Genomic DNA, 508,063 nt, shown 5'->3' on the forward strand with positions numbered 1-508,063 from the left:
CCGTGTAAGTGCTTCAGGCCGAAATTGCTCACCTAGCTCTGAGACATTTTATTGATACATTTTGTCAATAGGTGATTTTCTCATCAATAGACAATCAGTCCTATCGCTACATCCTAATATATAGACCTCTATATGTTAGATATTTTCACTGGGTAACTTAATGCTGCCTACACATGGGGAGATTTGCTGAACAATCTGAGTGATGCTAGATCGCTCAGCACACAGCACTGCACAGCAATGTGTCAGCGATGTGTGCTGAGCGATCTGTCAGAGCCAGTGTTCTCCTGTGAGAACACTGACCCTGACTGGAGATCTAACTATATGTATCCAGCATGCTGGATATTAAACTCCAGGCGATAGCGAAGCTCAGGGTCACACATCAATTAGAAAATGCCCCTACATCACTCAGTGTGTAGGGGCCATAGCATAAGTCATAGAGTAACAAACTTAGTCCACTTGCTCTTAAAGGAATGTTCCACAATGATCTCCACTCTTTCTCTCCAAACCAAATGGCTCGAATATGTAAAAAGAAAGGAGAATACACAATTGTAGTATGATCAAAATACTGAAGACAAATTCTCCTCCAAACGTGCAGGGGGACTATTAGAAGATAGTGCTCCCAAAGTTCCCGAATGATCCAGGGGTCACTAAATTGTAGGTCACCACACTCTAGTGAGTATAACCAGGTGCTTACATGTATGCTTACATGAATGGGTTTAGGACAACTCACATAAAGGTATCTTTATAGGATATGGAGTCTCACAAGCTTCTTCCAAACTAAAAAAGTTTTATTCCAATAAAAACACGGTGTAGGCCACAATCCTTCACAGCAGAAATAACCTCACTAGTTGGAACCTGAGTAACATGTGGGTAATACTGTACTGTATGAAAAGTGATCCCGCACCATTGGACAGTAAAAAACAGACACTGGTTGCGACGCGTTTCGGCACACTGCGGTGCCTTTATCAAGTAATGTGTCACCAGCAGATCTTTCTGAGCAATAAATTCGGTGGGGGACTGTTTCCACAGCTCCCTCCACGTGCAAACAGAAAAGCCAGCAGAACGCTTCTGTTTGCGTTCCACTGCTATAAAGCCGCCGGACCGGCTTTATAGCAGTGGAACGCAAACAGTCCCCCACCGAATTTAGTGCTCAGAAAGATCTGCTGCTGACACATTACTTGATAAAGGCACCGCAGTGTGCCGACACGCGTCGCAACCAGTGTCTATTTTTACTGTCCAATGGTGCGGGATCACTTTTCATACAGTACAGTATTACCCACATGTTACCCGGGTTCCAACTAGTGTGGTTATTTCTGCTGTAAAGGATTGTGGCCTACACTGTGTTTTTATTGGAATAAAACTTTTTTAATTTGGAAGAAGCTTGTGAGACTCCATATCCTATAAAGATACCTTTATGTGAGTTGTCCTAAACCCATTCATGTAAGCATACATGTAAGCACCTGGTTATACTCACTAGAGTGTGGTGACCTACAATTTAGTGACCCCTGGATCATTCGGGAACTTTGGGAGCACTATCTTCTAATAGTCCCCCTGCACGTTTGGAGGAGAGTTTGTCTTCAGTATTTTGATCATACTACAATTGTGTATTCTCCTTTCTTTTTACATATTCGAGCCATTTGGTTTGGAGAGAAAGAGTGGAGATCATTGTGGAACATTCCTTTAAGCGCAAGTGGACTAAGTTTGTTACTCTATGGTATATGTGGATGGTCCGGTGACCGGTTAGTCTTTTGCTGCATTAAGTATACAGCGCCAGTGGTGAAATTATCTTATTCTTGTTGCATTTTCTAAGCCATCTACCCAAATTAAGTCAGATCGCTTAGAAAATGCTCTGAAATCACCCAGTGTAGAGGCCCCATAAGGCTCCGAAACATCTAAACTCCATTTCTCATGATACCCTGACCCAATTATGTGCACAATTGGGATGGAACCTGTGAAGGGTGAGAGGTCAGGTGCTGTTGCCAGCATTGAATCACCACACAAAGACATATAACCCCATTCTCAGTTAATAGGATCGACCCCAAAGTCTTCTATCGGTTATTTATACATTTCAGCTGTCAGTACTCAGAGATTTGTTTATTATTTATGAAGTGATTCTGCAAAATAGCCTTGAATTATGGAAATAATATAAATACAGTAATATTTTCAGAAACAAAGAATTGTGCTAATTGGATTTAATTATGAAGCTAGGTGCATAAAGACACTTAATTACCAAGGCAGGAAAATGCTTGCTTGCCTTCCAACTACAAAGGATACCAGTTAAACACATTTATTTAATTAAATTAGTGATACAGAGTTATTTGGAACAATAACTCGTTTACTATTTCAAATGCATTGCTTCTCTTGCAGGTTAGATGCTAGTCCACACTAATGGCATGAGCTGTGTACCGTAGTTTATTAACAGATTCAGTTTCCTTTGGTGAATCAACCACTAAAATAGTAAGGGCGATATCCAATTACCCGCAGTAATTTACCGCAGCTAATCACCTCCCCAATACTAGCCAAATAACCCGAAAGAAACCAAAAACACAACTTTTTTCACACATACGTGTTTTTGTCTGAAAATGGAAACTTTTTAGGATAGAAAGAATTGGGGCTAATTGGGAAAGCCAGGAAAAGAAATACAAAAATAAAATCGAAAACAACCCCTCCCCCAGCCTCCATTATTTCTTTAATGCCTGAAACATTGTTGCGACTAATTAAGTACCCCGTTAAGGGTTTTATAAGGAAAACAAGTTACACTGGATGTAGTGGGTTATTCTAATGAGGTAGTTGAATAAACTTGAATACCGTATTTTCTGCACTATAAGGCGCACGGGACTATAAGGCGCAGTCTCAATTATGGGGTCTATTTCTGTACCTGACCAATACATAAGGCGCACCGTGTTATAAGGCGCATGCTAAAACAGCATGTCTCTTCAGTGGGTCCATTTTCTGGGGTCATCGCAGTGTACGTAATATGTAGTGTACGTATTACGTCCCGATGTCAGCAGGAAATGGCCCGACAGTCAAACTCAGTGCACACATAAGGCGCACCTGATTATAAGGCGCACGGTCTATTTTGGCAAAAATTTAAGGCTATTAGTTGCGCTTATAGTCCGAAAAATACGGTACTCAAATTTGCACAGCGGCCAATTATCGGTAGACTGAGCGTGCATCTGGCCGCAATGCCTGTGCTTGATGCCATCCACCCAAGAAATGCTGCTACTTTTTTTGATTGTTAGCCATTTGCAAGGTGATTGACAGGAAGTCGACATTTGGGGGGCGGTAATGGCTAGTGTTCCCGCTAGGCTGTTTTAGCGGCGCGCTGCGCCCTGCCCGATTTTTTTATAGGGCAAAATGCGCCCTGCCCCTCTCGCAGTGCCCCGCTAAAACACGGGGAAGCCCAGCGTCGCCGTAGACGGCGATGTCTGGCACTTCCCCGGCAGCACAGTGGCTTCAGACGGGCCGAGCCCGCCCCCTTTGATGATGGTGGCAGCCGGGCCCGCCCCCTTTGATGACAATAGCGGCCCAGGCACGCCTCTTTCATGACGGCGGCGGCCCAGGCACGCCCCCTTTCATGACGTCGGTGGCCCGGGCACGCGCCCAGCTATGACGTCGTCGTGCCCGGTCTGCCCCCCAGCGCCCTGCCCGCTGTCACTCCTAGAGTGAACACTAAATGACTATTGCAAGGGTGTGAGACGTCAGCTTTGGCCTCGATCAGGCTGATTTCATCGCAGCTGCCGAGAAATTCTAGAGCTACTCTGAGCCTGAGATCAGTGGTGACCAGTGGGGAAATCATTCAAAGAATTGTTTGGGGAATATTCGCACAGCTGCAAATGGATGTATAGCCATACACATCCATTTGCACAGCAATCATATAAATTCACAAGGCAGGATTCACTGTAGTGGGGTGGCGTCTTAACTGATTGCTGGCCTACAGATCTGATATACCCCCAAGCCCTCTGTGTCTGCTGCTTTTAATGTGCAGACAGGACAATTAAGCTACTTTATTGATACTTTTAAAGTCACACAGTAGCGCTGGTATGACTGGTGGTTAGTTTTACAAAAGCTTTTGAGTCAGCTGCAGCCACTTATCAGAGTGAGTGTGTACCTGTATGATGAAACCACAAAATACAATGTCGTGATAGCTTTAAGCTATCACCACTAAGTGGCGCTGCTGTACTCAAATCATATAGAAACAAATATATACTTGAGCCATTTATAGGAAAATATCATTTTCTGTTTCAATTATAAAAAACACAATTAAAAATACAATTCAAAGATGACAAAATCTTTACAGAAGAGTGGGATGCCACATTACCACATTTTTAGAGCAATATTTGCTCTAAAAATGTGATGAGGTTGCTCATAAGATACTTATCATTATTATAATTTTATTTATAAGGCGCCACAAGTGTTTCGCAGCGCCGTACAAAGGAACAATACAGGGAAACAAAACTTGGCATAACATTGAATAAATAACAAAAATAGAGTACAAATAAAGAGCGCCACAGTACAATACACATTATACGGAGAAAAAAGAGTGCAAGAGATACAAAAGGAGATAGAACTCACTCAGGAACAACTGAAAAAACATAATGGGGATCCAGAATTCTCAAAAAGAGACAAACAAGTCAATAGAAATGTGGAGGATTTTGGAAATTCTTTGATCCATCGTAAGAATAGTAAAATGAATAGATATAAAACAGGTTATGAACAGGGAACTGTACATTCTTATAATAGAACTAGAGGAAATGGAAGGGAATCGAAGCATCCCCCTAGAAAAGAGAATACTAGGAAGCCTTATGGAAATAACCATGAAATTATAGGTTTAACAACTATAAACCCCCTAAAAATAGTAAATAGAATCCCTTTATTCGTCTCACAATGGAGAAATTTCAGTGTTACAGCAAGGTTCAAGTACAGATAAGAGTAGTAGTATAATAATAATAAGAACACACATAATAAGATAAGATCCAAACAATATAACTCAAGAATCTAGGAACATGCAGGTCTTCTTCAGACCATGACAGTTGTACATTCTAATTGCAGCCGGAAGGAACGATCTGCGATATCTCTCCGTTGAGCATCTAGGGTGAAGCAACCTATCACTGAAAGTGCTACACAGATCTGTCAAAACGTTTTTGAGCGGGTGTGAAGCATTATCCAATAATGATGTTATCTTGTTGATCATTCTCCTCTCACCCACAACCTCAACTCAGACAAATTGGAGAGAAAAAAAGATACCCCTGTACAACTAGGAACAGATATGAACACCTAGAGGATTACGAGACTCCTAATAATCAGAGGTCAACAAGTAGACAATACGAACAAGATGGAGGCAGAGATAGGAGAGATGAAGAAGAACAGGCTACTCCATATAGACAAAAAGAATGTGTTTTTTTGTTAAGGGAGACGTCCAGACAATATCAATTTCTGGACAGAACAGAGGGCCGAAATGGGTCATCAAAAAGACTAAGGGAATACGACTCAGGGGAAAACGAGGAGGAAGGAAACGGAAAGGGAAAAAGAAGGTAAATGGAAAGGGTATATTTAACTTATCAAAAAAAGTATTAACTGAGGAAGAAATTAGCCGGCCTTAATTTTACCCCGCAAATAAACCAAACCGTTTAAAACTATTTGTCGATAGATATGTGAGAACCTTGAGCCAGAAAATATTCTTTGCCCTTAAAAAGCAAAAGATTAACCAAGACTCCATTATGGCTTTTAATCAAGAGGAGGAGGAAATAGTAGGAATTATTGAATCTCTAGCTGAAGAAAATAATATATTAACAGCAGAGAATGTACATGTTTATGATGTAAATCAGGCATGTCCAATGTTGGACCTCCAGATGCTGTGAAACTACACATCCCAGCATGCTTTGCAATAGTATTAGCATTCTCTAATAGCAAAACATGCTGGGATGTGTAGTTTCACAACATCTGGGGGGCCAACGTTGGACATGCCTGATGTAAATGATGGCATTTGTAGAATGGGCTTTAAGAAAAATTCAGAATTTTACCCACTCCAGTATAGGGGAAACTTTATAGAAAGTTTCTATAAAGGCACCATAGAGGAATTCAGGGAATTATGCAATAGAACAGATAGAGCAGTTCTAAAGGATAATTTAACAAAAAAGAAAGGAGAGCAATAAAAGTAATGCGTGACGATCCTATTTTAACAATTAAACAAGCTGATAAGGGGGGGCTGTTTTGATGAGACGGAGGATTATTTGAAAGAAGCATATAGGCAGCTGAGAGATGACAGATACTATGGTAAACTATCCAGTGATCCTACTAATAAATTTAAAAATGAGTTTAAACTTCTGCTTGATGATGGTATGACTGTGGAAGCAATATCCAGGGAGACTTGCACTTTTTTGTTTAATTCACATCCGGTCATACCCACTTATTATTTTCTACCCAAGATTCATAAAACTTTGATTTGTCCCCCCGGTAGGCCCATTATAGCTGGTATTGGGTCACTGACTAATAATGTATCTTTTTTTTGGACATCTATTTACAGAAATATATGATAAAATTGGATTCATATATTAAAGATACCACGCACTTTTTACCGAAAATGAATAAGGTGAATTGGAAAGAAGGGTATTATTTCCAAGAAGCACTATATTCAAATATAGATCATGATTTGGGGATAGAGGCAGTTGAGCACTATTTATTAGGGGACACTGAGATCACGTATGTAAATTAAAAGTGCTTAATTCAATCTACTAAGTTTATACTAACTCACAGTTATTTTATTTTTGATTCAGAATATTATTTACAGTCACTGGAGACTGCCATGGGGACCAGGTTCGCCCAGAGTTTCGCCAACCTCTTTATGGGTCGCTTTGAGGAGCGGCACATCTGGGGTGGCGGATGTGGGGCGAGCCTGGTCCTTTATGGCAGGTACTGTATATAGACAATTTAATTTTTTGGGGGGATGGGGATCATGAGTTAGTTGTTAAGTTCACTGAAAGTTTAAATGATAATTTATTTGGTTTAAAATTCACGAGCACTTTTCACAAGAAGGTAAACTTCCTGGATATTGCTCTCACAGTCAGGGAGGGTGCCATCACGACAGAAACATATGTAAAAAGCGTTGACCAAAATCGGTATTTAGATTATAGGAGTAAACACTATGACAAATTTAAAAATAATATTCCAAAAAGTCAATTTATGCGGATAAAAATAAATTGCTCATCACATTCAGCTTTTATAAAACAGAGCAATATCCTGGATAAAGCATTTTCTTAACAGGGTTATCTGGATAGATTGCTAAAAGAGTCCCTGCATACAGTGGAAGAAATGGATAGAGAAAGACTCCTGAGTATTGAACCTAGACAAACAACAGAGGTAAAGAGAGAGAGAGGAGTGGTTTTTGTGACTCAATACACAAGATAGGAACATCAAAAGGATAGTTTAAAAAACTTACATCTTTTAGAACTGGATGAACATGTAAAAACAGAATTGAACACTAAAGATACAGTATAGTATTTAGGAGATCAAAAAATCATAAGAATAAATTGGCTCCTAGCTTCTACAAAATGAAGATAACACAGAAACCCTCTTGGTCACCAGAAAAACCAGAGGGATATCATGTATGTGGAGGGGAGAAGTGTCTTTCATGCAAACATCTTAGTAGGAAAAGTATCAGCTTCAAATCACAAATATCAGGAGAGGAATTCCCCATAAAGAGTTTTATAAATTGTGAAACCGACTATATAGTTTATTTATTGTGCTGTGGGTGCGACCTACAGTACGTAGGTCGTACAATTTGACACCTCCATGTTAGGTATATGGAACACAAAATGAATATCAATAAAATGACAATGACTAATAGCTTGTATAAACATATGGCAAATTGTCAAAAGGGTAACATTAGAGATATCACCATGATAGGTATAGAACAAATTAAAAATACCCCTAGGGGTGGGGATAGATACACCCTAATGTGCAGGAGGGAGGCATATTGGATATTTAGATTAAGAACATTGACCCCCCCAGGACTTGAACGATACTATTGAAATAAATAATATAAAGTGAGAGAGCTAGTATTGTGACTGATAGTACCAACTTGAGACCACTACAATTTTGGTTATTTGTAAAGGTTTTACTTCTTGAATGTATTATATAAAATTATGTCTGCATGTGATTGTGTCATTATTTTAATTTTATATTTATTCTTATTTTCATTTATTTTATATCTTCTTTTATTTTTATTTTTTTGTTCATTATAATTATTATTATTACTTTTCATATTTTATATTTTATTTTTTATCATATAAAAAATATATATATATATATATATATGTTATCAAATAATCATTATTTAAATGTTTTAGTGATTTATTAATGATTGCTCTTTTTATGCATATACATGTGTATATAATATGTCTAAATGAAGGGTATGAGGCTTGTTTTGGCATGAATATGCAGATATTGTGAGGCTGATTAACACAATAATATTCGGGGCTGAACAGAAAGGCTTTATTTATTTACTCTATGAATGGAGATTGAAAAGAGGCTTGACTATGATTACTATTAAAATGGCTGTGGATCATGTCCGATGTGAAAATGAGGCATGGTTCTAGTAGTAAAGAAATAAATAAAAATGGCCACCGCGATTTACATATAAAAACAGTGGAATGAAGGCTTGATCCACGTAATGCGGAAGTTGTGGAACATAAATGTGCTCACTGTCAATCCGATGTGAGATGAAACCAAGGCTTGATCCGCAAATGCGGAAGTAATAGATGGGATGGCTGCCGCCAAAACGAGGTCTGACCCGCATGAGGCGGAAGTAATAACATACGGAATATACAACAGAAGATACCAGCGCTGGCTTTGTTTCTCAAATAATTTGAATAAAATATTTAATAAAATAGCAAACATATAAACAAACATATAGACAGAAAGACACTTAAAATGGGGATAATTGCCCTTTAAGACACTGATATACTCCTATATCAAGGATATATTATAACTGGAGGGGATGTCTCTATATTGTGCAGCAGTTGTTTACCAGGTGGCCGATTCCAGAATGGTGGTAAAGTGGTGCCAAATTGGCTCTGGTGATTTGTCCAGTAAACCTGGGTTGGATGAAGAAATAGCTGCAGGTCCAATCCTTCGTGTTGAATGAAGGATGACCAAGGAGAGATGTTAAGTCCCGTATCCAGTGAAAGAATTGTAATCCTCAGGAGTATGGTGGTCTTGTGGGGAGTATACAAACCTTAACACGTTTCTCTGGGAAAGGTCTCCCAGCTTCCTCAGGAGCAGAACAAAGGGTATCTGTCAGAGTCCATATATATATATACCCTTCTTTTGTATATTCTGTATATTTTTAGGGACTGACAATACCTTACCAGCCGCAATTAGCAGCGCACCTTATTTCCACATAAATAACATACGGGACTGGTAACTATTGTTTATATCAGCCTCAATATATTAGTAAATGCCAAACAATTTGTATATTCAGCCAAACAACCCTCATAGAAAAGCATTGTCCTTATATGTTGTATGTCTTCTATGTCTTATTGAAAGTGCATTTATGTTATATGAATTGTATTTTGTTTATGATGTATTCTTTATTATTAAAAAAGAAAAATATATTTTCCTATAAATGGCTCAAGTATATATTTGTTTCTATACGATTTGAGTACAGCAACGCCACTTAGTGGTGATAGCTTATAGCTATCACGACATTGCATTTTAAATCCAAGTTGAAGCTAAATACGGAAGCAATCCTTTAAAGTGACCAAGTTGCAGTAATTATAAGAATTGTCTGATGACAATCCACGTTGCAAGACAAGAAGAGAAAAGTACTCTCTGGTTTTGGGGACACAACTTATTTAGAATGTCTTTTAAAACATAACTTTTAATTTATCTGAAATGAAGAATAAAATCTACTTACAACACATGTATAACAACAAACAGATACATGAAACAAATATTATAAGTGATATTTTGATTTTCTCATACACTCAAAGCATTTTATGTGGTATTTGCTCTATATTCCACCGTATTGTGTAAGATGTCACCACCGGTTCAGAAATATTGGGTGACCATTTGAGCTACTGACAAATTAATTATACAACATTTTTGAGTTTTGCAAACAATAATTTTTCAAAGTTAACGTATTACTCCAATATTATATTGTACACTCCTGGAAAAAATAATAAAGGTTTGTGTCCTTTGACTGCGTATGCAATGAACAGTCAGAATTGTAGTACAGGAATAAATAATTGCTGCTTGCAGTATGAGTAGGAGCACGGTAGGAGATAGCGGAATATCTCGCCCCGTGTTCAGTAATTCATTTCAATAAGCAGGGTGAAATATCATTGATGTCATACTTCTAGGTACAAATATGGGTAATAAATTAATTGAGTCCATGAATAATGGTGTATTCCAATAAGTATCCTAGTTAATACCGGGTTCATTCCTGGTAATGGTCGGCTGCACAGCAGGTCTGAGGAGGGAACAATGCAGTAGATGGGCCAAGGAGGCCCCTCTAAAATTGGCAGCTGCTGGAAGATTATCTTCCACCAGTTATCCATTTGGCAATTCTGGTTGGCCACATTGGGCCTGATTCAGACCTGTTAGCAGGGCTGCAATTTTTGCAGATTGACAATGCCACGTTCTCTGGACATGGGGCAGATGTAACATGTGCAGAGAGAGTTAGATTTGGGGGAGTTATTTGGTTTCTGTGCAGAGTAAATACTGGCTGCTTTATTCTTATGGTGCGTACACACTGTTCAATTACATTTTCTAGTAGATGTGGACTATTCAACCTGCGCTAAAGTTGTTTCTATTCCTTTTCGGTTTCCACCATTTTTTTTATTAGAGTTTTCATTTGATGTGCATTCAATTTGCTGTAAGATTTTCTATTAAATTTGCTTTTAGTTTAATACTGGCTTCAGGCAGAAGATGGACATCGAATCGCATGCTGCAGTGAACACATTAGATTTGCACTATCTACTATTAGATTTCCACTATATATTCTTGGCTGCCAAGACTATTTTTCTATTCGATGTACACTACACGGGAGTACACATTGGGATCGAATCAGCATTGAATGTAGAAAAACTATTCGATGCCCATTCGATTTTGCAAAACAAAATAGAGAAATAGTGCATATCTCACCATGTGTATGCTCTATTACACTGCAATTTAGATTTCAGTTTGAACACACCCCACCCAAATCTAACTCCCCACATTGTTTTGTCCATCTGAAAAAAATTGCAGCCTCCTACCAGCATTTGTGGTTGCATCGCACTGCAATCGATGTACAACGAAGCACTTGTTCATGTTCTGATGGGATTTGTATGAAATCCCGGCGGTCAGTATCCCGGCGGTTAAAATCCCGACGCCGGAATCCCGAGTGCCGAAATGTGAATACCCCCTCCCCCCCCCATTTGCGGGCTCGCTGCACTCGCCACACACCGGGCCGGTGCCTCGCTAAGCTCGGCACACTAATTTATTCTCCCTCTATGGGTGTCGTGGACACCCATAAATTGACAAAGTGCTGGGATTCTGGTGTCGGGATTTTGACCGCCGGGATACTAACTGCATCCCCTACTGATAATTCTGGGTTTCCATAATCGGTCACTATTGTATTGAATGATGGCTGCAATATCTCACTTTCCTTAAAGTGCCTTCTAGAATGGGCTACTACTGATAACGACCTTGTACTTCCACAGTATAGATATTTATTGTACTTGAATAGTGTCTACAATGTCTCATTTTCTTAATGTGCCTTTCTGCAATGTGTTATTATTATTTCTGCTCATGCCCTTTTCATACAGTGCAATGTAAGGTAGACCATCTCCACCAGTTCCCAAATTTAATGGAAAAGTTAAATTCTGCACCACACAAGAGATAGGTGAGCGATTGGTACACCTGACAAAAGAGGTGTTTTGAGTCCAAGTCTCTCTGTAATAAACATTCTGAGGAATTGCTCACCTCTTTGTGATCAGTTTGTAATTCTCCTATTTGCATTATTTTCTCCCTAACAAAGGCCTCCAGTCTTCTAGTAAAGTTACCATATCCTTAGGAACAAATTATCAACATTAAGTGTAAAAGATGCTGATTGTTGTGTTCTGTGGTAAGAGGAAAACCTTTAGCTATAGAAAATAATAGAAATTACACACTGAAATGTGCTGGTGCGGATGAAACAAAGATTACTTATGGGGCCTGATTCTGGTTCACTTGCAAAAATCAAATGTAACATGAGTAGAGAGAGTTAGATTTGGGTATACTTCAATCAGTATATTGCAGTGTGAAAATAAAGCATCCGGTATTTACTCTGCATAGCAACAAAATATCACCCAAATCTAACTCTCTCTGCACATGTTACATCTGCCCCACCTGCAGTGCACATGGTTTTGTCCATTAAAGAGAGAATTCGATTTTGCAAGCAAACCAGAATCAGGCCCGCATTTTGATAGAAACATTTCTCTTCTTAACATTAATTTTTATATAAATATACTGTGTATGTTTCCTATTATATCTCTATGTAGTAATAATACTGGAACCAGAGAAACATCTGGCCACCTCGTGTGATGTGTGATTTGCAGTAATCAACGCTCCCGGCTTGGAACTTGCTGCAGTGCTGTAACTGTGATCAGCTGTTTTGTTACTTGTGATTGTAAACTCAAACGCCCAACTAAAGAAGTTCATAGGTCTTTGGAGGAACTATTCTCTACAGTAAACATAATTATGTCAGTAAGAATATTTTGATACATTGTGACCATCTCAGAAAATGACTTCAAATCATGTATTCATGAGAGTGAACAAGAAAAGAAAGGGGTGTTGAGCTGCGCTTGGTATAACTTTGTAAAAAGTGAGGTAATGAAACCTGTAAAGTTGGGTGAAAAAAATGAGGGATTGGTTGATCTAGTACAAAAAGATTTAATGTCTAAAATACATACAGCCAGAATACATTGATAATTCTCTAAAATCACATAAAATTCATATCTCACCAACCAAACTGGGGAAAATGTATGGCCCGGAGAGTCCCAAGAGTCCTGTATAGGGCTGAGATGTAAATCGTCCTGTATGGAGCTGCAATGATATGCCCAATTGGAGCAGTAGGGAGGGAGGACCAGATGTAAGAATAAAGAGCGGCTTAAGTTGACACGGATTGCCGACTCCCTCCGCTGGATGGACTGGAGCGGGATGGGTCCTCTACCTCTACCTTACTGTAGGAATTTGTAATCCAAATGGAACCAGTGGAGGTGGTATTACCGGACTGGGATCTGTGCGTGGCCCAAGGGGACCCCCAGGTCCTGGTGAGGCGTGATGGTTGTCTCCAATGTAGCAGATGGTGGGGAGGACTTGAAGATGTTGATAAGGAGCGGCCCAGGATGGCACAAATAACCGACTCCCTCCGCTGGATGGAATAGAGCGGGATACAGTCCTCGACCTCAACCTTGCTGCTAGGACTTGGTGGTCCAATTGGACAAAGGGTGGTAAGTGTGTGCACAAATAAGCACTTCCGGGTTCTTTAGGGGTACCAGTTTGGTGTTCTGGAAGGAGATAGAAACCTGAGTCCTGACCGGTTTCGCTGCTTCAGGCAGCTTTGTCAGAGGAGTGAGCATTAAGGGGTTACGTCCATGCTGCCTTTGTTTGTCTGAATATCTAGAAGAAAATGAGAACATTGCTATGCTCCCTAGGGTGGTTTTTACTGAGCGCAATTCCAAAGCGAATGGTTTGAGCAATCTTTAGCAAACTGCGCATGTGCCGCACCAAGCACCTTGATGGAGGCTATGTATGCGGCTGGTTCTTTTACCACATGAATGGGAGTTTCTGGTTGGTTACTGGGCTGCTCCCTTGCAAACATCCAAGGGTGTATTGTGAATGTAGCCAAACTTTTGTGCTATTCTAATCCATGTGTATGTTTCAGACAGATATTTTGTTTCCAGCATGGGATAGGTAGGGCCACAATGGGTTTCTATGTGGAAATGTTCAGTGTCACATCATGTAGGTGGCTGTACCTAAAAACTGCCACCTATTATTTAAATATTTCCTGTTTTCTACTAAAATACTATTAAATTCATCTTAAATAGTCACAGTTGGGGGCACTGGGCCTGGATTCATTGTGGGTCTCTCAAATGTACAGATGAAGCCAGCTTCATCTTTGCAGTTGCTGGTGATACTTTCACCAGCCCCCGCCAGTCGCTGGCTCCTGCCTGGTGGCACGCACGCACGAGATGCTCATTGCCCCGGGTCCCCGCCGCCTTCCCCCCTCGCTGCCCCGACCCTCCCCCCCCCCTCCTTACCCTGCCGGTCTCCCTGAAGCGGAGACGGGCAGGATGCCGCTGCCTCGCCGTTGAAGACTGGGACACGCGTGAGACGCACGCGCGACCCAGTTTTAATGGAGTCCCTCTCCGCTGGCGCTCGCCAGAGGGGAGGTGCTGGCGAGCGCTGGCACTGAACGACAGAGGCTCCATTTCTATACCCTTAAAAGGATGAGAAGGGAGATGCGCTAAGCCTTGGAAAGTGATAAAGTGGAGACAGACAGTGGTGAATTTCCCATTAGGCAATTAGGCATGTGAGGCACATACCTAGGGGTGGCACTTGTTTGGGAGGGTGGCACTTGTTTGCTCACTTTGGTACTATGGGAGTTTGAATGGAGCGTAAATGGGTTTGACATGCAAATACTGCCCCTGTAAGCTGTCACACAGTGGTATAAGGTATCAGCCTAAAAGCCCCTAACTGTCATGCCATAAAGAATGTGTTTGTAAACATGACAGTTAAGAGCTGGGTGGTTGGTTCTTTAGTACTCTCCACATTATATATCTTCAAGGCTTAGTACATTTGCCCCAAGGTCTGATATCGGGCAGGAAAACCAAGTACATACTGGCCCTTATTCTGGTTGGTGTGGTAATATCCGCGTGCGTTCGTGCCGCCGATGTTTTGTGTCTGCGCATGTGCAGAGGCGTCTTTGCGCATGTGCGAGCGGGACGCACGGCCACATTCCGCATGAAATGTGTACACTACGAACAGGGGGTGGAGAGGGGTGTGAAGGGCTGTTTGGGCTCATTACCATATGTTTACACCCCGCGTTTCATGGGCGTTCCCATGCAAACGCTGGGCGTACGTATGGTAATGCGGCCGTGACGCACGTGTAGGGGGCGGACATATGACATATCCGGATGCCAGCTGCCCGCCCATATCCCTGCTTTTGCACGGAGAAATGCCCGTGTGGTCTGAGGTTGCGGGAGCTGCCTGGCCACTCGGTCCTGCATTCGATGGTCTGCGACCATCGAATGATGGGGGAGGTTCCCTGAGATGGAGGAGGTGTATTCATGAGAAATACATGTGCGTGCGGTCCGTTCGGACAGCTTCTTACCGCGTTCGGACGGAGTTGGCGATCAGTATGGAAGACGGGGTTTAGGACGCACGGTGCTGGCCGCATATTCGGATCCGGCTGCACCGATCAGAATAAGGGCCACTGTCAGGATAAAAACGCTGTGCCCCCTGTCAAAAGCAGAGAATGACCCTGTAGGTGCAGTTATTCACTAAGGGGTTTATTTACCTTGATGGGAGTTCTATTTCAGATGGGATGTTGCTGTGAGCAACCAATCAGATTCTATCTATTATCTTCTAGAACAGGGGTGGGCAATTATTTCAGCTGGGGGGCCACGTAACACTTCCAGTAAATATTTGAGGGCCACACTCCAGAAGAGGGTGTGACCACTCAAAATGTAGTGTGTTCTTGAGTGTAGTTTACCACACAAAGTACCCTATTATGCAACACAATAGTAGACCCCTTACAAGTGTAAAGACCCCCATCCACTAGTGCGATTTGGACAGTTTTCATCTCGTTCCATGCACTGTGCTGAGATTGTTAGTGCTGCACCAAGAAACCATCGGATCCCGCAGCCAGGAAAAGGATCACAAACGATACATCATATGTAAAAGGGGTACTTGTGTAGTTTCACGGCGCCAGTATGGCGCCGTGCGTCTGAGTCCTCTTGCGGGGCTCGCTTTGCTCGCCCACGCTGCGGGCTCGGTGGCTCGCCACACTATTTAAAATCAACTCCATGCCAACATGGATAGTGGGGGTATGAACTATCCATGTTGGCATGGAGTTAAGTTACTTTTTTTTAACATAGTTTGTGGCGCCGTGAAACTACACAAGTACAGTAAAAGGTTCCCATATGTGATCATATGCGATCCTGCAGCCCAACAGCTGCCGGGTCAGTCATCAGGGCTATGCATACTAGGTACGGCATGCAATGCCTCATTTTAGTGGATGGGGACCTTAACTTCATCCCAGTTGCTGACTGTGATGGAGTTTTGTGGCCTCTAAGCAGCCGGCCCTCTGTGCTCTGACCGATGGATGGATGAATGGCAGGGAACCCACTGCCAGCCTGCTGGGCTCCAAGCATGGGCGAGTCAGCATCCACTACTACAGAGCCTGTCACCTTCCGAGCTCTGGGGCTGTGCAAGGAAGCAGGTACACTGTATAAATGACTAGTGCATACCTGCTGCCTATGTGCACTCTAGCATGTGAGTAGTGTGCAGGGTACCCAGTATGAGCATAAGCAATGCAGGAGGTAGCTCTCCTATGCTGTGTGTCTCTGGGTGAATGATATAGAGGATGCCCTGTGCAGCATGGCTGGGGTGAGATGCTGCAGTGAGCAAGTTACAGGGACAGAATGCATTGCAATAAGCCCATTACGGAGACAGAGCCCAGCAGGTGGACAATGCCCAGGGGTAGGAGGGATGGGGCCAGGCTACATGACAGGTAATGCTTCTGGCCGCTTACCTGCTCCTTCTTTCCTGGGTTGTTTTGTGTGAAAGGGAGATCAGTGACATCAGATGCTCAGTGGCAAACGGTATGCAACTAATGCGTAAGAGTGGATCGCCCAGCATCTGACATACTGTAACCAAGGAAACCCCGGCTGCCCCCGTGACGCAACCAAGCTCTCCTCAGTGGCGCCGCAGGTTAGGACTGCAGTGCTGTAGCGCAATGACAAGCAGATCAGCCAGTCGGGCTTCTTGTCATTATGCACAGGTGGGGGCAGCGGGCCAGTCAGGATTGGTTTGCGGGTCGCATCCGGCCCGCAGGCCGTAAGTTGCCCACTCCTATTCTAGAAGGTGCTAAATAAAAAAGACGTAGAATCTGATTGGTTGCTACGGGATACTTACCATCCAAAATAGAACTCCCATCTTAGTAAATAAACTATTTAGTCTTTAGCAAGGACCCCTCCAGTGCCCACGTGCTCTTATTGGCCCCAAGCAATGATGTTGTCTCTCTGTCCTCAGATGCAATTGTATAGGCACTGCACAAATGCCCTTTGTTGTTGTGGAAGTATGATTCTACCTAAGATGAGAACTTACACACACAATACTTATGTTTTGACTTATCATAACAGCTTGCTTGTAGCTTGCTTTATTTAAAAAAAGAAAAAATATTGTTATAAAAATATTCCTTTTCAAGGCTGAATAGTTAGAAATGGAAGCATGCAGGACACACAATGCCCTTCATCAGGCAAGAGTTTCAATAGTTTCTCAGATGTCAAAATGCATTTTACAAACACTTTTTCAATTCAGCGAGAAATAGAGCTATACATTTGTACTTCTTTTTTTTCCATATTTTCTTGAATTTGAAAAATCAAATCATGTTAGCGCATGAAGCCATGAATGATTCCCATTCTAAGACTGAGCATAAACGTTAGGGTGTTGTATAGAAGCTGCACTCATCTCATGCTAACAATGTATAAATCATTTAGCAACTGTAACAAAATGGTTCCTTTTGTCTGCGTAGTCAAGAGTAGAAGACCATGAATATTGTTTGCACAACGGTTTAGGAAAAGTACGTATTTAATTGGGTTATCTTGCTTCAGTATTGCAGGCAGCTAGGTCAGTGGAGCCTAGTAGGACTAGCAGGGAGAAGAACACCAGCATTTCAACAGCCGTTGGGGCCCAGTCATTGCTTCTTCAAATCTGGCACAGAGTTGTCCTTGTAGGCTGTGTTCCCCATGCCTATTTGTTGGGCAATAATAATACTGAAAGTAGCCCAGTATTCTGCTTTCCTCTGATGTAGTTCTGCCATGTTTTAGGCAATTTACTTATTTCTCAGACACAAGTACTGTACAGGCAGTTTTTCTTCATCACTGATGAATATTATTCTAGTCCTACAGTATCTCAGAATGATGAATTTCATTTGATAGTAAAAGGACAGACATTCAAGGTAAGCAGTGATCCTGCTGGTTTACGAATGTCTGCTGTGATTCTGTCAGTCAAGAGAGGCAGGAGGAGTTGTCACTCACACAGTACCCTCATGTTTGACGGAAGTGGACCCCCTGATATATTACACAGGTATATATCGTTCAGCTAAGGAAATGGTAATATGCAGTGGCAGTTTCTACCTATGGGCTGCAGGGCTGCAGCCCCGCCCCCCCCCCCCCCCCCGGTAAAATCCGCCACTGTAGTGAAGCCAGATGCAGTCTGTGAGACTGCTCTGGCTTCACTGTGACTGGCAGTGACTTCCAATTGGAAGTCTGACCTGCCAGTCACAAAGGCAGTCCCATTGGGAGGTGTTCCCTCCCTCCGGAACGCCGCAAAAATGGCAGATGCGCATGCGGTCTCCAGCGGTCCCAGGAGTGCTTTGCGCAAGTTCCCAGGTGCGCCGGTGACATCACGCAAAGCACTCCTGGGACCGCTGGAGACGCCGGAGAGGATGCTGTAGGCCTGCTATGGACGCCGGAGGACTTGGTAAGTATTAAAAGAGGGTTGGGGAAACAAAAAAAATTAGAATTATTCCAAAAAAACACGTTTTTTGGAATAATTCGGATATGGGATGCCCGGATACAGGATACCCGACCTGTATATACACACACACACATATATATATATATATATATACAGTATATATATATATATATATACATACATACATACATGTTGAGTATCCCGTATCTGAATATCCGTTATCCAAATTATTCCGAAAACCATACATTCCAGAAAGTGAAACTTTTTTTTTTTGCTAAAAACTCACTGGGGACATCTGTAACATCACTACTGAGGACATGGTATGTAACTGGCACTATATATATATATATATATATATATATATATATATATATATATGATCCGAGGGAGCCGGCACTCGGAGTTGCTGAATGCTCTTCTAGTGCCCTGGTGCCTTCCCATATGCCAGAGGGCTGGTAGATATATGTCCGAGGTGGGCGACACTCAGAGACGATGTAGACAGTTTAAACCATCAAACGGTTTATTGTGAAAAAAAGATGAGGCAACGTTTCGGGGATGACCCCCTTTCTCAAGCCAAAACAAACAAGTGCAATACAATGAATACACGCCAAATAAATACCTTAGAGTGTGCAGCAGCCGCCTCCCATCAGCGCCGTGCACGTGCTGCACGCTGACATCTCCCCCCTCCGTCCCATCTTCCGTCTGCTCTCACCAGACGTCTGACGTGGGCGGAAGCTGTCGAGTCAGCTGAGCCGCTCCGTGGGTTGGGCTGGAGACGCGGCTTCCTCGTTACCTAGGTAACGGGGAATAAACAGACATACGTACATTCAAAACAGCATCAATAAAAACAGTACAAAAAACATTAATACAAACAGCGTGACCCAGTGTCTTGTGTGTGTGAAGTGCCTTATATATAGCACTGTATTGGTACCTACAGGTGTGTAGGATTATCAAAGCATAACGGTGTTGCGTGCTGAGAGTGTGTTTAATGTGATTGGCTCAGCCGCCAGTCTGTGCGGCAGTCTGAATGTGCTATACAAAATAAAAAATAAAAAATAAAAATGAAAAAAATATGCAGAAATGTAATAGTATATAAATTTTATATACTATTACATTTCTGCATATTTTTTTCATTTTTATTTTTTATTTTGTATAGCACATTCAGACTGCCGCACAGACTGGCGACTGAGCCAATCACATTAAACACACTCTCAGCACGCAACACCGTTATGCTTTGATAATCCTACACACCTGTAGGTACCAATACAGTGCTATATATAAGGCACTTCACACACACAAGACACTGGGTCACGCTGTTTGTATTAATGTTTTTTGTACTGTTTTTATTGATGCTGTTTTGAATGTACGTATGTCTGTTTATTCCCCGTTACCTAGGTAACGAGGAAGCCGCGTCTCCAGCCCAACCCACGGAGCGGCTCAGCTGACTCGACAGCTTCCGCCCACGTCAGACGTCTGGTGAGAGCAGACGGAAGATGGGACGGAGGGGGGAGATGTCAGCGTGCAGCACGTGCACGGCGCTGATGGGAGGCGGCTGCTGCACACTCTAAGGTATTTATTTGGCGTGTATTCATTGTATTGCACTTGTTTGTTTTGGCTTGAGAAAGGGGGTCATCCCCGAAACGTTGCCTCATCTTTTTTTCACAATAAACCGTTTGATGGTTTAAACTGTCTACATCGTCTCTGAGTGCCGCCCACCTCGGACATATATATATATATATATATATATATATATATATATATATATATATATATATATATATATATATATATATATATATACAAGAAAATGATTGCTTGGCATTCAAATTCAATATCTGAGATAGTACACAAATTTTGTTTCATGTTTTGAAACCTTGTTTTTTGAACAAATAAAATATATTTGTGTGTATAATATGTGTTTATACAGCATAAATGCAAGATACTTCAAAACACATAATTGAAATATTAAAATATTCTGAAATACGGAATAATCCATTATCCAAAATTCTCCTGGTCCCATACACATACACACATAAAAGCTCTGAGAAATAAAAGGTGTGCAGGTAACTAATTGTGTATCCATTCTTATGCAAAAGCTGATACAATACATTTCTTGTAACTATGAGCCAACTTTATTTTATTTGAACAGTGCAAAATCATTTGGCAAACAAAAAGTAAAAAGGGCTTACAAAAATCTTAATTATTAAGTATATATAGTTATTTTATTTAATCAATATAGGTACAGAGTGCACATGTATATAACTACATACATATGTACACAGTTAGATTAATAAAATGGCTTTTGAGAATATCAAGTATCATTTCTGAACCACAAAATCTGACCGTATGCAATTTTCCTTATGTGCCCAAGTGTGCCTATTTGTCCATGATGCACATTATAAGGTGCATGCTCAATTCATAGGCTTTCTCAGTACACATGCACAAACCTAACATTTTCATTTGTGTTATATTGTATATATGACTGAGTGTATGTTGTGTCCTCATATATATCGTATTCCAGTGATCAAAGTGCATCTACTGTACAACTTCCAACTGGTTTACAAATAGAATTTGTTGTGCAGTCTATTTTATTGGATCTCCATCAGTACAAGGCTGATTTGGGAGAGAGCCTATCACTGCCGTTCCTGGCTATGGGTCCTTATGTCTATAGTGTCTAGGTCGACAGTCAAAAGCTTGACCACTATTGGCAAGGAAAACCAGACACAAGGAAAATGTTGATGTGTTTTTTTCACGTTTGTGTGTATCTGTGTCAACATAGGTCGACATGGACATCGTATAAATGTACCGCGTCCGCTCCCATGGCTCCCTGCGCTTGCCATGCTTTGGGCATGGTGCCTCTCTGTGCTTGGCGCACTAATATATTCTCCCTCTATGCCCACTAGGATGGTAAAGTAAATACAAGTCAGTTTAAAAAAAATAAAATCTTGAAAAACTCATGTCGACCTTTTTCTATGTAGACATTTTGCTTGTGTTGACCTTTTGACCATGTTGAACGAATGCACTTCGACCTTTTTCATGTATCAACCAATAGTGGTCGATCTTTTGACCTCTACACTGTCGACTAATAACCACATACTGGCGTTCTTTCATGCCAATAATTTGTACCTGACAAATAAAATCTAATTTTTTCAATCCTCCACAAAACGGGCGCACCTGCAATATATGGGGAGCAAGAACTTCTATTGGTAGAGCAAGCTTGGTAATTGGTCCTACAAATCAGGGAGCGCCCTCATGTCTTTCTTCTTATATAAATACTTTTGGAAAATCTAAAAATCAAAAGTAGATTTAGAAATCCATTCTTAACAAGAAACGCCCCCACATTCCACCCAATTAGATTATTTTAGTTTTGATAGCAAAGCCATGCACTCTGCCAAACACCTAGGCACACTTGTGCAAAGAAGACACATAGGGGGAAATTTACTAAAGGAAATTTGTTTAAAAAAATAGGTGTATTTGTATCCAGAAATACACTTATTTTTGACATTTACTATCCCGAAAATACGGCAATTCGTAGTCGTATTGATGTGCTATCAATACCAATACGAATTGCCGTATTTTCGGGATAGTAAATGTCAAAAATAAGTGTATTTCTGGATACAAATACACCTATTTTTTACAAATTTCCTTTAATAAATTTCCCCCATAATGTCACAAAAAAGAATTCACACTACAGATTTATGCTTTTGTGGTTCATAAATGCCCTTTACTTATTAAGCTTGTGGCAGCAGAGATATGGCAACCGTTCGCAGTTTTGTCTTCTACCCGTCTGTTCTCCGTGATGACGTACATCTTCCGAACAATAAACAATTTGCTGGGAATGTTGAACTCCTGTTGTCAATGTGTTTTCCATAAAGGGTTCACATATACCCAGCCTTCTCCCTGCAAGAGAATGAAAAATTTAAAAAACACATACAATTTCTGAAAAATCAAAGCCAGATAAGTTGTTAATTCGTATTGGTTCCCAGAGCCTTTGCTTTCTTATAGAGAGGATCCCTTTGATGACTCTGCAGCCATGTGCATGCCCGACCTCGGGAAGTTGGCAGGACGGTAACCATAAGTAACACTGTTGCTTCTATAGCAGTGTTACTGATCGCTAGGACAGGGGCTTTTTAGAGCAGATGTACGCACACCAGAGTAATATAGACAGGAGGAATAGATATTGTGAATGCCTACATGTCATCTACGATATCTTCATTGTCAACATTTTAAATATCAATGACCTGACTGCAACCCATTTAGAGGTACTGTACCTAGAGATGGAGCCTGGCTCATCCAGGCAGGGGATGAAGTTTTTGCCTGCCCCCTCCAGCTCCCGCCAGGGGGCGCGCACGCATGAGACACTTGCGCGGCCCATGGCAACAGACTCCCCCCCGGGTCCCCAACGCCACCGCCGCATCTACTCCATTGCCAGAAATTATTATTGCAAAGCTACAGTACCTAGGCTCCTGGAATACCCAGGATAGTCACCATTAGGCATGCCAATCCTGGGGCATTTTGTCTATTCCAGGATTCAGGATTTAAAAATGCTCAATCCTGGGATTCCCATGATTGGCTTTGCTATTAACAAAAAGGCCCCCCCAAACTGGCTGCCTCACACATTTACTCACATGGGTGGGTGGTGAGGCCGGGAGCAGCAGCCTGGGGTAGCAGCCGGTGGGCTATGCAGCACGACCTCTGACCATCTCATGCTGCGTAGATCCCCACAGCCGGAGACGGGAGCAGCCGGGCAGCGTCTGAACGGGTGCTCAGATGCTGCTCGGCATTAGACTGCGCAAAGATACAAAGTATTACAACTTTTTGCACCATATGCCTGGCTTAACTTAGATCCTCTGCTGTACTTTACATTCTTTCTTCTGAATTTTGCAGCAGTAGATACATTAGATTACAGTGTACTAGGTTTTTGGGATTTGTACTTTTGTTACAAAATAAATCTGTATAAAGTCGCAGATTAAGCATCACCATGCATGTTGCGAGGCACAGCGTAGACCACTCCACATATCAGACCTTTTTCTTTTGCTTTCGCACCTAGATTAATAACTATCCTGATGGAAAAGGAGAACAGGAGATCTACAGGAGCACACAGATCAGAAACAGCACTCAGATCAGAAACAGCACTCAGATCAGAAACAATCAGCATCTTAAAAGTAGAATGTTTTATCATCAGAGTATGATCCCAAATAATCTAAGGGGGTAGTTTCCTCTGAAAACCAGAAACCTGAACTGTCTTGGAAGCACGTTTGATCCCTCCTGTAAGAATATTAGTTACCTGGAAACCCTAAAAAACAATGGTATGGTATGCAGCCATTTAAGAAAAGTCTGAATGTTGTTTTCAGGCATGAAATTTGCTTTAAAGATCATGGGGGACATTGCTATGGGCAACCAATTAGATGCTGTTTATTATCTTCTAGAAAGTGCTAAATAAATAAGAAGTAGATTCTGATTGGTTGCCCATAGCAACATCCCATGTGAAATATAACGCCCATCTTAGTAAATTTCCCCCTCATGTCTTCAAAAGCCACTGTAAACTCAGATGAAGATGAAGTTTACCAGGTCTGCCAGATTATAAATGTCTGTGTAACACACTGTGTAGCAATCGAAAACAAGAATTAGTGGAACGTGTTCTTGTTTTACTTTCTTCTGAACCCTTTGCAGAATCACAGAGGAAACATGTAACTAAGATGAAAAATCAGCATCACCGACAATTATCCTCCTATCCCTGGGAGTGATGTAAAGTTTGCATCATACAGTTCAACAGAGATGCAATTGTGTTAAAGATTTTTAGATGAAGGGACCAAACCCTGTGATGAAGATCCTGGTAAATGAGGAAATTCACTTCCAAGTGGGCTACATTCTGAATTAACACAGCCATTATTGTTGGTTTAAGTTGTTTCCCCCATCACTAAAAACCAGCAGGTCAATCTCACACAGCCAGAGGACTTCTGATGCCCCTGTTGATGACTAAGGCATGCTACCATCTTAGTGTTGGACTGCATCTCTACTACCTTTACATATAAGAGATGATGCCGCTTACTAAGGCACACAACATCACCCTTACCTCTAGGACAATCATTGGCAGTCTGGACTTCTGCAGAACTTACTCCCCAACCCCAAAGATTGGCTCCCATTGTCACCAGTATCCAATTCCAAATGTTGAATGCCTGACATTGGGCCAGATGCACTAAGCTTCAAAAGTGATAACATGGAGAGTGATAAACAGCCAGCCAATCAGCTGCTATCTGCTATGTCACAGACTGTGTTTGAAAACTGTCAGACAGGAGCGGATTGGTTGGTTGTGCCCCTCTATTTCATCACTTTTGAAGTTTAGTGCATCAGGCCCATTGTGGTTCTGTGCTCACAAGTACCAAACAAGAGAGGGGTGTAATTGGTTGAACTGCCTGATAAATGAAGACACACAATGGGAGAAGTTGTTCCACTTAGAAATTAGTTTGAGTGAAATTGTGCAGACTATACTTACTTGAAAGTCAATACTAACCCTTCGTTGCACACAGTTGCAAAGTTTCTACATACCCATATACATAAGGTATATAGGTATAAAATTACATGGTGTATCAAATATGCTACAGAGCGGTTTTTTTTTAAAATAATTTTTTATTTTTTTGCCTGTGATTTTTTTAATTATTTTTCCTTCTCAGTACAATACACAAGAAGCATGGAAATGTTAAACAAATTACATTTTTAAAAATCATGCAATGAAGGGTTAACTTCCTCAGATCCCTCAAACAAAATGAACAGAAGGCTGTTTATGAATAAGGAGAGACTTCGCAACTCCATGAAGGAACAAGTTCTTGTTCTTGAGTAAGAATACATGTGTCTTGGAGCACCCCATGAAAACTAAAAGCTACTTGTGAAATGTTGACTCCATTTAATAGTAACTGACACTCTAATAGCAGAATTCCAGTGTCTGCACTGTGACCAGCAAATGTGTCTGGAAGAAATATGGGGGACTGGAATTTAACAAAAGAAGATTGTCATGCCATGGACATAAGGAGAGCTGTCATCAAAGCTATGATTTTTAAGGACACCCCCAGAGCAAATCTGATTTTGGATGATTAAACAGAAACCCCTTAATTTTAGGTATTGATCCAAACCTGAAACGGTTATTGTCAATACAGATGGGATCTGTCCATTGCATGGCCAATCATATCCTTTTTTTTCATGTTAGTGTGTCTATCCTAGAAAGTGCTAAAGGTATATCAGTATAAGAAACAGCTGCCATATTGGAAATTGGTCACTGCCATGTAACCATAGTTTCCCCTGAAGCCCCCATAACTTGTAGCTATCAATGTGGGGGCTTCTCTGTGTTCATGTCAGTGCCATAGTCCATAGCATGAACTGAGAGGAAAAGAAAGTTAAAGTAAAAACTAAAAGGCTGCTAACCACCAAGGGACTTTTATACAGTGTGTCCCCTGCAGGCGTGGGGTATAGAAGGGGGGAGCAAAAACAAGTGTTTACATTTAATGTGTCCGCACTTCTCCTGTGGTCACTATAACCACTGTGTTTCCAGTATCTCCCAACTGGAGGACTAAGAAATTAGGATAAGTTGGGATGAGGTGTGGTATATGGTCCCGACAGTCGGGATCCCGACAGTCATTAGCCCGACGTCGGGATCCCAACTTGCCGGACTCAGACAGCATGGCGAGTGCAACAAAGTCCCTTGCAGGCTCACTGCGCTCGCCACACTGCGGGCACGGTGGCTTGTGCTATTCTATTCTCCCTCTATGGGAGTCGTGGACCCCCACGAGGGAGAATAGCTGGTGGCCGTCGGGACCCTGAGTGTCAGGGTTTTGAAAGTTGGGATCCCAACTTTGGGGTAATGACTGTCAGGATCCCGACTGTCGGGAAACTGTCCGGCACCCGTTAGGATGAATTCCCAATGTCAATATTTGGAGCATGCCCAACTCCTGGACTACATATTTTATTATTTATTTTATTATTTATCAATTTGTAAAATGCAGAAATCCTCAACACTGCTGCTTGGACATTTTCCTTCTTTCACTGCACTTTACCTTCAGAAACTTTCATCAGGTATTCTATCAATGCTGGCAAGGGAACAAAGACTGACCATGCTAAAGTCATGAATAAATCATGAATTGGTATTTGAGTAATATTTATTTTTCTCAAGCGCTATACTGCAAAAGAACAGAATCTTATTGCAAAGACCTGAAAGTTAAAGGATATAACCATTTAAAATTTACTACAATTCCCTTGATTTTTTATATTTTTTTTTATTTTGCAAATCTTGCCTACAGGAAAGTAGCAAATGTGCTCAAAAGGATTCTTCACAGAATAGATTATGATTCATGATTAGCCTTAATAAGTAATGCTCAGTTAGAGTTGGCCACATGACTCATGTACTTAAGAAACAGCGGGTAAATGCATCCACATGATGATCAAGATTCAATCCATTTGTCAATATCATATGTTGTCATTGTTATTAAGAAGTGTAATGTGACAAAAAACTCCCAAGTACACTATGGTGCACCAAATTTATATTATGCAACACAGAAACCTATACATATGCAACAATTCCCCCAATGTTGGTGATGTACTGTAGCTACATATGTGTGGGGCCCTCTCATGTGTTGGAGGCCCCTGGTTGACCACCTCTTGCCATTGTCTTGTTACTCCAGAAGCACTTGTCTTCCTACAAATGCAGCTACCGCCAGGCTATGAAAATGAATGATGAAAACACCAGTTTCGGAGCAGTGCCGCTCTTAGAAGATGAACTGCAAATTGAAATGGACTGTACCTAGTGTTTTAGGAAATAGTCGGTTCGTTAAACCTAACTTCTTCATTTTTCAACCATCGTAATCGAGTGTTGCTTAGTTAAGTCACACTAATAGTTTTATCATAAGTGAAGTGACATCAATATTAACTGTATGTGGCACATGTATGTGTTTATATCAGGTATGTCCAAACTGTGGCCCTCCAGCTGTTGTGAAACTACACATCCCAGCATGCCTTGACATCATTTTAGCATTCCCTAATAGCAAAACTGTGGCAAGGAATGATGGGACTTGTAGTTTCACAAAAGTTGGAGGGCTATAATGTGGACATGCCTGGTTTATCTATTATTGTATGTATTTCAACTATATAGCAGTGGGTGATATGATTGCACATCCCTATTCTGGTAAAAAAAAGTACAAAATTAACTGGCCCTAACATGTAATACCAAATTTGAAGTTTATGTCATCACCTGCCCATGTGGCTTTTTCTATATTGGGAAAACAGAGTGCCAATTCAAGAACAAGAAGGCTCAACACTGTCTGGCCATCTGCACGGCGCTACAGTCAGGCACGGGCGATCAACCAGTGGCCGGGCATTTTGCAGAAGGTAAGCATGGCATGGCTACATTGAATCATAAAATTGTCATTGAATCATAAAATTGTAGACAATGTCCCAGAATCTTTATGGGGGTGGGTTGGAGGTGCAACAGGTGTAGAAAATGACTACAGTACATAAAAAATTAACAGTTGCTGTAGATATCGTTACAGCTTTGACAAAGGATTTATTTTATCTCTAGTGTCAGAAAGGATTTATTTGACTCTATGATTGTATGTTAAAAATGGCTACAATGGAGGTTTCCTTACAAGCTTCCTGTGTATCAGAACAATTCTAATTATAAAAGGTAGTAATTGATGGACCTCATTTTAGGTTGCAGTAGCTTTGTAGATTGACATACATTAAAAGTGATACTTAACGGATAGAGGTACACAACTTGATCAACTCGGTTACGAGCACTCAAATGCCCTCATCTCCTCTATATTCTTTACTACTGAGACCACTACCTCACATCCCACCTCCAACCCAAAAATTGATCAATCATATCCTTGGAACAGCTAAATGTCTTATAGCCACGCACTGGAAATCTCCCTCACCCCTTCCATAACTGCTATGATCAACTATATCTGTGTTACATTTAGAATGGAAAGTCCTTCTAATTTTATCAAAGTTTGGTCCCCATGGACAACCTACTACAGCCTGAGGCACCGTTGAATTCCATATGATGCCTTGTTAAGCTCACCACTGTTCTGATGATCAGCAACAACTCCACTAGTTCTCTAAATCTCATGCTTTCCTTTTCCCTGTCTTTTCATTTCTGAATCATTATTTCTCTACCCTTCTTTCCTACCCCCTATCCCTGTTCTTCTCTTTCTCCTCTCTCCTACTCACAAAGACTCTCTCTCTTTTATTTTTTTACATGTATCTCAATAATTGTTTTTGCAACAATCTGTTATATTGCTCATATAGCTCTTACACTCATATACCCCTAGTTTAACACGGAATCTGTTCTACTCATCATCTCATCAATGCTCTTGGATTCTTGAACATTATCTCATCCATTGCTGTTAACTCATCTACTTTGTTGAACCAGCATTATTGTATTTTGAAAAAAAGAAAACCTAAATAAACAAATCTTCTAAAAAAAAAAAAGGGATACTTAAGCTGATGGTAACAAACAGATCCAATCATATTTGTGAGGTCGCTGTGCATAACTGACAGAGGAGCATTGGGTTCTGTTGTATAAGAATGACATTGAAGGTCAGACTTAGGAAGGCTGCGGGTCCTGAAGAAGTGTCGCCGTCTAAAATTAAGACCTGTGCAATGCAGCTTGCACCCATCTTCACTATTATCTTTAACACCACACTGGAAACGAGTAGGGTCCCTGCCTGCTTCAAATGCTCAATTATTATTATGGTTCCCTAGAAGTTGGCTCTGAAGGATCTAAATGACTACAGGCCAGTCACACTAACATCAGTTGTCATGAAGGCATTCGAAATACTGGTATTGAACCATCTGAGGGAGGTGACAAACACCCATCTCGACCCCCTGCAGTTCGCCTACCGAGCAAACAGAAGCATTGAGGATTCAGTTAACCTAGGGCTGCATTATATCCTGGAACACCTGGATCATCCAGGCACCTACGCGAGGGTCCTATTCATTGACTTCAGCTCTGCATTTAACACAATTGCCCCGGCTATCCTAAAGCCCAAACTTCTCTCCCTAGGAGTTCCAGAATCTACCTGCTCCTGGATTGTGGACTTCCTAACAACACAGAAACAGGTGGTGAAAGCTGGAGCCTTCTCATCCGCCATTCGTACGATCAGCACTGGTGCTCCCCAGGGATGTGTCCTTTCCCCCCTGCTCTTCTCCCTCTACACTAACGACTGCATCTCGAGTGACCAGTCAGTAAAAATCATAAAATTTGCTGATGACACCACCCTCATCGGCCTAATCAAGGAGGCAGATGAGTCTACATACAGACGGAAAGTGGACAGACTTTCACAGTGGTGCGGCAGAAATAACCTGGACCTAAACCCCATCAAAACCGTCGAGATGATAGTAGACTTCAGGAGAAAACCAAATGTCAAGGTACAATTGGTAATTTCCAACAGAGTGGTGTCATGGGTAGACCTTCAAATTCCTTGGGACAAAAATTTCTCGAAACCTCAGATGGGAGCCCAACATAACTTCCATTGTCAAAAAGGCCCAACAGCAGCTGTTCTTCCTGAGGCAACTGAAAAAATTAAACATTCCGCAGGAGCTGCTGCAGCTCTTTTACACTGCTATTGTGGAGTCCGTTCTATGCTCCTCTATTACAATCTGGTATGGAGGGCCAATGAATCTGACAAATGAAGCCTGCACCAGAGAGGATTATTGGGACGGACCTCCCCCCTGTAAGGGAAGAATACTTAAGTAGGGTCAAGAAGCGAGCTGGGAAGATCGTGGCGGACAAACTCCACCCTGGCCATAACTTGTTTGATATTCTCCCATCACGTAGACGCTTCAGGTCCATCCCTGCCAAGTCATCAAGAACCGCAAAAAAGATTCTTCCCGACAGCTATTCAGCTATTGAACAATGTACTCTAATATACTGCTAATCTAAACACCTAACTGCTCTATCTAACCTTGCAAATCATAACATGTGAATTGTCATTTGTATGCGCAACTGATGCAATGTATGTATGTATGTCCTGTTATCCCTCTTGTACCATGCTTGAAGCTGCACTGTATCCACAAAAAATTCCTAGTATACGACAGTATACATGGCCAATAAAGTGATTCTGATTACATAATACCCAGGCTGATTGTGAAGGCTGGGCTGCGTAAAGCTGTGACCCATTGCATCATCTCAAACAAACACAATGAGGCAGTTTATTATCCAGGCAGTAAAGTCAGTAGCTGCTAGCCTAGATAAACAGAGCAGGGTTACAGTGTTCCGGAAATGCTCCACACCGCAGTGCTTTTATATCTGACAAGTTATCAGAGCAACGCAGCCCTTTCTACTTCTGAGATAATAGCAGGAAAAGATCGCCATCTTCTGCCTCATTATGTTCTTAATACCGTCCCTATGCTCCAGGTTATTGCTTGATTAGTACACTACATTTCATCCAATAAACTTTTAAATGGACATAAAGTTAAGTGCCTGAGTGAAGCCAATATAACAGAGTTGCATCATACTATAAAAGCAGCTTAGTAAAGGGCTCGTGTCAACCAAGTGAAATAAACATTGTTCTAAGCGTGAATGTTATATGCGAGATGAAACTTGCCTCTCTGATAAAATACTTTGGCTTCCATGGTGTATTAATGGATGCCCTCTGTCTGGCTTCTGTCCTCTGTCTTTCCTCCAGTTGGTGTTTGTGCTCTGAAGCTGCTTCAATGTCATCTGACTTTAGGGCATTGGTGACATTTTCCCAGATTCGCCTAAGGATGGAAGAAACAATAAAAACAGAAACATTATGATATAGTTATCAAGATGTGGGATCATTTGCCTCCTGCACCTTCAGGGGCATTTTATCTGGGGAATGGATGTTTGCAATACATACTGTACTTACCAACTCTAAGTAACTTGTATCTGGGATCTGCCGCTGCATCAGTGGCATGCGGTGGGATGAGGCAGGTGAGGCACAGCCTTTCCTGTCATACTAACGTATATGCCAGAGTTTTGAACTTATAAAGTATGTCAAAAATACAAATAATATATATATAAAAAATCTTATTTTTATTATTCTTATTCATTTTTATAGTCAATACTCTGGAGTAAAAAGTCTATGGCAGGTTAGGCAGTGCCTCACCTGGCTACTTTTTATGTGCATCTCTTATCAAAACTCACAGGAAGTGAGAGATCCAGCAATTCTACAGGGGGTTCGTGGGGACTACTTGAAAAAGTCTGAAACTCATGGGAGAGTATGGTTCAGTCTCTATAGGAATCCTCTCCATCCGGAAATCCTCATACCAGGGTCTACACTGCATATACAATATATCTATACGTCTGTAAGGAGCACAGGGATATGGCCACAAGATAAGTAAATTCCAAGGTAGATTGGAAATACACATCCAGCACCCATTTTAGATGTGCCAATTAACTCCTTATCAGTTATACGATATTTGAAGTTACAAAGACATTCCATATATGCACAAAGAAGAAGGCTGACGGCATTACATAGGCCACAGAACTTTAAGGTAACTTCTACTATTTGTAATAACTGAAAGTAGGCAGTACAGTTACCCAAGTTTTCATTGAGAAAAAAAAATTATGCTACATAACATTCTAGAAGATGCAGCTTTCTCACTACAATGCATCAGACCAGTCACACATTGAGGGTATTGCTGGCAATTTTCTGTGAATAAAAAATTACCTATTTCGTGATTTTATATATAACAAAATAAATTATATAATCACAAAAAATAAAGCAAAAAATGCTTGCAGAAAACATACACTGGGGCAGTAAGTGGGAGTGTGAACCTTGGTTATAGCAACTGGGGAAATATTGTAACCAACCTCATCACCATCATCACCACCACCAACATGCATAATATATTTTTTATTTCATCAGTAATGTTTATATATTTATAATACAGATGTAGGCCCTCTCATTCAGTTCCGGCGCCCAACCAGAACCTCCCGTCTAGCGAGCGCCAGCAGAGAGGGACTCCATTAAACTGGAGGGGCCGGGGCAGCGGGTCCCTGCCCGTCTCCGCTTCGCAGGGCGCTCTGTTGCTATGGGGCGTGCGAGCGTCTTGTGCACGCGTGCCCCCTGGAAGGAGCTGGTGGCTGGCAGGAGCTAGCGATAGTTTAGCCAGCCCCTGAAAAGATGAAGCCGGCTACATCTGTATTTATCCACATTACTCTAAATCATGTCTAGATGTATTAACATGATACCCAAAGCGCAAGCACAACAGTTGCATTGATTTAGGATTTCTTTACATATTAATTAATTATACTTATTATTATTATAATTTTTAATAATTATTATTATTATTACAAACAAAAAAATAGATTTAAAGGGGAGCTGAAACAATGAACAACATCTGTCCATAAATATTGCAATTAAGTAATTTTGAACGGTCATAATTACAAGATTTCATGGATGTCGCAATTCCCACAGTGTTCAATGCAGATTTGTGTTATTCATGAGCCTGTAGTCAAAGGTGAATAATTGGTATGTAATTAGCATGGTAATTCCTCTTGTACACCAAATCAAGATCAATTGGACAAATATGAATGTGCATGCATTGTTACGAACTTGGCAGTGCCCTGAACACACAATTTAAATGATGATGAAGGAGAGTCACCGTCCTACAGTGCAAGTAATCTAAGGGGATGCTTCTGAGAATAAAGCATTCCATTGGTGGGCTGAAAACCAAACCTGGCCCATTTACAGTAAATGATTCAAGTCCTATAGGCACATATCTGTTATAACAGCTCCTGCTAGCCTAAAGTTCTTTCTTGCATACTGGTGGTAGGACAGCTGGGTCAACAACACTAACCACATTATAACTAGAGATATGTGAGCTCTGATTTCCCAGATCCGAGCCCGAACGTCACTAATCTAAGCCTGGATCCAAGTGGCGCTCAGAGTTTTCCGCCTGACTCGGATCCGTGCGCGCAAGCAAGATACGCGAGATCCGGACCTCTATATAACCGCGAGAATCCGGCGCCATTTGTAACTCGTGAATTAGGAGGGTTAGGGATATAGGAGTGTGCTTACTGTGCGGAGCGTTGTTAGGTTAGGTAGGTTAGGGAGCTGTCTTTTCTTTGCTGCTGGGGCGACTGCCAGTGTCTACTAGTGCCACTGTCTGCTCTGCTCTCTGGTGGTGTGTGCTCTGCACTGCCAGTGGCTGCCAGCCCAGCCAGTACCTGGCCACTTCAATCAGTAATAGTATATGACTGTGCATTGTGCACTGTTGTTAAACTTATTAACCACTTGCATACCAGTCTGCTTGTGCATCTGCTGTATAATACCTCCCTGCTGGTGTATTTACAGCCTTATATAACTAGTAAACATATTTTCTGCTAGTGCATCTACTGTACTGAGTCTGACATATAAATATTAACACCAGTGTACTGTTGCATCTACTGCCGTATAATATCTCTCTGCTGGTGCATATACTGCCATATAAATAATATCTCTCTGCTGGTGCATATACTGCCGTATAAAAATAATCTCTCTCTGCTGGTGCATATACTGACGCATAAATAATATCTCTCTGCTGGTGCATATACTGCCGTATAAAAATAATATCTCTCTGCTGGTGCATATACTGCCATATAAAATAATATCTCTCTGCTGGTGCATATACTGCCCTATAAAAATAATATCTCTCTGCTGGTGCATATACTGCCGTATAAATATAATCTCTCTGCTGGTGCATATACTGCCATATAAAAATAATATCTCTTTGCTGGTGCATATACTGCCGTATAAATAATATCTCTCTGCTGGTGCATATACTGCCATATAAATAATATCTCTCTGCTGGTGCATAATACTGCCGTATAAAAATAATATCTCTCTGCTGGTGCATATACTGCCGTATAAATAATATCTCTCTGCTGGTGCATATACTGCCGTATAAAAATAATATCTCTTTGCTGGTGCATATACTGCCGTATAAATAATATCTCTCTGCTGGTGCATATACTGCCGTATAAATAATATCTCTCTGCTGGTGCATAATGCTGCCATATAAAAATAATATATCTCTGCTGGTGCATACACTGCCGTATAAAATAAATAATCTCTCTCTGCTGGTGCATATACTGCCGTATAAAAAGAATCTCTCTCTGCTGGTGCATATATTGCCGAAAAATAATCTCTCTGCTGGTGCATATACTGCCGTATAAAAATAATATCTCTCTGCTGGTGCATATACTGCCGTATAAAAATAATATCTCTCTGCTGGTGCATATACTGCCATATATATAATACCTCTCTAATGGTGCATCTACTGCCGTATATACTTGCACTCCAGTGGTGCTGTCCTGTGGTGTAATATATTGCATAACTCCACAAAAATAATGGAGATCCAAAACATGGAGAATCAAATAGGGAAAGATGAAGGGCCACTTCCTCCTACTTCTGAATCTGCTGCAAATGCAAGTAGTAATGATGATATAGATGATGATATGCCATCAACGTCGTCTGCCAAGGCCGGTGTCCAGTGTCAAAGTACGGGGCATGTAAAAACCAAAAAGCCAAAGTTCAGTAAAAGGAGGACCAAAAAAAATAAATTCAAATCATTGGAGGAGAAACATAAAATTGCCAATGTGCCATTTACAACACCGAGTGGCAAGGAACGGTTAAGGCCCTGGCCTGTATTCATGACTGGTGGTTCAACTACACATGACTATTCAAGCCCTTCTACTCCTCCTTTAGAAATGTGAGATTTCAGCTGTCATCAAAAACACAGCAAACATCTCTGCCTACTAAAGAAGACATGTTGGGGGAAATTTACTAATATGAATTCGTAAAAAATAGGTGTATTCGTAGGCAGAAATACACCTATTTTTTACACATTTGTATTTTCGGGATTTACTATCCCAAAAATACAGCAATTCGTATTCCTAAAGATGGGACATTCGTTTTTGTATTTACAAATACAAATGTCTACACCATCGATAGAATATGACAGGAATCACCTTTCAAAAGAATGGTGGTTCCTGATTTACTAAGCAGCCGTATAGATAATACGGCTGCTAATTGGCGTGAAACGGCCACAAAAATACGGCAGGAAAATACACCTTGATTGTCGTATTTGCTTTAAGCCTGCACGGATCAGTCAGATCCGTGCAGGCTTTAGTGTAAAAAAATAGAAAAATAAATAAATATATAAAAAAAAAACGGCGTGGGGTCCCCCCCACAGCCGTAACCAGCGCCAGGCTGAAAGAGCCGGGGCCGGTAATTAAAAATCAGGGAACCCGACAAATAGGGGAATTTCCTTCCACAGCTCCACCATGGATTACTTCGGACCCGGACACTGCCATGGACCTGGAGGACGACACGGACTGCCGACATGGACCTGGAGGACGACACAGGACACCAGACACCAGGACAGAGGGCTACCTACGGGCTCAAGATAGGTAAGTATCAGTATGTGTGTAATGGATGTATTAAAGTTTTATTTTCATTGTGTCAGTGTGTATTTATTTAACAATTTTTTTTTACTGTGGAACTACAAGAACCAGCGGGCCCTTTAATGCCCCGCAGGCTGGGACTTGTGGTTCTCCAAGTCCCAGCTTGCGGGGGAGGCTTGCTTGGGACTCATAGTTCCACAGTTTAAAACAATAGTTTATTCATCTATTTTTTACACTTAATCAGCTCGATGCCCACCGCCCAGGGGCATCGAGGACAGTACCAGGCTTCAGCCTGGTCAGGTAAGTCCTGGAGGGGGGGACCCCTTTATTGGGGGGGTCCCCACTCCCCCAGGGCCCCTGGCCAGGCTGACTGGTCAGAGGGTTAATGCTTTGGCCGGGGGGACTTGTATAAAAAGTCTCCCCCCGGCTGTGGCATTACCCTGCTGGCTGGTTTGGCCTGGGGCTGGTTCTTAAAATACGGGGGACCCCTAGTCATTTTGTCCCCCGTATTTTGGGAACCAGCCCCGGACCTGGAGCCTGGTTGTTAAAAATCGGGGAACCCCTATTTGTCGAGTTCCCTGATTTTTAATTACCGGCCCCGGCTCTTTGAGTCTGGTGCTGGTTACGGCTGTGGGGGGGACCCCACGCTGTTTTTAATTTATTTATTTTTCTTCTTTTTTTTTTACACCTTGCAGCCTGGACGGATCTGACTGATCCATGCAGGATGCCTGTAGGAATTCGTATTAGCGGCCGTATATATGGCCAGCTAATACGAATTACTACGACATCGGAGGGTTACAAAGCAGTCGTATATGACTGCTTTGTAAATCCCCCTCCGGAACACGACTTTGCATACGACTGAAACAGTCGTATGCAGTCGTAGGGAAAATACTAATACGAAAAACTAGGTTTTTCATATTAGTAAATTTCCCCCGTTATCACAAACCCCCAAGGAGAGTCCAAGGGTGTTGGTGGTTGCAAAGCCTGACCTTCCCATCGCTGTACGGGAAGAGGTGGCTCCTTCCACCATTTTCAGCACTCCCTCTGCATATGCTGGAAGGATCACCCACAGTGCAGTTCCTGATTTTGATAATGAAGGTGTCAATGTTGTAGACCGAGAGGAGGATATTGATGTAGCTTGCACTGTTCCTTTGATAAAGCTACCAGGTGTAGCAAAACACGTAAGGAGGACCCTTTGCTACATACTCCCAACCATTTGGTCCTGGAATACAAATCTGGAGATCTCCATTTGGACGCTCTACTCTAACTTTCCAACTTTGGATACAAATTCCTCTTTATTGCCGCACCAGGAGGTTGAGGACAACACTTTATTCCAACAAATGCTGTGGAGGGAGCTGGTTATTTGTGCCATCTTGGGCCACTCCTGCCCCACAGCCACACCACAGTGGTTCTCCCCCCTGGACTAATACCTGGGAAATAAGCTTTTCCCCTTGGACATACAAATCCGGGACTGTCCATCACTTCAGAGCTTCCATGGTTGGTGAGGAATTGTGATATTTAGCATTGTGTATTGATTGATTAATATCATACATTATCCACTTTTAACATTGCTGGGGGTATTCACCTTTTAGCATATATTAGCTATTAAATTTTTGTAATAGATTAACCAATTGGCCATTTTTATATTTTTTTTATTTAACTACAGCGCTGCTCACCTTCCCTTGTTTTGTTCTCTTTGGCACTGAGGAAGAAGTTGATGAGGAGGATGCTGAGGTGGTTTGCTTAAATGAGGCACCAGGGGGGTAAACAGTTGTTGTCCATGGGATGAAAAAGCCCATCGTCATGCCTGGGCAGAGGACCAATAAATCCACCTCTACGGTGTGGAATTTTTTTTATCCGAATCCAGACAACAAATGTATTGCCATGTGTAGCCTATGTAAAGCTCCAATAAGCAGGGGTAAGGATCTTGCTTTGTTTAGTTCAGGAACTGTGGCTAGCAGTCCAAGGACACCAAAATCCCTTGGTACTCCTGTTGGAGCCAAGCACCTGAAAAGCACAACTCCAAATCCCTCCTCGTCAATTTCCTCCTTGATCCGGATCAGGGGAGTCCTGCAGGCCATGTCACCAGCATGACTGACTCCTCTTCTATCCGGGATTCCTCTGTAGGATCCTGCAGCGCTACGCCTACTACTGCCGTTGCTGCAATTAATGGGAGTCGTTCCTCATCCCAGAGGGGAAGTCGTAAGACCGCTACGTCTTTCACTAATCAATTGATCGTCCAACAGTCGTTTACCATGAGGATGAAATACAACGGCAGTCATCCTATGGCAAAGCGGATAACTGCGGCCTTGACAGCTATGTTGGTGTCCGCCATCAGTGAAGTGTGATTAAGACGTTTGATGGAGGTATTGTGTCCCCGGTACCAAATCCCATCTAGATTCCACTTCACTAGGCAGGTGATACCTGGGATATACAGGGATGTCAGAAAAAGTGTCCTCAGTGCCCTGAAAAATGCAGCTGTACCCACTGTCCACTTAACTATGGACATGTGGACAAGTGGATTAGGGCAAACTAAGGACTATATGACTGTGACAGCCCACTGTGTAGATGCATCACCTTCCGCAGCAGCATCTCCTGCACACCAGCTCCTTCCAAGGCAGGCTACGCTGCAGGCTACGCTGTGTATCACCGGTTTCAGGAAGAGGCACAACGCTGACAACCTCATAGAGAAACTGAGGGAAATTATCTCCCAGTGGCTTACCCCCCCCCCTTAGACTCTCCTGGGGATTTGTGGTGTCGGACAACTCCATTAACATTGTGCGGGCATTACACATGGGCAGTTTCCAGCACGTGCCATGTTTTGCCCACACAATACATTTGGCGGTGCAGCATTTCATCAGAAGTGGCAGGAGCATGACGAAGATGCTTGCGGTGGCCCGCAAAATTTGCGGACACTTTCAGCATTCTGCCACTGCCTGCCAAAGGCTGAAGTGGCAGCAAAAACTCCTCAACCTGCCCTGCCATCAGCTTAAACAAGAGGTTGTGACACGCTGGAACTCCACCCTTTATATGCTGCAGAGGATGGAGGAGCAGAAAAAGGCCATTCAAGTCTACACGGCCACCTACAACATAGGCAGAGGAGCGGGGCTGCACCTGACTGAAGCGCAGTGGAGGCTGATTTCTGTGTTGTGCAAGGTTCTCCAGCCATTTGATCTTGCCACATGTGAAGTCAGTTCCGACACTGCCAGTTTGAGTCAGGTGATTCTCCCGATCAGGCTGTTGCAGAAGCAGCTCGAGAAAGTGAAGGAGGAGCTAAAGCGTTGCGATTCCACAAAGCATCTAGCTCTTGTGGATGAAGCCCTCCATACGCTTTGCCAGGATACGAGGGTGGTCATTCTGTTAAAGTCAGAGGAATACATTGTGGCCACCTTGCTCGATCCTCGGTTTAAAGCGTATGTTGTGTCTGTTTCGGGCAGACACAAGTTTACAAAGGTGCAAAGACCTGCTGGTCAGGAGATTGTCATCTGAAGGGGACCGTGACACGGCCACAGCTCCCACACCTGTGAATGCGAGGAAACAGCTGCAATTTCCCACACAACCCGCAGGCAGGAGGGAGTTTGGACATCTGGCCCGGACTAAAGGACCTGCCAACAATTGCTGCATTTTTTAGTGCAGCTGGGAACCTGGTCAGTGAGCGGCGACGGAGGTTGCTTCCGCAAAATGTGAAGATGATGTTTATAAAAATGAATTAGCAATTATTCAATGAAGACCAGGAATTGCCTCCAGAGATTATAACGGGACCTGTGATTGTGGAGTCCAGCGGGGACGAATTGATAATCTGTGAGGATGAGGAAGTACACACTGAAGGGGGCAAGGAATAAGAGTAGGAGGATAACGAGTGACAATGACATCTTGTCTCTGTAGAGCCAGTTTAACCAGGGAGATATGAATTGTTTTTTTCGTGTGGGGGCCCAAACAAACCAATCATTTCAGCCACAGTTTTGTAGGTCCTGTCACTAAAAAATGTTTGGTTTGTTAAAGTGTGCATGTCCTATTTCCGCAACATAAGGGTGGGTGGGAGGGCCCAAGGACAATTCCATCTTGCATCACCATTCATTAATCCCACTGCTGAGAATCATTGATATATGAGATAAGTACTACTGTAGACTCGTCTTTAATCACATACAACTGTTTGTGCTTAAGTGGTAATAATCACAGAGCTGACCAATCCCACTGCTGAGTCATTGATTGCTGCACGAATCACCCACTGCTCCTCAGCTGGTGGTAAACACGATCAAACCAGATAGTGGTTTTATTGGATATTAAACTGATAAAAACAGATACACACTCGCAGACCAACTCAGTGCTGCACCAATCGCCCACTGCTCCTCGGCTGGTCGTCGCCTGTGGTCAGAAGGTCCAACTCCTTTGCAGCTATTGCATTGCTGCACCAATCGCCCACTGCTCCTCGGCTGGTCGTCACCTGTGGTCAGAAGGTTCCACTCCTTTGCAGCTATTGCATTGCTGCACAAATCACCCACTGCTCCTCGGCTGGTGGTAAACACGATCAAGCCAGATAGGGGCCTAGTTTTTAAACTGCCATCCTGTCTGCAGTGCTACTCCTAGATGAGCCACGTGTTTGTGTGGCACACTTGTGTGGCGTAGCATAGTTATCTAGCTACCTTGGAGCAACCTTTTGCCCTATAAACATTATTGTGAGGTGTTCAGAATATATTGGAAATAAATGTTATTGAGGTTAATAATAGTGTAGAAGCAAAAAATAAAAAATTCTGCGATTTTAGCCGTTTTTATGATTTTCTAAAAAAACAAAAAAAAACCCCAAAACCTTTAGGGGGTGTTTTGGCAAAACCCATTAGAACCCAAAACCTGAAGGTAATAAGAACCGAAAACCCGAAAAGTGGCCGGGACTAAGGACTGTAGGACCTTTTGCAGATAGCAATACATTTGTGCATTAATCCTCATTGATACTATAGCCAGCCCATCCACCACATAGGTAAATATGATGGAATATGAAGATGAACTATCTGCACTTTTCTCTTCCTCCAACTCTACTACCTCTCCTCTTGACCATATACCCTCCCAAATAAGTACATCTCTGTCTCCTGTGGTCAACCCAACCTTAACTAAAATCTGTAACCTCTCTTTCTCACTGGTATATTTTCTTTAATTTACAAACATGCAGTTATTACACCGATTCTGAAAAAAACAATTCTGACCCAAGCTCTCTCTCAAACTACCGTCCCATCTCTCGGCTTCCATGCACCTCCAAACTACTTGAAAGACTACACTTGCCTCACGCACTTTCTTAACTCGCACAACTTATTGGATCCACTTGCTTTCGTTCCCAACACTCTACAGAGACAGCACTGTCTAAAGTTGTGAATGATCTGGTCACTGCTAAGTCTAAAGGCCACTACTCGCTACTAGTTCTTCTAGATCTTTCTGCTGCTTTTGACACTGTTGACCATACACTTCTCATACAAACACTACAATACCTACAGTCGGTCTTAAAGACACAGCCCTCTCTTGGTTCTTATCCTACCTATCTAACCACTCATTTAGTGTTCGTTTTTCTGATTCTATCTCCTCTTCGCTACCTCTATCATTTGATTACCTCAGGGTTCAGTCTTAGGTCCTCTGCTTTTCTCAATCTATACCTCATCTCTTGGTAAACTAATCAGCTCTTTTCTATTTCAGTATCATGCGGATGACACTCAGCTCTACCTGTCCCCATCTGTATTGGGCCGTGTTTCTGAATGCCTTTCTGCTGTTTCATCCTGGATGTCATCTCACACCTCAAACTGAATTATTCTAAAATAGAATTAATTATATTTCCACCAATAAATAATAGTTACCAACCAGATATTGTGATCGCTGTTGAGAATATGACAATCATTCCTACCACCCAAGCTCAATGCCTTGGTGTCATACTCGACTCTGAACTTTCCTATGTTCCCCACATTCAATTGGTCTCGAAGTCATGCCCACGTGCACCTAAAAAACATATTCAAAATTCGCCCTTACCATACACAAGACACTGCAAAAAAGAATCCATGCTCTCATCATCTCACGCATTATTGCAATAGTCTCCTTATTGGCCTTCCCCAATACAGACTCTCACCACTACAATCCCTCATGAATGCAGGTGCGAGGCTAATCTTCCTAGCCAGATATTCATTGTCTGCAAAGCTACTCTGTCAGTGCTGTGCAGAGCTGTGTGTTGAGCGATCTACATTGCTCAAATCGCTCAGCAGTGTCACCCTGTGCCGTGTGTAGGCTCCTTAAGACAAAGAAAAGATGCTCCGCACAAGATGAGTCAGATGGGAGCTGGTACTCCAAGAAGTGATGTGTGTTGGGACTGCTGCATTAGCGTATGAGGAACTGTGTTTTAGGAAAAATATGGTAATGTTGACACCACTTTGTAGGTTGTCTATGATTACTCAATTCAAAAAAAATGTAATAAAGAAAAACAGGTACTTATGTAATATCTGGGCTCCCGTTTTTCTTATGAGACCGCGTGCGCTCGCCACGCTTCGGGCACGGTGGCTCGCTGCGCTCGCCACACTATATAAAATCAACTCCATGCGTAGTTGGATAGTAGGGGTATGAAAAAATGGGGTGCATTTAACATGGGAGCCCAGATAATACATAAGTACAGAAAAACAAATCCAACAATCCAAATGTGAACTATTCCTTATCAACCTTACATATGTTTTTTGTATATGTATTTGTTCTTGGTACAGGTAACGTCAATAATCTAGAAAGCCAAAGGCTCCCAGTTTCTTCCAATAGGACACATCGTAATCAGTACTCAATACGTCCCATACATGTCAGCAAATATTCAGATTTAAAAGCAAAAATCACTTAAATTATGTAAACATTTTATGTGGCAATTAGCAACTGCTATTCAGGATGATTTTTTTTTTTTGTATAATGGCATTTATTTTGCAGCCATTGATATCTATATGTAACTAACACAATATATGGCCTATGACATACTTGGAATAGTCAGGGATGAAAAACAGAACACACATAAAACACACTGCAGCTGTGTTTATAGTTCTGTATATCTGGGCTCAAACAGGTTTAAGAGAGATTCCGTGTGCAGGCTCAGTGTGGGACACCTATCTGGAAGTGCAGTACACTCTACCTTTGAGTCTACTGCACCCACAACATCTTCCCAGTGACTTTACTGCTGCACATTAGGAAATTCAGGAAACGTGGTACTATTGTGCCGGCCACACGGGAGTACCAGAGCCGAATTTCCCATTAGGCACGTGAGGCACCGGCCTAGGGGCGGCACATGTTTGGGGGCGGCACTTGGATGCCTGTGATAGTACTGTCAGCCCAAAATGTACCAATAACTGCAAAATATCCACTGTACTGTACTATATTCCATCTTAAATAGAGTGTAAATGGATAGGACATGCAGATACTGCCCCTATAAACTGTCCTACTTAGTAAACATTATTGTTGTGCCTAGGGGCGCCCTCATCCCTAAATCCGCCCCTGGGGAGTACTGTAGAGTATCATTAAATAGATGCAGGGTGTACTGTTTGGCACTCCTGGACATGTGTGTACCGCACACCCTGCACCCAATGTATAGACCAGGGCTGGGCAACACCGGCCCTCCAGATGTTAATGAACTACACATCCCAGGATGCCTTGCATCAGTTTCAGCATGGCCACATAGCAAAACTAATGCAAAGCATCCTGGGATGTGTAGTTCATTAACATCTGGAGGGCCGGTGTTGCCCAGCCCTGGTATAGACCGTTTAAGCTCCATTCTGGTTGTACTCTGTAATGTGGAGGTCATCAGCGTGAAGCGCAGAGAACAAGAAGTTAGTTTGAGTAACATAAATAAAATTAAATGCATATATGCCTACAGATTTACAATGGTAATTACACTAAGATAAACCCAGAGTTGCAGAAGCTTCTCTTTCAGCTTCATAATCCTACTCCCCCTCAAATGTTCTTTTGAAAGGCTGCTTGGTGCGGAGTACGTAACATAAATGCTTGGCTATTTATTTTTTATATAATGGTTTCTGTTTAATAACAATCAAGCTTTAATTAACCTAAGAGCTCCTACTGCTGTTTCTAATCTGCTCCTAGTAAACAAGATATTTAGCAGAATATCTTTGATGCTACTATAAATTTACCATGTACACTTCCAGTTTATTCAAATCTTTTTCTTTTTGTTCTCTATGGATGATGATGATCTCTTCTAAACATAGAACCTTTATCATTGTAATCTAGCTGTATTAGTAGATATCATGGTATTTTGTATTGTGTCACTATTACAAGGGATCTACAGTATATGTGTGCTCAGCCACAGAAATGTTGGTTGTGTCTCCCTTGGCAAGACTTGACTAGCGGCATACCACTGTGACGTTGTCAGGTTGTCCAAGGAAGAAAAGTGCACAAGTTCCTCTTCTCCATAGGAAAGCACAGTGCGTATAATGGATGCTGCGTTTTATTGATTGGATAACTGGGAAACAAAATCACACAGTCCCCATGAGCAGTGCTGGGAACAGAGATTGGGGTAGATGTATCAAGACTTCTAAATTGTTTATAAGTGGACAGGTAGACAAGTTGCCTATAGCAATCACTTGAAACTGACATCTAAGTTCAGCAGAAGGTGGGATTTCAGTATACTTACATACAAGCTATTAGACTTTCCTGTACTCCAACAGGATGTTCAGGACAGCTGTTGGATATGAAGTAGTTAATGAAACACAATAACCTTAAAAAACAAGTATGTAAATCAGGGGTGACCAGAATCAGAGGCAGTGAGCAAAACAATATGTTTTGGTAAGACAAAGAGCTGATACCGTGCAGAAAGTGGGCGTGGCCTAGCTCACACAAGGCCACGCCCTATTTTTAAATGGGTTGTGGCCTAGATGACACAAAGTCAAACCTAAGTGTTTTCTTAGGTTGGGGGTGAGATAGGCACATTGATAATGGACAATTTACGCAATCTTCCCAGTACAAAAAAAACGTTATCACCTTTTCACTTTGCTGTCATTTTTTATTAGTGGGATTTTTTGGCAATCCTTGTTTTCAATATTTATGTTGGACTTGAAAGGGTTAGAATTCTGGCTTGTATGCGGTTGAAGCTACTCACATTAATTCTCTCACGTGTGTCTGTACAGACAGATCGATGTTTTAAGTTAACTTGTTTCAGTGTTGAAAAAATTCCTGATCTGACATCTGGCCGCTGTCCAGCCGCCACACACAGCCTCTCACCCCTTGCATTTTATGTTCCTGCTCTAGATGGAGCATGCTCCTCCTACAACGTCATGAGAAGCACAAAGCAAAGTAGCGCACAGAGTAGGCAAACGGCAGTGCCGTGGGTGCAGGAGCTGGCACACAGCTGAGTACTGCACAGTCAGAGGAGACATACGGCAGTGCTGTGGGTGCAGGAGTTGGCACACAACTGAGTACTGCACAGTCAGAGGAGACATACGGCAGTGTTGCTGGTGTGGGAGCCACTTCTCACTAATACTACTTTCACACCAGCCTAAATTCCCGGGTTGGGTCCGGGAACAACCCCGGACTAGCTCTGGTGTGAAAGGTTCCAGGGACAAATTGCCGGGTTAATTTGCCGGCAATTCAACCCTGCTAGGTCCTTCCAGGGTTACTGGCTGGTGTGAAAGGTGCAGGGACATGTCCCTGCTTCCTGTGTTGCCTCTGCTAGTACTGATTTTTTAGCATGGCAACTTCCTGTTGTGGTGGACACTCACAGACACGTCCAGAAGCAGCATACAGCATGCAGGGAGACAGTGTGCATGTTCTGTGGCACCACAGACCCCAGAAGTTCATTTTAACCCCTGAAAGCCTGTAATGTGTGCCATGTCTTGGACAAATGAGAAGGTGAGAGAGCTATTAATCATTAGAGGGGAAGATGCTTTCATATGCCTTTTAATTTGTTTTATACAAGTAAACAAAGGCTGAAACACTACAAATGTTTTGTGTCTTAATTACTAATAATCAATAATCTAATGTGAGACTAAAAAAGGCCATTTTCAATGCTATTCTCATAGAAATGCAGGGTCATCCCGGGTTCAGTGTGAAAGGTGCCGACCCGGGTTGTCCCTGCTTCAAAAGCATGTGTGAATGGGTCCCAACCCGGGAATGTCCCTGCTTGTCCCGGGAATGTAATTCCCGGATTTGTCTCTGCATTTCTGGTGTGAAAGGGGTATTAGAATAGAACCACATGTGGCTCAAGAGCCACGGGTTGGTCACCCCTGTTCTAAATATTACATTTACAGAAAAGAACACTCTGGAATACTATAAAACGCTCTGAAATATATTGTCTTCTATACTGTACCCACCTCGATTCAGAAGGTCCTTGTTTTTCCACAGGTCGTATTTTTTTCCTAATGACTGAAAGCTTGGTGGTGTCAATTACTTTGGTCTCTCCACTGCTGTATGTGAACTCCAGAGTTCCATTCCATTCGCCTTGGGCCTTACAGACTATTGTGTTGGTGGGGTTATGTTTAACCTCAGCTGTGACTCTAGGTAAAAAGCAACCAAAAATAAAATGAATAATAATGCTTAAATAAAAAACAAATGTGATACTTTGAAAGACAAGTGAGGTAAGCAAATAACAGTGTCATAACTGAGTTCTTTCAGTTAGAGTACCACCCAACCATGTAGGACACTGAGGGAATGAAGTGGTAAAGGGCCATGTGTAGGGGTGTGGCCATTAACTAGGGTTAGGGGGAAGGGGGTGGAGTTGAATAAAATTCAATAATATAATAATAACTAGCAAAATAAGCCTGTTAACACACAAGTTTGTAATGTTAGCATGGATTCTGTGTAACCATTGCCCATTAACCTATGCTAACACCCGTTGACATGTTCAGTTAATGGGCATGAACAAGATGATCAGGAGAGAGGGGAGCGCAATTAAATAGCCTTATGCTTTAAAGCCGCATGCTACAGCCCTTTAGCAGAAACGGAAATTTACTGTGGGTAGTTGAACCCTGGCCTTAATATACTGAATGCTACTAAGCTATTACAGGAGATAATAATTCATGTAATCTTATCATCTAGCTCTCTGCATAAGAAAATAATATCACAAGATCAAATAATGCCCCACGAAGGTCTATTTACTACTTATATGCAGAAACTTGGCTCCAGTGGGGAGGGGGTAGTTCCTCTTTGGGAACCAATGAACACTGGTGGGTCGGGTTGTTATGCCACTTTGGATCTATTACTAGTAATGGGGAAGGGGGTAACGCAACTGACACCCCTTTCACACTGCAAAACCCTGGGTCTTCGGCGGGTCAAACCCGGGTCAGCGGCGGTGTAAATGGGACACGCCGTGTCCCTTTACACGGGACTTCTACCCAGGTCCTGACCTGGGTAGAACACGGCTAGGACCTAGGTAGAGGGTGGTGTAAATGGGTACGCCGGGTCATGCGACCTGGCTCCCATTTACATCAATGGGGGACATGCAACCTGCGGACCGCAGCGTCCGCAGGTTGGACGGGGGGCACAAACACCCTGCGCTGCTGTTTGATATACTCTGCAGACAGCAGCGGAGGAGGTGAATGGATGCCTGTGTGCAGCACCCATTCTCCTCCCGGACGATGGATGGGGGGGGGGTGCACGAGGGCTGGGGGTAGCCCAGCAGCTTACCTTGGTGTTGGGCTGCCCCCAGCAGGGCGATTGGATGTCATCTCCAAGCGCCAATTCCGTCTACACGGTGAGTGTGCACCGCAGTGTAAACGGTGTAAATCCCGGATCCGACCCGGCTTGGATCCTTCTTCCAAATGCGGGTCGGATCTGGGATTTTTGGGTGTAAAAGGGGTATGAGAAGCTCTTAACACAGAGTGGTGGGAGGTGCAATGAGGGTACAGGGAAGCATATACTTATTTTGAAATAACTATATGTAATTGTAACTTTACCCTTTGAGTGCCAAGGGAATTTGTCAAAAGTAGGTGTAATCATTGCAATACAATGACCTGTAATGTTTACTATATATATAAAACATAATCTTTTTGTACACAACATTTTTTTATTTGAATTTATATAACAAATGTGAGTGATGCTGGCATTTATAGCAGATATATCACCCACAGAGATGTTGGCACTCAATTAAAAAAAAAAAATTGGAAATTGTCAAGGCCTTTTTATAAGAAAAATAATTGTCAGTGAAGTGTTTTGTTTTTTTAAAGAAACAAATACAGTATAAGGCTGCACAAGAACAAAACTAAAAAACTCAAATTGCAACTGCATAATTAACAACATAAATATATATTTTTTAAAAGAGCAATAGACAATTAAAACCAAATAGAAAGTACTGTGCAATATACATTCACATGATAAAAATATATGATGATTCCAGGACTTCTTATTATAAGAACTCCATTTAGGTAAAATACATTTTAATCTGAGCGCAGTTTCGTTTTTTGCTGTTAAAATTCATAAGTATTATTATCACTTACCTGTGCACTTTCCCTCCATAGAAAGGCTTGGTGTGGAATGTAATGGTGGCAGTGTAACCTGTCTTGGCACAGGTAATATTAACTTTACCTCCCAGTTCCACCCAAGGAACTGTGAGTATGGAACGAGCATAGGCACTGGGAAGAGTAAATATGTATTCCTCACCATAGTCCATCAGCTTGAGGACTCCTAAGTGGAAGAAATGAGAAAACAAGGAAACTGACTGTTAGATGTACAAAATCCATTAACATCATGTGTGTTATAATAAAGCAAAAAGCAATGACAAAATATGTTCTATTAAAAAGGATTTTGTAGTGTCCTTGTGTGAAATGGTTGTTCCCAAAATAAGTATTAATAACAATCTGTAAAAAAAACAGTATACAGATGTAGCGGGATTCATCTTGCAGGGGATGGCGATGGCGACGCCAGCCGCCATCCCCTGCCCCGCGCCATCTGTATGCCGGAAGGGGACGCGCGCGCACGAGGTGCGCGCGCATCCTCTCCCGACGGTGCTGCCCTCGCACCCCCCTGCAGTGCCCTCGGGTCCACCCCCAGCCCCCTCGAGTGGGAGGCGGACAGTATAACGTCCGCCTTGCCGCCCGGATACGGGGACGCACGCGCGTCTCAGTCAGATGGAGCGCCGTGTTGCAGGCGGATCGCCAGCAACACTAAGGCTGGCTCCATCTGTACTGTTGCACTGAGAAACATGTTGCAGAGACACAGGGCCGTCTTTTCGTATGGGCTTAATGGGCACTTGACCCGGGGCTCCAGGTGTATAACATTTATTTTCATTGCATACAGAATCTTTATATAGATTTTATATGCATGCCCGGCTGTGTGTGTTACAGTACTGTAGTGTACAAGGCCCTTATCAGTAACACGCTTCCCTGTGTGATGCTCTGGGCCCGCCTCAAAGTCTGCACACTTCTTCAATAGAGCCGACTAGTAGTTGCGCGATCTTGGCGCAACTAGAATCAGGCCCATAGTAAAAAAAAATTAGATACAGGGCACTAACCAGACTTCAAGCTGCATTCATTTCTGTGACATAGTGCAGTCAATTCCAGCCAACATTTCAGTCCATACAAGGATGTTAATTATGGTATCCTTTGTGTGTATTGGAGTAAGATGCCAAGATTAAGGTCTTTGTAGGGACTGACGCATCAGATGGAATTGAGGGGTAGATTTATTAAGATTTATTAAGCTCGGTGAAGTGATAATGGGGGAAATTTACTAAAGGAAATTTGTAAAAAATAGGTGTATTTGTATCCAGAAATACACTTTTTTTTTTACATTTACTATCCCGAAAATATGGCAATTTGTATTCTTATTGATAGCACATCAATACGACAATATTTCCTTTAGTAAATTTCCCCCAAAGTGTCTGGTTTTTATCACCAGCCATCAGCTCCTAACTGTGAAGTTACAGGCTTGGTTTGAAAAATGACAGGTAGGAGCTGATTGGCCAGTGATAAAAACCAGACACTTTAAACTTCACCGAGCTTAATAAATCTACCCCTATGACTGCACTATGTCACTTTAAGGAATAATAGCATCACTGCAACTGCTGCAACTGCTTGAAGTCTGGTGAGTGCTCCGAATGTAAATATATATATATATATATATATATATATATATATATATATATATATATAAAGTCCACACTGAGAACAGCACACCAAAACAGAAGTAGATGCCGGTGCCTTCCTAGGTACTCCAGGCACGGAGTCCAATACAATCCACACAATGGCGGCACTTGGTCCAATAATAAATCAGGAAACGGCTATGCATAGCCGCCATTGTGTGGATTTTATATATATATATATATATATATATCTCAAGCCACAGGTCCTTATGAAAAGGCTCCAGGGCCTTTGTTCATTACAGTGAATAACAATATAATACCTTTTTGCTAAAGACTGTGGAGTGCCGCTTCTTGCTTTCCTTCCTGGGAATGCGGGAGTTAAACAATGACATTCTATATGATGATATAAGAAGGCACAAAGCCAAACTACATATATTCAGTGTGTGTGTATATATATATATATATATATATATCCCCGTTTTAGTGGGTGGCTGGAAATAGCTGTCACAGTTTCCAGACCACCCAGCAGGTGCACAAGTTCCAGACCACCCAGCAGGTGCACAAGTTCCAGACCACCCAGCAGGTGCACAAGTTCCAGACCACCCAGCAGGTGCACAAGTTCCAGACCACCCAGCAGGTGCACAAGTTCCAGACCACCTAGCAGGTGCACAAGGAGAGTTCACCAGCTATCACATCCATGGCACAGTGGTGTAAATTACAGGTAGGCATTTCTCAAAACAAAGCAACCAATATTTTTCTGCAAATCTATGCACCCAAAACCTTTAATTTGGAATATGATGTGCTCTGCTCAGATAACGGAATCATAGAGATATGTCACTCAGAAAAGTCATCCTTCTGGTATTAATCCCTAGAGAAAGAATAGTAGTCACTACTGTTTTGTTTCATTATGTGCAATGCTGGAGATCAGAAATACAATTATAGACAAGGTTAAAGGTAAAGGCTATACAATCATGTCCAAGTAGCTTGATGATATTACTAAGAAGTTAAAGTAAATGGGACTGCAGCCAACCTCTCTGGAAGCGGCTGCAAGAGGAAAATTAACCCTAGATTAAACAGGAGGAGGATGGTAAAAAAAACAGAGCCAGGGAAAACTTCCAAAGATAAAAGCTGAATTCCAAGGTGAAGGTATGTCAGTGTCCTAGCGCACCATCTGATGCTTTTGAGTGACAGTGTGTTTCATGGAGGATTCCAGACTGGAATGTTCTAATATGCATATTGACACAATGGTTCTGAGGGAATGTGCCTTGGAAACAGGAGTTAAAATTGGAGCTTTATATCCAGTCAAATTATCTCAAAGTACATAGATGAAAAAATGAAGATGTAAAAGAAAGTAACACCATACCAACTGTGAGACATGGAGGAGGCTTGGTTGATTTTGGGGCTGCTTTGATGCACCTGGCACGCGTTCCTTGAATATGTGCAGGGCACAAAGACACATTTTGGAGTGAAATATACTGGCCAGTGTGAGAAAGCTCCATCTCCGATGCAGGTCAGGGGTGCCCCAACAGGATAATGACCAAACATTCCCAAGAATGAATAAGAACAGAACATTGGACTGCTCTGAAGTGGCCTTCCGTGAGCTCTGATCGAAACCTATGGAATATTTACAAATGTGATTGTCCCACCCATTCTATCCACTTCCTCTTGCCTTATGAGTTATTTAAATCCTGAAAGCTATCACTCTGTAGGTCCCACATCAATTATGAACAGCTCCATGCCCCCAGTATAGACTGGCTTTTACGCAGAGGCAAGGCTAATAATGAGTGTGCCTATCGCAGCATGTCATGATAATATCAAATATGTAATAATGTTGCAGCCGAGTGTTACTGGCTATGTAAATGCTTTCTGTCTTGCTGGGGTCATACACAGCTGCAGAATGGACTTGGACACTTACAACATTGTTTAAATTCCATTGCAGTCATGTTCTCTGAATCCCGCTTCTAATATCCGCTGGCTCGGGACTGATAGAGGGGGCGGGACTTGAAAGAAGTAACCAAGTTGGAGAACACCCAGGCTGTAATACTCTATTTTCATAGATATAGGACATTGAATAGGGAGGAGCTGTGAGGCGCATGTGTGGTGAAAATGTGCATACAGTGTGCCTCCACTACACCTGTGCTAGACAGACAGATGCCATAGATCGTTATATCATATATGTATGCGTGTCTGTGTCTGTGTAGACACACACAAACACATACATGCTATCTCTCCCCATGCCCAAAAACAGGATTGATATAATATGTTATTGAAAAAAGTGAGTTTACTTAGAAGACAATTTTCCATTTAGCCATTTAGCCATGTTTTCTGCACAACGCCCTGGTCTGTGAGGTCACCTTACAGTGCTGGGAAAGTGATCAGTAGCGATTAGACTAATGGCGCTCATCCTGTCTCTGCATAGTTTTCACAGCACGCTGAGCAAAGTTCTCAGCTGTGACAGTAAATGTATTATGTTTCTGAAAGGATAGGCATAAAAGCAAAAGCCCAAGGGAACAAATACATTTCATACTTTGTTCCTTAAATAAAGTTGACATTAAAGGAAATATTTTCCCATTTATGGGTCAATGTTCCAAAATATTTTATGATCCAAACAAGCACTCATCCCAGTGTCACAGATTACTGATTTACAGAGTTCTTACGGTACTTGTTTCCTAGCACGGCCACACCGATTTACATCGGGGTGGTCGTGTCGGAAAAATCGGGTCGATCGCATCGCATGCGATTTGGTCGCATGCGATGCGATCGATGCGACCGACCCGATTTTGGACCCGATTTTTTGATTGAATGAAATGTAAATCGGGTCCCTGGGACCCGATTTTACATTGGATTCAATGTAAAATATTCCCTACACCCCCAAATTTAGCGACGTAAACCCCACCCCACGATAGACGCCAACCCGAAGCGTGGCGAGCGCAGCGAGCCCGCAAAGGGGCGGCGGTGTGCGTCCTCCAACCTTTTCATTCCCCTACTATCCACGTCGGCGTGGAGTTGAGAATAGAATAGTGTGGCGAGTGCAGCGAGCCCGAAGCGTGGCGAGCGCACGCGTATACCTGTGAAGTTATACGCGTCCGCTCGCCACGCTTCGGGCTCGGTGGCTCGCTGCGCTCGCCACACTATTCTATTCTCAACTCCACGCTGACGTGGATAGTAGGGGAATGAAAAGGTCGGAGGACGCGCACCGCCGCCCCTCGCGGGCTCGCTGCGCTCGCCACGCTTCGGGTTGGCGTCTATCGTGGGGTGACGACGGGGACATCTATAATGTGAAATGGGTCATATTGGCCCATTTCACATTTTTAACATTTTTTTAAAGGTGAGATGGACTTAATCAAGTCCATCTCATCTTGTGCCATTATAATGGCACAAGACCGACGCGATCCTCACGATTTCAATGTTAAAAAATATTTTAACATTGAAGCCTATGGGGAAATCGGGGGCATCGCGTCGGGACCAATGTTAATGGTCCCGACCGACGCGATGCCCCCGATATTGTACCTTTGCCGGCAAAATGGACCTGATTTCAAAGGAAATCGGGTCCATCGTGTGGATCGTGTACCTTAACTTAAAGGTACACGATCCACAAGATTGTGGCCGTGCTAGGAAACAAGTACCGTTCTTACTTCTCTGCATGTACCTTTTGTATGGAATCCTATCTCTGTTCCGAACTAAGCAAATCATTTTTTTACATTTCTTATTTTGGCATATTCATTGTATTTTATGTTTTATGGGCGTATAGTATCTTATGGTCAGCATTGCATGTACCCCCAGTATTGCACATCCCTATACAATTTGGTCCAGCTGAGAACCAAGGGCCAAATGTAATGCCAATTTTTTTGCCCGCACGGCCACCAAAATAGAGCGGCATTACATTGGCCCCAAGTGAAAATAGTAAGGTGTGCTAGTGGAGAACTTGCCCATGGCAACCAACCAGCTGTTACCTATAATTTTATTGAATTTACTTGATAAATGTTACTTCAAAGCTAATTGGTTGCCAAGGGAAACTTCTCCACTGGCTCACCTCCACTTTTCATTGCTTCATACTTCAAGTGCCATACAGGTTTCAGGATCAGAAGTGCCCTTATAAGACAGGATGCACTAACATCCGCCACCCCTTACTGCCCCCCTCAACCGGCTATCGCATTGATACTAATCACATATGCTCTAACACAGTGGTCTCCAACCTTTTTAGGGGCGTAAACTACTTGAGACAAAATAAACCGCCTGAAGAGCTCCTAAATTAAAAAAAAAAAAGGAATCTGCATAGTAATTGAAAAATGCCCTTTACATATTATGCCACACACTGTAATGCCCTTGACACATTATGCCACACACCGCAATGCCCCAGAAACAATATGCCACACACTGCAATGTCCAATATGCCGCATATATACCTTTCAACACTGGAGACAGAGGAGAAGGGACATCTGCGTGTGCCTGAAATGAGGGGGCATGACCTACAGTAGGAGCAACTTTCATCTTTGCTCCTTTGGTCATGGCTAGCCATGGCTATTCTATTGTTCTCATCTGCAATACAATACATATTGCAGCTGAGAACAATAGAATAACCATGGCTAGCCATGGCCAAAGGAGCAAAGATGAAACTTGCTCCTACTGTACTATCGTGGTACTCCTGCGAGGTCACAGCCAGTTTTCCCTCTAAGCTGTGCGCGCGTACACAACTCGAGGAGCGTGCGCACAGACATTACAAGAGCGCACAAAGCAGCAGTGGTCCCTTTTTGCAGTTGTGGACTCAATTAATGTGTTTCACTCATTAACTACATTGTGTGCTGTGTTTTGAATGTTTAAATGCTTAATATCATTTTGAAGTAAAGTTCAGTAAATGCTGAACGTCATTTTCCAGTTATATATAAGTGACGCACAAAAATTTACATTTCCTTCCAACGTTGCACAGCCAAAATCTTTTGCCGCACACAGCCTTCGTAAAGCTCTCTGAAAGCTGCTGGCCATGCCCCCATCCTCTCTGAATAGATGTACCCCCCCAGATGCGGCGACTGTACTCCATTATACATATGATACACCGTGATGCCCATTATACATATGCCACACACCGTGATGCACACTATACATATGACACACACCGTGATGCCCACTATTCATATGCCACACCTTGTGATATCCATTAAACATATGCCACACACTGTGATGCCCATTTTACATATGCAACACACTGTGATGCCCATTACATATATGCCACACACCGTGATGCCCATTACATATTATGCCACATAAGTGCCGCTTACCTACATGCTCATTGCCAAGGGTTACGTGCTCCATACCAAGGGGTTTCATGCTCATTACCAAGGGGGAATAGATGCTTGTTGCAAAGGGGGAGTGAAAGAGCACCACCAGCACACAATGTAAAGCTGTGACAGCCGGGCAGAGAGCGCCCTGCAATGATGCACTCTCCACCCCTCACAAGGGAAGTGGCAGCAGCTTTGGGCGATGGAGGGATGGGCAAATGCAGAGTGGTTGAGCCACCCGGCTACCAGTAGCTCGCCAGCGATGGGCTTGCGACCACTACTCTAACATATGCGATTAGCATCGCAAAGGGCAGCTTTTGTGATAAGAGACGCCCTTTGTGAAGCAGCCAAGGGGGGGGGGGGGGGGTTTGAGCTGGTCCCTGCGGCTCTCCCCTCCTCGTCTTCTCGACAGCCCCCTACTCTAGGGTGGAAGGAGTCACTGGTCCGGGCAGCACAGCAGGAGGCTGTCCGAATATCAGGTGAGGGGGGGTGGTAACGTGGGATGCAGTAAGAAGACCATAGGCTTATATGGGGTATCTCTACCTTTGCTGGCAGCGGAAGCCCATCGTCTGGGTTTTCATGCATACCAAAAAGCAGTAAAAACCCTTATAACTGGGTTTTTACTGCATTTTTCATTTAGTTCATCCTGTCCATAGTGTGGAAATCTTAAAGTAGATTATTTTAGAAATTGCTTTCTACAGTATCAGATGTACTCAGTGTTGTCATAGGCAGTGCATAGGCATAGCAAACTGAAAAGAATCAATGCAGCCAAATCAGCTACAACCCATGACTTTTTTCAATATCAGTCCTATGCCGCAGAGATCCTAGATTGCCTTGTCTTGTCAGTGTTACTTGGCAATAATTTACTTCATCAGACAGATTAACCCTGAGATAGGAAGTACAATTTTCTAGAGTATAAAAAAAAGAAAATGCAATGGTGCTCTTTGGTTGTACAGCTGCCTAAGTGTAAACAGGTGGAACCTTCTTACCAATACTATTGAAAACTGATGTAGAAAACACCGTTGGCGCTACCAATTAAACTATTACTGTATAATTCGAAACGTGTATACATTACACATGTTGGTTAAAATCAAAGCTGCATAATTAATAAAGTCACCGTAGCTTATACTGTATCTTGATTTTTTTTTTCCTACAAAGGAAATTTTAGATAAATTGGTTGATTCAATAATAAATTGGTTTGCACATTTGAACAAAAAAACATCTGTAGGAGCTGAAGGATCTAAAGAGATCTCACTTTGCAATTTTTTACTTCCTAAAGATGTAATTACCTATGAGATACAAGCTCCAAAAAGCTATGATTTCAGAGCTTGTTAAACTGAAGAAGACCGCACTTCCCAAACGGACTATGGGCACAGAACATTGCATACAGTATCCCTCTCTGGAACTTCACATCGACACTGCAGAAATTACCAGGAAAAGTATGTGCCAGCCATTTTCCTGGAAGATTGCACGAGCAGTATGTAAATCACCATGAACATGGCACAGATGCCATGTTGCTGGAGTCCCACACAGGTGCAGTAGACTCTTGCACCATGCTAGAGCACCTCAGAGACAGGAGGCACATGTAAGCTGCACACAGGCTATCTCCTCTATAAACCCGCTCCTGTTACAGTAGGTTTCTGTGGCTTATGGGTTTACCATAGAAGATATCCACTGTGTTAAATAGCTCAGATATTTGATTCTGGAATATTCATGCATAAACAGCAAATTTTGCATTAAATATTGGGAAATACATATTTAAAAAATAGTTTCCCAAGACTAATTCATATTTATTTTATGTTAAACACCAGTGGCAAATTATGACAAACACTGATAGCATTTGGCATGTACAGTAGTGGTAACAAATGTTTACACTTGCAGGTCAAGGATGGTCAAATGATCCCCATTTAGTTACTTATTATATTTATTTATTTATTTATTTATTTACAGTTTCTTATACAGCACTGGAAGTTCCACTGCACTTTACATTTTGAACTAGTAATAAAACAAACTGGATAGTTACAGACAGTCAAAATGGTAGGTGGGCCCCGCTCGGAAGCTTACAATGTATCGGGAAATAGGCATTGATACACAAGGATATGTGTTATTGATTGCATAGTGGTCCAGATTGCAAAGGTCCTTGGTAGGCTGAATGATACGGTGACCCAGCATGCTTCTCTGGGGTCAGGAGGATGGAAAGGTGAGAGAGAATATAAGTGAGCATGTTTTTTCGGTACAGTGGGGATGGAATTGGATAGGAATATTACTTGGGGCAGTATTCAATGAGAAAATTCTCCGTGCATGGAGAGCGTTTTATTTCGCTCGCCATGCACTCTTCGTGTTTTTGCGGAGATTCTCCATGTTTGGAGATTCTCCGTCACGGCACTTTATCCACTATTCAATGTGGCTGATGCTCGCCGCCACTCGCGGCTAGTCTTAACCCCTGCAACGGACGAGCGTCCGCGGCAGGGAGCTTTCAGGGAGCCGGGGGACGGAAGCAGCCAGAGAGATTAAAGTCTCCCTGGCTGCTCCAGAGGAATGTGGAGGGGAAGGGGGCTCCCCGGGACCCAGGCAGCACAGGCTGCCCCCCCCCTATAGCCAGCGGGGGACCCAGTATTCACTGCACCCGATCGTGCATATTAACGATCGGGTGCAGTGAATATATGAATATCTAATGAGCGGCTCGAGCGCTCCGGCCCCCTGCTGGCTGCACTGTGTAAAAAATAAAAAATAATTTTTTTTTAAATTAAATATATATTCATGTGCTATAAGCACATGAATAAAAATAACATGCCCCTTCACAGTCCAAGGCGAAAAAAGCAAAAATTCTCCATAAAACACGGAGAATTTTTCTCATTGAATACTGCCCTTGGAGTGAATGTACAGAGTTGGAGAATGGAGCGTGTCATAGCTCGTATGGGTTTAATTGCAATAACTGTTCACATCATTTTACATGCATGAAAATAAAAGCATGCATTTGGAAACCAGTGTTTATGGGAATGTAAAGTCTCACTTTTATTTTTTCTACATAACAGCAGCCTGTTATATGATATTTAGAACCATTCCTCTGGGATTTCAGTTTATTAAGAATGAAATGGCAAATAATCCCAAACACCAGCGTGTAATAAAATAAAAGTGCTTCTGTTGCAGTGTCTTACATTCATCATTTTCTTATCTGGTGTAATTAATTATTAATAGACAAAGGCCATTTGCAACTGATCATTTCAATTCTAAAATATTAATTTGCTGGTCAACAAGTCTTGGAAAAAATCACTAAAATGAAACTAAACCTAACGTAGAGTAAGTAATGCAACACAAATGATGGAGCCGTTATTTTCTGCAGCTAAGTTGCATTATACGTCTCAAGTTTCTTGATATGCTATCCCTGTTTCTTTGTTCTTTGCTGCACCACTTCCGTATTTTTTCTTCAGTGTTTTGACTGTACAGTTTAACTAGTACTAGTGTCAAGTAGTCCACATACAATTGTAAGTCTCCTCCATGGGAGATGCCTAAAGAAGAGACACTGCAGGGCACTTCAGGTGGGAGGTACCATTATTATGCCACACCCCAAAAAATCTGGAAACACCCATGATTCATGGGTCTGTAGGAGAGGGCAGAGTCATTTAGCCCCGTCACTTGCAGCTGCTCCTGCGACTAGTAAGAAGACAGGATGTGGGCAAGCCACCTACACTTTCGGTGCTGCGGGGGATTACCCCAAAAATAAGGAGCCTCCCGCAGCTTCTGGGAGGGTAGAAGGGATACTGTAATGCTTGGGACCAGAAGAATTTTGGATAATGGATTATTAAGTATTTTTTGAATTTTTTTTTATATTTTTATGATGTATCGAGGTATCTTGCATTTATGTTGTATAAACACATGAAATACACACAAATATATTTTATTTGTGCATAAAACAAGGTTTCAAAACATGAAACAAAGTGTGTGTACTATCTCAGGTACTGAATTTGAATTGTAAGCAATGATTTTTCTTGCACACATTTAGTGCCAGTTACATATCATGTACTCAGTAGTGCTGTTACAGATGTCCCCAGTAATGCCAGTTACATATCATGTCCTCAGTAGCGCTGTTACAGATGTCTCCAGTAGTATCAGTTACATATCATGTCCTCAGTAGTGCTGTTACAGATGTTCCCAGTAGTGCCAGTTACATATCATGTCCTCAGTAGCGCTGTTACAGATGTCCCCAGTAGTGTCAGTTACATATCATGTCCTCAGTAGTGCTGTTACAGATGTCCCCAGTAGTGCCAGTTACATACTGTATCATGTCCTCAGTAGTGCTGTTACAGATGTCCCCAGTAGTGCCAGTTACACATCATGTCCTCAGTAGCGCTGTTACAGATGTCCCCAGTAGTGTCAGTTACACATCATGTCCTCAGTAGCGCTGTTACAGATGTCCCCAGTAGTGCTTTTATCAAAACAAAATAAAAAAAATTCACTTTCTGGAATGTATGGTTTTCAGAATGATTTGGATAAAGGATATTTGGATAAGAGATACTCAACCTGTATGACTAAAGAAATATATATTCAGATAATACCCACTACTCTGCTTTATTTCATTGTCCACTTCCATTGTAACTACACTGTCAATATATTTCCAAAATCTAAAAATAAAATGTAAGCCAGCTAGAAGTAGCTGGGACAGGGTAGCTGAGACCTGTAGTCCTTCAGTAAAGAACAATATTATTTTCTAATTTAACACCTTGAACTGGAGATAAAGCAGAGAAAAGGTAACAGGAGATAAAGCACCAGCAAATCAACTCCCAACTGTCTTTTTCAAACACAGCTGAATGGCTGTGCTTTATCTCCTTTTACCTTTTCTCCACTTTATCTCCTGTTTAGCTCTTCTCCAAGCTTAATATATCTGCCCTTGTGTTTCTCCCTACTATATAATCATTCGCCTGGCTAGGCTACCTCTTTACCTCACCTGTCCTCCTGTCCTGTTCTTCCCTTCCTCTACTTCATCTTCAGTCTCCTCGACAATTTTGACACCTACTTCTGAACTGATGCCGATTTTATTTCTACCAGTTATACCCCTATTTATACTGTATTTTTCAACAAACCCTGTATCTTGTCATTTGTTTTTTGTTTGCTATGTACGGCGCTGCGGACACTTTGCGGCGCCTTATAAATAAACGTACTACTACTACTACTAGTTCAGCCTAGTGCTGGTTATTGGAAAATTAGGGGGAATAACAATTTTACAGTACTAGACTGAGCTGATAAGTCCGGGCCTGGTAACAGATTTGCGAAGTGGGACCCCACTCTTTATATTTTATCCTTTGCTTTTTTTAACTAACAAAGCCTGCACGGATTATAATGGCCAGTGTAGTGCTTCCCCTAAGCTAATCTATCATAGGCATATTTATTGTTTGGGTGGGTCTGGCGGTTTTTCCCGTTGGTTTTGATACTGGAACTGAAGACAAAATAGAACCAAGACTGCGCTAAAGTAAAGGCCAATTTAATGAAAAATAAATATTTTAAACACACTAAACAAAAATGATATAAAAAAAACATATAATCACTTGCTTAAAATTATTAAGCCACTGCTCATGGTGAAATTAGTAGAATGCATGAATATGGTGGTCTCCATGATGATGTAAGTGATCGTTTGGTTAGTGGGTTAGACATCAATAGCATTCCTTAAGTACAAATATTCCTCCTTATGGTATTTAGGGTTTAGTATCAGAATGGCATCATGATGGTAAAAGCATGCTTATACAGTCATAGATGTTAGTATAGTTACCACTCCTATTGTGGTGGTTGCAGCAGTGCTGACTTATATCAGGTGAAATCAAATGTGCATAGGTGGCCACCCAGGTAACGATATAAATAACAGCTCCCAGCTTGGTTAGTAGTAGTAGTTTGTTTATTTATAAGCTGCCACAAAGTGTCCGCAGCGCCGTACATAGCAAACAAAAAACAAATTACAAAGTAACATACAGGGTGTGTTGATAAAATACAGCATAAATAGGGGTATAGCTGGTAGAACTAAAATCAGCATCAGTTCTGATTGGAGTGGTTAGCACTCCAATCAGCCAAAAACGGGACTCTGTCTCTGCAATAAGCACCTCCAGTGGTTGTAAATGAAGAACTGGTACCAGAAATGTCCTCTTATGCGTTTTTCCACCTTAGGGAACTCTGCGGCTTCCACCGATAGCGCTGTATGGTAATGCAGCAGGAAGCATCTATTCCAAGCAGACACCTCCTGATACCACCTACATCCTTAGACATAGCATCAGATCAAAGTGCCTACCATCGGCAAAAGACCAGGAAATCTCCAACCTACGGCAGAGGTTATTCCCACCCATTAAAGGGCAGCAACACGCCTGTTTTTGCTATTGGAGAATGTTGCCGCCCCCTCCAAACTACCAACAGCAACATAGAAAACAGAAATTTCAAACAGAGATATTTTAGCGCTTATACAACCCGGTACTTCCCTTTAAGTGGGTATTCTTTCAGAGATGGGTCCTCTGATGCTCAAGATCCAAATTTTTGATAAATGTTCATGTAGAATATGAAAAGACCCTTATATACGGGTGAAGGGTTAATTAACACAAGCCCTGTAGGCCCAATCACACGGGTGAAGAACAGACCACAGATTATTCTCGTGTCATTTTCTGATTTGGGACAATCCTCACCATTGTTCTATCTTTATGTGTTCTCTTTTCATATTCTACATGAACATTTATCAAAAATTTGGATCTTGAGCATCAGAGGACCCATCTCTGAAAGAATACCCACTTAAAGGGAAGTACCGGGTTGTATAAGCGCTAAAATATCTCTGTTTGAAATTTCTGTTTTCTATGTATACTTTGGGGGAGGGGTGTCTCCCCATCAGACATTGAGATTGTTTTTGGCTGCTGCGCCAGAGGAAGTGTCTCACTCATTGTTCTTTTCTGTACCAACAGCAACAGGCTGTCAATTAATAACAGTCTGATGCCGGTCTGCCTCCTATGCCACTGGATCCATTCATGCAGACGGAGTATGAGTACAAAAAATCTGTACTTTCCATCGATGGGCACAGGTGCATCCACACATGAATGACCCCCAAAATGCACTTGTTATACCTAAACACATTATCTTATGTGAAGTTCTGCATTTAGTAACTTCCCCATCAGAGTATTATTATATGGGTTTGAAGCATACCTATAAACAAATTCCTAATAGTAGTCACATACAGGCACCTCCTGATGACCATTGGTCAATTTGGACAAACACCTCTGTTGTGACCCATGTGAATTCTCTAATCCATTGTACCATGTCAGACATTGCATAGTCTACAAATATTGAACATATCAACTCTTGACAGTTTGAAAGGATATATGCTATTAGGCCTATTGCTCAAAATTATTTTCTAAAACTGTTTACAATTACAGAATGTTCCGTCTCTGTGATGTTTAAAAGTCTAAATCTTATATATAAAATGTATTGGTCTGATGCATTCAGTCACCTCAGCATGGATTGCATCAAACCAACGCGAGGTGGTCCACTTGGATTCTGGACAGGTTCTAGGATAGTAAGGTTACCAGTCAGATCTATTATTGGTGTACGCTGGGCAGAACTTTGACCCAGGGAGCCTTTTTCTGGGCCTTCCACTAGTTGTATTTAGATGAAAACTTCACAAAAGGGTAAAACTGGATCCCAGAAGACATTCTAGGGTTTTAAGGTCACCTCCCATTGGTGAATGCTGGCCAGAACTTTGACGAGGGGAGCCAATTCCAGATCTCCATTTGATGAATTTGGATAAAAACGTTAATGAACTGTAATAACTGACAGAAATAACCATGGCCCTTATTCTGGTTGGTGCGGTAATGTCCGCGTGCGGTCGGTCCGCCGATGTTTATTGTCTGCGCATGTGCAGAGGCGTCTCTGCGCATGTGCGAACGGGATGCACGTCCAAATTCCGCATGAAATGTGTACACTACGAACAGGGGGTGGAGAGGGGCGTGAAGGGCTGTTTGGGCTCATTACCATATGTTTACACCCCGCGTTTCATGGGCGTTCCCATGAAAACGCTGGGCGTACGTATGGTAATGCGGTCGTGACGCACGTGTAGGGGGCGGACATATGACATTGCCGGATGTCAGCTGCCCGCCCAGATCCCTGCTTTTGCACGGAGAAATGCCCGTGTGGTCTGAGGTTGCGGGAGCTGCCTGACCACTCGGTCCTGCATTCGATGGTCTGCGACCATCGAATGATGGGGGAGGTTCCCTGAGATGGAGGAGGTGTATTCATGAGAAATACACTTGCGGTCCGTTCGGACAGCTTCTTACCGCATTCGGACGGAGTGAGCGATCCGTACGATAGGCGGGGTTTAGGACGCACGGTCCTGCCTGCATATTCGGCTCCGTCCGCACAGACCAGAATAAGGCCCCATATATCAATGAGCTAAAAAAATTAATAGAAAGAGGATAACAGAAGGAAAACTTTAAACCTATATTGCAATGTAAAAGTGTTTCTAAAACAGAAAGGAAAACTGGGGATAAGTATTACTTCCAACAACTCAAAGTAAAAAAAACTCTGGGCAGCCACCTTTTACTGTAGAAACACTTTAGGCAGGTAAGAAAAGATGCTGCCGTTTAGCAATGCTTTAAGAAAAGAAGTGCTAATAGTTTCTTTTTTTAGCAATTAACAAAATGCAAAGTGAATAAACAGAAGATAAATGTACCTTCAAAACAGCATCAATGTTTTAAGGAGCACTAGTCAAGGATTTTGGATTATTATACTTAGATGGATGATTAACCAGCCATACCAAACAGGCGATAATGATCATCATGCTTATATGTCATTAAACTGAAACAGAATAAGTGTTATAGGAGGCTTAAATCTGGGCGAAGAACAGCCAAACTCTGCTTCAAAGGTGAATTTGCAGAAAACAGTTCCATGTCATGGCAAGACTGAGCACAACAACATAAGACATAAGGGAGTCATACTACATCAGCGAGGTCTCTCCCAGACAAAGTCTTCAAAGCATACTGAGGTTTCACAATATGTTGTTCAAGCAGAGTAAAAGGAAATATATGTATTGTATATATAAGTCCAGCTTAGATGTAACCAAGGTAATTGTCTAAATTAGTTGTTTCTAGTTAATATTCAATACATTAGTAGAAAGAGATGTCCCAATCATAACTTTTGACAGATCCCATCTTGGTTAGCATTATGAAAACTGACAACAACAACAACAACATTCTGCAGAAAACACAATGGGGGATATTGACTTTTTGGAGTTTAGAAAAACCTATCAACATGTGTTGGGCAGCAGGGTGACAGCAATGTAAGTGTTTTGAGAAGCCCACAGGCAGTAAACTCAGCAGCCTCAGCATGGTAAGTAATGTAAAGAGAAGAGAAATGGAGAGTCACAGAGAGAGGCAAAGTGATCATAAAACAAACTCATTTTCTCATTTAAGCATGGCTGGTTTTCTAGACTCCAGTGTACAGTTTCACAGCAGCTGCTTAAAGATTATGTTCTGTGTAAATTATTTAGCAGCCAATAGAGGGGGGGGGGGGGGGATCTTGACTGTACTTCAGATGCATAGATGTCAGCCATATCAGGAAATGTATGTATCCAGGTGCTGGGTGTATACAAATCAATAATTAATCCAACCAGCACCATAAAGTGACATGTGTGCCCTTGAAGAGCAGACTTTGATTTACCAAAACTTTGGACTTTAACTACTGGCAGATCTTACTTAACAAAGCAGTTTGTTTTTTGGGTTTTAGTAAAAAAAAAGTACATATATGCCTGTTTACTTTAAACCTAATTTACATTACACAGCGAAAGGGAATAAAGTGCCTGATGACCAAAACTGCATCAAAAGTGAAGTCAACCTGTTCCCCAGGGAGCCTTCATACACTGTTCCAAGACTTGCAACTGCCTGCAATTCACAACAATTCCAGTGTTCCCGCACCACTACCCACTTCATCCCAGAAGGACAGGGAAGGCTGCCATTTGGTTTAGGTAGGTGCCACGGTGCCCGGAGGAAGGGCATGTTTCGTGCCCCCCTTCCCCATTTGAAGTAGGCGGAGCTCTTGCGCAGCAAAAAGGGGGCATGGCCTAACATTATACCACACACCGTAATGCCCATTGCACATTTTTGCGAACATTGTAATACCCATTACACATAAAGCCACATGCCAGTATGCCAATTACACATAAGGTCACACATGATGCCTATTACATACTATATAACAAACCGTAATGCCCATTACATACTATATGACAAACTGTAATGCCCGTTACACATAATGCCACACACCATAATGCCTATCACACATAATGCCACACACAGTAATGCCCATCACACATTATGCCACACACAGTAATGACAATTACACATAATGCACACACTGTAATTCCCATCACACATTATGCCAGGGCTTTTTTTGTAAGACAGGGACAATAAGGCAGGTGAGGTTAGGGGATAGGTTTAGGCAGTAGGTAGTAGTAATTAGCAGGGAGGGTTAGGGTAAGCTGCAGGGGGGGGGGTTGCATTATGATGGGGAAGCTGGATAGTTATCTGCAACAAGTATAAGGAAAGTGCTCGAGAACAACACCCAGCCACCCCCCCCCCCCAGTAACACAATCTCCCTTCAGCTATAAATAATGCCCCATAAAATTGAACATCAACTCCCCCTAGCTCAAAACAGTTACCCCCAAATAGGTCATCAGCTCTTCTTAGCATAAAATAGTCCCCTCTCATTCAGACATATCGACTCCATCTAGTAATACAATTGCCCCATCCTCCCCTCAGCACTAAATAGTCCTCCTCCCTTAGTGACAGATCATCTCCCCCAGTACAGAAAAACACCCACCCCCTTTCCCCCCTCAACATACTGTATACAGTAAAACTTTTTAACACAGCAGTGCTGGCTCCAGTCTGTGTCCCCTGTGCTCCCCTGCATTCCAAACCTCTCTCTCTCGCCACCAGCCAATACTAAAGCTACCTGCTATGGGAGGAGCCACAAGTGTATGGCTCTCACCACCTGCTGTCTCTTACATAGTGACAGTGACAGCCAGTCACAGGCGGGATCCGCTGCATTCTCTCTCAATGACTGTGCACAGTAACACCGGGTGCAGCGGGGAGCGGGCGCAGCGGAAGGGGCGGGCGAGCAGGAGCCGGTGGCAAAGTGCACGGCTCTGGCGCCTGGTGACATCTCCCACTGCGTCTATCACTGCCAGGATGAACTTAACACATGGCCAACCCCTGGACATGTCATCATGCAGGCGGCCATGTTACTGTAGCCGTGGCCATATTCTGAAATAACCATAAGTGGAACTAACCATAAGTGAAAGAAAAGTTAGTGAGTTATCATTTAATTTCTGATTTTATGGCCATTTGTCAGAGAATATGAATGATAACTCACTAACTTTTCTTTCCCTTATGGTTAGTGGTTGGGTGAAGCCAACTGTGTTTACGCTTTTTAAATCATACGGGAGGGGAGAGAGATAGAGAGAGAGAGAGATCATGCAAATGGATCGGCACTCACAAAAAGAGGTAAACATTTCTGCGTGCACTTGTCAAAATACGCAATACCCCATTATGACAACGCAAAAAACAGTTTTTTGACGATTTTTGCAAATTTATTAAAAATAAACTAAGAAATCACATGTACATAAGTATTCACAGCCTTTGCCAATAAGCTCAAAATTGAGCTCAGGTGCATCCTTTAGATGTCCCATGGCTTAGGTGGAGTCCACCTGTGGTAAATTTAATTGATTGGGCTTAATTTGGAAAGGTACAAAAGGTCTATATAAGGTCTCACACTTAACCACGAAGTTAAAGGAATTGTCTGCAGCCATCCGAGACAGGATTGGCACAAATCTGTGAATGGGTACAGAAAAATATCTGCTGCTTTTAAGGTCCCAGTGAGCACAGTAACTGCCATCATCTGTTAATGAAGAAGTTTAGAACCACCAGGTCTCTTCCTAAAGCTGGCTAGCTGTCTAAACTGAGCGATAGTGGGAGAAGGGACATAGTCAGGGAGGTGATCAAGTACCCGGTGGTTACTTTGATGGAGCTACAAAATTTATTTGTGAAATGAGGAGAAAAAACCAGACAACAATCTCTGCAGCAATCCATCAATCAGGCCTGTATGGTAGAGTGGCCAGACTAAAGCCACACCTTAGTAAAAGCACATGACAACCCCCTGGAACAAATATTTTGTTGTCTGATGAGACAAAGATTGACCTCTTTGGCATGAATGTCAGGCATCATGTTTGGAGGAAATCAGGCACCGCTCATCACCAGCCCAATACATCCCTACATGAAATATGGTGGTGACAGCATCATGCTGTGGGGATGTTTTTTTAGCAGCAGGAACCGGGAGACTAATCAGGATAATGGGAAAGATGAATGCAGCAATATACAGAGATATCCTTGATGAAAACCTGCTCCAGAGTGCTCTTGACCTCAGACTGGGTGGACAGTTCATCTATCAGCAGGAAAACGATCTTAAGAACGCAGCCAAGATCTCACAGGAATGGCTTCAGGACAACTTTGTGAATGTCCTTAAATGGCCCAGACTTGAATCCGATTGAACATATCTGGAGAGATCTGAATAAGGCTGTGCACCGACACGTCCCATCGAACCTGATGGAACTTGAGGTGCTGCAACGAGGAATGGGCCAAAGTGACCAAAGATACAGTAGCTATGCCAAGCTTGTGGCATCCTATTCAAAAAGACTTGAGGCTTTAAATGCTGCCAAAGATGCATCAACAAAGTATTGTTCAAATGCTGTGAATACTTATGTACATTTGCAAAAATTTCACAAAAAGACAGTTACCTGGGTGCCCTCCTGGAAACATATGCACATGCAGTGCCCAATAGTACTTGCAGATATGGCGGCACTCCCTGGATTTGAGAAAAAAACTGTCCAGATATGTGTCTATTTGTTCAACATTTCAATTATTACAACACAATTTTACCAATATCATTTTATTTTTTACTTTTACTGAATGCTATTAACCCTGCACCCACCACCCAGGGGTATGAGAAACAGCCCCAGGTTTCAGCCCAGACCAGCCCAGACCTGGGGTAAAATAAATAGGTAACACCCCTTTATCAAGTAGTCCCCACCTCCTGAGGAATACTAGGCCTGGGCTGACTAGTTGGGGGGGGGGGGGGGTTACCCCATCAAGTGTGTCTGTGGTTGTGACATTATCCCCTTATGCATTTTTTCCACATATTTTTTCCAATTAGGGCTGGCTCAAAGAGTCCTAGACTGTAAACCCTGTACATTTTTTTTTATGTGTTTTATCTCTTTCTTTACTTTACACACAGAAGCACTGTACAGGCCACAGGCTTCTCAAAACATGCTGTTCAATGGGATGTCCCTTTGAAATGTGTATTTTGTCCAAATTTGCTCTGTGTTTCTAAACACAATTCTTTGTAAATTTCTGTGTTGTAGTCTTTTCTGTTAAATGTAAAGTACTTGTGAGTTGGTTTGATGGTGTATAAACTTCTATTGGACACAGTTCTCAAATCACGTCTTCATGTCTGCACTGTATAGACATCTAAAGAAGTTGCTATCATATGTCATGCCAATGGTTGCCATACCAACCAGTGTAGACAGACTCCAGCACACTAACTGGTGAATATCATTAGCTGTCCCTTGTCTAATGTGTTCCTTCAGCCTATCAAAGCCCTATGAGAAATCAATAAACAGTCAGTGCTTGAGGTGCTGTGCACTGGATATTATCACAATCTCTAGCATTTTCCTAGCAATGACAAAGTCTGACCCGAGCGAAGCCGTTATTTAAATGTTTCCTCATTGAATTCCAGAATGGTTTTAAAGCAATAAAGAATGGGGATCATTGATTGTATTCCTGTTTTCGTTTTAGCTCTTCAATCAAATGACATTACATGAAGGGCTGTATCTGTGATAAACACATGCTTTACAACATAACATTAAAGGAATGCTATTGATGATCTCCTGATAAAGACCATGCTATACCTAGTTTCTATATGTTTCCCAATGGTTTTCAATGCTGTCTTCATAAAACACTAAATACTTCAATCATTTTTGTTAAAATAAGAAAACTGAATTTCTGGTCATTTTAAAATACATTGCATTTAAAAGGGTGAATTTAGGGCTTGATTCAGATCTGATCGCTGCTGTACAAAATTTCAGTGTCCTTCGATCAGATAGCCGCCACCCCAACAGAGTCAAATCCCAACCCTTGCAAGTCAGTGAATGGTCCACTTACCATTGAAAGATTTCCCCGGTCTGTGCAAGTTGTGCATAACTCTGACCCGTCCACCACTCCGCGACAGATACAGACTGAACTAGGCCGCAGTTCACATCACACACCCGCCTTGAATATGCCTGGGCACTCCTGCCTTTTTCCTGACACTCAAAAATGGTGACTTCCTGTCAATCAAACTGCGGCCAGATTGCGAAAAAAAGAATTCCCCATTTTTCGCAGTCATTCGCAATTTGATTGGCTTGAGAATTCAAACAACAGGATTCAGTTCTGAATAACCTCTTAGTTTTAAACCATCATCTTAGGAAAACTTCATTTTTTTACAAGTAAATTTAAATTGTACATTGCCAGAAGGAATTAGGTAGATCGTCATTACATATTCCTTAGGTGCTGGGAAGTTATGAGTATTTCATTTTTTAGGCTTGCATTTGGGTTTTCGCAGTCTGTGTTGAAGGCCTTTCTTCAATCTTGTAACAAATGGCAATGTTAATAATTAATATTCTGGAAATGTTTAGTTTCTGTTCTCTATTCAGCACCTCTATAGGGCTAATAACTAAACCCAAAGATGTCTGTAGCTTCTTATCCTGTATGTGATTACAATATTTAATCACTACTTACAAATTATCCTTTGGGAATTTTCAGAAAAGCTATTTTTTTTTTACAAGGTGCAACGTGGCATCCAGCACTAAGTCTATATCAGGACAACAAAACAGAAAACTCTTTAATGATAAATCAATTCTATCCCAGAAGGGAAGTCAATGAAACGGTTTACATATCAAATCTACCCTGCAGAAAAGCAATTAAATATTTCAAAGGTTTTAACTGAGGTCTAAAAGATTAATAACTGTTCCTTATTCATGAACAATTACAGTCGCTGTCTCTATCTTTTCTTACTATATTCCTTGTGTGTGCACACTGCATTGATAAGCTACATAGTATGCACTGTTTATGTGTAATTATCTATATAATAACTGACAGTGGTCCCTATATGTGCAGTGAGATCCGATGCACCACAACGACGTAGATGGGACAGATCACCAGGAAAGGAGGAGTGTTGCACCTGTGACAGGGTTCTGTATAGTGAGGAGGGAGTGGTCAATATTACTAGTAATATGAATATTTTAGGATGTTTGAATGGGGAGATTAAATATCCCCCATGACACACACTCCATCCAGCAATAAAGCTATTATTATTGTTATTATAATTATTGTTATGTTACTACATACATAGGGGCAATATGTTTATTGAGCTTTCTATTCCTTGAGTGCCACTGCTGCAGCCATTAATCAACTGGATTAATTTTTTTTAAAGAGGACAATAGGGCAGTGGTGGCACCAGGGTCTCTGACATCTGGTGCTGCCTAGACAACCCCTCTAAACATGGACAAGGCTTCATGGAAAGGGGCATGGCTTTGTGGAAGCCCCGCTGATGACCTCAAAGGGGCGTGGCTTCATGGGAGACGCCACCGATAACCTTGCTCTGGGGGTGTGCGGGCTGCCTCTGGAGACTCTGCAGCATTGTTGGCTCCTTTCCCATGACAGGAGCCAAGTTCTGCAGGTTAATGTCACACTGCAGCACCCAAGGAGTTGTGACTTCAGTGTCACCCCCTGGAAGACCCCTCCATCCACACACCCTTGTGCAGAGACTGCATGGAATTTAATGGCTGATTGAAGCTATAAATTTGGGGTTATTCTATGAAAAGGTTGCTAGTTGGCAAGATAGTTTCTAAAAGCATATTTGAATAATGCTTCCAGGGAAATACTTCACCATGCTTACACCAACCCCACCATCCACCCCTCATTGCTTCATCCCACCACAGTGATAAAGAGAGATGTGGGGCGGGGTTGAAGAATAACTTGATAATTGTCAGGCAACTAATTTTTCATATGAATGGAAAGGTTCTGTAGATGTTGATGAGCTTACTGGAAAACAGAATTGTCTTGTACTTGTCTAATTAAACCAGGCATGTCCAAACTGTGGCCCTCCAGCTGTTGTGAAACTACACATCCCAGCATGCCTTGCCATAGTTTTAGCATTCCCTAATAGCAAAACTGTGGCAAGGCATGATGGGACGTGTAGTTTCACAACAGCTGGAGGGCCACAGTTTGGACATGCCTGAAATAAACCAACAGAATGCATATTTTGTTTTCAAAGCTGATGGCCCGGGACAATGCACAGCTTAGGATGACAAGTCTCAGGATCTCTTTTTCTAGATATCTATGGTTCGATGTTCCAGAAACATTATTGGAACAAGAAAATATGCTGTTAACAACAATGCCCTTACAATATATCTGCACAGTGAGATATCAGTAGAATATATATACATATAAATATAAGAACATAAAATTTAATTGCAATCAGAGAAAAAGCTGCAAAACCCTTGTGTAATATTAATGTGAAAGAATTAATTATTTGAATACAGATCAGAACAAAAACACAGTGGGACTACTGATAAAGTGGCTTTGCTTTGCTCAGAAGTAAAGAACGTAAAAATCAGTTGACTGGAAACCATTTGTGAAAGAAGGCAAAAGGTTAATTAGTTGAAAAATAACAATGTTAGTTGCATAGTTTTAACTTCTTTAAAAATAGTTTTATGTAAATGTAAATGAAAACATTCACAACAGAACAGTTAACAAATGTGTTTTGGGCTTCACATCACATGTCTTATACATGGACATTACTGTGTCAGCATAGGGTAAAAAGTGGATAGTGTTGATCCTCTAACACACAGATTCTCAAACTCTGTCCCCACGGCCCCACACAGTGCATGTTTTCCAGGTCACCTCTGAATTTCAAAAATGTGACAGTTGGTGATACACAGCGCACTTGCCGGGTGACCTGGAACACATGAAACGTGTGGAGTCCTGAGGGTTGAGTTTAAGAACCACTAACAAACCCACAACAGCACGCTGTAATGCATTAACCCAAGTTCACATTTCTGGGATGGAGCAGCAACACATGAGAAATTGGGTTGCAAGCGGTTGTTTGCCACTCATCCAGAGCTAATGTAGGGTACACACCAGAACGACCATGATTGTGCGACGATCGTGAAACGATTTCCTGAAATTATACGATGAATGCACGATTGGATTGGAGTACACGGTTTGCACACGATCGGTACCCAATCCAATGTAGATGACAAATCTTTAGTGCAGCAGGTAAAGTCTCTGATTCGACCAAACCACCGGCGGGGACGTGCGTCGGATTGGAATCGCATTGAAAACATGACCAATATTTACATACAATTGGTCGAATTTGCATCGTAATTGGGATAATTGAGCCCAAATCTTTCTGGTGTATACCCAGCAGCTAAGATTACTGTCACAATGATAATTATTGTACCACTCATAATTACATGCTGTAATATGAAGAGATATATGCAAAAAGGGATACGGTCACTATGTCAACATTCGGGACAAAAAAAGTGAAAAACCCCATGTCGACCTTTTGACTGTCTACCTTCCCCATGTCGGCCTAATGCTTGTGTCGTCCTAACCCATGTCGACCTTCAATGGTCGACCAAATACTTGAAGACCTAATGTATGTCTATCCAATGATCCCATTCCTGCAGAAAATACAAGGTACTGTAATTGGAAGCTATAATCATTATCTCTAAAATTAATGTCATCTATTCTGACGCTAGTATTGCTACAAGAGAGAGAGATCTTTGACTTCATGTGGCAGGAGATTTGAACTGTCATCCAATCAAACAAAAGGAAAAAAATACTTGTTACTCTGCATTTGTGTATGACAGAAGAGTAGTAATTGGTTGCAAATCACAGCTCAGGCATGTTGCGATAATCTTTCCAGTTCTCAAATCTTTGCTCTACAGTACACGGTATTATAAGAACATATGTGAAGTCTTTCTATCTGACATAACTAAAATGACATATATCACGTGGGAGAAAATGAAAGACCTCATTACAGTATGTCCTGATCACCCCACAGTCTAATTACAGTATTTATATGGCAGTCAGATCCTGCCCCCTTGTGACAGTAATATAAAGTGCGAGTTTTACGCTATAGCCCACAGAACATCTCTAATGCCGGTATGCCCTTTTGAATTTGTAATACATATTTCATTGGTGTTACAAAATATAAAACCTGGATTAGGAGGCTACACACGGGGCGATTTCAGGGCATTTTCGAAGCGATCTGACTAGATGATGCCCCTACATCGCTCTGTGTGTAGGGGCCATACCGATATAGCTTTCGTCCGGTGATTAAGATCCAGCATGCCGGATAAATCTAGTCAATCGCTCAGATTGCTCAGCAGTGTCATCCTGTATGTAGGCCCCTTTAGTAAAATAAAGTCAGTGGACCCCTGGACATTAAAGGGTTAAACAAATTCTCTATAATAAACATTTTCTATGAAACCAATTAACAAGCCTAGCCTTTCAAAAGTGAAGACTACCCATTTATAGCCAATAAGCCAATACCTAGAGCTGATCACCATAGCCGGAAGCTCTGCAATGTCCAGGTTGTACTTAAGGTCCAAACACACTGGGCGATTGTGCCCAGCGTGTATGGACAGCGATGACCACTGTCATCACTGGAGGGAAAGCCTACACAATGTGCGGCTTTCCCCCTGCCCGGCACGGCGATGATGTGGGAGTGCGCATCACCACGCATCGCCGGGGCATACACACTGGGCGGCTTTGAGCTGAAATCCGCTCAAACTTGCTGTTTTGAGCGGCTTTCAGCTCAAAGTCGCCCAGTGTGTATGGGCTTTTAGAGCAGTTGACTGAGTTCCTAGGGGTAAATTGACTAAGATTGGAGTACTATTAAACATCAGATTCTACTTCTTATTTATTTAGCACCTTCTAGAAGAGAATAGATAGAATCTGATTGGTTGCTATGGGCAACCTACCATCTTCAATAAAACACCCATCTTAGTAAATGTTCCCCCCAGTTTCTGAGTTTCCTGGTTTCTATGACACTCACAGGGGTCAATTTAATTAGGAAGGGGGATTCTTGTCATTGTAACAGCATGAAAACACCCCAGCCACTCACCTACCTTGTAGCCCTATCTCACCCTGGGCTCATGGATTATTCTATGCAGCTCTATCCACTGCAAACACAAGTCCAGCAGTACAGTAAGTGCGACCTATAGCCACACATGCAGGTTTAGCTTATGCTGGGTACACACTGGGAGATATATAGTTAACAATATGGATGATATCAATATCGTTAATGATATACTGTATAAGGTGTCCTGCACCACCTTGTCACATGTGAACCGTTGACCTCTCAATGATTTTTTTAAGGGGCAGAGACACTGCTCTCCATACACCGCCTTCATCCTGCGATAAATTCCTGAAGCATGCTCACCTTCTGTGCAAAGAAATTGTATAACAGCTCTTTGCGCTGATCTGGCGGAATCCATCATGCATCCGACCACGCAAACAACTTTCCAGGAATGAAGAAACTGAGGCGAAGCCGTTCACTACACATTCGCTACTAGGGAAAAATGCCACGCCATCTATCGGCAAACACATGAACCCACTGTGATTAGATACAACGCAGCTACAGCAAAAGTCTACTTTTCATTTGGGCACACCTTATATATTGTGCAAATCTTTTAGTGTGTATGCAAAATTACATTAATAATGTGTGCTTTCACGCTCATTAATGATTCTCCCAATCTTCACTATCTAGCCAATGATGCATATATGACTAGATGTGGGGAAATCACTGACCAATATCGTTAACGATATTGGTCAGTGTGTATGCAGCATATCCTTCTCCTGTGGAACTGCCTCTATAACTAACAACATCAGCGGTGCCGGGAATTGCTCAGTTTGTACCCAGAAAAAGTCATGCTTAACTGAACTCACCCATAATGTTTCATACTCTCACAGCATATTAAAATATGAGCTGAGGTTGAATATGATTTTGTAATGGTACATTATAATCCTCTAGTAGGAATGTCAAGGGACCACTGAAAATCCCTTGAGGAGGTAGCAACTAAGTGAAGGTACATAAACATTAGTCATATGCAGATTATTATTGTTCCATGTGAGCAGCGGAGATTCGGTGTACTCCAGGTACTACACTACCTGTTATATTCTCAGATAGCAGTAAGGTAACTTTCCACCCAATGCCTGTCCCAAGTTAATGTTATATTATAAGGTGACGCAACGTGAACATACCTTCTCCGACCATTGAAACACCAACAGACATGCCAAGGAATTTGCTTTTGGTCCATATGTGAGTGTTCACACACATATTCTTCTCTTTGCATTCACAATAAAAACACGATACAGGTGGGTGATGGGACACCTGCTCAGCCACAAAGCGCACTTTGTATGATTCACTGTCGGATCCCTGGGCCGTGTGAGTTTCTTTGGCTTGTACACAGGCACTATGAGTTCTGCGAGGTGTCACTTTGTCCTTGGGAACATCCCAGCTGCAATGAAATGTTTCACCCACAACTGGGTTATAGGGCTTCTTAGCAACTGCTCCTTTTCTGCCTTCATGGAAAGCTGTTAAGTAATATTCCACAAAGCTGATCATACGTTCCTCTGGGTTCGTCCCAGCTGCAATGGATAAAAACAGATCGGGATGGGCCATAAAGTTTGCATACATCTCCAGCAGGGATCTTTTCTCCAAAATAAAGGTTGGAAGCACTACCTGTTATGGAAGAGGAGAAAGTAAATCATGTGTCTTCACGCGACAGAACCTGGTAAATGACACAATTCATTAATAATAAGTCAAGCACGGAAAATGTCCTATTTTGCTTTGGTAACTAGGTTGCGCAATCACAATATAATATCCCCCTCAAACAGAAAAACAAACGATTCCCCTTTCACATAGAAAAGCAAATTACTGAGTTGAAGGATTCTACCCGGTAATTTGCTGTTCAACATGCGCACTTTTCTTGTGTGAAGGGGCCAATCCGGGTCAAAATTTCCAGGTCTTCAACCCAGGAATTTACCAGGGTCGGAGACCTGGAAATTGTGACCCAGGTTGACCCTTTCACACAGGATAAATACCTGTGTTGATCAGCAATAAACAGGTACAAGTGCTTGACCCAGTAATTTGCTTTTCTGTGTGAAAGGGGGGTCAGGCTGGGACTTGCAAAACAACCTTTCACTCAAATGGCAAGTAAAAGATGGGATTTAGCGGCTATTCTGTATAATTTAGTGCAGTAATAATCCTCAGGACAGCAGCAAATGGAATTCGCACACAACGACTTTGCTTAAATAATATTCCACAAGACATTTTTAAAATCCCACAATAAAAGCCATGATTTAGGGGATATTCTGTCTGAAAGTGTATCACCGGGTTAAACATTTCTACCTGGGACTGTAATTTGCTGTTCAGCACGGGTCCTTTTCTTTGATCCAGGAATTTACCAGGGTCGAAGACCTGGAAAGTTTGACCCGGGTTGACTCTTTCACAAAGAAAAATACCCCTGTTGATTAGCAAATGACTGTGCAGAAATATAATTTGCTTTTCTGTGTGAAAAGGGGTCAGGCTGGGACCTGCAAAACATCATGGCACTCAAATGGCAAGTAAAAGACGGGATTTAGGGGCTATTCTGTATAATTTAGTGCAGTAATAATCCTCAGGACAGCAGCGAATGGAATTCACACACAACGACTTTGCTTAAATAATATTCCACAAGACATTTTAAAAATCCCACAGTTATGTTTTGTTCTCGACTACTCCCACTCTACAGCAAACCTACAAAAATGTGTTTTTTCTTTATATAGCGAAGTAAATCAATTTTAAACATGCTTTTAACATCTTCAATGCTGAAAGAAGGGGGTGGGGCACTATGTGTCCCGTGAGGGCGCCTATAAATGGGTTATTTTGCTAGAGCTGCGGTTTCGTAAGTAAGGGTGTCAAGCCCAAACACAATAAATGGAAAGAAAAAGGGGGTGTGAAACCGCGCTTTTACCTAATAATATGCCACAATTAAAGGTAAAGAGTATACATTTATTAAAAATACACTTGTAAAAATATATATTACATAAAAAATAGATGATGCTGTTGCTGATAATTGTAATAAAATATAGAGCCGTGATAGTCACCCAGTTTTCTCAGGATGAGAGTCTCAGTGTCCGTTCCTATGTATGCTTCCTGGTGTGTCCCAAAATAGCAGGCTGTTGGTAATTTTTGGAGTGTTGTAATTCTCCAGCCTAGGGAGCCCCTGTTGTTGGCGGGCTCAACCTGGTTCAAATTCTTCCAGTCAAGGGAGCCCCTGTTGTTGTTGGGCTCGACCTGGTTTGTGGGAATGTTGTCCTGATTAGTTGCGACTGCTGGGATATTTGGTGAGGAAAGCTGGTCCGGTCACTAAGAAGTGGCTGAATCTGGGTGACAGTAGTGGGTGTCAGGGCTCCAATATTGGGCTCCCTTGACTGGAAGAATTTGAACCAGGTTGAGCCCGCCAACAACAGGGGCTCCCTAGGCTGGAGAATTACAACACTCCAAAAATTACAGCCTGCTATTTTGGGACACACCAGGAAGCATACATAGGAACGATTACAATTATCAGCAACAGCATCATCTATTTTTTATGGAATATATATTTTTAATAAATGTATACTCTTTACCTTTAATTGTGGCATATTAGGTAAAAGCGCGGTTTCTTTCCATCTTCAATGCTGAGGCTGTCACATTCCAATATAAATATCTGTCATTATTTATGTAGTGCCCACACAAATTATACCTTTTTCTCTCAGAAGATTTAGAATATTCAGAACACAACACAAGTTTTCTTTCACAAGTCAAGGACAATCTGACCAAATAAAAAAAAATATGTATTTCCCAACCTTGTAAAAGTTGAAATTAGTATGTAGTTGAAAAGGGGGTGTGACCGGGGAGTGGCCACGGTCCTGTTAGGTGTGTTTTCTGCTTCAAAAGTGCTAGTACATGCAACTTAAGACCTCAAACCACCACTTTAATACTTTGCTCATAAGCGTAGCATTAAAAGAGGACTCACTAATGGAATACTAGATTAAATACCTCAAAATAGAATTCCAGACAGATTCTAGAGCTTCTGAGGTAGTAACTTCTGAGGTATGAGGTTTCCAACTTCTCGAATAATAACAGTAATACAAGAATAGACCATTGTTCTATTGTACTGTGAAGATGTTGTTTAATATTGCCAAATATTCTGTATATGATAATCAGGACAGGCCCTGGGTATAGTTCACCAAGGCATTTGCCTAGGGCGACTGTAACTCTATTGGGAGTCATTGAGAAATGGGCAAAGAATATCAGCAGCACCATTGTAATTATTTATTTTTTCCTCCAATAAGATTACATAAAAACTGTTTTAAAAACTTGGAAACCAGTAAGGAAATTAACTTTATTGAGGTTGAGGACCTACAGTAGTAAGATGATGCAAAGGAAGTTTATTTTTACGTAATTTGTTTACATATAAACATGTTACAATGGTTGGGCAGGCATTTAAAAGCACATATTTTATTATTTGGCCATTTTCGTTCATAACCATTTCTCATTTCAGTGCAATATAAAATCTCTGTGAGGACCAAATGTCCTACCTACTGGGTTTCAATTAACAGATGGACACATTTGTTTACAATGGCGATATCCAGCAGAGAAAAACTGCTGTTGGAATTGGCATTTACTCAATGAACTGTATAAAAGTTTCAGGGAAATGCCATTTAAGCTGGCTAAATCAATTTCTTTCTTGTTTCCGAAAGAATGAGTGCGTTTCTGTGCAATCGCATCAATATAAAATTAAGGCTATATGTTACAATCAGGAGAGTTTTTAATATAATGGTATTTAATCAGATTGCAACTAAAAACAAGCAAAACAATTTCTATGCATGCATTCCATTTTTGCTGAAGTATTTACAGTGATCGCACAAAGTAATAATTTCTAGGACTGTTAGAGGGGAATTCCACTGCTTGCAATATGCAGTGCAGGGTTTCATGCATACCTAAAAGCGCTAAACTGACTTTAAATCTTAAACGTTAATTGTAAAACTGCAAAAACAAATTTAAATTTGTAATAGATGTAACTGGGTCACCTAATCTGATCGGAGTATCAAGCAATTTCCCCACGCACATCGTTTACAACACCCCGTTGTCTGTGCATGCAGCTCAACCTGACGATGGACAGCCGCGCACCCGGTGACATCACTGATTAATATGGGTTTTATGATACCGTTCACTTGCCCTTATTCAGATCTGATTGCAGTACAAATTTGTTTTCAAAATGGGAAAAACCATGTGCACTGCAGGTGGGGCAGATGTAACATTTATAGAGAGAGTTAGATTTGTGAGTTATTTTGTTTCTGTGCAGGGTAAATACAGGCTGCATTATTTTTACACTGCAATATAGATATCAGTTTCAACACAACCCACCCAAACGTAACTCTCTCTGCACATGTTACATCTGCCCCACCTGCAGTGCACATGGTTTTGCTCATTTTGAGAACAAATTTGTACTGCGATCAGATATGAATAAGGTATGCATCTCGTTTGACCAGTGGCACTGTAGTGCATTTATCACATCCTATCTGTAGTGCTTCATACTTTAACATACATGTAAACCTGTGGTTGCTGCAAATAGGTCTTTAATACTAACATGAGTTACGTTTTTTTCTTTATAGATTGGGACTCTTATCAAAAAATACTTCAAAGGAAATAAGGCCCAGGCTGAAATAAAATAAAAATTTCCTGCTAATCAAATCATTAAGTGATAAAAGAACAAAACAGTATTTTTTAATTATCAAAGTACTGTGTCAGTATCTTTTTATAACTATATTGAATTTGTTAATTTAGTTTTTCTTTGTATCAGAAGTCCCATCATTACTTTTCCCTGTAGAGTTACACTGCAGTAAGTATCCATTTGTAGGTTGCTAGTGAAGCAATTGTCAATTACTGGAATAACAGTTACTATGGCAACCAGCTAACTGCTTAGTTACTTGATGTGAGCACTGAAAGGAAACACTTTGTGCAGGCAGAGGAGTAGCTAGATGACATGGTGCCCGGAGCAAAGGTATGTTTTAGCGCTCCCACCCAGTCATCTTTCCTTCTTATAGTAATGCTCCTTACACATTATGCCACACAAACTGTAATGCCCATTACACATTATGCCTTACAAACACTGTAATGCCCGTTATACATTATGACCCACACCGTAATGCCTAGTAGACATTATGCCACAAACCGTTATACTTACGTAACTTTATGCCACACACCGTAATGCCCATTACACATACAGTACCAAACACCATAATCCTGAAATCACTTTTATGCCACACACCATAATGCTTCAGGTTAACGCTTTACACGCAATGGTGTAATTAAACATTTTGCACCCCCCTCCCCATGGCACTTTAGTGCCACTTACACATAATGCACTCTGTAGTGCTACTTACACACATAATGCCCCCCCCCCCTGTAGTGTTGCTTACACATATATTGCCCCCCAACACAAAATGGTCCCAGTAGTGCCGCTTACACATATAAGGCCCCCCTTGTAGTACCACTGCCCCCCTGTAGTGTTGCTTACATATATATTGCCCCCCCAACACAAAATGGTCACAGTAGTGCCGCTTATACATATAAGGCCCCCCTTGTAGTACCACTGCCTTACACACATAACGCTCTCACTAGTGTTTACAAATATAATGCCCCCCATTAATGCCACTGCCTTACACACATAATGCCCCCACTAATGCCACTTACACATAATGTCCCGACTAGTGCCGCTTACACACATAATGCCCCCCACTAATGCCGCTTACACATAATGTCCCCACTAGTGCCGCTTAAACACATAAGGCCCCCGAAGTGCTGCTTACCTACACATGCTGGTTGCCAGGGGTAACATGCTCATTGCCTGGGGTTCCATGCTTGTTGCCAAGGGGCATTTCATGCCCATTGCTATAGGGGATTACATACTTGTTGCTAAGGGGGATTATATGCTTGATCCACCATAGGGGTTACAGGCTTGTGGCCATGGGTTCCATGCTCGTAGCAGGGGAGATTACATACTCGTTGCCCAGGTGGAGCTAAATGTCAGTTGCCCAGGGGGGAGCTAAATGTGTTTATTGCCTGCCCTTCCCCCTGCCAGATGCTGAACGCTGGTCTGCTATGGAGGCACAGAGTCTCTGACAGCATTATAGACCCTGTGCTCCTCCAAAGATTGCCGCCACCGCCACAAAGGATATATCCGCTAGAGGTACAGGAGTACCTCTAGCGTGTTTTCTCTGTGGCGGCAGCCAGGGCGCAGGGTCTCTATAATGCTGTCAGAGACTCTGCTCTTCTGCAGCGGATGGGCGGTTGGCATCCAGAGGGCAAACCGACAGGCACCGAGTGTGGTGCTGGGCGCCCTGCTACTCTTTGGCTCCCGAAGCTTGCGCTCCGCCGGCTCCACACACCATACGCCCCTGTGTGCAGGACACACTATAACAACATGTTACGAAAAAATACATACAATATCTGCCAATAGTAACAGGAAAAAGAACTACTGTTTTCCAGGAGCGGCTCTTACCTCTGTGGAGAAGGGGGTGCTGCAATGCTGCCCCCCTAAGCTGCCGCCACTGCTGGGCTCCACCGCAGGTTCCCAGCTGGTCCCCGCTGCTATCACCTGCTGATCCCCACTGCCGGTCCTAACCCCTGTTGCGGTCGTGTGACCAGCACATGCGCAGTAGCTTCTTTGATACTGCATACGCTGGCCCCCAGCCTCTATGGGCTGCATCGGCAGCAGTCCATAGAAGCATATTCATGGTCCAAAGTCCGGTGCATGCACAGTATCATCCTCGGTACTGCACATGCGCAGAGTCCGTTTTAATGGGCTTCCGCCGCAGCAACCCATGGGGGAATTCCAGAGAGAGGGAACATCTCCCAATGGAGAAGGGGGGCCTGCGTTAGGTGACTGGCAGGTCGGACTTCCAATAAGATGCCACTGCAACTGCATTTGGTTTCACACAGTGGTGGATTTTACCTGGGGGGCATTAGCATACGTAAAAACCACCACTTTCGTTTTCTATGGTGACCACTCTGTAACTTCTCCATAAATGTCTTATTTGTAAAAAGGGGCAGCAATTACAGAATAAGTAAAAAAATATATATTTTAAAACACTTTTCAAATGAACCAACCACTACATGACGAGAAGTATTGCAAATCAATTCTTGGAAAATGATTAATCAAATAAATATTAATTTGTCCAAACCATTATATTTAATTTCATATAAATTAAAATAACGATGATTAAAATCAATATAAAATGCAAACTGTTATGGCTCCATCCAATCCACTGATAGGGTAACAGCATTGTCAGAACAGTACTACTGCACCCTATTCAGGAAACCAATATCCTGGTAACAAGTTTTGCAATGAGTGCTGAGAAGCCTTAAGGCCCATAAACACTGGGTGACTTTGAGCTGAAAGTCGCTCAAAACAGCAGGTTTGAGCAGCTTTCAGGTCAAAGCAGCCCTGTGTGTATGGCCCGGCGATTAGCGGTAAGCGCTTCTGCGCGCTCCCGCAACATCGCTGGGAAAGCCGTTCATCTGCTGGTTATACCAACAGATGAGCGGCTTTCAGGACTGCTTTGCATAGCGCTCTGCTATGCAATGCCATCCTCCCCCCTCCGTCGGTGCCGGGCAGGGGGAAAGCCGCTCAGTGTGTATGCACTGAGCGGCTTTCATACACGCTGGGCATAGTCGCCCTGTGTGTATGGACCATTACACCAGCCCTACAATGGTATAAACAATATTTGAACATATCGTTATGTCTTTTTTTACTGATTAAAAGAATGTATCAGTTTTTATTAATGTATCTGTAATAGATTAAAATAGACTAAACTTATTTAAATGAACAATGTATTTTTTTTCTTGGAACTTCTTAATGACATGGATTAGTGCCATGTATAGGTTCCACTTGAACCTGTTTTACAATCTTCAACATGAATGAAATTGGTCTTGAGCCATGTAATGGAGATTTGAACCACGGAAACAAGCATATATTCAGCTTAACTATGATATGATAGCAGTTACCAGGTTCTTAAGAGTCTGGGTGTTAGAGCAGGACATGCAGTGAAAAGGGTTCCATTGACAGTGGCTTGTGTGCATGGATTAATCCATGCACTAAAACCCCATTATTTAATTATTTGAGTATTAAGGTAAATAACTTACTCTTCTGAGTGCTGAGCCCTCTGTTTTCTTTATTTTAGCAATGTGGTTACAGGCCACTGCACCCTGAATGGAGAGTGCAGTTTGCACACCGTTCCTAGGAATGGTGAGTGCGGTGGATTCGTGTGTGTGTGTGTGTGTCTCTCATGCTATTCTCATTGCATTCACATTGCATGCATGTGTTTTTCAGATCCTTGAACTGCATTAAAACTAATCCTTTACTACCCTTTGTCATCATATTGATCACAAGTATATCAGGTCAGTGGCAGATACCCAGCGGGGTGCCGGCATCAGTAAATGTATACACAATTGCCGATGCTGGTGGGTGGGGGCAACATTAAAGAGGTCCTCCCTTGTATGTACTGCACAGTCTTTGGTGCACAGGAGTGCGTATCAAAGGGCCCTTCTCAGCTATGGGGTATATGGTTTTTGCGAGCTGTGACAGTGAGCAGTGCTGACTGCTCGCTGTCACAGCTCGCAAGTCAGTATTCAACTGACCCCCCTGCACACACCATGTCCACGTGGCTGGGTTTTTACAGTGACGTGGAAATGGCGTGTGCGGCCACTGAAACAGCGAGGCTTGCGGCTAAATGCAGCCGGCTCCCTGCATTAGCCATGAGCCTTGCTGTTTGGAGGAATCCTTGCTGTCATCTGACAGCAAAGGGTTCCCCTGGAACATTGAATACGGTGAGCACCCGGCACGGGGGTTAAACGGAAAGGGTCACTTGTTTTCGGCAATCCCCGCCGTTTAACCCCCTCGCCAGCCACATTGAATACTGCCCTATATCTTTTACTTTATCGTCTAATGTGTATGGGGCTTAAGTTATGCCAGGCATCTCGCACAAAGGATAGGTGTACATTACGGGGAGACATCTGTATACAGTCTCTACAATGTGGTATATAACAGCTATATAGCATAAATGGCAGCACAACACTTATTATACGGTACATCCAGAGAATACGCAGCGAAAATTCACTGCAGATCTATATCAACACTGTGTTATAGTCTCCCATCCATATATCTGATCTTCCAACGTACACAGTATAATGTACCAAACAATGATTATTTCCTAATATTGTTATGTATCACGGGACCAACTAGTGCCATTTTACTAAAGCATTTTGTAGCAGGGTGGCATCCTCAGCAGAGGAATTGTGAAGACATTTATGCTAGTAATTCTAGAATGCCATAATAATAATCAAACATGCACAGCTGTGTGCAGTATTACCATTAACAATTCACATAAACCGTTATAATAAAACCATATGTTTGGAAGCCAGAATAAGTGAGTAATATATCAAAATCAATAAAACATGTCTAAAGAAATCAGATTTTAATGAAAAAATAAATTAATTTAAATGAATAGGTTTTCATCAGAGAATCGTGTGATCCCATGTAATGGATCAGTCATGTACCAAGAGTAAACAAACTCTCAAAAGGAAGTTTTTTTATGTTTGATATCTTTGATTAGTATTTTAGAAGATTAAAAATGTTTGATATCAAGTATATCATATACAAACATAAAGCACAAGCTATCCCAATGAGTCACTTATAAAAGCCATTTGCCTGTATAGAAAATGTATTTTTGAAGTAAAAAATGATATACAGGCACCCTATTGATTTAGAATGGTTTATGTTTGATTTGAAAGGTATGTCTGGAGATTTGTATTAGGCTGATTTGCCCATTGGTGCTCTAATCTCACCGTTGGGAAAATGTTTTTGTTGCCGGCAGAGGGTGTGAATTGCTATTGCCACAGCGCTTAAACACAGACAATAGTACCCTGTCTCGCACTGTTCATCTGGCCAATTCACAACACGATTGGAGTAGCAAACATTTTGTTCCAGGTACCGCTGCCATAAAGTGCAGAGGGTGCCTTGCTGCTTTGGCCAGGCACGATAATCAGCAGCAATTGAATTCCTCTCCTTTAGTACCTTGATTTGGAGGCTGAGTAGCTGCCGAATAAACCACAAGGCTGATTATGCGTCAAACAAAACAATACTTACCTTTCACAATTGATGCAGCTGTTTTTATTTGTTCTAAGCTTCAACTGCAACTGGTCTTTAAAAAGAATAATATTATTAGTCCTCACAAACCTTTGTGACATTGTATGATGCTTTATCTCGTGCTTATCTGTAACCCTTTTATGTAGCCTGTTGTCTGAAGCTCAGAGCTTTGTTGATGGGACACTTTGATGCTCCTCCATGTGAGCAAATGTGTGATTCTCTATTTTAACATTGCGCTGTTATTCTTCCAATTTGTCTTTTTTGCTGATATCAAATATTTCGCTTTGTAACGCAATGCTTTAATAAAAAACATTTTTTTTAAATACAGAGGACTTTTTCAACACGAGCAGAAAGACATGGACAGTAAAGGAAGTGTTTGATGGGCGCTGTGGCTAGTTACATTATTATGCCTTTATAATTGTCCTAATTACACACCTTTGTAATCGCTACTAATGAAAAATAAACATAATTGAAGAGACAAGTAGATGAAGGTCTATAAACTAGTATATAATGGTTAGCACTACTGCCTCACAGAACTGAGGTCAGAGGTTTGTTTCCCAGCAGGGCCCTAACTGTGTGGAGTTTATATATTCATCCCATGCTTGCGTGGGTTTCCTCCGGTTTCTGATAGCTTACTTGGCTTCCAGTAAATTAACCCTATAATGTCTGTGTGTGCGTGTACATATGGTAGGGAATATAGACTGAAAGTTCCACTGGGGCAGGGACTGATGTGAATGCTCGGAATATGTATGCGGTACATAAATAACTGGCAATAAATAGATAAATAAAAGTGTTATGTTCTAATAATTGATATTTAAATGTAAATATATCATGTTCTTCTAATGTAACATTAACTTCCAAACCCAAATGACAACCAGCTATAGAACGGTTAATCTTTTTATCCTACTTCCATCCTCTTTGTACACAAATTCATCTCATAATTGCCAGCATTTAATTGAAGAAAACAAAATGTACATCTTGAAAGGAGCAATTATGGTATGTGTTGTCTGTGACTTATATTTACATGAAACTTTCCTGAAAGAAGACACAGGAAGTTCAGCATGCTTCTTTACTCAGTAACTGCAGGCAGTGCTGCCGAGGGAAGGGAAGCGGGTACTTTTTGCCCAGGTCTGATGGAGTGGCCCGGGTCCCACTCCCCTCTTGCAAGCAGCTTGGCAATGGTAAAGAGAGGGTAGGCTGTCGCTGCAGTACAGCTTCTCTCCCCAGCTCAGCACACGCTGCTCAGTGCTGTGTGCTGAGCTGGGAAGAGAGAGAGGCAGCTGCAGTGGCAGGGTGTCCTCTCCCCCTGCGGTGATGTGGGATACTGCCCACACCCCCCCATGGCTCCCACCTGCCAGGTTTTTTTCTCAAAGGGATGTGGCCAAACCTCCCCATGGTGGCTACGCCCCCTCTCTGTGGCCACGCCCTTTAAATTTACCAGGGTCTGGCTTACCTGTTGGGACCCCTGACTGCAGGGAAGAGACTACGCACACTACAGAGATTCATATGCCAGACAGTACACCAAATACTTACACAGCAATGGAAACTATATACACCACAGCATGTATACAATGTGCCAATACATCCAGAGTGGAAACATTGAGCCCAAGAAATAAAGTACAGTGTATACATATGGGCTTCATATAAAATGGCATAGCATTACATTTCAGTGTATGTTTCCCCATTGCCTCCTCGTTGATATCCTTGCTTTCTTTTGAAAAAGCACCTCAGGGTGATTATAAAAGCAACACCTATGTGCATGGCAGTGAAAATGGCTCCATCTGAAACTTGTCATGACATTGACTTACATCCCCTGTAAATATGCCCCACTAAGACATTTTCTCTACTTGCAACCCTGCCCACAACCTTCAAAAAGGTTATAAATGGAGAGTGATAAACCACCAGCCAATCAGATCCTAAGTCTCAGGTTATAGGCTGGGTTTCAAAAATGAGTTAGGAGCTGATTGGCTGGTAGTTTATCACTCTCCACTTTATGAAGCTTAGTACATATGGCCCTCTGTCACCTACCAGATGTTAACACCTATAGCCCCTTTTTGCATGGCTACGGTGCTATGCACCCCGGAATATAAGCATGGCATAGAGGGGCTGGAGGTCCAATGTCTGCATCCCGATAGATGGAATTCCTGACAGAGGTCTTGTAGCTGGCATTGGTATTCTGACTGCTGCCATCCCATCTGCCGGTATGGTAACCGCATCCCGCCTTTCAGACCTTGAAACATAGGATGAGCTGGACATACTACTCTTCTACTGTATGTAAGTTATGCTGTCTTATGGTGTTTGTGTTCAGTTCTAAATATTAACAGTTCTTACTCAGTAATATTGTTTCAATACTGTATAGCAAAAGTGTGTAGTTTAGTACTTGTTGGACAAAGTCCCAAACTGTAGAAATGTGTTACCGAAACACTTCTGTTTTAGAAGACAATTTTATCATATAAGACCATTTACTTGGCTTTGTAAATTAATATTTATTGCAGTGAAATCTTTCAAATGCAAATCAAGTACGTTAAAAAGTCAAGGTCAGCAGAGACTGTTTTATTTGGAAAGAAGAAATTGGATATAACCAAGCGCAGGGCACTATAGTCCCAGCTGCCGTTTATAAGGGATACTCAACCCTTAGAATGATAAAAAAAAAAAAAATAGACAGAAATGCCACCGGCCGGTGAGACAATTTCATAAGCTTTGTGCACAGAAACTTTTCTAAATCACATAAAAACATATGTTTAAAATTCTAATTCCTAAGCTATAACATATAAGGCTAAGTACATTGGCTAGTGAGCCTACAATATACACCCAGTTGGGCTTTGGCAATACCAGAGGCTTAATATTAGTTAGTATAGCTGTGAGTAATCTACTCAAATGACGCTGTTTTAGACTGCCCCTGTACTTGGGGATAAATCACCCAGAGTCACACCAATGCGCAGGGTTAGTGCTGTTAAGCTTACAAGCAGATTAGTCAGTCATACCATAGCTTGATTCTTTAGAGCTGCAAATGCTCATTCATTCAGACGCTGCTGTAAACAAATCACTTTGCACAAATACTCATTGTGTTCGAAAGAAAGAGAGATCTAGAACAATTAGATAAAGAGATTAATAATTTGAAGGATCTAATCCAACCATTTATAAAACTACCAGAATATAAAGAACTGGAGAAAAGAATAGAGAATAATCTGAGGAAAAATGAGAACAGCTTGATAGAACGAAAAGTGAGGAAATTCAATAGAGACAAAACACGGGAGGAGTCAGGGGAGCCAGAAATAGAAACACCTAAAATCACAGAGAAAAAAACAAAGATAGAAATTAAAGACACCCCGACACGGAATAAAAGTAAGAATAGAAATAGAAACAGAAACAATCTTAATAAGAAGACAAAAGGAGAGAATTATGAAAATAATAGAAAATGGATCCCTCCCCACAAACGGTCCCAAAATTGGGACCAAGATAGTCATAACTATAAGAATAACTATAGAACCCCACCGATTAAAAGACATTTCAATCGTAGACCTAACCACTACGATTCACAAATGGATCGTTTCCCGCTTAGGAATAGGAACGAAAGGACCTACACCACTAGGGGGCATGAGGAATTTAGACCTCCCAGATGGGAAACAAATAATAGGTACGACGCATTAAGGGAAGAGCGTTGCCCCTCCCCGACTTTTTTATACAGGAGGAGAGAAACATTCAGACCACGATAAAAAGAAGGGGGAAAAGGGGTGGGAAACCATGTAAGGTCAAAAGGAAACATAATAAAAAAAGAGGGAGAAGGAATGTATCGAGAGCAAATGTGGATAATGAAAAAGGAAAGATCAAAATATTTAACCTTTCGGACCACCAATTGGAGGTGGCCGAAATTGCAGTCCTTGAGAAGGGACTTAAATATGCTCCCTCACTCCCTCTAAATAAATTTGAGACGTTTGTTGACCTTATAAATTTTTTCTAAATCAAAAAACAGTGTCCCAGGTTGAAGAGGAAAAAACTCCCTTCAAACCGAAATCTATTTTTAACCCTATACATTCAAGGGGAAATTTTGTGGAAACTTTCCTAAAACTGGTATCAGATGATATCAAGGAAATGGACCACAGAATAAAGAAATGCAATCTCACAGTCAAAAAAAAAATGCTTTGAAAAACTTGAGGGACAATGAGAATTTGATTATAAAACCCACAGACAAAGGGGGGGGGGGGGGAATAGTCATTATGACTAAGGAAAATTACGATAAAGAAATATATAGACAATTGACGGAGGGCCAAACGTACACTAAACTCAAAAGTGACCCTACTACTAAAATGCTGATCAAAATAAAAAATTTACTTGTGGAATCTAAAACAAAAAATGTAATATCAGACAAGGAATTTGCATTTCTGTATAATGAGGAACCTTCTATCCCCGTATTATACATCCTCCCGAAGGTCCACAAGGACCCAATATGCCCCCCAGGTAGACCTATTATTTCGGGGATTGGGTCTGTCAGTGCTAATTTGTCTCAATATATCGATTATTTCTTGCAACCCTTGGTCATCCAGAATAAATCTCATCTTAAGGATACCAGAGACACCCTTAATGCGCTAGCAGGTGTCACATGGGAAGAGGGCTTCATTTTAGTAATGGCGGACGTCAAGTCCCTTTATACTATAATAAAGCATCAAAAGGGGACTGAGGCGTTAAAAAAAGCCCTGAATAGTAGTAACCTTGATAAATCCCTACAGGAGTTTTTAATTGATGGGGTACGATTCATTTTAGAAAATAATTATTTTTGTTTTAATGGGAATTTTTATCTCCAAAACATTGGCACTGCGATGGGCACCAGGTTCGCCCCAAGTTACGCAAACATCTTTATGGGACAGTGGGAAGAGGACGTGATCTGGAACCACTGTCCCTTTGGGGCGAACCTGGTGCTATGGAAAAGATACACCGACAATGTCATTTTTATATGGAGGGGAGGGGAAGAACTTTTAAAGACGTTTTTTACCTATTTTAATAGCAATCAATTGAATATCGAATTTTCATTTGACAGCAGTAAAACTAGAATTAATTTTCTAGATGTGTTTATTTATGTTGAAAATAATAATTTACACACCATGAATTTTAGTAAGCCGACAGATTCAAGTGTGTACATTAAAGCTACAAGCTGCCATCACCCAGACTGGCTACGCTCTATTCCAGAGGGCCAATTCAGACGCATTAGAAGGAATTGCAGCACTATTGAAAAATATAAAAATCAAGCAATCACCATGGAAAAAAAGTTCAAATCTTCTGGCTATGAAGAAAATCAGTTACAAATGATTAACAATAAAGTAGCTGATTTGGATAGAGAATCACTACTCAGGCCCAGTGAGAGACCACAGAAGGAGGACAAAACCAAATTCGAATGGGCATTTGTAACTACTTATAGTAGCCAACATAAAATACTAGAAAAGACACTTAGGAAACATTGGGGGGGTATTGTTAAAGGACTCAACAATAGGAAAACTTATACCCAAAAGACCTAAGGGCATTATTCTGCTCGGAGCGGCCAAACGTGCGTACGTTCGCCATTACCGCACGCTAGCCGTACGCGGCCGTTAGGGTTAAGTCCACCCACAAATCAGCCGCTTACGTACGGCCAGAAATACCGTAGAAGGGGAGTGGCGTACAAATGAGCGTACGGCAACGTACGCGGACGGGCCAGCCCTTGCACTCCGACAACAGGCGTACAACTGAGCGTACGGCGCCGTCTACGGCCGTCTTTCCTCCGTCTCCCCACCGACTTCTTGCGGAGATCTGAGTGTACGCCAGTTTGCACGGACGGGTCCCTATTGTTTTCAATGGAAAACTCAGCTTATGTCACCGCTCGTGAGAGTGAGCGTACGTCCGTGCACGCTGGCATACCCTTCACATATATGGACCTGCAAATCTTGCCTCTCAACTACTAATCTGACAATTGATTAATTAATCTATTTGTTATTCACTTATTGTTTTCTATTAACTCAATTGTCTACCTTAATAAAGACCTAATAAAACTACATTTTAACCCACATTACATATATATTTGTTATGTTCTAATGTGGCATTTTAATCACTATCTATGTGTCCCCATATTGCTGTTACTTTTAAATCAAGTTATGTTGGTGTTTCTGTATATGTACTAAATTATGTACGTAATTACTTTGTCCAAAATGTGTAACATGTATACCTACCCTGATGTTATGTGTGATGTTTTAATCGAACAACATTAAACATTCATGCATTTTCACTATGTGTTATTTTACTCAAAAACACACACATTCACACATCAATCATTACCCCTCACCTCAAATTACAAGTATAACTTACAGTACACATCTGTATGTACCTACCCTTACACGCCCTCTAACATATTTATTATTAAAAACACAGGCAATTTCGAACTGTAATCAAACTTTTATTGGATACAAAAATAAAAAGGGGGGGGGATAAATAAAAAATTAAAGGCGGGCCTCCAGAAGTCCAAAAAGGAGCTGGAGGTACACCAGGGTCAGCATGATTTCCCGCATGAGGGCTGCCACCTCCTCCTGCTGCTGTTCAGTGTCTGTAATGAAGGGATAAAACAAAAAATTAATATATAACATACACAAATGTTTGTTGTATTTGTACATAATAAAAAGTTCAGAGTTATGTGTGAAGGCCACATACATTTAGAAACTACATTGAAGATGGGTCTGCTGTAAACACAGTACTAAAAAATAATATGTTAACACACACATACTGTACATAGTAAATAACATTAATTCAATTACTCCTTCATCAATGAATGTATGCTGTATCCCAATTGGTACTTTTTTGGGGGGGGACTGTCCTCTAACCTCACAATTAGCCTGTGCTATTTAAGGGTTATGACATTGTTGTGGCTTAAGCACTCCTTACTATTTTAAATTTAGGACATTGCTGTACAAATTATAGGCCTACAGCTATGTTTGTAAAGCATGCATCCGCATGGCCTCACACACTATTACCAAAACAATCTCTACATTTAAGTTGCACCAGTGGCAGATTAAGCCTTTGGGGGGCCCGGGGTACTTTAGAGCGGAGGGCCCCCTTGCACTTGTCATTACTGGCCGCACACTGCATGGGCGAATATTATACTGTCAAAACATAGAGTAAAGGCAGAATAAACTTGGTCAATGGTTACCTGCAGGGGATATATATATATATATATATATATATATATATATATATATATATATATATATAGACAGGGGGTTGGCGGCACTCGGAATAATAATAGACACCATATATATATATATATACACACACCACATGAAAAGCCTGTGTTTGTCCCTCTGCCCCTTACTCTGGAGGAGACCTCACAGTCCTAGTGCTGCCTCTGATTAAAAACCCTCCTATGACTAAGCTGCTGCTGCTGTTCTCCATGGACCTGAGAAGCATGTAATGAGCTCCACCAATCAGAGCTCAGCACAAACTTCTCAGCCTCTGTCCTCTGGTGCAAAGTGTCATGGGACTTAGTCAACTCCCAGAAATGCACTGCACACTTGTGCAATCAGTGTGCCTTGGCTCCCGATGCTCAGCACCATAAATCATTGTCACATTGGCAGATAGGTCAAGCTGCAGCACTACCCCACCCATGCACAAAACATTTAGCTAAAAAAAAAAAAACATAACTTAAACATTTTATTTTTAAAAAATACATGACAACCACAGGGGGCCCCTAGCTAGAGGGGGGCCCAGGGGCACTGACCCCTTGCGCCTCCATTATAATCCGGCCCTGTGTTGCACATCATGCTGGGAACTGGAGTTACCCAACACCTGGAGCCACATAACTACCACACCACTAATGTCGGATATCTCATTGGATGTACTGTTATGTCAATTATTCAAGGGGTGAGGCATGGCCACACTCAAAAAAACCACCAAGGGGAGCCTTGTTCCTGGAGAAGGACAGGACACACCTCATGGTCGGCCTGCAGTGATATGTTGCAACTAATGTTGATGTTGGATACACATATGTGGTTGTTGTGATTGTTTATGTGTAGAAATGTGTAGGTCAACATTAGACACATTATTTACTTACGGCTACTTGAGCCATCCTGGTCGCCGCTGGTTGGCTGTGCAGTGGTTGGGGGGGTCCCGAGCAAGGGGGATGGTCCTGGAGTTTGGACCGAGGTAGTGGGTGTGAGTGGGGAGTGGAGAGATTTGGGGGTGGGTGGTGGAGAGGTGTAGGGGGGTTGGAAATGGGGTGGGGAGGGGGGGGGGGTGGGGGTTGTGGAGGGGGGGGGTTGTGGAGGGGGTGGGGGTTGTGGAGGGGGTGGGGGTTGTGGAGGGGGTGGGGGTTGGGGAGGGGGGGGGGTTGTGGAGGGGGTGGGGGTTGTGGAGGGGGTGGGGGTTGTGGAGGGGGAAGGGGATGGGGAAATGGTGTGGGTCCAAACTGCACCCAGTGTCTCCTCTTCTTTCTCCTCCTCTTCTTCCTCCTCCTCTTCTTCCTCCTCCTCCTCTTCCTCTTTCTTCTCCTCCTCCTCCTCCTCTTCCTCCTCCTCTTCTTCCTCCTCCTCCTCCTCCAGGGCTGCCTGGTCCCGGGCTGCCTGCTCCCGGGCTTCCATACGTGCCCTTGCCCGTGCTGAAATGTTCATGTTGATGGCATAGAAATCGAAGATTGGGTTTCATAAAAAAGGGGGAAAGAAAAATTCACATTAGTCATGCTCATAACCTTCAAAATTATCATTGCTGTGATATTTCAGACATTTATCATGCAAACTATTTGATATCCTACACCCAAAAACTGATCAACTACTTAAACCCCCCCTATACACCCCCTATACACCCATATACACCCCATATACACCCATATACACCCATATACCCCCATATACCCCCATATACACCCATATACACCCATATACACCCATATACACCCCCATACACCCATATACCCCCCATATACCCCCCATATACACCCATATACACCCATATACCCCCCATATACACCCATATACACCCATATACACCCATATACCCCCCATATACACCCCCATACTCAGGAACATATTTATAAAAAGTACACAAAACATTGCTAAAAAACGCTGACATACTAGTAATCAAAACTTACATCGGGCAATATGGCGGCGAAGGCTGCTGAGTAAAACCGGCTGCCGCCGGCGCAGGTCTGACCAGCGCCGCTCAACCTGCCAAGGCTTCTGCGGACGCCGGTCGTAGAGAAGATGAGGCGGCGGGCAGCAGTATACGCCCGCCGCTTGTCGGCATTTCTGACATATGGGCCCCTGGGCCCCAGGTGACGGTCCATCACTTCCACCAGGGCCAAAAGCTCTGAGGTGGAAAAGGGCCTAGCTCTTGGACAAGTCATATTGGCAATGGCGCAGTTATTAATTGCAGGTACATATATCACTTTTGGTGCTTGCTGATTGGTCGAAAAAATTGTTTGTTTGGTATTAACTTTATTAATCCTTCTTACATTAACAAACTGTATGCGAATAGAAACTTACGCGGACCGTTCCGATATACACACACCACAACCAACAGCATGCATTCAATGAAGAGAGAAGTACTGTATTTACAGTGTGCGGAAAATAATACACGCAACCCTCTACTTATAACTACGCTGCTTAAAGGGGGCACGATACACCGATATGCATGGAGAGGAGTACTGTATATACAGTAGGCGGAAAATAATACACGCAACCCTCTACTTATAACTACGCTGCCTAAAGGGCCACAATGCAACATGTTGCTGTATGACAATTTCATACACATTACATATGTAAGGAAAGCATTATATCGTGATGTTTTGAAATGTGACTCACAAAGCATACACGAACTCCAACAGATACCAGCTGACAACACTCGTCATTGGAATGACAGGTGCCCACATTTCACGATGTAGCACAGTGCTCCACAACCTGTGTATGTGCATATACAGGTGTTTGATCAGGTGCGTTGAGACCTGCGTAATTTAAGCAGGAATTATCGGCGGGAAATATCGGCGTAAATTTGCATCTACATTGCGGGAAAAAATATACGCCCCCTTGTTCATGGCGGGAGATTAATATAAAAATATTCAGTCAGATGCAGCACACAATTGCTGCAAACATGTCTGACTCAGACGATTCTGCAGCAGAGGACGCTCTGCAGAGAGCTACAGCACAATCCATGCTTGATGCACTCAACAAGAGGGAACAGGAGCGGAGAAGGAGGGCCCAAGAGAGGAGTCGCCTGCAAGATCAAGCGGGCCCCTCAGTAACAGGCCCTGGTGAACCTCCACCAGCTCCACAAGGGCCAAGCAACCAGCCAGAACAAGAGGTTGCATCTCTCCAAACAGGTGTGACCCAGCAGGTGCATGGTGAGAGAACTGGGGCCACCAGAAAACGTGCTGCAACATCTAGGGTGATGACTGAGCAGGATACCACCACCAGAAGGAGAAACCCTGCATTTGTAGAGGCCGAAATGCGAATTCTAGTGCCCAGGGCACGCAAATGGATTGAATTGGCAACCAGGAAGCCGGGTGCCAGTGCAAGGAGAAACCTTTGGGACAAGATCACAGAGGAAGTGAACCAGGTGTCACCAGTGGTCAGAACTTGGGACGCGGTGAAGAAAAGGTTAGTGTGTTTGTCAGGGCAATTTTTCAGCAGTCTCCAGCAGGAACTGAGGCCCTTATTCTAGTTCACTCTTTCTGCCCAAATATTTCTTAGATGGACAAAACCATGTGCACTGCAGGTGAGGCAGGTGTTACTTGTGCAGAGATAATCAGATTAGGGTGGGGTTTTACACCTGCCTCACCTGCAGTGCACATGGTTTTGTCCATCAAAGAAATATTTGGCCACACATGGCAAAAAAACATAAGATCACCCACACTAGGAAATGTCACGTAGCTAGGGGTACCACATAGTCCCTTTAATTCCGGACACATATTAATTACACAGGTTCTGTGGCTGGCTGACTTCAAGACTCCACTTCACCTAATTTTAAACTGCCACAGAACCTGTGTAAGTAACATGTGTCCGGAATTAAAGGGACTAGGTGGTAACCCTACACGTAGCACAGTGGTGCACATATCTCATGGTGATATTTGTATTTTTAAACTTGTAGGTGGACTGACTTCAAAAGTGCCCTGAAGAGGAAGATGACTGACCGGTACAACCACAGCATGTCCACCGGGAGCGGTCCTATGCCTGACCATTTGGAGTATAACCCCCTGGAGCTGGACTCCTGTGACGTGATCGATGTGGGGGAGATCAGGGGGATCTCCAATATGGACAGTGAGCTCCCGGCGGAGGTCTTTGCTGCTGCTTTTGATGGTAAGTCACAGTAATGCATTGTATTTAGAAAGATATTTTTTATTGCGTATGTGATGGTGACATTGTTTTCAATTCTTATCCTAGCAGAAGCAGAAAGTCAGGATGTACCGGCAGCATCTTCCTCTGCAGAGCCACAGGTGGAGCAAGTGGTCCAGCCTCCACCAAGACGTCGCCCCCAGCCCCAGCCACAGGAGACATGGAGTTAGAGCCTGTTGGTGACGCTGGACAGGATCGAGCAGCAAGGGGTGGATGCTGCGATCCGTCAGCAGCAGGTGGCGGATTTTCTGGCGGAGTGGAAGGCCACAAACCAGCTGCAGGTTGAGGCCTTGAACCGCATTAATGAAACTCTGGCGGCTGGCATGCTAAGCATTGGCCAACACCTCAGCCGCCAGAATGAACTTCTTGCGGAGCAGCTGTCCACCGCCAGGTCCCTAAGGGACAATCCCCCATCTGCTGCCCCACCCCAAGCTGCTCCCCAACCTTCCACCTCGGCTGACCCTCCTGTGTCGACTAGGGAAAGACGCCGAAAGCCAGCTGAGCCAAAGGCCCCTGTCCCCAAGGCCCCATCTAAAAGGGGCAAAAAAGGGCCCAAATGAGACCTGGTTCACTTCCTCTGTGGTTGGAGGCCAAAGGTTTAAATTGCACTGGACATCCGCTTCCTGAGTTGCCCATCGATCCATTTGCGTGCCATGGGCATGAAAGTTCGTATTTTGACCTCTACAAATGCAGGATATTTTTTTTTGGTGGTGTGTATCTTGCTTAGTATTCACCCTGGTTGTTGCAGTACGTATTCTGGTGTCCCCATTTCTTTCACCATTGCATTTGCAGGGTAACACATGTTTGGAGATATGCAACCTCTTGTTCTGGCTGTTTTATTATTTGTGTGTCTATTTTATTTGTTTATTTGATTTCTCACATTAAAGTGTCAAGCTGTGATGCTGAACAGCAAATAAATTTATTTTACAAATTAAAACAAAATTGTGGTATGTGTAATTTCTTGTGTGAAACAAATACTAGATTTATGTGTACTTACTGACCAGGGTATTTTTGAACATTTGTTGAAGTGTGGTGGAAGTTTCCCATGTGTAACCCTCTCCATGGCCATTCCCATGTTCCTATCCAACTTTTCCCTGCTAATTAGTTTGTGTCAGCACATGTGCAGAGCAACTTAATAGGTGAGAAAGCAGTTTGTGTGCAGGTGAGGTAGCTCCTACAGTAGTAGGTAAAAGCAGGTCCAGAACAATGCTTTCCTCATGGAGTGGGTGAGGCAGACAAACAAGGGTGAAAAGGTACATTTGTGTAGGAATGCATATGTGTCCTCCCTAAAAAAAGATGTGTGAATGGGCCAAACATGATAAATTAGCTTGTGAACAAACATGCCTAACTTTTTAAATATATATGATTTGACAGTGTCATAAGCAGATGTAGGAATCCTTTGTTAGAGAGATGAGAGTGCAATAATGTGATTGGTGGCATCTTACATCCAGAGTGTAGTCAAATCCAAATCATAGCAGATGAGATAGTGGTACAGGTCATTATTTTGGGTACTATACAAAGATTGTGTGGAAAATAGTGGTCATGGGCTTCAAACATTGCTGAAACATCCTTTGTAGGTGTTAGATGTGGTTTATGTTATTGTATCCTAAATACAAAACCTATGTTAGTATTAGAGTGAACACGTTGACACATGTCGACTTGTGTAGATTGAGTGTGCTACTGCGTAAAGTCTATGAAAGCACGTAGTGAATGTGTCTGTTTAGCAAATACCTACCTTAGCGTATAAAAAGATTCTTACCTTAAATTAAACAAACCTTTAAATGTGGAGAAGTATAGAAACATAAGCTTCCAATGTGTTTGCGTGCTGTATGTGTGGCTTGCAGGCAGTGAAATCATGGTTTGGAGTTAATAGACTGCAGCATTGCTTATTACATTCAGGTGTATGTGTTTGAGTAGTAATCAGTGTTAATTAGCCAACTCAGGCGCACGCTGGCATGCGGTATCTGTAGGGGTGGTTTGAGCTGGCGGTTGGCGGCCGCCTGTTTGGTGTCCGAAATGAACGGTGCCTTAGTCGATCGTGCGGTAGTAGCACCGCTCATTTTTGGTGCACACCCCCGTGTACGCCCATATTTACGCCCATTTTCCCTCATTATTTCGGCCGCTCCCATCAACACGCCCCTATGCCGCCCCATTACCCGTACACTCGCGTACAGGTTTTTTCGCACGTTGAGACACCGGCCGTAAGCGTTGTGGAGTGTTCGCGCCGGCGCATTAGCGTATCTGCACATGCGCAGATCGTTAAAAACCCTGGGACGTACGCGTACGGCCCGGACGCTCCAACCAGAATAAGGCCCACTGTGTATTTACAAAAGAGCGCCAACTATTAGAACCAGTCTGGTTAAAAGTGCTGTTCCACCCACGAAATCTATGACAACCATAAAATCAAAAGGTTTTTTTAGATGTGGAGTATGCTTGGGCTGCAGAGGGATCACAGGAAATTTCTCAAAAATTAATGAAGTCACAATTAATGATAAGGCTTTTAAAATTAGAGATTTTGTCACCTGCAATAGCAGCAATGTAGTATATGCCATAGAGTGCAAATGTAACCTATGGTATGTGGGAAGAACATCTAGAGCACTTAAAACCCGCATTAGTGAACATCTGCGGAATATCAGAAAAGGTGTTATGACACATGCGTTGTCAGAACACTTCAGGGTTAAACACAATTGTTGCACATCTGGAATCAGGCAGTTCTGTGGACTGAGGCAGGTGAAGGAGAATTGGAGACAGCGGGGATTGGCAAAGCAACTCGCTAAGGCAGAGATGCAAACAATATATGAGCTAAATACTCTAATCCCCGCTGGTCTCAATTCGGACTTTGAGATCAAGTGGTTTCTGTAATTATTTTATAAATCTTAACTGTCTGTCATTTGATTTCTAGATTTGCTGTATTGACTTTTCGCATCATAAAGAATCTGGCATATGTTCCCTAGCAACAGAGTATACAAACTGCGCTGTTGAACCAATGAAACATCACATTAAGTTCAGCCAGACGTGACGTATCGGCATTCAAGATTGTGCCGCACTGAAAGCTGAAATACAGGACTCATATAATCTGGGGAACGCCAGGCCGGATATGACGTATCGGCACCCAGCACTCTGCTGCGTCAGAGGCTGGGGTTGCCGTGGATACCCTGGATGCCGGCATACGGCGTACAGGAAGCCCACGCCGCAGCAAGGGACTGTGGGACTTGTAGTTCTAATTAGAAGTCCAGCTGCGGCGCGGGAATCTTTTAGGATATAAGGAGCTTGTGTGCATTATGTGGAACACCTTGAAAAAGTCCTCTGCGGAGGAAGAAACGCGTTGGTGAACTGCACATAAGTACCTTGGAAGGAGGACAAGCCGGAGGAGGATCGCCATACAGAGTGCCCAGCAGCATCCCTATTGGTGATTGAGACCTATACCCTTTTGGAACTGCTTGACTGTCAGTTCCTTAAACATCCGGTAATTTACCAACCTCCCATAATTCAAGGATTGCTTTTCATGCACTTTATTTTGTGCTTTTATGTATATTTTATTGAAGTTTTATTTAAGTGATAATAAATGTGTGATGTTTTAAAACATACTTCACCATTATACACTTTTTCTATTAATTTATATGGTATATGACATCGGAGGAATCCTGTCACTCATCTTTCCAAGCGCTGGATAAGTTTATTCCATTTTGTTGTTGGTGTATGGTGAAGGTTTTATTGAGGAACCTATAGGAATATTAACTGTCTAGCAGCTGGATGCGCAGTCTACTTGTCCATTCATCTGTGTTTGTGATTATTGGACTTAAGCTTCCGTTTTGGTGTAGAAACTTTGCCTTATTGTAATACACTTGTAGGTGAGATTTTACCTGCCTGGAGCGGGTGCCCGGCTGCTGGTCCTCCCAATATCACAGCCTTTTCTAGGACTTCCTGCTCCGGCGTGTATCTCCCAGGCTCTAGTGGTGGCGATGGCAGTTAGTGATGACGCGTTTGCCCGCCTCTCTCCTCGTCAGCGGCTTCATCAGATGATAATAAGGCAAAGTTTCTACACCAAAACGGAAGCTTAAGTATTTGTGCAAAGTGATTTGTTTACAGCAGCGTCTGAATGAATGAGCAATTGCAGCTCTAAAGAATCAAGCTATGGTATGACTGACTAATCTGCTTGTAAGCTTAACAGCACTAACCCTGCGCATTGGTGTGACTCTGGGTGATTTATCCCCAAGTACAGGGGCAGTCTAAAACAGCGTCATTTGAGTAGATTACTCACAGCTATACTAACTAATATTAAGCCTCTGGTATTGCCAAAGTCCAATTGGGTGTATATTGTAGGCTCACTAGCCAATGTACTTAGCCTTATATGTTATAGCTTAGGAATTAGAATTTTAAACATATGTTTTTATGTGATTTAGAAAAGTTTCTGTGCACAAAGCTTATGAAATTGTCTCACCGGTCGGTTGCATTGTGATTTAAATTATTTTTGCTTAATAAAAGATTTCTATTTTTGGATACTTGTGTTCTAGTCCATTAGCGCCGTTTACCTTTCTGTCTATTTTTTATGTGGAAAGAGCTTGGGTGGTGAATGGTTAGTGGTGAATTTCACATTAGGTAAGTTAGGCAGGTGTCCTAGGGGTGTCTCACGTCTCCTAGGGTTGCCACTTGTTGGGAGGTGGCACTTGGACACTTGGTTTTTTGCTGTCAGGCAGAAGTGTACAGTACCAGTAACTACACATATTTCCACTGTACTGCACTGTACCATAGCTGCAGACTGCCTCTGTTTATACTGTCCTAATTAGTAAATATGCATATATTATTAAATATGAAACATAAAATGTGATAGCTCTTGGCTTGTTTTATTATTGTTATTATTATTATCATTATTATTAACCTACCAAGCACCAAAAGAGTACTTATGACCAAACAATGAAAATAGTAAAATTGGGGGGAAGGGGTCGGGGGTTATTACTGGTGTTCCTAGAGGTGAACTGACCACTTAATCCGTACAAATACAAGTACCATTGCAGCAAACCAGCAGAATAGCAACATTTATGGACACTTTTTAAAGCATAGAGCAGGGGTTCCCAATGTTTTTTGAATCACAGGTTTTTTCACGGTACCCCTAGGCCAAAAAAAAAAATGTAGAAAAAAATCTAAAACTAAGTAGATTGTGTTTATGTGGTAAAGGGCAGGATTTTGTTCTATTTGTACATATATTTTATGATTGGCAGTCACTAGAATTGGTTTTGTCCATAAATAATTGACCATAAATAATTTGAACTGGTCTTGGGCCACCAACCCGTGGCACCCCTGCAAGTGTCCCGAGGCAGTTTGGGAACTACTTTAAGGACCAGATGTATCAAGTTTCATAAAGTGATACAATGAAGAGTGATAAACAACAGCCAATCAGCTGTCTTGTCATAGGCTGGGTTTGAAAAATAACAGCTACAGTATGAGCTGATTGGCTTGTTGTTTATCACTCTCCACTTTATAACTTTCTGAAGCATGGTGCATCTGGCCCTACGTCTGTTAAATGATAAATAAAAATGTGCATTATGCACGATTCCTTATTATCCTGATGTCTTTCTTTTATGGACCCCAGTAATATACCCACTCGAGTAGGCATAGAGAAATCTAACAAATCCTAAGCTTCAGTGATATGGGGAATCATCTGACATTGTCAATACGTTTCAAATACAAATCAGGTTAAGTTAAATCTACTTCCCAGTTTTAGTTGCCATGATTGACAAGATTTCAAATAAGAATTTGTTAATCTTGTTACCAAGGGAATAACATTATCTAATTACTCCGTTTCAGCTGAGGAGAGAAAGCTGGCTGTAGAATGGGAGCAATACGGCAGAATCTTCTTTGCGTACCTTGGTAAGATCCATTCCAAGCTTGAGCTGTGAGATAAGGTGGAGGATTACACTACGCTGATCATCCATGACGCCTAAATCTTTTTCCTCATTATCTTCTGTGTCCGTCAGCTCATCTTCAGCCTCCGGAGGACCAGACTAGAAATGAGAGGGGTAGAAAAAATACACACAGCTCAATTATCTCTTGGAAATGTCAGGAATTTTATTGTTTCACCCAATGATTTTGTAAGTTTAGTTATTCGTTCTCCATAACAATCACTTTATTTATTTTTGAATTTACTGTGTGTATGTTCTAAACCCTTTCTGTGAAGTCTCTTGCAAGCCAAAACTCAGTTAATTTGAAATAAAGAAAGAAAGTACTTTTAGAGCTTGATGATAATACTCAGATTACAGTGACAAGGACCAGGTTATAAGGAGAGTGAGCCCAGGTGGCAAATCCAACACTAACAGAGCAATGAATTGTCTGCTTTACAATAATGCGTCCATGGGACCGATTCAGACCAGATCCAACGGTCGCGAATGTGCAGTTGTCAGCAATCAAGTAGATGCTGCCCTCCACTATAGTAAAATCCCACTATACGAATGAATGTGTATGCCATGTGAATGTATGTGTACAGCTAGTGAAGGCTTTACAGCCATGCAAAAAGGTAAAAAAGCTATTAACACAGCGAAACGCATTGGTGGACCCTCCAAGGTGAGAACTACAGCCCCACCCCCCTTCCTTCCTTGAAAACTACATCTTTATTATTCAGTGTCTGGAACAGCCTCTGAATAACCCTTGTTGTTGCTTGAGGCTATGGTCCGCAGCAGAACCTCTACACACCTTAAGGCTATAAAAAGCAAGAGGAAAGCATCCCCCATGAAGCCATCTTTAAGGAACCCTATGGATTAAATCTGAACCCTGGTTTGGGAATACCAACTGGTGAGGCATAATAGGAATGGACACGCACATTTACCCAGACATATATACAGTACCATATGGACTGTAGTTTTCATGTCACCTTCCTCTTAACCCTTTTGCAACATGCAATGCTGTTTTTAATCTTACTTTGTGTTTTATGCATACTGTATGTAATTTCTATTAAAATTGTTGCATTTAGCTTCAATAGTGTTATTGCACCTATTTTAGCGCAGTTACTGTTTCACTTAACCATGCAAGAATGTCTAGATCCATTAGCAAGCCAATCAACATTGAATCCACTGTGTGCAGTCTGTGTGCAGTCCAGGACTTACTCGGCTGATCTGGGCCGGAGCTGTCGTCACAAAACTTCCCCTAAAATGCCAGGGCCAGTGGCAGATTAAAGCAGGGGCGATAGGGGCGGTCGCCCATGCCCCCCTCGTGCCGTGGCCGCCTTACCCCTCCGCTTAGCAGGGACCCGCACATCTTTTCTGCGGTGCGGTCCAGGCTCCCCCCTTGCCTACAGCTGCTTTGGAAATGGACTATCATAAAATGTCCGCACCATACAGCAGACACGGTACTTGTGTATTTTCACGGCGCCACCGCGCGCACAGTCTGTAACAGAAACTTGGCAGCCTGCCAGAGGCTCTGTTTAACTGTGCGCGTGCCGCTCTAGCGCTGTCTGACTGTGCTCGTGCCGCTCTAGCTCTACGTTAACAGCGTAGCGGCCGGCCAGCAGCAGCGCGCTGCCCAGGCGCTGACAGGTCACTGTGGTACTTGTAGTTCCACAGTTAAATAGGCAGCGCCTGGGCACCACTGACAACGGGGGGCATGATAAAGTGGACACCCCGGCACACCGATGACGTGCCGGGGCTTCTAAACTACACACCCCGGCACACCGCTCTAGGCGCTATGTATACGCTAGATTCAGACGCTAATGCGTCTGAATCTAGAGTCCCTGCTAGCCGCTAAGAAGCGGGGAAGTGTGGATTTAGACGCTAAAGCGTCTGAATCCAGGCACCTTGCAAGCCGCTAAGGTGGTGGGGCATCTAAATTCAGAAGCTAAAGCGTCTGGATTTAGTTGGGTGTAGGGGTACATCTAAATTTAGAGGCTAAAGCATCTAAATTTAGCTGGGTCTAGGGGTACACTATTAAAACCTGTGCACAATGGCACTAGTCGACGCAACAGGTATCCGCGTCCCTTCGCGGGCTTCACAGGTGTCCGCGGGGCTCGCTGCACTCGCCACGCTTCGGGCTCGGTGGCTCGCTGCGCTCGCCACACTTTTTATTCTCAACTCCACACCAACGTGGATAGTGGGGGTATGAAAAGGTCGTAGGACGCGTACCGCCTGCGCTTGCCACGCTTTGGGTTGGCGTGGATAGTGGAATTTACAAGGCCGACAGCTGTTATGTCGACTAGTGTCATTGTGAACAGGTTTAGGAGTGTTTTGCACAGTGCACCTCTACCGTACCCCTACACCCTACCAAATTCAGACGCATTAGCATCTGAATCCAGCGTCTCAATTGTAGCGTGTACATTATGCTACACTGATAGCGTAGCGCTGCAATGAGAACAGCTAGAGTGGCACGCGCACACGCTAAGCTGGTAACGTAGCGCTGAGAACAGCTAGGAGAACAGCTAGAGCAGCACGCGCACAGAGACTGGCAGGCTGCCAAGTTTCTAGCAGACACTGACAGTTCTGTGAAACGGGGGCGGACATTTTGTGATGGACCATTTACATAGCAGAAGCAGGAGGGGAACCGGGACCTCACAGAGAAGATCTGCAGGTCCCTGCTGAGCGGAGGGGTAAGGCGGCACGAGGGAGGCATGGGCTGACTGGGGGAGGGTAGCTGGCTAACTAGGGGGGGCGCGCGGCATCGTCGGCATGATCTGTGGGGGGCCCCCACAAATTTGTTGTCTAGGGCCCCCACAGACCTTAATCTGGCCCTGGCCAGGGCACACCTGCATTTTCTGTGACACTCCTAAAAAACATCCAGTTACCACCCACAAATGCCATCTTTCTGTCAATCACCCTGCATCTTGTTAGCGGTGATAAAAGTAGCAGGACTTTATCGCAAGATGGTTATGCATACTGCGCGCCGTACGCATACACAGTCTCTCAATAATCCTCTGGCCTGTGAATTTGCAGACTTACGATCAGGTCTGATTTGGGCCCAGTGGCGTAACAATAGCCCGCAGACCCCGCGGTCGTGGGGAGGCACTGATTAAGTGTGGGCGCCAGGGGTCTGCGGGGCTATCATGCTCTAACCTGCTGCTGTTCGCCGCCGCTGCAGCCGGGACACGCAGATGCTACTAATCTCTTGACTGCGGTCCCGGGCGACTCTCCTCCTGGCAGGCTTAATGAAAATGACCCTCAAAAAATGTCCGCCCCCATACAGCAGACACTTTTTGAGGATGCTAGAGGAGGCGTCAGCGTGGTTGGAGGCTTTATTGTAAGGGATGGGGGGCGCGCAAAATTTTCCGGCAGGGGGCGTGCAAAAAATAGTTACGACACTGGTCTGTACCCCTATGAATACTCCAATATAACAAACACAAATAGACATAGCACATGTATGTAGCAGTACATAAATATGATATGGACAAATACACACATGAATAACGAAAAAGTCTGTTTTCAGTTTCAAATACACTTCAACCTTTTATTTAAAAGGTTTCTTCTCATTACTGAAAATCAATTCAAATGTTATTTTGTTAGAAGTATAATTAATTTATACATATCAGACTGCACTGGCCACCAGCTTTGTCCTCCAACGCACAGCTGATGACTTACTCAGTCACCCATCTCATGTCCTTTCTAGTACAGACCAAGGTTTTACAGCCTTACGAGGAAACTTGTGGCACAGTGCACAGGGCCAATTTATAAAGAGGAATCCCTTTTATAGACAAAGTAAGGATTTCCTACACTGTCTGTCTCCTTACTGGTACACCGCTATTCCATTCGATTTGTGCACAGACTCTTTAAATCAGGCCTTCATCCCTCAGGAACCCCTAACAGAGCATGTTACAGACCTCCTCAGTATCACAAGTGACATAACTAGCATAACCTGTGATTTTTTTTTATCTATCAAGCAGTAAGAAATACACCTGTGTACCAATTAGGACATCTGTAAAACATGCCCTGTTAGGGTCTTTGATGATGGGAACAATGGATTTAAACACCCACAGAGATTAACCCTTTCAAGTCCAATGTCTAGTCTAGGCTCAACGGCCCTAGCAAATCCAACGGTGAGTCACTTTAAAATAAGAACATTAAAATCGTTCAACAGTCAATGTAGACCATTTTTGAATTAAAAACAAATTATTACAGGTAATTAAAACATTTAAACCAGACTGTTTAAATGGCAAAAATAAATTTGGAGTACAAAAGGTTCAAGCAATGCTTAGTATTGTACCTATATGAGGTACAAGGCTACAGCTTAGGCGCTATACTGATGCTTTTATTTACGGTAACGTGTTGGCTCTCTGATTATAGGCCTTTCTTAAAAGCGGGAATTAATTACATGGCAAAATAAACCTGTTGTTTTTTTCGGTGAAAATGATTGCCGCTTTAAAAAAAAAGAAAAAAGAAAAAGGAAAACCCTCTCAAAGGGCGGGATGTTCTAACATCCACCACCCGTTTTCGCTCCCCTCCACCGTGTACCACATTCTTAATAATCGCATATGCTCTCACATATGCGATTATTAACGCCAGCTCTTGCGATAAGATTAATTTCAAGGTGTCGACCTAGTCACTGTTGACCATTAGTGGTCAACCTAGTGACTGTCGACCTAGACATGGTCTACCCAGTGACTACATATTCTTCAAAGTGCATTTGCTGCATTGAAACACATGTAAAACTCATATAAAATGTCAGAATGTAGAAAAACCGTGAGCAAATGGACCATACAAAAGACTCTTCCGAACTGTGCTCAATACACGAAGGCACAACTTAGGTTTTACAGTGTATCCCAGTGAAAATATATTCCCAGATCCCGGCAATCAATTAAAAAATAAATTTCGAGCAATAAAAAAAGATCTTTTAGCACTGACATCTAATAATTTTCTTTTAGGAGCAATAAAGAAAAAAGATTTTATCATGTACTAATCCCTTTAGACACAGAATAAGTAAATGGGATTGATTTATAGATTATCGCTGTCTGGCAAGAATTTCAGAACTTGTGAGATACGTTAATTATAAATCTGAAATTTGCCTTTGATATTGAAGAATTTCCATGCACAAATTTAGATTAAAGGGGGTATTCAATCTCCCGAGATCGCTGCATCAGTGGCGTAACTATAGCACCGCAGCCCCCGCGACCGCGGGGGGGCGCTATGCATGTGCAGGCGCCGGGGGAGGCAGTGCTATAGTTCCACCCCGCCGCACCAACCCTTGCAAACCCCCCCATCCCCAGTCTTTACCTGTGTTCAGTACGCGCTGGTCCCAGCTCCCTTCTTCTGCTGTGAGGACCACCACAAAATGTCCGCCCCCATTTAGCAGACAGTTCTCTGGACATTTTGTGGTGGTCCTCATAGCAGAAGAAGGGAGCCGGGACCAGCGCGTACTGAACCTAGGTAAGACTGCGGGGGATGGGGGGGGGGTTTGCGGGGGTTGGTGCGGTGGGCGGCGGGGCGGGTGAGTGGCTGGGCGCCCTCCCTTTAATGGCGGGGGGGCGCCCAAAATGTAGTTACGCCGCTGCGCTGCATGGCCCTTTTCAATGCTATTTTCCTCAACATCATTGAACAGGGGATCTCACAGAACGAGCCCAACTTCACAAGCAGTCGGGCTTGTTCTGCCGAGAAAAGCCAGGAAGTGACGAGCTCCCGGCTGCACTTCGCCTCTTCCCGGCCGCAGCTTGCGGCCACGCCCCCTTCTCATCCTGCTGCAGGCGGGACATTGAGTCCCGCCTGCTTTTTCTTGGTCGAGAAGACCGAGAACGGGACAGGGTCACGGCTGTCGGGCCAGTTCGACAGCCATGACCCCAGATTGAATACCCCTCTTAGACTTTGAGCAATATGATATATATATATATATATATCTAAGAGAAATGTAGAAAAAGGCGCTTCATGGTGCAGTAACGTAAAACAAATTTATTAGGAGTAAGGTTTGAACTCCACGGTAAAAAGAGTCAAAGACCCGTACCATAAAATACAACTCTGTGGGCTGGGTACCACATGATATGATATAAAACCATAGGCAAGACTGCTCACGCTGAACCAGGACCGGACATCAAGAGACGTTTCTCAGGTAACCACAGGGCTGGTTTGCTCTGCCGCAATCGAGGACGTCACAGACAGCCGGAGACAGCGAGGAGATCAGCTGGGAGCACGTCGTAAGCCACGCCCTGACGCGTTTCGTCGTAAGCTCCCAGCTGATCTCCTCGCTGTCTCCTGTCTCCGGCTGTCTGTGACGTCCTCGATTGCGGCAGAGCAAACCAGCCCTGTGGTTACCTGAGAAACGTCTCTTGATGTCCGGTCCTGGTTCAGCGTGAGCAGTCTTGCCTATGGTTTTATATCATACCATGTGGTACCCAGCCCACAGAGTTGTATTTTATGGTACGGGTCTTTGACTCTTTTTACCGTGGAGTTCAAACCTTACTCCTAATAAATTTGTTTTACGTTACTGCACCATGAAGCGCCTTTTTCTACATTTCTCTTAGATTTTGCTGCCTTTGTGGATTCCAGGGGTTTCCCGTTCCCCTTTCCTGACTCTCAGAAAAAGTGCTGCACTACTGATATTGGTCGTTGGTGTCATTTGATACCCTGAATAGGGTTTTTGGACAACTGGGATTTGAGGACTGTTTCTAAGCGCATGGTCCTATATTTCTTTTCCAAAAATATATATATATATATATATATATATCTCAATTCGTACTTTTACGTAATCCTCAGTCTCTAATGCCTATCATTCATGCTATCATTTATCCTGCTTAATCAGCGCAGATTAAAAAGGGGAGGGGGTCATCAGGGGGTACATTACCCTGTGCTCCCCGTTCACAGGATCATTGTCAGAAGATGGAGATTCCCTAGCCTCTTGGTAGGTAATGTGACAGCCGGCTTGCACATCCCCATTGGTCACGTAGCTGGCTGAGGGTTCCTGGGGAAATATCTGAAACTGCATCCTTGGAAGTTGTTCGGATCAGTAATGCAGCAGGATGTCCGACGCCTCCTGCTGCATCATCATATTAGTCCTATCCCTGCTGCTTTTATGTCAGCAACAGTAATACAACTCCAACCAAATGTGAATGAAGGTCCATTGCAATATGCCAAATGCTGGTCTTTAGAGATCCCCCTTTTAGGTGCCCTGGGACTCCCAAAGCCTTAATCCAACTCTGTCCTTAACAACTGACTGGCCAGGGGCATCTACCAGTGGCCAACTGAGACTCTATCTGAGATCATTCCAAAAGCATGGACAAAGAACAACTTTTTGATGAGAAAGTGTTTTATTATGCAATCCAATAACACTGCTTCTCCTGAAATCACCTCTAATAATTTTGCATGGAGAAACCTGACTGACAAGCATAAGTAATCTAAAAAAATAAAACTACTTTATTCTCTTGATAAAGAATTGATCTTAATGCAATAATAATTGGTTTTAAAGTTTGCTTTAATTTATATTGTTCATTTATCTCTGGCCTGATGAAGTAGCTCAGGATCAGTAATTTACATGAATGGGTCTGAGAACACAGCAGAAAGGCTGAGATTCAAGAGTCTCTTCTCATTTTATTCACTTCACTGGATCATTAGGGAAATTCTTGTTAAGGCCCACAGTCATCTAGCCTGCCTATGCTTTTGTCCCACCAAATAGCCACAGCACTCCAAGTCTCACAGCAGTGCAATAAGTCACACAGTATGGTGTATGGCATATGGCATTACCGGATGAGTGCAATACCAGCGATCATTAATCAGATGTCGCTTTTTAAAATCACCACTACTCATGCATCAGATGTCTATTGCAATGCTATAGCAAAAGCGCGTGCATAAAGTGTCCATTGAAATGCACTATAGTGCAGAAACTACTTTACTGTCTGTTAAATAGACAACATTCTCAGAAAATACTATTGCATAGACGTGAGTCTCACTTCACAATTTATAGAGGTCTATGGGGAAAGTGAGCGAGACTCGGTTTAACAAATTGGCTACCGGGATTCAACCTGGGTTCATGGGAGCCCACATCTAACGACTGCATAGTTTAAACTTGTGAATGGGCACTGCTGTACGCAGGGGCTGGTTGGCAACTTTCAGCCTGGGGGGCAACACACCACCATCGCCATCGTTTCACCACCCTACCCTCTCCCTTCTCCGCTCTAGTATGCAGCAAGGAATAAACAATCATTCCCCCACACACACACATACACCAGAAATGGGGACAGTGCTTTGCAAAACATGCCAACAACGTAATGCCCAATTAACATAAGGTACTTGTGTATTATCACGGCGCCCACAGCTCTATTAGTGTACAGGGCTATTCCGCATAGGGAAATCGCGTCGCATCGCATGCCATGTACAATGCTGTACGATGTGTACAATGCGATGCGACACGATTAAAAATCGCGTCGCATTGTACAGCATTGTATACAGGATGCGATGAGATAAAAAAATTGTACAAGCAGCCATCACATTCTATACCACGGAATGACATAACAATGCCATTTAGGGTGGCACCCCACTATCCACGCCCCCCCCACTATCCACGTAATCCCGAAGCGTGGAGAGCGTAGTGAGCCCCGCGAGGGGCGGCGGAACGCGTCCTCCGAATTTTTTCATATCCCCACTATCCACGTCGGCGTGGAGTTGATTCTATATAGTGTGGCGAGCGCAGCGAGCCACCGAGCCCAAAGCGTGGCGAGCGCAGTGAGCCCCGCAAGGGGACGCGGCATACCTGTGAAGTAATCCACGTCCCCTCGCGTGCACCGTGATAATACACAAGTACCTAACATAATGCCACACACTGTAATGCCCATTATGCATAATGCCAACACCGTAATGCCCATTACACATAATGCCAACAAGTAATGCCCAATTAACAGAATGCCACACACCGTAATGCCCATTACACATAATGCCAACACCGTAATGCCCATTACACATAATGCCACACACCGTAATGCCCATTGCACATGCCACACGCCGTAATGCCAATTAAACATAATGCCAACATCGTAATGCCCATTACACATAACGCCAACAACGTAATGCCCATTACACATAACGCCAACAATGTATGTAATGACCAATAAACATAATGCCAACACTGTAATGCCCATTACACATGCCACATACCGCAATGCCCATTACACATAATGCCACACACCGTAATGCTCATTACACATAAAGCCAACACCGTAATTCCCATTAAACATAATAATGCCTCTTACATAATATACCACATAACTGCTGCTTACATACATGCTCACTGTCAGAGGTATATTGTTTGTTACCAGGGGTTACATGCTTATTGCCAGGGGTTTTATGCTTGTTGCCAGGGGAGCTGTTACATGCTCGTTGCTAGTGTGCAGTGCACAAGTGTGCAGTGCATTACTGGGATTTGACTAAGTCCCATGACACTTTGCACAAGAGGGCAGAGGCTGAGAGGTTTGTGCTGAGCTCTGATTGGTGGAGCTCATTACATGCTTCTCAGGCCCATGGAGGACAGCAGCAGCGGCCTAGTCATGGGAGGGTTTCTAATCAGAGGCAGCACTGAGCCTGTGAGGTCTCCTACAGTCCTACAGAGTAAGGTGCAGAGTGACAAACACAGGCATTTCATGTGGTATGTGTGTATATATATATATATATATATATATATATATATATATATATATATCACACCTGCAGTTACCCATTGACAAAGCTTATATTGGCTTTACTCTGTGTTTTGACAGTGTAATATTGTCCCATGCAGTTTGCGGCCAGTAATGACAAGTGCAAGGGGGCCCCCTGTCTAAAGTGCCCCGGGCCCCTCGAAGGCTTAATCTAGCACTGCCTCCCACACTTTATTTCCAACATCCCAGCAACACGCAGACATCGTAATTCTTTCCCTGCACTCCATTCCAACAACTCAGCATACAAACCTAATCTCTTGGAATCTGTGGGAATGGATACTACTCCTGCATTTTGTCCACTGCCTAGTCTTCACTGAATGAGTAAAATAATATCTCGAATAGCAGTCCATAAAGAGTGGATCAGGCTGATTGCTGCAATTTGATGCCAATGACATCATTTTGTCCCTGTCCCCATTCATATACATGCAACTTACATTATGCTACAAGGGGTGGGGCCTAATGACGCAAACAGTCCAGCCCTGCCCCCATCACCATTCACCTGTATCAGATTTTTAAAATAGGAAGTACAGCATGACTCACTTTTAACATCATAGCATAACACACTGCATTCACTGCAAACACCTCAAGAGCACCCAGACAGACAAACACACACACACACACACCCTTCCCACATTCACTAATAACACTACAGCTGTACCCTCACACACACACACACACACACACACACTCACACACACTACTAGAACCTCAGCAGCACAATGACACACACTCTACTCCCCCTGTATTCACTACTAACACCTCAGCAGTACCCTGACACACAATCTACTACCCCTGCATTTACTACTAACATGTACTAACTTCCAACTATCCTGTTTTTTTTTGCGGGACAGTCCTTTTTTTAGACTGTCCCACCTGGGGCTGGGAGTGTCCCGTGGTGGGGAAGGGGGGGGCCGAAGTTGGGAGTCCACCCTCTTAATGCGGAGAATAGGCACTGTGCACATGTCTCCCAGGAGACAGAGGAACAGGGGGCATAGCTAGTAGCTCAGAGTGCTGACCATGCTCCGCAGCATCAAAATGGGGACATGGCCTCCCATTTTTCCTTTTCTCCCCATTTTTCAGAATTGAATGACTGGGCATGAGTCCCAATCCCTGACCTCAAGAAGTTTGGAGGTATGCGAACATCCCAGCAGCACCCTGGCACACACCCTCTGTATATGGCGGTGCTTGTGTGGTTGTTAGACCGTTGCCGGACACACAGCGGGGCTCTTGTTCACTAGGACACAGCGCAACACACAAACTAAGCGCTGGGGACACACACTAATGGCACCTGACACAGGCACTACTACTCAAAAGTAAGCAGCACGCTGACAGGGTGACTATTGGCGCGCTGGCTCCTAAAAGGCTAAGTGCGCTGTCACTTCTACAGTGACAGTGCGCGAGCACGCTGGGGGCCGGCTATCCCTCACTACGGTGGCCAAAGGGGGCAAACAGCCTGCAGGCTGATACCTGCCGCTAGCGTTGCCATGGGGACAAGGTGCAACCCCCCCCTGGATTCATTGCCAACACTATTGCAGCACCCAGACACATACTCCTCCTCCAAATAACTAGCAACACCTCAGCACACAAACACTACATGTTGCTTTTCGGGTCTTTCAATTCTTGCTATTTGCTGCTCGCACAGCAATATCAGAGGCAGCAGGTACCACAGCCAACAAAGGATGTAGGGCCATGCACTCCAGCCTGGTGCTGTTTCCTTGCTAGAGTACTGTTTATATGATGGAACCGACTCTGTGGTGGGGGCCTTGGGAGAGTTTGGACTGCTCACACAGTTCCGTAACTAAAAATTTTGGTCCCCTATGCCATAAATGGAGTTAATGCCTCTCTCCCTCCCATATTCTAAACAGGAATAGAGCGTGTCTTTAAGGGCAAGAAGGGCATGGCAACAGAATAGTATCAATTCACATTACACCACACAGTAGTACTCCTTGTACATAATATGCATGCTACACAATACGGTCTGTTATTCACATTTTAGTAGCCCCCTTATACACCTGATGCCAGACAGCAGAGTGCCTTATACATATTGTGCAACAGCAGATAGCTTTTTTTAAATAATCTTAAAATTTTTAATTTAATTTTTGTAACAAAAAATGCACATATAAGCCATTGGACACCTTGATACAAGCGTCCAATACCTTCCTTATACCCACTAACAGCCCTATATATATTCTGATAACAAAATTGACAGTTTTAGGGGTTTCCAAAAAAAGGGATCTCCACTTCTTCATGTTCTTTTCTCTGTTTGCTTTTTGGACAAATTTTGCATTTCTATTTGAATTCTACATTTCTTGGGTGCGCAAATGAAGGCAAGTGTGTGAGATTAACGATGCAAGCTTGCCTTTTGCAAAATTGAAGTCCCTGCTTAATGCCTTGTGAACTACAGCTGGCACATAAGTTGGTCTAAGGATAGCTTACCAGAGAGATAGCTACAGCATCAATCACCATGATTACACTCACTGCAAATGTTGATGGTATGTGATGCAAACATGCGCATTATGAGTGTAGGGTCAAGCTGTCCCAATTCTTGTCATGTCTCCCCCTTCCCTGTGGTATATGTGCATAAGATTGACAAAGGTAATTGCCCAAGGGATGCTACTGGGTATGTATAAATAATGGTTACTTTTGAATTTTTTATATGGCTCTGGCTCACAAGCGTTAACTGTAATATACTTGTGTAGCCCGTGGTTAGTTACACCTACTCCAGAGAAAATTCAACGAGACACATGTTAACTCAAGGGGGGGTATGCAATCTGGGATCACGTCTGTCGATCCCCGCTGACAGCCGTGATCCTGGACCATATGCAGTCAGACCAACCGCATAACGACAGGTGGGATTCAATGTCCCGCCTGCTGATGGGCGCAAAGGGGGCATAGCTGCGAAAACGGCCGTGGATTGACGATCTGCTGCCTGGATCACGGCAATCCACGGCCGTTAACGGCAGAACGGGCCCCACAGCTTCTGAAGTCGGGCCCGTTCTGCCGTGATCCCGCATCAATGCTGTCGTTAATGACAGCATTGAATAGGGAGCCTCCGCTATTTCCCACATCGGAAATAGCGCCGGCACATTGCATACCCCCCAAAGTCTATTACAGAAAGTCGCTTTGCACTTCTGAAAAAACAGATCAGGTGACTTAATCATTCTGTTAGTGAGTGCTTTATTATACCACAGAGAGAAACCAGGTGGCCTGTTACCATCAAGGCCTTTGGATAATACTTCAGAGAGAAGCAAGGCAGCGGAAATTCAACTACTGTATGCTTCACATTTAATTGGCCTTCAAAAAGCATTTTACTTATTACAAGTGTGGTAAAGAATACACAAAAATACAATATTTTGATGTATCATATAGTACAATAATGTTATTTACTTCTTTGTTTACTTAGTCACAGGGCTAAAAGTGATATTTACCCAAACTTTATTGCCCACTCGATGATCTGGGGGTGGCATGTTTAGGAGGGATGAGTAGGGAGGGTCTTCATAAACTGTATTATTGTGACCCCCTTCAATAGAGAGGTGGGCAAATATCCAGGAATGTTGTCTACTCTCTGGGAAGCCTAGGAGAACACTCCCAAATTTGGAATTCTCTGGGACACATGGGGTGACATTTAATAGGAGTCGATTTGTGGGGGGTTTTTGCGATATTTTCATATAAAAACGGCGACTTCGCATTTTTTTCGCATTTTTTGGCCAAATCGAACATTTAATAGGGTGCGAAACGGCCCGTTTTTTAAAAAATTTTGGCCATAAATCGCACTTTCTAAAAGTTCGTTAAAAAAATCGCACTTAATTCGCATCCAGATGTTTTTGCACAGAAAAGTATACAAATCGCTTATTTAATGGCTTGCGCAAACAGAAATCACACTTTTTTGGTCGATATAAATCACACTTTTTTTCAGACCAGGGTCTGATATGCGAATTGGTCAGAAACATGCACAGATCATTGTGATCTGTGCATGTTTCTGGTTTAAAAATAGAGTAAAAACAAAAAAAACATAAAAAAAATAGGAAAAAAAACGGCTTGGGGTCTCCCCTCCTGAGCATAACCAGCCCCAGGCTCAAAGAGCCGGTCCTAGTTTCATAAAATCACGGGGCAAAACAAATAGGGTTCCCCTGGATTTTATAAAACCAACACCAGGCTCAAGGGCCGGTCCTGGTTCCCAAAATACGGGGGACAAAATGAGTAGGGGTCCCCCGTATTTCAAGAACCAGCACCGGGCCCAACCAGCCAGCAGGGTAATGCAACAGCCGGGGGTAGACTTTTTATACAAGTCCCCCCGGCCAAAGCATTCATCCCCCTGACCGGTCAGCATGGGCATGGGTCCTGGATCCGAAGAAATCCATGGGGGATCTGTGGAAGGAAATCCTACTCACCCAGGTCCTCTGGCGAAGATCCCCTCATCTTCTCCGTCTTCTCCGTCCCCATTGTAGTCAGCCGCCGGTACTTTCTCGGCTCCTGATTGGTCGCTAGGCGGCCAATAGAATCATTCAGATGAGAGGCGCGGAAGATGAAACATCTCTGTGCCTCTCAAAGTCCGATGGGTACCGGCGGCTGACTACGGCGGAGAAGATGAGGGGATCTTCCCCAGAGGACCTGGGTGAGTAGGATTTCCTTCCACAGGTCCCCCATGGATTTCTTCGGATCCAGGACCCCGGACTCTTCAGCCCTGGAGCCCCAGACCAGCCCCGCAACCAAGGCACCGGAACCGGACCCTGGGACCTACCGACGGGCTCAAGATAGGTAAGTATCAGTATGTATGGGCTTTGGATGTATTAAAGTTTTATTTTTAATGGGTGTCAGTGTGTGTTTATTTAACTATTTATTTTACTGTGGAACTAAAGTGCCAGCGGGCCCTTTAATGCCCCGCATGCTGGGACTTGTGGTTCTCCAAGTCCCAGCATGCGGGGGAGGCTTGCTGGGACTCATAGTTCCACGGTATAAGACAATAGTTTATCATCTATTTTTTACACCAAATATCAGCTCGATGCCCACTGCCCAGGGGCATCGAGGACAGCCCTGGTTCTGGAGGGGGGGGCCCCTTCTTTGGGGGGGTCCCCTCTCCCCCAGGACCCCTGCCCATGCTGACCGGTCAGGGGGATGACTGCTTTGGCCAGGGGGACTTGTATAAAAAGTCGTCCCCCCCCCCCCGGCTGTGGCATTACCCTGCTGGCTGGTTGGGCCCGGTGCTGGTTCTTGAAATACGGGGGACCCCTACTCATTTTGTCCCCCGTATTTTGGGAACCAGGACCAGCCCTTGAGCCTGGTGCTGGTTTTATAATATCCAGGGGAACCCTATTTGTTTTGCCCCGTGATTTTATGAAACCAGGACCGGCTCTTTGAGCCCGGGGCTGGTTATGCTCAGGGGACCCCACGCCGTCTTTTTTACATTTTTCTTTTTAACCAGAAATCGCACGTTTGGAAATGTGCACATTTCCATGACTTACAATCACCACAAATCGCACCATATCGCACTTTTTAGCCGCTCATTCGTATTCCATTAAATATGCGATTTACACATGAAAAATACGAAAAAAAGTGTGATTTGCGGCGATATGGTGCAATTTTAAAAAGTGCGAAAAACTCTCATTCTATTAAATGTCACCCTTAGTATGCCTAAAGTAACTGCAAAAAGTTGTAATAACAAACAAATACAGTAGGTAACAAGGAGATGAAAATGATGGTTAATTACTATTTATCATGAACTTGGAATCAAGGTACTTTATAACTGCTATTTAACTACGCACTTCTTTCTTCTAGACCCAGGCGTGAAGCTAGCCTGTTACCCGGGAACAAATACTCAACATGGTGCCCCTCCACCCAATCCCTGTCCCAATGGATAGTAGTCACCCTCTACCTATACTGCAGACAGCATTAGTGACCACCATATACTACACACAGCATTAGTGACCGTAATATATTACAGACAGCATTAGTGACAACCATATACTAAAGACATCATTAGTTATCACCATATCATTTGGACAGCATTAGTGACCGCCATATACTACACACAGCATTAGTGACCGCCTTATACTACACACAGCATTAGTGACCGCAATATATTACAGACAGCATTAGTGACCACCATATACTAAAGACATCATTAGTGATCACCATATCATTTGGACAGCATTAGTGACCGCCATATACTATACACAGCATTAGTGATCGCCATATACTACACACAGCATTAGTGACCGCCATATACTACACACAGCATAAGTGACCGCCATATACTACACACAGCATTAGTGACCGTCATATACTACACACAGCATTAGTGACCGTAATGTATTACAGACAGCATTAGTGACAACCATATACTAAAGACATCATTAGTGATCACCATATCATTTGGACAGCATTAGTGACCGCCATATACTACACACAGCATTAGTGACGCAATATATTACAGACAGAATTAGTGACCGCCATATACTACACACAGCATTAGTGGTCACCATATCATTTGGACAGCATTAGTGACTGCCATATACTACACACAGCATTAGTGACGCAATATATTACAGACAGCATTAGTGACCGCCATATACCACACACAGCATTAGTGACCGCCATATACTACACACAGCATTAGTGACCGTAATATATTACAGACAGCATTAGTGACAACCATATACTAAAGACATCATTAGTGATCACCATATCATTTGGACAGCATTAGTGACCGCCATATACTACACACAGCATTAGTGACGCAATATATTACAGACAGCATTAGTGACCGCCATATACTACACACAGCATTAGTGACCGCCATATACTACACACAGCATTAGTGACCGCCATATACTACACACAGCATTAGTGACCGCCATATACTACACACAGCATTAGTGACCGTCATATACTACACACAGCATTAGTGATCACCATATCATTTGGACAGCATTAGTGACTGCCATATACTACACACAGCATTAGTGACGCAATATATTACAGACAGCATTAGTGACCGCCATATACTACACACAGCATTAGTGACCGTAATATATTACAGACAGCATTAGTGACAACCATATACTAAAGACATCATTAGTGATCACCATATCATTTGAACAGCATTAGTGACCGCCATATACTACACACAGCATTAGTGACGCAATATATTACAGACAGCATTAGTGACCGTCATATACTACACACAGCATTAGTGATCACCATATCATTTGGACAGCATTAGTTACTGCCATATACTACACACAGCATTAGTTACGTAATATATTACAGACAGCATTAGTGACCGCCATATACTACACACAGCATTAGTGACCGCTATATACTACACACAGCATTAGTGACCGTAATATATTACAGACAGCATTAGTGACAACCATATACTAAAGACATCATTAGTGATCACCATATCATTTGGACAGCATTAGTGACCGCCATATACTATACACAGCATTAGTGATCGCCATATACTACACACAGCATTAGTGACCGCTATATACTACACACAGCATTAGTGACCGTAATATATTACAGACAGCATTAGTGACAACCATATACTAAAGACATCATTAGTGATCACCATATCATTTGGACAGCATTATTGACTGCCATATACTACACACAGCATTAGTAACCACAATATAAAATACTGTAGACCACATTAATGAAGCCTTATACTGTACTACAGACTGCACTAGTGACTGCCATATTCTACACACAGCAGTAGTAACAGCAATATATTACAGACCGTATTAGTGACCACCAAATATAACCTTAATTAATAATTAAATCTTTATCTCCCTTTTTCTTGGTATTACTTTAAATTATATGTAAACCCCCCCCCTTCCTCGCCTCATATAATAACTTAAGACATATCTCTTTTGCTGAGTCCTCCGGTAGCAGCAGCAGTCGCACCGTAGTTCCAGGAATCATGCCTATTGGATGAACTCGCTGATGCTGCTACAGGCAATTAAAGGCAGATTCAGGCACTACACCTACAGGTATCCCTGGGATGGGATACCTGTAGGCTTTTATGCACGTTCTTTGAGAATGCATTTAAATCCGCAGAATAAAACTACATGTTTCCAAAAGAAACACATCATGGACTTAAAAAAAAACATGAGTCTGGTGGTAATCTTCATGCAGACTGATTTTTAACAAACCATTGTCTTGTATTCTGGTGGTGTGGCTCAGAAAACAGCATCCAAATGGGTTTGTCAGTTTTCCAACTGCATACAATACTACTGCTTATACATTCTCCTATACATAATTGGATACTCTGCCTTTTACAGAAAAGTCACAAACATATATTGTGTGCAGCTGTAATAAGCATTCTGGGACTTTTTACTAAGCAGTTGTCAATATTAAAGCCCCGTACACGTACGGGGGGATATATCACCGAGCGATATATTGCTCAGTGTCCCGTTTGCATCAGCGACCAGAGATGGTCGCTGATGAAAAAGAAACTGCCGGGAGAGCCCGGCAGGGGAAATCAGCTGGTCGCAGGAGCATGTTCCTGCGACCAGCAATCACTACGGGGGAGAAAACGGGAGCGCGCACCCGGCGATATATCGCCGGAGCACACTCCCATTGCGAGCAATATGGTCGCTCAGCAACCATATTGCCTGCGATATTAGACAAAATCGCCCCCGTGTGTACACAGCCTAACTCTCTTATCACTATACCACAATGCACCAATTATATGAACGTGTTCTCAAAAGGACAAAAATAAAATGTAAACTAAACAAGACCAAAAGGAAACTGTATTAATACTGTATGCAGTAATTTAATAATTAGTCAAATCTTAACAAGCAATTACTATAGCTCCGGCTAGTTTTAATTATAATTATATATTGATTCCTGATAGAAGAAATCACTACAATACTTTGTATCTTACAGCATATTTCCATAGTTATAGTAATTTGACCTAATTTACAAGAAATATAAGAGAAGGAACAAGTAATACAGTTTTCTGAAAAAGTAGATTTTTAATGTGCCATATACAAGGATTCTTCCAGAAGAAGAAACATACAGTAGTCATCAACTGAGTGTAATTAAACCCCCTTTTATTCACCATAACATCTCTGCCGGCATCCATGTGGCCCCGGCAAATAAAATGACTCAATGAATGTTATTACTTCTGAACAACTCGATTGCGTTAAAAACATTTTATAATTCACTTTAATGTGTTCCCCAAATATACCTGTACAATGACATTTATACAAGAAATGCTCTGTTCACATCTAGAAAAATCTGACTTTGGATCTAAAAGCGATTGTTCCTTAATATTCCATTAATAAAAAGCAGTGCTGTGGGATTTACACCAAAGCCACTACTCTGCTCCAATGACATCACACAAACACTTACTGTAGAGGTATATGTGGTCTCTTTGGCTCTCTTCCAGGTTGGTCTCATTGGGCTATCTGAACATCAGTACCACACAACCTTTGCAATGATAGAATTAAAACACACAAGCATCTGACCACTCTCCCTCCCTCCTCACGTGTTTCAGCCTCGAACCCCCTCCCTTGTTGTTTTCAACAGAGCTTAAATGAATATGAAGATCCATCAGGACTTGAATGCATTAGTTACACTTATGGTCCAGTGACATGTGATCAGTGAACTTTGCTTAGCGACAGATGAAGTGTATCTACAGATGCTGCGGCTACTGCTTGGATGAAGGATTTCCTGATACTTTGCTATGTTTCATTTCATTCAGGGTTTTATACGAGTTGCTCAGGGATTTGAAGGTGGACAGGGGTGTAAAATAGAAGCTGATTCTCTTTAATTAATGCAGTCTGCTAGCGGTTAACATATTGTCATTTTAACTTATTATGTACTTTGTTGCAGAAAAATTAAATCACAAATATTTTGAAGGGCGCGGCACCCCAGCAATGCTGTTCATCTTCCCATGGGCCTGTTTTTGCTTTAATGCACTAACAGGACGACAGTAATGGGAGTGGGCGTGGCCAACGGGGAAGGTGTGACCAGGCCAGACGTCCTCCTTACAAAATAATATTCTCTATGTGTAACAATGAACAGGGTTGGACTGGCTCACAGGGGTACAAAGGGAACCCCCGGTGGGCTCTACTAGGCACATCTCCTTCTTTTGATCCAGACTGTACTCTTGAATTATGCATTATTCATATGCTATCTTATACTGGACAGGAGAATGGTGTATAGTCTGCAGTGCATTGCTGTTATTAATCAGGCACATACTCATGCATACACTAGCAACATTCACTGTATAGGTAAGGCAAAACAATGAGGTGGCTGCCCACACCCACTCGGGAGACTGGACCCACTTCTAAACATTCCCCCTGTAGGCCCGTTATGCCCCATTCTGACACTGGCAGTGAAGTGGGGGCACCTATGTTATATTTGGTTGGTTGTGGGGAGCAGGTGCGGCCGCCTCCCCAACATACATAGGAGAGAGGCTGACTGCTGCCTCTCTCCCTAGCCAAGCACACAGCATCATGTGTTGCGCTGGGTGAGGGAGGAAGCAGTTAGTCGTCTTTCCCTGCCTGCCAGTAACCAAGGGTGCAGAGATGGGGCAAGAACAAAGTGTCCAGACCCAGGGAAGTCTAGAGGCCCAAGCTGACGAAACTGCACAGCTAGTTCCTCAAGATGGTGTGACCAGACGCCCTTCAGCAGCATGTAAAAAGGGCCTTGGTATGCCCAATGCTGTGTGGCTTACAAGTTCAACCCATAGCCATAACAGTATCCACCTAAAATGTGCAAACAGTCTACACATCCCAAGCATTGAAACTGCACAGTAGGAAAAGCCATGGCAGTGCATTAAAATGAGCATTGGTAAGGTACACTATAAACCAGGCATACAGCATACCCTCCAACAATTGAAGAGTAAAAATCGGTACAACCTCAGAAAAGGTGTGTGGCCATGGGTAAAGGGGGCGTGGTCACAACCCATTTTTTCTATATTTTCAATGGACACATATGCTTAGAAACTTCAAAAAACACTGCAAAGCAATTAAAAATACCACGATTAGACACATATTTAAAGATAGAAATGAATGCCACATAATGAAAACTAGGTACAAGTATCTACTGTGCCGCTCTCCCTTACCTCCCTAACACAGCTCCACGGCGTCCACAAATTGCAACTACGCATGTGCCGTCTGTAAGAACGCTCATACAGACAACCCCTCTGAGTGTGGGCAGGTCCACGGTGCTGTGTGATGTTACTCACGCTGGCCCGGACTCGCAATGTACCTCTGGGAAGGGGTTCCCGGACAGGTTGCCAGGTCCGGATTCTGTTGGTACCCGCCAAGCCCGTGGGTGAAGGGGGAGGACTCGCCGCCTGTCTCAGCTAAGGAAAGAGGAGCAGCCTGAAGCTCAAAAAAAACAGTTCAATCGGTACAGTGAATTTTGGCCGGTAAAGACCATTGAGAAAAATGTACTGTACCGGCTAAATCGGAGGGTATGCATATAATAGTCACAAGCATGGGAACCATACATGAAACAGGCGCCTGGCTCTGCACATTAAGAGGGCTATTCAATCCCGGGTCACAACTGTCAGGATGTCCCGCCAGTCATGACCCTGGCCTGGTCCTGGCCCGATTGCTTGTTTATCGACAGTTTGGAATCAATGTCGGCGGTGTTGCATAAACGGCCATTATCGAGATACGGCCGTGATCTTGACAATCCACGGCCATTCTCGGCAAAATGGACCCGACAGCATTGAAGAGGTATCTCGGCAGAACGGACTCGACTTTAAAAGCTGTCGGGCCCGTTTTGCAGAGAATGGCATGGATTGTCGAGATCATGGCCGTATCTCGACAATCCAAGGCCGTTTACGAAAGACAGCATTGAATAGGTGCCCACTGCTATTTTCCCTGTCGGAAATAGTGGCGGGATTGAATACCCCCTATAGCTCAACGGCATTATTGTGTATGGTTCACATTCCACTTTAGTGCATTTGATATATGTCATCAACAGTTGAATACTGTACATTCACATGATAAAACACATGATAAAACTGCATCTACCCTAGACAGTGAGGCCATGTTTTAATGTTTTATTCATGTTATTGTTTATTCAACAATTTTTTTCTGTTTACCCACCCTGTAGGGATTGACTACCCCTACTCCCTAGCAGCTGCTCTTTGGGAACCAGTTCATATCATAGGCGCCTGAATTTATTTGTTATTGAATAAATAAAAGCTTGATCTACCATAAAGCTGTTGCAAGTTTTAACGGTGCGACTAATGTTTGTGTACAAGGTCACGCCAAACGGCATTACAGCACCCATGTATGCTATCAGTGGGCTTCTCAGTCCTTGCACATCCAAAGCTCTTACAGTGGCCTCCTGGAGGCTGTGCCTGAGAAACTGGAATTAGATCACATGCCCACTAGAAGGACTTTCTATTTGTTATGCCAAAAGTTTAAAGTGGCCCAGCTGTCCGCTTGATAGACAGAAGGTGGCAAATACACTGAGTGGCATAGGCAAATGTGTGTGTGTGGGGGGGGGGGGGGTGTCTGGTTGCCCGGAAACCCCCCTCCTCTTGGCAAGTGCCTTAAATTGTGACAACAATAGCTGCTATATAATATGATCAATAGAGCTGCCACCACATCATGCAGTGTAAGGGACAGAGCAGAGCTGCTGCACATGTCTAGTCTACCAGCTTCTACTACATTTACTGTATGTGTGGATCTAAGCCCTCAAACATCGCAATGGACCAGAGAGTAGCTGCCAGGAGGAAGAGACAGGAGCCTTACCACAAAGTGGGAGGTTGTGAGCTTAGAAAGTGCAGTACTGTTTCTATTATGTTTGTGTATTTATTTATTATGTTTTACCTTTTCCTGACCACTTATCTTATTTAAATGTTCGAAACAGCCTATACTATAGACCATCTGTACTGTTAAATATCAATACTGTATACCATATACAGTGTATAAAAAGACCAATTTCCGGGGTTATTACCACTCCCCGAGACTCATGTACTTACTCCAATGCCCTGCAGAGTTGGAGAGTTTGGAAACCCCAAATTTTTTGAACCACTGCCCTAGTGGATGGTAGGGCATGAAATACCACCTGTCGGCACATGTCAGCTCAAAGAAAAGTGAAAAACCCCATGTCGACCTTTTGACTGTTGACCTAACCCATTTCGACCTAATGACCCTGTCGACCTAACCCATGTTGACCTATATGGCTGTCGACCTTCCTGCATGTCGACCTAAATGCATGTCAACCTAATGGTGTTGACCTAATGACTGTCGACCATCATGCTGGTGACCCAATGACCATATTATGCATGACACACTGGACATTGTGTGACAATGTGAAATGATCTCTGATTAAGATTATCCATAATTTTATGCATTGTTAAATTCATAACATGGACTTCTATGGAGCCGCACAGAGCCAATCAGGCATGGCTCTACCCAGGTGCCCTCACTTGTAATTCTCAAAGGGGAACTGCTTTTGTAAATCCTGGATGCTACATGGAACGAAGAGGACGCGATCTACATCGGATAGGATGGTGAGTATACATTTTTTTCACAGGTACCCTATGGAGTCTACTGGAGAAGAGGACAGTGCTATGGGGGACCCTATAGGTAAGTATGTATGTGTGTATGTAGTATGTATAAAACTTATACACTATTATGGTATGTGTGTGTGTTTTATTTAGGTATTCGATCTGTTGTGGAACAAGGAGAGCCAGGGGGTTCAATAATGCCCCACATGCTGGTTCTCCAATTCCCTGCATGCGGAGGAGGCTTGCTGGGACTTGTTCCACAAGAGAATGCAATACTTTATTTTTTTTTACACTTTTATGGTATCAACCCACCACCCACAGCTGGCGAGTCGTATGTATTTGGCTGCCAAATAAAAATTGCTTTGCCATTGGAAAATACGACTCCGGAGAATACAGCAGATTTGTAACTTTGCTGTGTTCTCTGTTCCTATCTTCGGCCGATCCCAATAGTACCCATTTACACACGGGATCAGCCTTCTTAGTATATTTCCCCCCTTTTATCTATCTACACTATCTAACTAACAAACCTCCGTGAGTCTTGTTTTATTACTGTTCCAAACTTAAAAGCGCATTGGAATATGCTGGCACGATAAAAGTAGCTGTTAATAAATAAATAAATATAATGCATGAAAATTTTGCCTGACTGCTGCAGATGGTTTGTTTTTATGGAGGGAAAAATGATTAAAGCTATGTGCCTTTGCCTTTTCATTACTGCACTTGTACATAGTCTGCAAGCTGGAGGCTTTTAGGACACCATAAAAAAAAATATGTAATCAGACCTAACAAGAGAAGCAAAGTGCATTAAAAGAGTCTCCTGCACCACAAAGAAAGAGCCTTCCAGCAAATGCTGTAGTATGGATTATTATTCCAGCTCCATTTTTGTACAAAAAATATACAATTACATTGTATTATATTGTATTTCTTCAAAATGTATTAAAGTAGCTGCACAAATATGTCCTGCAGTGTAAATTATTATATGCTCTTTACCCCTTGATTGGTGGGTTTTGCTGGGGCATGGACAAACCTACCAGGGCAGGATTGTCCTGCCCCAGCAAAACCCACCAAAGAACGTGCTGACGGACTGTCAAATGCCGAATGAAGAAAATGGTGCCGAAGTGGGACTTCTATAAAGATCCGTATCTCGCGAGAATCCGATAGAAGAAAGCGCGGTAATTGGTGGGATGCTTCTGGTGTTGTCCACATCATGGGTGGTGGATAGGGGGTATTTGGTGGGTTGCTGCCAGAAGATAACATCATGGCGGGGGAGGGGGGCAGGGTTGAAAGGGTAGGTGGGGATTTGATTGTTTTCTGCCAGAAATGGGGGAGGGTTGTTGGAGGGTTGCTGCTATAGTTATGTACATAACTGGCTTTCAGAAAGGCTGGGGTACTTGGCATGTGAGATCAGTGAGAAATAGAGTGAAGTTGTGTATTGTATATGCCAGTGTCTACATGAGGGGTGGGGGTTGCATGGATAGAGCTACTGCTGGCTGTGCTGCTGTTAATCAATGTCCGGAGAGCTCCCCACACTGAGACTTGCTGACTGTTGGGTGGGCTTATCGCCTGCTGAGCCCTCGTGCATGTCAGTAACCTGAGGAAGCGTGCCTCAAGAGATATAGATGCTGCTGGTTTGGTGGCTTTTCCCTTGCAATCACCCTGCCAGTCTGGATACTAGCTGCACAGTCACTAGCCCAACCGCCAGCCAGGGACACAGACCCCTCCCCCCTCATGAGTCCAATAATACTGCCCAGAGGACTGCAGGTTCCTCTCATCTGCACGAATCCCACGGTTACCCAGATCACTCCTCCCACCAGCTACTGCCTGGGGGACCACGATGATGTGGAGCGCTTTCCCCCAATCGCACACTGCCCGGAACCTGTGGACCCCACCGCCTTCCCTCTGGCAACTGCCTGGAGGACCGCGGCGATGAGTGCAAACCCCTCTACACTATCCGGAACCCGCATGAGCACTGCTGGCCGGTACAAGAAGCAGCTACTTTGAATAAAAAGAAGGGGGGGGGGGACAGTGCTTGAAGTGAATTGCCATTATGCCATACCATTGTATACCATCCCACTTTGAGCTCTGCTCCTAATACTTTACAAAAACACATATACTGTATCTTATATGTCCAAAATGGTGAGAAGTGCAAGGCAGTGTCATAACTAGGTATGTGCCACAACACATCCGCTGTGCTCGCCACGCTTCGAGCTCGGTGGTTCGCTGTGCTCGTCACACTTTATAAGAACAACTCCACGCCGGCGTGGATAGTGGGTGTATGAACAGGTCAATAGGACGCGTACCGCATGCGCTCGCCACGTTTCGGGATGACGTGGATAGTGGGGGTTTGAAACTGAGGCATTTGCCAGTATGTAATATTGAGCACTGGTACCCCCATTTTGTGCACGAGACGAACGTGCTACCGAACCCCTAACCCTGACAGTCTCCCGGAAGTGGACGTGGGCAGGGTTGCCGTACCCTGCCGCACGAATTACTGAGACGCACAAGCATATGAGACGCTCGTGTTTCTCAGGCAGATGGAGCGCCTCTCCGCTGGTGCCCGCATGATTGCCTCTCCGGCAGTATCCGCCAGTGCAGGTGATCTGGCGGTTACCGGCGCTGTGTGAGATGCACTCACTAGGCTTGCCTGGAACGCCGGGGACAGAGCTGCAGATCGCGGGGACAGTACGGTGACTACGCTGCCTGATGGGGTCATTACGTTGACTACGCAGGGCTGCCGCTGGGACACTATGCTAACTACGTTAGGCTGCCATCGGGCTACGCTGACAGTGTAGCACGCTAGCGTAGCGTGCTGCCGTGAAACTAGACAAGTACCAGGGATTTTATTTCAAACAGGCATCTACAGTATATTGCAGTGTAAAAATAAAACAGCCAGTATTACTCTGCACAGAAACAAAATAACTCAGCCAAATCTTACTCTCTGCACATGTTACATCTGCCCCCCCCCCCCCCCTGCAGTGCACATGGTTTTGTCCATTAGAGAGAGCAAGAAAATTTGCTTTTGCAAGTGAATAAAAAAAAAATTACTGTGCTGAAAACCAATTAGGTATCGACTACTAAGTGCAGATGGGTCTTATGCATTTTTCTGTATGTCTAATTTATGTTTATTTTTATCAAATGTATGAAATATGTGAAATCAATCCAGTTCATTTTCTCAGCACTGCTATTTCCAACTTTTTTTTTTCATTTTTAGTCTACAGTATATGGGCTTAACTACCCTGTTATATAGTAGCTACTTTAATTGTGAAAACAGCTCAGGTCAAGCGCCTGCTATGATTACCCTCACCGGTATCCAATTTTCCCCTTTCTATGATTGGTGACCAGAATGACATTAATCATGTATACAAAGATGATATGTTGACATTAGGGATGACAATCCCGGGGCATTTTTTCAATCCCGGAATTCGGGATTGAAAAATGCCCAATCCCGGGATTCCTGGGATCCCAGGATTGGCTTCCCTAATACAAAAACATACAAATAAAAAAACCCGCCCAGGCCACTTACAGGTGCGGTGTGGCTGGACGGGTGGGCGATGGAGCCGGGCGGATGCAGCCTAGGAAGGCAGGAGGATGGAGCCTGGGCGGGGGGCGTCGGGCGATGGTACGGGGGTCCGGGAAGAGCGCAATGCAGGCAGCCTGGGTAGGTGGGCAGGCGGTCTCATGGAGGTGGCGGCAGGAGGTCAATGCGGTGCACAGCGCACACAGAACGAGGCGGCAGCTGTTGTGTGGTCTGCGCAGCATGACCTCTGACGTCGGCACGCTGTGCAGAGCCGCACTGCCCGGGACGGGAGTAGACGGCCAGCGTCTGAGCATCAGCTCAGGCGCTGCCCGGCATTAGACCTAAAATCCCGGGATTGGAAACTCCAATCCCAGGATTGAAATCCCAGCATTTTAGGGGCCAAATCCCGGGATCCCAGGATTGGCCACCCTAGTTGACATGATAAGTTATCAACAAATCGTCACAGGAGGTCTAGTGGTGTCTTACCCTGGCATCCTGGCAGGTGCAAATCACACTATGGGTGACATTTAATAGGATGAGATTATTTTTTAGGGCGATATTTTCGCACTTTTTCTGAAATCGCATAGTTAATGATATGCGAAATGCAGCAAAAATCATGTATATTCGCCGCTTCCTGTAGGAGCTCAGAGGAGCTGGACGTTCCCACAGAGACTAGAAGGATATAATACAGTTCAAAACTACAATTTTTGGGACACCACCACTTGCCGATTGTGGATTATAAAATTGCAATATCGTTGAGAACGCCTCTCTACTTGAGGACTGCTAAACATCCTCCAGCGCTGTTTACAAAATCCTGCAAGGTTAATGGACTCCCACTCTAATCACACATTGGACCCATCCTGAGGAAACTGAACATTTCTAACCACCAATTGAGCTCTCCAAAGGGACACAAGCGCGATTCCAACCTATAAGTATACAACCTTTGATTGCTCTATATTTATTATTTTTTACATTGATTAATATACATGTCTATGTTATATTAACTTAAAAACTGTCTACATTTGTATACCCATGCATTACTTTTTTTTTTGTTTTTTTTTTTTTATTCAATTTCTTTATTTTTATACATACAGTACTAACATCCACATAGAAGCAACAAAAAAAAATTAAATATCACACAAAAAAGAAAAACAAACAAACAAACACAAAAACAAAACGATACATTACATTATACATTCATAACAATGCTTGCCGCTTGTACAGGTTGAGTATCCCGTATCCAAAATGCTCGGGACCAGGAGAATTTTGGATAACGGATTATTCCGTATTTTGGAATATTTAAATATTTCAATGATGTATTTTGAATTATCTTGCACTTATGCTGTATAAACACATAAAATAAACACAAATATATTTTATTACCACATAAAATACACACAAATATATTTTATTTGTTCAAAAAACAAGGTTTCAAAACATGAAACAAAATTTGTGTACTATCTCAGATATTGAATTTGAATGCCAAGCAATCATTGTCTTGTACATGTATATGTACATGTATAGTGCCAGTTACATATCATGTCCTCAGTAGTGCTGTTACATATGTCCCCAGTGAGTTTTTAGCTAAACAAAATTTTTTTTCCCACTTTCTGGAAAGTATGATTTTCGCAATTATTCGGATAACGAATATTCGTATACGGGATACTCAACCTGTACTTATTTACCACTTTATATTATATCATCCTTTCCTATATTCCCACTTTTTAATTTCTTAAGTGGCTCATTATCCCTCTGGTTTTGCCTATTTATCAACTAATCTCTTTGCCATTCTTATAAGTTTAACTATGTTCTTAAGCCAATCTATTTTATATGCCCTTCTTTCTGCCGTAGAGGATGTCGATCCTCCTCTTTCCGTTGTTGATGATCTCAGGCCCCATATTAACCCTCCTTTTATCCTATTATCCCCTATATCAGGGAATGGACAGTTCCAACACCCTGTGTTTATACTATTTCTATATTCTTTTACACATTATTATAGTGCCTACCACTTGTATTGCAAAGTGTTTCGTGACTTTTTTAAACTTCTTCTGTTTCCCGTGATCAACCATTCTTTCTCTATACTGTTTACGTGAACCAATTCATATTTCACCTAGTGTTCAATTGTGATCTATAATTTAACATCCTTTACTTATTGTATAATTCTTAACTCAACTCATAACCAATACCGTTCCCCAGGCCCCATATCCTCACCCCATATGATACCAACCCCCCCATATATTATAAAATTTCTCTACCGATCTTCTCGATATATATTCTATTTACCAGTCCTGTCCATTTCAAAATATCGGGGCCCTCTTTCGCCATCCAGGATCGAGCTATGACAACTTTTGCTATTGCACACATATTTATGGCGTTTTGTCTCCCCTCTGTTGTCATATTTTCTTTAGGCCATATACCCAATAAGCAACTTTTTGGATAAAAACAATGGCCTGGCACTCCAAGGTCAACCAGTTTCTTCCTTACTTTTTGCCAAAAGGATTGAACCTGTTTACATTGCCACAGCAAATAAAAGAACGTACATCCTAACTCCCGACACTTTGGGCAATTGTTCAGTTTATTAGTTGTAAATTTACTCATTTTTACCGGGGACATATAGAGTCTGTGTAAGATGTTTATTTGGACCTGCTGAACACTGAGTGAGTTAGTCACCTCCCTTGGTACAGACAGTGCTCTCTTCCAGTCATCCTCACTTATTTCTGGGATATCTACTATCCATTTAGTTCGTAGTTCTGGGAGATCATTACTTTGATTAATGGCCAACAAATATTTATACATTTTTGACACTCTCTTCCCCCTACTTAGATTATTTATAAACTTCTTTACAGGGGTTTCAACAATTTGCATATTATCACCACTAGTTAGTTGAACTATAGCGCTCCTTAGTTGTAAATATCTAAAAAACATCTTTTGGGGCAAGGCAAACTCACTTTGTAATTGCATGAAACTTTTAAACAGGTTATTAATATGGAGCTGGCCAATAGAACTAATTCCATATTGTCTCTATATTTTACCCCCCTGTTCCATGTCTAATTCTTTCAACTGTTTAAGCGAGAACAGGTAAGTATCAGGGTCCGTTCCCTCATATTTTGTCATTTTACCTATTTGCTTCCAAACTTTTATTGCTTGTATAAAGATTAACGGTGACCTCCTATTGCACTCTGTTCTTAAAATTATTTGGAGTGGAGTTTACCCGGGAGCAGCAACTTCAATAAGCTCTAGCAGGCCTGGTGGTATTTCATTCTCTCTGACCCATGTACTTATATGTGCCAACTGGACTGCCAGATAATATAACCTGAAGTCTGGCATCGCTATCCCCCCATGGGCTCGTTCTCTTGTCAGGGTAGCAGTCTTGATTCTAGGACGTTTATTTCCCCAGATGAAAGATGTAACGATACGGTTTATTTTCCTAAAAGTTTCCTCATCTATATATACCCATGCATTACTTATATGTTTTATACTAATTAATAAATACTGTGTAATATTAGCACCCAATTGATCCATTTCCAGCGTTCAACATTTTTGCTTTACTTATACCCTCTTTAGGGGTTTTGACATCCCCCAGTAGGAGCAGCTTGACACACTACCCCAGTAGGCGCCCATTATTTCCTTTAGCCGTAAGGCTAAAAGATACTCTTTTTTTCTGTAAAAACCCCCAGTTTTTTTGTCCCCCGCATTTTTGGAACCAGGACTGGTCCAAGAGTCCGGGCTGATTTTAGAAATAGTGGGGACGGTACTTGTTTCCTAGCACGGCCACACCGATTTCTATCGGGGTGGTCGTGTCGGAAAAATCGCGTCGATCACATCGCATGCGATTTGGTCGCATGCGATGCGACCGACCCGATTTTTTTATTGAATCAAATGTGAATAGGGTCCCTGGGACCCGATTTTACATTGGATGCAATGTAAAATATTCCCTACACCCCCAATTTAACTGCGTAAACCCCACCCCACGATTGACGTGAACCCGAAGCGTGGCGAGCGCAGCGAGACCGCGAGGGGCGGCGGTGCGCGTCCTCCGACCTTTTCACTCCCCTACTATCCACGTTGGCATGGAGTTGAGAATATATAGTGTGGCGAGCCCAAAGCGTGGCGAGCCCCGCGAGGGGACGCGTATGACTTCACAGATATACGCGTCCGTTCGCCACGCTTCGGGCTCGGTGGATCGCTGCGCTCGCCACACTATATATTCTCAACTCCACGCCGACGTGGATAGTAGGGGAATGAAAAGGTCGGAGGACGCGCACCGCCGCCGCTCGCCACGCTTCGGGTTCACGTCTATTATAGGGTGACGACGGGGCCATATATTATGTGAAATGGGTCATATTGGCCCATTTCACATTTTTTACTATGTCAGATGGACTTAATCAAGTCCATCTTATTTTATGCCATTATAATGGCACAAGACCGACGCGATGCTCCCGATTTCAATGTTAAAAAATATTTTAACATTGAAGCCTATGGCAAAATCGGGGGCATCGCGTCGGGGCCAATGTTAATGGTCCCGACCGACGCGATGCCCGCGATTTTCCCTTTGACGGCAAAATGGACCTGATTTCAAAGGAAATCGGGTCCATCGCGTCCATCGTGTACCTTAACTTTAAGGTACATGATGGATGCGATTGTGGCCGTGCTAGGAAACAAGTACTCTGGGGACCACTACGCTTTTTGTCCCCTGTATTTTTGGATTCAGGTCCGGCTCAATGAGCCCGGGGCTGGTTATGATCAATAGGGGGACATCGCGCCATTTTATTTATTTTTTATTTTTTCATTTTTTAACACAAAATCACGTCACACATTTTCATGACTAAAAATCACACTTTTTTTCAGCATTCCGGGAAAATAAATGTGATTTAAAAAAGTGCGATAATGTGCGGTTTCGGAAAATGCCATAAAATCGCATCCTATTAAATGTCACCCTATGTTTCTCTGTACATCACATAAAGGAGTATACCAAGGCAGTGCTTGGAATGAAGCCTAAACTGCTAGAGCTCTTGTGTAATCTATCGCACTCTGAAAAAAACTATTTGAAACAGAAGTGTTGGTGTAGGGTATAAATCTTCTCCACAGCAGCATTTTCCTGTTTTCCAACACCACCACCTGCAGTTACAGTATATTTAAAGGCAATAGGTATGAGTTGTGAATAGGGTATACATATGTTTGTTTGGGTTACAATGATTTCTTCTTGATTTGTAGACCAGTAAAACACTAATATTGGAATTTTGCTGTTAGCCTGACATATTGCTCTATATATTGTGCAAAAGGTATCTAGAAAAACAAGTAAAACTCAAAAAGCTCTACCTGAGGAAACTAAAATGTGTGGCAGATTCCTTATAGTTTTCTGAATAATGTCATAGCAACCTATGTGTTGTCTACTCACTGTACTAACAAATCTAGTAAGTCACACTGTGCCTACAATCGTGTTTATTAAGAAAAAAAACAATTTTGGAACCTAGAATGAGGTTCCGTTCACTAAGAAAAGTCTGAAGAAATGAAACAATTATCCTCCTTTTTCATGACTCTTGATTTATTGCTTGTATAGGGGGTTAAGTAACAGGTTACCAGACGAATGGTCCGGAATGATTTGGAGAGTTCACCTCTAAATTTAAAGTAGCAAGTAATTATAAAGTAAACTCGGCCTAGTAACTGATTGCTGCTCTAATATTTATAGCAAATCACTGAAATCATACCAGTCTCAAAACCTATTGCATAACACCTATGGGATGTTGCCCAAAGCAACCAATCAGATTCTACTTCTTATATATTGAGCACCTTCTAGAATATAATATATAAAATGTGACTGGTTGCTATGGACAACATCTCGTCTTCAATAGAACTCCCATCTTGGTAAATTTACCCATTAGCTTGTATTAGAAGAACTCATTGTAATATTTATTGAAAATTATAACTGGTTTTATTTTAAGAGGGCTATAAAGCATGAAGCATGAGGTATTACAACTTCAGCTAGCAACCTGGATGCATTTTCCAGCTAAGCTATATCCTATAGAATGGGTAAAACCAAGACAATTACTAATAAACCTGCTCCTCTCCTCAAGACAGTGGTGATTTAATTGAGTTGCAAGGTCCTCATATCTCTCTTGCTATTGTAAGTGTATTCCCCAAGTGCCAATAGCTGAGAGTTCTAAATAAATGTTTCCTCAGATTAAGAAACCATTTAAAGAGTTAAATTATCTATTTGCATAGCCCCTCCCTCATCATTTCTAACAATCTGTCTAGAAATCCTTCAACTACAGCTCTGACCCTGAGAACAAAAAACAGCAGGTCAAGGGGATACCAGTTGGACATTCTGATGTGAGCTCAGCATGGCAAAGAAGATGGTGACGGTTAGAGGAGGAACTAGCAAGTTGTGGGCCCAGCTGCAAAATGTTCTTTTGGGGCTCCCCAGTGTGCGCTAAAGGCAGACACCAAAAATGTAGGGCATATATTAGCTTTGTGGGAAAGTGCCATGGCCAAATAATAGTGTCAGAGTAGTATTACACCACTTGTACACATTGTGCAAGGTAGAGCCCCTCATACCCCGTTCAAATCGTATTTATAAAACTGGTGCAATGTGAAAGTACCAAACTGAATAACCTGGATCGACCAAGCTGGTATTTCAACCCGGTTAATAAGAAGGGTTAAACCCAGGTCCCCCTGTGTATAATCAGCGACACGGGTTTAGTGTGATAGGGTCGGACCCAGGATCAAAATCTTGGGTCTAACCTTGGATTATGATTGGAAAGAGCCCCTTAGACACATTGTGCCAGGATCACACGCACTGCAGTAACCACTACACATTATGTCGCACACTGTAGTGATGATTACACATTATGCTACACACTGTAGTGCCCATGGTCACACACCTTAATGCCCATTACACATTGTTAGACACCATAATGCTCATTACACATTGTTAGACACCATAATGCCCATTACACATTGTTGCATACCGTAATGCCCATAACACATCGTATTGTCCATTACACATGACACCATAATGCCCATTACACATTTTGCCACACATGTAATGCAGATGATATAGAGTCAGTAATAGAAACAAACTGGTATAGAGATACTTTGGATGTTCTGCGTTATTGTGTGTGCTGGGAGACTGCAGGCCAGTCACTCTAGCTCTCCAGACCACTTGTGGTGAGCCGGAAAATTGAAGCCTAGCTTGTAGGACAGAATATCATGCTGAACTGATGAGCAGAGATACAGTTCAGGTTTTGGGGATCACTGGGATGACAAACCAGCAAAGCAATGAAGAGTGCAGGGACTCTGCAGTAACAGGTTTTCTGGATCACTGGGATGAAGTACCAGCGAATAGGTTGAACTGCAGAGACACCAAAAAACCAGGTTTTCTGGAACACTGGGATTGTAGATTAGCAGTGAAGTGATGAAGACTGCAGAGAATTTGCAGAGCAAAGTTTTTGGACCACTGGGATTGCAGACTACCAGCAAAGCGATGAAGACTGTGGGGACACCGCAGTGAAGGTTCTTAGGATCCCTGGTGTTTGTTTCCAGCGTAGCAATGGAGACTGCAGGAGCAGTCCTACAGGATAGCCGCAGGAGACAGAAGTAATGCTGGCATGCAATACAGGTGGAAGTAGTCTTTCAGGATAGCTGTGGACACCAGGAGCAGGATAGCAGGCTGCTTGCAGGGTTTGTACAACAGGACAGCTACCTGAGAACACCAGGATGGTCTGATTATAGCAGCGGTGCAGCTACTCAGGGTAGCACAGGAGTCTTGATTCACCAGGAGATGGTTTGCTGACTGCATACATGGGTATAGATATGCAATATTGGCTAAAGGGATTTATACCCCTGGCTTCCAGGAGAGTGAATCTGGATTGGTCTCCAGGTGGCCAGAACTGTCATGGCAGCCCCTATATTTGGAATTGGAGGGAAACAAGCATGGTGTAAAGAGCGAGTAATCAGTAATGGTCACAGGTTCAGTGAGCTTTGGGTGCTGTGTATGGTAAACACTAAAGATTTGTTGAACAATAACTATAACCAATGATTGCTGTGCAAACACAGCATGAGGCGACTTGGAGAATTTGCACAGGTGTCTAATCAGCACAGAGTGCAGCCTGTCAGCAGCTCACACTTCCAGACTGAATTCAGCACACAGAGAACATTAAAGTTTCAGGTCAGATGGCAGAGATATGACACTAAATGCTATTAATTTATGCAGGATGCTGACACCGTTATGCTCATTACACATTATGCCCAGTGGCGGATTCAGGGGGGGGGCACCCGGGCACGTGCCCCCCCTGTCATTCATTTATGTAGATGAGGACCAGAGCTTTCCAACGAGCCCAGCCCCATGTCTCTAGCCCCCTGGGAACCGGAGATATCGCCTGGCAAAGCTGTAACATTTTTTCCCTATAGGATAATATGGGACCCGTCAATTCCGACCCCCACCCGGTTCCGACGGCTGTCAGTTCCACCCCTGGCATCACAGGTGCTTGAGGTTGATGTCATTCAATTCCAAATCGCTGGGCCTTCAATATGATACCAGGATGGTCCATATCGGTCAATCGGTTCCAGAGATATAGCGTGTAAATCGATTTTTTTATTTTTGAAATGTAATTTCATGGCTGTTCATGTTCTTTGAGGGCAGATTACTCTGGAACCAAACGTTCCAGTTTCACTGGACCAAAATCATTCAAAGCCCACTCAAAAGTTCTTCAATATGATACTTGTCTCATGTAAATGGGTCAGTTAGTTCCGAAGATATAGCCGGTTAAATTAGATAACTGATTAAAGGGGGGGAGGGGTGGTTTTCTCTCCCCCTCACACCAGAAAATGCAGGGACTAGGCTGGTGTAAAAGGGGCCAACCTGGGAATGCATTTTCTGGTGTGAAATGGGTATTATTTCAAATAGCCAGGACCTGCAGTGCTCTGAATACAGCAAGGCTCTGCCACTGTCAGTGGCTATCACTTCTGCCTGGCGGCGGCTGTCCCCCATTTACCACGAGCATGTATTCCCCATTGGCAATGAGCATGTAATCCCACATGGCAACGAGCATGGAACCTCTGGCAATGAGCATGGAACCCTTGGCAATGAGCATGTAGATAAGCAGCACTTACTGTATGTAGCATAATTTTTAATAGGCATTATGGTGTTTGGCATAATACATAATGGACATCATGCCGTGTAACTTAACGTGCAATGGACATTATGGTGTAAATGTTTAATGCGCGCCTTTGGTGGACAATGTCCCTGTTTATGAAGCGTATTGTGAATTTTTGTCTTATCTGTGTGGCATTATGTGAATTCTGGCTTAATCCGTGTGGCATTATGTGAATTTTGTCTCAATCCTTGTAGCATTATGTGAATTTTGGCTCAATACGTGTGGCATTATGTGAATTTTGGCTCAATCCGTGTGGTATTCTGTGAATTTTGGCTCAATCCATATGGCATTTTATGAATTTGGCTCAATCCGTGTGGCATCTTATGAATTTGGCTCAATCCGTGTGGCATTATGTGAATTTTGACACAATCCATGTGGCATTATGTGAATTTTGGCTCAATCCATTTGGCATTATGTGAATTTTGGCTCAATCCATTTGGCATTATGTGAATTTTGGCTCAATCCATTTGGCATTTTGTGAATTTTGGCTCAATCCGTGTGTTATTATGTAAATTTTGGCTCAATCCATGTGGCATTATGTGAATTTTGACACAATCCATGTGGCATTGTTTGAATTTTGGCTCATTCCATTTGGCATCATGTGTAAGGGGCAAGTATAATGGGGTCTAGTATTTTGTAGCATAATGTGTAGAAGTTGTATACGGTGTTGTACACTACACTCAAGGACATACCCCCTGTTGAGTGGCCACACCCCCTTTTCCAGAGCGCGCCTTCGGCGCGCACAACTACATCCTTCACTTTTGTTGCCATGGTGGGCCTATTTTTAATCCCATTGCCACCCTCTCTCTGCCGCACTCTTAGCATGTACACTGGCACCACTAACACTGGCCCTCCCCCACCTAAACCCTCTTTTATCATGGTGCCCCCCCTGTCATTTTATCCTGGATCCGCCCCTGATTATGCCGGACACGTAATGCCCAAATGCCAATGGCAGGTGGTGTTTGCTGCATTTCCACATAAACGCTGGGCGCGCCCAAGAAAACTCTGGGCGTCCCCATGCAAGTGGGGGCGGTCATATGCCTTCCAGGGACAGACGGAGCAAGGTGCTGTTCTCGGAGCAGGGTGCCGCTAATCTAAGAGTGACTTAGATTAGCAAGTGCCACAAAAATCATTTGATGGTCAGTGACCATTAAATGATTTCAGGCACCCACGCAAGGCTGCGAATGGATGTTTATGCAAAACATCCATACGTATCGCTGCAGGGAAAATCGACTCACAGTGGGAGCAGGCGATTGGCTGTCCGATGCTACAAGGCTCGCAAAGCAGTCTAACGCTGCTATCACGGCCGGAGGATCTTGAGGACCCACCTCAGGTTCAGATTCAGGCGAGACTGGGGCGGGACGCCCTTGGAACTTGGCAGGTTGGATGTACGACCTCTGCATATATTTTGGGCAGTGGGTTTTGACGAATACTCCAAAGCGAGGGCGCGGAGTCTAACTGCCCAGCGGTCTTCTCCAGGGACCCCCGCAAGGAAGTTTGGTTTTCGCTGCGTCTGGACAGCAGGTCGCGGCCCCTCACTTGGAGCACCCACGGGTGCCCTAGATGGAGCGGACAGGATGAGCCGCTCAGGTTAGGGATCGGGACAGGAGTAGGAAGGTCGTAGGGAGTACCGGGATGTTTGAGGCAAAAACTGAGATGTGGATGACGTAAACCAGAGAATGCTGACGGAGAAACTGACGACTTGACCGGATGACTACTGTAACTGAAAACGGCACACTTGGCTTTAGAAGAATAAACGAGAACTGAAAAGGACCAGACTTGGTTTAAACGTAAACTGACAACTTTGTCCAAAAGGCGGGGCTTGAAACTGAAGACTGCCGACACAGCTACAGGAGATGATGACGGAACTGGAATATCAGGATAGCAGGGAGGAACGGGTTAACACACAGGAGCAGGAACAGGATCAGAGCTGGGACAGGAGAGCTGGATCTGGCAGGAGAGCAGGATCAGCAGAACCACACACAACCAGTGGAGCTGCAGAGAGATGCTGACAGCTGACGATTTGTTCCAGCAATGAGGCTAAGAGCTTCCTGGAACTTATACCTCAGCCCAGCAAGGTCCGGCCCCCTAGTGGGGAAGGAAGGTATCAAATAGAAGCACTGAGTGCCGATCACGTGACCTGCCCAACATGGCGGCGCCCAGTCCCGGGAGCCGGCGTCTGTGCTGCTGCCGGACCCGCCAATAGACTGGGGAGCCTCCGGACTACCCGCCGTCTGCATCCAGCCAGCCCCGCACCATCACGGCGCCAAGACCGGCGAACGCGGAGGGGTGAGTAGCCGGTGCCGGGCCTGGCACTGCGCCGGGCTGTGACAGTACCCCCCCCTTTTAGGAGTGGCCACTGGACACTTAGCTGGGTTCCTGAGAAAGAAACTCTTTACCAGGTTTGGCGCATGAACATCTTCTGCTGGTACCCACGATCTCTCCTCCGGACCATACCCTTTCTAGTCTACCAAGAACTGCAGTCTACCCCGGAGTTGACGGGCATCTAGAATCTTTTTGATCTCAAACTCCACCCCTTTCTGAGTCTTCAAAGCGAGGGATCTGGGAGGAGTCTTCCGAAAACGATTCAGAATCAGGGGTTTGAGCAGGGACACATGAAAGGTGGAGGAGATCTTCAACGAAGATGGAAGCCTGAGTCTGACGGCCATTGGGTTAATTATTTGCGTGATGGTATATGGGCCTATAAATCTCGGGGCCAGTTTCATGGTGGGCACCTTGAGTCGCAAATTCCTGGTAGATAACCAAACTCGATCGCCCACACGATATGCGGGAGCAGCAGATCGTCGCATGTCTGCGAATTTTTTGTATTTAACGGAAGCCTTCCGTAGGGCAGAATGGACATTTTTCCAGATGTCCGAGAAGAAACGTAAAGAGGTGTTAGCAGCGGGTACTTCGGTGGCAGGCAATTGAGGGAACTCAGGTACTCGGGGGTGTCTACCGTAAACCACGAAAAAAGGAGTAGTCTGAGAAGAACTGTGGTACATGTTGTTATGCGAGAATTCGGCCCAAGGCAGCAATTCCACCCAATTATCCTGAGACGAGGAGAGGTATAACCGAAGAAAGGTCTCGAGGTCCTGGTTTACCCTCTCGGTTTGCCCATTTGTTTGGGGGTGGTATGCGGTTGAGAATTTTAACTGAATATTAAGAGCTGAGCAGAGGGCACGCCAGAACCTCGCCACAAACTGCACTCCGCGGTCCGAAATGATCTCTTCTGGGAGGCCATGAAGACGAAAGACGTGAGAAATGAACAACTGGGCTAATGATGGGGCGCTTGGTAAGCCCTTGAGGGGCACGAAATGGGCCATCTTCGAGAAACGGTCGATGATAACCCAAATGGTGTTGAAACCCTCAGCGGAGGGTAAGTCCGTAATGAAGTCCATCGCGAGGTGAGACCAGGGACGGGATGGAATGGACAGTGGGCGAAGTTTCCCGGCAGGGGCCTGGCGAGGTGACTTATGTTGAGCGCACACTGGACATGAGGAGACATAGGATTGAACGTCCTTGCGAAGAGAGGGCCACCAATAAGAACGTCGCAGAAAGTCCAATGTTTTATGAACACCGGGATGACCTGTGAATTTGGACTGATGAGCCCATTTCAGCAGCTTCGGTCTTAATTCAGTGGGCACAAAAGTTTTGCCGGTCGGAGGGGTAGGCAACTGAGTAACCGCAAAGACCATGGAGTCCAGCACTGGTGGCGTTAATCTCTCCTCCTCAGAGGGTGAGAAGGACCGGGATAAGGCGTCTGCCTTGGTATTTTTTGAGCCAGGACGGAAGGACAATTTGAACTGGAACCGGGTGAAGAAGAGTGCCCACCGGGCCAGGCGAGCATTGAGGCACTGGGCTGACTGAAGGTACAGCAAATTCTTGTGGTCGGTGTAGACTGTAAACGGATGTTGCGCCCCCTCTAGAAGGTATCGCCATTCCTCCAAGGCTAGTTTGATCGCGAGTAGCTCTTGTTCTCCTATGGGGTAGTTACGCTCAGCTGGAGCGAATCTGCGGGAAAAGAAACTGCAGGGATGAAGTTTCCCATCCTCCCCATACTGGGAGAGAACGGCTCCTACCGCCTCGGATGAAGCATCGACCTCAAGAATGAAGGGGTGTTTCATGTCAGGTTGTCTGAGGACAGGTGCTGTAATAAAAGCTTGTTTTAATTTTTCAAAAGCATCTACGGCTGTTTGGGACCAGTTGGCAGGGTTAGCCCCTTTCCTTGTGAGGGCCGTGATAGGGGCGACTATGGAAGAGAACCCTTGGATAAATTTGCGGTAGTAGTTTGCGAACCCCAAGAAGCGTTGAACCGCACGTAGGGTTGTGGGCTTCGTCCAATCTAGAATAGCTGCTACTTTCTCGGGGTCCATCTGTAAACCCTGCCCGGACACAATGTACCCTAGGAAAGGTACGGCAGACTGTTCAAAGATACATTTCTCCAGTTTACAGTACAATTTGTTCTGACGGAGACGACTTAGGACCTCCTTGACTTGATCCCGATGGGTGTCCAGATCCCGAGAGAAGACCAAAATGTCGTCGAGGTAAACCACAACTGATGTGTATAGAAGGTCCCGAAAGATCTCGTTCACGAAGTCCTGGAAGACGGCCGGGGCATTACAAAGTCCGAAGGGCATTACAAGATATTCGTAATGCCCATCCCTGGTGTTGAAGGCCGTCTTCCATTCATCCCCCTCTCGGATGCGAATTAAATTATAAGCCCCACGGAGATCCAACTTGGAGAAAACTTTAGCACCTTTAATTCGGTCGAAGAGCTCGGGAATGAGAGGCAGAGGATATCGATTCTTAATAGTGATCTCGTTAAGTCCCCGATAATCGATACAGGGACGAAGAGAGCCGTCTTTTTTTTTTACAAAAAAAAATCCGGCTCCCGCGGGGGAAGAGGAAGGACGTATGAATCCCTTCTGTAAATTCTCGGTGATATAATCTGACATGGCCTGAGTCTCAGTCAAGGATAGGGGGTAAATGCGTCCGCGGGGAGGACTGGATCCAGGAATCAGATCAATAGGGCAATCCCATCTCCGATGAGGTGGTAAGATGTCGGCCGCCCTCTTGTTGAATACGTCCAGGAAGGATCTATAGGGAACGGGAACCTCGAATTGTGGTTTGGTCTCGGTATTACACAGAGGAACTACTCTATTCAAACAAGATTTAGCGCATGAAGAGCTCCAGGAAAGGATCTGCATGGAAGGCCAGTCGATCTGCGGGTTGTGTCTTCTTAGCCAGGGAAGGCCTAGAACCATGGAAAAGGAGGCTCGGGGAATGACCAGGAATTCGATTTGTTCCTGGTGGAGTACGCCTACCTGAAGGGTCAAAGGGGTAGTACAGCAGGATATCAGGCCTTGTGGAATGGGGCTACCATCGACTGCGGTTAAGCGGATCGGGGTCTCCAATTCTAATAACAGGATTTTATGTTGCTGAACAAACTCTTGAGACAGGAAATTAGCAGCTGCTCCAGAATCTAATAATGCTGAGACGTTGATGTTCTTCTTGAGGAAGAGCTGAACCGCAAGTAAGAAATCTAGACAAGTCGGAGAGGTTTGGACTTGTCCTAATCGGACCTCTCCGGACCCTATTAGGACCGAGAGTTTCCCGGACGCTTCACACATTGGGCGATTAGATGGCCGGCCTCGCCACAATATAGGCAAAGATTCTCTCGTCGACGTCGCTGCCTCTCCTTAACTGACAGATGAGCCCGGTTCACCTGCATCGGTTCTTCAGGAGTTGGAGTAGGCACGGGAGGAGGACGAGGTACAGGATAGGTACGGGGACGCTCTCCTTTGTTTTTCTCCGTCTGTCTCTCACGGTATCGTAGATCCACCTTGTTACAGAGGGAGATCAACTCGTCTAGAGTCTCGGGAAGATCTCGTGTCGCCAGATCGTCTTTAATTCGCTCTGATAAACCGCTCCAGAAGGCTGAGAATAGAGCCTCTTCGTTCCAACTAACTTCCGATGCTAAAGTTTGGAACTGTACCACATATTGAGCTACTGAGCGGTTCCCCTGCCGTATGCGCAGGATCTCCATAGCCGAGGAAGTATTGCGTCCAGGCTCGTCAAAGATACGACGAAATTGAGCAATGAAGTCACGATAGTTTGATAGAAGAGGATCGTCCCTCTCCCACAGTGGAGAGACCCAGTCCAGAGCGGTTCCGGATAACAAAGAAACTATGTATGCCACACGTGTCTTGTCTGACGGGAAGAGACCAGGCTGCAAAGTAAAATGGACGTCGCATTGGTTTAAAAAAACGCGGCACTGCTTGGGTGTTCCATCAAACTTGCTTGGAGAAGGCAAATGGAGCTGATTGGAGGCAGAGGATGCGCCAGACTGAGAACGGGCAGAATCAACTGGAGGCCGAGATGATGCCTTAGGTAAGGATGTCTGTAGAAGATCTTGTCGGTGCGCGATGTCTTGAAGGCCCTAAACCAACTGCCTCTGTGTATTCTCCAGCCCCTCCAAACGGGCCGCAATCTGCTGAAGTAAATCGGCCCCAATACCGGGTCCTGAGGCGGAATCCATGTGGCTGGAACAAACTATCACGGCCGGAGGATCTTGAGGACCCACCTCAGGTTCAGATTCAGGCGAGACTGGGGCGGGACGCCCTTGGAACTTGGCAGGTTGGATGTACGACCTCTGCATATATTTTGGGCAGTGGGTTTTGACGAATACTCCAAAGCGAGGGCGCGGAGTCTAACTGCCCAGCGGTCTTCTCCAGGGACCCCCGCAAGGAAGTTTGGTTTTCGCTGCGTCTGGACAGCAGGTCGCGGCCCCTCACTTGGAGCACCCACGGGTGCCCTAGATGGAGCGGACAGGATGAGCCGCTCAGGTTAGGGATCGGGACAGGAGTAGGAAGGTCGTAGGGAGTACCGGGATGTTTGAGGCAAAAACTGAGATGTGGATGACGTAAACCAGAGAATGCTGACGGAGAAACTGACGACTTGACCGGATGACTACTGTAACTGAAAACGGCACACTTGGCTTTAGAAGAATAAACGAGAACTGAAAAGGACCAGACTTGGTTTAAACGTAAACTGACAACTTTGTCCAAAAGGCGGGGCTTGAAACTGAAGACTGCCGACACGGCTACAGGAGATGATGACGGAACTGGAATATCAGGATAGCAGGGAGGAACGGGTTAACACACAGGAGCAGGAACAGGATCAGAGCTGGGACAGGAGAGCTGGATCTGGCAGGAGAGCAGGATCAGCAGAACCACACACAACCAGTGGAGCTGCAGAGAGATGCTGACAGCTGACGAGTTGTTCCAGCAATGAGGCTAAGAGCTTCCTGGAACTTATACCTCAGCCCAGCAAGGTCCGGCCCCCTAGTGGGGAAGGAAGGTATCAAATAGAAGCACTGAGTGCCGATCACGTGACCTGCCCAACATGGCGGCGCCCAGTCCCGGGAGCCGGCGTCTGTGCTGCTGCCGGACCCGCCAATAGACTGGGGAGCCTCCAGACTACCCGCCGTCTGCATCCAGCCAGCCCCGCACCATCACGGCGCCAAGACCGGCGAACGCGGAGGGGTGAGTAGCCGGTGCCGGGCCTGGCACTGCGCCGGGCTGTGACAGCTGCTTTGTGAGCCAACCATAATGAGGGCCAGTATCCCTAGTAATGACCCTTACACATAATTCTGCCAGCAGTGCCCCTTACACACTGCCCAAATTAGTGCCCCTTACAGAATTCCCACATTAGTGCAGATGGGAGCAGAGTGCTCACTGCCATGGCCTTGTGTGGTGTGCGCTCAGCTCCTATGCTGCTGCACGGCTCATACCAGTGCCGACGGACATTTAAAATATGGCGCAGGCTTGTAAGCCAATTGAAGTTCACAGTCCGGCAGACAATCCCTAACTGCGGCTGCCGGTCTGCAAGCTCTGATAGGCTGGTGGGCAGGTGCCATATTTCAAATCTCCGTCATCACCCAAGGAGCTGAGTGTGCACCAGACAAGGCCATGGTGGCGGCAAGAGATAGTTCCAGTCCTGGTGCAAGCTACACAACATCACTGGGGACTGGCGCGTCAAACAATGCCTGCTATAAGTTCTGGTGCTCTTCTCCAAAACAACAATGGACCTGTCTACATGTGTTCCCATGAAGTTGCATGGGATCCATTTTGACTATAAAATGATTACACTACTAAGAAGATAATATTTATAACTTAGAAACATTATATTTGCATGATTGCACATCTGGCTCTAATACTAGCCAGTATCAGAGCCAGCCACTGACCTCCCCACACATCACTGGACCAAAATATCACCTCTTTAAAGTCTTACCTTTATTTTTGAGCCCCTGAGCAACTATTCTGCACTTAACAGTATTGCCTCCTAATAATTTAAACTACTGGAATCCTACAGACTCACCCCCGCATAAGGAAACCGTAAGATTTGTGTTGTGATGTATGTTTCACTGGGACACTTGCAGCTATGATTCCAAAGTTATTGGAGCAGAACTGAAAACTTTTTTTATTGCACATATAGTAGAGGAACTCTGCTGAACTCTACTTATAACTCATGAGAGACTACTTTTTAGGGCCAAAGTTAATCCTGAAGCTTCTGCCAGCCAACTACAGTGCATGTATGTTTGCTCCTAGTATAACTGCTAGACAATTTAAAGATGCATAATTACAGAGGAATAATTGCATTTTCTATTGTATATTTAAAGGCATTGAGGGAAGCATCTTGTGCCTAACAGCGTGATCAAACAAAGCAATTATTCTCCTACAATTACCTACCCTGCAATGTCGCACTCAATACAACTTTTACTTCACGACCAAACAGAAATCGTTAGCAATCAGATAAATGTGACAGGGAAACATTGTCTTTAATACTATTCTATTCTACATCTATTTTAATGATAATGTTTAAATGTCATTATTCAAAACACTTTGTTATTTGAAAACAGATATTCTTTGTTACTTGCTGAATAAAAAAAGTCTGCATCCATTTCTGAGCAATCTATTTCCAAACATATTAATAATAATTTTTCTCCATCTGACTCAAGATGCTTAACAGATAAAAGACTTACAGTATTTGTTATAAAAAACAATAATAATACGGAAGCCATGAACATAATACAATGGTTTGTATGAGTACAGAGACCATGGCCATAGGGTGTGATGCAGACCAGACCAGAAAGCAGCCGACTATCAGATGGCCGCGTATGCGCAGGGTAAGAAGAAAAAGAAAGAAAGGAGGAGAGAGGGAAGGGGAGAAAGGTGGGTAGCGAGAGAGAAGAGTAGAGGTGTGTGTCTGGAAGAGAAAGTGGAAGAGGGGAGATGGAGGGCGGGATGTATTAATATACATCGAGGCCCTTCGCCATGCCCCCGCTGCGATGCCAGCGCATATGTACTAACATATGCGGCAGGCATCGCGGTGCGGTGACGGAGGCCCCCCGCAATACCTGTACTGTGGTGTCTCCATCACCTCACAGCCGCCTCCTACTCCCCTCATGCCGGGACAGCTCAGCATGGCTGTCCCCGGCACCTCCTCCTCCCCCCTGCAACCGGAAAGGACATCCAGCTGCATTGCTAGGGGAAAGAAGGGTTTACCTTCCGGGGTCCAGGAGGACCTACAAGAAGGTAAGCTGGAGGGAGGGGGAGAGGGGGGGTCGGCGAGGCGGCGGGGTTGCGGCGGAGGTGGCGAAAATAAGCCATAGGCTTCTATAGGGTATCGCCACCCAAAGGTGGCGATACCCTACTATGCGGTATCGTGGCGGTGGGGTTTTAATACATAGGAAAATGCGGTACAACGGGGGTTTTACCGCATTTTCCCCTTAGTACATCCCGCCTGGAGTGAGATAAAGAGAGACAGAGAAATGTAGATAGATAGATAGATAGATAGAAAGAAAGAAAGATTCGGTAACAGACATATATATATATATTTTGTTATATAAGTGTGTGCGGGGGCGGGGGGGGGGGGGATAAACACCTTGCCTCCAGGCATCTGGGACGAACTTACGCCACAGTTTGGATGTGGTATTGATGCTTTAAAAAACCACTGAAACAATACAGTTTTTGGTTAATATTGCTTATAAAGAGAATATGTATTTCATTATTTGTAGTGAGACACAGTGCTAGAAATCTCCCGGAGGCTAGAACATGTTAGAATATTCCTGGGAAAGAAAGGAGATTTATGCTGGATGCAGAAGGATTTTTATTTTCCATTGCATTTGTTCTGTCCTTATTTTTGCTCCATTGGAAATTAATTTCTATAGGTAACCAGCGTCAATCTTGTACTAGTTATAATGTAATGAACATGAATTACACTATGAAAATGTCCTTTACTTTTGACCTATTTTTAATATCTCAGATAAGTTGCTACTACTTTGCCCTAAATGGTCCAATGCGGGAGAATTGTGACAGTTTTCCAGCATTAATATGATCAATGCTGTCATCTCTTTATAATAGTGAGGCTTGAAAGGGACAAGATTAAGCCATTTTGTAGTTCAGTAATGATTCTCTCTTGTTCGGCAAAGGCATGAGAATCTTGTTGAATACAGACCAGTCAAATACCGCACATTTAATAATAATTTTGTCCAAATTATGTTAAGTTTTCAATATAGATTTAAGTACATAGATAACACAATGAGATACAATGGTGCTTCACCAAGCACCTATGAGAGTACGATCGACTTTATATCCATTGTCACAAACATCTCAGTTCTATTATTTGTTAATGCATTGTACTCTAATGGCTGCAGCGTTATGATATATTTTATTATTTATTTATTTACAGTTTCTTATATAGCGTAGCATATTCCATTGCGCTTTACAATTGGAAACAACAGTGATTAAACAAACTGGGTAGACACAAACTGACAGAGGAATGAGGGCCCTGCTCGTAAGCTTACAATCCATATTCAGAGCAGAACTTATTTATCACCGCCGTGCATTACAGTCATCATGTTATAAAGGAGTCTGTTTCAATGGCACCACTCAAGTGACAACATAACAGCTTATTATTCACCCCCAAAGATGTGCAAATAAAAATATGCTAAGTTAGCATAATTAGCAATGAAATGTGTGTGTGTGTTATATAGATATATATGTATATGGATCTCCACTAACTTAATACCATCTAAAGATTGCATCCCTCTACAACAGTGGTTCCCAACCTTTTTTCTTTCCCGTACCCCTTGATTAGGCTTTTCATTTTTGAGTACCCCCTCCTCTCATAAATCCCCCCCACCCATCCGTCCTCGCCAGAAAAGTTGTTTTTTGTTAGATAGTAATGTTATATAACTCCTCTATACACATTGCAGCAGCATAGTCCCCCCTTTTTACACACTACGGCAGCATATAACCTCTCTATACACATTGCAGCAGCATAGCCCCCCTTTTTAAACACAAAGACACCAGAGCAAACTAAAGTGGCTGTCGTTCCTATTACCACATACATCAACAAGCTATAGGTGGCTGACATCATTTGTATGTCCAGGATCACATTTGTATGTCCAGGATCACATACCCTCCAACACGACCCATTGCGTCCGGAAACATGAGAGTGTCCAGAAATGCAGTAGTGCAGCAGGATGAGAGACTGAGCAAGAGGGACAGAAAGCATACTCACCTGGCATCCCAGTGGATCAATCCGCCCATCCAGCCACGGCGTCCTTCCTTCCAGGCATCCTTCCAGGCACGCCGGCTTTCTTCCAGGCGAGGCGGTGTCCTTCAGCGCGACTGCGCATGCGCCGGGGGTCCGTCCTTCCAGGCGCGGCGGCTTTCTTCCAGGCGCGGCGGTCTCTCCTTATTGCGCATGCGCCAGGCGTCCTTCCAGCCGCGGCGGCGTGACCCAGCATCCTGCGCATGTGACGGGTCACGGAGCCGCCATTACTGGCTTCTGCTTAGCGTACCCCCTGGAAGACCAGCGCTTACCCCCGGTGGTACGCGTACCACCGGTTGGGAACCGCTGGTCTACAGGCATGTGTTAGACCTGACATGTGACTGTTTTGCTGGTCATAAGGAAGCCTCCATATTGAATAGCTATGCAGCATTGCAATCAGAGATTACATTTTCAGTGAATTCAGCACTTCCAGCAAGGTGCCCTGCTTGGCTGCAGAGGGCCAGGGTTACGACTTCACATCTACAGGTTGGAGGGAGGGTGTGGAAGAAACTGGCTTTTTATTCACTAATATAAAGGCATAAGAACCATATGCCAAGTGCTTCTGCTTGTGTCTCAGCAACTATAAATTGTAAAGGGAGTTTTAATTAAGTTATTACGAAGAAAACTCCCTCTGTGTGCTTAAACAAAACAAAAAAATAATATTCAAAAGAAATTATGTTTGTTGACTTATACATTAAAGTTATGGAGAAATGTTGCTGTTATGTTGTATACACACACACACACACACACTTACAGTATTAGTGTTCCCGCTAGGCTGTTTTAGCGGGGCGCTGCGCCCTGCCCGGTTTTTAAAGGCAAAATGTGCCCTTCCCCTCTAAAACAGCCTGGTGCCGGCCCCGACGGTTTGCACGGGGAAGCCCAGCGCTTCCCCGGCAGCTTAACAACTTCAGCAGGGCTGGGACCGCCCCCTTTAGTGACAGCAGCGGCCAGGACTGCCCCTTTTCATGACATTGCAGCCCGGACACGCCCCTTTTGTAACGTCAGTGGCCCGGGACCGCCCACAACTGTGATGTCGGCGGGCCCGGGCCGCCTCCATTGCGCTGCCCCCGTGCAGCAGCGTCCTGCCCCCAAAAATTCCTAGAGGGAACACTACAGTATATTCTATTGTTTAATACAGGGGTCTAGCTCATAGCCACTAATCGAATCCCTCATGAGTTAATGTAGTTTAATATAGGTTGGGGAAGGTTGCTGTTTATTGGGATCCAAGTATGCCTAGGGTTGGGTTAGGCCATACAGGGTGGGGGGTTCTTGGGAGGTTTGTGTTGGGAAGTTTTATTTTATTTAACTCTATTTCTATTTTTTTTTTATCCGGCTCATCAGACACGATTTGGCAATATATATTTAATAGTTATTGCAATGATGATCTATAATTCTGACATCTCTATGGCTATTCTCTTACCATTGGGGGTGGATTGGGTGACTCTGAATGGCGCCTTCAATCGCTCAATTCACGACCACTTCCTGATACAATATTTTGCTTTCTACCATGCTATCCTAGTTGCCTACGATTGTGTCAACTGTGATATGTATAATATGTGTCTGATACTCCTGATACGTGTTATGGGAATTTTGTTTAGATTTTTGTCTTGTTTTTCAAAAATCTCAATAAAAATTACTTAATTTAAAAAAAAAAAAACTATTTTGCTCCGGGACCCCATTAGACAATAAAAATCATGACAGGACCCCAGCAAGTTACTGCAGAAGGTCATCACATCACATGTGTAGTCAGCAGACAGCACATACTGTACATGGCAGCATTGTGGAGGCTCAAAATGATCTGTTTGAAACGTGCTGGATATGGAGAGAGGGAGCTGTGAAGACAGAGATTGGAGGTAGAAGCAGGTCGTGACTGTGGGTGGGCTGGAGAGTTTGTGGGCTAAGACCGGTCACAGCTCAAAGTGAAAGTACATTGCAGCAGCTGTCATTTTGACGGGTTTTTAACTACTTTATAATTATATATAATGAGATGTAGTAGGCCTCAGGAATATAAATGCTTACATTGTAATTGTTTTATTCAATCGCTCTGAGATTGACCTTGCCCATTTTAATTTGAACTTTCAGAGAGTTGCAGCAATGTGCCCATAAGCTTTTGCAGAGTTAGTTTGTAGTTACATATATTAGTGACATTTGTTTTATGACTACAGAAGAGTAAACAGCAGTATACTACGTAATGACACTAAAACACAGTTCCCTGATTCATCGGAGAATGAAATACAATTCTTACAGGGAGATAGAGGAGATCTACGGATGCAACGTAAACTGTGCGTGGTTGGAAAATGGCAATACATGGCACACACATCTTGATCACATCCACACTTATTTCCAAAATGGGGGAAGTGGGTCGCTACGGGACGGTCTCAGTTCTGCTAATATCAGTAAGGGTGTATTGAGGCATATGAGACTATGCAGATGTTTATATAAATATAACATTTACATATATAGAACATTTAGGCATATAACTTAGAACTAACAAATTCCATTGCGCTTTATAGTTGGGTAGAAGGGGAGTGCAAATGTGTCTGTTTGCATGTGCATCTCTTGTACCCAGTATGGGGTAGGTACAATTGCACTGATGATAACTAGCAGGAAGCCAGTTATACACCACACAGACAGCCACCTCTCCAGATGGGAACCACTCTGTATATGCAAAAACATTTTTTGTGCATTCTACTTTTGAATGAAAGACTGTGAGAAACACAAAGGATCTGATTCGGAATTGGACGTAGCTGTGACTTCCTTGGTTTACATTTATGTGTATGCCAGGATTGAGCCTGTCACTCTGAAGTTTGTAGATGCTGTAATACCGCCTGGTGCATGTTTAAGGGTCACCATTGCTTGCACCTCTATGGCAGGTGCAGATTTTTCATCTCACAATGGCCTCCAGTGTGAACTATAATGCTCCTGTGTATGAGAACACATAAGGAACTTCCCTAGAAGGAACATTTTTACTGGTCTTAATTGCCACCTCGTAGTCACCATCCAGGAACGCCTAGCACATTGTGCAACACATGCCTCATACGAGGTTTTAGGCATTTGCACTCTCGCATATCACATTGCCTGCGACTGCATCAGGCCCATTGTACTGTTTAAGATTTTATTTAGGAGAAAAAAGTGAATAAATTCAGTGTCTGAAAGAAAATCGAGGATCCTGAAAATAGAGATTTTGCAATCAAATCCTCAGCAAGAACTACTAGCAGCAAGGTCAGAATACAGGATATAGCTGGCGGCATATCAGGACTTTGCATAATGCAATAACCACTAGCTTCACCCATCACTGTGCCTCGTATTTCTGGAAGTATTATCTCCTATGTGCAGAATGTACTTTGCCAATGGTAAATATAAATGGATTTATACTAGCTACTAAAAATGTTTTTACATTTTACAGCCCGTAAGATAACAAATTATGTAAATTAGTCTAACAAAAGGTCCTCTTCTATTTGTCCAAGAAATTACACCATTTAGAGGAGTTACTAATTAAGCGAAAAAGTTTCCTCTACAAAGCGAAACTTGAGTGTACCTTTTCATTACCAATATTTCCTATAATATCCGGGAGCAAATGCATTACTTAAATAGGAAATCCTCTTTACCAACGATGGCTCCTAGAAGGGGGCGGGCTGCCGCTGGCCATGCTGCTAGGGATGGCCATCAACCATCAATGATTCAAAATCATTGTGGTTTATGGCCGATGTTGTATACTTTTGCCATCGATGGGGGACAACCAGAAGGTTTCCCTAATCGAAACTACCCTTCCCTTTTTTTTCAAGATGCCGGGACACAGAGTATAGCTCTGCCCCAGACAACCCTGAAGCTATGCGCTCTAACCTTCTAAATGGCCCATGGGCAAGTCAGTCAAACAAAATGGATGACCATTGATAGCTAAATCTATCAATGGTTGTCCATCACATACTTTATTACTATTGATGGCTGGCTGCAGTATCGCCATCGATGGTGACTGCACCAATGGCCATCCCTACCTGCTCCAGGTCAGTCCTGGCACCTGTACAATACAACTGACAGGGCTACAGGGCTGGCGCATGCGCAATTGTGGTGACATATACCACCAGTATTGAACCCTGAAATGAGCACTGGATCCATAATATTTGAACTAAGGGGACTTTAATACTTAAATTCTTAAATTCTTTGTAACCAAAAAAAAAGTAGAACTGTGCAATTTTAAATTAAATCTGACCAAAACATTTAAACTCCCGAGTTGCTTATCAAAAGGATAATTATGGCTTAACTGTGAAATGAGTAATAAAACAAAGCAATACTTTTGTGGAATTAAACACAAAAATAATTTTTGGACTTTTTAATTAACACCACTGCGGCTTATTTAGTCTCAAGCATTGATTCCAGAGCAAAGAAATAGTATAAAGAGCTGTTTAATTACAATTAGAGTTTGTGATCATTTAAATACAACTGCAGTTTAATCTTATGTAAGTGAAGAAATATTTAGAGCTGTGCTATTTCTTAGATAAAAAAAAAAAATAATACATACAGTATGATAAGTAGTATAGAATGAAATTTTTTTTATGTACAGTGGGATGCGTTTAGCCAGATGCCTAACTGGCGTCCACAACTCCAGAGATGCCAACGCCGGAATACCATTTGTAAGTGTGCCAGGGTTTCTTAGCGTTAGGCCCCAGGGATTAGGTTTACGTATATTGGGGGCTTAGCGTGAGGGTATGAGGACGTGGGTTTGGTTAGGCTGCAGGGGAGGGAGGGTTAGGCCTTAAGAAAAGACAGTTAAGGTTAGGTTGCAGGGGGGAGGTTCTGTTGTAGGTACCAGGTAGGGGTAGGCAGAGTAGGTAAGTATACTTACCCAGCCCCTGTTGGGCTTATGATTATTAGGATAACACTGTCGACCTTCTGACAGCTGGCATCCCGACTACCAGGTATACTCTTTGCTACAATACAATGTCAAATACCAAATGAAATTGAGTATATCTGGATTTTATTTGTTTCATTATGTCATATTGAGATGTAGGTTGCTCATTCCTTTTAAATCAAAATAAATGTCTACAATGCTGCCAGGTATTGGCACAAGGACGAGTTTCCAGAAGGTACGCAGCACTTATAAGAAGATTAGTCCATTCAGTTTACTGATTATACTGTATGCACCGCTTTCCAGAACAGGGCCATGGAACAACCATTTTGAGTAAACTCAAATGACTCAGCAAAGGGAGCGGTGTAGTCAACATTCCATGAGGAACCTACCATTTACCTCAGGGAGGCAACTAAGCATGCAGCTGCATCAGTTTGCCACCAGAACCAGACTTACAGTATAGGAAAGTGCTTCTGCCTATTAGCGCTTGGTCTGATCCACCATCCATATCCCCCTTTATTTATTTTTTTGTCTGCATTGTTTTTCTGGCTAGTAGGTTGAACTAGCAGGAGGGAGGAAACAGGCTGCTGGGAAGGGCGCATCTGATTTTAACCCAAACTACCCCAGCTAGTGCCTAAATCGAACCCCTGTAACCCGCCGGGAATGCTGATTTCAGCGTATTGAAAGCCTTGACATGATGGCTGCTTATGTGCATAAGGAGGACAGGGGCAGGCCAATGGAATACACTGTCTGACTACAATTATTCCCATCTGTGCCGCGCAGGATCAGTACGTGTGTGGTGTTTAGGGCAATGTGTTATGGGGGGCGATCACCCTAATTGTCCCCTCTAAATCTGCACCTGACTCCCCCCCCCCCCACACACACACACACACCCCACTCTTCTAAATTCCTAATCCTAACCCCCTCCTGCAGCCTAAACTTAACTTCTCCCCCCACTGGCTTACCCTAAATCCCCCCACTAGTGCCTAAACCTAATCCCCCCTTTCCCAGTCTGACCCTAACCCATGGCAGGGGGCAGGCAGTGTACAGTGGAAGACAGCAGTGCTAGCTAGTAAGGCTACAGGATGCTGGATAGAGAAGTACTCTGCACAGCCCCAATGATAGCAGCAGCATTGCTCCACCCCTGGCTGAAACCCTGCCCCCAAAACTCAGTGGCTCCTCCCCCGATGAAACGCCACATCCACCCACAGACCATACCGCAATCATGCTCCCAGCCATGCACACTGACTGGTGGTGTGATCCTCTTCCCCTACTTCCCTGCCTCCCCGGGAGGTCGCCCAGCTGTGGACACAGGCAGGAGTCTGTGTGGAAGTCTGGGCACCCTTTGCAATTTTCGGTGCCTGGAGCGTACACTCCACTGGAGCCAACCTGCCTATGTACCTTTCTGTCTCATTGCCCTTAGAAATAGCCTACTAAAGGCTGTAAATAATTTGGGCAAATGTATATTTAACTTTCAACCAACATTTTTGTATACTCAGAGATTTCCATTTTTTTTTTTTTTTTTGCAATTTCCTCTCTAGTCTACATAAAGAAAGAGCCATGTTATGCTAATTACTGGGCACTCATTATGACCCAGACTGTTCATATCTGGGACTCGATACTCGATAACAGGTGAGGCTGTAGGCCCAGATGCAGACCAATGGGAAGCTAATGGAGCTGTTTAGGGCAAGGGGGGAACAATCTGGATGAAACAGTATCACAAATGAAGGAAATGTTTATGCATTATGTCACCTTCAAACCTCTTGTCAAATTGAAGCTGCATTAGGATTTCATGTTTTATTGGCTCTTGCAGTTCCAACAACCCTGACCACAGACACCCCTTTGAGGAAAGCTCATCAATCATCCAGGCCGTGGAAATGAATCACAGACATATATGGATTTTTGGTGAGGAAAATAGATTCAAATAACTTTTCCACAATGCAAAGTGACTTAAGAACTTTGGAGGATATGTACTAAGTCTTGAAAGATAAAGTGGAGAAAGATAAACAACCAGCTCCTAAATGCCATGTTACAGGCTGTGTTTGAAAAATGATAGTTAGGAACTGATCGGGTGGTAGTTATTAAGTTTAAACATCAACTGTATGAGCACAATTATATACTTACTTGTTCCCAGGCCATCAAAATGACAGAACAATATAAAGGTATGTCAGTATCAGCGGCTGACTTGAACAATTGAAATCCCCTCATAGAGGTGAGGTGCCGCATAATCCTTTATATAGTATATGTGGCCTTATTTATGAAGCTTACATGGAAACAGCATAGATTTAAAGACAGCAAATATTCTATTGATTGTAAGCTTGCGAGCAGGGCCCTCCTACCTCTATGTCGGCCAAAATTGTTATTACCCAATTTGTTTTATCACTGTTGTTTGCAATTGTAAAGAACAACGGAATATGCTGCGCTATATACAAAACTGTAAATAAATGAATAAATGAAATATTGAAGTACATAGTGTATGCTGCCTGGTCGTGTCACTGTATGTACTGTACATAGGGACCGATTCAGGATCGCTGGTAGCGATCCAAATTCAGCCACAGCCCCGATGGTCAGGGTTTTGCGCATGCGTGTTTCAGCACATGTGCAAACCCTGATTACTCACTCACCCATCCATTCACTGCAGGGAGGGAGATCCAGGATCGGATGGTGGCGGACACAGGGCCTGACCAGGGGAACAGCCAGCCTTTTTTATTGGCGTCCTCATAAAAACACTGGGTGTTCCCTTGACAATGCAGGTGGGCCAATGTCAGGACGTCAGCCACCAGCCCATCTTCATCCTAGTGCTTGTAAATAAGGGTCAGTTCAGACTGACGTTTAATTGCGAAGGCAGGGGAAATCATTCGATGGTTGGCGACCATCAAATGATATTTCCTGCTACCAGCTGCATGGTAGGGAATGTGTTCTCTTACACATCCCCTAGCATGTTACCGCGGGGATTCGTTGGCGGGCGTTCGGCCAGGCGGTGTGAAGCAGCTTGCTGAGCATTCAGCGACTGCTGCTCAGCAAGCGATGTTGAATTAGGCCCATAGTGTGTGATGCATGAGGCAACAAATGAAAAGGTGCTGTGTTCATCTCCATTAAAACAAACACACTACACAAATGAATACACGTTTTTTGAACTTGAACAGTCACACTGTAAGGGAAGGGCGAGATGTACTAAGCCTTGAAAAGTGATAAACCACCAACCAATCAGCTCCTACCTGTCATTTCCCAAACCCAGCCTGTAACATGGCAGTAAGGAGCTGATTGGCTGGCACGTTATCACTCTCCATTTTATCACTTTTCAAGCTTAGTACATCTGGCCCTAAGTCTGTTATTTTAAGTAATATGAGATACCATTATAAATTTAGATTTTTTTTTTTTTAGAAGTTTATTTACAGTATTCCATTCTTTTTGCTGGTCACCAAGGATGCTACCTTGTAGTCATACCTCAGCCACCTTCATATACTAAAAGCAAATGGAATATTTTAAATTTGATAATTCTTTGCACATATGATGAAATAAAACATAAAAATTGGGATACAAAAAGATGGTGCATAATACCGCATTAGATCAGCCTTTTATCTTGTAATGCTTTATTTAAAAAAAAAAAATTGCAGTAAAATCTGAATAATACAGTATTTTAAAATATATATTTTTTCCGCTATGTTATCACGCTGTAACTAGTAATGCACCACAGTCAATGCTACTCAATTATAGCTCTCCGGCCACCAGTGGCGTAAGTTCATACAATGCGCCCGAAGGTGGTATTGATAGTGGTGCCCCCTTCCTACACACAAACACGCACCTCGCGCATCACACCCCCCCCCCCCCCCCCCCAAAAAAAAAAAAAAAAACACACCATATGCCATACTCACGGCCACACTTTTTGAGACTCCCGGCAGATCTCTCCCCAAACGCAGTCCACTGCGTCAGGGAGCTGGGCAATGACGATAAGCCCACCCAAGCAGGGAGAAGAAAGCAGCAGTTGTAGCCTTGTAGGAGGACGGTGCCGCCAGGCAGCCCCGCGTGACGCGGCTGCTGCAGTGATTACTCGCTCAGCCTCTCACTGACCGGCAGTCTAAGCTGCCGACGTGTGCCCCGCGTGATGGCACTGCTCGGCCACCGGCAAAAACGCCCCCCCCCCCGACACTTATCGCGGAGACCCTAAGTCCCCCAGCGGAAGGGCTCCCAGGACTCTGAAATGGTGCCTGCTTTCTGTGCCCCAGTCGTGTAATTTGGGCTCCGCAGCCCCGGCGGGGGTGGAACAGGCACCACCGGGGCGCAGGTTCCGTATTCTAGCCCAAGAGCAGAGGGCGTGGTGGAAGGGGAAGCGCTCTCTGGCTGTCTGTGTGAGGACGCAGTGACAGGGTCACTGAGTGTCCTCACACAGACAGCCAGAGAGCGCTGCCCTTCTGGCTTTCACACTGCTGTGTATCTCCGGGCTCCCTGTAGCCAGGCGGAGAATGTACCCGGCGAACGGGGATGGCAGCTAGCGGTACAGCTGAGACAGTTTTTCTGCCTGCCTCGCCGCTCCTGGCCACAGTGATCAGATAGGCTGTCTGATCACTGTGGCCAGGAACAGCGCGGCTGGTAGAAAACGGAGCTGTCAGGACGCGGTAAGCACTAAGCAGGGAGGGGGGGTGGAGGAGAGAGATCTCCAAGCCCCAGCGCTCGCCTCCACTGGCCATTATACCCCCGCCAGCTACCGTGTGTGTGTCAGCGTCCAGCTTACCCTGCATTAGGAGGGGAGGGGGCGCCCAACATTTTTTTAAAAGTTGCTATTTACACCACTCCTGTGCCCCTCCTGATGGCTAACGCCCGGCGGCAAATGTCTCCATTGCCTCCGGGAGTTACGCCACTGCCGGCCACCATTACAGGAGAATTTCTAAGTGTAATATTAAGTACACCCAATGTAGCCACCACTCACTGACCAGTGCATGCTCAAAGTGAAGTAATATGCCCCAAGCACTTGATACTGTTAGATGTAATAATCCTGTGTTATAGTGAAACATCTTTCTTTGCTATTAGTAAATGTCACGGCAAGGCTATAGGAATTACTGAAACAATAAATAAAGTTAACCTGATCCTTTTATCTTTTGTGGACCTGAATCAAGAGATAATCATAGTTCACATTGGGGATGATTCATTTTGGCTCGGTAAGCAGCAAAAAACGCTGCTTACCGAGCCCTGAAATGCAGCCCCGCTGACCCACCGAACACCCGCCTGTGCGATTTTTGGAAAACCCTATTACATCTAGCCCCTAATCTTGAAATGAGATGCCACGTGCAACTGCCTTTTTAACATATTATCAGTGGTGGCTCCAGAGCGTGGGCTACAGCACAGTCCAAACTTTAAATAGGGGAGCCACACCAACTGCCATTGAGTCTTGTTCACAATATATGGCAGCATTTGAAATGGCAGTTCCCCTATTTGAATTTTGAACTGTGCTGCAGCCCCACCTCTGGAGCCGCACCTGTATATTATAATATAAATAAATGAGAATAGAAAAAAAAAACTAAAATGAATATTTTTCTACATACCGTATATACTCGAGTATTAGCCGAGTTTTTCTGCCCAATTTTTTGGGCAGAAAACCCCCTCCTCGGCTTATTCTCGAGTCAAGTGGAAAATACACATCGGCGGAGCCGGCAGAACACTAGCTCCGGGCGCAGACATATCACAAAGCGCCGGAGCTGTGCACTGCTGCCGCCGGCTCCCCTGCCTTATCCGCCCGCTCTCCCAGCTCACCAGCCGGTTTCCCTACCTTGCCCGCCCGTTCTCCCGCCGGCGCCGCGCTGCAGCAGGACAGAGCAGGGGCCGGACACACGCAGGAGTGTCAGAGGTTGACACTTCCTGCCTGGTGCTCTGCTCCCTCTGCTCCGTCCTGAGTCTAAAGTACCGGTACTGTGAATAAAGGTACCAACATGAAATGTTAAAGAAATTCTGGTGTGTGTGTGTGTGTGGGGGGGGGGGGGGGGGGGGGCAGTGAGGGGGTTCTGGGTATGTGCTGTAATAAATTACCTTTATGCTGTTTTTTTACACACTATGTGTACTGTGCATGTCTGTGTGTGTGTATGTGTGTGTATGTAATGTATACTGTGCATGTTTGTGCGTGTATGTATACTGTGCATGTCTGTGTGTGTATGTATACTGTGCATGTGTGTGTATGTATACTGTGCATGTGTGTATACTGTGCATGTGTATGTATACTGTGCAAGTGTGTGTATGTCTGTGTCAACTGTGTGTATACCATTTGTGTGTTTTTGTCAGTATTGTTTGTATACATTGTGAGTTCTTCGCTGTTTGTATGTATACTACCGGTAATACCGTATGTGTGTGTGTGTGTCAGACCAGTAACCGCTGTGTTTCCCACCCCCGGCTTATACTCGAGTCAATAAGTTTTCCCAGATTTTTGGGGCAAAATTAGGGGCCTCGGCTTATATTCGGGTCGGCTTATACTCGAGTATATACGGTATATGCTTTGTAGGTTATGCAGAAAAACAAAGCTAGTGAAATGACAGTGATATGCAGTATGTAGGATTGCAATTCCTTCTTGCAATCCAGAGAAAACTTCAAATATTTATAAAATAACCATTTTTTTGTGGTTTCATGGCACATACCATATATACTCGAGTATAAGCCTACTTTTTCAGACCATTTTTTATGCTGAAAAAGCCCCACTCGGCTTATACTTTAGTGAGGGTCCCACTTGAGTCTATGCGTTTTCCCAGTTTTTTTGTTGTAAAATTAGGTGCCTCGGCTTATATTCGGGTCGACTTATACTCGAGTATATACGGTAAATTTTGTTATTCGCAAGCTCACCTCGATATCTTGGTCTAGTATTTGGTAGTCCTTAGGAATGCTTGGCAGTATGGGCCACGTGAGGTTGCCAGTAGCAGATGGCAAAGAGCTAAAACTTTCATTTTTTAGATTTTCTGTAGAATGAGACTTTTGTCCGTGCCAGCCCAGGATGGTTTCTGAGAATGGAAGAATCCATTAATGGCACATGCAATTTTCATGGAGGTTATAACACACAAGTGACATGAATATATGTAAATACATGAAAATATAGCCTAAGGTCTGGTGAGTAATTATGTCATCTCTTATATTTGAAATGCTGTACTCACTTCCTGTTATTCTTGTATAAATGAGCTGTGATGTCACTTGTTTTAGCAACATCGTTCTATGATATTGATGCCATCATAGTACATTTATACATATAGGCATATCTGTGCACGGTAAGAATGTACATGAGTACTACATATATTGCTTAACTGCATATGGGCACAGCAATAAGGGCAAGTGGAGAGGGGATGCGGTCATTTGGTCTACAGCATGATGGTAGACAGTCATTAGGTCAACATGGGTTCTAGGTAGAAAAGGTCATTAGTTTGACAGGTCGTTAGTTCGACAGTGTCTAGGTCGACATGGGATTTTTTCATTGTTTTTTGAGCCGACATGTGCTGACAGGAGGTATTTCATGCCCTACCATCCACCAGGGCATGGCAGGTGAATAAAATAGTGTGACGAGCGCAGCGAGGCACCGTGCCCGATCGCGAGCGCAGCGAGCGAGGTGATGCGGTGCCCTTTAAACTGTGTCCATGTCAACTGTGTTGACATTCAGGCCAAAAGACAGTGAAAAACACCATGTCGACCTTTTGACTGTGGACCTAGACATTGTCGAACTAACGACCTGTTGAACTAATGACTGTCGAACTAATGGCTGTCGACCATCATGCTGTAGACCAAATGATCCCAACCTGTGGAGTGGCATATACAGTATGTTGCACTTGCAGATATCTCCCAAAATTTGAAAATACCAATCCAGTTTATAGTAGTCCCTGCAGCCTTTCTGCTCAAATAGCTCCCCCAATACACCCATTTATCTTCTAGTGGCCAGTGCTATGGAAGTTATCATGGCTCACTGCAGCTGCATCTAATTGGCTTTTGGTTCATGAGCTATGACTGGCTTGTGGCAGCGCCAAATTGGAATAGTCATTGCTGTGTATTGGCTGCCGGTCTGAGAGCCACGACTGGCCTGCAGCTGGCTCTGAATGTAAACAGCATGAGATCACGGTGGCTGCAGGTTCCACCACCAGAGCTTATTGCTCGATGTGCCACAGCACAGGCTGCACTACCCTAAAAATGGCATTGGCATCTAAAACAGTATAGAATGAAATTATGGTAGGGCAGAAGAACAGCAGAGGATCTGAAAGCATTGTAAGTCTGCCTGTAATTCTAGAAACTTCCCTGACTGAGTCCTACAAGAGATACATTTGCAAATATAGAAATTAAAAAGTGGTCACAATATCAACAGCTTAATACAGTTGCATAAAATAACAGAAAAGCCTTTTTAGTGAAACAAGTACTGTACCAACATTTCTCACCTGTCATCGCAGTCTTGTTGTTCTGTCCAGCCTGGTATACACTTTGCTGTAGTAATTGGAGGCATTCCCCAAGGCAGCTGAGGGTGGCAGCTGAGGTAGCTTTTAGCAATAGCAAATCCTGGTCCAAGGCAGATAGAGGGCCAGAGCCTGATAGGGATTCAATAGCGTGCACCAGATTTTTCTGCTGTCCTTCCACCTCAGCCATGACCTAATTGCACAGAAAAGAGAACACTTAGTGGGGCAGATGTATTAAGCCTTAACAAGAGATAAATGTAAAGGAGCCCATAGATGCTCCGTTTTTGCCGGCTCCGTTCTGTACTATGCGATGAGCGCTCCCGCGCATCACATAGTACGGTACAAAAAGTATGTGCTGCACATACTTTTTTGTACTAGCTGTTCATCGCATCGCATCGCAGACATACTGCATGCACAAGGCATGCGATGTGTACTATTTAAGTCCCGAATGCATCCGTTAAACGGACCGTGTATGGGCACCTTAAGGGTGATAAGGAGAGATAAACATCCAGCCAATCACCTGCTAACTGCCATGTTACAGGCTGTGTTTGAAAAAAGTCGGTGATTGGCTGGACATTTTTGGCTGCCCCCCCCCTCCCCCCCCTATTTTAATAATCATTATTAAGGTAAAAGACCTAACTAGTATTTCACAGATTGTATCAATAATTCTAAAAGTTATATTTTATTTTTCATTAAATGACTCGCATGCACGCACATTATTGCTTATATTTTTTTTGGTGTATATATGTTTATGTATATATAAATATAGAAACATAGAATTTGACGGCAGATAAGAACCATTTGGCCCATCTAGTCTGCCCCTTTTTTTACCCTTCAGGTAAACTCAACCCTTTTTAATCCTTATTTCTTTGTAAGGATATTCATATGCCTATCCCAAGCATGTTTAAATTGTTCTACTGTCTTAGCCTCTACCACCTCTGATGGGAGGCTATTCCACTTATCCACTACCCTTTCTGTGAAGTAATTCTTTCTAACATTTCCCCTGAACCTACCTCCCTCCAGTTTCAGTGCATGTCCTCGTGTTTTATTACTTGTTTTCCTTTGAAGAAAATTTCCCTCCTGTACTATGTTAAAACCCTTGATATATTTGAAGATTTCTATCATGTCCCCCCTTTCCCTTCTCTGCTCCAAACTATACATGTTAAGATCTTTTAGTCTATCCAGGTAAGTTTTGTGATGTAGGCCATGAACCATTTTAGTTGCCCTTCTTTGTACACTCTCCAATGTATTTATATCCTTCTGAAGATATGGTCTCCAGAACTGGACACAGTATTCCAGATGAGGTCGTACCAATGACCTACAGTGGCATTATTACTTCTTTACTTGTTTAGCATGCACTCTTTTGGTTTATCTTATCTTTCATTCCTTTCTGATAGTTTTAAGGGTAATAAATAGAAAACAAAGTCCACACACAATTTTTGTTACTATTAACAGTTATTTACATAGCGACATTGCACTTTGCAATTGGGAATAATGTAATAAAACAAGACAGAGATGTATCAAGCTTCAAATGATACATTGGAGAGTGATAAACAACAGCCAATCAGCTACCAATGACCTATAAAGTGGCATTATTACGTCTTTTTTTCTGCTACGGATTCCTCTCCCTATGCAACCAAGCATCTGACTAGCCTTCCTCATTGCTTTGTTACATTGCCTCCCTGCCTTTAAGTCACTTGAAATAGTGACTCCTAGATCTCTTTCCTCCTCAGTAGTTTCCATTATAGTACCCTTGATACTATATTCAGCCTTTGGGTTTTTGAGTCCCAAGTGCATAATTTTGCATTTTTTTGCATTAAACTGTAGTTGCCATTCTCTTGACCAATTCTCAAGTTTACTTAGATCATCAGTCATTTGATTTACCCCTCCTGGTGTGTCTACTCTGTTGCATATCTTTGTATCATCTGCAAAAAGGCATACTTTCCCTTCAATACCATTTGCAATGTCACTAACAAAGATATTAAAGAGCACTGGTCCAAGTACAGATCCCTGGGGTACTCCACTGGTAACATGTCCCTCAATAGAATGCACTCCATTTACGACAACTGTCTGTTTCCTATCCTGCAACCAGGTTCTTATCCATTTAATTGTTTTATAATCCAATCCCACACTTTCAAGTTTATTTAGCAGCCTGCGATGTGGGACAGTGTCAAATGCCTTACTAAAGTCTAGATATGCCTCATCTACAGCCCCCCCTTCATCTAGTATTTTGGTCACGGATTCAAAAAAGTCAATGAGACTTGTTTGGCATGATCTCCCTGCAGTAAAACCATGTTGTTTTGGAACCTGTAAATTGTTTAATTTAAGATATTCCACTATTCTTTCTTTTAATAGTGTTTCCATTATTTTCCCTACTACTGATGTAAGGCTTACTGGTCTGTAGTTACTTGCTTCTTCTTTGCTTCCGCTTTTGTGCAGTGGAACTACATTTGCTTTTCTCCAGTCCTCTGGAACTGCACCTGTATCTAGTGACTGGTTGAATAAATCTGTTAATGGCGCTACCAACACATCTTTTAGTATCCTTGGATGCACTCCGTCTGGCCCCATTGATTTATCCACTTTCAGTCTTGAAAGTTCTGTTAGGACTTTCTCCCTAGTAAATGTACCTCCATCTACCTTATTTTTATGAATGTCCTTGCAACTTAACTGTGGTCCCTTCCCTTCTCCTTCTATAGTGAATACAGAGCAAAAGTAATTATTTAGATGATCTGCAATTGCCTTGTCTCCCTCCACCAAATTCTCAGTGTCTGTCCGCAGTCTTATTATTCCTCCATTTGATTTTCTCTTTTCACTTATATACTTAAAAAAAGTTTTGTTTCCTTTATCTACTGAATGATATATATGTAGAGCAGTGATGCGGGGCACTCCGGGACTTAATACAGAAAAATAAATGACATGAAGTCTAGGCTATAGCCTAGACTTCGTGTCATTTATTTTTCTGTATCAAGTCTCGGAGTGCCCCGCATCACTGCTCTATACATGTTTGGGTCTACCCCTCACTGCTAGTGCACCAGGGCATTAAGCACCATTTATCCAGGGGAGTGCCGATTTCTTTGTTGCTGTTATATATATATATATATATATATATATATTTATTTCACTCAAATTTAACTGTAGCCCACCTTATTATTTTTTTAAGCAGTCTGCACTGCTCACTGTACGGAGGACCCGGAGGGAGGGAGACCGGCAGTTGGAGGATCTTTATTAGAGGTGTCTCAGTCAGTCTCTCTCACAGTCTCACACTGTGACTGACAGACTGACTGAGCGCAGGGAACTCTGCGCCGCTCAGCTCAGCTGCTGTACCCACCCATTGGATACACAGCAGCCAATAGGCTGCGTGTATAGGATAGAAAATATGCGCAAGCGGTAGTGAGCCTGAGCCAATTGCCGGACACGCAGGAGGACCGTCGGACCCTGCAGATAACCGGTGAAGTAATGTGCATGGCAGAGCGGGTGGGCAGCAGTGGGTGGCATGGCGGGGGTGGCGCCGCTCGTCACTCGCCGCTGCCCACCCGCTCTGCCATGCCTCTATTTAACAGAATGTTAGCCTGCCGCCCTTAATTGGTGCCGCCCTGAGGCCCGTGCCTCACGGGCCTAGGCACAAATCCGGCACTGGTAATATGATAGAAAACCACAGTGATCCTAATAAGAGTATCAATGTATTACATGATTATTTGCTAAATAGCATTGCAGGTCCCGCACTGGCCTGAAGTTTATTGTGCCTGTGGTACTTATGTATTATCTGGGCTCCCATGTTAAATGCACCCCATTTTTTCATACCCCTACTATCCAACTATGCATGGAGTTGATTTTATATAGTGTGGCGAGCGCAGCGAGCCACCGTGCCCGAAGCGTGGCGAGCGCAGCGAGCCCCGCGAGGGGACGCGGTCTCATAAGAAAAACGGGAGCCCAGATATTACATAAGTACCGTGCCTGTTTCTGGATCAGTACCCACATAGTCTTTTCTTTATTATTAGGTGTTAGAGAACCTGGGATAGTATAATGTACTGAGACACTCTTTTTCTTATATTCTTCGTGACGTCCCAGTGCGATACGGCTGTAGTCAATACCAGGTTACCCGATATAGAATAACTGATTAGTACCTGAAGTTGTTTGAGGTGGTTTAATCGCTTTATTCTTTCATATCGTTCATAGTCTTTATAGTGTGTGAACCAATCAAGCAGGACACACCACCATAGGAAACAAGGTGGTGCATTTCTTTCCTATACCCCTTAGTGAAGGGAATTATTATCACTGTTTTATTCTTTATAAATACTACTGAGATTGATTGTATAGAGTATTTATGGCCTTCATTGCATGTAAACTGTGACACTGTGACACTTCTTACTGTGATGAGAATAATTGACAAACTTTGAACCATTGGTGCAAAGCAGCACAAATTCTATGCTATTTCTATTTGAAGTTAGACTCCACACAACTATAGTGTCACAAATAAATAATCTAATAATCCTTAATTTTTAAGAATTTATTGTCATTTATTAACCAAGCAATTACCAACGCTGGTGTTACTTACCTCTCTGCAAAGACAATAGTCCAGAAATGGCTACTGAAGAACCGGTAAGGCAAATACACTAAATACTTCTTACAGAGTGCCACAGCTGCACCATCCCCAGGCCCCAAATGGCATCAGACTGTCAATCACTGACAGTCTGAAGCCATCTTGGGTCCATCATTGCAGGACCCATTCGGGTGCATAATGTGTCCTGCACATCCAATAATTGGTGCTTTGCTACAGATGCTTAAACTTCAACCACATATATGTGCAGCATTGGTAAGCAGCAACACACAAATTGCATGCAGTGCTCCACTTGGCCCCTCACACAGGCCCGGTCCCTGGAAATGACACTAGTAGCTACCCAGCACTTGTACAATCACCAGTATCTGCAAAAAGACACTTAAATGTATTAGGAATTGAACTATCCATTTCAGTGCCTTATAAAAATCATGATATAAAGCCACCACCTATAAACATACATTTAATACTGCTGAAATAATTACTCCACATATATAAAAAAAGACTTTAACAGAACCAGGACTGAACAAGTAAATAAAAACAATAGGACATGATGGAATATTGTCAGACATCATATGTCTAGGATATACTTGATTCCCCAGCATGTCTTGTAAAGTGGCACTGATGCTTCTCAACAAGATGAAAGCACTCATTAGTGAATCAAAGTGCAATCTTTCCTCTATCTTGCACCCAGCCACTTTGATCATGGGCCGATGCAGCAACGTGATTCAGCAGAATCACTGTGATGACTGTGATGAAAGGACGGTTGTGATCTGCGACCTCATTAATACAAGAGCACATTAGCAAAGCAGTCTCATGCTATGAGCGCCAGCAAAATAGAACTTAATGATGAGAAATAGGGGTGTTCCTAGACAAGGCCACTCTCATTGAGAACATCAGGCCCCTACAGCTAATGAACACTTCCAATTACTTTGCACCTTGACATAACAGAACAACATCTGGTTTGAAGGACTGTAATTACAATGTTGTGCACCCTCCAAAGTTCCACTTACCAATCATATACTGAGCACTGGGGCAACACTGCTTCACTTAAACATGTCAGCCATGGCACTGAGGTCCGAAGCAGATATCCTATAGAACATCAGCTTGTAAGCAGGGCCCTCCTACCTGTTTCTGGGCCAGATGCATCAAGCTTCAAAAAGTGATAAAATGGAGAGTGATAAACAGCCAGCCAATCACCTCCTAACTGCCATGTTACAGGCTGGGTTTGAAAAATGACAGGTAGTAGCTGATTGGCTGTTGTTTATCACATTTGAAGCTTGATACAGCTCTGGGCAGTATTCAATGAGAAAAGTTCTCCGTCTTTTGTGGAGAACTTGTGCTTTTTTCGCCGTGGAGAGAGGTTTTTTTCTCCAAAGGCGAGCCACCCTATTCAATGTGAAATATTCTCCGTCTTTCTTAGTGATTCTCGCCGTCTCTCTCCGTGAAGAAATTCTCCATCTTTTGATGGAGAGCAGGAATGTGAACTTTTAAACTAAAAGGGTGTTTTTTTTAATTTTGGTGTCAAAAAATCAGGTTTTTTTTTCTGTGGAGGGCCATGTTATTTTTATTCATGTGCCTATAGCACATGAATATATATTTAATTTTTAAAAAAATATTTTTTTACATTTTTTTTTTTTCTTTTTTTTACACAGTGCAGCCAGCAGGGGGCCAGAGCGCTCGAGCCGCTCATTAGATATTCATATATTCACTGCACCCGAAGCACGTTCGGGTACAGTGAATACTGGGTCCCCCGCTGGCTATAGAGGGGGGCAGCCTGTGCTGCCTGGGTCCCAGGGGGGCCCCCTACCCTCACATATGTTCTGTGGCATCCAGGGAGACTTTAATCTCCCTGGATGCCACGTCCCTGTCAGCTCCCTGCTGCGGACGCTCGTCCGCTGCAGGGGTTAAGACTCGCCGCGAGTGGCGGCGAGTCTTATAAACATTGAATAGTGGCAGCAGGAGAGGCAACGAGCCCTCCGGAACACGGAGAGTGCACGGCGAGCAAAAAAAAATGCTCGCCGTGCACGGAGAATATTAGCATTGAATACTGCCCTCTGTCTTGTTTTATTACATTATTCCCAATTGTAAAGTGCAATGTCGCTAAGTAAATAACTGTTAATAGTAACAAAAAATGTGTGTGAACTTTGTTTTCTATTTATTACCCTTAAAACTATCAGAAAGGAATGAAAGATAAGATAAACCAAAAGAGTGCATGCTAAACAAGTAAAGAAGTAATAATGCCACTGTAGGTCATTGGTACGACCTCATCTAGAGTACTGTGTTCAGTTCTGGAGGCCATATCTCCAGAAGGCTATAAATACATTAGAGACTGTACAAAGAAAGGCAACTAAAATGGTGCATGGCCTACATAACAGAATGTACCAGGAAAGACTAAAATATGTTAATATGTATACTTTAGAGCAGAGAAGGGAAGGGAAGGGGGGTGGGGGGGAGGGGGGAGGATAGAAACTTAACATTTTAACAAGGTACAGGTGGGGGACATTCTTCACAGAAATGAGGAGCAACAGAACACAAGGACATGCACCGAAACTAGAGGGAGGAATATTCAGGAGAAATTTGAGGAAGAATTACTTCACAGAAAGAGTAGTGGATAAGTGGAATAGCCTTCCATCAGAGGTGGTAGAGGCAAATACAGTAGAACAATTTAAACAAGCTTGGGATAGACATATTGATATCCTTACAAAGCAATAATGATCAAATATGGTTTGAGGTAACATGTTTAAAAAAGGGGTAGACTAGATTGGCCAAATTCTATGTTTCTAAACATATATGCGGGAAAAAAATGTACTTGCTGTTAGAAGCATAGCAGTAAATGGGGCAGTTGAAATAACAACTGCACTGGGAACCAGGGGCTCTGTGAAATCCCACTAATCTCGCCACATGCTACTCCAGCTCAGGCCTGCTTGGTTCTTTGTAACTGCAGACATACTGTATGGATAAAGGATAAAAGCTATATGTATTAAAAAAGAATGAGAAACAGCACTCTCTAGTGTAATAGGTCTCCAACGTGTCCTCAGTTGTAACTGAAAGTGTGCCACAAAGTGCAATTCAAGAGAGAAAACTCCAATTAAAATTAAATAATGGAGTTTATTAAAGTGCTGGACTAGTAGAGGACTCCCAACACATTTGTTCACCCACGCCCTTCCTTCTGCGCTGGACTTCATCAGGAGAGTATTATCAATAAGTTCTAAACATGCATATTTATAGTCTGATCAGTTAACCGGGAAGACTTATGAATTGTATGACCACTTGGGTCGTTTATCAATTAGAGTGTACTTAGAATAAAAGAGCATGTCAGAGCGGTCAAAAACAAAGTAGATAGGCATTCTGTATCCAAGCCCTTTATGAAATATCACAAGTCAAACACTGAACATTTGCACTTTTAAGCTATTGAACATGTGAAATAGGACCACGAGGGGGTGACCATGAGAAATTGCTATCACAAAGAAAAATGCTTTGGATTTTTACTCTCAACACCATGATCCACATGGGTTGAATGAGTTATTTGAAATCGTGACTTTACTATGAATTCCAAGCACCCCTCTTGTCTATATTAGCTTTAAAACTATTTTAAAATATGTGTCAGTCATCATTAGTCCCCATTCATGCAATCTTTTTATGGAATTTTTATCCTATGAATGTTTTCTCACTACTATTTATGTAGAAAAAAGGGAGACACTCACCGGACTTGCTTTGAGCTTATTTTATTCTCACCAGTTTTAGTGCATTATAGTGGGTACAGGTCGACGTTTCGGTCCAGTGCAGGACCTTCTTCAAGACCCCCTTCCTGCTCTCTCCAGTGTGTAACTATCCCCAGCCTAAAGTGGACCTTATATAGCAACCAGTGATACCTGCCAGCCACTCCCTCGTAATTAGGGAACATGTGTGTTTAAAGGGAATCCACAGTATTTATCATAATGCCCATACACTATTAAAACCATCCTCATAAACGCTGTCATACACAATCACATAGAAAAGCACGGTAGCCATAATAGTATTTACCTTTCATATTTCATATCTTAAGTCATACATTGCCAGCGTGTCCCCCGGCGTGCGTTCCGCTCAGCGGAAGTGCTAGGACGAGTCCACCGGCTTGCGTGTCACCCGGCGGAAGTGCGCATCACTTCCGGGTGCTCTGCCTCTCTGTACTCAATGGAGCGCACATCCATTAGTTCCTGCGCTCCACAGTGCGGGCGCTGTACATACGTCAGGCCACATTCAATTCAGGCGCACACCTACGCAATCTACAAACCCACAGCCATTGGCTCCATGCTCCACGGCAACCCAGACCAGGCTTGCATAGTAACCATATACGTGAGACTCACTACTATTTATATATGTGTGTGTGTGTGTGTGTGTGTGTGTGTGTGTGTGTGTGTGTGTGTGTGTGTGTGTGTGTGTAGTCAAACTCATATTTATGCATATTTTATGGGTTTTTTAGTCGGTGAAAGATATTTTAATATATTGATGCAAGCAGTGGGTTGAACTAGGATGAGATATCTGTGCACTTTAATGGAATCACTGTCACTATTTGTGTAATAGAATACTGAAAATGTACTGTTAAGGGACGATTGATTGAATGCACTTCAAGAAAATATCAGCTTTCAAATAGAGGGCACCACAGAGTAATGCGGTCAATATACTAGATTGCCATTTTCCCTCTAGTTCCAGTACTCTTATTAAGCAGAAGCCTCACATGGGTACATGAAATCCTGAACACAGATATCGCAGGATCTCAGAAACATGTACACACACGCTAGCCTTTTGAAAGGTATTACACCAGGGGTAATGCCTTGATATTATGGCATCTAAGATCCAGTGCATGCACGGTCACCATTTCTACATACGGACGGTCTTTAACAAAAACCCCATTGTGCTCATAATATTGCGATACCGTTCAAGATCTCCAGCATGCACACTGGATTGAAATTACGTAGTCCATACATTGTCTTCGGGGTTAACTGATCAGACTATAAATATGCATGTTTAGAACTTGTTGATAATACTCTCCTGATGATGTCCAACCCAGAAGGAAGGGCTTGATAGTTGAAACGGGTTGAGAGTCCTCTACTCCAGCACCAGTACTTTATCGATACTTTATGTAGGCAATATTTTTTTTATATATATATATATATATATGCACTTTCATAATTATTTAATTTTAATTTAAGTTTTTTTTCTCCTGAATTGCACTATGTGCCTCGCTATTTGAGCTACAGTACATCTCTGATCACTTTGGAGACTGAACTGAAGGATCAAATTGGCACCATCCGCGGTACTGTACATCCTGGTAACCACAGAGTCCTGAGAAAAAAAAAAGACCACTTTGATGAGCACACTTATACTATAACACGGTACGCACAATACCCCTATCCCCCAATTGGACACATACCTATTAGAATAGAGAGCGCTGTTTCTCATTCTTTTTAGTACTAAAATCCCCTAAAATGACACAACAATGTTACTAAGGAGAACAATCATCGGCCACCTGTCACAGAGGGTTGTGTTTTAAGAAGAAGGAATACCTTCTAAGAAGTTTTAAATACTGTAACCTGGCAATTCAGATCCACCAGAGCAGAAGCGCTTAACAGTACCATTGTCTTTCCTTTAAAAGCTATATGTATTTGAATTATGAATAACAATGAGATTACTGCCCTGAACGCCAGCACTAAGGTCTCCAAAGTGTACTAGAGAGACTCAGATCTTAAGGCCACCCCCATACACTATTCGACTTGTCAGAGTGGAGAAGTCACATACGATGCCCCTTGAACCACCCGAGAGCTTCCCGGGCAGCAGTAACACATACGATATATCGCATGCGGTGATTTGGATACCATATATCGTATTCAATCCATTTCCCACTGTCGGGAGGCTGTTTGAGTAAGAGGTCGGATTTGCAGCAGGTCCGATCTCCAACTCCAATACAGTGCGCATCTGATCGATGTCAAACACATGCGCTTTAGCCACTTTTCACCCGATTTTTAGGTCCGATCCGTCGGAATTGGATGAAAAGTGGCCAGATCGCACTAGGGTATGGCCAGCTTTACACTGGGTGCAAGCAGGACTTTGTTAACTGTAAAAATAGTAGCAACTTAAAATGTGACCCTGCTAACATCTCAATAAACATTTCAATGTACTGTAACCATGTATACTGACCATAACAAACAGATCTGATATTTAAATGTGATTTTTATCAGCTCTTCAAAGTCAAGTGTAATGCTAGAACAGGGATAACAGTTTTCCATATTGTACATCTCTTGTGTAAACCTGTTTCTGATTATTGCTTTTATTTAGCATAACAGAGACAGCCTACAAACCCCCTATCTTACTCCATGCAGTTATTTCCTGTGGCGCAGGGATGGACATCGCATTGCGATGTTTCGTAACCATTGATGATTTTGTTTTGATGGTAGCATATCTCTCAACCGACCCGATTTTCCCGAGATCGTCCCTGTCCGGCAGGCTGTGTCCAGCGGTTGGGGGAGGCAGTTGGGAGTCCATCCTACTACCCTGCTGCTCTGCTCCTCAACATTCCTGGAGACAAAGGGGCTGGGGGTGTGGCCAGTGGCTCACAGAGTGCTGGCCATGCTCCCTTAACGGCGAGAATGGGGCATGTCCTCGCAATGGTGATGCATGCCCCCAGATCAGTAGGTCACGCCTCCAAATTTCAGGCGTCACTCAAGTCCCAATTTGCAGTAGTAAAATGTTGGGAGATATGTGGTAGTACTTTTACCATTCGATAGCAGCATTCCAATGTTTCCTGCAATTGTATGGTAAATATTTGATGCCGATTTGATGGCCCCCCCCCTCCTCCAGGCCAGCCATGCTGCAGTGGGTCTGCGCATGCTCAAAATTGATCTTTATTTTTTGCACATGCACAAATCATATTCATCTTTTTATTGAATTCTTTTGATGCAAATGTCAGTTGCCATTGCATCGAAAGATTCGATGGCGGAGGACCAGCCATCATTTGATGGTGGGGCTCCAATGCCTATCCCTACTGTGGAGGGAGGGAAGACCAAGTAGTGCAGTCACCATGGCTATCTCCTGCTCTGATCTCAAATGTGCATAACTGCTATGTTGTATACAGCCTGCCACATGATACAGAAGTCAGTTTCTCCATTATTCTGTATTTTATGACCATGTTAAGCTTAATAATCTTAACACAAAGAGGAGAATAGGTTGAGGCATGGGGCATGAACTAGGAATGCCTTTGGCCCATTATAGATTTATGGATTTGTCTTGCCGTTTTCAAAATTGAATCAAGCGTTTTGGCTTGCCATGCGATTTGATCCCGATTTGATTCTGATCGAATCGGGATCGAATAGCAAGGCTGTCACACCATGTGTACACAGCATTAAGCAACAAATATGTACCAACATTTACATTTATTTGCATTTCAATATTCTAATATGAGGTCACTAGTGCAATTACGTTAAAACTACACATCTTAGCAGCTGGCAGTCTGTATGGTTCAGAAACAGCTGCAGAGCATAAGGCTAAACTATGTACTGTGTCATTACAACTGGGATTTAGTGCCATTTAAATACACATCAAGATGCATACATATATGTGATTAGCAGGTCATGTGCAACTCACAGAATATCAGCACCTGCTAGTTTACTACACAACGGAACGTATTTAATTATATATTTGCTAATTTAATTTTTTCCCACCTAATAAGAAAACACTAATTAAACACTAACAGCATTATATGTGAGTGCCATTCTCTTACGGGGTATGATTTTTTTTTGTACTAAAAGAAAATCTCTATTTTGCATTTTACATATTCATTATCCATTAGTAAAAAATGTAAATGTAATACTCTGATAATCAAATAGATTTAATATAATATATTGTATAATATATAATTTCATTGCTTAATTGTTACAATGTAAAAAAGAATGTCCAAAATCCAAATAATACAAGAATACTTGGTTTCTTATTAACAACAGGAATATCTGTAGCATTAAGGCTGGAAAAATTCTTGATACGATATTCAGTCGTATGGCATCTTATGCATTGTATCGCATCGCATGCCATATATCGCATGCATGCGATGCGATTTTAAATTGTATAAGCACACTAATGGGTTTTTTCAATGATAAATGGCCCCCCTATACGATTTTTAATTGTATAAGCACCCTAATGGGTGCTTACAATGTTAAATGCACCCCCACGCCACCCCCACTATGAACGCCAACCCGAAGCGCGGCGAGCGCAGCGAGCCCGCGAGGAGCAGCGGTACGCATCCCCCGACCTTTTCATACCCCCACTATCCACATCAGAGTGGAGTTGATTTTATAGAGTGTGGCGAGTGCAGCGAGCCACCGAGCCCGAAGCGTGGCAAGTGCCGCGAGCCCCGCGAGGGGATGCATATTACTTTACATGTATTCCGAGTCCCCTCGCGGGGCTTTCTGCGCTCGCCACGCTTCGGTCTCGGAGGCTCGCTGCGCTCGCCACAATATCTAAAATCGACTCCACACCGATATGGATAGTGGGGTTATGAAAAGGTCGGAGGACACGTACCGCTGCGCTCGCCACGATTCGGGTTAGCGTTGATAGTGGGGGTGTCATAGGGGTGCTTTTAAAATTTGAAGCACCCATTACAGTGCTTTTACAATTAATAATCTTATAGGGGGGCCATTTAACATTGAAAGCACCCATTAGGGTGCTTATACAATTTAAAATCGTATACCATCACATTGTATGCCATTGTATGGCAATATACAATGGTATACGATTTTAAATTGTAGAACATCGGGTGCCATCGCGCCGCATCGCATACCATTGTAAGGCTTATGGTATACGATGCAATGGGCGCCGTGCTAGGAAACAATTACCAAATTCTTTATTGTGTCAAAATATTCGCTGAAGCAGTGGAGTTATATGAGAATTTACACAGGACAAGTAACACTGCAGTACTTGTCAACAGGGCTGGCAAATGAAACCTCGGGACCTGGTACACTAATATCTCTGGGGCCCCCCAAACACACCACCCTTGAGCAGTGGATTTTTATTACATTACATATTTAATGAATATTTTATTATTACAAAAACAACCCAGATAATTAATATTCACTATGCAATGTAATAAAAATCTGCTGCACTACTGCTGAGCACAGTGGACCATAATAGCACCTGCACTTTGATATTACATTTGCATTGCATAGTGAATATTTAATTATCTGTGTGTGTTGGCAGCAAGGTTGTGTATGGCCACCGTTCTGTCCTACCGCAGCATGAAGGACCCGGTAGCTGCGGCCTCATCGCTAATGTGTGGGCGGCAGCAGAGGAGCCTGTATGCACCACTATGTGTGGCCTGGCCCTTATTAAGCCATAATGAAGTGTTCAGTGATAATGCAGCAGCCAATCAGCTACAAACATTCAAGTTAAAGGCTTGGTTTGCAAAATGACAGTTAGGATCTGATTGGATTCTGTGTTATCACAGTCCACTTTATCACTTCACTGGGATTAATAAATCTGCCCCTGAGTGAGTGACAGCACTTCCGCAGTCACTTTTACCAATGCACCTCCCTGGCAATGCTATCCAGGCTCCAGTCCAAACTGCCAGTGTTTCTAGTTAAGGGCGGGATGTACTAAAGGGAAAATGCTGTAAAACGGGGGTTTTACCGCATTTTCCTATGTACCATCACCCGTCCACCCCGTTTCCACATGGCAGGGTATCACCACCGTCTGGGTGGTGATACCCTATAGAAGCCTATGGGCTTCTATCGCCGCCTCCGTCCGCGCGCCCCCTCTCCCGTCCTCCTGATCTCCTCCTCCCCCGCAGGAGTCACAGCCAGCAGGACATCCGGCTGCTGGGGGAGGAGGAGACGCAGGGGGACACTGCCAGCCGCCGGGATGTGACGGAGACCCCCGCAGACCACATCACAGGTATGGCGGGGGTCTCCGTCACCGCAACCCGATGCTAGCCGCATATGTTAGTACATATGCGGCAGCATCGCGGCGGCTGGCAGGCGAAGGGTGGCGATGTATATTAATACATCCCGCCCTAAGTCCTGCTCCTCCTAGTTGGATAGACCATTGCCACTGCAGGGACAGAACAGGGAAGGGCAGATGTGTGGGTGCAGCATTGTGCTTTGTGCGGTTCAGTACGTTGCATGATGTCACTAAACTCATTAGTATGGGTAGCCAGACAGGTGACAAGCTAAATCGGATTACCGAAAGAGGGTCTGAGTAAATTCACTGGAAAGCAGGCACCTTTATAAACCATGGCTTAGTGCTGCACTGATGCAGCCAAACTTATAGCCCCTGAGAACTTTGGGGCCCCCACAAACATCAGGTCCTGGTACAAGTGTCACCTTTGACCCCCTTGCCAGCACTGCTTGTCAAATAGGCTTTTCCACACCAAGTACACACGGCAGCCTTGCAAGCCATATTAGTGTTTTTGCTAGTAACAACACTTACATATACTGGGGAATATTAGGAAATTGCGTTTTCACTGAAAATAGGAATATTTCATATCAGTCCCTTTCATGCAGGCACTCATAAGGATATTCGCTGCCTTAGATAACTGCATGCAGCCTAACTTTTTCTTTACCATTAAGCTCACTGTTGTAATGGATGCTATCACCCCTACCCCACTTTCTCTTGGAACTCTCCATACTTTACTTACCTTAAGGCCTCACTTATCTTTTAACTTACAGTACATTAATGGCTTCTTCCTCTCACCTCCTCCATATTGCAATTCGACCCTAACCTGTTATTCTGTTTCTCCCACAAGCTTTTAAAGTGGTGGCACCGGTGACTGAATGTGGAGCTATCTGGGTCTTCTTTCTTCAAAATAGAGGGAAGAGTGCTGAAGTAATGGGCAATTACAAAGCACCAGGTGGGTCAGTGCGACTTACATACAGGGGCGCATTGGCCATAGATCATACAGGGAAGTTTCCCGGTAGGCCAGCGCACTTGATACGCCACCTGTCAGCCACAAAAAAATATTTTTAAGATGTAGCCCCATCCCCTCCTAACTCCTACATAAACAACCTTTGCTGGTTCGCAGAGTACCCAATTCTGCAGAAACCCTTTTATGGTGGGTGCCCATCTATATCCAATGTGACATCTGGAAACGGGACAGTGGGTGCTATCTGGGTGTGTAATAATTTCTGTGGTGTTTCACGGTTCCACTGGAGGAGGGGTGGAGATATTTGTGATATTCAGGGATTATGGTAATGATCTGTTTGTCTGCTTCATAGAGGATTTGGGGTCTGTGCTCAGTCTCAGTCAGTTATTTTAAATGTGCAGGTTTGTGGTTTGTCACAGCAGCTTAAAGGTCTGGGGGCTACTAGACTGCCAAGCATATTGAAACCAACGACTTCCAGACAGGTGTAGTGATGTATTAATCCCACCTATTATACATTGGCTCCACCCATTTGATTTGTGCCACTTCTAGAAACTTTTTCAGGGCCACGTTTAGTTCCCAATCCCACCATGCTTACATATATGCGTGGATGTAAGTGAAACTGTGTATATAAATATACAAAACTTTGAATCCCATATTGGTTTTGTAAATTAAACCCAATTTGTGACCAACGCAGTATCTGTCCCAACATGCTCATCCCATTAAAATGGAAAGGCTATTGAAGTGAATGGAAACGAGAAAACTCCTTTTTTAAAACACCCAAAGTCGACACATTATTTTGACTTAAATAAAATCAATATTTAATTATTTTTTTTATAGATTTATGAGCTTGATCAATTAATCCTCAATTTTACTATTTCAAAATAAGGAATAAAATTCAGTCTTTAATAGACCCCACTAACTGCTCTATAAATAGATTAAACAGTCTATGAGAAAATAACTGAAACTTGTAGACAGCTTTTGCTTACTTAGTGCTCCTTTTTTTGAGTGCTTCAATTACATTAAGTGGTCTAATTAAAAAAAAAAAAACAATTACTATGCTAGAACCATTCTGATTTGTGACGACAATATGATCAACTGCTTAATTAATGGAAGAGCCTGTAGTCTTGCTAACTCACTAAATAAAACAAGAATTTTATGGAAGAGCTTAAAAGGCATGCTTCCAGAGCTAGGTCCTCTGTGCACGATAACACTAATGCTGCTTTCAGACCGCATAACTGGCTTTGACCCTGTATTTGAAAACGTTTCCAAAAACTGGTCTGCCAGGTAAAACCCCTTTCACACCGCAACTCTTAAACGGTATATTACCGTTTAAGTGCCGTTTTTGTGACACTGGTAGACCCGTTTTTGGAAACTTTCCAAATACAGGGTCAAAGCCAGTGCGGTCTTAACCACACCAATGTGCAGTCTTCACCCCCCACCCCTAGGGCTTACACCCCTCAATGTGTTTAAGACCCCCCCCCCTCATTGTGTTTAAGAAACCCCCCCCCCCCCCCGTGCAGCCGGTACCTCCTGCGTCGCGGATCCTGGCAGTATGAACTGATGTGCTTATAAAAAAAAGTGAGTTTCAGAAAATGGCTGCCCCATAGGAAAATCTGTTTTAAAAAACTGTCTTTCGTATGGGGGCAGCCATTTTCTGAAAGTCACTTTTTTTTATAAGCGCATCCGTCCATACTGCCGGGATCCGCAATGCAGGAGGTACCGGCTGCAAAGGGGGGGTTTCTTAAACACATTGGGGGGGGGGGGTGTTTCCTTAAACACATTGGGGGGGGGTGTTAACACGCACGTGGGGGGCTCCAGGGGGTGAAGCACAGTGAATATTTAATGAGCGCTCATTAAATATTCACTGCGCTGGGTCCGCTCATTGGCTGGGAGCTAAATACCGTTTCAGACACGATTTTGATGCCAAAATACCGGGTCTGAAACGGGTAGGACCCTCCATTTTAACCGTTTTTAAAAAAAATGCTTTTTTAGCATACTTGCTGTGTATTATAGTGTACTAAGGGCAGGGGTTAAAGTGAGGGGGAACGGGGTTCAACTGAGTTCCACCACCTCCAATGGTAGGTGGAACTGAGTTCCACCTCTACTGCAGCCCTGAACTATAATTCACACAGAAATGCCTGTCCAAGCGGTTTATTATTCTGGCCAGAATAAGCCGCTTGGCCATCTCCGCCGATAAACAGAAGAAGAACAACTAAGAGGAGCAGGCTCTGTGCTTGGTGAAGACAGGGCGTGGTGAGGAAGCTGCTGGAGGGACACAGGGCATGGAGCTGCTGAGGGACATGGACAGTGAACTGCTTGGAGTGTCAGAGACAGATGTGTATGAGCAGCACAACTGTGTAATTTAATAGGAATCAAGGTCACTTCATGCAGTGTATAGTGAATCTGATTGCGCTACTGTGTGTTGTCATTTTAATTGGTGTTTCTATTGTGTGACCACACCCCTTCCTTGTGGGACCGTTATTCCTTATGGGAGGTGGGGCACAAATTTACTGGCACTGGTCCAGGCTCTGCATAATTGGGGGGGGGTCGGTATTAGGGGAAAGGAGTCCCAACACCTCTCCAGGACCACTTCAAACCCTGATGGCTACGCTTTCGCAATGGCCAGCATTCAGTTAAGCCAACCTTGCAAATCAATGCGCACCCTGTGCATTTGTGTCAGTACGGCTACACTTCCAATTACAGCCATACGAAAATGTCCAAATCCTATCATAACAGGCTCACCATTGAATGATTTTTACACTGGCCACAAGCCCAAGACTTACATGACAGCGCCATAGATAAAAGCATGTTCAGCCTGGAGCTGATGTCACAAACACTCCCCTAAAATGCTCAGGCACACCTAGCGTTTCCACCCCCACAATCAGCTTGCTTCCTGTCAATCAGCTTGAGACTGCCGTGTGCTTAGAAAACGTTGCAGGGCTTCATCGTAGGATGGCATTGCGCATGCGTACCGAGAAACGTTCGCATTTGTGCAGTGCATCGATAATTGCCCACTGTGCAAATTCATAGCTGTGCATTCAGGTCTGAATCAGTTGCTAACAGTGGGCTGATTCAGAGTTTCAAGCAAAGGAAAAAAGCACACATCTGGGCAAAACAATATTACACTGCAGGTGGGGTTGAGAGTTGGATTTGGGCGGGGTGTATTAAAACTGAAATCTAAATTGCAGTGTAGAAATAAAATCATTATCCACCTTGCATGGAACCACTTTTACTTTCATGGTAATGAAGGCCTTAGATGAGCTGAGTTGATCCCAAACCACAAGGCAAACCGTTCTACTCATGTAATTCATGTATTCATGGTTTTACTCATTGTAAGAAAGGGGTTTACAGGAAAAAAAACTTTTATCCATCATAACCCTTTAAGGCACTTAAATATTTAATATACCTTTGTGAAATGCATGCACTTTATTTTCTTAAGGTCCATAGACACTGGAGGACTATGCCCAGTGTGTATGGACAGCGATGATAGCATTCATCGCTGGAGGTAAAGCCACTCAGTGCATACACATAGTTACATAGTTACATAGTAGGTAAGGCTGAAAAAAGACTTTTGTCCATCTAGTTCAACCTGGTATAGATATCCATTGCTGATTTGGTAGGTTCTGGTATTTTACAGACAAATTATATTTCTTATTTGTACCCATGGATGTTTTTCTCCAGTAAATGTTTGTCCAACTTTGCCTTGAACGCATTTAATGTGCCAGCCGTTACCACCTCTCTGGGAAGAGAGTTCCAGAGTTTGACTGTTCTGACCGTAAAGAATCTTTTTTCTTCTAATCTATACTCATGCCCTCGCGTCCTAGATTCCTTTCTAGTAGAAAAGAGGGTGTGTGACAGTTCCTTATATTGGCCCTTGATATACTTGTACATGTTGAGCATGTCCCCCCTTAAACGTCTCTTTTCTAATGTAAATAGTCCCAAATTGCTTAATCTCTCCCCGTAGCTTAAATTCTCCATTCCCCTAATAAGCTTTGTTGCTCGCCTTTGGACTTTTTCTAATTCTATGATGTCCTTTTTATAGTGTGGGGCCCAGAACTGCACTCCGTACTCGAGGTGAGGTCTCACCAATGCTTTATACAGTGGCATAATTACCCGTCCTCAAAGCCGCTCATCTGCTGGTATTACCAGCAGATGAACGGCTTTCACAGCAATGAAGCGGGTGCATGCAGCAGCGCTCACCGCTCATCGCCGGGGCATACACACTGAGCGGCTTTGAGCTGAAAGCCGCTCAAACATTCTGTGTGAGCGGCTTTCAGCTCAAAGTCACCAAGTGTGTATGGGCCTTTAAAAGGATGAATCTCGAAATGGTGCACCAATTTCCTGCTTTAATTCTGCCTCTGAAGCCTCTAAGACTATATGTCATACTGAACAGGATCCCTTATAAATCTCAATGACGTTATGAATATGAATAGTTTTGGCACTTATTAGCGGCGAACCTCCTTCAAATTGGTATTCATTGCACAAAGAGATGCTATGAGGAAAAAATGGGGATGAGAAAAATAAATTACAATAAAATAAAATGTAGATGTACAGAAAGAAAAACAAAAATCAATGGTGGAATAGGAAAGAAAGTAGTTTAATTCAATTGTAGCTGTAGGGGAGCAAATCAATGGGATACCAGCTCCCTGGGGAGAGAAAACTGATCAAAGAAAAACACTAGCCAAGATCAAACATAATCACATTGATTGTAATTAACCGAAATAGCATGCTGGCAAGATAGCACGCATTTAGAAGTAAATATCATTCTCTCATTTTGTTTGCATATGGCTAGATATAAATATAATTGAAAAGAGAGCTTCTAGCTTACATTAAAAGCAGAATATATTTAAGAAACTCAATTTAAAAAAATAGCGTTAATTTCAGAAACAAAAAGGTAAAACACAGTGCTTGCTCTTTCCCTGACTTTCCACAGTATCTTCCTTAAAAATTATAGTTTAAAATACCTGCGCTCGTCATCTACAAATGGTGGAGACTACAGATTTTCCTTTTGCCTGGGAACCCTCTTCTCACCAATACCAATCCTATAGATTGTACACTTGCGAGCAGGGCCTTCCTACCCCTATTACTGTTTGTTATTACCCAGTTTTGTTTTCTGTTTGTCCAATTGTAAAATGCAACATAATTTGCTGCCCTATATAATAAACTGTGAATAATAATAATAATAATAATAATTCTCACTGCCTAGCCAAAAGGACAGTGGCCCTTGTTATAATCTGTTCGGATCCCCCCTTATGCGCATTTCTGCCGGGTGCGTGTGGCCACGGTGAACGGACTGTTTGCCAGGTGCACGCACCCAAGACTGCGGGTGTGGGGCGGCGGCGGATAATTGCACCCTTGGCCAACGTTTCATGGTGGTTACTATTAAAATGGTGGGCAGGATGCATGGTAATCAGCCTGTGACTTTGGTGCCGGGGGCGGACAGTTGACATCACCGGATGTCAGCTGCCCGCCCACTTCCTGCCAAATGTCCACGCATATCTAAGGTTATCTGATAGTGACCTTAGATATGCGCGGACCTTCCACAGAATTTGATGGTTGGCAACCATCAAATGTTTTGGGTGTTTCACCACAGCTGGGAAAACCGGCATTCGGTGGGCACTGTCTGGTTGTCTGGCAAGGCTGCAAATTTGCAACCTTGCGAATCAACTAGAATAACCAGTAACTAGTATGTAGTATAAAGGTAGGAATTCACAGAGGCAACAAATTATCCTGCAAGTCTGCTCTATTTGTATTTGTCTGTGGATTTGTGGATCTGAGCGCTCAAGAGAGGCACCAGAGAGAGAATCTGGTAAGTGGCTTACCATAATCATTGGACCTGCATTTATTTATTTATTAACAGTTTCTTATATAGCGCATACATATTCTGCAGCACTTTACAGAGTATACTGTAGTTGAACATTCACATCAGTCCCTGCCCCAGTGGAGCTTACAATCTATGTTCCTTACCACATGTATACACACACAGACATTCTAGGGTTAATTTTTGTTGGAAGCCAATTGACCTACCAGTATAATTTTTGGATTGTGTGAGGAAACCGAAGTACACGGAGGAAACCCATGCAAACAAGGGGAGAATATACAAACTCCGCACAGTTAGGGCAATGGTGGGAATCGAACCTATGTCCTCAGCACCGTGAGGCAGTAATGCTAACAATTACATCATCCGTGATGCCAAATGCATACAGTATGTCTGATGCACTGTATTGCATGAACTGCACTGTGTTTGGTGCAGACTATAGCGTGTGACATTATAATTATGCATCCTTCATACGATGGTGACAACCTCTTCAAAATCTTGGAAACCCCCCTCCAGAAATCCTGCATTACCCCTGCACTTACTGTAAGCACTGCAGCACTTCTGTTGTCTGTGCACCATGTATAAATCCAGCCATATAGACAGAGTCACAAAGTGCATACAGTACTGTATGCATAAGGAGTTTGCTAGCCTGTCATTCACACTGAGCTTACACCAGGGTTGCCTACTCTCCCGGAATGGCCAGGAGGCTCCCGAAAAGGTTGGGAAGTCCCACGCAATCCCCCCCAGCCTCCACAAATTCCCACTCGGTGGGGGTCTGTGGGGACCTGATGATGTGAATTGTTTCATTGTGGGCCCATCCCCCACTTGTAATGCCGGTAATACTGGCATTGCAATGTGGGGGGCATGGCCACAATGACGTGATCACAATGGCCATGCCCCCACACACAACACAGTGTTTGAGCCCCACCCTTTACGCAGCACGTCCACCAGCCCTACCCCCTTCTTCCTCTAGCTGGCTGCCCTCTCCAGCCTAAAAGTAGGCAATTCTGACTTACACTAGAGTTCAAGGGTTTTTTAGAGGAAGGTGGGTTGGCATGTGATTAATGAATGACACTTTATTTGCTCCCCTTAAATAAACAAAGATGCAAGTGAATCACAGCTGCTTCTGACTGAACCACAAGGGGGTATGTGGGCACTGGAACAAAAAGTTGCAATCCTACACCACATGTTTTTAAGCAAATACAGTATACTAGCCTGCATTGGTAGGGTTACAAATATGTGTATTCTCTTTAATGCCACACCTGCATTTCCTCCACTAACAATTCCTCATTATCATCTTCATAACATTACATTGATGTTTTCATAAAAGGTTCATTAACTGACTTCTGAGAGAACGTCTTTACAAGACGTGGAAACTGTTATTGAAGGCTTTTACTGCAATGAGAATTACATGCAGAGTGCATCATTACATTTACTGTAGGTCAGTTCTATATGCAGGTTTCATTTCATTTAACCGTTTGGGCTAGAAGAATTTTTATGGAAATTGACAATAAATTTACTGAAGACATTGCTGAGAGATTTTTTTGTAATTTATAATTAAGAAAGTACAAAGAGTGCAGGCTTATTTGTTATAATGTTATTTATCTAAGAGATTGCTTTTTGTCTGTAGCCAGCAGCTGAACTCTGATAAACCCACTTATGGGGCCAAATGACATTGGGTGTGAGAATCAGAAAGTGAGAGATTTTGGAAGTGTTTTCCCATTTGTAAAGCAATAATCATATAAACCAGGGGTGTCAAACACAAGGCTCGCGGGCCAAATACGGCCCGCCAGACCTCTTCGTGTGGCCCGCGCAGCCGCCGCCAGCCTTCACCTTTTAATCTCGTTTTTTTTTTTAAAACAAGAAAGCCGCCTCTTCAGCGCATGCGTGGCAGCCTACAAGCCAGAGAACGTCTGCCCTCTAGCGCAGTGCCGCCGGTCGTCAACCCCTCCTCCGCTCCCACCTGCTGTATAGGAGCCAGAGAGAGGAAAGAGCAGGTCCGTCGTGGTGAAGGCTGCTGCTGTGCGCTCTAGGTCACTTACTGCTGAGTGTGCACTGCACAGTGACCGGGAGCACGCTGCCCCCCACTCCTGGATAGATAGTGCGAGGAGCGCTACTCACAGGAAGGAGGGGGAAATGTGCCTGTGTGAGAGCGCAGCTGTGTCCTTGGTGGTGGAGCAGCTCAGACTGGAGTGGACGCATCAGAGCGGGTAAGTGTCAAACTTTCTGCCTATGTGTGTGTGTGTGTGTGTGTGTGCACTGGCACATTGCAGCCCATCATTAATTGCTGTGTCCCATGATAATAAGCAGGACATATGCCCTAAGACTGAGTGCTGCCCCCCTGTGCAGGCAGCGTGTGCCCTAATGCACTGCAGTTCACAGCAATAGCAGGAGGGAAATGCTACTGCTGAGTATACAATAATTGAATGCAGTGACAATAATTTATGATACTGTAATAAAGAGTGGACACATAGTTCTACAGATACAACCGGCCCATTGAGGGTGACCAAACTGCTGATGTGGCCCCCGATGAATTTGAGTTTGACACCCCTGATATAAACTAAAAAACAAGTTGATTTTGCCATGTAAATGATTGCCGCTTCAAAAATAACTCTCACATTCTGATTCTCACACCCTATTACATTTGGCCATTGGTTTTATATCATTGTACAGGTTGAGTCTCCTATATTCAAAATGATGAAATATGAAATATTCAGAAATACATCATATTTGGAACATGGCTAATAGGGGCAACCTTGCTTTCTGATGGATCATGCAAAAATGATTAAACATACTGTATAAAATTACCTTAAGGGTATATATGATACATAAATATATTTCATGTTGAGACCTAGGTCCCATCCCCAAGATATCTCATTATGATATTTAAATATTCCAAAATAAGGAAAAATCTGAAATCCAACTAAATTTTGGATGTGGGGAACTCAACCATATATTTTTTATTTGTTAATTGGTCATTGAAATCTTTTTTTTTTTTGCAGCAGCAGCAGCAGCAGCAAAGGTGGAATTATTTCTCTTTTGTTAATATAACTTGTATATGCGCCAGTTTTGCAGTATCCAATCTAAATGTACATGAGGGCATAAATATTCAGTTACAATATCCTGCGAAGAAGCTCTGTTCTTAAATAATGTACTTTAGCCAAACATACCTACTTTCATTTCTTCAGAAGCAGGTGGACATCAATGGGGTGGGGACAGGCTAATTGTGCCAATAGGCCCCACCCCTAGGATGGAAAATGCAGCAATTGGATAATATTTGAACTGAATGTTCATAACATAACGCACACAGGGACCACAGATTCCACTTATTTATCTCTTTATTTTACCCACTTCACTAGGAAGTGGGTAGAATGTGGGATGGGCGCCAACTCTCCTGGGGGAGCAGATGACTACCCTAAAAATGGGTTGTCTTCCGCAAGAACTGAGAGAGAAGCAAGTATGACTTTAGAAGACACTTGAATTTGAAAATGTCATTCTCTCTCTCTCTCTCTCTCTCTCTCTCTCTCTCGCTTTTAGATATGAAGGGGCAGATGTACTATACCCCAGAGAGTGATAAAGTGCCTGAGTGATAAAGCACCTGAAGTGCCAGCCAATTAGCTCCTAACTGTCATTTTCAATTTCACCTTATAACATTGCAGTTTTGTAAGAGTTGATTGGCTGGTACTATTTTTTTACACTTAATCATCCTCCAAGTCTTAGTACATCTCCTCCAAGCTACTACCCAGAGGGGTTTTTTGTCAGGTTTACTCATTACATATAGAGATTTCCAGCGGCCACTTTTTCGGGTTTTGGTTTTGGATCTCCCTTCGTGTTTTGGATCTGGATTGGTTTTGGCAAAACCACCCTTGTGGGTTTTGGTTTTGGATCTGGATTTTTATTAAAAACTGCTAAAAATGGCTAAAATAACAGAATTTGGGCCTGTTTTTGCCCCTAAAGTATTATTAGCCTCAATAACATTAGGTTCCACTCATTTCTAATCAATTTTGATCACTTCACAGCTTACAAAATGGTTTTCATTTACTGTAGTTGGGCCAAAAGGGTATACCGAGGTAGCTGGATGACTAAGCTAAGCGACAGCAGTGGGCATCACATACATGTGGACCTTACACTTCCAACCTAGCACATCTTGGAAGCAGAGGGGCACTGCAGGGGCAGACAGGGTGGCAGTTTAATAAACTATCCCAAAATGCTCCAAAGAGCAAAAAATACAAAGAGGTATCGGCCTTGTCATGACTGGTGGTAGCAGCTTCAGCACTTCTATCAGGTTGCTGATCTCCCACTATTTCCTCCTCCATCATCCTCCAAAAATGTGTTTTTATTTTATTTATTACTTTTATTTATTTTCCTTACTTTACACTGGACACAGCCCCTTGGACACTGCCCCTGGACACAGCCCCTGGACACTGCCCCTGGACACTGGACACAGCCCGTCACCCTGGACACAGCCCCTGGACAATGGACACAGCCTCTGGACACAGCTCCTGTACACTGGACACAGCCCCTGTCACACTGGACACAGGCCCTGTCACACTGGACACAACCCCTGTACACAGCCCCTGGACACTGCCCCTGGACACTGGACACAGCTCCTGTACACAGCACCTGTACACTGGACACAACCCCTGTACACTAGACACAGCCCCTGTACACAGCCCCTGTACACAGCCCTTGTCACACTGGACACAGGAGCTGTCACACTGGACACAACCCCTGTACACAGCCCCTGTTCACTGGACACAGCCCCTGTACACTGGACACAGCCCCTGTACACTGGACACAGCCCCTGTACACTGGACACAACCCCTGTACACAGCCCCTGTTCACTGGACACAGCCCCTGTACACTGGACACAGACCCTGTACACTGGAAACAGACCCTGTCACACTGTACACAGGCCCTGTCACACTGAACACAGCCCCTGTACAGCACCTTGTACACTGGCCACTGCAGCCCCTGTACACTGGACCATACTTGCCTACTTTTGAAAACTAGTTTCAGGGAGATTATAGTTAAGAGCAGAATTTTGCAAAGTGCCCCATTGAGGGGGCGTGTCATGCTCCACTTAATGGGCGTGTCTAGTACCATATATGGAGAGATTGTGAAAAGAGATTGTGAACGTGGCACCTAGAAGCGTGGCTGTGTACTGCTACATCTGAGAGGAATCTTTTAAAATTACTTATATCCAAATGTAGATGAACCCCAAAGCAGTTACTAAGAGCTACTATACTTGCTAAAGTGCTGGGAAATGGCGCTGATGATTCAATGTAACTGTATCTATTTCTCATTCCTTTTTCCCCCAAAAAATGTAACCGTGTAATGTGGGCTAGGTGACATGAGGGAGATTTGTAGACTAATGAGGGAGAGAGGGAGATTGATGCTGTTTCAGGGAGTCTCCTGCAGAATGCAGGAGTTTAGGCAACTATGATGTGGGCTGGGTAAAATGAGGGAGAGAGGACGATTGCTGCTATGTCAGGGAGTCTCCTGCAGAATGCAGGAGGGGATGTAACTATGATGTAACAGTGTAATGTGGGCTAGGTGAAATGAGGGAGATTGCTGGACTAATGAGGGAGAGAGGGAGATTGCTGTTATTTCAGGGAGTCTCCTGCGGAAGGCAGGAGGGTAGGTAACTATGCACTGGACTTGTGTACAGCAGCCCCTGCAGACCCTAATCGAGTGAGCAGCAGCAAAATAATATATTATTATTATAGCACAGCACACAGCACAGAGCACAACCACCCTTTTCCCTCTCCTATGCTGAAGTAAAGATGGCGGGGTACGCGTGCGTCTTATATAAAATCCAGATCCCGCGAGAATCCGACAGCGTGATGATGACGTTTTGCCTCGTTTTCGGTCCGGAATTTAGGCGGCTCGGATCCAGACTCGGATCGCGATATTCGGATCTGTCGGATCCCGGAGATCCGGACCCGCTCATCTCTAATTACATAATGCCCTTTGTAATAGAAAAATAAAAATCCATAGTAGAGCCAGTACCAGTGGGGAAATGCATTGCTAGGTGGCCATGAAATGGCTTAGACCTAAAGCTTGGCTAACCATTAGCAACTGTATGCAAGGGCGGATCCAGGAGAAAATGACGGGGGGGGGGGGGGGGGGGGGCACCAAGATAGTGGGGGGGGGGAAATTTCGTGGTGCCAGTGTACACGCTCAGGGAGTGGAGAGAGAGGAGGAGAGCAGAAAAAGGGTGGGAATGGGATTAAAAATAGGTCCTGGCATTTAAAGTACACAGGCCCACCTTGGCGTCAATAGTGGAGAATGTATTTATGCGCACGCCAATTATTCACATAATACCACACAGATTGAGACAACTTTCACATAATACCACACGAATTGAGCCAAAGCTCACATAATGCTACATGGATTATTCTTTCTTCCCGGCGCTGGCCATCAAGGGGGAAAAAACCCTAACCCCATTGCACTTGCCCCACACTGTCCCCATCAAACCAGCGCCACACTGTCCCCCATTGCACCATACCCACACTGTAGTGTCCCTATCACTCCAGCCCCACACTGTCCCCCATCAAACCAGCCCCACACTGTCCCCATCAAAGCAGCCCCACACTGTAGTGCCCCCATCGCACCAGCCCCACGCTGTCCCCCATCACACCAGCCCCACACTGTCCCCTATCACACCAGCCCCACACTGTAGTGTCCCCATCACACCAGCTCTGCACTGTAGTGTCCCCATCACACCAGCCCCACACTGTCCCCATTACACCAGCATACCTGTTCTGTCCCCACTGACCTGCCCCACAATGTCCCCATTGCATCTGCCCTACACTGTCCCCATTGCACCTGCCCCACACTGTCACCCAGGCCCATCACACCAGGCCACACTGTTCCCCAGGGCCAGGCCCATCACACCAGGCCACATAACACCAGGCCACACTGTCCCCCAGGGCCAGGCCCATCACACCAGGCCACACTGTCCCCCATCACACACCAGGCAATCCATTATGAATCCGCAGCAGCCAGCAGACAACACTTAAGTGAGCAGTGCACCACTCCCTCCCTCCCTGTCCAACACAGGCTCTTCTGTTTTATGTCTTCCCAATGAATTGTGAAAATGGAGGCACGTCTGCCTTAAAGCATAAAGGGTAATAACACATGGAGTGGGGAGTTTGATTTAAAAACTCCTATATTTGATCTCTACTGTTCACTCCTAAATTACAGTCATAGATATGAAGCTAACATATGGGATGCTTCACCAACTCATCAATACAAAATGACACACATAATGCCTCAGGCTGAACATTCAGAGGAATAGAGGTCAAATATTATCTCTGTCCTCATTTTCAATCTAAAATGTAACTTTCAAGACACCATTGATTTATTACAGCAATTTCATCAATCTGCCTGATAATGTGCAAGCCACAAACTACCTGAAACTATAAATGCACTTGGTCCCCCCCCCCCTAAATATATAAGGATACATAACACCTTCCAGTAGCGCACCGAGGAGGGCTTTGGAGTACCCAGAAACCCCCCCTGATGGACCAAATAGTTTTTCCACACTCCACAGTAGCTGATTCCCCACCAACAACCTGCAGCGTGGCCACGGCGCAATGCTTACAGGTGGGAAGAGAGGGGGAAAGGCTGGTACCTCTGCAATGCAATGCCCCAGCAGGAGGGGGGCTGCTGCCACTGCCGCTGAAGACAGTCAGTGCTGCCGGTGCCACTGAGGACAGTCAGCTCCACAGCTGCCGCTGAGGGGATGGGGGGGGGGGGGGGGTGCTGCTACTGAGGGCTGGGGTTGGTGCTGCCAATGAGGGCCAAGGAGGGCGTGCTGTCACTGAGGGCTGGGGAGGAGTGGGCTGCCACTGAGGCTGAGGTGCAGCTACTGAGGGCTTGAGGGGGGTGCAGCTACCGAGAGCTGGGGAGGGGGTGCTGCTACTGGGGGATTCTGCTACTGAGAGCTGAGGTGGGTGCTGCCACTGAAGGTTGGGGAGGGGGGTACTACTACTGAGGGCTGGGGAGGTGAGGGTGCTACCACTGAGGGCTTAGGAGGGGGGTGCCCCTGCTAAGGGGTTCAGAGGGGGTGCTGCTACTAGGGGGTGCTGCCACTCAGGGGTGGGGAGGGTGTGGGTGCTGCCACTGAGGGCTGGGGGTGCTGTCACTGAAGGCTGGGAGGGGGGAATACTGCCAATGGGGAGGAGTACTGCCGCTGAGGGCTGGGGAGGGGGTGGATGCGGCTTCTGAGTGCTTGGGAGGGGAACTAGGTATTTGCGGGGAATTCGATCTAGGCTGCTGAGGTGGAAGGTTAGGCTGTGGGGAGTAGAGGTTAGGGTTAGGCTTTGGGGTATTAAATTCCTGCGTTTGCTCCTAGCTTCATATTAAAGGCAGTTTTGCAAACCACTGATCAGAGTAATTTAAGTGTTCCTACAGTGGTGTATATAGATTGCTGGACACCTTTCGTTAATCTGAGCTGGTGCATCTTCTATAGCCCCCACACTAGCCTTTTCTTATAAATCGAACGCATTAGATCCTGATTTAATCCTGATGCGCACCCCCATGGCATCAAAATCGAATAGAAAAATAGACTGTGTATGTACGACTGTATAGTCACAATTGAATGTGTACACCACACCGTGCAATTCGATCTGGATCAAATCGGGATTGAACAGAAAATAAATTGCACCATGTGTAGGTATCAAAAGTTCCTCACAGCACCTACAGTATATGATAATAAATTACATCAGGACTATCTTTTGTTAATTTTTTTTTTTTTTTTCCTCCTCGTGTTCAAATAAGCGTAACTTTTTTAATTTTCCGGCTATATAGACACATGAGGGCTTTTTTTTTGCGGGACAAGTTGTACTTTTTAATGGTACCATTTACTATACCGTATAATATTCTGGGGAATCAGGAAATAATTCAATGTGGGGTAAAAAAGAAAAAAAACGCAATTCCACAATTTTGCGCTGGTTACGTTTTTTTTGGAGTTCATAGTTCGTTTAAAATGATGGGTTATCTTTATTCTATGGGTCGTTACGATTCCGGTGATACCAAACTTATATAGTTTTCGTTATGTTTTACCACTAAAAAAAAAAATAGAAAATTTTACGGTTTTTCTAATTTGCGTCGCGTCGCCATGTTCTGCGGCTTATAACTTTTTTATTTTTCCACCTACGGACCTGGGTGAGGGCTCATTTTTTGCGGGCTGAAGTGTACTTTTTAATTAATACCATTATGGGATATGGGCGACTTTCTGATCTCTTTTAGTTATTTTTTTTTGGGTAGGCGATGCGACCAAAAAACGTAGTTTTGGCGTTGGGAATTATTTTCCGTTTACGCCTTTAACCGTGCGGGATAACTAATGTTATATTTTAATAGATCGGACTTTTAGGAACGCGGCGATACCAAATATGTTTATTTTTTTTATTTTTTATTTATTTTTATTTGTGAAATGGGGAAAGGGGGGTGATTTGAACTTTTAATATTTTTTTATTTTTTTTTTATTTTTAAACTTATTTTTTTTTTTTTTTTTACTTTTACTACAAGGCCCCCTAGTGTACTTGACCACTAGGGGGCGCGATCGCCTGTACTAGGTTCAGCCATAGAGCTCTATGGCTGAACATAGTGATTTTCAGCACTTTCTATTACATCCTGCCTCAGGCAGGATGTAATAGGAATGCTGACACGGCCAGCACAGGGGTCTACATTAGACCCCTGGCTACCATGGCAACCGATCGGCACCCTCCGATCTCGCCGCGGGGGGCCCCGATCGGCGCCGGAGGGGGGCACCCCCCCCTCCGATCAGCTATTTAAGCACTGCGGGCGCTTTGCCCGCGGTGCTTAAAGGGTTAAACGGCCACGATCGGCGAACTCGCCGCTCGTGAGAGCAGGTACCTGGCTGTAATATACAGCCATTACCTGCTCTCTTTCAAGCCAGCTCACTCCGTGAGCTGGCTTGATTCCCCCGCAACCGACATATGACGTAAATGTACGTCATATGTCGGGAAGGGGTTAAAATGCTCATATCTTACGTTGCTACCCACTATACAGCAAATGGAGATGAACCCTAAATGACCCCCTAAATCGCTTGTTCAAAGTTGCATATGCTGGCTCTGCTGCAGACTTCTAGCACAGGATCTGTCAGCAAAGCACACTTGCAAGCAACTTATCCCTAGTGTTTACTGATTTTTGTAATATGCTGTGGTAACATTACGTAGCGCATTGGTGTGTATTTTACTTAAACATGCATACCCCAATTATAACACACCTTATAGGGGTGTACACGGAGCAAATTTGTGCTATTTTCTAAGTAATCTAGACTAGATTGCTTAGAAAGTAAGCACAGATCTCTCCGTGTGTATGCTCCGAGAGATTAACTATCTCTTGCTAACTAAGTCAGTGCATGCAGACAAAATCTAGTCAGATTGCTTAGCAAATGACTGCGAATCTCTCTGTGTGAACAGAATGAGAGATACTGATCGCAATCTCTCATTCTGAACAACTACCCGGCCTTTTTTTTGCTTAAGCAAAATTGCTTAGAAAAATTGCTTAGCACAAATCTCTGCGTGTTTATGTGCTCTTCATGGAAGATCTTGACACCAGCAAAATTGCTTAGCAAAATTGCTTAGCACAGATCTCTAAGTGTGTATGCCCCTTAAGAAGAGTATATCCAGTTACCTCTTGAAATTTACCAGAGGCTATCTAATTAGCCAGAAAAAGATGAACAAAACAACATGCAGATGAAGCAAAACACTAAGCCTTTTATCAATTCTGAAAACAGGGCTTTGACCCCGAAAACAGGTTTAACTGAAACAGATAATTTATTTTTTTCAGGTGTCCTAATAAGATCCCCCCCCCCCCCCCAAAAAAACATATATATTGTTGAAAATATGAAATAATTGGAAAACCACTAAATGTGCAGAATTATATATCGATTAAAGCATATTATCACCCTTCTCAATAAATTGCTTAAACCAAAAGTTTCCATGGAAATGCTTCATCAAGTGACAGTGTGTATAATTCTGGGCGGAGTCATAGAGTGACAGATCTGGGCTAATAGCCTATCAGTGCAGCACTTGCCGAGATCGCCACCACCATATCTCTCATCAGGAAAAAAGCATCACTCAGAGACTTGCAGGTGATAAAGCAGTGTTAGTAAGCACCACCTGCAGCACACCCACACCCGACCCTCTCACCACCAGGCACCCTCCCCCACGTGCGGCCACCCTGCAATCTCCACTACCCCACCTGCGCACCCAAACATGGAACTCCCGCCCCTGGACCTCCTCAACCTGCAGTACCCCTGCACCCAGCCACTCATCACCACACCCATCCCCCACCCGCAGTACCCATACACTCATCTCTACCCTACCCTACACACATCACCCCCACTCCCATACCCACAGCAGGGAATCCTCCATATAATACTAACCATATTTCATGCAATAAAGGCATTCACAGGTTAAGGGGTGGAACCCTTACAACGGTGCCTGTAGGGCACAATAAATCACCTAGTTTGATAATATGCACTATAGGCACTAGTAGAAATTGTTGATATTAAAATAGATATTTGATTGCTGTGGTAATTAATATAGTGAGGAGAGACACACAAAGTAGTTGAACACTCTGTATAGATATTAATGAGATAAATAGATTAATATAAGAGACTATATTGATATACACTAGGTATGAGGTATTTACCTGTCAAGGTATTTACCTGTCAAGTTGAAGAAATATATGTTGGGTGAGATTTAATAGGATGAGATATTCAGAAAGTGAGAGATTTGGGAAGAAATCTCCAGCTTTTTTAAAGCGGCAATCATTTACACTGCAAAACCAGTGTGATTTTGCCGTGTAAATGATTGCCGCTTTAAAAAAGCTGGAGATTTCTTCCCAAATCTCTCACTTTCTGAATCTCTCATCCTATTAAATCTCACCCTATATGTCCACTTCTAAGCTATCTAGAAGCCTTATATTTAAAGGAAATTTGGTAGTGCAATGCATACTGTTGAAAACATACTCTCTAAAAGTGATTATACACTACATTCTGACAATACTAGAACAACAGAATAATATTGCACTGTCATTAAGTATACATAAAATGTAAGTAGCAAATTAGGAAAGAAAAGTAGATCAATAACATTGTAAAGTTAGTGGAAAATATTAGCCAAAATTTGGCAAAGTTACAGTAAGTCAATAAAGAAAGTAGTATGCAAGGAAAGGTGTCCTATGTAATTTTGTCATTGTTGTACAATGTAATATGTAATGTGTGTTATGTGTATGTATTGTAAATGTGTATGTATGTAAAAATGTTTTATATGAAAAATGAAATAAAGAGTAATGAAGTGAAAAAAAGGAAATGCTACATCAATGCTGGTAATTCTGAATGAACAGCTATTGGTCCAGAATATTGCCAACAACTACCCTGTATCTGGCCAACATCAAGATTGGTTAAAATTGTAATTAAAAAAAAAAACCCTAGAACATTCTGAAATTATCCTATAATGCTTTTTTCTTTTGCTATGTACGGTTTTCCTTCTTACAGAAATTCGGGATAAACATACTAATTATTATTGAACCCTTTAGAGTGAATTTTAGATTTCCAGTGGGCGATAACGATTTGGGCAGCCAGCAGCGAATGATAATATTTCTATACTTGTGTATAATGGGCTATTAATGTGTGTTTGTGCTTCTTATTGGAGAGCAGTGCTATTTGCAATAAGCTAAGCCTGGATGATTTTTAAAAAGGATTTGTATTGCTGTGTTCTTTGACACAGCTGTTTTTTGGCTGCCAAGCACAGTTTCCTCACATTCATATTACCGCATGACAAATTCTTCTCTGGCATGGCATTAAGTAAATCAATACAAATGAGTCCATTAACACCAGATTAAGAAGCTAATGGCACTGGCTACACGGTATGCCAAGCAGCACAAATAACCGTGGTCTTATGGGATATTCTGCTCTGTGTTCTTCTCATGCCAGAGTACTGTTGAATACACAGTGCATTTATGAAAAACATACTGAAACTGAGAGATAGATTATAATATACCTCAACATAATTTAAATGACTTTAGAAAATACATCCATTTTTCTTTATATATGCATGCAAACAAAGAAAAGAACGTGCCCCATTTCTGCAGTTTGAAAAAGTCTAGTTTCAATTCTATTGCCTGACTGAAGATTAATTGCAAAGTAAACATATTATTATTATTATTTATTTATTTATATTACAAGGTATTAAAACAATAGTACTAAAAGTATCTGCGTTCCAAGTGCAGAGATCAGCGGGGGACTGATGATCAGTGTTCACATAGGCCCCAATGTATAAAACTTTTCAATTTTATCAATGCGGGACCGCCGCTTTTTAGGGCGGAGGGATATATCTGTTGGTACCCTTTAGACTTATATGGGCTTCTGACTGCATCCCAACTGACCTTCGCCGCCCCCCACACCTTCTGTCTGGGCAGCCTCCTTGTGTGCTGCCCGGATCCAATGACCACCTTCTACCTAGCAACAGGACTTCCTCTTCTGGTTGCAGGGAGGAGGAGTCCCTGCAATTGACTGCAGTAGGATGCTCCCGGATGTAAGAGGAGATAGGGCAGCTCTTTTTGCAAGAGCTGTCTTTTGCTATACTAATTACCATGTATACTCGAGTATAAGCCTACTTTTTCAGAACATTTTTTATGCTGGAAAAGCCCCCCTCGGCTTATACTCGAGTGAGGGTCCCAATTGAGTCAATAAGTTTTCCCAGTTTTTTTGGTTGTAAAATTAGGTGCCTCGGCTTATATTCGGGTCGACTTATACTCAAGTATACACGGTACATATGTCAATACATCTGAAATTAGTATAATTGAGATGCAGGGTCATATGTGTTTTTTTTATTCTTAATACATCCGGCCCTAAGAGTCATAAGTACTAAACCCTGAACAAACCTACAAGTGTTGCCTGAAATCTCACCTCTTCGGGCAAGCTTATCAAATTCCAGAACCAGCCACTTAACCGTATATGCTCTTTCTATCTAATCACACCCTATGTACAGTCCACACATATCCACTCTATTTCTTTTTCACATTTTTCATATTCCTGACCCTTGGCCAAACTGCTGGGTCACCGTACCATTCAGCACACCAGGAACCTTTGCATTCTGGTGGAATGAATGCAATAAAAAAAATATCTATCCTTAAGTATCAATGCCTATTTGCCTATAGATTGTATGCTTGCGAGCTGGGCCCTCATACGTTTTGACTGTCTGTAAATACCCAGTTTGTTGTATCACTCTCTCCTATTGTAAAGCACAACGGAGTATGCTGCGCTATTTAAGAAACTTTTAATAAATAATAAATAAATAATAAATAAAAGTGATAATGTGGAAAGTGATAAAATAGCAACCAATCAGCTCATGACTGCCATGTCACAGACTGTATTTGAAAAATGACAGTTAAGAGTTGGTTTATTGGTAGTTTATGACTCTCTACTTCATCTTCTTTTCAGGGCTTAGTACATCCTAAGACACATTCCCCTGGACTCTGAGGTATAGCATACTTACTGACTTGTAATTTCTCCTCTATAGGAAAAGCCTGAAAAGGAAATGAGGAAGACTAGTCTGGGGGGGCAGGTAGGGGTAAGGGCCAAATGGATCAATTCTTTAAAATTGCATCATATTAATCCCACTTATTCCATACAGACCTGCAAACTCCTGTATTATCTCCCCATTCTGTCCACTGCTTGAAGTGGGCCGGATGTGGAAGATCCTCTCACTCTTCCAGAGTCTCGTGAACTATGCTAAAAAATTGGGATTTTGTCAGACTCTCTGGGAGAACAGTTAAGAATGCATTAGAGTGAGTGGTAAGTGCCACATGGAAGGATCTATAACTACTGGAAGGGATCTGTTGCCATAGGGAGGATAATGTATCTGAGTCAGATGGCAAATCCTATATAAGGTCAGGTACACACTACAACAATGGGCAGTATTCAATGAGAAAAATTCTCCGTGTTTTATGGAGAATTTTTGCTTTTTTCGCCTTGGACGGAGCATTTTGCTCTTCAAAAGCGAGCAACCCTATTCAATGTGAAATATTCGCTGTCTTTCTAAGTGATTTTCGCCATCTCTCTCCGTGTAGAAATTCTCCATCTTTTGATGGAGAGCTGGAATGTGAACTTTTAAACTAAAAGGTTTTTTTTTTAATTTTGGTGTAAAAAAATCAGGGTTTTTTTTCTGTGAAGGGGCATGTTATTTTTATTCATGTGCTTAGAGCACATGAATATATATTTAATTTAAAAAAAATATTTATTTTTATTTTTTTTTTTATTTTTTTACACAGTGCAGCCAGCAGGGGGCCGGAGCGCTCGAGCCGCTCATTAGATATTCATATATTCACTGCACCCGATCATTAATATGCACGATCGGGTGCAGGGAATACTGGGTCCCCCGCTGGCTACAGGGGGGGGCAGCCTGTGCTGCCTGGGTCCCGGGGAGCCCTCCTCCCCTCCACATTCCTCTGGAGCAGCCAGGGAGACTTTAATCTCTCTGGCTGCTTCCGTCCCCCGGCTCCCTGAAAGCTCCCTGCCGCGGACGCTCGTCCGCAGCAGGGGTTAAAACTCGCCGCGAGTGGTGGCGAGTCTTAAATACATTGAATAGTGGGAGCAGGAGGCTCCGGAACAGGGAGAGTGCATGGTGAGAGAAAAAATCTCTCGCCATGCACAGAGAATTTTTTTCATTGAATACTGCCCAATGTGTATTTCGGCTGACGGGATGAAATGTCAGTCGGCAGGACATACTGAATAATGAAGTATACAATCGAACGATATAGCGCTCATGGCTACATTCAGCTGGTAGTCCCATTGGCATAGGAAAAGAGGTTGTTCAGAGATGAACAAAAAGGCAAAACAAAGTGGGTTTTTGGGGCACGCTTGTAAAATTTAGATGAAAAAGTGAGAGTGTGTGAATTGAAATTTAACTTGTATTACACCTAGTAAAAGGAAGGGGAGAGAGACAAAAGACAAAAACACGTCACTTATATAATAAGCAATATACCTTAATAGGAAAGATATTTGGCACTGTAACTGCGGCGAAAATGATTAGTGTACGGTATCCACCTCTACCATGATTGCAAATAATTCCTGAATAAATCTTGTTCAGTCCCTATACAATGTAGGGATGGTCACGATAATGCACCCAAAAATAAAAATGAAATACAGACGTCCCAATCCAACCATGTGTACACGATGGTATATTTCAGGCACAGATTCCTGTATTGATTGAATAAGAGAGTTTTAAGAGTAATGTAAAATTAAAGGAGAAAGAAAAAAGAAGAAACTCCTTCGTGGACACCCTGCACCTCTGCTGTCCCGGTGTACATACAGCACTGAATATATCTCCCCAAAGGTACTTATTGGACACCCATTGGCATTGCAGCATAACCAATGACACAACACCGATGTTGGTGGGACAGAGCTCATGGTAGTGCAAGCACAACATGTCCAACATGTCCAAACTGCTGTATCTGATAACATAACGTGCACATAACTGACATAAGACTACTCAATGAGGAGATCCATACTTATTAGCCTAGATTTGCCTAGATTACCTTAAACGTTGTCTCCAGTTACCGAAATAGCCTAATTGAATTACCTCAGTTTGAAGAGTGCAGTGTATTTTAATATTCTGGAAGTTAAAAACAATGGGGAATATATTAACACAAAGTTGTTGCTTTAATAGGACTTCCCTGTTGAAACTGGCCCACAGTTACATATTAGGAAGACCCCTAGCAGTGGAAGTGCTCAGTAGAGTTTACCATACATAGTAAAGGGACTACTTTATTGGACCAACTGCCAATAGAATGGTAAGGATTCATAAAGAACAATGGGTGTTTGTGGGTAAAGGTCAAGAAACTGGTGACAAAATTGGCTGAAGCACCAGGGAGGCAGAATTCTAGTGAATGTTATACTGTATATATAGATTCTATATGCAATGAAATGAAATTCCTGGGGGTAATGGACAGTTATGCTGCCAAGACACAGTCGGGCATGCATATAGATTCATGTGCATGCCCAGCTGTGTTTCGGCAGTGCGACATCCATTACCCCCAGAAATGTAATTTTTACCCCATTTGGTGTAATTTACCCCTATTCCCTGACCACTGACTTAGTGTGTTAGAGAATGTACTGTAGCTGCAGAATACAATTAATCCTTTTATGTCAACTGTATAATCTGAGCGTATGCTTCAGTACCTAAATTGCACAAAATAGGAACTCTTTCAACTAATTAATATCATAGTTGCTAATTTTGAAGACTGTAAACACAACACTTAAGGTGGCCATACATTAGAATGATTTCATGCCAGTAGGCATGACTTTGACAGGTCGTGCGATGCAATATGTGTGTTTTGAGTGCACATTGGCCCTTATTCTGATCGGTGCGGCCGGATCCGAATATGCGGCCAGCACCGTGCGTCCTAAACCCCGCCTTCCATACGGATCGCCAACTCCGTCCGTACGCGGTAAGAAGCTGTCCGAACGGACCGCACGTGTATTTCTCATGAATACACCTCCTCCATCTCAGGGAACCTCTCCCATCATTCGATGGTCGCAGACCATCGAATGCAGGACCGAGTGGCCAGGCAGCTCCCGCAACCTCAGACCACACGGGCATTTCTCCGGGCAAAAGCAGGTATCTGGGCGGGCAGCTGACATCCGGAAATGTCATATGTCCGCCCCCTACACGTGCGTCACGGCCGTATTACCATATGTACGCCCAGCGTTTTCATGGGAACGCCCATGAAATGCGGGGTGCAAACATATGGTAATGAGGACAAACAGCCCTTCACACCCCTCTCCATCCCCTGTTCGTAGTGTACACATTTCATGCGGAATGTGGCACGAACGCACGCGGATATTACCGCACCAACCAGAATAAGGGCCATTGTGAGGTGTTTAGGTATGATTACGATCTAATGCGTGGTTTTGCAGATCATGAGGTGCATCCTGTGATCTTATGTGCTGCACAGATGATTTGAAAATGCTGGTAACAAAGAGTATGCTGGTAGTTGCAGATCTTACAATAGATCATGTGAAATGACACACATAAGATGTATCGAGTCTGGGAAGCTGTTGGGGAGTTTAATGGAAATCGTGACACGATCTGAATCGGATGCTGGTCCTCCTAATGTATGGCCACATTTAGGGGCTGATTCAATGGTGTAGCTGCTTTTGCACCTTTTGCAGTAGACGTGTCTTTAACTTTAAGCTAATGTTAATATCAGCCCTTCCCCTGATGTACAAGCCTGCATCTGAATGAGAATGGACTGAGAAGCCAACCTTGTGTGTCGTCATACATATCAATCACACTTGGCCCATCTTTAGACACGAGTAAATTGTTCACCAGCCCAATTTGCAGGTGCATAATTTCTGTCAGAATATAGCCTATAATGTAAATGAGTAAGTGTCTGAGTTCACAGCCACTTCTGCAGCACGCCCAAGATACAACCAGAACTTGCCCATAAAGTGGTACAGTAAATATCCATGGCCTAAATAGCCAGATCCCAGTCACTGCCCTGGATTATATGCTGTTAATTTGAAGCCACCGTTCCTTAACCTGTTCAGTACAAAAAAATTGGAAGTAGCACCAGATTAAACAAGCAATTATCATTGACAGTTTATAAATCGATTTACATACCATTCTGGTGCATATGGATAGCTCCTCTGAAATATTCTGATTGATGAATATAAAACTGCTGAACTGTGACCTTCTCTCTTGGAAGATAATACATTCTTCTCTCTTTTTTGCATTTCTATGACTTACAGTGCTGATTTACATCAAGGCTAGTTTACGCTCAAAAATGTCAGTGTAAAATTGAACGACTGACAAAACATAAACAGCTCAAGCCAGTTTTAAAGTAATAAACTATTTTATTTGTGGGCGACAGAGGCAATTATGCAAAAATAGACAAAGTGCCCATTAAAGGTCTTTTAGAGCCACAAATTGCTTAACCAATTAAACCATAACTCTGTGTGAAGTCATGTGCCTTCTTTTACCACTGTTCCTGTGGATCATTGAGAAGTTTTATGCTATTAGGAATCTGCTATTATTCAGGAGATTTTCTGCTTATATTGTTTCATGTATGCTTTTTCATTAAATAGTATATTTTTGTTCCTGTGGACACATCTATATTTTATTTGTTTTCAATAATTAATCGGTCTACATGAACTAGTTGATTTCCTGCACTCCTGCCTTTTTTGTTCTCTTAATTTACCCATCTAGAAAAGTAATAATCCTCTCAGGAGCAAATGGTTTCACCTGTATTTATTTTGCAATAGCAGCAGTTGTTTATTCTCATTGTTATATTGGTACAGCATTTACTAAAGGTTATTTTGACCTTCGAAGCAGAAGCTGGAGTCCATCACGGTGAGTGTCAAAAGCCCAGTTCCACCACAATCAAGCTGTGGTTTACAGCTGCTACACAGATTCCTAAAGTCTGCTGCAGACTTTTTATTTTTTAAATGCTTACATTTGCAAAACAAAAAAAGCAGCAATAACATTCTTGCAGACTTTTCAATGTCCCTCTCCGGGAGAAGCCCGGAGAGGACATCAAAATGTGCAGGTTGGGGGGCGGGGACAAGGCTGTCGTATCAAAGCCCCTCCCCCAATCCACGCGAATGCTGCAATAGCGGGTCCGCGAGTAGGGGGCGGGGCTAAAATGATGCGATTTGCGTCATTTTAGTCCCAGCCCCTCCCCCAGACCCGCAATTTATGGCACTTATTTCCCCATATTTACGGTACTTTCTTTGCTCTGGGGGGAATGTGGGAGCCTTGCCCACCTTCCCAGGGGGGCTGGGAGGGGGACCCGATTTTCGGGAGACTCCCGGCCATTCCGGGAAGGTAGGCAAGTAGTAGTAGTGAGCAAAAATCACTCCTAAAATATCCAACTATCACCACCAAACGGACCGGACACCGATGTTGACCTCTGGATACTCCTATCTGAGGGACCACTGATGATCCGGGTCATACAGTATGTTATGTTGTTCATCCTTGCTGGCGGGTCGCCAGAACGTACACGCTGGCGACCCGCCAGCAGCCTCGCCAGCGAGGAGACTGAGACGCACGTGCGTCTCACGCGCACGCGCGTCTCAGTCTCCGTCGCTAGCGCGACGGAAACCCTGTCCGTCTCCGCCTCAGGGAGACGGACAGGGTTAGGGGGGGTTAGGGGGGGGTGCGGGCAGGCGGCGGGGACCCCGGGTTACCGCCGGCAAGCCGGCGGGGACCCGGGGAAACGGATGGAAGCGCCGTCGGAAGGGGACGCGCGCGCCGCTCGTGCGCGCGCGTCCCCTTCTCACCATCGCCATGGCGCTGGCGGGGGATGGCGGCTGGCGACGCCAGCGCCATCCCCTGCAAAGATGGGACCTGACCCATCTGTATATATCCCGAATGGGTGATATGCTTTTATCTTCTTTTATATTGTGAGTGTACCAATAAATTGTTCCAAACTTTTATGCTACAGGATTGCACTATTTTATTTTCCATTGAGCCCATTTAGGTATGATCAGTCCATGAACTTGATACCAAAGGCCTGTTACATGCGCTTTCTGATCTCCTTCATGTGAGTGGCCTGTGAAAATTAAAATCATCGCAAGTGTCTTACAATATTGCACTATGGTTTATTTTTGTGTTCTGAGTCTTTCAGATCTAAAACTCTGATCCTCTTGTTACCAAAGATACTAATTGTGTAAGTTCAATGCTGTCTCGCCAGTGGGTGTACCATAATTTGTGTTTTTTCCTAAAATAGTGCAACAGCTTAATTTGGGAGTGGAACCATCATTACAATGAACAATACACTGCTACTATAACAATGGAGACACTTGGCGTGGTGTACCCCTACCATACAGCCAAGCAGCCCTAGGCCAGTCAACACAGAGCTGGATTTGTGATGTTAAGTGCTGGCCAACAACCCACCTAATAGAGGTCGGCATTTTTTGTGGCTTCTATTATATTAACGGGGGGGAATCAGTGTGGCATTTTATATAACACGTTATGATTTCTCTGCGGCATTGCAGCAATTTAGACTTTAGTACATCGTGAGATGCAAACTCATCAGGAAAACAATCACAATCTTGGTGGGATTTCAAACCCATTGTACCTCAATCAGTTTAATTATGCCAACTGTGCACAAGCAGAGATATCCCTAAAACCTTGACTGTTGGGGTGCCTTTAGGGCCATGTTTGGAACCAGGCCCAATGTTACATTATAATAAAGTGCAGAAATGGTGGTAGAGCCACATAATTGGACATGTGGGGATGTGTCTATGTAGCAAAGCCAGATACAGCAAAATATGTACAGTAATAAAAAATTATAATCTAGAAATGTGTAGTAATACAGATAAAACATACAATATTGCCCAAGTGCACACACAGAAACACTTATGCAAAAGTTATTCTGAATGCTTGGGAATTCCTGCAATAACTATCTATTACATAATAAGATGTCTGTCCTTGACATGTGCAGTAAGAGCCAAAGTGCTTGCCTTCACTGCTCACACTCAGAATCAGTGTACTGTACCTCTATTAATGGTCGAGATGTTCTAAAAATGTATGCTCTAACATATGCGATTGGTAAGGCATAGGACATCTCTTGCGATAACAGCTTTGCAGGGCATGCTGGGAGGGATCTGTGACGGATCCCTCTGGCAGCGCTGCGGAAAAGCGCATAGGCTTCCACAGGGTATCGCCAGCTTTTGCTGGCGATTCCTTCCGACGGAGAGGGTTTAGAGAATCTGAAAATGCCATAAAAACCAGATGCCCAGGTTTTTACAGCATTTTCGTGTTAGAGCATCCCACGCAATGTGAGAAGAGACATTGGTACTTGTGTAGTTTCACGGCGCCAGCATGGCGCCGTGCATCTGAGTCCCCTTGCGGGGCTCGCTTCGCTCGCCCACGCTGCGGGCTCGGTGGCTCGCTACGCTCGCCACACTATCTAAATTCAACTCCATGCCAACATGGATAGTGAGGGTATGAACTATCCATGTTGGCATGGAGTTAAGTTAGTTTATTTTAGATAGTTTGCCGAGCGTACAAACCGGAAGTAGCACGGCGCCATGCTGGCGCCGTGAAACTACACAAGTACCGAGACATTTGTATTCCCTCAAACTACTGCAGGCTGAGGCGCCAACAGGTCAGCTGGGCCCTGGTAAAATGAATGGGGTAGGGCCTCTGGGAGGGGGCATGGCCACACTCTGTGAAAAAAAAACATAAAAGAGGGGGAGAGCGGCACTGAGCAGTGTGTGTGCTGAGCTGAGAAGAGAGGCTGTGCTGCAGTGGCAGCCTGTCATCTCTCTCACCCATTCATGGATCAATGTGTTTTCCGACTGTCGGAATCTTTTAGATAGTCAGAAAAATGGGCCTGACAATTAATGGGTCATATGTAAATTCAACCTTATCTTGTCGAAAACCAAATATCGTCCAGGATTGAACACCCCCAAAGACTGAGACAGTAAATAGGGGCTAGAGCTGGAGGCCTACATACACCTAGATTATTCCCTCCTCTGTACTAAGGATGTACATTGCATAGTGCAGGCAAAGAACTCACAGATAGAGTTGTTGTAGACAGATCTATGCGCACACAAATGGTTCTATAGGTAGAAGAGAGAACTGAAATCTGCTCTACACAATTTTATCAAAACAGAGAGGAGCAAGAAAGAGAAGCAGAGAACGAGGGGAAGATGGGGACCTAAGGTGATAACAACAGTAAAAAAAAAAACTTCAATCCTTCAAATGCTGGGTCCATTATACATCTGCTATCAGCCTGGAGTAGTGAAGGCAAATGGGAGATTTATTAGCACATAGGCAGCTGGTCTGATAATAAAGACTGCCGCTGCTGTCAGGAGAGGGTGTTTTTAGAGATAGCCAATGGACCATTTTCCTCTTGGGAAATAAAAATGGTGCCACAGTATATCAGAAAGGGTCAACAACTCTTGCACTGTAGAGTATTATCATTATTATTACCACTAGATTTTATTTATAATGGGCAACAAGTGGTTCTCAGCGCCGGGAATAAAGCACACATTAGAACAAAAGAGGGAACGCAGTACTAAACATTACAGTAACTGAAAAATAAAACATCACAGGTAACAATTAGCAGCACAATTCTCAGTACACAATACAGCTGAGAAGTAGGGAAGCTAAGGAGTTTTCTGCGTACTACCAGGGGCGAGCTGTCATTTGTAGAGATGAATGATTACAAGTGAGAAGAGATTTGGGTATAGATAGTAAAGGCAATCCTCCCGGATTCTCCCTCACCCTTTGCAATCTGCCTGGCCGCCTCCTTGAATTACCGCAATTTGCGGCTTTTTTCAGGGAGGGGCTAAATATGCAAATCGCATCATTTAGTCCCGTCCCCTACTCAAGGTCCCACAAATCGGGGTGTTTCTGTGCTGGGGGCGGGGCTTGATGACGTCTACATCCGGACCCGCAACCAGAAGTGATGCGGTCAGTCTCCTCTCTGGGCTTCTCCCAGAGAGGAGAGTTCAAAAGTAGGCAAGTATGTGTAGGAGAGAGCTGTAATTAAAGTACAAGAAAAGAGGCCTGTGAGAATAGGAGGTACAGTAAGAGCACCCATCTCAAAGGAGCTAACAATCTAGAGGGAGGGGTAGACAGACAGGTAACATGAGCTGCAGGCTAGGAGATCTGAAGGCATTACGTGAGCATTGCCGGGATGGCCAACACATGAGGTGGCAAATACAGAGCAGCCTCAGTACTAGGTTATGCTGGTTGGTACACTTTGACAAACAGGTGGGCTTACAGTGCCCGTTTGAAGCTTTGCAAGGCCAGGGAGAGTCTAATAAAGACTGAAAAATATTAACCACTAAAATGGAAAAAATCAGGCGCAACAGGTGGGATAATTAATTAAATATATATATATAGAGAAATCCACAGCTTGAAAGGCTGCTCCCAGACAACTAGAAGGACTGAAATGCCTTTCTAGAATCAAATGAAAATGCTAAAATAAATAAAGAGAGCGCGCACTGTGTTGATCTATTTGTTTTTACTCAATAAAAAAATGAATATATTTAAACAGTACATAATAAAAAATACACAATAATTAAAAATGCATATGCAAATACAAAATATATAATATATAGAAGCATCCGACTTAGGTGTTGGAACCTGAATATTGATAAAGTGCCTCTGTTAGAGATGTAGATCCTTATAAAGATCAATAGTAACTTTCCTTAGAGAAATTGGTATTGAATTGACACAAAGTCTTAGTTCGTGTATAGTGACATAAATATTACCACTTGTTGTCCTCGTCCACGTGCGATGTTATTTCACTCGTCACAAGTGTCCGCTTCAACCGGTGTTGCCTGATGTTGATAAGCCGGCACCGGGAGCAGACTCTGTGATCCGGGCGTCCGCTCGTCTGCTACAACCAGCGTGGCCCCGAGGTGAGAAGGGGCTGGTGCTGGGAGCTAACAAGCCGCGAAGTGTGCTGCTGACAACCAGCGTGGCCCCAGATGGAAAAGGGCTGGCGCTGGGAGCTGTCAAGTCGCAAGGGGTAGATGGTAGCCCGGGCGTCCTGATGGACGGACGCACTTGGAGTGGCACCTGGATTGAGGAAGCAGGGTACGTTGGTGTAGTACAGCGGGTAACAAAAAAGTCCAATCACGGAGGTGTAGAAGGTAAATGGATCAATCAGAGGCAGTCATGTATATCTCAAAGGTCGGAGGCAGTAAATCCTTGACGCGTTTCTCTGTCTGCAGGTACTGACGGTTTCATCAGAAGGAAGCTCATTCCAGCATGAGCAAAATTTTCTATACGCACATGGGATGCAGTGACCAGGGTAGAGGAGAGGTGATGATCATTGACTGAATGGAGAGTGTGAGGGAGTATGTAGGGAAACGAGGTTGAAGATGTAGTGAGCAGTGGAGTTAGGGTGAGTGTTGTGCACATGCAAAGATTTCAGCATCAAGGTGCCTACACTAGATATTTTAAGACAATATTCATGATAATGATATAGTTAACGATATTATCTTGCATATCACCCAGTGTGTACACAATATATATTTTCATCTGCCTATGTTGTCAAAACTGCATGTTGTATATGGAAGTAGGGTTACATCACTGAATGATATCGTTAACGATATCATTAATTCTTATGCTCTATATCATTCGTCTGTGAGCACCATCGATATAGGCGATGCAGCAAATCATGTAGTATGTACCCAGCTATACCTTCTGAAAATATGGTACAACTCCATATTTCCCTATACAAGTCCAAAGCCATTGTAAACGCATTATTTAGCCTCTCTTACTCATAGGGTGAATCTAAAGGATTGTGGTCATACTGTAAGTATGTATTGGGTTGTAAAAAATACTGTTTATTTAAAGAATATTTTATAAAACATAACACTAGAGTTTCTGAGTACAAAAACTAAAATGAGCATAGGGCAGGGGAAAATGGCGCCAACAGTAAACAGTGAAACAATAAAACAATGGAAGTTGATCAAAGAAAAGCCCAACAATGAAACAAAGAAATATTTGCCAAATGACACAGGTCATTCATAAAAATGACAGATTAATTGCACAATTTCATTAGCAAGTAAATGTCACCAGGTTCCCATACACGCTAGATGTCAATAAGTAGAGATGTGCGTGTTCGGTTTTACACAGATTTACTCGGATCTCAAAGCGAGATCTTATTAGCTATCCAAAGCCCGTGACAGCAATAGCCAATTGGATAAAAATCTGAACATGTGATAAGAATGATGAGAACTGTGTAAATCTGTACCTGCACATCTCTACAAGTAAGTAAGATGGAGGGGTTTCATAGTGATCTAGCCATATGGTTTAAATTAAGTAAATTCTGATACATATACTCCATTTTTATAAATGAACCATTTTCTCACAATTTTCCAACAAGCAGTTATTTGGCATTCAATACAGCCAAAATGTTGTACTAAGGGCCTAATTCAGCATGGATCACTAATGTGAGAATTTGCAGTGGACTGCGAGGAGAAAGCCATTGCCCAGACGGAAAGAGAAAACACCCCTTGCTAAATTGTGAAAGCAATGCACATGGAACTCTAACCACCATCCACTCGCAAATCCATATGCAGATCATGAACCATCCAAAGAACTTTGCCGTCTGCGCAAATCTGAGTAGGTCTAAAGCTTCCACATATGTGCGACTGAGACAGGGTGGCAGTGGTCATCGCTGACGTCACAGACACTCCTCAAAAAATGCCTCAGCACTCCTGCATTTTTTCAGATATTCCCAGAAAACGGCAGTTTACCACCCCAAAATGCTGGCATCCTGTCAGTCAAACTAAGAGAATTACATTTATGATGCATATGCAATTTCTGTCTGTAATTCCCTTCCTGCATGCGCATGGTCATTCGATAATTGCTTGATTTGCAAACTCTCTATTCAGTGATCCGTGCTATATTAGCCTCTAAATATGGCTATAGAGATAACGGTTGTAAATACCTGAATCTGAATTGCTGATCATAATATCCTTTGTGGAAAAGATGTCTATAATAGTGTGTACACACGGTAAGATTTGGCTTCCGTTGTTCCCGATATAGGGGACATCGGAAGGCAAATCGCATTCAAATCGCACGCCTTTTTAGGGCTTGCGAGCCCGATGCGCTGCCGATGCGCGCTCCCGTGTGAGCGCAAATCGGCAGCCAGATAGAGAGGGCAGGCAACACTATATAGTGCAGATCTGTGCCCCTCTAGCATGCCATGAGATGCGAGTCCCGATGCATCGGATCTGATCGCATCGGGACTCGCATCTCACGGCATATCCTGCCTTGTGTACACACCTTAAGGCACCACATGATGTGAAAATAAAACTATTTACAAACATATATGAGAACATTATGCACAAATAAAAGAAACCATGGAATAAAATAGGCAATTTTAAATTGAACCACTATAAATAAAAGATGCTCATAAAGCGTTTCCTCGCTGATCACAATATATGGCGTCTGTGTTATTTCTCCAGACTGGAAGCAGCGTGAGGTCTGAGGAATGCAGTAAGTTTTGAACTGTTTTATTCCACCCTTCAGATGGAGTAATTATAGAAGTGACCGAACTGTATGGAACAGATCACTTTCACCTACACACCTTAAGGTAAAGGAATAACATATTGTCATTTGCAACTCTGTTTTCTTTATCAAGTCTAATACTGTTGAGAACTTACTACATTAGTCACACCTCACGCTGCTCTCTGTTGGAAGAAAAACACAGCTGCTTTATGTTTTCACCAGCAAGAAAACTATTCTTTACTTATTTTATTTTAAATGGTCTATTTTATTCAAAAGATATCATTGTAGGGCTATTTCACATGCTCTAGCTCCTGCCGGGTGGCGAAACCACGCACGGCCAAGAAGCCGTGCCGCACTGAGAAGTTTACAATGGAGGGGATGGCCACAACCCGGCAGCCATCCCTTCCAGTGGTGGGATCCGGCGTGTCCATTATCAACAACTGTGTGCGACGTGGCTTTTGGCCGCGCAGGGTATCGTCGCCGAGCCGGAGCATGTGAAATAGTCCTATTTGTGCACACTGTTCTTGATATATATTTATTTTTATAGCAGAAATTATTTTATTTTGACAGCAAATACACCACTGTATATGGACAAAAGTATTTGGATGCCTGACCATTACACGAACAGGGACTGTAATGACATTTTATTCCATTACCTATACTTTAATATGGAGTTGGTCCCCCTTTTGCAGATAGGGGACAGCTTCCACTTTTGTTGGATGGCTTTCTAGAAGATTGGGAGAATTTATGCCCATTCATTCTGTAGAGCATTTATGAGATTAGGTGCTAATGTTGGACAAGAGGGCCTGGCATCCAATCTCCATTCTAGGTCATCCCAAAGGTGCTCAATGGGGTTGGGCTCTGTGTGAGTCACACCGAATTCATCAAACCATGTCTTCATAATCCTTGCTTTGTGCACTGGGGTACAGTCACTTAGGATAGAAAAGGGCCTTCCCCAAACTGTTACCACAAAGTTGGAAGCATACCAGGTCCAAAATGACTTCGTATGCTGAAGCATCACTGGAGATAAGGGGCCTAGCCCAAACACTAAAAAACACCAACAACATTATCCCTCCTCCTCCCTCAAACTTCATAGTTGGCATAATGCAGTCAGGTAGGTAATGTTCTCCCGACATCCGCCAAACCCAGACCCAGTGTGATTCATCACTCCAAAGAACACATTTGCACTGCTCCACAGTACAGTCTCTGTTTGCTTTACACCACTCCCTCCACCGCCAGGCACAGGACTTAATGATGTGAGGGTTGTATGCAGCTGCTCAGCTATGGAATCCCATTCTACTGAGCTCCTGCTGAACAGTTGTTGTGCTTACATTAATGCCACTGGAATTTTGAAACTGTTCAGCTTTGGAATTAGGAGAACATTGGCATCTTTTACTCACCATGCACTTTACCAGTCATTGACCCTGCTCTGTGATCTTAAGTGGGCTTCTGCTTTGTGGCCGAGTTGCTGTTGTTCCTAAAGGCACTCACTTTCTAATGATATTAATTACAGTTGAGCATGGAATATCCAGCAGGGATGGCATTTCACAAACCGTTTTATTGCAAAGGCCGCATCTTATCACAGTACCACATTCAAAGTCACTGAGCTCTTTGTAATGTTCCATTTTGTATTACAAATGTTTGCAAATAGAGACTGCATGGCTAGGTGCTTGATTTTATACAACTGTGGTAACGAGACTGATTGAAACACCTGAATTCACTAATTAACAGGTGTGGCCAAATACATTTGTCCGTATACTATAGTTCCTAATAAATGTTTATCATGAAGAATATCCTGATTCATATTTACATTTTTATCTCAATGCATTTATTTTGACCATTACCGCAGTCCCTTCCTCCGAAATTTCCACTTATGCTTTAAACCTAAGAAAAATATCATTTTGGTATAACTGTACTGGGTGTGGTAAGCCAATATCCTCATTTGGCTACATCTGGAAATCCTCTCTCCCCTCAATATTTTGGAATTTGTAGAGATACCAAATCTTATTGACATCTAGGGACCTTAAAAATATCCAGAATTAATAACCGAGAGAATATTTACGTATCCATAATCAAATGAAGGAAAAGAGAATATGTTGAAGAATGAGGCAACCATACTCTAGTGATAGTGAAAATAAGCTGATAAAGTACTCTCCAAAGACAGAAAATTGTATGTACAGTATGTGCAGAATTTTCTATGGTTGAAGATGTTGCAATGTTCCTCCTTATACGTAATCAGGATTTACAGTATGATCCAGGATTTCCACCATGTCATGTTCGTAGACAAGTTGGTGGTCACGTTTTAGAGGGGCTACATCAGCGTAAAGAAGCTAACAAATTGTAGAAAGCGAACCGTTAGCAGCCAACACAAGAAATCTAGTGTGGAGCTGAATGAATGAATGGGTAATAAATCTGCATTTAATAATTCTGTAAGGGAACAATATTGTTCCTAGAATTTGATATTCTGAAAAAGTGAATTAGTGAGTTAAGAAACCTTAAAGCTTACCCAACTGAAGTAGAGAAAGAAGCATGAATTAAACCTGGAGGAAATGCTGGGATGCAGAAGATGGACATGAAAGAGGGGGCTGGAGAGCAAAGCAAATTTGGAGGAATGCTGATCCCAGGCTAAAAAAAGATATGGCTGAATTATTATTTTTTATATATATTAGGACTGTTCTGTAAAGGGACCCACTGTGATAAGAAACCAAAATTGTTAGTGACAAATGTTTAGATGAAGCCTAAATTCTAAAATTGGAGTGCTGCAAAAAAAATGCATTAAGCCCTGTTAATCCTATAACCCTATACACACTATATAGACCGATGTGTGCTGAGCAATCTGTGCTGACTTCGGTTTCTTGATGCACATGCAGTGCGATCTAACCAGATCTTGACTGCATGTACCCAAGATTTGAGCGGGCGATGGCGATGGGCAGTCCCATCACTTGGGGGCATACACACGGAGCAATCTGTGCTTAATTTCTATGGGATCACAAAAGATCATTTAATAGAAAATGGGCTAAAATCGCCCGTTTACTGTATATGACCCCTTACAAAAATGCTACAAAATTGCATTAAGCTAAATGCGTGGTTGTAAAATAAAGTAGTAGATTTGCTATTCCGATTACTCCCACATTTAAACTGACAACAGTTTTAAATTTAACATTCTTGATCCGAGTGCACTGTAGCTGCTTTCTAGCATATATATATATATATATATATATATATATAATGTCTTTTAAGAAGCAGCACTACCGGCACAAATAGAGAATACTTTTGAAGGGTGCCCTCCAGGGATTGCGAACATTCGTAATCTCCACACATATACTGTAAACGGAGGCACTCCAAAAAACGACAACCAGGCACAGGAAATGCGGTAACGTTTCGAGGTTTTAATACCTCTTCATCAGACAATGTACATAAGCATACAAACACATTATATACTCACGGCACCATCAGCTGAAGGGATCTCCGGCGTGGGAGCTGCACCCGGTGGCTTCCGCTTCCGTCAATCATCTGCGTCGTCACGAATCCCTCTGCAGAGAGCGCGATTGCGTCACGACATCCGGGCGGCTCCGTTGCCATGGAGCCCTGTACACAGAAATATCAAACAACTTTAATATACATAGAACGACTCACACAATGAACAAAGATAAAAACAAGCACAATAAAAATGATAAAAAAAGCAGGCATTGGTTTACCACTAGAAATAAGCAAACCTATATGGTAGAGGAGAAAATACATAATACTATAATATAAATTAAACTTAATGTAATACATCACTACAGGAACAGGCAGTGTCAGATGCATAGGCTAGTGGTCAAACAATGGGCTAGTGACCAAAGGGTCAAATAGCGGGCGCAACATGTGGATTACAGATAACAGCGCAAACCAAGGTGTTCATTAAGGCCACGGGGGGCCAGTGTGCCCAGTCGATGTATCCACCTGGTTTCACACTGGAGAAGCTTAAGTGATCTATCACCCCTTCTGATGGAGGGGGGTACATGATCAATCAGAATGTATCTGAGAGATGCCACGCTGTGCCCGGCCTGCAAAAAGTGCCGAGCCACTGGCTGATCACTGGTTTTGGTTTCTAAGGCAATTTTAATGGAATGGCGATGGTTAGCCATCCTCTCCTTCAGAGTGCGGTCCGTCTTGCCCACATAGCTCAAGCCACATGGGCAGGTTAAAAGATATATAACAAACTTGGTAGTACAAGTCAAGTTAAATTTGATGAAATACTTTTTTCCGGACAATGGATGACAAAAAGAATTTGAAGCTATCAAAGATCTGCACGTAATGCAGCCAAGGCATTTAAAACAGCCATTACGTCGTGACAGAAAACTGTCTCTGGTAAGCTGACTACCCGACATCCCCGTAATATCAGTGCGTACCACCCAATCAAATATGTTTTTACCGCGCTGATAGCATGGCATAAGGCGGCTGGTGGTAAGGCCAATGCTGGGATCAGACTGTATGATCGGCCACCACTTTTTAGCAAGGGTATTAATCTGCCCACTCTGGTCGTTGTAGTGGTTGACCCAGGGAAGAAAGTCGGACTTAGATTTTTTGGCTTGGGGTTTGAGCAGATCACTGCGTTGTCTGCCCATAGCCTTCGCCTTGGCGGCCAGCACAGAGTTCTTGTCATACCCTCTGGAAAGGAATTTATTCACCATAGACTGCATTTGCCGCTCTGCATCCTCATCATTGCTGCACACTCGCCTTACCCTAAGGAATTGGGAATAAGGCAGCCCATACTTAAGGGGTTTAGGGTGGAAACTATTTGCGTGCAAGATCGTATTGCGATCTGTCTCCTTTGTGAAGAGATCAGTTGAGATACAACCAGCACGCAAAGTTACTTTGACATCCAGAAAGTGAACCGTTTCAGGGTGTATGCTGTATGTAAATTTTATGGGACAGCTGGATAAATTATGAGTAGCTAAATAATTTTCAAGTTCAGCAACTGACCCGGACCATATCATGAACAAATCGTCGATGAACCTGGCGTACGCTATGATGTTTTCACGCACGCCAGGGACATCTAGGAAGATCTCTCGTTCAGCCTGCAGCATATAGGCATTAGCGTACGATGGGGCCACATTGGACCCCATCGCACAGCCTGATAGCTGCAGGTAGAACTCCCCGTCATGGATAAAATAATTATGGGTCAATATCAGGTCCAGGAGTTGCAGAACCAGCTCCACTGGGGGGCCCACATAGAACGGATTACCCCTGAGTAACCTGCCAACAGCAAACAACCCATCAGCATTGGGTATTACGGTATACAAGCTCGTTATATCGAGGCTGACCAGAAGGCTGCCCACTGGGGGTGTGCCAACTGTAGCCAACACATTAGGAAAAGCAGTAGTGTCCTGTATATGTCCCGGACTGGATACTATACATGGCTGAATCAGTGCGTCCAGATATACTGCCAACGCCTGGAACAATGAGCCCCTGGCGGAAATAATTGGCCGCCCGGGCGGCCGTTGCATGTTCTTATGAACCTTAGGTAAGGTGTACATTATAGCCACAACCGGTTCACTGGGGACCAAAGCCTCTGCCAGTTTTTCATCAATAGCACCAGAACTGACAGCAGATGAAAGAATAGACTGCAGTTTTTTCTTAAATGAAATCGTAGGGTCGTCTGACAGCTTACAATACACCGTGGTGTCATCAAGCTGGCGTGCGATCTCCTCTCTGTAGTGTACAATGTCTTGTACGACAATAGCCCCACCTTTGTCGGCGGGGCGGATGACTATGTCGTTATACTTGGACAGATTTTGGAGGGCAAGAAACTCGTCATTACCCAAATTGCTGAAACGATGCCGCTGTTGTTCAGAAGAAATATTGGTATTCAACATGTTGCAGTAGGATTTGATTGCTGGATTATAGGAGACCGGGTCAAAGGTTGATCGTGGTATCACTTTCCGTAATTGTGGGGGAATAGTGTCTGCTGCCTGGGATTGTGGGTTGTTGTAAAAATACTCCTTAAGCTTGAGTTGTCTCTGTAGCTTAAATTTTTCGGTCTCCCATTTGAGACTCTGTAAACCACCAGATGGCACATACGATAAACCACGATTCAGCACCTTGGCCTCCGCATCACTGAGGGCATGGGAGGAAAGATTGATTATTGTGGTCGTCTGTTGCGGTTCAGGGGTGGTCTCCCCACTTTGCCGCGACCTCTTCCTTTTCCTCTGGCCACCACGGCGGGTGTGCCTCCTCCTACGTGCTCTGATGGTGGGTTGGTTGTTAACCCTAAAGGGAATTGACCTTGGGAATTGGAGGGTCCAGGAGCCGCATCGGAATCACTAGAGGTGATCGCTTCATATGAGGAGCCTGCATCTTGCTTCGGCCTCCATCTCCTTCGATTAGGGCCTTTACCACGATTGTAGGTGGTCTCTGTACGTCCCCCTTGTACCCAAACATAAACACGGTTTTGTTCATAATCATTAATAACCTTCTGAAGCTTCTGCTTTTTGAAGGTGATCAAATCCCTTTTATATAGCGAAATATTTTTGGATAATTTATCCAGCCAGCCATTATCCACATCACTCTCAAATGAGGTTTTGTGCTGGGTCTCAAATTCGCTGATCTTGCTGCGTATCACAGCCAACTCTCTGCCAGCTTCCTCCACCACCAACAGCATGAGGTCCATGCTACACTTATTTAAAACGGCGATCCATCTGCGGCAAAATGCAGCATTATGACGCCCGATAGTCGGGACGTTTTTAACCCTAAATCCCCTGGGTATGCGTTTGTCCCTGAAGTAGTCACTCAGGGTGATGCCGTGATAAAGAAAGTCAATCTCTTTTTGTTTAAGACGTTGCCAGTCCTTGAATAAAAACTCAAGTGGACGGGCTTCAGCCTCATCCACTAAGTGCTCCTCAAATAGCATGTTGGTTGCTTGATCTGCAGTAAACGTCAGGGTAGACCCCTGTGTCTGCAATGCCACATTCACCACCCCTAATGGATCCACAATGGACACATCCTGGGAATCCATAGTAGCAGGTAAATGCAGAAAAACAGCTAATGATGAAGCTGGGGTAAATACAATAGACAGCGGGTGCTCCGCTCCAGAATTCCAGCGCCTGTGACAGCAAAGAATCCAGATACAATGTCTTTTAAGAAGCAGCACTACCGGCACAAATAGAGAATACTTTTGAAGGGTGCCCTCCAGGGATTGCGAACATTCGTAATCTCCACACATATACTGTAAACGGAGGCACTCCAAAAAACGACAACCAGGCACAGGAAATGCGGTAACGTTTCGAGGTTTTAATACCTCTTCATCAGACAATGTACATAAGCATACAAACACATTATATACTCACGGCACCATCAGCTGAAGGGATCTCCGGCGTGGGAGCTGCACCCGGTGGCTTCCGCTTCCGTCAATCATCTGCGTCGTCACGAATCCCTCTGCAGAGAGCGCGATTGCGTCACGACATCCGGGCGGCTCCGTTGCCATGGAGCCCTGTACACAGAAATATCAAACAACTTTAATATACATAGAACGACTCACACAATGAACAAAGATAAAAACAAGCACAATAAAAATGATAAAAAAAGCAGGCATTGGTTTACCACTAGAAATAAGCAAACCTATATGGTAGAGGAGAAAATACATAATACTATAATATAAATTAAACTTAATGTAATACATCACTACAGGAACAGGCAGTGTCAGATGCATAGGCTAGTGGTCAAACAATGGGCTAGTGACCAAAGGGTCAAATAGCGGGCGCAACATGTGGATTACAGATAACAGCGCAAACCAAGGTGTTCATTAAGGCCACGGGGGGCCAGTGTGCCCAGTCGATGTATCCACCTGGTTTCACACTGGAGAAGCTTAAGTGATCTATCACCCCTTCTGATGGAGGGGGGTACATGATCAATCAGAATGTATCTGAGAGATGCCACGCTGTGCCCGGCCTGTAAAAAGTGCCGAGCCACTGGCTGATCACTGGTTTTGGTTTCTAAGGCAATTTTAATGGAATGGCGATGGTTAGCCATCCTCTCCTTCAGAGTGCGGTCCGTCTTGCCCACATAGCTCAAGCCACATGGGCAGGTTAAAAGATATATAACAAACTTGGTAGTACAAGTCAAGTTAAATTTGATGAAATACTTTTTTCCGGACAATGGATGACAAAAAGAATTTGAAGCTATCAAAGATCTGCACGTAATGCAGCCAAGGCATTTAAAACAGCCATTACGTCGTGACAGAAAACTGTCTCTGGTAAGCTGACTACCCGACATCCCCGTAATATCAGTGCGTACCACCCAATCAAATATGTTTTTACCGCGCTGATAGCATGGCATAAGGCGGCTGGTGGTAAGGCCAATGCTGGGATCAGACTGTATGATCGGCCACCACTTTTTAGCAAGGGTATTAATCTGCCCACTCTGGTCGTTGTAGTGGTTGACCCAGGGAAGAAAGTCGGACTTAGATTTTTTGGCTTGGGGTTTGAGCAGATCACTGCGTTGTCTGCCCATAGCCTTCGCCTTGGCGGCCAGCACAGAGTTCTTGTCATACCCTCTGGAAAGGAATTTATTCACCATAGACTGCATTTGCCGCTCTGCATCCTAGCGTACGTATGATCGGCCACCACTTTTTAGCAAGGGTATTAATCTGCCCACTCTGGTCGTTGTAGTGGTTGACCCAGGGAAGAAAGTCGGACTTAGATTTTTTGGCTTGGGGTTTGAGCAGATCACTGCGTTGTCTGCCCATAGCCTTCGCCTTGGCGGCCAGCACAGAGTTCTTGTCATACCCTCTGGAAAGGAATTTATTCACCATAGACTGCATTTGCCGCTCTGCATCCTCATCATTGCTGCACACTCGCCTTACCCTAAGGAATTGGGAATAAGGCAGCCCATACTTAAGGGGTTTAGGGTGGAAACTATTTGCGTGCAAGATCGTATTGCGAAGGAGACAGATCGCAATACGATCTTGCACGCAAATAGTTTCCACCCTAAACCCCTTAAGTATGGGCTGCCTTATTCCCAATTCCTTAGGGTAAGGCGAGTGTGCAGCAATGATGAGGATGCAGAGCGGCAAATGCAGTCTATGGTGAATAAATTCCTTTCCAGAGGGTATGACAAGAACTCTGTGCTGGCCGCCAAGGCGAAGGCTATGGGCAGACAACGCAGTGATCTGCTCAAACCCCAAGCCAAAAAATCTAAGTCCGACTTTCTTCCCTGGGTCAACCACTACAACGACCAGAGTGGGCAGATTAATACCCTTGCTAAAAAGTGGTGGCCGATCATACAGTCTGATCCCAGCATTGGCCTTACCACCAGCCGCCTTATGCCATGCTATCAGCGCGGTAAAAACATATTTGATTGGGTGGTACGCACTGATATTACGGGGATGTCGGGTAGTCAGCTTACCAGAGACAGTTTTCTGTCACGACGTAATGGCTGTTTTAAATGCCTTGGCTGCATTACGTGCAGATCTTTGATAGCTTCAAATTCTTTTTGTCATCCATTGTCCGGAAAAAAGTATTTCATCAAATTTAACTTGACTTGTACTACCAAGTTTGTTATATATCTTTTAACCTGCCCATGTGGCTTGAGCTATGTGGGCAAGACGGACCGCACTCTGAAGGAGAGGATGGCTAACCATCGCCATTCCATTAAAATTGCCTTAGAAACCAAAACCAGTGATCAGCCAGTGGCTCGGCACTTTTTACAGGCCGGGCACAGCGTGGCATCTCTCAGATACATTCTGATTGATCATGTACCCCCCTCCATCAGAAGGGGTGATAGATCACTTAAGCTTCTCCAGTGTGAAACCAGGTGGATACATCGACTGGGCACACTGGCCCCCCGTGGCCTTAATGAACACCTTGGTTTGCGCTGTTATCTGTAATCCACATGTTGCGCCCGCTATTTGACCCTTTGGTCACTAGCCCATTGTTTGACCACTAGCCTATGCATCTGACACTGCCTGTTCCTGTAGTGATGTATTACATTAAGTTTAATTTATATTATAGTATTATGTATTTTCTCCTCTACCATATAGGTTTGCTTATTTCTAGTGGTAAACCAATGCCTGCTTTTTTTATCATTTTTATTGTGCTTGTTTTTATCTTTGTTCATTGTGTGAGTCGTTCTATGTATATTAAAGTTGTTTGATATTTCTGTGTACAGGGCTCCATGGCAACGGAGCCGCCCGGATGTCGTGACGCAATCGCGCTCTCTGCAGAGGGATTCGTGACGACGCAGATGATTGACGGAAGCGGAAGCCACCGGGTGCAGCTCCCACGCCGGAGATCCCTTCAGCTGATGGTGCCGTGAGTATATAATGTGTTTGTATGCTTATGTACATTGTCTGATGAAGAGGTATTAAAACCTCGAAACGTTACCGCATTTCCTGTGCCTGGTTGTCGTTTTTTGGAGTGCCTCCGTTTACAGTATATGTGTGGAGATTACGAATGTTCGCAATCCCTGGAGGGCACCCTTCAAAAGTATTCTCTATTTGTGCCGGTAGTGCTGCTTCTTAAAAGACATTGTATCTGGATTCTTTGCTGTCACAGGCGCTGGAATTCTGGAGCGGAGCACCCGCTGTCTATTGTATTTACCCCAGCTTCATCATTAGCTGTTTTTCTGCATTTACCTGCTACTATGGATTCCCAGGATGTGTCCATTGTGGATCCATTAGGGGTGGTGAATGTGGCATTGCAGACACAGGGGTCTACCCTGACGTTTACTGCAGATCAAGCAACCAACATGCTATTTGAGGAGCACTTAGTGGATGAGGCTGAAGCCCGTCCACTTGAGTTTTTATTCAAGGACTGGCAACGTCTTAAACAAAAAGAGATTGACTTTCTTTATCACGGCATCACCCTGAGTGACTACTTCAGGGACAAACGCATACCCAGGGGATTTAGGGTTAAAAACGTCCCGACTATCGGGCGTCATAATGCTGCATTTTGCCGCAGATGGATCGCCGTTTTAAATAAGTGTAGCATGGACCTCATGCTGTTGGTGGTGGAGGAAGCTGGCAGAGAGTTGGCTGTGATACGCAGCAAGATCAGCGAATTTGAGACCCAGCACAAAACCTCATTTGAGAGTGATGTGGATAATGGCTGGCTGGATAAATTATCCAAAAATATTTCGCTATATAAAAGGGATTTGATCACCTTCAAAAAGCAGAAGCTTCAGAAGGTTATTAATGATTATGAACAAAACCGTGTTTATGTTTGGGTACAAGGGGGACGTACAGAGACCACCTACAATCGTGGTAAAGGCCCTAATCGAAGGAGATGGAGGCCGAAGCAAGATGCAGGCTCCTCATATGAAGCGATCACCTCTAGTGATTCCGATGCGGCTCCTGGACCCTCCAATTCCCAAGGTCAATTCCCTTTAGGGTTAACAACCAACCCACCATCAGAGCACGTAGGAGGAGGCACACCCGCCGTGGTGGCCAGAGGAAAAGGAAGAGGTCGCGGCAAAGTGGGGAGACCACCCCTGAACCGCAACAGACGACCACAATAATCAATCTTTCCTCCCATGCCCTCAGTGATGCGGAGGCCAAGGTGCTGAATCGTGGTTTATCGTATGTGCCATCTGGTGGTTTACAGAGTCTCAAATGGGAGACCGAAAAATTTAAGCTACAGAGACAACTCAAGCTTAAGGAGTATTTTTACAACAACCCACAATCCCAGGCAGCAGACACTATTCCCCCACAATTACGGAAAGTGATACCACGATCAACCTTTGACCCGGTCTCCTATAATCCAGCAATCAAATCCTACTGCAACATGTTGAATACCAATATTTCTTCTGAACAACAGCGGCATCGTTTCAGCAATTTGGGTAATGACGAGTTTCTTGCCCTCCAAAATCTGTCCAAGTATAACGACATAGTCATCCGCCCCGCCGACAAAGGTGGGGCTATTGTCGTACAAGACATTGTACACTACAGAGAGGAGATCGCACGCCAGCTTGATGACACCACGGTGTATTGTAAGCTGTCAGACGACCCTACGATTTCATTTAAGAAAAAACTGCAGTCTATTCTTTCATCTGCTGTCAGTTCTGGTGCTATTGATGAAAAACTGGCAGAGGCTTTGGTCCCCAGTGAACCGGTTGTGGCTATAATGTACACCTTACCTAAGGTTCATAAGAACATGCAACGGCCGCCCGGGCGGCCAATTATTTCCGCCAGGGGCTCATTGTTCCAGGCGTTGGCAGTATATCTGGACGCACTGATTCAGCCATGTATAGTATCCAGTCCGGGACATATACAGGACACTACTGCTTTTCTTAATGTGTTGGCTACAGTTGGCACACCCCCAGTGGGCAGCCTTCTGGTCAGCCTCGATATAACGAGCTTGTATACCGTAATACCCAATGCTGATGGGTTGTTTGCTGTTGGCAGGTTACTCAGGGGTAATCCGTTCTATGTGGGCCCCCCAGTGTAGCTGGTTCTGCAACTTCTGGACCTGATATTGACCCATAATTATTTTATCCATGACGGGGAGTTCTACCTGCAGCTATCAGGCTGTGCGATGGGGTCCAATGTGGCCCCATCGTACGCTAATGCCTATATGCTGCAGGCTGAACGAGAGATCTTCCTAGATGTCCCTGGCGTGCGTGAAAACATCATAGCGTACGCCAGGTTCATCGACGATTTGTTCATGATATGGTCCGGGTCAGTTGCTGAACTTGAAAATTATTTAGCTACTCATAATTTATCCAGCTGTCCCATAAAATTTACATACAGCATACACCCTGAAACGGTTCACTTTCTGGATGTCAAAGTAACTTTGCGTGCTGGTTGTATCTCAACTGATCTCTTCACAAAGGAGACAGATCGCAATACGATCTTGCACGCAAATAGTTTCCACCCTAAACCCCTTAAGTATGGGCTGCCTTATTCCCAATTCCTTAGGGTAAGGCGAGTGTGCAGCAATGATGAGGATGCAGAGCGGCAAATGCAGTCTATGGTGAATAAATTCCTTTCCAGAGGGTATGACAAGAACTCTGTGCTGGCCGCCAAGGCGAAGGCTATGGGCAGACAACGCAGTGATCTGCTCAAACCCCAAGCCAAAAAATCTAAGTCCGACTTTCTTCCCTGGGTCAACCACTACAACGACCAGAGTGGGCAGATTAATACCCTTGCTAAAAAGTGGTGGCCGATCATACAGTCTGATCCCAGCATTGGCCTTACCACCAGCCGCCTTATGCCATGCTATCAGCGCGGTAAAAACATATTTGATTGGGTGGTACGCACTGATATTACGGGGATGTCGGGTAGTCAGCTTACCAGAGACAGTTTTCTGTCACGACGTAATGGCTGTTTTAAATGCCTTGGCTGCATTACGTGCAGATCTTTGATAGCTTCAAATTCTTTTTGTCATCCATTGTCCGGAAAAAAGTATTTCATCAAATTTAACTTGACTTGTACTACCAAGTTTGTTATATATCTTTTAACCTGCCCATGTGGCTTGAGCTATGTGGGCAAGACGGACCGCACTCTGAAGGAGAGGATGGCTAACCATCGCCATTCCATTAAAATTGCCTTAGAAACCAAAACCAGTGATCAGCCAGTGGCTCGGCACTTTTTACAGGCCGGGCACAGCGTGGCATCTCTCAGATACATTCTGATTGATCATGTACCCCCCTCCATCAGAAGGGGTGATAGATCACTTAAGCTTCTCCAGTGTGAAACCAGGTGGATACATCGACTGGGCACACTGGCCCCCCGTGGCCTTAATGAACACCTTGGTTTGCGCTGTTATCTGTAATCCACATGTTGCGCCCGCTATTTGACCCTTTGGTCACTAGCCCATTGTTTGACCACTAGCCTATGCATCTGACACTGCCTGTTCCTGTAGTGATGTATTACATTAAGTTTAATTTATATTATAGTATTATGTATTTTCTCCTCTACCATATAGGTTTGCTTATTTCTAGTGGTAAACCAATGCCTGCTTTTTTTATCATTTTTATTGTGCTTGTTTTTATCTTTGTTCATTGTGTGAGTCGTTCTATGTATATTAAAGTTGTTTGATATTTCTGTGTACAGGGCTCCATGGCAACGGAGCCGCCCGGATGTCGTGACGCAATCGCGCTCTCTGCAGAGGGATTCGTGACGACGCAGATGATTGACGGAAGCGGAAGCCACCGGGTGCAGCTCCCACGCCGGAGATGCCTTCAGCTGATGGTGCCGTGAGTATATAATGTGTTTGTATGCTTATGTACATTGTCTGATGAAGAGGTATTAAAACCTCGAAACGTTACCGCATTTCCTGTGCCTGGTTGTCGTTTTTTGGAGTGCCTCCGTTTACAGTATATATATATATATATATATATATATATATATATATATATATATATAGATAGATAGATAGATAGGAACCTTGGTGTATTTTCACTTTTGTCTGTGACATTGGTCTATTCTCACCAGGAACTCTTTCCTTTAAAACAGAGATTACCTCCCTAGGTTCTCGTAGAGATGCCCTGGAAACAAAAACATATGACCTTTGTCGATCCCAAGGTTGTTTTGACAAAGAATTAGCCCTTATGATGAAAATAAATATCTGTAAGAAATAAACAGGAGGATCAAGAAAATATTTCTGAATCAGACTGGAACTCATCATTTCCCTCCTTTCCAAAAGATCTTTTCCAACATTTAGCCCCAGATATTTATCACGAGAATTGCCTTTTGGAAAAAGCTCATAGAGCCCCCAAAATCGAAACCTCAATCTTCCAGTTTCGCTAAGATATTATTGTTGGCCTGCATTATTACAGATCAAAATAAAAAATGATCTTGGTTACGGAAGATACTCCTACTACTTTATTTCAAGATATGTGTTTCCAAATCGTCCAAGATTTAGCTCCTTTACAATCCAAAAAAATGCAGAGATTTGCAACCTATTCCAAAGATGCAACACCTAGGGGGACATTTACTAAAGGAAATTTGTAAAAAATAGGTGTAAAAATAGGTGTATTTGTATCGAGAAATACACTTATTTTTGACATTTACTATCCCAAAAATACGGCAATTCGTAGTCGTATTGATGTGCTATCTATACGAATACGAATTGCCGTATTTTCGGGATAGTAAATTTCAAAAATAAGTGTATTTCTGGATACAAATACACCTATTTTTTTACAAATTTCCTTTAGTAAATTTCCCCCCATATCTGTACATGTGGATTTCCCTTCCTACTGCAGGTTTTTGGTCAAGGAAAACAATTGCCGTCCGAACTAAATCTTTTACTTCTTTTAGTTCTTATCATAGTTTGATGTTTAATTTATTTTTATGCATTGCTCTTTTCTTCCATTATATCCATTACATTCCCCCTTTCCCTACATTCCCTCTCTCCTTATCTCCCCTCCTTTTTTTTTTTTTGCAACCTCCTTCCTCTTCTTTCTCCATTTCTATTCTTTGATCCCCCTAAAGTAGTAGTTTATACTGTACCCACATCATGTAATATCCCTGTTTCTATTTTTCTATGTTTCTATTTTCCTTCTTTTTTGCTGTTTCCCTTTCCACTTTAGCTGCTACTCGTCTCCCTAGCTCCTTCTTTCCAATCTCCCACTCCTGATCCCCTTGGTTGATACACATTTTATACTTACTGTATCTTTATAATCTGTCCCAACCCTTGTCTCTCCCAAGGAGTTAGAGGGATTACTTTCCTACTGTACTTGTCAAACATTCATCTTCCATGTTTGTGGGAAAGCCAGAACACATTCCTATAGAAGAAACCTCTCCTGCTATCCTAGGCAGCCCTGGGTTCTGATGGATTCTCTGTCCAATACTATAAGGTAATGGGAGAGCTTGCTCCCCACCTCAACTCTCTTTTTAATAAAATATTAGTTTCTATTTTGCCCTTGCCTCAACATTGGCCAATATAGTAGCGATTCTGAAACCTAACAAAGATCCCACTCATTGCTCTAACTATAGACTAATCGTGATAATGAATGCTTATCTAAAATGTACACAAATAAGCCAACCATTTGGGTCCCCTCCTTGCTCATCTGGTTTTACCTAGATCAAATTTGATTAATCCCAGGTAGACAGGCTCCAGACAACACTAGGGAGGACTATTAGCTTGGTTTACTCTATAAACAGATAAAAACTGCTCTTGCTTGTCCTAGCGCTTGGCATAGAAAAGGCTTTTTCCTGTCCATTAGCATTTAGGGCACTTAGGGGTATGGCCTTTTCTGACTGCATGCTAGCTTTGCACCATTCAACACCAGCCAGTGGTGCGTGGTGGGGTGAGGCAGGTGAGGAACATTCTTTCCTGTCACACTATCATATATGCTGGAGTTTTGAGTTTATAAAGTATGTCAAAATACAAAGAATCTATTTAAAAAAATCTTATTTTTATTATTCTAAAAGTCAAAACTCTGGAGTGAAAAAATATATAGCAGGTGAGGCAGTGCCTCACCTGGCTACCTTTTCTGCAAATCTCTTATTAAAACTCAGCGAATCTCCAGCAGTATATACTGCTGCACTTGTGTATAATGCCCACATGTATCCCATGGCTCATAAATTGTGTACAAAAATGACTCTGGTACTTGCCAGGGACTCCTCAGCCATTTACCTCACCGCATGTCCCTGACACCAGTCACATTCAAATCTAACCGAGTTAGCTCTCCATCATTCGGGATCACCAATTGTAAGAAGCAAAGCTGATTTCTTTCTCCCTTAATTTTCACCTCGGTCATGGAACTGCTAGCAGTGAGGTTTCACAGTAATATTAACATTGCTGGAATAACAGTTGGTTCTTCCTAACATAAAATCAACTTGTATGTTGACAACGATCTCATTTCATTAGTTAACCCAACCCAGTCCTTACAAGCCCTTTTAGCTGAGAAAGATCTATATTCCCAGTATTCAGATATACTGTAAGACTAACTCTTGTAAACCAGAGGGCTGAGAGTTTTATATTTCAGTTACAGATGTGCGGTTTGGATTTGCTCGGATTTAAATTGAGTAATATATTTTTTTTTTAAAACAACAACAAAAAAACAAAGCAAACATAACACCCCCCCCCCAAAAAGCAACATTTTATTGGCTATCCACAACACATGACAGCCTATAGCAAATAAGATTCGAATTGGAAAACCAAGTAAATCTGAGCAAATCCGAACCGCACATCTCTAATTTCAGTGAAATCTCTCAAAGAGATATACCCACTTCACTGGCATGAACATAAGATCAACTATCTAGGAACAGATGTAGGTGTGTTGGTGAGGCTGCGTCTCTGAAGGTACTTTTCTACACAAATGGTGTTCATGTCCATAAATCTCAAATCTCTGGAGAGGTTATTAATTTCTTATCACTGATTCAAATTCCATCCCATGCACACCTAACATTTCATCCTTTCTTTGAGTCTCCTAACAGCAACAAAGTACCAAAACAAATTAATATGCCACATTATTTCTGCTATCACTTGTCAGATAACTATTGGCTGGAAACAACAAGCCCCAACATCATTATCTTCAAATATATCTCAAATCTGGATGCTTTATCCAGATTTGGAATACATGACCACTATTCTCACAATGTCAACCAAATCCTTTGATAAGATCTGGGGTACTTTGCACGCTATTCAAAATCCTCCGTCACCATTTGACTTAGGATGAGATTCCTCAACCATTAGGTTGGTTACCACATATTAGGTCCTTTCCTCTGTATTTTCTATCTTCCACCATGGCCACATTGCCTTTTTTGAACGTTTTCTTTTCCTCTTCCCTTCTCCTAACTATAATATTGGTCACTATTCTATCATCTGTATCTTGAGCTGTTCAGTCTGTGTCAAATGCCACTTATCATATATGCTTTTAAGTATCTTTGTATTTATGTTTTGTGATCTTTTATTAAACTTTCTATAAAGAAAAAAAAATCATTTTTTGGTCTACTTGACTTGTGTACTGCTGTTTCTCCACTATGGCATAACCTACTTGACCTGGATTTCTTTGGTTACAATAGATGTTTTCAAACTAGATAATTTAACCCACAGTGTTCAGTGCCATTATCTGTGATTACTAGTGGCTCATTATAGTTATATTTATGTCTTAATAAACATGGATATCAGTAATTTTCTAACCTCTTTGACTTCATGTAGATGGGCAGGATTCTGACTCTTGAACCTTCGGGCAGCGGCAGGGGACTTGTGATGTGTGATGGTGACAACGCTGGGGCCGCTGTGTGCCAGGTGCCTCTGGCTCCCAGGGGATGAGGAAATGGATGTTCCATGGGGAAGTAATGAAAGGCTTCTGGCTCTCTGAGACAATGAGCTCTACAAGAAGAATAGAGCAAGGACATATTATTATAAAATGTGAGAGCTGAGATCAATGACTGTTTTTAGTGCTCAGTGATAGGTCACCATTGGCACTCTAGATAAGTTCTAACAGGTTTTTCTACAGCTTTATACTGTATATAGCTATAAAGTAAATGTGCTATACGATCTGGCAGTGGAGAATCCATTTTTCTCAGCACCTGCACATTTATAAATCTTAAAAAGAGAAAAGCAAGATAAGCAGAAGAAAGCAAACACTTAGCTTCAATAGACAGCAGTGTTTTACTGTATAATCTTGCAAAGGGGTAAAAGAAAAAGAAGATGCAGCATTGAAAGGGAAATATAGAGAATATTTTAAACAACACAAAATAATAATATACCCCACAAAATGAATATTTCCTTTCTTCACATGCCATTATTGACTCCTGGTTCTCCCTTTCCCAAAGTTTTTAAAGATAAATGACATAATACAATTTTGAGTAGTAATTCGTCTATTTTTGCTCTACTCCATCTGTTTGTATGGGAAGTGGTGTTGAGGGGGGGTTGGGGGAGAAACAGGTACTTTCTGCCCTGACCCATGGCTCCCTCTGCCCCCTCCCTCATTCCCACTTTGTAGACAGTGGCTCTTGGGGGTGAGAAAGGAGTGACTGCTGCAGCAGGCTCTCTCCCCAGCACAAACACTTCTGTATGCTGTGGAGAGAAATGCTGCAGTAGCAGTCACCCCTAATTCCCCCTGCATGAGGTGTTTGTGTGTGGGGTGGTGAGTGATCGCCGCCTGCTAGCCTGCCACTGGCGCCCATCAGTAATTACAAAAATGCCCACCTGTGCAGTGCTCATCCGCTTCCCAGCTGTACAAAGGCTAAGATTTTTAACAGTCCCAAAAGAGGGAGGCTGGCCACACCTCCCTTCATTGGCATCTCATCCTCTCTGCAGCTACCGGTGCCCCTGTGTATGGACAACCAAAGCATAACTTCCCAAGATGGCATTGCGGGAAGTAAATGCTTAAAATGGCTTAGGTGAATGAGCCAAAATCGATCTGCAAGTTCGGTAGATGGGAGGGGATGTTCACGACACACGAGAACAGGCATCTTTGACGATATGGAGTGTACACACTAGAAGATATTTTAAAAGATCTCTCAGAATACCCTTTTTGAGGGATATCTTAAAATGTCCTATAGTGTGTAGGAAGCTTAAGACTCAATATTTAGTTCTGGAACCTGAATTCCCACAATAGCTTCCGGTTGAAAAGATTTGAGTAGAGAAAGATCACAATGTAATAAAGGCATACAGTACGTAGGTGGGGTATTGTAACCCTGTATGCAAAACTTGTATAGGACTATGGAGTACCAGATGTGATAAGATGTGACAAGTTTAAAGTGATGTACTGGTAGCCAGGACCTGATTAAAGGTTCCGGGTGCCCTAGGCTAATGCACATGTAGCTCCCCATGTAATGCTGCTAAACACACATGTATGAATGCTCAGGGACTCATCAGTCATACTGCTCATGTGCATGCAACGAAGGTTATACAACTGGCATGTATGATCCAATGCTTGTGGCGTGTGAAGGAGAGACTTTGGGCAGTATTCAATGTCGATTTTCGGCATGTGCATCGAATCCTGTTTAGGATTCGTTGCAAATTTGCCGCGTTCAATGTCCCCCTATTCAATGTCACCCTATTCAATGCCGCAGGGGCTTGCTGAATTTTAAAAGCCTGAGGACAGCGACAGGCAGGGAGATGGAAGTCTCACTGCCTGCGTCGGAATGTGTGTGGAGGGAGGAGGGCTCCCCGGGACACAGGCAGCACAAGCTGCACCCAGGAGAGCTGGCAGGGGAAGCGGGTAGGGAGCCGTTGCACTGCTCCCTCTCGTGCATATGTAATGAGCGGGAGCAGTGAATATATAAATATGTAATGAGCGGCTCCCGGCTCTTGGCCCCTTGCTGGCTGTTATGTGTAAAAAAAAATGATAATTAAAAATTAAATATATATTCATGTGCAGCACGCACATGAATAAAAATAGATTGCCCCTTCAAAGAAAAAAATTACTGATTTTTTTACACAAAAAAAAGTCTTTTTTTTTTTTAAAGATCGCTTTCCAGTTCACCTTAAAAAGATGTCGATTTCAAAACGGAGAATCACGCGAAAATCACTGGAGAAAGCAGTTCTCCATTTGAGCATTGAATACAATCTTGGTGAATTGGACTAAAAACCCCATTGAAAAACAACGGCGTATTGCAGCGAATCACACAGGCGAATCGTCAGACATTCACTGTTCGCTTGCAGCAAATTGTCTCCTTTGAATAGGGCGAATCGGTATTTCTGTGAGCAAATTCGTCGGTACACCGGAGAAATGGCAGATTCGCTGTAAACTACGGCGAATCTGAGGCATTAAATACTGGCCTTTGGCTTAAGGCTGATCAGCTGGCGCTGTAGCACAATGTACATAAAGTAATGGCTGCATCATCTGGTGTTCCTAAATGATGCACAAGTTTTAGATTGTTTATCCCTACCATATAATTGCCCCATAGATGAAAATAGGCAAATTTTTACATATATAACCGGTGGAACTCCATATAAGAAGAAGAATTGGAAAAACAAGAGGTAGGCATGGATAGGGGAAGAACAATAAGGACATAATCAAATAATTGTGACCAGCAGACCTGGATGCAGATTCATTCAAGGTGTAGGCGGTATTCAGACTATGCTTTCAGGAGAGGAAAATGGTCCAGCACACTGGAAATGCTTGGATGTGCCATAAGACGTATTACCATGCCCCTTATCTGCATGAGGCGCCATCATAAACATTTGGGGGGTACAGCAGGTGATTGTAATTCAGTTATAAGTATGGCTGTTAGTATATATTAGGTCACAGCTGTCTATTTTCATTGTTTATTATTTTTAAATAAATCATTGTTACAAATTCGATTTTTAAATTGGAAAACGAGGTAAGCATCAATAATCATATACTTTCAGAAATGCCTATTATAAATAAATGTCAATGATGAAATGTGAAAGTAAAAGGAGTGGAAATTAAATCACAGAACTCAGCTGCAGTTGGGGGGGGGGGGGGGGTTATGGGGGGGGGGTATTTACATACAATGTACACTAGTTAGAAAATACTACATGAAGTTTAATATAAATGTATCTCATGGTATGAATGCATTAAGTTGTGATGAAATACAATGTGAGTTTGGTAGCAGAAGAATGCATTGTGAGGTTAATTAATAATACATTGTCAACATGTACTGTGATTTTGCAGGATTTCATGAATGCTTTGGTAACAGTGGAATGTGGTAATGATAATAATATTATGGTTTGTAGGAAGACAGAAAGATGAGGACTGTGACAGGAGTTCCATGATAATAATTTCTGGAAATGTGCTTTGTATAGTTTAAGCTTAGACAATAGAGATAGCAACAGAAAAACTAAGTAGCGTCAGAAAACTAAAAGAACATGTCCAGAAACACAATATCTATAGACTATATTATTAACTATTTCGGCATGTCCCGGGACACTGAAACTTCGGCATGTCCCAGAACACTGTGGAACTACTTCAGCATGTCCTAGAACCTTGAACACTGCTTAACTACTTCAGCATGTCCTAGAACCATGTGGAACTACTTCAGCATGTCCCAGAACCTGGAACACTGCGTAACTACTTCAATATGTCCCGATACACTGCATAACTACTTCAGCATGTGCCGGATCACTAACTACTTTTGCATGTTTTGGAACAATTTTCAGATTTTAAAATCTAAATGGTAACAACAGTTAAAATGTAGGACACAGTTAATTCATATATTTTTTTCTGTTCTGTGTCGTGCAACGTGACTGTTGGATATAATGTCTAAATGGTATAATAAATTAGAAACTAAAACATAAAATATACTAAAATGCACTTAAAATACATGAGATGTTACCTGGCGCATTGGCTATCCCATTTCTGTATAGTCAGCACATGCTTAATGTTGGCTCTTGCTATTATGTGGAATTAGCAGACACCGGATAATACCCAAATAATGGAAGTATTTGGCACTCGTGAGACTGGAGTAAATTTGAAAAAAGATAGTGATTTAGTGTGATGTTTTGGGGATCCTATCCCCTCCCTCGAAATGTCACACATTAATGCACCATCTTTTTTCAAGTTTACTCCAGTCTCGTGAGTGTCGCCTACCTCCATTATTTATATATATATATATTTATTCAGATAGATAGATAGATTAAATAATTTATTTATATAGTTCCTGCAGGAGTCACCTTAAATATATCAAAAACATGGAACATTGTACATAGGCATTCGAATTATAGAAAGTTTAAAAACATAAGGAAATAATTATAAAGAATAAAAAAAACCTAGAGAGCACAATAAGCATACTGCAGGGCAACATGGATGGTGTAATGGTTAGCATTACTGCCTCACATCAAAAATTCTCTGCACTACGGAATATGGGAATATGTGTGCGCTATATAAATAACTGTGAATAAGAATAATAATAATAATAATAATAATAATACTGCAGACATTTTGGGGTATAATTCAATGTGTTCTATATTCCATCCATGAAAGGTACCGTACCAGATGAATGTAATTACATAGTTTATATCTGTTATTTAACATTTAAACAAGGCTATGATTGGTTAAGTTGAGTAATTGCTACTGTTCCTTATAACAAGGATGAATAATACAATAATGATGCAATTTACATGGAGTGGAACAGACAACCCATTATCTGTATTTTAACAGATTGCATTTCCGTGGAATTGACGAAAGACATGAGTAGGAGGTCAACCTATGTCACTGGCATAGGAATAAAAAAACAAACAGAAAACATTTGTCAATCTAAAATAACAGTTAAATACAGCTTCATCGTGATTTAGGTCATGGCCTGTACACATTCATTTTGTCATTTTCCTTTGCATTTTATAAATATCCAGTAAAAATACCATCTAGCCACAAATTACTGAACACAATGAACGTTTTCATATTTAAAGTAAACTGTTGTTATGCTTGCCGAAGTAATGTACAGGCAACAAAAGGACAGTGCCTCCTAGTGGCCACATTTATTTTTTTATTTTTTTATTATATCTAAAATGAATAGTAATTTTTGAAATATTTCCTCTATTGTAAAGAAAGTATAACGCTTTATTAAGAACTGTCAGTAGGTGTGTGTTTTATCCCTTTTCAGATGTTTAATCTGAAACTACATAATAACAAGCTTCCTTCTTTTCTAGATAGTTTTGTCGTGCTTAGCTAAATTGCAAGATGGGGAAGGGGGCAGACATCACCTTCAGACACGCACACATTCCTGTTTATAATTCAAAGCAGTAACATTCTTTTCCCATTACAATTCTGGCATCTACAATAGCTAAATACAGTAAGAAGCCTACTTTCCATTATTTTCTCAATACAGTTCAAATTCATATATAACTCTTTCAGCAGTGCATCACTGTGGGCATAAATAAAGCTGCCTCCTCAGGCTAAGGAACAATCTCACAAATAATAAGTTGTGTTAGAGGCGAGCTACTAAGTAGGTTTTATGATGAGTAGTTCAATCATAAGCCTCGAGCAGGGCAAACCACCAGCAATCAACTAAAATCTTCCCCTTAAAGCAAAGGTATTTGTACACAGAAATAAAGGGCCTGCGAACTAAAATCTGTGCTTTTGGGACTACTGTGAGTGCTACAATTACTTGTGGGTAAATGGATCAACTCCTAACATGTTATTCAGGCAGATACACCTTACATGTCTCTGCCTGGATAACAAAGAAGTACAATAAAATAACGAGCAAGCTACACATCGCCTATGGTTCTGTTGCGGCAGACAGTAATACAGTATGCAGACTAAACACTTCTAAAATTTGTATATACTCTCTGTAGACCAACCTCACCCCTAACGACATAAAAATACATTCTGAAGACCAGCGGTCAGGATGCCACTGGTCAGAATACAGACAAAAAAAAAGGAATCCATAGAGGGGTGAGTAAAATAAGCTTATCCTCCACCTACCTCCCTTTTTGCAGCAAAACTCTAACCCTCCCTCCCCACACCCTCACCTTAACCATCCCTGCTAGTTCCTAATCATAACACCCGCACCCCGCTGCCTAACCCTAACCCTATAGCCTAACCGTAAGTCCCCCCCCCCCAGTGCCTAAACCTAAACCTCCCTTCCCTGGCCTGACCCTCAACCACCCTGCATACTTGCTAAACATATTCTGGCATCAGCATCCCGATCCTTTCGGCGATACAGTATTGGTCTCCTGAAGGCAGTCAGGATGCCGGCATTGTTATACTGAACACTGACATCCTGACTGCCGGTATGCTGACTGCATTCCACGACAACACCAAAAATAGACAAGAAGGAACATAATCCAATATACAGCAGCACACATTCACCAGGTAAACATTGGACATGATACTAAACTAAACACTGTATGCACTGGTTAGAAAAAAACTAAATACAATAACTGAATGGTGTGTGCATTTATACATTCAATAGACATTTATAGGAAGTCCACAGAGGGCTTAGCTTATGTTGGCATACAGTTAGGGCAATCACATTAGTCAAAAAACAAACAGTATGCCAAATCCTATTCTAGGATCATTTGGACACCTTTAGATACTTTAGGACAACATTTCCCATCCTAAACAACAGGAGACCTGTCAACAGGACAAAAATTCAGCTTTATTAGTTACATTTCCACAAACTCCTACATTTTATCCATCATTTCTGCATATCTGAGCATTTCTTACATGGTCATATACAGTTTTTGGCAGCAATTTATTGATTTTTTTGTTTTAGATTTTACCCCTTAACCACTCTGCATGACAATATAATAATAATTAAAGGGTTTGTACATTTTTGAATCCCAATCTATTTTTCTTTCACCAATTCAGCAATTAGTACCACTGATCTCTCCCATAAGATAAATGTTAATACTAATAATAATAAAAATATTAATTAGGGCCGGATTAGCAGAGGAGAGGGCCCATGTGCATACTCCATGTGGGCCCCCTCCTCTCTACTGCACCCTAAATGCTGGCATTTGCGGTAGACTTGCATTGTGTATGTGTGGAGGCCATTTTCCTGGGGGGTTTGGCCATAGCTGCAGCATTGGTAGGGGACTCTGGAGAGGGAATTAAATATGGGTGCTGTGTGAGACTTCTACGACCAGGGGCCCATGTGCACTGCACACACTGCATGTGATGCTACTACTAATAATAATAATGATGTAAGCAGAGGCGGATTTGTGCCTAGGCCCGTGAGGCACGGGCCTCAGGGCGGCACTAATCTAGGGCGGCACTTGCGGACTGCCATGCTTTTAAATAGCAGCATGGCAGAGCGGGTGGGAAGCGGCAAGTGACAAGCGGCGCCGCCGCTGACATGATTCATCATCATATGTCGGCGGCAGCGTCGCTCGTTACCCGCCGCTACCCTCCCGCTCTGCCATGCACACAGTAGTATGTACATCACCGGCGGCGGCTCGCTGCTGTCACTGCCAGGCTGTGTATGTGTATCCATGGTTCCCCCCAGGCTGCGTCTTCGTCGATTGAGCTGATTTGCTCAGGCTCACTGCCTCCAGCGCCCATTGGCTACTGTATACACACAGCCTATTGGCTGCTGTGTATCCAATGGGCGTGGAAAGCAGCTGAGCTGAGCTCATCCTGCGCTGCTCTCAGTCAGTGTCTGAGTGAGAGACTGACTGAGACAGTCATAGCACATACAGTTAATACTCCACGTTATGAGGTGGGCTACAGTTACATTTGAATGAAGTATATATATATATATATATATATATATATATATATATATAAAATGTTTGTGTATATATAAATATATATATATATACACATATACATGTGTATATATTATATATATATTTATATACATATGTTTATGTGTGTGTGTGTATATATATATATATATATATATATATATATATATAAAATAGGGGGGGGGGGGGCAAAAATGTTGTGCCTAGGGGCGGCCTGACCCCTAAATTCGCCCCTGGATGTAAGTATTTATCAAATATATTACATTGATGTACTGTGTAGTAAGGTAAAAGTCACCTTTTCCCATACAGTAAAACCCCATAAACACTGAAGTAACTGGAATCTACCAGTGGGTTTAACCAGTTGCCACAAAACATTAGAGCAGCATTTCCAGCCAGCTTGAAACATGTTGGACGTGACCAGTTTGCAATAAATTTTGCACTTTATTCTATAAAAAAATCTGTGAGTGCCGCCTTATTACTGTTGAATCTACCGTAGGACAGCAAAGTCCCTAGGAAGATACCAGGTAGGGCGGCCATCCCGGGATCGTCGGGATCCCAGGATTTGGCCCGAAAAACGCCGGGATTTGAATCCCGGGATTAGAGCTTCCAATCCTGGGATTCGCCTGCGCATGCACGAATGTAATGTCGGGCAGCGCTGAGGCCAGCTCAGATGCTGCCCGTCTGCTCCCAAACCCTGGCACGCTGCTCTGCGGCTGTTTGCAGCATGACCTGATGTCTGAGGTCATGCTGCACAGCCTGTCTGCAGCTCCATTCCCGCCCACCGCCCGGTACCCGAGCCATCACTGCCGCCCGGCTACTCCGACGTCCGCCTCTAGACCACCGCTGCCCGGCTCCCACACATCTGCCCGCTTCCAGACCACCCGCACACAGCCCCTAATCAAAGCCGCCGGCCTCTGAACACCACTGCCCGACTTCTGCAGCAATGGCCGGGTGAGATAGACTGGGTTTGGGGGGGACTAAAGTTCGACATTATATTGACAAACTTAATCCCGGGAATCCCGGGATTAGGCATTTTTCAATACCGAATCCCGGGATTGAAAAAAAGCCCCGGGATTGGCATCCCTAATACCAGGTGGGAACATTCAAATAATTCCTTCAATATATGAGTAACTATCAGATTCGGACTGATCGGGTTTAAAAGTTGTGAATACATTCAAAACGCTGCTCTACATGGCTTTGTGGGTGCAAAAATATCAACTGTTCATAACTACAAAATTATTATTATTATTATTATTATTAATAATAATAAATTTGATTTATAAGGTGCCACATAGATCACGCATTAATGTGCTATACATAGATCACGCATTAAAATGATACAGGGTACACAGAACTAAACATACCTGTAACAGTAACTAAGGAACTAAAATAGAGCACAGGTAACAATTAGCAGAACAATTCTTAGTACACAATACAGCTGAGATGTAAATCACCCTGCACACCAGTTCTTCAAGTATGTATCATATTTTCTACAACTATGCGACGTGCTCCATTGTGAATAAAAAACCCATCCCTTTCGAGAACTCATTCACATGTGCATTACATAACTGTTTGAAGTCTAATGCTACTTTTTATTTCCAAATCACAAGGATAAAACCTAGCAGGATGTTATATTGGACACTGATCTGCAACCCAGTTTCTGGAGACACTAGATGAAACAAGGCGGTAAAAGATGTTGGTCAGGATGAGAGACTGATGGCTAGACTTTAAATGTCCTCATTTGAAGGTGTGAGGAGCCAGGTGTGACCTGATTGATGGCAAATGGCTGAAAGGCTGACACAGAGCAACATGTTGTTTCCATTTTACTGTCTGTCATGTACTATACTGGTGGCCATAATTCAAGTGCTTTAGCTAAACTATCTCAATTTGGACATTAGCAAGAGAATGGCTCTGTCCTCATGTCACGCAGAATTGAACTGTAGCGAATCCTTCGTGCCAGTGATTGCCTCTGAAATATAGCTGATTGTGGATTATATTTGTAGAGGTGCTGAACGATGTTTCAATATGCTCTCATAAATAAAACATCTTCTCGTTCCCACTGGTAGTTTATCCAGAATTGTTTGGAATTGGATTCTGTCCCTGTATAACATACTGTAGCAGTTAAAAAACGAAACATATATGGTACAATCCGCAAAGAGAAACCATATGTGAGACCTTTTTTTAATATTTAAATAACTGAAAAAGTGATAAAATAAGATAAATTACAAAATGTTTGTAATTTTTTGAAAAAAATCCACTTTTAAAACACAATGGGCGAGACCGTAATAGGGTGCGATTTTTAGCCATGCACTAAATCGCACTTTAAAAAAAATCGCACTTTAAAAAAAAAAATGTAAATGTAATAGGGTGTGACTTTTAGACAAAGTCGGAATTTGGAATTTAGTGCGATTTTTAGTAACGAAAAAGTGCGTTTTTTAGCAACGAAAATGTGCGATTTTTAGACATGTGCATTTTTAGTAATGATAATGTGTGATTTTTTAGACATGTGCAATTTCTTTAGACATGAAAGTGTGCAATATTTAGTAAAAAAAAAATGGCGTGAGGTCCCCCCTCCTGAGCATAGACAGCCCGGGCTCATTGAGCCGGACCTGGTTCCAAAAATACGAGGTCCCCCGTATTTCTGAAACCAGCCACGGACTTTTGGACTGGTTCTGGTTGCAAAAATGGGGGGGACAAAATAACCCAGTGCGAGGGGAGCTGGTTTACCCCCACTGTCAGTGAGAGAGTCACTGCTGGAGCCTGGAATGGTAATGTATGTATGCTGGCGTAAAATTAGTGTATGTGTTAAAGTTATACTTTTCTCTGTTTGTCTGTTTTTATTTGAACATTCTTTTACATGCGAGTCCAAGGGGGCCCATTGGGGTTCACCAGTCCCAGAATGCGGGGGAGGCCTGCTTAAAAAAATGGCACTCTAAAATTTCACCCATAATGTTTTGTAAGCTTTGTAAGTATTTTTTGTCTATAGCTACAGTATATAGTAACATCAATCATAAATAGGTCTTGGACTGCTAAAATTTGCTACGTCAAAAACTGCTATGAGCAGGAATATCTTACACAATACTTAATAAAAGAATTTACCTTCTGGAAGTTAAAATTCACATTTGGTGCACAGGTATTCTTAATATCTGTCTCCTTCTCACTCCATTGTTGACAGTAGGACAGAGAAAACACAGGAGATGATTTAGGCAGGGGCATTTCAGTGGCAAACGCAGGATTTTCAGAAGGGGGTTTCCAGAGGGGCGGAGCAAAGCACGCAGATGGACACTTAGGTGACCCAGTACATGCCGGGTCAGTTAAAGTATTATAGATAGACCAAATGTATAATAATAATAATATATATATATACACACATACATACATACATACATACATACATACATACATACATACATATATATTAATACATACAGGGGTGTCAACAGCTGTGTAGACCCCTGGGCATAGCAATGTATTGGGGCACCTATGGATCCTCCAGCGGTAGGGGTGGGCGAAGCTTTGATGTCCCCCGGGTGGTAGGGGGTATTATATCAACCACTCAGCATGTAGGTCCTGGATCAGTAATTTCCACTAATTACCCCTTTACTGCACAGATGGTGGGAGATAGGGTGGGAGAAGGGGGCATTGGCCTGAATGAAGGGGCCCTGATACATAACTTCCAGGGTGGTAGAGGATGTTTAATATGCAGAGGAGAGGTGTATAGTGGAGTGGGCTTATTATACATAATTTTCTGGTGGCAGGACAGCTTGCTTGACTGCAGATATATCCAGTTAACAGAAATAGATTTCTTAGATTTTAATGGAATTAAAAACTAGATAATCCCACCTACCAAATGGTATTGGGGACTAGGGGATCAGAGTTCAGGAGGCAGAGCAATCTGCCAACGAGAATATAAAACTACATACCAGGTGTGTGGAGCTGGAGCAGTAACCAGCTGCTAGAAGGCTGATATCTCTGGTTCTGGGAACAGTAGAGACAAGCTACTAGTGTCCATCAAAAGGGGGAGAGTCCCAGATTTTGGAATATACCCTCAGAAAAACTCTAAGACAGAGACAACCTGAAATATCTGACTGGGAAGAGCAATTAACAGGCTTGGATGGGGAGCACTGCTTTGAAGTCAGATATCTCTGGTTCCCAAGGGCCGATTTTTAAAATTCTTATACCCATGGAAAGAGGGGACCCTCAGCTTTCAGTCTAGGGCCCTTAGACTCCTGGGGGGGTTTCTGGGTACTCAGAAACCCCCCCTGCGTGCGCTACTGCATTTAAGGAGGAGTGGGCCCGTGTGCAGACTTCTCCTCCAGCCAGCCGCTTCCTCTCTGACAGTGATATGTTATGCCAGAGTCTACTGTACATGTGCAGGTCTCAAGGAACATGGCAAATACCTTGCACCCATGATAGATCTATGAACTTAGGCATGACACTTATACCCCTTTTCCACCAACAAGAGCATCTCCCAGTGTCGGCTATTGCATTACAGTGAATGGGTCCCGGGTTACCCGTCTACACTACAAAGCGAGTCAGGTTGAACTCGTCTTCAACCCTGGTCACTACCCCAGGATTGTGCTCCCTGGCCAAAGTGATAATAGCAAGAACGTGGATGGCCAAAAAAGGCCCGGATGTCCACTGCTGGATAGCCCTAGTCAATTACACTGTCGAGCAAGATAAATTTGTACACTTAAGTAGAAGCACAATAATGAAACACGAGGGAACATGGGGCAGGTAGAAGGCCTCAAAATATTGGAATCGCACGGGCACATAAATGCAACTTAGACATTAGAGAGAAGAGGAAAGAATGTAATTAACGTTAGAATCACATTTAAAGCAATTGCCGGTAGGCCATAAGTAAAAGAAATAGAAATAGAAGTAATATAAGCGCACCCATTGGGGAATCACGACAGCACTAAGAATGAAAGATACATGCACAAAATTTAACCACAAAAAAAAAAAATAATAATAATAATAAAAAAATAAATATATATATATATAATATAAATAAATGAATGAATTAATATATTAATAAACAAACAATAATAATACACAAATAAATAATTGCATCCTCGGCTAGGAGTACTGGCAGGTGGCACACTGGCAGTGGACATCCGCGATTGTGGTGGGGAAGGGAAAGAAAGGGACAAAGGAAAGAGGAAAAAAAAAAAAGAGAAAGTGGGAGTGGTTAAATGGCCATGAAGCTTCAGGAGTTCAGTAAAACATAACCAAAGTGCTATCTACCATTTCGGTAACCCCAGCAGAGGCAAGAGGATTGGAGGGGTCTCCCACTGACCAATAGTGAAAAGGTGGCAGCCGAGAGTAAACACAAGCTGCTAGGTCGGGTAAAGTAAATCTGTATCATACCCTGGCAATACTGTATATTAATGAGTGAATTGGTAGATCTGACCATTGTATGTCTTTGTTTGTGATTTTATGGTTTGTAAATGTATTGTATAAATGTTCAAGGAAAAATTCAAATAAAGATTATACTGATAGAAATACCGGGTCTCAAGACCGAAATATTTCAACAGGGAGCGTTTACACTGCCTGCAATGCGGGTTTTTGTGCGCTCCCATACAAAAACCTGGGTTATTTAGGCTAGTGGAAAAGGGGTTTTAGTCACATGCTATGTATATTACAGAAAATGCACTTACATTGCACCACACATTCTGTGTTCATATAAAATACTGATTTCATGCACGCATACTAGAAGTGTATTGAAAAGTATTTGGCGTTCATGGAAGGAGATAGCTATTCAGATGCATGTTAATCATAGGCAGAGATGGATTATGGGGACCACGGGATTCTGTGGGGCCTCTTTTCAGGGGACTCCCTGCTTTGATTCCACAAACTGTAAAAATTAGAAAGTAGAGGGAGGGTGAAGACGAAGCAGGGGACAGGAGTTGTGTGCAGCCAGTGTGTAGTAGCAATATGGTCGAAAGCAGGAGAGGAGGCAGAAGTGGCTGTAGAAAGTGTGCCAAGTGATGGTGTTGGGTAAGAGGTCAAAGGGATACTGTCTATATGTATACAGTATGTGTGACTGTGAATGTGACAGTATTTTTTTATTTAATTTATTTACAGTTTCTTATAGCAGCCAGGGCTGCCAAGAGAAATCCTGGGCCCCGGTACAACAGCGTCACGGGGCACCCCTGGAGTGGCAAGCGACAGAAAAGAGGTGTGGCCATTAAAGGATATAGGGGTGTGTACCACACCATATACCCTTTATGCAACACAATAGTAGACCCCTTATACTTGCCCCTTACACATTATGCTACACAGAATGAGCCAAAATTCACATGGAATGTTTTAAAATTCACATTATGCCACATGGAATGACACAAAATTCAAATTATTCCACACAGATTAAGGCAAAATTCAGGGAGAGTGAGAGAAATGGTGGGGATGCAGGTAGATAGATTGCGGGGACAAAGGTGCATAGAGCGGGATGGCGGGATGCAGGGACAGAGACGGTGGTGACGAAGGACCAGACGGTGGGGGCAGAGATGGTGGGGACGCAGGGACAGAGACCAGGGCCGGCGCCACCACTAGGCAAATCTAGGCATTTGCCTAGGGCGCCGGCCACTGGAGGGCGGTGTTTCGCCCCCCTTGCCGCCCGGGTACCTGTCCTGCGGCGCTGTGCATATATAAAGCTGGCGGCATTGTGTTTTGGAAACACTGGCCGCACGCTGAGATTCAGCCAATCAGCGTGCGCCGTGCAGCCAGTGTTTCCAAAACAGAAGCGCTTCCGCATAGCCCGGCGGATAGCGCTCGTTATTTCTTATTGACTGCAGGGACCCCCCACTGCCGCCAGCTTTATATACGCACAGCGCCGCAGGACATGTACCTGGGCGGCAGACACCCGGGCGCCCCCACCCCGACTTGCCTGGGGCGCTCCGGTGCCTTGCACCGGCCCTGACAGAGACAAAGTAGGTCTAGAAGGTCATTTCTATGTAAGGGATGGCAACAGAAATCTTGGGGCCGGTACACCAATATCACTGGGATTGAAAAATGCTGAAACCCGGTATTCCCGGTATCCAGGGATTGGCATCTCTAAAAGAAAATTGCCCCCTGTGCCCCCACACTGACTTGCTTTGGAGGGGGGCAGGCGGCCTCAGTGCATAGGCAGGCGTGGGGTAGACATGTGCGACGTGGGAGGCCCGGCGGCGAGCAGGTTCCAGTGTCGGGTATGATGTGGGAGGCCCGGCGGCAAACAGGTTTCGGCACTGGTGGTCAGCACTGCGGCCTGCGCAGCGTGACCTAAGACCGAATCACACAGCGCAGGCCGCACGCCAGGTCGGGAACAGCCGGGCAGTGTCTGAGCGAGTGCTCAGACGCTGCACGGGATTAGACTGCACAAGCGAATGCGTGAGTTGGTGCATGGACACAGCTAACCCCATGCCCACTCTCCTAGTCCAGTGGTCTCCAACCTTAATTGAGCGAGAGCTACTTGTGACAAAAAAAGACAAAAAAAAGTCCCAGGGAGCTACTAAAATTTGAACAATGCCCCTAATACTATGCCGCACACCGTAATGCCCCAGCGCAATATGCTGCACACTGTAATGCCCGATACATTATGCCACACACCGCCATTTCTCTGAAACATGATGCAGCACACCATAATGCCTGATACTATGCTGCACACTGTAATGCCTCTGACACATTATGCCACACATTGCAATACCCCTCACACTTAATGCATACCTCCCAACTACGGCAGTGGAGAAAGGAATATATGTGCTTGCCGCAGGCACGCGTCAAAAATTTTGGGGCGCCGTTTTGTCGCTGTGAGGGCATGGCCAGTGTCTAATTCCCACAGGACCGTCCCCAAAAAATGGGATGTCACACAAAAATCGATACACACTGACTATGCCACACCACGTTGCCCCCCACAGTAAGGCTTCTAATACATTATAAATTACCTGCTTGTTGCCAAGAGAGTTAATGTCCGTTGCCAAGGAGTTAATATGCATTGACAGGGGTTATTGCTTGTTGTCAAGGGGAGTTAATGTCTGTTGCCAGGGGTTCTTGCTCGTTGCCAAGAGGGGGGTTAATGTCCGTTGCCAGGGGTTCTTTCTCGTTGCCAAGGGGTTAATATACATTGCCAGGGGTTATTGCTTGTTACCAATGGGTTTATATTTGTTCCCAGGGGTTAATGCTCATTGCCAAGGGGGGTTAATGTATGTTGCCTGGGGTTCTTGCTCGTTGCCAAGGGGGGTTAATGTCCATTGCCAGGGGTTCTTGCTCATTGCCAAGGGTTTTTTAAATGTTGCCAAGGGGTTAATATTTTTTGCCAGGGGTTCTTGCTCGTTGCCAAGGGGGGTTTATTTCCATTGCCAGGGGTTCTAGCTCGTTGCCAAGGGGTTAATACGTGCCCGGCCAACTGCCCGTCAGCTGCTGCTGACCCCTGCTTTACCCTGCCTTCCCCTGTGCACAGAGAGCCAGACGCTAGAAGTCATTTTTCACTTCCAGCGTCTCTGACAGGGAGCACAGCCCGGCAGCGTTACCAGGAAGTGCAGAGCTGTGCTTCCTGTCAGACGCTAGAGGTGAACTATGACTTCTAGCGTCTGTCTCTCCGTGTGCAGGGGAAGGACAGACCGGGGAAGCCGCAGCTGACGGGCGGGTGGCCGGACACATGGGCGGGTGGCCGGACACATGGGCGGGTGGCCGGACACATGGGCGGGCGGGCGGACAGGTCCTTGTCCTCCCTACGCACCCACAGCCCAAAAAATATATTTTAAAGTGTGTGTCCGGACCCGGGCCCCCCTGGCAGGCCCGGGCGCAGGTAAAATGTACCCGCCCCCCCCCCCCTGCCTCTCAGAGGCCCTGATAGCAGCAGATTCCGTTGCGCTTTACAAATGTTGACAACACTGAAAGAACAAACTGGGTAAAACAGACAGACATAGAGGTTGGAGGGCCCTGCTGCAAGCTTACACTCTATAGGGAAATAGGAGGGAAACAAAAGGTCAGGCACCAGTAATAGTGTAGCACTCCTACTAAGTTGCAAGTCCAGAAGGGTAGCTATATACAGTAATACATGAGTACCTCTGAGGGTACCTAAATTTAATAGGCTTGCCTGAAGAGGTGAGTTTTCAGGGAACGCTTAAAAGTTTGGAGGCTAGTAGAGAGTCTTATTGTGCGTGGAAGGGCATTCCATAGGGTGGGTGCAGCCCTCTGAAAGTCCTGTAGCAGTCAGTGGGAGCTAGTGATCCATGCAGAAGAGAGACACAGATCTTGTGCAGAGCAGAGAGAGCGAGTTGTGAGATGTTTTGTGGTAAGTAAAGAGAAATATGTTGGTGTGGTTCGGTTAATAGCTTTATATGTGTGTGGAAGTATTTTGTATTGACAATGGTAGCATACAGACAACCAATGGAGGGACTGGCAGAGCAGATCAGCAGATGATGAACGTCTTGGTAGGAAGATCAGTCTCGCAGCAGCGTTCAAAATAGATTGCAGTGGTAAGAGTCTGTCCTTGTGAAGAACAATGAGGAGGCTATTGCAATAATAAATGCGAGAGATAATGAGTGCATTGATTAGTGTTTTAGCAGTGTCGTGTGTAAGATAGGGTCGTATCTTGGATATGATTTTTAGATGCATGTAACATTATTTTGAGACAGACTGAATGTGGGGAACAAAGGACAGTTCAGAGTCAAGGGTGACCCCTAGGCAGTGAGCTTGAGGGGTAGGGTAGATTGTCACGTTGTTGACAGTTATGGAGACATCAGGACTGTAACTGCTCCTGGCTGGTGGGAATAAAATTAATTTGGTTTCGGAAATGTTAAGATTGAGGTAGCAAAAAGACATCCAAGATGAGATGGCAGAGACGCATTCAGAGACACGGACCAAAAACTCATGACAACTCTGGGGTTGATAGATAGATTTGAGTGTCATCCGCAAACAAGTGATACTGGAATCCGAAAGAGCTGATTAGTAAGCCAAGAGATGAGGTATAGATTGAGAAGAGCAGAGGACCTAAAACTGAGCCTTGCAGTACTCCAACTGACAGAGGTAGTGAAGAGGAGGTGTTATCAGAGAAGCGAACGCTGAAAGAGCGAACAGATAGGTAGGATGAGAACCAGGAAAGAGCTGTATCATTTAGCGAGTGTAGTGATTGTATGAGGAGAGGGTGGTCAACAGTGTCAAATGCAGCAGATAGATCTAGAAGAATAAGTAATGTGTAATGGCAGTTACCAGATCATTTACCACTTTAGTCAGTGCTGTCTCAGTGGAGTGTTTGGGAACGAAAGCCTGACTGAAGTGGGTCAAATAGGTTGTGGGAGTTAAGAAAGTGTGTGAGGCGAGAGTAGGAAAGTTGTGGGAGTTAAGTAAGTTGTGGGAGTTAAGAAATAAGTTGTGGGAGTTAAGAAAGTGTGTGAGGTGAGAGTATGCAAGTATTTCAAGCAGCTTGGAGAGGCATGGGAGCTGAGAGATGGGATGGTAGTTAGAGAGAGAGTTAGGGTCAGAATTGTGTTTTTTCAGAATGGAAGTAATCACTGCATATTTGAACAGAGAAGGAAAGATACCTGTAGCAAGAGAGAGATTGCAGATTTTAGTTAAGGTTGGAATAAGCACAGGAGAAAATTTTTTACTGACTTTTGAGGGTATAGGATCATAAGAAGTATATAATCCACAGATGTACATATTTGCACGCTCTCTTTTATCAATAGAAAGCACAGCTGAAACTTGTCAGGTTTTCTGTAGCACTAAAATAAAGTGTTGTTATTTTTCTCTTGAAACTATTGTTCTTAATGACAAATTGCTGACTTTCTTTAAGAGGTTTGTAATACTGCCAGACTACAGTAGTTATGTGACGTTCGATTGGAGAGCATCAGCAATGTCTTTCTGTGATTTCATACTGAGTTTTATAAGAACAAAACGATTGCTAAAGATACTTAATGGCAGCACTCTGACAGCAATTTGGAAGAAATCTATAAATGTTATTGCGTTTGGCAACACATTTAAGTGGAAGTCTACATTCACTACATGACCAACGGTACATATGGGGACACCTAAATATCACACCTACACAGTATGTGAATGTTTAACGTTGCATTTTAACATTGTGTTTTCAACTATGAGCATCAATATGGAGTTAGTCCCTGAAGGGTTAAAAGAGGAATCCATGTAGCATATAAGAAATGGCACGTAGACTGCTCTTGCTATGGTTACGTTGCAAGGTCATGCATTGTGAAGTGTGCCTTATCTTTCATACTGAGTTTTTTCTACATCCCCCCTTTGGCTTTGGTATGCAGTGTACTCATGCATAAACTCCCTTATAATGGAAACCTCCCCCCTCTGTTACCCATTCTCTTGTGTATGATATCTTGTATGCCCCCTGTTGAATCTGCCCAGCAACTATTAACAAACCAATAAGAATGTAACGCATACTTGTACACCCCCATGTATTCTGCTTTTAACTAGCTGCTTTTGTGATATTAAACAGAGTGAATCTTAACTTACTCTTGTGTGTTTCATGTGGAGTGTTAGGTTCATTCTCCGGGTACCCAGAGGCTTATCACATCGAGGGGCTTGAGATATATCCTTACAATTTGAGGGCTTCGTCCGGGATTCAGCTGACCGTCCCCTAACCGGTAAGATAGAGAATTCTGTTGTCTGTCTTGTCCGCCACAGGTCACCTGCTGAATCTGAACTCACTCCGTGTTCCGGGAACACGTGACAAGGTAATATTTAAGTCCGGGACTTTATATTACGTAATTGTATGTAAGGAAATTTATGACGCCATAAAACGTATCAGGGATACAAGGACCAGGGGTCCACGTCATAAAACAGGTATCCGGGATACCGCAAATTGGACAAAGGGTCCAAATATGAAAGCCTCCTCGATTTGATCGCCTAAAATATATGTTTGTCTGTTAATGTTGCAACTGTGTATTTGTTTAAACACTCAGTAGACGGGTGGTAAGTGCACGTACGCTGAAGTGTTCTGTCTGTCTTATATACAATTGTACTGTATATTTTGTATTAAGGATACTCAGTAGACGGGTGGTAAGTGTACGGCCACTGAGTGTCATTTTTGTTTAGAGCGATTCTAAGTAGATTTGCAAAGTGATTTGGCTACTGAATGTCATTTTGTTTAAAGTGATTTTAAGTACAATTGCGACTTGACTTGTGACAGATATTATTGTGACCATATTGACTGACATACTGTTATATTATGGGATCACATCAGAGTAAAGAAACAGAATATCCCCCGCCTTTACCAGGAGAGACATGTAAAGAATATGTTGCCCGTGTCTCCCCCACAAATTACTATTTTATTAACCCTTGGGTAGACAATTTAGCGGGATGGATAGGATAATTAAAAATTGTCCCAAACCAATGATAACACCAATAGGATGCATAACATATTTAAAGAAAGCATGCAAAGGACGCAGCTTTACCCAAGAAGATTTGAGACTCATTGTTGATGGTATAATTGACCATTACAATGGATGGGACTGGGAAAAAGTTCCACTTATCAGTGTACCCTCAGTCACACAAACAGCTGTAGGTTACCCACTTAACACACAAGAAGGCATAGATGCTATGTGGGATCAACTTGCTGCACATATGAATGAAGTGTTTAAAGCACGCTCATCTCTCCCCATAGCTGTAAGTTGTAAACAGAAAGTGTCAGAAACAGTGACAAATTTCTGGAAGAGATTCAAGAAGTGCTGGACCGAGGAAGCAGGTCTGCCGCTTCTGCATAATGATAATTTACTTGTTTCCACTTTCATTAATAATCTGCTGCCGACACATATCCTCGCTGTGAAGCAGAGTGTTTCAACTTGGACCTCTGATACAGTGAAGGATTTTGAAAACATTTGTATGAAAAGGAAGCAGCAGGTTGTTTTGAAGTTAAAAGAAACACTGTCACACCATCACATACCCCGTTCACACGCTTCCAAAATCAAAACAATCCTAGGAGACAGAATAAACCATTCCGTCCTCCTAGAGACAGACTACCTCAGAGGGTTCCTACGGGACCCCCAGCCAACAGGCAGACAAGCTGCTATAACTGTGAAAGGGATAGCCATTGGGCTAGAGACTGTCCGTTCCCTTCAAACAAACCCCGACAGGTCAGTAACCCCATGCAGCCCAGCCAACCCAGACCTAGAGACAACCCCAGATTTTAGATTGACTGGCAGGGACAGACCTTAAAGGGCCATGACATGGGAAGACATGAATTTACTGTAATACCTGACTGCCCAATCAATTTGCTAAGCAGAGATCTTCTCTGTGCTAGAAATCACAATCAGTCCATCAGAAGCAGGAAAAGGAATTGATGTTTCATCACCACACTTGCTCATGACTGACAGTTCTGACTCAAACCCTGAATTAGACACTGTAGATCCTCAGATATGGTCAACAGGACCTCAGAGCAATAAACCAATTAATTGTCCCCATTGCACCCATTGTACCTGATGTAAACTCACTCATCTCAGCCATCCCTGTAGATGCCGCCTACTTCTCAGTAACCGATTTGAAAAATGCATTTTTAGCATACCTGTGGACACCCAGACACAACTGTTATTTGCATTTTCTTTTAAGGGCCAGCAATTAATACGGTGCAGACTGCCACAGGAGTATATTGATTCCCCTGTTGTGTACAGCATCGTGCTCCAAGCCACATTAACTCCCTGGCACCCCCCCTATGGTTCAGTCCTGCTACAGTATGCAGATGATCTGCTTATCTGTAGTTCAACAAAGGAGGCATGCCGAGAGGATGGTATATCACTGTTAAACTGGCTCTGTGAATGTGGGCACAAAGTGTCAAAAACAAAAATGCAATGGTGCAAAAAGAATGTTGATTATTTAGGTTTTGTCTTGACAAAAGGAGAAAGGAAAGTCAGTCCACAACGCATACAGTCTGTACTGGGTCTGGTCCGCCCAGCCACTCAGAAAGAAATGCTGTCTTTTCTGGGAATGATAAACTACTGCAGACAGTGGATTTCTGACTGTTCCTACTATGATAACATTTTGAGACAAGCCACACTCAATGACAAACCTAAACAGATACAATGGTCACAAGAAATGTTAAATGCATATGAAAGCCTTAAATGTATGTTGATGAAAAGTCCGGCATTGACCCTCCCAAGCTATGTACAACCATTTCATTTATATGCAAGGGACAAATGTAAAACCATGGCGGGTGTGCTGACACAAGAACATGGAGGTAAGCTGCGCCCCGTGGCATTCTTTTCTAAAGTGATGCCGGTGTCGGTCCAAGGTATGCCTGCCTGTCTTCGGGCACTGGCGGCCTGTGCAATGGTAGCTGAGATGGCAACCACACTCACCCTAGGCCACCCAACTGTCCTTCACACAACCCATGATGTCATGACAATTCTTAAAGGGCTACACACACAACATGTCAGCCCAGCGTCTTAGTGGAGATGAGGTCCTGTTGCTAGGAAGCCCCTCACTCACCATTAAGTATGCAAACGCATCCTCAGGCCCCACACCCATTCTAAATGCACTTTTAGGACTAAAGGGCCCCCAGGATGACATTCCTGACGATCATGACTGTTCTGCATCAATAGAGTCAGAGACCTCCCCTAGACTGGACATGTCCCCTGTACCAATACCAGGTTCTGACCATGTTTTTGTGGACGGCTCATGCAGCAGACCCAATGACTCTACATACCAGGCGGGCTACGCTGTTGTACGCCCCCCAAATGACATCCTGGAAGCTAAACCCATACCATACCAGTCAGCGCAAGCAGCAGAGCTCATAGCCTTAACAAGAGCTTGCCAAATGTACCAGGACAAGCCTGTAACAATTTACACAGACTCCAAATATGCCCATGGCGTGGTTCATGATCATGGCATGATCTGGGCCCACCGAGGATTTGTTGGGGCTGACGGAAAAGGTATTTCCCACGCCCAGCTTATCACAGACCTGCTCTTGCTATCACACTGCCCTCTGATGTCGCAATTTTACATTGCAGGGCACACACTGGTGGCAAGGATGACATTTCTATAGGTAACGCCCTTGCAGACAAAGCTGCCAAAGAAGCAGCACTGCAACCTGTTACCCAATCACATCTGACAGTCATGACACCCCCTGTGATTGATGATCAATACCTGATCACTGAATTACAGGCCTCAGCATCACCAAAAGATTTGGATGACTGGTTGTTCCCGATATTGCAGAAAAATCCTAAAACAGGATTGATCTGCAAAGAGGGGAGACCATGCATACCACAATCAAGCGCTCCATTGTTCATTGCCCACTACCACGGGGTAGGACATCATAGCAAAAACACCACAGCTATGCTTTTAAACAAAGACTTTTACATCACAGATGTTAAAACATTGGTAGATCAGTATGTCAGCAGATGCATTATTTGTCTACGCAACAATCCCAATAATCCAATGAAAACAAAACATCAGCACTTGGAGTATTCTACCACTCCTTTCACACATTTGCAAATTGATTTTACACACATACCTAACAAAGGTACAAAACAGGAGAATGCTTTGGTTATAGTGGATATGTTTTCACGATGGCCAGAGGCATTCCCAACAAAAGCAGAAGATGCTAAAACTGTAGCAAGAATATTAACACAAGAAATTATCCCTAGATGGGGATGCCCGCTGCAGATAGATAGCGACAAAGGCACTGCCTTTACAGCAAAAATCACACAAGCTTTAGTGAAAGCACTTCAAATAGAGTGGAAATTTCACATTCCCTAACATTCTCAAAGTTCAGGGATAGTGGAGAAAATGAATAGGACTTTAAAGGATAAACTTAGGAAAGCAACAGGAGGAACATTTAATAAATGGAAACAAACCCTCCCCATTGTCCTAGCAGAAATTAGAATGACCCCCCCAAAAGACTCTGGGTTATTCACCTTTTGAAATACTAATAGGAAGACCTTTCCCCACGCCCTGGGCTAAGAAACCACTAGTAGTACAGGAAGGAGATCTAGAACAGATTAGAGAAGAATACGTCAGATCCCTCATAACCAGACTGAGTGAAATTGAAAATGATGTTGTACGTAAAAATCCTTTTAATCCACAGGAACCAACATACCCTTTTCAGGTTGGAGATAAGGTTATTGTAAAAGTACTACCCAAGAACAAGGGCCCAGCAGACTTCACCTATGGTCCAGAGACAGAGATCGTAGCAGTAACCAGGACGGCTGTCCTAACTGAAGAAGGCTCGACGTGGATAACACGCATCCAGAGTAGTCCCGAGTAACGACCCGGATAGAGAACAGATCAAGGAAGGGGTACTAACGGGAGTAGACAACTCTGACCCCCAACAAGGCGAGGTACTAACGGGGGCAGACAGCCCTGACCTCCTACATGATGGAGAAGACGATTCACCAGCAGATGAAGTCATTCCAGGATTCTGGACGATGGTGGATAACGTATATTACTCTATTGATTCTTGTCTGCCAGATACCTTTGCACAAAAATTGAAGTGGACATGACTGAAAAGGCAGGCGTATACACTTTCTGGTACAATTCTTTCAACACCGAGGTAGCCGCCTACCAGATAGACTTTTGTACCATTAACCCCTGTGTCTCCAAACGATGGACATAGGGATGTAATAAGAATGGTCACCCAAATGGTATAGAACAGGCCCTTGTTCAGTTAGGAATCTATATATTGATTATTCTTACTATTATCTGTGTTGTTTTTTTTTTTTGTATTATACCATGTTGCTAGGAAGCTTGCTACCAAAGGTATTGAGAACACTCTTATGTATGAATCCATTGCCCCTGCACACGCAAATTCCCCTGAAGGCTATAAGCAATACCTTGCTAAACACAGAAATAAAGAGTTTAGTAAGAAGAATCATATCATTTAAATGTATGATTCTAAGAGGGGATTGAAGGGTTAAAAGAGGAATCCATGTAGCATATAAGAAATGGCACGTAGATTGCTCTTGCTATGGTTACGTTGCAAGGTCATGCATTGTGAAGTGTGCCTTATCTTTCATACTGAGTTTTTTCTACATCCCCCCTTTGGCTTCGGTATGCAGTGTACTCATGCATAAACTCCCTTATAATGGAAACCTCCCCCCTCTGTTACCCATTCTCTTGTGTATGATATCTTGTATGCCCCCTGTTGAATCTGCCCAGCAACTATTAACAAACCAATAAGAATGTAACGCATACTTGTACACCCCCATGTATTCTGCTTTTAACTAGCTGCTTTTGTGATATTAAACAGAGTGAATCTTAACTTACTCTTGTGTGTTTCATGTGGAGTGTTAAGTTCATTCTCCGGGTACCCAGACGCTTATCACATCGAGGGGCTTGAGATATATCCTTACAGTCCCCCTTCTGCTTTTTCTACTAGGTCTTGGAAGATGGTGGAGGGAATTCATATCCATTCAGCCACAAGAACATTAGTGAGGCTTGTTGATAAGGCTTCCTTGTAAATTATATTGTAGATCATTGCAAAGGTATTTAAAAATATTAATGTCAGGGCTATGTGCAGGCCAATCTCGTTCTCCCAATCCAAACTCTGCAAATCATATTTTAATAAATCTCATATTATGTATGGGGGCATTGTCATAAAATTTGTATTTATTTATTAACAGTTTCTTATATAGCGCAGCACATTCCGTTGCGCTTTACAAAGGAGACAGTGAAACAACAAACAGGGTATTTACAGACAGTCAAAATGTAGGAGGGCCCTGCTCGCAAGCTTACAATCTATAGGGAAATAGGCATTGATACATAAGGATAGATACTGTATTCTTTATTGCATCAATTCCACCAGAATGCAAGGTTCTGTGACTGGTTCTGGAATTTGATAAGCTTGCCTGAGATTCGTTTTTAGTGAATGCTTATAGGTTTGGAGACTGGAGGAGGGTCTTATTGTGCTTGGGAGGGCATTCCACAGAGTGGGTGCAGCCCGAAGAAAGTTCTGCAGTCGGGAATGGGAGCGAGTAATGAGTATGGATGAGAGACGCAGATCTTGGGAGGAGCGTAGAGGTCGTTTCGGAAGATATTTTGAGATAAGAGATGTATGTTGGTGTAGTTTGGTTTATGGCTTTGTGTGTAAGTAAAATAATTTTGTATTGAGTACGGTAGAATACAGCTAACCAATGAAGTGACTGACAAACTAGCTTTGCAGATGATGAACATCTGGCTAGGAAGATTAGCCTTGCAGCTGCATTCATGATGGACTGTAGTGGTGAGAGTCTGTATTGGGGAAGGCCAATAAGGAGCGTATTGCAATAATCAATGCGTGAGATGATGAGAGCATGGATTACAGTTTTTGGAGAGTGTTTAACATGAAAGGATCCTCCTCAAACTGGAAGTCCTTTCCTCTGCTAGTCAAATGCAGGGCTGTCAGCTTCAGAGAAGATTACTTTCATTACCAAAACGTAGTTTCAAGCACTTCCAGTTTAACCTGGCTTCTAGTGTCTGCAGCTAATGCAGCATCGAAGCCGGTTGTGGATGATTTTTTTTTCCCCCAAGTCACATATTTTGTAGGGATGCGGTCAGCACACTGGCATACCAACTGCCTACAGAAGCCTGGCACCGGAACCCTGACAGGATCAGGATGTCAACACCAGAATACTGACACCCACCATCCCTATTGGGAGGGTCCGGATGGATAGGTTTAGCTACTAGCAGGGGGGACTTAGGGTTAGAGTGTGGGGAAGGAAAGGTTAGAGTCAGGAACTTAGAAGGGGGTTTGAGGTCAGGCTGTGTACCGGGAGGTTAGATTTAGGTGAGGGGGTTAGGGTTAGGCACTAGAGCAAAAACATAGGTTCAGGATTCAGGGTTAGGCTGCTGCAAGGGAGGATTCGGTTTTGTTGGGGTTGCAGGAGGAGGGTAAATATACTTATCTGACCCATGTTGGGATTCCCTCCTTCGAGGATGCCGAAGTTGGCATTCCGATCACCAGTATCATGGCCTCCAGTCATTCGTATGTATCTCCTTTTGTACAAAAAACAGATACAGAGACCGACTCTGTTTCAGCGGCCAATATGTAACCTGCCACCGCCCCCACACCCCTACATGATTCAGCACTGGGTGTTCCCGTTCTGAGAGCTTGTGTTGCCTGTAGCTGCGTAACTGAGCTGATTTTGCTCATATGAGACTTGTTGGAAAGATAACATCCTATGGCATTGCCATGTTAGAGACACTGATACTATTGCTAACATCTGACTATGGAGATTGCATGGATGGATGGTTTATTTCATTCACCTGATAGCAATGAGTGTGGGTGAAATGGGCACACGCAAAAATTAGAAGTGGAGTCCATGTTTGGTGAGGTAGCAATGTAGCATACATAGAAATATCAATGTTCATTTATGTTTTTGTTTCCGAGAAGCCTGCAGAAGACATTCCCAGAGAACTAATGTATTATGACAAAGAAATCTAAAAGCACTTAAGAGTCACTTTGATAAACAACAGAATGACCCCAATATCTGCGCCTTCAGAGCTGGAAAGGAGTGTCTGCGGAGTAAAGGCACGCACAGTCATGTCTGATTTATATACATGTGACATTAAATAGGAACCACATTTACATATTTATTATATTGCTATGGTAGATCTATTTTTTAATTTCATGATCATTCACTAATCGTATCCCTACACCATGAAAGCATAGTTGAAGCTGACAGCCTGCCCTAGGCAACAGTGATACACATAATGGAAAATAAATGATTTTATAAATAAAATGCATTCTGCCTATAAGTACATTTTTTTTTTCCCGGTAAATATTTGCTTATGACTGAACCATGGTTTAGGCTCATAGAACTTATTAACAGTTATTATAATACGGGTATGGATCATTGGACAGACAGCAATTAGGTTGACAAGCATTAGGTCGACACCACTATGTCGTCATGCATGAAGGTCGACATGACTGAAGACTACAGTATGGTCTAACCACACCACCTATCTGTGACAAGAGCATGGTCTAACCACAGCATGGTCTAACCACAGCACCTATCTGTGACCAGAGCATGGTCTAACCACAGCACCTATCTGTGACCAGAGCATGGTCTAACCACCATTGGCGTAACTATTATATCTGCGCCACCCCGCTGAAAATTTTGGCAGTATAAATCTAGTCAGGCAATAGCGATGTGCAAGATCGCATCGCTGGGGCTCATACACACTGAGCGATCCGTGTTTCATTTCTAAGCATTCTAGCCAGATCATAAGAAATGGACCTGTAATCGCCCTGTGTGTGTCTGCCCCATATCACTAACCATTTTAGTGGTAGTTTACCGTTTATTTGTGTTAGTGTCCTGAAACTGTCCCATCTTTATTCTATTTATAAAACAAAGTTTACATTTATATAGGCAATAAGTTATCTTTTTATAGCTTTATTATTTCATATATCTGAAAACAGCTTCAATTTTGATGGATGTATTCACACTGCACTGATGCAAAGCAATCAGATTAATCTTCAAGACTGCAGTAACTGTGCCTTGTGGATTAATAAAACTATTGTTCTTCAAATTTATTTAGAACAATTTACTGTACTCAGATCAATCTCACTAGTGACTGACTGCTAAGAAAAGAGGATTTGTAACAGCGCTGTGCAAAATATATGGGTTATTTTTTTAAAATACATTCATTAAAAAAAAAAAAAAACAGTTAATGCCAGCAACAACAAACACTTTTAATATGCATATAATAGACAGTTTAAAAAGACTCTCCTTTCCCCCTGCTATTGAGTTAGTGCATGCACGCAATTTTCCCGGGTGTGACCCGGCATTTGCGATGTGAAAGGGGTATTGATCTCATTATTATTATTATTATTATTTTATTTATAAGGCGCCACAAGTGTTTTGCAGCACCGTACAAAGGAACAGTACATAGAGACAAAACAGTATTACATTGAATAAATAACAAAAATAGAGTACAGGTGAAGAGCGCCACAGTTCAATACACATTACAGCTTAAATATAAGTAGTGTGGACTCAATAAACATATAAGAGGCTTGAGGCCAATGATGGAGAGGAGTATGCGGACGAAGATGGTAACTAAGGGCCTTATTCTGCTCAATACGGTGGGACCGTATACGGGCGGATCGGGTTTTTTTTTCATCTGCGCATGCGTAGCTTTCGCAATGCACAGGTGTGGCGACCTCACACCGCTCACGGACGGGTCTATCCGTGCGGAAAAAACTGTCCGCAAGAGTACGGGGGTGTTTTTAGGGGAGCGGCCTGAATAATGAGGAAAAGTGGGCGTAAACATGGGCGTACACGGGGGTGTGCACAAAAAATGTACGGTGCTACAACCGCTCGATCGGCGAACGCACCGTGCATTTTGGGCCAAAAACAGGCGGACGCCAAAGATAGCTCCAGACCACCCCTAGAGATACCATATGAGAGTGGACGCCTGGGTCCGCTAATTAACGCTGATTACTACACCTGAATGTAATAAGCAATGCTGCAGCCTATTAAGTGAAAACCATGATTTCACTACTAGCAAGCCACACACAGCCCTCAAACACATTGGAAGCATATCTTTCTACACTTCTCGACATGTAAAGGTTGTTTTAATTTTAGGTAAGATTCATTGTAAGACCTGCTTATATATGTCAAGGTAGTTATTTTATAACCATCTACACCCATTCAGTAAGTGTTTTTGTATACTTTAAAAAGCAGGGCACTCAGGGGGAAATTTACTAAAGGAAATGTGTAAAAAATAGGTGTAAAAATAGGTGTATTTGTATCCAGAAATACACTTATTTTTGACATTTACTATCCCGAAAATACGGCAATTCGTATTGATGTGCTATCAATACGAATTGCCGTATTTTCGGGATAGTAAATGTCAAAAATAAGTGTATTTCTGGATACAAATACACCTATTTTTACACCTATTTTTTACACATTTCCTTTAGTAAATTTTCCCCTCAATTTACAGAAGTCAACATGTGTCAACTTTTTCACTGTAACACCAACATAACTTTATTTAAAAGTAAAACCAATGTGGGGACTCATAGATAGTGATTATAATGCAACATTAGAACATAATAAATATACATGTAATGAGGGTTAAAATGTTGTTTTATTAGGGTGTTTATTAAGGTAGACAATTGAGTTAATAGAAAACAATTATTGAATAACAGTTAGAATAATTAATTAATTGTGTTAATTATAGTTGAAAGGCAAGATTTGCAGGTCCATATATGTGAAGGGTATGCCACCGTGTCACAGACGTACGCTCACTCTCAAGATCGGTGACACACGCTGAGTTTTCCATTGAAAAAAGGCGAGACCCGTCCATGCACCGTGGCGTACGCTCCGATATACGGAAGATGTCGGTGTGAAAACGGACGCGACCCGTCCGTACACGGTGGCGTACGCTCTGTTGTACACCAGTTAACGGTGTCTAAGAGGAGACCCGTCCATATACGGTGGCGTACGCTCAAGTGTACGCCACTCCCCATTGTCGGTGTTTCTGACCGTCCGTATGCGGCTGTTCTGTGGGCGGACTTACGCTCACCGTTCACGTACGGGAAACGTACGGTGAAACGGACCGTACGTACATTGCACCGACCTAACCAGAATAAGTGTTTGAGAATGGGAGAGCTGTGAGTGAAATGTGAAGAGAAGAGGGCTTTGACAACAGGAGGGAAGAGAGCCCTGCTCTGAGGAGCTTACAATCTAGTAGGAAGGGGAGATAGACAGATTACATGAGGTGCAAGCAAGTGGGCGGTGGCTTGATAGCAGCATGTAGGCGGGCAGGGGTCGGAGAATCAGCTTCAGGGATAGTTAACATTCATTATGTTGACAGAAAGTTGACATTCACAATGTTGACATTTAAATAATGTCAAAAACTGCCATATTGTTGATTGATTGGTAGGTGATTCTATTCTAAAGTACTGTTATATGTGTATAAATAAATGTCCACATAACACATATGGAATTCTAAAATTACACTGTTATGGAGCAGTACAGCTGGTGTAATGGTTAGCATGCACTGAGGTCTGGGCTTAAATTCCCATCGCAACCCTAACCATGGAGTTTCCCCCAGGTACTCTGATTTGTGTGGTAGGAAACAGGATGTAAGTTTCACTGGAGCAGGGATGGATGTGAATGGCTAATTATTCTCTATACAGCGCTGTGGATTATATAAATACTGTAGCCTTATTAGGCTTATTTTGCGGTGTGACCTACTCACACGAGGCCGCATCTCTAGAGATATGCCAGAAGCAGCAATAAACAATATCATCCTTCTGCAATGGGTCTGCTAATAGCAAATATGTTTCTAAGTGTATCAAGGTCTGCACAACATTTCACACATTTTTGAAACACATGAACATTTAATTGCCAATAGATGAAAGAACTTCATCCAGCATTCCATTAATCTCTGTCACCTCTTGTGTATTAAATATTCCAGAAAGCTAGCACTATTTAATCAATCAAATGTCTTCTAAACATTTGTTTCCAGGGAGATCGTGTCCACCATCAAACCCAGTGACAGCTGTAATATATAGACATGTCGGGAAAGTTCCTAGATGATCTGACGAAATGACACTACTCAAGACAGCAGGCACATTTATGAGATCTGAGAAGGTCTAACAAGGTAAATAAAAGAAGGCAATTGGAAAAGGAAATATAGAAAAGTAGGATGATGGTAAAAGCCAAGACAACTGAAACATATCTGTTGCCTACAGAGGGAGCGGTTTTGTTTCACCAATATTAAAGATACAGTAATGTAGTCTAATCACTTCATTACAAATCACTGACATCACCTACAATTAGAGATCTGTGGTTTGGTTCTGTTTGGTTTTTTACTCAGATTTCTTATTGGTTATCTAGCTGCCATGTGTTTTGGATAGCCAAAAAGACAGATCCGAGCTTATGATAATTTGTTGGGAAAAAATAAGTTGAGAAATAAACTGAATCTCTTATCTCTACCAATAATACAGACTATCAATTATCTTAGAACCAGTAACGTCCAAATGCTGAGAATATAATTCCCATTGCATTCATATCTTCACTCTTATAAACCGATTCAATGCTAACAAAGTCTACCTCCATCTGTAGATGACATGTGCATTTATATCCAAACCTGAGTAATAACAAAGTAGTATGTGACATCATAATGTCTGCATCGTGCACGCTGGAGACAGGAAACGTCAGGGGAAGCAATTGTATCACCCGCTAGACCCTGTGCTCTTACTGGCAGCTCCGATGGCGCATCTATCATTATGGTCCTGATCCTACTTACTTCATTAAAGCAAGGTATATCACTTTTCCGCAGGTGATGACAAGCACCTGAGTGCTGCAAAGTTATCTGTGTTCAGTTTCACAGACATTCTCTATCATGGGGAACATTCAAAATAAACAGTGCAACATGCTGCAACTGGGAAAGGTTCTGTCAGATTACATTGTGCCTGTTACACACAACTTTAAAATACGGCTGGAATATATGGTTACAAGATTAAAATGTCTTATAATATGTTATTGTGGCTTGGTATCTTCGATTAATTGCACTGTTTTCATTTGTTACTGACATTAAGGGCAGTGTGCAGCACACAGAGGAGTCCTTATACACACAGCCTCAATATGCCATGTGGTGCAAGTGAGCCGTGCCAAGTGGTGTGCATGTTTTTCCTGTCTGATTCACTTGGATGTGCATTTTAGTAGCAATCAAATGTTACAAAACTGCTTCACAAGATTGCACTGATTCATTTTATGAGACAGTTGTAAATCTGTACACAAAGGACAATGGAACTTTGGACCTTATTCTGGTCCGTTTGCTGTTGGCCTTCCTTCGCATAGGGACTAATGTTTCCGCAATGCACAATTCTGCACATGTGCATGCAGCGCCGGTGAAGAGACTGTTCGCCGGCTGCACGCACACAACATTGCAACATATTCAGAATGACCACACCTGTAAGCCAAATGCTTGAAAAGGAATATGGTATATTTTTGCAAAAACAGAAAAAAAAATCGGCCTTAGCATTAATGGGTATTAGCGAGCATAACTGTACGTTAATTATTTACTAAATTACTAATTACCTTGGTCTCTGTATGGTACTTGGCACATGCTTGAAGCTGATTCAACCAGAATTGACGCTCCTTAGAATCAACAGCTAAAATGTGAATAAAGATAAACGGAATTATTACAGAAAGAAACTGGCTTACACAAACCCTTTACCTAATTTATCACGAAATAACACCATTACCCCTGCACTTCTTAACTCATGGGTGCGAATCATCACATCAGCTGCCGCACTTTACGGCAGACACAATGCACACAAAAGTGCTTTTAAGGGCAGCAAGCAATTTTGTGTGAGTTATGGTTGAATCCATCCTGTGAAGGGTGCGAAATTGGGTGTCGTTGATTGTGTTAAAAAACGATGTGGCAGCGGCACCTAGCTTCCATCTCAATTAATAGAATTGACCCCTTGATCAGCAAAGTACAGACCGGCGAAATCCTGACAAGGGGGGACCTGGATCGCCCCCATTGCGGGCTCGCTGCGCTCACCACGCAGCGGGCCTGGAGCCTCGCTACACTTGGCACACTAATTTGTTCTCCCTCTATGGGTGTTGTGGACACCCAGAGAGGGACAAAGTGCAGGGATTTCGGCATCGGGATTCCTACCGCCGGGATTTCAACTGCATACACCCCCCCCCCCCCCCCCCCCCCAACAGTGCACATTTTCCACGTCTCCACACAGAATCACCGGTGAAATAATTACCTCCACCTGTGATCTTTTAAAATGTGTCAGTGAATATTGAGTACACCTGTGCACCTGCTGGGTGACTGGAAAATGAGAACTTTTGGGTTTAGTGAGGACCGAGGTTGGGAACCACTGCACTAAGGGGTCAGTTCGTAACATGAAAATGCAAGCTTAAAGATATATCCTGGAAGAAAAAAATATATATATTACTAAAGGTTTTTAAGTAATTTAAAGACTTTTCACAGTTAAAAGGTTTCAAATGTATTATTTTCAAGGTAACTGGCACTGATAAAATTGATATAAGCCACATTATTGTTTTCATCAACCCATATAAATGCCTAAAATATTTCTGTGAAATTCCTTTACCTCTCAAAGCTTCATTAAGTACCTGCACGCTCAATTCAATCAAGTAGTACAGTGATAACATGTACTACAGTTGCATGCCTGGCTGAGGTGCCATTCTCTGACGTACAGTATACTGAGCAGCTACAGTAATCCCCTTCTCCAATCAGTGTATATACTTTCTATCCTGCAATGTGTTATTAAGCACAGGTCAGAGGGTACCCGAACCACATGAAAGCAATCAGTGCTACAATTACTTATGCTGGCCACACATCAGACCAACTTTCTTCCAACCAGTTGATTAGATTGAATAAAAATATGGTACTGGATGGGAGCAAATGACACAGAGCAATTTGCTCACAAACCCAGGAAAATGGAACAAAAACATTCAGTAACTTTAATTCAATCAAACAGATCAAATGACATTACTTTGTCTGAGTGACAGGTTTTGTCCATTTCCACATTTCCGGACCAAATTACTGAATTAAAAATTACATTTGCTCCCATCCAGTACCATATTTTTATTCTATCAAACCAACTAGTTGGATGGTTGGATGAAAGTTGGTCTGATGGGGATTTCATTGGCCGAAAAACTGGTATACAGTACCATTAATACAAGAATGACAGCCCATATGGATCTTGTGAATACAGGATGTGTACTCTAGGGATTCCAAACACTGAATGCTTCAGTGTTTGGAATCCCTAGAGTACACATCCTGTATTCACAAGATCCATATGGGCTGTCATTCTTGTATTGATGGTATACCAGTTTTTGGGCCAATAAAATCCCCATCCAGCTAAACAGAGTGTTTCGGGCAGTTTCCAGCCCCACTTTAATCAAATTTTCGGGTTACCAGCGATATACTGCAAAGCTTCTAATATTTGGGAATGCAGGTCTCACTGTTGCAACCTATATGAGATTTTTCTCTTTTAAGAAGTATGAATCTGTCTTAAAAATTCAATGCTTCCAATGCCCCTGATGAAATCATCTTGTTGACGAAACGCGTTGGGCCCGATACACCATTGAAAAGATCAGAAGATCAGATCAATACAATATCACTAGGTATTTGCGCTAGGTAAAAGTGGTCGCTAATAACACTAGATCCCCTACTAGAGGGATCCACAATCTAATACACAACAAAATAGTGTTAAACAGCGCCCATATACAATTACCGTATTTATCGGCGTATAACACGCACTTTTTTCCCCCTGAAAACAGGGGGAAAAGATGGGTGCGTGTTATACGCCGATATGCGTGCTATACGGCGGTAATTTCACCCGACGGTACCTGTAATGCCAGTGCTGTTATGCGCGCAGTCATCCGGCGCCTACTAAGCGCGTGTTCTCGTGCTGCTGCTGCGAGGACCCGACAGTGAGCAGCAGCAGCACGCTTAAAGCTCCTCCCTGCACAGTGACTCCTTCCTCCCTGGCTACAGCAGCGTCATCAACCTTTCCAAGCGCTGGCTGTAGCCTGGAGGAGGAGAAGGATAACTGTGCTGCCCTGCTAGTATCTATTAAAATCTAGTATGTTAATAAATGCTGTATGCTAATAAACACTGTAATAACACTGTAATAAACCTGGGGGGTAACTTTTTTTCCTGAGATTTCCCTTTTAAAATGAAGGTGCGTGTTATACGCCTGTGCGTGTTATACGCCGATAAATACGGTAATCAATAAGGTTAATTCAGTATTTCCGCTTGTTGTAAAATTATCAACCAAGACTTCTTTTCAAGTATAAAACATTTATTATAAAACATATAAAAAGTAGATACTCTTGGAGTAGAAGTATTCACTTGGATTTAGGATCGTACCCCGTACAGCAGCATAGGTAAGGGGTAACAGGGACGTCCCTGTTACCCCTTACCTATGCTGCTGTTTTTTGCTGCTCTGGATATTTACTGCCTTGAGAATGGTCCTGTAGGACCGAAATGTCGTCAGGCTCCATATTTACCTGATTAAACACGGGACACCCAAATCCTGATGACCATTACTGTACGATGTCTGGTGAGTGCTGTTTTCCCATATGGGAGTTACTGTATTTACATAGCACTATTTTTCCATATACACTGCTATTTATACGGCACCCCAGCGGCTACCTAGACACAGAGGTGAGAGTGCAGGTCTTGATTGCATATATGTATATATATATATATATATATATATATATATATATAAAAAGACTATAAGGGGTAAATTTGTTAAAGGTTATGAAAATTAAAGGTGGTGATGTTGCGCATAGCAACCAAACAGACTCAGGGGGGTAGTCAATCCAAGGTCACGACTGTTGGGACGTCCCAACAGTCGTGACCCTATCCCATTCCCGGCCAGCTTGCCCGTTTATCGGCAAAAGGGGGCGTGGCCACATAAACGGGTGGAGGATTGTTGCAATATGGCAGTGTTCGCGACAATCCACGGCCGTTCCCAAGCAAAACTGATGCGACAGCTTTTAAAGTCGGGTCCGTTCTGCCGAGATGAATCTTCAATGCTGTCAGGAGAGACAGCATTGAATAGGCGCCCACCACTATTCCTCCTGTTGGAAATAGCAGCAGGGATTGAATACCCCCCTGTCTATCATTTCTCTATTGCATCCCTAGCAAACAATAAATATAATTGAATAGCTTGCTATGGGCATCATCATCTCTTTTCCAACCTTTAGTTAGTTTCTATGAGGCTTTATTCATTGTTGTTGAACCTATAATGTAATGCAGTACCTGTGTATATAAGGTCCTACATACTGTAGTCAGAAGCCTAACAAAGCCTAACAAAGTGATTGATTCCAAGTCAGTGAATGTGTCTGTGCACTGCCTGGGCTGACCACAAATGCACACTGAGAGAATTCTTGCTGTAACTCTCTCCATTACTTGATGTTAAAATACAATTATGCTGTCAATTACCAACCTCTTACCTTTGAAAGAGAGGCAGCCTCGGCTCCCGCGGGAAGCCGGTTCTGCTACACTTCTGTATTTAATATGCTATGTGTTAAGTAGCAGTTTTATGAGGTATTTCAGCCAGGAGAATAATTTCTCCATTAACACTTATCATCATGTTACTGGCCAAATATAGACTAATTTAACAATACAATTTACATTTTTTTAAATAAAAACAAGCCAATGTCATATTGTAAAAAGATGCTCAAAAACCTAATTCCTCATTTCCCACACACTAATAAAGTCAATAAAAGTGTTGTACAATTAATTATATGAATGTTATAAGTAATTTGAATCCCTTATGGCTGTCTGATTACATGACTGAAAAACTTGGATATGTGCAGACCGGGATCTGGACTATCAGCCGTGCAGGTTTCCGGACGAACTCTGTTTTTTTTTTTTTTAAAGGGGCAATCAAATACAAGGCCTGATTTTGCTTTGTAAATGATTACCCCTTTAATAAAACTCTGAATCTGGCTTGCATCTTGCATGGCCGCCGAGCGCGTAGGCTATTACATTTGGCCATTAGGGCCTAATTCAGCATGGACCGCTAATTAGAGAATTCGCAAACCGAGTGATTATGGAAGGACTGCACATGCATACCATTCACATTGCATCTTTGTGTGGGGGTTTAGTGACAGAAAATGTGAATGGATCGCAGTCGCATTGTAGCCAAAGTTTGACTGACAGGAAGCAAGCATTTGGTGGCAGAACAACCTAGGTCGGTGTCGGCGCTATACCAGTTTGTATAAAGCTTATGGGGGAAATTTACTAAGATGGGAGTTCTATTTCAGAAAGGAGGTCGCTATGGGCAACCAATCAGATACTATTATCCTCTAGAAGGTGCTAAATAAGAAGTAGATTCTGATTGGTTGCCCATAGCAACATCCCATGTGAAATAAAACTCCCATCTTAGTAAATGTCCCCCTGTAAATCCATATAGAAAGTCTTGTGCATAGGAAAATCCAATTTTAGGGGAAGTCAGAGGGTTGAAACGTTGTCCTCCCTAGACGAAATGCGTTGCTAACTTTGGCTGCATGCTGATATTTAGAAAAATGTAATCTTTCTGAAGAATTGTATGGGCAATCACTTATGTCTCTGTAAGAAAAGATGGTTTAAAAGGATAACGGGGCGCTTCACTAAGGGATCAGCCTATCTGAGTATTTGGAGATCTACTCCCAGATCGCTTTCAAATAGATAGGTGAGCGTTTGATAAACAAAATATGGGCACTCCCTTTTTTTAACACATAGATTCCTATATATATATATATATATATATATATATATATATATATATATATATATATTTTTTAATTAACCTCTGTTGCTGTGATCATGCACCCTAGATAAGCTCATTTACCTGAAACCTGTGACAGCTGCCCCTTTAATACTAATTCAGGTGCTGTGTTTGGGATTGTCTCACCTTTAAAAGCCATAAGGTACTTGGCAGTTGAGCTTTAACCCAAGAAAAAACACATGTTCATTTTAGCTATGATGTGTAAGTAGTTCCTAAGAAAACCAGTTGTTAGTGTAGGACTTGCAGTGAAATGGGGTGCCTTGTAGAGATGTACGGACTCGGATTCCGGAGATCCGTGCCCCCACGAACAGAATTAATTTGAGCATGGTTCCGAGCAGCGCTCAGAGATTCCCACCTGACTCGGGTCCTGCCGTACAGGCAAAACGTCATCGCTCGGCGCCGGATTTCGCGAGGCTTTAAATAGCGGCTCCCGCGCCCACCATCTTCATTCCAGTCTAGTAGTGGGTTGGGAGAGGGTGTGTTGGTGCTGCTGCTGGGGCTTAAACTAGAGCTTGACCTTGAACGCAATATTTTATTCGCTGGGGCTGGTTCTTAAAATACGGGGGACCCCTATTAATTTTGTCCCCTGTATTTTGGGAACCAGCCCCGGACCTGGAGCCTGGGGCTGGTTTTAAAAAAATCGGGGAACCCCTATTTGTCGGGTTTCCTGATTTTTTATTACCATCCCCGGCTCTTTCAGCCTGGTGCTGGTTACGGCTGTGGGGGGGGACCCCACGCCAATTTTTTTAAAAAAAAAATTTATTCTTATTTTTTTAACACTGAAGGCTGCAAATACGACAGGAAAATAAAGTGTATTTTCCTGCCGTATTTGCCCGGCCATTCGGGGGCGTTTTACGCTAATTAGCGGCCGCTTAGTAAATCAGGAACCACCATTCTTTTGAATGGTGATTTCTGTCGTATTCTATCGATGGTGTATTCATTCGTATTTGTAAATACAAATACGAATGTCCCATCAATGCGAATACGAAAATTCTTATTTTTGGCATAGTAAATGCCAAAAAATACTAACACGCCCCCAAAAAATCTTATTTTCATATGAAAATACGATTTATTTCCACGATTTTTTCTTAGTAAATTTCCACCTAAATCTGGATTCTGAGGAAGAGACACATATCTTGAAACATGTTGATCTGATTTAGTGCATAACAACAGGAACCAGCTCCAGTTCTGGGTAAGTTCATTTGCTGAACTTCCATTGTGGCCAGACCCGGGTCTTTGGTCCCAGAGGGAGAATCGCACTTTCTGGCTTGCCCAGACTGGAGTCTCAACCTGTTTTTTTTACTTAATTTTAAACCCCAGTTTGTTTATAAAAATATTTTAACAATAAAAATGCTATTTGGAAAAGATACCTTTATGGACGTCTGATTACATCACACACCGTGAGTACCAGTACCTTAAAGAAACCTTTATATATTTGGGCATACCAGTACTCATGTGAGTATGGTATGCATCCAGCCATTTCTCTTCCTTGAACAAGATAATTATATCATCATAATGAAGTAAATTAACAATTCATATATATCCATATATGTTTCCATCCCATATGTTCTTCGAGACGACTGTGATCATCAAAATCCTTACTTTCTGGAACATTTGCAAACAACAGAAGCCTTTACTTAGAGGGTAGTATTATTCTCATATATATATATATATATATATATATATATATATATATAAATCTGTGTGTTTTAGAAACGCTCACCTATTGTACTTGTGTCCCTGTGTTCAGTTTTAACTGTATTACACTATTTTAGCTTTTCTGTCTTATGTATATTAATGGATGGGTAACAGTATGCTGAGCGCAGCGAGGCATCGCGCCCAGAGCATGGCGAGCACAGCAAGCCATGTGAGGGTACCTTGTACACTTATACGGTGTCCATGTCAACCTATGTCAACATACACAATAAAAACATGAAAACATGTCAACTTTTTGACCTGTCAATATTTTAAATGTCGGTATTTTGACCCTGTTGATATTCTAGCCATGTCATTATTTTGACCATTGGGATTTTGATAGATGCAGATAAATCATACTGAATCCGGCTCAACAAAGGGCGTAGAGTAGCTCAGTCAACATTAACATTTAATTTAATTTAACATTTAAATTGAAGGCTATATTGTGCCAAGATTCTCAATCACCTCCATTAGCTGGTGCGATGTTCAGCTCCCCTGCAATCATTGCTCCACATGCCTATGAACTTGATGCAAATTTAGGCACACTATCACAAGGGCCACAGCATAGTAGGATGAGGAGTGTTATACATCTGTCTCATTACACTGCACAAGGCCTCTGTCCCTGGGTGGGTGTAATGTACTGCCTCCGTCCCTGGGTGGGTGTAATGTACTGCCTCCTTCCCTGCTTCTGGGTGTATTGTACTGTACCTGTCTCTGAGTGTAATGTACTGCCTCTGTCCCTGGGTGGGTGTAATGTGCTGCCTCCGTCCCTGGGTGGGTGTAATGTACTGCATCCTTCCCTGCCTCTGGGTGTATTGTACTGTACCGGTCTCTGAGTGTAATGTACTGCCTCTGTCTCTGGGTGGGTGTAATGTACTGCCTCCCTCCCTGGGTGGGTGTAATGTACTGCCTCCTTCCCTGCCTCTGGGTGTATTGTACTGTACCTGTCTCTGAGTGTAATGTACTGCCTCTGTCTCTGGGTGGGTGTAATGTACTGCCTCCGTCCCTGGGTGGGTGTAATGTACTGCCTCCTTCCCTGCCTCTGGGTGTATTGTACTGTACCTGTCTCTGAGTGTAATATACTGCCTCTGTCCCTGGGTGGGTGTAATGCACTGCCTCTGTCCCTGGGTGTAATGGCTTGTCACTATCCCTGGGTGTAATGTACTGCCTCTGTCCCTGGGTGGGTGCAATGTACTTCCTATTGTCCCTGGGTGTAATGTACTGTCGCTGTCTCTGGGTGTAATGTACTGCCTCCATCCCTGCCTCTGGGTGTATTGTACTGCCTCTGTCCCTGGGTGTAATGTCATTATTATTATAACATCCACATTTATCACTTACAACCCTTAGAACATTCTTTAACAATAACAAAAGTAAAGGGGTAACTTGATTGTATGGAGCTGCTCGACAATGTAAAGGCCAATAGTAGGATTTTAACTTAAAACTAACCATTATGCTAAATGTAGACTAATGCTAAATAAGTGTCAAAATTCACAATATCCAGATGTATTGCACCTATCTGTGGGTAAAATGTACTGCCGCGCCTCTCTGTGGGCCAGATGTACTATGCATGAAAAGTGATAAAATGGAGAGTAATAGGACTTCCAGTTTGGCCGCTGATGCAAACAGTAGCTGCAGTCTTAGCTCCGTGGACGACCCAACCATTAATAGCCTGCCAGCCACGCACAAGGACCGAATAACTGCTAGCCGCACCTGTAAACACAGGGAAACACTCTGGGCGGCAGATGGATAGGTTTCTGGCTGCCCAAGCCCCAGCAAAGCAGCAGCGCCAATGTCCGCCAAAAGTAAAGGAGCAATCTAATATGTCTGCGATAACTTCATGTAACTGTAGGGAAGGATTCGCTTCCTGCCCCTCACAGTCAGAAAGTGCATGCCAGCACACTTTTTACATATCTGCAGGCACATTAACTAATGCTGATGTTGTCAGGGGGATACAATACTCCATTAACCTCATATTAGATTCCCATACTGATAAATTAGCGCAAGCAGCGAAGGACATTAATGATGTAGCTCAATTGAAAAAAAGGTACTTGTGTATTATCACGGCGCCCATCGCATCGCAGACCATAAGGCATGCGATGGTATGCGATGCGATGTCCCGCGATGTTCGCCAATGTCCTACAATGTTAAAATTGTATGTTATACAATGCCATACAATGCGACCCCGGCGCCGGCCGCAGGGCACGCTGGGAGGGATCCGTGACGGATCCCTCAAACAGCGCTGCGGTAAGAAGCCCATAGGCTTCTGCAGGGATTCGCCAGCTTTTGCTGGCGATTCCCTCCGCAGCGCTGACACTGCGGAGGCACAATATAGCATATAGAGATGCAGTAGAAACCCCGAAAACGGGGTTTTTACCGCATCTCTGCTATATAGAATCTCGCCCAAAGGCCCTTCTAGACAATGGCAATTTCAAGCACATTTCTCTAACTCCATGAAATTTTAAAACATGGTAGAGGGAAGTTGGATGGAATATAAACATTAGAACATAGAAACAGAGAAAACATCATCCCTTCTGTTTTTCGGAAGGCATCCAAACCTGTCCTAAGATATACTATTATTTAATATTTCTTCAAGAGAAATAAGGAATCTCATCAGCTCTCCTGTGCCTATCAGCGTTTCAAAGAAAACCCTACTGGGGAAAATAAAAACAGTTACCACTAAAGCAAATAATTTGTTGACTCAAATGGAATCCAAACTTTCATTTTTATCGAACTGTAGATTTTCCCAGATTTGGAAACAGATCAAATAGACTATTATCATATGTCTTACAAAGACAATGCCCTCCCACAATAGTTAAATTATTAAATATCCCAGATGGTTCTTCGTCCAGAACTGGTAAATCAATCTCTGAAACCCTTTACTCCTTTTATTCTATACTATATTTTAACTCAAGTATAGATGAGAATAATTAATCAATATTTTATAACTCGTTGTTTTCCCACGTTATCAGAAGACCAAACTCAAACTCTGATGTCAGATATATCTGAAGAAGAGATTTTAGTGTAATCAAACAACTTAAAATGGGAAAGACCTCTGGGTAGATGTTCTAACAAATAAATATTACAAACTACTGGCCCCAAAGATAACTGGAATTTCTTCTTGACCTACTTACTTTAACTTAGCTATTTTAATAGTATTACACAAACCTGGAAGAGATCCAACCCTCCCAGTATCATACAGATCTATATCTCTGTTAAATAGGAATTACTAAATTTTCACTAAAATCCTAGCTGTTTTAAAATATTATTACCTGCTATTATACAGGACTACAAGTACCAGCGGGCCCTTTAATGCCCCGAATGATGGAAGTTGTGGTTAGCCAAGTGCCTGCATGCGGGGGAGGCTTGCTGGGACTTGTAGTTCCGCAACTTAACCCAATAGTTTATCAGTCTAAATGTACACAATTATAGCCATCACCCAGGGGCACCGGGGACGGGCCTGAGATTCAGCCCAGGCCGCGCTAAACTGTCAGGGGTTAATGCTTTGGACTGGAGAACTAATATTAAAAGTTTCCCCCGGCTGTGACATTAGCCTGCTGACTGTTTGGGCCCGGTGCTGGTTTTCAAAATATGGGGGAACCCTAGTTATTTTGTCCCCCACATTTTGGGAACCAGGACTGGCCCATGAGCCTGTTCTGGTTATTAAAATACGGAGAGACCCCAATTTCCCCCTGTATTTCCACAACCAGGACCAGTTCAATGAGTCCGATACTGGTTATAGCAGGGTAGGGGGACCGCATTTTTTTTTTTTTAATGATTTATTTATTTTTTCTATTTTTTACACAAGGCAGCATTGCACGGATCTGACTAATCAATGTGATGCTGCTGCATTGCTATACGAATGGCTATGACAATGGGAACTATGAATCAGCTGAATATGATAGATTAGTAAACATGCCCTATTGACAATTCATATTTTCGCCAGAATACAGCCGAAGTGGAGAAAAGGGTTTTTTAACTCCGCACAGAGTGCTCTTACTTGTTCGTCCTCCTACTAGTATACTTCTATTTTCTTGGTTATTTTTTATTTATTTGTAGAGAACTTTTTCTCTAGTTTTTATATCTTCTTTTCAAGAACGTGGTGCAACCCCTCTCCTATTGATAATGAACAATTTTATGAAAAAAGAGGGAAGATTAGAGATTTGTGGGGTGCACTCCGAGGTATACTGTGGGGGACGTCCAACTGAGTATTATCACAATTTCTAAAATTTAACTTTTATTGATCCAATTAAAAAGAGGTGTACGGTTTACATCCTCTCATATAAGACAGTAATTAGAATGTGCAGAAAAAGGAAAAAAGAAAATGTGGTTAAAAACAGGATGTGGATGCTGATATTTTTATCGATTTTTTTAACTCTAATGTCTAGTTGGACCCCTGTTTAGTTCTGTGGGATAATCTATTATGATTCAACTCCCAGGCTTCTTGGTATTAATCTTATGTTACCAGCAATATGTGGTTCTTTTGATGTATAACACCGGTATTGGTATTAACACAGTGTATCTATGTGCTGGTTACCATCCACTGTAGTGCCAAATATTTATATTTATTGCTAACCTCCTAGGTATTTCAGCAATGCACTGTGGTGGTTATTATTGTATACGGTGTGTGGTAGATTTCTTTTAAATAACTTCACAGTAAGTGGGACCCCAAGTTATTGTATGGTTAAGGTGCCGTTGCTCTTATTGGTTCGGGTGTGATCGTTTATTTCGCATACACACCAGGGCACTTATTAGTCGTGTCCTTTCACAAGACACGTACCCGGACAATTGTATTGACACTTTTGCTGTTATATTCAAAATTATCTATATTGAGAGCTGTTAGTGCTGCCCTTATATGTAGCTTTGGGGTCACAGCGCTGCAGTAATGTTTAGTATTTAGTGTATCGACGCTGTAGTTATTAAAGAGCTGCGTATTCCCTGGCTTGTACCACAGGAGCAGGCACGTTCTTTATGTTATATTTGTGCGTCTGCATATATCAGTACTCTCCTACAGCTAATAATGTCTACCAGCGCTACTGTGATTCAATAATATCTCTTCTGCGCTTGGCGTGTGCTGCCACATATAATGGAAAAGGTGCCGTTGCCTCTATTAGTTAAAGTGCGATCGTTTATGCTGGGTACACACCAGAACATTTATTGGTTGTGTTCCCTCAATCGACACGCACCCAGACAACTGTGTTAATGTTGACACTTTAACTCTTATACTCTGAGTTATCTGTATTAGGGGCTGTTAGTACTGTCCTTATGTGTCACTTAAGGGTCACAGCGTTATAATGATGTTTTGATGTTTAGTACATCTGCGCTGTAGCTTTTAAAGAGCTGCGTATTCTCTGGCTTGTGCCGTAGGAGCAGGCACGTACTTTATATATGCATGCAGTGCTCAGATTCCTCCAGTAAATTATTTGGGGAGCTCCTGTTATATTCACACATCTGCTATTGCATGTATCGGTACTTCTCTACAGATATTAGTGTCTGTCAGCGCTACTGTGATTTAATAGTAATGGTATCTCTCCTGCACTTGGCGTCTGCTGCCACGTGCAGTAAGTCCGTGCACACCTTAGTATTGGTCAATGCACGCTGCTTCTTATTCCATACTATTGATCACACACACCTTAGTAAAATACAGGGGTTTGGGGGTACATTCTAATTATTTCACGACATTAGGTATACATTCAAATACATTTAGCAATCCAACATCACGCGCCTATGCGCATTTCTCCGGCTTTGCCGGCTTCCTCAGGGCAAACAGTATAACATAAAGAACGTGCCTGCTCCTGTGGTACAAGCCAGGGAATACGCAGCTCTTTAATAACTACAGCGTCGATACACTAAATACTAAACATTACTGCAGCGCTGTGACCCCAAAGCTACATATAAGGGCAGCACTAACAGCTCTCAATATAGATAATTTTGAATATAACAGCAAAAGTGTCAATACAATTGTCCGGGTACGCGTCTGGTGAAAGGACACGACTAATAAGTGCCCTGGTGTGTATGCGAAATAAACGATCACACCCGAACCAATAAGAGCAACGGCACCTTAACCATACAATAACTTGGGGTCCCACTTACTGTGAAGTTATTTAAAAGAAATCTACCACACACCGTATACAATAATAACCACCACAGTGCATTGCTGAAATACCTAGGAGGTTAGCAATAAATATAAATATTTGGCACTACAGTGGATGGTAACCAGCACATAGATACACTGTGTTAATACCAATACCGGTGTTATACATCAAAAGAACCACATATTGCTGGTAACATAAGATTAATACCAAGAAGCCTGGGAGTTGAATCATAATAGATTATCCCACAGAACTAAACAGGGGTCCAACTAGACATTAGAGTTAAAAAAATCGATAAAAATATCAGCATCCACATCCTGTTTTTAACCACATTTTCTTTTTTCCTTTTTCTGCACATTCTAATTACTGTCTTATATGAGAGGATGTAAACCGTACACCTCTTTTTAATTGGATCAATAAAAGTTAAATTTTAGAAATTGTGATAATACTCAGTTGGACGTCCCCCACAGTATACCTCGGAGTGCACCCCACAAATCTCTAATCTTCCCTCTTTTTTCATAAAATTGTACAGCCGAAGTGGGTCGTATCCATTCGCACTGCGCATTGGCCTTATTCCAGAATCTTAGTAAATTTCCCCAAGTATGTTTTGTGCTGTTTCTAGGACAGTTTGTGCTTTGGGTGCTCGAAGGAGACATAAAAAAAAAACAATCCAAACAATTACAGTGCCTAAGCTTTTTTGAAAAGTAAAACTAAGTACGCCTTGTTACATACTTGATTATTGCATCTTAAACTTGATAACATGTTCTTGGAGAAAAAGTACAATTTATATCATTATTTTTATGCTATTGTATAATATAATCCTGCCAGATGGAGAACACTCTGTGCCATCTAACCAGATGGAAGCATCTATACACAGTTTAGTTATTAATAATTAGGTACGTTTGTTGGTTGTCTTTTCTATGTGAACATAATGCTTTATTAATTATGTTGCCTTTTAGTAATTAATACTGTATATTTTCATGGACATCTGCAACTTAGTTATACAGTATCTAATTTTTATACATATGTATAAAAAAAGTTGGCAGAAGATGAATTAGGTTTATAAAGTTGACAGTTATAAGGATTTGATAGATCCACCATACTTTCATTTACATGTATCTTTTATTTGGTAATATTTGAAAAGCAGTGTTGTTAATTGTCTACTGCTGAATGGTAATAAAAGAAAAACTCAATATGTTAAATATGTTAAAATCATACGTCTAAAATGTGATTTCAACTTTATACATGTGGTAATGCTAATTTTAATAATAAGAATTTATATATATATATATATATATATATATATATATATATATATATATGAGGACAGGAAACAAAGGCACTCCACGGGCTTTCTAAAATAACGGGCACAAGGGCACACTGTGTGCCCTTGTGCCCGTTATTTTAGAAAGCCCGTGGAGTGCCTTTGTTTCCTGTCCTCCTGCATATCCCTGCCATCCGCTGCACCCCGGCACTTACGCTGTTGTTGTTCTGGAGTGCCCTCATCTGCCCTCTATATATATATATATATATATATATATCCAAATCAGCCGGCACTCCCGTTATAACACAGCAGCAAGCCCCGGTGCCCACAGAAAAAATCTATACAGTCCAACAATAATGGCACTCAGGAGGCTGTTTCCAGCATATAAAACATTTGTATTGTACAGGCTGTAGGATTGTTTAACCTGACGAAGGGGGTAGAACCTCGAAAGCTTGTTCCAATACAATCGTTTTATATGCTGGAAACAGCCTCCTGAGTACCATTATTGTTGGAATATATATATATATATATATATATATATATATATATATATATATATATATATATATATATATATGGTAGGAAACAGAGTGCGCCCCTGGTATGTAGTTCCACCACCAAATCCGATAGGAAGAACCGTAGTAACAATGTACAAATCACTGTTTAACAGTTTTAATACAATATATATATATTTTTTTAAACACAAGATAAAAGCACTTTTCTCATCCGTATGGAGTCAATAATTTGATTCAACAAATGCAAGGAAAAAACCCAACGCGTTTCGACTTCCTCGGGGGTAACATTCCATAGGCATATAGAACATGAGTGTAAATGATAACTCCAGATGTCAACCTTTCAGGGACGAAGTATAAATTCAAAAACTGGATCCTTTGGAGATCCTAATAGGTAGATGTACACCAGCATCAATTTCCATGGGGGTCCCAGCATCAATTTCTGTGGGGGTCCTTATTTAAAATCACAGGTTCTGAGGGGATTTCAGCAGGTGGAGAACATAAATAAGGACCCCCATGGAAATTGATGCTGGTGTGCATCTACCTATTAGGATCTCCAAAGGATCCAGTTTTTTAATTTATACTTCGTCCCTGAAAGATTGACATCTGGAGTTATCATTTACACTCGCCACCTATTCTATTCTCCCTCGTGGTGGTCGTGGACCCCCACAAGGGAGAATAGCCTGTGGCTGTCGGGAACCCGTGCGTCGGTATTTTAACAGTCGGGATCCCGACGTCGGGTAAATGACTGTCGGGATTCCGAATGTCGGGACCCCGTCTGGCACCCAGTCCCGGTGCTTGTCATCTGCAGTGTGCAGGTGCCAGGACCATGATTTACGTTCTATGGGCTGCTGACAAAGTGGGGGCGGTGGCAGCGGTGGTGAGGACCAGAAGCAGTGGCAGCGGAGGGGGTGCCAGCATCGCGGCCAGGGGCAGCCCCCCTCCTACACTAAGGTAGGAGCCGCTGCTGCTTAAAAGGTAAAACTATGCCTTGTAAGTGATTACACCTTTAAATAACATATATGCAAAAATCACATTTTTGACCTGCCTGACATTCTCAATAATATACCATATTCATTGGTTAAGATACCATTATCAAACTGAATACTAACTCAAGAACACTTTATCTTAGGTCATATGAAATCTAACTTTGTGAAAAATTTATTATATACTGTATAAAATTCTATCTCATAGCATACTAATTGATAAACAAATTGCATAGTGTATACAGACAAATAATAAATTAACCATAAAGAGAGAGTAATGCATGACGCATCCCATTTTGAATGCACTGCACCCAGCAACTCTTTGAAAGCATAATGGCGTTTATTAATGCTGTATGCTTAGAAAAAAAACCACAAAATACATCTCTCCCGGTTTAGTACCTGGGAGGTCCTCTGCTCATGAGTCAAAGGGGTGTTTGGTGGGATCCATTTGGATCCCTCTCAGGGGAAACACGGAACGAAGATGATAGGCTTCCATAGGACAATGCCATCCCACCACATATAAGCCCAGAATGTATCATATTTCAGAGCTTCATGCATATGCATTTTTGAGTATTGGGTGTTTTTTTTTAGCATTGGTGCATCCTGCCCATAATGTCAGTAAACTTTTACTTTTAGTCATTGCTACCTAGTTTCCTGTACTCTTCTCTGGCAGAAGCCCAGAAAGGAGATTGTGGTGTATAGTTTGGGTTTCGGGGACAGGCGCTGATGTCATCATGGAAACAAAATGGTAAGTATCCTAAGATACAAAGGGGATCAATCCTCACATCAGCGCTGAGGTCATCATGCCCCACCCAATGACAGTCAAATGCCCCAATTTGAAAGTCTACATAGAGGGGGCCAGGATAAAGTGACACAAAGTCACGTGATTTGCATTATGTTAGCCCCACTCCCTCCTTGAAGCACCACGATCACCGGCATTTGTCTCTGTGGCTGTGGAGGATGCGGGGGTCTTCTACACCATTGCAGGAGGCTGGAAGTGCCACACAATTTTCCGGAGCCTCCCAGTTGTTCCGTGACTGTAGGTAACTATGCTTTTAGTTCTCTAAAGCGATGGAAACGTATCCCTAAGTGTAAGCTCCAGCTGTAAAGCAAGTGAATTTCATTATATTACAGAGAAAAGGCTTTTCTTGGGTTGCTTAATAACTTTCTATCAGTCACTGTGACAGTGGGATCCCTTCCAAAAGGTAATGGAGATGAGAGAGGGAATACAGCTCTTTTTTTGCCATGAACAGATGACAGCCTGGCCTGTGCCAGGCGAAAATACATCTCCCTTGGGTTTCCAGAAGATACACTGGCCACGCGTCGACACCTACATTCGGCAGAAACCTCTAAGTAGAGACAAATGCACAAAATATATCATGACAGCCCAGCGAGACAGTAAAAATAGGCCAATGTGCACAGCAGAAAATGAAGTAAACCAAGCTATCACTGCATAGAAAACAAATCTATGAATTAGAGTTTAGATTTATAATTCCATGACCTTACCTCTCAGCTTATACACTTCTCCATTTGTAGAATATACAACTATCATGTTGGGTGCCTCATCACTTAAAGAAATCACTGATCCGGTAAGAGATAAGAATCCTCTGGGTTTCTGATTTTTGCTTGCCTCTGTGACAAAATACTGTAGAATCCCAGAGTCGAAGTCCAATATAAAATATCTAAAGAAGCCAAAACAAGGGGAAAAACATTATTGCACATACTTGGAACAATACGTAAGGGAAAACTTATCAATGTGATCCAGTGCTTGTACCCATATATGAGTCAATGATATAAAGGGGCATACACACGGAGCAAATGTGGGCTATTTTCTGAGCTATCTGACTAGATTGCTTAGAAAATAAGCACATATCTCTCTGTGTGTATGCTCCAAGAGTTTAAATATCTCTTGCTAACTAAGTCAGTGCATGCAGTCAAAATGTAGTCAGAGTGCTTAGCAAATGACTGCAAATCTCTCTGTGTGTACAGAATGAGAGATACTCGGTTCTTAGCACTGAAATTAGTGCAAATTCTATTTCTTTGATTGGCTATCATTTGTCACATGTTTTGCATAGCCACTAAGATCCTGCTTTGAAATCTGAGTAAATCTGGCTAAAACCAAACCCGCACATCTCTACTAAAAATGACTTAGGTAAAGAATGGCCAAATCAGATTCCTTAAATATTTACATTGTTAAATATTTTTTTTAATTATACTAATTACACAAAATTGCCATGGTTTAGTTTAAATCTAGAATGTAATTATTTTTTATATATTCAGTAAACAGTTATAGTATTCAAAGCAAAGACACAAGCCTAAACAATACTGCATAATTAATACTGCATTAATACTGCATAATTAAAGTGCCACCAATAATTGGAAGCCATGACTGAAGCTTTTTTTTTTTTTTTACGAAGCATTGTCTGCCCCACCTGCAGTGCACATGGTTTTGCCCAATTTCCAAACAAATTTGGGTACTCTTTACCTAGAACGGCGCCCGCGATCAGAATCGCGGGCGTCGGGGGTAAAAAATCGCGGGCATCGCGGGTAAATCGCGGGTACATAAAAATCGTGTACCCGCGATGACCGCGATTTTCCCATAGGGAACAATGTTAAAAAGCCTGATTGACCGCGATTTTACTTTAAAATGCCTCAATGCCCGCGATTTTACCATAGGAATCAATGTTAAATGGGCTACAGAGCCCAAATAGCCCCAATTAACCCTTAAATGTCACCCCAATTTTTGTACGCCACCCCACGATCCACGCCAACCCGAAGCGTGGCGAGCGCAGCGAGCCCGCGAGGGGCGGCGGTACGCGTCCTCCGACCTTTTCATGCCCTACTATCCACGTCGGCGTGGAGTTGAGAATAGAATAGTGTGGCGAGCGCAGCGAGCCACCGAGCCCGAAGCGTGGCGAGCGCAGCGAGCCCCGCGAGGGGACGCGGATACCTTCACAGGTAAACGCGTCCCTTCGCGGGCTTCACAGGTGTCCGCGTCACCACGGACACCTGTGAAGTCCGCGAGGGGACGCGTATAACTGTGAAGGTATCCGCGTCCCCTCGCGGGGCTCGCTGCGCTCGCCACGCTTCGGGCTCGGTGGCTCGCTGCGCTCGCCACACTATTCTATTCTCAACTCCACGCCGACGTGGATAGTAGGGCATGAAAAGGTCGGAGGACGCGTACCGCTGCGCTCGCCATGCTTCGGGTTGGCGTGGATCGTGGGGTGGCGTACAAAAATTGGGGTGACATTTAAGGGTTAATTGGGGCTATTTGGGCTCTGTAGCCCATTTAACATTGATTCCTATGGTAAAATCGCGGGCATTGAGGCATTGAATGCAAAATCGCGGTCAATTATGCTTTTTAACATTGTTCCCTATGGGAAAATCGGGTGATCGCGGGCATCGCGTCGCGGCCGTTTATGTACATCCCGCGATCACCCCGATGGGCGCCGTTCTAGGTAAAGAGTACCCAAATTTGTGCTGCTATCAGATCTGAATAAAGGCCCTTATGTGGACAGGTCTGATCTAATAGCATACAATGCTTGTTCTGGGACATCTCAAGGCATCAATAGTTATTATTATTATATTTTATTTCTAAGGCACCACGGGTGGTTCTCAGCACAGTACACAGTACATACTGTATGGCACACATTAGAACAAGACAGGGTACATAGTTGGAAATATTATTTATTTAATTATTACTAAAACAGCTTTCTCAGTACACAATACAGCTGAGATGTAGGGAAACAAAGGAGTTGTCTGTGTACTACTAGGGGCGGGTTGTCGTGGAGATGGTTGATACAAGTGAGAAGAGATGCGGTTATTGATGGTTTCTGAGTAGGAAACAGCTGTAATACCCCTCTTACACCAGCCTAAATAATCCGGGTCTTGCACGGGAGTGCGCAAAAATCCGGGTTTGCAGGTGGTGTAAACGTACCCATTTGAAATGTCCAGGGTCGTGATTTGGTGATTGCCAATTTGCAAAAAACATCCTAATGCCATTTATATACTGTACATTTATATGTGCATATATCAAAGTGGTTTGCAGGCTGTATACTGAAAGCATTACTATATAAATTCCTTAGTGGTATATTCCTTAGTGGTTTATTATTAGCTCCCTAATTTACAATAGCTTCCTGATATGTGACTAGAACACTGCATTAGTGACATGTCTATTGGTAATCACTGTTCCCAGGTGACCACTATTTATATTTAGTCAATATTTCCCTGCACAGACAATCAGATATCCCATGAGTATGCCCCCATTAACTCTGACAACAAATTCCCAGTTTCCATCAATCTTTATGGAAATCACTTTTGATTCATTTGCAGAATACATACCATGTATCGGCTGTTGCCTTCCCATATAGTACCTGTCACTATGGGCAGTATTCAATGAAAATATTCTCCGTGCACGGCGAGCATTTTTTTTTGCTCGCTGTGCACTCTCCGTGTTCCGGAGGGCTCGCTGCCACTCCTGCTCCCCCTATTCAACGTGTTAAAGACTCGCCGCCACTCGCGGCGAGTCTTAACCCCTGCAGCGGACGAGCGTCCGCGGCAGGGAGCTGTCAGGGAGCCGGGGGACGTAGCAGCCAAGAGAGATTAAAGTCTCTCTTGGCTGCTGCAGGGGATATGGGGTGGGGAGCAGGGCTCCCCTGGACCCAGGCAGCACAGGCTGCCCCCCCTATAGCCAGCGGGGGACCCAGTATTCACTGTACCCGAACGTGCATCGGGTGCAGTGAATATATGAATATCTAATGAGCGGCTCGAGCGCTCCGGCCCCCTGCTGGCTGCACTGTGTAAAAAAAAAAAAAAAAAAAAAATGTAAAAAAATATTTTTTTCAAAATTAAATATATATTCATGTGCTATAGGCACATGAATAAAAATAACATGGCCCTTCACAGAAAAAAAAAACTGATTTTTTGACACCAAAATTAAAAAAAACACCCTTTTAGTTTAAAAGTTCACATTCCTGCTCTCCATCAAAAGATGGAGAATTTCTTCACGGAGAGAGACGGCGAGAATCACTTAGAAAGACGGAGAATATTTCACATTGAATAGGGTGGCTCGCCTTTGGAGAAAAAAAAACTCTCTCCACCGCGTGAAAAGCACAAACTCTCCAGAAATCACAGCGAATTTTTCTCATTGAATACTGCCCTATAAGCTGATGCCAGACACTCGCTTATCTCTGTCCAGTCCATCCTTCCTCCTTTCTGGGTACCCTTTGTATATATTAGCCTCAATCTCATCATTATCCTGTGCAGATGTGAAGCCTCCGCTAGAGAATTTATAACTCTATGTTACCACTGTTCTGCAGTCATACATGTCATTATAGGCCTTATCACATTCCACTAATGCATACCCTCCAAGTGTACCAAATTTGCCTGAACTGTACCAGCAAATAAAGAATGAACAGAATGCACCGATTTAGTTTGGCCAATTGACATTTGACATGTTGCTGATGTTTCGGGGAGGTGACAGGGTGGCCCATTTTCTGAGGTTTACTCAGAATGTCTGATAGTCACGCAGTTGATGCGATGGCTGCGTCAAACATAGGATCGGATCAGAAAAGCCAACAGTGGGAGTATATTTACCTAAGATGCCTCATGTGAATATGACATATTTCATACCTCCCAACATGATCCATTCCAGGAGGGACACAATGCTTTGCTCCCTGACTTCCCTCTTAATGTATGATTGCTATCAGCTGTTTTGACAGGTTCACTGATAAGCAAGATGTTTCACCACAGGTGATGGAAATCATACATTAAGGGCAGTATTCAATGAGAAAAATTCGCCCTGTTTCATGGCGAATTTGTGCTTTTTTCGCCTTGGACGGAGCATTTTGCTCTCCAAAAGCGAGCAACTCTATTCAATGTGAAATATTCGCCGTCTTTCTAAGTGATTTTCGCCGTCTCTCTCCGTGTAGCAATTCTCCATCTTTTCATGGAGAGCTGGAATGTGAACTTTTAAACTAAAAGTATATTTTTTTTTTTTTATTTTGGCGAATTTTTTTCATTGAATACTGCCCTAAGAGGGAAGTCCAGAAATAATTCCCAACTAGCATTGGCGGGAGCGTGACATATATTTCGGGACAGAAAATCGGGACATTTGGGAGGTATGTAATTATAGCATTCATCTCTGAATCAGGCCCTTAGTACTATTTGTGATGCAGTTACTTGAATGCCATAATCTTTATTATTTATTTATTGTTCTGTTTGCTTGCCTATGAGTTATTTGACAGTCTTAAAAGCTTTTGAGAGCATTAAAAATCCAGATATATTCTGCGTCCTTTCTGTAAGGTTCTCAAAGGAGTTGTGGCCTGTGCTTATAGACCCTTACATAATTCACTCAAACAGTTAAACATTCCTTGTTTCACTGGTCTTACACTCTTGCTATTATATAACCAAAATATAGCACTTTAGGTACTGAAATAATATTCTGATAGAATTAAATTTGAGTTCTCTGCAGCTTTCTAAAACTTTGTACAGGTTGAGTATCCCGTATCCGAGTATCCGTTATCCGAATTATTCCGAAAACCATACATTCCAGAAAGTGAAAAAAAAAAATATTTTTTGCTAAAAACTCACTGGGGACATTTGTAACAGCACTACTGGTGACATGATATGTAACTGGCACTATATATGTGCAAGAAAATGATTGCTTGGCATTCAAATTCAATATCTGAGATAGTACACAAATTTTGTTTCTTGTTTTGAAACCTTGTTTTTTGAACAAATAAAATATATTTGTGTGTATTTTATGTGGTAATAAAATATATTTGTGTGTATTTTATGTGTTTATACAGCATACATGCAAGATACTTCAAAATACATAATTGAAATATTAAAATATTCCGAAATACGGAATAATCCGTTATCCAAAATTCTCCTGGTCCCGAGCATTTTGGATACGGGATACTCAACCTGTATCACCTTCAGCCCTTGTTTTCCAATATACCAGGATATACACTCATCAGACTTAACATTCAAACCACTGACAGGTAAAGTGAATAACATGGATATTCTTGTTACAACAGTACCTGTCATGGGGTGGGATATATTAGGCAGCAAGTGAACAATCAGTTGAAGGAGACCCGTTGGTAACAGGAAAAAACGGGCAAGCATAAGCATCTAAGCGACTTTGAAAAGTTTTTAAAGGTTGTTTTTTTTTAAATAAAGTTATTTTATTGCAGAGCTTCTTGCATAGCCACATAGACAAGTAGTACAATATATAGATGTCCAGAAGTAATGTTAATCTGCAACTTGAGCATCCAAAGGAGCAATGCAGTTTTAACATATAAAAGTTAAATTGTAAAACAATAAACCATGTAATAGTAAAAGAATAATAAAAAGGGGAAGAAAAAGAGAATTGAGGATAGGAAATAGAGGCAAAGAAAGTGGAGTGGGAGAAACACATAGGAAAGGGGAGGGACCACTGAGCCAGGGTATATGGGAAGCAGAGTTGAGTCTGAAACACAACTTTTATGTTAGGATTGAAGCTTGATCCTGTTTTATCTTGCACCTCAGGTCCCAGGAGAGGGGTTGTCAGAATGGACATACCATGGGGACCATATCTCTTTGAATTTGGCGATAGTGTCATGTAGGACATGGGTAATTCTTTCCATAGAAACAATAAACCATATCTTAGAAAGTACCATTTGCATAGGGGGTTGAGAAGGTTGTTTCCAGCTAGAGGCCAAAGCACTCCTAGCCGCATGTAGAATATGAAGGGCTAGTTTTTTTGAGGGAGGGCTAAGTCCTTCTATTGGATAACCCAGCAGCACGGACCATGGATTGAGAGTGACACCTTTCTTAATAGAGACTCAATATGAGTCCAATAGGGTCGAATCTTGGGGCAGTTCCACCATATGTGGCAGAAGTCTCCCTTTGAGCCGCAGTTGCGCCAGCAAATAAAGATTGCGCTAGGAAAGAGCCTAAACTCTAGCCCAGTGGGCCAATGTGGGAAAGCTGTCAGTTGTCCGCCCTCCCAGGTGACAACTAGGGCGAAGGGGAGTCCCCATCTGTATTTGACGTTGTTATCTCTGAGAACTTGGGTGCAACTTCTGAGGTCCGAACGTCTTTAAGAGAGTCACAGTGGCAAGGTCTTGAAATATTGCCAACAGGAAAGACTCAAACATACATTTGTGTCTGTCACGTGAAAGGGCTAGATACATGGTCGGCACTGAGAGTCCCCCCAATACTAAACCCTTAGCATTTTTCCTATGCCAGACCCAGGCCTTTTACAACACATATATATATATATATATATATAATTAGTTGAATGTATTTACACAAATAGAGACAAAGCCATGAGCAGACCACCCAACCAGAACACTGGTCAGGCCCCTACATTATTAGGTGCTGGCCACAACCCCTATTATTGAGCATAATAAGCCCTTGATAATTTTCAGCTCCAGACCCATTGAGACCTTTTTTTTTTTCTGCCCCCCCCAATGATTATTGTATTTTGATTATGTACTAGCGCTAAAGTTGAACTGAGCGAATGCCAGTCTCCACTGGGCTCGCTCTCACGCTCCAAAGCCGCACAGTGTGTGACGTACTGGATAACACTCCTAAGCAGACGGGGGACGGACGGCGTTGTATTAGACACGCCGCCGCCCGCCTAACTCTGCCCGGCTTGGCTGTCATTGACAGCGTGTGCAATTTCAGAGCAGACAGACGGCGTTGTATAAGACTCGCCGCCGCCCGACTGACTCTGTACAGCCTAACCGCTAGTCTCAATAGCGTGTGATACTCCAAGGCAGACGGCACTGAATTATACATGCCGCAGCCCACCTAGCCCTACACAACTAAGCCGCTACCTATTATTCCTGCCGCCTAACAGCAGTGTGGCACTAGAGGAGAAGTGGCAGTTCTCACTAGCTGCCACCTGCTATATAGGCATCATACCCTCAGGGAAATTTGACTGTGGATGCGTTGGCAAATATATATATTTTGCTATACAAACAGGTTTATTTAACCTGTGATTAACCACTCAGTTATCAGCCACGCTATTCCAGCCATCCCTTCCCCAGGCAGAGTCAGCGACGCAGATAGTGGCAGATCTGCATAGTCGCTCACCCTGTGGGGAACTCACTATATTGTATTAAGGGCACCATACAGCTATTAAGCTCAATTTAGAGCCTCAGGCAGCAGGCTATACTAGCCAAATGTACATATATCAACTTTCTAACAGGCATTAAAGTGAAGCATTAGCATTATACACGCCGCATTGTCAACTGCCTGTCAACACTACCTTTTCAAGGAATCACACAAAACCGTGATAGGGGATCCCAAGGGAGTTGGGCCACACTGAATGAGGATAAATTCCTTATCCTCTTTTAATACACTGTCTGTGTTATATGTTTCACTGTTTGTCAATATTTCGCCTCTTTGTCTTTTAATAAAATCCAATAAAGGTTACATTTTATGCTTATAGTTCTACTTTTGAGGTGCACCACATAGAAGACATTCTTCTCTGTTTCTTGTTTGAACACCCTAATAAAACAACATTTTAACCCTCATTACATGTATATTTATTATGTTCTAATGTGGCATTTTAATCACTATCTATGTGTCCCCACATTGGTTTTACTTTTAAATAAAGTTATGTTGGTGTTACAGTGAAAAAGTTGACACATGTCGACTTCTGTGAATTGAGTGTCCTGCTTTTTAAAGTATACAAAAACACTTTCTGAATGGGTGTAGATGGTTATAAAATAACTACCTTGACATATATAAGCAGGTCTTAGAATGAATCTTACCTAAAATTAAACCAACCTTTACATGTTGAAGTGTAGAAAGATATGCTTCCAATGTGTTTGAGTGCTGTGTGTGGCTTGCAGGTAGTGAAATAATGGTTTTCACTTAATAGCCTGCAGCATTGCTTATTACATTCAGGTGTATGTGTTTGTGTAGTAATCAGCGTTAATTAGCAGACCCAGGCGTCCGCTCTCATGCGTTATCTCTAGGGATGGTCTGGAGCTATCTTTGGCGTCCGCCTGTTTTTGGGCCAAAATGCACAGCGCGTTCGCTGATCGAGGCGGTTGTGGCACCGTACATTTTTGGTGCACACCCCCGTGTACGCCCATGTTTACGCCCAGTTTTCCTCATTATTCCGGCCGCTCCCCTAAAAACACCCCTATGCCGCTCACAAAGACCGTGCTCTTGCAGACAGGTTTTTTCGCACGGAGAGACCCGTCCGTGAGCGGTGTGAGGTCGCCACACATGCGCATTGCGAAAGCTACGCCTGCGCAGATTAAAAAAAAACCCGATCTGCCCGTTTACGGTCCCACCGTACCGAGCAGAATAAACCCCTATGTCCCAATTCATACCACTTAAATATGTTTTAAAATAAGAGACACCCAAACTATATTTCTCTTATTCCAACTTGTATCGGGCATTGGGTTTATTTATATTATTATTTGTTGCAGCCAAAGTTACGGTGATACACCTGGAAACCTGTGATATCCATATCAGTTCTAAAAAACAAACATTTTATCCCCAGATATGTCTTCCCATCTCATTCTTAAGGCCAATACACACTGGGTGACTTTGAGCTGAAAGCCGCTCAAAACAGCCTGTTTGAGCGTCTTTCAGCTCAAATCCGCCCAGTGTGTAAGGCCCGGCGATTAGCAGTGAGCGCTGCTGCTGCTGCGCTATGCAACGCCGTCCTCCCCCCTCATTTGGTGCCGGGCAGGGGGAAATCCCCTCAGCGTGTATACACTGAGCGGCTTTCCCCGCAGCGATGATTGACATCATCGCTGTCCATACACGCTGGGCATAATCGCCCAGTGTCTATGGACCTTTACTTCTACTAAACCATTTAGAAAAGAGATCAGCAGAGCCTGAGACATGTCCAGACATTTACACAAAAAGAGGATTTTATTTTCAAGACAAAAAGTTTCAGCAGATACAAAATAATTGTAAAATGATCTGGACAAGCCTCTTGCCTTTCCACTCAGACAATTGCAGTGTGCAAGCGTATCATGAGCATTACCCTGTCATGGTTAGTTGAACAAGCAAAGCAAATGTGCCTTTGCCTTTGCAGTATCGATTGTACCTTCAGGAGAAAAGCAGACAATCACACAGGAGAGCATTGGTTGCAAAGATAATGCCGCTTCTATGCAAGTAATCAAACATATATTCAAGATGAACAAAAAAGAAAATGGAGGAATAAAAACCTAGTAAGAATCAATGGGATAGATTCATATTGTTACGTTCCAATACCCTTATGAGCTGGTTCAGGCGCACCATGAAATATCTACATGGAACAGCTGTCACTCAGACTCCTCATGGACGAGCCTACTTTCTCACGGTTTCAACCACAAATATGTAATGTACTGCAGTAGCTTGAAACAACTAAGCAATCATTTAATGATTGGATTTTATAATATGATTCCAGTTTCATACACCTCATTAGAAGCTTATGCCATACCTCCCAAACATTCAGTTTTTTGGGCCCATTTTCAGGGGACTAGAGTGCAGTCCCATAATCCTCTATTTTCAGGGGATTACAAGATATTACACAAAGTCATGTAGTGGAGACACTATGCAGAATTCAAAACTGGCATATATATATAAAAAGGTGATAAAAATGGAGAGTGATAACTCACCAGCAAATCAGGTCCTTATTGCCAGGCTGTGTTTGCAAAATGACAGGTAGGAGCTGATTGGTTGGTGGTTTATCACTCTCCATTTTAACACTTTTCAAGGCTTAGAACATGGGTCTTCAACCTGTGGCCCTCCAGATGTTGTGAAACTACATGTTCCAACACGCATTGCCACATTTTTTCCTATAAGAGCATGCCAAAACTGTCAGTGCACGCTGAGACATGTGGGACATCTGGAGGGCCACAGGTTGAAGACCTGTGGTTTAGAACATCTCGCCCATTTATACTGATTTCACACTGCAAAACCTGCTTTGACTTCAGCCTAGCGGGGGACAGGTTAAGTGACAGGTCCGCCCGGCTGCGGCGCGTCACGGCAGGGGGACGCTGTTAGTGCTAGGGCCGCATCGCCTGGAGGTTGCTTGGCAACCTGGGGATGCCGGTCGGCACGCACCCGGCCAGCTGTTCTAAATTAACTCATCAGGGGGCTTGGTCCGGTGGTGGCGGCTGATTGTCCAGCACATCCCTTTTAAAGGGATCTGGCCCAGTTCAGCCCTGCCGGTGATATTATTTCCTACAGAGTGCCTGCAGCACTCTGTTGTCCCGGTCTGCTGTGTCCCTGTGCTGTTTAGTCTGGTCCAACTGTGGGCCAGCTGTGGTTCAGCCATTGTCCAGTCGTGGTCTTGTCACCGTCCAGCCATTGTCCAGCTGCCATCTTGCTGCAGTCTGCATCCAGTCCTGGTCCGGTCTCAGTCTAGTCTTGGTCCAGTTACGTCTTGGTCCGGTTACGTCTTGGTCCGGTTACGTCTTGGTACGGTCCTGGTCCAGTCTTGATCCGGTTCTGTCTTGTTCAGCGTATCATCATCTAGTCCTGCCAAGTCGCTCCTGGCATGCACATTACCATCCTGTGCTACCGAAGGTTCGATCCGCTCACGTAAGTGCTCCAGTGGAGCGCCAGTGGAGCCTGGTTCCTTATTCCTGTATTTCTGTGGGCAAGCTGCCCTTTAGGCAACTATTGTCTTAGTCCAGCTCTCCGTGATTCGGAGTTGTGGGCTCACGCCTGTTTTGGGGTACCGTTACTGTTAGCGTACTGTTTTGTGTTGGCGTGTTTTGTTTGGTGGCACCCCGTTATTTCTTTGTCCGGTACCTGTGACTCGATCCCACTCCCCATCCTTGGCCTGGGGCCGTTAGCTAGGGTGTTCAGTCCAGATAGGAACAGGACCAAGAGCACGATCTAACTAACAGGGCCTCATGGTCGTCGGGGTTGGAGCGGGCTTAACTCGCTCCTTCGAACGCGGCGACTAAAGGAAAAGCCTAGCACCTTGCAACCTACGGTCACCTGCCAGGCCAATAGAGTCTGAGTAGGGTTTTGCCGTGGCCGTTCTTAACAGCGGTCCTGGCTGAGGGCTCTGCCCACCACCACTGCTTGCACGCACCCCCGCACGTTAAATTAATTTATATAATCCCCTTATTGGAGGAGCTGTCCCTTTATCCATTCATTGTTACTATACATGTAATCAGTGGCGGAATTTACCGCCTCCTGCCTCATGTCATCAGTTACGGTGTGTGATTCATTGTTTGGGACCTTCTAAATTTGCACTAAAATTTGCACAGGAAAGAGGGGGGGGGATGCTGCGGGGATTGTAGTACTGGTCTCCGATACACTTGGCAGAAGATCCATCCATGATCCATCACCTGCTAATAGGTCTTTGCTATTTAGTGTCACTTCTCTAATTACCAATGTGCTTTGCATTGTGCTACAAAGGTAGCAAGGCCCAGCCCTCTCTGTCCTGCATTCCAAAGCTGTAGCACCGTCCAAAGTATGTACAGCTCCACCCGCCTTTTGAAAAAAACTTTAAGGGGAGGCCCTGCCTACTTTGTCAGTCCTGGGTCCAGCAAATTCTGATGGCAGCCCTGTCTGCATGCATCTGCACATGCATTAACCAGAATGCATAAACACATAATAGATGATGCCTCAATTCCATCTTCAGTAGAAGAAGGGGAAAAAAAGATAATTACTGTATTCTGAAATGGCGGAAGTGATGAGGATTGTGGCCCTAACTGTACCTTTTGGAATACTTCTTAAACAGACATCTCCATTTACAGCAAACCTTCCGGTACGTTCTACTGTATTCGGTAGAGATAAATAAATAGAACCTAATAACTGAGCATGTCATATCAACATGCAATCGCCTACCACTCTGAACTGACCATCAATATACTAATAAAACTGAGCTGATGGGAATAGAAACATGCTGGATAGGTAATTTTACAGGGAACTATTACATCTACTTGACAAGTCTAAATTCAGGTCTTCTTTTACATCCCTGACCTATAGTACTGCCAAGTTTAGAAAATGTTATTTACTATTCTAATAACTTCATTATATTGCGCTGACTGACAGCATTGTAATAGAAGGTTAAATTCCTGCCATTAATACATTCATTTCTGGGAGTTTTAAATAGTCCTGAGCTTATGGCACCTTCCTGTCTGTTTTTCTAAAAGTAGTGGGAAACCCAGGGTCTAATTCCGGGCTGTACACTAGGCAGCCTAGCAAACAGGTAAATGACACCCGCCGCCCAAATAAACGCCCCCCCTCCCCTCGTGCCGCACAAATCCCCTTGATGGTCGCACACCATCATATGATTTTTAGCCCCTTCAGTCTAGACCAGGCATGTCCAACCTTGGCCCTCCAGATGTTGTGAAACTACACATCCCAGCATGCTTTGCAATAGTTTTAGCATTCTCTAATAGCAAAACTTTGGAAAAGCATGCTGGGAAGTGTAGTTTCACAACATCTGGAGGGCCAACGTTGGACATGCCTGGTCTAGACTGACTACTATTCCAGCCGCTATCCTCCGCCCGAGCAGACATTGCGACGCCTGCGTTCATAGGCGAACGCCCAGCATTTTTAAGGAGACGTCCATACAACGTGAAAGGTCAACAGTCAAAAGGTCTCACTTTGTTTTTGAGCCGACATGTGCCTAATGTGTGTCGACCTAATGCTTGTAGTCCTAGTGACCGTATCTCCTACCAAGCCACCAAGAGCTGGATGGTATTTGTGCTGTCTGTGGTCAATATACCTATGACTCTAGTTTGAAATCTCCAGCCACGATCCAGATCCTCATACCGGTGCCTTGTTATGCAAAGCACCTGTCATCTGTCTTGCCCATTCTCCCTTTGAATTGTGCACATATGAGACATTGGCACCTACCTAACTGCTTTAAATGCCATTGCACAATATATATTAAGATGTACTAAAAAAAAGTGGAACAAGAAAACTGCAAATAATCCACCAGACAACCTGAAGGCTTTACTGTGATTTATTACAAAAGAGAGTGAATACTAGACCATGACCCTCCATCAATTACTGGTGCTCTAAACACTACCCAGAATAATGACCTTATAGAAAGGTACAGTAACAAAATCTCTTGATATTCAGTCTGAATAGCATTATAAAATATACCATTTCTACAAACTGCTGCGGGATGTCTTCATTCTCATTGAGTTGTTCAAGTGCCTGCTGCACCATTGCTTTCTGCATATTTAAGACAATTCATACAGATGAAATGAAATAGCTGCTTCAAATCCAGACAGGAAATGGCAGGAAATGTCTTTGTCAATCATTGTGGCTGGGATGAGATGTTCTAGTGTGAATACATTGCCTCGATACGGAGCAGTAAATATATACAGCATGTGGCTGCTTATTATGGAGCTTATTACTTTCTGCTTTAAGCAGTTGAATACATTTCAACAATAGAAAATAACAGTATTTAAATATATACAGCTGACAATTGCATTAGAGGTACAAATAAGGTCTGTGAAACACACGGTGAATGGTAGTCATCAGCTCCTTTCAGACCGCACATATTAACCGGTATATTGTCGTTTTTTTACCGTTTCAAAACGGTAATATGTGCAGTCTGAATGGTCCAGAGTGAAAAGCAGGGTCCTACCCGTTTCATACCCGTTTTTTTGCTGCCTGAACGGGTCTGAAACGGTACACAGGCAGCAGTGAGCACTATTGGTCCCCGGCGCAGTGCATAGTTAATGAACCGGACGCTCATTACATATGTACATATCTAATGAGCCGTTCATTACAAATGTACATATGTAATGAGCGTCCGGCTCATTAAATATGCACTGCGCTGGCTCAGCGGGAAACCAGCTAATGCTCAGTGTCAGACCCCCTACCCTTACCCTTCCAGCGTCCTGCAGCTCTCCTCTCTGCCTGCAGTGGGGAGCTCCTGCTGGCAGTCTAGGTGCGGGCTCTGGTGCTCCTGATCCCCTCTCTATACGCTCCAGCGCATCTCCAGGACATCTCATGCTGCTTTTTACACCGCAAACCTGCTTTAGACCAGGTATTTATATGTGATGTGAAAGGGGTTAAACTTGCTCTGACCCGTTGAAAAAAACAAACGTTTTAAATACCTGGTCTAAGCAGCTTTTGCGGTGCGAAAGCAGCATTAGTGGTTTGTTCTTTTATCAAATGGTCAGATTTACTGAAGACTTGCACCAGGAGAGAAATAAAACATGTTGTAATTCTTGTCCTATAATCTGAGTTATTATAACTCGAAAAAGAAAATAAGATTAGCACTAGCCATTTAAAGCTACGGGAAAATATCACCAGGACAATCCACATGTAACAGCTGCACTGCCAGGGGGAAGTAATCAAATGCCTGTTCAGCCCAAATTACACCTCAATGTTTTAATATCACAGCAACTGCCAGGAAACTGATAATAGAAATACAGAATCTAAGCTATGTGTTATCATTTATAATGAACATTTTTTTTTTATTCACTGCAGTAATCATTAATACCCCATTCTCACTGCAGGCAAATTCCCAGGTCTAGCATGTCGACCCAGGAATTTGCCTTTTAACACATGATTTTTGGCAGTGTGAACGGGTCACATACCCGGATCTGATATACGGGTAAAACCCTTCTTTTTACCCGTATCTTAGATCCAGGTATGCAGACACAGGTTGACCCATTCACACTGCAAAAAACCCAGTGTTTAAAGGCAAATTCCCGGGTAGAACTTCTTCACCCGGGAATTTGCCTTGCAGTGAGAACGGGGGTCCAGAGCGGCAGTCCCCGGCATTTCAATGCCAGGGAAAAGCCGTGTATTTCTCACTCGCAGTGAAAACACGGCATAAATTATACTATATTTTCTTTGAGAATGAATGTTGCAAATATTGAATGTGTCATATCATGTAGAAGTATGTTGTTTGCATTCACTATTAATATTGTTTCTGCCTGCCACGGGCAGTTGATATTGTGCGTACACACTGAACGATATCGGCCACCGGTATTGTGACGTCACCGGGCATCTGAACATGCAGGTCAGTTGACTATATTGCCAAATTGGCCTGAAATCTCAGTAGACATCAATCATTGTTAAGGACACATGGAAGCATCAACAATGATATTGAGTGTACAAACTAATGTTTACAGTTCACTAATTCTCACTGCGAGAGAGAAAGACTGCCGTGACTGCCACGCCGGACCCCCGTTCTCACTGCAAGGCAAATTCCCAGGTGAAGAAGTTCTACCCGTGAATTTGCCTTTAAACACGGGTTTTTCGGCAGTGTGGACGGGTCAACCCGTGTCTGCATACCCGGATCTCAGACACGGGTAAAAAGAAGGGTTTTTTCCGTGTATGAGATCCGGATATGTGACCCGCTCACACTGCCAGAAATCCCGTGTTAAAAGGCAAATTCCCGGGTCCACATTTTAGACCTGGGAATTTGACTGCGTTGAGAACGGGGTATAACTGATCTCATCGATCTAATCACTTACATCACTTGCAGCTTTATAACCCACTGCTGCCCCGCCCTCCCGCATCATACCCCTTTCACATCGCACTTTTAAAACGGTAAATTGCCGTTTTTTTCCCTTTTTAAAACGTTTAAGCCTGCACTGTGAATGCAGCACAGCCGATTTACCGTTTAAAGTTAACTGGCATTTCGAACCGTGTAAAAAGCAGAGTCCTACACGGTTCCTTGCCGTTTTTTGTGCAATGTGAATGTGTACAATGTGTCTGAAATGGTATTTCAGGCAAACAACACAAGCTACAGAGCAGTGATAGGCTGTCCCCCAGGCAATGTTGACACTCTGTGGAAAATCAAGTGACTTTGTGAACGGGTGCGCTTATATTAACACCGTGAAGCAGCTAGATGTACAATTCTTAAGGTGCCATTCAATAACACCTAACAATAACAGTACAGGAAATAAAAAATAAATGTTTTCCAGCTCTAAGGTGGTTCACGTGGTATCAATCACCCTTAAAAGTGATTGAATAGAATGTCAAAGTTATATCACCATGTACTCCTTTCCATAGGCGATAGGTACTAATGTCCAGTTGTATACTCCTCCTCCACAAACAGTCCCATGCAATATAAAGAAAAAACAGATAGTGCAGACTGATAATCAATGATCAGTTTTAATAAAGATGTACACTTACAATTGTGGGGGATGCTACTGACGAAGGATCTATTGGATCTGAAACGCGTTTAGCGCTTCTTAACCACCAACCACCTATCATTTTCTGGACCTGGGACTATTGTGGACTTTGGACATTCAGCAGGAAGGACTTTGACCAGATCTAGACTGGATTGCCCTGCCGCTGACACTGCTCCGTGCCCTGCATTGCCCCGGGTTGTTGATATGCTTTTATACCCCCCCACAATTGTAAGTGTACATCTTTATTAAAACTGATCATTGATTATCAGTCTGCACTATCTGTTTTTTCTTTATATTGCATGGGACCGTTTGTGGAGGAGGAGTATACAATTGGACATTAGTACCTATCGCCTATGGAAAGGAGTACATGGTGATATAACTTTGACATTCTATTCAATCACTTTTAAGGGTGATTGATACCACGTGAACCACCTTAGCGCTGGAAAACATTTATTTTTTATTTCCTGTAATGTTGACACTCTGGCTTGAAACGTGTTCGGGTTGAAACGGTTTGACTGCTATGTTGAATGAGACTTAGGCCCTTATTCAGATCGGCACGGTACGGCCCGCGTGCGGCCGTACCGCCGATGTTTTTTGTCTGCACATGCGCAGAGGTCATTCTGCGCATGTGCAGCCCCCTTCGCCGCAGACGGATTTCGTCCGCCGCAAAGGGGGCGGATAGGGGCGTGAGGGGCTTCAGCCCCTCATTTCCCTATGTGTACGCCCCGCGTTTCATGGGCGTTCCCATGCAAACGCGGGGCGTATGCATGGTAATGAGGGCATGACGCCCTCATTACCATGACATGGGGGCGGAAAGCTGACGTCGCCGGATGTCAGCTTTCAGCCCCCATACAAGCTAACACACGGACGATTGTCCGTGTGGTCTTAGCTTGCGGGAGCTGCCGCGGCGTGCGGGCCTGCCTTCGATGGTCGTCGACCATCGAAGGCAGGGGGCAGCTCCCACCATGGTGGAGGCGTAGCCTCCACCATTTTTGTGCGGATCGCCAGCCGTCCGTGTATGGACGGCCGTGGCGATCCGTCTGGTGGGCGGCCCTTGGTTTGTGCGGTCGGAGCCCCGTGTGCGGCTCTGACCGCACCAACCAGAATAAGGGCCTTAACCGGTATTTAAAACGGTAATCTGCGGCAATGTTAAGGCTCTGACCTGTTTTAATTACCGTGTTAAAATACCGGTTTTTAAAACGTGTCGGCGATGTGAAAGTGGTATTAACTGGTGTTCTGACAGTGTGATGAAAAAGGAATCCTTTTGAACCAAGTGGTTTTATTCTGTATATGCTGGCTGAAGGGAACCAACCTATATAATGGATTGGAAGTGCATCTCTCATTTGTATATCGCAGTCTAAAAAAACACCTGAAGTATTTCTGGACTTTAAGGGGGAAATTTACTAAGATGGGAATAAGACTTCACATGTGATGTTGCTATGGGCAACCAATCAGAAACTACTTTTTTATGTAGCACTCTCTAGAACAGGGCTGGGCAATTGCGGCCCTCCAGATGTTGATGAACTACACATCCCAGGATGCTTTGCATTAGTTTTGCTATGTGGCCATGCTGAAACTGATGCAAGGCATGCTGGTATGTGTAGTTCATCAACATTTGGAGGGCCGCAATTGCCCAGCCCTGCTCTAGAATATAGTAGACAGGATCTGATTAGTTGTCCATAGCAACATCACATGTGAAGTCTTATTCCCATCTTAGTAAATTTCCCCCTACATATCCTAATGTATTTATTTTATTTAGCATATTCCAAGTTAAGTAGGAACAGAAAAAGCAAGTAATAATAAGTATGTTAACTGAAATTCAAGCAACTGTAATAATCTTAATTTTAAATATCAGAATTACAAGAGAGTCAAATGTTCAGGAGTTTTGGGCTCAATGTTTGGATTGTAACATATCTGACCACTTGCTAAACCAATTTACAATACACAAGAGGATGAACTTTTCATGGAATGGTCTACATCATTTTTTTTGTTGCCAATTTATTGATTTCAGCCGAAGGGCCACAAATTAGTGTGCTGCTTTATCACTGTGCTTGGCACCCGTTGCCGTTCCCAAACGAAGTACAATGTAGGAGGTAGTTTAAAAAAAAAACCTCATGTTGACTATGTGATGTTTCGACTATTGCAGCGGTTCTCAAACTGAGGGTCCTGACCCCAAAGTGGGTCCAGACTTTCTCAGCATGGGGTCACGACTGTAAGTTGCTGCCCATCAGGCTGATGACTTTTCTAATCTCAGTCAGTGATACAAGGAGTCTGAAAAATCTGTTATGAATCTGTTATTTTAGACTCCTCCCATCATGTTGTGCTGCAATGCTGCCATGTATGTATTGTCTGCTGACTACACATGTGATGTAATTATTTTTATTGTCTGATGGGGTCCCAGAGCAAAATAGTTTGAGGACCCCTGGACTATTGTCATGTAGACCATGTTGACATTTTGACCATGTTGACCATATGCAAGTTGACCTAATGACTGTCAATCTATCGAGCAGATACTAGATAAATGACTGTTGACTCAACTGTACACAACAATGCGAAAAATATAAATTTACAGAATGCCATGTGATGAGGTATTCTACTAGAACTCTTCCTATCTGCCAAACTACCTATTCCATAGTACAACTCTATTAGTGTGGCATTTCACATGCAAATCAGAATTTATATTACTAATGTACTTATTAGTTAATTTTGCCTGGTTTATGGCTCACACGCATAAGCCCTGTACACACTATGCTATAAAAAGAGTGATATGCACCCGCCATGAGGGAAATGATATCAGGACAAAAAAGATACCTCTATGGGTTTATATTAACCTTATTTATTGTGAGTATGGGACTCAGCTTTTGAATCTTGTGCTACAATCCCCTTAACAGTTAAGATACCTTTACATGTTTTATATAGAAGAACTGCATGTGAGTCAGGGTACGACTCAGTCAACCCAATCCCCTCATTGAAAATTGCACCACTACAACAAAGTTATTATAGAGACATTTTTTTACGCATTTTTTAAGCCATTTTTATTGTTTTTGTATTATTTGTAGGGCAATATGTCTACACTTCACATTTGACGTCTGTGCCAATATATGAATGATCTACACATTTTTTTTTTCATTCTTTCATTTCCATATTCCATGGAGAGGAACCATTATCACGGAAAAGTGAATGCTCACATTTAAGGAATCTTTTGAGTGATACTTCTCCATCTATACGTATTTTATACATTTACATCCCCCAATGTGTGCAGGCCTTTACTGATCACTGTAAAAAAAATTGCTCTTCCTCATGCATTTAGTAATTCTCCTTCACAACAACTGTGGTCTTCTGCACTTAAGTTACAGACCCTCCAACATGGCCTGTTGCTGGACTTCCTTGCAGAGGTGGAGCTGTAGCATGTAAATGGAGATATACCATACATGCTGATACTCTGTCTGCCAGCTTAGGTGAACATGGGATGGGACCGTGATGCCAAATTGAGGTGAGTCCAGAATGTGGTAGCGTGACCACATCAATTTGGCCCCACCCCCACAACACAATGCCACGATAACTGGCATTGTGAGTAAGAGCAGGGCCACTTTGATGTATTTGCATGATTGGACCCCAACCAGAATGCGAACACTACTGGGACTGTGTGAGACAGAGAGGGGAGGGATCAACTGAGAGACTTGCCCACTCCTCAAGAAGTCATAGAGCGCCCCACCATTTTTCGGGAGCTAGCTGCCCGTTCCTGGACAGTTGGCAAGTATGATATAAACCTGATAAACAAACATTTTTTTACTCCACAGTGCATGTGCAATGCGATGCAATAATGCTAAAAATAATGAATAATTTTGATGTCAAGGTCTTTCTTACTTTAGATGTAATGAATGCCAGGGTTCCTCTTGCTGTTAGACTCTAATAAGTTTTTTTCTGGGGACACCAGAAGAGGCTTCTTAGAGTCTGACAGCGAGAGGAACCCTACATCTAAAGTAAGAAATATTACAGTTATGCAGCACCTTACGCTGTAAGTTGGGTATACCCACTGCCCAGTTTTGCTCCAGTGTGTGAGTATGGTACGCCATTTCTAACCTACTAATACCCTATACTCCTATACTCCCTTCACCGGTCTGTAGTCATGGATCTTGGATACCACTAAGTAGTCCATAAAGATAAGTGGAACTTGCTCCATATTGGTTCCTCTACTTCCACCATAAAGATAAGCTTATTAGAAGACGATAGGATTAATCCCCTGACACAGTCCCCTTCCTCTGAATAAAATGTTATGGTCATCACTGGTCTTTGTAACATACTACACTATTATGTGTTTTGTTTCTTGTTTTTTTTTTTCTTCTGTATACTTGATCATTTAATCTAAACAGATGCTGGACTTAATGTGGATTTCGGTCTGTATCTTTAATGAAAATAAGACTTATTTCCTGAAGTATATGAGGAGAAAGGCGTATTCATCATGGGAGCAAGCAGCCACTTATACTGGCAATACAAACAAGTACAAAGACCAGAGGGATCTACAGCTTTTCGATAAGTACCTCTTACACTCCTAATTAAATAAGCTCTATTCATAAATTACTCACTACTGATAGACAATAAGGTTATAAACGTTGTTTCTTTTTCATTTAATTAGCCACTTTGTTCCACATATTGCTATTGAGTATTTACTGATATTGTACCTTGTATATGAATTATTAGTGAATTAATATTATTTAGCATCTGATTATTATTAAATTGATGTTAACTTGAGTGTTCTGCAGTACAACAGGTTTTATGTTATTGCAAAATTAGGGCATATGGCCAATATTCTGTTCTTTTGTACATTGTCTGTTGGCGTTGTCATGTCTGCAACCAATGTTCTTGAAAAAACAACAACCAGTCTAGTCATTCCTTTAAATCAAATGGCACAAACAGTAATATGTTTCTCAACATAAGGCCCGTTCCTCTAATTACACACTAACAGACAAGTTATCTGTCCCGGGAGATTTGAGGGCATGATTCAGGGGTGCACGCAATGGCGCTGATGATTTCGAATGCAGTTTTTTGGCACTATCAGGGTCACAATGCACATGATGGTGTTGTGGCAGTAGTCGAGAGTGCATTTATTTGCAAAGTGGCAGACAGCCAGTCATTGGGGGAATTAATTGGGGGGAGGCTGAAAAACTTTCTTTAGGCATATATATAAGTGTTGCAGTCATTCACAGCAGCAGAGGGCAAGGGGTTTTACGGGAGATGATAAGCTTTGACTTGCTCAGAAGTCCAATGTGCAACCAATGTTTCTGTTAATGGTAGAGTGAGGCGCTGACAGGGACATCTCTATACACAAGAGTGTGGCTGAGTCATAAGCATATTTCCACACTTACACTGCTAATGCGATCCCAGAAGTGCAAGCAATGTATTAAATCATAGGCAGGTTAGTTTTCCAAAATATCAATGGGTTTGATGCGCTACATTTTTTTCAACCATAACTGGTACACATCTACAATATGAGTAGCACTTCTGATTCCTATATATATATATATATATATTTATATATTAAGGGTATATTTTCACTGTGTTTTTTTTAAAGTAAATTACAACAGCTAAACAAAGTATTCACCCCAATGGAAAATTTCTCAATAAATTAATTTAAATTATTTTTATTAAATACTGTACATTCCCCAGTCTTCTGTGGACCAGCATACAAATATTATGTATAAAATCAGATATTATTATTACTGTTCTTACACAAGCACACAGCCCTGTCCAGAAGATACAGCATACACTTTAGAGCAGGCAAACGTTGAAATTGGTCCTCACTCCCCACCAGATGCTATAGTGTTTTCAATATGCTTGGTTATGCTGCTCCATAGGCAACACTAAAGTCATCAAGAGCTGTGTTGTGGACGCATTCCAGCTGCTGGATGAGATCTGCTGACATTAATTACTGGTTTCTCAATATGATCAAGCGAGTAAACTAATCTTTCTGAAAATCATGGAATTTTTTTTTTTCCTAATGTCCAGTGCTACTATTCTCGCTCCTACACCGATTTCATTTCTACTGTCCAGTTAAATTAATCAAACATCTTTATTGAAATGGAAATGTGCTGCAGTACAATATTTTGCCCTATGATGCACAGTCAAAATGAACAGAGCAGGGCATTGCCAATTGGTTGGGGATGATATTCAGAAATATAATTTTCTTCACATCAGATGCCATAAGTTGTAAAAGAGCAAAGGCAGGGACAATAGAATAAAGTAGTAACTGTCACTGCATTTAAGAAACAGAAACAGGCGCAATAAACGGACAATAGTCAATCTATAGGAAGACCATGTGTACCATGTGACACGCAATATAATCTAGTGGTGCACCATACCACAAACCTGCTGTGTGCAATATCATTCTCCCCAGTAACTTAACAGACCCACAGTCATTCATCATTCATTACTGAAGTTTACCAGTGCTCACTAGGGGCCTTATTCAGATCTGATTGCAGTACAAATTTGTTCTCAAAATGGGCAAAACCATGTGCACTGCAGGGGGAGAAGATGTAACATGTGGAGAGAGTTTTAGATTTGGGTGAGTTATTTTGTACCTGTGCAGGGTAAATACTGGCTGCATTATTCTTAAGGTACGTACACACGTACAGATTTTTCTGTCTGATCTACCTGGTGGGAACAAAAACCTGGAAATGTATGGGAGCAAATGACAATCAAAAAATTGTTCCCAAACACTTGAAAACAGACAGTGATCAGTCAGACAAATTGTTTAATCGTTCTGATATAACAAATTTATCAAAGCATATATTTTTTTTCTGTTTTCCTGCATTTGGGTGGAATTTTTTGATTGTCATTTGCTCCCATAAATTTCCAGATTTTTGTTCCCACCAGATAGATCAGACAGAAACATCTGTACGTGTGTACGCACCTTTACACTGCAATTTAGATTTCAGTTTCAACACACCCCATCCAAATTTAACTCTCTATGCACATGTTACATCTGCCCCACCTGCAGTGCACATGGTCTTGCCCATTTTGAGAACAAATTTGTACTGCGATCAGATCCGAATAAGGGCCTAGATCCGGAAGGGATAGGAAGCAAGAGAAAGCCTTTAAATGGAGGCAAAGGTCAACTAAATTGAATTTGAATAAAATGAAGAATATTGAGATTCAGTAATGAAGATGCAGACAGAAGGCTTCCCAGGTACAAATAGTAAATGCCTGCTTCTCCAGCTGATGGGGCTCATCATGATGGTAGACATACAACTGATAATACAAAATAGCATACACCAAGATCCTGCTCAGCTCTGGACAACACTTTCCAATTTAGGTCGACATGCATTGGGTCGACCACTGAAGGTCGACAGGGCTTAGGTCAACATTGCTACAGTCGACAGGGTCAGAAGGTCGACACAAGCATTAGGTTGACAATGGGAAGGTTGACAGCCAAAATGTCGACATGAGTTTTTAAAAAAAAAAATAGCCGACATGTGCCGACAGGTTGTATTTCATGTCCTACCATCCACTAGGGCGTGGTGGGAGAATAAAATAGTGTGCTGAGCGCAACATCCCATCTGAAATAGAATTCCCATGCTAGTAAATAAATTGGTACTTGTGTATTGTCTGGGCGCCCGATTTTTTCATCGCAGGGCAAAAAATTGCATGCGATGCGACGCGACTGGACCCGAGGGGCCGCGGATTACTTGACATATATTCCGCGTCCCCTCGCGGGGCTCTCCACGCTGCAGGCTCGGTGGCTCGCCATTGGAGTGGCGTTAACAATGGGGGGGGGGGGGGGGGGGGCGTTTCACATAGTAATCACCCATCAGGGTGGGTGTACAATTAAAAATCTGGTATGGGGGTGCATTTAACATTGTAATCAGGCATCAGGGTGCCTGTACAATGTAATATTGGGTATAATCGCATCGCATCGCCATTGTAATGGCATGCGATGCAACGCAATATTAAAATTGTACACTCTGCCCGTGAAAGGCTCAAAATCAGGTCCAATCGCATCGCATGCCTTAATTAGTGGCATGCGATGCGATATATCGGGCGCCCAGATATTACACAAGTACCAATAAACCTCACAGCATTGGCTTTTTTTTTTTTTTTTTACAACCTGGAACCATAAGCATTGTATTTAAATAAATTTTTACTAAAGAGAACTCAATAATCTACAAAAAAATATATATAATCCAACCATTTCTTAGCACTACTTAGAAACAAAAAAGTAAAAAGAAGTGATTGCATTAGTATTGTCCTTCTCGGCTGGATGCTCAGAATAGAATGACAGCCTGTTCTAAGCAGCTCCGTGGCTGTTTTATGATGGACTTATTGTGCTTCAGGCTATAGTCAATAACTTGGATTTTCTTTTTTATTGGACACATTATTAAGTTATCTGTGTTGATTAGTTGATATCAATTTCAATTAAACCCATGAAGTTCCAACAGCAGAATGTGGAAAAGCCCAAGAGGGTGAATACCTTTTATAGCCTTAGTATACTAAACAATTATACAGCAGCGCCACCAAATCGAAAAGCGATATAAAACCATATATCCATGCCCAATCATGAAAACAGCAGGAAAATCAGGCATTATTCTCAACTGGAAAGTGTTAATCAGCAATCATTTTATATTTCATTCAATAGGAACGCTATAATTGCTGTGACTTATACCAATAATCTAAAATAATGGGTTTAGTAAAGAAAGGACCTGAAAAAAGTGGAATACTAAAATGAATGGAGAACTGTCTGGAACACACATTTTGTGCATGTAAATTAAATAAAAATATATTTATGCAGCATACAGGTGGAAGCAATCAAAGGCAATTTCCAATCTCTTATTTTAGGTTGTTGACTGTTTAAACGATTGCCTATCTGAATATGTTCCTTCCAGTACATAAAGAGAAAAGATGATTTTCATAAGCCTGTCATTTTTAATATTTAAATTAGGTTGAAATGCTCCATATCATTATAAAAAACACCTGGGGATACCAGATGGCTGTGTAAAATGAATCACCCGTATAAAACCACAACATACACCGTAGTTGCTTGAAAAATCAAATTTCATTTTAGCAGCAGTTTTTAGGATGGTAGTTTATCTTTAAGAGTACTCCCAAAGCCGAATCCTCATCAAAACATTCATCAAACAAAATATGACTCTGCAATTCTCTGTCAAGCATCAAAAACTCACCTGTTCCTACTACAAATGCATTCCTAAAGGTTCCATCGTTGCATGCCTATAACGTTGAGGTTAGGGAGTCCGCCCATATACTACTAACTTGGTGGAAGCAAAACACAAGGCATGCAGGCCAAGCTGATATGCTGAATAGAATTGTCTCTGTACAAAGCTTAAGGGGCATACACACGGGGAGATTTCAGCCCCTTTTCTAAGCAATCTAGCTAGGGTCCATATTCTAATTGACACGCTTCCCTGCATGATTGCACAGGGGAGCGATATTGAGTGACTGCGCATAAACTTTTATTTTGCCATCCCGTTCGCACCTAGCAGTGCGAGCGGGGGCGTGGGCGGCGCCCCTGGAAACGTTGGGCGTTCTCATGTATATGCACCCATGATGTGGGGGCAGGGGGCGGGCAGCTGACATCAGCGGACGGGGTGCCAGATAGGTGTCTCTAGCTGTGTACACACGATATATCGCTCAGTATCCCGTTTGCATCAGCGACCAGAAATAATAATTTTATTATGCACATGTGCATGCACTGTGTGCGAGCAGACACGGCGAACAGCGTGGGGCGGTGCGCCGGGGGTTTCGTGCATGTGGTCTCCATGTTTTTGGGTGTCCATGTCAGTATTGGTCAACATGGACCTATAATGAGCACTCCATGCTTCAGGCATGGTGCCTCACTTTTTAATTGTAGTCCATGTAGATCGAAAAAGTACGAAAAAGTTCTGTGAAAGAAATTGTGTCAATGTCTACATAGTGCATCTCGACCTTTTGCCTGTCAACCAATAGTGTTTGACCTATTTACTGTCGAGCTAGAAGTGTCAACCTAACAACTGGAACCACATTTTTAGTAAGTGAGAGTGCACACAGTACCATCCGTAGAGCAACTTCTAATCATTCTACATTTATTTTAACCCATAGAGCTGGAGGACGCATTTGAGTCTGAAATTCAGACCAGTCATCATTCTCCACTGGGTCCCCTAACTATATTAACCCCTTCCCGACATTTGACGTACATTTACGTCATGGCCGGGAGGTACTTCCCGACACATGGCATAAATGTACGTCATGAGTTTAAACTGTCACTGCGTCTCGAGACGCAGTGACAGTGGGACGATGTCTGCTGTCCCTGACAGCAGACATGTCCCTGCATGCCCAGGGGGGGCTGCGATGCCGCCCCCCCGTCGGCGATCGCTGTGATTGGCTGTTCAGTGTGAACAGCCATTCACAGCGTTTTCCTGTGTTACCAGCGAATCAGACGCTCGGTAACACAGGTGTCAATCACCGCCGGGCGTCAGGGGGCATGAAGGGGTCATCGGTGACGATGACACCTCACCCCACCCTCACCCCACCTGCCCCCAAGGCTGTGATTGGTCCGTGGGACCCACGGACCAATCACAGCCAAGGCGCGACATTTAAACTGACGGTGACTGCGCTGCAGACGCCATTCCGGTCTGGAATAGCGTGCAGAACGGTCACCGTGCCTGCCTGCCGTGAATACCGACCTGATCCTTGCTAATACTTACCTGATCCTTGCAAATACCTTACCTGATCACCTACTCACTGCTTGTAGCGTGCTGGACGCTTCCTGGATCTGACTTCCTGAGACTTCCTGCTGCTGCTGCAGTGTGATAGAGAGATAGAGAGATAGAGAGAGAGATAGAGAGAGATAGAGAGAGATAGAGAGAGATAGTGACAGAGAGAGCTATATTTTGTGTCTGCTACCCCCCCTTTTTGGGGGTGCAGGGGTTTTCTATATATAAATAACTGTCAGTGCTGCTGCTGCAGTGTCATACAGTGATAGATAGTGATAGATAGTGATAGATAGTGATAGATAGTGAGAGGTAGAGAGATAGAGAGATTTGTGTCTGCTACCCCCCCTTTTTGGGGGTGCAGGGGTTTTATTTTGCTGCTGCTGCAGTGTCATAGAGTGATAGATAGTGATAGATAGTGAGAGATAGAGAGATAGAGAGAGATAGTGACAGAGAGTGATAGAGAGTGTATATTTTGTGTCTGCTACCCCCCCTTTTTGGGGGTGCAGTTTTTTTTTATACATATAACTGTCAGTGCTGCTGCTGCAGTGTCCTAGAGTGATAGATAGTGAGAGATAGTGAGAGATAGTGAGAGATAGAGAGATAGAGAGAGATAGTGACAGAGAGTGATAGAGAGTGTATATTTTGTGTCTGCTACCCCCCCTTTTGTGCTGATCAGTATATCTGTGCTGATCAGCAACTTTTTGGGGGCGCAGAGGTTTTTTTTTTATATATATACCTGTCAGTTGCTGCCAGTTGCACTGTCAGTTGCACCAAAGGTTGTGCACCTGCTGTCCCTCACTGGTAATCAGTGTCGCATCACTGATCACCTTTTTTTTTTTTTGTGAGTGCTGTGGGGTCTTTTTTTAATTTTTTTTCTTACACACACTGATTTTGTGGGTGTCCTGTGGCCACTGTGCGCCGATCAGTGACGTACATCACTGATCAGCTTTTTCGGCACAGGGTTGATCTATTTTTTTTTTTTTTTTGATCAGATTCCTGTTGCCTTTGAGCGCTGTTCAGTGACAGACGTTACTGACCAACATCTGTGCTCAATTTTTGGCGCAGGAACTTTTTTTTTTTTTTTTTAACCCCTTCAATTTTTTATTTTTAACCCCTTCATTTTTTTTTTTTTTTTATTGGTATAAAGTATTTTTTTTTTCTGCACTACATACACACTACACACTACATACCCCCCGGGTTGAAATAAAGTTTGTACCCCCCCCTACACTATACACGTGTTGAAACATTTCACTACCAGTAACACAAAAATAAAAATGGCATCCCAAATGTCCTCCCAAATGTCCTCCCAAATGTCCTCCCAAATGTCCTCCCAGTCATCCAGGAGAATGTATTCAGTGGAGGAGGCATATGCCATGCTAGCCTCTGACTCTGACACAGCCAGTGATGCAAGCGGGGAATTTGAAGGATTCGTCTTAAGCTCCTCTTCCTCCTCTGGTGATGAGGGACCCCCTCAAAGACGCCCCCGTAGATCAGCTGAGATTCCCCCCCCAATAATTGATCTAGTATGGACCCCACCACCAGACAATTTTGAGCCCCAGGTTCCTGAGTTTTTGGCCATGCCAGGAATCCAATTTGATTCCACAGGTCTCAGAGAAATTGACTTTTTCAAATTATTTTTCTCTGATGATTTTATAAATTTAATGGTGGACCAAACTAATTTATATGCCCAGCAGTTTATTGCTCAAAACCCCACGTCATCATTTGCTAGGTGGACCCCTGTAGATGCAGTAGAGATGATGGCGTTTTGGGGTCTGGTGTTTCATATGGGCATAGTAAAAAAGCCAGAAATTAGGCAATATTGGAGTACAGATGTTCTGTACAGTACTCCATTTTACCGTATGGCCATGCCCCGGACTCGATTTGAGACAATTCTTAAATTTATACATTACACCGATAATGCACAGTGCCCACCCAGAGATGATCCCACCTTTGACCGGCTATTCAAAGTCAGGCCGGTCATTGATCATTTCAGTGCCAAATTTGAAGAGGTGTACATCCCTGAAAAATTTATTTGTATCGACGAGTCCCTTATACATTTTAAAGGAAGGGTTAAATTCCGCCAGTACCTTCCCAGTAAGAGGGCAAGGTATGGCATAAAAATGTATAAACTGTGTGAAAGCACCTCAGGGTACACCCACAGGTTTAGGGTTTATGAAGGGAAGGATTCAAGAATTCAACCGCCAGAATGCCCCCCCTCCCTCGTAGGTGTTAGTGGGAAAATTGTCTGGGATTTAGTGCACCCCTTCCTGGATAAAGGTTATCACCTCTATGTGGATAACTTTTACACTAGCATCCCCCTGTTTAAGGCCCTTGGTTCAAGAGGTACAGCAGCTTGCGGTACTGTGCGCAAGAACCAAAGAGGCCTCCCAAAAACGCACATTGCCCAAGTAATGAGAAGGGGTGAAAGCAGGGGAATATGCAACGAAAATATGTTGTTGGTCAAATATAAGGACAAGAGGGATGTCCTTATACTGACAACAATTCACGGAGACAGTACCACCTCCGTCCCTGTACGAGGTACCAGTACCCACACCTCCAAACCTAATTGTATCCTGGATTACAATAGGTACATGGGCGGAGTGGATCTTTCAGATCAGGTACTGAAGCCGTACAGTGCCCTGCGGAAAACAAAAATCTGGTACAAGAAGGTGGCCGTGTATATCATCCAGATGGCACTGTATAACGCTTACGTGCTATTCCGTTCTACCGGCCAGAGGGGGACATTTATGCACTTTCAAGAGGAAGTCATAAAGGGCCTAATATTTGGGAACCAGCAGGCAGAGGGCCCCAGTACTTCTAGTACTGGCCCCCGTATTGTACCAGGGCAGCATTTTCCTGATGAAATCCCCTCCACTGGAAAAAAGGGCAGGACACAAAAAAGGTGCAAAGTTTGCTATAAAAAGGGAATAAGAAAGCAAACTATTTTCCAGTGTGACACTTGCCCCGACAAACCCGGCCTATGTATAAAGGAGTGTTTTAAAATATACCACACATCTATGGAATATTAGGTTCATAATTTCACCGTGCTTCGGGGGTCTTGCTAATGCCACATAGCACCCACCATTCATTCCACCAGAATCTGAGCCGCAAAATCCAAAAATCACTCCTTCCCTTCTGAGTCCTGCCATGCACCCAACTGGTATTTTTTGGTCACATGTGAGGCATTGCCGTACTTGGGAGAAATTGGGGCACAGATTTTGGGGTGCTTTTTCTCCTTCATTCCTTGTGAAATTGAAAAATTTTGAGCCAGAACTGCATTTTTGTGTAAAAAAATGTAATTTTTCATGTTCACTGCCCACTTGTATCAAAATTGGTGAAACCCCTGGGGGTTTGAAATGTACACTATACCCCTAGATGAATTCCCTGAGGGGTGTAGTTTGCAAAATGGGGTCACTTGTGGGGGAGTTCCACTGTATTGGTGCTTTGGGGGTCTTGCTAATGCGACATAGCACCCACCAAAATTCCACCAGAATCTGAGCTGCAAAATCCAAATATCACTCCTTCCCTTCTGAGTCCTGCCACTTTTTGGTCACACATGAGGCATTGGCGTACTCGGGAGAAATTGGGGCACAGATTTTGGGGTGCTTTGTCTCCTTCATTCCTTCTGAAAATGAAAAATTTTGAGCCAGAACTGCATTTTTGTGTAAAAAAATGTAATTTTTCATTTTCACTGCCCACTTGTATCAAAATTGGTGAAACCCCTGGGGGTTTGAAATGTACACTATACCCCTAGATGAATTCCCTGAGGGGTGTACTTCGCAAAATGGGGTGACTTGTGGGGGGGTTCCACTGTATTGGTGCAACATAGCACCCACCATTCATTCCACCAGAATCTGAGCTGCAAAATCCAAAAAATCATTCCTTCCGTTCTGAGTCCTGCCATGCACCCAACTGGTATTTTTTGGTCACATGTCAGGCATTGCCGTACTCGGGAGAAATTGGGGCACAGATTTTTGGGTGCTTTTTCTCCTTCATACCTTCTGAAAATGAAAAATTTTGAGCCAGAACTGCATTTTTGTGTAAAAAAATGTAATTTTTCATGTTCACTGCCCACTTGTATCAAAATTGGTGAAACCCCTGGGGGTTTGAAATGTACACTATACCCCTAGATGAATTCCCTGAGGGGTGTAGTTTGCAAAATGGGGTGACTTGTGGGGGGGTTCCACTGTATTGGTGCTTGGGGGGTCTTGCTAATGCGACATAGCACCCACCAAAATTCCACCAGAATCTGAGCTGCAAAATCCAAAAAATCACTCCTTCCGTTCTGAGTCCTGCCATGCACCCAACTGGTATTTTTTGGTCACATGTCAGGCATTGCCGTACTCGGGAGAAATTGGGGCACAGATTTTGGGGTGCTTTTTCTCCTTCATACCTTCTGAAAATGAAAAATTTTGAGCCAGAACTGCATTTTTGTGTAAAAAAATGTAATTTTTCATGTTCACTGCCCACTTGTATCAAAATTGGTGAAACCCCTGGGGGTTTGAAATGTACACTATACCCCTAGATGAATTCCCTGAGGGGTGTAGTTTGCAAAATGGGGTGACTTGTGGGGGGGTTCCACTGTATTGGTGCTTGGGGGGTCTTGCTAATGCGACATAGCACCCACCAAAATTCCACCAGAATCTGAGCTGCAAAATCCAAAAATCACTCCTTCCCTTCTGAGTCCTGCCATGCACCCAACTGGTATTTTTTGGTCACATGTGAGGCATTGCCGTACTCGGGAGAAATTGGGGCACAGATTTTGGGGTGCTTTTTCTCCTTCATACCTTCTGAAAATTAAAAATTTTGAGCCAGAACTGCATTTTTGTGTAAAAAAATGTAATTTTTCATGTTCACTGCCCACTTGTATCAAAATTGGTGAAACCCCTGGGGGTTTGAAATGTACACTATACCCCTAGATGAATTCCCTGAGGGGTGTAGTTTGCAAAATGGGGTGACTTGTGGGGGGGTTCCACTGTATTGGTGCTTGGGGGGTCTTGCTAATGCGACATAGCACCCACCAAAATTCCACCAGAATCTGAGCTGCAAAATCCAAAAATCACTCCTTCCCTTCTGAGTCCTGCCATGCACCCAACTGGTATTTTTTGGTCACATGTGAGGCATTGCCGTACTCGGGAGAAATTGGGGCACAGATTTTGGGGTGCTTTTTCTCCTTCATACCTTCTGAAAATTAAAAATTTTGAGCCAGAACTGCATTTTTGTGTAAAAAAATGTAATTTTTCATGTTCACTGCCCACTTGTATCAAAATTGGTGAAACCCCTGGGGGTTTGAAATGTACACTATACCCCTAGATGAATTCCCTGAGGGGTGTAGTTTGCAAAATGGGGTGACTTGTGGGGGGGTTCCACTGTATTGGTGCTTGGGGGGTCTTGCTAATGCGACATAGCACCCACCAAAATTCCACCAGAATCTGAGCTGCAAAATCCAAAAAATCACTCCTTCCGTTCTGAGTCCTGCCATGCACCCAACTGGTATTTTTTGGTCACATGTGAGGCATTGCCGTACTCGGGAGAAATTGGGGCACAGATTTTGGGGTGCTTTTTCTCCTTCATACCTTCTGAAAATGAAAAATTTTGAGCCAGAACTGCATTTTTGTGTAAAAAAATGTAATTTTTCATGTTCACTGCCCACTTGTATCAAAATTGGTGAAACCCCTGGGGGTTTGAAATGTACACTATACCCCTAGATGAATTCCTTGAGGGGTGAACTTTGCAAAATGGGGTGACTTGTGGGGGGGTTCCACTGTATTGGTGCAACATAGCACCCACCATTCATTCCACCAAAATCTGTGCTGCAAAATCCAAAAATCACTCCTTCCCTTCTGAGTCCTGCCATGCACCCAACTGGTATTTTTTGGTCACATGTGAGGCATTGCCGTACTCGGGAGAAATTGGGGCACAGATTTTGGGGTGCTTTTTCTCCTTCATACCTTCTGAAAATGAAAAATTTTGAGCCAGAACTGCATTTTTGTGTAAAAAAATGTAATTTTTCATTTTCACTGCCCACTTGTATCAAAATTGGTGAAACCACCGGGGGTTTGAAATGTACACTATACCCCTAGATGAATTCCCTGAGGGGTGTAGTTTGCAAAATGGGGTGACTTGTGGGGGGGTTCCACTGTATTGGTGCTTGGGGGGTCTTGCTAATGCGACATAGCACCCACCAAAATTCCACCAGAATCTGAGCTGCAAAATCCAAAAATCACTCCTTCCCTTCTGAGTCCTGCCATGCACCCAACTGGTATTTTTTGGTCACATGTGAGGCATTGCCGTACTCGGGAGAAATTGGGGCACAGATTTTGGGGTGCTTTGTCTCCTTCATTCCTTCTGAAAATGAAAAATTTTGAGCCAGAACTGCATTTTTGTGTAAAAAATTTAATTTTTCATTTTCACTGCCCAGTTGTACCACAATTGGTGAAACCCCTGGGGGTTTGAAATGTACACTATACCCCTAGATGAATTCCCTGAGGGGTGTAGTTTGCAAAATGGGGTCACTTGTGGGGGGGTTCCTAAATTTTAGCATCTTATGGTGCCTAGAAACCTACATGGTGCCTAAAAAATAATCTCATAAAAAGGAGTCTCCAAAATCAAGTAGGTGCTCCTTCTATTATGAAGCCTGTGGTTTGGTCAACGTGCACACTAGGGCCACATATAGGATATTTATGAAAACAAAAGAATTGGGGGAATCAATTTTTAGTCACATTTCTCTAGTAAAATGTACTGTGTTCCTTAGAAAAATGTATTAAAATTGCAAATCTGCAAAAAAAATGAAATTTTGAAATTTCACCTACACTTTGTTTTAATTCCTGTGAAACACCTAAAGGGTTAACAAACTTCCAAAATGCTGTTTTGAATACTGTGAGGGGTGCAGTTTTTGAAATGGCATCATTTATGGGGGTGTCTCACATACAAGTCCCTCAAAGTCACATCAGAACTGAACTGGTCCCTAAAAAAATCAGTGTTTGAAATTTTCTTGAAAATTTGAGAATTTGCTATTCATATTGTAAGCCTCCTAGTGTCCAAAAAAATTAAAAGGAAGTTGAAATAATGATGGAAATATAAAGTAGACATATGGTCTATGTTAGTTATTAACTATTTTGAGTGGTATGATTATTTGTCTCACAAGCAGAAAATTTAACATTTTGCAAATCGCTAAATTTTCCATTTTTTCACGACATTTTGGTATTTTTCACAAAAAAACACAGACTGTATCGACCCAAATTTACCACTAATTTGAAGTACAATGTGTCACGAAAAAACAATCTCAAAATCACTGGGATAAGTAAAAGCAAAAAAAAGTTATCCCCACTTAAGTGAGACATGTCAGATTTGAAAAAAATGGCTCTGTCAGGAACGCAAAAACTAGCTCTGTCAGGAAGGGGTTAACTAATCTAGAAGATAATAGATAGAATCTGATTGGTGGCTACAGATAACATCCCATCTTCAATAGAACTTCCATCTTAGTATATTTGCCCCTAGGCTGTAAAGGACTCCCATACTTCTAGTCCGATTTGGCCTGTTATCACCTGATTCCGACACATGCTATTTACCGCCGTAATACTCCCATGGAGCTGAAGGTGGGAGGCAGGAGAATTTTAAAGAAACACATAAAAAAAAATAGATGGCCGCTGACTGGCTGAGATACCTCTCTCAGCCAATCAGTGGCTGCCCATTCTGTGAATGCTTTTTTAAAAATTCTACTGCCACCTGCAGAGCGGGGAGAGCAGCACTTCTGCACGGTGCTTCCACGTCTGGGGATCGGATGTGATACATTGTGGGTGCTAAAAAGCACCCGCAATGTGCTGCTGATGGTTGCGCATGTGATTTATCTTTTGTGCAGCCCATCTGCCCTCCGATGCGCAGTCTGGTGCCAGAAGTATTCAATTTTGGCCCGATCTTGGCCCAATCTGTCAGAATTGGGTGAAATCATGCCCAAAACGGAACAGGTGTATGGACATGTGCTACGTTTCAGTATCCATGTCGACTGTGTCGACATTTGGGACAAAAAAAAAAGGAAAAACCCCATGTCGATCTATTGACTGTTGACCTTGCCCATGCCAATCTAATGCTTGTGTCGATCTAACCCATGTCGACCTTCAGTCATGTCAACCTTTATGCATGTCGACCTAGTGGTGTCGACCTAATGCTTGTTGACCTATTTCATGTCTATCCTATGATCCATACCCATATTTTTTTTGCATATATTAAGTGCAAGTTACAGATGTCCCCAGAAGTGCTGTTATCAAAAAAGTACATTCTGGAAACAATGTTTTTTTGGAAAAAAATTGGATAACAGATTGGATAACTCAACCTTTACTTGCTATTTCCATACTTTTATTAAGTAATAAAAATAACATATATACTCGAGTATAAGCCTACTTTTTCAAAACATTTTTTATGCTGGAAAAGCCCCCCCCCCCTCCTCGGCTTATACTCGAGTGAGGGTCCCGCTTGAGTCAATAAGTTTTCCCAGTTTTCTTGTTGTAAAATTAGGTGCCTCAGTTTATATTCGGGTCGACTTATACTCAAGTATATACGGTATGCTTCAAATAAAGTTGTTATTAAAAGACAAAATCAAAAATGAAGGTCCAGATATTTTTTTTTCATATACAGAAGCATTTTATGTAAATAGCTTTCACATACATATTTTGCATGTTGTGTGAACAGCTGTTACCTAGACAACCATGAAATGCTAATGGTAATGGGAGAGCTTCAACACACAATGGGCCTTATTCAGATCTGAGCTCAGTACAAATTTGTTTGGAAAATGGGCAAAACCATGTGCACTGCAGGTGGAGCAGATACTGTACAACATGTATAGAGAGAGTTAGATATGTGTGAGTTATTTTGTTTCTGTGCAGGGTAAATACAGGCTGTATTATTTTTTACACTGCAATTTAGATTTTGGTTTCAAGACACCCCACCCAAATCTAACTCTCTTTGCACAGGTGACATCTGCTCCACCTGCAGTGCACATGGTTTTGCCCATTTTCCAAACAAATTTGTACTAAGCTCAGATCTGAATAAGGCCCAATGTGCCGTTTGTCCTTGGCCTTTAGGGTTTAATTTATACAATCTCAAAAATATACTGGAACCAACCTGAAAAGATCATGATATTGTTCTAGATCAGTGGTTTTTAATCATTCCCGCATGGGTACCCATAGTTCCCTACTCTCCCGGGTACCATATGCCCAGCGCATGTTAATCAACTTGCGAACAGGTAGTCATTACTGGAGCAACAGTCATTCGATAATTGCTCGGGCTGTGAATTAGCTGCCATGCCAATGGATCTGAATTGAGCCCATTGTACTGAATTAGAAGAAAACAAATTGCTCAGTTAATAGTTGCAAACAAGAAATCCAATATTGCAGGCACACATTACGAATACTTGCAACTTTTTCTAAAATATACAGTAACTTATCCATACTTCCCAATGTTTCATAGGTCTGATTAAGGACCCATGGTTCCAAAGGTGTGAACAACCAAAAAAAGACATGGCCACAGCTGAATCTGACCTCAAGTCACGTTCCCCCATTTTCCTCATTTTGCAGTAAGCCCAAAACTCCGCATTGCAGAACACAGATTGCGGCATCTTGGGGAAGCGTACGCACCCATCTGCTAGCCACTGAAACAGAATAGGGAGCTGAGATGGTAATGATCGGAAGTTCAGTAAATCCAGATCTTTTTTTATAAAACACTACTGATGTATTTTTATTACACACTGATGCATAGAAGCACAGATCCCTAGGATACTGCTACTTATAACCATCAAACCTGCATTCCTCTGAATGTCACATTGAGTATCACTGGGGTATCTCATGTACCAGCTTTAGGACCGTTGTTCTACACTGCAGCAAAAAGAAAAACTCACAAATGTAGGCAGACAAATTGATTTCTTTGCCATTCAGGCATTGTTTCTTATGACAACAAAAACAGCAAAACACAGTGAATGGAAAACAGTAGCAATAGCTCACATAACTCACATAACTGTGTCAGTCTGCGATTTTGACACATAACCTTTCAGTTGGAAACGCATATAAGTCATGTTCCTGACAGAAACCAACATTTTCATGTATAAATATTGTCAAACTTGTGTCAGCAGGATCAAAGCCCTACAAGCAAAGCAATGTACCCACTCTGCCCACACTACGCCTCTCTCCATGCCTGGTGAATAAAAATAAACCTGATTTCATTTGAAAATTAATAACTAAAATAAAAATAACATACTGTCATCAACAGCTCTTTACCAAAGTAGTTTGTACAGCAAAATACTGTATATAACCAATTACTCTAATAAACCCATGTTGAAAATAAACTAAAAATATAAAAAATGTGCGTCATCACTAGAGACAGGATTATATGCAATTGCATATTTGCATATGCATTTGCATATTTTGCCCATTCTCACTGGTTATTGCATATTTTACCTAAAATCTAGTGATGGTGCATATTTTAGGCCCTGCCCCCTTTCCACGCGCGAGTCACAGCACTGCTTTGCCCTGCTGCTGCTGGCCAGGTAGTGGTAGAGTGTGCAGGCTGGGGCAATATGTACGCAGTGTGGGGATCCTTGGATATACGCTATGTCTGACACTGCTCTAGGCTGCCAAGCCATGTTGATAAAAGTCAGTCAGGGCGGATGCCATTACGGAGCTCCTGAACCTTTGCCTGCCCCTGGCCTGGGACTTTACACCAAGAGACAGACTTCTGCAGCAGAGGAGGCCGGCAGAAGGGTTGTGATATCACTGGGCGCGGAGGACATGCCATGTCACAGTGAGTATGTGGCGCACGGAGGAAGCCTTCCACTGCGCCGCCCTCACACGCTATGCTGACATTTGATCCATCGGTGCTGAAGATGAGGGTCCATGTAGTTGTTGCAAGAAGAGCTTTGAACGCTGCAGTCTGCTGTAGCAGCCAGGAAGAAAAAAAATCCTGTGTACAGCACTAGACATCTGCAGATGCTGTGGGCCTATTTTTGAGGTTTATTTGCAACTAATTGTGTGCTGATTTTTAAATAAATAAGTTAAAAATGACTTTTTTTATTAATTAATGTAGCATATTTTAACACTTTTCATGCATATTTTACGTATTTTTCATGCATATTTGCATGCATATTTCAAGCTTTTTATGTTGCATATAATCCTGTCTCTAGTCATCACAAAATAGTCTGATTGTGTGTCTCCAAAACACTGCCATCTGTTGGCAGTGAGTGAAAAGACATCTCTTTCTCTCTCACACATGTACAAACACAGAGGCAATAACAAGGTAGAAGACTAGCTTTCAAAGCATTTCCTTCAAGTGGGCTTACTAGTTACACAATATTTGATTAATAACAGAAATCGCTTTACTAAGAACAACTTCATAAAAGAATACTGTAAAAGTATACTGTAAATCAATGCTCCGGACAGCTTTAATGGCAGCCTGTGGAAAAAAATATCTGTACTGAAAAGTGTAAGTTAAAAATCTACTAAATATGTGTTAACACTAATATAATGGGTAATATAATGAACTTGAGTCTTGGTTGAAAATAGTCTTTTTTGCACGAGGCATTAAATGTTGACAATGATGCTGTACATATCAATATTTACCCAAGAAAATTATATATATATATATATATATATATATATATATATATATATATATATATAGTAGAGAGAATAGAGAGCGCCAAAGATTTCCACCACCTTAAGTACAGTGTTCGAGTCAAGTATATAAATGATCAGAACATTTTTTGAAAAATTAACATATTTTATTAAAACGTTTATGATAAAAACGTGTGGTGTCTCAGTTCTTTTGAAGACGGATATAACCCAACGCGTTTCGTCTTTAGAAAGACTTCATCAGGGGTTTTAAAATAGACACAATGGAAGAATACAAAGGGATGCCTCAAATATTTTCAAAATATATGATGGAACTCAATAAAATAGAGGTCGCAATCTTGAATGTGTGTCGACTTAAAAAGTTTTAAGGGTCCTTGTGAGATGAAGATGATTAGGTCCCAAATTCTTCTAGATGTGAAGAATCTTCACAAAATTATCGATTCAATAAAGATAGAGGTTTGATTAAAACCGGACTGAGTGGAACAGGATCGGATGCACGGTCTACGTGGTCAACCGACCGTAATCTCTTCCAGATGTAGTCTAGGGTAGACACGGTAGTATAGATGGGACTGGGTCCGCATAGAATGGAGTTGCTATAAAGTCACCTATATGGTGGCTTTTTTCTATAGTGATTCTTCCAGATGTAATCTAGGGTAGACAAGAAGGTGTAGATAAAACTACTTCCACAAAGACAGACGCTGCTGCAAAAATACTTGTATGATGGCTTAGTGCAACAGTAGTTCTGTACAAAAGTATCAGAAGGGGCATCAGCAACGTCAATGATGCCCCTTCTGATACTTTTGTACAGAACTACTGTTGCACTAAGCCATCATACAAGTGTTTTTGCAGCAGCGTCTGTCTTTGTGGAAGTAGTTTTATCTACACCTTCTTGTCTACCCTAGATTACATCTGGAAGAATCACTATAGAAAAAAGCCACCATATAGGTGACTTTATAGCAACTCCATTCTATGCGGACCCAGTCCCATCTATACTACCGTGTCTACCCTAGACTACATCTGGAAGAGATTACGGTCGGTTGACCACGTAGACCGTGCATCCGATCCTGTTCCACTCAGTCCGGTTTTAATCAAACCTCTATCTTTATTGAATCGATAATTTTGTGAAGATTCTTCACATCTAGAAGAATTTGGGACCTAATCATCTTCATCTCACAAGGACCCTTAAAACTTTTTAAGTCGACACACATTCAAGATTGCAACCTCTATTTTATTGAGTTCCATCATATATTTTGAAAATATTTGAGGCATCCCTTTGTATTCTTCCATTGTGTCTATTTTAAAACCCCTGATGAAGTCTTTCTAAAGACGAAACGCGTTGGGTTATATCCGTCTTCAAAAGAACTGAGACACCACACGTTTTTATCATAAACGTTTTAATAAAATATGTTAATTTTTCAAAAAATGTTCTGATCATTTATATACTTGACTCGAACACTGTACTTAAGGTGGTGGAAATCTTTGGCGCTCTCTATTCTCTCTACTATCCATACCTTTTGTCTCCCACTAACAGGGGAGTCTTTCTAGAGTAGCAGCCTCTTGTGTGGCGCGACTAGAGTCACCCCTAGTTGTATATATATATATATATATATATATATATATATATATATATATATATATATAAAATGTCCTGATGACGAGATGAGGCTCGAAACGCCGTTGGCATGTAACAGTAAAGTCTGTCTGTTGTTTTTATCACAAGTCCCGGAGTGACGCTTTTCTTCTGCTATTCTCTACATTGGAGTTGTTGTCCCCCACCCATATATATACTGGCTGGACTCCAAGGAGCACACACATACAGAAGGGGAACAACTTCTTGTTTTTTATACACAAATGGATTGTTATTCTGGAAGTTCAATTTGATGCAAGATTGGCAGTTCTTATTTATACTACAGGAGATCTATAGCTATGATTGGAGGCTATTTTTTAGAATAGAGGCTTCATCTTCTTCTAATTAACATAAGGTTAAAATTCAATAGAACCTTTCCAGCAGAATAATTCTCCTTACACCACCACTATAAAATTGAAGGAATTAACACATTGGATTATGAATTTTCCTGGCCTATGATAGGCAACGATAACTCTAAGATAAAAAAAAACCCTGATGAAGTTCCTAACCGGAACGAAACGTGTTGGGTATTGATCACAACCCTTAAAAATAAAAATAAAATCATTCCTGAAAATAAGAAGCTACAAGCGTATTCTTATTTTATTCATATTTCATGGAATAATTTTAGGGACATTACATATTGTATTAGGGCGCTTTTGACACTATTGTGAGTATTTGAAGGGAGTGTTAGTTCCAACTGGTAGGGAACTAAGTGTAAAATAGCGACCACTATTTTACCTATAGCGCAATTTTGGAGATTTTGTTATATATACATACATACATACAATTCTCTATATGCCTCTATATTACACAAACATATGTCCAGCCTAGCTGACTTGCCTCTAAGCCACGCCCCTTTTAGAGTTGAGGAATCAGTACAGCCTATCTGCAAAAGGGACAGATAGAAGGTATGATTGTACCTGAGGTGGGTATTCTCATGCACTCTTAGGGGGGTTCCGCATCCCACCAATCCAATGGTGCTTGATAATGTGATAACTTTCAAACGGCACCATTGCTCAGCAGGTGGTGACGCAACATTGAGGTGATTGACAGCTCTATACCTCCAAAACTTTCCACTTCTACCTTCCCTAGTAATCTCCCAGCAGAGAGAGTTTAAAATGACCAAAGAATACTGATGAGTTTATGCAATTGGTTTAAAAACAAAACAAATAGAATATAAGCCACAGTCAGAAAGTCATATGTATTTTCTCTTTTTTTCTCTATAAATATGCTCTATTTCTGCATTTATTCTCCAGCACTAGCATACACACACATGCGTCAGGCTGTATCATACAGGTGATACTGCTTCTGGCAAATTTCAGCACTCGTATTAATCCCTAGGGGGAACTGCTGATATCGCCCTACTCACAGGCACCTGACTATTTTAAGCCAAATTAATTGCACATAACTTATCCTAGGAAAAAGATGTGGGAGGGATGCAGATCTCAGCTACTGCTAATGATGCAAGGGACGTGATGTTGCCAACTCCAATAAGCTGCGCCTTCACTTTTGTTTTCACATCTATTTCTCATGTCTACCTTGCTTGGGTCTGTTTTTTTTTTTGCTTTTTTTTATCTAATGGTGTGTACACACGGGTACAATCAGCATGAGATTTTGACTATATAGTCAAAATCGCATCGGGATAGAATGCAGATTGCACAGGGTTTTTTATCTTGCGATCCCGATGCGCGCTCCCGTGACAGCACAAATTGAAACCCAGATAGACAGGGCAGCAATGACTATATAGTGCAAATCTAATGCAGATTGTATGAATTGTATGTAAATAGTAAAGATTGCATAGCACTGGAAACTTAAGTCTAATAGCAAGGGAATCTCACAGTGTGTACACAGCATTAAACACAATTTATTGAACGAATCACAATAAAATTGACAAACATAAAAAAATACAGTAGCAATAAGAAACTCACGATAGGTCAGATTACAATAAGTGATCCGGTTTTCTAAGATCATAAGATAAAGGAAAGAACCTCGCAATGGTGTTGTGGAAAACCGTTAAAAGGAGTATTGCAATGATAGGGATGAAAAGGCAGAAGATATGGTAATAAGGGTGACCTCTAGTCTTGCTTGGGTCTGTGTTATGTATGTTTGCCTCCAGTTTCCAGAGCTATAAACAATGTGATACTTTGCAAATAATTATTACACACTGCGGGTGACATTTAATAGGATATGAGTTTTAGTCACTTTTCAAAATCGCCCATTATCGCACTTTTTAAAATCAATTTTTTTGCTGCAAATTCACATATTTAATGAGCTGCATATTCCGGGCAAAAAAGTGCGATAAAGTGCGATTGGTAGTCATGAAAATGTAAGAATTTTAGTCATGAAAATGTAAGAATTTGAGGAAATGTGCGAATTTGTGTTAAAAAAAATGGCGCGAGGTCCCTCCTCCTGAGTATAACCAGCCCTGGACCTGGTTCCAAAACGAACAGGGGACAAAAAGTGTAGGGGTCCCCGTTTTTCTGAAACCAGCCCCGGACTCTTGGACCGGTCCTGGTTCCAAAAATACAGGGACAAAAAATCTGGGGGATATGCGATTACGGACATTTTTTGCCTAAAAAAAATCGCAATAATCACATTTTCGCATCTCATTAAATGTCACCCTGCATCTTTCATATACACATTTAAATTGTGTGGTACTGATAATGCTGCACAGAACAAAGAAATTGTGCATGGTATAAAAAGGGAAAAGGAAGAGTTTTCCTTTGAAAATCTGTAGTTCCGTACATTTTATTACTGTTTAATGTAGCATAATATACAGGAGCATGCACTGTATACAGCCCTGGGCAGGCAAAGAATAGGAGTTTTCACACTGTTGGTATTATACAGGTTTGTTCCAGCATGCATGTTCTTGTCATCTCAGGGGACACTGCCAATCATTGTGAGGGGTGTCAGCCTCCTGCCAGCTGCTGCTTTGTAATAGGCTATGAAGGTAGGTCATGCACAGGTCTTGCTGAGGTCCGTTATGAAAAAAATACAAACTCACACTCCTGCTCATTGTCAGCCAATGAGAAAAGTGGGTGTTTATTGGAAATTCTCTAAACGACCATTGCTCAGATGGATTAAATCAGTGGTTCTCAACCTCGGTCCTCAAGTACCCCCAACAGTTCATGTTTCCCAGGTCTCCATACAGAATTACAAGTGAAATAATTAGCTTCACCTGAGGATCTTTCTAAATGTGAAAGTGAAAAATGAGTGCACATGACAGGTGATGTGTAAAACATGAACTGTTGGGGGTACTTGAGGACCGAGGTTGAGAACCACTGGCCTAGATAAATGTGCTGGCTGTTAGACAGTGGTGGCTGAATGACATGTGGCACGTTGAATCTTAGCTGATAGTTTTGTTTATGAAATGCTGGATTAACAGTAAGCCATGTGCAAAGGAGGCAGAGGGACTCCCCACTCACTTCGCATTGCTAGCTATGCTTTGGGCAAGGTCTTTCGCTGTGCTTAGCACACTTTACCGTTCCTAACTGGAGTCCAAGTGGATGGTAAAGTAGGAAAAAATAATTTTTTTTGGGGTGGGGGGACTCGTGTTGACCTTTTCATGTCTCGACCTTTTCCATGTCAAAAGTTTGATACAAGTAAAACGTTGACATGGAAATGTCGACACGTAAAGGAAGGCATCCGTTTTTCATGTTAATGTCTACAACTGAGCACGTGAACCCACAATTGGTGTAGTACGTGACCGCAAGTCCCAAGCTAGTGACAGCTATCACTGCACCTGAGAAGCCACATGTTGTCCATGCCTACATTACTGAATAAATGGATGCAGTGCAAGATCACACTAAACTACACAAATGATTAGAATGTACAGAATGAGAAGTTATGCACTAAAGCAGGGATGGGGAACGGAACCTTTGGCCCTTCAGCTGTTGTTGAACTACACAAATACACTCCTGAACCAATCAGAGCTCACGTACCAACAGCCACGGTGATTGGCTGCCAGGCTGCGAGCTCCGATTGGCTCACGAGTGACGCCATATTTGAAATGGCTGAAAGAAGTTGCCGCTGCACGGGGCTTTGCCTCCTGTGCTCTAACACAGAGCGGCTGTTCTACCGAACTAGCACCGAGAGTGCTATGTGGGCGCTGCCTAACTGACGGATCACAAGATGCTCCTGCTGGATAGATGCGGGTACGGGGCTGTGATGTCACTTTACCTGTCCCATGCATTATTCCGCCCACCCCCTGACCATTTTCAATAAGTTATGTTGTCCTGATAAAAAGGAAAAAATAAGTCAGTGTTCCAATACAGGGTTCTACGCTTACGTCTTGTAGGGAGAGGTGAGCATGATGTGTGCTCTGCTTCTGTGCTATGGCATGTTCTGTTTGCGTAACCAATTTACTTGAATGCTGAAAAAAAATTTCCCCAATTGCCTCTCCAGTCTGCAATTGTTACGTGTAGATATATTTTGGCATATATATCATCCCATTGGGGACGTCACGCTCCATTGACTGCTTCAGCACTGTGCTTTCAGTGCGCTAGTCATAAAGTTCAGCACAAGTGCAGTTATTGATATATAGGTGGGGAACATATTGTATATTCATTGTATTTAATATTGCTGGGAAACTGAACTATTCTTTGGTATACAGTATATGTCTGCAGCGAGTGTGTTTTTTTTTTTTGTTTTGTGTTTTTATTTTGTCGGCTGGGAACCAGCACAATTATTACAGTTTTTTTTTTCTGGATTCTTTCCTCAGTAGAGCAGTTGTAAGACCTCTAACTTATCCTCTGACGGGCGCTGCCTAACTGACTGATCACAAGATGCTCCTGCTGGATGGGTGCGGGGCTGTGAAGTCACTCTACCTGACCCACGCATTATTCTGCCCACCCCCTGACCATACCCAGCCTCCCATCTCCTCTTGTCTATACCCAGCCTCCCATCTCCTCCTGTCCATACCCAGTCTCACATCTCCTCATGTCTATACCCAGCCTCACATCTCATCCTGCCCATACCCAGCCTCCCATCTCCTGCTTATATCTAGCCTCCCATCTCCTCCTGCTCATACCCAGCCTCCCATATCCTCCTGCCCATGCCCAGCCTTCCATCTTCTGTCCATGCCCAGCTGCCCATCTCATCCTACCCTGCCCCTTCCCAACCCCCCTACCCATCTCATCCTGCTCATACCTAGCCTCCCATCTCCTCCTGACAATACCCAGCCTTACATCTCCTCCTACCCTGCCCCTTCCCAACCCAACTACCCATCTCATCCTGCGCATATCCAGCCTCCCATTTCTTCCTGCGCATACCCAGCCTTACTCACTCGAGTCACACCTAGCAGCGAGTAATTAGAAGCCTTGTTGTAATGCCTAATATTTAATGGTCATTGGGGTGTGTGGCATAATGTGTAATGTGCATTAGGAAGTAGCATAATGTGTAATGGACATTCTGGTGTGTGGCATAATGTGTATTGGAAATTACAGTGTTGGCATAATGTGTAATGAGCATGAAGGTGTGTGGCATAATGTTCATTGGGCATTACGGTGTGTGGCATAATGTGTAAGGGACATTTTTCAGTTATTAGGCAGATTTTTTTTTTTTATATTGTAGTAGCTCTTCAGGCGGGTTATTTTGTCTCGAGTCTTCAGGCGGTTTATTTTGTCTCGAGTAGCTCACACTTCAAAAAAGGTTGGAGACCACTGCTCTAGGATTCTTCTTAATCTCATTGGGCATTCCATGCTGTGCTCTTGCTCTCATCTTTACAGGACAGCCACTTGTATGGAGAGTAGCAACAGTGCTGAACTTTCTCCACCTATAGACATTTTGTCTTACCGTGGACTGATGAACATCAAGGCTTTTAGAGTTACTTTTGTAACCCTCTCCAACTTTATGCAAGTCAACAATTCTTAATCGTAGGTTTCTGAGAGCTCTTTTGTGCGAGGCATGGTTCACATCAGGCAATACAAACATATAATTGTTTGTGTGGTATTAGTTTAAGCAGACTGTGTGTCTCTTGTTGTGACTTAAACATCAGAACACATTTTATGACCAATTTATACAGAAATCCAGGTACTGTAATTCCAAAGGGTTCACATACTTTTTCTTGCCACTGTATCTGTTGTTGGCAAAATTACATTAATGTGCATAAAATCATTTGTCAAAAGTTGCACTTATACATGCAGTAAAACAGGTAGCAGTAGTTGGTTTCAGCTCACTTTCTCTCCTATTACTCTCCTCCATTAAAATCCAGTTAATGCTCCTGCAGCAGAAGCAGCAGCACTCAGCAAAGTGAATGGTGATGTCCCTCATGACATGCTGTAATGAGCTGTAGCTGTGTCATGCTAGATAACCCATCATAAAGGAAGCAGAGACAAGTGGTGAGTATGAGGGGAGAGAAGTGACACAGTCAAGTTCTGAGAGGGGGGCAGGTAATCGGAATGAGGAAGCATGGGATGGAATGTAAATTTGTATACCACATGTCTGTATAATTATAAAGTATACCATTGCACATTTCTGTCCTACTACATTGTCTCTGCCTATGTAGGTGTACTGTATGTATTTGTTAGTGAATCGGTGTCATATGGAGGAAGAAATTCTAACCAGTGGTGGACCTACATTCTTGGAAGCCTGAACAGTTATAGGGGCCCCTTCACAAACAGCAACAATAGAGCAACATCGAACACACGCCAGGTGTAAAAAAAAAAGACAAAGATTTGCCTATCAGTACTCAATCACAGAGGTTTTTGTCCATTTTTGAGTATGCTTTCGTCCATGCCATTCACCGGGGCGAATCGGCATAGGCAAAAATGGGCATAAATGGACGCAAATTTACCAAAAAGCGCATAAATTCACAGCAATTTCATCGATTTACTCAGTTTTTGCCGATACTGGATTTTTCGCCCAGGTGAAAAATCGTCACAGGGTTGAATAAGGCGAGTTTAACTAGCCTTAAAAATGGGCGAAAAGTGCAGATTAGTTCAGATGGAATTGAACCCCCCTTTAATGTCTACCTTTTACAGTACTCCTCCACCCCCTTTCAATAATCACTTAACAAATTATTTTGGTACAATGGTTAGTTACCATTGCTAATAAAGTTTCTGTCCATCCCTACTACAAAATATGTTAATTTTGTTGTCATGGACTATTGACATGGCTGGCTAAGGGTTAGATGTATCAAGTCTTCTAAAGAGAACAAGTGGAGAAATTGCACATACTGTACCAACCAATTAGCTTCAAGTTATCATTTGCCAAGCACAACTGGTAAAATAATAGGTAGAAGCCATACTTAGCTACTTTTATATTCACCTCTTCGGGAGAAGGCTAATGAGTTAGCAAGTGGCCGGTGATGGTGGTGGGGAGGAACTCACTAAGGCCAGCCACCTCATGGTTAAAATGCTGGTAATTGTTGCCTTCATACTGACTCTGCCAACTTTACTAAAAGGTGAGTGGGATGCAGAATAAACAGTATACTACCTGACAAAATGGGAGACTCTCGCAGGTTCCTGTAGAGTAGGTATGTGTGGTGGAAGCTGATTGGTTGCTATGAGCAATTTCTTCATCTGTCCTCTTTAACAGACCTACCTACCAACATTTTTAGAGAATGAAACCATGAACAATATGTTGCTGAAGGTGGTGGGGCCATGCAGTGCATCATACACCTTTTCTTGTCAGGCATAGGCGTGCTTAGCATGTCCTGATGTACTGCCGCAGCCATAGAGAATTCAGGTGCCCTGTATATACATTTACAGCGGTTCAGCAGAGCGTGAGCTCCCGACCTTTACCTCTGCAGGACACAGATGGAGCATATCAGGATGGCTGGGAGTTAAGGTGCGTACCCACGGTACGATTTATGTTTCGTAAGATATCATATACGATTCCCCAGAAAAGTCCTGGTGGTTAAAAAGCATAAGATTTGTGCTTAAAATAAGGTACGATGTGCATAAGATATAGCAAACGATCTGACGTCACAGCTATACTACACTATACTATCTTATGCTTTCTAGACAGAATTGGGTTGCATGTTCACCCAATCAGCTCCCTCCCATACGACCTGCGGGAGCGCGCATCGTACGTCGGATAGTGCATACACACGGTAAGATATAGTGCACTATCTAGCATGCTATTCGAAACTGGCTAGATAGTGTGCTAGATTGTGCACTATATCTTACCGTGGGTACGCAGCTTTAGTCATTAGATGGGCTCATCTCCCTCCCTAACTAAGCACTGGGTTGCACTAAGTAGCCACCTATTTATGTCATTAGGCAGCAGTAGTTGGGAAGGAGCTATGGCAGTGCTTCTGCCTGTGTCATTCCCTGCCAATTTTGATCCTATCTGAGAAACAATCAACATTTTGCTTTGTATAAAGAGCTCCGCAGAGTACAATCAATATCAATGAAATATTGTATCATTAAACGCTAATTAAGCTAGAATTCTCCTGCAAAAATTGCACCATAACACCTGTGGTTTTATTCCCTCTATTAATACTGTTCTCTTTTCAAGTAACATTTGTATATCGGTTATTATGTGTAACACAATCGACAACCTTCGCTACAGAACAGAACTCATGGATGATACTGGGATCCAATAATTCCAGGGTAAAAGTCAGGCGTTTCTTTTGCTTAAGGGTATTAAGTTTAATAACAGTCCTGGAAGGCTCAACATATGCTATCTGCACTCCCATCCTGAATGCTGACGACTGAGGCAGAACTAATTACTGTTTTGTTTTTTATATTGTTAACAAAGCTTTTAAATCAATGGACCATGTCACATTATATAAGCCATTAACTGCCATCTTCTCCAATGTAGCTGCATGGCCTTAGCTTCCAATGGAGAAGAAATATACAACCACACAGTCCAAACACTGGTTTAGTGCCAAATATACAAATGAACATATATTAGAAGGCCATTTCTTTTAATGAAGATGGATAGCTAACAACATGCAGAGGTGATGCATGTGACTATAATTACGCTGATTTACATGTGATGGCACAGAGAGAAAATGATGTTCACTCTCAAATGCCCTAATTATTATTTTTTTATATATTTTAAGGTTAGTTACTGTGACACATGCGATGTTAGCAGATCAATGAAGACATGCAAAGACTAATTAGTAAATGCAAAACCAATGACTAATGCTAATCCAGTGGAGCCTGGGCTTATTATTAGCAGACATTGCGATACAGGCCTTCCCCCGGGAATACACTTTTCATTATGTTCCACCATTGCTTAGTAATGCCTAGTGTTGCCTGATGCAAAATAAAGCTTCTTTCTAGTTATATTAAAACTTATGGGGGTAATTCAGACCTGATCGCTGGGCGGCAAATTTGCAGGATGCGCACGAGTGAGGATCGTAGCGCACACGCATGAGGCCACCCCGTGATCAAATCCAGCACCTTTTTTAATCGCAAGACATTTGCAACTTGACTGATAGCAAGCCAATGTTTGGAAGTAGTAATCGGCCGTTCTCTGGGAGAGTCACCCAAGTGTTTTTAGCTTGTGCAGAGTTAGATTTGGGTGGGGTGTGTTCAAACTGAAATCTAAATTGCAGTGTAAAAATAAAACAGCCAGTATATACCCTGCACAGAAACAAAATAACACACCCAAATATTAAGCTGAGTACACACTAATAGATATATCTACAGATGGATCAGGCAGCCATGCACACTGCCCGATCCATCAGGACTGACATACCAAATGGACGGGCGCCCACTAATCGGTCAATCACTGGCAGTGCAGCTGTCGGGCGGTCGTGGATCGGCTGTACACACAGCACGATGTGCCGATATATCTTTAGCTATATTAGGCATCGGCTGTGGTGCACGTTGCTGTTCACAGATATATATCGCTTGTACACACTGGCCACGGTGCATCTATATCACTTGAACGGCCGATATATCGGCCATTGTGTGCGCACTTTAACTCTCTATGCACATGTCACATCTGCCCCACCTGCAGTGCACATGGTTTTGCCCAGTTTGAGAACAAATTTGTACTACGGTCAGGTCTGAATTGGGCCCTAAGGTTACCAAACAAATAACCTACAATAACATAAAAATCACATACATATTATCTGTTATGTGATTTTCATATGTTATTGTTGTTTGCTTGATCTTGATCTCAATGAATTAATAAAAGCTAAGTTTGTACATACAGTACATGTGTCGACATACTGTACATCTTGGTTTTATTGTGCCATGTATGGCACAGTTTGGCACACTGCAAAAGTCATGCTTTGTGATTTTAAAAATCTATTACTTTATACAAATTCTACTGCTGCAAAACATTTTCTAGAGTCCATCTACTTGCTACATTTGAAAAAGCCGTGTTTTCCAAGTTGTGCCAAATTGAGAAAAAAAGCCAGGATGTATGTGGACACATCTGTATCTAGAAAGAAGTGCCCCTAAAAATAGTTTTTATTTATTGTACATGATTCTGGTAATTGTCATTTCATATCTGCACACAGTGTATAGTTCTAGTTACAAATAGATATGTACGATGTAAGGTCCATACACACTGGGCGATTATGCCCAGCGTGTATGGACAGCGATGATCGCTATCATTGCTTGGGGGAAAGTCGCTCAATGCCTAAACATTGAGCGGCTTTCCCCCTGCCTGGCCCAGGCAGCGGGGAGAAGATGGCTTTGCATAGCGCATTGCTATGCAAAGCCGTCCACAAAGCCGCTCATCTGCTGGTATTACCAGCAGATGAACGGCTTTCCCAGCAATGATGCAGGAGCGTGCAGCAGCGCTCATGGCTCATCGCCAGGCCATATATACTGGGTGGCTTTGAGCTGAAAGCCGCTCAAACATGCTGTTTTGAGCGGCTTTTAAAGTCGCCCAGTGTGTATGGGCCTTTAGGCTGGACACTTGTCCTGATTTGTGGGACTGCTAACATCTGCTCCACCTACAGTGCACATGATTTTGGAATTTGTCAGAAAGAGTGAACCAAAATAACCCCCTCTGTGTGGAGACCTGGAAAACGTGTACCTGAGGACCAGGGTTGGGAACCACTGCCATACACTATAAGCCTCAGTTATAAAAGTATCAAAATTGCATAAATGTTTCTGTTTGTTTATATGATACATGGGAGTATACGTTAAAGAGGGGATGGGGGGAGATGGGGAAAGACTAGCACAGACAGTTGTAGTATTGCTACAATCTATGACCAACTATAATGTTCATTTCTGACCTAAAAGTGTCCTAACACATTTTATTTGTTGGTGGTGCTCCCATGAGTCATATTATAAGATACAAAAGAAAAAGGAAACAGATGACTCTCTTTGTTGGGGCACAACTTTTTTTTAAAAATTTAATTTTTATTGATATACATTAAAAGATTTTATGTTAGGATTCTCCATCCAACCACCAACATACTTTTGTTTTATGTTGTTTTTTTATGAGGGGGAAGGGTAGAAAAGGGAAGGATAGATATGGTGGCTAATAGACAGTCTGTATATAATGATATCAGCCAAAAGAATGTGTGACCTACCAAGTCAAAAAGATGTTTACAGTTTTGATGGTATTTGTATCAGCTTAGGTCAAAAATGTTCTCAATAGAGGGATATCATCCCCTGAGGCATTATTATAGCCTGGCTGATTTTAAATTTTTTTGATTTTTTTATATATAGATGTGTCGAAGAAAGGTAATAGATCACATTAGTATGTGAGATTAATTAGTGTGATAAATAAATAAAGATATAAGTATATAAATAGTTTTTATAATCTGGGACCATAAGAATATGGCGAAATATGTATGGTGTTAGGGTGGCTGTCACGGGGGGTATGTGTACCAACAGTGTATATTTCTGTGGTACTAATTGGTTAGGCTTCTCTTAATACAGTGTTTCATACATATTTACATACGAAGCATCATAATTACACACACTGTATATGCATATAGGGTATGATAGGAGAATGAAACAAGTTGTTCTCTTTGATCTCAGATCATTCCTGCTTTCCTGCCGTGTGTCTCTGGGACAGTGAACGGACAGAATGAGGGGGGTGATGCCAGTTTGAGATCAAAAGATGAGAGCAAGTAGAAGGAAGCGAAAGTAGGGATCTGCTGTTGTTCTCCTAGTCTCGCATGTCACCCCTGTTAGTACCAAACCAGCGCAGGAGGTCTATTAGTGACTGGAGTCAATGAGAGTCCCTTAATATGAGATGGACAGATTCCTTATGGATAAGTACATATACCAATTTAAGTGCATCCAGTTATACTCTTATCATGCTTTTCCCTTCTTCCCCATACAATTCCCTATGTAGATCTAATAGGTCTATAGCTTCCAAGTGGCATTCCAAATGTCAGTGCAGTTATAGGGTCTGAGTACAATACCAACACAGATAGGGAAATCTCAATTCAATTATTCATAAAGTTCCCTGACTCATTCTCACAGGACATGGGCCCTTATTCTGGTTGGTGCGGCCGGAGCCGCACACGGTGCCCCGGCCGCACAAACCAAGCCCCGCCCACGAGACGGATCGCCACGGCCGTCCGTACACGGACGGCTGGCGATCCGCATAAAAATGGTGGAGGCGTACGCCTCCACCATGGTGGGAGCTGCCCCCTGCATTCGATGGTCGTCGACCATCGAAGGCAGGTCCGCACGCCGCGGCAGCTCCCGCAAGCTGAGACCACACGGACAATCGTCCGTGTGGTAGCTTGTATGGGGGCTGAAAGCTGACATCCGGCGACGTCAGCTTTCCGCCCCCATGAGTTGCGTCATGCCCTCATTACCATGCATACGCCCCGCGTTTGCATGGGAACGCCCATGAAACGCGGGGCGTACACATAGGGAAATGAGGGGATGAAGCCCCTCACGCCCCTATACGCCCCCTTTGCGGCGGACGAAATACGTCTGCGGCGAAGGGGGCTGCACATGCGCAGATTGACCTCTGCGCATGTGCAGAGTAAAAACATCGGCGGTACGGCCGCACGCGGGCCGTACCGATCCGATTAGAATAAGGGCCTAAATACTTTCCCACAGACTCAAATTTAACTGCAAACTGTGGAGCTAGAGTCCAAAATACAGACAATAGTGGAGGAATCTCCAATCTGATAGCGCACCTGTCAGATGTCAAAAATAATTTTTCAAAGTAATACTCATCGTGTGTCTGCTTCGTAATAGTGCCTTAGATGGCAGCCTTCCCACCGTGACAGCCCCTCCTGTCTGGACGCGCGTTTCGCCTCTGCTTGTTCACCAGTGTCATGTCGGCTCAAATAAAACATGAAAAACTATTTGACTGTTGACCTTCCAATTGTCAACCTAATGCTTGTGTCAACCTTCCGACCCTTAGCCATGCTCGACCTAAGCCATGTCAACCTTCAGTGGTCAACCCAGTGCATGTCAAATTAATATCTGTTGTCCTAATGACCATAGCCCCTAAAAAGCATAACTGATATCTGGCAGCTGCAGTCACCATTCTCAGGGGTGTGACAGCGCACCATGGGGCCTAAGGGGCCCTTTAATATGTAACCACACACAAATAATTTCACTAACAGAAGAAAAAACAGGCCATCAATAAATATGAAACATGTTTACAAGAATCTGAGCACTTTATTCTACATCATATCCTTGTTGTACAGGATTCTTTCATAGTTGAGGTAGGTTGGGATAAGATATCTTATAAATAATTAGTCATCACATAGTAACTAGCTGCAACCCTGAGCCCAATATCCTTAAGCTCTGATTTGTGCGTTTCCTTTGGGTTTCAGCAAAGTTCACCAGTGTGGATATCAGAGCCATTGCTGATGAGACATTTGGTTGCGTGGATGTTTTTGCCTCCATAACACTGGAGACCTTTATTGTTGATGTTGACCTAATTACAGGTATTTGCTGAGTCAGAGTTTACAGATTAGCAGACAGTGAAGGTCCTGGAGGGCCAAACCTCTCACAGCGGAATCAATCAATAGTAGCTTCTTCTTGGCTCTGTGTATAGCATCGAAGCAGGTTAATGACTTATATTAAACTTCACAATCAACAGACAGTGCGCATTGTTCTTATTGCACATTCTTACATACTCTGAAACAGTATTTTTTGCCTGCTGCTAGTAATGCATAACTCCCAACTGTCGGGATTTTCACACAACCTTCCTGTTTTATTTGGAGAGAGTCCCGCATCCCTTCCGGGGCTGACAGTGTTCCGTGGTGGGAAGAGGGGGCAGTTGGGAGTCCCCCCTACTACCAGCTGCTCTGCTTAGCAGAGCAGCAAGAAATAGACACGCATGAACACAGTGTTCTCACTGCTGGCCATGCCCCCAATGGTGGCAAAAATGGGGAGTGGCCTCACGGGAGCACTCTCGACATAGGCCCCCTGACTGAGAGGCCATGACCCCTAATTTAGGGTGCGTGTCCGTACTCCACTGCCACCAATGTTGGGAGGAATGCTAATATATGGGAAATGCAGCTTATTATTCAGAGTCCGAAGGCCTGGTTTTCCTCTGCCAGGGAGGGATGTACTGGTGGTATATCCCATTGCCGTGAGCAACGCAAAGGGCAGCTCTCCTGATAAGAACTGCCCTTTGCGATCCCCACCGCTGCTTGGACTTCTTCATTTCTGACAGGAAAGTCCAACTACGCATGCGCAAAGAAACTGGCGGCCGCGGGGCATGCTGCGAGGGACCCATAGGCTTCTTTGGGGTTGCACCAGCTGCAGCGAAGCCCAGGCAGAAGGGCTTTAGTGCATTTCAAAATGCAGTAAAAACCCTGAAAACAGGAGTCTTTACTGCATTTTTTGTTTACTACACCCAGCCCTCAAACACACAGGGGTAAATTTACTAAGATGGCTATTGAAGATGGAATGTTGCCCATAGCAACCAATCAGATTCTACTTCTTATTTATTTAGCATCTTCTAGAAGATAATATATAGAATCTGATTGGTTGAATGGTCAACATCTCATCTTCCAAGGAACTCCCATCTTAGTAAATTTAAGCCATAGAGAGGTATTTTTCTTTTTCCTTGTGGTCTACGCCCTAATTGCTGATCTTTGATTGAGCTGGGATTTGTACACTCACATAACTGATAGTGGGGACACTACTGCATGTGTCATGACACAAGGGGACAGATGCACCAAGCTTCTAAATAGTGATAAAGTAGAGATAAACAACCAGCCAATCAGTTCCTGCCATTTTTTCAAACTCAGCCAGTAGCATCACAGGTAGGAGCCGATTGGCTGGTTGTTTATCACTCTCTACTTTATCACTTTTTGAAGCTTGGTGCATCTGGCCCAAGGAGTGAATGCAGACTGATGGGTAGACAAGAATATAGCAGAAATAGCGAAATTCACAACAGAATACTTTCCTGTTTTTCATACCTCACCTTACGGGACACGTGAGAAGAAGTTAAGGAGTGGATGTGGATATTAATTCCCTAATCATGCCTCTGTCTTCCGAAGGTGACAGAGCACAATGACACAATTTGCATTGCTAGAGGAAGTGTCTGCACACCTAATGTAAACAGGAATAATGATCCACGCTAGCAGGTGCCCATAACATCTCACCTTATCAAAATATTGCCAAACTCCCATCAATTTAGTAGAGGAAAACTGTGGGGTCAAATACACCTCAATATGATGCTAACATCATATACACAACTTGTAAAATCAATCACTTTTCTTACAGAGGTGTCAAATATAGAAATTAAATAAAATGAAAAATGACTGCTCCTATTGCATTTTTAGGAGAGAAAGTTAAGAAAGAAGCATGGAAATATCTAACACAATCTGGAAAGCCAGTCGACAGTGTCAGACAGATTAAGGTGATGTCACAGGTGACATCAGACAGACAACTCAGTGACACTGTCTAGGCAACTGACTCCACCCCCTTTGGACATCTACATAAAGCAATGATTGAAAAAAATGAATATATGGCAGATTCTAATCAATGACAATAAGGGGGTGATTCTGATTATCTCAGATAGCTGCAAAGCTCATAGCTTACCGAGCACCTGTTTCGCCACCCTGCCGAATCACCGTGTTAATATGCGAGGGGATGTTGGCGACCATTGACTGATTTCTCCTGCCTACCTCAACTGACTTTTATTTGCAGGAGCCGTGGCGAAGACACGATGGATGGCTGACGTCATGTGACATCAGCCACTCCGTCCCTGGCAGGCATCGGCTCAACCACGTACCGATAGGAATGGCCAGCATTTTCATGGGGATGCTCATTCCCATGGCCCTGCACCGCCACCATCCCCGTACCTCCCTCCCCGCTGCAAACGGCCCAGCTACTGAGTAAGTCGCTGCGGCAATTTGCAGTCGACGTTTGCAAATGCGCAGAAATGCGCATGTGCAAACCCTGAACATGGGGACAAGGGCCAAATTCAGATCACTATGAGTCATCCAAAATCGTCCCCTACGTGCTACTTGCCTTACGAGAATTGCAGGAACCTACAACACATATATAATGTATATATAGTGTTTTAGTATGGTGTTCTAATCACAACACATATATAATGTATATATAGTGTTTTAGTATGGTGTTCTAATCACTATTGCAAAGTGCAATGTAATACTGTATGCTGGTGCTATATACAAATATTAATATTAATTATTCCCACTAGTCCCTCTACCATAATGTACACAGGACAGTACCTTACACTGGATATTTATTTTTTCTGTGTAATATTGAAATGCTAATCACTGAAATGTTAATGACCTATATATAATGATGTATGCACTGCTAAATGCTATCCATGTGGGCTATGCTGCCATCAGAGCTTGTTGGTAAATTGTGTCTTATGACAATGATCATTATTAGAGCAGTGTACTCTGTCTCCCAACTCCCCCATGTGGCTGATCATACTCATAATCATACTAATGTTTCCACATTTTCAGCAATATCCAACCACTTCAGCACTGACTAATACAGTACATTCATTTTCATACAGTGAGAAATTAGCTATTCAGCAGCAAACATATGTTTGCCAGCTGAATTCTTATTTCGTATTGTAACGATGACTTGCTCACCGCTGATATTATTAGGTTAAGTTATCATAGCACTACAGATATGTTTGTCATCTGCAGCCGACAGCACACGTCTCTTTACATACTAACTAGGGGGTGATTCTGATTTGTGGTCTCCCTTGTATGCTCGTACAGGGAGTTCGATGTTAAGATTTTCACATGCGCATAAGGGAACAGGTGCATGTGCAGGTCTTCTCTGTGGGCGCCTTCGGAGACTTGCATAGACTCGGAGGTGCTCGCATGATGGCGGGGAGGGCGTGGAGTAGGCGGCCAGGAGGTGAAAGCAAACACCAGCATTTCCTGGGTGTACCAGCAAATGGGTGCGGCTACCTGCCTTCCGGGGGCAGGCGGCTGACGTTGCCGGATGTCAGCTGCCCGCCCTGTTCTCGGAGCAGCGCGCCGCTAATCTAAACTAAAACACCAGAGATTAGCGAGCGATACAGAAATCATTTGATGGTCGTGACAATTGAATGGTTTCGGGCGCGCACGCAAGCCTGTGAATGGATATTTATGCGAAACAACCATTCGCACTGCTGCGGGGACATTCAGCATTTAGTTGGGGGGCCATTCGCACACCCGGCAGGCTCGCAAAGCAGCGAACGACCATTGCTTTGCTAGCCAACCGGAATCAGGCCCTAAATACAGCACAACGTTTGTCCTGTTCAAAGTGTTACTTCAAGCTCTGGGAGAGATTTATTAAGATGGGAGTTCTATTTTAGATGGGATGTTGCTATGGGCAACCAATCTGATACTATCAGATACAATCTATTATCTTCTAGAAGGTGCTAAATAAATAAGAAGTAGATTCTTGTTGGTTGCCCATAGCAACATTCCGGGCGAAATGTAATGGGAGGCGATTTTATTTTTTTGGCGGTTTTTTTTGCGCAAAATATGCAGTTTTCGGGCATTTCCCGAAAATCGCATATTTTATAGGGTGCGATTCGCGGCAAAAAATCACACTTTTTGCTGCGAAATCGCACATATTGAAGTGGTGATTTTTTTTCCCATTGGAAAGCATCTAACTCGCACATGTAATGGGATGCGATTTTTGGTAAAGGTTACCAAAAATCGCAAAAAAATTAGACCAGGTTCTGGCTGGCGAGTTTGACAGAACCATGCACAGATCATTGTGATCTGTGCATGGTTCTGTCCAAAAAAAAGGGGTTAAAATTAAAAATGGGAAAAAAATGCGTGGGGTCCCCCCTCCTGAGCATAACCAGCCCCGGGCTGAAAGAGCCGGTCCTGGTTTCATAAAATCACAGAAACAAGCAAGTCGGGGTTCTGTGTATTTTATAAAACCAGCACCAGGCTCAAGGGCCGGTCCTGGTTCCCAAAATACAGGGGACAAAATGAGTAGGGGTCTCCCGTATTTCAAGAACCAGCACCGGGCCAGTGGCGTAACTATAGCTCTGCAGCCCCCGCGGTGGCGGGGGGGCGCAGAGAAATTGGGGGCGCCACCGGGGGGGCTGCGGGGCTATAGTTACCCGTGGTCTGCGTCTCGCCCGGCTCTCTGACGGGACCTTCCTGACGTCACGGTCCCGGCCGGCTCCTGCTGCAATGAAAACTGACAATTAGAAAATGGCTGCCCCCATACTGCAGACAGTTTTCTGTCTGCAGTATGGGGGCAGCCATTTTCTAAGAGTCCGTTTTCATTGTAGCAGCAGGAGCCGGCCGGGACCGTGACGTCAGGAAGGTCCCGACAGAGAGCCTGGCGAGACGATGCAGACCGCGGGTAAGAAGGGGGGGCAGGTTAGGCGGGGGGCGCCGAATAAATGTGCGGCGGGGGGGGCGCTGAATAGTTAGTTACGCCCCTGCACCGGGCCTAACCAGCCAGCAGGGTAATGCCACAGCCGGGGGAGACTTTTTATACAAGTCCCCCCGGCCAAAGCATTCACCCCCTGACCGGTCAGCATGGGCAGGGGTCCTGGGGAAGTGGGGACCCCCCCAAAGAAGGGGTCCCCCCTCCAGAACTTACCTGCCCATGCTGAAGCCCGGGGCTGTCCTCGATGCCCCTGGGCGGTGGGCATCGAGCTGATACTGGTGTAAAAAAATTTATGAAAAACTATTATCTTATACCGTGGAACTATGAGTCCCAGCAAGCCCCAGCATGCGGGGCATTAAAGGGCCCGCTGGCACTTGTAGTTCCACAGTAAAAGAAATAGTTAAATAAACACACTGACACCCATTTAAAATAAAACTTTAATACATACAAAGCCCATACATACTGATACTTACCTATCTTGAGCCCGTAGGTAGGTCCCAGGGTCTTGATCCGGTGCCTTGTCCTGGTCCGGATCTATGTCGACATTCTTCTCCATGTCGATGTCCGTGTCGTCGTCCGGTCCGAGGTCCGAAGAAATCCATGGGGGACCTGTGGAAGGAAATCCTACTCACCCAGGTCGTCCATGGAAGGTCTGAAGTTTTGATCCGACGTAGTCCTGAACTTCTGTCACCTTCTGTGGCACGCCGGCATCTCCATCGGCTCCCCGCATCGGACTGTCAGAGGCGCAGAGATGTTTCATCTTCCGCGCGTCTGCATAGAATGATTGTATTGGCCGCTAGGTGGCCAATCAGGAGCTGACTTTCTGAAAATGCGCACATTTTCATGATTTAAAATCGCCGTAAATCGCACCCTATCGCACTTTTTAGCCGCGAATTCGCATCTCATTACATATGCGAATTAGCGGCAAAAAATGCGATTTATTAATGTGCGATTTGGTGCGATTTTTTTCTGACGAAAAAAAACCGCACCCTATTACATTTCGCCCCCCATGTGATATAGATCTCTCATCTTAGTAAATTTCCTCCTCTGTATTAAAGTATATCAAATGATGCATTTCAGTACACAAAGCGCAATGGTTCCTTTCAACATTCACTGTTATGAATGTTGACAGTCTATATATCATATCATATTTTGCTTATTTTTAGCTTAACCTTATACCTACCTCTAACCTAAAGATAACACTAAAAATGTATTGTGGACATTCTTGTGTAGATGTTTTTATGTTATTGTTGTTTGTGAAGGCCAACATTCTACATGTCAAAACAATGCACGTGTCGATATGTTGACTTTCAACGTTAAGAACATGTCAACATCCTGATGTAGACATTCTGACCGCATACAGTGTAATTTACCTAAGGTGCCTCTAGGTTTTAATAAAAATAAAAAAATGTCATGGATTATTTCAACTATTGCAGCACAAACAACAAAACACTTCATAGCTCTTAAGAGCCCTACGCAAGGAGACATTTGAGGCAGAGATTCATAATGGGAGATTCAGCAGAGAGGGTTAAGATGATTTCAGGGGAATAAAAAAATTCTTAACATTTAAATAATGTGTTGGAATAAAGCCGGTCTATAATAGAAAAATAAATAATGTAAAAAAAATTCTGGGGTCCCCCCCCATGAGCATGACCAGCCCCAGGATCTCTGTGCCAGTCCTGGTCCCCCAATATTCAAGAATCCAGCACCGGTCCTGATTCCCAAAATACGGGGGGAAAAGTGAGTGGGGTTCCCCCGTATTTTGTGGACCAGTACCAGGCTCTTGAGCTAGCCCTGGTTCCCAAAAGTATTTTGAGGACCATAGCCAGGCTCCAGTAGCAGGGGTTGTAATGCCATAGCCAGGGGACACGCTTGACGGGGTCCCGTTGCCAAAGCATTACCCACCCTAGTCAGCCCAGGCCGGGAAATTTTGGGTAGTTGGGAAACACCACAAATAAAGGAGTCCCCACTCTCCAGGGTACTCCATGCCTGGGCTGAAGCCAGGGGTTATCCCCTGCACCCCTGGGCTGTGGGTTCAGGGTTAATAGCTGGTTTAAACAGTAATATTCAATATCACCAAAACATTGAAACCTATCTTAACAGAACTAGACAACTGGAGACACTTAATGCTCTCATACCTGGGACGTGTTCACCTATTAAAAATGATCACATTTCCTAAACTACTATATCCGCTCCAAATGTTACCAATTCTTCTAACGGCTTCCGATGAGAAACTCATCAACACCACATTTCGTAAATTCATCTGGCATACTAAACGGCCACGGATAAGCTATCTGAAATTACAACAACCAGTCTCCAATGGAGGAGTGAATCTCCCAAATCTATCACTTTATAATCAAGCCGGAATAATCCGATATATCCGAGACTGGATTCACGCTTCTAGTAACCACACAGACACTGACATTGACCAATCATTTCTGCCCAATCAACACCTACTTTCCTTTTTACACTGCCACAAACAAGAACTAACAGACCCCACTACACAAAACCCTCTACTGATGACAGCATGGACTGTATGGCACCGAACACGACACAAATTAAATCTTAACAGCCACCACTCACTATTCCTTCCACTTCTGAACAATCCTGATTTCCAGGATGGTTTGGCAACACAGCCGTTTATTTCATGGAAGAATAAGGGAATCCTACACGTCCGGGCCCTCGTTGATAACACGGCCACAGCCCCACTGACGGCACAGGCTATGGTAGATAAATATGATCTTCCAGCCACACAAGCTTTGGCGGTATACCAGGCCCAACACTACGCTAGTTCAATCCTCCGACATTTATCACCTACAGACCGCACAAACGAATTTGACACGCTGCTCTCCAAACCCACTTCTGGAAGAAAAGCAATTTCCACTTATTACCAGACCCTTCATACACCCATTGATCACTCTACAAAACACTCTGGCCTTTCCACATGGCTGCGAACATTCCCCCAACTCACACTAAAACATCTACTGCGCTCCTTCTTGTACTCTTGGAAAACATTACCAGCCTCAATGTACAGAGAGATGTTTTACAATATCTACCACAATGGCTACCTCTCCCCACATCGACGACATTTAATGGGCATCTCAGACACAGACAGTTGCCCAAAATGTGATAATCCTGGCGCTACATTCCAACACCTCATGTGGGACTGCCCTATTATTAAACGTTTCTGGAAACAAGTCCAGGGATTTTCCACCACATTCTTATTGAACCGCCTTCCCCTGTCGGCAGAGTGGGCAATCCTAGGCGTTTTCCCAATGGGAACACCAATTCTACAGGAGAGCAAAAAGATGATGCTTATTATATCTGCGGTAGCCCGCAAATGTATTCTGCATCAATGGATACATAAGGACCCCCCTTCTATACCCCTGTTTCGAGCAAAGTTATTCCATATATTCCATATGGATTGGGTGGAATCATCCCTCCAAAAAGAGGAGCGTACGGAAACATTTTTCCAGATATGGGAGGGTTTCATCGACTCATTATCTAATGATCTGAAATCACAAATCCACAAATGTTTCCATTCCACTCAATGGTACGAGACCCGTGTCCTCACCGGGTCCGACCCGATAGACTTTCCAGTAAATACAATCACTGAGTGATGGTATGGTTTAGGTCATGTCCGCCCTCAAATGACATTGCTCTGTTTCTCTACTGTAAAATGTTCTCCCATATCTATGTACAGAGGAAAGAATGCCTGTATACACAGAAGAAAGAAAGTTTCAATGTGATGTAAACATGCTCAATCCTAAATAAAAAGTTTAAAAAAATAAACAGTAATATTGTCATTTACAGTAGGACTACTGGTCCCTGCTAGGATGCCCACATGCTGGTACTTGGGAGAACACGGGTACCAGTATTTGGGGCATTAAATGCCACCAGTAAACTGTATCTTCTTTCTTCACCTGGGGCTACTAAGGTGTCTTCACCTGGGGCGGCGGCCTTTAAAGCTCTTTTGCATGGCCGCTTCCTCCCAGGACTTGTTCTTCAGGAGCTCTTCTCTGGTCCTCCTCTGCCGTCGGGCTGCCAGTCCCCTGTCTTGAGGGAGCTCTAGGAGGTGGGTTGATGACTTGGAGAGCTGTGATTGGCTGGCCGCGCCCTTTTTCATTTTTCCCCCCGCTGCCGCCGATGGATGACGAGGGGGACCCGGACTACCGCAGACCCGGACTGCTGCTCCTGGGGACCCAGACTGCTGCCACCACCGCTGAGACCGAGTGTGAGTAAATTTACATTTTGCAGATGAAGGGGGGGGGCAGGTGTGGTGGACAGGAAGGGGGGTCCCGCGAGTGAGGCAGTGGGGGTCAGATGTGCCGTGGGTGGGGGATTGAGGGGGTGCTGCTGGTGGGTGAGAGGGGTCAGATGTGCCAAAGGTGGGAGGGGGGGTCAGAGGTGCCACGGTTGGGGGAGGGAGAGTCAGATGTGCTGCGGGTGGGGGAGGGGGTGGTCTGGGGTTTCGCGTCAGATGTGCCGTGAGTGGGGGTTTAGGGTTCTCCGGAATCTCCAGTTGCTCAGAAGGCCCTGCTCATCTGCTCTCTCCAAATATGCAGGATGTGCAGGACCAACTGAGCGACTGCACAACATTATCTGGCGGCCCGTTCTGAATTTTGGGCAGATTCAGAACGGCGGGGAGCTCGCATTTAATTCACTGTGTGGTCTACACACACACACAGCGATTTACAGTGCATGCGGTTTCAGGCATTTTCTGAGTGATTTAGTTAAATTGCTCAGAAAATGCCTGAATGTCGCCCAGTGTGTAGGGCCCATTAGACATCAGTAAAATAAATGGTGACATGATACAGTAGGTAATGTAGTTTGTTTCAATTGTGCTTTCCGAGGGTATCCCATTGGTAGATCTATTCAACAGTGTCTAGATAGACAGTAAGTACTTCAACACCAAAAAGGTATTCACAAGGTCGACATTGACAAAAGGACAACATGCATAAGGTCAATGACAATAAGTGAGAGCCTTAAAGGAACTGTATCCCAGGCATGCAGAATGTATAGATGACACCACAATGAAAAGCATTGTCATTAAATACAGTGGTTTGAGTCCATGAGTTATATTAATACAGTGCTGTCCACATTACATAACAGTCCAGGACCCAGCTGCATGTCAGCGCACTGAGCACTTAGACTGCAGCCTCTGCATATTCAAGCATCAAGCCGCAGGGAGCCACTTCTTATTTACTCTCTATGTACACAATTGTTCATTTATGCACACAGATGTTACTCTCCCTTATTATTTCCAGCAAATATGTATTCAGCTATATATATTCTAGGCAAACAGTAAGGCATCATGTTGATTACATGGACATGCATAGCCCAAAGTCATGATGGAATGGAACTTACTGGTTTCAGCTTCCACTGATCTCAGGGCAAGTACAACATAGTCATTTCTACATTACATTTAAGTGAAGTTTGTGAAGAAGACATGAATTTTGAACTGTGCTGCAGCCCTACCTCCCACCACTATAGGTGCCCATACACGGTACAATGGTTCTGTGCAATGGGATGCCCGCAGGAGCGCACATCGCATTGCACAGCACCATTGTACCATGTATTTCGCACCTTTAGGGGTGGGAGGTAGGGCTGCAGCACAGTTCAAAATTTAGATAGGGGAGTCACACCAGCTGCTGTTCCAAACGGACTCACTGGCAGTGGGTGTGGCTCCCATATTTGAGTTTTGAACTATGCTGCAGCCCAACCTCTGTAGCCACCGCAGCTCATTGGGATATCCTATTGGTAGTGGTGACTCATTGCTGCAAATAGGTTTGTCAGGGGCTAGTCTATTAGCCCCGATACTGGTGTCCTTTTCCCGATATCTGCTGTAGAATGCTTTGCGTGCATAGCGTAGTTGGGGGGGGGGGTCGCATTATGGGGCTTTTTGTGGCATATGAGGCAGTGTGGGTAGATGTGGCAGCATGCTCATGTCTTTGTGGCCCCACACCCCACTATGCAATGCAGAGATTATTCACATTGCATAGTGGTGGGGCTGTTTTGTGTCTGTGGATGTGCAGGTGCAATTCTGTGCATGTGCAGAATGTTCTACATGTTCGCTGTCCTGCTCACACCTAGCAGTGTGGCAGGGGGGCATGGGGTGGCGGGGGCGCAGTCCATGGGAACGCCCAGTGTTTGGGTGGTCCCATGAAAAAGCTGGGCGTTCCCACGGTAAGCGCTCAGTGACGCGGGTGCAGGAAGGGCAGCTAAAATCACCGGATGTTTCCCACACAGGGCGCTCGGAGATCAGAGACACCACAGAGGTGTCTCTCTTATCTGCGAGCACTGGAGAAATCATTCGCTGGCCGCCGACCATCGAATGATTTCTCCATGGCTGCAAATGGATGATTATGCAAATCATCCATTTGCAGCCATGCGAGTGGGGGGGAGGACGGCGTCTGGTGGACTCACAAGGCTGCAAAATTCGCAGCCTTGCGAGTCACACCTATTTTGACAAATTCCCTTGGAACTCAAAGGGATAATATACATCATTACCATGACCGGCAGGAAGGTTCTGGGGCTGCGTCACCACTCATCCAACACTCATCCCCTAATGCTTTTAATAATTACAACATGGGACGAAGTGCAGATTATACATTTGGTGCCTAGCACCTATCATCTGCGGCTTCCATTTTCCACGTGAGATGGGGTCTCTAGCTATACCATGGTCACAGAACTTGATTAAGATCATACTTGGCCAAAATTGTACAAAGACCTTCACTTATACGCCATGTTATACTTCACTTATACTCGTTTAACATATTTTATTCAGATTTGATATGCAAATAACAATGTATAAGATTCTCAATAAATGCACAATACATAATAATAATAATAATAATACAAAATAATAATAATAATAATAATAATAATAAAAAAATAAATACAATAAAACAGGACAATGTCCTCCATGCTATTGCAAAGAACACACCATAAAATTGCAAATTGACACATAAATTTTGCTTATAAAATTGTTCCTATAACTTTTGAAAGTGTTGTTACCATATCTACTCTTACATTAATGTTTTAAGTTATTTCGGATGAATACTTATACTCCATGTTTTACTTCCCGTATACTCCATGTTATACTTCCCGTATACTCCATGTTATACTTCACGTATACTCCATGTTATACTTCACTTATACTCCATGTTATACTTCACTTATACTCCATGTTATACTTCACTTATACTCCATGTTATACTTCACTTATACTCCATGTTATACTTCACTTATACGCCATGTTATACTTCACTTATACGCCAAATTATACTTGACATACTCCATGTTATACTTCACTTATACGCCATGTTATACTTCACTTATACGCCATGTTATACTTCCCTTATACTCCATGTTATACTTCACTTATACTCCATGTTATACTTCACGTATACTCCATGCTATACTTCACTTAAACGCCATGTTATACTTCACGTATACTCCATGTTATACTTCTGTTATAATCCATGTTAAACTTCACTTATATGCCATGCTATATGCTATACTTCACTTATACGCCATGTTATACTTCATGTATACTCCATGCTATACTTCAGTTATACGCCATGTTATACTTCACTTATACGCCATGTTATACTTCACTTATACGCCATGTTATACTTCACTTATACTCCATGTTATACTTCACTTATACGCCATATTATACTTCACTTATACTCCATGTTATACTTCACTTATATGCCATGTTAAACTTCACTTATACGCCATGTTATACTTCACTTATACTCCATGTTATACTTCACTTATACTCCATGTTATACTTCACTTATATGCCATATTATACTTCACTTATACGCCATGTTATACTTCACTTATACGCCTTGTTATACTTCACTTATACTCCATGTTATACTTCACTTATACGCCATGTTATACTTCACTTATACTCCATGTTATACTTCACTTATACGCCATGTTAAACTTCACTTATACGCCATGTTATACTTCACTTATACTCCATGTTATACTTCACTTATATGCCATGTTATACTTCACTTATACGCCATGTTAAACTTCACTTATACGCCATGTTATACTCCATGTTATACTTCACGTATACTCCATGCTATACTTCACTTATACGCCATGTTATACTCCATGTTATACTTCACGTATACTCCATGCTATACTTCACTTATACGCCATTTTATACGTCACTTATACCCCATGTTATACGTCACTTATACTCCATGTTAATTGTAAGAGTTTATCCTAGTGCACATAGTGGGCAGAATTCGCTCCTCTGGTTGATGGTGTGGGTTTGCACATGCACATATATGTGCACATGCAAACCCCCTGAGCAATGCTTTTGGAGAGTTTCACACTCACCGGGCCTTCATAACAGCATGGGAGGTATGGGGACCGACAGGGGTCCGACAGTCGGGATCCCGCTAGTCATTAGACCGATGTCGGGATCTCGACTGCCCGGAGTCAGACAGCATGGTGAGCGCAACAAATCCCCTTGTGGGCACTGTGGCTCGCTGCGCTCGCCACCTATCACCTATTCACCGTGCGGCCGCATGTAATTGGATGTGTAAGCATTGTACGTTTGCGGGGGCGGTGTTTACCTGCTAGCTAGGCAGCAAATATACACTGCCTAGCAAACACGTCTGAATCAGGCCTATAGTGTACATTGGCAATTTTCTTTCTCTGTTATGATAATCCAGTACCTGCCTGAAGGAGACACATGATTTTTATACCTTCCTTAAAACTGCCAGAAGAGTAGGCACCCCTCCCACATCCACCCACTTCCTTGTGAAGTTATACAAGACAATGGGGGAAATGTTATCAGTCCGATTTTGCTGCGGAAATTATGGCCGCTTTAAAAAAACCCTGCAGATTTCTTACAAAATCTCTCACTTTCTGAATCTCTCATCCTATTACATTTCACCCAATGGGTTTCAGTAGAAGTGCGCACAAGTCACCTGGGTTCAGCTTAACAAATAATGCCAGTGAGTGACACCCAGAAGGAGGATAATAATATTGTTGACTGAGACATTTCCATAGCAATCGTGTAATTTTACCTCCACCCCATATGCAAATATGCTGAGCTGGTGAAGCCTAATTAAGCAAATAATTTGGCCCCGCCTCCAGCATAGCCCATCTGTATCTCCACTTCTGGCTTCTTCCGGACAGTAAACAAGCAATGGTTAAGTACGATTCAGATGTACTTTTTGCATTTTAAAACATCCTTTTCCTTTTGTAAGCATTTATATGACCCAGAGACAAAATTCTAAAAATAGGTACATTCAAAAGTAAAAATAAATCCAGTGGCAAATCTCTAAAGTCTGAGACTGGCCGTAGAAAAGCTGGCAATTAATCCAACAATGGAGTGATAAATCAGAACATAGGGTCTGTGCGAACAAAAGAAAGAAAGAAAAAGAATATGTTCAAAATTCTAATAAAATAAAAATGAGAATATGAAGGGTAATATTAGTGACTTTATGTATTATATAACTGAGATCATATAAATTATACCCCATATGCCATTCCGACACAAGAAATGATAGAGATCTTTCATATTGCCTTTTTAATAATATAGAACTACTTTTTAAAAGGGAAAGCATTTACATAATCCTTATAAATCATTTGATGCCAGAACAGATCCAACAAACCGAGGCATTACCCTTAAAATTCAATAATGAAAGAGCCAGGGAAATATCAATGTAACATTTTCTGCATGCTATTTTGTTTAACTTAAAATTACATTTTAGGGTCAAAATAATGGGTGTAGATCGTTTTATCGACCACACTAAGGTTGACAGTCATTAGGTTGACACCATTGTTTCGACAGGGGGGAAGGTTGACAGGTGTCTTGGTCGACATATGTGAAGGTCAACAGGTGTCTAGGTCAACATAGGACAAGGTCGACATAGCGTTACGTCGACAGGTCGGAAGGTCGACATGTTTTTTTTCCTGTTTTTTCCCCCGAATGTCGACACAGTCGACATGGACACAATTGGAAGGCAACCGCAGCCCCTGGCATCGCTCGCGATGCTTCGGTCACGGTGCCTCGCTGAGCTCGGCACACTATTTTATTCTCCCACCACGCCCTAGTGAATGGTGGGGGATGAAATACCGCCTGTCGGCACATGTTGGCTCAAAAAACAGTAAAATAAACCATGGCGACTTTACAACCTGTTGACATAAAAGTCGACCTTACTCACCATAGAACGGTTTTCCCTGTGCACTTCCCCGCTGTATTAGTTCGCAAGGGGACCCCGCACATGCACCCAGCGTACCATGTGCATGTGCGGTCATTCGATAATCTCGTGAGCTGCAAATTCGCAGTCCAGTGGTGGGGGCTTAATTAGCCCCAAAGTGCTTTAGATTTGCCATTAGAACACAAAATATAAAACAAGCCTTAAGGTGCCCATACACGCTCCGATCCCGGCGTGCGTTCTGGGCTAAAATAGCATCCACCGCAGCACATACTTTTTGTACTGTGCGATGAGGTGCCTCAAAGCACACATCGTACCGGTGGGAATCGGAACGTGTATGGGCTCCTTTAAGTATATATTTTTGAAAGATTCTAGAGTGGTGGCTTTTTAAACTGGTGCTTTATTACTGGCCAATCAGCTCCTAACTGTTCCTTTTTAAACCCGGCCTGTAACTTAACTGTCAGGAGCTGATTGGCCGGTGATAAAGTACCAGACACTGTATCACTTCTCTCTTATAACTGCTTCATACATCTACCCCTGACTCTTATTTGTGCAGGAGAGAAATCATTTGATGCTTAGCGACCATCAAATAATTCTCCTGCAGCAGAAGCATGCGAGAGAATGTGTTTTCATTACACATCCCCTTGCATGTTAACGAGGGGAATCAGCAGCAGTGGGATGCTCAGACGGACGGCGTCTGTGGTGCTCGGTGAGCTGCAATGTTCGCAGCTTACCTAGCGAACCATAATCAGGACCTATGTAGTGAGCCAGCTCTCCATACCGCCGGTGTAGAGTGCGGCGATGCAGAGCTGTGGGCACTGACCGCATCATTTCCTGTTTTTATGCTTCATAATACTTCACAAGTGAAAACTCTAAATAATTAAAAATGCTTTAATAGTGTTTTTAAAAATGAAAAGCTGATGCAGCTGCAGTATAAGTAGTATCACATGCACCTGTTCTATTCATAGCAGCTGTGAGCATTTGCAATGAGAAGGTGCTGTATAATGTTTTTTCCCCCCACAGCATGCCTTCCAAGTTTTTACACTGATAAATTGAAGCAATCATGCACATATGAGAAGGTGGGCACTCTGACAGACTGGGCGTGCCCCTTTTACACTGAAAGCGTCCTTTTAAAACAGCTATGCAGAGCTGCAGTGAATGGGACATGCAATACGACCTTCCTACCCGATCAGGAGAGAGCGCTCCAATCAGGACTGTCTAAATTTCTACTTGGCACACCTGATGTTGCAACCAATTCAATGGAACTACCTGCTCGGCAAATGTATAGCGAGAACTGCAGAAAAGTCAGATATGAAACTCAAAGTGCAATATTTTCTTGCAAACTCACCATATTGCACTATACTGAATTGGCATCTTTGAGGTAAGGATGCTGCATTAACACTAAGATCAAAAGCATGCACACAAACAGAGCAAGCAAGTCTTTTTCCAAAGAGATAAATGTAGCTAAAAATGTGTACACGCTGCAATTTGTGCTGTTGTTATCAGAAGAGAAAGCAGGAAATCAATTTGACAGGGAACGCAGCCAGGAAAAAACAAGTACTGTAGGAGTAACACCGAGCTGCAATGTACTTTGAACTTCGCTAAGAAATAATGAAGTTGTGTAAAATCATAAGTGGTCACATTCTACTGACGCCACTTCAGCACTGATAACAGCAAGAGAAAGGGAGCGAGAGATATCCTCTTTCCTGTTAGCTAAAAATCAAACAAAATAGTCCTGGTAACATTATTATTAAAATACCCCTAGCGTGCAAAAGCCTTTAGCCAAGGAAAGTAATTGTTAAGTAAAAGACTAAATGAAATAGTGAAAATATTTACTCATTACACTGTTTTACATGATATTTTAACTAAACAGTATCAAAATAATTTCTAAAATCTATAGTAAAACAAACTTCAGATTAAATTAGTTTTTTTTAGCAAAGTGTAATCCTATTGCTGCCCATACATATGTGAGATATTGCATACAATCCTTCGATTTCGAGCACATGTGGCCGATAAATCGAATGATTGTATGCATTTTTAAGGGACTTTTCGCCGCGATGCGCGGGTACGCCGTTGAATGTCGCGTCGACAGATTTTAATTGCTGCACATAATATCTATCGAATTGTAGGAGCAGTCGCATGTGGTTTTTAACCACATGCGATTGCTCGAATACAATACGGGGGTGGGGGGCGGAGGGGCATTCAGCGTTGTGGGGTTTGGTGAGCAGGGGCCCTAGGGACCGCTGGCGGCATACCTGCGTCTCTTGTCAGGGGGCGGCGGAGTAGTGTAGCACTAGCGCTTGCGGGCGGCGGGAGTCAGCGGTGGCGGGAGAATTGTTTAAAATACTGGGCTACCCTGTGATTGGTTGAGAGAGCTCAGCCAATCACAGGCCAGCCCAGTGTTTTAAACAAATCTTCTGCAACCGCTAACTCCCACCGCCCGCAAGTGCTACTGCTAGCATACACTACTCCGCCGCCCTCTGTCCGCCCTCTTCCAGCACCCGATGTGCCATCAGAAGATGGAATTCGACATCGTACTTCGATGTCGCATCGAATCCCATCGCATAAGTGTATGGTCAGCATATGGTTAGTATGACTGGTACACAGTTTAGATGTGTGCTTAGAATGGTTATCTTGTTGTATGACAAACTTTTTTCCAATATTTACAGTAAAACTTGGTACATCGTGATGTGCAGTACTAAAATACTGTGGTATTGTTACTTATCCATAGTTGATGGTATTTGAACTACGGGCCTAATTCAGACCTGATTGCACGGATGCAAATGATTATTGATAGACTGTGCATGCATATGGCCTGTACTTTTTTTGATTGCTGGCCATACGCAAGGTGATTGACAGATAGCCGGTGTTTGGGGATGGTAAACGGCTGTTTTCTGGGAGTGTCAGGGAAAATGCAGTGGTAGGTGTGTGATGTCAGCCCGGGCCTCGATCATCCTGTTTCGATCACAGCCGCTGCGTAAGTCCTGGTCTACGCAGAGACTGCACACAGTGGAAATATCATGTTCCTTAACCATTCTTCAAACCTACAGTACACGCGCGTTGAGTTTCTATTTCTACTGTTCTCCATTTTTTTTTTTTTCAAAAACTATTTTATTGGTTTTGTCAACGGTAATAATAATAAAAATGCAAAAGTTAACATCATTGTCATCTGGAATACATTCTTTTTGTCGTTACATCACAATTCAGCATTGACTATATTGCAATATATCATACATCTTCTTCACTCTGTATGCAGAAACAGGTTACGTTACGTTGCTACCTCTTTGATTTAGAGACATAATCTAAGCTCTAGCAACTCTCCCATTCTTCTTCTTATTTGTGTTAAACCCATATCCAGTTAACAATTCACACTAATATATAAAAATATTATAACATTTCCTCCCCTGAAACTAACCCCCTCCCTCCCTCCTCCCTCCCACCTTCCAGACTCGGTGTGTCTTAACCTTCTGTTAGTGACCTAAGCAGGTACCAGGTAGTGCCCTCAAATATCTTCATAACCTGTATTTGTACATTTTCCTCTAATGATCTTATATAAACTCCCCACTTGTTATGAAATTTCTTTACACCCTCTTCCACCATGGGCAGAGTGGCCCTTCTATCGAAGTACATCAACTGTGTTAGGGCTACTTTGACCTCTTGCAGAAGGGGCTGAGACGGGGCCGTCCATTTTCGTAGTATGACTTTTTTTGCCATCGTTACAGTCACTGTAAGGAATGGCAGCAACTCCATCTTCCGCCCATGCAAGTTCCACCCAGAAAAATTGGCACACAGCATTGCCAATGGATCTTTACATAAATGCAGGTCACATGTAGTGTTAATAAACATCATCACTCTGTCCCAAAACCGTCTTATTTTCCCACACTCCCACATATGGTGAAAGAACGTAGCATTTGAGCCTTTGCATTTAAGGCAAATTCCCAATTCACCTGGTATAAAGTGCTTTCTCTGGGCCTAAGAAATATACGCTCTATGCATGGTTTTAATGTGTACCTCTTGTAACATGGTGGACTGCAGTATTTTCAACGTCTTTGCCATATGTTTGTGGAGTGTTTCCATTGAAGATACCCCTGGGATATCCCCCTGCCATTTCGGGACCATAGCGGACCAAACTACTTCTGGTGAGGCTGGGAGGATGTCAGCATATAGATACCTCAGTCTGTACGGCCCTGTGGAACTCAGACTAAACACCTGCTGCAGAGCATCCTGCCCCCCTGATACCAGCATGGGGCCTTTCTTTGACTGTATGTAATGTCTTACTTGAAGGTACATAAAGAAATCTCTATTAGGTAGAGAGAATTTAGCTGAGATCTCTTGAAAAGAGAGCATCTGGCCCCCTGGATCAAACACATCTTTGATTGCCAATATGCCTTGCTTCTTCCACCTGTCATACCCTACTTCGGTCATTCCAGGGGTGAAGCAAGGGTTTCCCCAGATAGTGTCATACCTGGTGTTTTGGTGATCTCTTCCTAAACATTTGTTAATTCCTACCCATGCCGAAAACGTATCATTAAATAAAATATTTTCCCTGGCCTGCTGTGGTAATTTAGCCCGTGGAACGTGGAGCAACCCTGCCAGCGAATATGGACTCATCATATCCCCTTCTAAAGTTTTGTGAGTGTATGAATTTGTTCCCTGTAGCCAGTCCAGGACATAGCGCATGAATATTGCTTGGTTGAAAGCCAGAATGTTAGGTATCCCCAGTCCCCCATCGGCTCTCTTAAGGTAAGTTTTTGGTCGGGAGATACGTGGTTTTTTGCCCTGCCATAAAAAGCTGAAGAAGGCTTTATTCAGTTTCTGTGTATCTTTCTTTGATAATTGCACTGGGATCATTTGCATGCAATACGATATTTTTGGAAAAGCTATTGACTGCAGTACAGTTGCTCTTCCCATTAATGACAATGGCAGAGACCTCCATACCTCTAGCAACCTAAGGATCTCCGCGACTATAGGGGGGAAATTAGCCTCATACAACCTCGAGATCTCCCCGGGTACCTGAATGCCTAGATACTTGATGTTGTCAGTTGTCAGTCTGAAGGGGGAAACAACCTGTCCTGGGATTCCCTTAGCTTTTGGCCCTAGTACTTGTAGGATTTCTGACTTATGATAGTTGATCTTATATCCTGCGAAGGACCCGAAATCATCTATTATTTTCCTTATTGTCGGCAAAGATTCAGGGAGGTTTGAGACAAACAGGAGCATGTCATCTGCAAATAAACTAACCTTCAGCACCGTATTCCCCACCGTGATGCCCCTGTACATACAGTCAGAGCGGAGCGCCACCGCCAGTGGTTCCAAAGCCAGAGCGAATAAGAGTGGTGACAGCGGGCACCCCTGTCTGGTTCCCCTCTGAATTAGGAACGGGGCCGACAGGTATCCATTACACGCAACTTGCGTGGTAGGCTGTGAGTATAGGGACTTAATAACATCAACGAAGCCCTGGGGAAACCCAAATCTCCCCAAGGTTTCCCATAAATGGTCCCAGGTGACCAGGTCAAACGCCTTCTCAGCATCCAATGAAAGTACAGCCTGGTCACCTGAGCCACCTTTCATCCCTATATGTTGAATTACCGCCAGTAGTTTGCGTACGTTAACCACGGAGTGACGTCCATGAATAAAACCAGTCTGGTCATCCGATATAACCGTAGGCAAAACATATTTTATCCTTTCTGATAGTATTTTCATCAACAATTTGTAGTCGGTATTCAACAACGATATTGGCCTATACGAGCCCGGGTCTTCCGGGTCTCTGCCTGGCTTTGGAAGCACCTTGATCACCGCCGAGTTAAAGTATAGAGGGAGCTGTTTGCCCTGAATTATGTCATTAAATACGGTCACTAGTGTTTCACTTATCCTGTGTTTTAGGATTCTATAAAACTCCCCCGAGTATCCATCCGGCCCTGGGGCCTTGAGTGGCTTAAGTTGGGAGATGGTTTGTGTTACCTCATCTATAGTAATTGGTGCCATAATGCGTTCAGCCGCTGTGCTTGATATCTGGGGGAGAGTCACAGAAGCCCAGAATTGGTCTTTCTGTCTCCTATCTACATCGCCTTGGGAGTATAATTTAGAATAAAAGTCACTCAAAATTGCCAGTATCTCTGTTCCCCTGTGTGCTCTACCCCCTCCCGGCTTTTGTAAAACCTTGATCAAGGCTGAGGGCCTAGATCCTCGCATTAAATTGGATAATAACCGTCCATTTTTATTGCCATGTTTGTAGAACTGGAAATTAGTGTTATTTATGTTGCGCAGTGTCTGAGATTCCATTAATGCATCATAGTGTGTTTTTGCTTGTAAATACGTGTGTTTGTGGGTCTGGGTGGGGGATGCCTTAAAATTAGCATATGCGCTTGTCACCAAGTCCTGGGCCTTTATTATGTCTCCTGATCTCTCTTTACGGTATTTGTTAACAAATGAGATTATCTCTCCCCTCATCACCGCTTTAGCTGCTTGCCACATAACTAGTGGGTCTGTGGTGTTGTCCCCATTATTAAGCCTATACTCCATCCACTTGGCCTCCAGGGCATCACGAAATGTCTTGGAAGACGCCAGGTACGAGGGGAACCGCCATTGGCGGTGTTTCCCCACGTCCAGCGCGGTCTCCACAAGCACCCATATCAGGGAGTGATCTGATAGGCATATGGGTTCAATGCCCGCCTCAAGCATGCTGCCACAGAGACCCGTGGACAGGAGCATATAATCAATACGTGATAGGGTTCCGTGCGCCGCTGACAAACACGTATAGTCCCTCTCGGTCGGGTGGAGCAATCTCCAGCTGTCCACTACATGTAGTTGGGATGAAATTTCCCCTATACCTAGGGTGGGACCCTGAGGCTGTTTCTTAGGGTTGGAGGATCTATCTAATGATGGCAGAGCTACGATATTAAAATCCCCTCCCATAATCAGGCGGGAGTCAGCATAAGGGTATAATTTCGTCAACAGTCCTGTGAAGAATTTTTTTGAATAGGCATTAGGGGCATAAACGTTACACAATATATATTTCTCCCCATGTATGGAGATCTCTGCAATTACAAAACGTCCCTCCGGGTCTTTGATGCTGTTAGTAACCGACGTTCCCAGTGATCTGCGCGATAAAATGGCTACCCCCCTGGCTTTGGAATTATAGGAGGCATAGGCCTCAACCTTATATCCCATTGTCCCCAGTTTCTCATGCTCTATATCCGTTAGGTGAGTCTCTTGTAGCATAACTATATCCGCTTTTTGCTTTTTAAGATAAAGCAAGAGCTTTTTTCTCTTTATCGGGGAATTGATCCCTCCCACGTTCCACGAGCAAAACTTTACATTAGCCATGTCACATTACTGTCATGATGTATTATAGCCCTGGACACACCGAGTGCTGGTTCCCTCCCCCCCCTTTCCCCACGCCCCCTAAAACATCCCCCCAACATAGGAACAACGGGTCCCTGTAACTTACCCCTCACCCTCCTCCCAACAAATTCCCCTGAGAGTACTAGCTCTCCTATACTCCTAGATAATATAAATCAATTTGTACGCAGTGAGGGGTAGCTCTTTGAGCCTTCCCCCCACCAACACAGCTCTGTGGTTATTACCTAACCTCCGTTTCCTTCCTCCTCGCTAAAGTAGTAAAATTATTCCCACCTCCCTGAGCTGTACCCTTGGGCCGGCACCCCTTATGCATAGCAAAAATATATAACATTTTATAACCACAGTCCCCTCAATAACATTCCAATACTTTCCCAAGTGCGGTCAATGAATCTTAATAAGACTGGCATTTAGTACGGTAACATCTAGACCAAGTGCATCAATTCCACAATCCCCTCATTATTAGCGAACACATTATAAGACATTCAGATAATTACGCCATTGACTCCTCTCCCCCGTGGGACATCCTTGACTACCTCCCCTATGGTGGGGAATCTGTTGCTTTCTCCATCCGCAGGTACGCCCTAGAGTCCCCTGCCGTGGAGAAGTCTTTGAATGAGCCTCCTTCAAAGATCCTGAGACGGGCCGGGTATAATAATGCAAATTTCCTCTTTTCCCCGAATAGGTGGGAGCAGATAGCGGTAAACTCCTTCCTCGCCCTGGTCACTTCAGCGGAGTAATCCTGAAATAGATGCAGTTTGTGACCCTCCCAAAGTATGGTCTTTTGCTTACGGGATGCTGACCATAGGGTTTCCTTGTGCAAATAGTTTAAACATTTAAAGATGGTGACTCTAGGTCTGACGTTGACTCCGTCCCTTTCAGGTCCCAGCCTGTGGGCCCGTTCAATCACCATGTCTGCACAGTCACTTTCCACCCCTAATAACGCCGGTAGTGTGTTTCGTATAAAATGGTGGAGGGCAGGGCCCCTAACTGTCTCCGGGAGCCCCACCAGCCTGAGATTTGATCTTCTCGATCTATTTTCTAAATCATCCACCTTGTTTGTCAGTGAGTACACTGTTTTTTGCAAATCAGCGTTATGTGACTTCAATTCCTGCACCTCATGAAAAACTGCTCCTATCTGGGACTCATTGTTGGTAACTCTCTTAGAAAGCTGTGACATGTGTCCCTTCATATCTTCAATGCTCAGCCTCAATGTCTCTGCTTGTGCTTGAAACATGGGTGCCATAGTTGCCTTAATGGCTCTGACCATGTCATTGTATGCTGCTGTGTCCGCCTCCACTCCCTCATCTCCCGGCCCCTGTAATAAACAGGCTGGAGTGCCTGTAAATGTCTGTGGCTGCGAAGCCTGACTGTCCCCCAGTACCTGCTGGCTGTTTGGCATTGCTGTCGTCTGACTCAGGTTTTTGTCTGCCTCTGCCTGGGTCCCGTGTCCGGCCGGGGAGGGAGGCGCGGCCGCCATCTTGGGCTGCTGTGTCTGCGGCTTGGAGGGGTTCTTGCGGTTCTGTCTCCTCGACATGGGAGAGTAACACCGCACCGTGCACTGCGCTGGGCTCTGCTCCCGTTCTGCCGCCGTCTGTGAGTGTCGGGGACCGTGCTTTGGCAAGGTAGGGGTGCCGTCCTCCTTACCGCTCACGGAGCTCCTGACTCACGCGGCCATCCTTGCTGGAGCCGGACCTACTGTTCTCCATTTAAACAACTGAAGATGTTGTTGGTATGACCATATTTGTGAACATGCATCTGAATAAAAATAAAAAAATCACTTTTTAATAAAAAAAGACTGGACCTCACCTAAGACTGTTTTAAATAACTCAGGTGTCATATGATATCCTCTAATTCATAAGGGGGAAAGGCACCGATCCACTACTGTTTTGTATACACATACAGAGGGCCCTCTTCCCTTGTGTTATTTTCCTTCTCTTAATTAAACCATCTTTGATGGCAGCAAATCGTGCGATTTTCTGCCACCCTGATAATTACTTCAGTATCATCTGCGGATGCAGCTATGTGTATATACCCTGTACTTGTCTGGTTTCAATTGATAGATCTAAAGTGTTCAGACAGACAGTCAATAGGTCTACCCCAAAAGGTCGACATGACGTGTCGACCTTTTCACCCTGTGGACATATTGCATGTAGACCTTATGGGATAGACCCACTGACACACCTGTACTTGTCCTCTATCTGTAAGTCACTATTTCCTGTTTTGTTTCTTCGCTTATGTACTCTGTAATTGGGCGCTGCGGATCCCTTGCGGTGCCATAAAAATAAAAGATAATAATATACTGCATGGGGAGAGTCTCATTTCCATTAGGTGTGATGTGCATGCATGCTGCAATTTTATCATATAAACAAAAGAACAGGGGGACAAGAAAATTGCTTTTAAATTCTTTAGAATGGTATTATATGTTAAACAAAACAATTGTTACAGTTGGATGGAAAACAGTCAATGCGGTATCAGCCCCATTTGCTCTATCCTACAGCTCAAGAATGCAGCCATACAATGCTGCCAAGGATTTAATTGGTATGTGTGACATTTACAACACAGAGTTTGCAGTAATAAGCAGGTATAGTCTTTCATGTCAAAGGCTGCAGGTTGGTTGGCTGTGTGTATTGTGCTTGGTAAATCCTACTGGTCAGAAAAACTAAAATACAGCTTTTTTTATACAAAAGACTTTTGTGAATAATAGGACAAAATGACAGAAAAATAATACAAATACTTCCAAAGACTTCACAAAGGGTTTCTGGAAGGAATACTTTGGATATGTTTAAGACTCACAGTCAGTTTCACAAGTGTAATATAGGACCTAATTCAGACCCCCATTGGATGGGGCTGTTCCCCTGTTCGGTGCATCATATGACGCAGCACCCGCCCCCTTTTCGGCCATCTGCGGTGGCAATAAAGTCGGTTCAGGCCAGCTTGTATTACCGAAAGGGAGAAAAATCATTAGATGGTCAGCAAAAAGAGAGGAGTAAAGAAATGCATGCCGTTCCCTAGCTCAGTAATGCTGCTTTCAGACCGCAAAACTGGCTTTGACCCTGTATTTGGAAATGTTTCCAAAAACGGGTCTGCCAGGTAAAACCCCTTTCACACCGCATCTCTTAAACGGTATATTACCGTTTAAGTGCAGTTTTTTTGACACTGGCAGACCCGTTTTTGGAAACTTTCCAAAAACAGGGTCAAAGCCAGTCTTCAGCGCGCGCCGCCCCCACCCCCCCTCCCCCGGGGGTTAACACCCCCAAATCCCCCCCACCCCAGGGCTAACAAACCCACCCCCCCCCCCCCTGTGCAGCCGGTACCTCCGTTGCGTGATCCGGCACTGCAGTTGGTCGGGGAAGCACTTATGAAAAAAAGCGTCTTTCAGAAAATGGCTGCCCCATAGGAAAACCAGTTTTAAAAAACTGTCTTTCGTATGGGGGCAGCCATTTTCCGAAAGTCCCATTTCTTATAAGAAAAGTGACTTTCGGAAAATGGCTGCCCCATACGAAAGACAGTTTTTTAAAACAGGTTTTCCTATGGGGCAGCCATTTTCTGAAAGACGCTTTTTTTTCATAAGTGCTTCCCCGACCATACTTTACTGCCGGGATCCACAACGAAGGTACCGGCTGCACGGCGGGTGTCGACACACGCGCCGCGTGGGGGGGTGTCGACACATGCGCGGGGGGGGGCGGCTCCAGTGCTGCGAATATTTAATGAGTGCTCATTAAATATTCGCTGCTCTGAATTTAGGACCCAGCTCATTGGCTGGGTCCTAAATACCGTTTCAGACCCGATTTTGATCCCAAAATACCGGGTCTGAAACGGGTAGGACCCTGCATTTTAACCGGTTTGAAAAAACGGTATTTTCAAACCGGTTAATTGGATCTGCACCTTTCAGACCGCACAGATTACCGTTTTAAAACGGTAAAAAAACGGCAATATACCGTTTCCAAAGTGCGGTCTGAAAGGGGCATAAGGGAAATATACTGGGATAGCAAGAAGGCAACATAGTTGCATATGAGTCCATGGGGCCTACTTACTATAATGAACACAGCCAGGGCTATTTATTACATGGGTACCATGGCACCTATCATAGATAAAGCTTAGCCTTTCATAGCTTGGCCGTAATTACTATTGTTATTTTCTGTGTCTATAGGCTACAATATTGCAATTTGTTTTTGCAAAGGGGATCTTCCTACCCCACCATTCTATGCTTGCACATAATGCAGGACGATGGCCAAGCATGGGCATTTAAGCAACTTGGGTTCAAACTCGGCAGCAAAGTAATAGTGTAAGCCCCTCTTCTACTGTGTTCTTCATCCAAAGGTGGCCCCTCTGCTACTGTGTTCTTCATACAAAGATGGTCCAGATGCTGCAGTTTCCTTCATTCAAATGTGGCTCCTCAGCTGCTGTGCTCTTCATCCAAAGCTGGTTCCCATGTTCTGTGCTTCATTCAAAGCTGGGCCCCCCTGCTGACCTTTACAATGATTACCAATGTTATCCCAGCACCATTTTTTTTTTTTTTTGCTGAAACCCTGACCAATGGGAGAGGGGATACTCATACACTTGTGATGAAGTGGGTAATGAAAACAAGCTATCTATGTTTATCAGGGACGTGCTGTCAGGGGAGGCAGGGGACGCAGTGCCTCCCCTGCCATAGATCACAAAATAAAAAAAAATACAAAGTTGATATTTATAACACATATATTGGGCCAAATGTAATAGGGTGAGAGTTTCAGAAAGAGATTTTGGCAGCGTAATTGATTGCTGCTTTAAAAAAAATGGGAAAACTCTCCCAAAATCTCTCACTTTCTGAAACTCTCACCCTATTACATTTGGCCCATGGTGTTCTAAATATATTATTGTTATTTTTTTTCTTACAATGTATGGGGAGAGATGCTGTGTGGGAGGCAGCATGAGCTGTGCCTCGCACTGACAATGGTAAACTGTCGTAAGCGAGGGCGGGGCTAAATGCGGGCACAAAATGAGGCTGAAAAGCCCATTGAAAAATAATGGGGAAGCGGCACCTGCCCATATGCCTCAGTGACAGGGACGTCAGCCCACATCACTGAGACAGATGTGATTTGGACCAGGGGCGTAGGGAGGGTACTTACAGGGAACGTGAGCTCCAGGAGCCAGGGGAGAGCGAGCAGCATTGCCGCTGCTGCAGGTCGGCAGAGCCCATGCTCTGGGAAGTGGCAGTGATGAGGAGACCAGTGGGGATTAGAATGGAGGCTGCCGGCAGCGCGGAGGAGACCAGCGGTGATTAGTGTGTTGGCTGTTCGGCTCCTGCTCACCTTGTGCTGTGCTTTGGGACCTGGCAGCGTGTAGAAGGTCAGCGGAGATGACTGTGGAGGCTGTCCTGCTCTTGCTCGTCCTGTGCGTTGGGGGAGGGGGGCATGTTAGGATCCGTTAAAATGCTGCTGATTGGGGCCAAAGGTGTGCTGCCTGTGTTAGCACATATCTTGCAGTCAGATGGCATTGTGAGTATGCTCTAAGCTGCTCTGATCCCACAAAGCAGCGGCTGTAGCATCAGTTCTGAGTGTGTGGAGTTTCAGGAGAAGCAGTCTGCTTTCTCTGCAACCAGGTCTTCTAAACAGCTGCTTCATGGCATGAATAAGGCCAGCCACAAACGAGCTGTTCCCTTTTGCAGCTGGACCCTCCTGTCTCTCAAAAGTCAGATGGAAAGGCTAAGCTGTTTTCCACCCTTCAGGAACCAAGTGAGTGCCTGGAGTGAGGGGGGGTATTTGTACTTTACACCAAATGACAGATATAAACTTATATATCTGCAGACACAGACATGAATACCTGCTCGGTCCTCCCGCCGCCAGCTCTCTTCAAGCTGCAGTGGCTGTCTCACCCTCACCAAATCGACTCCCCTCCCCCTCCTGCCGCTGCAGCCCACACTTGCTCTCTTCATGCTGTGCCACTTCAGCTGTATCCACTCCACCAGGTGCTCCAGCTCTCCTGCCGCTGGAGCCCTGGTAAGCTTCAAAAGTAAGTAGTGCTTCAGCCTTCTCCCGCATCCCCTGCTGTCACTGTCCATGTGTCCTCCCATTGTCACTGTCCCCACATTCCCCATTGTCACTGTCCCCGCGTTGCCCGCTGTCACTGTCCCCGCATTCCCCCTGCTAACACTGTCCCCGCGTCCCTCGTTGTCACTGTCTCCACGTCCCTCTACTGTCACTATCCCCACATCCCCCACTCTCACTGTCCCCGTGTCGCCCGCTGTCACTGTCCCTGCATCCCTCCTGCTGTCACTGTCCCTGTGTCGCCCGATGTCCCTGTCTCCACAAGCAACTGCCTCACCTGACACTAACCTCATCGCACATCACTGATGTTTATTCTACACTGTGATTATACTAGTATTTCTAAAAACATCTAAGATTTCCTTCAGCAGGTGTATTTTATGTACAGCAACGAAGCTCCCAATTTTGATATTTTATTTCTAGCACCAACAACAGTAAATGATGTTGCTTTATTCAATGTAAGAAATAAAGATGCTGATTAACAGTTACACTACAACTGAAGGCTCATTTACAGCCTTGTAGAATACATAATAAGCAAGATCTAAACTATCATATCACATCAAGCTTTAGAATGCTGTGTTCAGTTCTGGAGGCCATATCTTCAGAAGGATATAAATACACTAGAGACTGTACAAAGAAGGGCAACTAAAATGGTGCATGGCCTACATCACAAAACTTACCAAGAAAGTCTAAATGATCTTAATAAGTATAGTTTGGAGCAGAGAAGGCAAAAGGGGGTCATAACAGAGAATTTCAAATATATCAAGGATTTAACAAGATCCAGTAAGGAAACATTCTTCAAAGGAAGAAAAGTATTAGGACAAATAAGTTTGAGGTTACCAAAAGGTAAGAAATGGGTAGAATTGATAGGCCAAATGGTTATTATTTGCCATCATTTTCTATGTTTCTAGCCTAAATTCAATATATACACATAATATAGATCCTTAGAAATATTAAGGAAATGAGAAAAATCATCAGCATATCTAAAACTAATAATGTAGAGTGGTAGGAAAAACACAACTCTTTCGTAATGAAAAAAATATCTTATTAAATATAGTATATACCCATCAACAAGAAGATTTAGTCTAAGAATGGTGCAAACTGAGCAAGTAGACACAATATACAAAATATCTTAGATTGCAAAGTACAAATGTCAAAGTAATAACTGAAATACTCAAGACAATTCAATTAGCCACACTAATTTAGCACAGGCTAATTAAACCCCCGGGGCTATCCAATTAGCCCAGCATGGATGCAGCCAGCTATTAAAAGCGATTTATTTTTTCAGGAACTTAAAAAAAGCCTCAGTGAGATTTTTTTTTGCGACCACAGCATATAGGTCCATGAACTTATAATGGTTTTTTTAATGTGGTTTTAACAGAAAATAGATACTTTTTGGGATGCAAAAAAAAAGACACAAATTGATTTGCCCTGGGAAAAAGAAATAGTAAAAAGGCCAATTTTCACAGCTGATTGAATCCCCCCATTGTAAAAAATTCTCTATTCAAAGAAGTAATTGAAGATCTATCAATAGCTGCAATGGAGGGTGTAAGATTTTGACAAGAAGCAATGTAAGAAGAAGGAACCCAAGACCTCTTATTAGTGCGTGGGGTCACTGTTCACACATGGCAGACATATTTGGATGGCTAATGCCATTAGTCAGACGAATATGGCAGCTACTGTGGCTCTTGTATACTGCAGCCCCAGGGACAAAAATTAGCAACTCTTGGGTTTCAGTCTGAGCTTAAATTGTACCAGCTCATCGGTGTACAGTATTTTCAATTCAATTATAGGAAAATCTGCCTCCTATTGGTACCCAGTGGTAATACAGGTATTTCATAGTTGGGTCAAATTGATCAAAGGATTATTTATTTAGCATTTTCCAATATGAGTTCACTACCAGTGATAATGCTGCAATTGCTGTCCCTAACCCTACTGAGTTTGAAATACTTGTTATTTGGCCTCTGCTCTGTTATGCTTAGAAGAGGATGTGGTTAGCAAAACGATGGATGGGTTGGTGGCAGTCAGAATACCAACGTCAGCAACCCAAATCACCACTAGAAGACTGGAAAGGGAATGTCAACACTGAGTAGGATCCCGACGCCAGAACCCAGACTGCCATCATCACATACGTAAGTATGTGGGGCAGGGCCGGCGCCACCACTAGGCAAATCTAGGCCTTTGCCTAGGGCGCCGGCCACTGGAGGGCGGTATTTCGCCCACCCTTGCCGCCCGGGTACCTGTCCTGCGGCGTATATGTGCGTAAAAGCTGGCGGCAGCGGGGGGTCCCTGCAGTCAATAAGAAATAACGAGCGCTATCCGCCGGGCTATGCGGAATAGCTTCTGTTTTGGAAACACTGGCCGCACGCTGATTGGCTGAGATTCAGCCAATCAGCGTGCGCCAGTGTTTCCAAAACAGAAGCGCTTCCGCATAGCCCGGCGGATAGCGCTCGTTATTTCTTATTGACTGCAGGGACCCCCCGCTGCCGCCGCCGCCAGCTTTACAGCGCCGCAGGACAGGTACCCGGGCGGCAGACACCGGGGATCCCCACCCCGACTTGCCTGGGGCGCTCTGGTGCCTTGCACCGACCCTGATGTGGGGTGCTGATTGCCGGCATTCCCACTGCTGGCCACCCATATGTATTCCGCTTAGAAGCAGTGCTCAAAGGGGAAATTTGAGGTGGAGGTATGGAAATTTGAACTGAAACCTCTCCCCTTCAACCTAGGTAACCCCTTTCATGTCCCCACATGCTGCTCAATGTCTGATTAATTCCATCTCTCTCTCTTACGTTTACAACTATCATTCCCTGCTAACCTTTCAGTTCCTTATTCCCTTTCAACCCCTGCACTTATCACTGCCTCCTTCTCTCACCCCTGCACTTGTCACTGCTTGTTTCCCTCCGTTCTTCCCTGCCTACTTCCTTCTCTCACCCCTGCACTTATCACTGCCTGCTTCCCTCCCCTCTTTCCTGCCTACTTTCTTCTCTTACCCCTGCACTTATCACTGCCTGCTTCCCTCCCCTCTTCCCTGCCTACTTTCTTCTCTCACCCCTGCACTTATAACTGCCTGCTTCCCTCCCATCTTCCCTGCATACATCCTTCTCTCACCCCTGCACTTATCGCTGCCTGCTTCCCTTCCCTCTTCCCTCCCTACTTCCTTCTCTTTTTCATGAGTTGATCTATGGACTTTCGGCCAGTAGTGATTGACCTATTGACTATGAACTTCTGTTGACCCATTTACCCATCCCCCATCTACATATCAAGCGTTTGTTACCCAGAATAACCAGCTAAGTTTGTGCTGTATAATAAATATAAAAAAATATGTTTATTGAAAGTGCTAACACCCTGTAGTTTCCCCATTATCACTCTGCAGGCCACTACACAACTCCTAAAGACTGAAATGCTTTGAGGGTAGTTCTGGTTCTATTTTCCTTAGCATAAGAAGATAGAGTGTGGTAGCTTTTGTATTATCAAATCAATGTAGACAGGTGCTTGTTTGTAGTTTTCCACCTAGTTCCCTTGAACATTATTGTAAATTAATATATTCTTTTTTTAGCGAGGAGTGCTAACATAATGTATTGTCAGTGGCATTTTGAAATATAAATTCTTACAGAGGTTCAGAGAAAATTAATATTACACTAAAAACTCTGCACTCCCAAATAGCTGGAGGCTGTCACCTTACTGTACCCTTGCAGGGAGCTGAGGAAAAAGGCTCTCTGCAATGCAAGATATTATAGCATTTTATCTACTCTGTATTCCTATTGTTGCTACTTTTCTTGCTATAAAACATTATATTTAAGTATCAGAATTTCGGGATCTTCTATACTGTATATGATGTGCTATTGGTACAACCCCCATCCTATATTCATACAGTGCAATGCTACACAGAGGCATTTAACATGTATTTTAATTTGATAGTGCAGTGTTTTCTTAATAATAATTTAAAGCATGTATAAAATACCAGGACAGCAATAGCAACAGGGGGGGGGGGGGGGGGGTGAATTTGCTTTCCCTGTGAAACACTCCCCTACTACTTCAAGGAGCCTCAAAACATGTTTAACACCACCATTCAGCCCTACAGTGCAGCATACATTCCTCTAGCTCTGGGGTGGCCAACTGGTCAGAGGTAAAGAGCCGAAAAATACCGACAGTCAGGCCAAAGAGCCATCATTATGCGCGCGCCGAAGGGGGAGTGGCTACATGACAAAACTTTATGCCCCCCCCCCCGTGCCAGATATGTCCCCCAAAGTGCTAGGTATGCCCCCAGTGCCACACATATATGCCCCACAGTGCCAGATATGCCCCCACAGTGCCACACATATGCCCCCACAGTGCTAGTTATGCCCCCAGTGCCAGATATGCCCCATAATGCCACACATATGCCCCCACAGTGCTAGTTATGCGCCTAGTTAAAGATATGCTCCCACAATGCCACATATGCCCCCCACAGTGCTAGTTATGCCCCCAGTGCCAGATATCATATGCCCCACAGTACAACACATATGCCCCCTGTGCCAGATATGCCCCCACAGTGCCACACATATGCCCCCAGATCCTGACCTAAAGCAACCCCCCCACACACACACACACACTTCAGGCCTCAATAAATATATTTCTGTGCATGATAACATACACTTTACTAGGATGGCAGGCGGCTGGGGCGGTTAATGAAGAAGCCAGTCACTGTCAGAGCACTGAGAGACGGGTGGATTAAAGTGATGCCGACTGCGCAGTCAATGTGACGAACATGGTGCCGGGGACACTGCTCCAATGTGACTGCGCATGCGCTGGTTCACGGCGGCCGCGGCTCGTAACACATGAAAGGTAGTGTCTGAGCCGGCGCCGCAGAGCCGCACATCGCATCAAAGGGGGGGAGCTGAGGGGCATCATTAGTAGGGAAGTTAGACGGCAAGCCGCAGATGAGGCAGAGAAGAGCCTCATGCGGCTCGGGAGCCGCGGGTTGGCCACCGCTGCTCTAGCTGATTGCTAATTTATTTATTAACAGTTTCATATATATAGCGCACACATATTCCGCAGCGCTTTACAGACAGAGAATATTTGAACATTCACATCAGTCCCTGCCCCAGTGGGGATTACAATCTATATTCCCTACCACATGTACACACACACAGACATTCTAGGGTTGATTTTTGTTGAAAGCTAATTGACCTACCAGTATATTTTTGGAATGTGGTAGGAAACCGGAGTACCCGGAGGAAACCCACACAAACACGGGGATAATATACAAACTCTGCACAGTTAGGGCCATGGTAAGAATGGAACCCATGACCTCAGTGCTGTGAGGCAGTAATGCTAACCATTACACCGTCCATATAAAACTACTAATATGCCTTTTACACCAAACAGCTGGGTCGCTCCTGGGTTTTTGGACCCAGCTCCAACCCGGCTTTTGGCGCCTTTTACGCAGCATCCCCATCCGGCATAATGCGGAGCAGGTGACATCACCAAAGACAGGGCCTGAGCCAGCTCTGGAAGATGAGAGCATCTCACAGCATTGGCATTTCCATTGCAGTCCTAGGTCACATCAATCCAGGTTATCCGTTTACACTGCATTGTTTCACAACCCGGGTCAGAGCATTTACACCGCCTACCAACCCGGAGTTTTGCACACTCCCATAACTCAGGTTATTAGGGCTGTGTGAAAGGGGTATAAGAGTACAGAGTGTAAGCTGTAGACCACTCCCGAAACCCATGCCTCATCACCTACGTTAGTGCTTCACTGCTGGATAATAAAAAAATTCTATGTAACAATTGGACCGATTCAGCCCTGCTCGTAGTGGGCCAAATTCAGCCCCTTCCCCAATGTTTGGGGTTTGCGCATGTACTTTTATGCACAATCCAGGTCTATCAATGATGAGGTCACCAAAGTAGGCTGAAATATTTACTAATTATATATTAAGATTATATTAAGATTTCAGGGTGCGGTATGCCTGTTTTTGCTGGGGCCCATCCAGCATTTCTATGGGCGTGTCCAGCATTTTTGTGGGCACGCCCATGAAATTCCAGAGGTCCACCCAAGAGGCTCCCTGCCTGTCAGTCACTCAGCGTACAAACAGCAAATGGAATTCTATGGAAAGTTGCTTAGGAAATTGACTCTCACAGCATACAGTGGGTCCTCTACTCATCCTCAATAACTTCACAGATATCGTCACTACATACTTAGATGATAAGAAAACAGTATATCAGGTGATATCATGGGACGATAGGGGATAGGTCATATGCCTTATGGCAACATTTTTTAGTAGGCCATGGGTAAGGAGTCAGGACAATGTGTATGATGCTGCCTAGCAGACAGCATTGCAGCAAATTAAAAAAGTTTGCTGCAAATTGCAGCAGTTTGTGGCCCCTACTTACAAATGGACCAGACACGCCTGCATTGTCCGGACTGCCCCCTGCAGCCACATTTTCTGAATACAACTACAGTTTCAGGGCTCGCTCGTGCACTCTACCACTTGTACGTATGCACAGATTACTGAAAGTCGATGAATAGATATTTTCGGTAGTTTGCGCTCTGAACTGAATTAGGCCCATAAAGAAGATATCCAGGAAAGAAGAGGAGAAAAATAACTAGAATGCTAGAAATCCATAAGAAAGATCAAAAGTTAGAATAAGAAATAACAAAAGATGCAGTTTTTTTTATACTGTGCTATGTATACAAATTGTCAGAGACCCACTAATGGACACTTTTCACCTTTGTTATATTTCTAAACAGACTGAAGAAACATTGAAGATGCAGAGAAATATTTCCAGCTGTAGCTGTTTTCATTTAATCTGACCTCATTTTATATTTGAATGAGAATGACAGGGACACTGAGATAAAGGACTAGGAAAAAAAGAAAGATTACTGTAGCTCTGTTAAGAAAGCTGCTATACAAGGACAAACATATCAAAATTAGTCCCATACACACTTGTAGATTTTCATTTCAAAAGACTTTGCCAAAATCTTTGATAGATTTATCGGTACTTGTGTACTAGCATGGCGCCCCAATAATAAGTCGCCCGATTTTTTTATTGCATCGCATGCAATACACCCGATGGCATGCGATGCGATTTTAACGTATATACGATATTAAATTGTATAAGCACCCTAATGGGTGCTTACAATGCTTAAATGCACCCCCACGCCACCCCCCCAAGTATAAACGTGAACCCGAAGCGTGGCGAGCGCAGCGAGCGCAGCGAGCCCGCGAGGGGCGGCGGTACGTGCCCTACGACCTTTTCATACCCCCACTATCCACGTCGGCGTGGAGTTGACTTTATAAAGTGTGGCGAGTGCAGCGAGCCACCGAGCCCGAAGCGTGGCAAGCCCCGCGAGGGTACGCGGATACCTGTGAAGCCCGCGAGGGGACGCGGATACCTGTGAAGGTATCCGCGTGCGCTCGCCACGCTTCGGGCTCGGTGGCGCGCTGCGCTCGCCACACTTTATAAGTTCAACTCCACGCCGACGTGGATAGTGGGGGTGTGAAAAGGTCATAGGACGCGTACCACAGCCCCTCGCGGGCTCGCTGCGCTCGCCACGCTTCGGGTTCACGTTTATACTTGGGGGGTGGCGTGGGGGTGCATTTAAGCATTGTAAGCACCCATTAGGGTGCTTATACAATTTATAATCGCATCCCATCACATTGTATGGCATTGTATGCCATATACAATGGCATACAATTTTAAAATTGTATGCCATTGTAGAACATCGGCCGATATCGCATCGCATGCGATATGGTCTGCGATGCGATGGGCGCCGTGATAGTACACAAGTACCGATTTATCTTTCACCAAAGTACTGCGTACACACTGAGCTATTTTCCGTAAAGAGTAAACGATTTTAAGGATGTGACTTTGCTGAAAATCTTGCATTATAAGGCTATTTACATAATGGGCGGGGTTTGAATTCCAAGGGTGGGGGGGCAGGGGCAATTTTATTCAGTGCATTTCTATTCTTGGGGCCTGATTCATTTGGGCCAGTAATCAGGTAAACGCAGGGCAGGCGCCACCACTAGGCAGCTTTAGGCACTGGAGGGTGGCATTTGGGAGCAGCTTCCCCCCTTGGTTAGAGCCAGGAGGGAGGAGGAGGGAGCGGCCAGTCAGCCGGGGGCGGGGCGTCCTGTGCTGATGGATGTGTGCCATGTCCGGGGCGGGGAGTCCTGTCGGATGTCTGCAGCACAGTCCATGCAGCAGTGTGAGAGCCAGATACAGCGTTGGAGCGGGGCAGGGGGAGTATTAACATAGGGAGGGAGCGGGGTGGTGCAGACGAGCAGGGGAGGGAGGCATGAGTATGGAGCAGGGGGAGGGAGGTAGCGTGCGGGGCGGTCAGCGGGCTGAAAGTCTCTTATCTTTTAGCCTAACGATGGTGGCTGAAAAACTAGCCATCATCGCTAGATGTGCTGGTAAAACCAGCAGACTGCCCACCACGCTAGCGATGATGCGGAAGCGCGCATCATCGCTAGTCGCCGCCGCTGGGCCATACACACTAGGCGATTTTCATCTGAAAATCGATCAAAACGGCTGTTTTGACCGATTTTCAGCTGAAAATCGTCAAGTGTGTATGGGCCTAAAGAGTCCGTCACAATGATGTACTTTGCATTGGTTTGGTCCTCAGATTCTTCTTATTTTTTTAAGCACCAAATAGAAAATAACAGAATCTGATTGGTTTCTATGGGCAACATCCCATCTTCAACAGAACTGTCATCTTAGCAAAATGACCCCTAAATATAATTTTATGTAGTGTAGTCTATAAAACGACAGCAATAATCAAATTTGTTTCAATGAGCAACAACTACTACATCTCCGGCACTGCAGATCTCACAGTGGGCCAGAGTGATAATCTACCAACCAATCAGCTGTCATTTTTCAATTGTGACCTCGACAAAAGAGCGAAAAACGCTCAGTGTGTATGCACTTAGTGTTTTTCATCCCAGTGATTTTCCCCATCACTTCTCACAATACACACTGGGCAAAAACCCCCAGTGTGTATGGACCTTAAGGATAGGCTGGGTGTATAGCCTGAGGACATGTGTGTTACATTTTCCAATATAGGTGAGCACTATTTGTGATACAATATGAACTAAGCATCCAATCATAAGCCAACAGGCTGAGAGATGAAGGGAGCTCCAGGCTTTAATAATACTTTTTAAATTAAATCCTAAATCAGTTCAATTACAAATTATCCTGTTTAAAACCAATACCAATTACAAGAAGACATTATGGAGATTATGAGCATGTCACCTGTGTCTTGCAATTTGTAACCAACTAAGCAGGACCTCAATCACTATGAAAATAAAACGAAATTGGAGCTACAAGAAATTCATCTTTTAATTTAATGTTTCAGGCTTAAAAAATGATTTCCCCACTAATAAATTGAATACATTTTATTACTTTAATTAGCAGTGAAGCACTGCAAGTATGTAAGACAATGAATATAATCACACTGAACATGGGTGTTATCAACAAGGGCAAAACAGTACAACATAATATGAAAGGTGCCCATACACGGTAAAATTGCTGGGTGCGATGAGATGCGCGCTCCCGTCACACATCTCATCGCACAGCTCAAAAAGTATGAGCTGCACTTTTTGTACTAGATCTCATCTCATCGCATTGCGATGCAGTCCAAATTTTATACAATAATTGTACTGTGTATGGGTACCATAAGTTTTGCAGTAAAGTAATGAGGATAATAGATAAAAGCCAAATAAAACAAGGAGAGTAATGATATGAAGACCCCTTATTGCAGCGGTGGGGAACCTCCGGCCTGCGGTACAGTGAGTCTCATACAGGGGAAATCTTGCGAGAGCTACCGACCTCTTGTGAGATTTCCCCTGTATGAGACTCACTGCACAGCCGCCGGACCACACAGACCGACGACTTGTAACCTGCGGCAGCCGCCAGAGCGTGGTACGGCTGCCGCAGGACGATTTGTAAGGTTTTTTTTTATTTAAATGGCCCCTGAGGCATTAAGCCTCAATGTAAAGGCCCGTGGACCCCAAAAGGTTCCCCACCCCTGCCGTATTGTATAGGCAGCTTGCATTTTGCAGATTAATTATAAATGTATGTGTGTGACATGTTATAGATAAAAATATATATATATAAACTCATTCCCTCTTATTCCCACCCCCCCCCCCCCCCCCCCCCAATACACACATATATATTTCTCCCTCACCTCTCCACTTTTCTCTCCCCCTCTCTTTACTCTTACACCATTTTACCCTCCCATCCTAATTATGGTGTATAGATTACTATACTATTTTTTTTTCCATCTAATAGTCTGTGTTGCTTTAACAGTTTTCTGTCTGTTCATGTTGTGTGTATATTTTGCTGTTGTACCAAGGTTTTTTTTATTTATTTAATTTGACTAATTTTCCTTTCTTTTTTCCATCAGTTATAATAGGGGAGCAGTGGCGTAATTAGGGCTCCACAGCCCTAGCGGTGGCGAGGGGGAGCCGGCGCCAACGGGGCACAGGGTCACCATCACCGAGCCCGAGGCAACAGTAATTTGTTAATACACAGACTTCTCCTCCCCTGGATGTCTGTGTACGGATGCTCAGTGACCCGCCCCATGACCCGCCCACGGACAGCCACAGACAGACATAGAGCTCCTCCAACATTCTCCCTGCGCTGCCACTCCCCCTTCCGGCTTCCACCCTGCTTGCTGCCCTTCCATTGTGGCCGCCGTTCCTTCTTGTGATGCTACTGATGGTGGAGTAGCTACTGGGGGGGGGGGGGGGGCGCGGACACTACTCACCAAGCTTCAGGTTCGTCCGCTGCAATATTTGTTTTGGGTTATGCTGCCGTTTGCGACCAGGCTGCGGCCACTTTCATATATAGGATAACCACAGCCCTGGAAGCATGGTCAGTGGCCCAGCCCAAGGGAAATCTGGACCAGCCCACCGGGAAATGGCCCGGTTTCCCAGTGGGCCAAACCGCCTCTGATCGCTATATTCCTATATTCACTAGATCACTTAGAAAATGCTCCTACATCGCTCCGTGTATAGGGGCATAGCAATTAATAGCCAGCATGCTGGACAAATCTATAATCACCAATGTTAGGGCCAGTGTTCTCACGGAGATCACTGGCCCTGACAGATAGCTCTAAGGCAGAATGTAGTTTTAGCATGGCCAAATAGCAAAACTGTGTAGAAAACTGTGGCAGGGTATGCTGGGATGTGTTCTACTGAAGCTGCTGCTTATTGCCCAGCCCTGCTCTAAAATGAGATTTGCCACCTAGGTGGAAAATAATAATACTGTATATCACACTGCTTTGTAGAATAACAGAAAGGCAAACTCGATTTATGTTCACTACAATGCCAACAAAACTAAAAGTTCTTCTTTCTATATAAGACCAAAACGTGCCATACAATATTTATATTGGCTCAGTCAAGCATATATCATTGATATATTATTGAGGCATTTTTGTCTGGGTCCTGGCAGCTGTTTCCCTAGCCATAAAAACACATTTGCTGATTTATGGTTGTCTGCTTTAACACTGTCATACAGTATTTAAGACAAATTCCAGCACAGGATGTTGGCTGTGCGCTACAAATGAACATTGCTGTTATCATTGAAAAGTCAGTAACACAATCATGCAGAAATCACATGAAACAGTGATAGATATATTAACAGTAAATAAAAAGCCATTTTAGTCGAACATCTAAGTCATGTCTTGAACATACAATTAACCATTATATCTATATAGCAGAATGTATAGCATAAATAGAATGTGACAAATAAAATACAAAGGGCGAGATGTATCAAATGGAAAATGCGGTAAAACCCCGGTTTTACTGCATTTTCCTATGTATCAAAAATGATACCGCAGTGACACCTTAAGGTGGCGATACCCTATAGAAGCCTATGGGCTTCTTTTCGCCGACGCAAACCCGCCGCCTCGCCGGAGGCGCCGGAAGGTAAGCCCTGCCTCCCCCTAGTGAAGCAGCCGGACATCCTTCCGGCTGCAGGGGGGAGGAGGAAGCGCCGGGGACAGCATGCATAGCTGTCCCCGGCGTGAGGGGAGAGCGTGGCGGCAGGGAGGTGACCAGTGTACAGGTATCGCGGGGGCCTCCGTCACCGCACCGCGATGCCAGCCGCATATGTTAGTACATATGCGGCAGCATCGCGGCGGGGGGGGGGGGCGGCGAAGGGGGGCGAAGGGCGGCGATGTATTTTAATACATCCCGCCCAAAATCCTTAAAATGGACTCTGCTAAGCCTAAAATACAAGTTGCCTTACATAAAAAAAAAAGAAATAAGCTAAAAATGGGGCATACAAACAGGGAGATTTCTGCTTAATTTTTAAGCAATTTAGCTAAATTGCTTCGAAATTAAGCACAATTCGCTCAGTGTGTATGCCCCATAGCGATGGCGATGCACTGCCCCGTGCGGTGCTATCGCCGGTCTAGATCATTTAAGCATGCAGTATATACCTAGTCAGATCGCTTATTAGAAACCGCTTAAGAAGCAATCTATATTACTCTCACTCATGTAATACCCACGCATTATTATTTTTTTGCTTTACACAAATGTCCTATACTAATTCCCTCAGGACAAATCTCTTGTGCAAATCTCTGAAGCGGCGTACACACGTGGCGATTCTTCTAAGCGATTTTGACCACGTGAGGGCGATAGTGATGCATAGCACCGCAGCAATGTTAACGCCCGGTTAATTTTTCTTGCTATACTGTTTATTTGGCCGCAGCTCCAGGGGCTGGCAGGATTTAGTTCACCGTCTCTCTCTGATTTATTTATTTACAGTTTCTTATATAGCGCAGCAGATTCCGTTGCGCTTTACAATAGTAAACAGTGATAAAACAAACTGGGTAACAACAGACAGACTTGGAGGTAGGAGGGCCCTGCTGCAAGCTTACAATCTATAGGGATATAGGATGGAAACACAAGGACGGGCATCAGTAATAGCATAGCAGTCCCACCAAGTTACAAGTCCAGAAGGGAAGCTATATAATACATAAGTTCCTCAGAGGGTTATGCGTGTAGAACTTAAATATGATAGGCTTGCCTGAAGAGGTGAGTTTTCAGGGAACGCTTGAAAGTTTGGAGGCTAGTGGAGAGTTTTATTGTGTGTGGATAGGAGCAGCCCGATGAAAGTCCTGTAATAGTGAATGGGAGCTAGGGATCCGTGCCGAAGAGACGGTGATCTTGTGCAGAGTGGAATGGTTGAGGTATTTTGTGATAAGTAAAGAGATATATGCTGGTGCAGTATGGTTAATAGCTTTATATGCCAGTAGAAGTGTTTTATATTGAACACGTTAAGATACAGGCAACCAATGAATGGACTGGCAGAGCGGATCAGCAGACGATGAGCATCTTGCAAGGGAGATCAGCCTAGTAACAGCATTTAAAATGGATTGCAGTGATGAGAGTCTGTTCTTGGGAAGACCAGTTAGGAGACTATTGCAATAATCAATGCGGGATATACTGAGTGCATGGATAAGAGATTTAGTAGTGTCTTGTGTGAGATACAGTCATATTTTGGATATGTTTTTTAGATGCATGGAACATGATTTGGAGACAGATTGAATGTGGGAAAGAAAGGAAAGTTCAGAGTCGAGGATGACCCCTAGGCAACGAGCTTCTGTGGTAGGTTAGATTGTCGAGTTGTCAACACTTACAGGATGGTGGGAATATAAGTAATTCCGTTTTGGAAACTTTGAGTTGGCGAGAAGACATCCAAGATGAGATGGCAGAGAGACATTCAGAGACTCGGCCCAAAACCACCAATGACAACTCTGGGGTTGATAGATTTGAGTATCATCCGCATATAAGTTATACTGAAATCTGAAAGTGCTGAAAAGTTTGCCAAAAATGGAAGTATAGATTGAGAAAAGCAGAGGACCTAAGACTGAGCCTTGCGGAACTCCGACTGACAGAAGTAGTGAAGAGGAGGTAGAGTCAGAGAAGTGAATACTGAAAGAGCGATCAGATAGGTAAGATGAGAACCAGGAAAGGGCTGTATCATAAGACCTAGGGAGTGTAGTGTTTGTAAGAGAAAAGTGTGATCCACAGTATCAAACGAAGCAGAAAGATCTAGAAGAATAAGTAGTGAGTAGTGAGTAATGGCCTTTATACTTAGCAGTTACCAGATCATTCAACACTTTAGTCAATGCTGTCTCAGTGGAGTGTTGAGAGCAAAAGCTTGACTGAAGTGGGTCTAATAGGGTGTGGGAGTTAAGAAAGTGTGTGAGGTGAGAGTAGACAAGTCTCTCCAGTAGCTTGGAGAGGCATGGGAGCTGAGAGATGGGATGGTAGTTAGAGAGAGAGTTATCGTCAGAATTGTGTTTTTTCAGAATGGGAGTAATCACTGCACGTTTGAGCAGAGAATGAAAAGTACCAGTAGCAAGAGAGAGATTGCAGATTTTAGTTAAGGTTGGAATAATCACAGGAGATAGATTTTTAATGACTTGTGCAGGTATAGGATCAAGAGGAGAGGTACTAGAGAAGAGTGTGGATTTTCATTTGTGGGCTCAAATGAAGACCTAATTATTGAATTAAAGGTTAGGTTTTAACAATAGAAGAGTATACTTTCCTCTCTGTATTTTTAAAACTTGAACCAGGGAGATTACAGTAGGTGCCATGTGAATCACAGTAAACAGTTGAGGGGGCATGTCATAATCTGCCCAAAGGGTGTGTCTAGCTCCACATATGCTTGTTTTAACAGAATATTTGGTACTTGTGTAGTTTCACGGTGCCACCTTACACTACGCTGTCAGCGTAGGCCAACGGCAGCCTAGCGTAGTCAGCGTAGTGTCCCCGCGGCAGCCCAGCGTAGTCAGCGTAGTGTCAGCGTAGGCCAACGGCAGCCTAGCGTAGTCACCGTACTGTCCCTGCGAGCTGCAGCTCTGTCCCTGGCAAGCCTAGTGAGTGCCTCTCACACAGCGCCAGTAACTGCCAGATCCCCTGCACGGACGCCGTGGGAGAGGCGATTATGCGGGCACCGGCAGAAGGGTGCTCCATCTGCCTGAGATGCAAAATCATACGCAAGTGCGTTTCAGTAATTTGTACGGCAGGGTATGACAACCCTGCCTGTGTCCGCTTCAGGGAGATGGTCAGGGTTAGGGGTTCAGTAGCGCATATGTCTAGTGCAGAAAGGGGGGTGAGGCCGCAAGAGCAACCCCAACTATCCACGCCAGCCTGAAGCATGGAGAGCGCAGCGAGGGGACACGGTATGCATCCTCCCAACTTGTTCATACCCCCACTATCCACGTTGGCGTGGTGTTGACTTTATATAGTGTAGCGAGCGCAGCTAGCCACCGAGCCCAAAGCATGGCAATCGGCCACGTTAAACGAGCCCGAAGCGTGGCAAGCGCAGCAAGCCACGTGAGGGGACTCGGAATACATGTCAAGTAATCCGTGTGCGCTCGCCATGCTTTGGGCTCGGTGGCTCGCTTTGCTAGCCACACTTTATAAAATCAACTCCATGCTGACGTGGATAGTGGGGGTATAAACGGGTCGGGAGGACTCACCACGCTTCGGGCTGACGTGGATAGTATGGGTGTTTCAGGAACACATTCACACTTGTCAAGTCAGGCAGGTTAAAATGGTCAATGGTTCGGGCTCGTTCTGCGGAGAACCCCTGTTCAATGCTGTCGGGGAAGATGGCTGCGGGAGCACGACAAGGAATGAATACCCCCCTAAGTGTATTTTCGGTGTATTAAATGTTATTTTATTCCTTTTATCATTCCTCTGGGAATTCTTAAAAGACCTATTCTGAATCGTTTCACACATATTAGACATCTATACTATGGAGGTTAATCTAATCTGTTCACACCCTAGTGCGCATGTCCAGACGCCTGGTGCGATCGGGCATGGCAAACTGCCTACTTGCTGTCCCATTTGCACCTACCAGTGCAGGCGGGGGGGGGGGGGGGGGGTAACTTGGGCTGGCGGGCTGCACCCATGGGAGCCCCCAAGTGTTTCATGGGCGTTCCCATTAAAACACTGGGTGCTCCCATGGTAATTTGGCTATGAGGTGAGTGTGGGGGGCGGGTCAGTGGATGTCATCTGCCCGTCCACTTCCCGCACAGGGCATCCACAGACACTATAGAGATGTCTTAGGACTGCAAGCACTGTTGAAATCATTCGATGGTCGGTGACCATTGAATGATTTCCTCCCTGCATGCAAGCTGGGAATGGATAATTATGCCAAACATCCATTTGCACACATGTGGGGGAATTTGCCTTGTGAGTGCCGGCTGGGCGGTTTGGCATTTGGTGGACTTGAAAGGTGGACTCGCAAGGCTGTGAAATTTGCAGCCTTGCGAGTCAACCAGAATAAAGTTGTATAAGTAGCGTTGGAACTGTATTAAGATTCATTCGGTGGTTTACACTATCTTGACCCTGCGCCCGTATCTATTGTTAAAACAATGCCCTTGTGACCTTTACACTGCTTTACAATAGATGAAACTTTATACTGTTTCTTGCATTACGACTTAGAAATATGTGAGCAATAAGTATGATTCAAGAGACCAAAAACTGTCTATTTGATCATATATTTTTTAATGAAATATGACACTGGATGTAACACTCTGTATGGATACAACACTGTTTTGTTTTGTTATGTATCTGCATGTTTAACTAGTATGACTTTTCATATACAATATATTATTAAAAATTATTTTAAAAAATGGTACTTGTTTCCTAGCACGGCGCCCATCGCATCGTATACCATTACACTAAATAAGGTATACAATGGTATGCGATGCAATATTGTACAATAAAATATCGCATTGCATCGTATGTCATACAATGGCATTCAATGCGATCGTATACGATTTTTGATTGTACAAGCACCCTGATGGGTCCTTACAATGTTAAATGGCCCCCCATAATCAACACCACCCCCAGGATCAACGCCAACCTGAAGCGTGGCAAGCGCAGCGAGCCCGCGAGGGGCGGCTGTACGCGTCCTATGACCTTTTCATACCCCCATTATCCACGTCGGCACAGAGTTGATTTTAGATAGTGTGTCGAGCGGACGCGGAATACGAGCCCGAAGCGAGGCGAGCGAAGCGCAATACATGTAAAGTAATCCGTGTCCGCTCGCCACGCTTCGGGCTCGGTGGCTTGCTGTGCTCGCCACGCTATCTAAAATCAACTCCATGCCGACGAGGATAGTGAGGGTATGAAAAGGTCGGAGGATGCGTAACGCCGCCCTTCGTGGGCTCGCTGCGCACGCCACGCTTCGGGTTAGCCTGATAGTGGGCGTGGCGTTGCCAATGGGGTGCACTTAACATTAAAAGTACAATTAAAAATAGGATCGAATCGCATGCCGCTATATTGCATGCGATGCGATTGTATAAGATGTAATACAATCAAAATCGGGGGCGCCGTGCTAGGAAACAAGTACCAAAAAAAAATATATATATATATTATTATGAACACTAGATAGTGTTCCTTCTAGGAACTAGGGCGGGCAGGGTGGGAGGGGGTCGGACCGGGCCTGCCAACGTCACTGTTTTGGGCGTGCCCAGGCCGCTGACGTCACAAAAGAGGCGTGCCCGGGCTGCGCCGTGACGAAAAGGGCGGGCCCGGTTGGCGGCATCACGTAAAGGGGAGGGCCCGGCTGACGGCGTCACGTAAAGGGGCGGGCCCGGCCTGCGGCATCACGCAAAGGGGTGGGACCGCCCGGCGACGTCACGCACAGGGGGCGCATTCTGGCCACCCGGACGGCTGTACACTGCCGGGGAAGTGCTGGGCATCGCTAAGTACAGCGACGCCGGGCTTCCCCGGTCACAACAGAGGGGACAATGCAGGCTGTTTTAGCGGGGCGCTGCCAGAGGGGCAGGGCGCATTTTGCACTTTAAAAATCGGGCAGGGCGCAGCGCCCCGCTAAAACAGCCTAGCGGGAACACTACTAGATGGTCTGAAACTCGTAGGCCCTACCTATATGTCTTGCATGTGCTGTTTACTACCACACCATTATAGCATTATATAAATCATTACGTACACAGATACTCTAATTAAACACGTGTTTAACTGAAGAAAGATTACTAAGAAAAATTCTTATCCTAAGTCACAAGCAGCAGCATGCTTTGGGTCAGTGCACACTAGCACAGATAAGAAGACAATTTGTGGCAATGCCAGAGACATTACAGACAAAAGCACAATCACAAGCAAAAGTATCAATGCCGTATTTTTTGGGGGGAAGGGCGCATGCAAATACAGTGTATATATGCACCCTCTCAAAAGCACCTTAATCTGGCATGACATTACAAAGTACTGTATTACACTCTACAGTTGACTGAAAACTAGCAGATAACATACACATTGATGTGTAAATAAAGCAGTGTAAAAAGAACAATACTAATGATAAAAAAAGGTTTATGTAGTAGTTTTCACAAAATTGACACAAATAATGTGGAGACTGGAGAATAAAATACAATTGGCAGGTAATTGCCAGGAATATCAAGTCAAGTCAAGTTTATTGTCATCAGCAGAAGGAGAGGCTCTCTCTGCAGATGAAATTGTAACGTACATAAAATACCAATACAATAAAAGCAATATCCGCATATAACATACATAAAAATTAAAAAATACACAACCAGACGACATTTAGGCATTGTTAATGTACAGTAACAGTAATAATGTCTTTATATGAACACTTTGTTTTCATATTTGCCGTTTCTCTCTCATGACCTGCTCAGAGACAAAGGGTCAGCCAGATGTATGCTAGATATGCTTACAGTACATAGGGGAAGGAAGAAGGGGTTACACGAGATAATGGTAGATACTGTAGCTGGTGTCATGAAAACTTGGATTATAATATTACAGCAACTTTTTATGACACATTACTCCAAATATCAGCCATCACCTGAATTTCGTTTGGTTCTGGGAAATATCACAGTCCTTGTTTTTTGATTAACCCTGTCACACCCACATCGTGCATGCTTAGGTGAGTGTGTATGTGACAAGTTATTCACAGCAGGGGGTCAGAGTGGTATCTCTTAGAACCGCGTCGGTGACAACCGTTATTAACAAAATAAAAAGAATAATGGAAGAAGCACTCGGGGGGATTTCAGGAGTAACAACAAGTCTGCTTAAAATGTTTGTGTAACAGCAAAGAAGCTTTTATTATTTCCAAGATGCACTCAGCAATACAAAGTGCACTTTATGATATATATGTAACAGGTACAGATTAACTGCAACCAGTATGATTTGAGACTGTAGGGCCTAATTCAGGGATGGCTGCAATACTGATGTCTCCACAAGCAGCCAAGGATTATTACATTGCTCATGCGTCTGAGTGACTACAATGGCTTACCAGCAGAGGAGTATGCAGCCTCTGGGCTGCAGGGTCGGTCACACAGTGCAGGGAGCAACCACTTAGCACATATAAATATACAGGTTCTGTTGTATGTAATATATGCACTGGCTGGTTCCCTGGGGATCAGCAGAGCTGTGTGCATCAGTCGGCGTGAGGCACATGGGATTCCGCATACGGCTCCATGGTACTTGTGTATTATCACAGCGCCCAAATTTTTTACATACGGCACCGTAGGAAAATCACATCGCATCGCATGGGCCATTACTTTACATGTATTCCGCGTTCCCTCGCGGGGCACGCTGCGCTCGCCACGCTTCGGGGTCGGTGGCTCGCTACGCTATATAAAATCAACTCCATGCCGACGTGGATAGTAGGGGTATGAAAAGGTCAGAGGACACGTTCCGCTGTGCTCGCCACGCTTCAGGGTGGCGTGGATAGTGGGGGGGTTGCCTAAAACCTCATTGTATGTCATTATTGTATACCTAATGTCATTGTACACCCTATACAATATAAATAAAACAGCACTGAATACATTACATAGGAAAATCGGATTGCATTGCATCGCATCGGACGGCCCTTACAATGGCCCATGCGATGTGATTTCCCTACGCAGAATAGCCCACTAAGCAAATAGCTTAGTGGGCGCTGTGATAATACACAAGTACCCGCTTCACACTTCTTCTAAGCCAGACTCCCATTGGCTTGTTTCACAGGAGTCTGGGGCAGGTTTTGAGTGTCGTGTCAAGCCTTAAGGCCCCCATACACAGGTCCGATTTCATCTGATTCCATTTGATCAGGCTGATATATTGGATGAAATGGGGCCAAATCGGAGCAATCCGGTACGATGCGTGTTCCCATGCCATTAGAGCAAGAGATGTTCACACTAGTTTAATCACCCCCAGTTCAACTGTTACTTGTTTTCATGTGAGGGCCAATGTATTTTATTTATGTATTCAGTAATAACAATTTCAGTAATAACACAGACACCCATGCACAGTTGAAATAATGTATGACTGTGTGTATTAAATCGCAATTATCCTTCCTTTTATCTTCTGAATAGCGCCAGTGCGCTATTGGACTTCTGTCTCTCCCACCAATCATCTTATAACAAACCTCAGCTGACTACGAGCGTCTATTACTATGACACAGAGTGCAAAGTGCTTTTTTAATCATTAGAGAACTAGGGTGCAGGTAGCAGTGCTTCAGAGAAAACTGATGGGCCCCTAATCCAAGCAGGGCCCCTAGGCTTAAGCCTTTTTAGCTTTATGGATAATAGAGCCCTAGAGAAGGCACAATAACCTGCTCAGAATACAAACTAAAGCAGCCAATCCCTACATTTATTACTGTAACTTCCACATAGAAACAGTTCTCCTTTTACAGAAAAGTCTGAACATCCTGGAAACTGTCCAGTACAACGTTGTCACTTGTGTTTGGCTTCCTTCAAGAAAGCATGTCTTAGCTCTCACATGATAAACAAACATAGGAAAAGATTCTCAACTGAATTAAACAAATTTGGTATCATTATTTATCTTTAACTGTAACGATCCTATGTTACAGTGATCTAGATATCATGTCAACTCCTATATATTTAGCCAGATCTGTCAATCAGTGTGTGCATAACGCTGGGAGGAGTTACAGTTACACACGTGACTCCGCCCCCCTCCCAGCGTTATACACACAGTTCAACAGATGTGGCCAGCCCTTCATCCCCTTACACACCCTCCGGACTCACACACAGTGGGGCACAGCAGTCGGAGACTGTTACTGACCTGTGTGTGCCACCGGGTGCCCGCGATCAAGCTGCTGCTGTTGTTAAGGGTCATTGGACGGTTGGGGCAGTGAAGGGGCAGGTGTAGGGCTGTGATTGGTGGCCGGCTCTGCTTATCACTGTAGTGCATCGCCGATGCCTAGCCAGATCACCTGCGGTGTATGGACCAACACACAATCAACTCTTCCTTCCCCCCAGCCTCGGCCCCTGAGTCTGACAAGAAACTTTTACTCAGCGCAGATTGCCTGGCGCCTGGCCGACGTCACCACTTCTAGCGCTGATGCTGCATACAGTTTGCGATTTGGAAGAGGGGTCTTACTGGTGCTGGGCTGGAGGTGCAGCCGGGGGGGGGGGGGGGATATGGCTGTAGGGGCTTTAGTGATGGGAGGGAGGGAGAGTGTTTCAGGTATACAGTTAGCCTAAAGTCCTAGATTGTAGGCCAATCGGAACACCAGGTAGTATATATGTATATTACATACATTTATCAACATATCCTAATACACCCATAGACTCTATATATTTGGCCAGCTCTGAGTGTGTGTCCAACACCCATGGCACACACGCCCCCCTCCATCCCCAACCCAACTACAGCACACCCGCTCCTCCCCCTCCCACACGCGTCCACGCAACTATCCAAACCACCCACACGGCCCAACCCAGCCCTTGCAACTCCACCACCCATAGTATCCCTAATTCCACCACACCCCCACCCACACCACCCCAAAGCACCCCCCCCCCCATAGCATCCTTGCCCCTTGCCGTCACCCACGCAATAAATGCGTTCACAGGTTAAGGGGGCACAGCCCCTTACGATGGTGTGAAGAGCGCCCATAGGGCGTGATGAATCACCTAGTTATAATATAAGAAACACAGACAGTGGTTTGCAGTCAGCCTCCCAGTGGTCAAGATGCCTATGTTCAGTATATGGACGCAGGCATCTCAGCTGCCCTCAAAACACTGGCACTGAAACATCCAATGGCTCAGGATGCCAGCGCTGGTAAAAGAAATTAAATTCATACTTCTAAAGGCCCCCATACACTAGGGCGACTTGTCCTTAGGACAAGTCGCCCCCGACTTCCCCCTGAGCTTCCCCGGCTGCTCCCCGGGGGAGCTTGATTAGATTGGCACTTGATGTGCCATTTTTTACATGTGATAAATCGTCTCGATTTATCTCATGTAAAAAACCCGGGGAGCAGGGGGGGGGGCTACAGAGCAGGGCTGCTGGTGGAAGCAGGGGGGGCTGGGGACGCTGCGGGGGACACAGGCGGCATAGAGCCGGGCAGAGGGAGCCGGGAGCTGTCAGTGCTAGAAAAAAAAGCCTATACAATGAATGGGCAGCCTGTGATTGGCTGAGCGCTCTCTCAGCCAATTGCTGACTGGCTGAGAGAGCGCTCAGCCAATCACAGGCCGCCCATTCATTGTATGGGCTCCCCCCGCCCGGCTCTATGCCGCCTGTGTCCCCCGCAGCGTCCCCAGCCCCCCCTGCTCCCTCCACCGCCGCGCCGCCCCACTAGGTCCCAAGTCGGGTGGTCGGACGTGCAGCAGGTCCGACCACCCGACGCAGATCCGATGCGCACGGGACCGCGCATCGGATCTGAGGGGACATCAAAACTAGCCGATTTTGGTCCGATTTCGGTCAGATCCGACTGATCTGGCCGAAATCTGACCAAAATCGGCTAGTGTATGGGGGCCTTAAATTTGAACTTCAGCATATCAGATGTATATGAGGCTGGTGTGCTGAGCGATCTAATCTAGTCAGATCGATCAGCACACAGGGCTGGTTAAACCGCCCATACACATGTAGCGATGTGTGTATAGGCAATCTGTGTGCTAACAAGTGTTCTCTGATTATAACATTGGCAATTTTGAATAGATAATGATTACATGATTACATGTAGTCAAGATCTAGTCAGGTGAGGGTGAGGAATGGGACCGTCTATCGCCATCGCTCAGGGGGCATACACATGGAGCAATCCGGGCTTAATTTCTAAGCGATGTAGTAAGATCGCTTAGAAAATGGTCGAAAATCGCCCTGTGTTCATGCTCCTCAAACCGCGGCAAATACTATACAATTATCTGACAGACTTCCTCTGAAGAAGGAAATTACAATCTAAAATGCGATGACGTTATTATGCCGAGGTGTTACCGCTGATCATACTTGCCTCTTCATACAAAATGCTTGCGCAGTAGTGCCGATTTTTGCTGCCCGGAAATACCAACAGCATCAGCACCTAGCTGACCGCACCACCTTTTAATCGTGAGGTATTTTTTTATGTTGCATATGTACTTTATATGTTTATATGTTTTTTTATATGACAATTAATGTTTTTTATCTGCTAAATATTTCCCTAATCTATCATTTTTTTTTTTTCATTTTTAAAAAGGGGTACATAGTGTCATATACATCTTCATTGTAACGTAACGCCTATTCTCTTTGGTTTATCTATGTTTCTTAAGCATTTTTGAGAGTAGGTGCTCTCTTTATAACCAACAAGGGCTGCTAGTCACAAAGTTTACTGTACACAATATACCCACTGTCTACCTCCATTTGTATACTGTACTTGCGTGAACAACTATAATGGTAACAAACCTCCAGGTGTTTTGTGTCTGCGCATGCGCAGACGCATTTCTGCGAACTTTCGGTTCACCGGGTGCACGCACCCAACACGCCGAGCAGGGCGCATGGTATTAGCATATGGGAACGCCCAGCATTTCATGGGCATTCTCAGGCTAATGAGGGTGTGACGGACATGAGGGGGGCAGGCAGCTGACATCACCGGATAGGTCTCTCTGATATGCGTGCACAAGAGAAATCATTCGATGGTCGGCGACCATCGAATGATTTCTCCCCGCCTGCTTGATGATTTACATGATTATGTAAATCATCCATTCGCAGCCGTGCAGGGGGTACTGCGTGGGAGGGCGGTGGGGCGGCCAGCACTGTGGGCGGAGGGCGGCATCTAATGCAAATTTCGCAGCCTAAGGTCCCTATATTAATTAGGTCAAAGGACAAGACAGCAGCATAGCCAACCATCTGGACTTACATTTAAGCTGGGTACACAGTGGCAGATATATCTGCAGATCAACTGACCTGCAGATATAGCTCTGAACAGTTTGGGCAGCATGTTTTCCATGCAAACTGCCCAATTCGTTGTGACTGACAGCACAACTTTCCAGGCACATTTCATTGACCACAATTGAGATAACAAGCACTGCCGGCTCCTGGTGCAAGTGTACTGGGTCAGCGTTCCACATGTACACACAGCACAAGGTCACGATATCTCTTAGATATATTGTCCATTGTGAAAGGGGTTGGGTCACAAGAGAAGGTTCTTCCTTGTCGTCACTCGTGACCCAACCCCTTTCATATTGCATGCTGAACTTTTTTGGGGGTCACCACCAACCAGACACCGTGAACCATTCGTATACGGTAAATACGTTTCTATAACAGTTTTAGAGTACTTATTGAATTATTACCTAATTTTCTTCGGCCAGTGCCAACCCCCACCCATATTGTATATATTGTCCATTGCCTGTGTTGTGATGCTGTTTACAGATACAGTATATCGCTGGTAAGCACTGGCTGGTCACTAGACAATATATCCCAAGGTACCTGAAGCAGCTTTTGATTCCTATTAGCATCAGGGGCGGATTGGCCTACCGGGACACCGGGCAAGTTCCCAGTGGGCTGGTCCAAACCCTCCTCTGTCGGGCCGTTTTGCATGTTTTCCGGGCCGGACCATTCTGCCTGAAGAGCAGTGGTCACGCCCCCTCGCAGCAGGCCTGTGGCAGTGTCTGGAAGGGTGAAAGCTCCGTAGACAGGAGGACATAGTGCAACAGGAACCCTGCAGGGGCTCATCTGTCCTCTCTTCCTGCCACCACCTTCCTCCTACAGTGGCTGCCAGACTGAACAACAGTGTGTACTTCTGTACTCAGTGTACAGCCCCTGCTTAGAGGGGGGGGGAGGGTGTTGCGGCAGGGGGGGGGGGTGTGCCCGTGGATTTTCTTGGGGGGGTGTGCAGTGGGGTAGCGGGTGGGGGAGGGGTACCCGCAAATTTCGGGGGGGGGGGGGGGGGGGTCGCGGGTGGGGGAGGGGTGTCCGAGAGTTTAGGAGGGGGGCTCTGCCCGCGAATGGCTTCTCTCTGTAATAGAGAATAGGGCATGTGGAGAGTATGAATCAGGGATTCTCTCCCTGTGATCTATCTCTCTCTATGTGACCCCTCTTTTTCCTTCTCTCTCTCTCTCTCTGCGATCCCTCTCTCTCTCTCTCTGCGATCCCTCTCTCTCTGCGATACCTCTCTTTGCAATCCCTCTCTAACTCCCTATCTCTCTCTGTGATCCCTCTCTCTATCTGCAATCCCTCTCTCTATCTCTCTCAGCGAACCCTCTCTCTCTCTGCGATCCCTCTCTTTATCTCTCTCTGTGATCCCTCTCTCTCTGCGATCCCTCTCTCTCTCTGCGATCCCTCTCCCTTTCTCTCTATCTCTCTCTGCGATCCCTCTCTCTCTCTGGGCTAGATTCTCTTAGCTTCAAAAGTGATGAAATGGAGAGTGATAAACAGCCAGCCAATCAGCTCCTACCTGTCATGTCACAGACTGTGTTTGAAAAATGTCAGACAGGAGCTGATTGGCTGGCTGTTTATCACTCTCCATTTCATCACTTTTGAAGCTTAGAGAATCTGGCCCTATATCTCTCTGCGATCCCTCTCTCTCTCTCTGCAATCTCTCTCTCTGCGATCTCTCGCTCTCTCTCTGCGAAGGCAAAAGGGGGTTACTGCTTTTGAGAAGGGCTCCCCTACCTCCCTTCCCCTCTACACGGCCCTCAAAAAACCCCACCCCCTTTTTTGGCCCCACCCCTTTTGTAGGGCTGTTTTCCCAGATTTCCCGGGCTGGTTTTCCATCCCAAACCGCCCCTGATTAGCATGCTCTGTCTAAATCTCTCTGAATTATTTTGGGGGTCGAGCTTTCAGCTTCATGGTTCTGACTCTATGGGACTCACTGCCCAACACAGTTCGGGACACCTCCACTATGACTCAAGGCTTACCTGTTTACTCAAGCATTTAACTAAGGGTGCCGGATGACTCGCCGACAGTCGGGATCCCGATGGTCAGTATACCAACGCCAAAATTTTGACTGTTCAACTGCGCAACAGTCAGGAACCCAACCAACAGGGGCTATTCTCCCTTGCGGCCCGCAAGGGGCTTTTTTGCTGGTGGCCAGGATCCTGATGTCGGTATACTGACCAACGGGATCCTGCACGATGACAAGTCATACCACACCCTCTGCTAATGACCCTTTAGTTTCTGAATACAATACAACAAAAATGCTTAGTTCACTTTTATGTTAAGCTGACTTTGTATTCTGTGTTTAAATGCAAAAATAACGCATTTTGAGTTCCATTGGCAAAATTGCTTAATAAATATTATTATTATTATTATTATTATTATTATTATTATTATTAATAATATTATTCTAAAAAATATTTTGGAGTTTAGTAGTCCTTTACTATTTATTCTGTCATAAGTAAAGTCTAATATTTAGAGATCAGCTGAAACAAATGCTGTATACATATATGGAAGTATCCTGTCACAGCTTAGCAACTGTAATATGAAACATTTTGGAAGTGAGAACAGAATAGTACATGCGGTTTTCATTTTAGCAAGGTCAGTGGAAAATTGGAATCAATCCCTTATGTTTTGGGAAACAACTCTGGGGGGAGGGGGGGAGACATAAAGGACAAGCAGTAAAACAGAAGACAAGCTGTATACTGAAACAAAATTATATTGGGTGACATTTAATGAGATGCGAAAATGTGATTTTTGCGATTGTTATCGCCAAAAACGGCCGAAATCGCCCTTTTTCCCGAATTCGCATATTTAATGAGATGCGAAAAAAGGCAAAAACCGCCGATTTAGTCACGCTGGAACTGGAACCTAGATGTTTTCCCATTGAAAAGTATACAATTCGCATATTTAATGAGATGCGAATTCGAGAAAATGTGTCTAAAAATCACCAAACATGTAGACCAGGTTCTGATATGCGAATTGGCCAGAACCCTGCACAGATCATTGAGACCTGTGCATGTGTTACCGAATCCCCTCAGTAGCATGCAAGGGGATGTGTTCGCTAAGAGGAGAAATCATTCAATGATCGCTCACCATCGAATGATTTCTCCTGCCTTCCGTAATAAAAGTCGGTCTCAAATAAATTTTATTACAGCCGCTGAGCGCTGGTCCCCTCCTGCCGCCCCTGGCCACCCCCCCTACCTTCCGTACCTGTGTGAACACCTCGGAGGGTGTGATACTTGCCAAAGGTATTCGTACAAGGGGTCTGCACATGCACAAATACGCGCATGTGCAGACCCTCCACCATCAGAATGGAGCCAAATTCCGAATGGATCTGAATTTGGGCCTTTGGGGTTTACTCTGGTTGATTCACAAGGTTGCGAATTCGCAGTTTTGCGAGTCCACCAAACCCCGCCTTGCGAATGGTTGGTTACCGCCACTTATTGGCAAAGGCGACTTACTCGCAGGGGCTTGCGAATGGATGTTACACTGTAACAACCATTCGCAAGGTAGTGGGATGGTCGCCGACCATCATAAGATGTGGAAGGTGCACGCATATCTCAAGGTGCACTCTCAAGTCACTCACATATGCGTGAACGCTGTGAAGAAAATGGGTGGGCAGCTGACATCCTGTGATGTCAGCTTCCCTCCCCCCTCATTAGCATGACAACGCCTCCAGCGTTGCTTGAAATAATGGCCATTATTCTGGTCTGCTCACAGCGGGGGCCAAAGTTTTTGTACGCACATGCGCAGTGCATGCGAACGCAGCCCTGCTGCGAGCAGACTGGAATAAGGGCCTTTATTGCAAACACTAATGCAGGGAAATAGTAAAAAGGGAAAATATAGGAAGAATAAATTTGTACTGCTCTGAGACAAAACCATTAACCAGATATAGCTTCGACAGTGCACCTATTGAACCAAATTTAATTTTAACCATTTTAATTAGAACTAATCGGAATTTTTGTTTTACTGCCATGATCAATGCATTTATAATAATGCACTAATAATATGTGTGCTCAAGGTTAATAAAGGGGGCAAAGTGAGTGCTGTGTACTCAACTGTGAGTAGAATATTCTGAATATTCTGCCCCAGAATATTTCAACAAAAAAGAATAATAACGTGTAAACACAATAAAGAGTTTATCATGATTTATTTTCAAACAATGCTGCTATAGCAACTGGAGGCATGAGCTCAAAGAAACATGGGTAATTGTTCAACAGAGCTACTTTGAAGCATGATGATCATATAATTGACAAGCATCTGTATGGGGCTCTGCATGAATACAGATACCCAGACGTCACCCGGCATATACAGAATAATCCTCATGATAAAGTGCTTCAAATTTAAGCAACAATAATGAGCAACTGTTCGCAAATTTATATTTATATGTTCATTACTGCACATACCAATAATTGATATTGAAATGTTTTGTTTCCGTAATTTTCATATTCTAGTAAATCAGCATATTATAAGGAAAAACAATGTTTCCCATACAATTATGCCCCTTTCCCACTGCAGGTATAAAATGGTAAATTGCCGATTTTTCTGCGCAATTTATCGTTTAAGGCTGCAGTGGGAAAGTGCCAGAGTTGAAATACCAGTTAAAGATAACCGGTATTTCAACCCGTTTTAAAAGCAGAGTCCTACACGGTTAAATACCATTTTTGAGGCAGTGGGAATGCCTCTGAAACGGTATTTAGTTTAAAAAAAAAAAATCAGCGTGGGGTCCCCCCCACTGCCGTAACCAGCACCAGGCTGAAGAGCCGGGGCTGGCATTAAAAAAAATCAGGAAACCCGACAAATAGGGCTTCGCTGATTTTTTAAAACCAGCCCCAGGCTCAAGGGCCGGGGCTGGTTCCCAAAATACGGGGGACAATATGAGTAGGGGTCCCCCGTATTTTAAGAACCAGCCCCAAGCACAACCAGCCAGCAGGGTAATGCCACAGCCGGGGGGAGACTTTTTATACAAGTCCCCCCGGCCAAAGCATTCATCCCTACCGACCAGTCAGCCTGGCCAGGGGCCCCGGGGGAGTGGGGACCCCCCCCCCAATAAAGAGCCCCCCCCCCCTCCAGGACTTACCTGACCAGGCTGAAGCCTGGTGCTGTCCCTGGTGGCCCTGTGCGGTGGCCACCGGGCTATTTATTGTGTAAAAATATAGATGAAAAACCTATTGTTTTAAACTGTGGAACTATGAGTCCCAGCAAGCCTCCCCCGCAAGCTGGGACTTGAAGAACCACAAGTCCCAGCCTGCGGGGCATTAAAGGGCATGCTGGGTCTTGTAGTTCCACAGTAAAAAAATAGATAAATAAATACACACTGACACATTAGAAAAATAAAAGTTTAATACATACATTACACAAACACACTGATACTTACCTATCTTGAGCCCGTCGGTAGGTCCCAGGGTCCGGTCCGGTGGCTTGGTTCCGGGGCTGGTCCCAGTGGGAAAGGGTCTTTATGGCTCTTGCCGTTTAAAAACCCGTTTAAAAAAAACGGGTCATGACCCGTTTTAGCAGTGGGAAAGCAGCATTATTGACACTTCTGGATAATAGTCGTGATTTTGAGTTGTACGCAAACCCTTATTTGGAAATAAAAGTCAGTCTAAATTGACCTTAATTTCCACTGGTGTCCGCAGAAGAGGGGACAGGAGTTGACATTGTGCGACGTCAACCTCCCACCTCGGCAGGCATCCACAAACCCTGAACCATAAGGCCTGGGGATGAATTTGGATCGCTACGAGTGATCCTGAATTGGCCCCATTGTATCCACTGCACCACTGGATTGCCCTATTACTCGCGCAGTGGGTGGTGGAACGGGGGAAAACATGGGCGGATGGGGGCGGTGGTGACAATGGGGCATGGGAACACCCAGAGTTTCATGGGTGTTCCCATGCAAATGCTGGAAGTTCCCATGCATGATGTCAGCCGTCTGCCCTGCCTTTGGCAAAATGCCCACAAATATAATTCAGTTTCCACTGACTTATATTTGAGTGGCCAGAACAATCATTTGATGATCGTCGACCATCGAATGATTTCTCCACTAGCGGGACATGTGAGGGGATGTGTCTTTGTGACACATCTGCTCGCATGGTTAAGAGGGAATATGACGGGGTGGGTTTTGGCGGGGAGTGCCTCCCCTCTTTAAAAGATGGATGCCCACACAGTTCATGTTTAGCTATTCTCTCAGGAGATTTTCGGGTAGTCCTCTGGATCCCACGAAATCCAGGCAGACCTCCTATATCCTACTTCTATTTCTGTAGTATGTTTTGTTGCCCGTAGCAACATCTCATGTGAAATAGAACTCCCATCTTAGTAAATTTCTCCCATTGAGTTCTATGAGAATATAAAATGACAACATACAGATGAAGAATTTCTGAAATAAACTGCGTTATATAGCAATTGTGGGCACAGCATTATCTCACCCAGGATTAAACTGTTTTTAAAATGTTTTATTTGACAAACTGACATATGTTCTCTCTGTTATATTTTACAAGAGTCAAAGACTCTTCAAACATAAATTATGCCACCTCTGCCCGCCAAATGTAAGGATGTATATAATAAAATGTTTTCTGAGAACAGGAGCCAGTGCGCACGCAGCACATGAAATGGCAGGGCAAAGGTTTACTTCAAATATTACACAGTATTTTTTATATAGCAGCCATCTGCAGCCTCACCTGTGCTCATTAATAACAGTGTGTGTGTGTGTGTGTGTGTGTGTGTTTTTATTTACTGCCCACTGTCTTACGCACTCCAGCAGAGGTTAGAATTCATTTCTATGTATTTTTTCTTTCTGTATCACTATCACACTTTATGACTCAATGCGCTGCCCTGCCAAATGTGCAGGAGCCTTACAAATCCAGCATAACAATAACATAAGACACAAAAAGAAAAATGAACATTCAAAGATATATTTCCCTGTGACTGCGACTTAGATATAGTCAGGGCTATTTTTCTGCAGGCTCCAGCAGGAACTGTGGCCCTTATTCTAGTTCACTCTTTCTGACAAAATATTTCTTAGATGGACAAAACCATGTGCACTGCAGGTGAGGCAGGTGTAAAACCCCACCCAAATCTAATTATCTCTACACAAGTAACACCTGCCTCACCTGCAGTGCACATGGTTTTGTCCATCTAAGAAATATTTTGTCAGAAAGAGTTAACTAGAATAAGGGCCTCAGTTCCTGCTGGAGCCTGCAGAAAAATAGCCCTGGATATAGTGTTCCTTTTAGGAACAGGGGCGGGCAGGGCGCCGCTGCACGGGGCCAGCGTCAAGGAGGCAGACCGGGCCCGACGACGTCACAGTTCTGGGCGGTCCCGGGCCACCGACATCATAAAAGGGGCATGCCCGGGCCGCGCCGTGATGAAAAGGGTGTGGGCCCGGCCGCCGTCGTCACTGTTGTATACTGCGGCGCCGGGCTTCCCAGGTATCAACATAAAAGTAGGAGGCAGGCTGTTTTAGCGGGGCGCTGCCAGAGGGGCAGGGCGTATTTTGCCCTTTAAAAATCGGGCAGGGCCCGCAAAAACAGCCTAGTGAGAACACTAGATACAGCGGCGTAACTATAGCACCGCAGCCCCCGCCACCGCGGGGGGGCGCTGTGCATGTGGGGGCGCCGGGGGCTGCGGTGCTATAGTTACACACACCCCCCCCAATCCCCCGCAGACTTACCTATCTCGCTGGTCCCGGCGGCTCCGTTCTTCTGCTGAGGACCACCACAAAATGGCCGCCCCCATATAGCACACAGTTCTCTGAAACTGTCTGCTGTATGGGGGCGGCCATTTTGTGGTGGTCCTCAGCAGAATAAGAACGGAGCCGCCGGGACCAGCGCGATAGGTAAGGCTGCAGGGGATTGGGGGGGCGCCCAAAACTTAGTTACGCCACTGACTAGATATATTACTTTACTTATCCTGAAAAAAACACACATTGAAGCCTATGATTTTATAAGAGTAATTCAATCAATAAAATCAGCAATATGGAAAACATAAATTTTCCACTGAACATCACAAACATTCCAAAAGTTGTAAGAAATTTTAATTTTATATGTGTAGTTTATCTACAGGATCAACTTGTATTTTAAATTACTCTATTGTAACTGTATTTCCAAGTGCCTGTCAGCCAGCCTGCAGGATCACCAGATGTCCTGAGCTGGCACAGGCTGGCAGACAGGAGCTCCATCTGAAGGGGTCGCGCGAGCATCTCACACGCTCACATGTCCCCATCAGCAAGGCACTTCAGGGAGATGTGTATGGAGTGGGGGCAGGGATTAGTACAGATGAGCTGTGGGGAGACAGCAGAGGGCTCCGACAGAACGGGGCGTGCAAGCGTCTCGTGCGCACATGCCCCTTCTGTCAAAAGGGCGGCAATTAGCGATTCTATCGCCATGAGCTGCTCCATTGAGAACTGCTCCATTGAGAGCTGCTCCATCTGCACCTTGCAAACTAAGGGGGGTATTCAATGTCTTGGTCACGATGGTCGAGCTTGCTCGACCGCTGTGACCCTGTCCCGTTGCGGCCGGGAAGAGGCGAGCTGCAGCCGGCAGCTCGTCACTTCCCGGCCGTTCTCTGCAGAACGAGCCCAACAGCTTGTGAAATCGGGCTCGTTCTGCCAAGAAACCATGCTCAATGCTGTCGGGGAAGACAGCATTGAATAAGGCCCAGCGGAGGTTGGGGGCGGGGCCACAACGGCGTGGAGTAAGGAGCACGGTGTGAGAGCTCCCCAGCAGGAGGGTAAAATCCTTATACTACTACATGGCGCTGAAATCCCCCTGCCTGTACCTGAGAGACGGAGATACAGCCGGGGGTGCTCCAAACGTGGTCGGTCCGCCCAGCACTTTGTGCCCGTTGTGTGCAGCCCGGGCGCCTAACTATAGAGAGAGGCAGCCGGGGATAGAGCGCTGCATTCAGCGTCCGGAAGTACCCGGCGAGAGTCGGATGTCCCGGCGCCCTCTCTGAAAGCCTGATCCCGGTGCAGATCTGCAGCCTGATACTTCGGCGTGGCTCCCAGTAAAGACCCCGCAAGCCTCCTCACCGGGTCGGAGGGGGTCCGCATACCACGCCAGACGCCGCCACAGCACTAATTCCCGGCACCCTAACTCTGAAAGCTTGTTCCCGACGCGGATCTGAGGCCTGACACGACGGCGCGGCTCGCAGTAAAGTCCCCGCAAGCCTCCTAACTGGGTCAAAGAGGGCCCGCATACCACGCCAGACGCCGCCGCAGCACGAATGCTGCGAGACCACATCAGCGGACAGTTTTGGAGGTCAGGGGGGTGTACCGTGAAGAGTGGTGGGCAGGGAGTACTTCGGTGTGCTACTCTGCAGTCTGTGGGTGCCCCGGCACAGCATGCATGAATAGGTGAAGCCCTGGATGCCTGAAAAAGCCTACCCAGATACCCTGGAACTCCTGCAAAACGGTGCAAGGACGCTGGAACCCGGTGCAGTATAAGCTAATTTTTTTTGTTGTTTTTTTTTTTCCCTCCTCTGTGTGCTCCAAGTAATTTCTGAGACTCTTTGCTACTTATAAAAAATAAATAAAAAAAAAACCTTTGCCTGTGTGAACTGTTTATGCGGTAGGCGAGCCTAGAACTTTGGTACTATTCTAGAACAAAACCCAAATTTGCCAAAGCCAGACAAACGACAATTTTCTGTGCTAAAGCCCAGCCGGTGACATTAGGCTCACTATCCTCCTTAAGTACAAAATTTGTGAGCTTCTCCTTGGCAATCCTAGGCCTCGGACTGACAGTCTAATTGAATCACCTATAACATCATGGGTAAAACTGGCAATGCTACGGCCGCAGCCCGGCTGGAAAAATTTGCAAGATCCCAGCTTAGTAATCCACCTCAGACTCCGTCCACTACACCACAGGCAACCCCCACAAAACATAAAACCCCAGAGAAGGCCTATGAAACCTCGTTACAACAGATACTTGAAGCTATTTCCAGCTCTGAGCAACGTTTATCTGGGCAGATTAAAGATCTGTAGTCGGAAATCCTTTCTATAAAATCTGACTTCAAAGTCATAACTGAGCGTATGGAGGAGGTCGAGAAACGTATATCACTAATAGAAGAAATTAACGCTCAGTACCTCAAGAAACTGTCAAACGTTACCCAGCAAACCTCTGAATTAAAAAATAAGGTTACAGAGATGGAGGGCAGGCTGAGACGCAACAACCTCAGATTTGTGGGGCTACCCGAGCATGCAGAGGGGCAAGATCCCCAGAAATTTGTTGAAAACTGGCTGTTGGACTCAGTTGGTAAAACAACATTTACAGCCCAGTTTGCGGCCGAGCGCGCACACAGGGTCCCCCCTAGACCACCACGTACCTTCATCGTAAAATTTGTAAGCTTTGTGGACAGAGACATTGTGCTACGTTCAATTGGGACGAACGGCCCATTACTGTACAATGGAAATAAGATCGCAGTGTTTCCTGACTTCGCGCTTGAAGTACAAAGGGAGAGAGCAAGATTTGGCGATATAAAGAAAAAATTGCGTGAATTGAACTTCAGCTATTCCATGCTATTCCCGTCCAAGCTTAGGGTGGTGGATAACAATACAACACACTTCTTTTGTAATCCCACCGAAGCAGCCCAGTGGCTGGAAACAAAAACTGCTGATTCTGGACAGAGGGCGTCTGTGTAGTAATTATTATAGAAATGAAAAGAAGTTAACAAAACCTGCTGTGGAGACTTCTCCCTTTTTTTCCTTCTCCGCTCAGGGGTGGCCCTTTAGGCCTTATTTATCTAGCCCCCTCAGCGGGATGTCTTTTCTCTTCGTCTTGTTTGTTCTTTGCTTGTCGTCCTTGTTTCTTCTTTTTCCTTTTTTTATTATGGGGGAGGGATGGGAAATAGGTATGCCTACGGGGTATGGGTATACAGGGTGGGGGGGTGGGAGTCCTGCTTGGTAAAAAGTAATATCAGAAAAAGTTCATTTGTACATAGGAATGTGTCCACATGCTTTGGCCTTCTTTGTAAGGCAGATACAATGTGTAAAGGTGGAGCAAAGTGCTCAGATTATATTATATGCTTGATGCAAAACACTAAAGGGATCCTTTAGATGGTTAAATTATTAGCCTGGAATACCAGGGGATTAAATAATAAGATCAAACGCTCCCTGGTCTTGAACCAGCTAAGATCATATGGGGTGGACATTGCCTGCCTCTCTGAAACCCACCTTATAGGGGGTAAACTTTTGGCCCTCAAGCAGCGGTGGGTAGGTTGGGCATTTCATGCTCCCTTTACCACATCTTCTAGAGGGGTATCGGTGCTTATTAGAAAAACACTGGCATTCAAAAGTAACTGGGTGGAGATAGATCCAGGCGGTAGATATGTATTCTTAGACTGTTATTGGTTCCTTATCTTTGGTAATATTGGCAGTATATATCCCGCCCCCCTTCTCCTACGAAGTTTTGGTCAAGGCTATTGCATTTGCAGCAATCAATACATCTGCATCTGTAATATGCACAGGAGATTTTAACAACATCCTTGACCCAGCTATGGACAGATGGAGAGGTAACCACACCCCAGTAATGGGTGGGGGGACCTCTTTTGCAAATTTCGTGCGAGATGTGGGGTGGAGGGACATTTGGCGGGAACGCAACTTAAAAACTTTACAATATTCCTGCTTCTCATCATCATATCAAATGTTCTCTAGAATCGACTTGATGTTGGTATCCTGCTCTTTTGGATCCATGGTCGGGAATATAGAATATAAACCACGCGGTATCTCTGACAACTCACCTATTATTATGGAATTTTCCAATGAACTGGAGAGAGGCCAGGGGTACTGGAAGTTAAACCGGGCATGGTTACATTATCTGGGGCAAGATGAAAGTATGATCAAACTATGGAGAGAATTCTGGGAGGCTAACCAGGGTTCAACAAACGCCGCCATTGTATGGGATACTTTTAAAGCCTTTATGCAGGAAGCGTATAGCAGAGATCAATAAGGCTAAGAAACAGCGCTTGCAGGAGTTGGAGGATGGCTGTCTGGGGTTAGAGTCTGAATATATAAAAAATAAATCGGAAACAGCAAGGCTGAAATGGCAAGAAGCCCAAAAAAACTGGCTGGAGGCCGTCCGGGACGAAAACTCCAGACTGCTGATCTACCAATCCTGCAAAGCATATCAGACGGCAGATAGAGCAGGTCGATACTTGTCGTACCTTGCGGAAGCAGAATCCCCCCCCCCCCCACACCTGTATTGGCCCAATATGCGATCCCCAAGGCCAGCTGATATCTGACACACCCCAGATTGGGGCATTGTTCTGTAAATACTTTCAGGAGTTGTATACCTCCGAGACCCAGCTCACTCTGGAAGAAATTAAGCTCCAGATAGATAATATTGACTTACCCAGTCTTTCTCAAACCGAAAGTCAAGACTTGGGAAAACCGCTAGAACTAAATGAAGTGTACCAAGCTATAAAAGAGCTACCGGGAAGGAAAGCCCCCGGGCTAGATGGGATCCCTGCAGAAGTGTTTAAAAAACACATAGATATAATTGCCCCTCAACTTCATGCGACCCTGTCCCAATGCTTCGAGGAGGGGGATATCCCCGCGTCGATGGTAGAGGCAATGATTATAGTGATTTTAAAACAGGGGAAGAACGCAAATAGCTTAAACTCGTATTGACCTATCTCCCTGCTGTCAAATGAGGCAAAAATTCTTGCAAAAATATTGGCTAATAGACTAAAGAAACATAGATCTAAAATAATCCATCCTAATCAGGCAGGGTTTATGCCCGATAAATCAACATCTGTTAACTTACGTAGACTAGTAGACTATATACTCACTTACAACTGCCTTTAGAATTGGAAAGTCAACCATACGTAGTATCGTTAGACGCTACTAAAGCATTTGACGTGATAGAATGGTCATATTTATGGGTCACCCTAAAGGCCTTTGGGCTAGGAGATAATTTTATTAAGTGGGTACAGCTATTATATAAGCATCCCACAGCCAGGGTCTCACTGAATGGTTGGATATCGCCCGCATTCAGGCTTAATAGAGGAACTAGACAGGGGTGCCCCCTCTCCCCCCTTTTGTTTTCACTCGCTATTGAACCCCTTGCCTGTAAGTTGAGATCTCATATTGGTATCCGTGGACTGCGAATGGCCCAGGGCATAGACGTGGTCTCCCTATATGCGGATGATGTACTAATATATCTCTTTGACTATAGGGTGTCCCTTCCCTTGGTTATACAAGCGATCTCTGACTTTGGTGGGCTCTCTAGCCTGAAAATAAACTGGGGAAAGTCACATATTTTGTATTTGGGCACTACACCGGTTCAGGAACTGCCCCCTCCGATCCCGCTGGTCTGGACAGCCAGGTTTAAATACTTGGGGGTCCTGATCTCGCGTAACTAGGAGGATTATATACAGCATAATATTTATCCTATGTTGAACAAATTGGAAGCAAAACTTAAGACATGGAACAAATTGCCCCTGTCAGTAACGGGTAGGATTAATTTAATTAAAATGGTTCTGCTCCCGCAATGGCTATATCTGGTTCAACAAGCCCCAGTATGCCTCCCAAAAAAGTTATTTAGGACGCTCAATAGCAAACTGTCGTCATTTATTTGGCATAACACTCGCCCAAAGGTCCAGTTGACGAAGCTGATGATAGATAGGGGGAGAGGAGAATTGGGACTTCCCGACTTTTGATTATTTTATTTAGCCGCACAACTGGCCCAGCTACGCCCTTGGATGGTGGACACTGAAGATAGTGACCTGGCACGGGCAGTAGTTGCATTGGCTTCACCAAACTGTCCCCCCCAAAACCGAATACTTTAATCACATATCCTGGCATTAGATCTACCACTGGTTAAGCAAGCCATAAAAGTCTGGCAGGAGGTGGACGGTATGGTGAACACACAAACTATTGATCCTCAACTTCCAATAGATAGTCCTCTGACACTTAAGGAATTGAGAACAATTCAAGTTCATGAAGTATGGGACCGATACTCTATAACAACTCTAGGCCAACTATACCATGCCGGACGCTTAAAAACGTTTGCTGAATTGAAGTCCGAATTCGGTCTCCCTAAATCTTATTTATATAGATATCTTCAGCTGAAATCGGCAATGACCGCCCAGTTCCCGACGGGTCCCCCGAGTTTACTCGAATCCCCGATTAAAATCATGATAAAGGTAGGCGGGCCAAAAAAACTGGTTAGTAGGATCTATAAACGAGACAAGGGGAAAGACAGTATGGAAGCTCTGAGGCATAAGTGGGAGCAGAACCTGGGGCCAATTGGGCATGAAGATTGGAGCTGTGCGGTATCCAATCCAATATACGCTACAAATGCTCTTAGGGTGCAGCAGGTTCAATATTATATACTACATAGAGTATATCTATCCACAACCCGAATGGTCAAATTTAATGGCAGGACATCAACATTATGCCCTAAGTGCAATCAGCAGACAGGCACTTTCTTCCACCTTTTGTGGCAGTGCCAAAAGGTAGAGTCATCCTGGGCGGAGGTTATCCAAGCACTAGTAGACTCAGGCATCCCCGGGACGGTACTGTCTGCAAGAAGCTGTCTGCTTAATATACTCGACCTACGGCAGCTGGAATCTGGCGACAGGCAATATGTCATCAACTTATGTGCCCTGGCAAAAGTAATAATTGCCAGGAGCTGGATGGTGAAAAATGGGCCGAAATTTGCCTGCTGGAAAGCGCTAGTCACATATACCTCGAAACATGAAAGGTCCCTTCACATTAGTCGTAATACGCTGCATAAACATCATAAAATCTGGCACAGATGGACTGAGTTGTTCTCCACTGGTCAGTGAAGGTAGAAATGCTGCTTTGGGTAATAAAAATAAATTTACACGTTGGAATATAAAATTTGTTTATTAATATTCACAATAAGTACACATTTGTAAGAGTGTAATATATTATTAACACCTACTTTAAAAATTCCACATTTTTGGAATTTTCGGATCTTCAAGAGTTTTATAGTGATAAAGTAAAACACAATACACTTTGAATCAAGTTAAGTATATATAACTAAATAAATATTATATATTTAAATATATATATATATATATATATTTTGATCACTCACTTAAAAAAAAAAATGTAAAAAAAAAAAAAAATTTTTTTTTTTTTTGCTAGTTTCTGTACTATTTACTTGTAATTTCATATAGGTCACAGGATTCCCAAGATTGCAGATTATTTCTTTGACTAATGGTTTAAAACACATTGATAAACAGTGGTGCTAAAACAAAGTAAAATCCGTGCTGAAATAAAGTGGGCCAAGGCAGTAGGAACCATATACCATCAGAAATGGCGAGCAGGAACTAAAAAGCAAGTTTATATCCTACTATACCAAGTGAGGGACTCCTGGGAGGGTAAACCGGGTGGGAGTTTCTCGTAATATGAATGTAATTTTTTATTGTCATTTGGTATACCCCACCGGGGATTTATATGTTAAATGTGTTAAAGAATAAAATAAAGAATATTTAAAAAAATAAATAAATAAGGCCCGGCGGCCATCTCCTCATGAGGTGATGGTCGCCGGCGATTGAATACCCCCCTAAATATTACATAATTTTTTCAAACCAATCAGAATCCTTTCCATCAAGAAGCATAGTATGATTTGTAAGAGTTGAAAGAGGGATGCACTACTGTGGTCTTCCTGTCCTACAGGGAATCTTCATGTCCTATCACAACATAGTCAACATGATGTCTACAGAGCGTGTGCAGGGACCTGTTAGGGAACTCCTCTACTATTGTGTAAACCCCCAGAGTCTTCACCAAAAAGAGCAGCTCATGTTCCCTTAGTGCAGATGGCATGCCAGTACTTAAGATGCCACCTGGACTTAACCTCTGAGTAGTTTGGCACAGGATCAGGCTGGATAACGGTATTATACTAGGACAAGGGCACTTTGTATAGCAGGATAGAATAAAGAATACATTATCACTGCTAGCTGGGAGAACCACAGTAGGGTACACAGTTGCAATACTAAGAACCCGGGAGCAGCTATCCTGTGTTAAATACTAAATGTGCTAGGCTCAGAGTCTAAAAGTAACACATCAGCAACCAATGCAACACTGCAATAAGATGGTACCAATATCATAATACGAATACAGCAATGCATGCAGTGGCGTAATTTGCGCAAGGCAGCCCCCGCCACTGCTTGGGGGAGCGGGGGCTGCGTGGGCGCCGGGCCGCCGGCTCCCGCCCGGCGTACTGAGCTGCCTGCTGTGTCACATTATGTGTGCGGTGCAGCGCTGCTGTCGCGCCGACACAGCACGGCCGCCGCCCTGACAGTCTGACAGAATCACTGTCAGACTGTCACATGATGCGGCTGTCCAATGGGGAGGGTAGGCGGGCGGGCTGCGTTCAAATGAGAGGGCGGGGGGCGTGGCCTGGCACGGAGAGTGACAGGTAAGCAGCAATGACTGCTGGTTACCCTGCCTCAGCTTTTCCTATGCATGTGACGTGATGACGTCACACGCTGGAGAGGAGCCGGGAAGCTGAGCAGAGGCAGTGAGGCACGCTTTCAAGTCTCAGCTTATAACAAGCGGATTTGTGCTTGTTATCTTTGTGAGTAGTTCAGTTGCTTATTTTATATTAGGGTTGCGGGTTGCTTGTTTGGGGGCTTATTTTAATTATATTTTCCAGCAGCTTGTTTTGGGCTTTCTGTTTTTTTTTTTTTTTTTGGGGAATTCACTCATTTAGCATAGAGATAAGGGACAAACACATGTGAGAACTAGTAGAACTAATAGCCCCCACACACTAGAATGATGTTTTGGCTGATTGCCCTATTTCTGACCTATATATCGGCCGATTTTTATTGATAATCGGCAATAATCGACCGATTTTTGTAGATTATCGGAAAAAATCAGCTATCTCTGTTGCTGTCTGCTGGTTGTGTGTATTCATTGTGTGTATTCATTTTTTGCCTTACCAAAATTCCATGGGGGGGGGGGCGCAATAATTTTTTTGGCTGGGGGGAGCAAAATTTATAGTTACGCCACTGAATGCATATAGAAGTTATAAATGAAAGAATAATAATCCAAACAGAAAAAAGCAAGAAGTCAAGGAGGACCATCAGGATTTAGCTTTAGAAGGCTGGATCAGGATATCTGGGAACACCAGGACTCGGAGAACAGCAGCAGGACTGGATCACCAACTACACCTGCCCGCAGAGGAACCGAATGACAATGCTCACAAGTAGCTATCAGCAAAAGACTAGATTAAATACCCTTATGTAATTCTTGTACTTCTGCCGGAGTCCCATCAATAATACACAGCCATTAATGGCTTCTTGTTGATGAGACGGATGACGCACCGGCACATCGCCTATCAATAGCCGGGAGGGAAAGTGTGCTTCCCTGCCTGTGTCTAGTGGGGTCCCGTGGCACGCATCTCCCAACACACACACACTGCCCTGTATGCACGTCCTGTGCCAGTCAGAGATTGCGATGTCAACTGACAAGACCATGTTAAGACTGTGTAGTATGACAGTGGGAGACAGACCTGGTTAATACATTCATGAAAGCAACGCTAAGCCTTTGCTGTATTTATTATTTATTTACAGTTTATATAGAGCACACATATTCCACAGCGCTTTACAGAGAATATTTGAACATTCACATCAGTCCCTGCCCCAGTGGAGCTTACAATCTATATTCCCTACCACGTGTACACGTGCACACCGACATTCTAGGGTTAATTTTGTTCGGAACCAAATAACCTACCAGTATATTTTTGGAATGTGGCAGGAAACAGGAGAACCCGGAGTAACCCCACGTAAGCACGTGGAGAATATACAAACTCCACACAGTTAGAGCCATGGTTGGAATCAAACTCATGACCTCAGTGCTGTGAGGCAATAATGGTAACCAATATACCATCCGTGCTGCCCCAATATTGATACAGTATTCATACTGTAGTTGGCTATGACTTGTATAATTTGCATCAGAGTTGTTTCAGAACACTACGGGTGAAATTTAATAGGATAACAGATTCAGAAAGTGAGTTTTGCCAAACTGGGTTTGCAGTGTAAATGATTACCGCTTAAAAAAAACCTGGAGATTTCTTACCAAATCTCTCACTTTCTGAATCTCTCATTCTATTAAATTTCACCCTATATCTCGTTAGAACAGACATTTTGCAAACTTGTACAGTATATGTTTTATTTTTTGTTTGTAAAGTCCAGTCAAATTGTGCTTATGTGTTATAGTGGCAGCTTTTGTACATACTGATTTCAGGTTAATTTCTATGCAATACGGATTATGCCCTGGACCCCATTTTTATTTAAAAAGTAGCCCTGAGTTACAGTTATGAATATTATCATGATAAAGGTCTAATGATAAAACTATCTGTACATTTGACTATGAAACATGTATGTGGGATAAGTTTAAGAAACTTCCACTGCTTACAAGACAGCCAGCGGAAGGAAATGTGGCTGTCAAAGATAATTCATCAGAAGATAATTTACAGAATATAACCGAAATGGAAATGTGACGGGCATTTTAGAAAGGCAGCTGCATGCAGGAGTTTTATACACGAACAGAAAATGTCTTGGGAAATCTACCATAGAAGTATTAAACTTTTACTTAGCGTGCATTTGCCAGAAAGTCATGTGACTTTGCTATAACTCTCTTCCCCCTTCTTCCCCATCTATATCCCCAATCTTCCTTATCCAGAAGACACTTGAATCAAATTCCATATCACAGTTCAAGTTTTAAATATTTCCAAATGTAGGAACATGTGGGATAATTACTGATCCAAATGCGTTAAACAGACGCACGACTCAGTAGTGCTGAGCATCATCTTTGTGACTTTTTGCAATACAGAATTATTAGGATGAACCAGCAACTTCTGCTGATTAATATGATATGGGTCATGCCTGTGGCAGCATCTGCATAAGAAATGGAACATTACAGTGTTTTCCAGCAAAACAATGTAACATAGCATTTTATATGTTGATATAGCAGTTTTTGCAAATAAGATGCATTTGAGGGCGATACCCTATAGAAGCCTATGGGCTTCTATCGCCGCCTTGACGTCCGCGGTCTCCTGATCTCCTCCTCCCTCAGCAGGTGTCACAGCCGGGAGGACATCCGGCTGCAGGGGGGAGGAGGAGACGCAGGGGGACACTAGCAGCCGCCGGGATGTGACGGAGACCCCGGCAGACCACATCAAAGGTATCGCGTGGGTCTCCGTCACCGCAACCCGATGCATATGCGGCAGCATCGTGGCGGCTGCCAGGCGAAGGGCGGCGATGTATATTAATACATCACGCCCTTAATGAGGTATCTTGAGGGCGAAACCCATGTGTGAACACAAAGTGCATTTATGTTGTATAACACATCATCAAACACATCAAACACATGAAATATGCGCAAATATAACGTTTCTACAATGAAACAACGTTTGTACACTATCTCAGGCACTGAATCTGAATGCTAATCATTTTCTTGCACATATTTAGTGCCAGTTACATATCATGTCCCCAGCAGTGCCTGTTACAGATGCACCTAGTACTGCCAATTACAGGTGTCCCCAGTAGTGCCTGTTACAGGTGCCCCTAGTACTGCCAATTACAGGTGTCCCCAGTAGTGCCTGTTACAGGTGCCCCTAGTACTGCCAATTACAGGTGTCCCCAGTAGTGCCTGTTACAGGTGCCCCTAGTACTGCCAATTACAGGTGTCCCCAGTAGTGCTTTTAAGTACAATTTCAGAATAACTTTTTGCTATTCATTATCAACAAGCCTGTTTCAATAAAAATAACGTATGTTACTAAATATTACACTTGTCATATAAAACAAATAATAATATACAATTGAATATAATAGAAAATTGAGACTCAAAATAATTTTCCAGTATAAAATTGTATTTTAACACTGACAAACACTAAATAAGATAAGGCGGATTTGCTGTCTATGTGCTTTAAACCATAAAATACTTCTTTCTAGATTGAAAGAAATCAGCCCTGACTAAAAATAACATCTTGTGCACTGAATACAGAACTTGCTGGTCTCATCTGTGCTGACAATTTGAAATGCAGAAGGGGGAAGCAATTATTTTTTTGCAAGGTATTAGTAAACATTTGGGACAGGACCATGGAGAGTGTCCAACCGATGAATTTCCAGTAAGTCCCTGAAAACTCCATGTTCTGCACTCAAACACAATATGCATACAGTACATAAGTAAGTATTCTTATTGTGAATTCAATACATTAAGGGATGTACTATATACAAGTTGCCCTGAAAAAAAAATGCAAACTATGGCATATATTCAATGCCGTGGGCGAGCGGTGACTGCGAGCAGGACTTTTTGCTCGCAGTCACCGCTCACCCTGTCAGTATTCAACTGACCCCCCTCATACGCAAATTCCCCCTCGCTCCGTTTTTTGAGCGAGGGAGAATTGGCGTATGTGCCTCCAAAAGCTGCGAGAATCGAGGCTAATTACAGCGAGTTTGCTGCACTAGCCTCGGCTCTCGCAGTTTAGGGGAATCCTCGCCGTTCTGTGACGGCGAGGATTCCCCCGGGACGTTGCATAGTATGAGCGGCCGGCGCGGGGTTAAACTGCGAGGATCACTGGTTTTCTGTGATCCTCGCAGTTTAACCCCCTCGCCGGCCGCTCGCACGGGCATTGAATACCTGCCTATAGGTCTATGGCGAAGGATATGAAGCCGCAGAAGTCTGCACATGCCTTAGAGACTAGTGTGACTGAGTGAGAATTTCCTTGCTAAGGAATAAGGGACTACTTCAGCATAAGTGCAACTGCAAGGTAAAAACGCCAAGAAAAAAAAAAAGCCCCTGGGTAAACTGCGAGGGAATTGCAAATTAATCGCTAATCGCAATACATTCACAAATCTGTGCAAATCAGTCTGTGCAAATCTGAGTAGGTCTACAGCTTCCACAAATATGTGACTGAGACAGGGTGGCAGTGGTCATCACTGACGTCAGAGACCCACCCTGAAAATGACTTGGCACACCTGAATTTTTTCAGAACCCCAAACACTGGCTTCTTGTCAGACAAACTGCAAGGGGACTACATTTACTATCCATATGCATTTTCTTCTAGTTTGCAAGGGCAATAGGTTAAAGTGTAGGTTAGGTGTGCACCTTAATAAGTGGTTCTCAAACTCCACCCTCAAGGCTCCCAAACAGGCCGGGTTGTAAGGATATGCATTGCTGAGCAAAGACACTTAAAGCAAATTGGCAGAGGTACTAAATAAGTTCTTTGTGAACTTACTTTTTGTGAGTTATCCATTAAACATGGACCGAAAAGGCCCATACACACTGGGCGATTTTGAGCTGAAAGCTGTTCAAAACATAAAGTTTGAGAGGCTTTCAGCTCAAAGGCGCCCAGTGTGTATGGACCTTTAGGAATGCCTTGTGGAAAGTGTTTGGGAACTTCTGCGCTAGGTACAGATAAGAAGTTTAAGGGGGCATACAAAGGGGGCAATTTCAGCCCCTTTTCTAATACCGCTTTCAGACCGCACTCTAGACCCGGGTTATTGCCGTGTTCTTGCGGCCCCAACACGGGTCAAGGTGCGGTCTGAAAAGGCCACCACGGGTCGAGCAACACAGGTGTTCAACCCTGGTAATGACCAGGGTTGAACACGGCTATGACCCATGTCAAGTGCAGTGTGAACGGGTGCCTGGGTCGAGCGACCCTTGTCCCGTTTACAGTATGGAGGAGGCAGCACTGTCAGCTCCAAGTACTGCCTCCTCCCGAGCCCCCGATGATGCGCCTCCGCCCAGCTCCGCCCCATGTGACGTCACTGACTCTGCAATATGCCGTGTCGGTGTCGGAACTTTCAGACCGCATTGCCGTGTTGCTCTGGGGATGGGACCTGTGTCCTAATCCCGTGTGCGGCACGGCATTTGCGGTCTGAAAGTAGTATAAGTGATCTTACTAGATCACTTAGAAAAGGAGCATGGAATGCTCCGTGTGTCTGCCCTGCAGCGATGCCTATGCGCGTCGGTATCGCCGGCTGGGTAAGCCAATGCTTGCACTGGCTTTCCCTAGATCGCAGTGCTTTGCCGAGTATAACAATAGGCAAAGCCCCACTCAGCACGAAGGCTCAGAACAAAGCATTGTGGTGTGCTGAGCAGGGGGAACCGCGTTGTGTGCTGAGTGTTCGTGCTGAAGCGTGTCGCTCAGCCACAAGCCCATGTGTACAGGGCTTAACAGTGCACATCCAGCGTTCTTTATTAATGAGCCCGAATGGTTCAATTTGAAGGTGCGTACACACATACAGATTTATCTGTCCAATCTGGAAATTTATGGGAGCAAATGACAATCAAAAATTTCCACCCAAATGCAGGAAAACAGAAAAAAATATATGCTTTGATAAATTTGTTATATCAGAATGATTTAAACAATTTGTTTGACTTATCACTGTCTGTTTTCAAGCGTTTGGGAACAATTTTTGGATTGTCATTTGCTCCCATACATTTCCAGGTTTTTGTTCCCACCAGATAGATTTGACAGATAAATCTGTACGTGTACACGCACCTTAACTCTATGAAATGTGCTCAAATACCACTTAGCACAATAAATAATCTTCATTCATTTCCCTGTGTGCGTCTGAGTTGTGTGGAAAAAATAAGTGACAATACATTGTGCCTTCAGAAGTAATCAAGTATGTCTTTAGTTCATACCATTATGTTCTCTTTTCATAGCCATGCTTTGCTGACAATCTGTGAAGAAAGCTGCTAGTCCGGTATGGGTGGTGGATAGAACATGGGTATGTAGTGTATGCATGCATTTATTTTGACAGGAAACTCTGCAACTTCAGTCACTTACATTTATAATGCACACCAGAGGCAGAACTTGTGGGCTGTGGGACCAGGAGCAAAAATATAATTTGAACCCCTCACAATATGCAACAAGGCAGTGAGTGACAGGGTGAGGCAGAGGGTGACCGGGATAGGCAGGGGGAGGCAGAGTGTGACAGGGAAAAACAGTGGGTGACAGGAAGAGGGTGACGGGCAGCAGTGAGCCACTTATTCCTCAGGGGCCCAGACATTGACTATACTTTACAACTTTTTAAATCCTTGTGAGTAAAGGAATACCCCCCCCCCCACACACACACACACACACACACACACACATTATAGTCCAAAAGCCTTTTAAGATCTCTAGTGCCAGCTAAAAGTCTTCTAAGTAAACTGGGGAAAAAACGGCATGCACTTACCAACAATACATATTTTATCTCATTGTTTGCTACTGCTTATACACTGACTGTAAAACCCTAATACATTATTAATGGTAAAATACCTGCCTAGATTGTTTGACTGTTTGGCTTCATTTCTGTCCAGTTTCTTGCTATATATTCTGCTATAATCTGATTTTAAACTGTCATTTATTGAGCAATGCACATTTCTTAATGTTTCAAAAGATGTGCATAGAAATAACTTTGCCAGTGTTGTAAAGTTTCCCAAATGCACTGGCATCCAGGTGGCCTGATTAGTACACCAATGTACAAAATCAGGAAGTAGATCTGCAAGGTATATGATTAACCTCAGTGGTTAATTCCTAGTATCAATCATAAAGACAGGCGTCACATTGATTACATACAGACCGTTGGCCTTTGCTGGGGAAAGTACAGGCCACATCCAAGGCGAGACCAACACAACCCAGTGCACTAAACATAGCTTATTATATTATTGCAGGCTCCCAAACACTAATGGATAACATATGCACAATAATACCACAGCAGGAGAATACTTTACATAGGTAAGAGTCAGAGCTTGAGAAATGGACTGTACATGTACCAAAAAATCATGCATCCACTCTGTATACAGAGGCCTGAATGCATGTGCATGGAGTCTGTGTTGGTTACCTGTTCTGCCAGCCCTGCAGGAGGTTGGTGTACTTGCTTAGCACCCCCTTAATGACTTGTTTCTGCTGCTGGTCCTTTCCTCCCGTGCTTGCCTGTGTAGCTGCCCCACCATCCAGCCTAGTTCCAGCCGCTGCCAGTGCTACAGCCTGCTGCTGCTGCTGTTGCTGGGTCCCTCTGCCGGAGCCTTGCACCAGCCCCCGGCCACTGGAGGAGGGAGAGGACCCTGCAGAGGTAGCTCTGCTGCTGCTCCGACTACTACTGTTACTGCTGCCGCCTCCTCCGCCGTGGTGCTGCTGCTGAGCCTTATCCATGGCCCTGCTGCTGGTTCTCTGTCCTCAGTTGGGGATACAGTGCTGCTTCCTCCCTCTGTAACCCGAGTTTGCAGCCTTGTTGCAGAGTTTGGGCTTTTGTGTGTGCAGCAGACTCCTATCTCCTCCAGCTTCCTGCTGCCCTCCCGTCTCCCAGCGCTGCCTCCATGCTCCGTGCACGTACTGTAGGTCTGACAGAGAGGGTGACTGCCAGCTGCTGCCGCTGCTCACATGGGCACAGTCCCGCTGCTACAAGGCACACTGGTCCTGACGCTTCCTAGAAATGAATGGGCAATGTGACAGCCAGAGCCCCCCTCCTGTGCAGGAGAGTGATGCCCAGCTGGGGCTAGGGCTGACTTTGCTATAACGTGTGTGTATGGGGAGATTCCCACAGCCACCCCTCTCCTATGTACAGGAGCACCACCTCCATTGGCACACCTCCTAATGACCATCCCACCCGGATACATACAGAGCCATGCAATCCTGTGCTGTCCCATACACCTAGGACTTCTATCATCCGGATTTTCTTGCTCTGTGTTATCATCCAAGGATATAACTGTGAACCAGCTGTGTGGTCTAACCTGTGCGTTTACTATGGAATCACAGTGGTGATACATCTGTAGTACACCCATGGCATTCCAATTTTACATTTGGGCTCAGAATCAGGCTGTGAATGTGTCATCCTGAAGCCAGATGGCACCACCTGGTCTAATGATTCCTGGGGCAATATGTAATAGGGTGTGATTTTTAGTCATGTTTTAAAATTGCAATAAATCTCATGCGAAATGTTATAGGGTGCGATTTTTAGACCAAGTCAGAATTCGCATGCGATTTACTGCAATTTTTTTTTACATGAAACTGTGCGGCATTTAGTATTATAAAAAAAATGGCGTGGGGTTCCCCCTCTTGAGCATAACCAGCCCCGGACTCTTGGACCGGTCCTGGTTCCAAAAATACGTGGGACCAAAAAACTGGAGGTCCCTCATATTTTGGAAACAGCACCGGGTTTCAACAGCCCGTGGTGTTATGCCACAGCCGGGGGACACTTATTATGTAAGGTCCCCCGGCCGTACCATGCGTACCGTGGTTGGTCATCCCTGGACGGGGTACCTGGAGGAGTGGGGACCCCCTCAATAAAGGGGTCCCCCCCAGGCTTCACCCATCCAGCGCTGAAGCCCAGGAGATGCCTACAGCCAAACAGGGCCACTCCCGCTGTCATTACTGCGGAGGAAGCTGTCTCACCCCGCAGTCAGTGCGAGGTGACCAGTCTCACCCCGCAGTCAGTGCACGGTGAGCCGGCTCACCCCGCAATCAGTGCATAGTGATGTGCAGGGGAGAGAGCCACCACTGTAGCCTGGTAAGTATACTGGTGTAAAAATAATGTATGTGTATGTAATAAAGTTATACTTTTCTCTGTGTTTGTGTTTTTATTTCAACATTCTTTATACAGGTAAACTACAAGTAAGGGGGGTCAATTAATGCCCCCCATGCTGGGACTTGTGGTTCACCAAGTCCCAGCATGCGGGGAAGGCCTGCTGGGACTTGTAGTTCACCTGTCAACAGCAAAACATTTTTATATATTTTACACGTATCAGCCCAGTGTCCACCGTCCAGGGATGCCGGGGACAGCCCCGAGCTTCAGCCCTGGATGGGTGAAGCCTGGGGGGGACCTCTTTATTGAAGGGGTCCCCACTCCCCCAAGTACCCCATCAGGGCTGCCATCACAAATTGTGGGGCCCAGGACTGACAAAATGGGCAGGGCCCCCATAGGGGAAAGGTGGGATGCATAGGTAGGCGGAGCTGTAGATAATGTAGGTGGAGCTACAGTGGTACATATAATCTCACCATTACAAAAATCAGCAGACCTCAGATCAATGTGGGTGACTACATGGACAAATACTATACTCACCTTCTGTGATCGCACCACTGATCCTCAGCTTGGAAACTGTATGGATAGTGCCAGCGGCCAGTGTCACAGATAGTGCACCGGCAAGCAGCAATGATGTATTGAGACACGAGAACAGCGCTACCAGCATTACGAATATGGCAGTGGCTCCTGGTTGGCTACCATACACAAGCCCCGGCTCCTGATTGACTAGTACAGCTGCCCCATTCATAATGTTGTTTTTGCTGTTCATGTCTCTAGTTACATCATGACTGCTAAATAGGCCCTGAGCATTAGGGAGCAGGGCCGTCTTTTCGTATGGGCTTAATGGGCACTTGCCCAGGGGCCCCAGGTGTATAATGGCTTTATTCTGATAGCTGAGGATCCCTTTTTTCCAGGGATACCAAAATTTAGAAAATCAGCCCTGGGGAACTGGAGATATCCAACTTCAAAGCAGCAGTCCACATACGACCTGTTAATTGCAATTCCCAGTCATATTTCTCAGGTTCTCTCTGACTTAGAGTTTTTCTGAGAGTATATTCCAAAAGCTGGGACTCCCCTTCCTGTCGACACAAGCGGCTTGTCTCTATCATGCCCAGTACCAGAGATATCAACCTTCCAGCAGCCAGTCCCTGAATTGCGGGGGGCAGGCGTGAATCCCAGGAAGGGGGGCACGGGGGCCCGTTAATCGGGGGAGGGGGGTGCAGGGGGGTGTGTGTCACCTGGTGGCTGTGGAGTAATGGTGGATGGTGGGCGTGTATTGTAGCCCTGGCTGGGCAGGGGGAGGTGATGTCAAGGGGGTGGTGATGTGTATTACACTGGACTTTTCCCTGGGGAGGGGGGGGCGGGTTTGTGTAGAACGCTGGGCGGGAACGTTATACACACAGGGGATGAGTGACAGACCTGGCTAAATATAGAAGATATATATATATATATATATATATATATACAGTGCAGCTGTTTATGAGCCAGGAAATTTTGTGAAAGTGGGGTGTCCATTTTCTGTTCAACTTGTTAAAACCTTTTAAAACTGTGCCTGTATTGGAATAGCAGGGCAACTTGGAGTTGCAAAGCTTATGCGTGGCAGACATCCTCAGGGGCGGATCCAGGAGAAAATGACAGGGGGGGCACCATGATAGGAGAGGGTTTGGGAGGGGGAGGGTGTTAGTGGTGCCAGTGTACATGCTAAGGGAGTGGAGAGAGAGAAGAGAGCAGAGAGAGGGCAGGAATGGGATTAAAAATAGGCCCTGGTGTTTAGAGTACACAGGTCCACCTTGGTGTGGATGTAGTTATGCTCGCGCCAAGGGCGCGCTCCGGAAAAGGGGGTGTGGCCACTCAAAAGGGGGCGTGTACATGAGTGTAGTGTACCACACCATATACAACTTCTAAACATTATGCAACAAAATACTAGACCCCATTATACTTCCCCTTACACATGATGCCAAATGGAATGAGCCAAAATTCACATAATGCCACATGGATTGAGCCAAAATTCACATAATGCCACATGGATTGAGCCAAAATTCACATAATGCCACATGGATTGAACCAAAATTCATATAATGTTACATGGATTGTGCCGAAATTCACATAATGCCACACGAATAGAGCCACAATTCACATAATGCCACAGAGATTAAATCAAAATTCACAATATGCTTCATAAACAGGGACATTGCGCACCAAATTTACACCATAATGCCCATTACATGTTAAGCCACACAGCATAGGGAGCAGATAGTGAGATGTAGACACATGGGCTGAGATCCTTGTACAACCTAGCATCATGTCCTTTACTGGTGCCGGACGGGGTCCCGACAGTTATTTAGCCGACATCGTCCCAACGGCCACCGGCTATTCTCCCTCATGGGGGTCCACGACCCCCATAGAGGGAGAATAGAACAGGTGGCGAGCCACCGTGCCCACAGCGTGGTGAGTGCAGCGAGCCCGCAAGGGCTTTGTTGCGCTCGCCATGCTGTCTGAGTCTGGCCAGTTGGGATCCCGACGTCGGGCTAATGACTGTCGGGATCCCGACTGTCGGAACCCTATACCACACCCGTCCCTCACAGCTAGACATTACTCTCTGCATCCTTTCTGTTTCTGTGCTTCCACCAGCCCAGGGAGTCTGTGATGTCCCACTACCATGAGTAAAGTAATGATAGGTGAGGGATCAATGTTGGTCATCAGTGTTCTGTACTAGGGTGGCGCTCCCGTTGACTGCTCATCTCCTCCTGTGTTGCAGGTGCTGCCATGGTGCAGTGATCCTAAAAAAGAAGCATTTCACAGGAGGGATCACTGTCATGGTGCGGTTCCCCTGTGTTCCTAAACATGGAGCCCGATTCAGACCTGTTCGCTAGGCTGCATATGTTTGCAGCCTAGCAAACGTGAACGCTTCCCGCCGGCCGAACGCCCGCCCCCCTACTAGAATGCTAGGAGATTTGTACAGGAAGACATCCCCTCACATGCGGCTGCCTGGACGAAAAATCATTTCATGGTCACTGACTATGGAATGATTTTTCCTTCGTTCGTAGATAAAAGTAAGTCTATGCTTTCTTTAATCCTGCCCGGAGATGGCCAAAAAGGAGATGGGCGCTGACGTCTACCTACCGCCCAATGCAGGCAAAGACATGCCAGCGATCACAGGGGAACACCCAACAATTTTATGGGGATGCCCATAAAATGCTGAACGTTCCCCTGCTACCACCCTCTGCCCTCCCCTGCCAGTGCGAATGCCTCGGCGAGTGTGATACTCACCGCAGGCATTTGCATGTGTGCATATTTGCACATGCACAGACCATCGCCTTCAGAAATGGGGCCAAAGTCATCCCTATTCGATTGGATCTGAATAAGGCCCATGGTACAGTAGTGCCATTTGTAACACCCTCATGGTGGCCCTGGGTGCAGGTGAGCTGCAGGCACTGACACATACACACAAACAAACACACTGACACATACACACACACATACACTGACACACTTACCTTCCACTTCCTGGCTGGGATACTTTGCTCCATCTTGATGACTCCCTCCTCGTCATGACAGGGCTCCATGTGATGGCTGCAGATCCACCTGCAGCAGCCAGTCAGGGGAGTAGCAGACTCCAGAGGCAGAGCTGCACATACATTATAGCACGGTAGCACCGGGTCCAGGCAAAGTGGGGGCGCGGCCTAATCACGGACCCTTGCCATGCCCCTTTTTCAAAAAATCCCTCCAGTGCACCGCGCACACATCCAGCTGGCTGGGAGAGGACAGTGTAGGCAGCGGCGCAGGACCTGACAGGCGGAAGAGAGTGGTGGATGTCCTTTTACACAATTCTGGGTACTTATGTAATATCTGGGCTCCCGTTTTTCTTATGAGACCGCGTCCCCTCGCCACGCTTCGGGCATGGTGGCTCGCTGCACTCGCCACACTATATAAAATCAACTCCATGCGTAGTTGGATAGTAGGGGTATGAAAAAATGGGGTGCATTTAACATGGGAGCCCAGATAATACATAAGTACCCAATTCTGTCACTACACTGAAAACAGTAATTAGAGAAATGCTGCATTAGCATATCTCCCAACATGACCCTCTCCAGGAGGGACACGATGCTCTGTTGCTGGACTTCCCCTCCTATTTATGATTACCATCACCTGTGTTGAAGCACCTTTCTTATCAATTAACCTGTTCAACACAGGTGATGGTGATCATACACATACCTCCCAACATGACCCTCTACAGGAGGTACACAATGCTCTGCTCCTGGACTTTCATATTAATGTTTAATTACCCTCATATGTGTTGAAACAGGTAAATTGCTAATACCCCTTTTACACCGCCGAAAAATCCGGGTCAGCGGCGGGTCAGACCCAGATCCTCGGCGGTGTAAATGGGGGGTATCCGTGTCCATTTACACGGGTCCTCTACCCAGGTCCTGACCTGGGTAGAACACGGATGGGACCCGTGTAAATGGCGGTGTAAATGGTCCCGCTGCGGATCCAGGCACCCGCAGCGGTTCCACAGCGTGCAGCGCTGGGGAAGCTGTCCCCAGGTGCTGCGGGAGGAGGGGGGTCCCTGCGGCTACTGAGTGGAGATGGGGTACCTGTCAGCGGCCAGCCTGACACGGCGCTGCCACTGCTGTATCTCCCCCGCTGCTGTATCTGTTGCGGTGGATGGCGGTGTCGGCGGTCCCTCGGCGGTCAGTGTCGGCGGTCCCTCGGCGGTCAGTGTCGGCGGTCCCTCTGGCGCAGGGGAAAAGACCCTATGATTGCCGGCGCTGCCGCTGCTGTATCTCCCCCCGGCGGCCGGTCCTTGCGGCGGATGGACAGTCAGTGTCGGCGGTCCCTCTGGCGCCAGAGGGACCGCCGACACTGACTGTCCATCCGCCGCAAGGACCGGCCGCCGGGGGGAGATACAGCAGCGCCGGCAATCATAGGGTCTTTTCCCCTGCGCCAGAGGGACCGCCAACACTGACCGCCGAGGGACCGCCGACACTGACCGCCGACACCGCCATCCGCCGCAAGAGATACAGCAGCGGGGGAGATACAGCAGTGGCAGCGCCGTGTCAGGCTGGCCGCTGACAGGTACCCCATCTCCACTCAGTAGCCGCAGGGACCCCCCTCCTCCCGCAGCACCCGGGGACAGCTTCCCCCCCTCTACCCCCTCCAAGCTATATAGATAGATCTATATATATATATATATATAGATATATAGATCTATAGATATATAGATCTATATATATCTCTATATATATATATCTATATATATATCTATATCTATATATATATATATATATATATATATAGATATATCTATATAGATATGTATATCTATATATCTATATAGATATATATATATATCTATATAGATATATATATATCTATAGATATATATATCTATATATCTATAGATATCTATATATATCTATATATATCTATATCTATATATATATCTATATCTATATATCTATAAATATATCTATATCTATATATATATATATATATATATATATATCAACAAGGAAAGGCAGGGCTGACCCAGGTTCAGTGTAAATGGTGCAGACCCAGGTCCGACCCAGGTCGAAGTGCTGTGTAAATGCAGTATAAAGCAGGGTCAGACCCTTGAAACTCCAGCGTTCAAAGACCAGGGTCGGACCAGGGTTTTTGGTGTAAAAGGGGTATAAGTAAGGTGCTTCAACACAGGTGATGGTAATTATAAATTAAGAGGAAAGTCCAGGAGCAGAGCAAAGTGTCCCTCCTGGATAGGGTCATGTTGGGAGGTATGCATACATTAAAAGTGAAGTCCAGGAGCAGAGCAATGTGTCCCTCCTGGAGAGGGTCATGTTGGGAGGAATGCATTAGGGCTATTTGATTATAGTAGGCCAGCCCCCTATTTAAATGAAGCTTCAATCATACAGCAGATGGATTGTATGACAGATTGTATGGCAGATTGTGAGTACATTGTGTGTCCAAAAACCACCAAGGACTACCGGGGAGTTGGAGGGAAATTGGACACAATCGTGATTGTAAAACCGTTTTTTCTGATGTATGGCCACCTTTAACCTTATGGGTAATGGTTGTCCTGGAGGGTCGTCATGGCAATGGCCAAACACTGTTTATGACACTTTAAAGGTATCACATATAGAACAACTTTAAGTGCAATATATAAAATGGAATGGAATGCAAAGATAAAAAAAAATATTTTACAATAAATTGCAAATGCAAAACTGTCACTTTGAAAAAGTATTAGCATTGATAATATTAAATAGTCAATACAAGTTCCCAGAACAAATACTCTTGCATTTTGTATTTGATAACTATGCAACACTATGGGATTCACCCTAAGTTTGAATATAAAAGCCTTTTACAGGATTATTGCAGTAGTTCTGTCCAGAAATCATGTCTTCCCCTGATAAAATACAAAACTTCTACATGCAATTGATTGCTCTTCTGTCCATAGAAAGCAGTGCTACTGCATAACCATAGGTGTGTGTGATATTGGGCCTTATTCTAGTTCACTCTTTATCGCTTCTCGGCCTTTTGGCTAAGATCAAGTGTAGTATCTGTTCTTATCAGTGGGTATGGACTGGCCTCTGGCAGAGAATAGAGAAAGGTGGGACTGAGTAGCTGCTGATGGGCGGAGGGTGTGGGACCCCTCTGTTTTTTCCCGGGAGTAGTGAAAAGTCTCACTGAGTATCTTCACCTCTGCCTTTGGTAGGAGGTGTTGTTTCCGTAAATCCACTGGTAAGAGGGGGGGAGAAACACTGGGCTTAGTAGTTTGACTCTCTTGACGGGGTTTGTAGCCCCCGAAGGATGAGTCAGCGAAAGGCTCAGTCTAGTATCCATTCCCAGGGAGCGGAGAAAAGCTGAGACCGAGTAGATTGGTCCAGGTCGGGGGAAACAGAGCCTCCGGCCTGGGCACAGCGAAAAGCTCAGCCTAGTATCTTAACCCTGGGAGCGGAGAAACACTGGGACTGAGTAGATTGCTCTTCCGAGGGGGGTGCAGCCCCTAAGGGAGTCTTTCGAAAGGCTCAGTGGAGTACCCATTCCCATGCCAGGGGCTGGAAAGTGCCTGCTGCTGAGACGGAGAAACACTTGGTTGGACGCCGACTGGCTGGCTGCTTGGAGTCCGAGGCTGCACTGTGCCCCCGGGGAAACTCGGGGGTGCCGAACATGCACGGGTGATCCCAAAATCACCATGCACTAGTAAGCACTAGCACTGCGCACTTCCCCTCTAGGTTAGCGCTTCACGTCCTTACCTCGTCCTTTTGGATGGGGTAGGACAATTTTTCACACCCCCCACCCTGGCCTTCTGGCTAGGGTCTTCTTTATTATTTATTTCTTTTCCTTCTCACGTTCGTCACTTCACGTTTTCTGTTTTTTTGTAGTTTGTCATGTTTTTTTGGGTTGTGTGGTCGTCCCTTACGGGCCTTCCATTTCCCCAATGTGCCGAAGCTCTCGCCTTTTGGGGAGAGCTTCGTGCCCCCCCGAGGACGACCCCGAGCCGCAAGGCGGAGGGAAGTCCACAGCGGGTCTCTCCAAACCACGGGGTGCGGAGGACCCACCGTCCTAACCCTTTCGGGGGTTGAGGAATGAGGGTCTCTCTAAGCTTCGGCGAAGAGGACCCACCGTTCCCTATTTTCCCCTCGTCGGCCTTATGGCTGAGAGGGGTTAGGGGAAAAACGGGGCCCGTCTCCTTCGGGAGATAAGCCCACTCGATCGCACGGCCGCTTTTGCACGTGTTTAGGCACAGCACTGGTGGTAGGGAGCACACCTCGGGCTCCTGAAAAAGAAAAAAAAAAAATATATAAAATGGAATGGAATGCAAAGATAAAAAAAAAATATTTTACAATAAATTGCAAATGCAAAACTGTCACTTTGAAAAAGTATTAGCATTGATAATATTAAATAGTCAATACAAGTTCCCAGAACAAATACTCTTGCATTTTGTATTTGATAACTATGCAACACTATGGGATTCACCCTAAGTTTGAATATAAAAGCCTTTTACAGGATTATTGCAGTAGTTCTGTCAAGAAATCATGTCTTCCCCTGATAAAATACAAAACTTCTACATGCAATTGATTGCTCTTCTGTCCATAGAAAGCAGTGCTACTGCATAACCATAGGTGTGTGTGATATTGGGCCTTATTCTAGTTCACTCTTTCTGACAAAGGGCCTTATTCTGGTTGGTGCGGCCGGGCCGTACGAGTACGTTCCGGGGTTTTTCATGATCTGCGCATGCGTACATTCGCTAATGCGCAGGCGTGAACACTCCACAACGCTTACGGACGGGTCTCTCCGTGCGAAAAAACCTGTACGCGAGAGTACGGGCATTGGGGGCGGCATAGGGGCGTGTAGAGGAGAGCGGCCGAAATAATGAGGGAAAATGGGCGTAAATATGGGCGTACACGGGGGTGTGCACCAAAAATGAGCGGTGCTACTACCGCACGATCGCCTAAAGCACCGTTCATTTCGGACACAAAACAGGCGGCCGCCAACCGCCAGCTCAGACCACCCCTACAGATACCGCATGCCTGCGTGCGCCTGGGTTTGCTAATTTACGCTGATTACTATTCAAACACATACACCTGAATGTAATAACCAATGCTGCAGTCTATTAAGTCCAAACCATGATTTCACTACCTGCAAGCCACACACAGCACTCAAACACATTGGAAGCTTATCTTTCTATACTTCTCTACATTTAAAGGTTTGTTTAATTTAAGGTAAGAATCTTTTTAAGACCTGCTTATATATGCTAAGGTAGGTATTTGTTAAACAGTTATACACATTCACTACGTGCTTTCATAGACTTTACACAGTAGCACACTCAATCTACACAAGTCGACATGTGTCAACGTGTTCACTCTAATACAAACATAGGTTTTGTATTTATGATACAATAACATAAACCACATCTAACACCTACAAAGGATGTTTCAGCAATGTTTTAAGCCCATGCCCACTATTTTGCACATTAATTAATTCAATCACTTAATTAATTTTCATAATTATAGTTGAAAGGCAAGATTTGCAGGTCCATATATGTGAAGGGTATGTCAGCGTACACGGACGTACGCTCACTCTCACGAGCGGTGACATAAGCTGAGTTTTCTATTGAAAACAATAGGGACCCGTCCGTGCAAGCTGGCGTACGCTCAGATAGCCGCAAGAAGTCGGTGGGAAGACGGACGAGAGACGTCCGTAAACGGTGGTGTACGCTCAATTGTACGTCAGTTGTCGGAGTCTAAGGGCTGATCCGTCCGTGTACGTTGGCGTACGCTCAATTGTACGCCACTCCCCTTCGACGATGTTTCTGCCCGTACGTAAGCGGCTGAGTTGTGGGTGGACTTAACCCCAACGGCCGCGTACGGATAGCGTACGTTAATAGCGAACGTACGCACGTTTGGCCGCTACGATCAGAATAACCTCCAAAATCCTTCTTAGATGGACAAAACCATGTGCACTGCAGGGGGGGGGGGGGGGGGGGGCAGATGTAAAATGTGCAGAGATAATTAGATTTGGGTGAGTTATTTTGTTTCTGTGCAGGGTAAATACTGGCTGCTTTATTTTTACACTGCAATATAGATCTCACTTTGAAGTAAAACCCCACCCAAATCTAATTCTCTCTGCCCAAGTTAAATCTACCCCACCTGCAGTGCACATAGTTTTTTCCATCTAAGAAGGAATTTGACAGAAAGAGTGAACTAGAATAAGGCCCAATGTCTTTTCTCCACTCACATTAATTTTTGGATTTTAAAAGACAAATTAAAAATAAACAAATACATAAGAGGCAACTTTTATTCAAATATGACACGCAAATAAAGTGCATTTCTCCATATTTTAGGGTCAAATTTACTACGATGGGAGTTCTATTGCACATGGGATGTTGCTATGGGCAACCAATCAGATACTATCTATGATCTTCTAAAAGGTGCTAAATAAATAAGAAGTATAATCTGGTGGCTCATAGCAACATCCCATGTGAAATAAAATTCCCATTTTAGTAAATTTCCCACTTTGTATCTACTTACACACATACTGTACCTGTGTTTTTGCCTATTCCCTGTGGATGATTTATACAGTAGCACAAAGGTCATTTCTGAGCGCTCTGCTAGGAAGTGGAAAGCTGTGCCAGCACTATGACAGCACAAATGATCTTCAGCCTGACAGAGGCTCACTTATCATGTCCTTTGGCACTTCTCCTACTTTTATTTACACCATGTCTGTGCCAGAAGAGGAAGATAAAGACAGAATGAGAATATGTAACCTTTTGGTTGCTGACCATAGAAACATACATGTTAAATCATCAATAAATATTATCTTTGCTATTTAAAGGGACACTAGACCATTTTCAGGCCATTTGATGGGGGGAACAACAAAAAAGTCAGCCGGGGCCAGATCCAGACTGTAGGGTGGTTGAGGCAGCGTTGTCGAGTTATGCTTGCCTAAAAACTCTCACTTGCAGCGATGTATGACTTGGCGCATTGTCATGATGGAGGACCCAGGTAGAGACAATCTCCGTGCAGGACCCTGTTTCTCAAGCGACTGAGCAATCCCGTGTAAAATGCATCATTGACAGTTTGGCTGGTATGTAGAAATTCCTTGTGGACCACGTGGTGGTGTGTGTCTCTCTGCGTTTTGCCTGATCATGAGCCAAAACCTTGGGAACCAATCGATAATTCGGTTGTCACAATCTCTTGCACAGTAGTTCTTGGAAGTCCCAATATTTCTGCTACCATTCCAAAAGGGCATATAGCTGAGATGACCGGGCTCTCTTGCTGAGCGACAAGCTTAATCACAATTGCTCAGCAAACATTGTGGTACACCCACGATGCACCCAGTGACGCTGTGTGCTGATCGATCATGCTGAGCGAGCCTTTGCCTATTTTTTATAGGCAAAGCCCCACAATCTAGCAGGAAAATCAGTGCAAGCATTGGCTTTAATCGTAGACCCAATTTAGGGTAACGGGGGTGTTGGGTGTGGTGCTGAGCTGGGTGGCTCTAGTGCGGCACATTTTTACATTCTATTAACAATTAGAACTATTTTTATTTCTCACACACTGTGGGGCAGATTTATTAAGCTTGGAGAAGAGATAAACTGGAGATAAAGCGGAGAAAAGGTAAAAGGAGATAAAGCACCAGCCAATCAACTCCCAACTGTCTTTTTCAAACACAGCTGATTGGCTGTGCTTTATCTCCTTTTACCTTTTCTCCGCTTTATCTCCAGTTTATCTCTTCTCCAAGCTTAATAAATCTGCCCCTAAGGGCGGGATGTATTAACATATGCGGCTAGCATCGCGGTGACGGAGGACCTCCTGCGATACCTGTGATGTGGTGTGGGTGGGGGGGTCTCCATCACCTCCTGGGCTCTGCGGCGATCCCCAGCGTTTCCTCCTCACCCTGCAGCTGGAAAGACATCCCCAGCTGTGACATGCTGCTGGGGGAGGAGGAGGGCGGCAACAGAAGCCCATAGGCTTCTATAGGATATCGCCACCCAAAGGTGGCGATACCCTGCCCTACGGTGATGCAACAGCCAGGGATTAGTACATATGAACATGCGGTAAAACGATGGTTTTACCGCACTTTCCCCTTAGTACATCCCACCCTAACACTATTTCTTTAATATTTTAATTACAGTTCATTTTTATTTCTCTTTCTATCACTTTCTGTATATAGCTTCGGCTTCCTATCACTAATATTTATTAACATTTTAGTATTTTCACTGGTGTGCTGCTCTGTGCTTTCTAGCTTATGCTGTTTTTTTTGGGTGCCGCACCCTGCATCAAGATATAGCGCTAGGGACCCCCAATATTCAGAGAAGCTTTGAGGATGGCTTGAGGGCTTACTTATACATTTGCGCAAATATATGTAACCAATATCTCTGAATTCTATTATCATGTAATGTTCTAGACTGGTTACTTATACCATTAAGTGAGCTGGGGAAACCATGGATTCTTACTTACTCAGTATTACCCCTCCTTTCCACGCACCTGAATGGTATTACTAAGCTAATTGACCACTTGCCATCTATATCTGATAATGATCTGATGCCGTTCTCACATACTGACTGATACCCCTTTTACACCGCCGAAAAATTCGGGTCAGCGGCGGGTCAGACCCGGATCTTCGGCGGTGTAAATCCCAAACGCCGTGTCCCTTTACACGGGACTTCTACCCAGGTCCTGACCTGGGTAGAACACGGCTAGGACCTGGGTAGAGGGCGGTGTAAATGGGAACGCCGGGTCTGCTGTCTGCTATACCCTGCAGACAGCAGCGGGGGAGGGAGGTGAACGGATGCCTGTGTGCGGCATCCATTCACCTCCTGTGCGACGGCGGGGGGAGTGTGCGCGGGGACTGGGGGCAGCCCAGCAGCTTACCTTAGTGCTGGGCTGCCCCCAGCAGCGTTCCGGTCCGGCGGCGGTGATTGGCGCTTGGAGATGACATCATCCTGTCATCTCCAAGCACCGGGGGGGGGGGGCGCGGGTGCGGGCCGGGCTGTCCGCCCGGTGTAAATTGCACTAAACGCCGGGTCGCACCCGGCTTGAACCTGGGTCTAAAAAAGCCGGGTGCGACCCGGCGTTTTGGTGTAAAAGGAGGATGACTGACCTGATACTGCTCTCACATATTGACTTTCTGACTTGTTCTGCTGACCCTTATATGTATATCTTTCTGGGTTTAATTTGCTTACTTTCCCACTTAGCACGTTAGCCTACTCTAGACTAATACCCCATTTACACCAAAAATCCTGGTCGGACCCTGGTCTTTGAATGCTGGAGTATCCAGGGTCTGACCCTGCTTTATACCCCATTTACACAGCACTTTGACCTGGGTCGGACCTGGGTCTGCACCATTTACACTGAACCTGGGTCAGCCCTGCCTTAAATAATATATATATATATATATATATATATATATAAAAATATAAATATTATATATATATATATATTATATTTATATATATATATATTATATTTATATAAATATAATATATATATATATTATATTTATATATATATAATATATAATATATATATATAGGTGTATATATATATATATATATATGTATATATATAGCGATACAACTCTGCCGGCACTCAATTTTCCAACAGTGCAGCTAGCCCCGGTGCCCGAAGGTATACATCCATATATAAATAAAAAAATAACGGCACTCAAGAGGCAGTATGGTTAAAGCACAAAACAGGTGTATTCAGATCATCAGGACAAGCTTTCGGGGTATTAGCCCCTTCGTCAGGTCTTCGTGTAGGTGATTGACCTGACGAAGGGGCTAATACCCCGAAAGCTTGTCCTGATGATCTGAATACACCTGCTTTGTGCTTTCACCATACTGCCTCCTGAATGCCGTTATTTTTTGGATTTATATATGTATAATATTTATATATATATATATTTATAGAAATATATAATATATATATTTATAAATAATATATATATATATATATAATATTTAAGGCAGGGCTGACCCATGTTCAGTGTTTTTTAGGGGGTAGATGGGGAGTCCTGTCCCCGGGTGCTGGGAGGAGGGGGGTCCCTGCGGCTGCTGAGGGGAGGGGGGTACCTGTCAGCCTGAGGTCGGAGCTCACTCAGCGGAGGAGATGATGTGCGCCGCTGCTGTACCACTCCCCGCAGCCGCGAAGTTCCTGCAGCGAATGTACAGTCAGTGGCGAGGGTCCCTCTGGCGCATGGGAACTAGTACTAGTTCCTATGCGCTGGAGGGACCGCCGACACTGACTGTCCATTCGCCGCAGGGACCGGCTGCCGGGGGATGGTACAGCAGCGGCGCACATCATCCCCTCCGCTAAGCTCCGACCGCAGGCTGACAGGACAGGTACCCCCCCTCCCCTCAGCAGCCGCAGGGCCCCCCCCCCCTCCTCCCACAGCAGCTGGGCACATCTTCCCCAGCGTTGCACGCTGTGGACCCGCTGCGGGTGCCTGCACCCACAGCGGGACCATTTACACTGGTCCTATCCGGGTTCTACCCAGGTCAGGACCTGGGTAGAGGACCCGTGTAAATGGACACGGATATATCCCATTTACACCGCCGATGATCCGGGTCTGACCCGCAGCTGACCCGGATTTTTCGGCGGTGTAAAAGGGGTATCAGTAATGACTTATGCCGCCCATACACGCTGCGATTCCCGGCGGTGCGATGTGTGCTATGAGGTGTGCGCTCCCGCGGCACCTCATCGCACAGTACAAAAAGTATGTGCTGCACATACTTTTTGTACTTGCTTTTCATCACATCGCATCGCATTGCATGCACAAGGCATGCAATGCGATGTGATGGATGCTATTTAAGCCCGGAATGCACGCCGGGATCACAGCGTGTATGGGCAGCTTAAGTAAAGTTGCTGCCATGACAGTTCCCTGCATAACTCCATGGCTGTCGACTACATCTTACAATAGGCACCCGTTATTTTTTGTGGGAGTGGGGTGGGGGTGTCTATCTGAACAGTCCTGGGCCCCACAATATCTAGTGGCAGCCCTGCCAAAACATTTTGAGATGCAAGATGCGGTGCGCAGTACATCCCTTCCAGAAGACCAGTCAACCAATGTGTGGCAGCTGGAGAGTCAGCAGAGATACAGTATTTAGCTTGTTACATTTAAAAGAACAAACAATCATGAGTCAGAGACGGCAATAATCAGAAGGCAGGTTCAGGGCTGCTGTAAGGAGAGGTAAACATTTTAGAGATAAAAGAAAGACTCTCAATGTGGCATGCCAGTTCTGTAATTGCTCTAGAACTATTGTGTAAATTCAGCTACTTCCAGTAAGGCATAGAAATACCTGCTCTTAGCAACGCGCTATATAATGAACAATATTGTTAATGATTTTGCAATAGAGAGGCACTGGCAGAACAGTCGGAAAAATATTTATTTTTAGAACAAAGCTTCTTTAATGCATTAATTCTAATTATAGATTTTCATTTAAAAGGTTTAGTCATTTGTGTTCTAAACAAAATATCGTAGTAAATATATAGTACAACATATCACAGTTTATTTGTGTGTTTGTGCTTGTTTACTAGTACTTGATATAATATTTTGAGATTGAAAGTGAAAATGGGGCATCCCAAACTGCTGCATATTACGTTACCCATCTCCTAAAGATGTGATGTTCGCTATAAAACATCTAAGCGTATGGTAGAAACATCAATGCATAGCGACAGGTGTGAGGTTATGCAGATGAGTAAGGGTTGATGACTGGGACAGAATGAAATGGGCCTAGGTGCATCCCCAAGCAAGGCATAGGTAATAAGCAGATATGGTCCATAGAAACACAAAGATTTAATCACTGGTATAACCAAATGGCAAGTGCAGCAGTCTAGTAAGGAAATGGGAACAAGAGAAGTGACAAAAATGTAAATGCTGGTATACAGCCGGAACACTTCCCGTGATTTTAGCTCTTTACCTGCCCTTACCCCTTTCTACAACTGACATGCTAAGCTTATATATTAGGCAGGGCCGGTGCAAGGCACTGGAGCTCCCCAGGCGAGTCAGGGTGGGGGCGCCCCGGTGCTGGGGGGTGGGGGCGAGGGGTACCTGTTGCGCCGTCTGGGGAGCGGGCAGGGGGGTCCATGCTGGCGTCTGACATGAGCCTGCAGTGGTGTCCTTGCCGTGCGAGTACCTGCGAAGCTGTGTATAAAGCTGGCGGCGGGTCCCTGCAGTGAATAAGAAATAACTAGCGCTATGCGGGGGTCTCAGGAAGCGCTTCTGTTTTGAAAACACTGGGCGCACGCTGATTGGCTGAATCTCAGCCAATCAGCATGCGGCCAGTGTTTTCAAACCCGGCATCGCTTCCCGCGCCGCCACATAGCCCGGCGGATAGCGCTAGTTATTTCTTATTCACTGCAGGGACCCCCCACCACCGCCAGCTTAATACACAGCACTGCAGGTACCCGAGCGGAAAGGACACCACTGCAGGCTCCTGTCAGAAGCCGGTATGGACCCCCCTGCCCGCTCCCCAGACGGCGCAGCAGGTACCCCCTTTGCACGGGGGGCGAGGGGTGAACTGCCGCCCTCCCCTAATATCCCCTAATATTAGGGGATTTATATTATGTCTACTTCAGATGCTCTTTATACAGCTAATTGCTATCCCCTGTTGCAGTCAATACCAAGTATGCTTAACAATTGGAGTTGCAGTCCTATGGAGTTGCAGCCTACATCTTAAATATAATGTCCATAAGTTCCATGTGGGTTTCAATGAAGCAAATGAGAATATTCTTCCAAGATAAAAATGTATTTGATTCATCAATATATGGTCACAGGTGTTACAGCAGTGTGGAAACCTACCAACGCGTTTCATCTAGACAGACTTCATCAGGGGAACATTATTTCAATGTATAATAATGGAACAAGGACAATATTCAGTTCAGTAAGTATCAATGACTTTAGAAAAAAACGAAAATCGGAAGAGAAAATGGTGGTGGTGAGAGAGAAGAAAAAAATAAAGAAGGCGAAAAAGTTAGGATGATTAAGGGTGTAGTGGACCTTTTAATACATCTTAGATCTCGTGATATTCTTGATACTGTAAGAATAAAAAAATCCTTTTCTTTGATGAAGACAGATGTTCTTCTATCCCTATCATTTCAATATGGTTTTGGTGAATTGAGAGCTTATCTCCCATTTGTGACTAATCATAGAAAATTAGAGAAGTACATACCTAAATCTCAAACTAGGATTGGGTCAATTTCAATAAGGAATTGCATTCAGGGATTGGTTACATTTTCGGATAAGTATTTATCGGTGAAAAATATATACAAAAGAATGTATAAAAGGACCTAAAAAGGAAAAAATGGAAATAGATAAGATGAAGAAATATAAACATGGACGCCTGTTTAGAGTTTTTACTTATTTATGAGTTTTAAATAACTACATTCGCATACCATAAGTTGAATCAAATTCATACCAAAAAAAAAGACACAAAATAGATAAAGCAAGCACCTAAAATCCAAACATCTTTGCAATTTATTCACCCTATTGCACCTCCCCAGAATCCGATTTTGGGCCTTATTCTAGTTCACTCTTTCTGACAAAATCCTTCTTAGATGGACAAAACCATGTGCACTGCAGGTGGGGCAGATGTAACTTGTGCCTAGAGAATTAGATTTGGGTGGGGTTTTAATTCAAAGTGAGATCTATATTGCAGTGTAAAAATAAAGCAGCCAGTATTTACCCTGCACAGAAACAAAATAACTCACCCAAATCAAATTGTCTCTGCACATTTTACATCTGCCCCCCCTGCAGTGCACATGGTTTTATCCATCTAAGAAGGATTTTGTCAGAAAGAGTGAACTAGAATAAGGCCCTTTGTTCTTTTTTATGTGCTGGGCTTCAGTCAGATGTATCATGTTGAGCCTGTAGCCATAGAAAAGATTGTGTTTGCAGATCTCACACTGTTCGCACAACTAAGAATGTGACTGCAGGAAGTACTGTAAGTGACACTGCACTGGGATTCCTGCTTTGATCAGTGAGCTGTTCTGTTCAGTTGTTAGAAGAATAATTTCACAAAACATAGATGACACCAGACATGGGCAGAAAAAATACAAATGACTGTTCTATATTACTTCATTGAAGTGTGTTCCTTTACTTAAGGATCAAGAAAAAGTAAATGTTTTATTAATAGAAGATTGTAATGCAGCAGTAGGTTACAACCTTCAAAAATAGGGAATGAGTACTGCCGCCATGTGTGTGTGTGTGTGTGTGTGGCAGGTGTGAAAATATCTGTTACCCAAATGCTCTAGGTAGACAGGCCGGTAATGGTGTAACGTGTTGGGATTGTTTGGTCGACCATAGGATTGTCGACAGTCAGGTCGACACCGTTGGGTCAACATACAGGAAGGTCGACAGGGGTCTAGGTCGACATGGGTCAAGATCGACAGGGAACTAGGTCGATATGGGACTAGGTTGACATGGGTCAAGGTCGACACATGTGTTAGGTCGACATGGGTTAGGTTGACAGTCAAAAGGTCGACATGGTTTTTTTACAGTTTTTTTTACCCGAATGTCGACACAGTCAACATGGACACAATTTTAAGTGCAGCGCAACCCCTTGCATTGCTCGCTGCACTCGCAATGCTTCGGGCACGGTGCCTTGCTGCGCTCGGCACACTATTTTATTCTCCCATCACGCCCCAGTGGATGGTAGGGCATGAAATACCGCCTGTCGGCACATGCCGGCTCAAAAACCATCAAAAAAAACCATGTCGACCTTTTGACTGTCGACCTAACCCATGTCGATCTAATCCCTTTTCGACCTAGACCCCTGTTTATTCTAGGCTTTGGCCAGAGCACCATAATTGTTAACCGAATGCTGCTTAGGTGTCTCTGAGTACCAAGGGAATTTATCAAAATAGGTGCGAAAATTGTCAAGCAAACTTTTTTATTAACCATTTGAGTGCCAACGTTGCTGTGAGAGATCCTCAGATTATCCGTTAAAATGCCAGCACCGCTCACAGCGACTGTTCTTTTTTTGGGTGCAATATTTTACTTACGGTAACTTCAATTAATTGACTTGGCTGTATTTGTATTTATTTATACTAAAATAACAGTCGCTGTGAGCGACGCTGGCATTTTTAGCTGATATTGGGCCAGATGTATTGACCCTGGCAAAGAGATAAACTGGAGATAGAGATAAAGTGGATGGAGATAACGCACCAGCCAATAAGCTGTGTTTGAAATATGACAGTTATGAGTTGATTGGCTGGTACGTTATCTCCTTTCACTTTATCTCAACTTTATCTCCAGTTTATCTCTTCGCCAGACTTAAGGTGCCCATACACTAGTAAGATTTATCTTCAGATCTGGCTGGTTGGAACAAAAACATGGTTATGGATGAGTGACAGTTTGTCAGTTTTCCAGCATTTCCAAGCAAATGGTCAACTGTCATTTTCTCTCATCCATAACCATGTTTTTGTTCCAACCAGACAGATCTGCAGATAAATCTGCGTGTGTATGGCCACCTTTAAGCTGGGTACACATCTATACAATCCCTGGGTACTTATGTATTATCTGGGCTCCCATGTTAAATGCACCCCATTTTTTCATACCCCCACTATCCAACTACGCATCAAGTTGATTTTATATAGTGTGGCGAGCGAGGGAACGCGGTCTCATAAGAAAAATGGGAGTCCAGATATTACATAAGTACCCAATCCCTATTTTCTTCCGACCGTTCGACCGACAGTAAACCCGTCGGACCATCCACAAACGACAGCCGATACGCGCGTATTCACCTGTACAATTTTACTTGCGACGTCCGATGTACTCCCGTCCAAACAGTCGCAAGAAACAGATTATACCACCGTACACACTGTCTCGATTTGGGCTATTGACACGTCATATATGAACAAAATTATCAGAATGGGCTGGGTTAGGGCATACTTATAGAAAACCACTATATATATGGGTTAAGCGAAATTAGTCAGCCAGCAGGGTGACTGAACTTCTATATAGACGGGTTTGCATCTAAATTTTAGTCAGCCGGCAGGGTGACTAAAGTTCTATATAGACGGGTTATGTGTCTAAATTTTAGTCTTTCTCGGGTCTTGATTGGCTGCTAGGCGGCCAATAGAATCATTCGGATGAGAGGCGCGGAAGATGAAACATCTCTGCGCCTCTCAAAGTCCGATGGGTACCGGCGGCTGACTACGGCGGAGAAGACGGAGAAGATGAGGGGATCTTCGCCAGAGGTGGGCGAGCTGGGTGAGTAGGATTTCCTTCCACAGGTCCCCCCTGGATTTCTTCGGATCCAGGACCCCGGACTCTTCAGCCCTGGAGCCCCGGACCAGCCCCAGAACCAAGGCACCGGAACCAAGGCACCGGACCGGACCCAGGGACCTACCGACGGGCTCAAGATAGGTAAGTATCAATATATATGGGCTTTGGATGCATTAAAGTTTTATTTTTCGTGTGTGTCAGTGTGTTTATTTGACTATTTTTATTACTGTGGAACTACAAGTGCCAGCGGGTCCTTTAATCCCCCGCATGCTGGGACTTGTGGTTCTCCAAGTCCCAGCATGCGGGGAGGCTTGCTGGGACTCATAGTTCCACAGTAAAAGACAATAGTTTTTATTCTATTTTTTTCACTTCAATCAGCCCGGTGACCACCACTCAGGGTCACCAGGGACAGCACCAGGCTTCAGCCTGGTCAGGTAAGTCCTAGAGGGGGGGGACCCCTTTATTGGGGGGTTACCCACTTCCCCAGGACCCCTGGCCAGGCTGACCGGTCAGAGGGCTGAATGCTTTGGCCGGGGCTGGCTGGTTTGGCCTGGGGCTGGTTCTTAAAATACGGGGGACCCCTAGTAATTTTGTCCCCCGTATTTTGGGAACCAGCCCCGGACCTGGTTTTAAAAATCAGCGAAGCCCTATTTGTCGGGTTTCCTGATTTTTTAATACCAGCCCCGGCTCTTCTGGTGCTGGTTACAGCCGTGGGGGGGGGGACCCCAAGTCGTTTTTTTTTAACGGGTAAAAGGGTAACTAATATGTAGACGCATAACCCGTCTATATAGAAGTTTAGTCACCCTGCCGGCTTCTTAAAATTTAGACACAAACCCGTCTATATGTGCTGTAGGAGAGATCATGCAGCTATGGAACACCCACATGGGCGTTCCAGCTTTGGCAGTATAGTCGCAAGGACGGCAGCATATCGATCGAACGTGCGTACACACTGCACTTTTGTTCCGATATGGGGCCGTCCTGTCGGATGAAAATTAAACAGCAAAGAACATTCGACCGACCGAGTATGGACGGACAAGACCGTTTTTTGACGTTTATTGCTCGTACGGGACAGCGTACACACCTATACAATTGAACAGCCGTCCGACCCAGAACGGAAGAACGGCCCGACGATTGTATATATGTGTACCCAGCTTTAGGGCCAGATGCACTAAGCTTCAAAAGTGATAAAAATGGAGAGTGATAAACAGCCAGCCAATCAGTTTCTGCCTGCTATCTCACTGATTGTGTTTGAAAAATGTCAGACAGGAGCTGATTGGTTGGTTGTTCATCACTCTCCATTTTATCACTTTTGAAGCTTAGTGCATTTGACCCTTAGGCCCTTTTTCAGATCTAATCGCATTACAAATTTGGGTACTTGTGTAGTTTCACGGCGGCAGCTTACGCTACGTTTGAAGCTACGTTATTAGCGTAGCCCAACAGCTGCCTTACTTGTGTAGTATCACGGCGGCAGCCTAAGCTACGTGATCACAGTAGCTTAGGCTGTCGCCATGAAGCTACACAGGTAACTACCGTACTGTTGCCAGGAACTGCATCTCTGTTCCCGGCGTCCCTGGCAGTGAGCAGCTCTCACACAGTGCCGGTGACCACATGATCCCCTCTCCGGCAGAGAGGGCATCATGCGGGTGCTGGCAGAGAGGCGCTCCATCTGTCTGAAACGCAGGAGTGTCTGAGTAAATATTGCGGCAAGGTACAGCAACCCTGCCGACAGGGTTAGGGGTTCGGTAGCGCGTGCATATCCTGCACAAAGAGGGGGTGCGGACGCAAGTGCATCTCATGCACAATAAAGGAGGCATTTACCAGTGCTCCATGTTACATACTGGCAAATGCCTCCATTTGCAACATCCACTATCCACGCCAGCCCGAAGCTTGGCGAGCGCAGCGAGGAGGCGAGGGGACGCATTATGCATCCTCCCGACGCGGCCCCTCACTCGTGCAGAGAGAGTTACATTTGGGTGTGTTATTTTGTTTCTGTGCAGGGTAAATACTGGCTGCATTATTTTTACACTGCAATATAGATTTCAGTTTTAACACACCCCACCCAAATGTAATTCTCTCTGCGCATGTTACATCTGCTCCACCTGCAGTGCACATGGTTTTGCCCATTTCGAGAACAAATTTGTACTGCAATCCGATCTGAATAATGGCCTTAATACATCTGCCGCATTGTAGTGACAGCCCGCTGAGTTATGCTCAGCGGGGCTGTCCCCTGCAATCCCCCCAGTGTTTAGTTGCCGGGGCGATGTATTAACAGCCGCCCAGGCATTAATTTGCCCGGCCACTTCGCCAGCTCAGGGCTAGCGTTGTCCTATCCCCCACTGTGGGGACAACGCTAGCCCTGCTTCTGGCTCGGGCTGCTCTGGAGATCTCACAGTTTTAGCGAGATCTTGCGCATTAAAGCCGGCCGGGGGGGAAAGCACACTGCGCATGTGCGGGGTGCCGGGGGGGGGGAGCCGATAAGGAGAGCCGTAAATGCTGAACATAATGGCTCTCCTTATCAGCTTGGGGGGGGTCATACATCTGCCCATAACGTGTGCCCACTTCTCCATGTTATGCTGGAGAAGCGGGACCTGTTATTTAATATACGTTATGGGCAGATTCATACATCTGCCCCTATAATTAAAAAATGGTTTACATTGAATGTTAATGTTCTTATTTTAAAGTGGCTCACCATTGGATCTGCTACTAGCGCTAGGGCTGTTGAGTCTGACTAGGCAATGGACTTGTAAGGGTTAACAGGAAACTACTGGTGTTGTTAATTAGTCAAACCATGATTCACATCAGATCTAAGGAAAACCAGGGGCGAAATGTAATAGGGTGCGATTTTTTGGGGCATGTTCAAAAATCGCCCCAAATCGCACCTTTAAAAAATGTTCCCACTAATTCGCATATGTAATGAGATGCGAACTTGCGGCAAAAAAGTGCGATATGGTGCGATTTCGGGCGATTTTTAGTCATGAAAATGTGTGCATTTTCAGTCATGAAATGTGCACATTTTAAAACATGCGATTTTTTGTTAAAAGAAAATGGAAAAAAGGGGTCCCCCCTCCTGAGCATAACCAGCCCCGGGCTCAAAGAACCGGTCCTGGTTTCATAAAATCACAGGGACAAACGTGTTGGGGTTCCCTTGATTTTACAAAACCAACACCAGGCTCAAGGGCTGGTCCTGGTTCCCAAAATACGGGGCACAAAATGACTAGGGGTCCCCCGTATTTCAAGAATCAGCACTGGGCCCAACCAGCCAGCACGGTAATGCCACAGCTGGGGGGAGACTTTTTATACAAGTCCCCCCGGCCAAAGCATTCACCCCCTGACCGGTCAGCATGGGCAGGGGTCCTGGGGGAGTGGGGACCCTCCCCCAAAGAAGGGGTCCCCCCCTCCAGAACTTACCTGCCCATGCTGAAGCCTGGTGCTGTCCTCTGCCCCTGGGCAGTGGGCATCGAGCTGATAAATGGTGTAAAAAGAAAGAAAAACTATAGTATTCTGCTGTGGAACTACGAGTCTCAGCAAACCTGCACCACATGCAGGGACTTGGAGAATCACAAGTCCCAGCATGTGGGACAATAAAGGGCCCACTGGGACTTGTAGTCCCACAGTACCACAAATAGTTAAATAAATACACACACACACTGACAGTAAAACTTTATATTACATTCGGAGCCCATTCATCCAATACTCACCTATTTTGCCACGAAGCATCGGTCCCCTTCTCCAGTAGAATCCACTGGTGTACCTGTGGAGAGAAAACATACTCACCAGCCATCTTCAGCGCTTCTCCGGGAGCACTGCAGCACTCTTCTCACGGTCCGGTGTTCTGTTTACATCTGGGGCTCCGCCCCCAGACCAGGACATAGGTCCGCCCACCAGCCAATCATGGTCCGGCATAGGGGTTTTCCCGGATCAAAAATCGCACATGTCTCAAAAATCGTCCCCCTATTACATTTCGCCCCAGGTGTGGATCTCATCAGTCCTGCTGCTGTTCTAATTCCTGTGGAACTATGCTGTCCGTGACAAAATGCTAAACAGATTCTTTATTCACAAGGTAGTACACTAGTCCCAGACATTCCCTTGACCCCTTTAGATACCTACTGTAATTGCAGTCACAATGACCAGCCATGGTGGTGATCATTGACCCGGCTGGACATGCAGAATAATTACAACATAGAAAGGCAGAGTTTAGCAGCCAGAATAAAAAGATGTCAGCATCAGCACCAGAATGAAAACATCTGTTACTGTCAACCTCAATGAATACCCTAACAGAAGGCCTCACCCCACTCATCATCACAGTGTCCAGGGCCATCACCTCACTCAACCCATTACCTACGCTGCATGGATTACATTTATGAGCTGGAACATGCTCATAAAGTATACAATCACTAGAGGCGTTATGACAATAACTTAATTTACAGCTGTCGCGCAAGCAACAAACTCAATTACCTCAGAACTGGTTTTCTGCAGGAAAATGTACAAACTCCAAACACTATAAAACTGAAGAAAGAATACACAAATAGCCGTATACAGTATGATAATGGGGCAGATGGAGGATTTAATTCGACAGTTATATGATAAATCTATGCTATTACTTCAAGAATAGGTAATGAAGTATTTGTACCCATGTATGCAATTTCTATATATATATTTCTGCTGAGAAAATGAAAATCTACTAAAGTTAATAAAGGACAGTAGTAAAGAGGCTGCATAATTCATTGTTGATTCCACATGGAAGCGCAAGTACCTCCTGTTAATAAACTGTAAAATGAATAGAAGCAAATACCTATTTATATGATAAAGAACATTAATAGGTTTTGGTAAAAAGATAAAACACTGAGCAGAAAAACTAAATATACAGTAATAGGTAAAGATTGTTTTATTATGACTTTTAATGGTTTTAAGTAAAAAGGTAGGAGAAAGGAGGTTACTGCAGATAAGGAAATTTGAAAAGTGTTCAACCAGTGCTATAATAGGGGTGAAAGGAAAAGATATGCCACACTCCGTAATGCCTATTACACACTATACCAAACACTGTAGTGCCCATTACACATTATGCCCCACACAGTAATGCTCATTACATGTTATGCTACATAGGTAAACGCGTCCCTTCGCGGGCTTCACAGGTATCCGCGTGCGCTCGCCGCGCTTCGGGCTCGGTGGCTCGCTGCGCTTGCCACACTATTCTATTCTCAACTCCACGCCGACATGGATAGTGGGGGTATGAAAAGGTCGTAGGAGGCGTACCGCCGCCACTCGCCACGCTTCGGGTTGACGTTGATCGTGGGGTGGCGTTAACAATTGTGGGGGCCATTTCACACTTCAGGGTGGCTATTTGGCCTCTGTGGGCCATTTAACATTGTTTCCTATGGAAAATTCGTGTCAATTGAGGCATTGAACAGTAAAATCGGGTCAATTGAGAAATTTAACATTGTTCCCTATGGGAAATCGCGGGCATCGCGTCGGTCGCGTCGCACACGATTTTTTAGTGCATTCAATGCCCGCAATGACCGCGATGGGCACCGTGCTAGGTAAAGAGTACCCTAAACTCTATAAATGGACAAAATATCTAACTTGGAGGTCTTTAATTCATGAATCACAACTCTGTCACAGGATAGCTGACAGTGTCCAGGGAGTGGCAATGTACACACCTCACTCTCTTACTGGGTAACATATAAACTATGGCATGAAAGAAATAATCTGCTTTACCATATTTGCAGTGTGGGGAATGACCATTATTAACAATGGAGCCCAATATGGACATACAAACATAGTGTAAAAATAAACTGAGAGTCAGACGAGGCTCATAAGCAGATTAAACAATACAAACAATGTTCAATAAAGGTGCACTGGCCCAAGCTCATTCCACAGTAAATCAGAGAAAAGGTAAATGTGATAAGCTGGAGCAATAGTAGGATGTAAAGGGATGCAAATTATTAGAGAGAAAGTGTCTTGGTAGACAGTCAATAGGTCTACCCGAAAAGGTCGACAAACAATAGGTAGACAAGGTTAAAGACCATCTTGAAAAAGACGAAGGAGGTCAAAACGCATTGATGCTGTGTCTGTGGCTGCTTTTTTTGAGCTTTGACTTGACCCCCCCATTCTGGTCTACAAACTGGTGAATTAATTGTGTTAATCCATTTTGCCCGGTAGACAGGTGGGCTTCTTACCAAAAGAAAACCCTTTTTATGAGTTTGATGTTTTTTGGGGGGTTTTATTATGTTGACTATTTTTGTTTGTTGTGTTTTTGGTATCGTCATACATGGTGCATTGGTACCATTCACTGAGGATCCGTTTTTATAAAAAACCTTGATAGGAAGATCCCATGTAAGAATACAAGTGAGCACTATTTAAAGATACCCATATACCATGTACGCTTATAGTAAGAAAGACATAGGCATAGTATATGACTTCAGAACAGGAGGTGATGCCTAAAGTATTGACATCACACTCCCATTTGGTATATAAGGAGATCTCTTTTAAGCAGGGCCCTCATGTTGGGGGTTATAGATACCAAACCTAACAGGCTTTATTATAAAAATGTTATCCCATGCCCTTACTGGTACCAGAGAATATAATAATAGCGTTTCCAGGGACAGTTGGGGGAAGACTGCAGCAATATTCTCACGGATAAAGATACCTTTATGAAAACATATTACGTAAGCTTTGTGTAAGCTTAATGTAAGCTTAATGTAAGCGCGTTCTGATACCTGAGAACACAGGAGGTGATTTTTAAAAGCAGGGCTATTTTTCAGCAGGCTCCAGCAGGAACTGAGGCCCTTATTCTAGTTCACTCTTTCTGACAAAATATTTCTTAGATGGACAAAACCATGTGCACTGCAGGTGAGGCAGGTGTTACTTGTGCAGAGATAATTAGATTTGGGTGGGGTTTTACACCTGCCTCACCTGCAGTGCACATGGTTTTGTCCATCTAAGAAATATTTTGTCAGAAAGAGTGAACTAGAATAAGGGCCTCAGTTCCTGCTGGAGCCTGCTGAAAAATAGCCCTGCTTAAAAGTAATAAAGTCCACTGCACTAGTTATAAGAGGGGGACCCACAGTCTATTTAGAGCAGGGGTGGCCAAACCTGTCCTCAAGATCTACCAACGGTGCATGTTTTCCAGGCAACCTGTGGATCTATAGTAGGAATGAATGCAGCATGTTTTAAAACGTGACAGTTAGTAATGACTACAGCTGTGCACCAGCTAGGTAACCTGAAAAACGTGGACCGTTGGTAGATCTCAAGGACCGGTTTGGCCACCCCTGATTTAGAGACTTTCTTGGGCAGTTCCACAGTTTGAGACTTACCATTCTGTGAAAGAAAAAGATCGGGCAAGACGTCTCTTCAGTTTGACAACTTCAGGAAAACAGGACATTAAGTATCAGGACTTAAGTAGATTTATTCACCTGGTATATTCTGACGTTTTATAAATATCCCAACTGAGGGGCTCCACATCCACATTGTATATAGTTTTTCTATTGACTGTCTAGACACTGTAGCTCTATCACCCGGAACCAATACAGAGTCCTCTCAGCTTAATATGAATTCAAAATAAGTCAAATGATAGGTTCCTAGCAATGGCACATCAATAATAGGTGCAGGGTGTGTGGTGCACAGGGTCCCTTGAGTCCGGGGGAGAACCACACAGTTCCACGTCAGCCATGGGCCCAGTGCTACAGAACAGCAAAATTTGCTGGACTGTTATCGGCAAATATGGCTTCCAATGGTAATCCTTTTTGACAGCTCTGTTGTGCTTTAAGGGCTGCAGCCGATGATGTCCCTAGAAACCACTGTGAAAATTGCACAAGTTCACACTGCTAGCTGCAAGGTTCTTCTATGCTCTGCAGAGAATGCAGCCCATAGAAGTCCGATTCTGTCAGAGTTTTATCATGCTCCCGGATAGTGAATGCGGCTTGTGGGCATGTGCCCAATTCATAACAATATGATGGGTGACAAAAACAAGGCTGAAAACAGAACAACAGGAGCTACGAGCAGCCCCCGAACATCCTTTGGTGTCATGGACATTTTTCTGGTGATTCGCACCTGCGCGGTAGATAAGTGCCCGGGAACAAGGCACAGCGACCATTTTCCAGGGACCTGCGCATGCATAGTAGACTCTGGCACAAAGAGAGGGTCATCATGGAGCATTCACATGGGCCCTCTCTCTCCTGATACCACCCCAGGTTTCTACATAATAGAATGTCTTTTTTCTACATTCTTCACTCACTTATATTGATTGTTACTGATCTGATAGAAAGACACCCAATGAGGAGATACACTGCAAGGGTGTGTGGTCACATGAAATAGGGGCATGGTCTCAGGGGACATGGACTTGTGGCCTGAACCCCCGTTTGTGACACTGCAGGGGGTCCAGAGATGCGGGCTGCCTCTGGGGATCAGCTAGGCTGCATTGGCTGCTCTCTCTCTCTGTGATGGGTGACGAATGGCCTCCCGACAGTCGGTATTCCGACAATCATTACAGTGACATCGGAATCCCGTCTGGCAGGGGCTGTTCTCCCTCATGGGGGTCTACGACCCCCCATAGAGGGAGAACAGAATATATATCGAGAGCCCAACCTCGGACTAATGATTGTCAGAATCCTGACTGTCGGCACGCTATACCCCACCCCTCTCAGGGGCGTAACTAACTATTTAGCGCCCCCCTGCCGCACGTGGGGGGCGCCCCCCCCCCCCCCCCCGCCGCACCTAACCTGCCCCCCTTCTTACCCGCGGTCTGCGTCTCACCCGGCTCTCTGTCGGGACCTTCCTGACGTCACGGTCCCGGCCGGCTCCTGCTGCTACAATGAAAACGGACTCTTAGAAAATGGCTGCCCCCATACTGCAGACAAAAAACTGTCTGCAGTATGGGGGCAGCCATTTTCTAATTGTCAGTTTTCATTGCAGCAGGAGCCGGCCGGGACCGTGACGTCAGGAAGGTCCCAACAGAGAGCCGGGCGAGACGCAGACTGCGGGTAACTATAGCCCCGCAGCCCCCCCGGCGGCGCCCCCAATTTCTCTGCGCCCCCCGCCACCGCGGGGGCTGCGGAGCTATAGTTACGCCACTGACCCCTCTGTGATAGCAGGTCCCAGGGTGGGACTGGCATATTTGCAGGCACTGGAATGAAGACAGGGATGAAGACCACCGGCACCACTTCTCACAGCCACATTTACATGGGAACACCATTTGTATGGAAATGCCCATGAAACACTGTCCGTTCCCATGTCGAGGAGCGCCGCACAGAAGCCCTCCACATGTTCCCTGTGCAAACACCTGGGGGACCGATGAAATGAGAATGAGGGCCATAATGTGGTTATAATGTGGTCTCAATTCTAGCTGCTTTGAGGAATTGGAGATCCATTCAAACATGTGACTATGGGGATTATTCAGACCTGACCACAAAGCTGCTTTCTAGCAAATGAGAGATTTAGATTTGGGTGGGGTGTGATCAAACTAAAATCTAAGTGTAAAGCCCCCCGCCTCCATACACTACTATGACTTATCTCCTGGAGTACAGGATCACATGTCAAAAGGGTGCGATTTGGTCACTTTTCACCCAATTTCCTTGCCCAATCCATCATAGACGGGTGAAAAGTGGCCAAATCAGACAATTGTATGGTCAACTTAAGAATACAGCAGCAAGTATTTATCCTGCACAGAAACAAAATAAATCTAACTCTCTCTGCACATATTATTATAACATGCAGTGCAGCATGGTTTTGTTCATTTGCTAAAAAAGCAGCTTTACAATCAGGTCTGAATAACCTTCCATATGGTGAGTTGATGCATCTATTACCCCTTTTCCACTAGCAAAAATAACCCCGGATTTTGCACGGGGAAGCACTTTGACCCAGTTTTTTTGCTAGAGGAATTGGTAATTGAGACCTGGGATTCCAACCCGGGTAGTTACCTGGGTTGGACATGGGATGCTCCTGGGGGCAGTGGAAATGGGTAACTCGGGTCGATGAGATTCACTGCAATACAAATCTCCCAGCGCTGCCATGGCCCTACCTCCCGATGACATCACCCACCGGGCTTTATGTCGTGTCGAGCTGCTAATGGGAAAGGGTTTGCAAGTAGGGTACAAAATTCCGGGTGAAACCCAGCTTACATAGTGGAAAAAGGGGTATATGTGACAGCACTGCCCCAGTGCCATTGGCAATAGCTGACATTTTCAATATTATCAGCATTAGCATCAGGCCCCATACATTTAACCACCAATTACCTGGCCGGACCAGAACCACTGTTTAGCAATCCATCAAGGAATCAGGGAAATTTTTAACATTAAAACCACCCAAATTGTTGAATATTCTAGATTCCTTGACCGTGGCATCAGGGGATTGAGAAATTGAAACAAATTGTTGCATATATAACCTGGGAGATCAAAAATCTGAATACCTCAGATTAGCCCACAACACTGTTTACACGCCAATGGATGCATCAAAAAATAAAAAAAGCTATGTCTGTTACTGTTACCTCCCTCTATTGTATATCTTCCAATAGACTTCTCATTCACCCTTCCATAGCACTGTACAGTTCCCTCCACAGCTCTCCATTCACCTCAATGCCGCTCACAGCTCTCACTTTTCTCTCACATCTGGTTGCTGTCCCTCTCCCATCCCCCCACGCTCACTATCCCATCACACCTTACTGCCCATTTAACTGCTTCTACACCCCTAAATGTCCACTTACTGCTCACAGCTCAATGCACTTTTACCCTCCTCCCAAAACACTCACTACACATCTGCTTACCTCAGACTAGCCCACAACTCAGTCTACACATCTATAATTGACACGATGCCTCCCAATGCCCATTTAGCCCTAAGTTGGAATACCTTGCTCTAAGTTGCATTTGTACTGTAGGTTACGCTGCGTGCCCAGTTTGCTAAACTTTGCAAAATTCATCCATGTGTGAAATTGATTCTATCTATTATCTTTTAGACGGTACTAAATAAATAAGAAGTAAATTCTGATTGGATGCCTATATCAACATCCCATCTGAAAAAGAACTGCCATTATAATAAATAAACCCCTAAATCTCTATAAGAGGCGAAGATCAGAAGCCTCAATATTTAAGCGTAGCTGCTGTCATTAGGTTTACCCCTAGCAGTATTTTTAAAGTGTCTGATAAATCTCACCTGATCTAGGTGTAAAAAAATCATAGATGGCTTTATCCAATGGCCAAAACATATGTATTTTGCAATAATAAGCAGTCATCGAGTCTTCACCTCAGGTGTAAGCATGGGGCATCTCTAAGACCCAGTCTATTCTCTGGAAAGCCACCAGGAATGAATGGTTGCAAAAGGGAGAGGAAGTGTACGGTAGAAACTGGAGTCTTCAAGTGAAGTCTGGCAGAGTTAAGCCAGCCGCAACAGGCAAGAAAGGATCAGGAGCTTGGCCACCTGATGGGCAGCCCTAACTCCTACAGGGAAGTACAAGCATGGAAGGTACCACTCTGTCATTGACACAATTTGGTTCTGTGTTGGTGGATGCCGTGCCTCCTAAAACATAGCTTGGCTGTGACCACTCCCATGCTAGAAAATCAAATCTATGGATTTAAGTGGAGCTTCCCCTTCAAGATGATAGTGGACATCATCATTTATGACCCTATATAAGAAAATCTTTACTTTTCTCATTCTGAAGCTGTTACTTTTATACAAAATCACTTTTATATGCCAAGCAAATCATGGGACCTGGTATTAAAGTCTGGCATTACGTTATTTAATTAAATGTTCCAGCATCTATTAGGATCCAGTTGCTGCTATCTAGGCTACATACTTTGACTTCAGGCTTTTCTTAGAAGTGTAGATATGTTATTGCAATTATCTGCGTTCCTATATAGGAATTGGATCCCCTGAGCAGTTCGAGCCCCAAATGTTAATAATATCCAATTCCTATAAAGGAACGTAGGCTGAGATACCTACAATCACAGTACATGTCAAGTAGTAGAAAAATATGTTTATATGATATATATAAGCTGCTTTATATGGTTTTTGGCTATTCTATTACCAAAATTGTAAGAATGATTACTTGTATGCAGTATAATGTTATTGCTAGTAATAATCTTTGAGACTTTTTTCAAGAAAATTCCCAAGTGATAGAATACATAAAAGCAAAAGGGGATGGTAGTTGTGGGGACATGGGGCCCGGTTCAGATGTGGACAAAATTACTATTATAGCTACTGCTTGCATGGAAGGTGGGCCAGCAGAGGCGGAACCGCTCCGCCTCCAGATTGAAAGTGATGGTACGCAGTTCCGGCCCACTTTAACCCCTGAGAATACTGCTGCATTGATCTGATTGACCTCTGTTGCTCTTAAGGTGGCCATACACTGCTCCCACATCTCGGAGCAGTGTATGACCATCCAATCCCCCATTTGCCGCATGTGGTCGTTTCACGTGCAATGTATCGCATGCAACCCCGAATGCGGAGATCATGGAGGTCATTCTGGTTGACTCGCAAAGCTGCAAATTTTGCTTCAAGTAAATGCCGTCTGCCGTACGCACACCAATATTCCCCACACACATGCAAATGGATGTTTTGCATAAACATCCATTCGCAGCTTGCACGCGGGGCAGAAATCATTCGATGGTCACTGACCATCGAATGATTTCTAAAGTGATTGCACATCTAACTCACTTTCTGGTGATCCAGATTTGCAGGACATGGGAAGAGGGTGGACAGCTGATAAACGGGGATGTCAGCTGCCCGAATTGCCATGGGAACGACCAGTGTTTTCATAGGAACGCCCATGAAATGCTGGGCATTTCCATGGGCGCGACCCATAACCGCCACCCCCATCCGCACTGCTCCATGCAAATGCGCCAGTGACTATACAAGTCGCTTTGTTCATTCGCAAACTAAACACACACATAACTGCTTATGCATAGTAGCTAAACATCGCCCCCCCACCCCCACACACACACACACACGGCCGAGCAAGAATGACCTCCCATATATGTAGTGTGAATGAGGCTTTAGATGCTACTAATACACAATGGGTGAAATTCTATGAGTTGAGATAATTAGACTTTTGCGATTTTTTTCGCAAAAACGGCCGAAATCGCATTTTTTCCCATTTTCGCATATTTAATGAGCTGCGAAAATGTGAAAAAAGTGCGATTTTGGCCAACAAGTTGGACACACTGGAAATGCGATGGCTGCTTTTCGCAGCACATCGCATCCAGATGTTTTCACATGAAAAAGTATACAAATCGCATATTTAATGGTATGCGATTTGTGTAAAGTGTGTCTATAATTCTCCCAAAAATCAGACCAGGTTCTGATGGGCGAATTAGCCAGAACCCTGCACAGATCGCAATGATCTGTGCAGGGTACTGGTGTAAAAAAAAGTTAAAACAGTTAAAATAAAATAAAAACCAGCGCGGGGTCCCCCGCCAGAGCATAACCAGCCCCGGGCTCATTGAGCCGGTGCTGGTGACATAAAATCAGGGTCCCCGACAAATAGGGGTCCCCTTGATTTAATGAAACCAGCACCAGGCTCAAGGTCCGGCGCTGGTTCCCAAAATACGGGGGGACAAAATGACTAGGGGTCCCCCGTATTTTAAGAACCAGCACCAGACCCAACCAGCCAGCAGGGTAATGCCACAGCCGGGGGACACTTATTATATAAGGTCACGCGGCCAAAGCATTATCCCCGTGGCTGGTCAGCATGGGCAGGGGTCCTGGGGAAGTGGGGACCCCCCAATGAAGGGGTCCCCCCCTCCAGGACTTACCAGCCTATGCTGAAAGTCCGGGGCTGTCCCCGATGCCCCTGGGCGGTGGGAATCGGGCTGATGGAAAGTGTAAAAAATAGAAGAAAAACTATTGTTTTCTACTGTAGAACTATGAGTCCCAGCAAGCCTACCCCGCATGCTGGGACTTGGAGAACCACAAGTCCCAGCATGCGGGGCATTAAAGGGCCCGCTGGCACTTGTAGTTCTACAGTACAAAAAATAGTTAAATAAAACACACTGACACCCTGAAAAATAAAAGTTTAATACACACGTAACACACACACTGATACTTACCTACCTTGAGCCCGTAGGTCGGTCCCTGGGTCCTGGGTCCGGGGTCCGGGGCTCCTGGACAGAAGAGTCCGGTTCCGGGGCCTTGGTCCTGGTTCCGGGTCTGGTCCGGGGTCCTGGGCTCCAGGGCTGATGTCTCCGGGGTCCAGGATCCGAAGTAGTCCAAAAGGGGTCCCTAAGGAAGGAAATCCTACTCACCTGGTCCCCGGCGACGACCTCGGCATAATCTCCGGCAGACGCGCTGCTCCCGGCTGGTACCCGCTCACGGACTGGAGAGGCGCAGAGATGTTTCATCTTCCGCGCCTCTTCTCAGAATGATTCTATTGGCCGCCTAGCGGCCAATCAGGAGCCGAGAAAGCTGCAAATTCCTGCAAACGTGCGATTTTCAGACATGAAAATCGCACATTTTCAGGACTAAAGACATCGCACCAACTCGCACCTATTCGCACTATTTGGCCCGTTTTTCGCATCTCATTAAATATGCGAAAAACGGGCCAATCTTGCGATTTTCAAAACTGCGAAGTGGTGCGATAAAAAAAATGCAGATTTATCTCAATCCATAGAATGTCACCCAATATATCAATTTATGGGACACTTCGGGTGGGATGTACCAAACTTGCATAGTACATCCCACCATTTCTGTGCCAATACTAATTGCATATTTACTAACATATGCATTTAGTTTTGCAAATGGCAGCTCTCCCAATAAGAGATGCCCTTTGCAATGGCTGCCGATCCAAGGAGCTGGCTGCAGCCTGTGATTGGAAGGACTGTGTTTAAATTCCTCTTAGTCCATAACTTCCTGCTGGTGATAGTTTGTTTGCAGGGGTGCCGGATGGCTCCCCGACAGTCGTGATTCCGACAGTCATTACACCGACGTCGGAATCCCGACTGCTCCCTCGTGGGGGTCCACGACCCCCATAGAGGGAGAATAAAATAGGTGGTGAGTGCAGCTCGCCACTGTGCCCGCAGCGTGGCGAGCGCAGCGAGCCCGCAAGGGGCTTCATTGCACTCCCCCCGCTGTGCAGTCGGGATTCCGACGTCTGACTAATGACTGTCGGAATCCCGACCGTCGGGGATTTATACCACACCCGTTTGCAGTCAATCTGCATGCTTTTCAGTCTCTGTTCAGATACTCAGGGAATTACCTAATCATTTCTCCTAGTTTAAGAAGTCTTGTCTTCAGTCTGCTCATAGCCACAGTCTTTCCTGGATTTTCCACAGACCTGAACTCCCTCTGGCAATTTAGACTCTGCGCCTCTGCTCTGGGTTAAGTCAACCACCTGATTCCAGATCCTCCAAATCCACCAGTTATCATAGCAGCTACAGAGAAGGTGGCAGAAAGAGGCAGTGGGTGACATACCTCCCAACTTCTGACGTCCCCGAGGTGGGAAGTAGCTGCTGCATGCTGCAGGCGCGCCGAAAATTTCGAGGGCGTGGCCTATACTTGCGGCTCTCCCGCGAGGCCACGCCCCCATTTTGACGCTATGGGGGCATGACCCAGAGGCTCTGTGAGCCTCTAGCCATGCCCCCAGCCCCCTGGCTGTGGGAATAGATGGATAGATAGCACAGCGTTTATTCCCCGCTGCTTAGCAGCCGACAGGGGGGACTCCCAACAGCCCCCCTCACCGCGGGACACTGCCGGCCGCGGGAGGGACAGCGGGACAGGCACTGATAATCGGGACTGTCCCGCTGTAATCGGGACTGTTGGGAGGTATGGGGTGATGCCATAGATAGGGTGGCTGGCAGTGAGTGACATGAAGAGGGTAACAGATTGGCAATGGATGACACCAGGGAGTGGGTGATTGGCAGTGAGTGACTAATAGTTTACAATTTAATTGCCTAGGCCCATAACTGCATTGCAGCTCCTACATAGGTTTTACTCTAGGGATTGTCATCAGATCATGATGTCAAATACCAGATAACGAGGATAAGACCAGCATACTAGAGAGGAAGCCAGGGTCAGAGCAACAGGGAAGACTGTCATTGATTGATTGCACTCAGGCAGGCACAGCTGCAGATTCACTGCCTTTTCTTTTTATTGGAGACTAGCAACTGGAGTCTTGGAGCAGCAGGAACAAATTGGCAGGTGTCAGCAGCATACAGTGAGTAAGTGTGAACTGTGAACCAGTGGCGTAACTAAAGGGCCGCAGCCCCCGCAGTGGCGGGGAGGCGCCGGGGGTCTGCGGGCGCTGTTGTTTCTTCGCCAGCTCCCCACTGCTTGTGGGTGCAGCGGGGAGCTGGCAGGGGGGTCCGTGCGGCGTGGGGGTACCTGTGGTCAGGGACTCGGGAGAGCCTGGAAGTCCCTGCGGCGCTGATTATGAGTTGCCGGGGTCCCTGCAGCGAAGTGGAAATACTGCGCTACCGCCGTGCGGCGGCGCGGGAAGCGCTTCTAACTTTGAAAACACTGGCCGCGGCCGCACACTGAATGGCTGAGATTCAGCCAATCAGCATGCGCCCAGTGTTTTCAGAGTCAGAAGTGCTTCCCACGCCGCCGCACGGCGGTAGTGCAGTATTTCCACTTCGCTGCAGGGACCCCGGCAACTCATAATCAGCGCCGCAGGGACCTCCAGGCTCTCTCGAGTCCCTGACCGCAGGGGGGGGGGGGGGGGGGGGGGGGGCGACGATATTGTCCCGGCGGGGGGGGGAGCAAAATTTTCTGTTACGCCACTGCTGTGAACAATTGTAATGCTGTGGGCCTCTTCATTGTGGTGGACCCCGATGCATTGCACTGGCTGCACCGCCACTAGTAAGGAGCCATGCACTCCAGCTGATGCCTCGCCCATTTTATGTACATTGTTAAAGGTTTACTTGCTGGTGGTACATCCCAGTCTAGAGACAGACTGCAGAGTGGTTGCCCTGTGAGAAGGAGGACCGTGGCAGGTATTGTGCTCTGAGGTACATAAAGCACATTTTTGAGTATTGACGAAACTCTGGGTGTCCAATTCAGGGGTGGAGCCTGGAGGTGAACACCTTCCATTGTCTCCTGTATTTATATCCCTGCTCTTAAAATCTGGATATACTCAGAAAACTGGATTTCTTGGAGGATTTACAGCAGAAGGTGATGAATAAATATGCCCCTTAATGAATTTAAGATATAATCATATAGATATTGCTTAGAGTAACAAAAACTAGTATTTTTTTCAGGGATGTTGTCTATAACACACTTGTCAGCCAGCTGTTTTTCCAGTTGCTATGTATACTGTTTTCATACGCCATTAGACATCTAGGTCCATTAATATATACTGTAGTTCCTTTGTAAAATGAATAAAAAATGTAATGTATATGTTTACAAAATACTTTTCAAAATACAGTTATTTAGAAATAAGAGAGTTTTTAGAAATATAATTTAGTCATAGAGATGCCCAACTGCTGTAAGAACAGAATGGACTCAAAAAAATAGACATGTGAGTGTTTGCTTGGTCTTTGGACCATCTGTCTCTGCATTAATTGTGCTATGATTTGGATGCTGCCTGTGGTGGATAAATAGATTAGGTGCCTTATTGATGCAATAACTATGTGTCTGCCAGCACAGCACTTCAGTGAGCATGAGAGGTAATGGCTTGTGCGGAATGATTTTTCCAATTGTATCTTTTTATCTACAATTCAGTCATACTAACATTACTGTGAGCAATTTATTTCACAGTCATAATTTGTAGGTTAAAAACCATAGGTTTTAAGTTAGATCTCTGTGTGATGTTGTGAAACATTGCATTACTTCAACCTTTATGCTGATCTTTCTAATTCTCTACATCACAGAAAAGCATAGTTGCCTGCCCTCCTGCATTCTGCAGGAGACTCCCTGAAAGGGATGCGGTCAATTTACCTACAATCAAAATCCCGATGGGCAAAATACCGACAACCATTGACCGACGGTCCAGATACCGACAAGGTCAAAATCCCGACAAGGTCAAAATACAGACAAGGTCAAAATACCGACTTGTACACACTTTGCCATCCCAGTGGACATGGAGGCAGTGGCGGAACTACCGAGGGTGCAGGGGGTGCAGCTGCTATGGGGCCCGGCGGCTGGGGGGGCCCGGGCCCCATGGACAGAAAGCAGTCCCCTGCACCATGGCCATGCTGCTTAGTAATTGTATTACTACTATCTACCACGGCCGCCTTACATGCAGCTCGTGCTGTGTGAAGAGGGGGGCGTGCGCGCCGTGCTGGAGCCTGGAGGAGAAGCCGGGCAGAGAGTCAGGGGAATGATGACGCGCAGTCGCGCGAATTGAAGCCTCCCCCGTCTGCACCTTAGAGGAGCTGGCCGGCGCTGTCAGTTACAGGAAGCCGGTACCCACCTAGGCTCCGCCTCCAGCAGAACAATCGTGGCGCGCTGCATAGCCACCGGCAACACCGCTGTCCGCCGCTGCCAGCTGAGGTGATCCTCCAAACAACATGCATGCCGCTGCCTGCATGACAAGGAAGTCGATATGCAAGTTTCCTGCAGCAGGCAACATAAGGATCTTTAAGAATCTGAAACCTCCAACATGGCCAGTGGTAAGTTTTTTGGCAGATGGGGTAGGCCAGTGGTGGGGGTTTATGGAAACAGTGGCTGTATGTACAGTATGTGAGCTAGAAGGTATGTATTTATGTATGTACAGTATGCATGCATGCATGTATGTATGTATGTATGTATGTATGCATGAGAACTGCACAGTATGTATGTATGCATATATGCATGAGAGCTGCACAGTATGTATATATGCATGAGAGCTGCATAGTAAGTATGTATGTATGTATGTATGTATGTATGTATGCATGAGAACTGCACAGTATGTATGTATGTATGCATATATGCATGACAGCTGTACAGTATGTATATATGCATGAGAGCTGCACAGTAAGTATGTATGTATGTATTAGAGCTGCACAGTATGTATATATGTGTATATGAGAACTGTACAGTATGTATGTATGTATGTATGTATGTATGTATTAGAGCTGCACAGTATGTATATATGTATATATGAGAACTGTACAGTATGTATGTATGAGAGCTGCACAGTATGCATTATGTATGAGAGCGGCACAGTATGTATGAATGAGAGCTGCATTGTATGAATGTACAGTATGAATGAGAGCGGCACTGTATGTATGTACAGTATGAATGAGAGAGGCACTGTATGTATGTACAGTATGAATGAGAGCGGCACTGTATGTATGTACAGTATGAATGAGAGCGGCACTGTATGTATGTACAGTATGAATGAGAGCGGCACTGTATGTATGTACAGTATGAATGAGAGCTGCACTGTATGTATGTACAGTATGAATGAGAGCGGCACTGTATGTATGTACAGTATGAATGAGAGCGGCACTGTATGTATGTACAGTATGAATGAGAGCGGCACTGTATGTATGTACAGTATGAGTGAGCTGCATTGTATGTATGTATAGTATGAATGAGAGCGGCACTGTATGTATGTACAGTATGGATGAGAGCGGCACTGTATGTATGTACAGCATGAATGAGAGCTGCACTGTATGTATGTACATTATGTATGAGAGCGGCACTGTATGTATGTACAGTATGAATGAGAGCTGCACTGTATGTATGTACAGTATGAATGAGAACGGCACTGTATGTATGTACAGTATGAATGAGAGCTGCACTGTATGTATGGGAGTGGCAATGTTCAAGATAGAGGGAAACGTAAATATGAGAGATATGAGATAAATAAATAGAGTGCTGCTGCTCTTTGACGGGCAGAAGCACCTACACAGTCCTGGTGACCCCCATCCTCAACCCCACCTCCGTAACGGCCTGGAACCCAAAGAGTTTTGTGGGATGGTGTCAAAGCAATGAGTTGGGGGGGGGGGGCCCTTAAAAACAATTTGCTATGGGGCCCACAACGTTCTAGTTACGCCTCTGCATGGAGGGGGACTATAATAGTGTGCCGAGCGCAGCGAGGCACCGTGCCTGCAGCACGGGGTTCATGTCGACCTATGTCCACATACAGACCCCCAAAAAATATGAAAAACATGTGTCTAATTTTGGACCTGTCTACATTTTAAATGTAGGTATTTTGACCATGTCTGTATTTTGACAGTCAGGATTTTGATTGTAGGTAAATCATACCGAACCCCCCTGAAATAGCAGCAATCTCCGTCTCTCCCTCATTAGTCTAACAATTTCTCTCATTTCACCTATTACACTGTTACATTTTTGGGGAAAAAAGGAATGAAAGACAGATACATTTACATTGAATCATCATCACCATTTCCCAGCACTTTGGGGCTCATCTACATTTGGATATAAGTCATTTTAAAAGATTCCTCTCAGATGTAGCAGTACACACCCACAATTCTAGGTGCCATGAACCCAATATCTTTTCACAATCTCTCCATATATGGAACTAGACACACCCTTTGGGTATAGGATGACACGCCGCCTCAATGGGGCGCTGTGCAAAATTTAACTACCAACTATAATCTCCCTGAAACTAGTTTTCAAAAATAGGCAAGTATGCAGAAAAGTATATACTTCACTTGTTAATAAAATTTAAATAAGAGTTGAGATTTTTGTGAGGCTATAGAGACTCAGGCATGGGGGGGCAGAATTCCATCCACAGACGGACAGTCCCTATGATCCTTGCTATGATGAATGGTCTTCAACATCACAATTTACTTACTCTAGTTTATAGGCACAATGGAGGGAGCTAGTAGCCAGGCCAGTTTTATCCCACAACTATTGTTTTTAGAAGCCATGACTCTAAATGATCAGTACCTTGGCATATGAGTCAGAATCAACAATAGGGGCTAAATGTACCGAGCCGTAGGTTTTAAAAATCACAGATTTTGGAGATGTTGCTATCTGTTTTTAATATGGCATTGGAAATAAAGGCAAAACCAACCTGTTGGATGTTACCTTTAAAAGCATTGATTATTGTCTTTTAACACCTGCAACTCTATGTATTTACCTCCAGATCTACATTGTATTGAGCATGCTGGGTATTTTCGCATTTAATTTCCCAAACTGCATTAATTAATTACAGTTTATATAATATTAAAATAATCTATGGTGGTCATGTTTCTTTAGCGAGTGTATAATTACCTACACAGTATATAGTACATTTATTCTAAACATTCACCACCACGGTTGGACTTGCCCACAGGGGCATATGGGAACCCCCAGTGGGCTCCAATGTTTGGGGCCTACCTCCTCCTCTATGGATAAGGTTCCAGCCTCAGCATTTAAACATTATGCATAATTTACCTTATACTTCACAGGACTACACACAAGTTTTCAGGAATCTATGACCTGCAAACTTTATTTGCTCTAGGGAATAGAATTGCCACCTAGCAACAGCTGGTGGGTAAGCGTGCAAGCCTTCCGACGTTCACTGAGGAGGTAGAGTGAAAGAAAAAGTCCACTCACCTTCTCACAGCCAGGGGAGCGGATAGTCGTGCATGGCTATAAAAGGCTAGGCTCCGCCCCATGAGGTTAGACTATAAGGAATCTCACAGATGACAATACCATGTAGAACTAGAAGTAGACTATGAAGGGAGGAATATTCCTAACTTGTAATAGCCCATGAATAAAGTACTCAGAAACACTGTATGCTTACGTAACGTGTTTACTGTAACATTTACAATGTAAACTGACTAGTTAGAAAACTGTACTGGTGAAGGAGTAACAATAAACTCTGAATTGGTTGAAAAACGAAGGAGGAAATGACTGTACTGCTATACTTCTTCTTAAAGACAAACTAAAGAAAACTTGCGAACAGAAATAGCGGGACTAAAGGTTTCCGTCATATGACAAAGAGGTTAGAGATGTCGTCTCTCACGGGTGGCATGAGGGATAGAAAACCAGACAGGCAGCTAACTATGCAAAGGCCTGGATCCGACTGGTCTCTGACCAGGTCATATTCAACCAGAGGTGTATCGATGGAACTAGTCTTGGTGTATCCTTGTAGGGACGATATGGTAACCCTCTGGAGTAGTGGGTCATCCAGGGTTCAGATATGTGAATCAGGGAGAGCTCAGCCACTCTGGCTGTGAAGATGAGGGCTAGCAGTGAAGCTAATTTTTTGGAAAGGCTGGAAAAATCAGATGAAGGGATAGTGGCCCAAAAATTCAAAAAGGGGTTAATGTCTGTTAAAGTCGAATTACATACACGCCATTTTAGATTAGTATGGCCGCCTTTTTGGGTCGCAGAGTTGCGCAAATAAAGTATAATACCCAAGTTCTGCGTAGCGAAGCGAGCCTTGAGAGCAGCCATACTAATACACATAAATTCATATTCCACACTTACACTAAATAAAATATAGTTAAATGTAGATTTAGTGCACAACACATAGTTTAACCAATAATACACGACTGTTTCTGTACATGTTTAGTATCTTTATGTTCCGTGTCTCGTGTGCAGCACTCCGGTTGCAGCTAAATGTTCGCAAGTCCTATGGTCTGATAATTACGGACAAAATCCTTATTCTATGTACTTTTGCCATGTGTCCTGAGGAAGACAAAGGATCAGGATGTAGTCAGTTCTTGTATTGATTTACGACCCCCTATGACGATGCCAGCTGACACAGGAGCACATTCACTCTGCACCAATCCACTTAAAGTGCATCCCCTTTGCCCCAATCCTCGAGGACCTGACATTTGAACTCTTGGGCCAATGAAAACCTCCTTTGACCTCTCTTTGGCCCTTATTCTGATCGGTGTGGTAATATCAGCGTGCGTTCGTGCCACCGATGTTTTGTGTCTGCGCATGTGCAGAGGCGTCTCTGCGCATGTGCGAGCGGGGCGTACGGCCAAATCCCGCATGAAATGTGAACACTCCGAACAGGGGGTGGAGAGGGGTGTGAAGGGCTATTTGGGCTCATTACCATATGCATACGCCCCGCGTTTCATGGGCGTTCCCATACAAACGCTGGGCGTACGTATGGTAATGCGGCCGTGACGCACGTGTAGGGGGCGGACATATGACATCGCCGGATGTCAGCTGCCCGCCCAGATCCCTGCTTTTGCACGGAAAAATGTCCGTGTGGTCTGAGGTTGCGGGAGCTGGTGGACCACTCGGTCCTGCATTCGATGGTCTGCGACCATCGAATGATGGGGGAGGTTCCCTGAGATGGAGGAGGCGTATTCCGTGAAAAATACACGTGCGGTCCGTTCGGCCAGCTTCTTACCGCGTACGGACGGAGTTGGCGATCCGTATGTAAGGCGGGGTTTCGCACGCACGGCCCTGGCCGCATATTCGTATCCGGCCGCACCGATCAGAATAAGGGCCTTTGTGTGGACTCTATAAAAGTAGCGATCCCTGGCTGGCTCGGTCACTTCTCCACTGCTTTTCCCCCCTCCTCCATCTTGACTGGGCTAAGTTCTATTTCAACCTAGCGAGCTCCATCGGACTGCGCTGCTCTATCTGATATGACGGTAACATTTATATTCCTATGTAGTGTGGCTGATTATATTCTGTATCTGTTTCTTTTCCCTTAGTAGGTTAAAGTGTATTTAGTATAGTTAATTCCACTGTTATCTTATGTTTAAACTGTGTTCTTCTTTCTGTAACCCCCTGTTGTCCGCTAGGGACTAAATACATTATTTGGAGAATCTATCTCCTTACTTTGAGTTATATCCTTGCCTTGACTATTATTCGCATCTAGCGATAAAGGTGTATTACGGACATTGTCCTTAAAGGTATTCGCAGTTTTGGGTACAAGGTACTGCGAAAGGATACTCTATTACAAGTATCGGTCTAACGTGTATAATACACGAGAAAGGTTCGCTACGCTGTGCTACGCTTTGTTCGCACGTAGCTAGGAGTAAAGGGTATTAGTTTACGGACATAGTACGTAAACTGCGCACTTCACTTATTGTTCATCTGGTCATATAAATATCGGTATTGATATGTCCCATGTAGAAAAATTCTATGGACAAGGAGGTCTAGAAAATACCTTTGATTAATCTAAGGTAAAGTTTTGTCTATAGGGGAGTGCGCAGAGGTAACTGGGAAGACCGCCACTTAAGAAATTCCTCAATAATGGACTGATATCTGGACCTTGTCCTAGGCCTCACTCTGGCAGTAATCAAGGCTGCAGAAGAGGCTGAGAGGTTGGGAACTGTCAGCAACCCAGTAATGTTGCAATGCACATACTGGGCCTTATTCTGATTCGGTCGGTGCAACGTACATACGGTCCGTTTCACCATACGTTTCCCGTAAGCGGAAGGTGAGCGTAAGTCCGCCCACAAAACATCCGCATACGGACGGTCACAAACCCCCACAATGGGGAGTGGCGTACACTTGAGCGTATACCACTGTATAAGGACGGGTCTCCTCTTAGACACAGTTAACTGGTGTACAACAGAGCGTACGCCACCGTATACGGACGGGTCTCGTCCGTTTTCACACCTTCCGTATATCTGAGTGTACGCCACAGTGCATGGACGGGTCTCGCCTTTTTCAATGGAAAACTCAGCGTGTGTCACCGATCGTGAGAGTGAGCGTACGTCTGTGCACGGTGGCATACCCTTCACATATATGGCACTGAAAATCTTGCCTTTCAACTATAATTAAGACAATTAATTATTGTAATTGTTATTCAATAATTGTTTTCTATTAACACAATTGTCTACCTTAATAAACACCCTAATAAAACAACATTTTAACCCTCATTACAAGTTTATTTGTTATGTTCTAATGTTGCATTTTAATCACTATCTATGTGTCCCCACATTGGTTTTACTTTTAAGTAAAGTTAAGTTGGTGTTACAGTGAAAAAGTTGACACATGTCGACTTCTGTGAATTGAGTGTCCTGCTTTTTAAAGTTTACAAAAACACTTACTGAATGGGTGTAGATGGTTATAAAATAAATACCTTGACATATGTAAGCAGGTCTTAGAATGAATCTTACCTAAAATTAAAACAACCTTTACATGTAGCGAAGTGTAGAAGGATATGCTTCCAATGTGTTTGAGGGCTGTGTGTGGCTTGCAGGTAGTAAAATCATGGTTTTCACTTAATAGGCTGCAGCATTGCTTATTACATTCAGGTGTAGTAATCAGCGTTAATTAGCAGACCCAGGCGTCCGCTCTCATGCGGTATCTCTAGGGGTGGTCTGGAGCTATCTTCCGCCTGTTTTTGGCCCAAAATGCACGGTGCGTTCGCCGATCGAGCGGTTGTAGCACAGTACATTTTTGGTGCACACCCCCGTGTACGCACATGTTTACGCCCCGTTTCCCTCATTATTCCGGCCGCTCCCCTCAAAACACCCCCATGCCGCCCACAATGTCCGTACTCTTGCGGACAGTTTTTTCCGCACGGATAGACCCGTCCGTGAGCGGTGTGAGGTCGCCGCACCTGAGCATTGCGAAAGCTACGCATGCGCAGATGAACAAAAAACCCGATCCGCCCATTTACGGTCCCACCGTAGCGAGCAGAATAAGGCCCACTGTGTGGAAGATGTGCTCTAAAAGGTCTGGGGTCCCTTGAAAGCTTTGGACATGCCCAGGGGTAGTTCGGGACCTTTGCGGAGAAGGTTGATCAGTGGGAACCAAATCCTGGAGGGCCAAACAGGATACACCAAGATTATTTGGGACATGTTGTCTGACATGATCTTGTGGAGCCCTTGTAACAGCAAGGCAGGGGGAGGAAAGGCATATGGGAGTAAAATGTCGGTCCACAGAAAGGACATGGCGTCCATGTGGAGAGCCCCCAGAGGATGGGACTTTTCCATTCAGTGGTGTTGCGAACAGGTCCAACTGTGGGTGACCAAAGGTGCAATGTTCATAAAGAATTTGAGACCAAGTGCCCCCCATCTTGTTGAGGTATGATACCACGGTCCTGTTGTCTAGACAGAGTTGGATCAAGATCTCTCGAGTAGCTGAAGGAACTATTGAAGATAGGGCCACATTTTAGTCCAGAGTGCAACATCTTTTTCTCATTGCTTTGAGTGAAAGCCCAAATGGGAAGCATCTGTTGTGATGACTAACTCCGGTGTAGGAGGGAGAAGAGATCTGGGAGGAGAAAGAGTTACCCAACTGCGAATCTCCCTGATCAATACAGGGGGTAAGATCATTTTGTCTGTCCAGGCTATATTCTGCCGAAGAAGAGCTGACAGGAGATATTGGGACTATCTACATATGAGATGAGTGTGGAGAAATCCAGGATCCAATGTTCTAATCTTCCCTATCACTTTGGAAAAATTCCTCATTGAGAATTGGTGTTGAAGTACTTGAAAAATATAAATCTAAATAGTGTTCCACAAACCGCTATTGGTAAAGAAGGGAATCTATCAAAAATCCCAGAAAGACAATCGACTGGGAAGGGTTTAGGATTTATTTATCTAGGTTGATAGTAAAACCTAGATCTTGCAGAAGCAACAGGATAAGTTCTCTCTGAGCTAAGAGGGAATCCTGATCTGAGTATACTGCCAGACGATCGTCTAAGTAGATAATGCAGCGAATTCCTTTCTGTCTGAGATGAGAAACAATCGGTTTCATAACGCCAATCGAGATCAGATCGCAAGCAAAATCGTGCCGTTTTAACACCCTTTAGAGTGGTAACCATTGGGACACGTGCAGCTTGGACTCAAGCGCAGATTGAAGACATTGCCGGCTTGCATCCTTCGCCACTGCATCTACTTCTGAATCAGACCCAAACCCTTTATATATTCCTAAATTGATTTGTTGTAAAACCTATTTTACATTAGTCTTTTTGTATTACATCAGTCAATCACCATTCACCTGCTGCCATCTGCTGATCATCTTTATACATTACAGCCCACTTTTACATAGTCAAATCCAACCTCTGCATATATATTTACTAGGAACTTTGCTGTTTTATACCATATTTAGATAGAAATGTATGAAAATCCCAGCTTTTACCCGGCATTAGAAATGCTGGGTAAAAGCAAATTACTGGGTTTAAGTATTCTACCCGGGAATTTGCTGAAGAACACAAGTATTTCTTCTATGTGAAAGGGTCAATCAGGGTCATAATTCCTGTGTCTTCAACCCTGCTGTCTGTCCCTGCATTAGATAATTGATACATCCCTGCGTGGCAGTCAATTATCGAAATTATTGCGAGTCGGGCCTCTGATGCAAATGGTGATAAATCGGCCCCTAACTGTCCCTGCAATCTGGCTCACTGCTCATGGCTAAAGTGCTGTTGTACCCTGTAATGGAAAAATCCATCATTCCTCATCCACCCCGCCCGTCTCCACACTCATGATGTTCACATCGGAGCATAACAAGTAGCAAGCTTTGTAAAACACATGCTTGTAAGATGGGCACCTAAGCTGATGTTTTTCGATCCACACTACCAGACCAAACACAAGCTCTGGTAATCCTAGGTATTTTCCACAGGCCCTCTCCTCTGAATCACAGCACATGGGATAGCAGAAGAAAGGTTCCCTTCTGTATACGCAGAGAGCTCCAGCACCTTCAGTCCTGTTGGACAACGTGAGCTATATAAATAAAACTTACTTACTACTCCTCTGAACCACATATATACATATTGAATTGGTATATGGTTATTGGTCATTACGCATGCTTAAGTGAATTATATCTGGTTAATGTTCTTTAGGGGGGACAAATGTAATAGGGTGTGTTTTTATATGCATCTAAAAAATCGCACCAAATCGGACATATCATGGATGAAAATTGCACGTTTGATCTTTTAGAACAAGCCAGAAATCATTTGTGATTTCCGGTGAGTTCTCGGACCGGTCCTCATATTTATGCAACCAGCACCGGGCACCAACAGCCATCGGGGTAATGCATACTTACCTACCCTCCCGGAATGGTCAGGAGGGTCCCGAAAATCGGGTCCCCCTCCCGGCCCACCGGGAAGTGGGCAAGTCTCCCGCATTTTCCACACAGCCCCTGCTCCCCCCTTCCCCGCGGTATAAAACTACGAATTTTGCAGGGAGGGGGCGGGTCTAAAATGACACAATTCACATAATTTTGCGTATTTTTAGCCCCTTCCCCCCTCCACGGACCCGCAAATTGATGCCGCTGTCTGTCATGGGGGCGGGGCTTGGTGATGTCAGCCTCATCCCGCCCCCAAAACAAAGCCTCTTCCCGCACCCCTTTCACTCCTCTCCGGGCTTCTCCCGGAGAGGAGTTTAAAAAAGTCGGCAGGTATGGGGTAATGCCACGGGTACCCACGGGTACCCTCGGCAGGTATGGGGTAATGCCACGGGGGGGACAGGACTTTTTATACATGTTCCCTCGGAAAAAGCATTAACCTATGGCTGGTTAGCCCTGGAGGAGTGGGGTGTTGGGTTGATGAATTCAAGTGGGTACTTGTTTCCTAGCACGGCACCCATCGAATCGCATACCATAAGGCATACGATGGTATGCGATGCGATGTTACGCGATGGCAGCCGATGTTATACAATTTTAAATTGTACACCATCGCATTGTATGCCATTGTATGCCATATACAATGGTATAGGATTTAAAATTGTATAAGCACCCTAATGGGTGTTTTCAATGTTAAATGTGCCCCCTATAAGATAATTAATTGTATAAGCACCGTAATGGGTGCTTACAATGTTAAAAGCACCCCCACGCCACCACCCCCACTATCAACATCAACCCGAAGCGTGGCGAGCGCAGCGAGCCTGCGAGGGGTGGCGGTACGCGTCCTCCGACCTTTTCATACCCCCAATATCCACGTCGGCGTGGAGTTGATTTTAGATAGTGTGGCAAGCGCAGCGAGCCACCAAGCCCGAAGCGTGGCGAGGGGACGTGGAATATATGTGAAGTAATCCGCTGCGCTCGGTACGCTTCGGGCTCAGTGGCTCGCTGCGCTCGCCACACTATATAAAATCAACTCCACGCCGACGTGGATAGTAGGGGTATGAAAAGGTCAGAGGACGCGTACCGCCGCCCCTCGTGGGCTCGCTGCACTCGCCACGCTTCGGGTTGGCGTTGATAATGGGGGTGGCGTGGGGGTGCATTTAACATTGTAAGCAAACATTAGGGTGCTTTTACAATTAAAAATCGTATAGGGGCTTATACAATTTAAAATCGCATTGCATGCGGGCATATGGCATGCGATGCAATGCGATGCAATGTCATACAACTTAATATCGTGGGCGCCGTGCTAGGAAACAAGTACCTTCAAGTGTTCGCCAGACACTTAAATCTGGCCACTCACAGGCATGGGAATCCTTAGAGCACAGAGATAATGCTGATACATTTTTTTAAATTATTAAGAAAAACAGGTAAATAAACAAGACATATAGTTAATATGCACAGGTTGGCTTCAAATAAATAAATGAAGTAAAGTCAGAAAGCTTACATAATCTTAATATTAGGTTTTAGGCCTCTGAGTACAGGGATTCCACGGAATATAGAGACTCACTTCTAGCATCACACTACTCAATTGGAAAAATAAACCCCAGCAGCATCTCTTGTTGGGAGATAGAGGGGGTTATTCAGACCTAATTGCAAAGCAGACAAAACTATTTTGCACTGCAGGTGAGGCAAATGTAACATGTGCAGAGTGAGTTAGATTTGGGGGAGTTATTTTGTTTCTGTGCAGGGTAAATACTGACTGCTTTATTTGTTCACCCCCTTTACATCAAAATGCCGGGTTGCAACCGGGCATTTGACCCCTATTACACGGGCGTCCCCATCCAGCATAATGCCGGGCGGATGATGTTGGTAAAGTCGGGTCCTGCTCTGGCGCTCGGAGATGACACCAACCAACTCACACCTGGGAAAGCTGCTGAGCTGCCCTCAGCCTCCTTCGGTGAGGTGAATGGATACTGTACACATTCAACTCCTCCCCGGCTCCATTGCTGTCTACATAGTACAGCAGACAGCAGCAGAGGCTGTATGCGCCCCCTGCCCAACCTCTGGACTGACCACAGGATGCTGTGGTCGGGGAGGTATGGGCTCCCCCATTGGTGTAAATGGGTCCCTAGTCGGATGACGGGTTTACCCGTTTACACTGCATCTGACCCAGGTTATTTCTTTTGACCCTATTGACACCAGTCACTGACCCGGGTTATTGCTTTAGTGTAAAAGGGGAATTACACTGCAATTTAGATGTCAATTTAAAAACATCCCACCCAAATCTAACTCTCTCTGCATGTTACATTTGTCCCACCTGCAGTGCAACATGGTTTTGTCCATTTTAGAACACTGCGATTTGGGCCCAATTTCACCCTTTTCTGGTGTATCGGGCTGAGAAATCATGTTAAAACGGCAAAATAGCATGTGTTTGATGTTCAATCTGATGCGTGGTCCTGTACATCAGACCCGGAGATCATACATGCTGCTTGTAAGATCTCCAGGTCGGAACATCTCCTGGTGGCAGGGAAGGTAAAGGTGGGATTGGACAAGGGAGAACTTGCATGGTATATGGGGGACTTAAGGCTCATAGTTCCATCAGCCTCCTCCCTCAGTAGCACCCTCCAGGCTGTGCAAGGAATTCCTTTGATCATTCAAGGCTTGCTCATTAGGTGACACCAGAGACCATTTGTCAGACATATTTTGGGAGAATTCTTGATCTCCCTCAACTCAAATAGGTTTTATGGCAGGAGGCCACTGTGACAGCCTGTTCCTGTCTCTGGGCAGAAACAGGGCTTCCCCCACTGTGATAGCAAGGTCACACCTTGTCAAGGCCTACGCAATGCAGACATAGCTTGGAAAACAGTCATTCATAAAATATACGCTTATAATAATTCCCATAAGACCATGATCACAGTTTACCTAGGACACACAGAATGCATACAGTCATGAGTCATAACCCGTGACTTTGAGGAGTCCTTGTGACCCACGGCAATGCCATATTTGACCCGAATTTCGACATAGTAGACATGGACACCATCAAAGTTTAGCGCATCCACTTGCATCATCATGCTTCGAGCACGGTGCCTCGCTGAGCTCGGCACACTATTTTATTTTTCCATCACTCCGTAGTGTCGGCACATGTCGGCTCAAAAAATTGCATTCGCATTGCATCTGTTGCCGCAATTGCGGCAAGTATATACATGTGTCTCTCCCACCGAGTTCGGGTATGGATCATTGGGTCGACCAATATTAGGTCGAAATACATTAGGTCGACCACTGAAAGTTGTTATGGTTTAGGTTGACACTTCAAAGAGGTTGACATGGATGGAAGGTCGAAACAGGCATTAAGTCGACAATGGATAGGTCGACAGTCAAAATATCGACATGGGGTTTCCACTTGATTTTGTCCCGAATGTTGACACGGTCGACATGGACACCAAAACGGTGCACTGCGTCCCCTGGCATGGCTCGGAGAGCTCGCCATGCTTCAGACACGGTGCCTTGCTGCACTTGGCACACTATTCTATTCTCCTTCCCCTCCCTAGTGGATGGTAGGGTATGAAATACCGCCTGTCGGCACATGTCAGCTCTGAAAAAGTGATAAACCCACGTCGTTCTTTTGACTGTTGACCTAGCCCTTGTCAACCTAAATGCTTGGGTTGACCTTCCATCCATGTTGACATTAATCATGTTCACCTATTTGAGGTGTAGACCTAAGCCATGTCAACCTTCAGTGGTAGATCCAATGTATGACCTCATACCTCCCAACATGACCCATGCCAGGAGGGACAAACTATTCTACTCCTGGACTTTCCTCTTATTGGGCGAGATTCACCAAACTGAAAATGCCGTAAAAACCCAATTTTCGGGGTTTTTACCGCATTTTCATATGCAGCAAAAGCCCCACTGCCGGGGCTTCACTGCGGGGGGTTACGCCAGTTCTATATGGTGTAACCCCATTGAAGCCTATGGGCTTCCCTTCGCGTCCCCCGCCTATCTGCGATGCCCTCCCTCACCTGTGTCCGGGCAGCCTCCTGCTGTGCTGCCCGGACCAGTGATCTCCTCCTCCCTGCAAAGCTTCCGGGTGCAGGGAGGAGGAAAAGGAGCCCTCACACAGCCATGTGAGGGTTCAGGGAGGGAGGGGGGACCCGCAGCACATCGCCGGTCATCGCTTTTGCGTTAATAATCGCATATGTTACTGCATATGATTATTAAAACTGCGAGTGCCGGCGATGTGCTGCGGGAGGTATTAGAGAATCCCGCCCAATGTATGATTGCCATCACCTGTGTGGAACAGGTTTACCAATAAGAAAAGTATTTCACAACAGGTGATGGCAATCATACATTAGGAGGAAAGTCCAGGAACAGAGCATTGTGTGTCCCTCCTGGAGAGGGTCATGTTGGGAGGAATGTGACCTTATATGTGTCAACACACTGACCGTATACCCTGATTCCACTGGTTCAAACATCCTGGGCACAGCCAATATTGTAATTTTTTGGGGTTTTGCAGCTTATTTTGTTATTTTAGAAAATCCCGTCCTTTTTGCTGATGGATTTGAGAACATTCCTACTCTCTACCGCTGGAAGACTTCACTAGAACATGACCGCATAGAGTCAGACAGCAGTCTGCACAGGCAGGGACAGCAGACACGAGGGCGTGCCAGGACTACAATCCCCACAATGCTGTGCGACACCCCAGAACAGGTCGCTGTGCAGTGACACACACGCCGGCACTCCTCCACACTTCAGCAAGTTAGGAGACACTCCTAAAAATAACAGCAGCAGCAGCAGGAAGTACAGACACAGCTCGCTCCAGTCCTCCGCTACACAACACGCTGCAAACATCCATGGCGCTGGCAGGACCCCTGAAAGTGTGCATCGTGGGCTCAGGAAACTGGTGAGAGCAGGGCAGCTTGGAGGCCTCATGCAGACCAATACTTATAATGTTATGTTTTAGTTTGTATTCATGTTTTCTAGTCTAAGCGCCTGCAAATTATATTGCAGATTGTATGGTATTATAATGTTATGGGCATCCTCTGTGTTTCACTTGACCCATTGTTTCATTGCTCAATTATGAGATGATGCACATATGTAGTATTGCTGTCTGTAAAATGATATTTTTCAACATTGGTTACAAAACATCATTAAAGGTCCATACACACTGGCCGACTATGCCCAGTATGTATGGACAGCGATGATCGCATTCATCGCTGCGGGGAAAGCTGCTCAAGGCATACACACTGAGCGGCTTTCCCCCTGCCCGGCGCCGATGGAGGGGGGAAGGACGGCGTTGCATAGCACAGAACTATGCAAAGCCGTCCTGAAAGCCGCTCATCTGCTGGTATATCCCGCAGATGAATGGCTTTCCCAGCGATGTTGCGGGAGCGCACAGCAGCGCTCATCGCCGGGCCATACAGACTATGCGGCTTTGAGCTGAAAGCGACTTTCAGCTCAAAGTCGCCCAGTGTGTATGGGCATTTAGACCTAAACATTTGTACTCTAAAGCCAATGTTAACCGATGTTTCTATATATTTTTAATAAACTGTCTAATTAGGCATATAATACACTAATAAACTTATGGGTACTTATGTAGTATCTGGGCGCCCGATTTTTTGATTGTATGCCTTAAGTTAAGGCATACAATCAGATGCGATGCGATATCGCATCGCATGCGACCATCGGATGCGATGCGATGACCCAATTTTCCATAGGAATCAATGTTAAAATGGACTGAGTCCATTTTAACATGGAATTCATACCCCTACTATCCAAGTGGGCATGGAGTTGGATATAAACCTGTGGCGAGCCACCGAGCCCGAAGCGTGGTGAGCGAAGCGTATTCTGTGTCCCCTCGCGGGGCTCGCCACGCTTCGGGCTCGGTGGCTCGCCACAGGTTTATATCCAACTCCATGCCCACTTGGATAGTAGGGGTATGAAAAGGACCCCTTTTTCCCATTGAATTCCATGTTAAAATGGACTCAGTCCATTTTAACATTGATTCCTATGGAAAAATCGGGTCATCGCATGCGATGCGATGTGCCCGATCCGACCCAATTTCTAAATCGGGCGCCCAGATACTACATAAGTACCAACTTATGAAATGATAAATAAACCTTCTATTAAGTTTATATCGTTGGAGGTTTATAAAAATTAAGCATTAACTAGCAAAACTGTATTGCAACAACTCACAGCAGCTCACAACCTGCTATTTTGAAGGTACTTGCTCATCTTTGCGGCCTCTGCTTACGCCAGTCACGTTAGCTGCTATGTGAATCATGATGGTCCCCTCACAAGTTCTCACCACACTTTGGGCTCAGTGGCTCGCACTGCTTTGCTCACCACAACATTACTAAAGGTAATAGATGGTGGTGTGGACCCTGAAAACAATCCTCACGGCTCGCTGTGCCCTACATAAGGTTTATAGCGTAAGTGGTGGCCGCAAAGATGAGGAAGTACCATTTTTAACTTGATTTATACCAGTAGCAACTGGCTAATAACTTAAGTTGAGCATAGAAAATAAGAAAAAACGGTACTTGTGTAATATCTGGGCGCCCGATTTTTCCATTGTGTTGCATCACATCGCACTACTTAAGGCATGCAATGCGATGCAATGTGATTTTTCATTGTAAAGACCAGATTTTTAATTGTACAGTCAGCCATGGGTGATTTCATACCCCCACTATCCAACTACGCATGGAGTTGATTTTATATAGTGTGGCGAGCGCAGCGTGCCACCAAGCACGAAGCGTGGCGAGCGCACGCAGAATACATGTAAAGTCATCCGCGGGGCTCGCCACGCTTCGGGCTCGGTGGCTCGCTGCGCTCGCCACACTATATAAAATCAACTCCATGCGTAGTTGTATAGTGGGGGTATGAAATCACCCATGGCTGACTGTACAATTAAAAATCGGGTCTTTACAATGAAAAATCGCATTGCATGCCTTAAGTAGTGGCATGCAATGAAAAAATCGTGCGCCCAGATAATACACAAGTACCGAAAAAACTGTCCATACAGTGCAATATAGAACATACTGTGCAGATGGGTCTTGTCCCATCCTTGCTGGCGGGTCGCCATGGCGTCTGCGCTGGCGACCCGCCAGCAGCCACGCCAGCGAATGCACTGAGACGCGCGTGCGTCTCACGCGCGTCTCCGTCGCCAGCGCGACGGAAACCCTGTCCGTCTCCGCCTCAGGGAGACGGACAGGGTTAGGGGGGGTTAGGGGGGATGCGGGCAGGCGGCGGGGACCCCGGGTTACCGCCGGCAAGCCGGCGGGGACCCGGGGGAACGGATGGAAGCGCCGTCGGAAGGGGACGCGCGCACCTCTCGTGCGCGCGCGTCCCCTTCTCACCATCGCCATGGCGCTGGCGGGGGATGGCGGCTGGCGACGCCAGCGCCATCCCCTGCCAAGATGGGACAAGACCCATCTGTACATTGAAAAACCTGGCTTTTTTTGTTTTGTTGTTGCAATATAGTAGTATACTATACAATACCAGTAATATTCTCACATACTTTTTAGTTTATCTTTTTCTCTCTCTTCTCCTCTCAACTGAAGTCTGTATCATCACCACACAAGTGTGTTACTGTTTTGTATCTATGTTTTAAGTTGTCAATGAATATAAAACAAGTAGGGAGCTGGCTGCCCAAAGCAGTGACCGCACCACACAGTGACACACAAAAGATAAAACATTGGAAAATGGAGAAAAACATCTGCAGAGAAATCTAGCGATTTTGAGGAAACATTGGATCCTCAACATTGCAGGGTTAAAGATCAAACATTGGAACCATAAATCCGATGAAACTTCATATGATTACCCATTCCTAGACTGTACTTGTGCAAATGTGCTACAGTATACACTGGTTGCAGCTAGAACCACTTCAGAATTAATATACACTGGTAACATTGCACTCTGCACTTGTGCCATAGGCTATTTACAATGAATGCTTGGAGGAACTTCAAAAGTTTGGAGTGCATATAGGTGAATGGTTTAAAAAAACAAAACTGCAGCATAACCTTTAATGGTTTAACTACTGCCATTAGGTAGACATTAGTTTTAACGTTTGATTTAACTGGAAGTACATCCAAATTATCTTATCATTGCTTTAAACAAAACTTTTATAGCCTGTTTAACCAAAGCATGTCAGGTAGTGATATAAGCCTCAGCAAGTTAGCATCCCTCATTACGTCATAGGATGTAATATATTGCATTCCCTCTCCCCTATACTTTCCAATTTCTTAAAATATTTGGTATGCAATTTGTTTGACGCCTACTTAAAGGGGAAAAATTACCACCCTTGCTTTGACAACTTGTAAAATGTGTGCACTCTCCTCTTTCATTGTGAAAACATTTTTTGCAGGAGAGTTGTATTGCACAACACATTACTGTTGCTACAATAGAAATGTAAATTAAGCAATCCGGATATAGGGGCTGGGGGATGTAATCCAGTTCTCTATGGAGATGTCTGTATAACCAGTAAAACTAGTTTTATTCCAGTGATGATAAAAAGAACATGTCGTTTTTTTTTTAATTTCTTTAAATAATGCTTTTGTGTATTTAGTGTACTCTCTGTAGTAAGGATTTGTAGATAAGCTTGTGCCACTGTTTTGTTCCTTTCTGAATTGACTATGGTAAGCGTCTGTTTAAATAGAGAATATTTCCAAATCAAAGCAATCAAACACATGAACATTCCTACCAGAATCATAAGGTGTACCCAAATGAAAAGGAGACTCTTGCTGTAGTGGCGTTGTATCTAATCGCAGTGGGTTACTGTGTTTGTGTGCCCAGTTGTGCATGTGTAGAGAACGGCTGCACCTCAGTTTCTTCCTTCCTAGATAGTTGTTTTGCGCGGTCGGATGCATGATGGAGTCCTCCAGATCAGAAGATCTTTTCTACAATTTATTTGTGCAGAATGCAGCATGCTTCAGAAGTTTTTCCGCAGGATGAAGGCAAAATTGTGGCAGGGTTGGTGACAATGTGCCTGTGCCGTGGCAAGTCCTTGATGCTTTTGCATCCCGCCTCATAATGCGGACACCACTGGAATATGGTGCACCATGCGTGACACTGTCCTCCGTACACCGCCTTCATCTTGTGATAAATTTCTGAAGCCTTCTGCTTGAAGAAATTAGATAACGGCTCTTTGCGACGATCTGTAGGAATCCATCATGCATCAGATTGTGCCAATCAGCTTTCCAAGAATCTCGGATTGGACTGCATGTTCAAACAACCGGGCATGTCGTTAGCAATCTGTGGGACAAGACTGAACCCAGATAAAACAGAAGTCCTGATGATAAATCACAGGGCAAAATGGCAGCATAGCCCACTGACATGTCTTACGCTGGGGGGCACAGCACTAAAAAAACTCTGATCATATGCGGAATCTTGGTGTTGTCCTGGATAGTGGCCTGACACTTAAACATCAGATGTCAGACACAATCAAATACTCATTCTATCATCAAAGGAATATAGCCAGAATCAAGCACTTAATTCCCTCAGAAGACCTGCCTAAAGTCATATATGCATTTATATCATCACGCCTAGACTACTGCAATGCTTTCTACTTGGGTCTCCCATCAAAAGAATGCACCGCTTGCAGCTAGTACAAAATGCAGCCGCCAGACTATTAGCTAACCAGCACCATGACAGTCAAAGGTATGAGGGACCTGTTTGCAAGCTTACAATGTTCTGCGATATCCTTATTTTACTTCATACCTGAGTAATTAAACTCCAATCTTGAGCATTTTTTAGAGCAATTAAGTGGACAGTCTTTGCTTTTATATGAACCTGTTTATGGCTCATTTGAATCTCTTGCTTCATACCGTTATCCTTTTATGTTCCCAGGGGCTCTGCTGTTGCCAAAATTATAGGAAACAATGTGAAAAGTCTGCAGAAATTTGCGCCTACTGTGAACATGTGGGTATTTGAGGAAAATATTAATGGACGGAAGCTCACAGACATCATCAACACTGAACATGAAAATGTTAAATATCTCCCTGGGCATAAACTACCTGACAATGTGGTGAGGATGTGTGTTCTTTTATCCAGTGTGTTGTAAACTGCCGTCCTCTTGTCTGAACAGCAGCTTGCCCAGTCTAATTACAGACTGCATTCCTAACCATGTTTGTGGTGGTTACTTTCTGTGACATCATTCTGTCATGTTTTCACAAATATGCTGAATAGTCAAACCTGTAGCTTATGCAGTAAGTAGACAATATGAAGCTGCGAACTTGCTTTGCATGTTTACATAAAAGGCACATACACACTGGGCAATTTTGAGCTGAAAGCCGCTCGAAACGCCGGGCAGGGGGAAAGCCGCTCAGTGTGTATGCACTGAGCGTCTTTGCCCCCAGCAATGACCGAGATCATTGCTGTCCATACACACTGGGCAAAATTGCCCAGTGTGTATGGACCTTTACCTACTGCTCACATCGGGATGTGGTGCTTATACCAGCAAACTGGACCCAGGCATTCCGACTTGGAGCCAGAAGACGAGTGCCGGCATCCCAATCATAAGTATGCTAGACAGGTTAGGTTTAGGTGCTAGGAGGGGGTGGATTAGGCTCTCAGAAGGGGGTTAAGGTTAAGCTGTCGGGAGAGAGGGTCCGGTTTAGGCTACGGAGTAGATAGGTTAGGCACTGGGGGGGGGGGGTTGGAGTTAGGAGGGTCAGGGCGGAAGGTATTGTCATCCCCAAGTCACCCGTATGTATTCCCTCACATCACATTATGCTGCTCTGCCAGCAATCCAGAGCATCGTGTGCTGTGCTGCCTGATGTTCCTGGTGTTCCGTCCAACAGGAGCTCTGCATTCTCATACACTTGTATGTGATTCATAGCTTGTGTGTGATGTTGCCGTATATCACTGCTCTAATCTGATTATGGCAAGGCCAGCTCTCAAGGATACATATTCATAAGATTCCCTTGAGAATGTCAGCTATATGCTGATTACAGATGTTGCCCTTGTACAAAATGCAACAGCTCCACTTTCTCTATCAAAGGCTTGATACATCTCCCTGATGGTCTAAAATGAGTAATATTGTCTTTGTCATGTACATTTTTTATGTTGGTTCAATTGGTGTATCACATAACTAATAACTGAGTGGGATATTCATTTTCTGACCGTTCTATTGCAGAAAAACTCACTGCTTCTTTACATACTAGGGGCCTAATTCTGGTTGACTCGCTATGCAGCATAAATTTGCTGCTTAGTGAGCCATCTAACACAAATCTTGACTGACCTATATTTGCAGTGTCCGGCTCTGAAAGCGGGACGGGCACTGGTGTCATGTGACGTCAGCCGCTTGCCCCTTGCAGGCAAAGACCCAACTGCATCTGCGTCAGGACATTCGGATTTTTCCTGAGCGCAGCCACCATTTTTGTGGGCGTGCCCAGGAAACACTGGGCGTTGTCATGCAACAACCCCCTGCCCCCATGTGACATACCTTTTTCACAGTGAACATTTGGGTGAACTTACCGTATGTTTATTTTGTATATTAATTTTATTCCACTTTCCCTAGGTTGCCATCCCAAATCTCAGTGATGCAGTAAGTGGCGCTGATCTCCTCGTCTTTGTTATTCCGCATCAGTTCATACATAAAATCTGCCAAGAGATCTCTGGGAAGGTGCACCAGAAAGCTCTGGGGATAACACTCATCAAGGTGACATTTTGGTTCTCTTTTACATCCAGGGTTAATGAGGGAAAATGGAATTCTGTATCTATATTTCTAGGCCGCCTTTTCGCTCTGTTTCCTTTACAATATGCATGAACATGTATGTGATTTGCTTTGGGCCGTTGAATTGCACAAGAGCTGCAAATAGCAATTCCATTGTGCTATCAATGTAATGAAGTTGTTGCTTTTGGGATTAAAGTAGTAATTGAAACAGATCTGTTCCACAAAGCTTGTAACAGAAGGAGATGCGCAGCCATGCACAGGTAGGGGAGAGATGGAGGCATTTAAGTTTGTGAAGCAAAGCCTCATACATTTCACGTCTTTTGTAGCAATAAAGCGGATGGGATAAATGGGATAGATGTTTTTCCTCACTAAAATAGTACAGATTCCTCACATCTTTGACCCTCCCATATGTACATTCAGTAGTCCCTTTTTTATTAGGTACCTCGTTCTAGTTCTGAGTAGCCCCCACTGAATTAATTGTGGCCTGTATTAATATGCTGATGGGGAGGCTTCTCTCCCATTCTGGTGCTGTTGACATGAAGGCGTCACTCAGTGGCTGTCTATTTTTTGGTTGCACATTCAGGGCCTGATTCATGTTGGATTGGTCCCCGGCATATTCACTTCGCTGGAGGACAGGAGACTGAAGCAAATTTGCTTAATAGCATTCTGCAGTGCATGTTCCCAACAGTAGTTAAAATTCTGTGTGAACTGTAACTGAAGTTCTCCTCTGAGCACTAGTAGCTTAGCTCTGCTTGAGTAACTAAATGGGTTTGCTTACCCCCAGAACCATGGTGATTTGTATGGGACAAAATATTTACACTATTACCCCCGTAATCATGGGGTATAGGCAAGTACCCTGGTGCCAGTGGCATGCCCAGGTTTGAGCCCTTGCACATTGCAGGCCTGACTCTACTGGGTAAGCCAGCCCTTGTGCTCGCTTCCACCACTGCAGAACAGTTATGGTTCCACCAGCCTAGGCTGCATAATCTCAGGGATAGTTGACTTTAAACCAGGTTGTCCTCTGTGTTCCCATGAATTTCGAGTGACCTACATGTGGTTTTCAAAAAAAAAATTTGTTAACCTACATAAGTTTTGGACCGTGTCTACTTACTTCTGAGCTGAAAGTCTTTCATCTATACTGGAATGAAATTCTGCTGGTTGAGTTGGTTATATCAGTTCAGTTTGATTTCACCAACAAGTTGGGCTAATGGTGTGTACACACGGTGCGATATGGCTTCCGATGTTGCCGATATAGTGCACATCGGAAGCCATATCGCATACCGATTGTGTACTTTTCAGGGCTTGCGAGCCTGATGCGCTGCCGATGCGCGCTCCCAAGTGAGCACAAATCGGCAGCGACATAGTGAGGGCAGGCAAGACTATATAGTGCAGATCTGCACTATATAGTCTTTGTGCCTGAGATACTAACTATAGCTCCGACGGCCAAAGGGGCTTCTCCTGCGGCTGCAGGGCTGATGACCCGGAAGTCCGTCCTAAAGAGGATGGCGGGGGGAAGCTGTTGCTGTGCCGCGGCCCCGGATGTCGCAGCACGCTGCCATCTGTGCCCCTGCCCGGCACCTGGTGACAGGTACTGTCCTCTCCTCTTTTCTCCTTCATGCCGTGCGATGTGATCAGATCGCATCAGGACTCGCATCGCACGGCATCATGTCGACCGTGTGTACACATCTTAACACATTTTAGAGTGTATTTACACTACCAGCTTATTATCATTTGCTACCATACATTGCTCAACTATTACAGCCAGTTTGAACAATAATGGAGTATTATGAGGCTAGCTTTATATTTCTTGATAAACCATCCTGTTTACAGAAATCAGATGTCTCTATACCCTACAAAAGAGCGTAACCAAAGGTTAACCCGGGCGCTTTGGGGAGCTGGTTCAATAACAGCAGCTGCTCCCAAAACTACAACACAAAACAGGTTAGCAGAAAAAGCTAAATAAGCAGCGCTCATATACTAAAGAATAGTTTACACAAGTGAATTAATGCAAGCAATTCATTATAAAACACATACAAAGTAAATACCGTACAATGAATAAATAAAACCTCTCAATTGGGGAACTGAACACTACTTGTTATGCGCATAGGTGGAAGGCTACTCCAAATGGAGTTAAACGTGCCCAATGATGGCTGCGCAGTTTCTCACACCTTTGCTAATGGAGGTTGCAATCTGGAATATAAATGCGATCTAAGGGTTAGTTCTCACTAGGTTACGCTTCGCCAACTTGATCGTGGTGGTCGCTGAGTGGGTCACGTTATGGATGAAGAAGAATGGTCAAAGGTTGGTGGTTGCGGTGTCCAACGTCCCAGGATAGAGCAACTGACTCTTTTCACTGCCCAATGGTTGGCAGCTTTCTCTATTACATATGTCTGTAGTGGGTGACATGAACTTTTCACTTCTCCGGTCATTTCTTTGATCTAAAAAAAAATTATTTATATATATATATATATATATATATATCGAATGCCAGTTCAATACAACTTTGTTTATTGAAAAGAGACATAATGATGTTGTATGAATTTGTTTCTAATGTTGCTCCTATTTGTGCTGTTGAACAGAGATGAAAGATCAGTACAGCGTGAGTGCATCTTTTTGTAGTGGTTATGAAGTGCTTACATCAGCATGCCCAAATAGCAAAACTGTAGCAGGGCATGCTGGGATATGTAGTTCAACAACAGCTGGAGTGTCAAAGTTAGCCATCACTTGCTTACATGCTTCTTATAATTATATAATGTTCCTGCCATGGTACAGCTAATGGTCTTTATCATCCCTGAGCAGTGTTTCCTACGTGTTATAACTGACCATGCGTTCATTTTCAGGGTATAGATGAAGGCCCAGAGGGTCTGAAGCTGATTTCGGACATTATCCGTGAGAAAATGGGGATTGATATTAGTGTGTTGATGGGAGCCAACATTGCAAATGAAGTTGCAGCAGAAAAGTTCTGTGAGACAACAATAGGTAATGTACATGAAGATAATCTACTCATAATATGGATTTATAAGAACTTGGGGTTTTTCCAGATAGCCTTTTTTTTTCTTCATTGAAGGACACATCAGAAACTCAGGGTAATATGTAATAAGATGAGAGATTTGGTAAGAAATCTTTTTTTTAAATGACAATCATTTACACTGCATAATTAAACTGGGGTCACCAGGAAGCAGGATTTATCGAGCCCTGGGTTAATATACAGGTGTGTCCTCTTATGTCCAGCCTTGCCATGTAGTGGGAGATGTCTGTCGCTACAAGGCGAGGCTGTCCGGTCCTGTACCACTGTAACATCAGGCTCCCTTTTTTTTTGTAAATGTTAAGTCACAATGCAATGCACACAAGGAGACTGTGTGCTGATTTTAATTTGCTACTAATGGAAACCCTTCAAAATTGACTTTAAAAAAAATATCAAGTAACAAATGTAAACTTTATTTAATTGACAAAAAAATGTAACCTATTCATTCAGAAACTTCAGTAAATTCGTTATTTTGAGCTGAGGTATCAGGCAAAATAAAGTGTGCGAAGTGCACACAGTGTTAAAATCTTAATTGGTTCATTGTGTCACTGATGTTTGAGATGCTATTTCAAGCTTCCTGTTGTGGGAGGTTTTTATATAGCAATTCTAACAAGCCACTTTCGGAGGATATTCACACATTATATTGTCTGCAAAGGAACTTGCTGCCGCCAAAAATATGGGAGGTGGCAACTGCTCCAGCACAATGTTAGTGATTACTGGGCAACTTTCACCTAGCACGCTCTGTATCATGCATATGGAAACGCTTCACAACCCGGAAACTATCCATTTACTATAAGAAATAATTGAACATATCCAAAAAGTTTTAAAAGGGTGTATATATATAAATACTGGTTAATGTAATGTGATATATGTAATTGAGTATCTTATCGTAAGGGATGGAATTAATGCTGGCGTTATCCATGGGCTATCTCCAGGATATATGGATCAGGCACTGCACATCTTTGTGTCCTCCCTCCTGTCAGTGACGGCTCCACAGTGTCTACAGATGCCGGGCCACACTAATCAGTAATAATGCAATCAGCAAGGCATGGGTCTATAGTTAACCTTTCATTGCCTGGCGTGTTATGGCCCTTATTGCAGACCTAGTAGTTTTGTATACCTAACACACACACACACACACACACACTACATAAAGTACATGCATGGGTAAAAACATATGAGATGTCAAAGCTCACACTGATGCATAATTTGATGTATCAGTTGCAATCTAATCAAAGGCTGTGCATGTTCGCAGCCTAGTGAACAGGCAAACTCCGCCCGACTGTATTTCCCCCCCTCCCCCCCCCCCCCTCCCTGAACAGGCAAAATCTGCCTGTTCCAAACAGGCATCACCAATTGTTCGTGTTCAGGGGGAACGCTTAACGTTTTCATGGGGCACCCATAAAACACTGGGCGTTTCCCTGCCCACCCGCTTGGCGAGTGTGAAACTCTCTGAAGCCACTCACTCCTGGGGGTGCGCATTTGCAAACCCTCCCACCGTTGGAAAATGGCCCGAATGCAGACCCGAACGAACAGCGCTAAACTCCTTGTTCACCCTTCTATTTAACTCATGGAAGAAACAGAATTCTTTTAAATTCCACTCCAAACTTTCACAAGACACTAAAATGTTTTCGTTTTCTTTTCAAATAAAGTAACGACACCTTAATCTGCTGCTGTTCTCTTGTAATGACCCATATAACTCAACTGAGCAAGCAATACAGCGTCCGCCACATTTCCCTTTACAAAATCCCAATTGAGTACATGTGCTCTATACCAGACTTCCTTATTGTATATCATTACTGTATCTTTTTTTTTTTTCTTGTGAAGATGAACGCTATCCAAATTATGTAAGGCATTAGACTATATCATCCAGTAGACAGAATAAAAAGCTATTTATATCCAATCAAGGAATATATTCTGAGCCATCAGACACGGGGTCCTTTTTTTTTTTTTGGCCATGCATAATTTCATGATTTCTCACCTAAAAGTCTGAAAATGCGACAAGTAGAGGACCTAATGTACTAGCTATCCAATTTCATGCTTTGCAGATCAGGTAATAATGTGACACCCATAAAATGTACTTGGGTTTATTAATATGTACATTATGTTCATTGAAATCTTTCCTGTATAGTTGACTTTTCTAATGGCTCTGTCTCCTATTTCTTCTTTCTGCTTGTTCTGTGAGTGTAAGAGGTTGGCGTCAGTGTTAGTAAGAATTTGGCGTTGCTGATGATAGCCCCTCCATAGGCTTATGCTGCGCTAGTTTCAGAGGTATATTTAGTAAAGCAGATGTCTATTTTGACATTTGTTTTTTTATAGATGAAAATTGATCTAAATTGATGTGTTTTGGCCTGATAAATAAAAATAAAAAAAATTTACCTTTTTAATAAATATAGCCCTTAGTCTAGGAGCCCTGATCAAATAGCTTCATGAACTTCCAGAACCCATATCTAGAGTGAATTTAGTGTTCATTCTAGCACCCACCATCTTTGAAAACCCATGCAGTTCCTCTTCCCTGCCTGGGGTGTCGCTGTCTGTGCTAGAAGCACTACAGCAGACAGCAACACCCCAGGTAGGGAAGAGGAACTGCATGGGTTTTCAAAGATGGCGGGTACTAGAATGAACACTAGAGCGGGGATGCTGCATTGAGCAGCATGGATCGGCTTTCAATCTGGCAGAATGAATCAGAAATAGACTTGCCTGCCAAGTCTCTTTCTGTTTTCGATCCCGATGCAGAGGGGCCATACATCAGGATCGAATCTGCATCGACTCTAGCTTAAACTGTGATTCTGTGTCTTTCTGTTCAATTTGGACTATATAGTCCAAATCAAATAGAAAATGACACTGAATTGCACTGTGTGTACACATCCTTATGGGAAAGTTGGTGAGATCACTTTACACAATTCTCACACATCACTTGCCTTGCACAGGGTATATATTGATATGCACTTTTTCTCTTAATCATCAGGCAGCAGAGTCCTTCAAAATGGGCTTCTGTTCAAAGAACTTTTACAGACTCCAAACTTCCGTATAACAGTGGTGGATGATGCAGATACTGTGGAATTGTGTGGTGCCTTGAAGGTAAAATGTGACTAAATTTATGTTGGTGCTGCAAAATGACCCTAAATTTATATATTAGTATGAAGTCTGAGTCTTCCAACTGTTTCAGTGGATTTCCTATCTAAAGACTCCAAACATTCCTTTTATATCCCATACCACATCATTATAGCCATATAATAACTTAATACACATATCCTATACTCCCTTATCACATACCACAACTTTATCCACAACCAAAAAATACATAACCATATAGGAAAAAGGAAAGTGATGCACAGGGCACACACACTGGAGAAAAGGTTATAGTGTCCTTTGGTAGTAAAGATGAAAAATAAGGGGAATATTGTGTTACGGAGGAGTGACTCCTGGGGGTGTACATTTCCTCACATCAGCAGTTGCAAGGAAAATTCTTCCTGTAAGAGGCACAGTCAAGGGTTAACACACCAGAAAAACCCATTGATGCTGTTGTTTACACAGAATCGGTGAGTTTCCGCGCGTTGATGCCTGATTTTCAACATTGGCAAAAGGCTAACTAATAATTGAGTAGCCTTTCCCTACACGGTGATCTGATTAGCTGGTAATTAGCTAATTGAATATGCCCTTAATTAAAACAAGTGTGGATAAGAGAAATAAGCAGATAAGCGAGGCACTTAGAAGAGCGAATAGAGACCAATCTGCAGGCATATTGGACCTGATTTTTAAATGGAAGTAAATCAATCAAGAGCAAGTAAAGGCCCCCATACAGTAGCCGATTTTGGTCAGATTTCGGCCAGATCAGTCGGATCTGGCCGAAATCGGACCAAAATCGGCTAGTTTTGATGTCCCCTCAGATCCGATGTGCGGTCCCGTGCGCATCGGATCTGCGTCGGGTGGTCGGACCTGCTGCACGTCCGACCACCCGACTTGGCACCTAGTGGGGCGGCGTGGCGGTGGAGGGAGCAGGGGGACGCTAGGGACGCTGCGGGGGACACAGGCGGCATAGAGCCAGGCAGGGGGAGTCGGGAGCTGTCAGTACTGAATTAAAAAAAAAAAAAAAGCCCATACAATGAATGGGCGGCCTGTGATTGGCTGAGCGCTCTCTCAGCCAGTCAGCAATTGGCTGAGAGAGCGCTCAGCCAATCACAGGCTGCCCATTCATTGTATAGGCTTTTTTTTCTAGCACTGACAGCTCCCGGCTCCCTCTGCCCTGCTCTATGCCGCCTGTGTCCCCCGCAGCGTCCCCAGCCCCCCCTGCTCCCCGGGTTTTTTACATGTGATAAATCGAGACGATTTATCACATGTAAAAAATGGCACATCAAGTGCCAATCTAATCAAGCTCCCCCGGGGAAGCTCAGGGGGAAGTCGGGGGCGACTTGTCCTAAGGACAAGTCGCCCTAGTGTATGGGGGCCTTAACTGTACACCAGGGCAAATACATCAATTTATTGCATGCAAGGTAGATACTGCATGCAATACACTGCAATTTACACTGCAATTTACAGTAAGTTCCAGTTTAAACACTGCTCAATTCTGCTGCAATATTACTATGGATCCTACATTTGGAATATATTTTTATAACCAATTATCTTTTTCACGTGATTGCTCATAATCCATACAAGAATGCATTAAATAGAAATATATATAAATATAACATATTTGGCTTTTATTGATATCTTTCCAATATACCGTGGCATTTATTTTTTTGGCAGGAATGGTCTGTCACCTGTCCTATGTGGCTTATATTCCTTTTTTATATGCTTTTTAGTAATTGTGCCTCTCATTATATTGGTGATTGGTTCCACAGGACTAGAATGTATGCGATGTTCAATATACTATACAGTGTATAAACACCATTCTATATTTCTTCAACACACTATTGTAGCTTTCACATCACATAAAACATTTTGAAACGTTTTGAAAAACTGTAATTTTAAATGGTATTTTAAACGGGTCTAGTGTTCATATTGCAGCAGATTACCATTTAAAAATACCGTTTAAGTACCATTCACATCACCAGTCAAGCCGTTTAACCTCTGAACACGATTCTACCCACAGCTTATTTCCTGGTTCAGGGAAGGGACACAAGACAAGGGACAGCCTATCACAGTGCTCTAACCTTTATTTTTTACTAAATACCATTTCAGTGCCATTCAGACAGCACAAAAAACGGCTCTGAATTGGCTTTAAAACGGGTAGGACTCTGCTTTTTAAACGTGTTGAAATACCAGTTAACTTTAAATGATATTTCAACTATGACACTTTCACACTGCAGCCTTAAACGTTTTAAAAGGCAAAAAAACGGCAATATACCGTTTTAAAAGTGTGATGTGAAAGCTACATATTACTCTAATACCACTTTCACATCGCAGACACGTTTTAAAAACCGGTATTTTAAAACGGTAATTAAAACGGGTCAGAGCCTTAATAGTGCCCCAGATTACCGTTTTAAATACCGGTTAAGTGTCATTCACATAGCAGTTGAAACGTTTCAAGGCAGAGTGTGACCATTGCCTGTCATTATGTGTCTGCAGAGAAAGCTGTGCATGTGCTGGGCTGGGGATGGGACACCTTCCCCTTACAATGCCCTGTACTAGGAGAGAGGTGCCAACAGCACATACTCAGAACAGGGAACAGACACAGTAGTGACTCACCTAAACTTATCCAGCAGCAGCAGCAGCTCATGGTGGGGGTGGGGTGGAACTTGAAAAAGACTGAAAGTTGGATGCAGTGGCGTAAGTTCATAGAGGCACCTCGCGCCGAGCCGCCCCCCCCCCCCCCCCCCCGGAGAATGTAGTCGGCGGACGGGGATGGCAGTTAGCGGTACAGCTGAGACAGTTTTCTGCCTGCCTCGCCGCTCCTGGCCACAGTGATCAGATAGGCTGTCTGATCACTGTGGCCAGGAACAGCGCGGCTGGTGGAAAACTGAGCTGTCAGGACGCGGTAAGAACTAAGCAGGGAGGCGGGGGGAGAGGAGAAGAGTGGATGAGAGAGATCTCCAAGCCCCAGCGCTCACCTCCGCTGGCTATTATCCCCCGACAAGCTACGGTGTGTGTCACACGTATCAGCGTCCAGCCTACCCCGCTCGATCCCCTGTGCCTGCTGACATATAGGAGGGGAGGGGGCGCCACAAATTTTTTGGACAGGGGCCGCAAGTTACACCACTGCTGTGCCCCCCTGACCACAGGACAGCACATGGCTACACCGGTATGTTGGACTGACCCCTGATGTACCTCTACTAGTGCAGGCTTGACTGTAGGAAAATGCTTTTGTTTGTAGTTGTAGCCTATCGGTGCTTGTGCTTGTGTTGTTTGCCTGAAATACCGTTTCAGACAAACTGTACACATTCACATTGCACAAAAAACGGCAAGGAACCGTGTAGGACTCTGCTTTTTACACGGTTCGAAATGCCAGTTAACTTTAACCCCTTCCTGACAGAGCCAGTTTTTGCGTTCCTGACAGAGCCCTTTTTTTCAAATCTGACATGTCTCACTTAAGTGGGGATAACTTTTTTTTGCTTTTACTTATCCCAGTGATTTTGAGATTGTTTTTTCGTGACACATTGTACTTCAAATTAGTGGTAAATTTGGGTCGATACAGTCTGTGTTTTTTTGTGAAAAATACCAAAATGTCGTAAAAAAATGGAAAATTTAGCAATTTGCAAAATGTTAAATTTTCTGCTTGTGAGACAAATAATCATACCACTCAAAATAGTTAACTAACATAGACCATATGTCTACTTTATGTTGACATCATTATTTCAACTTCCTTTTAATTTTTTTGGACACTAGGAGGCTTACAATATGAATAGCAAATTCTCAAATTTTCAAGAAAATTTCAAACACTGATTTTTTTAGGGACCAGTTCAGTTCTGATGTGACTTTGAGGGACTTGTATGTGAGACACCCCCATAAATGATACCATTTCAAAAACTGCACCCCTCACAGTATTCAAAACAGCATTTTGGAAGTTTGTTAACCCTTTAGGTGTTTCACAGGAATTAAAACAAAGTGTAGGTGAAATTTCAAAATTTCAATTTTTTTGCAGATTTGCAATTTTAATACATTTTTCTAAGGAACACAGTACATTTTACTAGAGAAATGTGACTAAAAATTGATTCCCCCAATTCTTTTGTTTTCATAAATATCCTATATGTGGCCCTAGTGTGCACGTTGACCAAACCACAGGCTTCATAATAGAAGGAGCACCTACTTGATTTTGGAGCCTCCTTTTTATGAGATTATTTTTTAGGCACCATGTAGGTTTCTAGGCACCATAAGATGCTAAAAGTTAGGAACCCCCCACAAGTGACCCCATTTTGCAAACTACACCCCTCAGGGAATTCATCTAGGGGTATAGTGTACATTTCAAACCCCCAGGGGTTTCACCAATTGTGGTACAACTGGGCAGTGAAAATGAAAAATTACATTTTTTTTACACAAAAATGCAGTTCTGGCTCAAAATTTTTCATTTTCAGAAGGTATGAAGGAGAAAAAGCACCCCAAAATCTGTGCCCCAATTTCTCCCGAGTACGGCAATGCCTCACATGTGACCAAAAAATACCAGTTGGGTGCATGGCAGGACTCAGAAGGGAAGGAGTGATTTTTGGATTTTGCAGCTCAGATTCTGGTGGAATTTTGGTGGGTGCTATGTCGCATTAGCAAGACCCCCCAAGCACCAATACAGTGGAACCCCCCACAAGTGACCCCATTTTGCAAACTACACCCCTCAGGGAATTCATCTAGGGGTATAGTGTACATTTCAAACCCCCAGGGGTTTCACCAATTTTGATACAACTGGGCAGTGAAAATGAAAAATTAAATTTTTTTACACAAAAATGCAGTTGTGGCTCAAAATTTTTCATTTTCAGAAGGTATGAAGGAGAAAAAGCACCCCAAAATCTGTGCCCCAATTTCTCCCGAGTACGGCAATGCCTCACATGTGACCAAAAAATACCAGTTGGGTGCATGGCAGGAATCAGAAGGGAAGGAGTGATTTTTGGATTTTGCAGCTCAGATTTTGGTGGAATGAATGGTGGGTGCTATGTTGCACCAATACAGTGGAACCCCCCCACAAGTCACCCCATTTTGCAAAGTACACCCCTCAGGGAATTCATCTAGGGGTATAGTGTACATTTCAAACCCCCAGGGGTTTCACCAATTTTGATACAACTGGGCAGTGAAAATGAAAAATTACATTTTTTTTACACAAAAATGCAGTTCTGGCTCAAAATTTTTCATTTTCAGAAGGTATGAAGGAGAAAAAGCACCCCAAAATCTGTGCCCCAATTTCTCCCGAGTACGGCAATGCCTCACATGTGACCAAAAAATACCAGTTGGGTGCATGGCAGGACTCAGAAGGGAAGGAGTGATTTTTGGATTTTGCAGCTCAGATTCTGGTGGAATTTTGGTGGGTGCTATGTCGCATTAGCAAGACCCCCCAAGCACCAATACAGTGGAACCCCCCCACAAGTGACCCCATTTTGCAAACTACACCCCTCAGGGAATTCATCTAGGGGTATAGTGTACATTTCAAACCCCCAGGGGTTTCACCAATTTTGATACAACTGGGCAGTGAAAATGAAAAATTACATTTTTTTACACAAAAATGCAGTTGTGGCTCAAAATTTTTCATTTTCAGAAGGTATGAAGGAGAAAAAGCACCCCAAAATCTGTGCCCCAATTTCTCCCGAGTACGGCAATGCCTCACATGTGACCAAAAAATACCAGTTGGGTGCATGGCAGGAATCAGAAGGGAAGGAGTGATTTTTGGATTTTGCAGCTCAGATTTTGGTGGAATGAATGGTGGGTGCTATGTTGCACCAATACAGTGGAACCCCCCCACAAGTGACCCCATTTTGCAAACTACACCCCTCAGGGAATTCATCTAGGGGTATAGTGTACATTTCAAACCCCCAGGGGTTTCACCAATTTTGATACAAGTGGGCAGTGAAAATGAAAAATTACATTTTTTTACACAAAAATGCAGTTCTGGCTCAAAATTTTTCATTTTCAGAAGGAATGAAGGAGACAAAGCACCCCAAAATGTGCCCCAATTTCTCCCGAGTACGGCAATGCCTCATGTGTGACCAAAAAGTGGCAGGACTCAGAAGGGAAGGAGTGATATTTGGATTTTGCAGCACAAATTCTGGTGGAATGATGGTGGGTGCTATGTCGCATTAGCAAGACCCCCAAAGCACCAATACAGTGGAACCCCCCCACAAGTGACCCCATTTTGCAAACTACACCCCTCAGGGAATTCATCTAGGGGTATAGTGTACATTTCAAACCCCCAGGGGTTTCACCAATTTTGATACAAGTGGGCAGTGAAAATGAAAAATTACATTTTTTTACACAAAAATGCAGTTCTGGCTCAAAATTTTTCATTTTCATAAGGTATGAAGGAGAAAAAGCACCCCAAAATCTGTGCCCCAATTTCTCCCGAGTATGGCAATGCCTCATATGTGACCAAAAAATACCAGTTGGGTGCATGGCAGGACTCAGAAGGGAAGGAGTGATTTTTGGATTTTGCAGCTCAGATTCTGGTGGAATGTTGGTGGGTGCTATGTGGCATTAGCAAGACCCCCGAAGCACGGTGAAATGATGAACCTAATAATCCATAGATGTGTGGTATATTTTAAAACACTCCTTTATACATAGGCCGGGTTTGTCGGGGCAAGTTTCACAGTGGAAAATAGTTTCCTTTCTTATTCCCTTTTTATAGCAAACTTTGCACCTTTTTTGTGTCCTGCCCTTTCTTGCAGTGGAGGGGATTTCGTTCGGAAAATGCTGCCCTGGTACAATACGGGGGCCAGTACTAGAAGTACTGGGGCCCTCTGCCTGCTGGTTCCCAAATACTAGGCCCTTTATGACTTCCTCTTGAAAGTGCATAAATGTCCCCCTCTGGCCGGTAGAACGGAATAGCACGTAAGCGTTATACAGTGCCATCTGGATGATATACACGGCCAGCTTCTTGTACCAGATTTTTGTTTTCCGCAGGGCACTGTACGGCTTCAGTACCTGATCTGAAAGATCCACTCCGCCCATGTACCTATTGTAATCCAGGATACAATTAGGTTTTGAGGTGTGGGTACTGGTACCTCGTACAGGGACGGAGGTGGTACTGTCTCCGTGAATTGTTGTCAGTATAAGGACATCCCTCTTGTCCTTATATTTGACCAACAACATATTTTCGGTGCATATTCCCCTGCTTTCACCCCTTCTCATTACTTGGGCAATGTGCGTTTTTGGGAGGCCTCTTTGGTTCTTGCGCACAGTACCGCAAGCTGCTGTACCTCTTGAACCAAGGGCCTTAAACAGGGGGATGCTAGTGTAAAAGTTATCCACATAGAGGTGATAACCTTTATCCAGGAAGGGGTGCACTAAATCCCAGACAATTTTTCCACTAACACCTACGAGGGAGGGGGGGCATTCTGGCGGTTCAATTCTTGAATCCTTCCCTTCATATACCCTAAACCTGTGAGTGTACCCTGAGGTGCTTTCACACAGCTTATACATTTTTATGCCATACCTTGCCCTCTTACTGGGAAGGTACTGGCGGAATTTAACCCTTCCTTTAAAATGTATAAGGGACTCGTCTATGCAAATGAATTTATCTGGGATGTACATCTCTGCAAATTTGGCACTGAAATGATCAATGACCGGCCTGACTTTGAATAGCCGGTCAAAGGTGGGATCATCTCTGGGTGGGCACTGTGCATTATCGTTGTAATGCAAAAATTTAAGGATCGTCTCAAATCGAGCCCGGGGCATGGCCATACGGTAAAATGGGGTGCTGTACAGAACATCTGTACTCCAATATTGCCTAATTTCTGGCTTTTTTACTATGCCCATATGAAACACCAGACCCCAAAACGTCATCATCTCTACTGCATCTACAGGGGTCCACCTAGCAAATGATGACGTGGGGTTTTGAGCAATAAACTGCTGGGCATATAAATTAGTTTGGTCCACCATTAAATTTATAAAATCATCAGAGAAAAATAATTTGAAAAAGTCAATTTCTCTGAGACCTGTGGAATCAAATTGGATTCCTGGCATGGCCAAAAACTCAGGAACCTGGGGCTCAAAATTGTCTGGTGGTGGGGTCCATACGAGATCAATTATTGGGGGGGGGGTCTCAGCTGCTCTACGGGGGCGTCTTTGAGGGGGTCCCTCATCACCAGAGGAGGAAGAGGAGCTTAAGGCGAATCCTTCAAATTCCCCGCTTGCATCACTGGCTGTGTCAGAGTCAGAAGCAAGCAGGGCATATGCCTCCTCTGCTGAATACATTCTTCTGGATGACTGGGATGACATTTGGGATGACATTTGGGATGCCATTTTTATTTTTGTGTTACTGGTAGTGAAATGTTTCAACACGTGTATAGTGTAGGGGGGGGGGTACAAACTTTATTTCAACCAGGGGGGTATGTAGTGTGTAGTGTGTATGTAGTGCAGAAAAAAAAAAATACTTTATACAAAAAAAAAAAAATGAAGGGGTTAAAAAAAAAAAAAAGGTCCTGCGCCAAAAATTGAGCACAGATGTTGGTCAGTAACGTCCGTCACTGAACAGCGCTCAAAGGCAACAGGAATTTGATCAAAAAAAAACCCTGTGCCGAAAAAGATGATCAGTGATGTACGTCACTGATCAGCGCACAGCGGCCACAGGACACCCCCAAAATCACAGTGTGTGTAAAAAAAAAAAATTAAAAAAAGACCCCACAGCACACACACAAAAAAAAAGGTGATCAGTGATGCGACACTGATTACCAGTGAGGGGCAGCAGGTGCACAACCTTTGGTGCAACTGACAGTGCAACTGGCAGGTATATATATAAAAAAAAAACCTCTGCACCCCTAAAAAGTTGCTGATCACATCAGATATAGTGATCAGCACAAAAGGCGGGGGCAGCAGACACAAAATTTAGCACTCTCTATCACTCTCTGTCACTATCTCTCTCTATCTCTCTATCTCTCACTATCTATCACTCTGACACTGCAGCAGCAGCACTGACAGGTATATATATATATAAAAAATACCCTGCGCCCCCAAAAAGTTGCTGATCAGTTAATTTATACTGATCAGCACAAAAGGGGGGGCAGCAGTCAGTTATATAAAAAATATATAGCACGATCTGTCACTATCTCTCTATCTCTCTCTATCTCTCTATCTATAACTCTATTACACTGCAGCAGCACAAAATATAGCACTCTCTGTCACTAGGCCTCTCTATCTCTCTCTCTATCTCTCTCTCTAACTCGATGACACTGCAGCAGCACAACACAGCACAACACAGCACAGGATGTCACAAGATGAAGCAAGATCCCAAGCAGTGATCAGGTAAGTATTGAGCAAGGTTCTGGTCAGTAAATGGCGACAGCTGGGCACGGTGACCACACTGCATCGCAGCCCCCCCTGGGCATGCAGGGACATGTCTGCTGTCAGGGACAGCAGACATCGTCCCTCTGTCACTGCGTCTCTAGACGCAGTGACAGTTAGAAGTCATGACGTATATATACGTCAAATGTCGGGAAGGGGTTAAACGGTAAATCGGCAGTCAGTAAATGGCGACAGCTGGGCACGGTGACCGCACTGCACGCTATTCCAGACCGGAATGGCGTCTGCAGTGTAGTCCCCGTTAGTTTAAACCCCCCTCCATGGCTGTGATTGGTCCGTCGGTCCGACGGACCAATCACGGCCTTTGGGGGCGGGCGGGGTGAGGTGGGGTGACACCAGTGTCACCCTTACACTCCGCGGTGATTGGTGCTGTAAAGTACAGCACCAATCACCTCCGATCCCGTGTCACCGGCGAACGTTATTCGCCGGTGACACAGAAAACGCTGTAATTGGCTGTTCACACTGAACAGCCAATCACAGCGATCGCCGACGGGGGGGCTGCATCGCAGCCCCCCCTGGGCATGCAGGGACATGTCTGCTGTCAGGGACAGCAGACATCGTCCCTCTGTCACTGCGTCTCTAGACCCAGTGACAGTTAGAAGTCATGACGTATATATACGTCATGTCGGGAAGTACTTCCCGGCCATGACGTATATATACGTCAAATGTCGGGAAGGGGTTAAACGGTAAATCGGCTGTGGTGCATTCACAGTGCAGGCTTAAACGTTTTAAAAAGGGAAAAAAACGGCAATATACCGTTTTAAAAGTGCGATGTGAAAGGGGTATTACCTAGATAGAGGAAAAGCTCAAACACTATAGCAGAATGTTTTTGTTTTGATTTATCTAGCTAAGGTACATGTCTAATGCACTAACTTAATCTATAATGTACAGCTCTGTACATGTAACCTGCAATATAAAATGTGGGTATTTATCTATGCGAACACTTAAATAGATTAAATCCAGAACATATTGGGAATTGGCAGATTTATAATATAGTGTGTGTACACACACACACGCTATGGACAGAAGTATTCGGACGAGCATTACACCAACAGGGACTGTAATGGAATTGTGTTCAAATGCATATATTTTAATATGGAGTTGGTCCACCTTTTGCAGCTAGAGCAGATTCCACTCTTATTGGAAGGTTTGGTTTTTTTTTGTTTTTTGTTTTTTTTACAAAATGTTGCAATATTTCTGTGGAAAGTTGTGCCCTTAATTCTGTAGAGCAGGCATTCCCAACCACGGTCCTCAAGGCACACCAACAGTGCAGGTTTGTTATATCCAGGCTTGAGCACTGGTGACTTAATTAGTACCTGAGTGATTCTGATTAAACCATCTGTGCTGAAGCCTGGATATCACTAAAACCTGCACTGTTGGTGTGCCTTGAGGACCGTAGTTGGGAAAGCCTGCTGTAGAGTATTTATAAGGTCAGGCACTGATTTTGGACAAGAAGGCCTAGCTCGCAATCTTGATTGGATCAGGGACAGTTCTTACACACCTAGCTTACTAAATAATGGGGCAGATGTGTTAAGCCTGTTGAAGAGATAAAGTGGAAGGAGGTAATGCACCAGCCAATCGATTCTCAACTGTTATTTTTCAAACGCAGTTGATTGGCTGGTGCGTTCTCGACCAGGCTTAATACATCTGTCCCCCATGTATTTTATAGACCTTATAGCAACAGGGAAAGGAAAGAATGTCACTGTGTGGTGCACAAAGAGGTTGATTAATCTAAAATCTAACTTATTACAGATTTCTAAAATTGTAGCGAAGTATGGGACACAAACATTACAGAACATGATAGAGTGACTTAAAAAGGATAATGTATCCTAGTAGATGTGACTGCAATACTTTATCCCCTTGACAGATTGGTATGTATGATATCTGTCTCCATGTATATGTAAATTCAATAAGTGTTTGGAGACTGTTTAAGCCGACTCAGCCCAAACACTCCAAGCTTAGACTAGCTATATGGAGTGTGCGCCCGCTTGTAAATCAGTGGCGGGTCTGGGGTCCGGTCTCCGGTGCTGGTGTGCGGGCGGTGTCTGATGTGAGCTGCCACTGGTTTACAAGCGGGCACACACTTATTGAATTTACATATACGTGGAGACAGATATCATACATACCAATCTGTCAAGGGGATAAAGTATTGCAGTCACATCTACTAGGATACATTATCCTTTTTAAGTCACTCTATGTTTCATGTTCTGTAATGTTTGTGTCCCATACAATTTTAGAAATCTGTAATAAAAGTTAGATTTTAGATTAATCAACCTCTTTGTGCACCACACAGCGACATTCTTTTCTTTCCCTGTTGCTATAATAAACCTGTGTCCAGTGGTAGCACACCCTCCACCTGTTTGAAGTACATATCAAAAGAAATCAATATATGAGGGTAATCCCAACAAATCATTGCTACATTTAAACCTGTGCGACTGTTCTGATCCTTTTCCCCATAATACCCTCCTAACCTATTTTATAGACCTTGCATTGTGCACTGGGGCACAGTCATGTTGGAATAGAAAGGGGCTTCCCTAAACTGTTGCCACAAATTGTTGAAAGCCTTGTTCAAAAAATCACACCATGAGTTCTAGGTGTTGGGTCACCATGGCAACACTTGACGTGCACTGACATGATTGCATGGGCTCACATAAGAAAATAGACAGGCCATGAAATAATTAAAGAACCTGTAATTTAAAAGAATCCAAAGTTTTTAGAAAGCTTATTCACTATAGAAAGATAAATAGCAGCAGAGAAAGTTATTAAGGCACATATCATTAATGAATGTCAAGCAATTACATAATGAAGACCAGGTGTACACATCATCTGTAATTAAAACATTACGATGTGTGGCCTATCAATAAAATTACTGTTTATTGAACGTTTGACAAAACTAAGCAGTTAGGAGATTGGGGGCCAGGTTCTCTAAGCTTCAAAAGTGATAAAATAGAGAGTGATAAACAGCCAGCCAATCAGCTCCTGTCTGACATTTTTTCAAACACAGTCTGTGACATGGCAGGTAGGAGCTGATTGATTGGCTGGCTGTTTATCACTCTCCATTTTATCACTTTTGAAGCTTAGAGAATCTGGCCCTGGGCTTTTAAATGTGGAATACCCTATATAGTGCAAATACAGTAATATAAAAAAAAAATTGGGGACATTCCTATCCTAAATGAATAGGTAAATACAATTGTCAAGAATAATTACTCAAGTGTGGTATACCATTTAAAACCTAGAACAGGCGTGTCCTAACTATGACCCTCCAGCTGTTGTGAAACTACAAGTCCCATCATGCCTTGCCAACGTTTGCTATTAGGAAATGCTAAAACTATGGTAAGGCATGCTGGGATGTGTAAATTCACAACAACTGGAGAGCCATAGTTTGGGCATGCCTGACCTAGAAGAAGAGTATATTTATATGTCTATTATGTATATCACCTTAACAGAAATTTGCCATACATACATTTTTTCGCTATACTTTAAAGCCATCTGTATGTTACTCCTGTTTTTGTTGCTTTGTATTTAAGAGATACCTCGGAAAGCTCTTGCAGACTGTTAAACCTGTAGAATTGTTGGACCCATCATGGTTTCTGTTGTGTTTTTGATATGTTTCACCATGCTCAACCGTGTACTATACAGAGCAATCGCATCTTATGTTAAGACGCTGTTACGTTTAAATCATTGAACTTTTATAGCTCTTATTACCTATAAAATATTAAACTGCCCATTACCTAATATGCTCCTGACATTCTGTTTATCTGTTTGTGTTTTCCCATTGCAATGTCCTCTTACAGTGGCCGCTCATTACTTTAAAAGGGCATTTATATTGTGACTTGTAGCTCTGTGCCGAACACTAAAATTGCTTTTGCCTCATTTAAATGCAGCCTGTGTTCTAGTGTATGGGAAGCCGGGGATGAGACATCCACACTTTGCTGGCTTGCTTATCTCTAAACAGTTTTCCTTATTATTGCCAAGCCAATTCAAAGGTTCCTGCATTCTGATATTTGCTTGGGGGGACATACAGTCAATCAATGTTTGCGTTTAATCTAGACACACCGGCTTTTCTCATTGCTGTAAAATCTTTTCAAGAGCTTAATTACTTTGGTTTTTACTGAGGTAAGAGAAAAAGGTTGGTTTTTTTTTTTTTTGTATTTGTTGTTTATATTGTAGGATTAAAACTGCATTGATAACTGACACAAATGTTGTTTTTATTAGGACTGTAATAATTAAACAAGATGCCTAGGTAGTATAGTGAGAATCCAGGCGGATCGCTGCTAAGTAAGTATTGCCGTGGGTCTATGAAAACACTTAGCTGCTTTATTTGCCTTTTTTACTGGGAATTTAATACAGGTTGCATGCCTAGCATATCATCATTAACCATGGGAGCTTGTTAAATATAGTTTTATGGTCTCAAAAATCTATCCCATTAGTAAGCTTTGCAGTGTACACTTCGTCTCCATAAAACAAAAAGCTAATGCCAGAAATGTGTTGATTTACAGGCATAATGTGTATCGTAAGTTCACGTTGATGTTCTATACTAACCAACCTGCTTCCTTTTCCACAAATATCATCTACAGTGCATTGGCTTTTCCCACCTGTTTCGGAGTGTAGAAATATTGGACTGAATTAACTGTCAATAAAGTTATTCCTCTTACTAATTAGGCTTGAGTTATTCAGTTGGAAAATGCAATTTTGAGTAAACTATGCAGAGGTGTTCATTGCAAAGTATTTTGTATTTGTATGATTACCGGCAAACCAGGGCCTTTAAAAAAAAAGACAGTCTAAAGGTCCCCATACACTAGTCCGACTTCACATGCTCAATCGCATAAATTGTATGTAATGCACACTCCTGGGGAGCTGCAGCGATACTGGAGGGGATTCGCCATGGCGACCAAATTCTGCTTCCTGGGGGGTCAAATTGGACTCAATTGCAGTAGTGTATGGGGCCTTAACTGCTAACCAAGAATTCTCTTGTACATGTTATTTTCAACTGTTATTACATGAGCTGTGGGGTCAATTCAATTGTGGATGAGGTTTAAGTTATTGCGGACTTATGCTGAACGTATGGTAATGCTGAGAGCACGAGTATGGTATTCCGATGGTCAGTGTTCCAACATCAGAGTCCCGGCCGCCGGTACTCTGACAGGGGGACGAGCGCAAAAGAAAGCCCCTTGCGTGCTCGCTCGCCACAGGTTCTATTCTCTTTGTATGGGGGTCATGGAATCCCACAAGGGAAAATAGCCCGTTTGGGAATTCCGACTATCGGGCAGTCAAACAGTCGTGATTCCAATGTCGGTATACTGACCGTCAGGGCCCCGACCGTCGGCCATTCATCCGGCACCGGAGAGAACATATTGTTTTTACACAGTTGTATGAGGCTGCTAACAAAAATCTGAGAAATCTGTGATTTAGTGTGTCTCGCACACATCGTGCAAAGACTCATCACCCAGAATTTATTGACAAATAATGCATTGCATGGGTCTATGGTTAAAGTCCAGAACTTGAAAATGCACTTTAAGGTGTTATAGGTCTTCAATCCCACTGTCTTTCTTATGTTTTTTTCGAACAGAATATTGTGGCAGTGGGAGCTGGGTTTTGTGATGGCCTGATGTGTGGAGATAACACCAAAGCTGCGGTTATCCGTCTTGGACTCATGGAGATGATTGCATTTGCTAAAATTTTCTGTAAAGGCCAAGTGTCCACCGCAACATTCCTGGAGAGCTGTGGAGTTGCCGATCTCATCACCACCTGTTATGGTGGACGCAATAGAAAAGTTGCTGAGGCATTTGTGAAAACTGGAAAGGTATTGAGCTTTGTTGTGTTGATTGATGTATATTTTTTTTTTATATGTATCATGGTTGGCATCAGATATATGTGTGTGTGTATATGATATATTTTGTATATAATCTTTGTGAATGCAATATTTATCCTATTTGCTATGCATTCCCTTTTCAGCAATAACCTCATTTGCATACCTCCTACACTTATCTGTACATCTAAAGACATAAACAAGCAAATGGAAAAACTATTATAGAGATCATATTTATACCAGAGCTATTGTTGAATTCAATTAGCTGCGGTAACTTACTGCAGGCTGATTGATTGTGTGGGCTATTCAATTGTCCTTTACAAGAACGGTGTTGGTACCTGGGTCAACAATGTCTAGATCGATGGTCACTAGGTTGACCACTAATGGTCAACCTTGACTAAGAATTATCAATATACTTTAGGTCGACATTGACAGAAGCTTGACACTACCTTTTTAAGGTCGACATGAGTCTTTGACGTTTTCTTTTGGGGGAGGTAGTTTTTCATACTTTACTATCCAAGTTGGCATAGAGTGCGAAGATAAGTGTGCCAGGCACAGCGAGGCACCGTGCCCGAAACATTGAGAGTGCAGCCAACCATGCGAGGGGGTGCAGTACACTTGTAGTGTCCATGTTGACATAATAAATTATTATTATTATATATATATTTTTTTTTGGTGTCTGTCAACTTACAGCTTGTGTCGGCCTAAGGTATGTCATCCATTCTTAGCTGTCGACCTAGCCACCATCAAGCATTAATGGTTGACCTAGTGACTGTCGAATTAGTCATTGTTTGTCATCTGTACCAGTGGTCTCCAACCTTTTTTGGGGCGGGAGCTACTCAAGACAAAATAAACTGCCTGAAGAGCTAAAAAAAAATGAAATATGCATAATATTCAAAAAATACCCTTTACACATTATGCCACACACTGCAATGCCCCTGACTTATCATGCCACACACTGCAATGCCTCGGGCGCAATATGCTACACACTGCAATGTCCAATATGCTGCATACTTACCTCCCAACACTGGAGGCAGAGAAGAAGGGACATATGTACGTGCCATAGGCACGCACCCGAAATTAGGGGGCAGTAATGATGGTGGAATGGTTAGCATTACTGCCTCACAGCACTGAGGTCATGGGTTCGATACCCATCATGGCCCTAACTGTGCGGAGTTTGTATATTCTCCCCGTACTTGCGTGGGTTTGCTTCGGGTGCTTCGGTTTCCCCCACATTCCAAAAATATACTGGTAAGCTAATTGGCTCCCAACAAAATTAACCCTAGAATGTCTGTGTGCATGTACTTGTGGTAGGAAATATAGATTATAAGCTCCACTGGAGCAGGGACTGATGTGTATGTTCAAATATGTTCTCTGTAAAGCGCTGCGGAATATGTGTGCGCTATATAAGAAACTGTTAATAAATAATAAAATGACCTACTATCCTGGCACTCCTGCGAGGCCACATGCTTCCTATTCCCACAGCAATGCCATAAACACAACACGTACACGTATGCCCCCACAGTGCCAGAAACAGGTATGCCCCCACAGTGCTAGTTTCCCAGCAGCAGCAGCACTCACCATTGTTGCTGCTGCTGCCGGGAAAAGGACAGTCCGGTGTCCCCCTGCAGTGCCGCTGTCTGTGTCCAGTGTCTCCGCCACTGCTTCCCTTCTCAGGGGCGTCTCTCCTTCCCTTCACTTCTTTGTGACTGGGCCATCTACCAATCAAAGCTTGCGGGCCGGCTCCTGATCTCTTCCCCAAGCTTAATAAATCTGCCCCAGTATCACTTCACCGAGCTTAATAAATCTATCCCCTAGGTTCTTTTTATTTAATTTACTATTCTATTCCCTAATCCTACAAGAAGCACAATGCTGGGTATTTATATCTGTGTCTAGTAGGAATGGAGAGGTACTGCCTTATATAAACCCAGTTTATGGGTTCAATTTATTTTTAAAGGTGTGTTTTTTTTTTCTTCTCCTATTAGTGTTGGGCCTAATATATTATAATCTTTTGATTGCCCTTATTCCACTGCACAACACGGTCTCCTCCCACTAGCCCCCACTATTCCCATTAACACCATTGCACAGGTTCCTCTTCCCCATCAGTGCCCCATTCGGAGCTCCTTCTACAACTGCACTGCAGCGCCTCCTACGTTCAGCTCTCATGAGCGAAGAAGAGGCTCAGAAAAAAGGGAGTTGCGAATGTAGGGGGGGGGGGGGGTTGTGTGAAAGGATGACCTATTGCCTCCAGTGTCTCCTTGCACACCATCTTTCCATGTTTGTTAACTCGCAGCTTGCCATGTGTAATCAGTTGGCACAGCTCTGCATGTGTTGGTACAGTCTAGTAGAGCAGAGCCACAGTTCCTCTTTGTGCTAAACCTACATTTTCTCCTTGTGATTAGACATTTCTGTGTTTGGGTCTAATCAAAGCATTCAGCTGTGAAATTGGTAGAAGGCTGCACAGTACCGCTCTGGACCTTTATGTAACAAAGCTTTCATTTCATGCTTTGTCTATTTGAAGCAGAGTTTGGATTTGATCATATATCTGTAATCACTATTTTTGTAAATAGACTAGCCGTAGTAGCATTTCCAATGAGCGCCTTTACCAGTCTAATCGGTGTGTGTTCTTGTGCTGCAGAGCATTGAAGAACTAGAGCAGGAGATGCTTAATGGGCAGAAGCTTCAAGGACCTCAGACCTCTGCAGAAGTGCACCGAATCTTGCAACAGAAAGGCCTAGTGGACAAGTAAGTGATCCTCCTCCCCATCATTTCCCTTGCCAGTCACCAAGTGGAGAACAATTGTTTTTATTTATGATTTGCCAGTCAACACAACATGTGGCAGCGGGGGCCGTTTATGAATTATATTAATTCCAAATCTTTTTTTTTTATTTGATCAAAATAACTTTGTTTTTTCCTGCTAATTAACCCTTTGAGTGCCAAGGTTGCTGTGCGAGATCCTCAAAATATCTGCTAAAAATGCCAGCCCCGCTCACAGCGACTTATTTTTTTGGGGTGTAATAGTTAACTAAACCTCAATTAATTGACTTGGCTGTATGTGTATTTATACTAAAAGGACAGTCACTGTGAGCGTCGCTGGCATTTTTAACTGATATTTTGAGGATCTCACAGCAACGTTGGCACTCAAAGGGTTAATCCAAGTACTTAAGGGGGCAAACACACTGGGCAGTAAAAGCCGGTCTGTCTAGATTGCTTAGAAACTAAGCACTGGTTGCTCTGTGTGTATGCTAAATAGCGATGTGCTGTTCCGCATTGCCGGCCTAGATATATAGCACATGCAGTCAAAATCTAGTTGGATCCCCTGCATATGTATTAATAACACTGGCTTAGCACACCTCGCTCTGTGTGTATATAGGGTAATGTGTGCTGAGCTGTCTATGCTTACTAGATCGCCCCAAACTTCAGTGAAGTCTGAGGCTTTAATTTTTAGGCACGTTTAAATTGCTCAATCACATCCAATTTTCAGTGTGTTGTTTGAAATAACACTGTAGTTTACTTAATAATCTGGGAAACATGGTAACCATAATGGGCCAGATGTACTAAGCTTGAAAAGTGATAAAATGGAGAGTAATAAACCACCAGCCAATCAGCTCCTACCTGCCATGTCACAAGCTGTGTTTGAGAAATGACAGGTTGGAGCTGGTTGTTTATCACTCTCTATTTTATCACTTTTCAAGGCTTAGTACATCTCGACCAGTGTCCGATACAAAAACTTATAAACCCCAAAATGTAGAAGTAGACCAGGTACATAACTCATATGTACAGCAGACTGTTGAAATGATAACTATAGTTCAATTTATCAAACGCATGCTGCAGTTTGGATAAATGTGATTTAAAGTGCCTGCGCTGTTTTTTACACCGTACCTATTTAACGCTGTACACTCTGCAGCCTGGAAAGTCAACTGGTGTATCTAGAATGCATCAAGCAATCGGCATCCCAGTCCCAGCCCTGTGACATCACACATGTGGAGGGCCAGTACTGTGTAGCATACAAAGCACCTGTTTGAAAAAGCTGCCAAGGCAGTTTTTGGCTGTCAATTGAACAGCTCTTCACTGTCCATATAGCCGGGCTCTCCAGATTGAGATCTGTATGCAGGTAATGGTGAAAGTCCTATGCAATAGAACAACACTAAAGAACAGCAGGATGCGTTTACTGCTGACGTTTTTTTTTAAATCATTAAATACAATGGGCCAATTGCACAAAGCTTCGAAAAGTTAAAAATGTGGAAAATGATAAACAACCAGCTCCTACCTGTCATGTTACAGGCTGGTTTTGAAAAATAACAGCTGGGAGCTGTTATTTTACCACTGGTTCTTTATAACTCTTCACGTTATCACATTTTGGAACTTAGTGCATCTGCCCCAACACGTGAAAAGTTGATGGGAATAAAAGGCCTTTTTTTTATTTTTTCCCCCTTACAGATTTCCACTTTTCAATGCTGTTTATCAAATCTGCTATAAAGGAAAACCTGTGAAGATGTTATCTCCTGCCTACAAGCCACCCTGAGCATCTGTAAACTGAATTCTACATCACTTTATCATTTATTTTTTTCATGTGATTTGTATTTTTATTTTTTAGTCTTTTATGCTGCAAAATTCAGGAGACAATCTCCATTAACGCACAAAACTTTGAATGTGGTATGTCTAATTTGCAATGTGGTTCACTCACTGTAACATATACAGGAACAGAGCATGGAAATATGACATCTGTAAGGAATGTTTTTTAATTAATTGAGGTAAGGAAATGTTGAGTATTTAGTACATATCAGGATGCTGTTTCTTGGGATTTGACCTATCTGAGAATACTAATAATCATATATACTGAACCATGTACATTTTACAAAATGTTATGAACAATATTAATGTTTTAAAACATGATTGTTGGTGGATGAACATTATCGGAATGGCCAATTTTTACTCCATATCAATTCGGAACATAGTTTCTGTGAAATATTGCAGACCTATGTCTTTCCACTGCAGTGATCATGGCTTTAAATACTTATTGTGGATTTGATTTTACCTGCCTACAGCAGGCAGGACAAAACTCCCGATAAGTAATGGAGGTGGGCACTAATCGGATTGTCCCTTGCAACTCTATTATCTGCTGTAAATTACTATGGCTAATTTGTTACCATCCTATATATTTGACACTTTAATGTTCTGATATTTGAACCTTGGAGTTATTTGTAAGGGCTATTATACCTATGTTTTTTTTTAGTTATTTTTATTTTAAAGATATTTTATTCGGAAAAGTCAAACATTCTCATGTTTTTGATGTATATTGTGATAGTTGCTTTTAGCAAATCCTTTATATTTCAAGTTCAAATTATATGGTGAAATCTCATTTTATCTATGTAACTTTTTAAGCATTTATCATACAGGTTGAGTCTCCCTTATCCGTAAAGCCCCCCAAAAAATTTACGCAAGACTGAGATAGTGACAATTTGTCTTTTGTAGGTACAATGTACACAGACTGTTTTCATGCACAAAATGATTAAAAATATCGTATACAATGTTACCTTTTGGCTATGTTTTATAAGGTGTATATGAAATCTAAATGTATTCTGATTAGGCTTGGGTCCCATAACAAATATGGGGTATATTCAATGGCAAATTGGGAGCAGTGTCAATAGCTCGCCGTCATAGCTCACGGGTCAGTATTCAACTAACCCCCTTCGCTTGTCGTTTCCACCTTGCTGTTTCTTTTCAGCGAGGTGGAAACGGTGAGTGTGGCTGTCAGAACGGCGAGTGTTTGCTGCATTTACCGCGAACCTTGCTGTTACAGGGAATGGCGAGGATTTCCCCAGAACACATAATACGGCGAGGGGGCAGGACGACAAGGATGGCTTTTCCTCGCCAAAAAAAGCCACCCATGCTGTACAATCCCCCCTCGCTGAGGGCATTGAATACCACCCTATATGTCACTGGTTAAAAGACATTCAAAATGACGGATTAAGGTGCGCATACACTAGTAAGATTTATCTTCAAATCTGGCTGGTTGGAATAAAAACATGGTCGTGGATGTTTGTCAGTTTTCCAGCATTTCCAAGCAAATGGTCAACTGTCATTTGCTGTCATCCATAACCATGTTTTTGTTCCAACCAGACAGATCTGCAGATAAATCTGCATGTGTATGGCCATCTTTATGCTGGACACACACCAGGACGACTAGGGCCCGATCCCCTCAATCTAGATCCAATTCCAACCAATTGGATGTAGATTGTGTGGTGATTGGGCCCTTTTCTGTCCTGGTGTGGACCGATACCGATCCGATGTGCGGTCCCGCGGGTCGGTCGTTATTCAGATCCTACCTGCTGCAGGTAGGATCTGAATAACGACCATACTGCCGGGTGCGGGTCGCCATTGGATCTGACCCGCTCACGGTGCACATCGTGAGCGGGTGTCCCCCCCCCCCCCCCCCCCCCCCCCCCCCCCCCCCCCCCGTCGTGAGCGGGTCGGACGAGACACTGGTGTGTACCCTACATAAGTCTGCTCCTACCTCCAATCTCTGTCTTCACAGCTTCCTCTGTCCATATCCAGGAAGTTTGAAACATAGATTATTTTGGTTTCACTTTCTGGTAAGGAGTGATTTGGTCCGTCCAATGGCCATTAGGGGTCACTGGTAGTATTTCACCTCTGAGTTGGAGTATTTAGCATTTTATAGATTATGCAAATATTCCAAACTACAGAAGAAAAATTTATATCCAAACTACTTCTGGTCCCAAGCATTTTAGATATGGAAGCCTCACCCTGTATGTACTACTAATAATAATAATTTAACAATGAAGTGTATTTTACAAGGGCATTATGTTTGGCACAACATTTGTACTATATATCTTCTGTGCTCTGCTATTGGAGGATCCTACGGACTGATATATATCTATATCTAGCTCTATCAGACTAATAAACCATAATCGTGAGGACTGCATCTGGTATAAATGTGTCTTTTTTTTTTTTTTTTTGTTTCTTCCACTTACATTTATTTCATTGCTTTTTATTTCCAATATCATTAAAAAATATGCATTGTTTTCTGCTTAGTCAGAGGTACCTGGCCAGCTCATTTATCTTTTTCTGGCAGTATAATAGGAATAAAGGTTGGTATTTGTAACGTTTTAGGAAATATCATTAATAATTAAAATCATTGTTGAAAGACAAATCTTGCAGAATGAATTCCTGGCCATCCTATTACCTGCTTTTGGTTTCATGTTCTGTGCTTTTATATTAATATTTAGCAGTTGCGGTCACAGCGATGACAAATATCGACATGGTTTAAATTGTTCAGAAACAAAATGATGACAGTTGAATATTCTGGTGGAATTTGTCACTAATCTTTTATTATGGATTCATTATGAAATGAAATGGAAGCCGGTATCATGTTTTAGGTATTTAAAAAAAAAAAAAAATTTGCTTGTCTAAAAATACCTTTTTGGAAATAAATTTGAAGTGAAAACAATATGCCTAGGTCTGTATAGCACCCCAGTGTCCCTGATGAGTGTTGATTCCTCAGAAACAGTAGACTCTCCAGTGATAGTACCTCAAAGCCCTCTAACATCACCAACTCTCTTAACCCCATGTTTCCACTGATTAAGTCCCCACATTTAGTGTTAGTAAATTCCTCTTGTCCACAAATTAACCTGAAACGACATGCACACACACACACACGCACACACACACAGCAACACCAGCCTAGGTGTAGGAAAACATCTCACAGTGGGAACTGATAATCGGTCCTCTTGCTGCTCCCAGAGTGCAGAGATCAGTGAATAGTTCTCTGGAGTTCTCCGATTTGTACTTGCTGTTGTATCCTATGGGCTACTCTGAGCAGAATTCACCAGAGAGGGATCCTGGTTATGTTACTGGTCACTTGCCCAGACTGATGGCCATACATGCTCAGCCGGGTTATAAACCTGGTAGTGATTATATATTTGGGATAAACATGCTGAATGATACTGGTTTATGATCCTACAGTTAAGTAGGCAAAGATGTACATTAAGAGATGTTTTTCATGGGACAAAGAACATCATCAGCAAAATGCTACAGTTTGTACTGCAATTTTCCCAATTCTGAATTAATTTAAATGTTGTCTTGTGACTTACTTGTGTTGGATTTCTATATACAAAGCATCAAGCACTGCAGGGTTAGGTACTAGAGGCAGATTTAGCAGAAAAATACTCGCCAGGATGCTGATCAGAACTATGACTAGTAAGTCTCCGATTGTGGGGCTCCAGGAGCAGGTAAGTTAACGCAGGACCACCATGGATGATATGTCGACATTCTAATATGTCCATATTTAATCATTGATGACTTATGCCCTTGTCAACTTATCGTACCACACCTGGTGGACCTGTTTTAGCTTGTGACACATGAAAAACAGGATGTGTATGTTACATTTGTGAATGCAAACGCAATTTAACAGTAGTAGAAGTTACAATGTCTGACACAGGTAACCAGATTATTAGGGGTATCCTATTAACCATGGTAATTATCATGCTATCCAATTATAGAACATATTTGCCTGGAAATTGGTAATTTGTTATGCGGAAACGCACCGATCCTTTGTCCTTTCGTAGTAATGATTATAGAAAAACTGCATACTTATTGGGGAATTGTTACCGGCATCAAGGTTAATTGGATAGCCTCGGGTGAGTCAATTATCATGGTAAAATACACCTGCTAATTGGACACTTTATCTTCAATACAGGACTTAAGCTGTGTACACACAGGGCAGCATTGCTATCGCCCGGCCAAATAGACACTGCAGGCAAGAGTATTCTTGCTAGACTCTGCAGTGTCTATTAGGCTGTATGCACGGGATGCTGCTGGGGATGGCCGTAGGCTTATCTCCGGCAGCGACTGGGAAATTTTGACTAAGCAAAAATCGCTTTGTCCAAATCTCCCTGCTACAGCCCGTGTGTGTACACCCTTTAACCCCTTAAGTGGTGGGTTTTTTTTTTAGAGAGTGCTCCCTACTGGGTTTGCCAGTCTGCGCACTGGAGACTATCCCAGAATATTAGTACCAGTGAAGGGGTTAAGGAGCACATTAACCTTCTAGAAGCTCAAACCATCCTAAATAGAAAACAGGCAAATATCGTTAAAGCCCCCATACACACGGTGAGATACTGGCTAATGGCCAATTTTGACTAAATGCACAAGAGATTTTGGCTAGATGCACTGGAGAGTATGACTAAGCGATTTTGTCTAGATAGTCTATGATCTAGTCAAAGTTGCCTTGCCTGCACAGTCAATCTATACTAGACAATATTGACTAAGCAGGATTTGGCTGACCTTCTAGGAGGTTTTGACTAGTGAAAATCTCCAGCCAATAGCTCAACGTGTACACTCCTTTAGAGTTGAATGTTTTACTTAAGTGACTTAAGGAGTGTACACATGGAGCGATCTTTTGCTAATGAGCGACTTTGACTAAGCAATTTGACTAGATACAACAGCGATTTTGACTAAGCGATTTGATTAAATGCACCAGCGATTTTGACTATACTAGAATTAACATGCTTGTTTGATATTCATTGCAGATTGCCTAGTGAATGTCAGCAATTTTGACTAGACAGCCAGCGATCTAGTCAAAATATTCTTGCCTGGCAACTCTTTTTGGTACTTGTTTCCTAGCACGGCGACCGTCGTAGGTGATCGCATACCTCAACTTAACTTATGCGACCGACGCGATTTTAGGGCTATTTTTAGCCTTTTCCCCGACAATTAAAAAATTGCGTCCATCGCATGCCTTAAGTTAAGGCATGCGATGCAACCGATTCGACGGACGTGATATTACATATGGGCCAATGGACCCGATTTTTTTTCATTGTATACCCACCCTTATGGGTATTTTACATAATAAATGCCCCCCCCAATTGTTAACGCCACCCCACGATGAATGCCAAACCGAAGTGTGGCGAGCGCGGCGTTACGCGTCCTCCAACCTTTTCATAGCCCCACTATCCACGTCGGTGTGGCCTTGATGTTATATAGTGTGGCGAGTGCAGCGAGGGTACGCGTAATATCTGTGAAGTAATGCGCGTGCCCTCGCCACACTATATAAAATCAACTCCACGCCGTCATGGATAGTGGGGGTATGAAAAGGTCGGAGGACGCGTACCGTCATCGTGGGGTGGCGTTAACAATGGGGGGGGGGGGGCATTTGACCCATCAGGGTTATGAAACAATAAAAATTGGGGACTGGGGGCCATTTAACATTGGGGCCAATGTAAAATTGGGTCTCAGGGACCATTTTACATGGATGCAATGTTTACATTGGAATCAATCGCATGTGATTTTTGGGGTCCCTATGGATACAATTTTTATCGCTGTCGCCGTGCTAGGAAACAAGTACCCTCTTTTTTACTAAGCGATATTATAGGGAGATTTGTCTAACCTTCACAGCGATCTTTGCTAACCTTCTAAGCAATTTTGACTATGTAGTCAAAATCTCTTAGAAGGATCGCACTGTGTGTACACACCTTTAGCTTTTTAGTTTCCATTGTCTTGTCAGCAAATTTAATTATCCATATGTCTTTCTCCAAGATTTGTGTGAGCCCAATCGGGGTGGAATATGATGGTCGTGACTGTTTATTTTCTAATCTATTGTTATCACTTAATAAAAGTATTTAGTGGTGTTTTATCTTCCCCATATTTTAAGGTCCGTACACATTGTCCGATATGCAGGGCACCACCAATTATCATTAACTGTATCGGTAGTGCCGTGAAAATGAATGACCCCTGGGTGAACACAAATCTATTTGGATTGGATATTTACAGGGTTGCTAGATATTGTTGATACTGTTCATGGTTTTTTGTTTTTTTTTAATACAGAATTCTCTCTTCCCCCACATTTGCAACTCAAAAGGGTTGCCCAGATGGGAAAATCAGGCGCAGTTTTGCTTATGTATGTAAATTAATTTTAAAAAATGAATTATAAACTCAAATCCACAGCTTATGTGCTGCTCCCAACAAAAGACTACTAAGCCTTGCTGGTAAACAAAAAAACACACAAAATAAAGAGAGCGCACTGTGATCTTTTGTTAAATTTTTTACTTAATTATTATTTTTAATATAATAGGTACACCTTAAAATACACAATTATGCATACATGCATATACACAATAAAAAATGATACACTTTAAAATATATAATGCATTCCAACTAGCACCAAAAAATGGCCCAAGTTCATGATCAATTGCCAACTTAATATAGAGTTCCCAAATGGATATAGTGAATGTCACTTCCAAATGAAGTTATTATGATGTATCCAATTCAATTTAGGAACCAAGGTTTGTATGGGGTTATATTACCGGCTGATGATGACGGTAGCAGCAGTCCAGTAGCTGCGTGTCCGCTTCCACCGGTGTTGCTCCGATGGACTGGGAGCCGGTACCGGGAGCAGACACTCCTGAAGCAGGTGAGAACTGGTCTGCTGACAACCAGCGTGGCCCCGATGTTGTGGGAGCCGACGCTGGGAGCTGACACAGTTATAGATGTTATGCCTCTCCCGGAGTAAGCAGCTGATGGCGGGTGACGCTTGGTCCACTCGTTGCCAGCGTAGCCCCGAGCTGGAAGGGGCCGGCGCTGGGAGTTGACACAGGTGTAGACGCCCTGGTTTCTGCGATGGAAATTGCACCTGTGATGGTGCTGGGACACCGCCAAGATCAAGTCGGGTAAACGGTAGTATGGTTCAATTCAGTCGGCTGGATGCTGGGCAATAATACGTTGGTAGCCTTGGCTATCTCTGATGGTGGTAGTCGGAAGGATTTAAATGCAGATAAAGACTTGACGCGTTTCTCCGTCCATAAATTCTGACGGTTTCCTCAGAAGATGAGGAAACCGTCAGAATTTATGGATGGAGAAACGCGTCAAGACTTTATCTGCATTTAAATCCTTCCGACTACCACCATCAGAGATAGCCAAGGCTACCAACGTATTATTGCCCAGCATCCAGCCGACTGAATTGAACCATACTACCGTTTACCCGACTTGATCTTGGCGGTGTCCCAGCACCATCACAGGTGCAATTTCCATCGCAGAAACCAGGGCGTCTACACCTGTGTCAACTCCCAGCGCCGGCCCCTTCCAGCTCGGGGCTACGCTGGCAACGAGTGGACCAAGCGTCACCCGCCATCAGCTGCTTACTCCGGGAGAGGTATAACATCTATAACTGTGTCAGCTCCCAACGTCGGCTCCCACAACATCGGGGCCACGCTGGTTGTCAGCAGACCAGTTCTCACCTGCTTCAGGAGTGTCTGCTCCCGGTACCGGCTCCCAGTCCATCGGAGCAACACCGGTGGAAGCGGACACGCAGCTACTGGACTGCTGCTACCGTCATCATCAGCCGGTAATATAACCCCATACAAACCTTGTTTCCTAAATTGAATTGGATACATCATAATAACTTCATTTGGAAGTGACATTCACTATATCCATTTGGGAACTCTATATTAAGTTGGCAATTGATCATGAACTTGGGCCATTTTTTGGTGCTAGTTGGAATGCATTATATATTTTAAAGTGTATCATTTTTTATTGTGTATATGCATGTATGCATAATTGTGTATTTTAAGGTGTACCTATTATATTAAAAATAATAATTAAGTAAAAAATTTAATAACAAAAGATCAACACAGTGCGCTCTCTTTATTTTGTGTACATTTGCAACTCCCCTGTTCCTTCCATCATCTTTCTCTCCCCATTCTTTCCATCCAATCTCCCATATTACCCTTCACCTCCAATTTTCCCAAGCTGCAAATATCAAAACATTTATTTTCATTATCCCCTTATGGTGTGTACACACGGTGAGATTCCTTTGCTATTCGACTTGCTGTGCAATCTTTGCTAAGTCTGGACATCTAATGCAGATAGCATGAATTGTATGTAAATAGTACAATGTATAGTCATTGCTGCCCTGTATGTCTGGGTTTCGATTTGTGAAAAAACCTATGTGCTCCCGATATGATTTTTGACTATATATAGTCAAAATCTCATGCTGGATTGTACCATTAGAACACACATGCTGTCATATTCCCTTTAGCAATGCTATTTTCAAATAAACATATGTCATAAAGATCTGAATAACATTGATCTATTCCTAAAAAGGTGTGAAAGATATTTTATTTTTAGGTGAGCATCTAATCTAAGCCCTTCATGTGTGTCCCTCATACACCCCCTCCACTCTCTTTGCAGAGCATATGCTTTCATTGCACACCACAGGTGCGGATATTCTATGACCCTGTGTAAAGCTGTGTACACATGGTGTGATTTGGTCGCTGAGCAATTTTGGCTTAAAACCGCTCAGCAATATATTGCACACTGTACCGTTTTCATCAGCGACCAGAGATTTTGGCTGAAAATTGCAAGCTATTCTGTCTACCTCATTGTGACTAGACATCGCTGGTGCACAGCGACCAGCAATTTTTAGCCATAATCGGAGGAGCTTGCTCCAGTGACCATGAGGGGCTGGCAGCGGGAGCGCGCACCTGGAGATTTATCTCCCACAGCACATGAAATCACTATGTCATACGCTCCGGAGGCCTGCTGATGTCACCACGCGTCCGTCCTTGGTGACATCAGCTGGCCTCCCGAGCGTCTAATGTAGCATCATGGAAACGGGGACTGGAAGATGTCATTGTGATGCACCGTTCCCACGTGTCTAGCAGCCGGCATCTTCGAGCACTGGTTAGCGGTATGTATATATAAACTCACTTGCACATTGTGGTTTAGCTGTCCTGAAGACGAAGCTAAATAAAATGCTTTGAAACTTTGGCTATATTTCACCGCTTTTGAGCCATTTATTCAAGTGCCGTCCATCCGGTCTCCCTTATTATTGGTCTCCCTGCCAGGAGAAACCTAGAAAAGGCACTGAGCAAGTTGTCATTTTTGGGAGGAGTGCTATCCTGCTTCAATTTTGTGTGTGTGTGTATATATAATATATTATGTGTGTGTGTGTATCCACAAACATACTAGAAGGTAAATTGTTTGCCTGTGCTAATCGTAAATTTAATTCGGAAAGAAACGTGTGCAGATTATTAGAGAGACGGTCAATAAATAGGTCTGTCCCAAAATGTCAACAGGGTTCAAAGGTCAACATGAAAAGATAGACCTTGACAAACCCGTCAAAATGGATCCCCAATTAGTGTAAAGCTTACCCTTGCATAGCTTGCTGCGCTCGCTATATTTCGGGCTAGGTGACTCGCTACACTCAGCACACTTCTATGTTCTCCCTCTTTTCTGCCATGGATTTTAAAGTAAGAACACGGTGGTTAATAAAAATAATAATGAAAAACTCATAACGACCCTGCCATGTGGCTATCTTTTTAATGTTGAACTTTTGACCCTGTCAACATATTGCATGTCGACCTTTTGGGGTAGACCTATTGACTGTAGATCAGGCATGTCCAAACTATGGTCCTTCAGCTGTTGAGAAACTACAAGTCCCATCATGCCTTGCCACAGTTTGCTAATAGGGAATGCTAACCCTATGGCAAGGCATGCTGGGATGTGTAGTTTCAAAACAGCTGGAGGGCCACGGTGTGGACATGCCTGCTGTAGATCTGTCAACCGGCACCAGAAAAAAAATGAGTAAAATGCTCTCATTGGGCCAAATTCAGCATGGATTGCTAGTTAGAGGAAAAAGCAGTTGCCTGCGCTTAAGTTGCTGCCCACAAAAAAAAGAATAACCGCAACTTGCAATATTGTGAATGCATCTCACATAGCAAAGGATTCTCAAACACCAAACCATCAAAGGGGTCGATCCTATTAGGTGTGGATGATTCGCACTCACAAATCATCACGGCACCGGGCACATTATACGGCGGATCAAATTTGCTTGAAAGTGCTCGCACCGCCATAGGGTGTGAGCAATTTTAAGCAAATTCAGCCCAGTGAAGGGTGCGAGATTAGC

At 43.8% G+C, this 508,063-nt stretch overlaps 2 protein-coding genes and 1 pseudogene across 3 annotated transcripts; 2 read left to right on the forward strand and 1 right to left on the reverse strand.

Annotated features, from left to right (window-relative positions):
• Positions 1–22,333: 22,333 nt before the first annotated feature.
• Positions 22,334–411,850, reverse strand: OSBPL10 (oxysterol binding protein like 10). 2 transcript variants are annotated; one of them, XM_083188650.1, is made up of 12 exons: positions 411,016–411,849; positions 280,303–280,478; positions 263,020–263,093; positions 230,084–230,275; positions 163,714–163,921; positions 162,149–162,303; positions 102,976–103,113; positions 75,799–76,279; positions 48,565–48,751; positions 46,444–46,626; positions 31,320–31,473; positions 22,334–22,626 (listed from the first exon to the last, which is right to left on the reverse strand). In XM_083188650.1, the coding sequence occupies exons 1-12, from the start codon at positions 411,324–411,326 to the stop codon at positions 22,582–22,584; spliced, it is 2,304 nt and encodes a 767-aa protein (XP_083044776.1). In that variant the 5' UTR covers positions 411,327–411,849; the 3' UTR covers positions 22,334–22,581. The 2 variants fall into 2 exon arrangements, with proteins under 2 accessions (XP_083044776.1, XP_083044779.1); XM_083188653.1 differs by lacking the exon at positions 230,084–230,275 and having other exon boundaries at positions 411,016–411,850.
• A 7,360-nt stretch (positions 411,851–419,210) lies between these two features.
• Positions 419,211–419,344, forward strand: LOC146006088 (U2 spliceosomal RNA; annotated as a pseudogene).
• A 45,512-nt stretch (positions 419,345–464,856) lies between these two features.
• Positions 464,857–498,679, forward strand: GPD1L (glycerol-3-phosphate dehydrogenase 1 like). Its single transcript, XM_083188654.1, is given in 9 exon segments — positions 464,857–465,112; positions 470,053–470,230; positions 471,725–471,865; positions 474,721–474,859; positions 477,874–477,986; positions 492,904–493,137; positions 495,782–495,888; positions 497,584–497,647; positions 497,649–498,679. Coding segments are annotated over 9 exon segments (1,056 nt in total). The 5' UTR covers positions 464,857–465,062; the 3' UTR covers positions 497,679–498,679.
• Positions 498,680–508,063: the final 9,384 nt, after the last annotated feature.

Source organism: Crinia signifera, chromosome 5 (assembly GCF_055691185.1).
Source record: "Crinia signifera chromosome 5, ASM5569118v1, whole genome shotgun sequence".
NCBI classification, from domain to species: domain Eukaryota; kingdom Metazoa; phylum Chordata; class Amphibia; order Anura; family Myobatrachidae; genus Crinia; species Crinia signifera.

Excerpts from the sequence above, each read along its gene's own strand:
- OSBPL10 (XM_083188650.1), bottom strand. The coding sequence starts at position 411,326 with ATGGATAAGGCTCAGCAGCAGCACCACGGCGGAGGAGGCGGCAGCAGT. Across the intron at positions 162,304-163,713 it reads CAACAAGACTGCGATGACAG|AAACCATCCTGGGCTGGCAC; the intron begins GTGAGAAATGTT and ends TTCCATTCTCAG. Across the intron at positions 103,114-162,148 it reads TACTAGACCAAGATATCGAG|TCTGGTCCTCCGGAGGCTGA; the intron begins GTGAGCTTGCGA and ends TCTCATTTCTAG.